At 41.4% G+C, this 576716-nt stretch overlaps 7 protein-coding genes and 1 long non-coding RNA gene across 21 annotated transcripts; 4 read left to right on the top strand and 4 right to left on the bottom strand.

The window, feature by feature from the left end:
• Positions 1 to 1448: 1448 nt before the first annotated feature.
• On the bottom strand, positions 1449 to 36242 carry SGTB (small glutamine rich tetratricopeptide repeat co-chaperone beta). The gene is made up of 11 exons (XM_077816295.1): positions 36144 to 36242; positions 34474 to 34595; positions 28088 to 28191; positions 27200 to 27269; positions 19125 to 19224; positions 16797 to 16901; positions 14337 to 14475; positions 14175 to 14237; positions 4267 to 4304; positions 3226 to 3309; positions 1449 to 1638 (listed from the first exon to the last, which is right to left on the bottom strand). The coding sequence occupies exons 2-11, from the start codon at positions 34571 to 34573 to the stop codon at positions 1527 to 1529; spliced, it is 915 nt and encodes a 304-aa protein (XP_077672421.1). The 5' UTR covers positions 34574 to 34595; positions 36144 to 36242; the 3' UTR covers positions 1449 to 1526.
• A 101-nt stretch (positions 36243 to 36343) lies between these two features.
• Positions 36344 to 104227, top strand: NLN (neurolysin). 3 transcript variants are annotated; one of them, XM_077816299.1, is made up of 14 exons: positions 36344 to 36446; positions 57701 to 57957; positions 60740 to 60888; positions 63983 to 64090; positions 65573 to 65675; positions 75583 to 75743; positions 78509 to 78644; positions 81323 to 81689; positions 86928 to 87129; positions 89947 to 90133; positions 91078 to 91206; positions 97471 to 97607; positions 103094 to 103249; positions 103705 to 104227. In XM_077816299.1, exons 1-13 carry the CDS (start codon positions 36406 to 36408, stop codon positions 103226 to 103228), a joined length of 2112 nt encoding a protein of 703 aa, XP_077672425.1. In that variant the 5' UTR covers positions 36344 to 36405; the 3' UTR covers positions 103229 to 103249; positions 103705 to 104227. The 3 variants fall into 3 exon arrangements, with proteins under 3 accessions (XP_077672425.1, XP_077672422.1, XP_077672423.1); XM_077816296.1 differs by having other exon boundaries at positions 103094 to 103205; XM_077816297.1 differs by having other exon boundaries at positions 103094 to 104227.
• Positions 104228 to 150357: 46130 nt separating this feature from the next.
• ERBIN (erbb2 interacting protein) lies at positions 150358 to 373816 on the top strand. 8 transcript variants are annotated; one of them, XM_077816949.1, is made up of 29 exons: positions 150358 to 150632; positions 157394 to 157486; positions 189141 to 189255; positions 227459 to 227512; positions 242525 to 242722; positions 247624 to 247741; positions 282752 to 282830; positions 286939 to 287028; positions 305148 to 305204; positions 312331 to 312394; positions 314262 to 314336; positions 316478 to 316622; positions 317126 to 317198; positions 319181 to 319310; positions 319754 to 319869; positions 320971 to 321040; positions 321892 to 321991; positions 326546 to 326667; positions 327312 to 327482; positions 328362 to 328544; positions 335506 to 335620; positions 338035 to 338215; positions 339181 to 340717; positions 353966 to 354109; positions 354969 to 355103; positions 359379 to 359588; positions 364417 to 364509; positions 366241 to 366315; positions 370593 to 373816. In XM_077816949.1, exons 5-29 carry the CDS (start codon positions 242534 to 242536, stop codon positions 370698 to 370700), a joined length of 4380 nt encoding a protein of 1459 aa, XP_077673075.1. In that variant the 5' UTR covers positions 150358 to 150632; positions 157394 to 157486; positions 189141 to 189255; positions 227459 to 227512; positions 242525 to 242533; the 3' UTR covers positions 370701 to 373816. The 8 variants fall into 8 exon arrangements, with proteins under 8 accessions (XP_077673075.1, XP_077673074.1, XP_077673073.1 ...); XM_077816948.1 differs by lacking the exon at positions 157394 to 157486 and adding an exon at positions 176631 to 176756; XM_077816947.1 differs by lacking the exon at positions 157394 to 157486 and adding an exon at positions 205374 to 205556.
• LOC144264939 (uncharacterized) lies at positions 265124 to 268690 on the top strand. The gene is made up of 2 exons (XM_077816959.1): positions 265124 to 267494; positions 268052 to 268690. Exons 1-2 carry the CDS (start codon positions 266963 to 266965, stop codon positions 268537 to 268539), a joined length of 1020 nt encoding a protein of 339 aa, XP_077673085.1. The 5' UTR covers positions 265124 to 266962; the 3' UTR covers positions 268540 to 268690.
• On the bottom strand, positions 366552 to 415094 carry LOC144264940 (uncharacterized). The gene is made up of 3 exons (XR_013346131.1): positions 414914 to 415094; positions 410291 to 410355; positions 366552 to 367051 (listed from the first exon to the last, which is right to left on the bottom strand). It is a non-coding gene; the product is annotated as an uncharacterized LOC144264940 (long non-coding RNA).
• On the top strand, positions 414663 to 475349 carry SREK1 (splicing regulatory glutamic acid and lysine rich protein 1). 5 transcript variants are annotated; one of them, XM_077816958.1, is made up of 13 exons: positions 430971 to 430987; positions 431065 to 431093; positions 434261 to 439152; positions 439441 to 439556; positions 445590 to 445754; positions 447742 to 447920; positions 448600 to 448730; positions 449875 to 449989; positions 454662 to 454781; positions 458924 to 459472; positions 465826 to 465921; positions 467238 to 467382; positions 468532 to 475349. In XM_077816958.1, the coding sequence occupies exons 4-13, from the start codon at positions 439494 to 439496 to the stop codon at positions 468682 to 468684; spliced, it is 1716 nt and encodes a 571-aa protein (XP_077673084.1). In that variant the 5' UTR covers positions 430971 to 430987; positions 431065 to 431093; positions 434261 to 439152; positions 439441 to 439493; the 3' UTR covers positions 468685 to 475349. The 5 variants fall into 5 exon arrangements, with proteins under 5 accessions (XP_077673080.1, XP_077673081.1, XP_077673082.1 ...); XM_077816954.1 differs by lacking the exon at positions 434261 to 439152 and adding an exon at positions 414663 to 414999 and having other exon boundaries at positions 430960 to 431093; XM_077816955.1 differs by lacking the exon at positions 434261 to 439152 and adding an exon at positions 414666 to 414999 and having other exon boundaries at positions 430960 to 431093; positions 467241 to 467382.
• Positions 475350 to 502614: 27265 nt separating this feature from the next.
• LOC144264750 (interleukin-6 receptor subunit beta-like) lies at positions 502615 to 519376 on the bottom strand. Its single transcript, XM_077816544.1, has 4 exons — positions 519279 to 519376; positions 516728 to 516871; positions 514193 to 514289; positions 502615 to 502714 (listed from the first exon to the last, which is right to left on the bottom strand). The coding sequence occupies exons 1-4, from the start codon at positions 519295 to 519297 to the stop codon at positions 502627 to 502629; spliced, it is 348 nt and encodes a 115-aa protein (XP_077672670.1). The 5' UTR covers positions 519298 to 519376; the 3' UTR covers positions 502615 to 502626.
• A 14099-nt stretch (positions 519377 to 533475) lies between these two features.
• On the bottom strand, positions 533476 to 558384 carry LOC144265089 (uncharacterized). Its single transcript, XM_077817306.1, has 7 exons — positions 558313 to 558384; positions 558093 to 558135; positions 555304 to 555355; positions 555033 to 555083; positions 540449 to 540560; positions 534722 to 534888; positions 533476 to 533549 (listed from the first exon to the last, which is right to left on the bottom strand). The coding sequence occupies exons 3-7, from the start codon at positions 555347 to 555349 to the stop codon at positions 533476 to 533478; spliced, it is 450 nt and encodes a 149-aa protein (XP_077673432.1). The 5' UTR covers positions 555350 to 555355; positions 558093 to 558135; positions 558313 to 558384.
• Between the last annotated feature and the right edge of the window lie 18332 nt (positions 558385 to 576716).

Here is a 576716-nt window from a genome sequence, read left to right on the forward strand (position 1 = left end):
ACTGCATTGCTCAGGCGTGTGGATTTTCCACACCCCTAAGTGACGTAGTTATATTGACAAAATTTAGTAGTATAGACCAGTGTTTCTCAACCTCTTTGATACAGGGACCGGCTTGCTGCCTTCCCAAACTGTGGCAGGGAGATCTCAGGGACTGGCGCGGGTTCATGGACCAGTCGTTCAGAAACACTGGAATAGACCAAGCCTAAGTGTATCCAGCAGCAGTAGATAGCATGAATAGCAAACTGAAGAGAAACAGGTTACAAAAATATTTAAAGAAAAAATACAGAAAAGCAAGGGGGTCTGAAAGTGTCTGGTTAGGAGGGCTGGGAAGAGTAACAGACTGAAAGAACTATTTCATGGCCTGTACACCATTAATCACTTATTTAAAATATACAAGTTATGATATAATTAAACTTCAAAAATCCTTAACTGTGTTTTTTCCCTAAGCCAGTGATTTACCGCACAATGGTACATATTGATTTCTTTGTTCTAATTACCTAAGTTACCTTCAGTGCTAATGACTTGTGCAGGTGTGTGACCAGTTTAACTAATCACAGTTAAGGATTTTTAAACTTAGGTTGTATACTGTATACACACAAGAATGAAGCACAACTTTCCATGCCTATGCTATTAGTGCCATAATGGAGACCTCCAGGGCTACTAAGATGATTTGAGGACATATATAGCAGTAGAAATTCCTTTTCTTCTCCCTTGGCCTGGTCTCTTCCTCTGATTTCTGCACATCTTCCTCCTAGCTCAGTTTTATCATCCTCTCTGTACGTGCAACTCTTAATCATCCCTAGTCTCTACCACTCACCTTCTTCCCACCAGGTAAAGTTGAAATGCATATGATGCTGCTAGCAAAAGCCTCTCAACAAACACTAGGGACACTCAGTGCTACGCAGTCACAGGATTGACGCTCTGGCACATGTTTTAAATCCACATTGCACTCCATCACCCACATAGGCTCATCACAAGGAGCAAAGTGCTGGTCAGATCTATTGTTTCATAGCAGATCTGGTAAGAAGCAGAGCCATGCAAACCTTCACTACTGAACAACAGGCCTTTTACAATGTAATTTTTAAAACTAAATTTCTGCGCAGGCATACCACCACCACTCATTAAAGCATTAGACTCACTTCCCCCCTGAGAAGCCCTGTAGATCACTCCAATACACAGCCTTGGTGCATAGCAAGTAGCCTCTCTTTAAAAGAGATAGTGTTCATTAATTTGAAAAGCCTAAAGATGATAACTTTTATATATGGGAAGTTTAATAAGTCAATGTATTCAATATATACTAAATTTATAAAGGATTCACTATATATACACACACTATATGTTCAAACTTGTGTGCAACAGATCTGTTTAACAGATTTATTCTTGTTTAACGAACAGACACAAAGGATTTTCCATCTCATGTCCAAGCAGAATAGTTACAATGATGCATTTGCTACTAGCTATTATATGCGCTTTGGGATTATATACCATTCACATTTCTAGTTCTACAACCACATGCCTCCTTTAAATCAGGAATGCTCTTCAGTGCTGCCACTGAAAGATCTGCTCCGGACATGATTTCTCAGTTGTTCTATGAGCTCTGGATTCTGCTGCTGTATCTGTTGTGCAAACTGTTGTCCCCTGTGTTAAACAGTTTTTGTAAATCAACAAGTGAAAAATAACTGGCATGCAGCACTGATAAGAAAACAGGAAGTTTTATGATAGCTGAAGCTATGTTATGTAAATGAAGGCAAAAGCAAGCATGACTGGGATATGTATTAAAATGATAATCATGGTGTTATAGCTTTTACTACAATATTTGAATTCTGTTCTGATGACAGATTGACATGTGTCCATGTTGATTCTTTAGACCCATCAGCTGCCTTTGATGAGAACTATTGTTCACTCACCTGCAGACACTAACATTAGTAAACAAAGCTGCTCTTGAGTGACTCTGCTCCCTTCCTTCTAAGAGATGCCAGCAGGCAATTTGGGTCAATTGTTCTTCTAGCCGAAAGATAATTTGATGTGGGGTTTCAGAGATGTATTCTGATACCCATTTTGTGCATGTGTAGATGAGGCCATTGGGAGAACGTGAGGTTACACAGGCTCCATTATGCTGATAACACTCAGCTCTACAAGTGGACTTCACTTCACCCAAAGAGTCTCCGATCTGCATTTATGTGGTGACTAGCCAGGATTGTGGCTTGTATTGAGCTAACTGGCTGAAATTAACCTCCAATGAGACAGCTGAAATACTTGATCACTAGGAAAAACAACTGGAAGAAGTCTCTTACTCCAGGAATAAGCTCTTGAGAGAATTTTGTCCAGGTTGCAGTAGCTACCAATACTGCTTTAATTTGATGTGCACTGGGCAGGAAGGCTGCCATTTTGGGGATGGGGAGGGAATGGGTCCTTGCCAGAGTGATCCACACTTTTGTTGCCAATAATGTGAACTATTAAAATGGACTCTGTGGGGCTACACCTAAAGACTATTTGGAAATGTCTGCAATTGTACAATCCAACTGTATGCTTAACATACAAGTACATTACATGTGTGCTGTGTTGTGCACCGGCTTCCATTTGGTTTGTGTCTTATCAAACTAACTGGTTTAGGTCCTGGCTACTGTAGAAACCACCTCCCTCCTCATGTGATATTGCAACCAAGTTGCTTGAAGTAGCAGCCCCTCCCAGTTTAAATGGGAGGAAGCTGCAGGATATTTTCAGCCTTGCATCCTCCTTGCAGCCCTAGGTCTGACAGAGACTGAGTTTGCTGAATTTCAGATCACTCCACAAGACCTATTTATTCTCACAGCCTTTCCTCAAGTGGGTAGGCTGAATATAGCTTGAGGGAACAGGACTTTAGCTGCAGGGAACTGAGAAGTTTTTGGAGGATGCTGGTCCAATGCCATTTGAAAGAAAAATGTACAAGCACCTAAAAATTTAAACAGCCACTTTTAATGACCCAAGTCTAAAAAGCAAATAATGCATGATACCAGAAAGTGAAATTGAGCTGTCAATTTGCTTGTTCAAACTGAATGAATGAAGTGTACAAAGTAAATAAACATAAAATAGTGAAGAGTGAGATGTAAAGTTTAATCATCTAAGATTATCAGGAATACAAAGGCTAAAAATCAGCTTGACACTGTCTCTTTTAAACAGCAGCTGAGTGCTGCTTCTACAAATGTTAGGTAGTTAAAATAATATGTAAATCTTCACAACACTTACGCATGTATGAGGCTTGACAGATCACTTAGGCCACCAACACCTGCAGCAGGGCCGCCAATGGCATTGGACATCATCCCCGACATTCTAGAACAGTTAACACAGCATTGGTATTGTGGTGTTATCTTAAGTCAGTGCCTCTCAAACTTTTTTTTACTGGTGACCCCTTTCACATAGCAAGCCTCTGAGTGCAACCCCTCTTATAAATTAAGAACACTTTTTTAATATATTTAACACCATTATAAATGCTGGAGGCAAAGTGGAGTTTGGGGTGGAGGTTGACAGCTTGCGATCCCCCATGTAATAACCTCGTGACCCCTTGAGGGGTCCCAACCCCCAGTTTGAGAACCCCTGTCTTAAGTGACAAACTGCAGTTCTTTGCTGGGTTACTAGGAAGAGTACTGGATAGATTCATAAATATTAAGGTCAGAAGGGACTATTATGATCATCTAGTCTGACCTCTTGCACAATGCAGGCCACAGAATCTCACCCACCCACTCCTGCGATAAACCTCTCACCTATGAGCTACTGAAGTCCTCAAATCATGGTTTAAAGACTTCAAAGTGCAGAGAATCCTCCAGCAAGTGACCTGTGCCCCATGCTACAGAGGAAGGCGAAAAACTCCCAGGGCCTCTTCCAATCTGCCCTGGAGGAAAATTCCTTCCCAACCCCAAATATGGCGATCAGCTGAACCTTGAGCATATGGGCAAGATTCACCAGCCAAACACGCAGGAAAGAATTCTCTGTAGTAACTCAGATCCCACCCCATCTAACATCCCATCACAGGCCATTGGGCCTATTTACCATGAATATTTAAAGATCAATTAATTGCCAAAATCATGTTATCTAGTTACTAGTTATTAAGTGAGCTGTAGGGGAAAATAAACTGTGGTAGATCCAGTTACAAAGAGTACAGCTGTAAAGTCAATAATAGGAAGAACACAATACAAATTTTAGTAATTCATTGCCATTTGCTTTTGTTTTGTTAACCCACTCAGACACCACTGGCATCTCTTTTCACTGATATTCCATATTAATACTTACAGTTGTTGAACTTGAGGATTCTGCATTAAACTTGCTGCCTAGAATAAGTACGATGTATTGCAAGTCATAATGCAGTCATATATTTAGTTATCATTGTGGTAGTCATGAGAAGCACAATATATATCGTTGTATTACAATACACAAGCCAAGTTAATGACTCGAGACATATGATTCTCAACAAAATGACTCATTACAGCAATGTATTTCAAGGACATGAAGATAATATAATTCATTATACTCTACACCATATCAGTTACAATATACTATTACTGTTCAGGGTAATCAACCATGAAAAAGACGAAGTCCTTTGTATCTCTAGAGCTACCCGAACCCAATGCCCTGGGAATTAGACATTAAAATGTGTCAGATATTTGGGCAATCATCTTAATGGTTTAAAAAAACAGCTTTGAATTATATATTGCTTAATATTAAGCTTCCATCACTCCCAACTGGAGTCTTATCTAATGTTTTCCTCTAGATAATGATATATGCAAGGATAACAAATTAAAAGCTTTCTAAGTGATAAAGCCTACCCTCAGGAATCTGAGAAGGCTCATGGATTCTAGGCTGTGAGAAGGGAACAGTTAGTCTTGGGGCCACTGGGGATGGTTGTTATTATATTGGGTAAAAATATCTAAGCAGTCGCAGGGGTAGTCTTCTGTGTATGGAATTGTTTAAATGTTTGTATTGTATTTCTGTAGAAGTTCCCAAAGCAACTGAAATCTGAAATAAATACATAAAAAGACCCAATAAGCACATTTGCTGTATATAAAATGTTCAGCACATTCACTTACTCATTGATCTTATCTATTCAACTAAATAAAAATACTTTACCCTTTTCTTCTTAAAACAGGTTTATTAACTAATTTATCCTCACAACACCTCTCCAAGGTAAATTAGTCGTATCTTCTCCATTTTACAGTTGGGGAATGACATACAGAAAACCAAATTCATTGCAAATCCTTGATGTCAATGAAGTCTCATTCGCTTATATCAGCAGTGAATTTGGCCCAGGAGATTAAAGGCCTGAAACTTGAGCCACAAGTAACTTGTTCAAGGCTAGACAGTGGTAAAAATCAGAAAGAGAACTCAGGAGTTCTTGGCTCCCAGTTCTGGGTTCAATCTACTTGACTGATTAGGCAACCTCTGGAAACAATACAAAAAATCCATTTCATATAGTTAGCTACAGACTGAAGAGAAGATTTTAAACTCAAAACAGATGGGGATTGTCTGGACAATGCATTTGCCCAATTAAGTTACACATGGAGTTCCTGTGCAGCTTAATAAACTAAGCTGTGTAGAAAATTCACTCTACTCCTTCTTCACAGACCATTTCTACCCTACAAACTTTCAATAGGTAACCAGACCTATTGGCCTCTCTTTTAGGTTAGGAGCTATTACATTCTGTGGGGCTACATACTCCAAATTTTACTGTGTACCCGTTAGCACACAGATGTTAAGTTTGACGTGTTGAGGTCTGCTTTGGACAAGAAAGGTTGCCAGTAATGCTGCGATCCACCAGCTGGAATTCTTTAAGAACTCGGAGGAATACAACAGGATTCTTGCACAACTCAGAGATATATGAAATTTAGTCTCCTGATCCACGCTCCCAAATTAATTCAAATCAGTTTGGATAACAGCACTGTGTGGAGTGAAGGTTTATTGAAGGACCATAAACAAAAGGTAATGAAAAACTACAAAGTACAGAGTTGTGTCAAGATGTCACTTTTCAGTGTTCTGTCTGGTCTGGGCTGGTGTTCAATGAAAGCACATTAACAGCACATTAATTAAATTACCAATTGATAATATGTTGAGAGGGAGGTGTCTGGAACAAAAGTGAGTATACAGAAAAAAAAATGATCCAGATCCACTCAGATCGGCTCAGATCCACTTAGGTGCATAAGTCCCAGTTTTAGGCAACACTGCTATTCACAAAACCTCCACTTGGCCGTTGCCTAATGCTACAGGTAGCTACAGTCACTCAGTGCCTAAGTTTCCACTGTGAAAGTTCCCTAGGCACCTTAGTTTCCATGTTTGGGCATGTGCAGGCCTGTCCCATGCCTAAACCCCAGGCAGGATCTACTAACCAGGGGTGTTTGCTCACCGATCTTCCCTGCCGGGCCCAATCTGGTAAGCGTCCTTAAAGTATGCCCACTGGAACAGGCCTCATTCAAAATGGAGGAGAAGGAGGTGGTGCCGCCTTAACCAGTGGGCTATGGGATATTCTGGTGTGGAAATCTTTCAGTCTCTCTTGTTGAAGCTTTCCAACTTTGGATAAATAACTAGAGTCACTGGAGCAGGGGGACTGGCCCCTAGGTCTCCCAAGGTAGGTATCCTTGCCACCAGGCTATAGAGTCATTCTCACACTTTCTCTGCATAGGTGCTGGAACAATTTTTATAATGGGGGTGCTGAAAGCCATTAAACAAAACTGTAAATCCTGTATATGATGGAAACCACTTTAAAGCAGTGGTGCTGGCACACCCGCAGCACCCCTAGTTCCAGCACCTATGTCTCTCTCTGGCCCTCTGACTATTTATCCAGACTGAGAACAACCCACATCAAAATATCCCATAATCCGGTGGTTAAAGCACTTTCCTGAGAGGTGGAGGACCACTATTCAAATCCCCTCTCCCGATCAGGCAGAAGGAGGAATTTAACCTAGATCTCCAACATCCCCGGTGAGTACTTCAACCACTGGGCTAAAAGTTATAAGTTGGGTACTACGACCATCCCCATTTTGTGTGGAAAGAGGCATACACCTAACTCATTCTCACAAGAAATGGCTCAGGAACTGTTAGAGGGTAGCTGGCCCTGAACAGGAGTCAGGAGCTGAGTCTATCTCTGACAAGCTCCACAAGGGGAATGAGGTAACTCAGGTGAACCTGGGGCTAATTAACTCACTGAGTAATTGGTAGGCAGTTAATTAGGCAGTGAAGCACCATGCATGATGAAAGGAAGCTACTCCCAGTAGACTCTACTAAAGAACAGAGGCTCTTGGGGAGAAAAGTGGAATCAAGAACAAGGAAGCTTCCAATGTGAGAGCCATTAAGGGAGCTCACTAGGAAAGGAAACCAAGTACCTGTAAGAATGCTCCTAGGTGGGAGATGCTCTGAAAGGAAGGAATACCAAGTCTCAGCAGAACCTGTTCCTCATGGAAGGATTTTATCATGTAGCAAAAGCCCCCGATTAGAAGATTGTATGTTGTTCTGAGAAAGGGTCTCAGATTTGGGGATCTTGACCAAGAGTAGATATCCTTCCTCACGAGATGACAAGAGTCCCTGACTCAAGAAGAGGTTTCTGGGTCAAGAGGCCTCACTGGTAAGGGACATGAACATAAGTGGGGTTGATGGACTAAGATTAATTCAACCCCCTCCCCCTCCAGCTGCAGACTCTGGAGTGGAGGCCTGCATATCATTCCACCTTTGTGTTATATAAACTACAGCCTTGAAGGGGCACTGTTCAATATACATAAGCTTTGTTGGACTGATTGAGACCCCAATGGGGCAGACTCAGACAGGTGTAATTGCACTGCTGCGCTAGGCTGCCCAGGAGTGTGCCATGATGAGGGCCCCTCCCCGCTGAGATCCCTAAATTGCCTGATTCCAGGAAAGGGGTTCTCTGCTGTTGATTGCAAGGAGGTGCTTAACTTCACTTGCAATCTGGACTTATGCACCTATCTCCATGGGACGGGCTTAGAACATACCCCTCTCATCGGCATCTGTCATTAGCTAGCTTAGGTGGCTCTCCACCTAGCTTGCTGACTTTTGTGGGCGGCAGTTTAAGGCAGTCTCTCCCCATTCTTTGTATAGGGCTTTATGGATCCCGTTATTGTTCACTGATTTTTCTAGGCACTTAAGTGTTAGGGATTGCAATACCTAAATCCCTTTGTGGATCTGGGCCCTAATGTTTAGAAGTATGGGTAGGAAATAACCAAATGAGATGGGGAAAATGCAAACTGTTGGACAGTACTAACCCAACTCATCTCACTTTATCATTGGTCAAAATGGAGCAACTTTCACCAGGGTATTTTGAAAAGCCTCCAGTGTGAAGAGCACTCCCAAGGCAATTAAAGCTCAGTAGTTTAGCCCTCAGAGTATCATGTACTCAGTCATGATTTTCCTTGGGTTGAGGTTGACTCAGAGGGCTTGTCTACATGGGGAAACTGACAGGCAGAACTATAGCTAAGCCTGTGTAACTTCCTGTGTGCGCACTCCATTCTGGAAGAGAAGTGACTTTATTCTGATATAATTGTCTACTTCTGGTGCATCCCCATACCAGCAAGCCCTAAAATGGCATTAATGGGTGATTGGCTTTGCTTTTTTCTTGCAGCTCAGCAGTGAACTAGGCCCAGCAGCTGGCTGTCAGTGCCTCGGTGAATGTTAGCATGGAAGGAGAATTTTAGGAACGACTGAGGATGAGGTTTTCCCTTCGTCTCTCATGAGTGAATAGACTCATGTAGTTTTTCCAAAGTTGCATGGGGAATGCGGAATGTCCTGCAGATTTGGGATTTACCTTTCTGGAAAACTCCAGTGTTTCATAAATAAATAAATATAATGGAATATAATTTATATAACTGATAATTTGTTTAGCTGCCTAAAGTATTTTCTACTGGGTATTAGATACTACTGTATTAGATATTATGGTGAAGGTTCATAAATAGTGATTAAAAAACAAAAAAAGATTAAAAATCTTTACTACATAAAAATGTACTCTCCCACCAAACCAGCTCTGCCCCCCTCTTTCACCCCCCGGTGCTCCTGCTGGGGAGCGGGTCTGGAGGCTTGCCCCACTCCGCCCAGCGCTCCTATCGGGGAGCGGGCTTGGGGTGCGGGGGCTTGCCCCGGTCCTCAGCAAGAGCGCCGGGCAGGGGGGCAGAGCGGGTCAGCATGTCCATCTTTCTGCGGCCCCCCAATTGTCTGGAGCCCCTGGGCATGGGCCTCGTTGACCCAGTGGCTAATTCCCCACTGCTGACAGCAAAATCTGTTCTGCTTTGGAATAGCCTCACCCTGGAAACAGTGAAAACCCCATTGCTTGACACAAGACTGGACAAAGCATTTAAAATGTTATGTAGGGAGCAATCTTGAATGATAGGGTGTGACAATTTGGGGATCTGTCTGTACAATTTATGCGTTCCGGTTGATATAAATGAAGTGTGACTGTTGAAAAACTACTGTATCATGAATGTGTATTCACAATATCCTACCAGCCTGAAAGCTCCCCACATTGGAGACAATGGGAGAATACTTACCTTTTAATTGGTCCATATAGATATGCTAAATGTATTTGCTCAGCAGAGAGATGGACAGGAAGCTAAGGCAGGGGCTAAATTGTCCAAAGGTAAAGGAGGCAAGCTGATTTAGGAAAAGCAGGCTCCATGTTTCAGGAGAAGCCGTGCATGGGAGCAGACAGTATCTGAATAGCCCCCAACCCCAGACCAAAGAATGCTCTGGAGTGATGAGGAAACTGAGGCAGGGAAACACATGTAGGGTTTCTTTTGTATGATCATTATTCTCTTGTGTTTTATATGATTAAATAAAAGAGCAATTGTGTTAGACCCTGGGCAAAGTGTCTGTGTGTTACATGCTTCACATACCGCAGGAAAGAGTTAAATGATAAAAGAGAAGGCACACACCTTGGGGGCAGAATTCTGAAAGAGGATGTGTTTAAGGTTATGTCTACACTACAAAATTAAGTCATCCTAATTTACAAAGGCAAACAGCCTCTGCATTAATTACATTGCTTGTGGGTGTCTACACTTTGCTACTTGTGTCGGCAGTGTGCATCCTCACCAGCAGCTCTTGTACTTATGTATTGTCAGTGTGGGATGGTTCCTGAAAGCCAGTTAACAGTCAATGTAAGCAACACAGTATCGACACTGACACTGCGTCAACCTAACTACATCGACCTTGACTCAACCACTTGCGGAGGTAGACTCATAGACTCATAGACTTTAAGGCCAGAAGGGACCATCATGATCATCTAGTCTGACCTCGAGTCAAGTCAGCATAGCTGGGCAGTTACATGGGGGGGTAGTGAAATTTAAGTGTAGACACTTCCATAGTTAGATCGGTGTAAGCTGCCTTGTGTCAACCTAATTCTAATGTAGACCAGACCTAAGTACAGTGGAGTCTGAAGGGTCAGCAATGAGCATAGGAGCTAGGCAGCTGGATAGCAGGTTCCAGCTCTCAGGAGAAGGTGCTAGACAGTAGGGATGTAAATTGTTAACCGGTAAGTATTAATCTTACCGGTTAACCCACCTTAACTGTTAACCCCCAGGCCAGCCGGCCCCAGGATCCCAGTGCCAGCTGGAGCAGCCTCAGCCGGTTAATCATTTAAACAGTTAACTTTTAAAATGGTATTTACATCCCTACTAGAGAGCATGTCAGCACCCTGAGTGTGTACCTAGGGACCCCAAGATCAGGCCAACGGCTGGACTCTGCTCAAGCTCTGAGAGGCTTAAAACACCTGGGGACCCAGAAGCTGGGTCCTTAATCTAGTGGGCAACTGGCAAGGGGATCCTGACCAGGTCTGTGACATAAATTGATGGACTAAATGACGTAATAGGTCTCTTTCCATATGTCTATGGTTCTGCAGGGAAAAGATGGCCTGTAAGGATTTGAAGAGGGAGCACTGCAGCACAGAGTTATAAGGAGGCCTAATTAAAATGGACATTGCATAAAGTGAACCCAAAGTGCTTTGCTTGACTAGTCCATTTTAGTCAACCTCCACTTTACTATAGTGGTGCCTGTGTTATACTTAACATACAAATGCTGGTAGGCACATACATAAGTATGGAAAGACCAAATATACCAGAGTGGCAAACCTTGTATGATTTAAGTGTAGGTTTAGGCACATGTTGAGAATACACACAGTCTTTAAACCTACCTTTTGATCAATTTAATACATAAGGTCACTTTATCCCTTAGGGAATTTTTAAACCTGAACGCAGTGGCCAGGTCTTCACCAGGAATAAAGGCAATGGAGTCTCTCAAGGTACGTCCACACTACAATAAAAGACCCATGGCACAGCGGCAGCTGGCCTTGGTCAGCTGACTCAGGCTCACAGGATACAGCAGGGGCGCAGAGCGATTGGGGGCAAGGGGTATTGAGCCTATGTTCAACACCCACGGCTGGATCCTGGGGCCTCACAGGCTGGAGCCTGCCACTATGCAGCCAAAGCCTGGGGCTGTGGGGGGGGGGGGGCAGGGGTGATGGGGAGCAGATGGGGAGCCTAAGGCTGGTGTCCTCCACTGTGTGACTGGGGGCCAGGGCTGGAAGCCCCACGGCCGGGGCCCGAAGCCCTGCAACCAGAGAAGGTGGTGGGGACCAAGGGTGATGGGGGAAAGTGGGTGGTGAGCCCAGGGCTAAAGCCCCACAGCTGGAGCCTGCCGCGCGCCATCCCAGTGCTGAAGCCAGAAGCCAGAGCCCCACTGTCCCTGAGAAGGTGGGGGAACTCACACCAGCTGCCTGCCCCTCTGCTGATTGTGGCAGTTAGCAGCCCTGGGCAATTCCACAACCTCCCTGGGCAATTTGTTCCAGCACTTAGCCACCCTGACAGGAGGTTTTTCCTAATGTCCATCCTAAATTGCCCTTGCTGAAATTTAAGCCTATTGCTTCTTGTCCTATCCTCAGAGGTTAAAAACAACAATTTTTCTCCCTCTCCTTGTAACAGCTTTTTATGTACTTGAAAACTGTTATGTCCCCCTTCAGACCTCTCTTCTCCAAACTAAACAAACCCAGTTTTTTCAATCTTCCCTCATAGGTCATGTTTTCTAGACCTTTGATCATTTTTGTTGCTCTTCTCTGGACTGTCTCCAATTTATCCACATCTTTCCTGAAATGTGGCACCCAGAATAGGACACAATACTCCAGCTGAGGCCTAATCACTGCACAACAGAGCAAAATAATTACTTCTCGTGTCTCGCTTACAACACTCCTGCTAATACATCCGAGCATGATGTTTGCTTTTGTGTGTGTGTGTGTGTACGCACGTGCGCAAGTATTACACTGTTGACTCAATTAGCTTGTGATACACTAAGACCCCCAGATGCCTTTCTGCAGTACTCCTTCCTAGGCAGGCATTTTCTATTTTGTGCACCTGATTGTTCCTTCCTCAGTGGACTACTTTGTATTTGTCCTTATTGAATTTCATCCTATTTACTTCAGACCACTTCTCCAGATCATTCTGAATTTTAATCTTATCCTCCATAGCACTTGCAACTCCTCCTAGATAGGTCTCATCTGCAAACTTTATATGTGTATTCTCCATACCATTATCTAAATCATTGATGAAGATACTGAACAAAACCGGACCCAGAACTTATCCTTGCGGGACCCCACTCGATCTGCCCTTCCAGCTTGATTGTGTACCACTGAGAACTACTCTCTGGGAACAGTTTTCCAACCAGTTATGCACCCATCTTATAGTAGCTCCATCTAGGACAGTATCAAAAGCCTTACTAAAGTCAAGATATATCACATCTACCACTTCCCCCCCATCCGCAAGGCTTGTTACCCTGTCAAAGAAAGCTATTAGGTTGGTTTGACACAATTGTTCTTGACAAATCCATGCTGACTGTTACTTTTCACCTTATTATCTTCTAAGTGTTTGCAAACTAACTGCTTAATTATTTGCTCCATTATCTTTCCAGGTACTGAAGTTAACCTGATTGGACTAATTCCCCAGGTTGTCCTTATTTCCCTTTTTATAGACTGGCACTATATCTGCCCTTTTCCAGTCCTGTAGAATATCACCTGTCTTCCCTGACTTTTGAAAGATAAATCGCTAATGGCTCAGATATCCCCTCAGTCAGCTCCTTGAGTATTCTACGATGTATTTCATCAGGCCCTGGTGATTTGAAGACCTCTAACTTAAGTAATTTTTAACTTGTTCTTTCCCTATTTTAGCTTCTGATCCTACCTCATTTTCACTGGCATTCATTAAGTTAGTTGTCCAATTGCGACTCAACTTCTTGGTGAAAACTGAAACAAAAAAGTTATTTGGCACTTCTCCCATTTCCGTATTTTCTGTTATTGTTTCCTCCCCACCCCATTGAGTAATGGATCTACCCTGTCTTTGGTCTTCCTCTAGCTTTGTAGACTGTTTTCTTGTTTCCTTTTATTTCTCTAGCTAGTTTAATCTCATTTTATGCCTTGGCCCTTCCAATTTTTTCCCTACATAATTGTATTATTTGTTTATATTCATCCTTTTCCCTCCCCACTTTTTGTAGGACCTAGGTTCCACCTTTTGTAAGACTGTCTTTTGAGTTTCAGGTTATTGAAATTCTCCTGGTTGGGCCAAGGTGGTCTCTTGCTATACTTCCTATCTTTCCTACACTATGGGATAGTTTGCTCTTATGCCCTTAATAGTGTCTCTTTGAAAAACTGCCAACTCTCTTGAACTGTTTTTCCCTTTCAACTTGTTTCCCCAGGGGATCTTACCTACCAACTCCCTGAGTTTGCTAAAGTCTGCCCTCTTTAAATCTATTATGTTTTTGAACTGTTTTCCCTCCTACCAGTCCTTAGACTCATGAACTCTCTCATTTCATGATCACTTTCACCCAAGCTGCCTTCCACTTTCAAATTCTCAATCAGTTCCTCTCTATTTGTCAAAATCAAACCTAGAACAGCCTCTCCGCAGTGGCTTTCTTCACCTTCTGAAATAAAAAATTGTCTCAAATACATTCTAAGAACTTGTTGAATAATCTGTGCCCTGCTGTGTTACTTTCCCAACGGATGTCTGGGTAGTTGAAGTCCCCCATCACCACCAAGTCCTGTGCTTTGGATGTATACACTAGTTATGATAAGCATTAAAACCATCTTCCTTTGTTGAGGCAGGAGTAATATTTAAAACATTTTACATTCTGTTTCTTAATTAAAAGCAACACGATATACTTAAAATACTCACCATACTAATGAATGCTGGGTTGTTTATCAAGCTTGCCATGTCAAAACTCAGTCCTGTTCCAGTCTGAAAACAAATAATATCTGAAGATTACTACGTCTAGGAAATTCCATTTGAGTTATTAAAAAACCTCACTGGAAAGAAAAACTAATTAAGGTAACTTACAGGACTGGAGAGGTCTCTTAGTTTCTGTTCAGCTATTTTCATATTTGACTTGTAAGAGTCATTTTCTGGATCAAGAACCAGTGCTTTTTGGTAACTGGTAATTGCTTCTTGGTATTTGTTCATAGAGGTCAGGGCCAACCTAGTGTGAAATAAAGAAAGCCAGTATGAGCACATCAAAGAAGTAATGATGCTAACAGTTTTTGATCTAATTAGCCCAGGAGTAAGTGAGAGAATCTCACAACTAACTTAGATCCTGATCATTCCAAAATACATGTAAGTTTACTACCAGAATGTAAATATTGATGCACATTGGCTGGCGCTGGCATTTACTTTTGTCAGACCACTTTCTGTAGCACAGATGATCCCCCAAGAACTCAGCCTTGCATACGTTCCACTTACAGGCAAGCCTTATGAAGAACTTTTTGCCACCAAGGAAAATGCCAAATGCTTCTGGCTCTATTCTAGGCCATGCGTTCACAAGTTATCAATTAGTGAAATATGCAAGGGTGCTTCTTAGAGCTCGGTAACCACATCCACGCACAGTTGCTCTCTCATGTGGGGCTCTAAATCTGATACACAATTCAGAATAACAGTCCTGCAATCATTTTTAAATGAACAGTCCCCATGCCCACCTGTTAATCTCCTAAGAGTGGGAAGTTGGAACTCATATGGGAAATTCTCCAAGGAAAAAAACCTATTTACTTACCACAGAAATTACAGCTCCCTGAGATGCCTACCCATATGGATCTATGCTCCCTGCTCATTTTCTCCACTTCTTTGCAGTCTCTTGTAGAGGGATTCCTAAATTAGTGATATGAACTAAAAGACGTTTGGGGCAACGCAATCTCTTTGGAACCCAGAATGGGAAGGAGAGGAGAAGCAAGCTGCCCCAATGTACACTTCTTAGGCAAGTCTTCTAAGCTCATGCACTAGTGGCATGCTAGAGCGTTATCCACATAGGCAATCATCTGACAAAGCACAATTACTATAAGTAACTATTTTATATGTGTTGTCCTATATGGTCATCTTATGTTTAATACAATTTGTCCCTCTTCTGTAGTCTTGTTGGGTTTCATTGTAATACTATGACACTTCTAATATATAAGGGTTTTCCAAGTCATTGTCTGCTGCACTTCAGACCACAGATTTTGGCACGGACACATTTACAGAAGCTGGTACTATGCTGGCCATAGTTCTCCCTTCAGATTAGGGCCAAGAGCCCTTTCAAACATGGAGACACTCATAAAACTTCGGGTAGTAAAGATGCATAATCCCATTTACTCCTTCCAGACAGCTCTCACTGTGCTATATTCACATTTTTCACTAGATTTGACAATTAGTATTCACAGAAGCAGCATTCATCTATTCATTCAATTTTCAGAATTAAAATTCATGTTTTGAAATTTAAAAAGCTAAGGACCAAAGTCAGACATTACATGCACATATACAGATCTCACTGACTTCAATTAGAGCCATGTATGTGCCTCTGAGGGAAGAATTTGACACTAGATATTTGTTTTATTATTAAAATTTCTTTAAAGAGGTTTACCAGGTGAACTTCACTCTTACTGGTGAGGGGGTCTGATTCTCTATAGACATATAGACGCATGAAATGTCAGACCTGCTTTGGCATTTATGGGTCAATGTAATCACAGTGTCTTGCCTACAAGTTACTATTACAACATCAGCCAGAGAGGCTTGTAACTCAAGTGGTAAAGGCCTGTATTTCTCGTGACAAGGGTCCTAGTTTCTAACTCCCACAGCTTAAGCGTGCAATGATGGATTGCCCTACCCAGTTATGACAGGACGAAGAAGTCACAAAGCAACTGCATGGGCACCCTGGGAAATATCCCCAACACAAAAGCCGCTCTGCACAGGGACTATTGGAAAAAAAGTCATAAGGATGAATTTCCCTAAGTGTGCAGATGTGAATTCATAATAGTATTTACTTAAGAGTGCTATATTACGGTCAGAAGAATTACTAAATAAACAGCACTTTCCACCTCAACAGATCTGCTTCCTAGGTGTATTTAGCTGAGAAAAATAAGTTTGTACTCCTATTAGCTCGGCAAAGCCAACACTTTTGAGAGAGGGACTTGGATTCTATTCTGTATTAATTATCATTAACAGAATAGTTGTTGTTCCAGTTACAGAATAATTACTGGTGATTAGGAGCAAGAAAGAACACAGTTTGACCCCCTAGATTGAATTTGCAATGCTGATAAACTGAAGAAAAAAATCTGTAGTGTAAACAGAGCAAATCTGACAGGAAGTCACTAGGAGAGAGCATGTACATGGAACCTCATGCCAGCTTTAGTCATAGAAAACAACTGCACTTTTAGCACCAGATCTTCAGTCAACACAAACTGGAATTATTCCATTGATTTAAATAGGTGGAAATCAGTGTAGCTCTTCCAAAGATCTAGCCCTGAATGCTTAAATAAATCTGGATTATCTTACCCCATTCTCCCATATGCTTTGCTGTATTTTGGATCTATTGCTATTGCTCTCTCACAGTCTTTTATTGCTTCATTGTAGTTGCTGATCTTACTTTGAGCAGCAGCCCTAAAGTAGGGGGAAAAGAAGGTATTTAAAAAAAGTCTGAGCATCCAGATTTAGGCCCCAAAGACTACACTTAACATTAAGAACACGTTTAATCCTACTGACTACTCCGTTACATTATAGAAAATTTGCTCACCTGGCTTGACTTCAGTGGGACTGTTCAAGTGCTTAAAGTTAAGCATGTGAAAGTGCCTTACTGACTTAGAGCCTTAAATTATACAGAGTCATACCTTACAAAAAACAGAATAGTGTGGAAAAGCGTTTGAGAACCAGAATACAGATACACACAAAATACATCATTAAATCAATTACAACAAGCCAAATGGTAGATTTGGGGATATAACACGACTATTTAGGAAAACAAGTATTTTGTACAGGCACCCTTTTGCAGCAATAATACTTTTTGTTTTCACTCTTCACAGTTCAAAGGATCTACTTGGTCTCTCTCTCTCTCTTTACGCCTGTACCTATCAGTCTCATATCACAATGACAATCCTTCTGCTGAGGGCATCTATCCCTCAGGTGCCTGGCTCCAGGAGAATTGCTAGAGGAGCTCGAATATACTCTATACTGACTGACCATGTAGGTATTTGATCTATATTGATTTTTGCAAAGTCTCTGTAGAAATACAGTTGTGTGTGTAATGCCACTCATGCTGGTAGGTAAGTCTGGATAAAGAGACCTAATAATTTCTGAATCAGTGAATTACTACTGTACCTTTACCAGGGAAACACTCATTATTTTTACATATGATTTATGAGTTAAGGCAATAGAGTGGCCAAGCCAAAGAGTTCAGATCAGTATTCAAATTCAATCTTTCCCATGGTCTGAGAGTATTTAGAAAAAACATTCCAGCTTAAGTCTTTCCATAGTTAAAATGGTACTTTACAGAAGGAGGAATATTTAATTCTGCAAAGCATTTTGTGCTAGTTTTCCATGAAAAATTCTGTGTAAAATGATTTTTTTTTATTTAAACCTTTTTTCTTACTATGCCCTCTGAATTATATGCTCTGTCTAGGTTTGATGGAATAAATTATTTCCCTTCCTACTGAGTTGCGTTCATTGTCTTTAATTATATGGACCGCTTTACACCTGTTCAAACCCACTACGGTCAATGCAGTTGCATGAGTGTAATCAAAGGCAGTATTTAGCCCTGCATGCACTTCAATTCTTTTTCATGTTTAGAGACAGACTCAACAGACCAAATAAGGAATCAGCCTGATTCGGCTCTCCTGTTTTCTTAAGGTAAAGCAACCCCTCTCTCCTCTGCTTCAACTTATGTCTACACCATCCTCAAAACTTCTGGAGCAAAATTCAATCCTAGTTTTAAATTACGTCAACTGGCGGTGTACCCACTTATGCCAGGGCTGAATTTGGTCTGTTTTACAGTACAAAATCATTGCAAGTTGCACATGCTTTGCATACTCACTGAACATCAAAGTAGTAGTAGTTAGTTGTGTTGCTAATTACACACATTTTGGGCTTATTCACAGGCTATTGGAGTTAATGGGAGTCTTTCAATTGGCTTCAATGGGCTTTGGATCAGGTCCTACATGACCAGTTTACATCTAGAGAGAATTTATAGCACTGCTGTCTTATCAGAGAAAAGATATGGTTCAAACTCTGCACTACTGCCTTAAATAAGTAATGCCATCTTAGTAAATGTTTGTGGATCCTCTGCCTCCTTGTGCTTGTCTCTATCTACTACATAATTCACTTGTTTAGTAACTAAGGAGTAAAATCTGTATTAGAAGTGCATTATGTAGAACTGTTACTTTTGCAATAATCCCGGCATAAAGGTATTTAGCTCCTATATAACGTTTTACATCTTCAAAGCACTTTACAAATATTTTTTGCTCTGGAAAATTAAAGCATATTAGGCCCAATCCATTAGAATTCCATAGAAGGGCTCCCACTAGCTCAAATGGGCTTTGAATCAGACCTTTACTAATTTCTTGTATAGAAGTTGCTTCAAACTGCCAACATCAGTCACCAAATAAAGTCTTGAAACAAAGTTAAAATCCACACTACAAATATAATGAAGACAACCATTTGAGTATAGTTGAAATGATACATTTTAAAATTTGCATAACCAAATTGATATAAATCAAATGTTGTTACTCGCTGAAAATGAGGGCTTTTCACTTCACCTTGTTTTGATCTAGTTTGGTTTTTCTTTTTACAATTATCTCTATGAAGTTTAAGGGATTTTTTGTTATTTTTTACCTGTTACAATAATACACTGCATTATTTGGATCCAGCTCTATAGCATGAGTATAACAATCCACTGCAGCAACATAATTTTCTTCCTTCATGTGATTATTACCTGAAATAAATTGTAAAAATGATGGTTTAAGATAATTAAAGGTGTAATGCTATATCTGAACGATAAACACAGAGCAGAATCACTACACTACAGTACCTCACAAAGCAGTTGGGACTGTGTTGCCTTTTGTGATTAACTTTTCAGAAAAAGATTTTGTATTAGTCTGCTGAATATACAATACGCTTTTTTCATACACACCTGTTATCTACAAAGCAGCACAACACTTAATGTTTACTGCCCTCTCAATACTCTACATACTTACAAGGCAGTTCCCAACAAACTGGTTCCTTCCTCAACAGCAGGGAACTGGCCCAGTGGGCTGGTCAACCACAACAACTGAGCTGCAGTTTGGATTGGTCAGGATGGATATCCCAGCAGATCTCACAACTTAATGATCTATATGTGGAGACCCTTTTTGATTTAATGCACCCAAACTTGCCTGTAACTACAACCATAATATGAAGATTCTAAAAACAAGGAAAACAAAGATGGGCAGGTAAATGAACAGTCCCGTGCAGCTACCAGTAGCTCTTTCATGAAGATGCTGAGGACACATATACCACAAGTGCCATAAAATGACTCAGATGCAAAAGTACTCACCAACACCTCAGCAGATGCATCACTAGTCAACTCTTAGGAGACTAAAAATGTTATGCATCGAGGAAAGGAAAAACACCAAGCCGCACCAGTACAGTAAAAGGAAAAAGGACCCTGCCTTCCTTTTCTCCCCATCCCTTGCACCATGTCTGGCAGCAGTACAGGCACAGGCCATAATCCCACTCAGGCAGGGAAAAAGCTCAGATTTAACAGGAAAAGACTAACAAAACTTTAAGTTCTGGCAAATGGGCCAAGGTAACAGAAGGAACACCACAAAGAAATTATGAACGAAGAAGAGTATCCTACAAAGTGTAGAGAGAGTACAGAGATCTGACACGCTCCAGAAGGCGCCGAGTCCTCCCCATGCAGGACACATGGCTGAATGAGGAAGAGATCCTTCAGTCTCAGCCATTGGCAGTGAAAGAACCAACATTCCAAATTAACAGAACCATACCAACTTTTCAGCTCTGTTATAACTGATACTATATTGCCACAAGTAACCTAATTGTGTATGAGAAGTTGAATCATAAATATTTCACATATTAGCAAAGTCACTTCCATTTGGAAGGAATGCATAATCTTCACAGAGCCAGGTAAGCGTAACAGGGAGTAGAGTCGAGTAACATAGCTAATGGATCACAAATTAATTCCAACAATAATGTAATTTGAAATGAATGACAGGCCTAGGTGACAGGTCACTAACTTTTCACCTAGTCAGGTAAATTCTCTCTTTAGCATTGGGTGTGAGTCAACTGGTTACTATGGATGCATAGACTGGGCAGGTCCATCCAGTGTGGCTGCAGCTGTGACCGAGAAAGACCTGCAAGGGGCAGTTCTCATCTCAGACAATGACTGAAAACAGCTAAGCATGTTTCTGTTTTTCTTAGATTACAAAACAGAAGGGACCATTGTGATGATCTTATCTGCCTTCCTACATAACACAAGTCATGGCACTTCCCCAAAATAACCCTTCGAGCACAGTTTTTAGAAAAAATCCCATTTGATTTACAAATTGTCTGCGAGAGAGAATCTACCATGACCGTTGGTAAATGGGTCCAGTGGTTAATTACTGTCACCGTTAAATTCACACCTTGTTTCCAGTCTGAATTTGTCAAGCTTCAACTTCCAGCTACTAGATAGTGTTAAACCTTCTCTGCTAGACTGAAGAACCCATTATTAAATATTTGTTCCCTATGCAGATACGTATTCAGGATGTAAAATGTAAACTGGTAAGCACTGGTCTTACCGGTTAACCCGCCTTAACCGTTAACCCCCAGGCTGGCCCACCCGCCAACCCCAGCGGCCCCGCGCTGCGCAGCCAGATCGGCCCCAGCCGGCCAAACCCAACCCCAGCCACACCAGCCAGCCAGAGCAGCCCCAGCCATGCCAGCCAGCTGAACCCGACCCCAGCCCCCCTCCTTTTAAACAATTAACCATTTAAATGAAATATTTTAATAATTTAAATGGTTAACTTTTAAAATGATATTTACATCCCTAATACTTATAAACTATAATCAAGTCACCCCTTAAGCTTCTGTTAAGCTAAATAGATAGACTCAAAGGGCTCAACTGTTGTAAGGCATGCTTTCTAATCCTTGAATCATTTTTGTGGCACTTCTCTGAATCTTCTCCAATTTATCAACATTCTTCTTGAATTGTAGGCACCAGAACTGGGCACAGTATTCCAGCAACAGTCACACCAGTGCCAAATACAGAGGTAAAATAACCTCTCTACTCCAGAGATTCCCGTTTATGCATCCCAGGATCACAATCGCTCTTTTGGCCACAGTCTCACACTGGGAACTCATGTTCAGCTGATTATCCACCACAACCCCCAAATCTTTTTCAGAGGCACTGCATCCCAGGATAGAGTCCCCCCATCCCGTAAGTCTAGCTTACATTATTTATATTTAGCTGTATTAGAATGCATATTGTTTGCTTGTGCTCAGTTGACCAACTGATCCAGATCACTCTGAATCAGTGACCTGTCCTCTTCACTATTTACCATATCCCCAATTTTTGTGTCATCTGCAAACTGTATCAGTGATGATGTTATAATTTATCCCAGGACATTAATAAAAACGTTAAATAGCATAGAGCCAAGAACGAATCACTGCAGGACCCCACTGGAAACACACCCACTTGATGATTCTTCCCTGTTTACAATTACATTTACAGACTTGTCAATTAATTTTAATCCATTTAATGTAAGCTATGTTAATTTTCTTTCTTTCTAGTTTTTTTAATCAAACTGTCATGGTGTTACCCTGGGTTTGAGGGGTGTGTGTACGCAAAATGTGATCAAGCCAATTTCAACCATATTATGTGCACTCAGCCACTATGAATTAATGAAATAGACCACATACTTAAAGATTAATTTGGAGACAGGCTTTCAGAAGCAAAGTCAAAATCTAGCTGACAGTTTCTGCTAATCAGAATGGGAGGAGGGGAAAGAAAGTAAACAAATGAGACTGAAAACCTTGGTGGTTGGAAGACCTTGAGTCTGGGCTCCTCTGATATTAGAAGTTTATTGAAAGTTAGGAAAAGTGATGATCCAGTAGGGGTCATTATGACTATGTGTTTTGTAGAAGTTAGTTATAAAAGACTAGCTAACATAGTGTACTTTGGAGCAGTCCTCTGAAGCCATCTTGAGAGATGTTTTTCCCAACACCCTTTCTCCCCGCTGGGTGACCAATCGGCCACTGCAAACCTGCTGTTAATTACTCAATACTGTTCCAGATGTTAGGTAAATATCTGGGATGTTCTAAACCTATTGCCTATGTCTGTGTGTGCTTAAATCTAATAAACTGCAGTATTAGATAAGAGCACGCTGACTTGTATTTAATCTCTAATCAGACAGAATTGCTGTGTTTCTATTGATTTATTCCTGACACAGCTGGAGTGAAATAGTTAAGTTACCACTGTTGAGGGTTCTGAAAACCCCAGTAACAATGAGGTACCAAATCAAATGCCTTAGAGAAGTTTAAGTATATTACATCAACACTATTACTTTTATCAACCAAACTTGTAATCTCATAAAAAAATAATGCTTCCACTGTCAAGAAACAGTGAGAATGTAAAAAATAACTAGGTAGGTAATATAGGGCAGGTTCGAGCAAGTATTCTCAATACTTGTATAACAGGGACTATTAGTAGGCCTAGTAATATCCTACCTACCAGTTTAAAAAAAAAAAGTTTTATAACTGCATATGCATCGAATCTAAGACTTTGGAATCTCTGCTACGATTCTGAAAAAAGTACTGCTTGAGACATGGAGCCAAATTCAAAGCTGACACCCATTTACCCCAATCTTGCTAACCCAAGCCCTGAATTTGACTCCAAGAGCATAGGAATCCAGCCAGAGATGCTAGTTCTGGTCAGATTGTGGGATTTGGGACTCTGCATAACAGAAAAGTAGCCATGACAATTTATTACATTTTATTATAGTGTCAGAAAAAATTCCTCAAGAAAAACAAATTGTTTTACTTTAGGGATAAATTTGTGTCTTTCTGGAACTGAAGCACTAGCTATTATTACATAATATTTATACTGCAGTATTGCCCAAAGGCCCCAATTAGGATCAAGCCCCACATTATACATAGGTGCTGTACAAACACACACAAAACCCACAGTTCCTGCTCCAGAGATTAGAAGCTAAGAAATCAAGCGAAATATTGGGGGAGGGGGGGAAAGGAATATAATTAAATATATATTAAGTGTGTATGTGTGTGTAAAATAATGCTTTTTAAAAACTATAATAATGCAAAGTGTCAATTCTCCAGTTTGCTGCTGAATTATTAATTGGCTGATTCCTTTGAGGCATCACAGCAGAGAGGGGTATTAATAAGGACAGAGTTGCTAGCTTATGAATGAGTTCAGGGAAGATGTTCCATGCATAAAGGACAGTGTGAACAAGGCCCATGAGATGCGTGCAGGTGCATGAGGCTAGAGTGGAGGAGCTGAGGGAAGTTGGAGTGACAAGAGCAGGAAGGGACCAAATTATGAAGGACCCTGAAGGTAAGGACAAGAAGCTTGAATTTAACAAGGAAAAGACAGACACACTTTCCAGGCATCTCCAGCCAGACCTATCAATGCCCCCAACTCCTAACCTGCTATTTCAATAGATGGTCTATCCTTAAATCAGACATACATTGAAGTAGATTACACACTGCTACAGTGCCTACTTTGACGAGGTGCTGAGTACCAGTAAAGCCCAACAACTGCACTGGGTGTTGAGGGCATTTTGTACCTTCCATAAGGTGCTCAACACCATATAGAAGCAGACAGTTAATGAAGTGAAAAGCCATTCCAGAGCAACTATGTTAAGATTCTCCAATTAATTTTCACTTCTGACCTAACCAGGTTTGAACTCATATCTCCAGAAATGAAAGGCTAACGACCCACTTCATCACCTAGCTAAGCTTTTTTTTTAGTGTACTTTATAAAGCCAAGAGTGGAATATATTATTCCTTGTCATTTGCAACAGCTGCAGCTGACCATTTAAAATGAGAGACCTTGACCTAAGAACGTAAGAACAGCCATACTGGGTCAGACCAAAGGTCCATGTAGCCCAGTATCCTGTCTTCCGACAGTGGCCAATGCCAGGTGCCCCAGAAAGAAAGAACAGGTAATCATCAAGTGTCACCTATTCCCAGCTTCTGGTAAACAGAGGGTAGAGACACCATCCCTGCCCATCCTGGCTAATAGCCATTCCATCAACCTATCCTCCATTAATTTATCTAGTTCTTTTTTGAAAAGTCTTGGCCTTCACAACACCCTCTGGCAAGAAGTTCCACAGGTTGACTGTGCATTATGTGAAAAAATACTTCCTTCTGTTTGTTTTAAACCTGCTGCCTATTGAAATCCAGCCAAATTTTTTTCCGTTTCACTTTATTAAAAACTTTTCCCAGGAGGCTACTTCCACCTCTCAAATGTAAACATACTAATCTGGGTTTTATGCATAATATCTACAAATCTGAATTTATACCCAAACTACAATATAAATAATGCCTTAATCTATTCAATAGCCCTGCATATCTGTAAACAGTGCTACACTTCTTACTTTCATTAACATTAAAACCTACCACATGCACTCCACATATTTTAAATTAGTCCAATGCAAAAGAATCTGGAAATGGATTTTTTAAATTAGGGACATAACTCATTTTACCGTGATTTTACATAATGTAAAACTGTTTTATATAATGAGTAAAATCTAGGGTTTAATGAAGTCAGTGGGAGCTTTCCATTGACTTCACTGGGGCCAGGATTTGAAAATAAAAACCCAGTGACTGCACTGGGTGCTGAGGGCATTCTGCACTTTGAAGATAATTTATACTCAAACCATCGCATACCCTTTACAAAGTAATGAATTGGATACTGTTGAGTAGAAACTGCACTGGCAAATACAGGAAGCCATAATGTGCTCAACAACAGCCACGCATTCATTAGAATCTCTACTACTCAAATAGGGAATGTTAGCCAGGGCTTCATGGTTTTCCCTTGTTTTAACTTCCTCTTAACCAGCCATCAGCAAAGGGACAGGATGAACCTCGGTTTTACATCTCTCATGAAGCACAGCTCTGACCCCATAATACCACATCCCTGGTACTGCACTACACTGTCAGCATTAGCTATAAGCCCAAGTTTTCACATGGAACTTGTAGTCCAGATACAATACTGCCACTGACTGAGCTATGCCAACACCCTAATATTGCCAAAACCCAGGACAGCGTGAAATTATTACTCCCTGTGATGCTGGCTGACAAGGTGCCAGCTCATGACAAGACCCAGGGCGTCACTGACAAACGCATAGCTGGAAAGCAGTCTGTCTTACCTCTGGATTAGTATAGTTAAAATAGGCATTAGTGTTATAAGAATGTGCTTACTGTTTAGACTTAATGGAATGCTGCATGTATTAATCCTACTTATAATATCTGTAGCCCATGGTATAGAGTTATATTGAATGTTAGCATTGTAAACCTCTAATTGTGTAACCTACCAAAGAGGAAAAGAAGCATTAATTAAGGTAAAGTGCTCGTTCTGCACATAAGATGGTCCACTGTAGGCAAATGAGGCATTGTGTAGCACCAAGGGACAAATACCTTGTTGACTGCATTTCTAACTCCCTCCAGGAAGGGGAAACCTGCACATGAACTCACCCCACCAGCTTGGAATCTGGGGTGAAGGAGAGAAAAAAATCCCTGACAAGGAGAAACTTGTGTCTTTATGCTGTTTGGTCTCTGAGGGGCCAAGATTCCTAAGCATAAGCAAGAGATCCTCATGGTGCTTGGCACAGGTAGGCCCTAAAGGTCATATAAAGTTGCTTATTACAGAAACTTATACTACCTTTTTTAAAACTAAGACAGTAACTCATTTGTGAGTGTGTTTCCTGTTTCAGCCTTGTAAATAACGCTCTTATTTCTTAGTTAATAAATCTTTAGTTAATTTATTACAGGATTGGCTACAGGCATTGTCTTTGGTTGAGATCTGAGTACAAATGACCTGGGATAAGTGACTGGTCCTTTGGGATTGGAAGTAACCTGAATATTGTTGTGTTTTTTGGTGTAAAGTGACCATCTATCACATAGTCAGCTTGCCTGGGTGGCAAAATAGACTGGGATGACCAAGGGGACAGTTTGTGATTCCATGGTAAAACTGTTATAGGGCTTTAGGAGTTCAAACTTGTTACTGGGTTGGTGAAATCTAATTATACACCACACAACCAGTTTGGGGCATCTGCCCTGGCTTTTGACAGTCTGTCCTGAGGTTGGCACTCATGGTCAGGAGCCACTCCAGACAGTATAACATTTGATAATAGGTGGCAGGATTCACATGTTACAGGTCAATTGGATTTATAGATCATAATCCAGAGCTGCTAAAAGTTAAAACTTGATATTGAGAGTGTTTAAAGGTTAAAAAATAGACACGAATGGACCACAGTTATGGTCTTGAGAAAAAAGACCTTGAAACGTTATGTAAGGAGAGAGGAATATCCAATAAACAGAAATGCCCAGATCAGGAGCTAAGCACCCACTTGCCCCAGATTCCATAGAGACTGCTGCAGTGGAACTGGCTTGACTGCTTGTACCGAGCAGCTCAGGAAGAACGTAAGCCCCAGAGACTGATGGTGGACTTCCAGATCAAGAAGATCAAAGAAACCGAAGAGGCTGAGGAGACAACCCACCACAGATGCATGGAACAACTGGAAGCTAAATACAGAGCTCACACATTGCAGCTCAAAGTACTGGAGCAAACAAAGGAGTTTTCTCAACCAGTTTGGGGTTTCTGCCCTGCTTTTTGACAGTCTCCCCTGAGGTTGGCACTCACGGTCATGAGCTACTCCAGACAGCATGACACATCCTTATCAATTACGCACCTTCATCCTTCAGCTGGTCAGCCTTTTCAATATCTTCTGGCAACGAATCGGAGAGAGGCAACATGTCATTCTACATTAAAAATAAACAAATAAATAAACCAGAAGTATATTCTGATTCAGGTCTAGGCCCTGGCTACATTAATGGCTTCTTCCACAACCTTCATCCTGAAAGGGGTTGTGTAAACACAGATACCTTTTAGTGATTGCACCATTAGACCTTACGTCAGCAAGCGATCATACCATTTCTGTAATACACACTAGACCAAGATAGTTGTCTGTTCCCACTTAAAAATCTTACAACAATATTCCTCTGCCCCAGGAAAGCGGGGTTTGGTTTTTTTAGTATGACCTCTGATATCCCCATTTTCTTCCTCCCAAATTTTCTCTCTGCTTTCCTGGCGCCAACAGTATTTTTCCTATGTTGGACCCCTTTGAATTTTAAAAGTATAGCTTTTAGTCTTACCTAAACTGGTGGTATGGAATACTTTAAGAGACTACATTTTCTCCACGGAGGGGATACGCACTGGAGCTGGGGACAGAGGGACCAGGAAGCTGTGGCTGACCTCAATCAGTTTCTAGTCAACTGTCTTTGGAATTGCAAAATGCCTAAGTTTCACTGAGGGCAAGTATCCTTCATGATAGAAAGAAGCCCATTCTTTTTAGTAACATATTTTACATGGGTTATCTTTGATTTGACTGAATTTATGTCCTGTCAGAGTCCAAAAACTATCCTGTTCCCCTACCTATTACAAGAATTTCATCTGAACATCATTTTTATCAAGTTTCCACATTGTTTTGACATATATAACATTTTAAGATTCCACACCATAGTCACAATCTTAACTGGCTAATGATAAAGTAACCCTAAAGACTAAAATCAATTCTTACCTTGTGAAAAGAATTTGAGAACATTTCTGTCAAGTGCTGTGGCACTGCAAGATGCGTATCTTCTAGGCTAATCTTAAAAACAGTCTCCAAACACTGAATTGCAACTTCAAAGAAATGAAATCATGATTAAAAAAAAATCATTTTCTCAATAGAAATGTGTAAATAAAACTAACTAATAAAACTAAAAATAAATAAGGCAAAGGTACGCTTCCTGACATATTTGTTGGCTAATTAAGCCTAAAAACAAAAGGCAGTTCTTTGGAGAAGTTCCCCCAATGGAAAGAAAAAATAAATAACCTATTTAGTCTCTACTAGGCAACTTTGCAAGGCAATAGAGGCAGAAGCTCTTTAGTGTCTAGATATAGCTCAGCCACCAAACTTAATTCCTGACCCAGACACACTTCTTTTAATACTCACTTTTTTTTTATTCCATTTTTGACCTACGACTAAATTTAAAAACAAGATAAAACAGTACATATATATGTAATGCAGACATATAAACCAGCTACACATAAAAAACTGCTATTTTTATAATTGTCTACTACATATAATTAGATGCGTGAAAGCACCACATTTCTGACATTATGTGTAACACAAAAGATGGGCCAATTCTACACTGAAATATCTAAGTAATAATTACTGTTTTCAAATGTGTCCATTTTTACTATGCAAACCAAAGATTTCTACTAATAGCTGCCTCATTAATCATAGACTCTCATCCTGCAAAGGAATCCACCTGCGAAGTCCCTTGCACTCACACAAAGTCCCACTGATGCCCGAGCCTAAGGATCCACAAGAGCAGATCCCTTCCCAGGATCAGAGGGCCCCAATCCTCCAAACATTTAAGCAAGTTCATAACTTTACTCATGTAAACAGTTCCAATTATGTCTATAGGACTGCACATCAGTGACATGCTTAAGTGTTTGCAGACACAGTCAAAGACTGTAATCTTTATACATAGCTTAGAGAGGGTGTCTCATTCATGTATCTTAAGGTTATGGGGCAAGTATTCAACACATTGTGTGGGAATCCAGCAGCATGACTCCCATTAAGGTACACTGTCTGCTAGTTTTAGAATCAAAACTGAAAAAGGGTATGAAATGTTTGTTTTTTTTAAAACGGATATGAATAGAAACTTATTCTTATCGGTTTTTTTAAATATTTTAATAAAATTTAATAAAAACAGGGTGTTTTTTTTTTTTAATTTAAACCAGAGATAACTTCAAGAAACCAAATTCAAATCAGGGTCTGAACTTCCCAAAAGTTAAGGGGGCATCAGGATCTTGGGTGTTGAGGGTCCATTCTAATTTTAACTTTCAGATGTGACATTGTGAATCTGAACAATGATAATATTGAGCTAGTGTAGGGGAATCGGAAAGGAAAATCTACTAAAAATTAACAATAACTGATGTTAAGGAGTCTGTTTTTTATCGTCCCAGCTGAGAGAAATGTTAAAAGTAAATACCCAGCATAAATGGTAAAATGTAAAATAGATTTAGTTATAACATATAGTAAGTTAAAAGTAACAAAAGTAAGTAAAATTCCTACATATTTTATGCTGACAATGACTCTTTAATATTGATTGGGTACATGGCTAATTATTAACACACTGCACAGAAAGTTTGCTTCTGTGTTCTGTAATGTTAACCAGGTTCTGTGTCATTCAGTAAAAAACAATTCAGGGTCTGAGTTAAATTCCTTCTCTTCCTTGCACTAGACCTCAACGACAAGAAACGTAATTATGGTAAACTGAATATTGATTTTATCTTGTTAATGAAGATCTAATGGTGAATTGGTGACTTTCAAACCAATTTTATTTGTAACCTATATTCAAATCTTATCTTCTGAGGTGAAAGGCAAGTAAAATATCCCACTGCATTTCCATGCAGTACATGTTCTGTGGAAAACTACATGCACAATTCCATTAACAATAATGTGAATTATATTAATAGTACTTTTATAATGCCTACCAGAGAATCAATGGAACCGGGTATCCAGTTTCTCTTAACAATTTAATATAAAGTATTAACTGTCATATATAAAAAATAAATTGGGGCTTTCCCTTGGAGGGTAACTCAGCAACCCATCTGCGACAGAGTGCTGAGTCATGACAGACGAATCAGCACTCTGATCACTGTAGCCTCATTAGTTTCCCCAGCAATAGCTGATTGAGGAAATAGGAAGGAATCAGAGGGGGAGGCTGGATGAGTTAAGGAATTAACTGGTGCATCAGCTGACTAGCCTGATAAAAGCTAGGAAGTGTCGTGCGGAGGACAGGATTAGCTGTGCCCAGATTGAAGGCGATCCCAAGGAAGCAAGACCTCTCTTCCTCTCAGAGCCCTGATGAATAGGGGCTGAAGGTCATAGGAATTAGGACTCTTGTTTTGCGCTGTACAGATGTTGGTGGAGGGGGCTTGACTAAGTTATACTGAGTGGACACTAAAGGAAGAGAGTCTGAGCAGTTCCTGGGGTGGCCACGGATGCGGTGGGAGGACACATACTCCATCACACTTATTTTTATCCTCAGGCAATCCCTTTTCTAAATGCCTCACCTCATTTTTAACTTAGCCTAAGAACAGAAACTATAGGTTAAAACACTTTAAAAAAAATTTTCAGTTTTCACTCTTCTCACTTTTGGGGGGGAAACGCATTAAGTCTATGTGACGACTCCTAGCTCCTCTTCTTGTTTGTTTCTGTTCCAGGAAGGGGGGAAGAGAACTCTCAATTCTAACAGATCACATTATGCTTACATCAAATATTCTGGATGTATTATTAATATTAGAATACATTTCCATGGTAGAAATAACTGGCTCATATATTACAGTGAGCTCCCACAATTCCCATTTAATTGAAAAATTAACACATTCTGAATCTTTATAATTCCTCTGCCACAAGTTTAACAAATGTTAGTACCCTTACGGGATAAAGCAATGAAACAGACGTTTTGCTCCCACTGAATGATAGTCTCCTGCTGCTATGTAAATGGCAAACCAAAACTAAAGACTTTATTAAAAATAAAGGTGGAGCCAAAGCACAAATATTTATTTTCAAAATGGGAGAGACTGATCTTTTGACAATGTGTAATTTTTTAATATACTAAGCAACCAGGGTGAAATCTTAACCCCACCGACATCAAAATGGAGCCAGGATTTCACTCTAATTATATGCAGCAGTTGCAATTATTTGTCTGAAGGATATTTGCATGGAATAGACGCCACTTGCTCTCTGTCCCAGTACCACACTCCTGCTATCTGACTGTCACAGGCAGATGAATTCACCCCAGAGCAGAGGGCTAGGCAAGGTTTTCCACACCACTTAAGCCCTCAGTGAAATTCACCATGATTCACAGGACCATTGCAAGGCCCTCTGCTTTACCTAAACCACAGGCTTTGCGGTGGTGGCCCTTACTAGGATCAATCACGTCTTACACTACCTGTTGGTGCAGTGTATGAGAGGTCACAGATTCCAAGGACAGAAGGGACCACTGTGATCGTCTAGTCTGACCTCATGTAATAATTGGTAATAAAACTTCCCCCAAATAATTCCAGTTCAAAACTACACACTGATCCCACATACGCAGGTGCTGAAGACAGCAATGAAGTGTAGATGCTGGAATGGCCAAGGGAAGAACAAAAGCAGCCATTTAAACACACTGCATAAATGAGGTGGAAGGACTGAAGCTGGAGAATCAGATGCAAGAGGACTATTCTATTCTATTCAGGCTTTCATACCATGCTCATCACCATAGTTTCTGAGCACCTTCCCATAATGCATTATGTGACTGTTTTCTCTCATTCTCTCCCCAGCGGGAGAAGCATTTGTAGTGGAGAGTCTTGTTTTTGGTAAGGTTTTATTTATTTTAAATACATATTTCTGTTGCTATGTGTTTGCCTTAGAGGAAGTAAGATCAAAGAAATGCATCTTGCACTCAGAGCAGAAAGTATTGAGGTTTGTGTTGTTCTTAGTTTTTGGGAGAGTTTATTCCAGTCTCAGGCCGTTCCCCACCCACACATGAAAGTTGTGTCTCATGCACAGATAATCTTTACTCTTGTTGTTGAGAGTTCCATTGTACCAGAGGAGTTGTCAACCAGAGACTTTGTCCTGGCTGCACCCAGCAGATCCAGACCCTGGAAATGGCAGGGTGCGTGTCACCTCCCCAGTCCACCCTCTGATTTCTGTTTATGCAGGTGAGTGAATGTCACAAATGAAACATGCAAATGAGCAGTCCTTCTACACTGGGGTGAACTTCACCTATAGTCTGATATACTTGTATGCTTCAGCCAATCAGAGTACATTTTATCAATAAAAGATGGCTTTGAAAAGCATGCTATACTTTTATTTTAATAGTCTTCAACTGGTTGATTTTTTTTTTTGTATAGTTTGTTTGGTATTTGATAGTTAACAATTATACAATGCTTTACAACCCCACAGCACACTGCAAGGTACACAAAGTACCCATGTACTGCATGGACCAAATTCTTCCCTCACAGCCTTGTTGAGAGCTATGTTCACACATTCATGGGCAAGATTTGGTGTGACATTTATTTCACATAAAATAAAGTTAACTTCTATTGCTAAAAAAGGATCAGCTATACAGATTGGTTGGCACAGATGCTGTATATTGTATAATGTAGCATATGGTACCATATTTTTGGCAACATAAAACTCTAAAATTAGGACTTCACTTCTCTGTTAAAATATGCTCAATTGTGGAAATGTTCAATTTTATCTCTGAGCATTTACATGCCATTAAAAGTATTATAATCCATTTGTTTAGAAAATAAATCTTTGTTAAAATTGTAGTTCATTTGCCTCAGGGCAACTCTAGCCAACATCTGTGTCAAATAAGTGATCAGTTAACCCTTCTTAGTTACAAACCATCAACATTTAACAGTATTTTATTAAAAAACAATATGAATAAAAAATTCCTACTTCATAATTTTATTTCTAAAAGTGTGGCCTTTTTATCAACTGGAAATAAGTTTTTAACAGGTATTGGGATTTTTAAATTAATATAGTTGTTCATCGCATATCAAATGCACTGACTATTTCAGCTTTTGTTGTTAAACTGAATCTTTAAAATATGTTTTAAAAACAACAGTATAGAAAACCCAAATCTCTCTTTCCTGTCCACATTAGTGAACAACTGTGTTACATACATCTAGTCTAGTAGAAACCATATCTGAAACCACGTTTACACAAGCAGGGAATCTGTGATTGAACGATATGTTTAAACATGGCTCAAGAAGAGTGCACACTAAACCAGGTTCTAAAAAAAATGTAAAGAGTCAGCAGGGAAGGAGTTAACCATACTCAAAACTTTGGTAAAGGCATGTCTGCATGGGGGCACTTAAGAAAATTAAGGTGAATCAACTAAACGTGTGAAGTCAATGCATACAAATTAAAGCATGTTAAACCCCTATTTGGATGTTCCTATTCAGGAGTAAAGTGGTCTTAGTTTGGTGTAACTTAATCTTCCTTTGCCAAGACAAAATATATCTGTCGAGAATCCTTACCACTATGTGATACTTGCAATCACTGATAACAGCCCTCTTCCGCAATACTGCTCTTACAATAAAACATGTTTGTCAAGACATATAAATGGTGCATTCTTTGTGCATTCACTCTCAGAGGCCCAAGCCTGTCCTCAAATAGTACATAGAACTCCTATTAACATTAACAAGAGCTCTTCATGTGCATCAAGGTAGAATATGGCTGCTCATGATTTAGCCCCCCTCCCATTCCGGCCCCTGCCCCAACCCTGCTTGCCAATACAGATGTTGTTGACAAAAGTGTTGATCTTCAGTGTGTTATCCACAGATGATAGCACATATGAAAAATTGAGGGAAATCAGGCATGAAAATTGAGTGAGACAAAAGCCAGTCCACATCATCCCCCCAGTGGTTGGGACAATGGTATTACCTAATTTAAATCCTTAGCATAATTGAAAGTGCTAGTTGCTCAGAAATAAGACAATGCAGTGCCAATAACTTTAGGACCTCTTCAAATTTACACAGATTTTAGGATTAGAATCTTGTGGACATGTAAAATTTTAATCTATTTCAGAAATGAAGATCTTTTTCCTTTAATAACAAAAATTCTAAAACATTTCACAAAGTTTTTGTGAAACTCCGACTCCTCCCATTCCTAATCCAAAACTGGCAACTTTCCTTGGAAATAGATAAACCGACAGAGAGAATATTGGAATCTACAGGATAAGGAAATAAATTGTTCAAATAATAACAACTTCCTGACATACAAGAGACAAAATACAATAATTTTATCATAAGACAACATGAATAATGAATATAGTTCATTCACATTGCTTTTTGTCATGATTTATGTCAACCAACCTAGCATACAGATATGTGGCCTTCAGTATTTACCTTCCAAGCTTTCTTGTTCATCTGAAGTGAAAGCATCCAGCTGACTCTGTTCTCTCAAGAAATGGATGACCGCATATACTAGGCGTTTGACTGATGACATTTTAGAAGCTTATGAACTTCACCTAAATTATAAAAATAAAAATATTAAAACAAATATAGAGACATTTTTAACATTGATAAGAATGGTACTTTAGGGCCAATCCCTGAATACTCTGCACACCCCAAAGTCCCATTAACTTCACTAAGAATTTTGGATGTACAAAATATGCACCACTGAATCTTCATCAAAAAGCATATCAAGAAGGGTATCACTAGACATTTATTTATTTCAATCAGATTCATAAATCAAAAGGCCAGAAAGGACCATTGTGATCATCCAGTAGGACCACCTGCATAAAACAGGTCATAGGACTTCCTTGAATTAATTCCTGAAGGAGTTCATAAAAGTTTGTTATGGGTAATTTAATCAATTAATTTTGCTCAAAAATACAGTTTTGATTTCATTACTAAAGCACATGCAACTGGAAGCAGGAACACTCACTCAAATAAAAAATAATTTAAAAGTACATGGACAGATGTCTCACCACTGGCATAATTATACACTTCCATTTTCTGATACTGTGCTACAGAATGGCTTATTTTCTCTTTAGACTGAAAACTAAAACACTGTGACCTCAGTGCAAACTTGTGATTAGTGACATGCTGCTGACTCAGCCTGATTTGCATTCAGCATCTATTAGGAGTTATATAACTTCTCTTTGGGAGGAAAATTAGTTCTAACTTTTTCTGAGTTTTTTTCCTAAACCACTAAACAGAATTTATTTTTGAAAAAGAGCAGTGTTTACCTATGCTTTAGAAAAAGAAAATCTGAGATTTAACATTTAGGCAAAAGGCCACACCTGTAAAAAGCATCTTTGTTTATAGAATACTGGTTATACTATAGATGTGGTTCAACCATCTTAAGCAGCCATTCAGGAGCCTAGCAGAAGTGGGTTACCTATTTGAGGTGATGTGCAAGTAATAATCTTACAAAATATACCAGATATTTTGACCCTACTTTCAAGTGATCCTTTGAAAGAAGCTGCATGCAGTAGAGCAGGTTTCATTGTATAGGGTACAGCAAAGATCACAATAATATACACTCTATACACTCATAGGAATCTAAGTAATTGAAAACATATATAATACACACATTCTAAAGATCATTGTCCATTAGCTTCTCTATGGTTCACTACGTGCATTGACATGCTGTATATTAGATTTGACAGACTCCCCCAGTCCAAGGCATCGCAACAAGCTCAGCAGGGGCAGGCACCAGCCAACGCTGCCCATGTTCAGCCCCAGGGCTCCTTGGCAACCCGCTCAATCGCGCAGCTAGCCAATCTGGCTGAAATGGCTTTTCTCACCCATCTGCTCTGCCCCAGCTCAGGGTGTGGTACCCGGGTCCGAAGCAGACGGGTGCGGGCGGCTGCCGCCCGGGAGACCTTCCCCTGCATTGCCTCGCACGGGGAAGGAGGCACAAGGGATGCCCTGCTGCACTCCCCCTTCCCGGAGAGACTCATGGAAGAGCCCGATTCCCCCCAGGCGGCAGCATTATTCCCGCTGCGGCACGGGAGCGCCCACAGCGCAGCCCCCGCACCGGGGACGGAGGGCGGTGGCGGAACCCTTACCGTGCAAGGGGCGAGAAGCCCGGCCGGAGCAGGGCTGGCTGCTGCCGCTGCTGCAGGGTTCCCCTGTCCAGATGCTCCCTCCCCACGGCGCTGGCAGAGGAGCTCCGTAGTTGCCGCGCCGGGGCGGGGGGAGCGTGGGGGAGGCGCGGCCGGCGGAAGTGGATGCGCCGCTTAGCGAAGCCGACACTTGCCCGCGGGCACATGGCAGCGGAGCGTGCGCCTGGGCTCGGGCGCCCTTAGCAGCTGCAGCCCCGCCGCCCCCATGTTCTCCCTGTGCAGCGCTGCGGGCCGAGCGGTCAGCAGGTAGCGTCGGGGGCCCGACAGCGGCTGGGGGAGAGTCTCGGGCTGCTGCGGGGCCCGCGGTGGGTGGGGGGCGTCTGAGGGGCCGGGGAGATTGTGCTGTCGGGCTGGATAAGGGCGACTACAGTGGGGGACGGGGTATCTGACGGGGCGGTGGAGATGGGGTGTTGGGCTGGACAAGGGCGGCTGAGGGTCCTGCCTACGCCCCCTGCCCGCCGAACCCCTGCCCTACACCCCTTTCTCACTGAGGAGGGCGTGTCCTGCGCCGCTTCCCTTTATGCGGGGTCATCCCGTTCCTGCACACAGCCATAGCGGCGCCCCTGCCCCCAAGCTTCTCCCCAACCGGGGGTAGGGTCCCTGTCTGTCCCCCTGTGGGGTAGCCTGGCAGCAGCTGCTCTGGCTTCCAGTCAGCTCAGGAGAGAAAAAATCTGGTTCCCCCAAAGGCGGTTGGATTTGTGTGTGATAGTTTCCCCAAGGCACGTTCAGAGGCCCCAGATGAGAGAGGCCAGGAAAATAATAGTGCAAGAAACATTAAACCATGCGGGATTGCTTCCTTCAACGTGTCAGACTTTCTACGGCCTGATATAACCCTTGTTATTTAATGACAGGTTTCAGAGTAACAGCCGTGTTAGTCTGTATTCGCAAAAAGAAAAGGAGTACTTGTGGCACCTTAGAGACTAACCAATTTATTTGAGCATAAGCTTTCGTGAGCTACAGCTCACTTCATCGGATGCATACTGTGGAAAGTGTAGAAGATCTTTTTATATATACACAAAGCATGGTTTGTGTGTATATAAAAAGATCTTCTGCACTTTCCACAGTATGCATCCGATGAAGTGAGCTGTAGCTCACGAAAGCTTATGCTCAAATAAATTGGTTAGTCTCTAAGGTGCCACAAGTACTCCTTTTCCTTGTTATTTACAGCACCCTCAGGTGCAGTATCCATCAGACAGGGTCTCTGCCTTGAAATTCTTGCAGTCTAGTTAGTTCCAGACCTGTAACAACAGAAATGGGCAAAGAAACAATGGAGTGGAGACATGGAGGAAGGATGTGGTTAGACCAGTAAGATATTTTCAGCAAAGGCATGAGTGCAGCCAGATGGAGCAATTTCTAATTTTATATATTAAAATAAATGTCATTAACTCACTGCAGCTAGTTGCAGCAGAGGGTTTTAAATGAGAAAAGGTTTGTCTCTTTGTGGGCCAGTTCAGGATAGATGTTCAGGGCAGTGTGAAAAAAGGCAGGTAGACTATTGTGGAGGAAGTGGACAAATGAGGTATCACTGGAGGAGATGAATGAAGGGGGAGGATGGGCATTCCTCCTAGGGCCTTGAAAGTAGGAACAAGAGACCTTCAAGGCGGGGTCAAGAAGCTTATGTAATGGAGAAAGGAAAGACAATGGAAGGGTTCACAATGTAAATACTTTGCAGTAATGAGAAAACAAGATATTTGTTGTGAATGGAACTAAATTTGAGTGAAAATGAGAGGTTACCTTTGCATTAATGGACATTTGAGAAGTAATGCAAATACTGTGTACATAATACAGATGATATGTATATCCCTTGCACGTTGTCATTGCTGTCCTGTCCCAGAGCTTTTGGTTATGTCCACTTGTGGTTAAAGGGACGCTATCAATTTAGAAATCAAGTTTCTGTACTAAAAGTGTTTACCTGCTATTGTTGTAAGTAGTTCCGAAGGTCACTAAACTGGAAAAGGGGGAGGGGGAGAGAGTTCTCTGTTTGTGTATTTACAGAACTTTGTGTACAGACATTTTCACTGTTTTTTTCCTATATATAAGCTACTTAGTTTTCCCTGTTTAGATTTTTCAAACAGGTGAGAGAAAAACACACTTTTTAAAAAAATTAACAACGGGCAGAAGGACAGGAAGGGGTAGGTGCGGTACCTGAAACCGCAAGTGGATGTTCATCCTTTTTACGAGTTTTAAATTTAGAAGTTTTTATCTCTAATGCTTCACTGTGATTTTTCCGTAAAAACTAATTTTACCTCTTTCATTTCCCAAATATTGCTTTTTTATCTGTTTGTAAATAGAAGTGGAAGTAATATGGTAATTTTTATTGTTTCATAACTCCTTTGCCAATCTTTACTTTAGTGTCCCCACCTTTGCTGAGCTAACAAGAGCAGCTACACTGAACTCGGACATGTAAGGGGAAATCCTACCATCAGACTGTCTGGAGTGGCTCACGGCCATGAGTGCCAGCCTCAAGGCAGACTGTCAAGAAGCAGGGCAGGGATCCCAAACTGGTTGTATGTTCTATAATTAGATTTACCAATCCAGTAACAAGTATGAACCCCTAAAGTATCACAACAGTCTTACCATGGAGTTACAGACAGACTGAAATGCCCAAAGAGACTATCTTGTCACCCAGGCAAGTTGGTTGCTATACACCAAAGATCACAAAATATTCAGGTTGCTTCCAGTCCCAAGAGACCACTCGCTTACCTCCCCAGATCAATCTGTACCTTAGATTTCTCAAAGACAACACTTGTAGCCAATCCTACAATTAACTAAAGTATTTATTAACTAGGAAAAAGAAATTAGCATTATTATAACGTTTAAAGCAGGCAAGCATATATACACAACTGAGTTACAGTCTGTGGTTTGAAAAGGTGACAGAGTTGTAGTGATCTGTCGGCACTAAATGTCTTTTAGGGCTAACCAAGGTTGACCCTGGGGATCTCTGCTTCTGGTTCGTAGTTCTGGCCCTGTCAGGGTATGTCTGCACAGCAACTGACACCCGTGGCTGGACCATGCCAGCTGACTTGGACTCGTGGGGCTGTTTCATTGCTGTGTAGACTTCTGGACAGTACTTAATTTGTAATGAAAGAGGTGCTGGACTTAAGCAATTAGGTACCGAGACTCAAGCAATTTTTATATTTTCATAACTGACACAGCAAGCCCAGAGGTGGCAGCGGGGGTATGAACTGCCAAGCCTAGAGGTGCCAGGGCTGAGCCCTGGCAAACCCTGGCACAAATTAAGCTCTGCTTCTGGGCCTGGGCTGTATTCCAGGTTCTGGAACCCTCACAAGGCCTTAGAGCCAGGGCTCCAGGCCTTGCCTGGAAGTCCACAAAGCAGTGAAACAGACTCACAGCCCAAGCCCCACGAGCCCAAGTTGGCTGCCACAGGCCAGCCGCAGGTGTCTAGTTGAGGGTATGTCTACATAAGAGTCCAGACAGCAAAAGAGAGATGAAAAATTTCCTCATCAGCTATTTTTTTTTTTTTTTTCAGAATTCAAGCTGATAGGAAGAGCCCTTTTGCGTATAGCCTCTTTATAGATGTGAAAGGGCAGTTAACAAAGTCTTTGTATTGTGATGTCCCACAGTGGCTCGTAGTTTTGATAGGCCTTTTTGATGGCTAGAAGACGATCCCTCCTGACTGGGTTCAGTTTCAGGCCAAAAGGTTTTTACAAAGCAGAACCTTAAATATTACCTTATAGCAGGGGTGGCCAACCTGTGGCTCCAGAGCTGCATATGGCTCTTCAGAGGCTAATATGCAGCTCCTTGCCTCAGCACTGATTCTGGGGCTGGAGCTATAGATTCTAACTTTCCAGTTTGCTGGGGGGTGCTCACTGCTCTGCCCTAAACCCTACCCCCACTCCACCCCTTCACCCAAGGCCCCTGCCCCTTCCCCTGAGCCTTGCATGTCGTCGTTCCTCCGCCCTCCCCCCCATAGCCTCCTACGCATGTGAAACAGCTGATTGTGGTGGGCGGCGAGAGGGGGGAGTAGGTGCTGATTGGTGGGGGCTGCTGGCAGGTGAGAGGGGCTGGGGAGCTGATGGGGGGCTGCTGACTTATTACTGTGGCTCTTTGGCAATATACATTGGTAAATTCTGGCTCCTTCTCAGGCTGGCCACCCCTGCCTTATAGCATGTGATAAAGATATAATACAGGGGTCAGCAACCTTTCAGAAGTGGTGTGCCGAGTCTTCATTTATTCACTCTAATTTAAGGTTTCGCATGCCAGTAATACATTTTAACATTTTTAGAAGGTCTCTATAAGTCTATAATATATAACTAAACTATTGTTGTATGTAAAGTAAATAAGGTTTTAAAAATGTTTAAGAAGCTTCATTTAAAATTAAATTAAAATGCAGAGCCCCCCCGGACCGGTGGCCACACCGGGCAGTGTGAGTGCCACTGAAAATCAGCTCATGTGCCGCAGGTTGCCTACCCCTGATATAATAAGTGAGATTAATGCATGCTGCAATTTGCAAGCATTTCATAAAGTCTAAACACATTGTTATAAGTTCAGTATTCATCTTAACCATACTAATGCACAGGTGAAACAGACTGGTTTCCAGCAATGAATTTGTCAGTGCTCAGCTGAGGCCTAAAGCCTTAGCAAGAGCTGGTACCTACCTCTGTCAGCATCACATCCCATCAGAAGTTCAGCATACGCCTGCAGAACCCACAGTAATATAAATTCCCTACATTACTTTTCTCCTTAGAACAACTTACAGGGAAAATAAAAATCTCAATTCAGAGCAAATTTCTAGCTGTGAGAACTCATCATAGACAAAGTGGAGATTTCAGAGTCAGCGTCTAATTTTACCAAAACGAATATGAATACCGTTTGCCAACATCATCTTTTTCACCATAGGGTCAAGAAGGGTTTAGATCAGGGGTGGGCAAACTACAGCCCACAGGCCGATCCGGCCCACAAGCTGTTTTAAGCTGGCCTGAGAACTGCACCATGCAGCTTGGCTCTGCTCTGGCTGGGGCGCTGAGTCAGGGGCCACACCACGCAACTCGGCCCCACTCGGGCCAGGCTGCTGGGTCGGGGACTGCACCAGCGGTTTGGTCCCACGCCGGCCACGGCACAGGGTTGGGGGCTCCCAGCCCGGAGCAGCCTCCTGCACCCCAAACCTCTCATCCCCAACCCCACCCCAGAGCCCGCACCCCCAGCCGGAACCTGCACCCCTGCCCCAGCCCTAATGCCCATCCCACCCTCCGAACCTCTCAGTCTCAGCCCAGAGCACCCTCCTACACCCCAAACTCCTCATCTCCAGCCTCACCCCAGAACCTGCACCCCCACCCCAATTTTGTGAGCATTTATGGCCTGCCGTACAATTTCTATTCCCTGATGTGGCCCTCGGGCCAAAAAGTTTTCCCACCCCGGTTTAAACACTTCAATACACTTGAAATATTCAACGAAAACATGTGAAGAAAGCAAACCAAAATATAGAGTAATTCTCTTGCCATCTTACTTCATCCTTTGGCAACATTCTTGTGCTATGTCTACAATAGAAGCTAGGAGTATGATTCCCAGATTGTGCACATATACTTATGCTAGCTCTCATCAAGCGAGCATGAGTATAAATAGTGTAGCTGCAGTAGCACAGGCAGCTGTTTTTGCAGCACAGCTTGGCTATACCAACTACGTACCCACCATTTTCAGGAGAGTTTGTACTTGGCGTGACTAAGCCATGCTGCTGCTTCCCGTGCTAGTGCAGCTACATTACTATTTATACTTTCGCTAGCTTGATGAGAGCTAGCATGACTATGCGTACACGAGCAGGGAATCACAGCCCTAGCTCGCAGTGTAGACATAGCATCAGTGAGCAGAAAAAGCCTGAATAAGGGCTGTGACATTCTGCTCAGAACACCCAGAACTGGAAGTCATTGTGTTAGCCCTCTGCCTCAGTAAAAGTGAGTTTTGCTGGAGGTTAGACTGTGTATCAGCTCCCTGCCATGCTAGTCTGTCTGCTTCACCAGCAAACTCCTCAAGACTCTGCCCGTCTTAACCTTCCCATGCAGGTAACCATCAGTGAACCCCAGTTCCCCAAAGATGTCACTCTAGTATACAGTCCATCTCACTGGACACTCTCAAATTGTTTGCTGCCTTCAAATATGCAGAGCACGCACCAACCTGTTAGTTTAGCTGAATACTCCCACTTCAATCTGACAGCACCGAGATAGTTTGTAGTAAACCTAAGAATAAATGTATTAAAGAACAGAGATTTTAAGAGATACTAAGCAAGAGAAAGAGACATATAGTTACATGCAAAACAAAACATGCTTTCTAGATATTAAAACTTAATTCTAGCAAGTTATATCTTTGTCTAAAACAGTTTCTCACTTGCCGCAAGTTTCAGAGTAACAGCCGTGTTAGTCTGTATCCGAAGAAGTGAACTGTAGCTCACGAAAGCTCATGCTCAAATAAATTGGTTAGTCTCTAAGGTGCCACAAGTACTCCTTCACTTGCCGCAAGTTATCAGTAGCTTCTGCCTTTCAGGCAAAGGGGATCCAATTTCCACAGGCTCAAAGGGTGCTCTTCCCTATGGCCCCTAAGTTGGCGGTTCTCAGCCGGGGGTCTGCAGCCTCCTGGGGGTCCACAAGCACTTTCAGGGGGCTGCAGAGCCCTGGGGCTGAAACCCGGTGCTCTGAGCCCCAGCTCTGAAGCCGGCGCTGCCCCAGCCGGGAATCACAAGGGGGTGATCAATGAAAAATCCCAAGTCTGTTTTTTAAGCTTGGTCACCTGGGATAGGGAGAGCGACTGACTTTACTGAGGCTTGGAGACAATGAAAGCAAGTCTTTGGGTATAAACAATGCCTAAAGTGTGTGTGTGTGTGTGTATGAGAGAGAGAGAGGGCGGTAAAAACCTTAAAACTTGAGGTGGATTGTTGGAGGGCACAGAGATTCTATCAGATCTAGTGCCTCTAGTAGCCCAGCCCTTGCTCCACTCCCACACGGGCAGGCATTGCCTGTTCATCGGTCAAGCGTCCTAGCTATGTCTTTGAGGGAAAGGAGCAGAGCTGGCTGAGCATAGAGAGCAGCAGGTCTGGGTCTGCAGCCTAGAAACTGGGATGGGGCCAGGAGAAGCCATGGGCAGGGGCCGCGAGTTATATCTCCACGTGGTGCTTTAGCACCAGCAATATTCAGAGCCCAGGAGCTCAGCTCCACCAATATGCCGGGTGTCCCCCCCGACCCCACCTACCGCCCCCCCCCCAGTGTCCCCTGGCCCACTCTTGCGCCCCGGAGCAGAGCGTCCCTGCCTCTGCCTCTTAGGTGAAGCTCCATGCTGCCTCCCTGCAGCAACTGCTGCCGCAGGGTCCTAATGCCCCGCAGCCACTGCCAGGGCAGACTGACTGAGCCTGCCGTTCCCCTCAGACCCTTCCCTTTTCTGGCGGGACCCTCCACCAGCACAGGGGGGCCCCCTGCCCGCAGTCACTGCTCCTGCTGCATGCTGGGCAAGGAGAAGCCTCATCCCTCACCCCCGGTGAGGCTACAGTCAGGGGCAACAGCAGGGGAGGAGGCACATGCAGCACCCCCCCGGCACCCACCATGGGGGAGGCGAGGGAGATTCCTGGACCTGAGTGGGGCCCAAGGAGCACATGCAGAGACAGTGGTGGGGGTGAGTGTGCTGCTGTGGGGGCGGGAAAGGGGGGCTCCTCCCCCAGAGCTTGCTGCTGCCGGCAGGGAAAGGGCATGGGGGGAGTCCTCTCTGGCCCCTGTCCCGGAGCAGCCTGCCTGCACCCCAAACTCATCCCCAGCCCTGCCCCACCCCAGAGCCCACACTCCCAGCCAGAGCTTTCACCCCCGTACTGCACCCTCTACCCTAGCCCCTCCAACACCCCAAACACCTTATCCCCAGTCCTAGCCAGAGCCCTCATCCCCCTGCACTCCAACCCACTGCCCCAGCCCTGAGCCCCCTCCAACACCACAAACCCCTCATCTCCAGTCCCAGCCAGAGCCCCTAACCCTCTGCCTGAGCCCCCTCCAACACCACAAACTCCTCATGTCCAATCCTAGCCAGGGCCTTCATCCCCCCGTACCCCAAACCTGGGTTCTGGGCACCACCAAAATTTCTACAAACCTGCCACCCCTGGCCATGGGGGCACAGACCCTCACCAGCTGCCAGCCTAGCACCATCTAGGGACAAGCTCAGAGCTGGGCTGGCAGGAAACAACAGGGATTGGAGGGCGGAGGTAGCACCCGGAGAAGGCCAGCACCCCCAGCATGGGCCCCAGGGACTGAGAACAGCTCCTGCCCCAGAGATTCCCCCCAGCCCCACTGTGTAATTCAGAAAGGGGAGATTTGACCCTATTAACTCACACAGCTGCTTTTGAGCTAGTTTTAAAGAGCAGTTATCCATTTAAGAAACTGGGGGCCAAAGTCCCTTTGCGACAGGACTTGAAACAAAGTTCCACTCTACCAAAGCTGTGCTTATTCCTTGTTCTGTACCATCAGTTGTCCCAGATTCTACTATGTTGGCAGCGAGAGCACAGGTTTTCAATCCTGTACAAATCTGATGTACATCACCTCCTGCTCAGCTGTAGAGCTGTCAGTGGATCCATCAGCAAGCACAGTAACAAACCTGGATTTATATATGCATTTTTGAGATGCTTCCCTAGGAGACTTTGTGATTGTTTATATAAAGTCTTTCATTCCATTGGTGTTAATATAACTTGTTCAAGATTAAGGGCACTTTTAGCTTCTAAATTAGAATATTTCAGAATGAAGTCCTATTTAGAGGTTGTGTAATCAGCGTTAAATGAGGTATTGGATCTTTAAATCTCATTGCATTTTATAGAGCAGTCTAGTAGCAGGAGATTCTTGTGGAAAATAACTTTTTTTTTTTTTTTGAATGTGTGGATTTCACTTGAGCAGGAGAACAGTCATGTATATGTAGAAAATAATTCTGAATGTATTACAAGTAGGCTCCAGTTATTGGAAAGCATCTCATATTTCACAAAACAGTCTTTGACATGAAACCAGTATATGTTCTGCATGAATTCTGGAACGTGTACCTTAGCATTCTCATCAGCTTGTTTTACATTCCAAGTAGGGTTGCCAACTTTCTAATTGCACAAACCTGAACATCCTTGTCCTGCCCCTTCCCTGAGGCTGAGGCTCTGCCCCTTCTCCGATACCCCACCCCAGCTCACTCCATCTCCCCTCTCTCTGTCGCTCACTCTCCCCCCCACCCCCACTCACTTTCACCAGGCTGGAGGAGGGGGTTGGGGTGCAGGAGAGGGTGAAGTCTCTGGCTGGGGGTGCGGGCTCTAGGGTGGGGCTGGGGGTGAGAGGTTTGGGGTGCAGAAGGGGGCTCTGAGCTGGGATCAAGGGGTTCAAAGTGTGGGAGTCATTCCCAGCCACTGTGAGCTACGGAGTGGGTGCTCAGGGTGGGGCACGGGGGCAGTAGGTGAAGACCCCCTGGCCACCTCTGCACCAAGGAGCCGGACATGCAGTCTGCTTCTGGAAGCCACGCGGAGCCAGGGCAGGTAGGGAGCCTGCCTTAGACCAGCTGTGCCGCTGACTGGATTTTTGGCATATTAAAGTCTCGTGGATTGCTTTTAATAGTCACTGGGCGATTGAGGCAGATTCCGGTCGACTCCCAGCCAATCTGGGAAGGTTGGCAACCCTAATTCCAAGGCTTGCTGGTTCAAATTGATGGACTCTGGTTTTCCACTTTTGTTTTAGCCTCCAAATTCAAAAAGGATGGTTTGACATACTCCATAATTTTAATTTTCAAAAAAAAAAGTTGTATTTGTACAGTCCTTACACGAAGGTGACTAAAATATTTGGTGTGGCAGTCAGAGCTTGCTTTTCAAATTAAATAGCTTCTCTGGCCTTTGCAGCAGCACTCAAGTTTGCAGGTGTAAGGCTCCAATAAAGTATAAAGGGAGATGCTATCTCCTTTATCAAAATTATGTTTTGCAGAAGTAACAAGTAATCAAATTTTAGCTTGTTGGCAAAATATACTGTTGCTTAGCGTTCTGGCAAAAATATTTGCTTTTGAACCATCTGACTGTTGCTTACAAGTGTTGTTATTCTTGTTGAAAATCCAATAGTGTCTTATAGGGGCTGCAGCTGCTACTATGTCTTGCTAAATTTGAGGTTGTAAAAGTTGCTACACAACCTACACTGATTTGGTTGGAAAAAAATCTGGTTGTTGCTTGGGTTTTTTAGCTGGCAAATTTAAATTTTTCTTTGACATTCCGATGACAGTAATTGCTCTTAGAACTCTTTGGCTATTGCTGAAAATCCCATACCAAATCTCTCCCATCTTCTTTCCTGCATCCTCGCAGAGCTGCTCAGAGCACCAATGGACAGCACATTCAAAGCTGCACAATACAGTTATCATAATTCTACTGCCATGTTACTCCAGATAGAACACATCAAAAAGAAAGGTAATGAGAGCAGGAACTACACAATGAAATCTGAGGCATCCCATTGTATTGGCCCTAATATAAGTTATGCAAAGAGGACTTCAAGCAAAGAGACAAAATTTTTCAAGCGATCAGAGAGCAAGCTCCATATTTCAGCAGATTTTGAAAACCTCTGTTGAACATTAGGTACTGAATTAGCATTAGCCAGTGCTTAACTGACAATACAAGGGTGAAAGCCTCCTGGTTTTGTCTCTGTTCAAGTGGGACACACCCACCCCCTAGCTTGGGACAGGGCTCTACAGGGGGGAAATCATAAACAAAACTTGGAAATGGTTGAAAGAACAACCTAAATGCACAGAGGGAGAGGGGCAGGGTCAGCAGAGAAGCAGACTGTAATCTGGTCCCCAGAAGGATGAGGGTATTTAGGATAAGATGGGTCTAACTCTTAGTGGGAACTGCTAAGCTGTAGGTAAGATAATATGCCTATAGGCCTTGCTTTCTTTTAGCCCTTTTCTCTCTGACAACTATGTTCCAATGGATGGAAAAATAATATTTTGTTTTGAAGAAACTGGTTGGAGTCACCTTCATTTTCATAATGATCACTGCTCCTGAAGGAAAGTTTCTAGTAGGGGCTAAACCTGTTGAGAAAACGAGAATGGTAAAAAGGGGTGCCATTACCTGGAAAGCCAGTCTAAAAGTGGGGTGAATCATAGGATTCCATTGAGAGAAATGAAAGGGCTGGGCCTATCACTTGAAAGGGGATCTGTAGCGATGCTGTGACTCACCAGTGTGGCTCCTCCTGCTGGTTGTCTGGGAATTAGCTCTTTTCCAGTTTATGGAGCGCCCTCTGTAGGTCAATGTCTCACCTGCCGCTGGCCCCATGTCCCTCCCAGACCCCAGTGCCCTTTACCCTGGGGTTCTGCCTCAGTAGTACCCCCACACTCTGGGTCTGCCCTCCCAGAGAAACCCCCAACCCTCTAAACCCACCTTGCCTCAGTGGCTACTGCCAGTCATCGTCTAGCTCCTGCTCACTGGGGCAGACTGTAGTCTGTAATGGCCACTCATCACAGGCAAGGGGGTAGGACCAGCTGCCTCTGCCTAACCTTGGGCTGAACTTCTGCAACCCCATTACTTGTACAGGCCTTCACCATGGTCTGTAGGGTTTACCAGGCAGGCGCTCCCATTGCCCTATCCCCAGCCCTTTTAGGACTAGAGTGAAACTCCTCTGTGTCTGGCCCACAGCCCTCTTATAAGGGCCAGCTGGGCCCTGATTGAGCTGGCCGCAGCTGTGATCAGCTATTCACTCAGCTTCCCCAGCTGTTCTTAATCCCTTTTACCCAGCCGCAGCCCTCTCCAGGACTGCTTTTAACCCCTTCAGGGCAGGAGCGGGGTGACCACCAAAACACTGAGTGAAGGGTCAAAGGCTTACCCTGGAACTGTGACAAGAGGAAAATACAATTCCTTTTATTTGGCTGCAGATGAAAGAAGGCCTTATTGAAAATAATAAAGCTAGCAGTGGTATTTTATCCAGGAAGCCTGTCCTCTGAGAATGTTCTATAATGAAAAAGGCCAAATTAGTCAAAAGTTACTTTAATACTGTTAACAAAACAAAGGCACCGTGAAGTCAATGGGAGATGAAGCGGTGCTTAGCATCTTGAAAGCTTTGGTCCCTTTATGCAGAGGTGTGAGGAAGATTTCAGTATTTCATTTCTTGTTGTCTTTTCCCTAATTGTTCAAAAATATCCACGGATTTCTTTTTTGACACTATTTTATATTTAATTTTGTCTGGTTCTTTCATGGTGTCATCTTAGGATTTATGTCCGAGGTTCATTCACATATGTTGCTCACTCAGAATCACTCTGCAGTTACTGAATAGTTGTTATGGAATATACGATTCGGATAGTTAATAAGTCTTTTATATCTTCACTTCACTTCTGGCCAAATTTTATGTTTTCTTTTTCCTTAAAGCTTTTAAAATGGCTTGTCAGGCAAGCCTTTGTGTTTGGAAATAAAACTGTAATTTCCCAAGAGTTTTAGGCCCTCAAGAGGGTAAAGATTTTATAAAATTCTGATGTCAACACATGGTCTATCTTTGGTTCCACAACAGTTTTACAAAAAGAAAAGGAGTACTTGTGGCACCTTAGAGACTAACCAATTTATTTGAGCATAAGCTTTTGTGAGCTACAGCTCACTTCATCAGATGCATTCAGTGGAAAATACAGTTGGGAGATTTATATACATAGAGAACATGAAACAATGGGTGTTACCATACACACTGTAAGGAGAGTGATCACTTAGGATGAGCTATTACCAGCAGGAGAGGGCTTGGCTAAGGGAAAACCTTTTGTAGTGATAATCAAGGTAGGTCATTTCCAGCAGTTGACAAGAACGTCTGAGGAACAGTGGAGGATGGGAGGGAATAAACAAGGGGAAATAGTTTTACTTTGTGTAATGACAGGTTTCAGAGTAACAGCCGTGTTAGTCTGTATTCTCAAAAAGAAAAGGAGTACTTGTGGCACCTTAGAGACTAACCAATTTATTTGAGCATGAGCTTTCGTGAGCTACAGCTCACTTCATCGGATGCATACCGTGGAAACTGCAGCAGACTTTATATATACACAGAGAATATGAAACAATACCTCCTCCCACCCCACTGTCCTGCTGGTAATAGCTTACCTGATGATCACTTTAGATAAGCTATTACCAGCAGGACAGTGGGGTGGGAGGAGGTATTGTTTCATATTCTCTGTGTATATATAAAGTCTGCTGCAGTTTCCACGGTATGCATCCGATGAAGTGAGCTGTAGCTCACGAAAGCTCATGCTCAAATAAATTGGTTAGTCTCTAAGGTGCCACAAGTACTCCTTTTCTTTTTACTTTGTGTAATGACCCATCCACTCCCAGTCTCTATTCAAGCCTAAGTTAATTGTATCCAGTTTGCAAATTAATTCCAATTCAGTAGTCTCTCGTTGGAGTCTGTTTTTGAAGTTTTTTTGTTGAAGAATTGCCACTTTTAGGTCTGTAATTGAGTGATCAAAGAGATTGAAGTGTTCTCCGACTGGTTTTTGAATGTTATAATTCTTGACATCTGATTTGTGTCCATTTATTCCTTTACGTAGAGACTGCCCAGTTTGGCCAATGTACATGGCAGAGGGGCATTGCTGGCACATGATGGCATGTATCACATTGGTAGATGTGCAGGTGAACAAGCCTCTGATAGTGTGGCTGATGTGATTCGGCCCTATGATGGTGTCCCCTGAATAGATATGGGGACACAGTTGGCAACGGGCTTTGTTGCAAGGATAGGTTCCTGGGTTAGTGGTTCTGTTGTGTGGTGTGTGGTTGCTGGTGAGTATTTGCTTCAGGTTGCGGGGCTGTCTGTAAGCAAGGACTGGCCTGTCTCCCAAGATCTGTGAGAGTGATGGGTCGTCCTTCAGGATAGGTTGTAGATCCTTGACAATGCGTTGGAGAGGTTTTAGTTGGGGGCTGAAGGTGATGGCTAGTGGCATTCTGTTACTTTCTTTGTTGGGTCGGTCCTGTAGTAGGTGACTTCTGGGTACTCTTCTGGCTCTGTCAATCTGTTTCTTCACTTCAGCAGGTGGGTGTTGTAGTTGTAAGAATGCTTGAGAGAGATCTTGCAGGTGTTTGTCTCTGTCTGAGGGCTTGGAGCCAATGCGGTTGTATCGTAGAGCTTGGCTGTAGAATACAGACTAACATGGCTGCTACTCTGAAAATAGTTTTACATTCATTCTCATGTTGTTTTGTCTCTCTTTCATAAACTGTTAACTTTCTAGAAAGAAATTAGACATATTTAGAAGATCACCTCTGTGTCACCTCTGTAATTTATATATTATTTGTACAATTCTGTCATCCTTAACTCTAAACACACAAAAATCTAGTTTAAATTATTTTATTTACTTTTTTACCTGGTCATTTTAACAACTCCAATTAACTGGTTTTATGTGTATGTTAAAGGGCCCACAAAGCGCATCAGGGAACTATCACTGCTAACAGCTAAAGATGACCTCCTTTATCTCAGATGGCAAAAACATTCATTTTTGGAGCTGAGGAACCAGGGTTTTCGTCTCAGCATTGTATATGTGTATATGTGAAATATATATCAGTTACCTGCAGCCCATTGATTCTTTGTGCCATATGGCTTTATTTTATAATTAGGGCACTGGAGTATTTGAGAATTCATATTTATTTACAATTTTATGTAGACACCTGAGACGAAATCCTGGGCATTTGGAAAAGCCCCCATTGACTTCAGTGGGGCCAGGATTTCACCCATAGTGCATTTTTTATTTACATTTTACTTTACATATACTCACTGTGATCTAAGATGACATAACATATTCTCTGGTTGACTGAGAGAGACCTCAGGAAGGGCAGTTACAAAATGTGTTTAAATAGTTCATTGAGGTACAGCCTTTAGTGGCTGTGTCACTAGAAGTTATATTATAGTTCTTTGTCAAGAAACTTAAAGAAATCAGTGTCCCATGTTGTTAGAAAGATACACTGATCAGTTCAAACCTTTCTGGAACATTGTCCTCTCTACCAGCCCATACAAATGGTTACTTTCTATACTGGGGTGGCCAGCCTGAGAAGGAGCCAGAATTTACCAAAGAGCCACTGTAATACGTCAGCAGCCCCACCAATCAGCGCCTCCCCCTCAGGATGATCAGACAGCAAGTGTGAAAAATCGGGACGGGGTGGGGGATAATAGGAGTCTGTATAAGAAAAAGACCCCAAAACTGGGACTGTCCCTATAAAATCGGGACATCTAGTCACCCTACTCCCCCTCCCTCCCTGCACCTCCCAATCAGCTGTTTCATGGGGTTCAGGAGGCTGGGGGGGGGGGGGAAGGCATGGCAGGTTAGGGGGAGGGGCGGGAAGGGATGGAGTAGGGGCAGGGCCTGTGGCAGAGCCAGAGGTTGAGCAGTGAGCACCTCCCGGCACATTGGAAAGTTGGCGCCTGTAACTCCAGCCCTATGCCTATACAAGGAGCCACATATTAACTTCCAAAGAGCAGCATGTGGCTCCGGAACCACAGGTTGGCCACCCATGTTCTATACCATCAGCTGGAGGTTGGAGCAATCAGAGTCGTTACTACTCCAATACCAGATGGTTGCTATTTAGCATTTCTCATTTGTTTTCTGTCTCCAACAGATGTAAACATCCACTTGCTGGCCGTTATAATAATTAGTGCTAGGCTACAGATTTTATTTTTTTATTACTCAAAGCTGCTGTCTAATGTAATGAGAGAGTTAGGTCACCAGTTCCACCCTGGAAATTAAAAGTAGTGCTTGTCAGTCTTCTGGATCCAGCATTCAAGCCCTCGAGGGGAGATCCAAGTAATTCTATAGCCATTTAAACCTCTTGCCCAGTGATTAATTCAGAATTTATCACTAATTGCTGTTTTAGTTACTATTTCAGTGGTTATTCTTGAAAAATATATTTGCTCAGTGACATAGCTGATACATATTTTATCTGTGTGCATTTCTAAAGTGCTTAACTCCATAGTATCTCAGCATTGTATGTGGACTACAGAAAGCTCCATCTGAGTAAGTTCCATCTGGAGATGTTAATTTCACATGGTGGTCTTTGTTTAGTTGTCAGCTCTTACCTTTGTGCATGTTGCTTGGTTTTTCTTCTCTTCTGCTTCATTTATTTGGAAAACGCTTGGTATAGAGAGAATTCTTTCTCTGTGACCTTAAGAAGGTGGAATTTGCACTCTTCCTTATTTTCTTTGCATGGGTTTTCTAGAGCCTTGAGCTTGCTGTTAAGAAGATGCACCTCCAGCTCCTTCTACTCTATATCTGGACTCTTTTAGTCACAATGTGCAGGTGATTCTAGTGGCTGTAGCAGGGCCCAGAAAGAGAGATGGTCCTTGAGATTACAGCTTTTTATCCTGTAAGGGATTTGTAGGTTAATTTACAACCTTGAAATGGACCCGCTAGTGTTGGAAAGGGGAGTCAGTGTAGATGGCAGAGCACCAGTGTACAGTACTGTACTCTTTTGTTTGTCATTTTCAGGATGGGCTGCTACCTTCTTATCTAGACTCGTATAGAAAGAGTTTCAGTGGTCCAGCACAGAAATCATAGAATCATAGAATATCAGGGTTGGAAGGGACCTCAGGAGGTCATCTAGTCCAACCCCCTGCTCAAAAGCAGGACCCATCCCCAATTAAATCATCCCAGCCAGGGCTTTTTCAAGCCTGACCTTAAAAACTTCTAAGGAAGGAGATTCCACCACCTCCCTAGGCAACGCATTCCAGTGTTTCACCACCCTCCTAGTGAAAAAGTTTTTCCTAATATCCAACCTAAACCTCCCCCACTGCAACTTGAGACCATTACTCCTTGTCCTGTCCTCTTCCACCACTGAGAATAGTCTAGAACCATCCTCTCTGGAACTACCTCTCAGGTAGTTGAAAGCAGCTATCAAATCCCCCCTCATTCTTCTCTTCCGCAGACTAAACAATCCCAGTTCCCTCAGCCTCTCCTCATAACTCATGTGTTCCAGACCCCTAATAATTTTTGTTGCCCTCCGCTGGACTCTCTCCAATTTATCCACATCCTTCTTGTAGTGTAGAAATGACTAATGCCTCAACCTTTGATGTAAGTTATTGTCAGAGAGGAATAAACAAAATTATCTTGCTAGCCAGAGGTGGAAGAAGGACTGTTGCTATCTAAGTGTTCAGGGTCAGTAATCAGAGTAACAGCCGTATTAGGAGCTGTAGCTCACGAAAGCTTATGCTCAAATAAATTGGTTAGTCTCTAAGGTGCCACAAGTACTCCTTTTCTTTTTTCAGGGTCAGTAATGACTACAGTAGGACCTATGGCTGATCCACTCTCTTGACTATGAGTGGACAAATGCCTTCAGCTGAGAGAAAGCTGGTGATGATAAGCTGCCCGTAGAACTGTTTTCCTCTTCTGGTTCTCATCACTTTGGTCTTTCCTACATTCAGCTTGAGCCAGCTCTTCTTTATCCATATGTCAGAGTCAGCAAGTCTCTAACATATGGGCATTATCACAACTCTGATTGTCCACATCTCTATGTGCTGGTAGAGGAAAAATAAACTGCATAGAATCATAGAATATCAGGATTGGAAGGGACCTCAGGAGGTCATCTAGTCCAACCCCCTGCTCAAAGCAGGACCAATCCCCAATTAAATCATCCCAGCCAGGGCTTTGTCAAGCCTGACCTTAAAAACTTCTAAGGAAGGAGATTCTACCACCTCCCTAGGTAACGCATTCCAGTGTTTCACCACCCTCCTAGTGAAAAAGTTTTTCCTAATATCCAACCTAAACCTCCCCCACTGCAACTTGAGACCATTACTCCTTGTCCTGTCCTCTTCTACCACTGAGAATAGTCTAGAACCATCCTCTCTGGAACCACCTCTCAGGTAGTTGAAAGCAGCTATCAAATCCCCCCTCATTCTTCTCTTCTGCAGACTAAACAATCCCAGTTCCGTCAGCCTCTCCTCATAAGTCATGTGTTCCAGACCCCTAATCATTTTTGTTGCCCTTCGCTGGACTCTCTCCAATTTATCCACATCCTTCTTGTAGTGTGGGGCCCAAAACTGGACAGTACTCCAGATGAGGCCTCACCAATGTCGAATAGAGGGGGACGATCACGTCCCTCGATCTGCTCGCTATGCCCCTACTTATACATCCCAAAATGCCATTGGCCTTCTTGGCATCAAGAACACACTGCTGACTCATATCCAGCTTCTCGTCCACTGTCTCCCCTAGGTCCTTTTCCGCAGAACTGCTGCCTAGCCATTCAGTCCCTAGTCTGTAGCTGTGCAACTGCTGCCTAGCCATTCAGTCCCTAGTCTGTAGCTGTGCAGTCCCTAGTCTCTTGTTTGAGCTGTGATGAATAAATCATGTTCACTAGAAAAAATAGTCTTCCATTACTACATTTGGGTAAGAATGATGTTCCTTATTTATATCTGTACAAAATAACTGACTTAGTCTAGTTGTAGAATCTTTCAGCTACAAAGGTGTAACCTTAAAATGGAGGCCTTTCACCCATGCCCTTTTCAAACTGCTTGCATAGTCACCATTTTTCATCCGGGCCACCTACACACTACATTATTATGCTAAATTTTATGAGCATTTATATATGTACCAAACTGGTTTTGATACTCCCCAAATAGCTATTAGCACAGCTGTCGTGATTGTTATTAAATAATCAACATTTACCATGAATTGGTATCTGTTAGTAAATGTCACCTTGTAATAGTGACCACTTTACACTTGCACATTTTAAAAAAAACTTTAATTATATCTGGGTATTAGCTTGTGCAATTAACATATCAACACATACGGTCTTCCTTCGTACCATAATTTATTTGACTTCATTAGCAGGAGTTAAAAAATATTTTAATTACAAAGCCATGCCATAGAACAATCAGCTTAGTAAATGCAAAGGTTTTAAATCTCCTAGTTGCTTTGTAATCACAATTACCTGAAGATGTGGGTTAGTCCTACTAAGCTAGTCTTCTGTGTCAGGCAAATCTTGCTTCTCAAGAGCAAACTGGCTTTGAGTTGCTCTCAGTTATCTCTTTCTGCTACTTCTGCTCAACTTGTGATTGTGTGCACAGGGTCAACATTGTGGTAGAACAGAATGGGTTTCTCTTTTGGCTCTTTTGTTTCCAGTAAATCTGCATCTCATTGTTTGACTTGGTCACAGTTTGTCTGTATGCAATGTTGTAGCTGTGTTGGTTCCAGGATATGATAGAAACAAGGTGGGTGAAATAGTATCTTTTATTGGACCAACTTCTGTAGGTGAGGGAGGCAAGCTTTTGAGCTTACACAGAACTCTTCTTCAGGTCAGCTCTTTTTCAGTAGAGCTCTATGTAAGCTCAATAACTTGCCTCTCTCACACACAGAAGTTGGTACAATAAAGTATATTACCTCATCCATCTTGTCTCTACAATTTGTCTGGTCCAGCTAAATTTTTTCACTCCCAAGGTCAGTTCCCCCTCAAACTTTGGCTTTGGTTCTCTGCTCCAGAATATCGCCTCTTGCAAATCCTTGTCTCTGGTTCTTCCATACTTATGGCTTAGTGCTTGCTTTACCAGGCATACTTCATTCTCACTATCTGTTAGATACTAATGTAAGGTTATGCAAAATATATGTCCATATTTATGTATTTATAGATAGATATTAACTCTGGGTTTAAGTTGGACATGAGGATTCTGAGTTTTCCTATTAATACACTGCTGTGAATTTTCAGATTACCCCTGTAAAGAATCCTACAGAGTATGATCAAATCTGTGTTCACAAAACAGCACCTCTCCCAATGGAGCTGGAAGCAGCTGCTTAATTAAACTGATGAGACTCACTCAGCTCCTAGTTAGTTTCACTCTTCTACTTCTGATGCAGCTGGGATGTATGTAGGTGTGATTCCCCACTGTCCTGGAGGTGCTCTGGGTGAAAAAAAAGATTAACATGGAAGGAGAGAGATGAGACAAAAACAGGAGGGTCAAAGAAGGGGAAGAGATATGGGGGAAAGAATTGACAGAGCAGCTAAAGGAAAGCAAGATTTTGAAGAGCAAAATATAGTGCATGCGTGGTCACGCTGTACAGAGCAAAGTGGCGTCCTCCATACAGTAGGGATTGCCACAACCCCAGCAAGCCACAGTTTGAGGACCACTGAACTAGAGGGAGGGTTGCTGTGGTACGGGGCTTTGATGTGTGTGGGTGCAGTGGTGCAGGGAGAATGGGATGAGTGCTCAAAAATAGTGATAAGTGAGTGAGTAGATTCAAGAATGGGGCATGGACCAAAACAAAGCATGGAAAAGCAAATAGATGCACAGAAAACAAAAGGAAAGGAAGAGCATGGAAGAAATTGTGGGGTATGGCAATAATGATAATCATTTGCTCTTTATAGCACTTGTCATTGGTTGATCTCAAAGTGCTTAACAAAGGAGATCAGTGTCATTATCCCATTTTACAGATATGGAAACTGAAAGAGGTAAAGTGATTGTCCCAAGGTCACCCAATTGGCCAGTTGCAGAGGTGGGAATAGAACCCAGGTCTCCTGAGTCCCAATTTGGTAGGCTATTCCGCAGGTCATAAATGTGTACATGCAATGAAAGGAGAAAAAGACACAGATTCCTGGGTACGATTGGGAGCAAAGGAAGGTCAATAACTAAATTTTAGGGGTGACATTTTATTTCTTCCTATATTTTGGTGATTCAACAGAAACTCAGAAAAAACACCTCCCACTGAAATTCTGAAATTGCCCCCTCTGCCATTAAACCCCTGAAAAATGGCTGAATCATAGCTTTGTGTGTGCATTGTCGTAATGGTTAGTGAAAAGGCAGCTGTCCATCCCAGCACTGTAGGGGGTCTCTTGTAAACTTTTCTGCCTAACCAAGTCTGTAATACAGGTGAGTACTTTAATTAGAGTTATTAACTGAACCCAAAGGTTATTTATAGATATGAGAAACCTTCATGCCTTTTCCAGGCACAGAGCAAAACCATATGAAATACTCATATAAGATCTGCAACAGTTAAAAGAGTACATTTTGAAGCAGGAGGCTATGAGATAATTTGCTCTCATGGCCTGGAACACAGCAGACATTCAATGCAAGTATAAAATTATCCATTTTAATTTACACTTCTATGTTTTTGCCATTTTGTTTATGTTGCATGTAACTACTAGCCTTCATAACCTAGCTTTCACTGTATATTCTCTTTTCCTTGTCTCAAAATACAAAACACTATTGTCTGTTTCCATGGAGTTTCAGTAACTGGTGTTTTGAATAACAACTCAATCCTCTAAGAAAAACTGTTTTGTCTATTTTTGCTGAACCAAAAGGTTTTATCTCTGTTTTTGCATACATATTAGATAGCACTCCCTCAATCTAGTGCGGGGGGGGGAGGGGGGGAAGGGCAGACATCTGAATTATTTTAAAATACAGATTTATTTAATTAAAAGTACAACTGTTTAGGGTCCTGAAGAGGAAAGGCTAGACCTAAAAAGGAATATGTTCTTGTTTCTAAAAATACTGTTTAATATAAAAAAGTAATGTTTTTTTTAAATAATACACAATAGACTTTTTGCTTCAATTTAGATTCTTAATCTCCAAAATTCATTTTTAAAATTTCAGAGCTGGTGGTCCAAGTCTTTTACTGAGAATGACATTAGGAACAGAAATTACTACCCATCTCCAGGCCTCTTCATATGCAGCATCAGACCGAAATTTTTTGAAATGGGACCTGTCACCAGAGCAAATCAGAACAAGGACAGATGATCTGATCATGAAAACAAAGCAAGTGTATGACAATGTTGGAATGCTTAATTTTGAAAAAGTAACATATGAGAACACTATGCAGGCTCTGGCCGACATAGAAGTGGAGTATACAAGTGAGTATGTGGAATCTAATACCTTCCTTTTCTGAATTCGTCCTATCCACACAGCAGAGTTCGGGAAGCAATGCAGCAAAAGCAGTTACCACCTGTGAGTCTGATCTGTGCCCTTCATGGCTAGAGAAAGTAGAAATCTCAAAAGTGATATCCATTCATATTCATTTTTGACCTGGTCATTAAAGACATGGCAAGGGTTAGCAAGACTATGCTGGTATTACTTCACTCATTTCTCTCAGACTACATTGAGAGAGTCATGATGGGCATATACTCCTCCACTTTCAAAGTCCTCACCTGTGAAATCTGAGTGACCCATCCTATTCTTGTCAGTGACTGCATGGAGCCACTTGGTGGCACTGTGCAACAGCATGGACTAAAATGTCTGCAGTATACATATGAAATCCAGCTTTACAATTACTTTCACATCTTATATAAAAAGCACTTTCCTTCAGCCATTTGAGGGCCTGTTTGAGACCAGTATCTGAAGTCAAATCACGTGACTAATGTGATGCTAGTCGGGGGAGGGAAGCATTTCAGAGAACTCATGTCCTAACATCTTCCTCCAGTGAGGGCATCTGCTCTGTGTTAAGTCTGCAATCTTACCCTTCTCTTGACACTTCACAGATTCTGTGCACCACATAATCATGACTATGGTTATTATACCCTTTTCCTATTATAGCTGGCAAGGAGACTGTCTTGAACAATCTTAATCCAAACAGCCTCCTGTCAGGTTCAGATTTAGCCACAGTGATGATCAGTGATCCATGCATTCATGACCTCCAGCCTGAATTATTGTGGCTCTCTGTGTGTAGGAATAAAACTACCAGGCTTAAGTTAAAAATAAAAGTAAATAAATAAATAAAATAAAAAGCTACTGTTTGGTTCAGAACACAGCAGCAATCTGCCCATCTGCAGAGGCTGTGAAGAGTACATATCACTCCAGTGCTCTTCTCTCTTCCCTGGGTCCTATCAGAATACTAGTTCAGATTTAAGCTTTGGTTACCAATCTTCAAAGCTCTACATGGAACTAGTCTCACTTTCCTGAGGGATCACTCATGGTATGTGATAATGACCTCTCACAACAGCAGCATTCCATTAGAACCTTAAGAACATAAGAACGGCCATAGTGGGTCAGACCAAAGGTCCGTCTAGCCCAGTATCCTGTCTTCCAAAAGTAGCTAATGCCAGGTGCCCCAGAGGGAATGAACAGAACAGGTAATCATCAAGTGATCCATCTCCCGTCACCCATTCCCAGCTTCTGGCAAACAGAGGCTAGGGATACTATGCCTGTCCATACTGGATAATAGCCATTGGTGGACCTATCCTTCATGAACTTATCTAGTTCTTTTTTGAACCCTGTTATAGTCTTAACCTTCACAACATCCTCTGGCAAGGAGTTCCACAGTTGACTGTGCGTTGTGTGGAAAAAATACTTCCTTTTGTTTGTTTTAATTCTGCTGCCTATTAACCTTGGAACCGTCAGTCTTGAACATTATACTCACATGAGCAGGGGAGAGAGCTTTCCCAGTAACTGGCCCATGTACCTGGAACTCATTCTCAGAAAAGACCCAGATGACCACAAACCTCAGGAGCTTCAGAGCAAAATGTAAAACTCACTACTACATTTGAACCATCTTACCATAACACCAGCAAAACAAATAAAGTTCAGGCCCTACAGACTGGAGGAGAGGGCAAACCACATGTGTATGTGCATCCCATAATTTTGAGAGACAGACAAGATACCACAGTCTTTGGTTGTGTATTGTGTCTTAGTTTTTCACAAAGCTTTTTAGGTGCATCTTAAAATCTGTAACCAACTAATCTTTAGAACCTTCATCTGCTAGTAATATGAACGGTCTCTCAGGACAAAAAGCATTTGTTACACTTTTGTGTAAAATGTTTGAACAAAGCGTAACATGCAGGACATTAGCACTTTTTTAAAAGGGAAAACTATAACTAGGTTTAATCAAGTCCAAGTTAATTAATCCAGCTAGTCATTTCAACTACTTTTTTAATTATAGGACCTATGTTCATGTTTGTTATTAATACAGGGGCACGACAGCATTGCTGAGAATTTAGTTTATTTTCATTTCCATTCAAAATTGTTACTCAGCCTGTGATCTCTGATAGTCCAAAATAATCACACATCATCTCCCTCAGTTTTCTTATTGCTTGCTTTTATTAGTAATAAACAGACTTGGTCATATCTGTATTTTTTCCTGCCAATTTTTGAATAATTTGAGGGAGAATTGTAAAGATTCAAAACTTGCTATTTCCAAGATTCTAGAGAGAGAATCTGTGACAACCATTAAAAATAATTTATTTAAAAATACCTACTTTCTGTACTTTTAAAAGATTCATCTCATTTCAAAGCATACAATTACTCCAGTGCTTTAAATATATCTGTATTAAACTTTTACTAACTCAAAATTGACCTTGTGGAATGATTAAAGTGGGGACATTTGCAAGGGCAGTTGGGCTTTTATAATATACACCATCAGTGAAATATGCATTTGTTGAAATGCATCTGTTGCTGCTGTGTATATAATTGTATTGGTTCATTTTTTACATAATCCGTGATTCATTCATTATCTGTAAATCCTAATCAGTGGTTGCTTCAGGTATCTGTTTATATAAGTTTATTTCTGAAAGCTTGTGTAAAAACTAAAAACAACGATTTATTAAATAACTTGTCTATTCCTAGGAAGTTCCTCATCTTGAAAAAAATTAACATGGACTGACTGCATTGTAAGTGTTTTAAAATGTATTTTTATTTTAACAGTGGAGAGAAGCATGCTGGATTTCCCGCAGCATGTCTCATCCAACAAAGATGTACGCTCAGCAAGCACAGAAGCTGACAAAAGACTTTCTTATTTTGATGTGGAGATGAGCATGAGAGAAGATGTGTTTCAGAGGATTGTTTATTTGCAGGTAAATGACAATGAAGATAACTAAAAATAACCGGTAGAGGAATATGTAAGGTGCCACCAGTGAAATTTTTTTCCCAATAAATAGTACATGCTGTGTTTTTCAGTATCCCTATCACTTCATTAATCTCAATCACTGTTAAATCCACTATCCACTGAATAGACCTGTAGTGTATGTGTTACATGAGGGGCCTCATTTAAATTCTCTTGCTTCAAAAACCTAAGGATTTTACTTAAAGAAAACCTTTACCAAGTAGAAACCTTGGGAAAAAGGTGCAGTCTCTCACGTCGATATTTGGCTGCCAGATAAGCTTGTGCACACACTCGTTCACTGTTTCTTACTTCATTGGAATTAGGAATGACTACATTTTTTTGTTGTTTAAATTATTCTAGAAGTCAATAATGCTGATGCAAACAAAATACTTGGTTTACTACTGTCTACTAGCCCCTTTTAAAGTGTTTTCATAGACTGCCTCATCCTCCAAGTAAGCACCATCATAAGTGTTACGCTTTAATTAAGTATATATTATTAACTGTGTAATTCAAACTAAACCAAGAATAATTAAAATTTACTGTGGTGGCCTCACTTTTCTTACTCCCCCAAATGTATGAAGTAGTATTTGTTTATCATTCTTCAGATGGGTAATTTTAAAATATTTAAGCAAATAATTTAGTATGAATAATTGTAACATTTTCATCTGTCCCTCCTCCAAATGTGAAATTTGTGTCTATTAAACAATTGTGCTTACTGTTGTTCCACATAGCTGATAAAACACTGGAACCACTGGCTGCTGGAGTCGTTTCTGTGCTGTATTGTGTATTGTGCTGTATTGTAAAAACCTTGCTTTTTGTAATATGAACTGGAAATCTTGATATTTGCAGTGAGATCTGAACAGAGCATTTTATAATTTCCCCCATTATCTTTTATTGCCATGCTTTCCAAGAATGTTTTCCACTATTTGCTTTCCCTTATTTGGTTATTTCCACATTGTTTATGTGAGAAGCTCCTGATATTTTACAGCCCCACTATAGACTATTTTGTTCATTTTTGTGTGTATTGGCAGCTAGTGTTTCTTATTATCTTTCACTTTTTTACATATCTCATACGCTGAATTAAAGAAGTTTGATATGTGTTTACTGTTTTATGTGATTTTATGTTATGTACGTTATGTGTGTTATGTGTATGTGCACCTTGTGGGCTCTGCTGTAATACAAATAATATTTTTTCATATTTATAGGCATTTCTAGCAGTCACTTGTGAAAACCAAATATAAATATCTACAATAATTACTGTTGGTCAACAGAATTCTTTCATATTCACCTTGGTATTCTTTCTATTTAATTTCCCCTTGTGACGATATTCGGCATTTACATCTATTTCAGAATACTATAGTGTTTCTAATTTCTTTTTGTTAATCCTTTAAATTAGTTTGAGGGTTTCCCCCCTTCATTTAAACAGTACAACAATATGCAGATATTTCTTAATCATCTATTTAACACTGATATGTGACCTGGGCTAAGATCTCAGATCTGAATACTCCTAAAATTCACAGTGTCTGGGAGAAGATCATTTTTGGTGGAGGACATTAGGCTGTGTAATTTGCTTCCACCAAGGCCAGGCTGAATCTTGCCACTTCTAGATTATGATGCATGACTTCTCTGCTCTTGTAAGTTGTTGCCTCAGCTGCACCTGGAGAATGACTTTTCCAAGTAGAGTTTCTAACAGAAGAGGAGAGACTGAATTAAAACCATTGAAAACATAGTAGCCATTTTAATAAGCCAGCCTCGTTTATTTCAATGTAGTATTTCTGTCAAGTTAGGGTTTCCATGGAATTTTCAGGGCTAAAGCATGGATTCTTAATTTAAACATCATGAGCCTGTTTAGGGCCAGGTTAACAGTACAGTGGAAACAGGGCCCCTCAGACTCGTACATTATTTATTATGGTAGTATCCCATGAAAAGTTGGATGTTCAAACATAACATCGAGGATCTCCTAGATCTCTCTGACCCCAGGCCCATTTTTACCCCTTAAAATGCAGGCCTGAGTCTGCTAAAGTTATTTACCATGCTTATGTTACTTCCTAAATCATTCTTATACATCCTCCTCCACCAATGGTTTTTTAAAATGAGGGGTTTTTTTTATGTCTAATCAAATACAAAAGCTTTTTCCAAATATTAAGGAAAAATTCCATCCTAGGCTTATGTGGTAGATGTATACTGCAGCTCTCCTTCTACAGGAAATTTTTACTCCAGTGATTTAAACCCTTGAATATAGGTGTTTATAATAGATTTTTAATATTAATGTGTCTGATGAAGCGATAACATTAAGCCTAGTCATTCCTAATAACTGCACATGGGCATGCTGAAGAATGTTATCAAACTTCCCCACCCACACATCCTTAGAAAACTCAGCATGGTTTAAACAGTTGCTACTACCCTCGTTTCCAATATTCCACAGTCTCCTTTTTTTAGTTCTCCTTAAAGACTTGTTCACATAATGCATGGACTATTATGGTGGTTCAAAAATGAAATTAAAAATTATATTATGTAAATATCAGCAAAGGGACATTTAAAAAGCAATTATCCTTAATTCTGAAAAACTCAGAATAATCATGTACGGTAAAGTACTCAAACTTAGAACCTCTGTCACAAAACTTGTACATCAGAGAAACATTGGGTGAGGTGAAGTATCATTAATAATGAGAAGTTTAAAATTCACACCATAACACATTAAGTCCATGATTGCTGTAAAGCCTTACACCATTGCTTATTTTTAAACACATGACTAGACTACTTAAAGTGAAAGGGATTATTCATGTCCATGAAATTAGGCATGTGCACAAGTGTTTGCAGGATGGGGCATTAGACATCTTCAAGGCAGCCATAGTGATATTTCAGTTTAAAAGTGTGTTTTAAGAGGTGGTTGATAGAGTGAAAGTGAGTTAAGAAAAAAATCCCACATGGGGCCTAACAAATTCAATATGGAATTCTGTAACTTTTGTCATTCATTTTAATTGTAGTAAGAGAACTGTATCCCTTTACACATTGGAATACTCCTGTTTTTTCTTCTCATCATCTTCCATTTAATATAATTTCAGCAAACATGTGATCTTGGACATCTGAAGCCTGAAGCTAAGCGATACTTAGAGAAGTCAGTTAAAATGGGGAAAAGGAATGGACTCCATCTTCCCAAAGAAGTACAGAATGTGAGTATGGATTTCCTATATTTATAATATGAAGAAAGTATGGTTTCACTGCTGTGAAGAATTTCTTAAGTGTATATTTTTGCTTATATACTCAGGTCTCAGTTAAGTGCTGCTTTGAGGCCATCCTTACTCTTACAGACTGTAATGATGATAATTTGTACAAGACAAAGAAATACAAAATAAAAGATTTTAAAATAAGCCCAAGATTTTTGAAAGTGGGTAATGATTTTGAATTCCTGAATTTTTGAGTAACTAACTTGAGACAACTTAAAAGGAGCCTGATTATCAGAAAGTGGAAGGCAGCATTCCCTAAAAATGCGGCATCTGTAGGACATCCAAAATTGAGCACCCAAAAATTGAAGAGCTCTCTGGAAGCTTGAAAGCTTGTCTCTTTCACCAACAGAAGTAGTCAAATAAAAGATATTACTTCACCCACCTTGTCTCACTATTTAACAGCACAGGCTTGTGAACCTGAAGTGGCCCTCTGCCTTTCCCCAATAATTGCTCCCAATGCAAATCCTTCAATCGACAGGAGCTTAAATCTTGGTTATGCATATTTATATTATGTTAAGGTTCCTGATGCCTCTAGAAGATCATTAGAAACTATATGTAAGGAGACTGTTGGTGGCTCAGAGTGAAGTAAAATCTTGACTATTGTTAAAATCTAACCAGCAGCAGAAACAAATGAATCACAATGTATACAAACTTTATGTATGTAAATTTGGCAGTAAGGAGCCAGAACACCCCAGAAGTCAGCCTGATATGTCAAAAATATTTTGCTCATCCAATTTCTTGTGTTTAAGAAAAGATTTTGGAATGCTGTTATCTTTCATAGATGTTCTTTTCTTTCTGCCATATATTTAAAGGTCCCAAACTAATCTAGGAGCTCTTTAACTTTTCAGCAGCTTGTTGACACACCTTTGTTGTGTCTGCTCCTTTTAGAGCCATCTACCAGTTATCTTTAGGACAGCAATTCCCACTGAAATACAACAGAAAATTTTATTTAAAATTAAATTTAGACTTTTATTTTGAGAGAGAGGGAGAGAGAGGAACTAAGTGTTAATACATAAAACTACTTTAGCGCATTATTGACATCAATGGTTCTCAACCTATGATCCTTGAATCCCTGGGGGTCCCGTGGACTATGTCTAAGGGATCCACAAAAGACGTAGACTGAAAACTGACTGAACAGAATTCAGCTATATATACAGACAATATATTTCCAAAGGGTCCACACCTCCATTAGAAATTTCCAAAGGGGGTCACACCTCCATTCAAAACTTTTTAGGGGTCTGCAAATGAAAAAAGATTGAGAACCACTGATTTCTATGATAAATCCCTTGTGAGTTAAGAAAATATACTTCTAACATGTTTGAGGTAAAAGAAAATCTTAGAGAAAGTTAAATTATTTTTACATGTAGGGCAGCAATGGGTAGTTACAATTTTGGTTTTTGATGGTCAGTTTAATTTATATTCAATTAGGAAATAAAGACCATGAAGAAAAAATCGAGTGAGCTGTGTATAGACTTCAACAAAAACCTCAATGAGGAAAACACATTTCTCATGTTTTCTAAGGATGAACTTCGTGAGTACTGTATTTCTCTTTCTTTAGAACTGCAGTTAAATTTCAGGAATCTTTTTTGTGCAGTTCTTAGATAGGGTTCAATTGTCATACAGTATCTAGGAAATGAAATTGTAACACTGTTACAGCTTGTACTGGTTTCCTATCCTTCTCCAAATCCAACTCAGGATTGCCTTTGTGTAATTAAAAATTCTTCATGGACTTGTGCCACCTAATCTCTCAGGACTCTTCCCATCTTTGCCTTTCCCCTCACATCTCCACCATTGGGCATCACACTCCATTTGTAGTGTTCCATCTATCTAAAACACTTTTCTGCTGTTCAGGAAGTTAAGCTACTTCCCTGATTTAAATATTCCTTTAAAGCCTTCATTTTCAGTTTACCATATGATTCTCTGTAAAGGATTTGGTGATCACTCTGTCAAATGTATTTTATGAGTTTAATAAAATTAGAGATTTTTAAAACTATCATCTGTTTTTAAATGGGATTATCTTGTTAAACATATTTCTGCTTCTCATAAGTGAGGTGTTCATAATTTTAATATTATTTGATTTGATTAAAAAAAGTAAATTAACAATTAACCGTAACATTTAGGGCTGTATTTCGTAGAGGAGTTTTTAAATTAAGATCTGGAGGAAAGCTGAGAGGTACATAAAGTAAAAATCATAAATGAATCAAATACCATAAAATCTCTATGATAAAATTCCATGCTTGAATAACAAGAGGATAGCAGTAGGAATATACTACCAACCACCTGACCAGGATGATGAAGGTGATTGTGAAATGGTCTAGGAGATTAGAGGGGCTACAAAAATGAATAATGAAGGGGGATTTCAAGCATCACCATATTGATTCAATACATGTTACCTCAGGATGGGATGCAGAGATAAAATTTCTAGGCACCATTAATGACCTGGAACCCATAAAGTCCTGGAACCCATAAGGGGAGAGGCAATTTTTGATATAGTCCAAAGTGGGGCACAGAATCTGGTCCAAGATGTGGATGCTGCTGAACCACTCAATAATAGCGACCCAACTATAATTAAATTTATGTGGGGGAAAAAATACCAAAGAAGCCCCCCACAGTAGCATTTCCCTTCAAAAAGGTGAACTTCACAAAAATGAGGAAGCTACTTACATAGAAATTGAAAGGAACACAAATAAGAGTGGAATACTGACAAGCTGTATGGAAACTAGTTAAAACCAGCATAATGGGGGTCAAACGAAAGGTATATCCCAAATAAAAACAAAACAAAACAGTAGGAGGAGCAGAAAAATGCCAGTGTTTCTAAACAGCACAATGTAAGTGTATGTTAAAGGCATCCTTTAAAAATTGAAAGTCAAACTGTACTAAGGAAAATAGAAAGGAGCATAAACTCTTGCAAGTGAAGTATAATTAGGCAGGCTGTCAAGGTTTCTTCCCCACTCTGAACTCTAGGGTACAGATGTGGGGACCTGCATGAAAGACCCCCTAAGCTTATTCTTAACAGCTTAGGTTAAAAACTTCCCCAAGGTACAAACTTTGCCTTGTCCTTGAACCCTATGTTGCCACCACCAAGCTTGTTAAATAAAGAACAGGGAAAGAGCTCACTTGGAGACCTCTTCCCCCAAAATATCCCCCCAAGCCGTACACCCCCTTTCCTGGGGAAAGCTTGATAAAAATCCTCACCAATTTGTACAGGTGAACACAGATGCAAACCCTTGGATCTTAAGAACAATGAAAAATCAATCAGGTTCTTAAAAGAAGAATTTTAATGAAAGAAAAGGTAAAAGAATCACCTCTGTAAAATCAGGATGGTAAATACCTTACAGGGTAATCAGATTCAAAACATAGAGAATCCCTCTAGGCAAAACCTTAAATTACAAAAAGACACAAAAACAGGAATATACATTCCACCCAGCGCAGCTTATTTTACCAGCCATTAAACAAAAGGAAATCTAACTCATTTCTAGCTAGATTACTTACTAACTAACAGAAGTTCTGAGCCTGCATTCCTCATCTGTCCCCGGCAAAAGCATTACGCAGACAGACAGATCCTTTGTCTCCCCCCCCCCTCCAGATTTGAAAATATCTTGTCTCCTCATTGGTCATTTTGGTCAGGTGCCAGCGAGGTTATTTTAGCTTCTTAACGCTTTACAGGTGAAAAGGTTTTGCCTCTGGCCAGGAGGGATTTTATAGCACTGTATACAGACAGGTGGTTACCCGTCCCTTTATTTTTATGACACGCCCCCCAAATCACAAATAGGGTGAAAACACTGGCTGTGATTTCTTCCTGGAGCTCTAGGAGAAAACAGAGTTAATAAGACACATGCACCTCTAAATATACTACCAGCTGTATAAAGACTAACAATATTTTCCACATCTCAAGGATGATTTTAACCAGATGATTCTGGGAAACTTTCACGGGAGAGTGCATCAGACACTTCGTTAGAAGCTCCTGAGATGTGTTGTATGTTGAAATCAAAATCTTGGAGAGCTAAACTCCACCGAACAAGTTTTTTGTTTTTTCCCTTGGCGGTATGAAGCCACTGTAGCGCAGCATGGTTGGTTTGCAGGTGGAAGCGCCGTCCCCAAACGTATGGGCGTAGCTTTTCCAGAGTGTAGACAATGACGTAACATTCCTTTTCACTGATTGACCAGTGGCTTTCCCTCTCAGACAGCTTCTTGCTGAGAAACACGACAGGATGGAACTCCTGATTCGGTCCTTCCTGCATTAAGACTGCTCCCACAGCACTCTCGGATGCATCTGTGGTTACTAGGAATGGTTTGTCAAAGTCTGGGGCCTTTAGTACAGGGTCAGACATGAGTATCGCTTTAAGCTGGTTAAAGGCCTTCTGACACTTTTCAGTCCACTGAACTGCATTTGGCTGTTTCTTTTTGGTTAGGTCTGTCAGTGGGGCGGCGATTTGGCTGTATTGTGGTACAAATCGCCTGTAATATCCAGCCAAGCCGAAGAAGGATTGGGCCTGTTTCTTTGACTTTGGGACAGGCCACTTTTGGATAGCATCCACTTTGGCCTGTAGGGGGTTGATAGTTCCTTGACTCCCTGGTGTCCAAGGTAAGTCACTCTGTTGAGGCCTATTTGACACTTCTTAGCCTGAACAGTTACTCCTGCCTCCCTTATGCACTCTGTGACAAAGCTCTGTCCTCGCCTCCGTGCGTCCCGCGTTTCCTGGTGGATATCGCTAGCCTCAGAGGCTCACTGTGACCCTCCATGTAACCCTTCTCTCTCTAGAGACAAGGGTCACAGTCTACTGAGCCATTTTCATCATAAGCCAGCAAGGGAGGTGAGGAGAAGTTATCCTTCCTTGGACAGTCTCTGTTGTCTCCCAGTCTCAGTGATTAATCAGGGGGCAAAGGTGTGGGGAGCCCGAGCCCACCCTCTACTCTGGGCTCCAGCCCAGGGACCCCAATAATCTCAACTATGGGAGCTGACCTTTTAGAAACATGACATGTACAATTCCCTGGACTACTTCCCCTACAACAGCCCTCACTTCCTCAAGCTCCACTTCACCCTTACCTCAGGGCCTCCTTCCTTGTGCCTGATACGGTGTGTACTACTCAGTCTCTGCAACAGCGCAACTTCCTCCCACAGCTCCTGACATGCACGCCCACCTGACTGACTGGAAGACTTTTAACTAGTTTCAGCCAGCCCCTGATTGGCTTCAGGTGTCCCGATCAACCTAGCGTTCTCCCTGCCTTCTGGAAAGTTCTTAATTGGCCCCAGGTGTCTTAATTGACCTGGAGCAGCTGCCATTTCACTTATCCTGGTACCAGGAATTTGTTTAGCCTGGAGCTAATATATCTATCTCTCACTACTTTTCTATAGCCATCTGGCCTTGCCCCGTCACAGCTCGAAGACTTTTTGTATATGTTCCAGGTGTTCTGCCTAGAAATCTGAAAATATGGCCACATCATCAAGGTAGGCGTCTGCATATTCTCCCAGTCCTGCTAGGAGACCATCTACAAGTCTTTGGAAGGTGGCGGGTGCATTCCGCAGCCCGAAAGGGAATACGTTAAATTCATACAGCCCGACGTGTGGTGAAGGCTGACCTGTCCTTGGCGGATTCATCTAGCAGTACCTGCCAGTACCCCTTAGTTAAGTCCAAGGTAGAGATGAACTGGGTCCATCCCAGTTTCTCTAATAGTTCATCTGTGCGTGGCATTGGATAGTTGCCTGGGTGAGTTACAGCGTTTAGCTTACGGTAGTCCACGCAGAAACATATCTCCCCATCTGGTTTGGGAACTAGAACCACTGGACATGCCCATGCACTGTGGGAGGGGCGGATTACACCCATCTGTAGCATATCCTGGATCTCCCGTTCTATAGCAGTTTTAGCTTGAGGAGACACCTGGTAAGGTTGGGCTCTAATTGGGTGAGCATTACCTGCTCAATGGAGTGGTATCCCCGTTCAGTCAGTCCTGGAGTGGCTGAGAACATCAGCACGTAGCTAGTGCATAGCTCCTTGATCTCCTGTCGCTGCATACGCCCAAGGGTCATGGAGAGGTTCACCTCTTCCGCGCCACCAGCACTTTTCCCTTCGTAGTAGACACCTTCAGGCCACTCAGCGTCATCTCCCTGGTCTGTAAACTGACAAACCTTTAATTCTCTGGATCGATTAGAAGAGCTGAGAGGCGGTGGGTTGCTCCGTGCCGCCGTCCAAGCTCTCTGGAGGCTTTCATCTGCTTCCTGTTCGGTCTGGAACTGTTCCCTTGATGCTGGAGACATCAGTTCCTCATTGGATTGTGGACCTAGGCTTGATCCCTCTGGAAGCGATGCAGGTGATGGGGCTGTTTCCATTGGCTGTGAACTGCTCTCCACTGGCGCACTATATTGGGATTCAGGCTCCAGCTGAGCCTCTTGTGCAGGATTATCTGCTGGTGCAGATTCAGTGGGGCCCTCTGGTGTTGGGGTTGCAAGTACTGGATGCAGTGCTGGCAGTGGGTCTGATGCTGGTTGTTCCGCCGGTTCTGGTTCTGAGACTGGCTCTGTCTGGGTCTCTGTGACTGGATCCACTACTGCTGTTGCAGACGTTGGCATGGGGTCCGGTTCCATCACCTCTGACCAGGTCCTGGTAGAAGTTTCTGGAACAGAGGTAGGTGTAACAGCTTGCTTAGCCTGGCTGCGGTGACCATTCCCACCCTCTTGGCTAGCTTCACATGATTGGCCAAGTCTTCCCCCAACAGCATGGGGATGGGGTAATCATTATAGACTGCAAAAGTCCGCGTTTCTGACCAGCCCTTGTACTGGACCGGCAACTTGGCTGTAGGCAAGTCAAAAGAGTTTGACCTGAAGGGTTGAATTGTCACTTGGACCTCTGGGTTGATTAAATTGGGGTCCACTAAGGAAGCATGGATAGCCAACACTTGTGCTTTGGTGTCCCTCCACGCGGTGACCTTTTCTTCCCGCCCACACTCACAGTTTCCCTCCACTCTGAGGGTATCTGGGAGGTATCTGGGCCTGAGGACCTCTGGTGTGATTTGGGTGCAATGAACTGTAATCTGTTGGGGTTCTTGGGGCAGTTGGACTTTACATGCCCCAGCTCGTTACATTTAAAACATCGTCCAACTGACGGGTCACTGGGGCAAGGTGGGTGGCTGGGGAACGGTGAGGCGGGACGATAAGGTGTCTGGAGTGTTCCTTGGGGTGTAGCTGGGGCCTTGGGCTGCCCCCGGTAGTAGGCTGTGATCTGAGGTTGGCCCTTCTGGTATCCGCTCTAGCTGCGACCAGGGTTGTTTCTCTCTCCTCCCTCCACCAGTTTTATTCCGGTTTGCCCCGACTCTCTGGCGCTCTGGGACTGCTCATATTGATCAGCGTAAGAAGCAAGACTTTCTGCTGAGTCCATTTTCTTATCCCATAAACACTGTTTTATATCCTCCTTGGACATATTCAGAAATTGCTCCTGAGTCATCAAATCACACATTCCTTCAAAGCTAGTTACACCCCTTCCTTTGACCCATCTGGTTTATATAAGCCACATTACTTAGTCCAGGCCCTCTCTTAAAGGCTCTAAATTTTAAACCGTAAGTTTCAGGTGTAACTTGAAATTGCTTTAAAACCAAATCCTTGAATATATTATAGTTAGAAGCCTCATCAATAGGCATCTTATTGAATATGTCCAGAGCCCTTCCAGTCAATTTTGCGACCAATGTGGTCATCTTGTGAGCTTCAGGAATTTTATGGAGTGTGCACAGTCTCTCAAAGGTGAGAAAATACTCAGCAGTATCACTGGATTCATCATACTGTGGACGTAGTTGCTCCCATTTGTGGATTGTTGGGTAAGGATTGTTAGGGTTATCTGGTATATTCTGCTGAGCCTTTGCCTTCTCGATCGCCAGTGCATGCTTCCTCTCTTTTTCCTTCTCCTCCAGTTCTTTTTCCCTTGCCTCCATAGCTTTCCTGTGGGCAGCCTTTGGGCTTTTTCTGCCTCCATAGCTGTCTGGTGGGCAGTCTCTTGAGCTTTTTCTGCCTCTTTTGCTGCCTGCAGTCTGGTTAACTCCAGTTTGTGTTCTGCTTTGGTTTCAGTTATCCTAGCCTCTCTGTTTTTAACTAACTTTACACCTGAGAGTTAGAAAACCACAAAACAAAACCAAAAAACCTGGCTTGTAAAATTTTGCTGTGCTGTAACATGATACCTATGTTCTCTGATAGCGATTCTCAGCCTACAGAAAAATCCTTTAAAAAAAAAAAAAAACTAACACCTGTGTCTCCAGGCAAATAGACAGAAAACTCTCTAGCTGCTCTTAGCTTACTAAAAACAACCTCTTCAGGTCTGTGAAAAACTTTTGAATTTCCCTGCAGGAGGTTAACTACCCTGCCTTTAGGTAGAGAAAACTCCAGCTCAAAAAAGAAAAATCCCTTTGGTATGCCTGCTGCTCTGTTCCCCAGGCAGAGACACAGAATTTACAGCTACAATCCTCTTTTACAAAACCTTTTAAAATCCTGCTGTGCTTCTGGTTCAAAATGATCTCAAATTTCAAAATGATCTAAAAAAAAATCTCAAAATGATCCCACCGCTCTGCCACCATGTCAAGGTTCCTTCCCCACTCTGAACTCTAGGGTACAGATGTGGGGACCTGCATGAAAGACCCCCTAAGCTTATTCTTAACAGCTTAGGTTAAAGACTTCCCCAAGGTACAAACTTTGCCTTGTCCTTGAACCCTATGCTGCCACCACCAAGCGTGTTAAACAAAGAACAGGGAAAGAGACCACTTGGAGACCTCTTCCCCCAAAATATCCCCCCAAGCTCTACACCCCCTTTCCTGGGGAAGGCTTGATTAAAAATCCTCACCAATTTGTACAGGTGAACACAGATGCAAACCCTTAGATCTTAAGAACAATGAAAAATCAATCAGGTTCTTAAAAGAAGAATTTTAATGAAAGAAAAGGTAAAAGAATCACCTCTGTAAAATCAGGATGGTAAATACCTTACAGGGTAATCAGATTCAAAACATAAAGAATCCCTCTAGGCAAAATCTTAAGTTACAAAAAGACACAAAAACAGGAATATACATTCCACCCAGCGCAGCATATTTTACCAGCCATTAAACAAAAGGAAATCTAACGCATTTCTAGCTAGATTACTTACTAACTAACAGAAGTTCTGAGCCTGCATTCCTCATCTGTCCCCGGCAAAAGCATTACACAGACAGACAGACCCTTTGTTCCCCCCGCCCCAGCCCTCCAGATTTGAAAATATCTTGTCTCCTCATTGGTCATTTTGGTCAGGTGCCAGCGAGGTTATCTTAGCTTCTTAACGCTTTACAGGTGAAAAGGTTTTGCCTCTGGCCAGGAGGGATTTTATAGCACTGTATACAGACAGGTGGTTACCCGTCCCTTTATTTTTATGACACATGCCAAAAAAGAATTTGAAGAATAACTAGCAAAAGACACAAAAACTAACAGCAAAACTTTTTTTAAGTACATCAGAAGCAAGAAGCCTGACAGTGACTGTGGCCACTGAATGATCAAGGTGCTAACAGGGCACCCAAGAAGACAGGGCCATTTCAGAGAAGCTAAATGAATTCTTTTTATTTGTCTTCACTGCAGAGAATGTGAGGGAGATTCCCACACATGAGCCATTCTTTTTAGGTGACAAATCTGAGGACCTATTTCAGATTTAGGTGTCAGCGGAGGAGGTTTTGGAATAAACTGATAATATAAACAGTAATAAGTCACTAGGACCAGATGGTATTCACCTAAGAGTTCTGAAGGAACTTAAATATGAAATTGCAGTTCTACTAATTATGGCATGTAACCTATCACTTAAATCAGTCTCTGTACCAGATGACTGGAGGATAATTAATGTAACATCGATTTTTTTTCTTTTTAAGAAGGCTCCAGAGGCAATCCTGGCTATTACAGGCTGGTAAACCTAACTTCAATTCCAAGCAAACTGATTGAAACCATAGTAATGAACAGAATTATCAGACACACAGACAAAAGTTATGTTGGAGAAGAGTCAGCATGGTTTTTGTAAAAGGAAATCATGCCTCACTAATCTCTCAAAATTTTCTGAGAGTGTCAACCAGCATGATGACAAGGGTAGTCCAGTTGTTACAGTGCGCTTAGACTTTCAGAAAGTCTTTGACAAGGTCCCACACCGAAGGCTCTTAAACAAAGTAAGAAGCCATAGGTTAAGGAGGGTCCTCTCGTGGATTGGTAACTGGTTAAAAGATAAGAAACAAAGGGTAGGAATTAATGGTCAGTTTTCACAATGGAAAATGGTAAACAGTGGGGTCCCCCAAGGATATATATTGGCTCCAGTGCTGTTCAACATATTCATAAATGATCTGCAAAAAGAGGTGAACAGTAAGGTGGCAGAGTTTGCAGACAACACAAAATTATTCAAGATAGTCCAAAGCTGACTGTGAAGAATTACAAAAGGCTCTCACAAAACTGGGCGACAAAATGGCAGATGAAATTCACTGTTAAGTGCAAAGTAATGCACATTGGAAAACATAATCCCAACTATTTATTCAAAATGATGGGATCTAAATTAGCTGTTACCACTCAAGAAAGATCTTGGAGTTATTGTAGATAGTTCATCTGCTCAATGTGCAGCAGCAGTCCAAAAAGCTAACCATGTGAGGAACCAGTAGGAAAAGGATGGATAATAAAACAGAAATACCACAGTGTCACTAAAGAAATCCACGGTGTGCCCACACCTTGATTACTGTATGCAGTTCTGGCCACCCCATCTCGAAAAAGATGTATTAAAATTTGGAAAAGAGAACCACAACAAAAATTATTAGGGGTCTGGAACAGCTTCCAGATGAGTAGAGATTAAAAAGACTGGGACTGTTGAATGTATTAAAGAGACAACTAAGCGGGGGGATGTGATAGTCTATAAAAATCATGAATGGTGTTGAGAAAGTGAATAAGGAAGTACTATTTACCTCTTCTGATAAGACAAGAGCAAGGGGTCACTCAATGAAATTAATAGACAGTAAGTTTAAAACAAACGTAAGGAAGTACTTCTTCACACAGTGCACAGTCAACCTGTGGAACTTGTTGCCTGGGGATGTTGTGAAGGCCAAAAAAGATTATATAAGTTAATGGAGGATAAGTCCATCAATGGCTAATAGCCAAGATGGTCAGGGATGTAACCGGATGCTCAGGGTGTCTGTAAACGTCAGACTTCCAGAAGTTGGGACTGGCTGACATGGAATGAATCACTCGATGAATTGCCCTGTTCTGTTCAGTCCCTCTAAGCATATGGCACTGGCCATTTTCAGAAGACAGGGTTCTGCGCTATATGAACAGTTAATATGTTTCTTATATTAAACTGGTCTGTAGTAAAACAAATGAATTACTGTTTTATGCACTAAACATTGTTCATTGTTAATTTTTAAAAAGAATTTATATTTGAAAAATCGTTTTTTTGAATGTTGTTGTTTATATTCCACAGAAGCCCTTCCTGATGACTTTATTAATAGTTTAGAGAAGACTGAAAAGAACAAGTATAAAGTTACCTTAAAGTATCCCCACTATTTTTCTGTCATGAAAAAGTGCTGCATTCCAGAAACAAGACGAAAAATGGAAACTGCCTTTAACACAAGATGCAAGGAGGTACATCAGATATTTAATTTATTAATTTCTAAGTGTGGCTAGTAATGGTAGTAGATAAAAAAATGTATTATTCAACAGGTACTTTAGAATTTCTAATGATGAAATTCAATACAATTAATAAAAGAAGGCCATAACTGGCTATTTGAGTGTGGATCATTTTTACACAAAAATCAGTCCGGGTCTGTCTGCTGCTTCCATTCACTCACTGTCTGAAGAATCTTCTTGGACAGCACTGTTAAGAATTTATTTTAAGCAGTAAATTCTACCCAGTTAGGTTTTACTACCTTTTCCCCTTTCCAAACAACTGTATGTTTAAGTAAACACATAATTACTGTGCACATTGAAAAGTCTGTAAAACCTGTCACAAGGTTTAAAAATAAATAGTGCCCATATCTAAATGAATTGATCTCCCAGCTACTTAGTTTATCCAAGTAGTACTTAGTTTATCCAAGCCCACAAAATATACTCTAATACAGTCATGCTAATCTTAGTGATCCATAGAGATTTTAGTTTTTTATAAATATGCCAGCATCTCCAACAAAAAGATACTTCTGTAACTAATCTTTCTAAATGTTAATTTAATCAGGTTAATAAATTCTTGAGGTAGAAGTGCAGAAAATATATGGCAACTCATCACATTTTTGTTTTATACTTTCATAATAAATTCTTACCTCGTGTCCTGGAAAACATGGTTTGGAGATTTATTTACCAATAGGATCAAATTACTTCTTTAAAGTGCTGTTTGGTAGGTAGAAATATTTGCATAACATGCAACATTAATAAACCACCTTACAAGTAAACTGCTTTTTCTTTCTCTGTTCCAGTAAGCTAGTTCATCTTTTCCATACAGTCACGATTTAGTACCTGACTAAGATTTTTTTCTCTCTCCTATGATTCAAATTTGATTAAAATATCTTAGTTTGCTTTCATGCTAATCTCTCCTTTTTGAAGCCTGCAGGCTTGTAATTGTTTTCCACTTTGCTCTCATGATAAACATGAAACCATAGAAGATTGTGCTTCAGTCTTTTCAGTATTCCTGATCTTATAAAAGGAACCACACTTGAAAAAGGAGTGTTATGTGGCAGTACGTAGTATAGTAGCATAGTGTGTCTACTCTCTGTACTTGAATATATCTTTTATTAACACAAATGTGAGCTATTGTAGATATGTTTCAAGGAAAGAATAAGACTTTGTTGCTGCCAATATTCATCAATACTCAAACCTTTACACAACATTATATTTGCAGGAAAAAATTGTGATAGAGAAGATCTTATTTTCTAGAACAAATTCTCCTATATTTGCAGTTGAGATCCTGCCCATCAACATAATTTTAGTATTAGGCACTGTGCTCCTGGAGATAGAGGCTAGATGCTAGCACTGACTCACTACTGGTCTGTGGATGAGGATTCTTAAGTGGGTTCCTGCTGAGGGGGCCCTAAAGATCCTGGTTCAATGCCAAGTCTCTCATTAAGACTCTTTATATTGCTTTGGGAGTGTAAATGGCCAGTAAATTGGGCAATGAATTTATGCTCACTTTATGGTCCCTTTGCCCTAGTAGAACAGTGAAAAAAGCCCTTCGTGTAAATAGGAATCAGGCTCTAAAACTTGGCATTGAACCTGGATCTAGACCTCAGTTTCTCCTTCCACAGACAAGCAGTGAGTGGGAATGCTCGGAGGCACTTTATACTGCCAATTAAAGGACAGAAGTAGTGAGCTCCAGAGTGAGTCCAGCTAAATACACTATGGCTGATAAGATGGGCGTAGCATGGGCAATGTGAATAGGTGGTGTGGGGCAAAAAAATAAAAAAAACGGGGATTCTCCTGTTGACTGAGCTGCATGGGATAGCTTAGTGGTCAAAACATTAGATTTGTACGGTCTAGATACCCTGGCACCACAGGTTCAATGTCAGCATTGATTTTGCCTTTCATACTTCCAGGTTCCACATAGTTTATTCTTTTGATTCTTTCAGATGGGACTTCAATGTCCTGACAGACAGAACATCGGTTTTTAAAGTCCTGATGATGATATTAATAGAAGTAGGGGTTTGCCCATATGTCCTTAATTGTCATTCAGGCATTTAATTAGAGAACAATTGCGTAACTGAGCTTTTGTACTTGGTACACTGGCAAATGTGAAAAGTACAAGATAAGATAAAACAGCACTAAGAATTGAACCCTACATATCTAGCATATTTAAAGGGATACACATTCAAGGCTGATGGGCCCATAGCTGAACTTACCCTAAAAATAACTTTTTAAAAGTATTTCATTCTGACCCTGAGAAATCTCACTTATCCAAATTGGGAGCTACACTGTAGATACATTCTCGATTTCACCACTTTTAACAAAAGGTGGGCATGGCTTTGTTTGCATTTGGAATGCACATCACAACTGTATTTTGATCAATTTTATTCAACTTCTAATTGACCAAAAAACTCCAATAATGCTCTTCCTAGTGCTCAGATTTGTAACCTTAAAAAGAAACTGTTGGTTTCAGTGAAATGATAATTCTCCTGACTGCTTAGAAAAATCAGGACTCTGACCACTGTCCATCAAATTGTAGATCCTGTGCCATAAAAAATTTCAGGAATCCTACCAAAAATACATTTTTACTTATAACATTTTTGAGTAATAATCTCAATATGTTTCATTTAAAATATCTGCTATTCCATATGATTTTAGTTCAAATTTTATTCAAATTATTATTTTGATCATATGAATTTAGTTGTCTTTAATTCATCATAACCTTGCCTTCTTTTTCACAGGAAAATACTAAAATTCTTCAGCAGTTGCTTCCCTTAAGGACAAAAGTAGCAGAGCTTCTTGGGTACAATACTCATGCCAACTTTGTACTGGAGGTGAACACTGCAAAGAGCACGGATAATGTAACAACCTTTTTAGGTTTGTTTTTATTTATGTGTTATACTTTATATTTAGATCTGCAACGTGACTCGGTACCCGAGGGAAGCTTAAATATGAAACTGGAGTACAGAGCACACAGACAGTTCATTTGGAACAGGAGCTCTCTGCCCCATCCCTTTTAATATTTTTAAGAGTCTGTTCTCCAAGCACAGGCATGACTGTGTTAAATGTAATGGGAGTTCTGGTATGAATAGAGAGGATAAGAGAGTTCGTAGGTTGTAAGAGTTTCCAGAGGAACAATTTAAAACTACTTAATGCATCAAGGGGTTGTCCTTTCCAGTAATCTGTTTTGTGATCTCCCTTCTCATGTCAGTGTGTTCTTGCGTCAATAACTGCATCAAAAAATTTCTCTTAAATAGCTATGTAGGAATTGCTGTCCTGAAACAAGCAACTGATCCATCTAGCTGACTATCCTGTCCACAGCAATTGCTTCTAATCGGTGCTTTAGAGAAAGGGAAAAAAGCTCTGATACTGTACTTGCTTCCATTATTTAGCACTTGACATGGCCCTTGTAATATTTATCTTGGCTAAGATAACTGACAGTGGTGTGTTTATTCATACAAGCAAGGCTCGTCATGGCTGTTACAGTAATCATGGATTTCATTATAATTCAAAAATATTCATAACTTTTAGCCATTTTGAGGTTTTTCCACGTGGGCAAGTGGATGTGATAGTAATCGCTGAACTGATTTCACTGAGCAACTTGAAGTCTGCCAACTGAAACCCTGGGCTACATGGGAAGTTAATATAGAGCAGGAGCTCAGCATTAACATTGTAGTAATACAAAGTGCTGAACTCCATTTGTCCAGAGATTGAGTTACCTTGAATGCTGTTTTGTTTCTGTTTACTTGGTTGTTTTTGCTTTGGTATTATTTGTTTTGAGATTGCATGAGACTCTTGAAAATTAGTCCTTGTATGTCATTGGGACTTAGAAAATTAATATATGGGCTTGTATTGTAAGATTCGCAAAAAGAAAAGGATTACTAGTGGCACCTTAGAGACTAACAAATTTATATGAGCTACAGCACGCTGTAGCTCACGAAAGCTTATGCTCAAATAAATTTGTTAGTCTCTAAGATGCCACTAGTACTCCTTTTCTTTTTGCAAATACAGACTAACACGTCTGCTACTCTGAAACCTATTGTAAGATTGTGTCCTTTAAATATAAAGTTTTTTAATTATTTATTGTGGAGAGAATAATTTCATCAGTTAATAATCATATTTGCTCTGTTTCTTTTGATATTATTAGACATAAGTATATGGAGCTGATCTGCTGTGTTTTTTTAACAATGTTCATATTTGAAATTGATCATCAATAAATCCTACAGTTTGCTGAAAAAGTGTGCAGTCCTTTTACATGCTTTTAATCTACTTCGTTGTGAGTAGTATGTTGTTACTATTTATTAGCAATAGAAATGTACACAGTACTTCAAAGTACAATTAGAAACAGAGGTCGTTGCCCCCAAAGCTCACAATTTAAATTTGTATTCACCATTGTATTGAAATACTAGAATTTTTAAAATAATCTGATTGCAGAACTTTGACATTCTAAGACTCTAATATAAATGTCAGAATAAATCTAGATTGTGTTTTCTGGGAGTTTCACTGAGATAAAATGTTTTAGTCTTTTTGATCCTTTATCTCCAATGTAATAGTGTAAAATAATGTAAAAATCAGTGGAATTATAGGGCATAATGTCCAATGGCCTAGCAAATATGGGTTGCTATTGAGATGATCCAGTGTAGGCAAAAAATGTGACACTCTTCTACCTTCAGCTAATTGGCTTGAGCTGGGAATAGGACAGAGGTTGCCCTGTAAGGATCTGGGGGAAAGGTACAATATGAATCATCATATCACACCTTCAGTGGCTGATAAAAAAAACAGTTGAAGGATAGGTGCTGTAATTGTAGCTACTACTAAACTATAATGAAGAGAAATCAGAATTACATGGGGTGGGATTGGAGATTTAAGGTAGATGAGTACAGTGTTAACTAGTTACTACAGGGAAATATTTTCCAGGTGTCTGGCTGGTGGGTCTTGCCCACATGCTCATAGTATAACTATTTGGGGTCGGGAAGGAATTTTCCCGTGGGTCAGATTGGCAGAGACCCTGAGGGTTTTTCGCTTTCCTCTGCAGCATGGGGCACAGGCCACTTACAGGTTTAAACTAGTGTAAATAGTGGATTCTCTGTAACTTATCATGATTTGAGGACTTCAGTAACTCAGCAAAAGGTTAGGGATCTGTTACAGGAGTGGATGGGTGAGGTTCTGTGGCCTGCAGTGTGCAGGGGGTCAGACTAGAGATTATTATGATGATCCCTTCTGACCTTAAAGTCTATGAGTCTGTTTCTTTTTTGGATGTCCTTAGAAAAGAATGAAAGATGCTATGACATTTAACCCTTGCCATTGATGATGGTGCAAGAGTGCACATGCTCATATCTCAGACATCCCTGTAACCAAAACAGAAAGGCAAGCAATGAAGTCGTCATTAATTGAGAAAGGGAAAATTGTGGTGGCTGGTATTAGATAAATACCTTTTTTTACTGTTTGTATAAATCTAAATAAATATATTAGTTCTCCAGTAGTACTAGTAGTCACATAATACAATTTGGAACAAACAAGTTGACACAAAGGTAAATCTCTGGTTGCATTTTCAGATGATTTAAGTAAGAAGCTAAAACCACTGGGTGACGAGGAGAGAGAGTTTATTCTGGACTTGAAGAAAAAGGAGTGTGAAGAAAGAGGCTTTGACTATGATGGAAGAATCAATGCATGGGATTTACATTATTATATGAACAAGACAGAAGAGCTTAAATATTCCATAGATCAAGAGAAGCTGAAGGAATACTTTCCAGTTGAGGCTGTTACACAAGGCTTATTGAACATTTACCAGGAGCTGCTGGGACTTGTATTTGAGCAGGAAGAAAATGCTCATGTTTGGCATGAGAGTGTTACTCTTTATACAGTAAAAGACGATTCAACAAGAGAAGTTTTAGGTCAGTTCTACTTAGACCTCTATCCCAGGTAATTCTATAATTTATTGCTTTATTTTAAAAGTATTAAGGTGGAGTTAACCTTAGCTGGGGGTGGAGTTATATGAATCTGGAAGTAAACTTTTTTGCTGCTTAAATTCCAGAGTGTTTCTGGGAGGGAAGCATTCATATGGCTACTTGTATTCTATCTGGATATGTCTTCAATAAGTTTCAGACATGATTCAAACATGATTTAATTGAGGATTGGTCCTGCATTGAGCAGGGGGTTGGACAAGATGACCTCCTGAGGTCCCTTCCAACCCTGATATTCTATGATTCTATGACACCATTCCTTTAAACTTCTGTCTTTGCTGGGTATAGTTATGTTCGGGTCAGAATCCCTGACCCAGACATAAGTGAGATTGCTGGCTAATACTATAGGTGATATTTATTTTTCTCTTTTGTTTGTGCCCTTCACATGGCATGTCAACACTGGTAGAGATGGATGTGTTCCTGTCTTCTGTCCATCAGGCAGGAGATGCTAATCAGGATGAAGGAATTTTTGTTGCTGCTCCACCTCTTTTTAACTCCCTGCAGGTAAACTTCCACTTGCTTTCCAGTTCATATTGAAGGAACTGAGGAGAACAGCTGGTGCCTTTGGCTGAACCACCCTCTTGGAGCTCATTCAGCCTGAGTCTTCTGGGTAGAGAAAAGAGCAGAGAATCACTCAGGAAATTAAAACTTGACTCTGACCACAATGTGGAACTTTAGTCCTCTATTGTGGCCCCTGGGTGCATCATCTCTCCACAGGTAGCTAGGAGGGCTGTCAAGCGATTAAAAAAATTCATTGTGATTCATCGGACTGTTAAACAATAATAGAATACCATTTATTTAAATATTTTTGGATGTTTTCCACCTCTTTAAATATATTGATTTCAATTATAACACAGAATACAAAGTATACAATGTTCCCTTTATATTTATTTTTATTACAAATATTTGCACCATAAAAAACAAAAGAAATAGTATTTTTCAATTCACCTCATACAAGTACTGTAGTGCAATCTCTTTATCATGAAAGTTGAACTTACAAATGTAGAATTCCATACAAAAAATACCTGCATTCAAAAATAAAACAGTGTAAAACTTTAGAGTCTACAAATCCATTCAGTCCTACTTCTTGTTCAGCCAATCGCTCAGACAAACAAGTTTGTTTACATTTGTAGACAGAGCCATATCTAGGATATGGCGAATCGAGGTGGCCATTCCAGGCCCCACGCTTTGGGGGGCCCCGCAGTGGCCACCCCGAGTCGTCATAGCCTAGGGACGGCTTTGTGTGTGTGTGTTGTGCAGGGGCTGCTAGGACGGCCCAGGGAGGGTGGGATTGGGGGGGCGGGACCAGGCTGGCCCTGGGGGCTTAGAGGGGGCCTGGCGCCGGCAGTGAGGGTTGGGCCCACACTCACCGGTGGGAAGCAGCAGCAGCAACCCCAGCCCGCCCCGCACCTCCCTGCCGGTTCCCGGCATTGCTCTGGGGGGGTGTCCCAGCCCCCACACCCTCCAAGGGATGGCCCTGTTTGCAGGAGATAATGCTGCCCGCTTCTTGTTCACAGTGTCATCTGAAAGTGAGAACAGGTGTTTGCATGGCACTGTGGTAGCTGGCATCACAAGATATTTACATGCCAGATGCACTAAAGATTCATATGTTCCTTCATGCTTCAAGCACCCTGCCAGAGGTCATGCATCCATGCCGTTGACAGTTTCTGCTCGATAACGATCCAAAGCAAATGCCACTAGCAGAAGGTTCTTGTTTGGTGGTTTGGGTTATGTAGTTTCTGCATCGGAGTGTTGCTCTTTTAAGACATCTGAAAGCATGCTCCACACCACATCCTGCTCAGATTTTGGAAGGCACTTCAGAGTCTTAAACCGTGGGTTGAGTGCTGTAGCTATCTTTAGAAATCTTACATTGGTACCTTCTTTGCGTTTTGCCAAATTTGCAGCAAAAGTGTACTTAAAATGAACAACGTGCTGTCATCATCCAGGACTACTTAACATGAAATATATGGCAGAATGCAGGTAAAGTAGAGCCAGAGACAAACAATTCAGTCACAAATTTAATTAACACATTTTTTTAACGAGCGTCATCAGCATGGAAGCATGTCCTCTGGAATGGTGACCAAAGCATGAAGAGGCATAGAAATGTTTAGCATATGTGGCACGTAGATACCTTGCAATGCTGGCTACAAAAGTGCCATGCAAAGGCCTGTTCTCACTTTCTGGTGATGTAAATAAAAAGTGGGCAGCATTATCTCCCATAAATGTAAACAGAGTTGTTTGTCTTAGCGATTGGCTGAACGAGAAGTAGGACTGCGTGGACTTGTAGGCTCTAAAGTTTTACATTGTTTTATTTTTGAATGCGGGTATTTTTTGTATAGAATTCTACATTTGTAAGTTAAACTTTCATGATAAAGAGATTACGCTACAGTACTTGTATGAGGTGAATTGAAAAATACTATTTCTTTTGTTTTTTATGGTGCAAATATTTATAATAAAAAATAATAATATAAAGTGAGCACTGTACACTTTGTGTTCTGTGGTGTAATTGAAATCAATATATTTGAAACTGTAGAAAAAATCCAAAAATATTTAATAGATTTCTTTTGGTATTCTATTGTTTAACAGTGCGATTAAAACTGCGATTATTGCAATTTTTTAAATCGCAATTAATTTGTTTGAGTTAATTGCGTGAGTTAACTGCGATTAATCGACAGCCGTAGTACCTACTGATGGGAGCAGGATCAAATTCCTTCTGTCCCCTATCAGTGATCTGTATGTGTCTCCTCTTTGCCTCCTAAGAGGAACCTTGCTTTTATTTCATTATCCCTGTGCCCGTTCCCAGCATATTATCTAGAGACCTCTTCTCCGCTCTAGCTGGCAGGAGGTTGCTCTGTGTCTCGCTCCAATATCTCCTTGAGGAGAAGTCTGCAAGTGCTTTAGACTGAGCAGGCAAAAATTCTCTGACTCCTTCACCGAGACTCTCCCATCTTTGGGGCAGCTATCAACACCATGCAGGGGAAAAGTCTTTCCCTCTTTAGAAAGAATCTCAAAACTCAACTCTTCCTGATAGCCACATCTGTCCAATCCAGTCCAGTCCTGCTGATAACATTGGTCTTATGCTAGGACCTGGTTCCATTGCCACAATTTCATTCCAGAACCTTAGAATCATAGAATATCAGGGTTGGAAGGGATCTCAGGAGGTCATCTAGTCCAATCCCCTGCTCAAAACAGGACTAATCTCCAACTGAATCACCCAGCCAGGGCTTTGTCAAGCCTGACCTTAAAAACCTATAAGCATGGAGATTCCATCACCTCCCTAGGTAACCCATTCCAGTGCTTCACCACTCTCCCAGTGAAAAAGTTTGTCCTAATATCCAACCTAAACCTCCCCCACTGCAACTTGAGACCATTACTCCTCATTCTGTCATCTGCTACCACTGAGAACAGCCTAGATCCATCCTCTTTGGAACCCTCTTTCAGGTAGTTGAAAGCAGCTATCAAATCCCCCCTCATTCTTCTCTTCTGCAGACTAAACAATCCCAGTTCCCTCAGCATCTCCTGATAAGTCACGTGCTCCAGCCCCCTAATCATTTTTGTTGCCCTCCGCTGGACTCTTTCCAATTTTTCCACATCCTTCCTGTAGTGTGGGGCCCAAAACTGGACACAGTACTCCAGATGAGGCCTCACCAATGCCGCATAAAGGGGAATGATCACGTCCCTCGATCTGCTGGCAATGCTCCTACTTATACAGCCCAAAATGCCATTAGCCTTCTTGGCAACAAGGGCACACTGTTGACTCAACCTTTTGGCAGTTCCTGCTGAGTCTTCCGTGTTGCAGGGGAGAACTTGGAGATGCTCATCCAATAGTCTTTTCTTTAGTGGATGTGTCAGTCTCACACTGAATGTGATTCCTCTCTAGGCCCCATCTTACCTAAATGTCTCATGTTACTTGGGGCTCTGGAGTGACTAAGGTTTCTCGAAGTGCACTGCCTGTCCCACAGGATCTGCTTCCCAGGGCCCAAGAAGATCCACTTCAGGTGGACTCCATCCTACATCCTAATCCCATGGCCCTAAATTTAAGGGCTTGGTCCTTGAGCAGAGCCTTCTAAAAGTGTTTGAGTATCTCAGGCAAGTTTTTGATCATTTTCTTGAATTCATGCATCCTTCACATAATATGGGGCTTGGGCTTCACTCTCGGTGGTGCAAAAGTCTTTCAGCCTAAAAATCTTTCTTCCTGCTATCCTGGACTTCCTCTAGGCAGGGTTTGACAAGAACATGTCAAGATACCCTAGAGTGCTGGCCTGTGCACTTAATGGACTTGGTTCAGATAGATGGCTTCCCAGTAGCACAGACCAACTAATCGCCAATTTGCTGAAAGTGGTCTCTTACCTTAGGCCTCCAGTTAAGTCTCCCATGCCTCCATGGAGATTTTGTCTTATTTTTAGATCCCTTTAAACCTCTGAGGTCTCTCCATCTCTATGTGCTGGAAATTGGCTTTTTGCTGGGCAGGGAATGCTACAATTCAGGCTACAACCTCATATGACATCATTATGCAGGTCCTCTAACCAACGTCCTTCAGTAAAGAAAGGGAAGTGAGGGCCTGGTATTGTTAATGTAAAAAGCAAGGGGGAAATGACACTAACTTCTTGCATCATAAAACCGCAATAAGGAAGGGGGACAGGAATATTTTGGACTTCATGTTTAGTGACTCACTTTTAATTATGACAATTTTTCTAACTGTATTAACTAACAGTTTAATTAAAATCACGTTTTGTTTTAAAATCACATTGCTAAAGCAGCAAACCCTGTTCTTTATTCTTTAAATGTGCTCAAATGCTAGTAACAAAAGCTAATGCTTCACAGAATGGGATTTGTCTTTCATACTGTAATGGTCATGTCTAAGATTAAGTAAAATTAACTTTTAGAAGCAGCAGAGTTATCACTTTTGATTACAGTAATATACTATATAAATAAAAAAGAGGCTTGCAAATGCTGCTCTAAATATTAAAGTGATGGGATTTAGAAGTACTTTTTCTTTGTGCTCTCAGTAGAATCCTAAGCACAGTGACTTTTATAAAGGTCATAGGACACTATCTTATTGTGGTTTTTTTAAATAAAAGAAAGAGGGTCCCTTCCTCATATAACATCATAGAGGGAAACAGCCCTCTTCCCCATGCTATTTGTGGAAGATAGGCCTATTGTGTAAGGATGGCTTTTGGTATCTTTCCTTGCTCAGAGAAGGGAAGTATGGGCATGCAGCATGCTTTGGTCTCCAGCCTGGCTGCCTACGCTCTGATGGCAGCAGAATGATGTCTGTAGCTGCTCTGGTGACCAACTTCACAAAACCAACATCAGATCGCCCATCATTGCTGCAACATGATGAGGTGAAGACTTACTTCCATGAGTTTGGTCACGTAATGCACCAGATATGTGCGCAGGTAAGTAATGTTTCTATTTCATTAAAATAACTAATTCTTCACAGTCTCTCAAAGTGTTGGTGGGGGAGGGGTAAACCCTGTTTGATGGGTGTATGGTTTCCTTAAGGTAAGTATTTAAGAGCTTCACGGTAACTTTTCACAGTTGATACTTGTTTTGAGTTTTTGTGTACAGGCCCAGCAGTGAATACAACTTCTGGAAAGTGTTCGTGTAACAGCAAATCCTTTTCCCTCTGTACAGCCTGAGCAACTGGGGCTGAGGAATGAGCAGCTCCACGAGGAAGGAACCCTCCCATAGGCAACAGAGCTACTTTGGGGCTAACACTGCAGTTGTTGTTTTTGATAGTATCTGCAGTGTATTAGGAACTGTACGGACACAAAAGAAAGCAGAGTCCCTGTCCCAAAGACTGGAAACGGCCGACGAATCCACTGTCCTCACATGCCTCCAATCCCAGTCACTTTCTGCCTGGTGGCGGCACACACATAGGGAGCCCTCACAAAGCTGCTCTTCTTGGTACAGAGGGTGCATACATCCCCTACCTGAGCTTCCTGAATGCTACCTTTATTCCTCCCTCCACCATGTAGCAGAGTCACACCAGTCCTGCAGCAGTCAGGAGCCTCCACATAAGCAGAAAGGCTGGAATTGTCCTGGAGACTTGTCATAAAGACATAAATAAGCTGCTTAGTTTCATCTTTAGTTGAACCGCATTTAAGATTGATTCTGCTATGATGATGATAGATTTATTATTAGTCCAATTCATTTGTTTCCCTTTGTTTGAAAAGTATAGCCTTCAGTGTTTCTTCTTAAAAACTGTAAATTCTGTACCATCAGCCCAGAACTCATGTGGTTGCACTCTGGCCTCTTTAACCAATAGGTAGCAGCACAAATAAAATGTCAAAGGTATGTAGCATACTTAGGATTTCATTTCCTGGCTTCCAGTCCCAGGTAGAACTTCCACAGAACAAGGAACATATAAATCTACTAGCTAAATTTGGAATTAAACAAGTTGGATTCTGAATTCAGAGCTAACAGCTAAATTTTGTACATATCTTTTCTCTCCCGGCTTGTCTGTGAAAAATGGGAAGAATCCAGCTATTCACTCTTGCCTCAAGGTATCTAGGAAACACAATGTCGGAGTGCAAAAATTAAAGAGAAAACCCTGCCCTTTCCTCCACAGCTACGGAGGGATTCCTGGTGACTGGAACACATGTGGATCTGCTGCAGAAATGAGAGTAGGATTTGAAGGATCCAAATAGGGATGCGCTTTCTTGGCACAGAGTGATTTAGAAGACTAAGGGACATTTCATTCATGCTGCCAATGGATTTCACTTCTTTCAAGCCCAGCGGCACCCCTTAGTTCAAAAATATTGTGCAGTATTTCAGATGCCAGCATGCTCCTACAGAATTAACAAAATTGGAGGGATAGTGCTCAACAGGATAAATGAGTCAAATGAAATCCCTGAAGCAGGTCTACATGCATTAGAAGTAAAGCATTATACAGCAATTATACAAGTTAATCACTGAGTTACTTTTGTGATAGAACAAAATTTTGTAGCATGTTTACAAAGTAATTAGATTGAGTAAATTAGATTTATTTTTAGGGTTGTCAATTAATTGCAGTTAATGCATGCAATTAACACAAAACAAATTAACTAGATTTAAAAAGTCGCAATTAATCCCTTGTTGTAATCACACTGTTAATAATAGAATACTAATTAAATTTATTATAACTATTTTTGGATGTTTTTCTACATTTTCAAATATATTGATTATAATTACAACACAGAATATAAAGTGTACAGTGTTCACTTTATAGAATTATTTTTATTACAAATATTTGCACTGTCTACTCAGTCGTACTTCTTGTTCAGCCAGTCGCTCAGACAGACAAGTTTGTTTATGCTCCCCGCTTCTTATTTACAGGTTCACCTGAAAGTGAGAACAGGTGTTTGCATGACACTGTTCTAGCCAGCATTGCAAGGTATTTATGTGCCAGATATGCTAAACTTTCGTATGCCCCTTCATGCTTCGACTTGTAGGCTCTAAAGTTTACACTGTTCTGATTTTGAGTGCATTTATGTTAAAAAAAAAAAATTCTAAGTTTGTAGGATGCACTTTCATGGTAAAGAGATTGCACTACAGTACTTGCATGAGGTGAATTGAAAAATGCTGTTTCTTTTGTTTATTTTTTTACAGTGCAAATATTTGTAATAAAAATAATATAAAGTGAGCATTGTACACTTTTTATTCTGTGTTGTTATTGAAATCAATATATTTGAAAATGTAGAAAAACATCCAAAATATTTATAATACATTTAAATTGGTATTCTATGATGGTTTAATAGTGTGATTAAAAAGGCGGTTAATTGCGACTATTTTTTCAATCTCGTGATTAATTGCAATTTTTTAAAATTGTTTGATGGCCCTAGTTATTTTGTGATGTCATGGGGCAATGCTGAAATGTAATTATATTGCTATAATATGTCATGTAAGAGAGAGTAAGAAAAATAGACCTGTTTCTGAGTTCCTGTGACTAAGAATCACTGCATGATATATTGTTTTGGTTAGTTTTCTCATTGCTTATAATTTAACTTTTCTTCTTCCCTCTCTTAAAGTTTGAGGCTATTTTAACATTGATCTTTCTTGTAATACAGCTGTTTATAATTCTGCCCTGTTTTTACACCATCACAGTTTTGGCACCTTACATAGGTTGACATTTTACTAGATATATGATCTAATCTCATTTATATTTTAATTTAATATAATGGAGGGTTTTTTGTTGTGTTTTTGTTTCTTTGCTTGTTTTTTGTTTTTGTTAGACCGATTTTGCTCGATTTAGTGGAACTAATGTGGAAACAGACTTTGTAGAAGTTCCTTCACAAATGTTTGAGAACTGGGTATGGGAAAAAGAACCTCTACAGCAAATGTCAAAACATTATAAAGATGGGAGCCTTGTTGGAGATGCTCTTCTTGAGAAACTTGCTGCCTCTAGAATGGCCAATACAGGTATCTTTTTTCTTTTACATACCAAAAGCATTCATGAAATGGTAGGAAAGACACAGGGCAATATCCTGCATAATAGAGAACAGGCATATGCCTTAGATAGCAGTCTCTTCTTCCTTCACTGTGTATCCACCTCCCCCATGACTGCTACTGAGAGGTAAGCGCACCTCTAGAGAAGAAAGGCCCATTAGATTATACCTTGGAAATGAGTGCAAAAACTGCTTAAATGCTGAGATTTACTGTAAAAAAAAATTTGATATCTTAATTGTGTTCAAACTGTGAGAAAAATACAATTTAAAAAGATGGAGCTTGAAACAGCAACTCCTTCCAACAGCCTTTCCAACCTTTTTTTAATTATTCATTTCAATTAAGAGGAAGAACAATTAATGCACTAGACTGGGAGTCTGGAGACTTTCCTGACTGCTACTATCTCTTTCTGATTATTATTATTTGTGCTGTGGTGAAACCCCACCCCCCAAAACCACTACCAGGATTATGCTTGCTGTTGAACAGACACACAGAAACACATTATCCCTGCTCTCCAACATGTGTGTATAAAAAAAAAATAAGAAGGGAAGTAGGATAGAGGACAAAGATAACAGTAATGAGAGCATATGTTTACAGAGGCTTACCTGTGTGTCTACCTTAAAAGTCCCAAATGACTTAAAATTGCTTTTTGTCAAATATCAACAACCCCCTTAAGTCCTCTTCCTAGCTATTGTCACTTGGCAATTTCCTTTGGCACAGACTTCCTGTGTGTACATGGGTAAGTCTCTGTGCTTGATTCTGTCTTTAAAATGAAAATGATATTTATTGTCCTCACTGGATTTTACAGTGCCTAACTCATTAATGTGTATAATGCATGTTGAAATCCTTGGATGGCTGATACTATAGAAACCCAGCGTATTACTATAACATTTATAAACCAAATGCCCTTATACCACTAGGTCTTTTGACTCTTCGTCAGATTGTTTTGAGCAAGGTTGACCAGTCCATTCATACCAAATCATCTGTTGACCCTGCAGATGAATATGCCAAGTACTGCATGGAGATTCTGGGAATTTCTGCAACCCCAGGTATGTAAAAGTAAAGTTTTCATGCAGGATGTCTGACTGCTTCAGATAAGCATACAGTACCTTCACAGTAGGTCTTATAGCAAATCAGGTGAATATGGTTTAGAACAGAAATCCAGTTTATGAAACTGAACTCCTTACTTTGAAATAAGACAAGAAAGGTCATTAATGTTATTACATCAAAAATATCCATTTGCAGCTAGGATATATTCCAGATTGATACATTAATGCCCTTCTAAATCTGAAGCACTATTATATGTTAAAGGGATGATTACATTTGATTTCAACATTAATAATTTGTTAATGTTTCTTTCTTCTTCAAGAGCTTGTTCATATCCATTCCATATTAAGTGTGTGCGCACCATGTGCACTGTTGCCAGAAATTTTTCCCTTAGTGGTATCTGTCGGGACAGCTCTTGCGCCCTCTGGAGCTGCACACTCATGTGCCGGTATAAGGTGCGCTGCCAACCTTGCACCCTCTGTTCCTTCTTACCGCACATGACAGTTGCTTGAATGACCCTTTTTGCTGTGGCAAGGTTTCTTCCCAGTGGTTTTTGAACTCTAACTCTTTGTACTTAGTTGTCATCTTTTAGTGTATATAGTTTTTGTAATTAGTATTAGCGTAGTTAGTGTAAATAGTTCCTGTTGTTGAAGGACTCTGGAGTCACATGTGCTAACTTTTCCTTAACACCTTCACGCCAGGCTTCAAATCTTCTGCTTCCTGTGACAAACCTATGTCCATGAGTGACTCGCCCTCCAGCTGCTTGAAATGCTTGGGGGAAACTCACATGGACAAGTATCAGATCTTTTGGGACTTCAGACCCTCCACTAAAAAGGAAAGAGACATTAGGCTGAAAACTAGCCTCATGGAAGCCACCCTCAGAGCCGTGCCGCTCTGATTCAGTTCTGAGCACTTAGACATCAGTGAGAAGTGCTCCTCTGGCACCAAGCTCTTCCTGGCACTGTTCACTATCTCCAGTGCCAAAGAAGAAGCACAAAAAGCAGCACATCAATGGAGGGCGCTTGCCAGTGCACAAGAAAGACAAGTGTGGGGAAAGCAGCACAGTGAGATCCGTGCCAGGCCATTCTTCCACTCCTGGGCCCACAATATCACCATTGATTTTTGCCTAGAGTGTTGAGTCTGGTGCAGGACCCTCCAACGACACCCGAAGCCACCGTGGCACTAGCAGTCTGTCTGTTCTGTCAACCCCGGAAGCTTTCCAAGTGGTGAGGGGGCTACTTTCTCTCCTGGTCGCCTTAACTCCATTGGGACACCTTCCAGCTCCGATGTCCAGAAGCAGGAAGGAACAAGGAGCTCCTTCCTGGCACCCTCTAGCGGCAAGTTGACCCTGATCCCAGTGTCCTAAACATTTATGGTCCGCTGCTGGTCCCTGGACCTCCAGCACCACAGGGTGGCAGAATCAGGTACTGCTCCAAGAGCAGACTCTTCCTCTTAATTCCAAGGGAAACCATACGTGCAACCTAAGGCTCACCACCGGTACCCAGCCTATTCACCACTGGACTTTGGTACCAGTCCCCATGCCAACAGCTGGCCAGCAGGTCACTGACCAATGTAGTGGCCTTACTGGAACCCCTGGGAGATTCCCCCCAGGAACTGGGGCCTCACTCCCATAGTTCCTACTCAGTGGTTTCCAAGAGTTGGGCTGCTGGCACTTGGCACTGGCCCCCAACTCTGTACTGACCCTTGTAACAATGTTCAGGAGAAAGAAAAGGAGGACTTGTGGCACCTTAGAGACTAACCAATTTATTTGAGCATAAGCTTTCGTGAGCTACAGCTCACTTCAGAGCTGTAGCTCACGAAAGCTTATGCTCAAATAAATTGGTTAGTCTCTAAGGTGCCACAAGTCCTCCTTTTCTTTTTGCGAATACAGACTAACACAGCTGTTACTCTGAAAAATGTTCAGGAGATGACTCTGGTGGATGTCATTGAGACTAAAGAAGAAGAGAGATCCCCTCCTCTGGTGCAAACCTCCTCCTCCTCTCCAGGACAATTTCAGGGCCCATCAGGACCTCCTGAAGTGGGCAGCAGTGAAGCTGGGTCTGGAAATTGAGGACCTTAAAGAGACATCATACAGCCTTATTGATATCCTGGCTGCAGCAGCTCCCTCCAAGGTGGCCTTACCCGTCAATGAGGCTGTGAAAGGACCGATTAAGGTCCTGTGGCAAACTCCTTCTTCTTTGCCCCCATCTCAAAGAGGGCAGAGAAGAAGTATTACGTGCCAGCGAGTGGGTTCAAATACTTGTACTCACACCCTCCTCTAGGGTCCCTGGTTATGTCTGGAGCAAACAAGAGGGACAGGCAGGGACAGTTGAGCGCTACCGTAAACAAAAAGACTCCAAGAAACTGGACTTTTTCAGAAAGGTTTATTTAAAGGGTAGCCTTCAACTACGTATCTCTAACCAGCAAGTTTTGCTGGAGAGATGTGATTTATAATCTGTGGTACTCCCTGGCTAAATTTAAAAACTCTGTCCCAAGATTCAAGGCAGGAGTTCACTGCCCTTTTGGAAGAGGGTAAGAATGTGGCCAGGACCTCTCTCCAGGAGACTTTGGATGCAGCCAACTCGGCAGCCAGGACAATGACCTCCGCTATCACCATGAGGTAGTTGTTCTTGGCTCCAATTCTCGGAGTTTCCTCACATGGTCCAACAATCTATCCAGGACTTCCCCTTCGAAGGCTCCTCTCTATTCTTGGAACAGACAGACACTGACCTCACAGCCGGACGGACTCAAGGGCCACCCTACAATCCTTAGGCCTTTATGCTCCATTGGTTTCCAGGAAGCACTTCAGGCCCCAGCAGCCTCCTCATTTCTTGATGCCTCCAAGACAAGAGCCCTACAAAAGAAAAGGGAGAGGTTAAGTGGTGCCAACCGCTCTCATCCACCTTAACCTCCCAGCTGGGGTCTCAGAGGTACTCTGGGGCCTTTTGAAGGTGCATCTGAGGGCATTACCACAAGTCGCTGTTTCAGATCCGTCTCCCCTTTTATTTTTGGACCGTCTGTCCCATTTCAGCCCAGCATGGTCATAGATAACATTGGACTGTTCAGTTCTAAGTACAGTGACAGTCAGCTATATCCTTCAATTTTATCCACCCCTTCCTCCCACCTCTCTTCAGGGACCCTTCTCGCAAACAACTCCTCGTCCAGGGGGTGCAATCTCTTCTACAAATGGGGTCTGTGGAGGAGGTTCCGCAAGATTAGGGAGGAAAGGGGTTTTACTCGTGATATTTCCTAATTCCAGAGGGGGCCTCCAGCCCATTCTGGACCTGTCTCGCCTCCTCAGATATCTCAAGAAACTGAGGTTCCGCATGGTCTCCTTAGCCGAGACTGGTACGCTACCCTCAACTTAAAGGACGCACACTTTCACATTTCTATCTTCCATAGCCACAGAAGATTTCTCAGGTTTGTCATGGGTCAGCGCCACTACCAATTCACCACTCTTCCCTTCGGCCTGTCAGCAGTCCCTGGTTTTCACAAAGTGTATGGCAGTAATATCAGCCTTCCTCAGATGGTGAGGCATCTAAGTCTACCCATATCTCCAACAACTGGCTGATCAAAGGCTGGTCACGAACTCAAGTTCAGAACAGCATCAGCGTGGTCCAAGCCACCTTCTGATAAACTGGGTTTACTGATAAACGAACAGAAGTAAACTCTTGTCCCGGCTCAGAGTATAAAATTTATTGGGGTGATGCTCAACTTGACCCAAGCCAGGGCCTGCCTACCAGAGGCCTGATTCCGGACCATGGCAGACCTGATATCCAATATCATGGTCCACCCAATTACGACAAGTCAGGTTTGCCTCAAGCTACTGGGGCACATGGCGGTGTGTACTTACATGGTTCAACACACAAGACTGCGCCTCAGGTCCCTCCAGATGTGGCTTGCATCAGTATATTCCCTAAGCAGACACTACTTGGACTCTGTTCTCACAGTTCCTCCCCTAGTCCTTGCCTCCCTGAAATGGTGGAAAGACCCAAGATTGTTAATGATGAGGGTTCCCTTTGTTACCCCTCAGCTGTCAGTAGCTTTAATCTCAGACGCGTCAGACCTAAGGTGGGGAACCCACCACAACAACTTCTTGCGACCAGAGGCCCTGAGTCCTGAAAAACTCTCCCTGCCCATAAATGTCAGGGAGCTCAAGGTAGTACACTTAGCTTGCCAAGTGTTCCTTCCCCAGATCTTAGATGAGGTGGTGCAAGTCCTGACAGACACTACTGCAACCATGTTCTATATCAGCAAGTAGGGAGAGGCCCGATCTTTGGCCCTATGTCAAGCGGCCATCTGTCTATGGGACTTCTCTGCAAAGCACACCATTCATCTTGAGGCATCACATCTATTGGGACCCCAGAATGTACTGGCGGATCACCTCAGCAAATCCTTTTCCACTCACCATGAGTGGTTTCTTCCCCCGGAAGTCACCAGGTTCATCTTCCAAAGGTGAGGGCCTCCAAAGGTGGACTTGTTTGCTATGAGACAGAAGAGGAAATTCCATCAGTTTTGCTCGCTGCACGGGCACAGCCTGGGCTCCCTCTCCAATGCTTTCCTGGTGCCATGGACAGATATCCTATTCTACGCCTTTCCCCCGATCCTTCTGGTTCACAATGTCCTCCTAAAAGTCAAACAAGACAAGGTGAGAGTTATTCTGATAGCCCCAGCATGGTCTGGCCGACACTGGTTTGGCACGCTCCTCTATCTGTCAATAGCTATTCCACTCTCGCTCCCACTCCATCCAGACCTAATCTCACAAGACCACGGCTGGTTGCTTCACCCGAACTTCACCTCCCTGCACCTAACTGCATGGATGCTGCATTACTGAACCCAGAGGAACAGGCTTGCTTGGAACAGGTCCGGCAAGTCTTGCTAGGTAATAGAAAGCCATCCACCAGGGCTACCTGGCCAAGTGAAAACTCTTCTCAACATGGCACCTCAGCAAGCTCCCTCTCCATCTCAATTTTCCCTTCAGTCTGTCTTGACCTACTTGCTCCACTTAAAGCAGCATGGCCTGGCCCTTGCGTCTATCAAGGTACACTTAGCAGCCATCTCTCAACCTTCCACCCACCGGTGAACGGTCAGTGTTCTCCCACAAGATGATGGTATGATTTCTCAAGGGGATGGAGAGGATCTATCCTCAGGTCTGTGAGCCAATCCCCCCATGGGACTTAAACCTGGTTCTGTGGAGACTCATGGATCCCCCCCCTTCAAGCCGCTAGCATCATACCCCCTGCTATTTCTCTCTTGTAGAGTCACCTTCTTGGTGTTGATCACCTCAGCCAGAAGGGTCTCTGAAATCAAGGCCCTTATATCAGAACTGCCGTACATAGTGTTTTTCAAAGTCAAAGTCCAACTCTGCCCCCACCCGGCCTTCCTGCCAAAGGTGGTGTCACAATTCCATAACAACCAGGCCATTTTCCTGCCAGTCTTCTTCCCAAAACCTCACAAGAGCTCTGAGGAATGGTGGCTTCACTCACTGGATGTTAGGTGTGCCCTTGCCTTCTATATGAAGAGGACTAAACCCTTCCGGAAATCCACATAACTCTTCGTAGTAACAGTAATAGCGGAAAGGATGAGAGGGCTACCTGTGTCAGCCCAAAGGATCTCATCCTGGATAACCCCCTGTATTCAGGCTTGCTATGAGCAGGCGAATGTCCCACCTTCGGCCATCTTAACTGCTCACTCCACAAGAGCCCAGGCTTCGTCAGGGCAGTGTTCCTTGCACAGGTCCCAGTCCAGGACATCTGTAGGGGTGCAACCTGATCATCAGTACATATCTTCACATCTTGCTACACCATCACAACAACAGGCCAGGGATGATGCCAGTTTCGGGAGAGCGGTGTTGCTGCCTGCATGTCCATGAACTCCGAGCCCATCTCTGAATGTACTGCTTGGGGGTCACCTACCATGGAATGGACATGAGCAAGCAATCAAAGAAAAAACAGTTACTAACCTTTCTGTAACTGTTGTCCTTTGAGATGTGTTGCTCATGTCCATTCCACAACCTACCCCTCTGTCAGAGTTAACGGTAAGAAGGAACCGAGAGGGTGCATGTCTGGCTGCGCCCCTTTTACTGGTGCATGAGCATGCAGCTCCAGAGGGCACTAGAGCCAGCCTGATGGGTACCACTAAGGGAAAAATCTCCAGCAGCAATGCTTGTGGCACGCACACACCTAACATGGAATCGGCATGAGCAACATCTCAAAGAGCAACAGTTATGGAAAAGTTAGTAACCATTTTTTAATCTGCTTTTTAAGGAACAAACATGCCGGCTACTTTTGGACATTTGGCAGGTGGATATGATGGCCAATACTATGGCTATTTGTGGAGTGAAGTTTTTTCCATGGATATTTTTTATAGCTGCTTTAAACAAGAAGGAATAATGAATCCAAAGGTAAGATGGGAACTAGCTTTTTAGTATATACCAGTAGTGAATTTTTTAAATTTCAGAATTAGCTATTGTATAAGCTCCAAAACTAGATTATAATCAGCAAATCAGTAGGTTTTAACATTTTTGGCCTTTCTTATGGTACGTATTGTGACAAAGCTCTGTCCTTGCCTCCATGGGTCCCGCGTTTCCTGGTGGATTTCACTAGCCTCAGAGGCTCACTGTGACCCTCCACATTAGAGGGTCTCTCTAGAGACAAGGGTCACAGTCTACTGAGCCATTTTCATCAAAAGCCAGCAAGGGAGGTGAGGAGAAGCTATCCTCCTTTGCACAGTCTCTGTTGTCTCCCAGTCTCAGTGATTAATCAGGGGGCAAAGGTGGAGGGAGCCCGGGCCCACCCTCTACTCTGGGCTCCAGCCCAGGGACCCTAATAGTCTCAGCTATGGGAGCTGACCTTTTAGAAACATGACATGTACAATTCCCTGGGCTACTTCCCCCACAGCAGCCCTCACTTCCTCAAGCTCCACTTCATCCTTAACTCAGGGCCTCCTTCCTTATGCCTGATATGGTGTGTACTACTCAGTCTCTGCAACAGCGCAACTTCCTCCCACAGCTCCTGACATGCACACCCACCTGACTAACTGGGAGGCTTTTAACTAGTTTCAGCCAGCCCCTGATTGGCTTCAGGTGTCCCAATCAACGTAGCATTCTCCCTGCCTTCTGGAAAGTTCTTAATTGGCCCCAGATGTCTTAATTGACCTGGAGCAGCTGCCATTTCACTTATCCTGGTACCAGGAATTTGTTTAGCCTGGAGCTAATATATCTATCTCTCACTACTTTTCTATAGCCATCTGGCCTTGCCCCATCACAGTATCAAATCCACTGCATCAATAAAAAAGTTTATAAATGCTTTAATTTTATAGTAGAAAATCTGTATTTTAAGGGCATTTGTGTTTTATAGAATTCTTGGCTATAAAGTTAAATATTTAAAACTTGTATAAGATATATGGCTCCTGTGGTTTGTTAGGAGATGATTTCCACTTTCCCCTTTATTTTACACTGCACAGTATGGGAGAGCACACTGTCTCATGGTAAAAGATTATGCATGGTCTGCTGCTATAAAAGTTGTATGACACTAGTGCCATCTTTCCATTAATAGCAACTCACCTATGGGTTTTGTTATGCAATTACCATTCAGAGAATGGAAATCTAAATCTATTTTGGGCCTCCCCTTTTGCAGCACAGTATAATTTACTATTCTGTCAGATCAGTTGAAGCATTGTGTGATTTGGTTTCTTTGTTTGGTTTTCGCAGGTTTAAAAATACGTTCCCTCAAAAGGCTTTGAATCTTAAATTATTGGTTCATTCTAGAGCTGCTGTTTTACTCCCTTGTAGGCCTTGACCTCTTCTTTTCACAGCACAAAGAAAGGATGGCTGTTCTAGTGGTTAAGGTGCTCTCCTGGGACTTGAGAGACCTGTATGTAATTTCCTGTTCTTACACAGACTTCCTCTGTGACCTTGGGCTAAATCCATAGAGGGATTATTCACAAAGTGGACAACTGCCATTTATATGCCTAAATTCAAAATTTAGATTCTCAGAATCCTTGTTCGGCTGCTGCCTAATCCTGCAGGTGCCTAAATTGCCACTGGTAAAGCCCCCTAAGTGCCTACGTTTCTGTCGCTGGGTATACACCCATCTGCTGGGTTAGGCCCAGTTGGTCCTCAAACTAATCATTCCCTGCCTCGCTCACCTGTGAAGCCTGATCTGGTAGGTGTACTTCAAGCATGCCTACTGGATTGAGCTTCACAAAAAGTGGAGGTGGTGTGGTGGTGCAAATCTCCCTTGTATAACCTTTAACCTAATAGTTAGAGCACTCACCCATGGTGTGGAAGGCCCAAGTTCAAATCCTCCCCCTCTGCTTGATGGGGGCAGGGATTTGAACCCAGGGCTTCCACTTCTCAGGTGAATCCTCTGACCACTGACCTCTGAGGTGGGTCTCGATCTCTCCTGGTGAAGCCCTTCCATTTTTTGCATATAAATAGTCAGCAGGCCAGAGACAGAGAGTGAGAATGATTCTATAGCCCAGTGGTTAGGTCACTAACATGGCATGTGTGAGATTCAAGTCCCTGTTCCACTGAACTAAAGTTATAAGGGCTTTACCACCCGCCCCCTTTTTTACAAGAAAGGGTCTCAGTGCCTAACTCCAGGAGAGGGTTTGTGGCTGTGAATGCTGAGAGGAGGGAGGCACCTGCCTCTGGCCTGGAGTTAGGTTCCTAACTCCCTTTGAGGAGTGGGGCTTAGAATTCACCCCTCTCCTTGTGGGTACCTTAATTAGCTCCCTGTTCAACATGCTGGCTTTTGTTAATCCCATTTGTAGGCACCTGATTCTCCCCATGCATTGTATAGGGATCCTGGGCACCTAACTCAGTGCTATGTATTCCACTAGACCATGGGGCACCTAATAGTTAGGTATTGCAATGCTGAATCTAAGTCCCATTTATGGATCTAGCCCCTTAGGTCTTCCCTTTTCTGTTCCGTGTGCTGTCTCTTTGCATAGGCACAATCCATTTTCTAAGTGTCTCTGAAAGATGCCTCAGAGTTTTGACTATTCAAAATTTTCCCAAACTGCTCTGTGACTTTTGTTTCTCCCGATGCATTAAAGTGTCTTGTATTCTGAGTTTTATTTAGGGGTTTTTTTCTGGACTTTTTTCTCTTTATATGAGAGGCTTAAAAATAATTTGTCTTTTCAATGATCGTACCACTACCAAATGGATATTCACTGTGCTTCAGCTACATAGGTTCTTGGTGCCTTTCTTTAGCGTGAGGCCTTCTGGAAACTCTCTTTATGAAGAAGAGGAGAAAAAGTTATTTCACTGCAGTCTGTGACCTTTTATCTTTGTTCAGCTGCTCATATAACTTTTTAAGAGGGATCTACTATGTGAGAGCTACTTGGGGAAGGCTTTTTTTTTTCCTTCCTTAAAGTAACCTCATCTCCAAATCAGATCTGTTTAACCAGTTGTCCTTTCTGGTTGCATTCTTTAGAGGCATAATAGAGTTTCCCTGATGGGACCAACAACTCTCCGTAAACAAATATCAGATACTCTAGTAAGCTAAAATCTTTTCTTATTTCAAACAAAAACAGCCACCCCAGGTACCCAATTAGGTTTCTTGCTACAGCAGCAATTTCAAATAAGACCTCAAATAATTTCAATTTCAGAAATTCATGAAGGGAAGGCAGTTACTAGCATATCACAAGACTGGGGTTTTTAGAACCTCAGCTTACCTCTTCCTGTCAGAATGAAACTGAGGTTTCACTTCCTGCATAAACAGCTATCACATTAACAACTTGAGTGTTAGAAACTGTATTTTTAATGATCACTCATACTCTTCTGAACTCTGTAGCTTTATTATTGTCAGACTCCTCAATCCCTACAGATTTTATTGAGGAATCTCTACTCTCTCAAGAACTGGGAGATGTGATTACCTATATGACATAGTAAAAGATTTGTTCCACTGATACCACAGATTTTTTTTTTTCCAAATTACTCTTTACTCTCCAAAGAACAAAGGCTCGATTCTGTATTAGACTTCCGGAGACTAACTCAAGCAGTAAAATATAAGTAACACTTCAGTATGTTCGCTCTTCAATAAGTTATCCAGACAGTGCACCTGGTAAGTCAAGGTAGCCTCAATACATTTCCTAGAGTTTTTAAAGAGAGATGTTAAAGATTCAGAGGAAAAAATTCTTCCCCTCTTTTCCCTCCATTGGAAGAGAAGGCACAAAACACAGCAGAATTGCTATGGTTCTGCTGCATGGGGGAAAGCCATGCAGGAGCTTCCAGACATATCTGGATCATATGCCTAAATCCACAATTAAGGGCAGTCATGGCTGCTCTGAGTCAAACCATGAAAGGTTTAGAAATAATTTTTTTCTCCTGCTGCCCCAACCTATCTTGGAATCCCTGTGGAAAGACCATTTACTCAAGCTTTTCTCAGGGAATGGGCTTGAAAGATGGTAAAGAAACAGCAGTATTAACCATAGTAGTCCAACTACTACAGCCAGATTTTTCAATGTGTTAGAGACCATATGGTGGGAAATGAAGCTAAGGGGTGAAACAACAGCATAGAGGTCTGTACAGTTTCCAAAAAGATGATCAAACCTTAGAATTCAACCAATAAACAGGACCTTCACTTAGTCCTTCAGCACAGCTATCAAGAAGTTGTATAGTCTTAACAGACAACCTATTAGTGATGTATTATCTATGACAAACAAGGAAGCACCTTATCCTAATTCTTCTTCAGTCAGGAAGCCAAATAGATCTAGGAACCCTGCATGAAGAGAAACATCTTCCCATTGGCATTCATATCTCAGAGTCCAAAATGCTATAGGAAGATTCTTTAACTAACTATGAATGGGAACTAGTACTGAAGAGGACTTCAGATGTTGTAACATGCCTCTTGCCTTTCTTGTTCAGGTAGTTCTGATAACTAATTATCGCTTCAGGAGTTACTGGTTAATTCTGTTAAAGGTGTCCACTTAAACAGAAGCAGTGTTGGTGCTTGGCTGTTGTTGCATCCAAACAAATATTCCTCTCACACCTAACACTTCTATGAGATGGCATAATAGGTACTATAATAGAAACAAGGTACCTGAAAACATAAAACCTGTCAGCTCAGTAGTGTGAGATATTTTCATTAAATTACTAATTCCATATGAATAAATGTAAAAGAATTTAAATGTTTTTTAAAAATAGAAAGAGAAATCGTTAATTACTATTCTAATATCATATTTCAACTGTCTGTTAAAATAACAATACTCTTAACGTTACTTGTGATGTTGTCAGTGTTCTAACAAATCCATGTGCTTTAGGCAACAGACTTTTGCGGAAAAGCCCCCTGAACTTGGATTTCGGCAGGGAATAACTCTTTGTTACCTAACACGTTTAAAATTAATATTAAGGTCTATGTGTTTGTGTTCTGATAATGATTTAGGATAATTCAGCTGCTTATTATCCCCCAATACAGCAGATAGGGATTCCTTCAGTTTGGAGCTGATAGCCAAGGATTTTGAATGTGTGTGTGGACTTTGAGTGTGGACTTAAGGTTCCCTTGGCGTGTCTGGCAGTCTTCTGAGATAACCTATCCACCCCGGATTTTGGCAAAACACTGTATGCATGGTGTCTCTTGGTGAACATCTTACAGAACATGGGCAAATGAAAGGATTGTGACTACATAAATGCTATAAGAACACATGAGAGAGGTTTTTTCTTCAGGAATTGATGGAGGCCTCTGCAGACTTGAGCCCACTCTGGCCACATAGCCCTGGTTGTCTCTAGGATACACCCCAGACTTTGGCCCTTAGTATTAAGGGAGAATGAGGAGAGAGGCAGTTCCTACCATGATCAGCAAGCTGTCTTTCCTTTATTTGTTATTGATATAGAGAATTGCACAAACATTAAATATTAACATTCTGATTTACTTTTTCTGTCAGGCTGGAATGAAATACAGAAACCTTATCCTGAAACCTGGAGGATCTTTGGATGGGATGGATATACTCCAAAATTTCTTACAGCGTAAACCAAATCAGAAAGCTTTCCTATCGAGTAAGGGACTGAATACTCAATGAAGCAACAGATCCTTTGCAATGGTACATCAGCAAGCTGGGCAACTTGAAATCTCAGTGTATTTCATGCCTTTCTTAGACAATGTATCACACAAGGGAAAACCAGTCACTTTTAGATTTTTTTTTTTTTTAATATTATTGTATAAATTTGATTCAGGCGCACAGGGCTACAAAACTTAACACATTGGACCAACACATTCTAAGATACTGTGTTGAAATTTGTATAGTGATTTTATTTGTGAATTGTTATGAAATGATACAAATTAATCTAGAAAAAATACTGACTTGTATGTCTCTTGAAAGAGACATGGTTGAATTATTCTTTGTGAATTAATTTTAAAATGAGAAAAAATACATTCCCCAAAATTAAATAATTGATTCATTTTTATTCTACAGTTTCTTTTATTGTACTGATAGCTCACTAACATCTGCTGTTTAAATTAAACTCTTTCTATGACTTGGGTTTTTCTTGCTTCCAGGCAGAAGATCCAAGATTGAGACTTGGGAGAGGTCTTTTGCTCCTGAGAGTGTTATTGGATGAGAGATTTGCATTGATGACACCTTCATCTTTTATTTTTATGTTAAACTATCATCATGTACTGTATAATTTAAGAACTTCTCTCCTAATTTTAGTTGTGTCTCCTGGGAAACAGGTGAAGAAGCTAAGATCCTTGCAGTTCTATCATCTTCTATTTTTTGTTGATATAAAGCTTTATTTATAATATTTATTTAAAGCACCATCCATCTCCTTTTCATTCTTTCATACCACCACTAGCAGTCACTAGAAAGCAATACTTGTACAATTATAATAATTTCAATTGTTCTGTGACATCTTTCATGCTATGTAGAAAAAAACAATTTATGTCTCCAGTAAATTTTAATAGATGGTTAAAATAAATCCAAGAATGTTATACACGTGCCCTGAATCTTATTAGTAATTCTTTCCAAGGTGGCAACCCGGAGATGTTCCAAGAAAAGTCACATAATTTAATTATTTTACATGTTGATGGAGAGCATGACTGTAAAGCCATGCAGTGGATTGCATTGCAGTTTCCTCCAATAGAAAATAACTACTTATGCAATTACCCAAATAAAACCATAGGTGCAAGGCACTTGTTCTTGAAATATATAGAGACGTCATCCTTAATTTCCAAACTGGGCAGTTCTGAGGCATTACCACACTACCAGGAAACTTCTTGTTAGTAACTTACATTTTCACACATTTGAACATTTCTTTACCAGAACTGGAGAATAATGAAGCAGAAAAATTTATATGAAGTTCCCCATTTGGGATTTAGCTGTTCGTGAATTTTAAAACTTGAGATGAGACATGCTACTGAATCCCAGCAGCTATGGATACGAAGAGACAGACAAATGTACCCCAAAAAGGAAAGCCTTATTACATTTAAGCAACCCATATTGAGATCTGAATACAGAGTTACTAAGGAATTTGAATGGTGGTGTTTAGGAAGCATCGATAACCATAGAAATAGTATTTGTCAAACATAGAGTGTTTGCTTATAACAGATCAAAAGATATTAGTTCCCCCTTGCCACAGAAATAAATCCAAATTATTTCACTTTGTCCAGGAACAAATTCACTATTTTAAAATATTGAGCATACTACAGAGATTCATTGATCAACCAAGATTTGAAAGCTGTGACTACCAACGTATTGGTTTTAATGTGCCCTTTGGGATTTAAGAATAATGCCATCACATATATGCTGATCAGGAGAATATCACAGACTTTTCCACATTAAGGTGTCAGCTTCCACTGATTAGTCTTCAATATGGCAATTATATAGGCCAAACCTAGAAACTACCTGGCCTCATTACAGTCAGTAACTAATCTGTCAGACTTGAATCAAACCTTTTGCTTCACCATAAATACTAATATGAACGTTCACAGCCAGTTATATTTATGCCCCAGTTCTGTAACTATATGCACTATCACAGGCCCATACATGTGCATGCAGTTCCATATGTGAGAAACAGCTGTATAGTAATGGAGGCATCCTGAGGATATTAATCCTTCACTGGAAATTAAGGCAAGGCTGTTTTGTAAACCTTGAATTTTGTCTGGATTAAGGTCTGTTAAATTCTAACTGGGTTTGGAATGAAATACTTTGCTTTTCTTCTTTTTAAACAATTATTTCTGTTAAGGTGGCAGTTATCGCTAAAATATCTTTAAAATATGCACTGTAGAATTTTAAAATTCTTATGAATAGAAGACACAAAAAATAGCAGCTGAGCAATGATGCTTTTGTAAAATGAATACACAAGTCTCTGAACAATGGAAGATTTAGCAAGAGACAAAATGTAGTGTTCCTTTTCAATCTGCTAGAGAGATTACCACATGAGAGAGACCACTCTCTGCATAAAATAGAGGTTTCAGCGTAAAGAGGTTTGTGAATGCAATGCTTCTAAACAAAAGTATGCTTATGATTATATAGTTGGAGAGATTTAATCTAACTGTTAAATAGTGAAACAATCTGTTAACACAATGTGCTATTGATGTAAATAGTTTAACAGGCTTGCAGGCTTTTCTACTATTCCCAAAAGTCTCCATCATATACAGTTAAGAACATAAGACTGGACATACTGGGTCAGACCAATGGTCCATATAGACCGGTATCCTCTCTTCCGACAATGGCCAATGCCAGTTGCTTCAGAGGGAATGAACAGAACAGGCAATCATTGAGTGATCCTTCCCCTGTTCTCCACTCCCAGCTTTTGTCAAACAGAGGGTAGGGACACGCAGAGCATGGTGTTGCATCCCTGTTCATCCTGGCTAATAGCCATTTGATGGACCTATCCTCCATGAACTTATCTAGTTCTTTTTTGAACCCTGTTACAATTTTGGCCTTCACAACATCCCCTGGCAAAGAGTTCCACAGGTTGTCTGAGCGTTCTGTGATTAAGTACTTCCTTTTGTTTGTTTTAAACCTGCTGCCTATTAATTTCATTGGGTGACCCCTAGTTCTTGCGTTATGTGAAGGAATAAATAACACTTCCTTATTTATTTTCTCCACACCAATCAACATTTTATAGACCTCTGTCATATGCCCTCTTAAGTTGTCTCTTTTCCAAGCTGAAAAGTCCCAGTCTTTTTCATCTCTCCTCAGATAGAAGCTGTTCCATACCCCTAATGATTTTTGTTGCCCTTCTCTGTACCTTTTTCAATTCCAATATATCTTTTTTGAGAGAGAGCGACCAGATCTGCATGCAGTATTCAAGATGTGGTTGTACCATGGATTTATATGGAGGCATTATATTTTCTGTTTTATTTTCTATCCCTTTCCTAATATTTCCTAACATTCTGTTAGCTTTTTTGACTACCATTGCACATTGAGCGGATATTGTCAGAGAACTATCCACAATGACACCAAGATCTCTTTCTTGAGTGGTAACAGCTAAGTTACAGTTATCGTTTCATATGTATCGTTGGGAATATGTTTTCCAACACGCATTACTTTGCATTTATCAACATTGAATTTCATCTGCCATTTTGTTGCCCGGTCACGCAGTTTTGTGAGGTCCCTTTGTAACTCTTCACAGTTTGCTTTCGATTTAACTATCTTGAGTTCTTTTATATCATCTGCAAATTTTGCCACCTCACTGTTTACTTCTTTTCCCAGATCATTTATGAATATGTTGAACAGCACTAGTCCCAATACAGATCCTTGGGGGACACCACTATTTAACTCTCTCCATTCTGAAAACTGACCATTTATTCCTGCCCTTTGTTTCCTATCTTTTAACCAGCTACTGATCCATGAGAGGACCTTCTCTGTTATCCCATGATTGCTTACTTTGCTTAAGAGCCTTTGGTGAGGGATCTTGTCAAAGGCTTTCTGAAAGTCAAGTACACCATATCCACAGGATCCCTCTTGTCAACATGTTTGTTGACCCCCTCAAAGAAATCTAATAGGTTGGTGAGGAATGATTTCCCTTTACAAAAGTCATGTTGACTCTTCCCTCAACAAATAGTGTTCATCTATGTGTTTGATAATTCTGCTCATTACTATAGTTTCAACCAGTTTGCCCAGTACTGAAGTTAGGTTTACCAGTCTGTAATTGCTGGGATTGCGTCTGGAGCCTTTTTTAAGTGATGTCACATTAGCTATCCTCCAGTCATCTGGTACAGAAGCTGATTTAAGTGGTAAGTTACATACCACAGTTAGTAGTTTTTTTGTTTTATGTCTGAGTTGCTTCAGAACCCTTTGGTGAATACCATCTTGTCCTGGTGACTTATTATATCAGTTTGTTCCAAAACTTCCTCTAATTACATCTCTCTCTGGGGTAGTTCCTTAGATGTGTCAACTAAAAAGAATGGCTCAGGTGTGGGAATCTCCCTCACATCATCTGCAGTGAAGATGGATTTAAAGAATTAATTTAGTTTCTCTGCAATGGCCTTCTTTTCCTTGAGTGCTCCTTTAGCACCTGGATTGTCAGGTGGCCCCGCTGATTCTTTAGCAGGCTTCCTGCTTCTGATGTACTTAAAAAAAATTTTCTGTTACTTCTTAATATACAAACTTGCATGTTGAGTTAGGCACCTGATAAAAGTGGTCTGATTTTAGAGGTGTTAAGAACTTGCAAATCACACTGACCCCATTTCAGAACATCTGAAAATCAGGACACTTGCTTAGGTACCAACTCTAAACACCCATGTTTTAAAATGTTGGCCGCCATCGAAGCCTAAGCCTATAATACACAGCTACCTGCTGAATTTGTACTTCCTCAACAAAGTGGTATCAATACCTCTTTTTGAAATTTCTTTGATATCATTCTCACCGAGTGCTCATTTCTGGCATGTGCCAAAAAGACACAGGTTTTAGCTGCCTCAGAGAGTTTGTTTGGCTTCACAACCCAGGGTTCTAAAGTGAGAGTCAAACAATAAAATGGTGAAAATATTGCTGCCTTTTCTGCCATAATCTGACAATTATTTTAAGGACTGGTGCTTCCACTGAGTATTGTGCTGCCAGAAAAAACACTGGTGTCCTGCTATCTTGCTGCAAATGGCTGGTTTTCCAATAGGAAATTATATGGCTGCTAGTTCCTTTTAGACAAGTAAAAGAAAGATCTGTTTGTCTACTACAATACGTCTCCTGCCCTTCTTGTCTCTACCATCAGGGTTGCATGCTGTTCCTTCCTGTAAACCATTTAGCCTTCATTTCCTATCCCAATACTTCTTCCATGTTCTCAGGATACTCTTAAAAGATTACTCCAAAACTGATGACCCTGCATCATATTCTTCTGTAACAATCTATACCCCCTTAATACTATCTAACATCAGTGCCTGATAATGCTTCACTGTAGCAATTGTAGGACCATATCACATTTTTCTGAGGTGTGCTCACACCTCATAGGAGAACATGCAGGATAAAAGGGGTAAGGGATCCCAGAATAGGAAGAACCTGTAAGTGATCTGTGGGCCAACAAGACGTTAAATGGAGGGACACTGTTAGATCACTGATGCAAACTGGACCTTCTGCCTCTTCATAGGAAGGAACTACAGTAACTGTCTCAAGAAAGGAATTTCTGACATTGTAACCGAAGATTTCAAAACGCCCATCTTCATAATCAGTGCATCGACGTACCGATAAAGAGATAAAGTTAAGACTCACAATCCATTTTTATAGAATGTGTGACAGGAAAAACAGGTCTGTCACTTGGGTATATCACACTGCTGTTGTCACCATTTGTTTTATAAAATAAAGCTTCCTATTGTGTAGTCATTATGTAATGTGAATGTAATTTTCTTAAATGATGACTTTACCGTTTACTGGGGTTTTATATATACTCATGTTTGTATCATCACCAGTTATATATGTACTCAATGATTTCCCAGTTAAAACAAACAAACTTTCAAATGAGCAGTTGGAGTTTGTGATGTTCTGTTTGTTACCCATTGGCACTCCTCTTCCTGTCCCATCCATCTCCAGCATCTCAGTACAACTCTGTGTAGCTCAGCAGCAGGGAAAAAAAAAAAGATGAATTTTGCAAGCCAGTTCTCTTTTGAATCATTTGTCTGGGTGTAGGTAAAATGCCTACTGCTTTAATGAACTTGACTGTGGTTCTGTTGCTAATAAATGGAATTGGAACTATAACTAACAATATATTCCTTCATTCTAAAAAGGCACATAGAATATTGTCAACTGAGTCAATATACCTGTTAAGCCTACAAGTAAAAATTAGTTTTATGTCTAGGAGGAGACAATTTGTCCCTATTTAAAAAAAACACCTTACAATTTAGAACAATATAGTTCAGTGTTCAAGAGAGATCCAGGAGTGGAATAACGAAAAGCTGTATGAAGAGTGTGATGCACAATTTGTCGTGCACATCCAAGATGTCCCATTTAGAATAGGTATAGTAATATAACAGTGTTAATGGAAACATCTGACCAGGATATATCTGTCCTCTCTTTACCTAAGACTTTTACACTAAGGGTTATGTCTACACTTTGAGCTGGGTCTTTAATTCATAGCTTGGGGAGACATACCCTGACAGACTGTGATCATGCTAAAAATACTTGTAACCGTGTAAGCTGCAGGAGGAGTTAGGCTCCCTCAGGATGTTCCTGCATCACATCAGCCCCTCCCATCACCATGGCTACACTGTATTTTTAGTGTACTAGCTTCCTCAGAGTTAATATGCATATTCTCATGGAGCTGGGAATAATGCTCCCAGCTCAAAGCATAGACATACCCTAAGAGGTACACAGTGTTTTAGCCACATAACTCCTGCTAAAATCTGTCAGCACCACGTATGTTTCTATCTCGTCCCCCTCTCCAGTTTTTGGGAGGAGATTGGAATCTTTCCTCTCTCTGCATCTCCTCTTGGCAGTTCGTTTTTTTCCCTCCCTTTCTGTGTGGGGAAAGTTATTTCATCCCATGTGATGGAGGGGGCTGTCTGCCCAGTAAAATGAAAGTGTTATGGCATCATGCAGAGGCAAATTAAGTGGAGCTTCCTCTCATCCCCTCGAAGGATCCACTTTAATTTGTCACTAGCCTCATATAAATGAACATGTTTAAGACAATACCACGGGAAAATATAACACACTGTGACATAAACCAGATAATTAATTTTAATCAGTAAATAAGGTTAGCCAATCACCAATCTTGTTTCTTGCATAATTCTGTTTATTAAAATCTATTGTACCAATGTCCATTAGACAAAAAACAATTATGATGACTATGATCATTTATAAAGAGCAGTCATTGCAATGAAAAATGAGTCACAGGGTCAATGTCTCCAGCTTTCAGCCTTAGAACACTAAGTACTTTTTAGGGAACTGTGATCTAGGGGCTGAGAGGTAAGTCAATTGGGGAGTGTTGAAGGGGCTTTCCAAAAGCTGAGTGGGTTGTATGGGGAGTGGTGAGAACCAAGAGAGCTGGCAGCCTAGGCTGTGGTGAGTGGGAGTTAGATGTCTGGAGGTGTTGGGGAGTAAACCAACTACTGGGAGGGGTTAGAGACTGACTAGATGTCAGTTGCAAAAGAGGTTAAAGTGAGAGGGAGGGAACCAACAGCGGAGAGGAGGAAGTTGGACTGGGGTGTTTTTGTGAGGGTTGTGGAAAGGTCAAGATGAAAGTTAGGGTGGAGGCAGCAGGAAGGAATAGGAGGTGTGGACAACTATACATACCCAGTACCTCAGTGCAGTTTACTGATCATGTATGAGAAAAGTATAGAATTTAGCTGTGGTAGGGGTGTGTATGTGTGTGTACACACACATGGGTATATATAGATCATTGTCTTTTAAGTCAACTGTAAAAGATAGAGCTAAAGAGCCTGAGATTATACATCAACATGTTTAAATGCTTCTGCTTGGACATCATCTTGTGACAACCTCATATTCTCTATGAATATCATTGATGCTAGCTCTCTTGTGTGTAAAGAAAAATGCTGCTTTGGGGGACTTCTTTGACTTTAACAAAGCTTCTGATACAGTCTCCCACAAAAAGAAAAGGAGTACTTGTGGCACCTTAGAGACTAACCAATTTATTTGAGCATAAGCTTTCGTGAGCTACAGCCCGATGAAGTGAGCTGTAGCTCACGAAAGCTCATGCTCAAATAAATTGGTTAGTCTCTAAGGTGCCACAAGTACTCCTTTTGTTTTTGCGAATACAGACTAACACGGCTGTTACTCTGAAATCAGTCTCCCACAGTATTCTTGCCAGCAAGTTAAAGAAGTATGGGCTGGATGAATGGACCATAAGGTGGATAGAGAGCTGGCTAGATCATCTGGCTCAAAGGGTAGCGATCAATGGCTCAGTGTCTAGTTGGCACCCGGTATCAAGGGTCCCCAAGGGTTGGTCTTGGGGCCGGTTTTGTTCAATATCTTCATTAATGATCTGGAGGATGGCACGGACTGCACCCTCAGCAAGTTTGCAACTGACACTAAAGTGGGAGGAGTGGTAGATATGCTGGAGGGTAGGGATAGGATACAGAGGGACCTAGACAAATTAGAGGATTGGGCCAAAAGAAATCTGATGAGGTTCAAGGACAAGTGCAGAGTCCTGCACTTAGGACAGAAGAATCCCAGGCACTGCTACAGCCTAGGGACCGAATGGCTAGGCAGCAGTTCTGCAGAAAAGGACCTTGGGGTTACAGTGGACGAGAAGCTGGATATGAGTCAACAGTGTGCCCTTGTTGCCAAGAAGGCTAACGGCATTTTGGGCTGTAAAAGTAGGGGCATTGCCAGCAGATTGAGGGACGTGATCATTCCCCTCTATGCAGCATTGGTGAGACCTCATCTGGAGTACTGTGTCCAGTTTTGGGCCCCACACTACAAGAAGGATGTGGAAAAATTGGAAAGAGTCCAGCAGAGGGCAACAAACATGATTGGGGGCTGGAGCACGTGACTTATCAGGAGAAGCCGAGGGAACTGGGCTTATTTAGTCTGCAGAAGAGAAGAATGAGGGGGGATTTGATAGCTGCTTTCAACTACCTGAAAGGGGGTTCCAAAGACGATGGATCTAGGCTGTTCTCAGTGATAGCAGATGACAGAACAAGGAGTAATGGTCTCAAGTTGCAGTGGGGGAGGTTTAGGTTGGGTATTAGGACAAACTTTTTCACTCAGAAGGTGATGAAGCACTGGAATGGGTTACCTAGGGAGGTGGTGGAATCTCCTTCCTTAGAGGTTTTTGACAAAGCCCTGGATGGGATAATTTAGTTGGGGATTGGTCCTGCTTTGAGCTGGGGGTTGGACTAAATGACCTCCTGAGGTCCCTTCTAACCCTGATATTCTATGATTCTATTACTTCAATTTGGGAGACATACATCGGCAGTCTAAAGCAGCCAGTAGTAAAACTTCATTAGTTTCTAAAAATTATACATGATAATTTTCTTAACAGAAGAGGTCATTGCTTAGGGATCAGTGATCATAATCTGATTACATTCAATATGGGCAAACGGAGGACAGTCTCAACCAGAAATATGTATGTTTAGTGCTTCAGAGGGCTAATTTCCCTAACCTGAGGAAAATTATAGCAGAATTGCTTGTGAGAAAAAATTTAGACAGAAAAATGTAAATGAAAATTGGGAGCCCTTTAAAAAAAAAAGTTTATTAGATGGCCAAAAAGCCACAAGTCCATAGTCAAGAAAGAGGATAACTTTCCTGTGTCAGTGGTGAAGTAGATTTCAATTAGAAATTAAAAAGCAATATATAATAAGTGGTAAACAATGGAAAATAGATAGCAACTGTATAAATTAGAAGTGCAGAAAATTGATAAGGGAAGCTAAGGATGTCAGGGAAAAATCCATGGGTGGCAGGGCAAAGGGCAATAACAGATCTTAAGTATACTAGAAGCAAAAGAAATACAATCAGTGGTTTAGGCTCAATACTGGATGGAGACAGTCAAAGTGTTCTTATTGTGCAGAGGTGTATGATCTGTTCTGTATTGAGAAAATATCAGGACGATGTCCTTGTATCACATGAGGATGATGAAATACTTTCAATTCCACTGGTAACTGAGGAGGATATTAGACAACTTCTACTAGAGATAAATTTTAAATCAGCAGGCCTGGATAACTCGCACCCAAGAGTCCGAAAAAAGTTGGCTGAGGAGACCTCTGGCGGACTGATGTTCATTTTTAATAAATCTTGGACTACCAGGGAAATTCCAAAAGACTGGAAGAGTGCTAAAGTTGTGTCAGTATTCAAAAAGGGCAAAGGGGGAAGATCTGGTTAATTATAGGCTGGTTAGCCTGACATCAGTCCGAGGCAAAACAATGGAATAGTAAGTACAGGATTCAACTGATAAAGAATTAAAGGACAGGAATATAATTAATGTCAGTCAACATGAAAAAAGTCTTGTCAAACCAACTTGATTTCATTCTTTATTGATATGAGTTTGGTTGATAAAGGTAACTGTGTATATATTCTATACTTAGACTTTTGTAAGGCATTTGATTTAGTACTGTACAACATTGTGACTTAAAAATTAGCATGACACAATATTAATAGACCGCACATTAAATGGATTAAGAACTGGCTAGCGGACAGATCTAAAAAAATAGTTATCAATGATGACTCATCATCAGCTCTATGTTTTGTGACAGACCCAGACCAGTGGGGTACAGGAGTCTGGCCGAAGGCAAATATACTGGCCACTGGCTGAATAGTTTTCTGTTCCCTGAGTGACCAGAGCAGAGGCTGCGCTAGAGCAATCAGGAACCTGCTAGAACCAATTAAGACAGGCAAGCTAATTAAAACTCCTGGAGCCAATTAAGAACATACTAGAATCAATTATGGCAGGCAGACTAATCAGGACATCTGGTTTAAAAAGGACCTCCCATCAGTTAGGGGAGGGCATGCAAGGAGTGAGAAGGTATGCTGTTGGAGGACTGAAGAGTACAAGTGTGATCATGCTTCAGGAGGAAGATCCTACAGTGAAGATAAAGAAGGTGCTGGGGGAGGCCATGGGGAAGTAGCTCAGGGTGTTGTAGCTGTAGCTGTCACGCAGCTGATACAGGAGATGTAGACAGCTACTATCCACAAGGCCCTGGGCTGGACCCTGGAGTAAAGGGTGGGCCCAGATTCTCCCCAACTCCTGATTCAACACCGGAGGAGTTGACCTGGTCTGTAAGCAAAACCAGAAGGGAAGGTCTAATTTGGAAAGAGATCTGACCTGTCCCTGACCCACTAGGTGGAACAACAGAGAGTGTGGAGATTGTTCTCCATTTCCCCTATGCCTGCCAGTGATGAGCAGGGCTGTCGTTAGGCATATGCAAAGGCATAAGGAACAGACACAGCTGTGAGGGCACCTGAAAATTTGGGGTACCACTGGGTCTTAGTGTCCACCCTTCTGGCTTTCCTATCCCTGTTCTGACCCTTCCTAGAGGCTCCCACTGATGGCTGCTGCAGTCTGGTAAGCCTTCCTCAGGAGGGGATCGAGTAGTTAAAAGTGAAAGCCTGTTAGCACAACATTGAAACTGTTAAAGAGCCATTCAAGGGGTAATGAAGCCATTTAACAGGCATTTGCCAAACCCCAGGTGTATATACTGTCAGTTTCTGAATTTACTGACAAAAACAGTTGTGCATTACTGTTAAATTTACTCAAACATGTCAGTCTACAGGACCTTAGTTTAAAATTTGCTTTAAAAATATTTCATGAGTGAGTTGGTGAAAATTATAAAATCACATCTCTAAAAAAATCCTTGCATAGATTTTTTTTTTTTTGATGGACAATCATTCTTAGCCTTAAATGCTTGTCTCTTCAGACATATAGTTTTTTAAATAAATCATTCAAAAGACCACCCTTATCTAAAATACACACTTTAATTACTAAAAAGAAAAGGAGTACTTGTGGCACCTTAGAGACTAACAAATTTATTTGAGCATAAGCTTTCGTGAGCTACAGCTCACTTCAGCGGATGCATACTGTGGAAAGTACAGAAGATCTTTTTATACACACAAACCATGAAAAAATGGGTGTTTACCACTACAAAAGGTTTTCTCTCTCCCCCACCCCCCGACCCCACTCTCCTGCTGGTAATAGCTTATCTAAAGTGATCACTCTCCTTACAATGCGTATGATAATCAAGTTGGGCCATTTCCAGCACAAATCCAGGGTTTAACAAGAACGTCTGGGGGGAGGAAAAAACAAGGGGAAATAGGTTACCTTGCATAATGACTTAGCCACTCCCAGTCTCTATTCAAGCCTAAATTAATTGTATCCAATTTGCAAATGAATTCCAATTCAATAGTTTCTCGCTGGAGTCTGGTTTTGAAGTTGTAATATCGCAACTTTCATGTCTATAATCGCGTGACCAGAGAGATTGAAGTGTTCTCCGACTGGTTTATGAATGTTATAATTCTTGACATCTGATTTGTGTCCATTTATTCTTTTACGTAGAGACTGTCCAGTTTGACCAATGTACATGGCAGAGGGGCATTGCTGGCACATGATGGCATATATCACATTGGTGGATGTGCGGGTGAACGAGCCTCTGATAGTGTGGCTGATGTTATTAGGCCCAATGATGGTGTCCCCTGAATAGATATGTGGGCACAGTTGGCAATGGGCTTTGTTGCAAGGATAGGTTCCTGGGTTAGTGGTTCTGTTGTGTGCTGTGTGGTTGCTGGTGAGTATTTGCTTCAGGTTGGGGGGCTGTTTGTAGGCAAGGACTGGCCTGTCTCCCAAGATTTGTGAGAGTGTTGGGTCATCCTTCAGGGTAGGTTGTAGATCCTTAATAATGCGTTGGAGGGGTTTTAGCTGGGGGCTGAAGGTGACTGCTAGTGGCGTTCTGTTATTTTCTTTGTTAGGTCTGTCCAGTAGTAGGTGACTTCTGGGAACTCTTCTGGCTCTATCAATCTGTTTCTTCACTTCTGCAGGTGGGTATTGTAGTTGTAAGAATGCTTGATAGAGATCTTGTAGGTGTTTGTCTCTGTCTCAGGGGTTGGAGCAAATGCGGTTGTATCGCAGAGCTTGTCTGTAGACAATGGATCGTGTGGTGTGGTCAGGGTGAAAGCTGGAGGCATGCAGGTAGGAACAGCGTTTCCGGTATAGGGTGGTATTTATGTGACCATCATTTATTAGCACTGTAGTGTCCAGGAAGTGGATCTCTTGTGTGGACTGGACCAGGCTGAGGTTGATGATGGGATGGAAATTGTTGAAACCATGGTGGAATTCCTCAAGGGCTTCTTTTCCATGGGTCCAGATGATGAAGATGTCATTACATATATATATTATTTATATATATATATAGCGCAAGTAGAGTAGGGGTGTTAGGGGATGAATGCTGAGGAAGCGTTGTTCTAAGTCAGCCATAAAAATGTTGGCATACTGTGGGGCCATGTGGGTACCTATAGCAGTGCCGCTGATTTGAAGGTATACATTGTCCCCAAATGTAAAATAGTTATGGGTAAGGACAAAGTCACAAAGTTCAGCCACCAGGTTTGCCGTGACATTATCGGGGATAGTGTTCTTGACGGCTTGTAGTCCATCTTTGTGTGGAATGTTGGTGTAGAGGGCTTCTACATCCATAGTGGCCAGGATGGTGTTATCAGGAAGATCACCTATTTCCCCTTGTTTTTTCCTCCCCGCCCCTCCCCCCCCTCCTCAGGCGTTCTTGTTAAACCCTGGATTTGTGCTGGAAATGGCCCACTTGATTATCATACACATTGTAAGGAGAGTGATCACTTTAGATAAGTTATTACCAGCAGGAGAGTGGGGTGGGGGGGAGAGAGAACCTTTTGTAGTGGTAAACACCCATTTTTTCATGGTTTGTGTGTATAAAAAGATCTTCTGTACTTTCCACAGTATGCATCCGATGAAGTGAGCTGTAGCTCACGAAAGCTTATGCTCAAATAAATTGGTTAGTCTCTAAGGTGCCACAAGTACTCCTTTTTCTTTTTGCGAATACAGACTAACATGGCTGTTACTCTGCAACGTTAATTACTATAGCAAAAAAAACTTGCTTCCAAAGTCTTCCTGTCCATCTTTCTCCCTTCACCCCCTCTCCTCCCCCCAACCCATTGAAGAGAGCCTTTAAAGGGACAACACCCCTTTCCTTCCAGATAGCTGGACATCCTTTGTTATGCCTAAAATCTTTGGAAACATATTTTTTAAAGCTGGTGAAATTTCATAAACATGTTTATTATTATGGAGATCACACAAAGTAAATTAGTGTTCCCTTTTTCTAAAAGCAATGAACATTGTTATGAACACACTAAACCTCTGACTGATTAATTTAGAATAATGTCTTTGTTTCAGTGAGTTAAATATGTAGTAGTCTGGAATGATTACTTTATGAAGGCTTAAGAGTACATTTAAAATATAAAATCAGCTTAGAAATACTGATTAAGAAAATGTAAAACAGAAGAGCTGCATCATGTATTCCATAATATTTAATGTTGTGTTCAGCAAGACAGCTGACTCACCCTTACTACAAAGTTTTTGCAAATAAATGCCTGACAAACTTCAGGGAATATCAAAACACCTGTGACTGACATTTTTTATTCTCAAATTTTAGTGCTTTTAATTAGGTACCTTCTGCATGCCCATTCTGTGTGAAGGAGAGGGAACGGGGGTCTCTGCGGGGAACGGTGACTCTGCCACCGTGAGGCGGGCCAGGCATCTTGTTATCCTTTGCTGTCTTGTCCCTCCACCCCCCCAGGGCTGCACACTCCATCTGCTGTCAGGCATAGGGGCACCAGCTTAATAATACTGTGTAGGATTTAAGGGGTCCTAAGGATGGCCCTGGTGATGAAGTTAGCTGGGTGAATGGCAGGTTTGAGCCTCTAGCAGAAGTGGCCAAACTGAGGGCTGCCGTGAACCTCTGAGGTGAGCAAATCTGCCAAAAAGCGCAGGACCCACCAAGGCAGAGGAGGAACTTTGTCACAGTTTCAAAAGTGGTTCTGTACAGATTGACACTAGGCATGATGCTAATCAACGTTTTCATCAATGATCTGGAAATAAACATAAAATCACGGCTGATAAAATCAGCAGATGACACAGATTGGAAGAGTGGTAAATAAATCATAGAATCATAGAATACCAGGGTTGGAAGGGACCTCAGAAGGTCATCTAGTCCAACCCCCTGCTCAAAGCAGGACCAATCCCCAATTAAATCATCCCAGCCAGGGCTTTGTCAAGCCTGACCTTAAAAACTTCTAAGGAAGGAGATTCTACTACCTCCCTAGGTAACGCATTCCAGTGTTTCACCACCCTCCTAGTGAAAAAGTTTTTCCTAATATCCAACCTAAACCTCCCCCACTGCAACTTGAGACCATTACTCCTTGTCCTGTCCTCTTCTACCACTGAGAATAGTCTAGAACCATCCTCTCTGGAACCACCTCTCAGGTAGTTGAAAGCAGATATCAAATCCCCCCCTCATTCTTCTCTTCTGCAGACTAAACAATCCCAGTTCCCTCAGCCTCTCCTCATAACTCATGTGTTCCAGACCCCTAATCATTTTTGTTGCCCTTCGTTGGACTCTCTCCAATTTATCCACATCCTTCTTGTAGTGTGGGGCCCAAAACTGGACACAGTACTCCAGATGAGGCCTCACCAATGTCGAATAGAGGGAACGATCACGTCCCTCGATCTGCTCGCTATGCCCCTACTTATACATCCCAAAATGCCATTGGCCTTCTTGGCAACAAGGGCACACTGCTGACTCATATCCAGCTTCTCGTCCACTGTCACCCCTAGGTCCTTTTCCACAGAACTGCTGCCTAGCCATTCGGTCCCTAGTCTGTGGCTGTGCAGTGGGTTCTTCCATCCTAAATGCAGGACCCTGCACTTATCCTTATTGAACCTCATCAGATTTCTTTTGGCCCAATCCTCCAATTTGTCTAGGTCCCTCTGTATCCTATCCCTGCCCTCCAGCGTATCTACCACTCCTCCCAGTTTAGTATCATCCGCAAATTTGCTGAGAGTGCAATCCACACCATCCTCCAGATCATTTATGAAGATATTGAACAAAACCGGCCCCAGGACCGACCCCTGGGGCACTCCACTTGACACCGGCTGCCAACTAGACATGGAGCCATTGATCACTACCCAGTGAGCCCGACAATCTAGCCAACTTTCTACCCACTTTATAGTGCATTCATCCAGCCCATACTTCTTTAACTTGCTGACAAGAATACTGTGGGAGACCGTGTCAAAAGCTTTGCTAAAGTCAAGAAACAATACATCCACTGCTTTCCCTTCATCCACAGAACCAGTAATCTCATCACAGAAGGCGATTAGATTAGTCAGGCATGACCTTTCCTTGGTGAATCCATGCTGACTGTTCCTGATCACTTTCCTCTCATGTAAGTGCTTCAGGATTGATTCCTTGAGGATCTGTTCCATGATTTTTCCAGGGACTGAGGTGAGGCTGACTGGCCTGTAGTTCCCAGGATCCTCCTTCCCTTTTTTAAAGTTTGGCACTACATTAGCCTTTTTCCAGTCATCTGGGACTTCCCCCGTTCACCACGAGTTTTCAAAGATAATGGCCAATGGCTCTGCAATCACAGCCGCCAATTCCTTTAGCACTCTCGGATGCAACTCGTCCGGCCCCATGGACTTGTGCATGTCCAGCTTTTCTAAATAGTCCCTAACCACCTCTTTCTCCACAGAGGGCTGGCCATCTACTCCCCATGTTGTGATGCCCAGCGCAGCAGCCTGGGAGCTGTCCTTGTTAGTGAAGACAGAGGCAAAAAAAGCATTGAGCACATTAGTTTTTCCCACATCCTCTGTCACTAGGTTGCCTCCCTCATTCAGTAAGGGGCCCACACTTTCCTTGGCTTTCTTCTTGTTGCCAAAATACCTAAAGAAACCCTTCTTGTTACTCTTGACATGTCTTGCTAGTTGCAGCTCCAGGTGCGATTTGGCCCTCCTGATTTCATTCCTACATGCCCGAGCAATATTTTTATACTCTTCCCTGGTCATATGTCCAACCTTCCACTTCTTGTGAGCTTCTTTTTTATGTTTAAGATCCGCTAGCATTTCACCGTTAAGCCAAGCTGGTCGCCTGCCATATTTACTATTCTTTCGACTCATCGGGATGGTTTGTCCCTGTAACCTCAACAAGGATTCCTTGAAATACAGCCAGCTCTCCTGGACTCCTTTCCCCTTCATGTTAGTCCCCCAGGGGATCCTACCCATCCGTTCCCTGAGGGAGTCGAAGTCTGCTTTCCTGAAGTCCAGGGTCTGTATCCTGCTGCTTACCTTTCTTCCCTGTGTCAGGATCCTGAACTCAACCAACTCATGGTCACTGCCTCCCAGATTCCCGTCCACTTTTGCTTCCCCCCACTAATTCTTCCCGGTTTGTGAGCAGCAGGTCAAGAAAAGCTCCCCCCAGTTGGCTCCTCTAGCACTTGCGCCAGGAAATTGTCCCCTACGCTTTCCAAAAACTTCCTGGATTGTCTATGCACCGATGTACTGCTCTCCCAGCAGATATCAGGAAAATTAAAGTCACCCATGAGAACCAGGGCGTGCGATCTAGTAGCTTCTGCGAGTTGCCGGAAGAAAGCCTCATCCACCTCATCCCCCTGGTCCGGTGGTCTACAGCAGACTTCCACCACTACATCACTCTTGTTGCTCACACTTCTAAACTTAATCCAGAGACACTCAGGTTTTTCTGCAGTTTCATACCGGAGCTCTGAGCAGTCATACTGGTCCCTTACATACAGTGCTACTCCCTCACCTTTTCTGCCCTGCCTGTCCTTCCTGAACAGTTTATAACCATCCATGACAGTACTCCAGTCATGTGAGTTATCCCACCAAGTCTCTGTTATTCCAATCACATCATAATTCCTTGACATCACCAGGACCTCCAGTTCTCCCTGCTTGTTTCCAAGGCTTTGTGCATTCGTATATAAGCACTTGAGATAACCTGCTGATCGCCCCTCATTCTCAGTATGAGGCAGGAGCCCTCCCCTCACAGACATTCCTGCCTGTGCTCCCTCCCGGTATCCCGCTTTCCCACTTACCTCAGGGCTTTGGTCTCCTTCCCCCAGTGAACCTAGTTCAAAGCCCTCCTCACTAGGTTAGCCAGCCTGCTCGCAAAGATGCTCTTCCCTCTCTTCTTCAGATGGAGCCTGTCTCTTCCCAGGACTCCTCCTTCATGGAACACCATCCCATGGTCAAAGAATCCAAAGCCTTCTCTCCGACACCACCTGCATAGCCATTCGTTGACTTCCACGATTCGACGGTCCCTGCCCCGGCCTTTTCCTTCCACGGGGAGGATGGACGAGAACACCACCTGCACCTCAAACTCCTTTATCCTTCTTCCCAGAGCCACGTAGTCCGCAGTGATCCGCTCAAGGTCATTCTTGGCAGTATCATTGGTGCCCACGTGGAGAAGCAGGAAGGGGTAGCGACCCGAGGGCTTGATGAGTCTCGGCAGTCTCTCCGTCACATCGCGAATCTTAGCCCCCAGCAAGCAGCAGACTTCTCGGTTTTCCCGGTCAGGGCGGCAGATAGATGACTCAGTCCCCCGGAGGAGAGAGTCCCCGACCACCACCACCCGCCTCCTTCTCTTGGGAGTGGTGGTCGTGGAACCCCCCATCTCAGGACAGTGCATCTCATGCCTTCCAACCAGTGGAGTCTCCTTCTGCTTTCTCCCCCCAGACATATCATCTGGTCCACTCTCCGCAAAGGTACCTGTGGAGAGAACATGAAAGCGGTTAGTTACCTGTGTCCGCGTTGCTGGAACCCGAACATGTTGCCAAGCTTCTTCACTGGCCTCTTGGCTCCGCCGTGCAACCTGCTCTAAATCTTTAGAGCTTTGTGCCCGTAGAAGCATATCCTGACTTTTTTGTCCAGAAAATCCTCAGTTTCTCGTATGCAACGCAGGGTCGTTATCTGTTGCTCCAGACCTTCAATCTTCTCTTCCAATATGGAGACCAGCTTGCACTTTGTACAGACAAAGTCGCTTCTGTCCTGTGGAAGAAAGACAAACATGGCACATTCAGTGCAGGTCACAACAGCTGAATCCCCCCCTTCCATATCACCTTCTTACTATGAGCTTCCTCAGAGAAGTTGGCAAGATGTAAGCCTCACTGGGCTCACTCCAGGCGAACTCCCAGGCAAACTCCTGCTGTGTGCTGCTCTGCTGGTTCGCCGCCGCTCAGCTGGTTCCTTGAAGCTCTGGCTATTTTAAACAGTCAGGTTTCCCTGAAACAGACAGCCCCAATGCCTGCCCCCTGCAGGCTACCAGCCAATCAGGCACTTGCTCAGGCTCTCACACTGCCCTCTCAGCAAACACACACTCGGATACTTAATCAGCAAACACGCACTCGGATACTCGCCAATCCCAGGCAAACTCCTGCTGTCCTAAATGTCCTAAATGCTTAGGACAAGGCAGTCACACAGAATGATTCGAATTGATTGGTAAACTGGGACCATTAAAAATCCTGGATTGTTTTCCAGGATAGGTTGTTGATGTGCTGGAGAGGTTTTAGCTGGGGGATGTACGTGATGGCCAGTGGTGTTCTGTTGTTCTGCTTGTTGGGCCTGTCCTATAGTGGGTGACATCTGGGTACCCGTCTCATTCTGTCAATCATTTCCTCACTTCCCCAGGAGGGAAGTGAGGAAACAAACCTCTCCAGCACATAATCATCAACCATCTACAGCCTATCCTGGAAAACAATCCCTCACTCTCTCAGACCTTGGGACATAGGCCAATCCTCGCTTATGGACAGCCCCTTCCCCCCCCCCCCCCACCAACCTAAGGTAAATACTCACCAGCAACTACACATCACACCACGGAAATGTTAACCAGGAACCAATTCCTGTAGCAAACCTTGTTACCTACTCTGTCCCCATATCTACTCTTGTGACACCATCAGAGGACCCAACTACATCAGATGCACCACCAGGGGCTTATTCACCTGCACCTGAAGCACTTACATGAGAGGAAAGTGATCAGGAACAGTCAGCATGGATTCACCGAGGGAAGGTCATGCCTGACTAATCTAATCGCCTTCTATGATGAGATTACTGGTTCTGTGGATGAAGGGAAAGCAGTGGATGTATTGTTTCTTGACTTTAGCAAAGCTTTTGACACGGTCTCCCACAGTATTCTTGTCAGCAAGTTAAAGAAGTATGGGCTGGATGAATGCACTATAAAGTGGGTAGAAAGTTGGCTAGATTGTCGGGCTCACCGGGTAGTGATCAATGGCTCCATGTCTAGTTGGCAGCCGGTGTCAAGTGGAGTGCCCCAGGGGTCGGTCCTGGGGCCGGTTTTGTTCAATATCTTCATAAATGATCTGGAGGATGGTGTGGATTGCACTCTCAGCAAATTTGCGGATGATACTAAACTGGGAGGAGTGGTAGATACGCTGGAGGGCAGGGATAGGATACAGAGGGACCTAGACAAATTGGAGGATTGGGCCAAAAGAAATCTGATGAGGTTCAATAAGGATAAGTGCAGGGTCCTGCATTTAGGATGGAAGAACCCACTGCACAGCCACAGACTAGGGACCGAATGGCTAGGCAGCAGTTCTGTGGAAAAGGACCTAGGGGTGACAGTGGACGAGAAGCTGGATATGAGTCAGTAGTGTGCCCTTGTTGCCAAGAAGGCCAATGGCATTTTGGGATGTATAAGTAGGGGCATAGCGAGCAGATCGAGGGACGTGATCGTTCCCTCTATTCGACATTGGTGAGGCCTCATCTGGAGTACTGTGTCCAGTTTTGGGCCCCACACTACAAGAAGGATGTGGATAAATTGGAGAGAGTCCAACGAAGGGCAACAAAAATGATTAGGGGTCTGGAACACATGAGTTATGAGGAGAGGCTGAGGGAACTGGGATTGTTTAGTCTGCAGAAGAGAAGAATGAGGGGGGATTTGATATCTGCTTTCAACTACCTGAGAGGTGGTTCCAGAGAGGATGGTTCTAGACTATTCTCAGTGGTAGAAGAGGACAGGACAAGGAGTAATGGTCTCAAGTTGCAGTGGGGGAGGTTTAGGTTGGATATTAGGAAAAACTTTTTCACTAGGAGGGTGGTGAAACACTGGAATGCGTTACCTAGGGAGGTAGTAGAATCTCCTTCCTTAGAAGTTTTTAAGGTCAGGCTTGACAAAGCCCTGGCTGGGATGATTTAATTGGGGATTGGTCCTGCTTTGAGCAGGGGGTTGGACTAGATGACCTCCTGAGGTCCCTTCCAACCCTGATATTCTATGATTCTATGATCTACTAATGTGATATATGCCAACAATGCCCCTCTGCCATGTACATTGGCCAAACTAGACAGTCTCTACGTAAAGGAATAACAAAAGCCAGTAGGAGAACACTTCAATCTTCCTGGACATTCTATAACAGATTTAAACATAGCTATACTTAAACAAAAAACTTCACAAACAGACTTCAAAGAGAAACTGCAGAGCTACCATTCATCTGCAAATTTAACACCATTAATTTGGGCTTGAATAGGCACTGGGCGTGGCTGGTTCACTACAAAAGCAGCTTTGCCTCTCCTGGAATTGACACCTTCTCATCAGTTATTGGGAGTGGACTGCATCTACCCTGATTGAATTGGCCCTGTCAACACTGGTTCTTCACTTGTAAGGTAACTTATTTCTCTTCATGTGTCAATATATATTTATGCCTGTATCTGTAATTTTCACTCCATACATCTGAAGAAGTGGGGTGTTTTACCCACAAAAGCTTATGCCAAATAAATGTGTTAGGGTTTAAGGTGCCACCGGACTCCTTGTTGTTTTTTGTGAATACAGACTAACATGGCTACCTCCTGATACTATTCCTTATAGATATTCAAGTGGAGTGCTTGAAGAAACAGTAGTCTACCCTCTAAATTTTGGAGGATGCACTCGACTGGGAGCTGAAAAATTTGGCCCCTTGTTATCTTACTAATGCCTTTATTTGTTAAGAGTGATTTATATGGACAATCCCCATAAACAAGTTACAGACAAGATCTGGCACAAGATCAGATATACAGTTTCTGAATGCAATATAAAACTTAATGGGTACAGTCAATAATGGGAGACAAGGACAAATTGATTCTACATTCCAAATATGGACAAGTTTTGGCCTAAAAAGCTGTTGCCATAAAACCACATAAATAGCAGGTTTTGCATACCTACAATAAAGAAGCATTTCACATAAGCACTGACTGCACTTCCTGCAGCTCAGAAGCTATAGTTTTATACTTCAGTCCTCACAAAAGTCTAAAGTAACTGCATCCTATTGAAAAGTTGATACTAAGACGTGTTAAAGTGTTTATACCAGCAACCTGTAAAATACTAATGAACCTAACTTAATGCAACTTCATAAGCACCATTGCCCTTTGAAATAAATATTTAAATATGGAAATGAGTCAAAAGCACTGTTTGACAGCTATAAAAAACACACTATATTTTCCAACCTGTAACATCTACAGAAGTTTTATTTCATCAGGCTTAGATGACAGAAAATACAAAAAAGAGCACAGCATTCATAATAAATGAAAATTACAAGAAACATCCTATTTACTTGTAATATGGTCCTGACAACTAATACAAGCCTTTTGGGCAACACACACAATGAACAACATGTTGGAAATTGTTATTTCTCAAATACCACAGCTGTGTATCCTTGGTGTTAATGATGTTAACATTTTGTGAAACTATTATAAAAGCTCTATTACTGTTGTTAACACTATGTAAAATAGCAACCCTAAGAACATGGATGAATCCAGCAGGACAAGAAGAATCTATATAGTTTGACCTGTTCTGAATAAACCTCATAATAAAGCAAAACACTAAGAGCAACACAGAACTGTGATCAGTTTGCAAGGATGTAGGGAAACAATCACTTCTTTCAAGTTAAACAACATATGTACACGGTCTGGCTTTTTATCCATTTGATATTATTTGTTATAGGCACAGATCCACACCCGTACTTAGTTGGGTTTGTTATTATATAAAGATACATAATTTCATTTGTTAATTTTATTTTTAATTAAAGAGTTTGAGGGGGGAAATCCTCTTCTGTGGCTTTTTATTATCTGTCTTTATCTGAATGATAGAAGACCTAATAATCGTGATAAATCAAGCAGCACTTGTGTATATATCCATTGATACAGAATATAAGAAATTTTCTTTAGTGAACAAAAGTTATTTTTGACCAGGTGAGACTCTAACTTTAACCCTTCCTTAATCCCCTGCTAGCAGTGATATAACCTACATGAAGTAACAGATTGAGTGTCTCATTATTTTAATATTCACTCATGCAATTATTAATATCTCCTTTTCTTTCCCTCCTTCTGTCTGTTCCAATCTTCTTAATGTTTTCCACCATAGTGGTGAAGGGCAGCGATAGCTATACCTGACTCTTCTGGTGCTGTTAATGGAATGGACAAGTAATTAATCTTGTCATCTTTTTGGTAACCCCTGACACCTTTATTATTAGTCTTTTAAAATAATTACTGACGGCCAATCCCTTCCCCCTCCCCAATGCGGCCGACTTTGAAGGGGATAAAAGGAGCAAAGATCCTGTTGAGGGCCCATAGTCAAGGGGCCTAACATCCTTCATTGGTAACCCCTGGGAAAATTCCTGTCAAAGTGAAGGCTGAGTTTAGTAGCAGATCAAAGCTATTACCTCAAGATAAATATTTCGACCTTTAAACATTGTATAATGATATCTTTACTATTTTTAAGACTAGGTAAACCTGCTGGTTTCACTTGAGTGATCAGATTACAGAGCTAACAGTAGCTTACTCAGCATGTGCATTTTTTCTAAATTAAATTATTTATGATTAAACACATTTATTTTAAAAGGTTGTTTGAGATCTGTAGTGATTGGTATTTACAGAGAACAGATCTCTGATCACCATGGTCTCAGTTCTGTGACTTAGGGACAGATCCTCAAAGGTATTCAGGCTCCTAACTTCCATCAACTTCCTTGGAGTATCTGGCCCTTAATAACCTACATTTTCAAACTGCATGAACATGATCTGCAAAGGAATAGGTAAGTGGACCCCACAATGCCTCTGTTAGCCTAGGAAGTGTTTAGTTATCAAGAAAACTTCAAAAAATATTTAAAACTGATGCTGATTTTATTTATTTTTGCAGCTTGTAGTAAGGAGCAGAGCCCATTATCATTGATCAACGTACATTGTGGAAAATTAAACCTTTCCAAATTATTACCTCATGATGGTTAAGGATATTTCAGAAGTTGTTTAGTTATGTGATACATATCATTAAAAAGGAAGGCAAATGTAAATCTGACTCATGTTGTACTGTTCTCAGTGCCAAGCCAAAGTCAATTACAGAAGAGATTTGTGAGTTGTAGATATTTGCTTTACTCATAAAACTGCCACTCCCCTGTGCTTCATGTTCTGAAAAAGTTATCATTGAGGATTACAATAGGAACATCCCAACTTCCTATTTATGTTTAATAGGATAGAACTGATTTATCTTAGAAGAGAATATAATGCAAGAGTGTAGTCTTGTTCTTGATTTTTAATTAGATTTTGTCCTAGCATGTGGCTTTATCAATAATTGGATAATTGCATGAGTTCATCCTGTGTTTGAGAGCCTCTCTGTACACTTCCTGCCAATAGACTTTTATTAGCAACAACACACCTTTGAATAACATACTTCCTTTAGCCGGTCATTAGTTTGATCTGCTAAAGGACTGCAGTGTATTTAAAGGAGTGTTAAGAATGGACAGCAGTTTAAATTAACATTTCCAAATTTACATTTAATTTAGATTGTAAGGGACACTCTCAAAGCATTTGGATCTTGTCTGTTAAGTTGTAGGTTATATTTGTAAAAATGCTGCTTATTTTGTTAGCAATGGGGGAAGAAGGGATTTAAAGTAACCTTTCTAGCACTGAATAACTTTCTTTTTCTAAAGCATAACATAGAATAATTCTTGCATATGTAGCTGAGTTTATTAATACTACTTTGTGGCTACAAACATAACTAATTCCTGGGCACCCTGCTGCCATGTGCAATTCTCAGCCCTGAGTTAGGTGCAAGGCACTGCATGCATTGTATGGAGAGAGTAAAGCACCTAAGAAAGGGATTCTCAGAGGCAGCAAACCATCTGGAGAGCCACCTAAACTAGTCAGGAGTGAAATGCAAAGGAAAGGGACAGGACTTGGGCCCAGAGCCACAAAGGCATTTTGGTTCTTAAATCTCACTGATCTGGGCCTTCGGCATCTGACAGGCTGGGGAGAGGCACTTGGGATTCTCAGCTGTGAATTCTCTCCTAGGTGCCCTCTGGTCAGCTCTCTCACAAAAAATGAAAGACCCTCGATAGCCCAACTTGGATCCAAGAGACCTACCTTCAAAGTCCTATGCTGCCCAATTTGGTGTGGGGACTTGAACCTAGGTCTCACACATCCATGGTTAGAGCCCTAACCTCCATTGCTTGAAGGGGGCAGAGATAATTTTGCCTGGGCATGAACCTTAATTCTCTTTCCTGGTTTTCAGACGTTTGAGTTTTTTCTGAACTTGATGTTCTGTAAGGGCACAAGATGGCACTGTGCAACACTAGTTCTGAACTAAGTGTCAGTTACTTTCCTTGGGGTTTTGGTTTGGTTTTCGGTGTGTTTTTAAAAATGAAAGACAATTATTTGTTTTGTTTAGGAGTTAGTGACCATTGGCATGTAAGAGTGTAAGGCTCAAGCCTGGCCACTGACCCATCTAAGGAGCGTAATCCTTCATTGAATAACATTTTCAATACTGCTTCCCCAAAGGGTGGTGGGTGCCATGCAAAAGCAGAGGTAAGTGTTGAGTGATTTAGACCCGCCGGAGCCCAATCACAGCTATGGTTTGAACATCAGGAAACACTGGCAGAATCTCAGTCTTAAAAAAAATGCTGGGTTTGGTGGGGGACTCCATCAAATGACCCTAAATGTGGATCACTAACCAGGCCCTGCACCTTAATGAGGCACACCAAATTTCAAGGCAACTTGAGTAACCATGTGGGTTTTAGAGCACTTAAAAAAAGTCTTCCTAAAAAAGGAAGGGTTTTCTCAACCTTAACTAAGTGGAGCTGGCATGCCCAGTAAAGGTCAGGAAATCCTTGCCTGCATACTGAAGTTCAGAATAAAACTCTCACTTTGTTTTATCATCTTTTGCAATAGCGGTATATATGTTAGTGATCATGAAGTAATAATTTCACATTGTGAGCAGCTAGTGGCATTGTTTCAGAATCACTACTTATTAATGTCACCATACCTTAGAAGTACAATAGTTAACCATAAAAACATCACTGTAACAGTGATTCTAATCTAGTGCTACCCTAGAATGTAGCTGCTATTTTAGGGGGCGAGTAAATAGCCCATATACCAATAAGATTGGTGATAACTAGAACACAGCCTCAAATGACAGGTTAATATAATATTTACAGTTTGATTTTAAAAAGGGTACAATAAACATGGTAGTTCTGTACTGTGTAAAACTAGTAAAATGAATGTGCGTATTATATTTTTGCATTTAATATAAATATACCAGATTAATCAATGAAGGAAAAATACACTAAGACGTACAAGTACTTCATAGGAGAAGTGCTAATGTGTTACTCGTGAAAAGAGTTAATTTCTGGAACACTAATAGGTCTACCTCAAGAAATTACTCATTTAAAAAAAGATTCTAGAATATATTTGTAAGAAAAAACTGAACATTTTTACAGCCACACCCACATGAAGACTTTTACCCCTTATACTCTATTTCCTATATGACAAAATGTTTGATCAGAGAAATTAACCTGGTACATTAGAAAGACTGTGCTGTTAGAAAAATCTATATATAGCTTAAATACTGGTGTGAAGCTCACTATCTGTGAACTAGACTAATGCTATGTGGTATTCCAGGAGATTCCTTAACAGAATACAGGTTTCAGAGTAACAGCCGTGTTAGTCTGTATTCGCAAAAAGAAAAGGAGTACTCTAAGGTGCCACAAGTACTCCTTTTCTTAACAGAATACAAACTCTATGTCCCTAACATTTGGTCAGTCCAAAACGTATCTAGTAATCCTGCTGGCTCTAAAGTTAACAAAGCCTGGTTGACATATTAAACCAGGTATATTGTATACAAGGGAGAGTCACTGGGTTACTATGAGTCCAGTCAAGAGAAGTCTACTCACTTTATAATTTATTTTTAATTTGCAGGAATCAACTTGGAAGGCTGTTATATAAAATTCAGTCAGGACACTTACCTCCCTGAACCAAGGAGGTCATGGTGTTTGTAATTCAAAGACCATTCAGCATGGTCGTCTTATTCAATACCATGAATTCCAAATATAAAAATCTTAGCAGAGTTGGCAGCAAGAATGGAACTATTTCTACCCTCATTTAATCGCACTGGGCAAACCAGATCTATTATGACTCAGTGCCCCTGGAACAACTGGAGAAGGTTATCTGATATATTACATTACACCAGGATAAATAAGATTAAAGATCTTATTATATCTCTGGAAACCAAACAAGTGTTCTACTCAGGCTATATTCCCTCCACACACACACACTCCCCACTAGTACTGAATATTTTTAATCTGTCGCATATTTATATCCTGCATACACACATGTGCATAACTACAAGCTTTTGCTGCTCATATCTTAACTGTTCTAATTTGCACTGCTTGACAGAGTTCTCTTTCCATACTGCCACATATTTAATAACTGAACATCTTGCTGGGGTCAGTCACATTCCATTGATCTGATTGTACAGTTAAAACAGGAAAAGCTATCTGATTTCTATAATTATTGATTACAGGCCTTTCATAATCAGCTTCCTGTTCCCAATTGTAATTACCCATCCATAGTGCCATCCTGCTTGTAGTTTCAACACTTGCCCAACTTGTGGGCTTCACATTGAGATCATTTTCTGGTTTACCTTCCTACCCTTGCCTATAAACGTAAGGTTAATTTCTTAATGTGAGGCCCTATTTGAATCTAGTTTAGACTCTTAAGTATTGCTCTCTATCCTTCTATCCATGTCTTTTAAAACTTTGCACATCTAGGAAAACTATCACTTAGCTATCTTACATAGGGATGAATTGCATTGCACACTGTTTACAAGTAGCAGCAGTGGCAGCTCCATGACAATGAGTTTCAATTCTGACCTCACGGGGCTGCTTGTAAAGGGTGAGAGGGTAGTTCTGGCTACTTCTCCATTCAGCCCGTGGGAAATTACTTTGTTTGAGACAATGGCGTTTTAAACTTTTTTAGCTAAGAATGAAGACCCCCCCCAATACCTTTTTCTTCTGCCTGTACAGCAGCTAGCACAACGGAGTCCTGGTTCATGATTTGGGGGTCCTAGGTGCTATTGCAATACAAATAATGAACCTGGTTCATTTACAAGTAAGGTTGCTACAGTACATCTAACTCTTATACACCGCACAAAATGAAAACACTGCAGGTTTTTGGGGTTTGTTTTTTTTATTAAAACAAAAGCCTAAACCTTAAGCTACATTAACAGGTACTTCAAAGTCTCAAAATTCATATATTTTGTTAATAGAGATTGGTTAGACTCTCAGCTGGTGTAAAGCAGCATTGTTCCATTGACTTTCAAAGGAACTATGCCAATTTACCCCAGCTGAGGATCTGGCTATGCTATTGCTGTGTGAAAATTCAGCTTATACATTTCAGTAATAGTCTTAACTCTGACTAGAGCGGGTAAAAGAAAAAAAATGGACGTAACTTTTGTGAATGTTTTAATGCAAATCAGATAATTTTTGCTCTCCAAGCAACTCTTCAATCAGTTTTTACACCTAGCCAAAAAGTTAGATGAAACTTCCCCAAACACAGCAAAATCTTAAGTATGTTTTGTTGTGACTGAAATTCAAAATGGCAATGGAAAATTGTCAGTGTGATTCAAAAATTTTTGACCAGCTGTAACTCAGACCCCCAAGACATATTGACAAACTCTTCCAACACTGACACAAATTATACATTAGACATAAATATACACATACAGTAACTCCTCACTTAACATTGTAGTTATGTTCCTGAAAAATGCAACTTTAAGTGAAACTATGTTAAACAAATCCAATTTTCCAATAAGATTTAATGTAAATGTAGGGGGTTAGGTTCCAAGGAATTTTTGGGTGGGCAGACAAAAGGCATTATATACTGTACAGTACTGTACTGTGGTTGGGAAGTGCCCCGGCTTACCTCACATAGGCACAGCCTGCTGCAGGCAAGGACGCTAAGAAGCACCTTGTGAGCAGCAGCAGCAGCTTCCCGCCAGAAGAACAGGCGCTGACTTTGCTAGGGGATGCTCCAGGCTCACCTCTTCCGAGCCCCGACTACCTCCTCTCCAGAATATGCCCTGTCCCCACTCCTTCCCCCTCCCTCCCAGCACTTCCCTGTTGCCAAACAGCTCTTTGGCAGCGCTTTGGACTTTCTGGGAGGGAGGGGGAGAAGCGGAGATACGACGCTTTCCTATTCCTCCCCCTCCCTTCCAGAAAGTCCTAAGCACTGCCAAACTGCATCTTCTAGGGCGCAAAAAGGCATCTTTTAAAAAATGGAAGTCAAATCCTAGAGAGGTAAATAGAAAGGAGCATAAACACTGCCAAATTAAATGTAAAAATGTAATAAGAAAAGCCAAAAAGGAGTTTGAAGAACAGCTAGCCAAAAACTCAAAAGGTAATAACAAAATGTTTTTAAAGTACAGCAGAAGTAGGAAGCCTGCTAACCAATCAGTTGGGCCCCTGGATGATCGAGATGCAAAAAGAGCACTTAAAGACGATAAAGTCATTGCAGAGAAACTAAATGAATTCTTTGCTTCAGTCTTCATGGCTGAGGATGTTAGGGAGATTCCCAAACCTGAGCCGTCTTTTGTAGGTGATAAATATGAGGAATTGTCATAGATTGAAATGTCACTAAACGAGGTTTTGAAATTAATTGAGAGACTTAATAGTAACAAGTCACCGGGACCAGATGGCATTTACCCAAGAGTTCTGAAAGAACTCAAATGTGAAAGTGCAGAACTATTAACTATGGTTTGTAACCTGTCCTTTAAATTAGCTACTGTACCCAGTGACTGGAAGATAGCTAATGTAATGCCAATATTTAAGAAGGGCTCTAGAGGTGATCCTGGCAATTACAGACCAGTAAGTCTAACGTCAGTACCGGGCAAATTAGCTGAAACAATAGTAAAGAATAAAATTGTCAGCCACATCGAAAAACATAAATTGTTGCGCAAAAGTCAACATGGTTTCTGTAAAGGGAGATCATGTCTTACTAATCTATTAGAGTTCTTTGAGGGGGTCAACAAACATGTGGACAAGGGGGATCTAGTGGACTTGGATTTCCAGAAAGCCTTTGACAAGGTCCCTCACCAAAGGCTCTTTCGTAAATTAAGTTGTCATAGGATTAGAGGGAAGATCCTTTCATGGATTGAGAGCTGGTGAAAAGACAGAGAACAAAGGGTGAATTTTCAGAATGAAGAGGGGTAACTAGAGGTGTTCCCCAAGGGTCAGTCCTAGGACCAATCCTATTCAACTTATTCATAAATGATCTGGAGAAAAAGGTAAACAGTGAGGTGGCAAAGTTTGTAGATGATAACTATCTTGAGCAGTTTAGTAAGACCAAAGCAGACTGTGAAGAACTTCAAAAAAACTCACCAAACTAAGTGATTGGGCAACAAAATGGCAAATGAAATTTAATGTGGATAAGTGTAAAGTAATGCACATGGGAAAAAATAACCCAAACTATACATACAATATGATGGGGGGCTAATTTAGCTACAACTAATCAGGAGAAAGATCTTGCAGTCATCATGGATAGTTCTTGGACGACGTCCACACAGTGTGCAGCTGCAGTCAAAAAAGCAAATGGGATGTTAGGAATCATTAAAAAAGGGTGTGGCAAATTGCCAGCACTACTATGATGGGTCTCACGCGTTCTCTTCTTGGGGGGGAAGGGTCAGGGCACCATTTCTTGCCTCTGAACTGGGTATTAATTGCCCCACTAGTGTCCTAGAGGAGAGGAGTGGAGAGGGAGGGACCGGGCCCGCCCTCTACTCCGGGTCCCAGCCCAGGGGCCCTAGGGATAGCGGTAAACCACTAGAACTAGCGGTTCCTTCCCCTGGGCTACTTCCCTCTCCTGCCCTTCAGCTTGTGGGGCTTCCTGCCCTCCCTCTGCACAGACCAGGTGTCTCTTTACCTAGGGTCTTGGTCTTCTTAGCCCACCACAGCACTTCTCCAAACTCTCCTCTGCTTCTCTCCAAACTGCTCTCTGCTTCAACACCAATCCACTCTGTTTCAACTTCTCCAAACTGCTCTCTGCTTCAACTCCACCTCTTGTCTGATTGAAGCAGGGGTTTTTATCATGTGAGTGGCTTCAGGTGCTTTAATTAATTTATAGCAAACTTTCTTCCCTCTAGAGGGAATAAGGCTCCCTTCTAACACTCTCCTGCTTCACAAAGTCACAGGATCTCCTAGTTAACCTCCTCCTAGCCCTAGCTAAAACAGCCATTTATAAAACCAGAGAGGGGAGGTTGGCTAATGAAGCATCCTGTGATTGAAGGGTCGTTTTCCGATCCTCAGTACATTCACGTATCCGGGCGGAGTTCCTCTAGGCAGCGTCCACTGACTCCCTTGACGCCTTCGGGGAGCGGTGGGCGCTGTCCGAGGTTCTCTGTTCGGTGACCCCGTCCAGTTCCCTCCGTCTGACCCTTTGATTGAGGGGAAGAGCGAGAGACCCCAGCCCCAGCTGTTGCCGCTGTGGATACCATCATCACTGTCACCTAGGAGGGGTCCTATAACACGTGGGTGTAATCCCCCCCACCCTCAAACCGCCCACCCCGCAGCCATGCCCATCTTGTTGGGCACTCTCAGGAGAGAAATAATCGGTGACACTGGGCGTGGCACTAGGTAACTCGAGGGGGTGCAAGACCACGAGTGTCGAGGAAGCCCCCCCCGCTCTAGGCCACCAGGTAACTCAGGAGGGTGGAAGACCATGAGTATCGAGGAAGCCCCCCCCCGCTCTGGGCCCAGGCTAGCCTGAACACTTCTCCCTCCTGAAGGCTGCTGTGTTATACCTTCTGTTTGCTTTTGTTTTGTTTCATAGTTTGCTTTACCCTCTTTGGTGATTCTTTGCAAGTGTTACACAAATAAATTTTTTTTTCTGCTTTAAAAAACAAAACAAAACACTCTCCTGCTTCACAAAGTCGCGGGATCTCCTAGTTAACCTCCTCCTGGCCCTGGCTAAAACGGCCATCTATAAAACCAGAGAGGGGAGGTTGGCCGATGGAGTTTCCTGTGACTGTGGGGCCGTTTTCCGATCCTCGGTCCGTTCACGTATCCGGGCGGAGTTCCTCTGGGCGGCGTCCACCGACTCCCTTGACGCTTTCGAGGAGCGGCGGGCACTGTGCGGGGTTCTCTGCTCGGTGACCCCGTCCGGTTCCCTCCGTCTGACCCTTTGATCGAGGGGAAGAGCGAGAGACCCCAGCCCCAGCTGTTGCCACTGTGGATACCATCATTACTGTCACCTAGGAGGGGTCCTATAACACGTGGGTGTACACCCCTCCCACCCCCAAACTGCCTACCCCACAGCCATGCCCATCTTGTCGGGCACTCTCAGGAGAGGAATAATTGGTGACACTGGGCGTGGCACTAGGTAACTCGAGGGGGTGGAAGACCACGAGTGTCGAGGAAGCCCCCCCGCTCTGGGCCCAGGCTAGCCTGAACAATTCTCCCTCCTGAAGGCTGCTGTGTTATACCTTCTGTTTGCTCTTGTTTTGTTGCATAGTTTTGCTTTATCCTCTTTGGTGATTCTTTGTAAGTGTTACACAAATAAAATTCTTTTCTGCTTCAAAAAAAACCACTCTCCTGCTTCACAAAGTTGCGGGATCTCCTAGTTAACCTCCTCCTGGCCCTGGCTAAAACGGCCATCTATAAAACCAGAGAGGGGAGGTTGGCCGATGGAGTTTCCTGTGACTGTGGGGCTGTTTTCCGATCCTCGGTCTGTTCACGTATCCGGGCGGAGTTCCTCTGGGCGGCGTCCACCGACTCCCTTGACGCTTTCGAGGAGCGGCGGGCACCGTGCGGGGTTCTCTGCTCGGTGTCCCCGTCCGGTTCCCTTTGTCTGACCCTTTGATTGGGGGAGAGAGTAAGGGGCCCCAGCCATTGCTGCTGTGGACACCACCACCTTAGAGGGGGTCCTTTCACATGTGGGTGCACGTGCCCCCCCCCAGTTTGTCTACCCCACAGCCTGCTCCTCTTGTTGGGTGCTTTCAAAGGAGGGAATTGTTGGTGACACTGGGCGTGGCACCAAGTAACTTGAGGGGGTGGCAGACCTTGAGAGTCGATGAAGTCCCCTCGGTCTGGGCCACTAGGTAACTCAGAAGGGTGGAAGACAACGTGAGTCGAGGAAGCCCCCGCCCTGGGCCCAAGGCAAGCTTGAACACTTCCCTCCCCTGAAGCTAATGAGAAAACAATTGTGATTGGTTGCTGTGTTACACATTGCATATGCTGTTGTTTTTGTTTTGTAAGTGTGTTATACAAATAAAAACACCTTTTTTTTTTTGCTTCAAAAAAACAACAACAACAACAACAACACTCTCTGCTGCTTTCTGGCCATGCTGTATCACAAGGGATATAGAATAAGACGGAGAATATCTTATTGCCCTTATATAAATCCACGGTATGCCCACATCTTGAATATTGTGTACAGATATGGTCCCCTCATCTCAAAAAAGATATACTGGCATTAGAAAAGGTTCAGAAAAGGGCAACTAAAATGATTAGGGGTTTGGAACTGGTCCTATGAGGAGAGATTAAAGAGGCTAGGACTTTTCAGCTTGGAAAAGATGAGACTAAGGGGGGGATATGATCGAGGTATATAAAATCGTGAGTGGTGTGGAGAAAGTGAATAACGAAAAGTTATTTACTTGTTCCCATAATATAAGAACTAGAGGCCACCAAATGAAATTAATGGGCAGCAGGTTTAAAACAAATAAAAGGAAGTTCTTCTTCACTCAGCGCACAGTCAACCTGTGGAACTCCTTGCCTGAGGAGGTAGTGAAGGCTAGGACTATAACAGGGTTTAAAAGAGAACTGGATAAATTCATGGAGGATAGATCCATCAATGGCTATCAGCCCGGATGGGCAGGGATGGTGTCCCTAGCCTCAGTTTGCCAGAAGCTGGGATGAGGGACAGGGAATAGATCACTTGATGATTACCTGTTCCGTTCACTCCCTCTGGGGCACGTGGCATTGGCCGCTGTCGGTAGACAGGATACTGGGCTGGATGGACCTTTGGTCTGACCCAGTATGGCCATTCTCATGTTCTTAAGATACCACAAAGGGAACAGGGAAGCGCTGGGAGGGCGGGGGAGGAGGTGGAGAAGAGGAACTTGTGCAATTCTCCCTTGTAAAGTTGCTGCTCTTCCACAGAATCTTACAAGCAGTGGACAGAGCAGGCAGCCAAACAACATTATAAGGAGTACTTGTGGCACCTTAGAGACTAACCAATTTATTTGAAAATGAGCTTTCGTGAGCTGTAGCTGTAAAACGAAAGCTCATGCTCAAATAAATTGGTTAGTCTCTAAGGTGCCACAAGTACTCCTTTTCTTTTTGCGAATACAGACTAACACGGCTGTTACTCTGAAATGTTATAAGGGAGCATTGCACAACTTTAAACGAGCATGTTCCCTTATGGAGCAGTGACATAACTTCAAAACAACAATAAGCGGGAGGACGTTAAGTGAGGAGTTACTGTATATTAATGATGTAATAGGACAAAAGAGTTTATCCATACGTCTTGTGGATCAAAGTTAAAGTTGTTACTGGCTACCTTGGTAAAGCTTCTCTGGGGAATGAGAGCTATTCATTGCGGCGGTTAAGAGTGGCAACTCCAAGAGGCACTTGAAGCCAGGAATAGCCCTTTTGAGCTGGTTTAAAGTTTATGGTTGTAGAAGCAAAAGGCAATCTCCAGCATTCACTACACCCCTTTTTGAAAGATGCAGCATGACAATTTCCCCCAGCTCCTGCTGCTGCTGGATGCTGTCACTCTCACACCTTTCCCGGTAAGTACCCATTTGGGGCATAGAGCGCTAATGGACACACTAGCTAGTCCCCCAGTTTTGGTTGGAGAACATTAGGGCAGCATTTTTTTCAGACCCTACAGTGGCTCAAAGAATTGGGAAACTCTACTCTCTTTCCTCCCCTCCCCTTCCCCATAGGAAGGACACCAACATGTGTTTTAAAATGTATAATTGGCATAAGCTGGGCTCTTAATGTCACTGTTTGTGTGAAAAAAAATTTCAGTCTTTTCTGAAATTTGGCATGAAAATATGCTAATGTCTTGAGTCCATACAAAGCGTTTGCTGTTGGAATGATGCTATCCAGCCCCGTTAGATGTGTCATAATCCTGAAAGCAGAGTTGTGTTCCCACAGAGATCTTTTGCCCTTAATGGAAGTCCTTAGCCCATCCCCACACACCTCCTCTAAGATTACTTAACAGTGGTGGATCTCTAGGGACAGACCACCTCATCCTGATGTTGACAAATGCATCACTAAAGGGAATAATGAGTAAAATGGGCCCATTTTGGAATGGGAGAGGAGAGAACACTGCAACTTTCTGTGAATTTAATTATATTTCCTGCATTTCATAGGTGAGTAATAGAATAGAGGCAGCATCCTAGCTAACGCAGAAAATTTGCCATCCCAAGGGGTCCTGGAAATCCCACTGCATGAAAAAAAAAGAAAAGAAAGACAGATACTTTATTAGCTAAATATTGCCATAGTAACACTCCATCAAGTGCCTGTGGAGGTCCAGATTCTGCATGGCTGCTCCGTAAGTGCTTGACAGGAAGATGCAAGGTTTCCTCCAGCCTTTGCACCACTCTGCAGTGGCCAGGGAAGGGACAATGTCATTCCACGATGTCCCTCCTCGCATCTTCTAGGGTGCAAGATACCCCAAAGGGAACAGGGAAGAGGGAGCCCAACATGCTCTACCACCTAATCAGTGATCAGTAGAGCTGTCTCCTGGAGTATAGGGAAGAGTATGCTGCCCCAAATGGACACAGGAGTGTGATGAGGAGCTCCAGGAAGACTTCTGCTTCTCTAAGGTACAATTCCTCCTGTGGCTTTGCCCTCCCACTGCTCCCAATGCAGGTCAATGTTTATAAGGTCCCATGCGGCCCCGAGTGAGTAGCCATGGTTGTATAAAGTGGAGGAAAGAAATGTCTGTGGGTTAGTTAAGAAATAACTATTCGGGAGTGTGGTGCAGTATGTGAATAGAGACTGTAACTGCTATACCCAGTTTTGGACATCACCTGATCCTGATTTATGAAATGTCATCTCCATTCTGCTAAATAACTATAGCAACAGCCTTTCAGAGTTGTCTCCGCAATATTTTAATGTTGTTATGAGTAACAACTATTATTATGCAGAAAAAAACTCCTTTCCAATCAATACATGTGAACTCCACTTTAAAAGTGAATTAATGTTGGCTATTGACTTTTGACTTTGTATTTTAAGCAGATGGGATGTGTCCATGACAACTTCCCTTTTGAAAAGTTAAATCCCAGAGAGTTCAATTAAAAAGGTCCAGGATTTCTGTTGTTGATAAAATGGAGGAGAATTGGTTGGTTTTTTTGTGGTGGTGGTTGTTTTGGGTTTTTTTTTTTTTTTAGCTGAACTCAGAGTGGATATGACTCTTAGTATTTCTAATTTTAATGATCATAGCCTTAAAAGGATAGGTTACATTTTAGCATTTCTTATTCTGAAATAAAACCTTCCTATCTTCTCTTGGGCAGGAGCTTAAGACATCTGTGTGACTATGGAGAACTAAAACTCATTTAAAGCCACCCTGGTGGAAGGTTGCTGTGGAAGCAGAGGACTTGAACATCTTTTGAAAAGTTGCAATTTGAAAAGTCACAAAACTGGTACTAGGGATTTTAGTTACGGAATGACATTACTAATTAATGTATTTCTTGCATGTATCAATGATACACTCAAAATATAGATTTAATATTGAATTACTGTATGATGCTATTATGGATAGGATTTAGTCTGATAAATGAAATATATCAGCCAATTACAACATAAGCAAAATACTATTGCTTGAAAAAGATGGACTGGGTCATCTTGTATGGCTGTTGGAGAGATTGTCTGGGTTTCTTCCTCCCTATTATCTTCAGGTTTGCTACTGAAATGGCATCCATTTCCTTTTTTCAGTTCCTTCTCCAAACTTTATAGAGCCATCATGGGGAATCTCCTTGATTCTAGTGCCCTTTCTCTTGACACTGCATAAATTAAGGGTGAAACTGGAACAGTGAATCATCACAGCAAAGGAGAAGAGCTTCTTACTAGTAATAAGTAGGGAAAAGAAAGCCACAGGGTTCTGCTGTTCCACAGTTCTAACAATGCTTTCCTTTCTTGTGTCATTTTCACATTGATCAGGTTAACTGATGCCTCTTTAGACACTAATTGCTGTATTGATGAGTCTGAATTGGCTGGTCACACTGGTTCGCTGAAAAAAAAAATTCCTAAAAGGTAAAAATGTTAATTGTATTGGTAATTACTTCAAAGCTTTTACCTTATTTTAGCCAATGCCCATTTCCATGGAAACAGGAACAGGTATAGCAGCATTCAGCAGAGCTGTTCTGAACTCTTGGAAATGTCAGCCATGGCTGAGGGTGGAAGCACAATTATGCAAACTGCACTTGCAGATTTTATAAGACTCCTGAAGTTTCTAGTGTTTTAACTTAGAATTATAGGAAGGAAATTCATCTTAGGGATGAGACTCCACCTTCGTAGGCAGTATGGGCCCAATTATGGTCTTGATTTTGCCCTCAGCTGCATTGCAGGGGGGGTCTGAGGGTTGCTTGGCAATCTGAGTCCTCAGGAGAAATTCTGTCTGACTCAGCAACAACTTTTCTAGGGGGCTCTTGGGCTGAATACAGCAGCTACACAACCCTTGGCCCTTGTCTTCTAGGAACAACTTTGAAAAATTTCCCACCATGACTACCAGTTCATCTGAAATTGCAAGCAGTCTGATTATGTTTAGTAGTTTAACCTATCCAGATAATTTGTTCCTTTCTGTCAAGCAGTGACATAAACAATTTAAAGTGCTATCAATGTAACTGTGGAAACTTCTTAAATATCAAATACCTTTCAGTATTCTGGAATAAGTATTTTTTTTCTTTCAAACCCTGCAAAGGTTCTATATGTCTCTGTCTACTACTTGCACTTGCTTTATGAAGTAGGAATTATTTTGAATTCCTGTGACTAGTTTTTCAGTAGATGATGTTACTGGTCTTTATGAAGTTCTCATGTTTTGTGAAGCAGATTTAGGTAATGAATTATGATTTAAGTAAAGCATGAATAAGGGGTAAGGGAGGAGAACTATTGTGAAACTTAACATATGTCAAGGTGAATAAGGGTAAATAAGAGCCCACATTGGGACAATTAAGGCAAGTTGGCTGATATATGTGATGACTTCATTCGGCATCTGCTCTTTGCAGCCCTTCTCCATCCCTCACCAAATGAGGAGGAGGAGAAGCTTGGTAGCCTTGATGTCAAGGGGCCAATCTGAATGACTTGTTCATCAGAAGTTCAAACAAGGGGCAGTGTCACAGGGTAGCTGGTCCCTGTGAATAGACAACACCCAGCTCCCCTGGACCAGAGCAGGTGAGCCCAATCCAGCCAATTAAAGGGAGTTGGGGTACCTATAGAGGGCCTATACAGGACTGCTAGTGGGCAGCTGAGGGAGGGACTGAGAAAGGCTATGCCTGGGGAGGGAAAGCTATTGCCTGTGGTGGGTCCCTAGAGCAAGGGGCTCAAAGAAGTAGCACTGGGGCAGTTTCTTCAGGGTGGGAGCAGAGCTGATGGAAACTGGGAAGCTACCAGGAACAGGTGTGCCAGACACTCCTGGGAGAAGGGGCCCTGAGGCTCAGCTGAGATTTTTTTTCTGTTTAGACTTTGCTAAATTTAGACTTTCTGTTTGTTTGTTAACCTCTGTAAATCAATAAATCTTGCAAGTGACTGGGTGTGGTGGCACATGCTTTGGAGCTGGGGAGAAACACAGCCTGGTGACACACAGCTATCACGCTCTACAGCAGAACAGTCATGCTATATCAATGACATAATTAGTACCCAGTGGGCAGCACTAACTATGGAAGGCATGTCTTGATCTGGCTTGCTGCTGAAACTGATTTTCCTTCCAAATGTCAAATTTAACCCCATGCACGGTAACCAAGCTGTCTCTGTCAGTCATGTTTCCTACAACATTTCATCAGCTATTGGCACATGATCAGGAAGAGTTTAACTGCTCGTCATGGCACTGATGTGATGTTACATTATATATTTTTTTAAAATTGTGTTACAGTAGCACTAAGTAATAAACACTTAATAAAAGACAGTTTCTGTCCCAAAAAGCTTACAATCTATATAGAGAAGACAAGAATGATTATTTTTCTCATTTTACAGAAGTATAATAAGGTACAGATTGATTTAGTGACTTGCCCAAGATTCTACATAGATAGACAGATTCTATGGCAGAGCCAGGTTTACAGCCTAGTTCTCCTAAATCTTGGTCCAGTACCTTAACCACAAAACCATCCTTCCTCTCTAAAACAAGATTGAGAGACTGTGACCATGGGAGATAGAAAAAAAGATTAAAATATCTAAACATGTTAAAGCAAATGTCAAGGTTTATAGTACGTCTTAATTAAACATATCTGATATAGCATGAAAGTATTTCAATGCCAGCATGTTTTGTTTGTTTTCGAAATACCTCCTCCGTTGTATAGCTCCAATCAAATGTCAGTTTGTTTTAAAGTTATAACTAGTGACTTTTTTTCTTTCAGTAGCCACTAGGACTACTTTAATTAAAATAACTTGTTCCATGAGCGAGCAGAGATCCCACTGCTTAAAAACACTGCACTGCTACACTCTAAATTATTTTGCTTAATGGCATTAGAAGTACTAGTTTGTCCGATCAACCGTTCTGCTGACGTCCTAGGTGCCAACTGAGAGCCAGAATGGGTGGGTCTTCCATAAACAAGAGTTTTAAAGGGAAATGTTAGGCCATGTAAATACTGTACCACAGAACAGATCTCTGCTCCATGGCACTTCTATTATAAACCCTGTTTTCCTGAGGTTTATGACCTGCCTATATGTAGAATTATTTTACACACAACCATTAACACTGAACTGAAACAGGGCCAAAAAAAAGGAACTGCCTAGGACAAATAGAAAGTCACAGTCAAGCCCTGTGTTTAAATGGGGTCTTAGGCAAAACAGTTCAGAACTGTCCTGAATCTGTGGCTCTCTCTCTAAACAAATTGACCCCAAACCTTACCTGTGGTTCTGCTCCTGTTGGAAGAGGCACTGCCAGCTCCCAACCCCACCTGCCCCATCTTCCTTCCTCCCCATGACTTTCCCAACAGACCTGCTTCTTCCTCCATCATAATCATCCCAGACACACCTGTACCCTCTACATTTTGGAAGAACTGATTGCAGAACCCAGCAGCTCTGGCAGCCTCCAATAGTCCCTAGCTCTCATGGAGTTAAAATCTCCAGTGCTCTGATGTAAGTATTGTACTGTAAATCATGTAAGTCTTAAAGACTGTGACTTTTGAATTCAGTGATGGCTGTAGCCCGATCACAAAGATGCCAGGGCTACAGTTCTCATAGCAGGATTGAAAGGGTGTGTGAATTAGAAATCACAATACGACTTTCTCAAGGGTCATATCTTAGGAGTATTGGAGAGCCATGGAAAAACGGCTTCAAGATATGTAGATAACTGGATTCTTTTGCCCATCTTGGAGTTGGCATACTGCAAACAAACATGCATGTTACACTGTTACCAATGAATATTGATAAAAATCTAAAATATCTTTCCAAGCCCAGCTCTACAATACTACCACACTGAACCATTAAATTTATTCCACTGATTTGCAATCTCAGAAGAATTCTAGCACACAGTGATGAACCATTTTAATTGTGGCCCTCTCATCAAGTGCTGTGGAGTGAGACACTGACTCCATCCCACTGGCAGCCCAATTCCAGGGGTTTGTATTCCTGGCTGGAACAGTTCACTGTTCACTCTAGGCTGAAATCTGGTGTATAGAATATCTAGGTATTAGACTGCTTTAAATAAGTGTCTTCACTTTGGAGAGATGTCTCTGGACACATGAGTAGTCCCACTGACCTCCACATATTGTATGTATTGCAGGATTGGACCCTAAAGGAGTAATTGCCAAATGTCAGCAAAGGCCCATGGCATGTTTGACAGCTTTGTCATTGTCTGGTGACTAACTACCAAAATAAATAGTACTTACACAGTATGTTTCAGTAGTCAGTACTCTGAACTTGTTGGGGAATCAGTAGATAATGTCTCCTGCTTTACTTACCATGTGACATGAAGGATTCTGAACGTACAAGTGCAGTGACTCATTGACTCTCTGGAGAATAATCAGTGACTTGCACTGGTTTTTCATACTGAATACCAAGAAACCTAACTGAGGTATGTGCATAATCTCTCTGTGATTGCCCAGTCATATGGTACTGTTCCTTTGGGATTAAAATGGGAAGGCTCCTTCTCCTTCCTAATGCTGCTATGCTCCATTTGCCTAAAGGTTGCCCATGTTAGTGGATAGTAAAGTGCAGGACATACTCATGATAAAAAATATTTATGAGACGACAGAGGAACAGGTATATGCTCCACCATGCTAGTCAAACACTGTTCACCAAATTCTCTGACATGGTGTATATAATTTATAGGCTTGCCTCATTACTGAGCTACTTGCATGCATAGATGATTCTGCATGATTGGATAAATTGTTGGCATGAAATTTCCTTTCTCCTCTTTCAAACTATTGCTCTGTATGGTGTTACATTACTCTACATATTTGTCTGAGGTTCCTGTAATCTACTTTGGTCTAAACATGTTCTAATGGGTAATCCCTGGCAGCGGCATTTTTTGTTAAATGTGTCTTCGTTTGGAAAATTAAATATAAACATTGGGAGGAAAACCCCCCCAATAATTTTAAAGCTAGAAATGGTTTAAAAATGGATTTTTGTTTTCAGAGCCGTTTTAAGTATAGGGAAGTAAGAGTATTGTATAAGTCATGCTGTGTTGGTATTTCCTTTTAACCATAATGTTTACTACCCCTAATTTATAAGTGATTGCACAATAACTTACAACCAGTATATACCACATAGAAGCATTCTAACCAAATTTTAATTATACTTAAAACTGATGTTTCTAAATTAGTATCATACTAACTTTGAGATTTTTCATCACTAACAAGTCACATTCACCAAATTACAAAACATCTCTTTAGAGTCTACGCACTTGCTGTCAGTAAGAGGTGCAAATTTTCAATCTTCTCCAACTGAAAACAGCTGCTGACTAGTATTGTTAGGTACTTATTAGGTTCTAAATTTTATTTGAAAACTAAATAAGGAGGGAATTCCTAACATTGACAAGTACTGCCCAGAACACAAGGAACAATGGTTAAATGAGAAAATCTAGCATAATCAGACTAAAGCTATTTTGAAGAGTTAGAAACTTTAAGAAGTAACTCTTTAAACGTAATAGCATATAAAAGCCAAATTACCCATAAATCTATGCAGAGTGCATCTGTCTCTCCTGGATTAAAAGAGCTATAATATTCTCTTTATAATACAAAACTGTTCCAACAACTGGTAGCATCAAGTTGTGCTCAGGTGGAATTTTGGAAGAGAAATGAACCCTCTGATAATATTTTATGGGTCAGAGTATGGGATATGCTCATAATGAAAAGCTCATGGATGGTCTGAGACATTGCACAGGTGTTTGGAGGAGCAGGGTCTTAGATTGCAAGTCTTTTATGGCAAGAGCATCTATTAAATGTACGTAATTCATTTTGAGAGACATCACTCAGTTTGTCTCAAAGGTATTTATGTTTCACATAACTTTAGAATTGCCTCACTTTTATTGATAATTCATAATTATTTTTGTTAGAAATAAAGAAGTTGAAGTTATAGGATTTATTTACACTAAAGGAATGAATCCCACTGAATTTGAAGTTTCCTGAAGCTATAATCATTCTAAACAGTGTCTTGATATTTATAGACCTTTTAAATCCCTAGAATAACTTTTGTTATTATATTTGTTATTATATTATATTTAAATCCCTAGAATAACTTTTGTTATTATATATATTATATTATATATAAATTTTCTTAATTTGTATATATAGTTTTATCTTGTCTACATAAAATGTCATGAGGAGCTGTAGGCTAACTATTTTCTTTTAATCTGGGGCTACATTGTTTGGTTTGGGATGGCGAATACCATAAGTAAAACAAAATTTTACACTGAAACTAAAACTGACTATACTAGATGTTGCATGGGAACAACAGCCACAGGGAATTTCCCACACCCATCTATTATTCCAGCTGCATTATTAGATACATTAGGCAATTCACAACAAACATTGCTAAAGAGTAATCTGCACTAAACAAAGGGTATGGTAATCTCATGCATAAGGCAAGTGCCTGAAAGAGTTCATGAAGGAAAAAAAAGGAGGCCATCACTGGGAAATTACCATCTTGTGATAACATTAATTAAGATAAAGATGCATTGCTGGATACTGGGTAGGAACTCTCAGTAGTTCATGTGGGATGAAAAAATTGTGTACAGGTACCACTGTTGTGACACTATGCTGATGAGTCAAGAGGTACTTTGATTCAAAGTCTCTATTTTTGATTTTGGGGGCTGAAGTTTGTCATACTTGATTCTATCCCAAAGGTGAGTTGTTTTGAAGAAAATGACTTATATGAGCATGAGAAAATGATAGTGGTTTTATGGTTTTGAAAAAATATGTAAGACCTCTTCCCCTCTGACGGTTCCAATGCTTTTATTTAAAAGTTTAAAATTTGGCATAGTTGTTCTCAGTTCGGTATGTGTGCTTTATTAAACTGAGAAGGAGGGGATTATCTGAGAAAAATATACGAGCAATAAGTGAGTGAAAGTAGCCTAATGCATTATTGTTCTAATAAGTATACAAGTTTCTATATTTGGATAATTGAACATGATAGAAAAATATTATATATATGAAGATATTCAAATAAACAGTTGAAGGCATAGTCAAACTTATGTGCATTTATTTAAATATGATCATCTGCACTTAATTCTCAGCTACACTACTCTCACCCAAAACCCGTCATTGAACTGAACGTGGTAACTGAATGTGTCTTGAACTGGAGTGGTAATTGATCTAATGATCAATCTCAGGGGAATGGCAACGGTATATAAAACTTTACACTTCTAGGGGCTTGTCTTCATGTACAGTGCTACAGGGGTGTAGCTGTAACGCTTTAGTGAATATGCTACTATGCTGATGGAAGAGCTTCTCTCATTGGTGTAGTTAAACCACCTCCACGAGAGGGGTAGTTATGTCCATACCCCTGAGCCACATGATTTTCCCTCCCACCCCTGAGCAATGTAGTTATACAGACATAGGTCTTTAGTTGTGTAGATATGGCCTAGGTGTAGGCTGTTAGCAACCAGAAATCATTACTATCTGAGGGCTTTTCATAAAGTGTTTGGGTTTAGTCCAATTCTTAATAGGCACATATTTATATACAAAAAGAAAAGGAGTCCTTGTGGCACCTTTGAGACTAATAAATTTATTTGAGCATAAGCTTAAGTGAGCTGTAGCTTACAAAAGCTTATGCTCAAATAAATTAGTTAGTCTCTAAGGTGCCACAAGTACTCCTTTTCTTTTTGCGATTACAGACTAACACGGCTGCTACTCTGAAACATATTAATATACAGAATCACAATTCCTACTGGCACATTTTCAGTCCCACTGCAGTGGCCAAGGATTAAATGGGCATGAAAACGTCATCCTTAGAAGTGGTCCCTTCAGAACATGATTAAGGAACATAAAGGGACCAGCATGTGGAAGTCTGCCCTCCTGTTACTAGTTCTCTCTGTCCTGTGGCTCAGCAGAACTTCAGACTCCAGAGTTGTCAATCTGGCATCTTACATAAGCAACAGATTCACTAAAACATTTAAAAACAACTAAGGCTAAAAAATGCAAAAACAGTTACTACTGCATATTGTTGAGATTTAACATGCACAGAAAGAAAAGGAGTACTTGTGGCACCTTAGAGACTAACCAATTTATTTGAGCATAAGCTTTCGTGAGCTACAGCTCACTTCATCGGATACATACTGTGGAAAATACAGAAGATGTTTATATACATACAAACCATGAAAAAATGGGTGTTTACCACTACAAAAGGTTTTCTCTCCCCCTACCCCACTCTCCTGCTGGTAATAGCTTATCTAAAGTGATCACTCTCCTTACAATAAGAAAAGGAGTACTTGTGGCACCTTAGAGACTAACCAATTTATTTGAGCATAAGCTTTTGTGAGCTACAGCTCACTTCATCAACTAAGTGAAGTAGCTCACGAAAGCTTATGCTCAAATAAATTGGTTAGTCTCTAAGGTGCCACAAGTACTCCTTTTCTTTTTGAGAATACAGACTAACACAGCTGTTACTCTGAAACCTGTCAACATGCACAGATGAATAAATCATGTGACAACAAATCTGGTAGCCACATTTCACATACGCTTGCATGTTATAAAACGTGGGGGGGAGGATAGCTCAGTGGTTTGAGCATTGGCCTACTAAACCCAGGGTTGTGAGTTCAATCCTTGAGGGGGCCATTTGGGATCAGGGGCAAAAACTGTGGGTTGGTCCTGCTTTGAGCAAGGGGCTGGACTAGATGACCTCCTGATGTCCCTTCCAACCCTAATATTCTATGATTAAAGTTAATAAGCAGCATTTTACTGAATATGTTATGTAGAAAGGGGTCAAATGTTTCAGTGGGAAATGCAACTCTGAATTTCCTAGTTTTGTGCGGCAACATCCCAACTATAAGATGGTACTATTATTAGCATTTAACTCGTTTAATAGAACACACAAACATTTGTTTATTATCTTTTGGAAACTCCCCATGTGGCACTGTGCCCTTTTCTCCCTACTCCCCCATATAATACTGGAGGTAAATTATACATTGGTGTGATAACTAACAAGGTTGTTATGAATGCAAGAGAACAAAAGCCTGGCACAGGACTGACTGTAATCTGTGCAATTAATAAATTATGATGATGAGTTGCTTATACCGAAGGAAACAACTGTCATTCCAGAATCCAGATTGAGTTTGTCTAAACAACTAACACCTTCATTAAAAAGAATGAGCCACCGCACCTTTCACTGCATTAACTCTGCCAAAAAGTAGAATAAAATAGTTACACCTTTACCCTAGAAAAAACAGACAGCGAAACCACGTGGCGACTGCTTAATGAGGAAGAAAAAGGGCACCACCAATAAAGAGCTGTTGCTTTCTTATACACAGAACTGTAGCGTGCTAAAGGATACAGCTGCTGTAGCAGTGTGGGTGTAAAGAGAGAAACGGCGCAGTGAACGTTACGCTGACCTATGTCAAGCCTTTTCTCGGCTACTTGATTTCCTTTGCATCCTTCATTCCCCTCCCCCTCCTCTTCGCCCTCGCCTCTCTCGCTTCTACCTTCTCGTTCCGCCGCTGTCGCTTCCCCACACCCTTCCCCGCCCCCTCCCTCGCGTGTTCCTCGCTCCCTCCCCCCCGCCCACACGCTTCGCTCTCCCACTTCCCAGTTTCACGCAACGTAACTTGCTGAGGCCTCGCTCGCGGAGCGCAGTGATTGGCTGGGGATGGCCGCCCCTCTCGCGGCTCTGGCTCTGGATTGGCTGTGTCCCGCCGTCGCCGCTGGCACTCAGCCCCAGACTCGTTGTCTGGCTCGCCCCTCGCGGCCAGAGGGAGGGCGGGTGAGAGAGAGGCGCGTCCGCCCTTCCCTCCCGGCGGCGCTGCAGAGTCTCCCAGTGGTTAGGCGGCGGTGCTGCTGCCGCCTCTTGTATCGCGGGTCCCCGGCGGCGTGGGCGGGAGGTGGCTGGCTACTCGCGGTTCCCCCGCGGTCGCCCGGGCGTGGGGAGCGGGCAGAGGAAGGGGCAGGTGAGGAAGGAGCTTCTCGTTCTTCGCCTCGCGCCCCTGGCGGCGGTTGAGGGCGCGGGGCGGGCGGGGCTGGGCTGCATGCGGCAGTCGCTATAGGACAATAAAGCGGGCGGGGCGGGTTCGGCGCGCGGAGCTGGCCTAGTGCGGGGAGAAGGCAGCCTGGGCTGGGCGGCAGGGGGCGGTGGCGGAGCGGGCCGGGTGCGGGGGGCTGCTGGGTGGGCGCTGCCGACTCGCCGTCTGTGGCTGTGCCCGGGGCAGGAAGTGACTCTTCAACTTCAGCGTCTCGGCCGGGGGAATGTGACTCGCCTGGGATCGGCCAGCTGCTGAAACCGGGATCGGGGGTGCCGAGAAGCCGGCGCTGCTTCCCCCCTGCCCTAGACCTGCCTCCCGGCCGAGAGCGACTGCATCCGCTCGGCCCACGGGAAGAAAACTTGGTTGGATTTAAAATTCTCCTGGGGGTAGAAAGGAGCCCCGCTGGCGTGGGGTGAAAGACAGCCGCGATCAAAGGTAAGCGGTGCAGAGCAGGTTCGGTTAAGAAGCCTTGCGCCGAGGGGAGGGGAAAGGAAAGAGCTGGCGTTTCATTCTGATATCCTGTTTTTGGCCTTTATTTTGCTTGCTGGATTGTGTTGTCTGCCTGAAATAAGCACGAGTCTCCTTTTGTCTCTTCCAATGCTGTTTGTGTGAGTGGGATCGTTATTTCCATGGAGGTTGCAACAAGAATCTGGTGAGATCGAAAGTTTTTAAGCTCCTCAAACACAGAAGTTTCTTTGTTCAGCAGGATGAGGTATTGAAGTGAAACTGCTTGGTTATGCGTTTGTGATTTTTTTTTTTTTTTAAATCGTTCTCTTCAGAAAAAGTTACTAAGTCTGGCAGCTTGTTCCCTTCTCTGTGAATAAGCACTTCGAAAGGGTGCTACTCTTAAGTGTCTTACTTGAAAGAAGTCCAGAGGTTTTGGAGATCACTATATTTACTATTTTTCCTTACTCTTTCTGGGTGTTGGTTCCTTTCCTCTGGCCATCTGATATGTGCACCCTTTAAAAAGAAGTACTGGTCTTATTTTTTTTTTTAAAAATGTTCATTTATTTCTTTGTAAATAAGATTGCATTACTTTTTTTCTGCTCTTCAAGATGAAGAGTTTGACTATGTATTTAATTGAAGAAGAGTTAGTTTAATCTTTATTTTAATATCTGTGGCAGGATAACTAACACTTCATATAATACCTCTCCTTACAATATAAATTGATTTTTTTTCATATGCAAGAAATATGTCCTAAATTTAGAACCTGTAGAGGATTATCCTGATAACATCTATGTAGAAGAAAGGATGGAAAACAGCGTACTTTAATGTGAGTTACTGTAAGGACTGATTCTAAACATTGATATGGTATAATTTTGGTTAAAAAATTGGTAACACAATTTTAGTATTCATTGCTTTCGATAAGACTTCTCATCAAAATCTGTTTGTAGGGGTAAGAAGATGCACAAGCTCAATTCAATGTGATATCCTTAACAAGATGTTTTCAGTATTGCATAATTGTGACTAGTGCATGTTACTTTGTGTCTTGACTAGCTGCATTGAACAAAAAACACATTTAACAAAGTTTCTACATGCTGTATCACAACTTGGTTTAAGTTGCTTCAAAGAGGCAATTACCAGATGTTGATTACATTGGGGTTCCAAAACTACCTGTGCTGAGAGAGACACTTCCTCTCCCCCAACCCGCATTTGTGTAGAAAATCATTTATAAGTATACCTTTCCAAATAATGTATTAAAGGCCATAGCTTGGGACTGATTTGTGTTCCCCTTGGTAGAAGACGGTCTAAATTATTGTTCTTTTATAACAAATTGGATGGTGGTGTGTTTTCAGTTTTACTGATTGGATATGGTGTCTGATCAGTCTGGTATAGAAATATGGAACTGGTATGTCTGAGAAGTGTGTGCATCTGACAGTCAAATAAGTTCACTTGTGTGTGAACTTTTTATACTTACTGTATATGTATCTGTGTATTTTTCAAGGAAGTAAAATATCCAATGACCCGGATCAGATAAATAACAGTAGGCAGTTTTGTGTAGATATGAAACAATTCATTCATCTAGCACAGACTGCTGTAGTAGTAGTAGTCTTTAGTGGAAAAATGACACATTTGTGTTGATACAAAATAGCTTTTTCAAGTGATAATGTACAAGTGATCAGGTTTATAATTTATAGACTTCACAGGCAACAGAAAAGGTTATTCTTGGGCATCTGAAAGAACTAAACAAAACAGATGACACTGAACTTCATCTTCCTTATATGGTTTATGCTTGGCATGAACATAATGAAGTCTAAACAGAGTAATCCTTTTACAAAGAACAATCCTTTCCAAAGCAGTGCTTCATTTCCAATAGTGACTAGGTTCTATGGGGGGTGGGGGGGATGTAGTAACACATGACAAATTTAGTTGTAAACCACTGTATTCCTAATGGATGCAATTTTGTTTCTTTTCAGACCTTTTGTTTTTCTGATGATGCACTAGATATTTTTCAGTGCCATGTAGAAGAAAAGATCCTTGTATTTTGGGGCTGCGACTTTTTAAACTACAGTTTTGTCACTGTGGTAGCTACAAGGCCCTTCTTAAATGATGAAAGTGCAGTTCACTGCAACTTACAGCTAGTGGTTATGACACAGAATGGCATTCATTTAATTAACATAGTTTAGTATTAATTAGATAATTTATTCTTTTTTGCAGCCAGCAGTGTTTGAGACTAAAAAATTACATGGTAGTCAAATCTTTAAATTGTCATTTTTGATTAATTCATTTTATAAAATATTAAACCTGCTGGGTGGGTTGTGTGACTGTGTATATATGCTAACTGGTATTGTTTCATTCAGTGTCTTCAAAAATGTATTTGGTATCATATTGAAATCTTTTAACTTGGTGTGCTACTGCCACTTCCCCCCCACCTCAGTTGAGTTAAATATGTACAAACAAATATTGTCTTATAACATAGCTACTTAAAATTAAAATATCAAAACTATAATTATAGTGGTGTACAAAATCCAGCTGTGGGTAGCAGAATAGCCACAAGGACTTCGCTATTCATGTGTAAACACTTGTTATTTAAGTAGATATGTACAAATACTGTCTAATAGCATATCACATTCAAATAGAGCTGATTTAGGAACTTTTGGGGATGAAGAGCAATTTTCATTCAAGTATTCATAAAATGTGGTGGTGTGCAAACATAAATGTATGGGTTTTTTTCTTTAATGGCATTCATGCATAGTGTATGGCTTTAAGGTAAATGGCAATATTGAACTTTTCCCATGGGCTCAGAATATATTTATTACTTTTTTAGCAAGTTTGGGGAAGTTTGATATGATTACTTCCACTCAATTTAATGTAAATTGAATTTTTCTCACCTTTACAACTTTAAACCATTATTAGTTTACCTTCTTCTCTTTGAAAGTGAAACACTTCAGAAAAGTTCCCTCTACTCAATGTGGTGGGCATACTTCTGTTATTTTAGTTTGCTTATTTTATTTTAGTTCTATTATTTTAGTTTCTATTATATTAGTTTAGGTTACTTATGAATCTCTTGTTGCTTTTTGAGAATATTTACATTTATGAGAATATCAAGTGTAGGCTCTTCAGTGAGTTTCCCTTCTGGAATAAACTAATACTTTTGAGGGAAGGTTTGACAGTTACGGGAGGGAAAGCTTTTCTTATTGATCTGAAAGTAGCTCATACCCATGAGAGCATACTACTGTTAATACAGACAGCTAACGTAGGTGCTTACAGGTGACGTGTTTGATTAAAATATGTTCTGTGTGGAAATTGCTATAAACACAGAGGTTCAGATGGAGTAATGTTGATGTTTTTGCATGGTTAAAACAGTTGAATTGATGTTCAAGTGATGATGATACAGTACTTGTCACAATAGAATGTAGATATTCAAACACTAGCAGAGTGTTCGGTTTATTTATAAAATGTATTCTAAATGATTGTGGGGGTTTTTTTTGTAGTATTTTTGGGATATCCTTTATCTCTATTTTTGTGCAATGTTTTTGCTTAGCAGTTACCTACTATTCAGCAATGTAAAATGTTTGTTTTATGATCCTTGATCTTTTCATATAGCTGGTTTTAACACTCTTGGTCTTCATTTAATCTCTTGTATGGTTTTATGTTTCTCTGGAGGTAGTGTAGAGGAATGCTATTTCAGCACTGAGTTGGTGTTTGCACTTTGCAGATATAGGATGTGTCCAAGGCTTTGTACAATTGAGAGAAAGAGGTCTAAATGGAACCAAACTTTGTTTTTAACTCTAACAGAACCGTACTTCAGTTATGTTGGAGGACATCAGCATTGGAATGGGTTCTCAAATAAGCAAACTAATTTAATCTAGATCACATTTTCCTATTTATAATGTGGGTGCACAACTGGTTGAGGGACCATGCTGAAACAGTAGTTAGCAATGGCTGTCTGTCAAATAGGGAGGACATATCCTAATGTGGTCCTGCAGGAGTCAGTCATGGGTCTGATGCTATTCAATGTTTTCATTAATAACTTGGATAATGAAGTGGAGAGTATGTTCATAAATTTGTGGATGACACCAAGTTAGGAGGGGTTGAAAGCACTTTGGATAGCAGGATTAGAATTCAAAACAACCTTGGAAAATTGGTCTGAATTCAAGTCAGATGAAATTCAGTAAAGACAGGTTGAAGATACTGCGTTTAGGAAGGAAAAATCAAATCCTCAACTACAAAATGGGGAATAACTGACCAGACAATAGTACAGTAGAAAAGAATATCATGGTTATAGTGGATCACAAATTGAATATGATCCAACAATATGAAACAATAACTAAAAAGGCTAGTGGTATTCTGTGGTATATTAACAAGAGTGTTGTCTGGAAGTTGAGGGAAGCAGTAGTCCTGCTCTACTCAGCATTGGTGGGACTTAGTTGCAGTACTGTGGCCAGTTCTGTGTGCCACACTTTTGAGAATTATGTGGACAGACTAGAGGGAGACCAGAAGGAGCAGGAAAAATTATAAAAGTTTTAGAAAAACTGACCTATGGGGAAGGGTTAAAAAAACTGGGCATGTTTAGTGTTGAGTAAAGAAAGCTGTTGTGGGACCTGATAAGTCTTCAGGTGCGTTAAAGCTTGTTAGAAAGAGGAGGATGATCAATTGATCTCTATGCCTACTGAAGGTAGGACTGCTTAATCTGCAGCAAGAGAAATTTAGGTTACGTATCAAGAAAAGCATTCTGACTGGAAGGGTTGTTAAATACTGGATTTGGCTTCCAAGGGAGGTTGTAAAATCCCCATCAGTGGAGGCTTTGTCTAACCTGTTCTTCAGACACCTGTTGGGGATGGTCTAGGTATACTTGATCCTGCCTCAGTGCAGGGCGCTGGACTAAATGATTTCTTGAGGACTCTTCCAGCTAGGGCTGTCAAGCGATTAAAAAAATTCATGATTAATCACAGTTTTAATTGCACTGTTAATAATAGAATACCATTTATTTAAATATTTTGGAATGTTTTTCTACATTTTTAAATATATTTATTTCAGTGACAACAGAGAATACAAAGTGTACAGTGCTCCTTTATATTTTTGATTTCAAATATTTGTATTGTACAAAAATAAAATAAATAGTATTTTTCAATTAACCTATCTAAGCACTGTAATGGAATCTCTTTATTATGACAGTGCAACTTAAAAATGTAGAATTTTTTTTTTACATAACTAAACTCAAAAATAAAATGTAAAACTTTAGAGCTTTCAAGTCTGTCCACTCAGTCCTACAAATCCACTCAGACGTGGTGTGGAACATGCTTTCAGATGTCTTTTAAAAAGCAACAGTCTCTGATGGGGAAACTATAGAACCCGAACCACCAGAAAAGGAAAATCAATTTTCTGTTGGTGGCATCTGACCCATCATCAGCATGGAAGCATGTCCTCTGGAATGGTGGTCGAAGCATGAAGGGGCATATGAATGTTTAGCATATCTGGCATGTAAATATCTTGTGATGCGGGTACAAAAGTGCGATAGGAACACCTGTTCTCATTTTCAGGTGATATTGTAAATAAGAAATAAGAATTACAGCATTATCTCCTGTAAATGTGAACAAACTTGTTTGTCTCAGTGATTGGCTGAACAAGAAGTAGGACTGAGTGGACTTGTAGGCTCTAAAGTTTTACATTGTTTTATTTTTGAGTTTAGTTATGTAAAAAAAAAAAATTCTACATTTGTAAGTTGCACTGTCACAATAATCTTGTCTTTTGCAAACAGGTTCCCCTTTAAGTGTACGCCTACAAAAGCAATTCAGTTTTTGTTGGAGAAAGCTGTTTATTTCTGAATAATCTGTATTTTAAAAAGTTAGAAATCCCATCCATCAATTAAAAGAAAAATAGGGTACAACCCCTGCCCTTGCTTTCCTGTCAAGTTTTGTGACACACACTTACATATTCCCCGATGTTGTATGAAAGACTCTTGGGAGCAGGGGAACAGCAATATTGGCTGTACACAGAGTTGTGTCAAATGCACAAAGGAAACATGGGGGGAGGGCAGGAATAAAAATTATTTTCTAATTCCATTCAGCTTTCTTAGGTGCTTCTTGTAATAGTAGAAAGTAAAAGCGACTGTCATACAGCAGGTGCTGAATCTGGGGTGTGGTCCTAAATGGATTTCCTTTCCCCTCCCATGCCAGAAATTCCTCCAGCATAGAATATTCCCCTTGCTGGTACAGAGCCAACATAATGGAGCTATGCCACCACATCTTGTAGTCCCTGTCATAGTCGTTTGCCAGGGGTGAGGAAGGATATGTGTCCTATGTGCTTTGGCTATTCTGGAATGCCAGACAGCACCATAGGGAGCTATTGCAGGCAGCACAAGTGGAATTTAACTGCTAGAAACAGCCAGAAAGGAAATATATTAAAAACATCTCTACTGAGCTGTTGAGCGCGCACTCTCTCTCTCTCAGGTCATATTACCTGTTTGAAGCAGACACTCCGGCTATATTTGTCTTTCTGCAGACTGTTAGGTGAACTCTGTGTGTATATACACGCACACACTCTGAGTGCTAGCATTTAGTTTTAGTGACTGAAGTGGTTGTAATCTCGCTAACCATTGCAAGTCATTGAAATTAAAAATTCCTTTAATATTATCCTGCACAAATCAGTTATTTATTCGCATTTGAAGAGATCATCACCAGAATTCATGCTTTTGAGGGTCAGCTCTCCAGTGATACTCTAAGCTCTTCTTTTTTTTTTTTTAATCCCTACAGACAGCCATAGAGGAATGGCACAAGAGTCAGCCTTTCTGTTGGTCATCATGTGCCTGCCTCTGGAGTCTTCCAATCAGTTCTTTCTTGACTACGGTCAGTGTTGGAGCTTTCTGCAGGAACTGTCTCTCTCTGATCTCTGCTCTAGCATTGTTTGATATCCTTTACTGTGCCACGCATTCTAGCAAGGGAAAATTTTATTAAAATTGTTGGGTGCTTTGGCTCACCTTTCCAGTAATGTTTTTAGCACCTATTTTTCAGCACTTTAGTGTGTTAGTCCTTTGCCTTTTGGGTGCGTATTTCAGCAGTTACGTAGTTTTGTGGTGCTTTGATGCTTACCCCTAGTGCTCTCGCACCTGCTTGTTGTACCTCTTATTTTCAGGAAGTTATTAGTTTCCTAGCCCCTCAGAAGGAAAGAAGATTGCTCAGTTGCTTCAGGTCATGTCCATACAGCAAAACAACATCTGTAACAGACTAACACACACTGCATCATTTGCTTCAGTGTCTGATTTGGTGGCTGCTGTCACTCTGACTATTGAGACAACATGGGGAATGCCTCCAAACTCTCTTTGAGGCACCTCAGGGGGATTCTTATGAAGCTGCTCGGAGTTGCTTATAGGGCTTACCGTTGGAAGAATAGCCAGAGTTGACTAAGAAGGACAGTTGATTGCTTGAACTCTGGGTTGGTACAAATCTAGCTTCCCTTGGTAGACCTGGAGGGATTGCCTTACTATCGAAGTATTTTACGTTGTTTCCATTTCAGCCAAATGCTTTGACAAGCCTTGGCGCTTCATATGGGTGGTACTGAGCTTCAGCTCATCTTGGCATCTGGTCTAGTGCCCATTAAGTCAGTGAAAAGACTCCATTTCCCCCCTGAAGTTAATGGGATCAGGCCTCTGAGGTGGAGCCTTGATGGAAGAAGCTAAGATAGGAAGTAGCAGAGATCCGCTGGCTCTCCTGAATTGCTGTCAAACCCCACAACTTCAGGAAGTTTCACAACAAGGTTTATGGAATTCCCCAGGAATTTGTTCTTGTGCAACAAATGAAAATGATTCAGAAGACATAGTGTATGCTCAGTGATTGAGCTAACTTGTTCCTGATACTCTGAGGTTGCTTTGAAGACATCAGTAAACTGATGGGGGAGTGCTAGGAACTCTTGTTGCAATTAGAACACTCCTTATGCCAAGTTAAGTGCCTATATTACCAGGAGCAGACTCTCTGCAATTGTTTAGTTTCGGCACTGATGTTTCTTGTCTTACAAGTATTACCAAGGCAGCTATTTGTGCTTCCTGGGGTGCATACTGCTTTCCTACCCCAATCCTTCAATTGTTTAGGCAATTCCAGATATTTGGGGAGGGAAGGCTGGCTGAAGATAAGAATTGTGAGGGTTGCTGCCTGGAACCCAGAGAAGTTCCAGTGTAGAAAAATGTAGAAGTTCTGGTTGTCTTCTGAGACCAGAACTGAGAATCTTTGTGGAGCTTATACCTTCTAAGCCGGGGTGGGCAAACTATGGCCCTTGGGCAGATCCAGCCCATCAGGGTTTTGGATCTGGCCCATGGCATTGCCATCCCCATGGCATTGCGGGGCTAAGGCAGGCTCCTTGTGTGCCCTGGCCCTGCACCTCTCCCGGAAGTGGCCGGTGCCACTTCCCTGCAACGCCTGGGGAAGGAAGGGGGCAGAAGGCTCCGCGCGCTGCCCTCGCCTGCAGGCGCTGCCCTCGCCTGCAGCTCGCATTGGCCAGGAACAGGGAATCATGGCCAATGGGAGCTTTGGGGGAGGTACCTGCAGGTGACGGCAGCACGCAGAGCCCTCTAGCCCCTGTCACCCAGGGGCTGCAGGGACGTGGTGCCAGCCACTTCCAAGAGCGGCGCAGGGCCTGGGCAGGCAGGGAGCCTGCCTTAACCGCGCTGCTGCCACCCCAGAGTTGCTCAAGATAAGCAGCGCTGGGCCGGAGCCTGCACTCCAAACCTCTCCTGTACCCTGCACCCCAACCTCCTGCCCTGAGCCCCTTGCCACATCTCGCACCCCTCCTGCAACCCAACCCAACGCCTCAGCTCTACGTTCATGGTCCTGCATGCAATTTCCCCACCGAGATGTGGACCTCGGGCCAAATAGTTTGCCCACCCCTGTTCTAAGCAGTAACTTTCCTCCTTTATGTAGCAAATTGCTGTAAAATAGAAACTACAACTCATTTAAATCACCCAGAAGATGGGAGGGAAGCTTTAACTTGAAACTTAATTTCAGGAAACATTTACATCCAAACTGATGCGATTAAACTAGTGGGAATTATAGGCATATCTTTTCTTTTGAAAACTTCTATGCAAATTATGGTTCTGATCCTGCAAGTTCTTATGCATGTAGTTAAAATTACTCATATTCATAAATGTTTGCAGGATCAGGGCCTGTATTTTAACTGATAACAATAATACCTAGCTCTTAAAATGCAGCGTTGTTGTATCCATGTTGGTACCAGGATGTTAGAGAGACAAAGTGGACAGAAGTTGGTCCAATAAAAGATACTACCTCATGCACTTCTGTGGCTCTTAATAGTAAGTCAGGGTGGGTTTGGTAGCATACCAATCTAAAAAAGAAAAGGAGTCCTTGTGGCACCTTAGAGACTAATCAATTTATTTGAGCATGAGCTTTCGTGAGCTACAGCTCACTTCATCAGATGCATACCGTGGAAACTGCAGCAGACTTTATATATACACAGAGAATATGAAACAATACCTCCTCCCACCCCACTGTCCTGCTGGTAATAGCTTATCTAAAGTAATCATCCGGTTAGGCCATTTCCAGCACAAATCTAGGTTTTCTCACCCTCCACCCCCCCACACAAATTCACTCTCCTGCTGGTGATAGCCCATCCAAAGTGACAACTCTTTACACAATGTGCATGATAATGAAGTTAGGCCATTTCCTGCACAAATCCAGGTTCTCTCACTCCCTCACCCCCCTCCAAAAACCCACCCCCATACACACACAAACTCACTCTCCTGCTGGTAATAGCTCATCCAAACTGACCACTCTCCAAGTTTAAATCCAAGTTAAACCAGAACATCTGGGGGGGTGGGGGGGTAGGAAAAAACAAGAGGAAATAGCCACTCCCAGTCTCTATTTAAGCCTAAATTAATAGTATCCAATTTGCAAATGAATTCCAATTCAGCAGTTTCTCGCTGGAGTCTGGATTTGAAGTTTTTTTGTTTTAAGATAGCGACCTTCATGTCTGTGATTGCGTGACCAGAGAGATTGAAGTGTTCTCCGACTGGTTTATGAATGTTATTGTTCTTGACAACTGATTTGTGTCCATTTATTCTTTTACACTTCAATCTCTCTGGTCACGTAATCACAGACATGAAGGTCGCTATCTTAAAACAAAAAAACTTCAAATCCAGACTCCAGCGAGAAACTGCTGAATTGGAATTCATTTGCAAATTGGATACTATTAATTTAGGCTTAAGTAGAGACTGGGAGTGGCTATTTCCTCTTGTTTTTTCCTACCCCCCCACCCCGCCAGATGTTCTGGTTTAACTTGGATTTAAACTTGGAGAGTGGTCAGTTTGGATGAGCTATTACCAGCAGGAGAGTGAATTTGTGTGTGTATGGGGGTGGGTTTTTGGAGGGGGGTGAGGGAGTGAGAGAACCTGGATTTGTGCAGGAAATGGCCTAACTTCATTATCATGCACATTGTGTAAAGAGTTGTCACTTTGGATGGGCTATCACCAGCAGGAGAGTGAATTTGTGTGGGGGGGTGGAGGGTGAGAGAACCTGGATTTGTGCTGGAAATGGCCTAACCTGATGATTACTTTAGATAAGCTATTACCAGCAGGACAGTGGGGTGGGAGGAGGTATTGTTTCATATTCTCTGTGTATATATAAAGTCTGCTGCAGTTTCCACGGTATGCATCTGATGAAGTGAGCTGTAGCTCACGAAAGCTCATGCTCAAATAAATTGGTTAGTCTCTAAGGTGCCACAAGTACTCCTTTTCTTTTTGCGAATACAGACTAACACGGCTGTTACTCTGAAACATACCAATCTAAGGCTTTCATGGAAAAATTCTCAAAGTACAGGATATAATATGCAGATACAAAATTTGCATTGTCCTCTTTCTCACTGCAGTACACTTAATGGGTCACAAGCAAAGATGTTGATAAGCTGTTGCAAACAGAAGTGAAAGTAACTGCAGTAAACCAGTGGTGATTCAGAATGCTGGCCTGCCATCTAGCATTGGATGCTTATAGGAGGATATACCCAAATGAGTACTTCTGGTCACAACTTTTCTTACAGGACTATAACATAGATACAGGTTGTTAGAACTCAGGGTGTCAAGTCTTGGGTTGTCTTGAATTTTTAATTTCACACTAAATGTAATACATCTCTGTGACCTGGAGCATCCAGTCATCTTATAATGAGTTATTGCAATGGTGGTTCATCGGCTGGCTATAAGGAGGGTCTTTAAGTAAAAGAGAGTGACACTCAGTAGGACTTGCTTTAGACTAGTGTTCACCTCCTTCTCCCCTAAACAACTGTTCCATTTCTTTTTTATTGGGTAGAGTATTCAAAACAAACATCTGAAAAAAATTCTGGTTTTTTTGTAAGTCTCCCCTCCTCCTCCAAATCTATTTTACAGTGATGGGGAAAAATAACCTTTTAATATTGCAAAACACCTTGTTCTGTAGGACGTTAATAGGAAGGAATATGTGTTGAAAACACTATGGATACCTTTTAAGTTTTCTAGTTACAGAATGTTAAAATGTCACTGCTTGAGTGTTTCAGTTTTAAAAGGAATAATACAAAAACCCAAGAACCCTGAACTTTGAGTCTGATAGACAAGATCAGAAGTGTAAATACAGGAGAAATAGCTAACAAAATGTTCAGTTATCTCTTTCTCTAGTACATTACCTTTTTGCGTAATTCATTGAACAAAGAGAGGCAGTTTTTGAATGCTTTTTTTGCTTAACTTTCATGGAATCATGCTGTCAGAATTATTTTAAATTAGGAAGTCCTGCTTTTTCTCAGGATTGTTCCTAACACAGACTTTTTCAGTTCATAAGCATATAGTATCAAACTATTCTGAAACAACAGAACACTTAAAAACAACAGCAATAAAAAAGGAACGATTAGAAAAGCCAAATATCTCTAGGAACTGCAGAGACACTAACTATTCTAATCCTTCCCTCTCTCAATCTGTCCCAAAAGAGTTGAGCTGCAACCATTCCCAGCAACCAGAATTATGGTCCCGGCTTTGTCCTGAACTAAAACACATTGGCATAGGACCACTGAGCCAGTACCACCTTATTCCTGTCTGTCTCTATTACCCTCCCATTTGTGTGTACCTTGTTGCATTCCCCTACTACTTCTGAGGAAAATAACATTTGTGCTACTGCATTTGTTTTCCTTAGCAGTGTGAAACTGCTGAGACTCATGCAATTCATACTGCTTCTGTGGGAGATATGTGGTGAAATAGGAATATTGTTCTGTAGGATTTTTCCTGCTTTAATCTTAAACAGGAGAGAGAAATCCTCTATTTCTCTCTGACCTTACATTTAAGGAGTAATAATGAGGATTGGTGGTATTGCAGTAGCAGGCAATGGCATCCTAAGTGAAGGATTATGCCCCCATTGCTGGAGAAAGCGGAAGGCAGTAGTGAGATGATTGCGAGTTTGTTAAACACTCTTCTGCCTTCCTCCCCATTCACTTCAATAGTGAAACGTGAAAATCTTTGGCTAAATATCAGACAAAAACTACCAAGTAAATTCCTTGGGGTTGATCAATCTTTGCTCTCACTAGTGAACACCTATTTAAACACTGGCTTCAGTTGGACTCCTCACACAAGTAGATATTTACCAATGTGATTCAACAGTGCTGAGATTGGACCCCTTATATGAAATGTTTAACCCTGTAAGAACCTGCAGATATGACTGACTTCCTTTACAGAGGATTTTCAATGAAAATAATTTTTAAAATAGAAATTGTGTGAAACAGAGCATACCATAAATTGGTGTCGTTTACTGCTTGATTCTGAGTCTGCAAATCTCTCTGCTCCTCTCTCCTCCCCCTATTCTGCTGTTGTTTATTCTCTCCAGTTGTTTGCTGTTATGGTACCTTACCCCTTTTCTAGACCATTGCTTGTTCAGCAGTCTGAGAGAAGTTGTGGAGCAGACTTAAAATTAATTAGACATCTCCTACCTAGAGACTATGAAAGTTGAAGCCCCAAAATTACATCCTGAATGGAATCCCAGCACTCTTCCCCTCTTTTTGGTGAGTGGGAGTTAGGCTTCTTACTGGAGTATTTTTGTATTTGCTTTTGGGTAGTAGATATCTAGCTAAATAACACAAGCCCTGCACAGAATAGAATAAAAGTAATCGTAGTTGGAGTACTATAGAAATAGAATTGAAACAAAGATTAATTTTAGATTTCTGACAAAGAATGGTAGTGGAGATAGATATCTGAAACTTAGGTAACATTAAATATCTAAACCCCTGTACAGACATGTCAATGTGTCTTTCACTTCCAGTAATGAGCAGGTGAGGGCAGAACTGAAGGCTGCTGCAAATCCTTTTTCCTGTAATTTGTTCTCTCCCTCAACTTCGCTACTTACACGCAAAAAGGAGGGGTAGACGTGTGATCATGGTTGCACAGGCATCTAGGAAACTGATTCTCAGTTTCAGATCATCTCACCTAATGAATAACATGTTTTGGTATTGTAGAAAAACTAAACATACCAATATTTAAATTCTGCTGCTTGTGACTGACAACATTAAGATCAAAACTTTTAAAAATGTTTTTAAGATTCAAAATCCCTGTTTAGGCTCCTAAACAAATGGTGGACTGACTTTAAAAAGTACTGAGTATCCTGTAATGACCATTGACTTGCAGGCACACAGTAGCCCACCCTTATTGTAGGTGCCTTTTTTAAAAACAAAACAAAACCCAAGAAAAACTGAAAACTTAAGTGGACTAAAAATATCTATCTCTGAATATTAAATATTTATTGGTGGAAACCAGGGATATAGAAGCCGATATTAATGTAGAAATTGGGAAGATGAACTGGCCCATGACTTTTTTGGAAGTCAGTGGCGTTTCCCTTAAACTAGGACTAAAATACAGTAAACAAATATTTATTAAATAAACATTTAAAGGGACTTGTTATAGTTTTCTTCACAAAGGAAGTTTTTGTATTACCATGCAGTTTTTCAGTCGTAGCCAGCATGTCTGCTTAATGGTTGATTTCCATAAGTAGTGGTATCTTTTTGTGCTCTGTATAAAGAGAAAAATATTAGGCCTCTGGAAACCAACATCTAATAATTTTGTTACAAATATATTCTGAGAACCACCAAATTATTCTAACACCAAAACTGCCTATTACAGCAGAAAACATGACTTCTATAGCTCTTCATATTGCTTCCTGACCTGAAGAGTGCAAAACAAACTGAAGAAAAAATAACTTTGCACAACTGTATCAGATATAACTAATAAGAATGACTTTTTTATGTTCTACCACACTTCTAACCTCCCTTCCTCCAGAAGTGAGAGACCATAAGTAGATAAACTTTAAGCAGATTTAGTGAGAGTAAAGCTAAGTGAACATGGGGAAAGCAGATACTGGAACACATGGTGACTCACTATATGGCTATCCAAGCAAATGTATGGGAAGAGGCCACATTGGAACCAGTCTTCAAAGCAAACAGAGACTAATCCTCCATAAACTGCTATAAAAAGCTAGTCATATGGACCAGGAGGTAAGTATCAATTAATGTAGAGGAAGCTAGGAGATAAAGCATATGTCCTGTTCTAATTTATCTCTAAGTTGTAGTTGCTGGCATTTTTGTCAAAGATTAACCTTTCTTTTGGCTTCCCAAAAATATTATTGAATTGGTATGTGAAATCATCAAATTAGATACATAAAATCTTTTATTGATACACACATTATATGAAAAGAAAAGGAGTACTTGTGGCACCTTAGAGACTAACAAATTTATTTGAGCGTAAGCTTTCGTGAGCTACAGCTCACTTCATCGGACGAGCTGTAACACAAAAGCTTACGCTCAAATAAATTTGTTAGCCTCTAAGGTGCCACAAGTCCTCCTTTTCTTTTTGCGGATACAGACTAACATGGCTGCTACGCTGAAACATATTATATAATATACATAGATTTCTTACAACTTGCTTCCTACATACTGTGTGTGTACGTGTGCGCGCGCACACACGCTATAATATATATAATATCTCACTGAGATTCTCCAAGTGCTTTCCTTAGCACCTGACTCTAGAGCTTCTCTCCTTAGTATTTAATAATCGAGCATCATATATGAAGCTGTAAGAATGCTGAAATGTATTTCAGTTTCCATTGTAAGATGGATCTTCTCATTTCTAGTTTTACACTTTTGTACTGAGCTCACATAAAATTAACAGAAAAGGTACTCCGTGTGAATAACAAATTCTTTCCTTATATTTCTTTGATAAGGAAGAACTTGCGGTTAAGAAGGAATGTTGAAAATTACAATAGAAAAAGATAGAATGACAGATGATCTCTGCTATGCAAAGCTGAGACAAACAAGTTGAAACTATATTACCTAGGATAAATGGGTCTGCTGTCATGGGGGTATAAGGTAGAATTACATACTGTAGGTTGCAGTGATAATATCCTCTAGTCTAGGTCCAAGGACAGTATCATGGTGAAAATCCTAGTCATATGTGTTCTTTCCCTTATCTCTAGGATTCCTTTTAGTGTGTTGTGCTGCATCTTGCTTGGGTGGGTTCATTTTTTTTAGTATTGGCATCTGGGTGGTAGATGTTTGATTAAATTTGAATTCCTAGCATTCCTTCTCTCACCCTGGCTGCTGAAAGGAAAAGGAGCTTTTCTCCCCCTTCCTTATCCCTCCACACCTTGACCTTCTGGATCATTTTAGGGGATGGTGTCTGCTAGTCTACACTTCCTCTTGGCTAAGCCCAATTTGTGTGTCTGGTGCTCTTTTCTCCAGATTCAATGAAGTGGCTCTTATGGGAGCCCATTTAATTAATTTCTGGGTTCAGAGTTTGCTGTTTTCCACCATACTATTAACCAGATTGTTTCTCCTTCTTGATTCTGTGTTAAAGATGCAATGTGTCTTAAAGATGTTTTGGGCAATGGGTCCACTACCCACAATTCCATTCATTTGATTTGACTTACTGAATCTTTTTCACTATACTAGTTTTAGCTAGAAATTCTTTGACTTTTTTTAAACCTGTAATCCAGTATCTTTCCATTCCCAAGTATCCTCCAGATGGAGTAGTCAATACTTTGTCCTCGTTGTCTTTGAGGTTCATGTGAATCTGGGAGATATGCAGGGAAATGCTTGCTTGTGGCTTTTTGTTTGTCTATTCTAACTGTCACTCCAAATGATGTGGCAGGAATTAGTAATTGCAGAGATTAATATGACTTTCATGGGAAGATGTGGCAGGGGCCAGAGCAAAAGCTCTGACAGGCAGCATCTTTGTAGTTTTTGTAGTACTTGCGGCTACTCTTAGTTAACTTAAACTTATTGGAGTTGAGGTTCTCCCCCCTCCCCCCCATATGTAAGGATAGATTGTAATATGTGCACAAAGCATTGCGTAAATACTAATAATAGAAAATAAGTAACCAATCACTTCTTTAGTACTTTCTGAAATATTGCTTGTTTCCTAAAATTTTGCACTAAACTGATGCACTGCAGATAAATTAAAATTATCTTCAGGTAATGTGGATTTACGTGGAAAATCCACTTAATAGATGAGAAGTTTTCTTGAAGTATCAATTTAAAAGTGCAGTTTTAACAATACAGCTTACTTTGAATATCTGCTGCAGATCATTGCATAATTTAAGGAGTGGTTTCTTGGTGGTTCTGTACAGTGCAGTATCAATATTATGAACCCATTTCTCTTCTGTGATGCCAAAATATATTAAATAATTGAAGAAGCAACATGTGTAGAAAGAATAAAAATGGTACATTCCTATGCAAAACAGAGTAGTATTCTGTATTTTAGTGTTAAAAATAAAATCTGATTTCTTTCCCCTAATTCTAAAGAATAGCATTAAATGAAGGACTTGTTAAGCAGCATTTTCAACACTTAGTACTTATTGACTTACACTTAGCAGTCTTCTCTTCTGTGTTTTCTTCCTGCTTCCTTTTCCTTTTTTATAACCTGTGCGTCAGAGTAACTTAATTTTTTATTTATTAATTTTTTTGGGTGGCTGATGAAACCTCTATGGTTATCTTGAAGCTGAATCTCGGTATGTATTCCATTTAGAATTACATTTCACTTATGAGGGAAACACTAACTTGATGTCTACATATGTTTGCGTGGAGAGTAGATTTATCAATATGTGAGGTAGATGGATAGATAAATATTTATGCAGAATATGTATTTAAAAGTGATACCATTAAAAGTGTTTGGTAACAGATGTCATCTTTTAACAGTAGCGGAAAACACTTTTTCTTTCTTCAGTGCAAAAATCCCCACCCAAAAAATCCAGAGTTATTACAAATATGAATTTGCAGAAAAGGACATTTCTCTCTGCCCAGGAAACTCTGCATTTCCGAACAGGCTGTCAAGGCAGTAAGTAGTAATCATATCCCCAAGAAGGGTATAGTACAATTTTATTATAATGGAGAAACAAGCCCAGGGCAAGATTCTTACATTATACTTGAAAGTGAAGTTGTATTTGAACTAAGGGACAGTCATTCTTTGATTCCTCTTAATTGGAAGGTGATACTATAAAAACTACATTGACAGGAAAAAACATGTTTTTGGAAGCTGTAATTTCAACATTTTTTCAGTTAGTCATTTTACCATAGAACTTGTGTAGCTTTGAAAGTGAAATGTATTAGACTCTTTAAATAAATTAAAAAAAAAAAAAAAAGCGCTGTGAAGTGACCAGTGGACAGAAAACTTTTTACTTTGACAGTTTCTTCTTTTCACCTTCTCCTTGTTCATCCCTCCAACTATTCAGGCGAGGCATATGGAAGTATGAAGGTACATTTAATGTCCACTGCAAATTAACTCACCAAGAGCAAGTACAGGTTCCCCCAATGACATTTCTCCTTTGTCTAAGTAGTGCAGGTAGTGTGGCTGTGTGAAAGAGGATATAGTTGGAGAGGTCAGTTCTGTTCCTTGTAGCAGTGGAGAAGTGGGTGTCTTCATGTTAGTCCTAGATAGAGTAACACAGTGATTTGAGGGCTGGCCAGGGCAGAGACCATAGGGATCAGTATTTCCATAGATTACAAGTGGATCAGGGGACTGGAATAGCAGTGGTAGATGGCAATGCAGCCCTGCCCCCCTGTATCTGAGGTGGTGATGGGGTGTGTGTGTGGGGGGGTGTTGGTATTTCTACTATGTCTTTAACATGACTATGTTCATGACAGTTATGCCACCAGAGCAGACTGTGGATGTGCTTCCAATCTGAAGAAAATTCTGCGCTGAATTCCTTATGTCCTGGTCCTCTGACCAGATGGCTCCCCATTTGGCTTCATACCTTTCCTGGAACTGCAGCAGTCATCCATGGCTGAGATGTTTTATTTTGTCTGGTCTGGGTCTGCTTTAGATTAGTCCTTGAATAAACTCTAGGAATTATTTGCAGGAAAATGGAAGAGCTGCCCTCATTATAGCTTTTTGCACCAACCCTTCAATGTGGGGTCTGTTTGTGTTCCATGCACCAAGTTTCCCTGCACTAGTTGAATGCAGAGATGTTGCACGGCTGCTGTTAACCAGAAGCATAGCCAAACTGCATGACTGTGCCATGTTTCAGTCCTGCTTGCCTTTTCTGACTGGGCACTGAAAGCTGATTTTATTTGGTATCCAAGAGGAATTGTAGGAAGAGCCAGAGGAGGAAGGATGTAGGAGATTTCCCCCTTACACACACAAGTACTTCCTGTGCTGTTTGATATTCTGCCTCTGCATCATCTTAAAAAGGTCTTCAGGTGCACCCTTCCAAGAATCTGTGGTCTCCCGTGGTCTTCACCTCATGTTATCCAGAGACATGTTTTTTATCCTTTCTAGAGGGGATTCCTTTCTCTCTGCCCCATCTCCTCTCACCTCCTCTGTTTCAGTGTTACCTAAGAAGGTCCCCTGAAAAATGCATTTGTTTAGTCTCTCATGGTATGTAACATTACTCCCACAAACGAGGTGGAAGATAAGGAGGAATTGGGTCTTCCTATCTTTCTCCAAGACAACTACAAAGGAGGTGCTACTTGTGGATCCTTCTCTCATTATGGTGGTCACGGCTGGGTAAGCATCACCTGTTTCTGTTACACACTCTGTGAAGAAAGCCCTTCAAATCTAAAGGCTAGACTTTATTTCCAGGATTCCTGAAGCTTTCTTCCATAAAGTAGGCTTAGTAGTGATTTTGCATTCCAAACACGCTCTTGAATTCTGACATCTCCCCCTTAGGTCTGTTAGGCACAGACCAAGAGTACCATACAGAAAATTTGCCATTTATGCATCATACTAGTTATGACCTAGGGCTTTGCTGCTCAAGTTTATGGTTTTATGTGGTAAGTATAAATGAGGTTGAGCGTGTATGTGTGTTTCACTGGGAGATTTGTGTTGACTTGTACTGTTGGCAAATGGGTGTGTGCTTTGTTAAGGGACTGTATGTGTTTGAGATTGTTGTGGTATTGTGTGGATGGTTATGAAGAATTGTGGGTCTTAGGCCATCTAATCCACCATCTGGGCAATCTCTCTCATACAACCAATGAGATTGTTGCATCCAAAACAGTTGTACCGTAATGGTGGTAGTTGGGTGAGTTACCACTGATCTCTACAATAGTTTAGAACTCCTGGCATGCCATAGATACATGCCTTACTGTTTTTTTTTTTTTTTTTTTTAATCTGTGTAATAAGATTCCACGATAGTCACACTGTGTGGTACTCTGAAGCCTAGAAGGTCTGTTGGATCAGCATGAAGCAATGGAAACTGCTATAAGCATGATTTGAGAGCTCTTTTTGTGTTCAGAAAGCTTCATCTTCCAAATGGGTTGCTTCTACATCCCGAGCACCTCATATGTGGTTTATCATATCAGTTGGCCCTTTCTCAGCTTCCTTAATCCTTTCAGGATTGGCGTAGGGTGAACGCCCTGTCACACCATCCATTTTGACTCTGAACTATACTTGTGTGTACAGCTATAATAAGGGCATGTATCTGTCATGTCAAGAGTCTATCACCAGTGTGATATCAGAGTTAGCTCAACTAATCACCACTCTTAGTCTATAGCTAATATGTATGCAACAGTTTTATTGGTTGTATGAGGAAGACTACATGGATGGTGAATTACTTCGCCCAACTGCCACATCATGTGACGGCACAGGCTTTCAGCTACTGGTATATAAATGTGTGACTTGATAGATTTTAAATTCTTGAGGTCAGGATGTGTGCTGTCAGTTTGTGGATGATGCCTAAAATTTTGTGGCTGCTACTGGAAACTCGGCCTTCTGTTTTCCCCCCATTCCTTTGGAACCCTCAAAAGGGACCATGTGATGCAGATCCTAAAATATTTTATCCACATTGGGGTGTGTGATCATTTCAAATTTGCAGGAGCAAACTGAGGGGCCAAAGGTTTATGCAAGAAACTACATAGGCCAAGAGGTCTGGGAAAGGGTGCGGAGAGAACATGTGGCCTGTTTTGAACTTAAAGTGGCTGAACCAGTTTGAAATATCAGAAGTTCAGGATGTAGCCTCTCCATTCAATTTTAGTAGCCATGAGTGAGAGGACTTCATAGCTTTAGTTAACTTGAAAAAAATGATTGTTCAAACATGCTTGCCTGCCATAGGCATACGAGTGTCCTCTCTTGACCTGGTTCTGTGGGCCAAACTTTACTTCAGATTTTTCCAGCACTCTTTGCTACTAACAGGGGAGAACTTAAGCATTCGTATACAACAACTCCAAGATCTGGCTTTTTCCCTCCATACCGAGGGCTAAAATTCTCATCTGACCCCTCACCATTTCATGTCTGGACGAGTGCAACTGCTTCCTTTCTGGCCTGTCCTGCTGCAGCATTCCCCTTAAAGTCCATTGAAAATACTTCTGCTCAGGTCCTCTTTGTGGTTTGTTGGTCTGGCCACATCAGATCCCTCTTTGAGTCCCTTCAATGCCTCTCCCTTCACCTCTACATCAAGCATAGGCATTTTTTCTTTATTTCTAGCCCTTCATAACTTAGCCCCACCCTATGTAGCTGATATAATTGACAGTCAGGGTTTAATGCTTTGTTTAAAATGATTTAGTTATCTACATTTGGTATCTTTAATTTGGCTGGGTACGGTTCATCCTTTTATATCCCAATCTCGGCTGTGTCTTCAGCCTGGGTATTTCTGATTTTCCTTCTCTCCATCTTTCCAGGACATTGCTAGTCTGACCTAGAGTCTGCACTGGCAGGCAAGCATGCCATGGAAAAACAATTCACCTATTCTTGTGTGGCACCCTCCAAGGATATCACATCAGGCATGTATAAAGCAATTTTTAGGTGGAAGCTGTAGGCAGCACATGACACTTTTCACTTTAAAATGTCAACTGGAGGCCAGCTACTGGGAGGCTTAGAAGAGGTAGGACACTTAAGGGGTTGGAAACTTCCCATGCAGAAGAGAAGCCTGCCTATTTGACAGAGAAGCTGGCTCCACTCAGAACTGCCATTAGTTCCTCCACACTGCAGAAAACAACTTATTGATAGCTTATTACTAAGGCTTCATGTAAGAAAATGGATTTAACACTGGAAGTTAGGCTGCAGACTGCCATAAATATCAGGGATTCATTCCCGTATAGCATCTGCGTGTTTTTTCTGGTGGAACTGCTGTATCACAATGTATTGTCTACTATTGTTACAGTAGCATCAAAGATAAGGATTTTTTTCTTTTAACACTAATCTTCCAGTTAAGTGGTTTTCTGTGTTTGTCAGCACTCTTGTGTAAAGTCAGTAATTTTTTCTCCCTTGCATAGTCAGTTAGCTAGTCAGTTCCCCTGTTTTACAAAACAGGAGAAAAGAGATGCTTAAAAAAAGAACATGGGAACTGAGAGCCCACAGAAGGACTCCTGGGCACATACAGTAACTGAAACTTCTTTTAACCTTTTAAAAAATACTGTCTAGTTGAGATTTCTATCACAAAATGTAATCTTTTCTTTGATGATCTTGTATTAATAGAAATTTTAAGAAAAAAATAAATCAACCTGAAAAAGTTCTTATAACAAACTATTTTTAGCAGTTTTATCTTAAGATGTTTTTGCTTTTTGTTGTTAAAATTGTAAGTTTTTGGGGTATTTCCTTGTAGGTATACACTTAACAGAAATTATCCGTTTTATGGTAACTTTAAAATATCTCCCCCCTCCTAAAAATTAAAAAAATGTTTTCTGCCATATAGTCTACTGTATGTTGCAAAAATAAGAACAGCTTTTTCTTAGTATGGGTGTCTTCCAGTTAAGAAGACCACATCCTGTAAATAGCTCTCTACAGTCTGAACGTAGAATGCACACTACAGCAATTTAACATCTAAACTGCTGGCTTAATCTTAATCATAAAATGTTTACTCTGTTGAATGTTGTACCCTTTTCTGGGTATCTGACGTAGTTGTGGGTCAGTAGGTACTCAGCAATCTAGGCTTGTGTGTGTGTGTGCTCGCTCTTATACCACAGTCATGACCATAGCGTCCAAGCACCTTCCAGTAGTACATTAAGCAGTATTATGAAGTATCCTGTTACATGGTGGTTGGTGTCTCATCCTCTGACCAGGGGGAGAAGCTTGTGGAGTGTTTTGTTTTGTTTTTGTTTTAAATATATAGGTTGCTATTTATTTGTTTAGAGAATGCAAGGTCAAAGAAATGCACCTTGCACTTGAAAGTGGTGCAGTTAGCAATGATCCTTAGTTCTTGGAGTTAGTTCCAGTCTCTGCCTGTGTCTGGAGAAAGTTCTCTCCTGCACATATGCGTTTTACTGTTATTGTTGAGAGTTCCATTATTCCAGAAGTATGCAGTTGTTGATCATGGTCTTCATCTCGGAGCTTTAGATGCCCTTTTAGATATCCTGGGCCTAGACCATGGAGCAAGATTAACCACACCAATATCTTCTTCCTAAATCTTTGAACATTTGTTTTCATTGTCTATTTTTTTAAAATAGTGATTGACTAACACGAATCAGTTCATGACGTGTTAATTATGTTAAATTGTATAATCTAATGTAACCCAATACAACATTAAATCACACTGTAAGATTGTACTCCCATGCATGCTGTCACAGATACTAAATATCTGTGCTGACATGTGACAATTCTAGTTGTAGTACCCTGATCACAGAGAAGGCTGCAGGCTCGGTGGGAATCAATCAGTGTGTTACTGGTTGGGATTACTGACATGTAGTGACAGTTGTTGGGCTAATGAAGTAATTGGTTTAGTAATGGGGAGGATATATAATTGGGAGGAACCAGAAGTAAGGGGAGCTCAAAGGTAAGCTGGGCAGGAGAGAAAGCTGTGGAAGGTTCCTCCTGATTCTACTGGTGCAATGTCCTACTCTGTTTGGAAACTGAGGATTAAAAGTATATGGGGTGAAAAAGGAAACAAATTGTGTGTGGTTTTGACTCGGGGGGGAGGGGACCACGAAATCAAACTAGGCAGGGCTGCTCACTGGGTAGCCAAAGCAGCGTCTTGTGATATATCAGGCTACTTCCTTGTATTCAATATTAAAAGTAAATATACAAAATAATGAAATGACAGCTTTCACTTTAAAGGAGGCTGAATCCAGAAATCATGTGACTGACTTGGTGTTTCAGTGGAGCTCCATTTTTAGAATCAGTTGTAGCTTTTTCCCTTAAGTCTCTCACACTCCAGTAATCCCAGGCTGATGGGGTGAAATGTTCCTTAGCCAAGAATAATGAAATTCAGTTTGAAGTTCTTCATCTCTCCTTTGTTCTGTTTCTAAATCTCCCATAATATTCAGAACTGCTGTTAAAACATAATTTGGGAGAAAACGAGCATTTAACAGTAAAATGTTAATTAAAAACGCAATCATCCTTTAGCTTTCCTCACTGTGTACCAGGTACACCTTCCCTCAGACTTCACCTCCAAAGGCATCATCTCCGCTTGTTACCTGAGATTTTCAGAACCCAAACCTGTGGTAACTTAACCTGTTTTTGTCCAGGCTGTGTCAAGAATAAATCAACGGAGACACAGCTTTGTCTGATAAATGATTGATACCAACAAGAATTCTTTCACCCAAAGTTCCTTCTTAATTGAGTTTCAAACACATACACATGTGCAAAGACAATAGGTTGAGAGCATCGCAAACATAGTTACCGAAAGTCTGAGATGGTTTCTAGTGCTCAACAGCTGGGCTTCTGGGAGCCCTCCTTCCGTCTAGCTGCTGGGGAGAGGATGTCAGTCTCTGCTTCAAAGAAAAGTTCCCTCAACCGGCTCAATATTTTGTTATCGTAAACATCGCACATACTTCATAGTGACTCCTAGAAGGTCACCATAGTAACCCCTAGTTTGTCACCAATTCACCTAGCTTCAGTAAATTTCATGACTTACCAGCAAAGTATTTCTAGTCATAACAATAAAACTTCAGAACCAAGGTTGGTTATTTACACACTCCCTTCCATTCTCATGGTACATTAACTCTCTGTTCCATCCTTCCATTCTGATTAGCAAACTGCAATCATGCAGCTATTTGGCCTTGCCTGTCAGAGTCCTAATAATTATTTCTAGCTATGTGGTATTTGGTTTTCAGCTAACAGTGGCTGGACACAAAAAATGTATGCAGTTAAGTCAAATTCACTTCTCTCGTAACACACTTACCTTCTATTTGGATTCTTCTGATGCTCACTCTCTCACACCAGTACGTGCCAGGCACCACATTCCATGTGTTCTAGTCTCCCCTTCCAACCTTCACGTGGGCCCTTCTATATGCAGTGTAGTTCTTGCCCTTTGAGACTTACCTTCTACAAATTCCAGTGAGAATCTGAATTGTTTGGACAGCTGATGCTTGGGCAACAACAATATTTTACTCCCTGTTGGAAATAGTCTAGCTGTAATAAGTCTTAATGTATGGTTCTTTAATTAGAAAGTAATGGTTGTGTGTTTCGCTAGTGGAGCGTACTCATGAGAGCTTTTGAAGCAATGAACATCAGCCTCTTGGTGTTTGGCACAGGTTGCTGGGAGGAGATGCCCTCCCTATCCATTGGAGAGGGAAGTTTATGTATGTATGGCTTTTTTTTCCTCTTCTGCCTCTAGTAGGAAAGGTGTAACACCAAATTCAGAGGCAAAAGTTCTATGATCCCAGTGTCACTCCTTTTGAGATGTAATGTGCTAATTCTTATCCTCGTAAGAAAGAAATCTTGCTGTCTCTTAAGATGTAAATGAAGCTGGTCTTGTTGAAGCCTCCTTTTGTGTTGAACAGGGGATGTTTTCCCAGACATTGTGACGTGGTGTCATGGTTCCTTCCCAACTCAGAACTCTGGGGTACAGATGTGGAGACCTGCATGAAAGACCCCCTAAGCTTATTCTTACCAGCTTAGGTTAAAACTTCCCCAGGGCACAGATTCCCTCCTTGCCTTGGGATCACTGCCACCACCAAGTGATTTAACAAACAATCAGAAAAAGGACCACTTGGAGTCCTATTCCCCTCCTCCCTGCACAAATATTCCCCCAAGCCTATACACCCCCTTTCCTGGGGAGGCTTGAGAATGATATCCTAACCAATTGGTTACAAAATGATCAAAGACCCAGACTCCTGGGTCTTGGAACAGTGAAAAAATCAAAGAGAAAACGGTAAAAATCACCTCTGTAAACTTAGGCTGGTAGTTAACCTTACGGAGTAGCAGAAAATTCAAAGAGCACAGAGGAACCCCCTCTAGCCTTAGTTTCAAAGTTACAACAAAAAAGAGATAAACCTCCCTCTAGCAAAGGGAAAATTCACAAGTTGAGAAAACAAAGGTAAATTAATACGCCTTGCCTGGTTGTTACTTACAAGTTTGAAATAAGAGAGACTTGTTCAGGAAGATTTGGAGAACATGGATTGATGTCCAGTTGCTCTTTAGTCGCAAGAGCGAATGGCCACAGAAAACAAAACCCAAAACAAAATCTCTTTTTCCCCTCCCCAGATTTGAAAGTATCTTTTGTCCCTATTGGTTCCTTTGGTCAGGTGCCAACCAGGTTACTTGAGCTTCTTAACCCGTTACAGCTAAGGAGGAATTTAGGCTACCCCTATGGTTATGACACCTGCCTTCTTTTTTATATCTTCCAGAGGAACAGGCACAAACTGCCATCCGTCCTAAGTAGTCTATTGTGAAGAAAGCAGAGGTTCGCTCTACAATAGTCTTTTGGATTCTCTGGTGCTCTAGTCTGAAAATGAGTTTACTTCTAGTTGCAGGTAAGGCTGTCAGAGATCTAGGTAGGGATCCAGTTACAGCATAGTAGTGTCACACGTGGATGACTGAGACAAAATAGCCGGGTTACATTATGAGTTCAGTTTGCTTGTGGCTTCTGAAGAACTGACAACCTTATTGTTACTGGGGGCTTGGAGGGCCAGGTGGCCTAGTGATTAGAGCACTTTTGTGTCCCCCTACTTGGTAGGGGTGTAGAAGTCTTTAAGGTGAGGGGGACGGGAATCCAAGCCTTCCCACTCCACTGGGTCCCAGCTCAGTTTAGTCAACCACGAAGTAGGAGGCCTCCTAGTGGGGAGTCTGTGTCTACTGACCGGGGCTACTTCTACCCACTGTCCCTTCAGTTTGGGGCATGGGCCCTATAGTCCAAGTCTTTGTGGTGGCTTGCCTCTACTAGTGCCCATTTATGGACCTTGGGCTTCATCCTGCTGCAATCCCAGATTCTTTTGGGTGGGACAGCTGTAAGTTTGGCAGGGTTGGAACCAGACAAATCTCTGTACTTCAGTCACCTAGACCAGGTGCTCCTAAGCCTCTTCCATCTCCAGTAGGGAGACTATGCTTGTTTCCTAGTGGCTGCCTTGGCTGGTAGGCTAGTGACCGTTCCTTTCCAGTCGGGAGGGAGGGAGGCAGCTAGCTCCAGACTGAACCAGGTTCTCTCCAGGCCTGGCATTGGGTACAGGTGTAACAGGGTGTTGCTAGCTAGGCCCGAAGGCTCTCTTTAACTCCTTTGGTGCTGTCGGGCAGCTTCTCCACTTCATCACACTTTTATGTAGACACCTGAGAACTGTTATGGAGTAACTTGGCAGTCATTGTTATGTTTCAGTCAGTAGCAGCAGCAGATCTAGGAAGTCGGTTCACTACTGGCTGCTGACTCTGGGAATGTCTACACTGCAATCCTAGAGCCAGGGCTGAAACCTGAGCCTGAATGGCTATACTTCAGTTTAACAGCCTGTTAGCCCGAGCCCCTGGAGCCCAAGTCAGGGGTTTGGGCCAGCCATGGGCGTCTAATTGCAGTGTTAGACATACCCTGAGGCACTCTCTGGATCTGCCTCAAACACTGCTACTGCTTAACGATGCTCAAGCTGCTCCCTGGGACTGTCTTTTTGTACCAGATAGAGACTAGGTCTTGCCTCTCCAAAGAGTTTGAGGAAAGGGAAAGATGGATATGAAAATTATAAGATTTTGCTTTTTACACTAATTCCAAATGGTACCTGTGTTCTGCAAAAGTTTGTCTTGATAAGACTAGCTATTTTGCATGCTCTTTTAATCTTTTTTTTTTTTTTCCTCTTGTGATTTCCCTGTTTATATTTTACTGCAAGCCCTGAGGTTTTGGACAATTGTCTGGGAATTTCACACACGCTGTTCCAAAAAGCTGAAATAACTTTGGCCTCTAAAAGGAGGCTTCAAAGGAATGTTATATGGATCCTCTCCTGCTCAAAATCTGTTGTCAAGAGTCTACGGATCAATGTGTCCTCTCCCATAAAGTAGGCCATTTTCAGGGTGTGGCCCTCCACATGGTTTTGTTAGTTATTGCACGAGAACTGAGGTTTAAATATTGTTAGACATGTAGATGAACATAATTTGTTGGGGAAGAGTCAACATGATTTTTGTAAAGGGTAATCATGCCTCACCAATCTTTGAGAATTCTTTGAATGGGATCAACTGTATGGATAAGGGGGATCCAGTGGATATAGTAAAAAGAAAAGGAGTACTTGTGGCACCTTAGAGACTAACCAATTTATTTGAGCATAAGCTTTCGTGAGCTACAGCTCACTTCATCGGATGCATCTGATGCATATCGGATGCATTCGATGAAGTGAGCTGTAGTTCACGAAAGCTTATGCTCAAATAAATTCGTTGGTCTCTAAGGTGCCACAAGTACTCCTTTTCTTTTTGCGAATACAGACTAACACGGCTGTTACTCTGAAACCAGTGGATATAGTGTAGATTTTCAGAAAGGAACCTCACCAAAGGCTTTTAAGCAAAGTAAGCTGTCATGGGATATGAGGGAAAGTCCTCTCATGGGTTGGTAACTGGTTTAAAAGATAGGAAACAAAGGGTAGGAATAAATCAGGGTGGATTTGATTTAAATTAAATGGATTTAAATCATAATTTAAATCACTAGTCAGGAAGACTCTATTTAATCATGGATTTCTACATAAAAGTGCATTCTTGTTGGTTGTTATAACCTTAATACACATTCTTCATGACTCAGATACGTGTAGGGTTTCATTTTTAGAAAGTAAACACTAGACATTTTTAAAGTGATTTATTCTGAAAACTTTTCAGATTAGTTTTACAGCTGTATCAGAAAATGAATGATTGTTTGGTTATTTCATTTACCAAAGGTAATTGAAGCAGATATTTATGAAGTCATTGGGAAGTGAACTATTTCCAATTAAACGGTTAATCATTAATATTTGGAGGATTTTCTTGCCATGCTGTATTAGGAGAAGAACATCAGCAGACAAACATTTAAATTGTTTTATTTAACTAAAACAACATTATGTATTCTGGATTTTTTTCTTCAACAGCAAACCTGTAATATTTTAACAATACAAGCATATGAATTTTTGAATTTAGTTAAACATTCAAGATTTTTTTAAAATCAGATTTGTTTTTGTTAAAATTGTTTTTAACTAAAATAGTTAAATGAAATATTTAAAAATAAAATAAAATTTAAATAGACTATGTCAGCCAGGTCAACATGAGAAACTTAAAATATTGGCTTCTGCAGCTAACTCAGTCATCTTCACCTCCATTTTCCTGTTTGTTCATAATCTGGAGAAAAAAACCCACGCTTTCCTGCTTTTTCAGGTCCCAAACAATTTCTCAGTTTGGAATGAATTAATCCAAAGGAAGAAAATATTCTTTCTATACCGGCAGAAGAAGCTACTGCTGTTAAAAGTGAGATTATCACTTCAGCGGTCTCTGAATCCAAGAGATTAAGTGACTTCAGCCAGTTCACTGATGTGACTTTCTTTAAAATATCATCAGCAAACATATTTCTTGAATGGTTCACCCTTAGCTCTGAAGTTTTATAGTTGGCATTATGGGGGGATGATTGCTGAATGTCCATGTCATAGACAACTCCTCTTCTTCAACAGTTCAGGTTTGACCCTGGTACCGAGTATTGAGAATATTTGCAAGAAAATGAGCTGGAGATAGTGCTTGTCCCATTTGTTTTTTGTAATGCTTGTAACTTAACTCCGTCATTGCATATTTCTTTTTTTAAGATCTCACTCAGTTCCTTCCAAATTTCAACAGCGTCCGCAATAAAACAGCTATTTCCCTGCATTTTGTTCAAGACTACAGAAATAGGCTTCAGGGTACTAAGCATGTGTTCAACATTTCTCTTAAGCCCAGTGTTGAGAACTTTGGCTGTGACAGTGCCATCTGTTTTTTCACGATTTTGTTCACAAACTGTCGTCAGATTAGGTCAGATCTTGATATAGTGTTAAAAACAGTCCACTACTGAGTTACATCGCGCGTCTTGTGGGAGAGTTACCTTAGTTCCTCCCACTTTTTTCAGAGCAGCTGCTGCAACGTGGTTGTTACAGAAGTATTTTGTAATTTCAACAAACATTTCAACAACATTAGCCTTTATTTCTGGAACACTGAAGTCTTTGGCTAGGAGGTGCATCAAATGAGCACTGCAACCGTACGTTATTAGCTTGGGACTCTCTTCTCGCTCTTCTAAATTTATTATTTTGGATACATTTGCAGCATTGTCTGTGACCAAGCTGCGTACTAGACATTTGAATTTTTTTCAGTTTGTTATAGCTTTTACTACTACTTCTTGTAAGCATTCTGCTGTATGTGCATTTCCTGATGTATCAATTGTTTCTGCAAGGAAAACATTCCCTTCTTCTGTTGTCACACAAGCACATACAACAGGATCATTGTGGACATTGCTCCACCCATCAAGACTCAGATTTACAGTTTTACCCTCTAGACCTTTTGCACACTGCTCAATTTCTCTTTCATACACTTTATCCAGCAATTTGCCTGCAACATCTGCTCTGTTGGGTCGACTATATTCTGGTCTTAATGACTGAACTATGTTAATGAAGTGTGGGTTCTCAATCATACGGAAAGGAGAGTTTGTTGCATAAACAAACTGGGCAATGTTTTCATCAATTACCTCTTTTTGTAATCTGCTGGTTCTTATCACAAACTTATCTATGGTTGTTTCTGGATGATGGAGTTTTTTTTCTTTTTGCTACAGGTGATATACTGTAGCTATGTGACATACATGATGTAACTGAAACACGATCGTTGGCAGAGAACTCTGAAACTATAGAAAATGATGGTAATCTTGAAGGTGGATAGTCTTCAGAATCCTGTATGTTAAGGATGGATTCTCCTAAACAAAATAAGTCAATGCAGTTATTTAATTATTATTACCATGCTGCTCATTTAGTATTACTCATTGCATTCACTGACACTCAGTACTACTTTAAAGGTGAAATTGTAAAAGGAAGATCTGCCTCTTTCAGCTATTTATTTTTTAATCACAACTACATCTAAAATGATAGTACCATAGAATAACTATATTTTTTTCTCAAACATGAGAATTCAAGAATAGTCCAGAAGGAAGACAGGCAGTCCTTAAGAAGTATGAAATAAAAGAGTTTACCAATCTGAAGATCCTGCATGTTCAGACATGTTCCTTTCATGATCTTCAACGCAGCTTTCTCCTGAGAAGGAACACTTCTCATGATTTTGTTTCATTTGGGCAACCAGGGCTTACATTTCTTTGTTGTACTGTTTCATTTTGCACGCATGCCTGTCTTACCCACAGGTATAGGAACTTCATTAAAATATTCACAAACTGGGTCTCTTTTACGGCCTGCTGCCATTATAGGTTTTCCCTTCTAGTGAGAGAATGGTATGGTAGATCTCAAATCAATAAAGGTTACACTCAGAAAGATCTCAAGACTTCTGGAATAGGCTGCTCAGACAGTTTCACTTGTTTCTATTACCTGTCCCTCCCATCTCACATTTATTTCCAGACTTCTCCTTGTCCAGATCAATTACGCCCCCAACCATCTTCTATTCATTGAACTTTTTGAAACTTTGCACTTTTAGAGAGAGGTAAGGGATTGACTCTGTGTACACAAATTTGTGGTGAGACAATGGGGTTGAGGTCTGTTTCTCACCTGTTTATATATTTAAAAACATTTTTGCTGTTAACGAGCATGTTATCTCTGGAGAGACAAATCCACAGTTTGAGAACGGCAAAACTAAGCATCTCTGATGGTATCTTCTAGACTGAACACTGAGTCCCAGTAGGTAGATAGAAAGATTAACCTAAATAATCTATACAGAAGCCTCTGGAGCCCCATAAGATTGGGTCCCTAATCCATGAACTATTGGAACTCGTTTACAAAACTTTTCTTAAACATTACATTAATATATTCTCTCATACTATACAATTAGAGTTTATCCCTATTCCATGATGAGATACATTATAGCTCAAAGATATTTTTAAATAAGATATCTTTAGATAGGTTTTTTTTCTCAAAGCATTTTATCAAAAAAATCCGAGTTAATTTTTTTTTTAATTTTTATTTTTTTAATCATTGATTTTTATCTACCCTGTAAGTGGTTAGTTTTCAGCATGGAGAGAGGTAAATAGTGGTGTCCCCCACAGATCTGTATTGGGACCAGTTCTGCTCAATATATTCATAAAATGATCTGGAAAAAGGGGTAAACAGTGAGATGGCAAATTTGCAGATGATACAAAAATACTCAAGATAGTTAAGTCCAAAGCAGACTGCGAAGAGTTATAAAGGGATCTCACAAAACTTGGTGACTGGGCAACAAAATGGCAGATGAAATTCAATGTTGATAGATGCAAAGTAATGCACACTGGAAAACATAATCCCAACTATACATACAAAATGAAGGGGTCCAACTTAGCTATTACCACTCAAGAAAGAGATAATTGTCATTGTGGATTGTTCTCTGAAAATATCCACTCAATGTGCAGCAGCAGTCAAAAAAGCTAACAGAATGTTGGGAATCATTAAGATAATAAAACAGAAAATATCATATTGCTTCTATATAAATCCATGCTACGCCCACATCTTGAATACTCTGTGCAGATGTCGCCCCGTCTCAAAAAAGATTTATTGGAATTAGAAAAAGTTCAGAAAAGGGCAACAAGAATGATTAGGGGTATGGAACGACTTCTGTATGAAGAGAGATTAGTAGGACTGGGACTTTTCAGCTTGGAAGAGAGATGACTAAGGGGGATACGATTAAGATCTATAAAATCATGCCTGGTATGGAGAAAGTAAATAAGGAAGTGTTGTTTACTCCTCCTCCTCATAACACAAGAACCTAGGGGTCACCAAATGAAATTAATAGGCTGCAGGTTTAAAACAAGCAAACGGAAGTATTTTTTTCACAACACTCAGTCAACCTGTGGAGCTCTTTGCCAGAGGATGTTGTGAAGGCCAAGATTATAACAGGGTTCAAAAAAGAACTAAATAAATTCATGGAGGATAGGTCCATCAATGACTATTAGCCCGGATGGGAAGGGATGGTGTTCCTGGCCTCAGTTTGCCAGAAGCTGGGGTTGAGCAACAGGGAATGGATCACTTGATGATTACCTGTTCTGTTCACTCCCTCTAGGGCACCTGGCATTGGCCACTGTCAAAAGAGAGGATACTGGGCTAGAAGGTTCTTTGGTCGGATCCTATATGGCTGGTCTTATGTTCTTAAAAATAACATCCAGTTGTTTCTACTCTTTACTGGACTTAAACAGAATAGAAACAAACAAGATGCTTTGCATATTCGTGTCTTTTTTTTGTTGTTGTTTGGGTTTTTTTGGTGGCTTTTTAAAAGACTTACTAACTAGCAAGTCTGCTTTTGTGAACAGTGATATTTGTATGTTTGTTAATATAACTTTTCATAACAGCAGCCTTGCTCATTAGCTGGGAAGCAGTAAAAAGTGGTATTAATAAATATACAGATATCACTTTTCACAACAGACTTAGCCCTGGAAAGCAGAGGGGAGAAATTTAAGACCTGGATGGGGAGGTGGGTAGGGAGGCAGCAGGGGCCAGGGGCGATGGGGGGGCCAAGTGAGGCAGTGGATGCCTGTGGGATGGATGTAGGACCAAGCGAGGCAGCAGGGACCGGATGCAATGAGGTAGGTGGATGAAGGGTTGGGGGAGGCAGCGGGGGGCTCGGGGTGATGGGCTGGTGGCAAGCCTGAGGCTGGAGCCTGGGGGCCAGAGGACACAGTGGGGACCAGGAGTGATGGGGGTGGGCGTGTGAGTGCAGGGCTGCCACCCTCTGCTGCGTGGCTGACCTAGCTACTGCTGATCGTAGTGGGTGGCTTAATTAAATCAACGGGAGAGCTCTCTTCCATTGGCTTAGAACAGCTATACTAGAGGGCTTACAGCGGTGCAGCTGCATCGGTACAACTGCGCCCTGTAAGCTCTCTCTAGTGTAGCAATGGCCTAAGTCACAAGGAGAGGAGATTTGTTCAGACCCCATTAGCTGAGTAGCAAGGAAAACTGTTTCAGCCATATACTTTTTGGAAATAGCAACCCCCTTGTTTCATTTCAAGACAAGCCGAGGAGAGTGTAACACAGGGAATGGACCATGAATGTCCCTTACAGTTTCAGGTTGTGTTACATTAGACAAATGGCAAAGAGACCCTGTAGGTGTTTGGGTCTGATGAGATGCTAAATGCATTAATTCTTAATTGTAAAAACATAGCGCCCAAGGCCATGGGCTAACTCATTAAATCAAGTGAAGATTCCAAAAGGCCACAAACCAAAATAGTTATCTTGTCAAACTTTAACTGGGCCTCTGTTCTTTTCAATTTATTATTCTAAGAATATTAGGAATAATGAGAAGTGTTTGGCAACATAATGGTTTTCAGCATAATGGCTCCTTAGAGCAGTTTCGTTCTCAGACTCGGGTGGGGTTGGCCCACAGCTGGCCTCTGGGGAGATTGGGGGTGTGAGTGTCTGGGCTGGGAATGGCCCATGGCTGGAGGGAGTGAGAGTGTCTGACTCCCTGGCTGGGGGAGGGGGGAGAGAGGAAGGGGCAGGGAAACTGGAACTGGGCTGTCATAGGGGTTTCTTTAACTCTGTACTCCTGGGGGAATTTTTGTGTGTCTGTACTGTTACAGATGTACTTGCTGACAGGTAGTTTGAAATAAATTATCGAAGTAAATGAAACTGGCATGGTTATATAGTGCTATTTTGAAAAATAAAGTACTATGTGCCAAATTTTTAATTTGTTGGTGCAGAATTCCGCCAGGAGTACTTCATGAAGAATCTTGTTCTCATTTGAATCAAGGATTATTTATTGTCTGTGCAGCACACAACCGCTATTACAGCCTCGTCATTGACTCTTTGCCACCTTTGATGACGCACATGTTGCCACACCAGTCAGCACCAACTGACCCTGCAGTCCCATCACTGCACTCGGCACGGTATCCATTGGCACCGCAGTTTCTTTACCAAAGGGATTTTCTTGTTTCACCAACCCCTGAATCTTCTTTACTGGGTTCTGATGTCTCAGTGAGACTGTTGGCACCATACCGACAATTATCCCCTCTCCCTTCTCACTTTTCTAGTGATGAGGATGACAAAGTGGAGGGAGTTTTTTCACCACACTACTCCTCCACATTCAACACACCCACTAATGCTGTACCAATAAGATCAAGGTCATAGAATATCAGGGTTGGAAGGGACCTCAGGAGGTCATCTAGTCCAACCCCTTGCTCAAAGCAGGACCAGTCATCACTTCTTTTTTTTTCCCCCGATCCCAAATGGCCCCCTCAAGGATTGAACTCACAACCCTGGGTTTATCAGGCCAATGCTTAAACCACTGAGCTATCCCTCCCTTCTCATATGCCAGAGAGTTACCATCCTGGTATGGGCACCCTTGGATGGGACCACCCATGCCCTTCCCTGGACAATGGCATTATTGGAACCCATGGGGGCCCTAAAGGGGACATCACACCACTTGACACAGCCCACATAGAGGTGACACCAAATCTCCTCCTCAACCCTCACACATGTCTGTGATGGATGTACAGTAACGCCTCACTTAACGTCGTCCCAGTTAATGTTATTTGGTTATGAGAGAACGTGCTCGTTTAAAGTTGCAGAATGCTCCCATATAATGTTTTTTTGGCAGCTGCCTGCTTTGTCCACTGCTTGCAGGAAGAGCAGCCCGTTGGAGCTAGCTGGTGGGGGCTTGGAACCAGGGCGGGCCAGCAGTCCCCCTATCAGCTCCCTGTGAGGCAGCCGTGCAGCAGGCTATCAATTGCTGGGCAGTTCAGGTGTCTCTCCCCACACTGCTGTGTGCTGCTCCTGGGAGCCTCCTGCTTGCTGTGCAGAGGGTGGGAGGGAAGAGGGATGCTAATTTCAGGGGGTCCCTCTTTTTCCCCACCCCAGTCCTGCCCTCCTGCTCCTGTACCCCATCTCTACAGAGTGGTGGGGGACGACGACATGACAGGGCTCAGGATGGAGGGAGCTTGCTGGCAGTAGCTACTGTCTCAGCTTGCTGATTTACTTAAATGGGCAGTGCACTTAAGAGAGGGGTCAGTGTACTTAAAGGGGCAATGCGCGTTTCTCATACACACACAGTGTGTGTGTCTTGTGCGCACGCGCACACACACAGTGAGACCGCATGAGTTCATCATCACGTTCAGTTTCCACAGGGAATGTTTGCAGCCACTGCCATGCGTCTATTGTGTGTCCTCCCTCCATTTGTGCGGCCTTATAGAGTGTGAGGTTACATTAACAACAATGTGTTAACTCTTGAGGGCTCAGCCGAGTACTAGTTCATCATTTAGCAGCGAGGCATTCCCTGGGAAATATCCCACCCTGTGACTCTACCACCTCAACTAAACTTCAGTCATCATTGCTGTGCATAGTATTAACTTGTTTGTTTAAAACTTATACTCTGTGTGTGTGAATATAAAATGTCTTTTTGTCTGGTGAAAAAAAAGTCCCTGGAACCGAACACCCCCCCTCTCCCCCCTGATTTACATTAATTCTTATGCGGAAATTGGATTTGCTTAACGTAGTTTCACTTAAAGTAGCATTTTTCAGGAACATAACTGCAACATTAAGCGAGGAGTTACTGTATGGGAGGAACCTGCAGTGGTGCACACAAAGATGTGCCGTCTGATACCTCTCCAAATAACAACTCATTTTCCTCCCCTGGTGAGGCTATTATGCCGCCACCGCCAGCAACGGCAGACTATTTCATCCACTTTCAGAACCTATTTAAAAGGGTGTCTAGCGAGCTCAAGATCACTATGGAGGAGGTGTCAGAGACTCAACAGATATCTTGCAACCTACGGCTTCGTCCAAGATTGCCCTCCCGATCAATGGAGCTATCATGGACCCAGTCAAGAATATCTGGCAAACCCCAGCCACTATACCCCCGACCTGCAAGAGAGCAGATTGGAAATACTATGTCCCTTCCAAGGGCTCAGTTGCTTTTCACACATCCAGCACCAAACTTGCTGGTAGTGGAAGCGGCGAACCAAAGAAACAAGCAGCAACATTTCCGGTTTACTCCTTCTGACAGGGAGAGTAAAAGAATGGACTTGGCCACAAGGTTTATGCATCCTCCACGTTGCAATTTAAGGTGGCAAACTATGCCGCCCTCCTAGCCAAATATTACCATAGAAACTATAAGAAATGTCCCAGATTCTGCTCCAGAGTGGGTCTTGGAAAACATTCCATGGGGGACACATTTACGATCAGATGGAGCAGCAACCTACTTATACGCATTCTCACCGATACCACTGCTACACAAAATAGTATTAAAGATACAAATGGAGAGAGCCAGGATCATACTGATAGCCCCTATGGGCCCAGACAGCTATGGTACCCACTTCTAACATGGATGTCCACTTGTCCACCATTCTTCCTCCCCCCACATGCCTCCAAACTTATTGTCCCAACGCAGGGGCTATCTACACCACCCAAACATAGGAGTGCTCCACCTCAAGGCATGGCTCCTCAGTGGTTCTCCAATGAAGAACTAGACTGCTCTGAGCAGGTGCAAACTGTACTGTTACACAGCGGGGCACAATCTATACGTACCACATATATCCATAAATGGTCTAGGTTCATGGCATGGTGTTCTGCCAGGCAAACAGCTCCTACTTCTGCATCTCTTCCAATCATACTGGACTACCTTCTGGAGCTCAGACAATCTGGCCTCTCCTTCAGCTCCGTAAGGTACATGGCAGCAATCACAGCATTTCACCAGAAGATCAGTGACACCACAACCTTTGCCCACATGATCAGTGACACCACAACCTTTGCTCCGTCTCCTCATGTTCTTTGCCATATTTTTGTAAGGTTATTTGAGTTGGTCTCAATAAATGTCATGAAGATAAGGTGATGGGTATGTTCTGTCTTAGAGTTATAGCTGCTGCTGTTCCAGTATACTAGCCAGGAACGTATAATAGAAATGTATGTCCTCAACATACATAATATACAGTAACAGGCTTGACAAATCACTGGCTGGGATGATTTAGTTGGGGATTGGCCCTGCTTTGAGCAGGGGGTTGGACTAGGTGACCTCCTGAGGTCCCTTCCGGTGCTGATATTCTATGATTCTATAATACAGCAGCTTTCCAGAAGAGAGTTCTCTGTGCAGAACAGAACTTCCAGATAGAAATGGATCAAACCATTCAAGAGCAACTCCATCCCCTCCTATCAATAACCACAGACAGACATTCCTGTAAAACCTTACGTTAAACTAAAATGAAGGGCAGCTGACAGGTCTGCCAAATAATTGTGGACTCTTTATCCTAATCTGTTGCTAAGAGGGTCCAATGGAGAAGCATCACGACACAATGCTTTCAGCATACAGGTTCTCTGTCTTGTAATATGCCTCTGATGCTCTGAGATTGCGTCTTTAAATGGATACTGTCATCTGGTTTAGGCTCAAGATTTAATTTTTGTAAATGTTTTTCAGTTGTTTTGTTTACCTATTAACTGTGTTCTAGAAACAAAAATGTTTTCTCACGCTATTTTGCATATGTGGGTTTTTGTTATATTTGAATTCAAACACTTTTCTGCAACCCAAATACTTTGGTTGGTGCATGAGAATGAAAAAAATTAATCAGTCTTATAGTTTCTGTTCTGATTTTACATTCCACTCATGTTTGCCCTTTAGCAATAGCTAGGTCACATTAATATTCAACAGCAAGAATGATTGGTTTAGAACTTAGGTACTACACTGACAAGTAACTATAGGAAATAAGGCAATCTTAGTATTTTTGATTTGTTGGATTGTATTTCCATTAGGCACTGTTAGTGGAAAAAAATTCTATGTACTCATTAAAATGAGTCTTAACTTTCTTACAGTTCCATGTGGATGGTTATATTGAGCTCATTGCTGCATCCCACTGAGTTCGAGATCCAAGTTCAGAAACCGATTCAGGCTGCAATGGTGTCAACTGGATGAGGTGGAGTGATTCGGGTAGGTAATAGTCTGAATGGACTAGAGGGAAGTACAACGCAAAAGTATGTCATGTTGTTGAAGGTGAAGGCATGTACGTTAGTGGCTATTCCTTCCTCTGATCCTGTTTTTTTTTGTTCTTCCGCCCACCACAAATCAGCAACAAAAAAGCATGTTCGTTTGGCGTCTGCACTGATAGCAGCATCTAGGGAGGGTATGGAAGAACTTGTGGGTGGCAGGTGGAGCCCCACTTCATGGAGGCTAGCCCCCGGCTCCACCCCTTCTCCCAAGGCACCCCCACCACCATCTATGGCTGGAGAACCATGGGCCGGCTGGAGCTGCCCCAGCTGCGCTGCACCTCCCCTCCTGAGACCCCAAGCTGCCCCGCGGGAAAAGCTCTTGTCTCTTCCCGAAGAACCTGAGCTTTTATGCCATGCAGGTTCTAGGGTGGCTGAGGAGGCGGTATCTGCTACTCAGCTTCCCGGGTTCTGAGATTACTGATGAACTCCGGGAAGGTGGGTGGCACATACTGCCTCCTCAGCTGCCCTGGAACCTACATGGGGCATAATAATCAAAAACTTCCCCTGTGCAAGCTGCCAAAAATCCTCAACTGGGCATCCGGCAGCAGCAGCTGTGTCAGGGGAGGCTTAGCCTCGACTGACCTATTCTACCAATCACTTATGGAAGAACTGTTTGGGAAGTGGTTCTTGCAAAGAAGTGGTTTGGCGAAGAGTGGTCAAGATTGTGCCACGTTTGTTACTCTTTTTATAACTGCAAAAGCTGATACATCTGGCTTCCTGTCTGCTTCCAGGCTCTGAGGGTAATAAAGGATGCATAGACTGGTTCACATCAGTCCAACGAATGAAAGGGAAGGGGAGAGAGAAAAACCAGAACTGTGTGATTATATATAAAAATGTATACTATGTATATTCTATATACGTGCAGTATAAATGTATGTGTTTAATTGGAGCCTGTTGCATAATTCTTTGAGACTGCAGTTTATTTGGATCTTTTTGGAGTATAGGTGGTGGTCTCAGCCTTCTTAGGTAATTTCACCATAGAGAGCCAATTAAACCCATTAAGCAAACACACTCTCCCCCCACACCTTCTTCTCCTGATGCCAGAAATTAATGAACACCAGTTTTTGCTGATAGTAGGATTCACCCTAGGAACTCCTGACTCTCATATCGGAGATTTCACTTAAATTTGAGATTTAATAGTTCACTAGTAAAAACTGTTTCTTTAAGCATTTTGTTGGTGAAATACCATTTTAGAAATGAAATAGCATGCCACTAAATGCAAATACCCAGCAAGACTGTTGATTGTTCAGTGGCTATAATAAAGAAAAGGTAGTACAGGAAATGTTGCTTGGACATTGTGTTGAGTCTAGGCAGTAGCATGGCAGTAAGTTTTTAGGAGACGGAGACAAAAATAGTAGTAATGGAGAAGAGAGGTGAGAATAACTTAGGGTGTAGCCAGGGTTGTCCCTAGCCATTTTGGTGCCCTACGCAGTCCCACAGGCCTCTGCGGGGTGGGAGTGGTTTCCAGGCCAACCCTGCACTCACGGGGGCATCAGGAAGTGGAGCGACCTGGCCCCAGCCCGTTCTGCTCTGCTCCCCTGGCTCCCAGCCTTGGGAGGCAGGGGGGAACCGTCCCCCAGCACTCACTGGCTGCATGGCTGAGAGCCAGAGGAGCGGAGCAGGCTGGGGCTGGGTTGCCCCACTTACTGCTGCCGGTGAGTGCAGGGCACCCAACCTCTGCTGCAGTTCTCAGGGAAGTGGGGGCGGGGCAGGAGCTTTGGGAAGGGGTCAAGTGGGAGCAGAGCTGGGGTGGGAAGAGGCAGGGCTGGGGCAGAGCAGAGGCGGGGGCCTTAGTGAAGAGGTGGAGCAGGGGCTGGAGCAGCACGCAGCTGCGTAGGGCATCAGGAAATTTGGTACCCTACGCAGCAGCGTACTTTGCGTATGGGTAGGAACGGCCCTGGATGTAGCTTCCATGTACTGGGAGAGGAGAGGAGATTAACAATTAAGTGTGTGTTTGTTTGTTTTAACGCTCTTTCTTGATGCTACGTTTGAGGTCTGGAGCAAACACTGCAATGCATATTGTAGACAAGGATTTTGAAAAGCAAAGAATCAGATTCAATTGCTGGCTTTTTGAGTCAGAAAGCTTTCTTTCATTTTTTGCTATTGTGGTACATACTTTCTTTTTTTTTCATAATACTAATTTACATCTCCTCTTTGTGCTGTTTCTGATTTAATTAACTGGTAACTTTAATTGGGTTATTGGTAAGCACATACATTAGAGCACCACATAACATAATAATCAAGCTGGAAGTTTAAGAAGCAATGCAAAATGTTAACTCTGAGGTGGTCCATTTCCTGTTTGTTATGTTGGCTCAGGTTGCTTAATGTCTGTAGGGAATAGAATACTTTTCCCAGAGCCTCATACAGTGAGTATTTATTAATTTCTGCATGGAGAAAAAAGTGATCACCTTAGGCCATCAGAAAATAGAATACTGTTCTTGAAATAAAACTTTTTTATAATTTCTATATTAGTTTAATAACCTCCATTATACTAGTTTGTTCCATCTGAAGATTAATCCAGTTCTTTGTCCATTTCATCTTAAAAGCGACAGTGAGTAAGACCTGTTCCAAAGCTCACTGAGGTTTAATGGAAGGATTCCCGCTGACTGCAGTGGATCAGGACCTTACTGGCTTGTGTGGAAAACTTTAGTAGAGAATGATAATGCATCTCTGCTTGGGAGAAAAAAGCATTATCTAGTGGCTAATGGACAGGACTAGGTTAGAGCTGGTTTTTATTCCTGGCTCTGCTACAGACTTGTGTGGCCGCAGGCATGTCTCCTCAGATTTTTCTTTTGTAAAACAGGATTGTATGATGTACTACATCATAGGGGTCTTTTGAGGCCTAAGCAATGTTTATAAAGAGCTTTGAAATACTTGGATAGAAGCTGCTATAGAAGTGCCTGTTTGTGAAATAACCAATACACAGTTATAACAAAGTGCAGTCCATTGTTGAATTTATTGAGCATTCTGCAGATGCTTTAGTGTAAAATTTTAAAAATTCATTGCTTTCTGGGAAAGAAGCCATAATTTGTCTGATGTTAAACTTGGAATTTGGCACGCTGCTAAATGTCTAGATCCAGTGTGGAAAAAATGTTAAAAATACGGCATTTAAAAATACAAGATAAAATCTTCAAGACTGACAAAAACAGTAAGTTCTTCTTTGTGCAGAGATAGAATATGTGTAAGTCTAATTCCTTCTCAGCATTTGCTGAGGGATATTTAAGGCTGAATATTAAGCCATTGGATTTGCCATACTTTTTGACACCTCTAGATTGTTACTGGAACATACTGTACTTGGTGGATGGTTCTGACAAACTTCTGATATTTTCAGCTGTATGCAGTAGTGAAGTCAGTTCTTTCAGTATAATAATCTGAACAGTGTTCTTCAACTGGATATCTTTTAGCATCTTGCAAGGAGCTAGAAACATAAGTCATGCATGATTTGGGTGCTAACTGGAAAAATCTCTGTCTTGCCATCAAGAACACAGACAGGATTGCAAGGCCTGGGACAAGCAATGACCCCATGTCTCTATCCCATCCACTTGGCATATATGCGGCTCTTTCACCACCTCACGGTGACCAGATATCTCAAGATTGCTGAAGGGAACTTTGGTTTCCTTCATGTTTCCTTTGTTAGCATTCATGACCTGTTGACACACTCTTGCATTTGTAGCAGTAGACATTGGCCCAGACCTCCTGCCTTACAGTTCTGCTGAACAGTTCCGGCAGGGAACCCGCACTCAAGGCTGTCTCTGGAACAACTGTCCCACCAACATGCTACCTGTTATGACACTACAGGCCTGCTGGGGTTGTCTCGGCTATAAGTATCAGGAACCCAACTTTCCAAAGGAGAAATGGCATTTTCCCTTATGAAAGGGTTTATGGAGTCCTTAGACAGTCGGATTCAGGAAGTATAACCACCCCCAGTTCAACAAAAAGGAATTGGCCATCAGAGAACCAGAGAATGTGGAAACCAGAGAGGAGGCGTGATGGTAAACAACAAAGGCAACAGGTGAAGCGGCATTCTACATGGCTGAAGGTACATAAATGCTGAGACTGCCAAAGAGAAGAGGACCAGGAGGAATTCCACACAGCTAGAAGTTTCCATTTGTTATAAGCATGGAACCTACAGCAGATATCTCTGAAGATCCAGCTGACTGAATGGAATAGGGAGCTGTACAGGACATAGCTGAGGATAGGTTCTCCACCTAATCACCAAAAGAATCAAGCATGCCAACAAAGGGATCTGCAACCATACAAGGAAAATAGACAATGTGCTTAAATATTCTCCAAGGTGTACTGGAGTGTGACTTGGCAGTCCTGTCCTTGTAGGTGGAGGCCACAGTTATTTCCACTGAAAGCAAATTTCTGTCAAAGCACCCTTCAGACAAAGAGAGACTCCTCAACAGGGAGAAACTTGTAGATGACGCCGGTAGTACTAGTGTTTCAGCAACTTCCATGTATTTTTCCAGGGTTATGTTAGCCTGAATGAATTCCTTCTAAAATCTCATATCCCTGAAGGTGTTTTACTTTCATTTGAGGGGGTGCATCCCCAAGGAAAGTATCCTTAGGAGTGTTCATCATCACTGCCTCTCTAAACACTTTGTGCTCTCCCAGTAATCCTCTTGTTTAAGTAGACACAAAGACAGCTTTTTAAAAATTACATATATTATTTTGCCCGGTAAAGATAGTTTCAGACTGTACCTACACAGTTAGTTATTTTTTTCTGATTACAGGTATTAAAAATAACTTTTAGTAAATTTCAAGGAAATTAAAATATTCTCGAAATTAAACCTTCCTTTGAGTAAGGTGTTAACTTGAAGAAATAACAATTATCTTGCAAATATACAAAGGCTCCAGAATATAAAAATCTTTATTGCTGTAATAATTTATTTGCACTTCAGCACACATTACTTGTGGCCCTGGATGGCTTTTACGGGTCAAAAGAGGAATAATGACCTAGATTCTGTTGTATTATAAAAAATCCAAAGGAACAGTACAGTTCTAGTTCAATATATAACAAATCATTTATTTAGAATTGCCTTTTTTAGAAAATGTAAGAGCCTTGCATCATAGTAGAGTAGTTCTAAATTATATGACAAAAGATAATCCACACATTTTATCATTACTTACGTGGCAGGTAGTAAGGAGTTTTGAAACCGAGCCAAGGTTTAGTGTTTATAAACTGGCATTAGTCTTCTCAAGTGTAATGTGATGATGTCACATAGAAACAGATCATACCTCACTAGCAGATGGAACATGTCTGTTGGAAACACAATAGAATGAAAAGTATTTTTTGGAGTGATGTATACGGACAAGCAAAATCAAGTAGCTGTTGCAGCAAGATAAGAACCTAGTGTCAGTCACTACCATTATGACATGCAAACAGGAACTTATACTTCCTGAAAGTTGCGTGTTTTTAATTGCCTTGTTTTTAAAATGCCTTGACACTTGACAGTGTGTCTCAGTGATATCTTCCTTTTGGGCGGATCCTTCAGATTTTAAGAAGTTGTTCACATTTGGAGTGGAAAAGCATGGGATCTTGTCTCTGTAAGGCCAAACTCCTGGAATATTCAGCAACTTTTAAGGAATGGAACTGTAATAGAATGACATGTTCAATTATAAATTCAAGAATGAGCATACAAGACTACAGCAGTTCAGTACATATTATTAAACTCAGTTTAAATGAGTATGGCATTTTAAAAAGATCTCCATATAAAGGAGAGTTAAGATTGCAAAGCCAAATACTCAAAAACTAGGAAATTTCCAGCATTAAGATTGCTTTAATTTGGCTACCTTATGCATGTGCATTATGATAGTCTGGAAAAAAGAAGACTGAGAGGAGACATACCTTTTCAAGTATGTCAAAGGTTGTTACAAGGAGGAGGGGAAAAATTGTTTTTCTTAATCTCTGAGGATAGGACAAGAAGCAATGGGGCTTAAATTGCATCAAGGGAGGTTTAGGTTGGACATTAGGAAAAACTTTCTGGCAGGGTGGTTAAGCACTGGAATAAATTGCCTAGGGAGGTTGTTATACCAATAAAATAAAAACCAGCAGGATCTTATTAAAGAGGAAAAAGCAAAATACCACATTTATTGTGAATACAGAAAGAATCATAGTAAGCAGTTAGTTATAGCTATAACATTCCATTCAATCTCATATTTATTCTCACATTCATTCATACAAACACACACACACAGGTTCTGCAAGGTTATCATAGTTACCAGCCTTAGAGTTGCTCATGCCAAGCCACTGGCCAGGTGGCCTGGACATGAGGAGGGAGCAGGGCCTTGTCAGATGCTCATCTGATGCTCCTGGAAGTTGGTTTGCAGAATCAGACCCCCGAAGTTCTCACTTTCTAGAGTCTATTTTTATAGGAATTTCTTCCTATCCCAGTCTATGGGAATTGCTTCATCATGCTATTGCTGAATCAGTCAGCAGATAGCACATTCCTGACTGCTCCGTGCTGCTAGATGTCTTGTTCTTTGGTTCTCCCATTCTTGAGGCTGTTGGGTGGATTCCAGTCTGCCCTCTGGGGAGGTTTAAGAGCAGGTTAAACAAACACCTGTCAGGAATGGTCTAGATAATACTTAGTCCTGCCATGAGTGCAGGGGACTGGACTAGCTGACCTCTCCGGTCCTCTGATTCTATGATAACCTTGAATTCCATTATTCAGACTATTCTTTTTCTACATGACCCCGCCTCATTCAATGCTTAGGGTAGGCTGTGCTCACTGGATGGGTAGCCATTAAATATTTATTTTTATTTTCCTCATTCACCGTGTGACCCTTCGCTTTCTTTGGTGCACGTCATTCAAACCTTGTATGGAATACGGAATGATCAATTTCCTTATGTGCTTTCTTATAGTACTCATCACTGTAGCGTATGAATGCTTTGTGAAGATAAATATTTGTAACACATGGAAGGTGAGGTGACCGTATTTTCTTTTTACAGGTAAGGGACTGAGGCAAAGAGAGAGTACTTTTCATAATTTGAGCCTTATCCAGCAACTTCAGGTCCCCAACTTGAAATGCCTGGGGTGTGATATTTCAGAGTACTTAATGTTTTTGTAGCATTTTGTATGTTCACAGCACAGCTCCAGTCAACTTCAGTTGGAGATGTGTGTGGTCAGCATTCTTGCAAATAAGTCCTGAGATGTTTCAAGTCAGCACCCATTTGGCCACCTGTGAAAATTTTAGCTTAAGTGACTTGTCCAGCCTCAGATAGGAACTGCAACAGAAAGAGAATCTAGTTATTAAGGATGGCTTTCCATTGCATTAATTATGAGACCATCCTCTTTTACTGCACTCCTTTGCCTCTTTCATTTAACACTTTCCAATTTCGCAACAAATGTGGCTGGGGTCCTGCAGCCAAGTCTCCATTAATTCATAGATTTAAAGGCCAGAAGGGGCCATTGTGATCATCTAGTTTGACCTCCTGCACATTGCAGGCCACAGAACCTCCTCCATTCAGTCCTTTAATAGGTCCATAACCACTGGCTGAGTTACTGAAGTCCTAAAATCTTGATTTAAAGACTTCAGGTTATAGACAATCCACCATTTACTCTAGTTCAGTGGTCTCCAACCTTTTTTGCACAAGATCACTTTTTGAATGTAAGGGCAACCCAGGATCGGCCCCGCCCCTTTCCCAAGGCCCCGCCCCTTTCCCAAGGCCCCGCCCCTTTCCCAAGGCCCCGCCCCTTTCCCAAGGCCCCGCCCCTTTCCCAAGGCCCCGCCCCTTTCCCAAGGCCCCGCCCCTTTCCCAAGGCCCCGCCCCTTTCCCAAGGCCCCGCCCCTTTCCCAAGGCCCCGCCCCTTTCCCAAGGCCCCGCCCTGCTCACTCCATCCCCCATCCTCACTCACTTTCTTCAGGCTGGGGTAGGGGTTTGGGGTTCAGGGCTGGGTCCGAGGGGTTTGCAGTGTGGGTGAGGGATGCAAGCTGTAGGAGGGAGTTGGGGTGCAGGAGAGGGCTCCGGGCTGGGGCAAAGTGTTGGGGTGCAGGAGGGGGTCAGGGCTGGGGCAGGGAGTTGGTATGCAGGATGAGGTGCTGGTTCTGGGAAGGGGCTCCAGGCTGGGGCTTGAGGTGCAGGAGCGGGTATGGGATGCTGGCTCCAGGAGGGAGTTCAGGGATGAGGATTGGGGTGCAGCCTCCCACCAGGCAGTGCTTATCTCCGGTGGCTCCCGGTTGGTGGCAGGCACAGCGAGGCTAAGGCAGGCTCCTTGCCTACCCCGGTCCCACACTGCTCCTGGAAGGGGCCAACATACCCTTGCAGCAGGGCAGGGGACACATGGCTCTGTTCACTGTGCCTGTCTGCAAGCACTGCACCCTCAGCTCCCCTGGCCAATGGGAGCTGCAAGCGTGGTGCATGCAGACAGGAGCTGCGTGCGGATTGAGACCCATTGCACCCCCTCCCCCCTGGACCACAGGTAGTCTGCCTTAGTACTAGCCACACTGCACCACCAGAGATCGCGATTGATTGGGAGATACTCAAGGGTCGATCGCGATCAACCAGTTGGAGACCACTGCTCTAGTTCAGTCAGCAAGAGGAAGGTGAAAACTCCCCAGGGTCTCTACCTATGTGACCTGGGGGAAATTCCTTCCTGAGCCCAAATACAGTAATTATTTAGACTCTGAGCAAGAAGGTGAGACCCATCAGCCAGACAGCTGGGAAATAATTCTTTGTAGTAATTTAGACCACCTCATCTAGTGTCTTATATCCAGCCGTTGGAGATATTTGCTAATAGCAGTCACAAATGGGCCATATGCCATTGTAGGCAACCTCACTATACCATCACCTCCATAAACTTATGAAGCTCAGTCTTGAAACAAGTTAAGTTTTTGTTTTTGTTTTTTTTTTTTTTTTTTTGCCCCCGTTACATCACTTGAAAGGGGTTCCAGAACTTCATTCCTCTGCTGGTTAGAAATGTTTTGTCTAATTTCAAGCCATGATGTGCCATAACCTTTGTTTTGTTAGATTAAACAAGCTAAGCTCCTTAATTCTAAAACCTCTCCAGCGCATCATCAAAGATTTACAACCTGTCCTGAAAAATGATCCGTCACTCTCTCAGATCTTGGGAGACAGATCAGTCCTTGCTTACAGACAGCCCCCCAACCTGAAGCAAATACCAGCAATCACACACCACACAACAGAAACACTAACCCAGGAACCTATCCTTGCAACAAAGCCCGATGCCAGCTCTGTCCACATGTTTAGTCAAGTGACACCATGATAGGACCTAATCACATTAGCCACACCATCAGGGGCTTGTTCACCTGCACATCTACCAGTGTGATATATGCCATCATGTGCCAGCAATGCCTCTCTGCCATGTACATTGGCCAAACCGGACAGTCTCTACGCAAAAGAATAAATGGACACAAATCTGACGTCAGGAATCATAACATTCAGAAACCGGTAGGAGAACACTTCAACCTCTCTGGCCACTCAGGAAGAGATTTAAGGGTGGCAATTTTGCAACAGAAAAGCTTCAAAAACAGACTCCAACAAGAAACTGCTGAGCTTGAATTAATATGCAAACTAGATACCATTAACTTGGGTTTGAATAGAGACTGGGAGTGGCTGGGTCATTACATCTATTGAATCTATTTCCTTAAGTATCCTCACACCTTCTTGTCAACTGTCCCAATGGGCCATTTTGATTATCACTACAGAAGTTTTTTTCTCCTGCTGATAATACCTCATCTTAACTAATTAGCCTCTCACAGTTTGTACGGCAACTTCCAACTTATCTCTCAAAAAGAAAAGGAGTACTTGTGGCACCTTAGAGACTAACCAATTTATTTGAGCATTAGCTTTCGTGAGCTACAGCTCACTTCATCAGATGCGTACTGTGGGGTATGCATCCGATGAAGTGAGCTGTAGCTCACGAAAGCTCATGCTCAAATGAATTGGTTAGTCTCTAAGGTGCCACAAGTACTCCTTTTCTTTTTGCGAATACAGACTAACATGGCTGTTACTCTGAAACCAACTTGTGTGTGTGTGTGTGTGTGTGTGTGTGTGTGTGTGTACGTGTACATCTTATTATATGTTCCATTCTATGCATCCGATGAAGTGGGCTGCAGCCCATGAATAAATTTAATAACATTTGTTATATTTATAATAGTTTAGTAACATTGCTCTAATAAATTTGTTAGTCTCTAAGGTGCCACAAGTACTCCTGTTCTTTTTGCGGATACAGACTAACATGGCTGCTACTCTGAAACCTCTCTTTACGTGGTTCTCCATCCTCTAATCGATCTAGCAGTCCTTCTCTGCACTTGTTCCAGTTTGAATTAATCTTTCTTAAACATAGGAGACCAGAATTGCAAACGGTATTCCAGATGACTCACCAGTGCCTTGTATAGTGATAAAACTTTCCTTTATCTGCTGGGAATACCTTGCTTGAGGTGATACTATACAACCTTGATTAATTCAATGGGCACTTACCCATTTTGTGCACTGAATGATTCAGGAATCCCTTAAGGAGAAACATAATACCATATTGCATCACACAAGAGGATTGATTTACATTTGCAAATTTTTGCATGTTGAACTTTGCAACCTTAATGTTTTTAATGTAGTTTTTTACATACGAAAATGCCTAGATTTTTAAAAAAGCTAACTGGCACGCACATTTCCACCGTGTGCAAGTTATTAACACCCACATGAGTCATTGGCAGGTCTGGAAACTAGATCTACAATACAGATGTCCACTATTTGAATGAATGGAATGTAGCAGGCTATTATCCTTTGTGGGCCAGACACTAGAAGGGGATCAGACATACTTTGCTTATGGGTTTCATGGGTATTTGCTGGCAGCAGGATGAGTCTTGGGTTTCATTTCCATGTTCTGGAGGGGAGTGTGCTCTGTTGTTTCAGACCCTTCTCGATCTCTTTCTTCCCCAGTCTGCCCCCTTCTTCCCTTACCAACTACCAGGTCCTCTGCCCCCACACTACCACAGTCCCTCTCTGCTTATCACATTCCCCCTACTCTGGTCCCTTCTTATTCTCTCTCCACTTCTCTGCAGCAGCTTTTTCCTTCTCCTTCTGCTTCTCTGTACTTTGTGGGTGGCAACATGACAGACTTTCCTTCCTGCTCTTTCAAATGTTTGTGTACAGTACCCTGCAGCTCAGACAACAGGGGTGTGAATAGCAGTGTGCATCAAAGTGCTGTGCTATAACTCCCCCATGTGCATGCTGCAGGTGTGAACTGAAAGGTTCCTAGTTTGCGTTAATGTAGTTCTCTTCAGACAGGACTGATACCCAACTTTTGTGTACGTCCAGTAGCAAGTTGGCTTTCAAGACCCTTTTGTAAAGATTCAACAGTAAAATGTCTTGCATTTTAGAAAAAAAAATATTGTATTTGGTATCTTTAAATGTTCAGACAAGTATATAAAGACTAGAGCTTTTAGGGTATGCACTTTTTAAAAAATAAAGTTGAAGAATTATTATAATGGTAACGTTTTGTAAGTAGGTTTCAGAGTAGCAGCTGTGTTAGTCTGTATCCGCAAAAAGAAAAGGAGTACTTGTGGCACCTTAGAGACCAACAAATTTATTTGAGCATAAGCTTTTGTGAGCTACAGCTCACTTCAAGCTTATGCTCAATACATTTGTTAGTCTCTAAGGTGCCACAAGTACTCCTTTTCATTTTGTAAGTAGGTACTACTTTCCCAGCCTACTTCAAACAATTCTCACTCCTCAGTCTGGTTTAATGAGTACAGAGTTAGTCTCAAACAAATTCATTGTTTTGCATCCTGGGTCTAGTTTAATGAAGTCTCTCTCAAAACAGTTTTCAAACAATTATACAGGAAACTGTCCTGGCCAAAGCCTTCTGCTCAGGGCTCCTCCTCCCTACACGAATAGGTTCCACACACACTCAGTCTTGGCTCAGCCATCTTGCTCTCCAAGTCCTCCCTTCCCCCTCCCTCATAGGAGATGGCTAAGGATCCACTTCCTGCAGTGAGTCACCACCTAGTTATCACTCTTCTAGCCAACTCATTCCTTGCTAACAGGGTGGGTGTGTTATGGAACACTGCTAGCTTGTTACACATTACAAAGTCCCTAGCAGATTTAGTGTCCTATTTTCATAGGAACTCTACAAGCACAAGTAAGACACATCCCTGTCCTGAGAACTTTGCTGTCTAAGGGCTTGTCTAAGCATACAGTGCTGCAGCGGTGCAGCTGCAGCTCTTTGCCAATGGGAGAGAGCTCTCCCATTGGCATAATTTAACCACTCCCAAGGAGCAGTGGTAGCTATGCCAACAGCAAGCTTCTCCCACTGACATAGTGCTGTCGACACTGGCGCTTTTGTCGGTGTAATTTGTCACCCAGGGGTATGAACCCTCCTCCCACCCCCACACCTGAGCAACATAAGTTACACCAACAGACACGCCAATGTGGACAACTGTTATGTCAGTGGGAGCAGCTCTCCCATTGGCACAGAGTGGCTACATGAGAGATCTTACAATGGTGCAGCTGCATTGGTACAGCTGTGCTGCTGTAAGATCTCTAGTGTAGACATGGCCTAATTTAAGATAAGAAGCAAGAAATGGGTGTAACAGAATATTTGAGGGGGGGGAAGGAGGGTCCTGGGGATAAAATAACATTTCACAAGTTAGTTAATCCGTAAGTTGATTCAGGGGTGGGTAGTATGTGTGAGAGAGAAAATGTGGCCCACATTCAGTTTATTTTTATAATTTACTTATTTACAGTTTTTAAACCTCTACTTTCAATTTAAAAAAATATTGTCCTTGATTGCTTCCATTTTCTCCTAGCCTTTTCCTTCCCAAGTTCCATTTGCCCTCCTCTCCCTCAACTAGTGTGAATAAGAATCGATCTATTGTGGGGGAGGAAGGGTTTAATTTTTTTTTTTTAATTTAAATCAGATTTTTAAATTTAATTTAACCAAATTCAAAGAATCCAGTTATTTAAATTATAAGTTTTTTGTTTTTTTAAAATCTGTTTAAGATGAAATCTGAATTTAATACACAATATATTAAGGCCTAAATTTATAATCATAAAACATTTAAATAAAAATAAATATGCTCTTTTGTATGCTTAATTAAATTAAAATTAAATTGTATGCTTAAAGTGACTATTCTAATACACCTTAACACAAATCATGAGCAAATAGTTAATTATCTAGTAAATAAACCCTATATCATTCACCATTTTCTAACGTACTAAAAATGAACAATAAATAAGAATCTGAAAATATTAAGGTGAATAATTGCTTAAATGTAAATAGTTATAATATACTCTCCTTGGCAGCAGAAATAAGTCTAAAATCTCATGAAAAGGTTCTATTTAGTTGCAAATCAACTTGTTTTAATGGTTACATCAACTCATGAGAATTCACCTTGCTTTAGAAAAATAATGGAAGTACAATGGAGAAGTTGACTAAAATCGACTATTTAAATTGAGGCTTTCCACTTGGTGATTTAAATCAATCTACCCTACCCCTACATCCTCAGAAGTACACCTACAGTTAACCATTTATGATAGCAACTTGGGCTTCTGAAGTTGGATAGATATATTGCAAGTTTCTACATTGGTGCTGCTCCTCTGTCTGTGCTGCCTGGGGAGAACTTTTTAATTGTTAGTCTATGAACAGTTGTAAAGTGGAAAGAAACAATTTTTCTGAATTGTCAGCTCTGTAAACTTAAACTTGGAGTCTGAATCAGGTGGGATTTTTTTTCTGTCACATGTATCATCACCAGTTATGACGAGTCTGCAAGCCAAATTAGGCCCAGTTGATTCTAGCCCAACTTCTCTTTTCCCATCAATGAGTTTGCACAAATGTCACTTTGGTTACTTAGTAAACAATCATGTCAACTCACAGGGCGTAGAATGCAGCTTCCTTTTAGTTCTGTTTGGTTCTCTTTTTTGTTCATTTTTTAAATCAAAACTTTATTTTTATTTTTTTTAGTAATATAATCAGATATGGCTTTGAATACATATGGGAAGTAGTTCAGAGTTATAGGGGGTCATTTTTCAAAATAGACCTACACTTCAGATAGTCAACAGGGCATCCACAAGGAATTGTCAGACAACTGAAATCCAGGACTGCATGGTTAGGGAATGGGGACAAGTCAGGTGTAGAAAAGTAGATTTGCTAGTCTGTTCAGATATCTGCCCCCTCTGCCTCACCAGAACCCCGTGCCCTACATTAAAAGAATGTTTAGGTTGCAAAAAAACAGTTTTATGAACTTTCAAATGTCATGACCCATGGGTTTCAAACCCAGGTCTACAAGTTTCATGGGAGTAGCTACGCAACAATCTTGCCTGTGGCAGCCTGAGTCTGCGACTCATGAAGTCGTGCCCCAATGTGAGGCTGTGGAACAGGAAGTTGTCCTGAATAACTTGGCTCAACTCTGGTCTGGACTGCCTGCTTCTCTGGCTTGATCTGGCACCTGACTTGTGGTTCTAGATCTTTGGTTTGTCTCCTGCCACTGACCCTCTGGTATCCTGACCCAGCCTGACTCTGGTTCCTTACTAATAGTTCTGATCTCCAGTTTGTCTCGCTTCTGACCTCCCAGTCTCCTGACTCAGCCAACTCTGGACTCTTGTCTTGTGATTGCAGATTCTGGCTCCAGGTACTAAGTCTGCCTGACCACAACCTGGCTGTGCAAAATGTTTGATTTTATTTATTTATTTGCAACTGAAATAATGTTCTCTTAATGTAACCTTTTAAATCTAACTTCTAAGGTTTTTTATTTTAAACAAAAAGTCTAAAAATGTTGTATTAGGTATAGCAATCAACCCCATCCATGAATGAATCATCATTAGCATTTGAATCCTGAGCCTTCAGCACTGCAGCACAGACTGCTACTGCTTGAGCTACTGGACTAACACCACCACTAGCTGACAGCAGAAGGCTGCATTCAGGGGAAGGGAGGATGGATAGGAGCTGAGTTTTTCTTTTCCCCGAGGGTGCGCCACTGCTGCTTCGCCCCAAGACCCTGCCCTTGTTCGGCCTCTTACCACCCCTGGTCTGCCCCCTGCCTGAGGCCTCCGCCCACTCGCTGCTCTCCGCCCTCCCGCAAACCCCTTCTCCAGTCTCCAGTCAGCTGGCTGGCAGTGCCTTCAATCAGTTATGGCTGGTGAGTGCTGAGCACCCTCTATTTTTTTTCCATGGGTGCTCCAGCCCTGGAGCACCCATTGAATCGGCACCTATGGAAGGATGTATTGGGGTAAGCCTGGCTTTTGATTCCCTGCTCCTAGAACTGGGCTGGGTCTTCTGCTGTATGTGTTGAACCCAGAGTTGGGATGTGCTGCTGCCATGTGCTAGGTCCCAAAGGTGTTTTTTTTGAGGCGCCTGGCCCATCTTACTGCCCATCTGGAAGTTAGGGGAGCTCCTTCCTCACATGAAGTTCCCAGATGTGTGTATAAATGGGTCATTGGGAACTACATGCTAGATCCCTGGGTTTGGAGAGCCAGGTTCTCTTCTCTCCTTTGCTACAGATATTTCAGCAGTTTTCTGAGACTTTCTGTGCAGTACAGGGTAGATTAATTTAAATCACTGGTTTTAATCATGATTTAAATCAGAAAGCAGGAAACATTTATTTAAATAATCAGTTTTAATCTTGTTTTATTCTTTTTATGTTCCTAAAGAGAGGTTGATTCTCAGTGGTTGATGTAATTTAGTACTACTTTCTGCTACTCAGGAGGCTATATTATATTAATACAAATTTATTTAAGCAATTATAAAGCTTAATATACATTTTTCAGATTCTTATTTTTAAATTTTTTATTACAAAATGTCACATTTCTTATTTATTAAGTGATAATTTTTTTTACTCATGATTTATGTCAAGCCACATGGATAAAAACTGGAATTCAATTAAAAATGAACAAAACTATTTTAAAATTGGTTTTATTAAATAAAAATATCTTAAATGTGCTGGTTGCATAAGAAGAAAATGCACTTAAAACTGATTTATTAAACAAAGGGAATACTATTTCTCGTTAGTGAATTGAACTGATTTTCTGGTCAACATGTCCTTCAAGATTATAGAACTAGTAGTACTCTTTTTCTTGCATCTCATTTTTATTCATAGATTTGAAGAGGAAGAACAAGCTTTTCTGCTTTTTTCCCCAACTGTTTTCTCAACTTTGAATGAATTAGTCATTGAGCTGAACTAGTTGAATAAAGTGAAATGAAGAAATATTTTCTCTACACATGCGGAAGAGGCGACTGCTGTCAAAAGCTGGTGTACCACTGTGGTGAACTCTGGTTCCAGGTGCTTAGCTAGTGACATTTCAGCAGTTCAGTGGATTGACTTTCTTTAAAACTTTGGTGGCAAACGTACTCCTTAAATATATTTTTATTTAATTTAAATGATTTTAAATAGATTTTAGTAAATTTAGGCTTTAACATAGGTTGTCATAATTTCAAATAGGTTTATTTTTAAAAAGAAACATGTATTTAAATCTTTTTAATCCACTCTGATGCATTGTGTGGTAGTGGCACTGCTGCTATTGCTTTGGTAATGGTTTGAGCCATGGCGGCGTGAGCCCAGCCGTGGAATGAATGTTGAAAGATTTAGGTTTGTGGCCCGGATTTTCCTGGAGAATACAATTGAGAGAAGACAATGGTAATAATTAATACTCTTTCTCGCCAAATCTGAATGGAATTTCATGGAACAAAGAAAAGGCTCTTTTGTAAGCTGAGAGGATTCCAAATATCGAAGGTCTGTTGCAGAAAAAGGAAATGTGAGATAAGCTTAAATAAAAATATTATTCATAATGGAAAGTATTTAGTAATTGTCTGCTTCATATCTGTATATCAAAGAATCATAGGAATGGAAGGGACCTCGAGAGATCATCTAGTACAGTCATCTGCACTCATGTAGCAGGTTTAAAACAAACGAGGAAGTATTTTTTCACACAGCGCACAGTCAACCTGTGGAACTTCTTGCCAGAGGATGTTGTGAAGGCCAAGACTATAAGAAGGTTCAAAAAAGAACTAGGTAAACTCATGGAGGATAGGCCCATCAGTAGTTATTAGCCAGGATGGTCAGGGATGATGTCCCTAGCCTCCGTTTGCCAGAACCTGGGGAATGGGTGACAGGGGATGGATCACTTTATGATTACCTGTTCTGTTCATTCCCTCTGGAGCACCTAGCATTGGCCACTGTCAGAAGACCGGATACTGGGCTAGATGGACCTTTGGTCTGACCCAGTATGGCCGTTCTAATGTTCTTATGTAAGTATTAATATCTACATCTGAGTAAAATCATGTAGCTGTAATAGTGTATATATATAAATAATATTAACTACCATGCCTTTTACTTTCCATTCTTTCACTCTCAGCTTGGTCTCTAGTTGGCTGATCTAAGAGGCAATGGCACCTTAGTGCTTATGTGCACTTTTATACAGTATCATTTTGTCCCAGAAGGATTAATCAAATATGGAATCACTTCGCTATATTACAAGCACTCCACACAGATGGTTTCTGTGTGTGGACTGATACGGAGAGAGGTGCCTCCCTAAAGCTCAGACTTCTGTGTCTGCCTGTGTAAAGGGACAGGCGTAGCACATTGTCTGTTCATCGGCATCTCCTACTGGCTAATTTAGGTGGGGAGCTGCCTAGCATGCTGGATTTTTGTGGATGGCATTCTAAGACTTCTGTCTATCTCAGTTCATTGTAAGGGGAGCCTAGATGCCTCACTCAGGCTCTGTGGAGGGCAATGTTGTTCCTGAGACTCTTGTAGGCACCTAAAAGTTAGCTGCCATGACAGTGAGTGTTGCAACACCTAAGCCCCTTTGTGGATCTTGACCTTAATGCATGGTTCCCTGTGGTCTTCCTTCCTACTCAGTGTTCTGTAGAATTACGTTTATGCCCAGCAGCGCTTCAATGCATTTTACAGCTTTACTAAATGCAATGGACATGTTAATTCAGAGAACTGTTTTGATAGCTTTGTCCATTATTGCAGATCACATGCTAATCTCTAAATCTAGACCTTGTTTAGGGTGTGTCTTTTCATACGAAATGAGAAAAAATGGTGGGGCGTGTGTGTGTGTGTATTATATCTAAAGTTATATATCCAAAGTTAAGATCCTAAGATGCTATATAAGTCAAAAGTATTAAAGAAAGCTGTATTTATATCACAATCTGTTAAACCATTTTTTAGGAATTATGTAACATAGGTGTTAATAAACAAATATAATTACATCTAGTATTATTGTAGAAGTTCTTTTGCAGCCAGGTACTAGCTATTAGCTTAAATTTTAAAGAAAATGCTTCATGTGTCTGGAAAGACATTGTTTTAAGCCACCAAAGTAACTCTAATTTTTTACTAGAAACTAATTCATAATTATGGAAAGAAGTTAGCTGCTTTTGGTAAGATTACATTTCTGTAGTGCATTTTTTTAATTGAAGTTTAGTGTTTGTTTTTTTTTTTTTTTTCATTTTTAGCAGGAGTAATTTTTGGGAATCCTTTCTGTGCATGGAATATAACTCTCTCTCTAGTTCTGAGAACTACTTGTGACTGACATGTTTTATTATGGATATCCTCCATAAAATGTACATCTTGATAGATGTTTGCTTTTAGCAATGTTCAATGTCAAAGGCACTAATAGAATGAAGATAAAATTGTTATAGTGGGGAGGGGAAGGGAAGGGGACAAAGCTAGTCTGGGGTTTACATGTCAGATGTCAGTGTAAAACGTTGACTACCACATTATTCTTAGAGAGAATAGGGTTGCCATCTTTCTAATTACTGATAATCGGACCCCCTCGAGGCCTCATCTCCTGTCCTACCTCTTCCTGGGAGGCGCTGCCCATTGCCCTGCCCCTTCTCCCCAAAACCCCTCCACCATTTTGCTCACGCCTCTCTCCCTCCGTCCCTCTCCCCATTACTCATTGGATTGTCTCAAGGAGCCAGCCTGCAGGCAAGAGATGGCCCCAGCTGAGCAGGGGCTGGGGCGAGTCAATGACCCAGCACCTCCCCCCACCTGACAGTAACCGAACTTTTGATTCAGGTGCCATTTAGAGTTGCCAGGTTCCCTTTTCAGTTGAACTTCCCGGTTGAAAATCGGGCACCTGGCAACCCCAAATGGCACCTGGACACAGAAGCCAAAAACGGGTGGCAACTCTAAATACAAAGTGGGTTAGGTAATATATTTTATTGGACCAACTTCTGTTGGTGAGAGAGACAAGCTTTTGCGCTACACAGAGCTCTTCTTCAGGTCATTGTGTAGCACGAAAGCTTGTTTCTTTCACCAACAGAAATTGGTTCAGTAAAGATATTCTTTCACCCATCATGACTCTCTAATATCCTGGGACCAAAATGGCTACAACAACACTGCATAGATTATTCCTAGCAAATTAAAAAAAATTAAGGAGCCTTCTACCTGTCTGAGGACTTGTGTACGTTAGGGAGTTTTGCACTAGACAAGCTATAATGTACCTAACCTAGTACAAACTCTGTTTAGACACACTGCTCCAGTTTGCACCAGTGGAAATTACTCTGATTTCAACAGAGTATGCAGATCCTGCTGCAAACCCTCCTTTATACTTGTGCAGCACATATACACTAGTTTACCTACACTACTGAAAAAGTCCCTAGTCAAGACAAATTTGTAAAAGAGAAATTTAGATTTGTCTTAACATGAGTCATTTTGGAGGCTCCTCCTATTTCCAACTTCCCATAAGAGAATAAACTATTACAAGCCCCTATTCATTATGGAGCCATGTCATAAATATAGAGGAAAGAGTAGCATAAAATGCCTCCTTGGCAGCTGTACTGAATTGCCTTACCTGTAAGGGGTTAAAGAGTTCAAATAACCTAGTTGGCACTGACCAGAAGGACCAATGAGGAAAGAAGATACTTTCAAATCTGTGGGGGGAAGGATTTGTTTGTTGCTTCTTTTTTTTTGTTCCCTCTCCAGACGGAGGGAGAAGCCAAGCAGGTATAGTATCTCCTGAAAATATACCTGGAATAATCCATCTAAAATCACTGAAAATGTAAGTAGGACAAGGAAATGCGTTAGGTTATCTTTTTGTTTGGGCTTGTGAATTTTTCTATGCTACAGAGGTCGTTTTATTACTGTTTGTAACTGTGGAGCTGAGCCCAGAGGGGAATCCTCTGTGTTTTTAAATCTTTTTATTAGCCTGTAAAGTTACCTTCCATCCTGATTTTGCAGGTTTGATTCTTCAATTTTTTTCTTTATGAATAAAGTTCTTCTTTTAAGAACCTGATTGATTTCAGTGTCCTGAAGACAAAAGGTCTGGTCTGTGCTCACATCGCTAAGGCAATTGGTTGGTGGTATTATTCTCAAGTCTCCCCAGGAGAGGGTGTTTGGGGGATCTTTTGTGGGGATAGGGACCCTTCCCTGAATTTTTGTGTAAATCCCTTGGTGGTGGCAGCAATACCGTCCAAGGACAAGGAAAATAATTTTTGCCTTGGGGAAGTTTTAACCTAAGATGGTAGAATATAAGCATAGGGGGTCTCTCATGCGGGTCCCCACATCTGTACCCCAGAGTTAAAAGTGGGGGGGAACCCTGACAAAGCCATGTTCTACACATGATTGATTTATTTGATTTTTAAGATTTCATTACGTGAAAGATATTTTAGAATAAAGAAATCTGTTTTCAGCATACTTTAGTGTGAGAAAACTCACTTCTGTTCCAGTCTTCCCTTTCAGCCTTCTAATTTATCATAAAATTGACTATTGGGTAAAATTTCTCAATATTGCTATACGCCTCATGGTGAAATTTAGGAAAGTTTGAAAATCTGTTCAGCTGTTCTTGAATTATTAATGTTTAAAAGTTTTTTTTTCATGCCTTAAAATTGTTCAGAGGCTTTTTTTGGCATTTGCCTAAAACAAATAATGTTGTTGAAGTTCAAACTTGCCATGCATGCAGTTCTTTGAGGACTTGGCCAAGGGGATTTTTCATAGATTCATAGATACTAAGGTCAGAAGGGACCATTATGATCAGATAGTCCGACCTCCTGCACAACGCAGGCCACAGAATCTCACCCACCCACTCCTGCGAAAAACCACTCACCTATGTCTGAGCTATTGAAGTCCTCAAATCATGGTTTAAAGACTTCAAGGAGCAGAGAATCCTCCAGCAAGTGACTCGAGCCCCATGCTACAGAGGAAGGAGAAAAACCTCCAGGGCCTCTTCCAATCTGCCCTGGAGGAAAATTTCTTCCTGACCCCAAATATGGTGATCAGCTGAACCCTGAGCATATGGGCAAGTTTCACCAGCCAGATACCCAGGAAAACTACAGTAATACAACATTGTGGTTTAGCTTGTACATGCCTCAAATCAGGAAATTCAAAGTTTTAACATTATTATAGAAATTGTGGTTTATCCTTATTGTGCATATACATATATTAGAGATTATTCTCCTCTGACCCCCCTGCATGTATGTATGTTTACACACATGTGCTTTAAAGACTCCATCCTGCTCCCATTGTAATCAGTGGCATTTCTTTAATTAGACTAGGAGCAAAAATGAGAAGACATGGGGCTCGTCTACATTACAAAATTATGTCAACCTAAGTGACGACTGGGAACATAATTTCAGTGTTCCATAATGCAGTGTTCTCCATCCCATAATGCTTCATGCATCTTTTCAAAAGCCCCGCAAACTCGTGTGTCCCTCCTCATTGTCTGCCATCTGTGGCAGAAACATGAATCCTGCATAGCTCTGCACTATTCTGATGAGCTTTGCGAGCATGGGGTGCCTAATCTTGCAGTATTTGCAGAGCTACCAGAGGAGCTCTGGGAAACAGAACAATTCCTTTGAGGCTAGATTGCTGTGGGATATAGAAACAATTCAAAGTTGTTGGTGGCATTCATGGAATAGGTGCAGATGATGGAGCCGCTGGTTCTGGGCCTGAGAAGCAAGAACTGACTTGTGGGATTGCATTATCATGCAGATTTGGGATGACTACAGGTGGCTGCCGAACTTCTGGATGCACAAGGCCGCATTCCTGGATCTGTGTGCAGAGATCGCCCCAGCCCTCTAGCGCAGTGACTCCAAAATGACACTGCACTGACAGTGGAGAAGCGAGTGGTGATCAGTCTGTGGAAACTTGCAATGCCTGATTGCTACCGATCAGTCATGAGTGAATTTGAAGTTTGGAAATCTACTGGTGGACGCTATTGTGATGCAAGTGTGCAAGGCCACTTATTGCGTCTGCTACGAAGGACTGTGACTCTGGGCAATCTGAAAGACAAAGTGGATGGTTTTGCAGTAATGGGGCAATAGATTGCACACATTTACCTATTTTGGCACCAGACCACATTGCCAAAGAGTCAAAGAAAGGGTTACTTTTCTATGATAATACAAGTGCTGGTGGATCACTGGGAACACTGACATCAATGTGGGCTGGTCAGGGAAGGTGCATGATGTGTATGTGTGTACATCTTTAAGAACACAGGACTCTTCAGAAAGTTGCAAGTAAAGACTTTCTTTCCAGACCAGTGGATTACCATTGGGGATGTTGAAATGCCATTAGTGATCCTGGGAGACCCAGCCTACACCTTACTCCTCTGGCTCGTGAAACTGCACACCAGTCACCTCGACAGCAGGAAGGAGTGCTTCAACTATAAGCTGAGGAGATGCAGAATGTGCTTTTGGTTGTTTGAAGGGATGCTGGCATTGTTTACTCATGAGATTGGACCTCAGTGAAAAAAAATCCCAATGGTTATATCTGCCTACAGTATCCTGCATAATATTTGTGAAGCCCAGGGAGAAAAGTTTCAACCAGGGTGGAGGTGGCGTAGCTGTCTGCTGAACTTGAGCAGCCAGATACCAGGGCTATAAGAAGAGCTGAGCGGAGCTGTATGGCTCAGGCAGGCTGAGAGAGACCATTTCAATAGTGAACCACAGTAATGTGTGTTGCTGTAGTGTGCTCTGCCTGGCCCTGCTCTTTTGCACCCCAGTATGAACCTTGTAATGAGTATGGTGTGTGTGCAGTAATATAACATTGCAAAGACACACATTACTATTATCTGTGAATGATGTCAGTCCCAGCCAACATATGTTGTGAACTAATAAAAATGATTCTCCAAGTCCTGTGCTTGATATCTGAAGCAGCAGAAGTTTGCAGGATCTGTTGGAACATGTCACCCAGGCCTTCTGGGGGTGGTGGGGAAGGGGCAATTGCCCAGGGGACCAGGAGATTTAAAAGGGCCTGTGGACTGTCACCACTCCCCTCAGCACAGTGGAGCTAAGGCAGGCTTCCTGCCTGCCCTCGCTCCATGCTGCTCTTAGAAGCGGCCGCAATGGCCCTACAGCCCCTGGTGGGGGGGAGACCAAGTGGTCTCCATGTGCTGCCCCCACCCCACAACACCAGCTCTACAGCTCCCATTGGCCTGCAGGCAGCAACGTGCAGAGACCTTCTGGGTCCCCCGCCTAGGAGCTGCTGCTAGAGAGTGTGCCAGTTGCTTTTTGGTAGCTGCCCGAGGTAAGTGCCAACCTTCTGATCCTTTCCTGCACCCTGCCCCAGCCTAGAGCCTGCACCCAAACTCCCTCCCAGAACCTGCACCCCACACCCCATCATACACCCAAACTCCCTCCCAGAGCCTGCACCCCCTCCCACAGCCCAAATCCTGCCCCAGCCTGGTGAAAGTGAGTGAGGGTGGGGGGGATGGAGTGAGCAGGGGGTGGGGCCTTGGAGAAGGGGCGGGACAGGGACGTGGCCTCAGGGAAGGTGTGGGCAAGGATCTTTGAGTTTGCGCAATTAGACGGTTCGCAACCGTACCAGGCAGGCATGTGGAAGCCCTGGCTGTGTCAGAAGAGCGTGCCCAAATGTCAGATGGACTGCATCCGTGTGGGCATGGCTTGTGTGTGCGTGGGGGCCCATTGACTGTTCTGCCCTGGGGCCCGGAATTGCTGTTGGTGGGCCTGATGTCATCCCATGTCGTGGGCATGAGTATATGCCAATAGGGCAGTTAAACTGAATCCTGGCACCATTTTCATCAGATGGTGGTGATTCTAGCTGGTACCTCTTTCTTGAGGATAATGTAGGTGGAAAGGGAATAGCTCTGGCAGGCATCCAACTGCAGACCAAGGCCATATGCTGCTAGCCTACGTGATGCAGTGGCACCTGCTGATATAATTGGTGAATGGTGTGGGACAGTGTCCTACTGTGATGGAAGAAATAAGGCAGCCTTTTCCCCAGAAATCTTTGGTAAAGGATTGCAGACTGCCTCCAGGAAAGTTTCCTCAAGATCTCTATGGAGGATTCATAGGACATCCTCATGCACATAAACTGTTCTGCGGGGCTCCGTCTTCCTAACTCTGCAGGGGAATGAAAAGCAGATAACCTGTAGAGGTAGAGTTGTTATTTCACTATCTCTTGTTCCATAAGTAAAGAAGAGTAAATAAATAGATGTCATGCTACTTTGGGGGTTCTAGAATGGTCAGTTGCGTAGTTGCTAGGTGAGCTCTCCAAGAGAAACAGGAAATGCAGCCGCAAAATTTTGCAGGGCTTTAAAGGGCGGCTTCCTATGTACCTTGCGCTGGGCAGTGGAGTTCAAAACGGTGAAGGTGGGGCATTGTGGGACACCTCTTGGAGGCCACTAAAATCAGTATAAGAAATGCAGTATCTACACTGACACTGCTTTGACCTAACTACGTTGACCTACACTCGACACACCTCCATGGAAGTGAAATTATGAAGTCATTGTAGGGGGCATTAACGTCAGCAGGAGTGAAATTTTAGTGTAGACACCTCCATAGTTAGGTTGACGAAAGGCAGCTTCCGTTGACCTAACTCTGTAGTGTAGACCACGCCTTAGTTAACTGCTTTACTAAAGGTTGTGATCCAGTTGATGGTCTTAGTTCAGTGGACAAGTATTCACACTACAAAACTGTCAGTGTTAGAGGCACTAATCACTTGTTTTATGTACAGTCTCTGCAGATGGAAAGAGTTGATCGAGCATAAGGACTGAACTAACTTCTCCTATTTTTAAAGCTGATGCTGACAGAACAGGGTTGAGATGCATTGGTAGAGTGTAGTATATAAGGTTGCAGTGCTGGTCTCCCTGCTTTACCTTTTTTTGTAGATAAATAGGATTTTAGTCTCTATGGTTGCACCCATCTTTCATGAACAGTAGATTAACTTAAAAATCCCCCAAACCGTAAAACATTTTGTACGTGGTTGCAGGAGGAAAATGTTATGATGGCTGTGAGAACCATAAATGCAGTTGTCGTGTTTCACTAATGTAGCTATCGTAGTTGTATTTAATTTAAATTGTGTTTTGTAGTTCAGTGGTCAGGTGCCATATTAAAGTGCTTTGTGGATTTGTATATTGTCAGTTTCATTGATATATGTAGTATTGTACAACTAATAACTAGTGTACCATTGAACAAGCTTGTGCTAGATACGGTTTTCTTTTTACTTTGGAAGGTGTAGTGCAGGGGTCGGCAGCCTTTTAGAAGTGGTGTGCCGAGTCTTCATTTATTCACTTTAATTTAAGGTTTTGCGTGCCAATAATACATTTTAACGTTTTTTAGAAGGTCTCGCTCTATAAGTCTATATATTATATAACTAAACTATTGTCATATGTAAACAAGGTTTTCAAAATGTTTAAGAAGCTTCATTTAAAATTAAATTAAAATGCTGATCTTGCGCCGCTGGCCCGCTCAGCCCGTTGCCGGCCTGGGGTTCCGCTCACCTAGGCCGGCAGTGGGCTGAGCGGGGCCTGCGGCTGGGACCCCAGCTGGCAAGGGGCAGGCAGCCAGAACCCCAGACAGGCAGTGGGCTGAGTGGGGCTGGTGGCCGGGTCCCCAGACTGGCAGTGGGCTGAGCCGCTCAGCCCACTGCCGGTCTGGAGTCCCGGCCCTGTTCTAGCCTGGTTCTCTTCCTCTCTCTGCACTGAGATAAGGGTGGTAGTGTGCTGAAAACAGGGCTGGAGGTGAAGGAGCAGGTTGGGGTGCAGGGTCTGGCCAGGAGCTAGGATGAGGGAGGGGGCTTAGGGTTGGGGCAGGAGGTTTGGGTGTGGAGTGCTTATCTGGGCAGCTCCCATTTGGTGCGAGGGGTGCAGGTGGGAATATGTGTGTGGGGGGGTGCAGGCGCTCCTGTTTGGTGCTCAGGGTGGGAGTGGGGATGTGGGGGGTGCAAGACTGAGGGCATGGGGTGTGGGGGGGGGGCTGGGTATGTGTGGGGGGGATGCAGGAGTCAGGGCAGGGGGCTGGGGAACTGGATATGTGTGGGGGGTGCCGGAGTCAGGGCTGGGGTTGGGGGGGGGTGTTCAGGGGTCAGGGCAGAGGGCTGGATGTGTGTGAGGAGGGTTCAGGGCAGAGGGCTTGGGGGTGTGGGGGGTTCAGGGGTCAGAGCAGAGGGCTTGGGGGTATGGGCAGGGATCGTGGATGTGCTCCCAGCCCCCTGCCCTGAGCGGCTCGCGGCAGGGGCTGGAGGGGATATGCCCTGATTCCACCCCCTTCCCCAAGATCCCCGGAGCAGAGAGCGCGCTGCGGCTCCACTTTTCCCTCTCCTGCTCTGTGGCAAGGGCAGTCAGCTGATCGGCCGCAGGGAGGGAGAGAAGGAGGGGCAGGAACCCTGTACGCTGGGGGAAGAGGTGGGGGGAGGGGGAAGCTTGCCTGTTCTGCAAGGAGAGAGCAGTGGGCAGAAAAGAGCGGTCTGGGTTGGGCAGGATTTTTAGTGCACACTGCTGTCTGCGCGGGTCCAGCAGACAGCAGCGTGCCATTAAAAATTGGTTCACGTGCTGTGTTTGGTATGGGTGCCATAGGTTGCCGACCCCTGGTGTAGTGGATGGGGATATATCCCATACAGTATCTGCAGAAGTGATATCTGAGGCTTGGTTTCTGTCCAGTAAAGGCATAAGATCAAGCTCCTGAATTGTAAGTGTCTCACCATTTTGTATCGCTAATAACCTTAAAACATCTCTTAAATTACTATCTTTAGTATTCTAGGTGAGATCTAGTTCATTGTAGCTCAATTGTGAGCATTTATTTTGTTTTTTAATAGTCTGACAGTTGTGCCAGATCACATACACTAATTTTTATGATATGTACTTGTCTAACCATACAGATAAGAATTCCTCCTTACCTGTAAGGGGTTAAGAAGCTCAAATAACCTGGTTGGCACCTGACCAAAAGGACCAATGGGGAAAGAAAATACTTTCAAATCTGTGGTGGAGGGGCTTTGTTTGTGCTCTTTGTTTTGTGTGTTCCCTGGGGAAGCAGAGAAGCATCAGGTCAAAAAACTCCTTCTCCTAAAATCATCCTAAAATGAGTCTCAGTATTGCAAAAAGAGTAAGTAAATAAGGCAAGGCACATTAGATGATCTTTTGTTTTTAGCTTGTGAATTTTCCCTTTGCTAAGAGGGAGGTTTATCCCTGGTTTTTTTTTTTTTTGTAACTTTAAAGTTTTGCCGAGAGGGGAATCTTCTGTGTTTTGAATCTGATTACCCTGTAAAGTTACCTTCCATCTTGATTTTACAGATGTGCTTCTTTAACTTTTTTTTCTTTATAATAAAGTTCTTTTTTTTTTAAGAATCTGGCTTACCAATTTGGTTGGTAGATCATTCTCAAGCTTCCCCAGGAAAGGGCATGAAGGAGCTTGGAGGGATATTTTAGGGAAACAGGAACTCCAAGTGTTCTTTTCCTGAATCTTAGACTAACTCATTTGGTGGTGGCAGCAGTACCCATCCAAGAACAAGGAAGGATTTGTGCCTTGGGGAAGTTTTTAACCTAAGCTGGTAGAAATAATCTTAGGGGGTCTTTCGTGCGGGTCCTCACATCTGTACCCTAGAGTTCAGAGTGGGGAGGGAACCCTGACATGGTGTGAGCCATGGGATCATTTTGAACCAGAAGCACAAACCTCAGGATATTAAAAAGATTTTTTTTCTCTCTCTCTTTTGGCTGCTTGGAAAGCAGGGAGGCTTTTGGATTTTTTTGTTTGGTTTTTTTTAAGGACATTTTTTTTTCTTTTAGCTGAGAGCAGCTATAGTTTTTTGTTTTTTTCTGCCTCAGTGCAGAGTAGTTAAATCCAGCAAGGGAATTCACAAGCTATGTGGGTTTTTTTTCTTTCTAGCTCTCGGGTTAAGCTAGGCTAAGTGCAGAAAGGCTAGGATGACAGAAAGTAATGTCCAGAAAAAGCTGGAATTAGCCAGATTTGAAGCTGAGGAAAGACAGAAGGAACATGAACGACAGCTGGAACTCAGACAGATGGAGGCTGATGCACAAGTGGCCAGAGAAAAAGCTGCTAGGGAGGCAGAAACAACCAGAGAAGAGGCTGCCCATGAGAGCGCTATGGAGGCCCAAAAGCATGCTCAGGAAGAGAGGGAAAGAGAGAGGAAGCATGAAAGGGAGTTAGAGATGGCAAGGGCTAAGCAAAATATATCAGACAACCCTAGCAATCCTTCTCCAGGTACCGCTTCCCATCCCAGAAAGTTCCCCACCTACAAGGGAGGTGATGATACAGAGGCCTTCTTAGAAAATTTTGGAAGGGCCTGCCTTGGGTACAGCATCTCTACAGACCAGTACATGGTAGAGCTGAGGCCGTAGCTCAGTGAACCCTTAGCAGAGGTGGCAGCTGAAATGCCTAAGGAACACATGAACAGTTACGAACTTTTTAAAAAACAGGGATAAATCTCCCTCTTAGCTCAGGGAAAACTCACAAGCTAAAAACAAAAGATAATCGAACATGCCTTGCCTTATTTACGTACTCTTTTTGCAATATTGAGACTGATTTTAGGAGGAGGAGTTTTCTGACCTGATGCTTCTCTGCTTCCCCAGGGAACACACAAAACAAAGAGCACAAAGCTCTTTTGGGGGGTTTGTTTTTTGAGACCACATCTCACTACATACCTCATGTTAGTTAGAGTCAGCTGAGATTCTTGTTTTTGGTTCTGAAGTCTTTTTAAACATTCCATGACTGGTCATAGAATCATAGAATATCAGGGTTGGAAGGGACCTCTGGAGGTCATCTAATTCAACCCCCTTCTCAAAGCAGGACCAATCCCCAACTAAATCATCCCAGCCAGGACTTTGTCAAGCCTAACCTTAAAAACTCCTAAGGAAGGAGATTCCACCACCTCCCTAGGTTACCCATTCCAGTGCTTCACCACCCTCCGGGTGAAATTTTTTTCCCTAATAGTCAACGTAAACCTCCCCCTCTGCAACTTGAGACCATTACTCCTTGTTCTGTCATCTGCTACCACTGAGAAGAGTCTAGATCCATCCTCTTTGGAACCCCCCTTTCAGGTAGTTGAAAGCAGCTATCAAATCCCCCTATCATTCTTCTCTTCTGCAGACTAAATAAGCCCAGTCTGCTCAGCCTCTCCTCATAGGTCATGTGCTCCAGCCCCCTAATCATTTTTGTTGCCCTCCGCTGGACGCTTTCCAGTTTTTCCACATCCTTCTTGTAGCGTGGGGCCCAAAACTGGATACAGTACTCCAGATGAGACCTCACCAATGTCGAATAGAGGGGGACGATCACGTGCCTCGATCTGCTGGCAGTGCCACTACTTATACATCCCAAAATGCCGTTAGCCTTCTTGGCAACAAGGGCACGCTGCTGACTCGTATCCAGCTTCTTGTCCACTGTAACCCCTAGGTCCTTTTCTGCAGAACAGCTGCCTAGCCATTTGGTCCCTAGACTGTAGCGGTGCATGGGATTCTTCTGTCCTAAGTGCAGGACTCTGCACTTGTCCTTGCTGAACCTCATCAGATTTCTTTTGGCCCAATCCTCTAATTTGTCTAGGTCCCTCTGTATCCAATCCCTACCCTCCAGCATATCTACAACTCCTCCCAGTTTAGTGTCATCTGCAAATTTGCTGAGAGTGCAATCCATGCCATCCTCCAGATCATTAATGAAGATATTGAACAAAACCTGAGAAAGCAGGACAATCAGTGAGTTATCTTAAGTGCCTATACACAAATGCAAGAAGCCTGGGAAACGAGCAGGGAGAACTGGAAGTCCTGGCACAGTCAAGGAATTATGATGTGATTGGAATCACGGAGACTTGGTGGGATAACTCACATGACTGGAGTACTGTCATGGATGGATATAAACTGTTCAGGAAGGACAGGCAAGGCAGAAAAGGTGGGGGAGTTGCATTGTATGTAAGAGAGCAGTATGACTGCTCAGAGCTCCAGTATGAAACTGGAGAAAAACCTGAGAGTCTCTGGATTAAGTTTTAGAAGTGTGATCAACAAGGGTGATGTCGTGGAGGGAGTCTGCCATAGACCACCAGACCAGGGGATGAGGTGGACAAGGCTTTCTTCAGGCAACTAACAGAAGTTACTAGATCACAGGTCCTGGTTCTAATGGGGGACTTCAATCACGCCGATATCTGCTGGGAGAGCAATACACCGGTGCACGGACAATCCAGGAAGTTTTTGGAAAGTGTAGGAGACCATTTCCTGGTGCAAGTGTTGGAGGAACCAACTAGGGGCAGAGCTCTTTTTGAGCTGCTTCTCACAAACCGGGAAGAATTAGTAGGGGAAGCGAAAGCGGATGGGAACCTGGGAGGCAGTGACCATGAGATGGTCGAGTTCAGGATCCTGACACAGGGAAGAAAGGAGAGCAGCAGAATACGGACCCTGGACTTCAGAAAAGCAGACTTTGACTCCCTCAGGGAACTGATGGGCAGGATCCCCTGGGAGAATAACAAGAGGGGGAAAGGAGTCCAGGAGAGCTGGCTGTATTTTAAAGAATCCTTATTGAGGTTGCAGGAACAAACCATCCCGATGTGTAGAAAGAATCGTAAATATGGCAGGCGACCTGCTTGGCTTAACAGTGAAATCCTTACTGATCTTAAACACAAAAAAGAAGCTTACAAGAAGTGGAAGATTGGACAAATGACCAGGGAGGAGTATAAAAATATTGCTCAGGCATGCAGGAATGAAATCAGGAAGGCCAAATCACACTTGGAGTTGCAGCTATCAAGGGATGTTAAGAGTAACAAGAAGGGTTTCTTCAGGTATGTTCGCAACAAGAAGAAAGTCCAGGAGAGTGTGGGCCTCACACTGAATGGGGGAGGCAACCTAGTGACAGAGGATCTGGAAAAAGCTAATGTACTCAATGCTTTTTTTTTTTGCCCCTGTCTTCACAAACAAGGTCAGCTCCCAGGCTACTGCACTGGGCAGCACAGGAGGAGGTGACCAGCCCTCTGAGGAGAAAGAAGTGGTTCAGAATTATTTAGAAAAGCTGGATGAGCACAAGTCCATGGGGGCCGGATGCACTGCATCAGAGAGTGCTAAAGCAGTTGGCGGATGTGATTGCAGAGCCATTGGCCATTACCTTTGAAAACTTACGGAGATCAGGGGAGGTCCCGGATGACTGGAAAAAGGCTAATGTAGTACCAGTCTTTTTTTATTAAAAAAAAAAAAAAGCGGGGGGGGGGGGGGAGGGGAGGAAGAGGATCTGGGGAACTACAGGCCAGTCAGTCTCACCTCAGTCCCTGGAAAAATCATGGAGCAGAGCCTCAAGGAATCCATTTTGAAGCACTTAGAGGAGAGGAAAGTGATCAGGAACAGTCAGCATGGATTCACCAAGGGCAAGTCATGGCTGACTAACCTAATTGCCTTCTGTGACAAGATAACTGGCTCTGTGGATGAGGTGAAAGCAATGGATGTGGTGTTCCTTGACTTCAGCAAAGCTTTTGATATGATCTCCAACAGTATTCTTGCCAGCAAGTTAAAGAAGTATGGGCTGGATGAATGGACTATAAAGTGGATAGAAAGCTGGCTAGATCGTCAGGCTCAACGGGTAGCGATCAATGGCTCCATGTCTAGTTGGCAGCCAGTATCAAGCGGAGTGCCCCAACGGTGGGTCCTGGTCATATTTGAGTGCTCCCATTTTTGGAATTGATTCTCCTTCTTGATCCAACTGGCCAGTCTAACACCCTTCAGGGAATGATGAGACATGCTTCTTTTTGTTCAAAGTTTGAGAATTGGATTTTCAATTTGTTTTTGAGAACAGTATCTCTAATTTATATTGTATAATCAGACATCTATTTGTGATGGTTACAGGTCAGCTGCACATTTTCTGATATCTGAGTGCATCCCCATAGGTATTAGGCCTTGTGCTTTATCTTTGCTGGGGTGAAATCGCCTAATTCTTTTGAAGGGTCCTGGGCTACAGTATGCTGTGGACCAACTTTGCTTACCCTAGGAGGTCCAATTGGGTTCATGTACCTATGGTTCTTTCCATTGGAAGCTTGTGAACAGTCATGGATACAGTGACCCCAGACAGTCCTTTTAAATAAAGAATTGTTTTTTCTTAACAGGAGGAACAAAGCCTAACTTAAGAGAAAAGGTTTTTAAAGCAACAAAAGGCCTATATGTGTGTCTTTCACCTAGAGTATCACCATACTCTTAATGGGGACCCTGGTATGTCATCTTATCCCCAAACTCTGGAATCTAGGTTCACATTCCTTTTTCGTTTCTGTATGTGAGTGAGTCTTTTTATCTAGTCTCAAGTCTTGTTGCTCTCCTCTGTTTTCTGAGCCTAGATAAGCTGGTTTGGGTGGCTCAGCAGCAGTCGGTGTAGCAACGTTCTGGTGAAGAGAGTCATGGGTGTTTGCTGAGGTGATTATCTGAGTTGGCCTCTTCCCTGCCTGCATTTTCTGACAGTCTTGCTATTGAAGTCACTCAATATATTCATACAGTAAACCACATAATAGTCAGACCAACAGAACGTAAAATATTGTTAAGTTATTACATAGCAGTTATAGATCTGTCATACTACTCACTGTGATGACAGGCATTATTAAAAATGAATTAGCAAACTCAAAAACAGCTAAACAGTTCCTTGGAAGTTTAAAAAAATAATTTTGCTTTTGGACTGAGTACATAAATGAAGAATTCCAGCCAACAGTGTAACTTTTAAAGGAAGTTGTAAGGTTTGCTAAATAGGTGTGTGTGTGGTGTGTTGGTTTTTTTTTATAAGAATGGGAAGGCCCAGGTTATCCATACCTATCTCTAAGCTACAGATTTTATTCAGTATCTGTGCCCAACACTAAAGTTTGAGCATGACCAAAAAGATGGTTGCATTCTTTGGCTGAGTTGATGACACAGACACTGAAACAGGACCAGGTCAGGTTCAGGAAAGAGGTTACTACTTGGTATTCAATGTGACAAACAATAATTGTTGTTACTAGAGCTAACCAAAAAAATGGTAAGACTTTATTTAAAACTAACTTTTTCTGCAAATTTAAAAACCTGTTTTTTCATTTATTTAAAGTTTTTAATGGAAAAATTTTCATCTAGAAAAATTTGGGGTTTTTATAGGTTGTTGGGTATTTCCCCTTTCTCTTCCCTTTATTTTTGCCCCATTTTGCCATTGAAAAAGTGAAGGGAAAGGAGAACATGGAGAAATGGAAAGAAAAATGAAAAATTACCATCTGAGGTTCCATTGAAAAAAATAAAATACACCCCCTCACCCCCCAAAACTTTCCAGATCAGGATGATGGGGAAAGAGCAAATTTTTTAACAAAATAAAAACTTCTTAGAAAGACTTTTGACCTGTTCTAGTTGTTACATGATCCAACTTTCTGGATTATGGTGACATATGTATACACATATAGTTCAACAGGGTTGAGAAATGTTACTCACTGGACAGACCTCTTCCCCAGGAAGTGCTTTAAGGAAAAATTTGACAAATGGTTGTTAAAGCTTGGTATAGTTGGGGAGAGCATTATCAGCTTGACTGCATACAATATGATAAATATAGTGGAACTAAATTTAAAATTGAAGGTAAGTAGCTTGTTTTTGATGTGCTGGAGAAGGCACCAGTAGAGCGGATGGGAAGAGTGGGTGAAATGGTCAAAATGGCAACCAAGAATTTTATTTCTAAATTTCAACTGGGGATTATAATAAAAAGATCTTAAAGGTCTCCACAGTTGAATGGAGAATAGGGTGTGACTTTTTTTAAAATTGAGAGTAAGATATGCCAGGTTTACACTAAAAAGTTAGGTTGACCCAGCTATGTCACTCTGGAATCTGAAATATCCACACCCCTCAGCACTGTAGCTAAGCTGATCTAACCACTGGTGTACACAGCACTAGGTTGACAGAAAAATAGAGTTGATGTTTTATCAAATTAGAGTTGCCACTTGCCACCTCTGAAGTACAAAAACCCCATGACATCTGAGATGATCCTGAGCCCATGAAACTGGACAGCTGGCAGTCTGAACTGAACACTCTTACAGATTTTTCTGGGAAAGCTATCTCAAAGAAGGGAAAACATGGACAAGTGGCAATTTTACATCAAATATAGATGATGTTGGAGTAAAAAGAATTAACTGCCAGAAAGATTCCTACTTGAAACAGAGAGCTAAGATTTTCTTCAAAATCATGAATTTTTTAAAGTAATTTTTTTCCCCTTCTGATTTTTAAGCTTTTTAAAGAATACATTTTCAGTCTTTCTCTACGGCTGTGATAATTAGAAACTTTTTTTAAAATGTAAGTTGGGTTTCTCATGTGGCTACCAGAATCCAGAAGTTGGGGCTTGAAGAAAAACACCAAATATTTGTGTGTTGGGATTAGGGCTTTGTGCGCCATTAGCAGTGGTTCAGGAAGTTGAACGAGAAGTAGTGGCCACTCTGTTGTGCTCATTATCAGCTTGATCCTTCCTGGTATAAAAGTCTGAGGAATGCTGGTTCACCACTCCTACGTTGGACAGGCAGGTAGGTGAGTGAATTTTTCAAGTCCTGAAATTTTACAATATTTTTATGCCTGTCTGGTGGCTTGTATGAAAGCAGGAGCTGAGCAAGGACTGATAAATAACTTTCTTATGTACAGAGAAAAATGGATTTTCATATTCCATCTCTTGTTTTTCCATCTTACCACTGTGTTCAAATAGAGTTAGTTAATGTGCTGCTGCTGCTTGTAAGAAGTTAGAGTATTTACTGTTGCAGTTGAGATCAGTGGGGATACTCAGCCTGTATCCCATTTGGTATAAAAGAGCGGGCACTACTGGCAGAGTGTCCTACATGAAGGCCAGCTTCCTTTGGAATTCTTTCTTCTCCCACCCTGTTCTGAAATAGCCCAATTTTTTTGCCCTTGTGGGGAGTTCTCAAAGCTCATATGCTTGAGTGGGTGTTGGTGAAGGGCTCAGGTGGTTGGGGGAGCAGGGGGGATTTCTGTGTGGCATGATAGCATGGTGAGGACAGTTGGGTTTAAAACCAGGTTAATCTGATGACTGGATGATATGTGGAAGTGTAAGGCAGAAGGAGAAATATGGTATTAGGTGATTTGTTCACTAACTTCTGTGTACTGTTTTACCAGCTCATGATGTTTCGTGTTTATTTTGGTTAAACCCCAGCTCCTGCAGTCATCTGATTACATGAGAATTTCAGCAAAAACAACGAGGAGTCCTTCTGGCACCTTAAAGGCTAACAGATTTATTTGGGCATAAGCTTCATGGGCTAGAACCCACTTCATCAGATGCATAGAGTGGAAAATACAGGATCAGGTATAAATACACGAAAAGATGGGAGCCTTACCAAGTGTGAGCTCAGTCTAACGAGACAATTCAATTAACAGTAGGATACCAAGGGAGGAAAAATAACTTTTGAAGTGGTAATGAGTGCCTGTTTCAAACAGTTGACAAAAAGGTGTGAGTAACAGTAGGGGGAAATTATTATGGAGGAAATTAGGTTTAGGTTTTGTAATGACCCAACCACTCCCAGTCTTTATTCAGAACTAATGTGATGGTGTCCAGTTTGCAAATTAATTCAAGTTCTGCAGTTTCACACTGGAGTCTGTTTTTAAAGTTTTTGCTGTTGAAGAATTGCCACTTTTAAGTCTGTTATTGAGTGACTAGGGAGACTGAAGTGTTCTCCTACTGGTAAACAAGCTACTTACCTTCAATTTTAAATTTAGTCTATATCTATCATATTGTATGCAGTCAAGCTGATAATGCTCTCCCCAACTATACCAGCCTTTAACAACCATTCGTCAAATTTTTCCTCAGAACACTTTCTGTGAAATGTTATGTTGAATGTTATAATTCCTGATGTCAGATTTGTGTCCATTTATTCTTTTGCATAGAGGGTGTCTGGTTTGGCCAATGTACATGGCAGGAGGGGCATTGCTGGCACATGATGGCGTATATCACATTGGTAGATGTGCAGGTGAACGAGCCCCTGATGGCGTGGCTGATGTAGGTTAGATCCTACAATGGTGTCCCTTGAATAGATATGGGACAGAGTTGGCACCAGGGTTTGTTGCAGGGTTTGGTTCCTGGGTTGGTGTTTTTGTTGTGTGGTGAGTAGTTGCTGGTGAGTATTTGCTTTAGGTTGGGGGCTGTCTGTATGCAAGGACCAGCCTGTCTGCCTGTGAGAGTTTCAGCTCACTTTCATTTTCTTTATTAAAAAAATATAGTTTCTGGCCTTCATGGCTGTTTGAGTAAAGTTTGAAACTGTAAACCACGGAGGCTCAAAAATCAGAAGACAAAAGAACTCAGAAAATATTTTTATAATGTCATGAGTTCTAAGGCAATCTTGTGATTTTTTTGGGTGGCTGACTTTGAATTATTTAGACGCTTTGGCAGTAATGCCAAAATGTCCATGGTATTATTTTTAATTGTATGCTAAGGGTGCCGGAGCTTCAGATAGGTAATATTTGGTGTGGAATGTTTTAGACTAAAATTGAAGTAAGTAAAATCTTACTCCTCTGTATTGGTATAAAGTTGCTGTCCGGTCCAAATATACTCTCTTATCTACATAACGTGTATTTACTTCAAAGGATACTGCAACCAACTCGAACTCCTTTGTGCATAATTGTTGTCAGCTGCAGAAAATGTTTTTAGCTGACAACACTAATATCTAAAGGAAAAAGTAGACAAGGTAGATTGATCTTTAGAGGCAATTGTACTACGCTCATTCCTGTTGTAGATAAAATTGCCCTTTTTATTGGGGCAGCAAATAATTTAAAATATGCACAAATTCATTTGAAAAAGAGATGTCTTTCACCTATGAGACAATTTTTGGTTCAGAAGCTTACTTATTACAAACTGTTCGTCCAATTAAAAAAAACAACAAACTATCTAATGTGCCTTGTCCAGCATTTGCTGAGAAGGCAGCTGGTAGAAAATTAAGTTGTTGTTAAATGCATCGGTGAAGTGCAATCTTGTCATGCTCCATTAATTTCTAGTTCTTATGTTTAGCTTCTCAAATAGATTTCTTCAGAATCATATGGAGAGAATGTTTCTGATATTCAGTTTATTAGGATAGATGTCTTTCAACATCATTATCATGAATTCTCAACTTTTTTTATATTGGGATTGGTACTTGCTAAGTATTCCAAAAATGATAGGTAAGGATTATAGAAGAAACAGTGTAGAAATAATCTAAACTCAAAATTAAAGTAGAGGAGAAAGTGATGTTGCCCTTTACTGTAGGGATACTTTTTGGCTACTGTTTCTGAAAAACCTTTCAAGTTCCCTCAGTTCTTCAGCAATCAGCACAACTTTTTTAAAATGAAGCTGACTTTTTTAAAATGACCTGAATGCAAAGTAAAATATCTAATACAGTGATTCTCAAACTTTTTTTTTCTCCTGCAGACCACTTGAAAATTGCTGAGGGTCTCGGCAGACCACTTAATGATCTTTCCAAATGTTGTTTGTACTGTTAGCTAACTATTGTAAAGCGCTTTGGATAAAAGCGCTATATAAAATAAACTTAATTAACGTTTTTTGTTCTACAAATAAAAGCACACAACTCATATTTTAATATCAGTAGTCTGACCTTTCTAATGCGATGGATGTGCCCTCTCTCCCCTGCTGTGGCAGCCCCCGAGCTGGGGCGGGGAAGGAGGCATGGGGGGAGAGGTGGGTCTCTCCCCGGCAGCCGCAGCCATGGAGCTGGGGAAAGTCCACTGGCCCGTCCTACTTATCCCCTATTCCCTCCAAGGCCACCACCTCACCTTAATGTGCATCTTCTCCAGGGTCCAGGAAGCTAATTAGTGGAGCCATGTCTGCACGGCTTCACTAATTAGGTGGGTGGCCCTTCATTCTCTCGTGTGTGGCTGCCCGGGGTGCACCTTAGAGGGAACTATCTGCAGACCACCTGAATGGAACTCGCAGACCACTGGTGGTCTATGGACCACAGTTTGAGAACCTCTGATCTAATACATGTAAAAGAACATTATATCGAATTATGCAGAACATTAAGTAAATTTTTTGTCTCTTTTCTTTTCACAGAATGTTGGCTTTGAAAGCTCAGGGAAGCAGTAGGGGAAAAAACATAACACAGTGGTAAGTATCATGTTGTTTTTTTTCTTTTGAACCAACAGTGTGTTTGTTAAAATATTTAAACGCACTTTCAATTCTCAAACAGGATTGACTAAATTAATGTATTTTAAGACTTTATGCTACATCAGTCCTATGTTGTTCTAAAATATTTTCCAATGAGAACTGATGCCAAATTTTAAGGTTAAAAATATCTGCTGTGAGAGCCAATTGAAGGATGCATGTTTTCAAGCTAGTTTAAGCACATTTATGTGTTACTGTCTATGTGAAAGGAGGATATACAGGGAACTAAGGGGAAAATGACAGCCCTAGAATTTAACTGTTCATTGTAAAGCTCACAATATTTTTAATAAATGTTTGAAAGATGGTTTCTGGATCATAAAAATATTTTAGAATTATAGACTTTAAGGTCTGAAGAGACCATTATGATCGTCTAGTCTGACCTCCTGCACAATGCAGGCCACAGAATCTCACCCACCCACTCCTGTAACAAATCCCTAACCTGTGTCTGAGCTATTGAAGTCCTCAAATCATGGTTTAAAGACTTCAAGGTGCAGAGAATCCTCCAGCAAATGGCCCATGCCCCATGCTGCAGAGGAAGGTGAAAAACGCCCAGGGTCTCTGCCAATCTGTCCTGGAGGAAAATTCCTTCCCGACCCCAAATATTGCAATCAGCTAAACTCTGAGCATGTGAGCAAGACTCACCAGCCAGACACCCGGGAAGAAGTCTCTGTAGTAACTCAGCTCCCACTCCATCTAACATGCCCAATGGCCTGTGATGGGATATCTACTGCTAATAGTTGAAGATCAATTACTTGCCAGAATTAGGCTATCCCATCTCCTCCATAAACTTATCAAGCTTAGTCTTGAAGCCAGATATGTCTTTTGCCCACACTGCTTCCCTTGGAAGGCTGTTCTTGAACTTCACTCCTCTAATGGTTAGAAACCTTCGTCTAATTTCAAGTCTAAACTTCCTGATGGCCAGTTTATATCCATTTGTTCTTGTGTCCATATTGGTACTGAGCTTAAATAATTCTTCTCCCTCTGTGGTATTTATTCCTCCGATATATTTATAGAGAGCAATCCTATCTCCTCTCAGCCTTCTTTTGGCTAGGCTAAACAAGCCATGCTCTTTGAGTTTCCTTTCATAAGACAGGTTTTCCATTCCTCTGATCATCCAAGTAGCCCTTCTCTGTACCTGTTCCAGTTTGAATTCATCCTTCTTAAACATGGGAGACCAGAACTGCGCACAATATTCCAGATAAGGACTCACCAATGCCTTGTATAAAGGTACTAATACTTCCTTATCTCTAATGGAAATAGCTCGCCTGATGCAGCCCAAGACCACATTAGCTTTTTTTTCAGGGCCATATCACATTGGCAGCTGATAGTCATACTGTGATGAACCAATACTCTGAGGTCGTTCTCCTCCTCTGTTACTTCCAAGTGATGCATCCCCAGTTTATAACAAAAACTCTTGTCGTTAATCCCTAAATGCATGACCTTGCACTTTTCACTCTTAAATTTCATCCTGTTACTATTACTCCAGTGTACAAGGTCATCCAGATCTTCCTGTATGATATCCCGGTCCTTCTCTGTATTGGCAATACCTCCCAGCTTTGTGTCATCCGCAGACTTTATTAGCACATGCCCCCTTTTTGTGCCAAGGTCAGTAATAAAAAGATTAAATAAGATTTGGTCCCAAAACCGATCCCTGAGGAACTCCGCTGGTAACCTCCTTGCAGCCTGACAGGTCACCTTTCAGTGTGACCCGTTGTAGTCTCACCTTTAACCAGTTCCTTATTCACCTTTCAATTTTCATATTGATCCCCATCTTTTCTGATTTAGCTAATAGTTCCCCATGTGGAACCATATCAAATACCTTACTGAAATCGAGGTAAACTAGATCCACTGTGTTTCCTTTGTCTAAAAAATCTGTTTGGTTTGACACGATCTACCTTTTGTAAAACCATGTTGTATTTTGTCCCAATTACTACTGACCTCAATGTCCTTAACTACTTTCTCTTTCAAAATTTTTTCCCAGACCTTGCATACTAAAGATGTCAAACTAACAGGCCTGTAGTTACCCGGATCACTTTTATCCTCTTTCTTAAAAATAGGAACTATGTTAGCAATTCTCCAGTCATACAGTACAACCCCTGAGTTTTCAGATTCATTACAAATTTTTGCTAATGGGCTTGCAATTTCATGTGCCAGCTCTTTTAATATTCTTGGATAAAGAATATCTCGGCCCCCCGATTTAGTCCCATTAAGCTGGTCCAGTTTGGCTTTTACCTTGGATGTGGTAATATCTACCTCCATATCCTCCTTCCCGTTTGTCGTCCTACCGTTATCCCTAAGCTCCTCATTAGCCTCATTAAAGACTGAGGCAAAGTATTTGTTTAGATATTGGGCCAGGCCTAGATTATCCTTAACCTCCACTCCATCCTCAGTGTTTAGTGGTCTCACTACTTCTTTCTTTGTTTTCTTCTTATTTATATGGCTATGGAACTGTTTTACTGTTGGTTTTAATTCCCTTTGCAAGGTCTAACTCTACATGGCTTTCGGCCTTTCTCACTTTATCCCTACATGTTCTGACCTCAATAAGGTAGCTTTCCTTGCTAATCCTTCCAATCTTCCACTCCTTGTAGGCTTTCTGCTTTTTCTTAATCACCTCTCTAAGATGCTTGCTCATCCAGCTTGGTCTACAACTTCCGCCTATGAATTTTTTCCCCTTTCTTGGGATGCAGGCTTCTGATAGTTTCTGCAACTTTGACTTGAAGTAATTCCAGGCCTCCTCTGCCTTTAGATCCACAAGTTCTTCAGTCCAATCCACTTCCCTAACTAATTTCCTTAATTTTTTTTTAAAGTTAGCTCTTTTTAAATCAAAAACCCTAGTCACAGATCTGTTTTTGTTTATCCTTCCATTTAGTTTGAACCGAATTAGCTCATGATCGCTTGAACCTAGGTTGTCCCCTACAACCATTTCTTCTATGATGTCCTCACTATTCACCACAACCAAATCTAAAATGGCATCCCCTCTAGTCGGTTCAGCAACTACTTGATGAAGGACTCCATCAGCTATCACATCCAGGAAAATCTGAGCCCTATTATTATTACTAGCACTTGTCCTCCAGTCTATATCTGTGAAGTTAGTCTCCCATGATCACACAATTCCCATTAGAATTTACTTCATTAAAAACATTAAAGAGGTCTCTATCCATATCAAACTCGGATCCCAGCGGTTTGTAGCACACCCCAAGCACTATGCCAGGCTCTAGTAGCTTTCTTCCCCAATGTGATTTTTTTGCCCAGACAGGCTCTGTCTTATCCATTCCATCACTTATTTCTTTTCAGTCTACCTCATCATTGATATACAATGCTACTCCACCACTTTTGCCTTTATTTCTGTCTTTCCTAAATAGAACATACCCTTCAGTAGTGTACAAACATCTTAATTTTTGCTGTTTGGCTTCCTCACATTCTTTACCCGATTAGGCACAGACATTCTACCGCCAGTATCACCTATTAGACGGTATGTACACTACCCTTCCTCCTTATGTCCATTCTGCTACCCCTGGCTGTATCCTTTCTTACTTCGTTTTCTTCCCTCTCAATGTTAAATCTGGCGTGGAGATTACCTGGCCATCTCCCAACCATCTCCCCCAAATTCCTAGTTTAAAGTTCTCTTGATCAGTTGTGCCATCCTCCATCCTAGAAGTCTATTTCCCTCCTTACTCAGGTGAAGTCTATGCCAAGAGAACAGTCCTCTGTCCATGAATGCTTCCCAGTGGCCATACATCCCAAAGCCCTCCTTATAGCACCACTGCCTGAGCCATCTGTTGAGCATCATAATCTTGTCACACCTTTGTTGCCCTTCTCTAGGAACAGGGAGAATGCCACTGAAGATCACCGGAGCCTCGATTTCCTTAAGTGTCTTCCCCAGCCAGGCATAGTCTCCCTTGATACGTTCCAGTGAGAATCTAGCTATATCATTTTTCCCACATGAAGGACAGTCAGTGGATTCTTTCCTGCTCCTGTTAGGATCCTCTTCAGCCTCAGGTCCACATCCCATATCTTAGCACCCGGAAGACAGCACACCCTTCTGTTCTCTGGATCAGCTCTTGTTACAGGCCTGTCTGTTCTTCTCAGTAAGGAGTTCCCAGTCACGTAGACCTGCCTTTTCCCGGTTATGGTGTGATTCTCCAGTCTATCCCCTGTTCCCTCTGGCTGCAAGTCCTCCTGATTCCTGTTGTCCCTTGCAATCCTCTGCAACCCATCCCGTATCCTTCTGGGGCTCGTATTTGGGGTGATCTCCATTGACTTTTGCTCTCTTCCTATAGGACTAGCTGATCTTCTCTTCTTCCTTGCCCTCTCACCTTTAATGACCCCTACTGTGCCCCTTCATTTTCCAACTCTGCAAACCTGTTCCTGAGCTCTATTTCTCCTTCACTAGCCCGTCTTTTCCTCTACCTGGTTCTCTTAGTCACATGCTTCCACTGTCCCCTTTCCTCACATAGCAGCATCCCCTCAGAGTTCTTTGGTCCTGCTTCCCATTGCAAATATGAGCTTTTCCCGTCAGCCTCCTCACGTCTTTGCTCCATCATCCGCTCAACCCCCCTCCCCCCTTCTAAACTCAACCAGAATTTCCACCTGCATCTCCAGTCCTCGGATCTTTTCTTCCATCAGCTCTATCAGGTAGCACTTCATGCAGACAAAACTCTTTTCAGGTACCCCCTCCAGGATCATGTACATGCCGCAGCTTCTACATCCAGTCATCTTCATTGTGTCTTCCACTACTTGGGTCACTACCACTGCTGCCTCTGTATCTGTCATAGCCTTCTTGCCGAGGTCCTGTTAGTCCAGGAAACCAAACCAAAACACCGCCACCCACAGCAAAACAAACCCCCAGCAAGCACCACACACTCCCTTCACTAGCCTGTTGGTTCCTTTTCCTGGCTCTTAGTCTTCCCCCCAAAGTCCCCTTACAAACGCCCACTCAAACTCCCCTGTTTACAGCTCTGTTTGCTGGCTCCTGTGCCGCTGCAGCTGTCTGTGAGGCTTTTATGTGAGGCAGTAGATGCATGGAGGTTATTTGACAATTTGCAGGGCTTTTCCTCACCTTTGCCCCCAAATCTGCAAAACTTTTGCATCTTGGAAATAAGAGTTCAGTGCTGCCCTATTAATGTAGGATCATTGAAAGTATTTAAAATGTTTTTATATATATATATATATATATAATATATGATTAGCATATATTAATATAACATATATATATATGACAATTAATATTAATATATAATTAATAATTATGTATTAACATTATAGGTTTTTTTTGCTGCTTGTGGCCCAAATTTTATAGAAAAGCCACAATACGGAAGTCAGCTATCTTTAGGCTGATGTCAATTTAAATACCAATTTCACCTGAAGTTGTAAGGATGTATAAAGTGTCTGCAACTGAAAAATAAAAAAGAATATTTAAATGAAATATTTGCCTATTTGTATCTACCAAACGTGTAGACAAACTTCTATGGTATGTCTTCCGAACAATATGACAGCTACTTCTGTTTACTCTGAGTGTTTTAATAAGATTTTCTAGTTTGTGGAAATGCTAGTTAATATTGACACCTCAGTGGTCATAACTGTATTTAAACTGACAGTATTTTTAATTAGTCTTCAAAGACACTTGTCTGAGTATTTTTACCTACCATTGTTTCAAATAATGCATAAGATAATTACAATTGAAAGAGTTTTTTTGCTTTCTTTATTTGTGTGTTAGACACTGCTTTGGGCTAGTGATCGCAGATGCACTCTGCCCTGAGTTACAAGGGACAGTGTGTTGCTGTTCTCTGCATTCTTCTTTTGCTGCACGAGGATTGTCATTTGCTGCTGTATAAATTACTACCACTATCTCTTCTCCTCCCTCCCCCAATACTGGCTCAGCTGAGCTGGATAATATATGGCAGGTGAAACTAAGCCTGCACCTACTCCCAGCTGTGGGGGTGCTGGTAGTAAGAGCACAGCACTTACTTGTGTACATCCAAATGGAAGAACCATAAGGGATTAGGGCGGTCTTAATCCTTCTGCCCACTTGCTCAGCCCAAGTCACACTCTAGCCCACTTTTATAGGCCATCTTCATTGTTTGCTTAGTAACACTCCTACTACTCAGCCAGATACTGTGGATTAAAGTCAAACATTAAAAACATTATTACTTCATCGGAGTACTATCAATACTCAATAGAGAGAGACCATTCTTCAGATGAGATATTACACACCGTTTTGGACTGACAATTTGATGGTTGTCCAGGTAGAAGCTAGTTTCCATGGCCCTTTCTAGGAAAAAAAAAATAACTGTGTGAGATGATAACCACCCATCCACCAGTTACGGTTGTTTCAGTAGCCTGATGATCATGTAATGGGAATTTGAGGAGACTGGGGAAGAAACAAAGCTAATGACCATCAAATTAAACTGAACTAATTTGGGGCCACAAACACTAAAATGCCTTAATCACAATCTTAAGGTTATTGTATGGTCTCACTATAGGTCAGACTTAAGGTTGTTCGGGTACCTTATCTGTACATTTCTATACTTGAACAATTTGGATTTCTTTTAAGTTTTTACCTTAACTCTGAATTTGATGAGTTTATAACATACTTGTTTTTGGATAATTACAACAACCCTATAATATATTTTGACTTAAATTACTGTCAGATATGTGCTCTCAACCTTTACTCTGTTAATGTTTTTGTCTCAAAATATAACCCAATAATGCAGCAGGTAGAGATTGCATGGAATCCGTATTGTGGCTTTTAAAAAGTCCTAGTTTTAATATAAGGTGGTTTGCTAAAAAAGTATCTGCTTTTCATCTCATATTAACAAGAAATGGTTATTTGATTTTACAATGAAGAACTAATGGTATTTTACTTGTAATTTTGGCCTAATTAATAGATGAAGTGTACTCATTTCCTAGTTGAAGTATTTCTTAATTATCATGAAAACTAATAGAAATAATAATTGTTCCAGAGAGCCTTCCTAATACTTATTTTGGTAAATTTCAGAAGTCCCTGCTAAGATGCTTGAGGTGGGGTTGGTTTGTGTGTGGTTTTTACGAACACATTATCATAAATAAAAGCTGTTGATTTGTTGAACTAGTTATCAAAACAGGGAATAATCATTACAACAAATTTATGGCTTGGTATGGTTATATTTTTAGTGAAATGCATTTGTGTTAAAGCAGGAAAGCGTAACACACCATCCCTCTTAATATTTTATTTCTAACTTGATAAAGAAGACTAGATATACGTGTAAGATTTGACTAAAAACTCACAAATCTTAAAACTGAAAGACTGAATCTTTAATCTTTAATGTTAATTTTGTAATGTTAAATTATCAGAATGAAGCTATTTAGAATTTTCATCATGAAACGAAAAATAGTTCAGCGAACAATTTAGTGAATAAAAAAAAATTGCCTCATGCTAGTGTCATAATGCTGTGTCATGTGATGCATGTACAACTTGGCATCTCGACAGAAGATGACCTCCTCCTTCAGTTTAGCATTTTCATCCTGTTAGATGTCAGACCTGTGGGCCTCTGTGGGCATTTACATATTGATCAAATGTACTAGTGATTATATACAAATGCTAAAGTCTAACTAGTAAGATGGGTGAACTAGAGTGCCTGGCATTAAGTGAGGATACTGATATAATCATCACGAAAACTTGTTGGAATGAGGATAATCAATGGGACATGGTCATACTATAGTATAAAATATATAGGAATGACAGAGTCAGTCATGCTGGGTGCAGGAGTGGCACTGTGTGTGAAAGAAAGCATAGAGTCAAATAAAGTAAAAAATCTTAAATGAATCAAACTGTACCATATAATCTCTATGGATAGAAATTCCATGCTTGAACAATAAGAGTATAGCAGTAGGAATATACTACCGACCACCTGACAGGAGGATGATGGTGATTGTGAAATGTTCAGGAAAATTAGAGAGTTTTCAAAAATAGATAACCCAAAAGTAAGGTAGTATTTCAACTATCTGTATGTCACCTCAGAAAGGGATGCAGAGAAAATTTTTGACAACATAAATGACTGCTGCTCGGAGCAGCTAGTCCTGGAACCTACAAGGGAAGAGGCAATTCCTGTTTTAGTCCTATGTGGAAAATAGGACCTGGTCCAAAAGGTGAATATAGCTAAATCACTCAGTAATAATGACTATAATGTAATGTAATTAAATATAAAATCTTTTTGTGTCGGGGGGCATACCTAAGAAACCCACCACAGTACCATTTAACTTCAAAAAGGGGGAATTACATAAAAATGAAGAAGCTAGTTAAACAGAAATTAAAATAAGCCACAAGGGTGAAATGCCTGAACACTTCATGGAGACTATTTAAAAACACCATAGAGACTCAAAAGACCAAATGAAAAACAGCAATAAGAGAATTGTCCCAGATTGAGGTGTCAATAGAGGAAGTTGTGAAACAATTTAAACAGTAATAAGTCACCAGGACCATATGCAGGCACCCAAGAGTTCTGAATGTTGAGTTCTAACTCAAATTAAATTGCAGAACTACTAACTGTGGTATGAAGAAAAGGAGTTCTTATGGTACCTGAGAGATAAATTTATTTGAGCATAAGCTTTTGTGAGCTACAGCTCACTTCATCATGGATCCGATGAAGTGAGCTAAAGCTCACGAAAGCTTATGCTCAAATAAATTTGTTAGTCTCTAAGGTGCCACAAGTACTCCCTTTTTTTTTTTTTTGCGGATACAGACTAACACGGCTGCTACTCTGATAACCGTGGTATGTAACCTTAAATCAGCTTCTGTATCAGATGACTGGAGGGTAGATAATGCAACACTGATCTTTAAAAAAGGCTCCGGAGGCAATCCTAGCAGTTACAGCCTGGTAGGATTAACTTCACTACCAGGCAGATTGGTTGAAACTGTTAGTAAAGAACAGAATTATCAGACACATGGATGAACATGATATGTTGGGGAAAAGTCTACATGGCTTTTGTAAAGAGAAATCATGCCTCACCAATGTATTAGAATTCTTTGAGGATGTCAACAAGTATGTGGACAAGGGTGAACTAGTGTTCTTGGACTTCGAGATACCCTTTGACTATGTCCTTGACCAAAGGCTCTTAAGCAAAGTAGGCAGTCCTGAGATAAGAAGCAAGGTCCTGTCATGGATCAGTAACTGGTTAAAAGATGGAAATAAAGGTAGGAATAAATGGTCAGTTTTCACAATGGGAAGAGGCAAATATCAGAGTCCAACAAGGATATTTATTGGGACCAGTGCTATTCAACATATATTCATAAATGATCTGGAAAAAGGGGTAAACAGTTAAATTAATTAATTAAATTATTAATTAATCAAGATAGTTAAGTCCAAAGCTGACTGCAAAGAATTACAAAAGAATCTCACTAAACTGGGTGACCAGGCAGCAAAATGGCAGATGAAATTTAACATTGATAAATGTAAAGTAGTGCACATCGGAAAACATAATCCCACTTATATATACAAAATGACAGGAACTAAATTAGTCATCACTCAAGAAAGAGAGATGAGACCATGTCTACACTACAAAGTTATGTTGACCTAAGTTACGCTGGCATACAGCCACTGGAGTTATTAAATCGTTTGTGTGCATGGCAGTTGGGTCCTTTTTATTGGCAGTGCACATCCTCACCAGGAGCACTTTTATTGATGCAGAATGCAGTGCTCCATAGATAGTATCCACTATGCAAATCACCACCTTCCAGTGCAAGGTCTTTTGGGAAGTTCTTGCAATGCCTGATGAGGCTGAAATGAGTTGTACAGGGGTGACTGGGCACATGCAGTCAACTTCCCATAATATAGTGTTCTCTTGCCCATAATTTCATCTGCAGACCATAATATTGCATTCCTTCTTTACAAAAACCCACAAACTCATGAGTCCTTCCTTGCCGTCTGCCATCTCTGACGGAAGCGTGGAGCCTGCACAGCCCTGCACTATTGTCATGAGCATTGTAAGCCTCAGGTGCCTGATCCTGCAGTGTTTGTGGAGCTGTAAGAAGACCCAGAGGGAACAAGACGATACCTTGGAGGCTAGATTGAAAGAAACGATTCAAGATTATTGGTGGCATTCATAGAGCAGCTGAAGGTGGTGGAGTACCAGTTCTGGGCCCGAGGAACAAGCACTGACTGGTGGGATTGCATTGTTATTAAGGTTTTGGATGATGAGCAGAGGCTGCAGAATTTTTGGATGCAGAAGGCCACATTCCTGGATCTGTGTGCAGAACTTGCCGAAGCCCTCCAGGGTAGAGACACCAAAATTAGAGATGCACTGACCATGAAGTGATTGGCAATTGCAATGTGGAAACTTACAATGCCAGATTGCTACCAGTCAGTCAGGAATCATTTTGGAATCAGGAAATCCACCATAGGGGCAAATATGCAGGGCAATTAATCGCATCCTACTATGCAGGACTGTGACTCTGGGCCAGGTGCAGGACATTGTGGATGGTTTTGCAGCAGTGGGGTTTCTGATCTGCATTAGGGAAATAGATGGCTCACACAGCTCTATTTTAGCATCAGACCACCTTGCCACAGAGTACATCAACATAAAGGGCTATTTTTTTATGGTAGTGCAAGTGCTGGTGGATTGCTGGGCATGCTTTACTGACATCACTGTGGACTGGTCCGGGCAGGTGCATGACCCGTGAATCTTTAAGAACACAGGACTGTTCAGAAAGCTGTAAGCAGGGACTTTATTTCCTGGCAGGAGGATTACCATTGAGGATGTTGAAATGCCAGTAATGGTCCTGGGAGACCCAGCCTACCCCTGGCTCATAAAGCCATACACCATTCACCTCGACAGCACCAAGGGGCAATTCAGCTACAGGCTGAACAGATGCAGAATGACAATTGAATGTGCTTTTGGGCGTTTGAAGGGTCCCTGGCATTGTTTACTCACAAGATTAGACTTCAGGGGAAAAAAAAATCCCAATGATTATTGCTGTCTGCTCTGTCCTGCATAATATCTGTGAAGCAAAGGGGGAAAAAATTCTGCCGGGTGGAGGTGGAGTGGCTGTCTGCTGAATTTGAACAACCAGATACCAGGGCTATAAGAAGAGTTTGGCTTGGAGCTATACAGTTCAGGGAGGTTTTGAAAGACCATTTTAATAGTGAGCCAGAGTGATTTGTGTTGCTGTAGTGTGCTCTACCTGGGCTTTCTCTTTTGTGGTCCAGAATGAGACTTCTAGTGATTGCTGTATATGTAGGAATATAGCATTGTCAGTGCGCCTATTAATATTGTTTGTGAATGATGATGTTATAGGTTCTGTGACACAGTGCAGTAAGAGGAAATTGCTGTCAGACCTGCTCATTGCCATCCAGCATATGTTGTGAACTAATAGATACATTATATTTCAAAAAATAGAATTTTATTCTGTAACATGAACCAGTGAATTTAAATAAAATGGAACTTAATAAAACTTAATAGATTAAGGGAACAACTTATGAAAGGGAAAGAACAGTCATTTCTATTTCAGGTATAAATACGCCAATCATGTCTTTCACAGGTCAGTGTATGTGAAGCTGTTGTTTTCTTTAATGTCCGCCTGGGTGGAGTAGTAAGGGTAGTGCACTGACCCCTGATGCCACGTGGAATGTTTTAGGGTGGTACCAATATAGAGTTCTCTATGGGCTGCAGAGGGAGGCAAGCACAGGATTGTTGAACCTGCAGGTCCACCAGAGAATCCAGCATCTCTGCTCTCTGAGATGTGCAAGCATCTCTTACTGCATGTCTCTCTCCTTTTCTTGTGCCTTTATCCTCTCTGCTCTATCCTTGCCCATGCTGTCTGCAAGGATGATCCTTCAGGCCCTGTGCTCATTTTCTGGTGCACCACTGGCTTGTAGGATCTCCTGACATGTTATCCCGAGTCCTCTTCTTTCTCCTTCTTATCTGGGTCAGGCGTTCTGCAAGTGTGGAGGGATAGACCCTGAAGGCCACAGTGGCAACAGCTGTAGATACAACACACACAGTAACCATTGTCCGTGTATTCATGATGGAAATCGAATCTTAAAATGCTGAACTCATTCCCCTTGCTCCCCAAAAGTTGTAAGCACTACATTCTCACTTTTGCTTGGGAGTCATGATCAGTGTGGCCTTCTGGGGTTTGGGACATGAGGCGGGAATAGCTCGCTTGCGTGATTCTAGTTGTATTGGGCAATGGAACTAAATTCTGGCCTAGGGAAAAATGGAAAGTCCCACTGTTCACTGAGCTGGTCCATTGTTATGGGCATACATGTATTAATGGTCTGGTAGAGTCTGCAGGATACCAGTACTGTGCTTTGTCAACAACAAACTTGGCCGGGTGCCTTCATCCCTTAACAAATCTTGTGGTCGTTGGGCAGTTCACTTGAGGTCTGCTGTGCCAGCTGTTTGTGCAGGGCTGGGGTGGCACACAGAGGAAACACATGCAGCCAAACATCACAACAACTACTTTATTGATTTTGTTCATGTTATCAATATTTTTAAATGTATTTTGATGTTAGTATTTTATTTACTAATCTGTCTGCTAAAATTGTCCCATCACTATAGTTTCTGAGAATAACCCAAGTATCTTAAAATAAGTGGAGTTCTAAGTTGCACTAGCTGTTTAAGGGACCATTTGACAGTTGTGTATGTCTGGAACCCATTATGCTCTGCCTAGTCCATTCTATGTCTGAGATGCTCCCTGTGCTGGGGGGCATGTGGGAAGGGAGAGACAGGATTTCGTAACACTGACTTGATTTCTGCTTATTTCATTGACTATGCAAAAGTGTTGGCTATATCGGATGATATCTATCTTCAGAGAACACTTGCAGACATGGGGATTCCAAAGCATTTCATTGAATTAATTTTAAATCTCTACCACGATCAGACACAGCACTGTCTGAACAGGAACAGGTGGCAATGAGTGTTTTTTCACTGGACAGGGTGTGAGACAAGGGTGTACTCTGTCCCGAAGCCTTTTCAAGGTGTGGGCAGGGTATGAGACAAGCTGTGGAGGGCTGTAACAAAATGGAAGGATCTGGGGTTTTTATTGGTAGATGCCTCTTAACTGCCCTCAGATATGCTGTAGCTCTTTGCTACAATGACTGATGCAATGCAACAAATGTTGGAGTCTATTAAAAACAATTAGTAAGGAATATGGACTGAATATGGCAAAAATCAAAATGCATGGGTATTGACAGGATTAACAAAAATGCAAGCAGACCTCATGTTGCCGAACTAGGTAGTAGATAGGGTCCTACATATCCGACCAGCGGGGCTGTTCCAAAGAAATTAGAAGAAGACTAGGAATAGGTTGCTTACAAAAGTTTGGAAAAACCACGCCATCTCAAAACGTGCAAAGGTTCGCCTGGTGAAAAGCTTAATTTTTTCCATAGTGACTTGTGGATGTGAATTGTGGAAAATAAATGCTGCTGACAAGATGAAAAATTAAGCTTTTGAGATGTGATGGTGGCAGCAAAGGTTCTTGCGAATCTCCTGGTTCTAAACCTCCCTCCTTTCCCCAAAATATTAGTTGGCAATATTATTTATTTATTATAATAGAAATCAGCAGGTGCAAGTTTGTGTACTTTAGTCACATGAGGCATATAGATGGAAATAACTTCAAGAAAGTTAGGGAAGGAAAGGTGGTGGTCATTGTAGTACAGGGCAAGGAAATGGATAGATGGCTGTGTGCTTGAAGTTAACAATAGATCAAGAAGGCATCTGAAAATTCTGCTATGATATCACCAATATTCAGACATGAATAAATGGATTTTTACTTTTCTGTATTCTAATCCCTGTACACTGATTAGGCAAAGAGATTATCTTTTTATTTTGATTTAAATGACAAAAAAGATGACTCTACAAAGCCCTATTGTAATACTGCTGGAGTTTTGTTGTCATATTAATTATTTAGTAAGGAACTCTGACAGCCTGCCATCTACAAAAGGCTGCTTTCCCACCCTTTCATGATAGATGGAAATTCAGGCACTAAAATAGTACGAACACTCATGCATTAGTTAAATAAAATTTGGAATGTAAGGCACCCGCATAAAATGAGTTCCAGATGAGCGAAGTATAATTTGGATTATGTAGCAGACTAGATATTCACAGAATCAAATTTGTAACTGCATAAATTCAAAGGTGGAACATAGATTGCAGTTACCTTTTGCACTGCCAAAAAAAAAAAAAAAAAATTCATTGTTTTCCATCAAAATCTTTTTCCTATTGCCTATTCATTTACTTTTAAGAAGTAAAACCAATGTTTAATGGCTTTTTTCTTAAAAATCTGTATTTTGAAGCTTTCCAGACTGTGGGTGAAATTGCAGAAAATGAATAGAATTCCTGTGTCTGAGCACCTTTTTAAGTGTTTCTTTATAGTGCAATATTTAGTGGCAGTCACGTTCGTAGTTGGATCAATTTACAGAAACCATACTGATTCGTTATCTATGTCCTACTTTTTGAATGAGGGTGCAGAATCAGAGAAACGTATGGCTGGAAGGGACCTCAAGGTCATTTTGTCATGCCGACAGATATTTGTCTAACCTGTTCTTTAAAACCTCCAGTGATGGAGATTCCACAACCTCCTTTGGAAGCCCAATCCAATACTTAACCATCCTTATAGTTAGAAAGGTTTTCCTAATATGAAATATAAAAGCACCTCTTAAAAGAAATGTCTACTTAATTTTCTAGGAACTAAAGCATAATGCTCCTGAGAAAGTGAAACTTTGCTGTAAGAAGTGGAGGTTTCAGTTTGATACTCTTTTTCTCTTTTTAAAAAAAAAAAGTAAAAATTTATAGCCTGATTTTCACCACTGCCAAGCAGCCACAGTATCCTTTTCTTCAATGGAAGTTGCAGGTGCTCTGCAGTCCTTAAAATGTAATAATTCTAAACTTTGCGTCTAATAAGCTGTTGAGGTAAAAAATAATATATTAGTTTCTCAAAGTGTAAAGATATTTCAGAAGCCTCATTTTTGTTTACAGTGCCTGAAAATGACAACAAAGCGGAACTTGTTTGTGCGGTTGGTGCCATGCCGCTGTCTGCGTGGAGAAGAAGAAACTGTCACTGCACTTGATTATTCTCACTGCAGCCTGGAACAAGTGCCGAAAGAGATATTTACCTTTGAAAAGACCTTGGAAGAACTCTATTTAGATGCAAATCAGATTGAGGAGCTTCCAAAGGTATGGTGTTTGGGGTTTGTTTTTTTGTGAGGTGTATTAACCCTGTTACTTTACTACATCTATATTATACAGCAGTGGAGTAATAATTCTAAAAGTCTTTTGTCATTGAGGGCCCTCGTAGGTGACCAACTTCCATTTTCAACTCACCAGTTTAAACGTCTTAATATGTAACTGAAGACTTTGTTGCTTTTGCTTCTTTTCATCTTCATCACCAGTATATGGAAAATTTGATCATTATCCTGCCTGAATCATTGTTGAATATTATTTTGCTAGGCTCTTTAAAAGTTGACTATTTTTCACATTTATAGCTTTTGTAACCATTGGAAGTCCAAGCAATTGAAACCAATGAGGACCTTATTAGTTTCTTGTTTACCCCAAATAGGGTAGTAGTAGCAGCTTACAGTTAATTAAGCCCACTGGACGTCAGTGGGAGCAGTTAAGCCAACACTACTACTAATACTACTACTAAGAGCTTGTCTACCCTTACTGGGGGATTGACGAGCAGCAATCGATGCATTGGCGGTCGATTTAACGGGTCTAGTGAAGCTCTCCTGTCGACTCCTGCGTGCGTAAGTAGATCTAAGCTATGCCAATTTGAGTTACGCTATTCACGTAAGTCAAATTGCGTAGCTTAGATCGAATTTCCCCTGTAGTGTAGACAAGGCCTAAGTCAAGATACTGTTTGTTTGTCAACTGTCCAAACTGAGAATTCTCTACCTTTTAAGTAGGAATAGATGTTAATAGCAACTTGATGTTCTACAGGTCTTAAAAAGGCCAGAAGTGACCGTTTTATGATGATGTCGTCCAACTTCCTGTATATCACAGGCTATAGAATGTCTCCAAAATAATTTCTAGAGCATATCTTTTAGAAAAACATCCAATCTTGATTTTTTTTAAAAATTGTCAGTGATGGAGAATCCACATAACCCTTGGTAAATTGTTCCAATGGTTATTTACTCTCACTGTTTAAAAATGCATGCCCCATTTCTAGTCTAAATTTGTCTAGCTTCAACTTCTAGCCGTTGGATGGTGTTATACCTTTCTCTGCTAGATTGAAGAGCCCATTATTAAATATGGGGGAAGACCATGTGACATAGTGATCTAATGAATACATTTATAGATTCAAAAGGGACCAGTATATCACAGGCAGTTAAATTCACTCAGGTACCCCCTGTATTACAGCCAATAACTTTGTTCTTGACTAATGCATATCTTCCAAAAGGTCTTTATTTTTGAAGACTTAAGAGATGGAGAATCTACCACTTCCCTTGGTAGTTTGCTCCAGTGGTTAGTCATGTTCACTGTTTAAAAATGTGTGCCTTATTTCCAGTTTAAATATGTCTGGGTTCAGCTTTCAGACATTGGTTCTTGATAAGTCTTTGTCTGCTAGATTGAAGAGCTCTTTAGTACCTGGTATTTTGTCCCTGTGAAGATACACTGTAATTAAGTTTCCTTTCAATCTTTTTTTATAAGGTAAACAAATTAAGCTCTTTATAAGATTAAACTCTTGACGCTCTCACTATAAGGCATTTTCTTCAGCTCTCAAATAATTTTTATGGCTCTTCTCAGCACCCTCTGAGTTTTTCCAATATGTGGATACCAGAATTGTATACAGTATTCCAGTATCTGTCTCACTAATGTGAACTGTGAATCATAGACTCAAATATTGAGAAAGGGAAAGGTAGAAGGAGACTTAGGAGGATTAAAAATAAATATTTAAATAAAAATATGTCCCCAAGGAACTGACATAACTTAAGTTAGAAAAATTTCTTGGTAGCTGCATTGCATGTCTTCCAGCTAAAGAGAGAACCCGCAGAGTTAGAACCAATTTTTCAAGCTAGGCAGGCTTCTGCCTACATCAAGCTTACTCAATCTTTCAAGGCTGTAACAGACATCTGCCTAAGATAACCTCCTAAAGCTAGATTGATGTGTAAAATTTGAAAGTCACTTATGCTCCTAAGTGCTTAAATTACGTGAAAGCTCCCAAGTTTAAAAAAAGTATCTTAAATTTTTAGGACTAGAGTAGGTTTTATCTACCATAGCTCCTTCCCCAGTAGGCTTTGACCAATGAACCATATCCACTTGATTCAAAATGGAGTCTTCCAGCTAACACTAAACACTGAAGCTTCCTAAAGCTGCAAAACACCTCAATTACTAGTACAGCTTCCTGGAGGTAAATCTGTTAGAGGAAAGGATCAGTCATTCCTGCACAAGCATATCTTTTAGTTGGCTTCTACCTTCCTATTTTCCTTGCAACTTAAAGGACAGTTAGCCATATAGTTTTTACACCAGCCAACTCTAATTGGCTCTACACTCCCAGTGATGGACCACTGTATCAGAATGCAGAAGATGAAAAAACAAAATTTTAAAACTTTTCACTTTTGTAAACCTCTTCCCCACTGCCTGTGCCATATGTTTTTCATTCTTTTCACATGAATAATTAGATAAATTTAGTATGATTTTAAAAATCTATATAACTGTTTGCATGCAGGGGTATGTTTTTGAGCACATTGTCTTGCTGGAAATAGTAAGAAAAAAGAATGGCTCCAAAAGATGTATGCCAACCAAAGCACCTATCCAGTACATAACCCAAGGAAATCCAACTAATGAAAGCACTGATGGTGCAAGCTAGTAACAGGTCCATATTTCTGAAGAAAAGGTACTGTGTCACTACACAGACTAGAGTTATTCTCTTGAATAATTTATCGTCCAAACTTATGGTTTGGGTGTTATGTGAATATCAAATTCCTGGGACTTGTTCCATGGTTTGTGGTTGAAATAATGGTTTATTATGTGAGCAATGCAATCCAGTGACTTCTCACTCATATTCATGGCAGTTGTTGTGGCAGTCACTAAAAAGTTAAAGTAAATCTTATCTATTCCAACCACATTCTCACTGTTTGGCCAGTTCTTCCTCAGAATTCTGTTTGAACATAAGTCTGGGGAAATGTTGCAAAAGAGATCATGATAATGAGTTGTGACTTACTCAAGATTATCAGGAACCAAATCTTCAACACCAGTGTTATGCACTATTTAATGACAGATGACAGTATTAATCTTTTGTAGGAATTACTGTCCATGGACAATGAATTATCTCTGGCCTACCTGTCCTCTCCTATTTGCTATCGAAACATTGACCCTTGCCTCTGATCCTCAGATTGTCTTGGCTGCCCGTTTGTAAAGTTTTCCAACAGGCATTGTCATGCTTTCTCCCATGTGGGAAGAACTCCCCATAAATACGTACGAAAACACTTGGTAGTCCTTTAGATCCTTCCTTAAAACTCTGCTGTGATATGTACAAAAACCTTGACAGTGTTTAGGCAGCTAGAGTGCTGTGACCACCACTTAACATGCTGGTCAGCATCATTCCTTTCTTTCCTTGTGCTTTCCCCCTCAACTTTATCTCTTTCTATTCACCAGCTGTCTCTTGTCTTTTATAGTTCGATCGTAAGCACTTTGGGGTTGGGGCCATCTTTTCATTATATGTTTTGTACAGTGCCTAGCAAAATGGGACTCTGGCTCTAGTCACTACTCCAATACAAATAATTTTTGTTAATATTGTTGTTAATATTTACAGATGCCATTGGCTGTCTATTCTCAAATTAACCCATGCATATATATGCACAGTCAGACTATCCTGCTCGTCTTAATAACTTCAAAATGTTAGTCATTTTCTCCCCTTCCCCCCTCCTCCCCCCCCACACTCTGTTAAACTTCTTTAGTATTGCCTTTTAAGGGAGGGGGAAATAAGGAGGCTGCATAATTTAGATTTATTTTAAATATATTCAATTTAGATGAACTTCATCCCTTTGTAAAAAATTAACACCCACCTGTGTGGGTGTTAAAGCTTGTGTTCCAAAATGGGTGGTTTTAAATGCAGACTTCAGTTGTATTTATTTGTGGAAGCACATGTAATTGCTGTAGAAGAGGGGAATGTTGTTGCTGTTTAGTGCTTTTATTTTTGGAACTCTAGTCTTATCAGCACTAGTAGAGAGTGCAGCCTGCTAATTTTGCAGACCTTGATGTTACTCATAGAGAGAGACCACAAGCACAGTTTGGTGACAGAGGTGCTTGGCCAGATTTATTGCCCTTAAGGCACAGTTCTAACAAGCTGCACAACTTGCCATATTCATTAACACATGAGTGCACTATGGCAAGGAGCAGCTCAGTTATCAGGAATTTTTGCTATCCCCTCAGCGACACAAAGGGTTCAGGTGAGATACCCTGACATTTATAGGCTGAGGTAAACAACTTAGGTGCCACTTTGTGTTTCTGTGTTTATCTCCACTTGTTTCTGATATCTTGGACAAAACATTTCTATTTATTCATCTTATTTTGTACTAGATTGGGGTATATTTGTACTAGCCTTCTAAAATATATTTATGTAAATATTTAATGTCTAGTACACTAGCAACAACTTGGCCAAGTGTATGTAACAAACAGTGAACTTGTAAGCATTTACTTTAATACATGGCCTGACTGCTTTACAGCCTCTGATGCAGGCCTCAAATTTTGCACCAGAGCCAGTGCTCCAGTCACGCGCGCGCCCCCTCTCTCTCTCCTACATTTGCTTCTGCTTTTTTATTTATAGATTTGAGAATTGTCAGGCATTTTGACTCTGAAAAGTGAATGTTAGTATTCCTCATTACTACATATTAGCTCTAGTTAATGATTTCTGAAGCATTGGAAGGCGTTTGTAGAGAGCATCTAATATAAGCGTTTGCCACACTTTGCTGGATCTGGACAGTTACAGCTTTTCACTGATGCACATTTTGTAATTCAGTATTTCACAAATATTCTGATTTTCTTGTGAGACGGTCAGAAGTTAAAAAGAATTAAAAACAAAAGACATATAAAGAAAATGGAAAGATGCTCAGTCACTTTTTTCTTTGTTTCGATAGCAACTTTTTAACTGTCAATCCCTGCACAAGCTGAGTTTGCCAGACAATGATCTAACAACATTGCCAGCATCCATTGCAAATCTCATTAATCTCAGGGAACTGGATGTCAGCAAGAATGGTAAGTTATTTTATTTGTTGTTACGTTTTAGGGGAGCGAAAGGGCAAAACAGTATGAATATACAGAATCCCAGAGGCAACTATTATTACTTTCAGAAAACACTTGTCTTAATATTAAATATAAATCACCAACCTAAGTGACCGTCAAACTTACTGTATGGAAAAACATGTTGATTGTAATGTGTCTGTGTGACATTTGTTGTTTTCAGAGGTATCAAAAATAAAATAAACTGTTTAGTTTGAAGTTCAGTACAAAAAAAAATTGATAGGGGAATGAAATAGACACCGATCCTGCAAACTTAAACATACCCATACCTGAACTGCACTACCTTGAGTTGGCCCATTTATTTTAAGTGGCCTAGTTGCAAAGCATATGCATAATTGTTTATAGGATCGGGGCTGTAAGTAGCAGTCTGAAGTCTGAAATATTGAGATCCAAGTTTTGTGAGTGGTAACAGGCAGAGAATAACCAGGAGCTCGTAATAATGATAGTTATTGGTTTACTGTATATTGTTTCAGCAGTGGATTCCATTTGCTGAATCCAAATATAAATGGTTTATTTTGCTTAATACTAATAAAATTAACTGCTGAACACAGCTAATACTTAGTGTAACAGGAAAGTCAGAAATTTGAATGTTCTTGATTGAATTTTTGGTTTTTAAAATATTTATTTTAAGGTTTTGTTTTTTTGTTTATCAAATTGGTAGTTGTGGGCTAACAGGAGCAAATTCAAACATTTCATATTGTCAGGGCCGGATTAACGCAGGGGCTTTAGAGGCTGCAGCCTAGGGCCCCAGGCTAAGGCGGGCCCCGGCGCAGCAGGGCTCAGGCAGGCTGCCTGCATGCCGTGGCCCCACGCTCTCCTGGAAGTGGTTGACTGCTGGCATGTCTCTGCGGCCCCTGGCAGGGGAGGCAGCTACGCGCACTGCCCCAGCACCGTCCCCACAGCTCCCATTGGCTGGGAACCGACCAATGGGAGCTATGCTTGCAGGCACGGGTAGCACAGAGACACACTGCCCCCTCCCCCCAGGGGCGCGCAGAGATGTGCCAGCAGCCGGCCGCTTCTGAGAGTGACGTGAGGCTATGGCAGGTAGGTAGGTAGGCAGCCTGCCTGCCTAAGCCCTGCTGCGCCGCCTGGCGGGAGCTGCCTGTGATAAGCACCTCCCGGCCAGAGCCTGCACCTCGCACTCCCTCGTGCACCCCATCCCCCAGGTCCGAATCCCCTCCTGCACCCAAACTCCCTCCTAGAGCCTGCACCCCTCACCCTCTCGTGCACCCCAACACTCTGCCCCAGCCTGGAGCCCCCTCCTGCACCAAACTCCCTCCCAGAAAGAAACTAATATAACAGCTGTTCTAAGGTAAGAAGTAGGCTATTTTGAATTAACTTAACTATATTCTACATGTTCTAAGACTGAAATGTAACCACAGAATGGCTTTATGTTAATTAAAAGGCAAGTTTAGTATAGTGTTAATAGCCTCGATGCCATAATTGTGGTGATTTTGTTTTAAATTAGGAAAAAGACTTGTATATAGGGGCCCCATAAAATCTTATAGGCCTGGGCCCACAGGAGAGTTAATCTGGCCCTGCATGTTGTTAGCAGACTTGTTTTCCTTGTTTATAGGAAAAAGTGGTGTGCCTGATCAGAAACTAAGTTGCTGCAGAATACAGTACAGTATCACCTCATTAATTCACTTTAATGATGAGAGACCTATTGCAAATTAACATACTTTGCCTTAATTAAATTCTCATACAATGCATAACAATTTAAAAAAATAATTCATTATAACAGGAGGTTGGATTTACCACAATCACAGTGAAGTTTTCTCAGCTTGGATTAATGGTTTTGTTTGAAAACTATTAAAAACATTCAAAGCCCAAGCAAAGTTTTGTTGCCTTTCCAGGGAATGAAAAAAATCATATGTTATCCAAGAGGTATTATAGGAAAATAGCTGTTCTCTACAAGATTTTTCAACCTGGAGGCCTCCTAGTATTGTTTAGTAGTGTATTTCTGCTATCGTCTCTAGTTTCTGCTATAAAGGAGCACAATTACCAGACAATCTTGAATCCATATTGTAGGTTCTGTGCATGTAATTTAATCTGAAGTTTGGCATTCAAAGGGGTAAAACTAAAGGATATAGAATGTTTATTACAATATGCAAATATAGCCAAATAGGAGGATAAAATTGATGTTATGCATAATGAAGCCTGCTATGGAAATTGTAGATGTCTGTTTTGTACATGATATCTCTTTCCTGAATGTCTCTAATGAAGTCCAGAGTTCTAAAAAAAGGAGAGATCCAAATGTCAGATTAGTCATGTTAATGAGTATTCTGTATATTTAAGCTAATTATTTCTGCACAATTCCATAATCTAGTTGTGTCAAATTTATTGCTTTATTTGGACGACATGTCCATTCATCCAACTATGACTCCACAGAGTTACAAAGGGTTCCGCTTTAAATTAAAAAAATAATAATAATAATAATAATAATAATCTTGTGGAAATATTGGTTTCCCCCTCATTGTCCTTTGTGACCAGCTTTATATTTGAGCTATTTTATTGTATTTTCTAATGAACACTGCATTTTTATTGAAATATAGTAATTTGATTATTATTATTATTCTGTTCCTGGTACAAGTGAATTAATAGTGTTAACTAAATAAGACCGTCCTTAAATACTTCCACTATGGCAAGAATTATAAGTTAAAAGAAGTAGTGTTCTGTCAAGCCTGAACTGCTGAAAGAAATAACTGTTTCCAGTATAGCAGTTATTAAATTATATTTAAATGAATCAGAAGGTTTTCTTTGTTTTAGTTCTAGGGCTAGCAAATTCCTCAGCTCACAGACAAGGAGAAACTGATCAGTTACCAGCTGTAGAGAGTTGTCCTTCCAAAATAATGCAACCTTTAACTAAGCGTACAAAGATCTACTCAAAGAACGTTTGTTACTGAGGCATAAAGTATTTTAAGGAGGCAGTAGCTGTATAATTTGGTATCTCAAACTGTGTGTAATAACTTTGTTTTTTGTATTTTAAATGTTATGGGAGCAGTAGTAGCTACTTCATAGTTAAGATTGAAGTTCGCTTCCTATCATAAAACCTAATTTTCAGTCACTCACCACAATTTGAACTCTTCCATCCCCAACCAAAAAATCCCCACCAATCTTTCTGAAATTTTACATGCTACATTTTATCCTCAGATAGACTCTTTCTGGGAAGCTTGGTAAAAAGCCAGAAAAGGAGTCTGTCTCTTCCCTTTCATCCTGGCTGGTGAGATAAGGGATACTAGAGTTCCTTCCAGAGCGTGTGATAAATTTGAAGCTGTCCCAGGCTTTTCAATTTGCTATGTAAAGAAAGGGGGAGATTCATTCTCTCTCTCTCTCTCTCCCTCCTCCCGCCCCCCCCCCCCCCCATCACTCTCATTTTCCCTAGCTGCAGTTACTGCAACAGGGGAAGTTCTGTTGTTTCCCCCTTGTATCCTCAAAGCTTATTCCTGGCAATTGGCTACGTTTAGTTGTAAATAATAAACGTTTCAATGGTTATGCCTACCAACCAATGAGACTGTAGCTCACGAAAGCTCATGCTCAAATAAATTGGTTAGTCTCTAAGGTGCCACAAGTACTCCTTTTCTTTTTGCGAATACAGACTAACACGGCTGTTACTCTGAAACCAAAAAATATGATTAGTCAATGATTTAAATCAAGGTTTCCTATTTTCTAATTTAAATTGGGGATTGATGCAAAATTTTATTTTAATTTTACCCTAAGGCTAGGAGGCCCAAAATTTGATTTACTTGGAATAAGACAGCAGTCCAACATTCATCAACAATCCTGATAGGACAAACCAGTATATATGTACAATTAAGACAAGACAAATTGGTAAGGAAAAAGATATTTCAGAACTCTCAAATAGTGCCTAAAAATCTTTGTAAAATTTAGGCAGGGGTAGTGGTGTGAGGGGGAATCTTGGTGTCCTTCAGTAAACCATCACCAGGATAGTGTTTGGTGGATCATTAACATCATATACATTCTGGGAGGCAGTCTTATTGGTTTTGCCAACTCAGGGTAAGTTCAAATGGGAATGGGTGAATCCAGTGGAGACAGATTTTGTGAACTTCATGAACTTTAAAAAGTATCTTACAAATATATAAAATGTACATGAACTCCTTTTCTCCATATATGTAGTGAAAATATTATTCCACAGATAAAATGCAGTAAAGTATGTATTCAGGCTCATATTGCATGTGTCTGGCAACAGTGGTATTATTTTCTTCCCTGTGCCTGCCATGGCAATTCTGAGACACGATGCTACCCTAATGTAGGCCAAGATTCAGCAAAGCACTTAGTCAGGTGTGTGCTTAAATGCCTTGGTGAATTGGGATCTCATTTTACTTGTATCTGTAATTCTTCCACCTACTGAGAAGCAGGCAGTGATTAATTTTGTCACAGATTATTTTAATTGATCCATCTGTATTTAATGTTTTCAACATTTTGGTAGAAATGTTTTCTTGAGACAGAGTGTAATTGAAGTTACAGAGAATGGGCTAACGCAAACCCCTAACTGTCAAGGCACAATGAAAAATTAGGTGAGGCACCACTCTCATCAAATAGAAGAGGCATGAGCAATTAAACTAACACAGTTATTGGTACTATATTTTTAATTTATATTTTATAATGGTTGAATGTTTGTACAGCACCTAGCCCAATAAAGCCCCGATGCTTACTGGGATAAACAAAACACAGACCCTGCAGTTAAAGAGCCTAGACTAACAGTAACATACAAACAACATATAAGCAAAATATTGTCATAGTTACGTATGTTGGATTTCCCCAAGCCATTATTTTCTCTTTCCCCCATCCCTCCAGGACTGCCCTGGCCCACTTCTCTCTCCAGGGGCCTCACCCAACTATCTCTACCAGGGCTAATCCAGCATATCCTCCTTCCGCTCTGCAAATCCCACATATATTTTACTTAACCCTTCCTATTATGTTACTGCTACTTTTTGGTTTCTTCTAATGCCTTAAGTCTCACTCTTTCTTTAAATGTCCCTCTCTAATCACCAGAAAAATGCTTTTTACCGCCTTCTACTTTCACGTATAGTTCAGTTCAGTTTTGCATGTGGACATCAGAGATTCTGAAAGCAACCTGAATGTCCTGAGTCTCTGATGGCATGACACTCCCCATGCTCTGCTGCTGCTCTAGCTGCCATTGCCTCAGTCTCTGCCTTCCTGGGGGAGTAAGGACCTTATGAGTAACATATCTTGTCATTGCCAGTTTCATTACAGTGACTCAGTGTCTCCATCCAGAATACACTTGAGTAATTAAATTTTGTTCAGTTCACGTTCAAAAACATTATATGCTCATATTTAGGGAGCAATCTGGATCCTGGTCTCTTGTATTATTTTTGTGTTAGGGATAAAGGTATTAATTTAGGATTAGAGCCAAAGAGTTCCTAAATGATTTCTCAATGTCCATTAAAATTCAGTGAGGATTTTGTGACCCATGTTGTTGTGTTTGAAATAAACACCAGCTGTATGGTGTTTTGGTTTTATTGTGTAATTAGTAAAAACAAACATAGTCACTTAAACTTGTCGCTAAAACTAAATACTAAAAATCTTTCTATTTATCTAAGAATTAGCAATACAATTAGCGAATTGGAGCTACAACTGAAATTGAAATTGAGTTAATAAATCAATCAATTGATGACCATATGGAATGGACTCAGCAACTGTCCAAAGCATTAAATTAACACAATCGAGATTTAAATCATGAAGTTAGCATAAGACTTGATTAACTGGTATCACTGGAAACTTAAGGAGACACCATCTACTTCCTTGCCCTTGGAAGTAGTGCTGAGTTCCCTTCAAAGCTGCATATTACCAGGTGACTTTCACCATTGGCTCTTTCCCCATCTGATTTATTCACTGTGATACAGGGTGGTTAACCACCTCTGTCTGTCGCTTTATGGGCAGACTGTGTGAGGTAATATCTTTTAGTGGACTAACTCATCTCTCTAATATCCTGGGACCAGCACAGCTATTGCGTACAACAGTTTCTGCAACATTCTTATGGCCCAGGATAGCACAAAGTGCTTTGAAGTAGGATTTATTTAATCTAAATATACACATGCTATTTCTTTGATATTCACACACTCATTCACACTTTAAAAAGGAAAAATAAATAATATTGTGGATGTCTCCACTAAAAGAAAAAAAAGTGTTACTTAAAGAAATCTCTTCAGCTTGCATGGTCTTAGCTTCAGGGCTAGGACTGCAGTTCAAGGATCATGTGATGTCATCTGGGTGGTATCTCATGCTGGTGGGCTTTCTTTGGCTCTTGGCTAGGCCAGCTGGCATGGCCTGTGAAGTCTTGGTCTCCGCTTTCCTTCAGCTAGCTTCAGGACATAAGATGCACTTTTTTCCCTGTTTACTTGGATCTTTAAGTTTGCAACTTCTGGGTCGCTCCACCCCATGATAACTCACTGGAAAACTTCAGAGCAAATGGGGATTATGGGCCTGATACACCAATAACATGATCCACTCAGAGTTGAGGAGTGAGCAAGCTGACTTTTAAATTGTCTGAAAAGTGTTTTACTGACAGTTCTATGATACCATATAGAGTACCACCAACTGCAAGTATAGGTGTCCTGATAATACAAAAAACATGGAATCAGTAGGGGATGACTTAGAAGTGCTGAAAAACACATCTCTTAAATTTGGGGTGCCAGTTAAGAGATGCAGCTGATTACATTCCTCCTTAGGCTTCCACATGCTTTGTGCAGGATCAATGGCTATTGTTGTTGTTGTTAATCTTCACCCATACTTCCAGTCATGAATATTTTCACTCAGCATTTAAAAAAATATTCGGGGCCTTGCTAGCAACATTGAGGAACTTCACTATTTTAGCTTGGTAAAAAGTCACTTCTTGGCAACAGAGCTATCTTAAGCAATACAATTAAAGGTTGTTACAAAAACTTCTATTTTCTTGTGTTGCATAGGCTTACATCAGATTGGCCTATTTATCTCATCTGTCATGCTAAATATATTCTCAGAATATACTTGTTAGTGGATAATTTTGCAATCTAAGAGAAGGTGACCATGATTTGGTTTCCTAATAGTATTGAACTGGACAGGTGTTTAATATCCTTACGTGGTTCATTGAAGTATCAGCACACTATTGCAGGCATGTAATGCTCGACCTGTGGCTGGATTTGCTGAGCAGAAATCTGTCATTTCATCAAAGGTAGATTTTTGAAATTTTGAGTAGCAGAACCGCTAGGCAATGTACTGAAGAAACAAGGAAGTAGAAATTGTTGGAACAACTGTGTTCTATGTAGTGCTTAACTGAACAAAAATGTTTGCTCTGCTAACACTTTTCTGTCCTTCAAGTGCACCCAAGTTCCTATCCTGTCACAGTGGGTCTTTGGTCAAGTGTTTTGGAAGCTAGAAAATCTTGAACCTTGGGTCTGTTAGTGTTGCAAGCGCATAATGTGTCATTTTTAATATAACTTGTAATGTCAAGATCTTAGCTACCAGATGTGGATCGAAGCAGTGTCCTGGCTTGAAGGGGGCTTGATGACCATTGTTAGGGGGCTTATTCCTTCACCCACTTACTTCCCTGGTCCTTCTCGCACGAACAGAGAGCAACAATACCCAAAGTCCAAAGATGCAAACAATTGGATGTTTATTGGGGTGAACTTCCAGCAAGCATGATTCCAGTTTCCTTCCTTAGTATCCTCCTTCCCAGCTCTGACACCACAGAGCCTTACACCTGTGTCCCTGTTCCCATTCCTACCCTTAGCCAAACATGATTCCAACTTCCTTACTCCCATTCCCTGTTCCCATCTCCCCCACCCACCCCCTCCCACCCACACCATGAGGTTTTCTGTTCATTAAAACACAACAATGCTAGCAACAAGACAAACACCACAGGCAAACAACACAAAACATAGATCCATGGTATTCTGAGTTATTCTTCCGCTGGCGCCAGCTTGCTTGTAGAGTGTCTGAAAAACAAAAGAAACAATTTCCACCCCCCTGGTGGGGACAGATTATTGCTTAATAATAATACCACTTTCTTTTACAAATTTCCTTGCTAATTGCAGGAAAAACAGAAGAATTACCTCCAGGCTGTCCTTATTTTGTTCTATAGTCAGGCTAGTGAATTACCTCACTCACTGGTCATTTATGAAATTCATGAGATGGTGTACCTCAGTTTCCCCTCTTGTACAACAGACCAAGTTTGCAATAGTTTTTCTGCTGTACCAAGCTTTAAGTTTATTCTCAGGTAATAGCTGAGAGACAGCTTCAGATTTTAGCACACCGCGCGCGCACACACACCTTAAGGTTAACCTGTCCCCCTTATTTTCAGGCTTGACTTTTTTTCACCTCCCTTTCCTGGAGGGCCATAATCTGAGTCTTCTAGTGGCTTGTTTGCTGACCAGATGTATTCGTTATTTGCAGCTCCTTTGTGCCCATCAGCTAGGTAATTTGCATTTACACACAGAGGCTTATTAGCTTGCTTCTGGATCCAAAGCTGTTAGCAGCTCAGACACTGTCTTAAAAGGAAAGCATTTTAGTTCCACCAGAGTTCTGATTACTTTCATCTCCTGCTCCAAAACACACAGAGATCTGAAAAAGAAAGCACAACCTATTATGGCTCCTTTTGGAGTCCTATTAGGATTTTAATTAAGTACCATGTTTTATTTGCATTTCTTTTACTCCTTCTCCAATATACACTGCACACGTCCTGGGAAAATGCACATTCCTTCCATATAGTTTAACCTCCATACATTATATTCGCCATATTAATTTTACACAAGGTGTAACTGCCTCCCCCATGCCTACAGAGTTTTCATGCACACCCACCAAAGCAACAATCTAATCCCCCAGAGCCATCCCAAGGCTCAGTGTTCCCATCAACCATCTGGACTAAACCTTGTTAAAGCTAGAATCAGCAGTCCATACTATTATCATGGTATAGAATCAGTTGGGAATCGGGGTCGGGAGCTGCACCGGGTCAGAACCAAGGCAGTCAGCTGAGGTAGAGTGAATGGAACAGAGGCAGGGCAATAGATGACAGGAGCAGAGCAGGGGATCAAGAACCAGGATCGGGAATGAGGCAAGGTATCAGGAGCAAGGCTGGAGCCGGGAACTAGGAACAAGGCAAGGCATCAGAAGCACACAGAAAAGTCTGTTGCAGCAGTAAGCTGAGGATCCGCCTGGTTGCACAGACAACCTCTAAGCGATTTCTTTAGGCCTTAAATACTGTTCCTGGGTTACTCAGGAAATGCAGTAGGCACTGACAGGACATCCAGTCATGCTCGAACCCATAGGGCTCGTAGACTGTCATTACCTCTTCGCCAGAGCTGTTGGGTGGTGGGGTCAACACAGCAGTTTGCACACCTGGGTTCCAGACCCATGGATCCTCAGATGTAATCTTTCAACTGGTCAGTCACTTTCTGAGATTGCTGGCATATAGGTAACGTGGCAGTCAGTCACAGAAACATAGAATTGTAGTGCTTCGAGACCCTATGCTGAGTCAGGATCAAGTATACCATAACTATCCCTGACATGTGTTTCTCCAGCCTGTTCCTAGAAACCTCCAGTCATGGGGATTCCACAACCTCCCTTGAAAGCCTATTCCAGAGCTTAACTATCCTTATAGTTAAAAAGTAGGGCTGTCAAGTGATTAAAAAAAATTAATCGCATGATTTAAAAAAAAATTAATCGCGATTAATCGTGCTGTTAAACTATATTAGAATACCATTTATTTAAATTTTTTGGATGTTTTCTACGTTTTCAAATATATTGATTTCAATAACACAGAATACAAGTGTACAGTGCTCACTTTATATTTTTTATTACAAATATTTGCACTGTAAAAAACAAAAGAAATAGTATTTTTCAATTCCCTCATTACAAGTACTGTAGTGCAATCTCTTCATAATGAAAGTTGAACTTACGCATATAGAATTATGTACAAAAATAACTGCATTCAAACAATGTAAAACTTTAGAGCCTACAAGTCCAATCAGTCCTACTTTTTGTTCAGCCAATCGCTCAGACAAACAAGTGCATTCATGTTTGCGGGAGATAATGCTGCCCACTTCTTGTTTACTATGTCACCTAAAAGTCAAAACGGGTGTTTGCATGGCACTGTTGTAGCCAACATCGCAAGATATTGATGTGTCATGCTTCAACCACCATTCCAGAGGACGTGTCCATGCTGATGACTGGTTCTGCTTAATAATGATCCAGAGTAGTACGGACCGACATGTTCATTTTCATCATCTGAGTCAGATGCCAACTGCAGAAGGTTGATTTTCTTTTTTGGTGGTTCGGATTCTGTCGTTTCTGCATCGGAGTGTTGCTCTTTTTAGACTTCTGAAAGCATGCTCAATACTTCGTCCCTCTCGGATTTTGGAAGGCACTTCAGATTCTTAAACTTTGAGTCGAATGCTGTATCTTTAAGAATTTCACATTGGTAACTTCTTTGCATTTTGTCAAATCTGCAGTGAAAGTGTTCTTAAAACGAACACATGCTGGGTCATCTTCCAAGACTGCTATAACATGAAATATAGGGCAGAATGCAGGTAAAACAGAGCAGGAAACGTACAATTCTCCCCAAAGAAGCTCAGTCAAAAATTTAATTAACACATTATTTTTTTAATGAGTATCATCAGCATGGAAGCATGTCCTCCTGAATGGCTGCTGAAACATGAAGGGGCATACAAATGTTTAGCATATGTGGCACGTAAATAACTTGCAATGCCAGCTACAGAAGTCCCATGCGAACACTTATTCTCACGTTCAGATGATATTGTAAATAAGAAACAGGCAGCATTATCTCTCTTAAATGTAAACAAACTTTTTTCTCTCAGCGATTGGCTGAACAAAAAGTAGGACTGAGTAGACTTGTAGGCTCTAAAGTTTTACATTGTTTTTGTTTTTGAGTGCAATTATGTAACAAAAAAAATCTACGTTTGTACGTTGCACTTTCATGATAAAGAGAATGCACTATGATACTTGTATGAGGTGAATTGAAAAATACTATTTCTTTTATCATTTTTACAGTGCAAACATTTGTAATAAAAATGTGAGCACTGTACACTTCGTATTCTATGTTTTAATTGAAATAAATATATTTGAAAATGTAGAAAAACATCCAAAGTATTTAATAAATTTCAGTTGGTATTCTATTTAACAGTGAGTTTAAAGCTGTGATTAATCACAGTAAATTTTTTTAATTGTGATTAATTTTTTTGAGTTAATTTCATGAGTTAACTGCGATTAATCGACAGCCCTATTAGAAAGCTTTTCCTAATATCTAACCTAAATTTCTATTTCAGCAGGTTAAGCTGAGTACTTCTTGTTCTATCCTTCAGTGGACATGGAGAACAACTGATCACTTTATAACAGCCTTTAACATATTTGAAGATGTTATCAGATCCTTTTCTCCTCCACCTCCCAACCTCCTCCTCATGTTTTCTCAAAACTAAAGGTGCCCAGTTTTTTAACTTTTCTTCAAGGTCAGGTATTCTAAACCTTTTATGAGGTTCATGCTGCAGATTTTAACCTTATGAGATTTGTTAAAGGATTTGGGGTGAAGTAGTACCATTTTCATTCTGTCCCTATTGTAAATGTTTATGTGAATGGTGACAACGAAGGCAGTGAGCAAATAGACTGTCCTCACGACACTGGTGAAAAGGCCACTTACCTGCATGACTGTTTTGTACAACTTAATATATATTGGGAATTTCCACAAAAGAGAAATAGTGCACCATAGCTTTATGAAGTGAAAGTGATTTGACTTTTTCTTCTGTAGAAAATGGCATTAGATCTATAGCTGCCATCTAATTTTTTCATGAGTACAGAGCAGAGCATTTTATCTGAAGAATGTTAATTACTTGTGTTTCTGCAATAGTAATGGAGAATCTAATGCAGGCTGAAATCTTTTTACAAGTCACTAGGTCGTACTGGTGGGAGACGTAGGAGATGTGGCAGTAGAAAGAAGGGTGACACAGAGCTGCTGATCTTAGAAGTATCATCATTATCACACTTATAGCTCTCTTCCTAGTATCAGATTTCCATATTGGATAGCAGGCTCTTCAGTGATGTTCCTATAGGTCTCTTCCTTGACTTATGCTTTTATGATATGTACAAAATAGGATATACACCTCTACCCCGATATAACGCTGTCCTCAGAAGCCAAAAAATCTTACTGCATTATAGGTGAAACCGTGTTATATCGAACTTGCTTTGATCCACCAGAGTGCACAGCCCCGCCCCCTGGAGTGCTGCTTAACTGCGTTATATCAGAATTCATGTTATATCGGGTTGCGTTATATTGGGGTAGAGGTGTACCAAGGTTCAGCTGTGCTGACTAAGATAGACACCATGCAGATGGGTTTTGTTGTTTGTTCTGAGGGTGCTGAACTCTTCTGTGGGCCTTGTGAACAGGCAACATAAATGACATAGCAGAAGATGTAATATTGTAGCAAGGTTTTGTTCCTTCATCACACTTGGATCTGAATTTCTATAATACATACAGTTGTAGAGAATGTTGAAGGCCTTTATAGGCCATGTCCGGCATGGAGTGGAGTATCAATTGAATTCCTTCAGGCTTAGTAGAAGACAAGTTTGTATGAAATTAGCATATTGCAGGACTGGGATCTGGGTAAGAGAGATCTCAAACTTTTTGTGTAAGGACTAGATCTAAATTAATATCCTCTCAGGAAATGAAAGAAGTTGTAAATAGAGCCAATTGTTAATGTTCTAGGTGCAACAAAATGTATTATTTCTTGCTTTAATATTTTTTTTGAGGTTTAAGCTCATCATCAGAATAAAAAATTAATTATGCATGAATGCTGATAAGCTCATCTCCAGAAGAATAATCAAGAGTAGCACTGCCTTTATGTACTATGTTTGATCCTCATTCCTTCAAATAGCTGCATGTGTGACTACAAGTGGAACATAAACCCTCCTCCCTCCCTCCCTCCCTCCCTCCCAACAAAAGCATGTGTGGCGTATTTTATAATTAAGGATACAATTCTGTGTCAGAGGTCATGAATTCCATGACTTTCCGGGATCTCTGTGACTACTTCTGGGAGAGGGCCGAAATAGCTGTCAGCCTTGGGCTTGCTGGAGCAGTGGCAACCGGAACAGCTGGCTAGCAGTCAGCCCTGAGAAGCTGGAATAGCTGGCTGGTGGTTAGCCCCTGTGGGGTTGGAGCAGCAGCAGTCAGCTCCTGTCGCAGGAGCAGTTGCCAGGCTGGGGCTGGAGCAGCTGCAAGCCCCAGCAGTGCTCTGTTTGTCCTCCCTCCACTCCAGGGTATTTTTAGTAAAAGTCAGGGACAGGTCGTGGGCTTTCCTGAATTTTTGTTTATTGCCCATACCTGTGACAGAATCTTAATCTTATTTATAATCCCACTGCGTTCAGTACCAGTTAGTGTTTGGGTCTTTCTTACCACAACAGGATGTGATTTTTTTTTTTCTTTAACGAGATTTTTGGCTTCTGTCTTTTGACTTTTGCCTGCCTGCTGAGACTTTGGGCTTTTTTTCTTGAAGATGGAGTTACTATTCCTACCTTTTGATTCTGGCAAGATGAAGAATATTGGCCCTTTTTTTTTTTTTTAATGATAATACTAGTTGTTGGATTACCAGTGATAGGTGCCTATGGCTGGTACATTTATTTACTACATTTCAATCTATAACAAACGAGAGCTCCAGCCATCTGAGTTGTTCTTGATACAAGTAGAGTATTTACACAGATTTCAAGGCACAGGTTTTTTACACACACACACACACACACACACACACACACACAATATGTGACCAACCATACATACACACACACACACACACACACACACACACAAAATATGTGACCAACCATATACAAACAGTGAGGACCCAAATTGCTGGGATTCTTACCAGTAAAGCAATTGTATCAATTGGCAGCATCTCTCAAGGGCTCAGAACATGAATTGATGGGACATACTGTAGGTGTCAAAAACTTTGTGCTCTATGGCTAAAGGCAGAGCTAGAGTAAGGCATAAATACTATGGATCCATGCCTGGGTCTGTGGCTTATAGAGTCATGTGATTACATTAACACTGGTTTTCTATTTAAAAAAAAGTAAATCTCTAGCTCTTTTGATTATGTAAAACATGATCAGAGTGTAACCGATGCAGTGAAACCTATCTTGAGTCTGTAATAAGCCTGGAACAATAACTCTGAAAGGATTGAACAGTCCTGTTCATCTCAATGGAGTGTTGACTCCAAGATCGGTTGCACTGAGGGCCCTTGCCAGCACCACCCCAACAAGAGTATGTATGACTGGAGAAAAGTGGGTGGGTAGGGGGAAGGTTCCATTTCTACTCAAAGTGAGCTGAGCATTATTAGGAACTTAAGCATGGTGGATTGGATTTTCAAAAGTACTCAAAGTGTATATTTGCTCTTCTATTGGGCATAGCTTACCCTCCACCCACCCATCCAAGCAGATACAGTCTGGAAGAGCACATACACACTCTTCTGAATTTAGAGTTCACTCTGAGGGAGGCAGAGATGGCCCTTGTTGCTTCTGGTAGGAAGAAAGGTGTCCCATGCCAGTGTCCTCCTCTCTCTGGGAGAGGAGCGGCCCCTGCCACTCCAAGTGGTGTGCAAGGCCATGGTGAGGCTTTGTGTCATGGTATACTTCGGGCCCCAGATTGCCTCAATCCAACCCTAGCTGTGGGAGAGACAAACTTGCTACCCTGAGATGCACTAAAACTACCCCGTTAAAGACAATAGAGATTATATAGGTGTAACAGAGTCTGTTCCTGGTGGTTTTGCATAAGGAAGGAAGAAATTGACTTTCAACTCTCAGCTTCTGTTTGTGGAGTTGATGGTTACAAAAAAGGAAGCTTAATGACAAGCTGCTCTCAAAGCCAGGAGGATCACCAGTTCTCTGGGGAAATAAGGGGTTACTTTCTGAACACCTAGTGATCAACCTAGAAGGTGGGGAGAACAACAATTTTTGGAATTCTGCCACTAGGGACAGAAGGAAGAGAAGAGAGAGAGAGAATGAATCATCTTGCTTACCGCCCTTCTTGACCCTCTTTTCTCATCTCTTTCTCCAGGCTTTCTCCCCTGCCTGTTTGTGTTTATCCTTCTACTTTTCCTTCTTTGTATCCTCAATTTCAGTTTGTTTTTTTGCTAGAAGGAGAGATGAAAGAAGGGATAGCAAAGAGAGGACAGAAGTGACTGCAACTCCATGCTTCTAGCGTGTGGGAGGTAAACAGCAGAAGGAAAGCGGGTGGCCTGGGGGTTTGGTACAATCGATTGATAAATATTGCCTCCTACTTCCTGATGGTTAAAGCCACTGAGACCCAGAGAACAGAGTCATTTAATTCACTTCCAGAAATAGTCTTTAGAATCCATAGTACTTGCAAAACAGCAGCAAAATAGGTTTGTTTTTCATTACTCTCATCCTTTATTCCCACTGTTATGAAGTTTTGTGCTTTGAATGACGGCTTTTGTCAATGTTAAAAGTACTGAATGAGACTGGTAGACATCTTTTAGCAGGTAATGTGGTAGAAGAAGCTTTTTTTAAGAACAAGACATTAACTGCTGACCAACTTCAGTGTCAGACTTCTAGTATGAGTTGTTCATTTTGTTCTTAATTATTGATTTAATAGGAATTTACCTCTAAGAGTTGTTCTGTTCTTTATTCTTTATTTTATATGAATGTAAAGCCAGATCCTCGGCTGGCATATCTCACTAGTAGCACCATTAAAGTTTATGTACACCAGCTGAAACTTACGTCTGTAGTGCATATACACAAAATCAAGACTTTGTCCCTGTAGCCAATACATTTTACTGCACAGCAAACATTTTCCCCCTCCAATCATCTCTAAATATATTTTCCCCTTTGATTACTTTACAGAGCCACACTTCGATGGAAAAAAGAGTATTGTTCTCACAGATAAGCAATAACTTAGTCTTCACTAAGCAAATAAATTGTGTAAAACACACAGGGATAAGATTAGTGACAGTGGGCATGGCTACACTTGAAACTGCAAAGTGCTGTCGTGGGAGCGCTCCCGCGGCAGCGCTTTGAGGCGCAAGTGCGGTCGCCTGCGAGCGCTGGGAGAGAGCTCTCTCAGCGCTCCTGGTAATCCACCTCCACGAGGGGATTAGCTCCAAGCACTGGCAGCGCAGCTCCCAGCGCGAGGAGCCTGTTTACACTAGTGCTTTAAAGCGCTCTGACTTGCTGCACTCAGTGGGGTGATTGCTCACACCCTTGAGCCAGCAAGTTAGAGCACTATAAAATGTAAGTGTCGCTAAGCCCAGTGATGCTTTTGATGCCTTTTGCCGAGGCACAATCAAACATAAGGCTACTGCAGAGCCGTCTGTTTTATATATCAAGCGCAGTGGATTAACATTTCTATATTTGGATACTTGATATATACTTGGCTGTTGAGCAAATTTATGTTGATACTTTACTCTTCCTTAGTAGATGTTACTATATATGCAGTTTTATGTTTTTTGTAGGTGCTCATCACCAGTTTCATATGAAAGTTTAACAAGTCTTTTGTGACGTTTTCCTTAATACACGTAGTGTACTCTAATATTAAACATGCAGTTCAGCTGATGCTGGTCATGTTTGATACAGAAGAGTGGAAATATGCTAAAGTATTAATATAATAGCTTTTATATCTGTTGTACTCTTGTATGGCCATGTATGGCTTTTCTTTTAATCAAATATTTTCCACACATTCTTTTTCAAATTTGCCTTAACATTTTGAGACTGTTAGCTGTCGGATATGACTTAATGAATCATAATAATTTAGTTGTCAGTGATACTCTGATAACTGGATAAGGATGCTATCCAGTTAATATAGTAATTGCCTATCATATTAACATGCATAACCTTTCTGAATCTCAACTATGTATATTTTTAACTTACTTTTGCCAATATTTGTTTAAAGATGTGAGTCAGATTCTGCTCTCATTAACGCTAGATGAAATCTGGAGAAATTTCAAGGTAGTTGCTCTGGATTTTCACCAGTTTAACAAAGTATGCAGTCTGGCTGAGTGTACTTCAAACCCACCTTTGCATGTTCTGTTTCCTGATCAGGATACCGGTAGAGTACCAAGTGCAGCTTTTATTTCAAGTGTTTCAATTAGGGAGAATTTTCACTAAAAAGAAACAGCCTGTGTCTTTTGCAAATTTGGTACGATGTGATTTGCAAAATCACTTATTCTCAAAAAGATATAGGACCTGATTTTTGTTTGGAAGAGAGGAAGGGAAGTAGGCTCCCTGATTCTCAGAGCCAGTTTGCTCTGGTCCTGCTGAGGATTAGAGTAGCTGAAGAGTTGCTCTAACTTCTGTCCAATAGGGAACCTATGCCATCGGAGAATGTGTGATGGAGAAGCCATGCTCCCTCCTTACTGCTGATACAATTGCTATACAGGTGTGGGAGGATGGGGCTGGCACCAGTAGTTGCATCAGTCTTCTTTACAGTGGTGGAGAGGCCTTCTGCACCAGGGCAATTCCTGACTGGCTTTTTATGGCCAAAGTCTGTCCCTTTGGAGGCACTTGACTGCTGCAAAGGGCCTGGATCTCAGTTGATTATATGGCCCATGACCTGTAATTTCATAAACGGGTATTTCAGGATATGAGATTTTCTGTAGATATCTGGCCAAGTGCAATGAAGTTTTGATTTTAGATGAGGATAAATGGCTAAACAGTGCAAAATAAAGAGTTTCAAGTTCCCAATTATATTTTGTGTCCTAATCATCAACATTCAGTGGGATGGTCAAGAATATTGTCTTTTGGGGATTTATATCAGTAACTTGTTGAGATTCCATTCTATATATTGCCCTCAGCGGTGTTGTGTGTTAGTAGTGCACTAAGTAACATAACTAACATCTGTCACATGTGATACGTTCTCTGTCTCATTCTGTACCCAAGGGGGAAATTGTGTGTGCAGTGTAGTGTTTTTGTTTTGGTAGGATTTTGGTTTTGGGGGCATTTTTTTTTTAAATGTACATACTGCCTGTGTGTATGTTAGAGAAAACAAGGTCAAAGAAGCACTCCTTGTACTTGGAGTAGAAGGTAATGAGATTTGTGGTGGTCCTCAGTTCCCGTGGGAGTTTGTTCCACAATCTTTAAACAGTCCCCAAGAAAGCTTCGTCTCCTGCACAAACTCAGTTTATCTTTCTGGAAGAAGTGTGTCCAGTGAGTGGAGTTGTTGACCATGGTCTTCATCCTGAAACTTTATTTTGATATTAGAAAATTGATCAGTAAACATGCTGTGCAACAAAGGAGCTCTTACAGTTCAGTTTAGCAACCTTTTTCCTTCGGTAAGATTATTATAAATATAAATATTAATATAAAGTAGTCCTCTTATTGCCTTATAGATATTGTTTGTATTGAAGTAGTATATGTTCTGTTAATTAATATGGAATAAATGGGCCAAAGGTGTTAACATAAGCCCAGTCACTATCCAACATTAAACAGTGTTAATCAATGTTCAGAATTTGGTATAGGGAAACCTGCTTAGTACTATGACAAACAAATCATTAAAAATCATTTTAACCTTTTATTGAAAACATTGAAAAGAAGGAAAAACAATTAACATTTGAAATGTAAAGTATCAAATAAGGCTTTCATTTTAACAATCTTTTTTGTTCCCTTTCCTTTGGCTGGAGAAAGTTTTAGAAGGAGAAACCACTTCAACAGTCTCTTAAATAGTATCAAAGATGATGATAACTGTCCTTGTGGGGAAAAGAAAAGGTAATTGGGATGGGCTGCCATTGGTGCTGTGGTTTTTAAAATTTAATCTGAGATTGAAAAGACCCCGTGATTGATAGTCTCTTAGCCCTGGTCTACACTAGGAGTTGAGGTCAAATTTAGCAGCGTTAAATCGATTTAACCCTGCACCCGTCCACACGACGAAGCCCTTTTTTTCGACTTAAAGGGCTCTTAAAATCGATTTCCTTACCCCACCTCCGACAAGGGGATTAGCGCTGAAATCGGCCTTGCCGGGTCGAATTTGTGGTACTGTGGACACAATTAGACAGTATTGGCCTCCTTGAGCTATCCCAGAGTGCTCCATTGTGACCGCTCTGGACAGCACTCTCAACTCAGATGCACTGGCCAGGTACATAGGAAAAGGCCCGCGAACTTTTGAATTTAAATTTCCTGTTTGGCCAGTGTGGCAAGCTGCAAGTGACCATGATGGAGTCCCAGAATCGCAAAAGAGCTCCAGCATGGACCGAACGGGAGATACGGGATCTGATCGCTGTATGGGGAGAGGAATCCGTGCTATCAGAACTCTGTTCCAGTTTTCGAAATGCCAAAACATTTGTCAAAATCTCCCAGGGCATGAAGGACAGAGGCCATAACAGGGACCCGAAGCAGTGCCACATGAAACTTAAGGAGCTGAGGCAAGCCTACCAGAAAACTAGAGAGGCAAACAGCTGCTCCGGATCAGAGCCCAAAACATGCCGCTTCTATGATGAGCTGCATGCCATTTTAGGGGGTTCAGCCACCACTACCTCAGCCGTGTTGTTTGACTCCTTCAGTGGAGATGGAGGCAACATGGAAGCAGGTTTTTGGAACGAGGAAGATAGCTCACAGCAAGCAAGCGGAGAAACAGTTTTTCCCGGCAGCCAGGAACTGTTTCTCACCCTGGACCTGGAGCCAATACCCCCCGAACCCACCCAGGGCTGCTTTCCGGACCCAGCAAGCGGAGAAGGGACCTCTGGTGAGTGTACCTTTTAAAATACTATAGATGGTTTAAAAGCAAGCGTGTTTAATTATTAATTTGCCCTGGCATTGGCGGCTCTCCTGGATGTACTCCCAAAGCCTTTGCAAAAGGTTTCTGGGGAGGGCAGCCTTATTCCATCCACCATGGTAGGACACTTTACCACCACAGGCCAGTAGCACGTACTCGGGAATCATTGTACAGCAAAGCATTGCAGTGTATGTTTGCTGGTGTTCAAACAACATTGGTTCTTTATCTCTGTGTTATCCTCAGGAGAGTGATACCATTCATGGTCACCTGGTTGAAATAGGGTGCTTTTCTTAAGGGGACATTCAGAGGTGCCCGTTCCTGCTGGGCTGTTTGCCTGTGGCTGAACAGAAATGTTCCCTGCTGTCAGCCACGGGGAGGGGAGAGGCAAAATGTGACGTTGGAACGAAAGCACATGTGCTATGTTATGTGTAATGTTAACAGCAAGGTTTACTGTGAAAGAGTGTACCCATTGTTCTATAAAATGTGTCTTTTTCAATACCACTGTCCCTTTTTTTTTCCTCCACCAGCTGCATGTGTTTCAAGGATCACAAGATCTTCTCCTTCCCAGAGGCTAGCGAAGATCACAAGGCAAAAAAAACGCACTCGTGATGAAATGTTCTCTGAGCTCATGCTGTCCTCCCACACTGACAGAGCACAGACGAATGCGTGGAGGCAGACAATGTCAGAGTGCAGGAAAGCACAAAATGACGGGGAGGAGAGGTGGCGGGCTGAAGCTGAAACGTGGTGGCAGCGTGATGCGAGGAGGCAGGATTCAATGCTGAGGCTGCTGGAGGATCAAACTAATATGCTCCAGTGTATGGTTGAGCTACAGGAAAGGCAGCAGGAGCCCAGACCACCGCTACAGCCCCTGTGTCACCAACCGCCCTCCTCCCCAAGTTCCATAGCCGCCTCACCCAGACGCCCAAGAATGCGATGGGGGGGCCTCCAGCCACCCAGTCACTCCACCCAAGAGGATTGCCCAAGCAACAGAAGGCTGGCATTCAATAAGTTTTAAAGTTTTAAACTTTTAAAGTGCTGTGTGGCCTTGTCCTTCCCTCCTCCGCCACCCCTCCTGGTGCTTCTCTCCTCCACCACTTCTCCTGGGCTACCTTGGCAGTTATCCCCCTATTTGTGTGATGAATGAATAAAGAATACATGACTGTGAAGCAACAATGACTTTATTGCCTCTGCAAGAGGTGATCGAAGGGAGGAGGGGAGGGTGGTTAGCTTACAGGGAAATCAAGTGAACCAAGGGGCGGGGGGGTTTCATCAAGGAGAAACAAACCAAACTTTCACACCGTAGCCTGGCCAGTCATGAAATTGGTTTTCTAAGCTTCTCTGATGTGCACCGCGCCCTCCTGTGCTCTTCTAACCGCCCTGGTGTCTGGCTGTGTGTAACCAGCGGCCAGGCGATTTGCCTCAACCTCCCACCCCGCCATAAACGTCTCCCCCTTACTCTCACAGATATTGTGGCCCGCACAGCAAGCAGTAATAATAGTGGGAATATTGGTTTCACTGAGGTCTAACCGAGTCAGTAAACTGCGCCAGCGTGCTTTTAAACGTCCAAATGCACATTCTACCACCATTCTACACTTGCTCAGCCTGTAGTTGAACAGCTCCTGTCTACTGTCCAGGCTGCCTGTGTATGGCTTCATGAGCCATGGCATGAAGGGGTAGGCTGGGTCCCCAAGGATAACTATAGGCATTTCAGCATCCCCAACGGTTATTTTCAGGTCTGGGAATAAAGTCCCTTTCTGCAGCTTTTGAAACAGACCAGAGTTCCTGAAGATGCGAGCGTCATGCGAGTCATGTACCTTTCCTGGCCATCACAGGTTGATGTTGGTGAAACGTCCCTTGTGATCCACCAGTTATTGCAGCGCTATTGAAAAGTACCCCTTGCAGTTTATGTACTCGCTGACTTGGTGCTCTGGTGCCAAGATAGGGATATGGGTTCCATCTATGGCCCCACCACAGTTAGGGAATCCCATTGCAGTAAAGCCATCCACTATGACCTGCACATTTCCCAGGGTCACTACCCTTGATATCAGCAGATCTTTGATTGCGTTGGTTGCTTGCATCATCACAGCAGCCCCCAGAGTAGATTTGCCCACTCCAAATTGCTTCCCGACTGACCGGTAGCTGTCTGTCGTTGCAAGCTTCCACAGGGCTATTGCCACTCGCTTCTCAACTGTGAGGGCTGCTCTCATCTTGGTATTCTTGTGCTTCAGGGCAGGGGAAAGCAAGTCACAAAGTTCCATGAAAGTGCCCTTACACATGCAAAAGTTTCTCAGCTACTGGGAATCATCCCAGACCTGCAACACTATGCAGCCCCACCAGTCTGTGCTTGTTTCTCAGGCCCAGAATCGGTGTTCCACAGCAAGAGCCTGCCCCATTGCCACCAGGATGTCCAATTTGCCAGGGCAAACTTTGAGAGAATTCTGTGTCTGTCCTCATCACTCTGGTCACCACGCTGAGGTCACCTACTCACCCGGTTTTGCTTTGCCAGGTTCTGGTGCTGCATATACTGCTGGATAATGCGTGTGGTGTTTAATGTGCTCCTAATTGTCAAAGTGATTTGAGCGGGCTCCATGCTTGCCGTGGTATGGCGTCTGCACAGAAAAAAGGCACGGAACGATTTTCTGCCGTTGCCCTGACGGACGGAGGGGCGACTGACAACATGGCTTACAGGGAATTAAAATCAACAAAGGGGGTGGCTTTGTGAGAAACAGAATGGCCCCTTCAAGGATAGAACTCAAAACTGGGTTTAGCAGGCCATTGATTTCACGGAGGGAGGGAGGAGAAAATGAATACAAAACAAATCTGGTCTATTTCTTGTTTTGAACCACTTCATCTATCTTTATACATATTGCTGGCAGCAGACTGTGCAGTACGACCGCTAGCCATAGTCCTCTCCTGGGTGCTCTGCAGAAGATGGTGCAATATGACTACTAGCCATCGTCTTCTGCTGGCTGCTGATTAAAAGACAGTGCACTGCCGGTAGTACTCAATCGCCATGAGACGAAACATAAAAGGGAAATGACCTGGCTGAGTCACTCCCATGTTTGCCCAGGTGCCCCTGACCTCATCGAGGTCGGTTAAAAGAGCACCCAGGACTATGTCGACGACGGCTACCAGTCATACTGCACTGTCTGCTGCCAAAAGGCAATAAACTGCTGCTGTGTAGCAATGCAGTACCACGTCTGCCAGCACCCAGGAGACATATACTGTGACGGTTAGCTGAGCGGAGTCCATGCTTGCCGTGGTATGGTGTCTGCACAGGTAACTCAAGAAAAAAGGCGCAAAACGATTGTCTGCCCCTGCTTTCACGGAAGGAGGGAGGGAAGGGGGGCCTGACAATATGTACCCAGAACCACCCGCAACAATGTTTTAGCCCCATCAGGCACTGGGATTTCTACCCAGAATTCAAATGGGCGGCGGAGACTGCGGGAACTGTGGGATAGCTACCCACAGTGCAACACTCTGGAAGTCAATGATTGCCTTGGTACTGTGGACACACTTTGCCAACTACATGCACTTAGAGCATTTGTGGGGACACACACAATCGACTGTATAAAAACACTTTCTTCAAAACCGACTTCTATAAATTCGATCTAATTTCATAGTGTAGACATACCCTTAGATGGTAGCAAAGATGGTGGTAACTGTTATCTCAGGTAGGGTTTGGGATTCAGCTGAAGCAGGTAGGCATGGTGATATCATGTGGATCCCTTTCTTTCTGGCCCATTCTAGCCAGGAGATCACTCAGGAATCAGGTTGATTAAGGCCTGGGGACCTGGGAAATGGTGTGGGTGGCAGCCACAATGGTGAAGCTCACTACAGTATCCTCCACCTGTTGTTCCAGTCTGTTCTTGTTGTTGGTCTTTCATTGTTCTTTCATACTTTCCTCAAAAAATCTTTCTTTTAAAGACCCCAAGACCAAATGGGAACTGTGGGTGGAATAGCCCATCCCCTCATTTTGTCCACCAATTAGTCTTAATATCTGACATTCCAATTTTGTTTCTTTAACTTCTGGTTCCACATCTCCTATTTTTAACCAGCATAATTTCAACACAGTCCTCGAATCAAGTCAACTTGGCCTTTTTGTTTAGACTAATTCAGTTATTCTGTCTCCCTTTAATACCTTTACTCGTCAACATTTGTTGTTCTAGATTATTGTGACATCTTACATACCTTTACCTACTTTTTACAGTTGAGCTCACAATTTGAGTAAATATGTAGGCCCAGTTGTCACGACACATCCAAGAGGTCCCAATCAAGGTCAAGCTCCTTTTGTGTTGGCCACTGCACATGTTAAGGGTTAAAAATAGTTACACACAGTAAAGGAGTTCAGGATCAGGTTGGTCTTTGGTCTAAAGTTATCTTTTAAACAGTTTTCATCTTTTGCTTTGTTTGTGCCATTAGAGTCTGATCTTGCAATATGCTTAGTGTTCACAATTCTCATTTCAATCAGAGTTGAGGGTGCTCAGCATCAAGCCCTTCATGTGCAATCAGGAGAACTATATCATTAGTAGCCTAGTAGAAAGATGTTTTTTTTTCTTTAGTAACCAGAATTTTATTGGCATGTTATAATTAAGATTTCTCAATCACTATGTTGTGGTAGTAGAGATAATCAGCTGCTGAGTCTCAACAGTACAGCACATGCCGCTTCAGTGTGAGGCCACAAAACATACTTGGCATCTGTTTAATTCAGATAGTTAGTCCTTTACATACAACATTGTTGTGGACCTGTTTTAATTGTTTAGTTGCATCAGTAGGTTTGCTACATGTCATAGTTTTGTGAGCAGCTCTCAGTATGAAGGGGCTGGACCATGCCTTGTGGTTGCGACATAAAGGACACCCAAAATATTTTTGTAGCTGACTTGAGAGCCATGACACAACATAACAGTATTGACATGTTTGCAGTAAAGCAAGATGGGTGATAGAATTACCTCAGATTTTATGACACTTGCATTTATCATACAGAGCTTAAGAATTCTTATTCTTTGCACATATGACTTTAATTCAGGTTTTAGTTAGGTGGAACAGAAGAGACAGAACCACTATAGGGTCTTCTCAGTTTTATTTAGTTCCCAAGAACTCTGACATCCAGGCACTATTGGACCTCCAAAGCTCTGAACAGACCCTTTCTGATCTCAGGTGACTTGATGGCAGACTACATAAGCACCTTCAAGAGAAAGGGCACTTTATTACACCTTCACAATTGTCTAGATCCTAGAAGATCATGGATTCTTAATTCACCATGAGAAGAGGACTGATGACCAATCTAGAATGGGTTTTCTCAAGGGCAGGGATCTCTGGGTTAGTAAGGATAATGGTGACAACGTGCCAGGTTGGAAGGCTGGGAAGCATTCTTGCAACTCATTCAGAGAACTTCGGAAGTCAGATTTTAGTTTACAAACAACAACAAAATGGCGGTCATGCAACAGCCAGGTGGGAAGGAACAAGATAGGGGATCCTCCTCCATTGGAGACCTCAAGACTTTCTAATCTGGGCAGGAATCCTCTTTTATTCTTGCATGCCCTCAACATCAGAGGCAAACTTACTGTATGGCAGACTGGCTAAGTAGGCTGCTGGTAGATCCAGTGGTGTTGGATCCACCTTCCTATGAAGAAATTCAGCTAGCCTAAGGTAGAACTCCTTGCATTTAAAAAGTCAAGTGCAAAATACCTATGTATTCTTTGCTTATCAAAAGGATCCTAGAGCAATAGCCCTGATGCACAATTCCAGTCTTGTTCAAGTACTGCACCTTCTCTCTCATATGCTCCCAAGTGAAGTGTCCCCATCTCGCCTTTTGCTCTCCCTTGTTAAGTCTCTTGTGCTAGCTTCCTGCTTTACTCCTTTTTCTTAGTTCTTGGATGAACTAATAATAACAGCAACAACAAAGAGTTATTAATATGTTTGTGTCTAAATTCTGGCCTTAATTTGGAATTGGTAAATGATACGCTTGGGAAGGAGGTGAGAGAAAAAATGCTTAATAATTCAGTTATGTTTTTTTAAAACATAGTAGTAGTGGCCTCATCGCAATCACTATAAACTATCTAGAATTAATTGAAAACTAAAGTACTGTATGTAAATAGGTTGATATTTTTGAGAACTCTAAAGAATTTATTTTTAAGCCCAGCAAGGTCTGCATTTCTGTTTGCAGTTGAGTTCACTAATTGCTTGTTTCCCTTTAATGTCTCTCACTGTCTTTTCCCAAAGGGGATCTATTTTAGGTATTCAGAGTTTCTTTAAAAACTTATTACCTGCTCATCCTTATATTAACACGTTGGATGTGCAAAGTTCATAAAAACATTGAAAACTTTTACAAAGATACGTTTAACTGGTTTTTCTTTTGTCACTCTGTTGTTTAGACTGCCTAGGAAGGAGTACGGCGGAAAAGGATCTGGGGGTCATAGTGGATCACAAGCTAAATATGAGTCAAAAGTGTAATGCTGTTGCAAAAAAAGCAAACACCATTCTGGGATGTATTAGCAGGAGTATTGTAAGCAAGAAGTAATTCTTCCGCTCTCCTCCACGCTGATTAGGCCACAACTGGAGTATTGTGTCCAGTTCTGGGCACCACATTTCAGGAAAGATATGGACCAATTGGAGAAAGTCTAGAGAAGAGCAACAAAAATTATGAAAGGTCTTGAAAATATGACCTATGAGGGAAGATTGAAAAAATTGGGTTTGTTTAGTATACCCTTGTTCAAGTAAGTGGAACCAAATTAAGGTGTTTTGCTTGCCAAGAGAGATGCCAACTGAGATTTGGCCTAATTTATTTTTCCTTGTTCCATTTCAAATTTGGTTTCTTGATAGTTTTCAAAGTTTTAAATACATTAATTAATGGGCTACCTGCACACTTTTCTTATGTACTTCAACTTCTGGCTTAGTAATTCCCTTTTTTTTCTCCAAAACCACCAGGGGAGTAGAGAGGATAGGTTCATACCTTTTACAAGCAGAGTCAGCTTTGGCATTTTTTGCCATGCCTAAGAAATATTTTGCCACCAATCATCCGGTGCCTTCCCAGCCACCTTAAAACTTACTGATTACTTCCCATTCTTTTAAAAAATAAGTGTTTTATCCACCATGCTCATGTTGGAATGCTTATTTTGCTCACTTGAGTAGTTCATTAAAGGGTGACTGTTCATATCATTAACATTTAAGCACATGCACAATTGTGGCCTTGGTTTTATATATACAAAAAAAGTGTTAAGATTGCCAAACGTTTTCCATTATTAAAAAAAAAACCTTGCAATCTTTCTTTGGAGAGCTTTGTTGCTTGCAGTAGGGTTTTGAAATCTTGCAGGAGGGTACAAGTAGATTCATGGAAATTCATTCACATTTGGCTGAGTTATATGCAGTAGAAAATCACCAATTCCTGTTTGAGCTTTTCATAACAAAACACACATTCCTTTCTTTCTCTAATTAAAAATAGAATAGATGATGTTACAGCAGCGCATCCACCAGCCAATCTGCATAGCTCAGACTGCACTGTCTTGCACTCATAAGTCAATTATGAGCAAGAAATTACCACCAAAAAAACGTTTAAATGTATTTTCTCAGTTCATCAATAGCTGATATTTTCATTCAGAATACTTAACTATCCATTTATCTAATAAAAACAACAAAAATCCTACCTCCCAGCCAATCTACTCTTCTCTTCTGCCAGCTCACTTGTCTAGTCCTCTGTGTCTGCTCACCAGATAATCTTTTGGTTTTAGATAAAAAGTTGAGTGATTAGTGTAAACCTAAATCAAATCTACAAACACCATTCTGTTTTGTGGATTGTAAACTGTACTGTGCCCTTCACTTTTGCCCTGTTACTTCCATCTTGAGCTGGGTCACCCAGGAGATATTAGAAGAATTTCTTACATCTAGCAGAAAAGGTAACAATGGGAAAGTAATCAAAATTCCTCAGCCTTGATGGACTGCTGTTCAAATGTGTTTATGCTAGAACAGCAGGCTGTCTGCAATTCCAGGGGAACTACTAGTTCCAGTTTAGATGCATGAGGAGGAGAGGCCTGTGAGTTCAGCAACTGATTACCTGACAGGTCCGAAGGTCACCTGACAGAGGAGGCCAACATTTTATTTAAGGCCCAGATTTTTATGTGTCCGGGCGCTCTCACTGTCCCTCTGTAGACAACCAGAAGATTGAGCAAGAGGAGTGGGGTGCAGGAGGGTACTGGGACCCTGAAAGGATAACAACCAAAATCCAAAGGGCTTTCAGAGTGGTAAGGACACTAGAGGGAGAGGGGTTTTATGTGCAGGTGTTTGTTACTTTTATCTATATCTGTACCTCTTGTGCTTTGTCCGTCTGTTTAGAAGCTCCTTTGTAAAGTCTTTGTGCTCCCTTTTTTTAACTATCACAGGGTGCTTAAAGGGTTAAACAGTAAACCAGAAAACCCACAAGGATGGAGCTCTGGGAAAGGGAGGCTTAAACTGGTGGGGAGAATTAGGGGTTCAGCACTGGTCTTGAGGCCTTGGATAGCTGGATCACTGGGTCCAACCTCCCAATAAGATGGTACAGGGTGTCTGTAGGCTTGGTGTGTGCCAGAGAGGCTGGAATAAGAGACAGTGTCTGGATGCTGCTCAGAGCCAGTAAATTTAAAGGCACATGAGATCCAAAGGTTCGGTCCAGTACAGCAGCCTGGTGTCAGACCACAAGCGTGAGCTCAGCCAGGGTTGTAACAGAAGTTATTCCCAATACCATTCCTTCATTTTAAGCAGAAAAGTGATACCCTTAAGCAATACATTAAATCTTGAGGTACACTCTCAGTTAATAACAGATGAGTTCAAGAGGCCTCCTTAATTATATCTGGAACATTAGTCAAGCCTCACAGAAGATTCTTCATAGTGTATCTCTCATACATTGGTTTAAAGTTTCATGCCATATTAGGCTTGTTCTATCAGGAGATTTGGATGGCATTACTTGATGCAGGTCATATAGAGACTTCATGCTGCAAGTGGAATGTAGCTATTGGGTATTTCAAGTTATTGGAAATAACCTTTTGTTGTATAACAATTTTTGGAGCACTATAGTTATGAGTTAGTTTCTAGCTTTTTTTCAATTCCTGATAACTTTATTTAAAATCTTTTGAGATACAAATTTCTCTGCTTACTCTTAAAAGTGAACTTTTCTTGGAAAACATGTGTTAAATTTGTTCAGTTTTTGTTTGAACCATAAGAATAAAAAAAATTGTTCTTTTCTTGTAAAACTTGTAAATACGTAGATCATGGAAATTATGCATGTTTTGATTTTCTGATACACACACCAGTTTAGAGTACTAAGCCAGTATTTTAATTTTGGAACTTTTTCATCTCTGTGTTGTTGAATTACAGCATAGATCAGAAGACAAATTTACCAGAAGACAAATTTAATGAAAATATAATTAAAACGATTGTAGTTCTGTTTTAGTCCCCATCCCAACTCCATTTGCTATCCCCATCTTTTATTTTCTGGGCTTTATTATTTTAACCAAAACATAATTTTTGTCTACTTGTAACTTTCTTTTAAAAAGTTGTTTAAGTATTAAGTTGTGGTAATCATCAGTTTACATATCATATAGTTTTTACATACCTACACGTTAAGTATTAAAAAATGCATTTTTCTTCAGAAGGGGCGTCAAACTTATTTGATGGATAGAGATGGTTTCTCTTTTTAATTAATCTCAGTGGGCATGGTATATTTGTGACTGCCAAATGTTCTGTAATGTTTTTATGAAGCCGGTATATACCTCAGGTTTCAGAGTAACAGCCGTGTTAGTCTGTCTTTGCAAAAAGAAAAGGAGTACTTGTGGCACCTTAGAGACTAACCAATTTATTTGAGCATGAGCTTTCGTGAGTTTCCCCTGTGTGTTGCATTGTTACCTGGTGGGTGAAGAGAGACTGTGTATGTTCTTGGGGCAGGCTAAGACACAGGTGTGAATGATGCCTAGTTGTCTGGGCCTTAGGTCCCATATCAGCAGAGCTCTTGAGAATACAGTGGCAGATCCAATTGCCTGGATGTGGACACATAGTAACCAATGACCCAGAGAGATCTAGACTCCCTGCCTCTCAGCACGGAGGCAGAGCCACATCTCCCCAGTTTAGATATTAAGGACTTGTGAGGTGGAAGTTAAGTATTGGCTACTGGAGGAGTCAGGGGGATGCTCACTGGGAAGTCTGACTGAGGAAGTCAGACTGACAGCGGGAGAGAGATTTGAGCTCTGGCTAACTAGAATGTACTTTGCGGTAACCTTCATTTCTCTGTGCTATCCAAGATCTTCCTATGCTGTGTTCTAGTCAGCTAATAAACCCTACTGTTGACGTCACTGACTGTCACTGCAGATGCTTGTGGGAGGTTCATTGCTCACTAAGGTTAAGTTTCCCTCAAGGGTCTCACAGAATGGAGCTCACAGTGTAAAGGAGGAGTGATAAAGGCCCAATCTAAGGAAGCAGTAAAGCCGCATGGCTTACCCTGGAGGAGGAGTGGGACCCCCTATGGAGTCTGGCACACTGAAGGGGTCCTCCCAGAGACTGTTCCTAAGCTTACTGCTGAGGGTATTCTGCACCAAAAAATTAAAAATTCTGCACACAATATTGGAAAATTCTTCAAAATTCTGCCAATTTAATTTGTCAATAAATAAATCTGGAGGCTCCAGAATGGCAGTGGGTAGCACAAACCAGCCAGGAGTAGTACCTGAGCCTGGCACAGAGTAGGAGCCACTGGCTGAGGTGTCCCCAACTCTGCTCCTCCAGTGATTTACCACTTTGCTGGCTGCTCTGGGCACCCGAAACAATGCACCTGCACTGCTGGGGAGTGGTGCATGACCACTCTTGCAGCTTCCCTTTGCCCTGTCAGAAAGTCTTTTATTTGCTTCCCTGCCACAAAAAAAAAAAAAAAAAATCTGTGTGGGACATTAATTCTGTGCATGTGCAGTGGTGTAGAATTCCCCCAGGAGTAAAAGTTGGGGCCATAGCACTATTCCTGTGGATTTGACAGTATTACCTGAATCTACACCTGGACTACCACTGATTTGAATGAGAGGTTTGCTGAATATTTAACTGTTTGTTCAATACTTTATTGTTGTATTCAGAGTCACTCAGTGAGAAAACATTTACTTTTAGGGCTTTGCTATACTATGCAAGTTAGAGTGCATTAAAGCAGCCCCGGGCACCCTAACTCCCAACCTGTCCACACCTGCAAAGCACTTACAGCGCCTGGACTCTGCAGCTGGAGCGCTCCTGATAATCCACCTCCCCGAGAAGCATAATGCTTGCTGCACCTTGGCTGAAACGCCCCAGTGTCAGTGCGAGTGAGGTGTTGTATTACTGCGCTGTGATCGGACTCCGGAAACATCCCATAATCCCCTTAAGTCAAGTGGCCACTCTTGTCATTGTTTTGAACTTGGCTGTAGGAATGCAGATATCCCCTTTCAAAGCTCTGTTTCTGACAGCCGGCATGTTTATCAGCGCCGGGACAAAGCAACCGTTAGTGTGGAATACTGCTTGCTGTGAGTGTGTGAGAGAGAGAGGCAGGGGGTCTGAACTTACAAGACAGCATGCTGACACACTTTCAGCACCCCAAAACTCCCCCTTTCTCCCCCCACATACACACAACACACTCCCTGTCACACTCCAGCCCCACCACCCCCATTTGAAAAGCACGTTGCAGCCGCTTGAATGCTGGGATAGCTACCACAATGCATTGTTCTCTGTGGCGTTGCAAGAGCTGCTAATGTGGCCACGCCAGTGTGCTTGAATCCGACAGTGTGAACACACTGCAGCGCTTTCCCTACTGCGCTCTCCAAGGGCTGGTTTAACTCACAGCGCTCTACATCTGCAAGAGTAGCCATGCCCTTAGACCATCACAAAGGTAGCCCTTTGTTTCTCTTCCTTCCCCACCCTTCTTTTTCTTTCCCTCTTTCTCTCCTCTCTCTTCTGTTCACCCCTGAGCATTTCCTACCCTGCAGAAGTTATTTCCCATCTCTCTGTGGGCTTCACTCCTACTCTCCACATTGCATTTGCTTACATGATCATTTGTGATTCTGTATGTTGTAAATATTTAAATATTTTGGTCTACTCAGCAAATGCTGCAACTTGTTTCACTTACTGGTATGAATTAATTTGAGGCTGAGGGTGGTGGTGTGTGCTGAGGAATGGTAACCCTCTTTGCTGAACCTAGGGTTGAGAAACAGGACTGTTTAATCTTGTCTTGGGGTGAGTAATATTACATTGACACTGAAGAGTCAAAATTGGGCTTTGGAGTCACCATCCCAATGAAATTAATAGGAGGTAGGAAAATTTCCACCTCTGAAGTTACCTTCACTGCAGCAGGTGTTGTTGTTTTACAGAGGGATAACTAATCTGCATTAGCTGTCCCACTGTAAAATCCTGTTGGAGTCAAAGCATTGTAGTTTTAATAAAAACTTTAATGAGAGGTAGCTAGGTGAGGCTAATGCTGAATCCCCACCTGTGATTGGCCTGTCTTAACTTACCTCACGGCAAAACTACAGTGCCATGTCTCCATTAGGATTTTATGGTGGACTAGTTAATGCATAAAGAACGAGGAGTACTTGTGGCACCTTAAAGACTAACAAATTTGTTTGGGAATAAGCTTTTGTGGGCTAAAACCCACTTCATCGGATGCATGCAGTGGAAAATACAGTAGGAAGATATATATGCACAGAGAACATGGAAAAAATGGGTGTTGCCATACCAACTATAAGAGACTAATCAATTAAGGTGGGCTATTAACAGAAGGAGAAAAAAAACTTTTGTAATGATCAGGATGGCCCATTTCAAACAGTTGACAAGAAGGTGTGAGTAACAGACAGGGAAAAATTAGCATGGGGAAATAGTTTTTACTTTGAAATGATCCATTCACTTCCAGTTTTTATTCAAGCCTAATTTAATGGTGTCCAGTTTGCAAATTAATTTCAATTCTGCAGTTTCTCATTGGAGTCTGTTTTTGAAGGTTTTTTGTTGGAGTATTGCGACTTTTAGGTCTGTAATTGAGTGACCAGGGAGATTGAAGTGTTCTCTGACTGGTTTTTGAATGTTATAATTCTTGACGTCTGATTTGTGTCCATTTATTCTTTGCCAAACCGAACAGTCTCTACGCAAATGTACATGGTAGAGGGGTATTTCTGGCACATGATGACATATATCACATTGGTAGATGTGCAGGTGAACAAGCCTCTGATGGTGTGGCTGATGTGATTAGGTCCTATGATGTCCCTTGAATAGATATGTGGACAGAGTTAGCAACAGGCTTTGTTGCAAGGATAGGTTCCTGGGTTAGTGTTTTTGTTGTGTGGTGTGTGGTTGCTGGTGAGTATTTGCTTCAGGTTGGGGGGCTGTCTGTAAGCGAGGACTGGCCAGTCTCCCAAGATCTGTGAGAGTGGTGGGTCATCCTTCAGGATAGGCTGTAGATACTTGATGATGTGCTGGAGAGGTTTTAGTTGGGGGCTGAAGGTGACTGCTAGTGGCGTTCTGTTACTTTCTTTGTTGGGCCTGTCCTGGAGTAGATGACTTCTGGATATTCTTCTGGCTCTGTCAGTCTGTTTCTTCACTTCAGCAGGTGGGTATTGTAGTTTTAAGAAGGCTTGATAGAGTTCTTGTAGGTGTTTGTCTGTGTCTGAGGGATTGGAGCAAATGCGGTTGTATCTTAGAGTTTGGCTGTAGACAATGGATCGTGTGGTGCAGTCTGGATGAAAGCTGGAGGCATGTAGGTAAGTATAGCGGTCAGCAGGTTTCCGGTATAGGGTGGTGGTTGTGACCGTCGCTTATTAGTACTGTCATGTCCAGGAAGTGGATCTCTTTTGTGGACTGGCCCAGGCTGAGGTTGATGGTGGGATGGAAATTGTTGAAATCATGGTGGAATTCCTCAAGGGCTTCTTTTCCATGGGTCCAGGTGATGACGATGATGTCATCAATGTAGCGCAAGTAGAGTAGGTGCGTTAGGGGACAAGAGCTGAGGAAGCATTGTTCTAAGTCAGCCATAAAAATGTCATTATACTGTGGGGCCATGTGGATACCCATAGCAGTGCCGCTAACTTGAAGATATACTTTGTCCCCAAATGTGAAATAGTTATGGGTGAGGACAAAGTCACGAAGTTCAGCCACCATGTTTGCCATGACATTATCGGGGATACTATTCCTGACGGCTTGTAGTCCATCTTTGTGTAGAATGTTGGTGCAGAGGGCTTCTACATCCATAGTGGCCAGGATGGTGGTTTCTGTAAGTTGACCACTAGATTGTAGTTTTCCTCAGGAAGTCAGTGGTGTCTCGAAGATAGCTGGGAGTACAGTAGCGTAGGGCCTGAGGAGAGAGTCTACATAGCCAGACAGTCCTGCTGTCAGGGTGCCAATGCCTGAGAGGATGGGGCATCCAGGATTTCCAGGTTTATGGATCTTGGGTAGCAGATAGAATACCCCTGGTTGAGGTTCTAGGGGTGTGTCTGTGCAGATTTGTTCTTGTGCTTTTTCAGGGAGTTTCTTGAGTAAATGGTGTAGTTTCGTTTGGTAACCCTCAGTGGGATCAGATGGTAATGGCCTGTAGCAGCCTCTATTTTCTATGCCTGTTATCCTGTGAGGAAAAAAAACATGCTTTTCTGGACAGTGAAAAGAAAGCCTATCATTGTTTCAGGCTCTTTGCAGAGTTAGGAAGACAACAGCATCAATTACACTTAATTAACATTTGGAAGTTCTTTGCAATCATGAAGGCTAGACTCTTAGTTATTTAAAGGTATGAAGTTTATATTCTGCATAATCTGAACATGTCTTGCAGGCCACATAAACCCATCAGGTGGTGTTGATCTATAGTCTGTCTAAATTTGGCAGGGGAGAAGGGGAGCACAATTTGTTACTGAAAATGTATCTTAGTGTAATTGATTGAAGGCTGACCCAAAGGCTCTGGATCAGGCCCTTTATTTGCCTTACTGATCTATGAAAATCACTGTTGCAGTGGTTCTCTGGAGTGTTGGTGGGAGCCTTTCCTGATAGAGCACAGAATGAAGCATTTTGAGAAACAAATAGTGGGTATCAAACAGGTATTGTGAGAGAAGGTCGTGCATGAAAAAGGATATTTCTCATATGAAGTGGTCCTCGAAATGAAAAATTGGAGAACCACTGCATTAATTGTTAAATGAATTAGTTTTTTTATGGTTTAAATTAAACATTTTTCTGCCTGTGATTGAGTCTAATAACTTAACAGAGTTTTTCTGTTCTTTATTTAACAGGCATACAGGAGTTTCCAGAAAACATCAAAAACTGTAAAGTTTTGGCAATTGTTGAGGCCAGTGTAAATCCAATTTCAAAGTAAGTGTTTGGTTTTTTTTTTTCATTCTGATAACAAAACCTAAACTTCCTTGTATGTCTGTATAGCTACACATGGAGGTAGTAGTGCCTCCCATAATTACAGTTGCCCAGCAGGTCCCATTATAAGATGCTCTTTTTCAGTTGCTTACAACTTTGCCAGACTTTAACTGTCCAGGCTGAAATTTTCTATGCTGGGTGTTTGACTCAGGTTGAGTTTGATTTAGGGATACAAGCCTCCAGCATTTTCCTGGAGACTCCAGGAATTGAAGATTAATCTTTAATTAAAGGTAATGTCATGTGATGAAACCTCCAGGAATTCGTCCAACCAAAGTTGGTAACCCTAGTTTGATTAAAGCTTCAGCAAAAACAATTCAACCATTTCTGCAAACAGGGTTAGAGGAAGAATATATATTTGCCCATGGTTAAAAGAAAAACAAACAAACTGAATTCTTATGACTCTTTCATTGTGATGCGCTAGTGCCCCCATGCTCTGAAGCACAGACTTGAAATTTAGCAGGGAGATAGCATGTCCCTTACACCAGGCTATCTAGTGTTTGTATGACTGTTTGCCCAAATTTGGCCAAGTTATAAACCTTTGAAAATTTGCATTTGCCACAACAAATAAATAATATAATAATAATTACTGTATAGTAGCAACTTGTTCGAGTTTGGCGGGTAAATTTCCCAGAGTCCATCTGCACTGATCAGGCCCAAGCCCAGGACTGCAGGCTCTGAGCAAGACTTTCCCTGCAATTGCTGCTCTTGGCTGCTAGAGGTGTCTGTGGCACTGGATAAGAATAGTGAGACTGTTTCTGGTGTCCAATCAGCATGGAGGCAGAAGCAGCCTGATTGAAATTCAGATCGGACAAGAACTGAGCCAGGATGGGGAGATAGATTGGTACAAGGAGCTGAGGCAGGGAAATGAGATTGGGAGCATAAGGGGGTTGTTGAGGGAGAGACGGGACTGGCATTGGGACAAGCTGGAGCAGGCAATGGCAGAAATGAGCAGACTTGGAGGGGAATGGGGCAGAAGAGTGTGCCCACAAGAACATGCTCCCCTCCAGAATCTGGAATTGAACCCAAGGTTCTTGGGTCTCCCCTGTCAGCAAATAGCTATGGATCTAGAGCAGTGGTTTTCAACCTTTTTTCATTTGAGAACCCCTACAAAATTTCAAATGGAGGTGCTTTGGATTTCCTTTGGAAATCTTAGACATAGTCTGCAGACTCCCACGGGTCCATGGGCCACATGTTGAAAACCACTGATCTAGAGGCTGATCCACACAGAGGATGACACAACCTACAACTGTTCTGAGTTACTCCTTTACCTCAAGTGGCAGAGGCCTGTGCTGTGGATCTAAGAGTTCCAACCCTGTTGATGAACCATGTGGGTATCAGTATGGTTCCACAGGATGGAATTTTTTTTTTTCAATTAAAAAAAAAACCAAAAACCTTACACACACAACTACATCTAAAAGCATGTTAAGGTTGCAAAGTCAAGCACTCAAAAATAAGGTAACCTGTACAACCTTAATTCAGCCCCCTTGTGCATATGCATTATGATGCAGTCTTCACATGATTACGTCCTGTGTTTTGCACAGGACCTCTGCATCTTTGAGTGCACAGGATGGACAGTGTTCTGGAAACTTACCAGGGTTGTGTAATGAATGTAGCTGTTGTCTGTGGAACCTAGGGTAACTAGACAAAAAGTGTGAAAAATCGGGACGGGGGTGGGGGGTAATAGGAGCCTATATAAGAAAAAGCCCCAAATATCGGGACTGTCCCTATAAAATTGGGACATCTGGCCACCCTAGTGGGAGCCCTGCTTCATTTGAACAGAATTTAGAAGGAGTTTAGTGAATGAGGCAGTTGAAAGGTGTGTAGTGAATGGGGAAGAGAAAGCATGGACTTAGGTTAAATCAGTTGAATGCTGCTCTAAAAACTGGATTCTTTCCCTGCCTTTGCCACAGAGTTCTTGTGTGATGCTAAACGAGTTACTTAAACCAAACTTTTCATAGGTGCTCACTAATTGTGTGTTCCTCATTTTCTGGGTGGCAGACTTGAAATCCTTGGATGAGTACTAAGAGGTGCAACTGAAATCACTGGGCTAGAACAAACTGTGTTATATAATGCTAAATACTGTGAAAAATCAAGGCCTAGATATATCAAAGTGGGCAACCAAAATTAATGAATAGTTCTGACCTTAATTTCTTTGATCCTCACTTCCTTATCTTTAAAATGGGGATCATACCACCTCACCACACACAGGGTTGTTGTGCAAATCAGTTCATTAATGTTTGGGAAGCATTCAGATACTTTAGTGAAGAATACCATGGAAAAAGCCTATGAGGAGCTCAGTATTCAGAGCAAGGTTTGAATATGTGTAGTAAATAAGACAGTCACATGTTGAAAAATAAGGATAAAACAAGAATAGCTATTGGTTCTGTGAATACCATCTGTCCTGTGCACTGAATGAGGCAGGAGTTCTGGGGGAAGCAGAGGGAGGAAGTGGCCTTGTTATTAAAGACAGTATCTTAATGGATACACATATGGGAGGTGACTTAGGGTTGCACAGACAACCTTAATTCTGGCATTTCCTTACTTTCCTTACTTCTGCTTGATTTTGCAACGTTGATATTCTTTTAACATAGTTTTTGTGTGTAGTTATATATACATCATCTTTTTCAATAGATATATACAAAAATTAAGAAAGGGATTAACATTTTTTAAAATTTTTATAACCTTAATAAAATACCATTTGAAAATAAATCCAACATTATGTGCATGCACATATATAATTATATAATTTATATTTTAATGTGTAACTGTATAATTACATAATTATTGCTAATTAAGTGGAAGGTAAATTGTACTAAATTTGTATTGATTAATTGATCAGATGATCCACTACGCTCTAGTCAATTTAAAACTATGGAACTTTGTAGGCATAAGAGCTGAGTGGGTATGTTGGATAAGGATAAATAAATAAGTAAATATTTATTGATATAGCACACACTGCTTTACATGAGGGTCAGATTTTTGTTATCTTTTTAAGACTGTAAGGGTTAGAACCTCCCCCCCCCCCCTTTTTTTTTTTTTTTTTTTTTAGATTAAAGTTTAAATTGTTCAGGAAAGTATGACTTAGACAGTTTCTTCGGCTTCCCTTTCACTACTGGAGTGTATTTTTCAAGTCTTGGTTTTGGCCCTAAACTGAGCTTTTAATGGAAGCATTGTGTTACCCTTACTATAGAGAGACTAAGTTTACATAAACTTTTGGTTTTTAAAACTACAGAAGGTGCAGGGAACCACAATACCATCTCCTAGGGTGGGCAGAAACGTGTAGATTCTTGGCTGACTGGGAACATTATTTTTGCTTTTTATTTTAATGTCAAAGTCAAATCTTTTAAAATAGGAAATCACTGCTATTTCTATTGCTTCTACTGCTATTTCTTAGGCACCTACAGCCATAACATTTGAATGCCATTACCAACATTTTTAGAAGTTGCCAGTTCTCTGAAGAAGATGGACAAATGTACATTACTCTTCCTCAAATATAAGTTGCTTAATTAAAAAGAATCCAGTCTGTCTAGTTTATTTCATGGAGCAGAAACCATGGACCATTTTGCAAACTCGTCTCCTTGGATAAGACTCGGCAGAAGCGATGTCTCTTGTCTCCCTGGTGACAAGATTTAGGCTTGGCCCAGTTTCTAGAAGTAGTGCTAGCACAGGTGGGATTTCTGCTGAAAATGACCATCACCCCACTTCCACCCTTAAAAAACAAACAAACTCAAAAAGTTTTACTAGTTTTTCGTTAGCTTCGGTATCTCCTCTGAGTGCATCTTCCACAGTGCGAAAACAAGCCTTTCAGATAACTAGACCGTAACCTGTTCATAGCATTGAAAAACAAGGGCCTTGAAACTGATTCTTGTGTGAACAGTTAGCCCAATGTAGGCTGAGACAGCCTTGTAGAAATGCTGATAAACCTTAATTTTACCATATATGTTCATTATGCTATACTAAACAAATTATACTGTGTTATAAGAGAATACGATATAATTACCTATGCTTCATTGAAACAAAAACACTACCTAAATTTTTTTTGTTTATCTAGGCTTCCAGATGGATTTTCCCAACTGTTAAACCTAACACAGCTGTACCTGAATGATGCTTTCCTTGAGTTTTTGCCAGCCAATTTTGGCAGGTAAGTTTTTAAATTTGAGTCTGAAAACCTACAATATTAATTCTTTCTTCTTAACTATTCAGAAGAGGTTTTGCTGCCTCTTAAGCAAGTGGTGGAATATAAATCTCCAACAAGTTTTTCATGTATTACATAGCTTAAAATAAAACAAAAAACACCAACATACTCTTTGGTAGGTCTTCCTGAGTGTTCTATTCGTACTCTTGAGAAACCTTACCAGACATCACTTACTGGAAAATAACAATTAGATGCTTGTCTCACTTCATGAGGTAAGTCTGTCTGGTTTTAAGTATGAGAAACTAATCTTGCTGAAATACAGCTTGGTCACCATTTAGTTGTTGGAATGGAGCAAAACAATGTCTGTCTTCAGCAATCCATTTATGAACTTTCCATCCGTTTCTGGTAGACACACAGATGTTTTTACACATTAGTAAACTTATGTAAACCAGTGATTCCTGAACTATTAGTGCTTAGGAACACATAACATATTCGCTATCAGTTACGCACAGAACCCTGTGTGATGGGTTCCCCCCAGGGTGTCACCTGGAAGTGGGGTACCACTGAGCCCTTTGACCCACCAGCCTGGGCTCCCTCTCACACTGTGCTGCTGTGACAAGCTGTCAAGCCCTCCAAGCTTGCACTTTCACCAGCATTCACACAGACAGGGATACATCCAACTGCAGTTACATGCAGGCTCTCTGACCAGCCACTGCATGAATCAACAATAGAGAGGCTACAGTGAAAATAACTACCACATTCCCAGACACTCTCACCCCGCTGGAGTATAAACCCAAAATTATACTGTCTTGCACTGCACAGGGAACTGTACAGTGTAAACTCAGAGGTCACCCCTCCCTCAATCTGAAGAGGAAATGCAGCAGCCCCCTGAGCTAAGATTTTCAAGTGCTTCACTCTAAACTTACTGGTTTAGATTAAAACATTAAATAAATTTATTAATTACAAAAGATAGATTTTCAGTGATTATAAGCGATAGCAAACAGATGAAAGCAAATTACCTAGTAAATAAACAAAATCACAAACTAAGCTTAACACACCCTGACTGATGATACAAGTGGGCTGCAGATTCTGAAGGCACAAGCTACACTTGCTTTGCAATTTTGAATCCCTAGGTTTTTCCTACACAAGCTAGAAATCCCCCTAGCCTGGGTCCAGCACTTCCCCCAGTTCAGTCTTTGTTCCGTAGGTGTTTCCAGGACTTTTTTGGTGTGGTGACTGAAGAACAAGAGAGGATGTCACTCCCCCTGCCTTATATAGCTTTAGCATTTGTTGGGAATCCTTTGTCCCAACCTCAGTTTGTGGAAAAAACCCTGGTAACCAAGATGGAGTCCAGGGTCATCTAGCCTGGTCACATGCCCTTGCATACCTTGCTGAGTCAGAGCAGCAATTGCTTACAGGCTGGCGAAAACATTCACAGGAAGGTTAAATTCTTCCAGGGTCTATTGTTTTTGCTGATGGACCGTCAGCACTGTCTGGCTTCTTCATTGTTGTATCAGAAAGGCTAGTTGTGGGTGTCACCCAGAGTAAGCACAATTGAAATACAGATACATAGTCAATATTCTTAACTTTAGGTACAAAAATAATTCATGAATACAAATAGGATAATCCTATTCAGCGAATCATAACTTTTCCAATGGCAGCTCACATGACCCATCGTGTACAAAATGCATTATAATTATGCCGTAATCATATCATAATCTTATCACGGAAGAATATGAGGTGAGGTGTCATACCCTATAAGCAAATTTGCTCTAAATCAGAGTTTAACATGAGGCAAATACTTTTACCCTACCCTTTAAACTCCGGGTTAATTCTTCAGTGCAAAAATGATAAGATAATATAGTTAAGAAGAACGTTATTCTTAGGCCAGTACTGTCTGTCCTTTCCTCCTGGTTCTTTTGGTTTGTTCACTTCTGTTTTGTTGCACTCTCCTTCCCTGTCCTGTCTGGCTTTTTCTTTCAACCCTTTTCCCCTCCCATATCTCACCCAAACTTTTCTTTCAGAGCTACATCAGTTTACACCAGTTGAGGATCTGATCCTTGGAGTGCAAGTGACTAGGATCCTATAATCCTAGTCAATACAATTCCGTAAACAAGTGCTCAGAAAAGTGCAGAGAGCAGAAGCATAGCACTACTCTTCTACAGTTGCTGAAGTAGTTTGGCAGACCAGTAGGCACTCAGTGAAAAGCAAGAACAAAAGTAGTCTGTTAGCGATGCATTTACTAGTCATCTGAGACGCACACTTTTAGGAAATTTCCACTACATGCATCTGAAGAAGTGGGTATTCACCCACCAAAGCTTATGCTCCAATATGTCTGTAAGGTGCCACAGGACTCTTTACCACTTTTAGGGTTGGTGGCCTAGATCTCTCTTTTGTATGTATTCATTTCCTGAATTCAGTATTTTAAAAAACCACATACACTGTACCTTAAACATTTTGATCACAAATAGGTTTAGAGGGATTGTTTTCTTCACTTCACTCTTGGAACTGAGCCATGAGGTATGTCTACACTTTGAACTGGATGTGTAAATTCCAGCTTGAGGACATACCTCTGCTGGTTCTGACTGAGCTAGCATGCTAAAAACAGAGTGTAGCCACAGCAGCAGGAGGGCCAAGCTACCCTAAGTAGGATCCCATCTGAGACTCTAGGTAGGTCTTCGAGCTGGCTAGCCACTCACGCTATCATGGTTACACTTTATTTTCTGTATGCTAGTGCAGGTATGTCTCCTCAAGCTGGAATTTACACCTCTGGCTTAAAGTGTAGACATACTGTCATGGTGTTCTGGGTATAAATCAGACCAGTAAAGGATTGTGTCACTGCTTATCCTGCGATCTTGGGTGCATTACAATGCTTTTCTGCTGTAGGTCCGAGCCTGGGATACTCACAGGTAGCAGTCTGTGTGCCAGACAACCCTGGTTCAGCAGCTCTGACCCCAAAACCCTCACAACACCATTTCCACCAGACTTGGTTACAACGAGCAAGTGACCCCAACACACCACATCCCCAAACTTCCCCAAAACCATGTGCCCAGCCCTCACCTGGGCCACTCGGACAAATATTAAGGTTTGTTGCTCCTTCAAAGAGACAGAAGCCCATTACATCTTATTAAAATAATGGGGGTAATTACACCCTTCCCTTCAAACACAGCACTGAGTTGGTTTATAGTAAAAAATAAAACAAATTTATTAACAAAATATACATAGGATTAAGTGATGTCAAGTAAAAAAAATAAAAGTGGAGATGGTTACAAGCAATTAAAAGTGAAAATACATATCTAATGGTCTAAAACTTAATCTTGCAAGGTATAGGCTTTGTTCAAGATGGTTTCTCTCACCAATACTTCCTTCTTCCCAGCCCTGGTTGACTTCCCCTCAGTTGGGATCTTCCACAGAAGTACAAGATGCTTGGTTCCCTTGTCTTCCTAGATGAAAGAACTTTGCCTAAGCTGTTTTCTCACCTATTGTCAGTTCTCTCCTTGGTTGAAGGACCCATCTTTCTCAGGTTGCAAGAGCTCTGGCCCTTGTGGCTGTCTAGTGATGGATGCCAAAGATGGCATCGGCCCTTGCTTATATCTTCCAAAGTTCAATGGACTTGTTTCAGAAGGCAGGATAACCTGATGCTGTTTTTCCCTTCGTGTGGGCTTTCAATCCCTACGTATGTAAATATGATTTCCATTGTTTTGATTCCATCATCCTTAATTTACATCGGAGACAAGTAAATAGCTGTTATGTTCCCTCCTGTCTTGGAGAGATCTATATCTTCCTTTGTTTGGACACAAACTGTGAAAGATAATATCAATGGGTACTCATAATTCCTTATATAATGTTAATACATACAGTTCACAATGATACTAATCACCAGTGTGTCATAGGCTTTCATAAAAGACCTCACTCTACACACTTTTATAATACAATAATATTGTATACAATCTGTTGACTCAGTTGCTTATCACTTGAGATTCAGCCCCCCTCTCCCCCCAATCTTTATATTTGTTAGTTTGATAGCTTTGTTTACCTACTATGTAAAGGGACCTTCATTGTCTCTGCCTGGTGACCATGCTAGTCTAAGAAGCAAATGTACATACCTTTATCTTGGGCTGACCTATTTACTAACTCTCCCAATATGTCTGGTTTAAATACATTTTAGTCATAATTCTAGCCTATATCCGTTACTCTTGATGCACACTGTGTACATACATCATGCAAGAATATTATTGATCAGTGAGTTTTTAGTTTTCCAGTTACCTATCACATGACATCTTTTTAGATGCAGATTATAACCATAGTGAATTGGTGTACTCTGAACTAGTCAGGCCAGCTGAAACTCTCTACCTGATTCCAGTGAGCCTCTTGCCTTGAGATGCTTTTAGCGTCACACCTCTCTCATTAAAAAGTTACAGGGAAGTTAGCTAGTGGCTAACCCAGAGGCAGCCTTTCAGAGCCCTCTCTCCTGGACATGGCATCTGCCACTATATTTTCTTTCCCCTTTATATAGAAGAAACCTGGTTTGTCACCTTTGTCTGTTTACAATCTCCAGGACTTATCAGAGACTATACATAATTACACCTACTGGCTGGCTAAGAATTGTACACATCCTGTGCAATTGATTTGTTACCTTGTCTCCCTCAACACACCCCAGCATGCCTGATTTTCACCCACCTGTGTCTTTTAGACTATAAGCTTTTTGGGGCAGGAACTTCAATTTATCATCTTTGTACATCACCCAGCACAATGAGATCCAGTGTCGTTGAGGCCTATAGGTGGTACTGCAATATAAGTGTTTATAATAATAATTTAAAAATTTAAAATTAATGGGAATTGGGATGCAAATCCCTTAATAGCTATGAAAATCTCAGCCTTGTTTTTTAAAATATACAGGTGCTGACTTAAAACACCCTAACTTCTAGGCTAATAGAGCTGAACAGGAATTATTAACAGACCTTATACCATCAATTGATTTATATATTTTATTTAAAAATGGGTTTAAACTGGGTTTACTGAAACAATAAAATTTTCTGAGATAAGGTGGATGAGGCAGCATCTTTTAGTGGAACTTATCTTTTATTCTTACCTTTGTCTTCTATTCTGACCTGAAGACTAGCTCTGTGTGGCTCGAAAGCTTGTCTCTCACCAACAGAAGTGATCCTATAAAAGATAATACCTCACCTACCTTCCTCTAATATCCTGGGACCGACTGCTGTAGTTACACGCTATACAGTAAGATTTCCTGTTTAGTGATGTGCTTGTTCAGTTACTTAGTTAATTAGTCTTGTGTATGAATAGAATTATGGAGCGAAATTAGAAATTGCAAGACAAGTAAATTTTTTCATCTGTACTTGTTACACATTTGAAAATATTAGAAATGAGAGAGAATAAATTAGAACTAAAATAAAACCCCACAAAATGTGCTTTAAAAATATTTTTGTTTTTGGTTGTGCATTCTGCAGATTTTTGGCATCTGTTTGAGGCTCACTTTGATACACGTTTAAGCTATTATATTTTTTTGGCAGATTAGTGTGCTTTTTTACAAGTTTTCTGAGCACAGCTGAGCTTTAGTTACCTATTAGTCTGAATGTGAAAACAAAGTATAAGTGTCATGTGATGTCTGCCTAATTTATCTGGAGTAAGCAATGTCAAACAGAGCCTAAATGTAAACCAGTTGGCTATCTCACTAGCCGGTGCACCAAAGAGCACTCTTCCAGCCACAGGATTTCTGTCCTTTTCATCAAGACTTTTGATTTAATTTTTTCAAAATAAACTTGTTAAGGAAAAGTTCAAAACATCAATTGTGTCCTTTCCCCCTGACCTGGAGTCTTCTGCAGGGCCTATCTACTCCCCTCAGGATTACATTCTGCAGACTGTCTGCCTGGGAGTCAAGTCAAGGCAAACCTTTCTGATCCCATCTCCTTCCTAGCCTGCTTGCCTGCAGGATTACACTCTGCAGGCTGTCTGAGAATCACGTATAAACTGTGTTCTTTCCTCTGCCCCAGGACCTCTTGTCTCCCTACCTCCTGCAGCTCCCATCCTCAGCTAAGCTACTTGCTCACTTTTATGAGAACCATTTGATCTTCAAGCTATCATGTGATCCCTAGCCTTACAGCCTCAGGTGAGGGGCAGCTGATTGGATGCAATTGAGCTCAGCTCCCCTTAAAAGACCAGCCATTCTGATACTAGCATTTGACTGTAATAATTTCATTGGTAGCAGTCTACAAAAACAGAAGTTTGGGACAAATAACAGTCTGATCTAGTGAGGTACTAGGTGCTAAACACACTCAACTCTTATTAAATTAATTTAAATTGATATAGATTAACTCTCCAACAGGTTTCACTGTTTAGTTCTGATTTGAATGGCTGTCCTTTTCAGCTTCACTGCAGAAAACCTCCCTGAGGTTAAAGAGTGTTGAAGGAGCCTAGCACTTCACAGGAATAGGGCATTATGACAGTGAAGCTAAATAGGATAGTTATTCGGATCTGAATTACACATTAAAATCATAGAATCATAGAATATCAGGGTTGGAAGGGACCTCAGGAGGTCATCCAGGCCAACCCCCTGCTCAAAGCAGGACCAATCCCCAAATGGTCCCAAAGCAGGACCATCCCAGCCAGGGCTTTGTCAAGCCTGACCTTAAAAACTTCTAAGGAAGGAGATTCTACTACCTCCCTAGGTAACTCATTCCAGTGTTTCACCACCCTCCTAGTGAAAAAGTTTTTCCTAATATCCAACCTAAACCTCCCCCACTGCAACTTGAGACCATTACTCCTTGTCCTGTCCTCTTCCACCACTGAGAATAGTCTAGAACCATCCTCTCTGGAACCACCTCTCAGGTAGTTGAAAGCAGCTATCAAACCCCCCCTCATTCTTCTCTTCTGCAGACTAAACAATCCCAGTTCCCTCAGCCTCTCCTCATAACTCATGTGTTCCAGACCCCTAATCATTTTTGTTGCCCTTCGCTGGACTCTTTCCAATTTATCCACATCCTTCTTGTAGTGCGGGGCCCAAAACTGGACGGTACTCCAGATGAGGCCTCACCAATGCCGAATAGAGGGGGACGATCACATCCCTCGATCTGCTCGCCATGCCCCTACTTATACATCCCAAAATGCCATTGGCCTTCTTGGCAACAAGGGCACGCTGCTGACTCATATCCAGCTTCTCGTCCACTGTCACCCCTAGGTCCTTTTCCGCAGAACTGCTGCCTAGCCATTTGGTCCCTAGTCTGTAGCGGTGCATTGGGTTTTTCCGTCCTAAGTGCAGGACCCTGCAGTTATCCTTATTGAACCTCATCAGATTTCTTTTGGCCCAATCCTCCAATTTGTCTAGGTCCCTCTGTATCCTATCCCTGCCCTCCAGCATATCTACCACTCCTCCTAGTTTAGTATCATCCGCAAATTTGCTGAGAGTGCAATCCACACCATCCTCCAGATCATTTATGAAGATATTGAACAAAACCGGCCCCAGGACCGACCCCTGGGGCACTCCACTTGACACTGGCTGCCAACTATACATGGAGCCATTGATCACTACCCGTTGAGCCCGATAATCTAGCCAACTTTCTACCCACCTTATACTGCATTCATCCAGCCCATACTACTTTAACTTGCTGACAAGAATACTGTGGGAGACCGTGTCAAAAAGCTTTGCTAAAGTCAAGAAACAATACATCCACTGCTTTCCCTTCATCCACAGAACCAGTAATCTCATCATAGAAGGCGATTAGATTAGTCAGGCATGACCTTCCCTTGGTGAATCCATGCTGACTGTTCCTGATCACTTTCCTCTCATGTAAGTGCTTCAGGATTGATTCTTTGAGGACCTGCTCCATGATTTTTCCGGGGACTGAGGTGATGCTGACTGGCCTCCCAGGATCCTCCTTCTTCCCTTTTTTAAAGATGGGCACTACATTAGCCTTTTTCCAGTCATCTGGGACTTCCCCCATTCGCCACGAGTTTTCAAAGATAATGGCCAATGGCTCTGCAATCACAGCCGCCAATTCCTTTAGCACTCTCGGATGCAACTCGTCCGGCCCCATGGACTTGTGCACGTCCAGCTTTTCTAAATAGTCCCTAACCACCTCTTTCTCCACAGAGGGCTGGCCATCTACTCCCCATGCTGTGATGCCCAGCGCAGCAGTCTGGGAGCTGACCTTGTTAGTGAAGACAGAGGCAAAAAAAGCATTGAGCACATTAGCTTTTCCCACATCCTCTGTCACTAGGTTGCCTCCCTCATTCAGTAAGGGGCCCACACTTTCCTTGGCTTTCTCCTTGTTGCCAACATACCTGAAGAAACCCTTCTTGTTACTCTTGACATCTCTTGCTAGCTGCAGCTCCAGGTGCGATTTGGCCCTCCTGATTTCATTCCTACATGCCCGAGCAATATTTTTATACTCTTCCCTGGTCATATGTCCAACCTTCCACTTCTTGTAAGCTTCTTTTTTATGTTTAAGATCCGCTAGGATTTCACCGTTAAGCCAAGCTGGTCGCCTGCCATATTTATTATTCTTTCGACACATCAGGATGGTTTGTCCCTGTAACCTCAACAGGGATTCCTTGAAATACAGCCAGCTCTCCTGGACTCCTTTCCCCTTCATGTTAGTCCTCCAGAGGATCCTACCCATCCGTTCCCTGAGGGAGTCGAAGTCTGCTTTCCTGAAGTCCAGGGTCTGTATCCTGCTGCTTACCTTTCTTCCCTGTGTCAGGATCCTGAACTCAACCAACTCATGGTCACTGCCTCCCAAATTCCCGTCCACTTTTGCTTCCCCCACTAATTCTTCCCGGTTTGTGAGCAGCAGGTCAAGAAAAGCTCCCCCCCCGTTGGCTCCTCTAGCACTTGCACCAGGAAATTGTCCCCTACGTTTTCCAAAAACTTCCTGGATTGTCTATGCACCGCTGTGTTGCTCTCCCAGCAGATATCAGGAAAATTAAAGTCACCCCTGAGAACCAGGGCATGCTATCTAGTAGCTTCTCTGAGTTGCCGGAAGAAAGCCTCATCCACCTTATCCCCCTGGTCTGGTGGTCTATAGCAGACTCCCACCACTACATCACTAATCTCCTAAAGAATTCTGTATTTCTTTAATTAGTTCAGATCTTCTCTAAGGAAATGTTTCATTTAATCATAATATAAATGTATTTAAAGGCAGAGGTAGACATTAAGGGTGTACTATACTCCACCACATAAAGCCCTATATAGGTGGAGTGCTGAATGGTTGAGGAGGTGAAAGCCAACTTCCTCCACCCCCCAAAACCAGAATCAAGGTATTGATCTGCTAAACATCTTCCTCATGCTTAGACTGTGGATGCTATTTTAACCTGTTCATAAACACAGATCTGCACCTTTAGCCCACCTCCAAAGTGGCCTTCTACTCCATCTCATGTGGCAGCAGTGCAGAGACCTACCTTTTCCTGACGTGTAGGGTATGTACAGGTAGCCTTCTATAGCTACTCAGTCAGTGGATTCCCTGGTCAGCTATATTTTATTCTATATAGATCCTGTTTTTTCAACCAAAAGAAAACGGTCATCAGCCACTTTGCAATGATTTTATCAACTATTGAAATAGACCAGGATATTACTTCACCCACCTTGTCTCTCTGATATCCTGGGACTTACACAGCTACAACAACATTGGATATTGAAATAGAAGTCTTGTATGATTACAAAGGAATGACCTTTCATTTCTTGACCCAAATGTCTAATTTTGATGGACCCTACACTTAAATACATTTTGTGTGTGCTTCTAACGTAAATCATTGTTTAAGGCAAATCCAGGATGCTTGAAGAAACCTTTCGTGAAGTCCTAATTTTCTCCTCTGAATAGTGGAAATTATAGGAAGTAGGTACTCTCATTACCTATTTTGTTTAGATAAAAGCAGGTGGTGAAATTGGTAAGGTGCAAAAAACTGTGGTCTCTTCGATTCACTTCTTTTACTTTGGATAATTATATACATGAATTCTAATTTGTATCTAAGGATTGTATTTAATATATACATATGTGTAAGAAGTGTTTTGAAACTGCTTTGCTTCCTCCAAAGCCTATGGGAAAAAATTAAAGTGTAAAATAAAGAAAACTTTCTGAATTCTTCTTTCCAGATTTCTTTCCAGATTTCACTTTGATAAGTGAGGCCCTGCCTTTGTGAATACAGTCCATAATAATAAAGTTCAGGCTGAGCAATACTTGGCATCTGGTAAACACATTACAAATTTAGAGGTCGGTGTAGTAGAATAAATTGTTAATATTCACACTACTCTCCACATTTTCCTCAGTCATACAAATCAGATGTCAAAGTAGTATTTCTCTCACTGTGCTTGGCTTTGGTCTTCACTCATATTTTTTTTCTTTAAAATAAATACATATATATAATATAGTTTGCTTCATGTGGCTCCCCTGTGACTCTAGTTCAGCTACATAGTAGATGCTGGATAACAATTAGAACACTTGCACTTCTTCCACAGCTCTGTTACAATTAGGTTAAATTACTCCTTAGTGAAATTGCCCTATGTGACATTTTAGTAATTAGTACTGACTTCGTTTATTACAATCCAAATTTGAAACCTTACAGAACTAGTCTCAATTCCTACTGATCCAATAGTATGCAGCTGTCATTCTATATTCAGTATTCATTAACATGTAGAGTCAGAGACATAAGAATCTGTTTTACTGTAAGGATGAATATTGGCCAGGATTCTGGAGTTAGCCTCCATTGCAGTATATACAAAATTTCATTTCAGTGGCAGGTGCTCAGCACTTTTGAAAATTGGTTCATTCATGTCTAAATATACAAATCTGTAGGCTGTGCCTTTAAGCAAGGCTAATATCTGCATTTGGATTCTTATCTAACGCTAACATAGCTGTGCAGCATTATAGGTGTGATAGCCTTTGGGTGAGATATTATACTGTTGTTTTTGTCCCATTGGAAGTTACAGCCCATAGCTCTATTCAAAAAGAGTACAATGATAATCCTGGTGTCGCGATCAGCACTTTTAAATAAAATAGGTTCTAGTGTCCAAAACTGTATATCTTGTCAAATAATGGTTATGGCATATGCCTACATAGACATCACATTCCCAGCTTCTGATTCATTGTTTTGTAGAGCACATTGGAATATTTTAAGAACGAAAGGGGCAGAATAAAGCCACATTCATTTCTACTTTACTCCATTGTGTCTTCCATTTTCACTTCTTTCATGAAAAGAAGACATTTGGGAAAACAATTACTTTTTCTACTGCTGCTTCTAGCCACTGATAAGCACTCTGAAGTGTATAGAAATGGAGCTGGTAAAGCAACAGCCGCTGCTGCTGCTCAGGTTTAAGTTTCTTGTTGATAGACCTGTTACCAAGGAGTTCAGCCTCAGCCTCTGGCACATGTGATCTTTGATGCTTAGAATCATTTTATAACTCAGCACTAGCTAGCTGTAGACAACCTTCCATGACTTTTGTAAATAAATTAATATGGCAGTGCTGTGAACTCATTTTTAATCTTACCTTTCCAGCGTTGTACAGTCCCATATTTCAAAAAGTTGGTTCAGTAAAAGAGATTACCTCACTCACCTTGTCTTTTTAAAAGATCTTAATTTTCCATAAATTTTGTACTTAAACTAACAATGCAGTGTTAAGATTTTGAGGCATTAATCTTTTAATGTTATCTCTTCAATTTTACAAAAATAATTTTGCAAGATTCAGAGGCTGCTACAGAGCAGAATGCTGATTATTTTAGCCTCCTGCTTTTAATAGTATTTATAATTTAAAATGTTTTTCTGAATTAAAGAACTTGTGACCATGCTGAAAAAATAAACTGTCTGAAATATATATAATTCTATTTGGAAGTAAAAGGGGTGGTTGTAATGTGACTTTGTAGGCATATCTTCTTGGAAAGTGAAACTATATATTTGATGTTGAGCTGTATTGATGCAGGATCTTAAACCAAAACAGACAGGAAATCAGATTTAACGGAGTTATTGAACTAATTTTCTGCTGACTGTGGTGCTCATACGTGGTATTAAATATTTAAATTTTTGTGTTTAAAAGTTGAGCTGTAATGTGTACAGGCTGCTTAGATAACAGTGGACAAAATAATTCCTGGAATATTCAATTGAAGTAAGCAGTTACTCCAGGTATGAATTTGGCCATTGTTTAAAATGAAATAAAATTACTTTAGCTTTGTTAGTTGATCTATAAACATTTTTTTTAACGAAGCCCCAAGTTTATCTAAAATATTCAAATGGATACTAAAAAACTGAATTTTGGTATGACTGAGTGTGTGTTTTTTGTTAAAAGTTTGAACCCCAGATGTTGCAGGAGTATTACACAACTCACTTTTGAGACACGTGTCATGTTGCTTTCCTTTTTGATTTTATGCATTTTGAATTAGTGTCTCATAATACATACCATATTTTCTGCTGCAAGGAGAGATTTTCATTTCCCAACAGTGCAAGGAGGTTTTTTCTGTTGCCTTTTTGTGGTAAAATAACATGTAAAATATATATTGTATGCTATGATCTGCATAGACAACGTTACATACTTAATATAGGTGGAATACATAGGGACATCTATAGTTAAGGTTGTCTAAGGGTTTCCATTTTAAATAACCATCTCTGTTCGATTCCCGTATACCAGTCAAGATATTTGGATGTAGTTCCTGAAGGCCAGCAGATGAAGTAAAACTTTCTTTTGATTACCTCATCCTTCCCGTACATAGAAGAGGTTTTGTATCTCCCAGAGTTCTGATGTGTTTGTCTCAGTAGGTGGAACTAGCTGAGGAGATAACTTGAACATAGGAGAAAATGCAATAAGTCTAAGGAAGGCAACAGAAACAACAATGTCTCTGTTCTGTTAGTGATTCATACAGCGGGAAGAAGTGGTCTGGCAGCGTTAGATGCAGATGAGGTCAGAAAAATTGGAGATCGTTTCCAGTGATACTCGTAAAAAAAAAAAAAAAAAGGAGGAGTACTTTTGGCACCTTAGAGACTAACACATTTATTTGGGTATGAGCTTTCCTGGGCTAAAACCCACTTCATCAGATGCATGCAGTGGAAAATACAGTAGGAAGATTATATTATAATATGTGTGTGAGAGAGAGAACACAAACATGAAAAAAGGGTGTTGCCATACCAACTGTAAAGAGACTAGTCAATAAAGGTGGGCTATTGTCAGCAGGAGAAAAAAACTTTTGTAGTGATAATCAGGATGGCTCATTTCAAACAGTTGACAAGAAGGTGTGAGTAACAGTAGGGAAAAAAATAGCATAGGGAAATAGTTTTTACTTTGAGTAATGACCCATTCACTCCCGGTCTTTATTCAAGCCTAATTTAATGGTGTCCAGTTTGCAAATTAATTCCAATTCTGCAGTTTCTCGTTGGAGTCTGTTTTTGAAGGTTTTTTTGTTGGAGTATTGCGACTTTTAGGTCTGTAATTGAGTGACTAGGGAGGTTGAAGTGTTCTCCGACTAGTTTTTGAATGTTATAATTCTTGACATCTGATTTGTCCATTTATTCTGTTGCATAGAGATTGTCCGGTTTGGCCAATGTACATGGCAGAGGGGCATTACTGGCACATGATGGCATATATCACATTGGTAGATGTTCAGGTGAACGAGCCTCTGATGGTGTCGCTGATGTGATTAGGTCCAGTCATGGTGTCCCTTGAATAGATATGGGGACAGAGTTGGCATTGGGCTTTGTTGCAAGGATAGGTTTCTGGGTTAGTGTTCTCCAGTCCCTCAGACAGAGACAAACACCTACAAGAACTCTATCAAGCCGCTTTAAAACTACAATACCCACCCACTGAATTGAAGAAACAGATTGACAGAGCCAGAAGAATACCCAGAAGTCACCTACTCCAGGACAGGCCCAACAAAGAAAGTAACAGAATGCCACTAGCCGTCACCTTCAGCCCCCAACTAAAACCTCTTCAGCGCATCATCAAGGATCTACAACCTATCCTGAAGGACGATCCTTCACTCTCTCAGATCTTGGGAGACTGGCCAGTCCTTGCTTCCAGACAGCCCCCCAACCTGAAGCCAATACTCACCAGCAACCACACACCAAAAACGCTAAACCAGGAACCTAAATTTGTTAGTCTCTAAGGTGCCACAAGTACTCCTTGGTTTTTTTGCTGATACAGACTAACATGGCTACCACTCTGAGAACAGTGTTATTCTAGGAGATTTGCAGATACTGAGGTGAGCGTGAAGTGGACCAACGGGCCTTCAATTCTAGCAGGAAGGCAAAGAGATCATTCAGCAGGTTCAAGAAGCCTTGGGCAAGCAAAACAAATGTTCTAATGGCCATGATAGACAGAACCTTGCAGAAGCTTTCTTGAGGTTTAATTTTGTAGCCATAGATTGGCTAAAGATGCCATGGTACTAAGATCTATTAGATATGCCTGGTGAAATACCCATCATTCTGCTTGTCACAAAGGATCTGCTCAGGCAAAGTCAATTTTCTTAAAAAGAAAAGGAGTGCTTGCGGCACCTTAGAGACTAACAAATTTATTTGAGCATAAGCTTTCATGAGCTACAGCTCAGCTCATGAAAGCTTATGCTCAAATAAATTTGTTAGTCTCTAAGGTGCCGCAAGTACTCCTTTTCTTTTTGCAGATACAGACTAACACAGCTGCTACTCTGGAACCTGTCAATTTTCTTAGAAATCCTAATTCACTAGCACAAGTGATCTAGGTATGACGGAGTCAAACCTTTAATAAAAAGGGAGGAGGTGCTGCCAGATAAGGTCATGTCTGCAAGAATAGTCATCTGAAAACAATGTACTTTGTTGTCCTATATAAGACTAAAGAAGGCTTGTTTCCCCTTCTGGTACAGGAGAGCAAAAAATAGTTCCTTCTCAATCTGCAGTTCTGGATATCCTCCCGTTCCAGCAAGCTGGGCAGAATTGGAGTTGAATACCAGTTCCATAAAGACACAATGTAGCTATTACAGTATTATAGGGTGTGGTGGTTCACTTTTCTGTGCACATCACCCAGATGTGACCAAAAGTGTGAGAAAGCTTTGGAGAAAAAATGATACTGTTAATAGGCATTCCAGTTCTCCCTTAAATTTGGTTGCTAATATTCAGTGAAACTTAAATTTATTCTCCATATTCTCATAGCACCTTCTGTTGATCCCCTTAAGTCTATTTGCTGCATATCATGGCCTTTAATTTTTTTGCCATTACTTCTGCTAGAGTCAGGGAACTTTAATGTCCTATTCTGTAATGTAGAAGGACTGCCAGCAGGTAATACGCAGAACTCTTGTCTTCATGACCCTGCCTGCATTTATTCATAAGGCAGTTTCTACATTTCATATAAAAATGAAATGTAGAAGCCGTGTCACTTCTGTCTTAATCCACAGAATTCCAGAGGGTGTGCTACATTGCTTGGATGTCAAGACCCCGTTGAATTTATCTTGGCCAAGCAGCTGAGTTCAGAGACTGAGAGGTTATTTATCTTGCATCAAGGCTTTACTGTAAGAAAGGTCAGGCAGTTTCCAAATAGAAAACTTAAAAATGGATTAATGAGCTGACTAGGAAGGAAACTTGGGAAGGGAAGTCCAAGGTGAATCCAGTGGCCACTTGATCAGATGGCTGACACAGTAGACCTGATGAATCTTGATTTAGTGACAATCCCGTGTGACATTCTCATAAGCAAACTTGGAAAATGTGATCTAAATGAAATTACTATAAAGTACACAACTGGTTGAAAAACCATACTTGGAGTAGTTGGTAACAGTTCACTGTCAAACTGGGAGGGCGTGTTTAGTGGAGTGCTGCAGGGGTCAGTCCTGGTTCCAATACGATTCCATATTTTCATTAATGATTTGGATAATGGAATGGAGAGTATGCTTATAAAATCTGGGGATGACACCAAGCTTTGGGGAGGGGGAGTGATTTTGAAAGCACTTTGGACACAGAATTAGAATTCAAAATGACCATACCAAATTTTGAGAATTGGTCTGAACTCAACAAGATGAAATTCAATAAAGACAATGTAAAGTACTTCACTTAGGAAGGAAAAATGAAGTGCACAACTACAAAATGGGGAGTAGCTGACTAGGTGGTAGTACTGCTGAAAAGGATCTGAGGGCCACAGGGGTCACAAATTGAATGAATCAGCATTGTGATGCAGTTGTGAAAAAGACTAATATTCTGGTATATTAACAGGTATATTAACAGTATGCTCTACTCAGCACTGGTGAGCACTCAACTGGAGTACTCTGTCCAATTCTTGGTGGCACACTTTAGAGAAGAGGTGGAGAGAGTCCAGAGCAGAGCAACAAAAATGATAAAAGTTTCAGAAAGCCTGACCTATGAGGAAAGGTTAAAAAAACTGGGCATGATTAGTTTTGAGAAAAGAAGACTGAGAGGGGACATGTCTTTAAGTATGCTAAGGTCTGTGTCAAGGTTCCTCCCCCATCTGAACTCTAGGGTACAGATGTGGGGACCTGCATGAAAAACCTCCTAAGCTTATCTTTACCAGCTTAGGTCAAAACTCCTCCCCAAGGTACAAAATATTCCACCCTTTGTCCTTGGATTGGCCACTACCACCACCAAACGAATACTGGGGAAGAGCTGTTTGGACGCGTCTTTCCCCCCAGAATACTTCCCAAAACCTTGCACCCCACTTCCTGGACAAGGTTTGGTAAAAAGCCTCACCAATTTGCCTAGGTGACTACAAACCCAGACCCTTGGATCTTAAGGACAATGAACAATCCTCCCAGCACTTGCACCCCCCCTTTCCTGGGAAATGTTGGATAAAAAGCCTCACCAATTTGCATAGGTGACCACAGACCCAAACCCTTGGATCTGAGAACAATGAAAAAGCATTCAGTTTTCTTACAAGAAGACTTTTAATAAAAATAGAAGTAAATAGAAATAAAGAAATCCCCCCTGTAAAATCAGGATGGTAGATATCTTACAGGGTAATTAGATTAAAAAACATAGAGAACCCCTCTAGGCAAAACCTTAAGTTACAAAAAAGATACACAGACAGAAATAGTTATTCTATTCAGCACAGTTCTTTTCTCAGCCATTTAAAGAAATCATAATCTAACACGTACCTAGCTAGATTACTTACTAAAAGTTCTAAGACTCCATTCGTGGTCTATCCCTGGCAAAGACAGACTATAGACAGACACACAGACCCTTTGTTTCTCTCCCTCCTCCCAGCTTTGAAAGTATCTTGTCTCCTCATTGGTCATTTTGGTCAGGTGCCAGCGAGGTTACCTTTAGCTTTTTAACCCTTTACAGGTGAGAGGAGCTTTCCCATGGCCAGGAGGGATTTCAAAGGAGTTTACCCTTCTCTTTATATTTATGACAGTCTGTTATAAAGAGAACTGTAGTCAGTTGTTCTTCATGTCCACTGCAAGTAGGAGAAGACATAATGGCCGTAATCTGCAGCAAGGGAGATTTAGGTAAGATATTAGGAAAATTTCTAACTGTAAGGATAGTAAAATATTGCAATAGGCTTCAAAGGGAAGTTGTGGAATCCCCACCTGAAGGTTTTTAAGAACAGGTTGGACAGACACCTGACAGGGATGGTTTAGGTGTACTTGATCATGCCTCTGCACAGGGGGCTGGACTTGATGATTTCTTGAAGTCCCTTCCAGCCCTACATTTCTATGATTGATACTTGTGGAAATAGAGACCAGAGGTATTGTTTTAACAGCTTTATGTATAGGTATAGAATGTACAATATGGTCTAACATAGTCCCTATAGCAGAAATTGTGTTTTAATTTGTTTTCATTAATCCTGCTCTCTCCCCTCAAACAACCTTTTGTTTTGACATCTCAGGAGAATTTATATAAACTAAAAATTGTTTGAAATGTATAAAAAATCTGTGGGTAGAAGAGAACAATTGTGTTCAAGCAAGTGCAAATCAGAAGAGAGATCCAGATTAAAAAAAAAACTAATGAAAAGGTGAGATTACAACAATGTGACTTTTTGTACAGACTATCTTTGCAGTCTTAAGTGAAAAATATTCCTGGTCTTTAAATGACTTTTTGTACAACTACTAAAAATAACTTTCAGTTCCTGTTTCTATCACAAAGTTTGGGTTTCGTCAGAAAATAGAAATGTTTTACCTTTTAATGGTCAATCATTCTATCATGTGTTTATATTGCAGGTTAACTAAACTCCAGATATTGGAACTGAGAGAAAACCAGTTAAAAATGTTGCCAAAGTAAGTACAGATGGAATATTTAAGGTACATGCCTGCTTGCTTTTCAGTTTCAGTAAACTCTTAATGACTACTAAAAAGTGGATTGAGCCTTAATTGACCCAAGATTCACCAAAACTTCATGATCAAACCCAAAGGAATCAGCCCTCTTGCAGAAACTCTTCCTCCTCCTCATGTTCAGTCTCTTCCTTGTCCTGGCTTTCCAAATTAGCTCTTGCTCTCTCTTCTCTAACCCAGTGGACTCCTTGATCTTCTGCCTCAGTACCGAATCAGTAAAAACTCAAGTATCTATGTTAATTTTCTCCTCTTTCCTCCAGTTACTGGGACTGCATCCCAAGAATTGTGTCTTAATCCAGCTCTGTGAATGTTATGATTCTAGCTGAAAATATTTTAAATTCTAATCCCATCAATTTCCCTCTCCAGAAATCTTGACAAATTTTAGTGTACCATTGCTGCACTCTGTGTGTATGCATAAATTTATTTTAGTGGCACTAAGTCTTTTCGACTTTACTGTTGAAAACTGTTGTGGATATTATTCAAATTCTAATATTAAAATCAATGTATGTGGGATTAGTAGATGCTTATTGTTCAGCGTGACTGGGTGAATTTGCTTGTTTTTGAACAACTTTGATCATGAATGCATTTATTATTGATAAAATACAACACAGTACATACCTATGTTCTGTGGAATCTGTGATGCAAGATGTATTCCAAAACACTTCACCAAATTGTTTAACATAGCTAGTGTGAGTATCTCCCAATCACGTTTCCACAGCTGTAAAATGCTTGTTAAAATTTTAATCTGGGGTTGTCTTAATAGTAAAATTCAACTGCATGCTTTATTGTTTAGATTGTGTATCACTTCTAGTCCCTTCTTTCACCTCTTAATTTCAGGCACTGATTGTGGGTTGCTCTCCTTATTCTAGCAAGAGACAAACTAATCCAGGAATCTGACAGTGTTGTTACTTCTGTGGTCTGGCAAGGCCCTGAGTAATTTAATTTTCCACCTAATCCACATGGTGATCCTACTTAACTTAAGACTGTTTTCATTTGAGATATATGCAAGTAATGGCATACAGCTGAAATCCTTTCTTGGACAGAATTGATTGACTTATTTTGCACATTGTGTCTAGGTACTCTACATCAGGGGTGGTCGTGCTTTACAACCCTCCGAGCCACATACGACAATCTTCAGAAATTCGAGAGTCAGAGCACACCTACCAGGGCTCAGGGCTTCAGCTGTGCAGGGTGTACCTGCCTGGGTTCCAGGGGTGTGGTCATGTGTCACCCCCCCGCCCCCTCCCAGATTTTTGCCAGGATTTGCAGACTCCAATTTGTCATATGATGCAGCCAGGCCCCCTCCCTGCACAACAGCTGCTGGAGCTGAGGCTGTGAGGAGAGCCAGCAGCAAACAGCTGGGAGCTGCCAGGAGAGCTGCAGCCCCTCCTCACAGAGCTAAAACCTGGGAGCTGCAGGGAGGGGCCGCTGTGGGTAAGAGGGGAGGTGTGCCTGGGGATGTGTGACTCAAGCTGTTGAGGGGAATGACTGAACCTTTAAATTGTGCCCCCCGTCACACACACACACTCTCAACAGGCACCAGTTGTCTCTTGCAGTAGCCTGTAGTCCCACCATCCCACTGCAGGGCAGAAGGCCTGAGGCCATTCACCCCCTCCCCTGCAGTCTAGTAGGCAGAAAATAGGGGGAATGGGGCCTTTGCGAGCTGCACTTTAACTGTAAATGAGCCACATGCGGCTCGCAAACCACAGGTTCGCCACCCCTGCCCTATATGGTGAAGGGCTCACCTGTCAGCATGTGACAATGGCCCAAAAAAGGTGGTATTGAAAACATTATTTAGAAAGGGAACTTCAAATGCTGTTTCAGAGTAACAGCCGTGTTAGTCTGTATTCGCAAAAAGAAAAGGAGTACTGGTGGCACCTTAGAGACTAACCAATTTATTTGAGCATAAGCTTTCGTGAGCTACAGCTCACTTCATCAGATGTATACTGTGGAAAGTGTAGAAGATCTTTTTATATACACACAAAGCATGAAAAAATACCTCTTCCCACCCCACTCTCCTGCTGCTAATAGCTTATCTAAAGTGATCACTGTCCTTACAATGTGTATGATAATCAAGTTGGGCCATTTCCAGCACAAATCCAGGTTTTCTCATCCCATCCCATCCCATCCCATCCCATCCCATCCCATCCCATCCCCCCCACACACACACAAACCCACTCTCCTGCTGGTAATAGCTTATCTAAAGTGACCACTCTCCTTACAATGTGTATGATAATCAAGGTGGGCCATTTCCAGCACAAATCCAGGGTTTAACAAGAACTTCTGGGGGGGGGGTAGGAAAAAACAAGGGGAAATAGGTTACCTTGCATAATGACTTAGCCACTCCCAGTCTCTGTTCAAGCCTAAGTTAATTGTATCAAATTTGCAAATGTATTCTAATTCAACAGTTTCTCGCTGGAGTCTGGATTTGAAGTTTTTTTGTTGTAATATCATAACTTTCATGTCTGTAATCACGTGACCAGAGAGATTAAAGTGTTCTCCGACTGGTTTATGAATGTTATAATTCTTGACATCTGATTTGTGTCCATTTATTCTTTTACGTAGAGACTGTCCAGTTTGACCAATGTACATGGCAGAGGGGCATTGCTGGCACATGATGGCATATATCACATTGGTGGATGTGCAGGTGAACGAGCCTCTGATAGTGTGGCTGATGTTATTAGGCCCAATGATGGTGTCCCCTGAATAGATATGTGGACACAGTTGGCAACGGGCTTTGTTGCAAGGATAGGTTCCTGGGTTAGTGGTTCTGTTGTGTGGTATGTGGTTGCTGGTGAGTATTTGCTTCAGGTTGGGGGGCTGTCTATAGGCAAGGACTGGCCTGTCTCCCAAGGTTTGTGAGAGTGTTGGGTCATCCTTCAGGATAGGTTGTAGATCCTTAATAATGCATTGGAGGAGTTTTAGTTGGGGGCTGAAGGTGACGGCTAGTGGCGTTCTGTTATTTTCTTTGTTAGGCCTGTCCTGTAGCAGGAGAATTCTGGGAACTCTTCTGGCTCTATCAATCTGTTTCTTCACTTCCGCAGGTGGGTATTGTAGTTGTAAGAATGCTTGATAGAGCTCTTGTAGGTGTTTGTCTCTGTCTGAGGGGTTGGAGCAAATGTGGTTGTATCGCAGAGCTTGTCTGTAGACAATGGATCGTGTGGTGTGGTCAGGGTGAAAGCTGGAGGCATGTAGGTAGGAGTAGCGGTCAGTAGGTTTCCGGTATAGGGTGGTGTTTATGTGACCATCGTTTATTAGCACTGTAGGAAGTGGATCTCTTGTGTTGACTGGACCAGGGTGAGGTTGATGGTGGGATAGAAATTGTTGAAATCATGGTGGAATTCCTCAAGGGCTTCTTTTCCATGGGTCCAGGTGATGACGATGTCATCAATGTAGCGCAAGTAGAGTAGGGGCATTAGGGGACGAGAGCTGAGGAAGCGGCGTTCTAAGTCAGCCATAAAAATGTTGGCATACTGTGGGGCCATGCGGGTACCCATAGTAGTGCCGCTGATCTGAAGGTATACATTGTCCCCAAATGTAAAATAGTTATGGGTAAGGACAAAGTCACAAAGTTCAGCCACCAGCTTAGCCGTGACATTATCGGGGATAGTGTTCTTGACGGCTTGTAGTCCATCTTTGTGTGGAATGTTGGTGTAGAGAGCTTCTACATCCATAGTGGCCAGGATGGTGGTGTTAGGAAGATCACCGATGGACTGTAGTTTCCTCAGGAAGTCAGTGGTGTCTCAAAGGTAGCTGGGAGTGCTGGTAGCGTAGGGCCTGAGGAAGGAGTCTACATAGCCAGACAATCCTGTTGTCAGGGTGCCAATGCCTGAGATGATGGGGCGCCCAGGATTTCCAGGTTTATGGATCTTGGGTAGTAGATAGAATATCCCAGGTCAGGGTTCCAGGGGTGTGTCTGTGCGGATTTGTTCTTGTGCTTTTTCAGGGAGTTTCTTGAGCAAATGCTGTAGTTTCTTTTGGTAACTCTCAGTGGGATCAGAGGGTAATGGCTTGTAGAAAGTGGTGTTGGAGAGCTGTCTCTACATACAGTCTCTACGTAAAAGAATAAATGGACACAAATCAGATGTCAAGAACAATAACATTCATAAACCAGTCGGAGAACACTTCAATCTCTCTGGTCATGCGATTACAGACATGAAAGTTGTGATATTACAACAAAAAATCTTCAAATCCAGACTCCAGCGAGAAACTGTTGAATTTGAATTCATTTGCAAATTTGGTTTCCTTGCATAATGACTTAGCCACTCCCAGTCTCTATTCAAGCCTATTTCCCCTTGTTTTTTCCTACCCCTCTGCCCCCCCCCCCCGACATTCTTGTTAAACCCTGGATTTGTGCTGGATATGGCCCACCTTGATTATCATACACATTGTAAGGAGAGTAGTCACTTTAGATAAGCTATTACCAGCAGGAGAGTGGGTGTGTGTGTGTGGGGGGGGGTGTGAGAGAACCTGGATTTGTGCTGGAAATGGCCCAGCTTGATTATCATACACATTGTAAGGAGAGTGATCACTTCAGATAAGCTATTAGCAGCAGGAGAGTGGGGTGGGAGGAGGTATTTTTTCATGTTTTGTGTGTGTATAAAAAGATCTTCTACACTTTCCACAGTATGCATCTGATGAAGTGAGCTGTAGCTCACAAAAGCTTATGCTCAAATAAATTGGTTAGTCTCTAAGGTGCCACAAGTACTCCTTTTCTTTTTTTAAATGCTGTGATATTAATTCATTTGACGTAAAGAATTTTGTTTACCTTTAGCTTCATGATGTCTTATTTCTGGTATATGTAAACTGACATCCCTCAAAGTGAGGGACGTTTGACATATAGTTACAGTTGAAATGCAAATATATCGGTAATTCCCAGACGAAAACCTACATGTAGATGGAGTTAAGTTTAAGAGAATATATCAGTAACTTAAGTGTAGTTCTCTTCTGGATAGAAATGTTGACAGGAATGTTGTAATGCTTCCTAGGTGAAATCTTGGCTCCACTGATGTCAATGGGCATTTTGCTAGCGACTTTAGTGGGGCCAGGATTTCATTCTGTATGCACAACAATAAATTCAGCTTTAACTATGCAGTCTTGACTAGCGCCACCATAATCTTCCTAGCAACACAGCTGCTGCCATAACTCTTCCACATCTTCTAGGATCAATTCAGCAAGGTACTTAAAGCTATTGGTTTTATTTGTGTGTTTAAAGATAACATCATGCAAAAGTACCTTGCTGATCTGGGGCCTTAGAGAGTAGCACTATCAATATATGATATGGCTAAGAAGGAAGCCCAGCATAGCTGCTAAAACTCTCAGCACCCTGCGTCTACTTTGCAGGTGATATAATTAGCAGATTAATGCATGGCCCACCTTCAATTATGAAGTGAAGGCAGGGACTGTAACAAACATCTAAATTAAAATACTTTTAAAAGTCCAGATATATGTTTATAAATAAAGGTGCTTTATAACTGTGAAGAATGAGTTTGGATGAAAAAAATCAATATAGAACTAAATAATAGCAAAGGAAAAAAGACATTTGGAAAGTAGATGCAAAAGGGGGAAAATGCTTTATTGGTGCTAATGAGGTACACCAGCCTGAATAAATATTTTGCTATAGAGCCTAAACAATTTTCTTGCTTGTTTTCCTGTTGATTTTTCTGTATTTTTTCCTTTAGTTTGTTCACACTTATTGATACTTGTTGATTTTTATTTTTAATCATATATGTCATTGGACAAACATATTAACATACAGCTAGTACTCCTACTGAATTAGGTTTGAGTAAAATATTTAACACTGAAGCAAAAAGCACTTGTTAAAGCTGTTAATCAAAGTGAGTGAGTAATGTCTAGCAACTAAATTAACCTTAGTTTGTGCTAAATACATTATGTAGCTTTAAACTGATCCAATATTTAGAGTTTGAAGAATTGGAACTATTGTAATGCATATTAAAAATAGGTCTTCTATTTGAAAGGAAAGCAAGAGTACTGAACATTGCATAGACGGTTTATTTGATAGCTGAAATTAAAGACAAATTATATATGCAGAAACTAAGAAGCTTCTCAGTTTGGAAATGTTTTCATTGGCTTTTTAAGTGTACTTCTGATTGCATTGTTTTCAACAACAGTTACACTTACAGTGACCACTTCCTAAAAAAAAGGGGGGTTGGGGGGAACAAATGATTTTTAGAGAGGGTTACTTTAGTACTATGCAGGGCCAATTCCTGCAAACATAAGCACGTAACTAAAGCTGGGTGTCATCCCACTGAAGTAAATGATATTGCTAGCATCAATAAAGTTATCCATGGGCCTAAGTGTTTGCAGTACTGGGGTCTAAGGCTTAATTAAAACTGTCTGTTAAATTCTTTATTTTTGACTAAATTGAAATTTTGATTGTGTTTTGTATAATATGACTGCTCCATTATGCAACGCTCACATTGATGAGGGAACGTAGATAGAAAACGAGCATTCTGGCTGTAGATGGTACATCTACACAGCAATAAAACACTCTCATCTGACCTTGGGTCAGCTGACTCGAGCTTGCAGAGCTTGGGCTGCAGGGTTGTAAAATTGCTGTATCGACATTCCAGCTCAGAGGTGAGGGTCTCAGCTCTTGGGCTCCAGCCCGAGCCCAAACATCTACACAGAAATTTTTAGTGCTGAGCCTGAGTCCAGATGACCTGGGCCAACCAAAGATGATGTAACGAGAGAACTCTGAAGTGATTGCAATGAGTTGGGAGAGATGGAAGGAAGTGTAAGTGGGTGGAGAGTAGCTTTACTGAATGACTTGGAATGATTGGTCATAATTTAATTTACAAAAATTAAGTGAGCTGACACTAGATTACTTAAAGCTCTGACTTCTTTTATGTGATTTAGTCAACGGGATCATTAATGTATAGTTATTCAACTGAACAATGTATGAAAATATTAACCTATGTAGCAGTCTATTTACAAAACTGCATCACTATTTAATGCTGATTAAAAAGATGTATTAGTATGAATACAGGAAGATTGGATGTAACTGGTATTTTTTTAAATCTAATTCCTTATTAATTCCTTCCATGTGCAGAACCATGAACAGACTGACTCAGCTAGAGAGACTGGACTTAGGAAGTAATGAATTCACAGAAGTGGTGAGTTTTAGTTAAGTAGCAGAGCTTAGAATCTTTTCCTAAACCTTTATCCTTAAATCTATTTTTAATCAACATCAAAATGTAAAAATCCGCCTATAATCTATGTTACTGAACAAATGTTGCATACACTTCTTTCTGCTTTATGGAATCTATTGTAAAAATTCTGGCAAAATATTTATTTTCCCTTTTCCTTTTAAAAAACCCTAATGATGTGATAGGACTGTGACATTTGGTAGAAGATGCATTTTAATATGCAGGCATAGGAATTCTTTTATTTGGTGACAAAATATTTAAATGGTCCAAGTCTTCATTTGCTTCAGTATGGCAGGCAAATATAAACTGTAAAGAGGAACCTTCTATTGATAGATAGTGAGTGTAAATTATTTGGGCTCAAGAGAAATTATTATTTACTTGCTGTTTTGGGTAATGCCCACAATAGTGTTGGCTTGGGGTTCTCAGACCTTGTCATAGGGAAGATTGCCTCCTCTCCCATTCACAATGCTGCAGACAAGCACTTCCTCTCCCATTTACAATACCATAATGTCTCTGTAGCAACTACAGCAACTGCTGATACAGAAAAGTAATATTAGGAAAGTATTCAATGTATTTTTAGCTGTCTTATAATGGAATTTAGCAATTGGAAACATGATGAAGAGCCAACACCGTGTGATCGGCCAACTCTCTGTGGACCACTAGTAAGTGCTGTGTGGGGGACAGTTTGAGGAGTGCTGTTGTACCAGGCACTTCCCTATGCACTACTAGCCTGTGTACTAAGAAAGTATACTGAGGATCAGATTACTTGGTTTCTGTTCCTAGCTCTGGCACTGGGCTGCTTTGTAACTTTGGATGAGTCACTTCATCCCTGTATGCCTGTTTTCCTTCCTACTTAAAAAGTTTAAAGAGTTTGCATTATTCTATGAAGATCTTTTGGCAATGAATGTTAAATTTCTTAAGGAATCCACTTTAAATCTTCACTCATGAACTAATTAAGACTTGCTTGGGAATTCTCAGAAAATTAGTTCTGTACTTGTAGTAAGAAGCGTAATTTTGGGAAGAGGTTGCTGTATTCTTCATACATAATAAAGTGATTGAATCCCCGTTTTAAGTGCAAAACTCAACTCAGTCTTAACTATTGGGCTACAGCCAATACCTCCATCATATACTCTCTCTGTTTTTTCAGGAACACAGTATAAATATTTCCAGTGAAGCATACATATGTGTGTTTTGTCAAGTGATATTGCCTCTTTCCTTGGGTTTGAGAAAACATTTGTATTTAAATGGGAAAACAAATTCTACATTCCTTTGTCTTCTATATGTCTTCCTTTGAGGCCTATCACAAATTAAGGAGGAAAGTTATAATAGGATCTCATTGTTAAAATATTTTCTTCGCTGATATAATGGTTCATTTATGCCATATACACCTTTTGATTTGCTACTACAGTGTTACAGGTTTTAAGCTACAGCTTTTAAGTTCGCCTGGTCTAGCATCTAATAGACCTTAACTGGCTGAATAAATAGCCATGCTGAGGTGTAAAATTAATAGAATGTTTTTAGATCTCTCAGTATGAAAGGCGATAGGTACATGTAAGATTTATTTAATGTGTGTTGCGAAAGGAAAACAAACTAAGTTTTTTGTAAAGATTGTTTTAAAAATTTTAGCCAAATGTTTACACTTGTCAGAGACTTACATTTTGTAAATTCGTTATCTGTGTTGTGTTCTGTGACTCCACACAAATCAAGTATAAATTTAAAACTTGGATTAAAAAAATCTTATTAAATAAGACTATTCAAATGGCTGAATTGACTGTTTCACTGCTGCATTTAAACTGTTCTTTTGTATCTGATTTAAAAAAAAATTTTTTAACAGCCTGAAGTACTTGAACAACTGAGTGGGTTAAAGGAATTTTGGATGGATGGTAATAGACTAACTCTTCTCCCCGGGGTATGTCTTTTTGATGTTTTAAATGCATTGTATTTTAACTGTGTAGTAGTACTTGTCTTGTCAATTAACTTCTTAAATTAAGAATATTTAACAGTACCACAAAGCTAGGAGATTAAGTGCTTTTGCTTAAGTAACCCTTTTGAAAGCTGTTGCTCATCTCTTGTGGGATAGGTATAAACAGTTCCTTTCAGTGAAAGTAATTGTTCTATCGTTTTAGATTCTTACCTATGCCTCAATTCTGTAAAGATTTAGATCCAAATCCTAGTTTTAATGTAGGGATATCTACTTTTTTTTTTTCCCCCCGGGAAGAAATTGTACTTTAGAGAGCAAACTGCAATTCAGAAGATATATTTTGGTAAATTCTAATGATTACTGTAGATATAGAATATGGCCAATTATTATTAATCGCTTTTGAGTATCTCCATTCGGTGTACTTAAGAATTTTACTATGGATCTGACCCAAAGCCAATTGAAGCCAGTGCAAATGTTCCCATTGATTGTAATAGGTTTAGGGTCAGGCTCTATATTCTGGATCTCAGTTACAGTTATGTATGGTCCACACTGACATTTTATTCCTGTTCTAATGAGCCTTAAAATAAATAGTATATACTAAGGGTCACCAAATAAAATTGACAGGCAGCAGGTTTAAAACAAACGAAAGGAAGTATTTCTTCACACTACACACAGTCAACCTGTGGAACTCTTTGTCAGAGGATGTTGTGAAGGTCAAGACTATAACAGGGTTCAAAAAAGAACTAGATAAGTTCAGGGAGGATAGGTGCATCAATGGTTATTAACCTGGAGGGGCAGGGTGGTGTCCCTAGCCTCTGTTTGCGAGAAGCTGGGAATTGGAGACAGGGGATGGATCACTTGATGATTACCTGTTCTGTTCATTCCCTCTGGAGCACCTGGCATTGGCCACTGTTGGAAGACAGGATACTAGACTAGATGGAATTTTGGTCTGACACAGTATGGCTGTTCTTATGTTCTTACAATTACAGCAAATTGATTATTTTGGAACTTCACTGCTGATTGTTTTTTATAACTTGTACTTCAAAGTATGGTCAATATGTATTTTGCTTTCAGACTTACAAAGTCGTAGTGCTCTTCTGACATTTGAGGCTTGTAGTCAGTCTACTTGTGTCTACAGCACTTTTCTAGGAACTGATCTATAGCCATCTTTAGTCTTTTTTTTCCATTTCAATTAATTATTCCTTGGATAAGATTTTTTTTAAAGCCTTTCTGCTATACTGTACAGCCTAAGTTTGGTAAAACTGTCCATAAGTGACACATGGTGTTTTAGCTGGTTTAGTGTTCATAAACATTTGTGTATGCTTGAGCCATGTAGAAAAATAAGAAAGTTAAAGTAAAAATATGAAGAGCTTAGGTTTTTGCTTGTTTAATCCCTCAACTTAGTCCAGTTAATGATTGCCATTGGAGTTGCTTTTTAGGGGAAGGTAGGGTTCAACTCTACAAAAACTGTACGCATCAGGGAGAAAGTTGAGCGCCTGAAGAGCAATAATGCTGCTTCACCTATGATAAATTATGACACTTCCATGTTACATTAGGTACAGTCTCTGCTTATGCTAAATTAAGGAGTGTTCCTGGTCCAGAGATTGAATTGTAAAATGAATAAATCTTAAAAAGAAACCCCAATAAGTGCATTTTTACATTTAAACTGTGCAGGCATGCATACAACTATACTCCACATTCTGATATTTATATATTATAAAAATAAATGTAGTAGCATGATCTAGTTTGGCTATTTAATATCAAATTACACCATGATGCTAATAATACTTAATTTTATCTTCTCTTGCAGCATGATACTTTAGTAGGGATTCTCAAACTTTTTTGCTGGGACCTCCTTTGAAAAATAGTTCAGGCTGTGACAACCCCCCTCCATACCATGCCGCCCTTACTTCTGCACTGCTGGTGGTGGCAGTGCTGCCTTCAGAGCTGAGCACCCGGCCAGCACCCACCTCTCTCGTGACCCCTGCTATAATAGTCTTGTGACCTCCTTTTGGGTTTTGATCCCAGTTTGAGAAACGCGGCTTTAGAATCAGTAGACTGTAAGAGATAATGGCTTTGTTCATTGACTGAAGTTGCAGAATTAACCCATTTTTCCCCCTCACGTTTAGTTAATTGGCAGCTTGAAACAGCTGACCTACTTGGATGTTTCTAAAAACAACATTGAAATGGTTGAAGAAGGTGTTTCAGGCTGTGAAAGCCTACAAGACCTGCTGTTATCCAGTAATTCACTTCAGCAACTTCCAGAGTCCATTGGTTTGTATTATCCTCTAATTTATGCGCTTTTAAAAAAATTAAGGTAGCTATTGGACAAAACTTCATGGAATACAATTTGGAATAGCCTATGGACCCAAAATCAAAACAGTAATCTTAAACTGTTCTATTAATAAATATGCAAGACATTGGATAAAATAATAATGCAGCAATATTGAGTAACATTCTGGGATTGCAGATTTATCACAAAGTTTGAAAAAAATTTTGTAAATGAATGGTGAAGTATTAACTTTAACTAGAGATGAGGGGGTTATCTTTTCTGTGTGGCTGACATATGATAAGCTGAAAATGAAACTCTATAAACTAATGTGTTTATTTCCTCAAGAGATACATAGCATATATGTTTCCGAAGTTTTCAGGTAATATGGAAAACAACATGACTTGCCAGTAACATTTATTCTTAACTGCAACTTCCTTTATTTGAAGATATTACACTCTTTTCTTATTTGAACACTCTTTTTTGATTAGATTTCATTTTACAACAGGTTCACTAAAGAAAGTAACAACACTTAAAATTGATGAAAACCAATTGATGTATTTGCCAGACTCCATAGGAGGGTAAGTCTTTCACCTGTATAAAACTTTGCCTTGTTTTTCTGCAAGTTCTTCATTAACAATCATCTACTTTCTGTGGTAGTGGTATACCTATATCTTTGCTTGGTATGACTGGTTGCACTTCATGAGATAATGATGTTCAACAGTAGCCTTCACATCCAGCTGCTAGTTGGCTGTATGTAACTGTTTGTATTTTCAAGGAGCAGAATCCTGCATTCAGAAATGCAGGCATCAGTATATATGAGAAATGAACTGGAAGTATGGGAGAATAAAATAATACTTATGCGTAAGGCTGCGAGTCTGTCATGGAGGTCACGGTTTCCGTGACTTCGGGAGTGGCTGGTGCTGAATCAGGAGCTGACCAAGCTGGGCAGCCCCATGGCCAGTAGCAGCAGTTTGGGTGTGTTGGAGGGGGTTAGGGATTGGAGGATGCGGGGGGGTGCTTACTTGGCGGGGGGCTCCCTGGCTCCCACTGGCATGGCACTGAAGCTCCCAGGCAGCAGAGGGGCCAGCAGGCTTTGTGCTGACTGTGGCCACAGGCCCCGCCCCCACAGTTCCCATTGGCTGCAGTCTCTGGCCAATGGGAACTGCACAGCTGGCGCGTGTGGTGGGAGCAGAGTGCAAAGCCCCCTTACCAGCCCCGCCAACCCTTCCCCCGCCCAGCACCAGCAGGGGTCCCAGGCCACCTCCCCCAGCACCTGCGGTACCCCCGGACCACCCTTCTTCTCCTCCCCAAGCACCCGCGCCCCGCTTCCCAAGTTTTAGTTACGGGTATATAATCATGGACAGATCACAGGCCATGAATTTTTGTTTACTGCTCGTGACCGGTCCATGAACTTTTTACTAAAATATCCGTGACTAAAACGTAGCCTTTCTTATGCGTTCAGTAAAACATGCAGTCAAATTAAAATGTAGAGGAACATAGTGTATACAAAAGGTCCCCCAGCTTCATATTTTTGGCTGAGTGAGTTATATACTGTAAACATTTCAAATAAACTGAAATAGGTATTTTATACATTCCATTTTAAAAATGAGACATGAATATCTTCCCCGATTAAACAGTCAACAAATCTGATTTGGGCCAACCCACTAATCTTTTATTATCATTAGGTATTCACCATTTTTATCAGAGTGAACCAAGTTACGTAATAGTAAAAATCATTGGTTCATAAAGTAAATACTGTAGAGAATTTAGAATTTTTTAAAAAATGAGTTGATATAGTAAAAACTTACAGGCATTCATTCATTCTATTATTTTTGCCTAGCTGTACTAAATTTGTTAAAGTTTGTTTGGACATCAAAATTCAAGGCTAAGGTGCTAGGTACAAATTGCAGTTTATTTACTGTGAGACATAAGTGAACCAGCTGGTGTAAAACCATAAGTTATGTTTGCACTTCAGCCCTGTTTCTTCACCTTTTAAAAATGTTTGCTTAATGAGGTCATCATCACATTGACACCGACTGCTCTCTACATGCCATATTCCTACTTTTTAGGACTAAAGAAGTCTTTATCCCTTCATTGCCGCCCCAGCTTAACATTCTTCTGATTCTGGCATGTCCACTTTGAATGTTTCCATTATCTGGTGTGCTTCAAACAGCACTGTATGATGCAGTGCGTAAAAAATTTAAGTGGAGATGCTGGGCCCTAGGAAAGAGGTATCTAGGTCATCATCCATTTGGATTTAAGGACTGTGTTGGGGTAGCAGAGATAGAAAAACAGGCCACTGTTAAGAGGAAAAAGTCTACTTTAGCCTGAATACATAAGGAGAGAGCATCAGTGTAGATCAGGTTCAAAAAGTATCTGAATTTTTGAATGGTTATTTAGGTTTCTGAAGCGTTTGAGTTTCATCCATAAATTTAATTGTAAATAAACTTAGTCTAATTATAATGAAAATTAATTGTATTAAGAATTATGTATTGTTAAAGCAAGTAAGCTTTTATGTATATATCAGGTTGATATTTTGAATTTCTTTAATTTTGTTCAGGCTAATATCAGTAGAAGAACTGGATTGTAGTTTTAATGAGATTGAAGCTTTGCCTTCATCTATTGGGCAACTCACTAACATAAGGACCTTTGCTTCAGATCATAATTTTTTAACGCAGCTGCCACCAGAGGTATGTTTTTGCTCAGAGCTAATATTATTCCACATATTACCTGGATATTAGACTATATTTTATAGTTACCTTAGTTCCATTCACTTCAGATACCACAGTGACAGATTTTGGGTGGATTTTCTGAAAATGCTTTAAAAATTCATTGATGTACATATAGTGGAGTTAAAGCAATTGCAATCCAAGTATTCAACTATTTTGAGACAACCTTGGTTTTGCAAAAGTAATGTCTGAATTGTTAGTTCATAAACAACATGGAAAATAAAGGAAAGAATAATTGCTTATAGTTAATACTGTATTATAATGGTATATTCACTTTCATATTTAAGAAAAAAGCAAATAAAATTGTACATACAAAATAAAATGTAATATTAGATGTGTTCATTCTAATATTGTGAATCAGTGTAGGTAGAGTTGTAAAGCTGAATAATCATTTATTTTTTCAGATTGGAAACTGGAAAAATGTAACAGTGCTATTTCTGCATTCCAACAAGCTTGAATTTCTCCCTGAAGAAATGGGTGATATGCAGAAATTAAAAGTCATCAATCTAAGTGACAATAGGTTTGTGAATTGCATTCATTCAGTTAAATATGGCATAAAATGCAGAAGCATGGCAGAGATTGGAATCTGAATGCGTTGTCTCTCCAAGACACTTTGTACAAAATATAATCCTTTTCATTCCACCCTTCCAAAAATGTTTTGATCTTTCTATTGGAGTTCTTTCTCATCTTAAAACTTAAAATAACACCTTTAATTTATATTTTATTATTTGTCACACTAATCGTCATACTGCATATTTTTGGACACCTCTACATTTTGTAAAAGCTTCTTTATTCCTTTCCAGTCACTGCATTGGGAGTGATTCAAGAAGCAGAACTGCACTATTTCACATTTTTATTGCTATTGTACTCTTCCAGTTGCATGTGAATCCAGCAGATAAGTTGTAGTTGTTAAGCCCAAGTGGTTTTAATGAATCTCTTTTCCCTTGTGTGGCACAGGTTCATCTCATTCATAGTCATCAGCATTTATTCGTTTGGAGTTAAATTTGTAAGACTATCTGAATCAGTATTTCAGGAAAGATTTGCATGCCATATATGTATGAACAGTACAAGGCAGGATACAGAGTACTATCACAGTATACTGTATAGTACTTTGAATGCATCTCTGCATTTACTAGACTGGTCAGTGAAACTGTGATAAAAGATTTCTTTGCTGGAATTTGCCATTCCATTGAAATTGAAACATTTCACAGAGATCATTCGATTTTGGCAAAGTTCCTCTGGAAGTGAAGGAGGATTCCAGTGGAAAACAGCTAGTTTCCTGCCAGCTTGCCTACCTGCCTACATTTGCGTTAGCGACAGTTTAGACATTTTGGGGGGGTGAGTGGTTGTAGCTAATCAGAACAATACCAGATTTCAAAATATTTGAACTCCTCCACAAAATGGAATTATCTTTCTCAACACAGCCATAGCATTTACTGGAAATTAAATGGTTTGCCCCTCAAATTATTACCCTTCTATTTATCTAACAATATTTTCTTGAAATGTTTCGCAAGCTTTTTAGAGGCAATATATATAGCATTGTTTCTGAACAGACCATTAGTCTTGACAGCCATACTTAAACTAAATTTTTGTCTTGTATATTGTGATGTTTCTTTCACAGACTGAAGAATTTGCCCTATAGCTTTGCAAAGCTGCAACAGCTGACTGCGATGTGGCTATCAGACAATCAGGTGAAAAGTATTTTTAATAAGTTTGTATAACTGATATTTGTCCAAGTTACTCTTAATAGAAATAGTTAATTTTATGGAGTAATTAGTTGGTAAAAAATGATAATCTGCAAATGCACCAAGACAACCTTGGGTTGTAATTTTCTCAGTTCTTATAAACTAAACAGCAGTGAGTGGCACATGAATGGGAGACATTCATACTTCTGGCAATCCAACAGTGTTGAAAGTGCAGGTAATTTAGTAGATAACACTCTCTCTTCTCTTTGAGTCAGTACTGAACCAGTGCCCAGATTGGTATTAAGGGGTACTATGCTGCTAGAAATACATTTTTTCAGTTGCGATATAAAACAGAGGTAGCAACCACACTGGTAATTTCAGGATCCTTTACATTTTTTGTAAGGCAGGGCACTGAACCTATTGTCCTGATCAAATTTTCGTTTAGAAAATTGTTCTGTTCTATGCACTTCCCTGCAGTTTCAGATTGAAAATGTACACTGCAGATGTAGAATATTTTGGGATTATATAATGAATAGAATGAAAAGTCCTAGAATGAAAGTGAATACTTTGTTGTATATACATATCCATCCATTTTATGCATCTCTAATAGACTATTATAGAGTGTGTGTTTATCAAATTCCCACACTATTATTATTAAATATGTATTTATTTGATATAACTTTGTTTTATATAACTTGTAAAAATCCTTCAGAGAAGAATACATGGGAAATAATGCCAGACAGATCAGTCTTCAAAATCTAATCTGCACTGGGTAGATAAGCAGCAGGGATTTCAATGTTTAGATCCTATTTGCATATTGCACATGTATATTCTCATAGTATTTTTTCTTTTCTCAGTCTAAACCGCTCATCCCCCTTCAAAAAGAAGTCCACCCTGAAACACAGAAAACAGTGCTTACTAATTACATGTTCCCCCAGCAACCAAGGAGTGAGGATGGTAGGAATTTCTGAGTGATTCTTTTTGTCAAAAATGCTGACCAGTGAAAGTAAAAATGGAAAGAGTTCAGAGAACATGACTTTCAATATATAAAACTTTTTAGATCTAAAAACAAGAACAATCTGATGAAAATTTGTCTGAAGAATGTGAACAATAACTTCTCAGAGGTAGAACTAGCGAGTCCAGGGATTATTAAATCGGGGACGGGGGGACAAGCCAGAGAGAGATAGAGTGTGTGTGTGACAAAGAGAGAAATAGAGGTCAGGACTGGCAGTGCCTTCTTTTATTATGTTTGCCTGACTCATCCCATTATAAGAGATAATTGTTTTCAGTTGCTTATAATTTTGCCAAAGATTAACCTTTTGGCCTAGAAATTGCTCTGCCTGGTGTCTGCCTCAGACTGACTTTTTTTTAAAGTTTTGATCCAGAATGGTTTGGCCATTTCCAAGAATGAGGTTGGGGAAAGATATTTTGTTTTGTCATACTAAAAAAAATGTTCTTAAAGCCATTTCATTGAAAAGCTCCAACATGTCCTTGCTTTGGCACAGGAACTTGAAAGTTGGCGGGGGTTTGGGGATGGCCTTTGTTTCAGGGATGTGCTGTTGCTGTCCCCATGAAAAAACACCCAAATTTGTCCAAGTTGTAAGCCTTTGCAAAATCTAAGTTGCACATGGTAGGTAGACATGTTAGAACTTTACAGATAAAATTTCCAAAGATTCTGTCCACCTGGGCATGCACCAGCCCCTCCCAGCTTCTACATCTGACCAAACTCTTCATGTGCCATTGCCATAGAATAACTGAGCATGCACCAGCCCAGAGATATAGGAGCTCAGCAGGACTTTCATTGCATCTGCTCTGATCCAGGGTGGGGCTGGGCACCAGATCTGGGAGCAGGGAGACTGTTTCTTCTGGTGGTGGCCAGGTAACGTAAAGGAGGAAGTTGCCTGATTGATGCAAAAAGGATGAGCTGGACTGGGGGTGAGGGTAGGAGAAGTAGATTGAGACAAGGAACCTAGGGAGAGGAAGGGAAGACAGGGGCGAGTGAGTGGGAGGACTGGCACCAATTGGGTAAGGAGTTGGGGACCAGTTTCCTGGCGAGGAAAACTGGGAGTGTGGGTGGGACTGAGAGTGGATGAGAACCTGGGAGACTGGGAGTGGCTGGGCAAGGACATTTAGAACAGAGAATCAATAAGAGTGGAGAAGATGGATAGATCTGATGAGGACTTGGATGTGAAGAGAGAACTAGGACTGCCTTGGTAAAGAGATTGGGAAAAGGAGCTGGGGAAGGGGGAGACTGAGTTTGCAATAGGAACCTTGACAGGGAGGCTAGGATTATGAGGTGGGGGTAGGGGGGAGAGAGATTGAGTGAGAAGCCAGAAGCTGGAACTGGCTGGGCAAGGAGTCTAGGAGCTCAGGGAGTGAGAGAAAAGGAATGGGGGAAGAGAGTTGGACTCGGGGAGTGTGGAGAACAGGGTTGGTTGGGCAAGGAGACCGTAACTGGGAAGAGACGTGAGGAGTGGAGGCGACTGGCTAGATGACGACAAGAATGCCTCTGGGATGAGGAGCCAGGGTGGGGAAGAAGTGGCACGGGGACAGGTTGGAGGGGTCAGGGCAGAAGGAGGTAGGCTTGTTGGAGGACAAGCAGAAGGATACCTGGCCACTTCAGAGCTTCAAATGGAATCCTAGATTCCATTTTTCTCACCATTCATCTGCTGTCAGCAAATATCTCTGAAACCTACTGGCAAAGTGTCTCATTCCCCCATTAGTGTTAGTCCACAAGGAGGATGACAACCCACTGCTGTTATCAGTTACTTCTTCAGCTCAAGGAGCAGAGTTCTGTGCAGTGAATGTAAAAGTTCCAACTCTGCTGATTAACCATGTAGTTATCAACGTGATGCCACATAATAGAATTTCTGATTTTTTCTTTTAAGTTTGCTTTTTCAAAGAACCTAGGAAATTACCCACACGTTAAAAGTTAAAGTAACATTATTAAGGTTGTGAAGTCAAGTACTCAGAAGTTAGGAAATGTCAGAATTGAGTAACTTCTGTAACCTTGTGACTTCACAACCTTAATAATGTTCTTTTAACATATATTCTGATACCAAATTGTGAGAGTATTATCACCAAAAGGGGGGAGGAGTCGTTCCAACCCCATATAAGGAAGCAGAAAAGAGGAGCAAGCGCTCTTCCTCCACTGCAAAGCAGTCATGAAGGAGAAAGGTTCCCCCCAACCCCATCTGAAATTCCATCATCAGCAGAGTTGGAACTGAGTATGGCCCCAAAAGAGCATGAGATGAGATTAAAAATCATAAGATTTTAAAAGGGAGGGTATTTATCTTGTCTTGCCTTCCAATTTTTAAGCTCTTTAGTTTATGATTGGGTCATGTTTTCAACCTTTTTCTCTATAATTATGAAGGCTAGAAACTTTTTTGTTTTTTTCCCATGAAAGAACTATGCACTATTCATTTGAGCAGGTGGAACCATAAGAAAAATATGACATCATGGCAAGACTTGTAATGAAATTGCAAGAGTTAGTAACACTGATTTGCATATTAAAATACTGGAGAGAACATTGGTGGCAATTAACGCTTTGTTGGCAACATTCCCTGTTTCACAGCACAAATGCCCAATATATTAGTGTAGTGGTCAGAAAAGTGACTGTAAAAATGGCAATTTCTTGCTTAACACATCTGCTTCCTATGTGTATGGGAATCATATTTAGAACTATAAATTTTAGTAACTTTATTATTGCTAATACCCGGATTAGGATATACATTTTCAAATAATTGTTTCTCATGCCAGTGAAGTTGGAGAGAGTGGATGAAAGTCCAGTGTCTCCATTTGGGCTCACCTGACTCTAAATTCATGAGTTGCTATCTTTTATATAAGCCATTCCCACCAATGCATTTTTTTTGGTTAAGGCCCAATAGATTGATGGGAGGACCTCCCTTTGATGTCTGGGGTCACCATCCCAAAACCAGGTTTCAAAAAGAACTATAGGTGGAATTTAGAAGATTGAATCCTTTATTTGTTTTTAGGTTGGAAAAACCTGCATAGTAATGCACTCCAAATATAAATTAGTCAACTGAAATTTGTCTTCGAAGATGTCTTTTGCTGAAATGTCAACATTTGCCTTATTTATTCAATACATATAATTTTAATCATCTTGACTATAGCAGGCTACATTTGGGGTTCATATAATCTAGAAATTTATTTTTCTATTGAAGCAGTTCTCAAACTTCAGCAACCTGAAGACCCCCAATTTGATTTAAAATTTTTCAGAGACCCCCCAAAGGCCCCCCACTCAGCCCTTGCCTTTCCCCCTTCCTGAAGGCCATGATTTTCCCCCTTCCCTGATGCCACGCCCCCACTCACTCCATCCCGCCTCCCTCAGTCACTCGCTCTCCCGCACCCTCCCTCACTCTCACCAGGCTAGGACAGGGGGTTGGGGTACAGGAGTGGATGCGGGCTCTGGGAGGGAGTTTGGGTGTCAGAGGGAGTGAGGGGTGCAGGCTCTGGGCTGGGAGTTTGGGTGTGGAAGGGGATGAGAGGCGCAGGCTCAGGGCTGGGGCAGGTGTGTGGGGTGCGGGAGGGAGTGAGAGGTGTGGAAACAGGGTGTCTCCACAGGGTGTCTCCACATGCTGCACCCTGGAGCACTTCCAGGAGCAGCACGGGCCCAGGATCCCTGCTCTTCCCCCACCGTCCCAGTACCTTCTGGGGCCCCCAGAGGTCTACAGACCCTAGTTTGAGAAACACTGTTCTATTGCAAGTATAGGAATGTTGAAAAGCAGCTGTTTATGTGAGCAATCTCTTCATTGCTAATGTGATATATAGGAATGCAGGAAATTTTTGTTGTAAAGTTTGACAGATTAATACAGAACCAATTTATGTAATGTCTGTCATGAACATACATGCTGCAGTAAGTGGTGACAACAAGGTAATCTAGGATATTTCCTTTTGCTTAAAATAAGAAATAGTTTGTAAAACTGTTGTAATTTTCATAACTCCTGCTTAACCATGTGCTTATCTTAATGTTTTTAGTGGGCTTTTTTGTTATTTTTAAGGCTCAGTAGTAGTAGTAATAGAAGTAGTGTGGATATTTGGAAGTCTGGCATATTTGTATGTAAGTCTTTCTTTACTGGAAATATGTAAATCTTAGTGAAATGAAGTTGAGTGTTGTCATATCAGCCTTTATTAGGCATATCAGAAAAGCAGCCTGCATAATTTGTTACAGTTGGCAAGCTCAGCTCAGGAGAGTTCCTTTGGTGAGAATACTGGAAAACTGAAATACAGCTTTGCAGAGGATTTTTTTTTGTAGATTGCAGCTGAAGTCACTATTAATAGAAAACAGGCAGGTTCTCAATACAATGAGCTGCAGCATAGCATTGGTCTGAGGATAGAAGATGTTCAGTTTCTGGTACTTCTGGTCCTGTACCTTCTCAAGTACAGGTATAAATACAAACCCCACCTAATAAAAGGAAGGAAAAAGAAATGGTTTCTAATATCATTTAATGTGTCCTGTATTTATTAGAATTGTGTTTGTTTTTTATTTAGTTCTGTTCATATCTGATAATGAAAGTTTCAATCCCTCTTTGTGGGAGGAGCAGAGAAAACAGCGTGCTCAGGTGGCATTTGAATGTGATGAAGATAAAGATGAAAGGGAGGCACCACCCAGGGTCAGTATTGCCAACTCCATTTTGAATTCCTAATTCTTCCCCTTTACTCTTGCTAATGGCTATCAACCTCTATCTGCACTGATTAGTCTCCAGTAGCTGAAGAATTAAAAAGTGTAAAATCTATTTTCTTTTCGTCCCTCATATTTTTTAAATTACCCAAGGGAGAAATCTTTTTGATCAGTGGGTGTCTCCTTTGCCTGGCCAAATAGGATATGTTGTTAAAATGGAGCACATGTTATTAAACTGTGAGCTTTAAGGTTTAAGGCAATACTGTTTTTCTGGGATACTACTGAACTATGATGCTTTGCAAAAATTTAGGACAGTAGTTAGGAAGAATCATTGGTATCTCATAGCGATTAAGGACTGTATTTTGAGTTTTCTCTAAATATATGGCAAGGAGAAACTGCAACCACTTTAATGGGACAGGATGAGGCAGGCTTCTGTGCATTGGACAACAAACTGTTTTCTGGGACCAGTTAATTTAGCCTCAGCACTCCTGGGCTTATCCAGGTATAATTCCATTTGCCAAATGGCAAAATAGGTATGCAGGGTTTGTTCTGTTAATTCCTTCTTGTCAAATTCATATTTGATTAAATATTCATGTTTTAAGTTGTTTTGTTGCTCTTATTTTCTTTGTTTCACAGGAGGGTAATTTGAAGAGATATCCAACGCCATATCCTGATGAACTAAAGAATATGGTCAAAACAGTCCAAACGATAGTACACAGACTAAAAGATGAGGAAACCACTGAAGATGCTGGCAAAGAGTCAAAGAAAGAAGGCCAGCAAGTTTCAGTAAAAGATGTGGGTGTAAAGGTTAGAATCAATTCCTCTTCCAGTTTTGACAGCTGTCCCAAAGATCTGGAATATAGTATTGCATAACAATATATTGATTTATTCTTTCTAATTCAGTCTTCTTTTAAAAAAATATTTCAGTGAGGGGAAAAAAAAGTCAAATTAAAGATCATAACCTATGTATTCAGTACTTTAAAAGAGCCAGTAATAAATGGCTGCTTTGTGTTAGTAATAGTTGCTGCCCTCTGAATGACGCTGCTTAGGAAGCAACCCAAGTGACTCGCTCTTGAGGCCAGTATAAATTAGACATATCATAAAAGTAGCTTGTTTGATCTTCCGAAAGATGCATCTCCATCGCCTTTAAGCATCCCTTATTTGCTGACTCTCAAATTGGAAATCAGAATGATCACAAAGGGCTCTGCTTTTCCCCTGACTGACCAGAAGGTTTATAGGAAAAGCTGAAAAAGGCAGCAATGATGAAGCATCTAGGGGATCCCTCACTGGGTGAAACATGTTGATTCTGCGTGATGGTAAGGTGGGAGAACAGTGTTGACAGCTGCTCACTTCTCTCATTGTCAGTCCACCTGTGTGTGTGGTGTTGTTTTTGATTAATGTGTTCACTTGTCTGCCATTCTAATTAGAATATATTGGTATGTATTGGATAAAATAGGCCTGTAGGGGAAAAAAAAAAGTTTATAATCAGCTGTCTTAATAATCTGAAAGGTTTTTTCTCTCTTATTTGCGTCACAGTCAAAATTCTTTTTGAAGTTGAGTCTGTTTTATGTCATTGCATGGCTTCCCCAAAATATAAAATATTAGCTTTAGTTATAAAACATTAATAATTATAAACCTTTGCAGGGTGGTTCTCCACTAATCTTTTTTTTTTTTAAATTACTCTAGACTTCAGAAATTGCTTCAGCAAAGAGCAAAACAGAAGACAGAGATAACTATATGATGGAAAATTGCGTGCAGAAGCCCATTGAACCAGAAGCTGAGCACAGCACTGGAAATTCACAGATGACTGCACATGTTAAAACCTTAGAGAACGCGAAAATAATTGTCAACCATGAAGATACGCTTGAGGTATGGCAGTGTGATGAGCACCATGGCAGTAAAAGAATTGCGTTCGTGTTGGATTGAATCTGCTATTCTGAAAGATAGCAATGAAAAATTATGTTGACAATAGCAGAAAATGCCCATCCCGTTAGCATTGCGAGGATTTGGGAAGTAAGTATGGTTATTAACAAAGTACTGCAATGTTTTTCTCATTTCATATTTTGAAATAAGTTTTTATCTGCATTTATTTGGAGATACAGACTGAAATATATGTGAATTTTAAAAAAAACCCACTAAAAACACTGATATAAATATGTTGGTGCTGATTTTCTGCTTCCCCTTAACTGTCTCCCTTTTTGTTGCATAGGTGGTTGTGGCCACAGCTGTCATTTAGATATCCAAGTATCTGATTTGTGGGAGCAGTCTGAAACTTAGACTTTCAAGTGACTTAAATTATCCCTACACATTTTAAATGTAAAAAGGAGACATTTTTTCAAAAATCTGTCCCACTGTGATTAATAGAGACATCTACAGTAAAAGAGGTTTGAATTTAATGTCTGCAGGTTTATAAACTCACAACAGCTACTTTTGGTTAAGATTCAGGCAGAGATCTTGAATTCCTGTAATCTTTGTATTAGGTGTGTGATGAGTCCCTCATCTCTTTCTACTTAGGACCCGCTAGAGAGACATGCCATAAACCAGTGGAACTCACCAGTGAATAAAATTACTTCAAATTACAATTTTTAAACTGTATTTTTTCATAGATTAAGTGCAGTTATGTGTTCATTAAATAATAAACAATATATATTGCACATTCTCAGAAGCCACCCTTTGGAATCATGGACAGCTGTATCTCCTTTCCCAGTAGCATGTTCTTAGTTCTGACAAGCCGCTGCAAATGTTTCTGGAAAATGTTATTTTTGACATTTAAAAAAAATGATTTGGTGTCAGAGCAACAGGTTGGTTGTTTAACAATTGCACAGCAACTTTCCAAAGCCAGCAGTATACCAATAAGTGAAGGAGATGCCAGGATCCAGTTGATCAGACACAGGGACAAAATTCCTTGCTTTCAGTTGGTAACCAGGGTTATTCTCAATAGTGATGCACATACACAGTGCTTGTTGTGCGTTGGAAAAGGGCATATTGAAGAAAGGTGCTCCACCTGCAAATTGTTCAAGAAAAAAACACAAGTGAATTAGGGACTTGCTCCTTGAGCAGGTCGTGAGGCCTGTTTCAGTACCTGAGACCTCTGCAGATCATCCAGTCACTCAGACTTCTTCAACGCTGGAGCAAGCCAATGTTCCTCAGCCAGACGATGCTGCCTCCCCCAGGAAGAAGAGATCACGTCCAAGAAAATGGTCTCTCAAAATGGACCGCATTTTGGACCCTATCAGAGTGTGGGGAGATTAATCTTCCTGTTCTAGGAAGAGTGAAGACTGGCACTGTGATTCTTCTGGTACACAAGATGGAGTTGAGCTGTCTACCCACACTCTGAGGCAGCACGTTAGCTGCTGTAGTATTGACTCCTGTACCAGCTGTGGGATGCCTGTTGAGTCCAGTACCAATGACATTGGCACTAACTCTATGCACACCATTGGTAGACTAAGCAGCGTAATACCTGCTTTGCCTCACAGTTCCTGATACCCCCATTATTCAAGAGCATTCTGCTGCCAGGACTACTTTTGGGCGGTCCTCGGCATGACCTGCATTGATTGCAGACTTATCTCTGTCGTCTCTTCGGCACTGTCTAAGACTCAGAGTGGGCAGTTGAGATTGGCCTCGTTATCAGTATCGAGGGGCTGTCAGCACTATTACTATTGTATCCCTGACCATCTTGACTAATAGCAGATGATGGGCCTATCCTCCATGAACTTAGCTAGTTCTTCTTTGAACCCAGTTATACTTTTGGCCTTCACAACATCCCCTGGCAATGACTTCCGCTGGTTGACTGCATTGTGTGAAGTACTTCCTTTTATTTGTTTTAAACCTGCTGCCTGTTAATTTCATTTGGTGATCCCTGGTTCTTGTGTTATGGAAAGGAGTAAATAATACTTCCTTATTCACTTCTCCACACTAGTCATGATTTTATAGACCCCTATCATATCCTCTTTTAATCATCTCTTTTCCAAGCTGAAAAGGCCCGTCTTTTAAATCTCTCCTCATGCAGAAGCTGTTCCATACCTTTAATCGTTTGTTGCCCTTCTCTGTACTTTTTCCAATTCTAGAATATCCTTTTTGAGACGGGGTGATCAAAACAGTACACAGTATTCAAGGTGTAGGCGTACCATGGATTCATTTAGTGGCATTCTGATATTTTCTGTCATCTTATCTATCCCTCTCCTAATGGTTCCCCAACATTGTTAGCTTTTTTTGGCTGCCGCTGCACATTGGGTAGATGTTTTCAGAGAACTATCCGCAATGAGTGGTAATAGCTAATTTAGAAGGCATCATTTTGTATGTATAGTTGGGATTGTTTTCCAGTGTGCATTACTTTGCCTTTATCAAATTGAATTTCATCTTCCATTTTGTTGCCCATTTATCAACTTTTGTGAGATCCGTTTGTAACTCTTTGCAGTCTGCTTTGGACTTAACTATCTTGAGTAATTTTGTATTGTCTGCAAATCTTGCCACCTCATTGTTTACCCCTTTTTCCAGTTTGCTGCCCTTGATTTTCAAGATACCTTGTAGCAGTTCTCCTGAGTCATGGGAAGTTCCTGAGATTTGTAGTCATAGGCCAGCATTATTAATACATAGTGCTCCCCTTTGGCCTTTCCTGAGCTCCTCGGGTTTTCACCAAATGCACGGCTGTAGTAGCTGCACATCTCAGGAAGAGAAGAATGTGTCTTTCTCTGCCTGAATGATTGGTTGAGGAGCAAGTCCAGAGATTAACTCCTCAACCATGTCTGGTTCACACTGCATCTCTTTGATCATCTGAATCTGATTGTAAACAAAGAAAAATCAACTTCAATACCAACACAAAAGATAGAGTTTATTGGGGGCCCTACTAGATTCCACAAGTTTGAGGGTGTTTCTGCTAAGTGAGCAATTTCAGATAATTCATTGTCTATGGTCCTCACAATAAGGCTGTGTCCTTCCTTACTGCAGCTGTTTGACCAGTGTAACCCTTCCACTAAGATTCATATATGCCTGAAGTTGCTACTTCATATGGCCACATGTAAGTACGTAGTCCAGCATATGAGGTTGCGTCTTTGTCCTCTTCAGGCCTGGTTCAAGTTCACATATTGCCAGAGTTCTGAGTCATTGGACTGCCTAGTGAAAATGCCACCACCTATCCTGCAGTCATTTAAGTGGTGGATGGATCAAATCAATGTTTGCAAAGATGTACCTTCATCTGTCCTCCACAGACCATAATAGTAATGTCTCCACAGTAGGTTGAGGAGCATATCTTGGGACTTCGAACGTTCAGCGACTGTGGACAGAGCAGGAAGCTTCTCTTCATATCAATGACGTGGAGCTTCAAGTTATTTACAGTGTGTGTCAGGTCTTTCAGTTGCACATCAGACACACAGTGGTTCGTATGCTTACCCGTAACAGTACTACAGTGTATTATGTGAACAAACAGGGTGGAGGCTACTACAAGTAATTCTGTCAGGAGACAGTCAAGTTTTGGCAGTTCTGTATCAGGGAGAATGCATCATGGTCTCACAATTCCAGGGGTGCGGAATTTCTTAGCCAATCACTTCAGCAGGATTTTCTTTCAGAATTATGAATGGTTTCTGAAGAACAGTGTGTTGAGGTCCATCTTCAGAGAACGAGGCATTCTGACTATTGACCTGTTGGCACTTCTTGTTTGCAATGAAAGACATCAGATTTGCTCCTGAGCAGGCCTCAGTCCAGGTTTCTTGACAAACACCTACTTGGGTTGGGGATTTGTGTTCTTGTATGTTGTCTTCCTGCTCCCAGTCATCTCACAGGTCATTCTCAAACTTAAGTGGGATCATGCCAGATTGATTCTCACTGCACCAGCTTGACTGAGACAGGGGTGGTTCTCCAGCCTCCTCAGTCTATTGGTTTGACCACCCATATCTCTTTGTCTTTATCCTGACCTATTGATCCAGCACCAGGGTCAGATTTAGCATCCAATACTGAGCAGTCTGGACCTCACAGAATGGTTGCATGGCTAGATGAAGAGGAGAAAGGATGTTTAGAAGCTGTTTGACCAGTGTTACTTATTAGTAGGAAACCCTCTACCAAGGCTACTTATTTGGCCAAGTGGAAGCAATTTTCACTTTGGTCGCTAGCTCGGGAAATTCAGCTGATGCTGGCTAGCATTCAGGACATTTTGGAATACTATTATACTTTCTGTCTTCTGGTTTGTTGCTCAGTTCATTGAGGTTTCATCTGCCCATCGAAAGGAAGTCAATTTTCTTGAACTCCATGGTAGTGAAATTTCTAAGAGAGTTATTTGTTTCCACCTACCTATGAAAGAAATGGTTCTCTGGTGGAACATTAAAATTGGCTTAACTCCTCTTATGGGACTTCTATTCAAGCCCCTGGCAACCTGTTCTCTGTTCCTCCTATGCCAGAAGACAGCCTTCCTTGTTATAACATCTGCAAGGAGAGTAAGTGAGCTACAGGCCTTCATGGCTGAGCCCCGGTATATGCACTTTTTCATAGACAAAGTGGTAGCCCTACAGCCGCATCAAATCTTTTGTTGAGAGTGGTTTCCTTTTACCCAGATGATTTATTTACCAGTGTTCTTTTCTAAACTGCACTCGAATGCAGATGAATAGCAACTTCACGTGGATGTGAGATGGTACATTGGCATCTTACCTAGAGAGGGATAAAACTTTTCAGTCATCCCCTCATTTTTTTGTTTCCTATGCGGACTGAACGAAAGTTCAGGCGGTCTCTGCACAGGTGATTTGCAGGTGGATAGCTTCCTGAATTATGACAACATATGAAGTAGCTCAGACAATGCCTCCACAGAGATTACGGGCTCATTCAGTGAGTGTCTAGTGATGTTGATAGCATTCCTCAGTGATGTTTTGATATTAAACATTTGCAGGGCTGCTACCCGGTCTTCTGTACATACTTTTACCAATCACTGTGCTGTTACCATTGCATCCAAGTCAGATGCAGACTTTGAGAAAGCAGTCCTACAATCATTGTTTAAGTAGATTCCGAGCCTTATCTCCTAAGAGTACTGCATGTGTTACCTGAGGGGAACACGTCTGTAACCACTCGAAGGAAAAATGGTTATTTACCTATACTGTAACTGATCTTCAAGATGTGGGTGCAGATGTATTCCATGATCCACCCTCCATCCCCTCTGTATTGGTGTCTCTACTCTTCATGTTCGGTGCAAAGGAACTGAAAGGGGTTGGGTGGCACTGCCCTTAGCCCCTCCCCTGGCTATTCAAGGGCACAGGGAGCAAGCACCTCCCTGATGGGTACTGCTAAGCAAAGTTCTTTGGCTTTGGTATACTGGGCATGTGCACACCGGAGTAGAATTACACATCTGCAATTGTATCTCAAAGAATAACAATTCTAGTACAGGTCAGTAACTGTTTTATCTGCTGCATTAAAATCATGGGGAGAGTGATAGAGATGGTTAGAGTGAGTGACTATCCCAGTTACACTGAAACACATTTCTGTTTTTGGGAGGCTAAATTGTGTTTGCTGGTCCTCACAATAAGGCAGCCAAAGGCACTATGGAATAGGGTTGTCAGTCAGTCTGCATCATGGAAGAAGAGCCATCTGTAGCTCCTACCAGAAGTCCTGCAGATGAAATTTCCGGAAACTCCTAGCAGGAAGAAATCTGTGTCAAAAAACGTTAAACTTGCAGGTTTCAGTTTCCAGTCTCCCTACTAGAAGGATTTTGCAGTATTTTTAAGAGGAAACAGACTCCCCTAAAAGAACCATCTGTGTCATGGAAGGAGATTTTTTTCTTAAAGAGCAAACTGATAGCAAAATAAAGAAGTGACTCAAAGTATTATGCTCAGCTGCATCTTGGCAAACTGCTATGGTCTGTAATACCTTCACCAGAGCTCTTTTAGCTTGGTGTGATTAAATAAAAGACAAGCTGACATCTGCCTTGCACAAAACCAGTCAAGCTGGAACTCTATTTGTTTAATCTCCCTGGGTAAAGTTAAATGTTCTCCTATAAGTCCCTTGGTTTCAAATGTCACTTTAAAAATGTTTATTTGGATGTATCTCTGGAAAGTGGATGCTTGTGCAACTGATATTGCCCCCTCAAAGTTTACTGGCATCAATCAAGCTGTTCAGTGAGAGGCTAGAGAAGGAGGTAGCCAAACAACACACAAGGAAAAACATATATTACCTTCTGATCATCTCACCCTGCTCTCCTCCTGTTCCATCTCTTCACCTCAGAAAGAGGTTGAATTTTCAGCTTCTCAGACTGAACCCTGACCAAAAGAAGCAGAAAACATTTTCCCTTGTGTATTCAGCCTTAAAACCTAGATTCAGAACTCAAACTTCCTAGCAAATACCTGCCCTCTGAATATAAATCTGATTTCAGTTTACTGCTATTCTGCACTTTAATTTAGATTATTATTAGATCATAATAGAAGTGCCCAGAAAAAGGGGAGAGACTAAGCTATCAAACTCTGAAATTCTGCAAAATATCCAAGGACTTAGCTAGTTTCTGTTCCTGAAAGTGATTCCAAAATAGCATCACTTTTTGCCTCAGGATTAACTAGATCACAAAGTGGAGGGCACTCTCAGGTAGGAGGTTGAGCCCCTGCAGCCTACCTATCGACTTTCCTTACCACACTTTGTTCTGCTAGAGCTGCTGTTTTAGATTTTCCAAAGTCACTTATGATTTTGAATACCTGTGTTTTTGGGTGCCAACCTGGAAACTTAATTATGATATAAGCATTCATTAGTGTTGTTTGTAATATCTGGGCTTTCTATAGGGTGGCACTTTTTATAGCATTCACTTAACTTTTTTAAGCAACCCACTACAGATCTACAGCATAAAAGCTGTTTGTTTTTCCTTTGGCAGGAGTCAGAAGAACTTTCCTCTGATGAAGAGATGAAAATGGCAGAAATGCGCCCACCGCTGATAGAAACTTCCATTAACCAACCAAAAGTTGTAGCACTTAGCAATAATAAAAAAGGTTAGATAACAAAACATACAAAATCAAGAGTACTGTCATATGGTTCTGAGGATTGTTCATTTCTTGTTATTGAGTAAATACCTAGGTATGGCAGAATTTGATTTTTATTTTTTTGTAAATTTGGTAGTTAATAGTGATTTATTTTTAACCCTCTACCCCACCCCAATTTTTATAGATTTAAAAAAAAAAAATTCACAATTTTGCAGCAGGGGGCACCCTATGTTGTCATAGAACTGTGTCAGCACGGCTTCAGAGCGCTCTCTACATGGCTGGGGTACAGGGTCCCTGTGGGCGCAAAATGCGGGGGAAGCTGCACTCCCTGGTAGCTATCAATGGATTTTTTTTCCTTTGATGTCTGTGTGTCAGGTAAAATCAACCTTTACTGATGACTACCAATTTAAACTGAATCCTGCCAAGCCTATAAATGTTCTATTTTTGTGGAATAAATGGAAAGTTAAACTGCAGAAAAATGAAATTTGCCAGGTGCCTCTTTGCCATACCAGACTGGTGCTCATAAGTCCAAAGCCACTTTGTTCACTCTTTCTTTCAGGAGGAAACTTATTGTTAGAAGAACCAGAATTGATTCTCTGGAAGATAATTGTTCTAGCCAGGGCAACCATTTTGTCAGAAGAGTAAGGGCTAGTCCAGATATTTGGGACACAAAATTTTAAAGGTTAGGAAAGCGATGGCTCTTTGCCCATTTTATATATTCTCCTATGTTGCCCAGTCCAGTTCCTTTCAGAGCAAGAAGCACTCTGGACGCCCTATATAAAGGGATGAGGGTCAATGAGACCGTATGAATCTATAGGGCTTTGCCCTGCTTTGGACCCACGTAACATTCATTCACTCACATGCAGAAGAAGTGTGAGAAAGGGAGATGATCTTGACAGTTAGCAAAGCCTTCCCTGGCATCTGATATCTGGTTAATAAAATGAGCCAAAAGCTCTCTTTGTCCAGGAGCCAGAGGCCAGGTGGGCAAGTTAATTCCTATTGGTTCCTGAGTTAGTCTCTTGGAGCCAGATTTTTAAAGTTAGGCAAGGTAAATTGTATATGTACATTTGCCTGTCTAATTTATGTGTACAAAACCTGACTTGCTCATGCACAAAACTAGTTTAGTGCCTAGTAGGCCATGCACATAGATGATTGGTACTTGCTCATCAGGTATTTGTATGCATAGGTTAGGCAAGAACAAATGTGTGCAAGAATACGTGCCTTACTTAGGTCTTTATGAAAGTACTACAGAGTTCTGTTTCTGGATTATACTTAGGCATAAAAACATTGTTGATCGTCTCTTGCTATATTTATAAAACTTACTCTTCAGAACACAACAGTATTTAGAGCACATCCAAAGGTTTTTCAAAGATTCATTTTCTTCCAGAATATTTTGTCTAATTGTGTTATAACTATATACAGTACATTCCTGTTTATCCAGATGACTAGGGGACATACAAAACTTTCAGATAACCTGGCATTCAGATAAACTGAACTGCTATTTTGTGCATGCATCCGATGAAGTGAGCTATAGCTCACGAAAGCTTATGCTCAAATAAATTCGTTAGTCTCTAAGGTGCCACAAGTACTCCTTTTATTTTGAGCTGCAGTTTCACTGATACAGAAATTTGGGGAATGAAGGGAGTAATGCTGATGTTTGCTTAATACTTCGTACTTTTATTAAAGAATCGAAAAAAAACTTCATTGATTTTATTAAAACTCTAGATTGTATTAAAACCATTGTGGGACATAATTTAAAGTATTTGTATATTTAAAAAAAACCTGACTAATCACAGTCAGTGATGAAGGCTACTGAGAAGTTATTAGCAGATGATTAACATTGGGCTACATGAGGGACACACTGGATTCAAATAAATGGAATTATATGGTAAGGTTAGCAAGTAGCAACTTTGTGTACTGCTGCATTACCATTTTTCTCTCACATGGAGCTGAACACTTTACTTGGAAAAAAAAAGCTAATAAGGTTTGTGTAATATAAAAGCACTTGAAGGGGGTGTCTAAAAACAAACATGTGAAACATAATTTGATTGATGGCCTTTGGAAAAGATTATATAATGTAACATTGGTACCTGGCCAATAAACCTCACAAAGAGTAACAAGTTGAACTTCAGTAATAGACTGCCAGTAAGTACTGGCTGCACTTAGCCAGCTGTTCCTTAAAAAACAGGAACCATTGCTGACAAAAACAGAAATCCCATCAAATTATATGAAGCAAAACTGAACTTTGCAATGGCAATTTATTAATGTTTATTATTATTATTATTATTATTATTATTGATAGTGTTACAGTGTATGAAGAAATTATACTTTCTTTTTCTAGTAATGTGCATTACACGTTATTTATTTGTTGACTTTATAAAAGTTCAGTATGTACATGACTAAACTGATAAACTTTGTTTCAGATAATAAAGATGCAGATTCCTTATCAGATGAAGCCACCCACAACAGCAATCACAATAACAGCAATTGTTCCTCTCCTTCTCGAATGTCAGATTCAGTTTCTCTACATACTGACAGTAGTAATGACATTTCAGTGTGCTCTCCGGACAAAGAAACACATAGTGCTGCTATTTCCAAAATCAGGTTTGTGAAACAGTTTATAGCAAGGCTATAACAGCAAGGATACCTGAGCAACTGCAATAGAGAAACTTGTTGCTTATCTTTTAGTACAAAATTGTTGTTATAGTCCAGCCTGACACCTTGATTATTGTTCATTAAATAATTAATTTAAATATGTTTGTGTTCTAATATAATTTTAAATAACAAAATAGGACTTTTATCTTGAAGTATACCACAAAATAACTTATTTTTCTTTATTTAAAAAAACAAAAAAGCACCCCAGCAAATTGTAATAGTCAAGAAACTGTTCCCATCTTCTTAAGGTACAGTGATTGGATCCTTTTGAACTTTTATTTTTCTACTATCTCTACAGAAAACTTCATCATATCATTTACGATTATTCAGAGGATGTTGGAGAGCAAATAGTTTAACGACACAGGTTGCAAAAAGTGGTTAGCTTTCCTTAAATATTATAATCTATGTGTTTAATGGCTAGCAGTCTATAGTTTCATAATTAAAATATGATATAACAAACTAAAATGAAAGCATTTTTTTCTCATGTTGATCTTATCTTTAGAAGTATCCAGTCAGAAATACAATTTTAATTATTTATTGCAACAAGAATGACATAAGTACAATATTGAAATATTAACTCTGAACTTTCAAGTGGAATTCTGAAATTAGGGCTGATTTTACAACCCGTTGCTAATTCAAGAGTTCTTTTTTACATGAATTGTCCATTAATTTCAGTGCAACTTGTCATGCGAGTAAGACTTGCAGGATTAGGCCTTTAGTACAGAATGTTTTTCCTAATGGGAATATAACATTATAAATTAGGTCAGCAGTTGGTCTTTTGTCTCATCATGCATCCATGGTGTGGGACTTCTGCATGATAATACACAACTTAGCTGAACCAGTACTTAAAAATAGATCAATGCTATTGGCAGCCTCTTCGGTTTTCTCAAAGAACTATCTTTTTTTTTTTTCAGGCAAGAAGATGAAAATTTTAATAGCCTTTTGCAAAATGGAGGTGAATTAAACATCACAGTAGAAGAAGAAATCAATGCGCAAGAGAAAGTTACAAATTTGCCTGAATATGAATTAAGGATTGAAGAGAGATTAGCTCTAACAGAAAAAGGTGTTGACCTAAACACAGCTACTGAGGAATCTCACAAATTAGACCAAATTAACATGAACATCAACAAACTGACTAGTGAAGATGCAATGCAACCAAGTGTTATGGAAAGATTAAAGACACAGGAAATAGTGTCGGTAACGGGCTGCTTAAACTATAACATGAAAGAAGAAACTGAGCTCTTCGAAAATAGAAATCAGTATTCTAACCTCTGTTCTATAAATAAAGTGAATGGACATTCTGAGAAAGCTCTGCGATCTCCAAGGAAGACTGAATTAAAGAGAAGCATTACAGTTGACACTGATTCTTCTGTGGATGTATGTATTTCAAAGAGCACTGAAGACCTGTCCCCACAGCGAAGTGGCCCTGTGGTGAAATCTCACAGTATCACCAACATGGACACTGGTGCTCTAAAAATTTTTGATATTGTTAATGACAGTGGATCCCAAGTGCCAAACTCAGTGGCAAAATCTGCATCTGCTGGTCCAGATGGAAAAAACATTGTCCGAAGCAAGTCTGCTACTCTTCTATATGACCAGCCTTTGCAGGTATTTCCTGGATCATCATCATCTTCTGATTTAGTATCTTGTACAAAAACATTGTTCAAGTTTGATTCAAATCACAATCCTGAAGGTGCTAATGTAGTTAGACCAGTGGCAAGTGGTGCGCAGATTTTCAGTGCACCTCAGTATAATATCCAATATAGCAGCAGTACAACAGCCAAAGACACCTTGTGGTCCCCAAAACAAAATGCCCAAATAGAACAAGGGAGCTTACCACCTCAGCGCCTATCTAGGTCAGACAGCACAGAAAGTTCTAATTACGTAAAACATTCTGCCAACATGAATTTCTCCAATCATAACAATGTTCGAGCCAATGCTGCATATAACATGCATCAAAGGATGGGTGGAAGACATTTAGAAATGTGGGCTATTCCACCGAATGATAGACTTGTTCCTGGAGCAACCAGAAATACTCTTCAGAGACAGAGCAGCATATCCTCTACAGCTTCCATAAATGTTGGTGATACTGGACCCTCAAGGCGCGCCCAGGTTCCTGAAGGGGACTACTTAACATACAGAGATTTGCATTCAATGGGAAGAGCTCCACCAATAATGTCTGGGCAACCGAGACCTCTTTCTGCAAGAACATACAGCATTGATGGTCCAAATGTACCTAGACCTCAGAGTGCTCGCCCTTCAGTGAATGAAATACCAGAAAGAACTATGTCAGTCAGTGACTTTAATTATTCACGGACTAGTCCCACAAAGAGACCAAACCCAAGGGTTAATTCTGAGCATTCTTTGTTAGACCCTCCAGGAAAAAGCAAAGTCCCTCATGACTGGCGGGAACAGGTGCTGCGACACATTGAAGCTAAAAAGTTAGAAAAGGTAAAAAATTGTTAATTATTGTTCATCTTTCTATCTTCCTGTATTATAAAAAAAGCTATGTAATCTGTATTTTGATTAATTTTTCACTTTGTAATGAAAATGTGCTCTGAAATTTTTTAAATGGGACCTGTGAACATTTTTTTCAAAAAATATAGGTAATTGTAAATTTGTTGAATGTCTCTGAGAAATATTCAGATAACGGATTATAAACGTACCCTTCCCGAAAAAAGGAAAAAAACTTATTTTCCCACATCATACTTGTTGGTTCAGTTAAACTACCTTAGAATGAACCATTACGTAACATCATTGCTTCCACCAGGGAGCCTTGCTGGACTATAGAGCCAGCCCTTAGAGGCTCAGGTAAGTGTTTTTTATTGTAGTGTAGTTTTAAAAAATTATATTAAAATATAACATATTTTGCAAGGTGATTGAAAAGTTAATGGCTTTGTAGTTTCAGTTGCATCTGAGCACCAAAGCCATACTACGTAGATATTAATCTGGAATTTAGTCTTTTGGAGTTCATGTTTGTCAGAGTCTTGAATGATCTTTTAATGCTCTGAGATAAGGCACTTAGTCATCCTGATCATGTAGTAGGTCCCAGCAGATTTTTGATATGACTGACCATTGGGGGCAAAGAGACAGTGGCTGATATTTCTGCAGCTGCTTTGCTATACCCGGAAGATAAGAGTTGATTAGCATTGTTGAACAATTGTCATCACCAAAATATATGCGGTGAGGATAGCATCTTTTAGGAACATAGTCATCCATGTTGCCCAATGTATATACAAAGCCATTTAGGAAAATATTTTCTAAATATAGGGGAGTGTGTCATTGCACTGCTGATGATACACACTACTTGTCCTTGAAAACATTTTGCCTTGGATGACATTGTCAGTCAGATGCACCAAGCTGCTTTATCCTTACCCTCAAGAAGATGAAGTCTTTCTGGTGGGTAGCGATGATCATGTTAATATTTTCCTCACCTCAATGTCCCTGCTTGTTAAGGGGATATATTTGAAGATGATAAGCAAGGTTAAAAATCTTGGCATCATATTCAAGCATGACTTTTCAATGGATGTGGAACAAAAGTGTTTTTCTGAATCTGCACAGTTTTTTTCAGGCTGTAATCTTCTTTTTATGTGATAATATCAAAACAGCAACATTAGCCCTCATGACCAAGAATCTTAATTATTATAATTCCCTCCTTGTAGGACTAAGTTGTAAACTCTGATTCAAGCCTTATCTGGGTAGGTACGTGAGCTCTGATATCATGTACATTTTAAGGATCTCACAATAGTGCTTTTTATTGTGGTGGATCCTTGAGTACCCACAGAAACTAAGGACCATCACTACGGCCCTACCAGACTCAGTCCATTTTGGTCAATTTCACAGTCATAGGATTTTTAAAATCATAAATTTCATTATTTCAGCCATCTAAATCTGAAATTTCACGGTGTTGTAATTGTATGGTATTGCCACCCTTACTTCTGTGCTGCTGCTGGCGGGATGCTGCCTTCAGAGCTGGGCACCTGGCCAACAGCTGCTGCTCTCCAATCACCCACCTCTGAAGACAGCGCAGAAGTAAGGGTTGCAAAACCGTGACCAGTGGCGGATTATTCTTTTCTGGGGCTCTGGGCCAGAGCAAGTGGGGGGCCTGCCCCACTCCTTATGCCTGCAATCACCCCCATCCCTCACCGCCTGTGCTCCCGCTGGGGAGCAGGGTCGGGGCATGGAGACTTGCCCCACTCCCTGGCAGGAGCGCCAGGCAGGTGGAGCAGAGCAAGCCCCCCTGCCCCAACCCCACTCAACAGCAGCAGAGTAGCAACCAGGGAGGCAGAGTATGGTGTGGGGGCCCCCCAATTGGCTGGTGCCCCTGGGCACAGACCCCATTGGCCCAGTAGCTAATCCATCGCTTATCATTACTCCGCTAGAATAACCTTGCGAACCCCCTGCAACTCCAGTTTGGGTCAGGACCCCCAGTTTGAGAAACGCTGGTCTCCTTCAATGAAATCTGTATAGTATAGGATAAAGGCACACAAAAGACCAGATTTCACGGTCTGTGATGCATTTTTCATGGCTGTGAATTTGGTAGGGCCCTAACCATCACAGACCTCACCACTTTCCACTCCCAGTGTAATGTGCACGTCTTCAACCTCGCCTTCTCTTGTATAAATACATAGAAGCGTAGACATAAAGAACAAAAACAACCCTACCTAAACAAAATACTACACTTTATGCACCATTCTCCCCCTGGGGATAAGATGAGAGAATGGGACGAGCTCTGCCAGTAGTGTCTGGGCAACAGAGACTTTTTTCTGCCAAAACCTATAGTACTGATGGTCCAAACAAACCAGACCTCAGAGTGCTTGCGCTTCAGTGAATGAAGTACCGGAGGGAACTATGTCAGTTTGTGACTTTACAAATGTTAGGCAGGGCACCTACTACATTACTGAACGACATCAGATAGTAGGTGATAAGGGTAGTGTAAGAACCAGAGTGTGAAATTTGCTGCCTTCACAGCTCATCCTTTTCCTCCATGTGTTTAATAACCCCTTACTTTTTTTCCTATTGGAATGGTATTGTGTAATAAATGCTGTCTCCTTAATTCTTATCCTTCCCTTCCACCAGTCTAGTTTAGTTTGTTGGAACCGCTAGGTTTATTTTTTCTTTAAGATTTAAGAGGGTGGCTTTGTTTTTATAAATAATGCTATTAGTTTTTACAGTGGTTTTTCATTCAGCAGTCTGAGCACAGTGCGGAGATGTATGTGGTTGTGTGAGAGACTTCCTCTTTCTCTGTGAGTGTGCTTTTATAGGTAGCATTTATTTTTATATTGTTTTGGTACATGATAAACATCTCAAAACCATGCCATGAATGTCAAAAGAGCCACAGATGTGCTTCTCTTGGCTGGCTTTGAGAGACGGCTGGCCAATACAATAGTGAGGAATGTGAAAATCCAGTTATTTGCTGCATGTTTCTCTGTCCCCTTCCGTTTAAGGCATTTAGGAAATAGCATTACAGTTTCCGTACCTTTTTGTTGTTGTTGTTAAGTTTTTTGTTTTTCAGGTCACTTAAATTATGGGAGTCCCATAAATCAGAAGTTGGTAGTTTCAGGTGTGCTTCTGTTTATAACTCAAAATGGGCTTTTAATTCTGTAGGAAGTTATTCTATACTGTATTCTAGACCTCTGGTATGTATGCTGGGGAAAGAAACTGTATTGTTAATTTAGAAGATCACAAATACATATTCTTTAACAAACATTTCACAACAGAGGAAATTAACAGATTAAAAGAATCTGCTGTGTTTAAGCATTGTAACGGTTACCAAATGAACAAAAAAAAAATCAGGAAATACAAATTTAAGAATAATATCTCCATCTTTAATTCATACATTGGTGCCTGTACTTTTACATAGTAGTATGGTTAAGATCACTGTTCACCTTTGCTTTGCATTACCTGACTTTCAGTGGTTTATATAACATACTTATTATTTCTATTTAGGGATTTTTAGTAAAAGTTTTCATAAATTATTTTTGTAAAGTTATAAGTTCCATAGTTTCTAAACTTATACAAGAACAATCTTTTAAAATTCTAAAACATCAAAGGCTGCCTATAAATCAAAACCAGAGAAGCTAATTCTTGTTTTGTGACACTCTTGGACATTTTCGCCTGGTGATGTAAAGGGGAAATCATTTCAAGCAGCAGTTTTCATAAGGGATCAAATGAAAGCCTGAAGTCTAGCAAATAAGATTAATGACTAACTTCAACATAGCAATGAATATTGTAAGCCAATTTAAATCACGTAAGGGATATGCTCCTATCATAATTGAGCAACCTGAAACTATGCAACGAGAGGAAAAATGATAGCTAAGACCTTTTTGAAAATAGATCTTCATATAGAGACTTGAAAATTCAATAAAAATTGTTCGATTGTTCACTACACTACGTTACTTTTTTTTGTAAGTGGAAGAAAGTCTCTTCAAGTGTATTCCACGTCTGGAGTGCATGCATCCCATCCACACAAGACTGGAATTTTTTGTGTGTGTAGCATTGTGCATTGCAGCCACATATGTGTCCTACACGCACCCCGATGTGCCGTATCTAAGGTTATAAAGCAGTCCCATTCCTCTATCCTGGAGTTGGCCAAAACCTCACCCAGGTCCTCTGAAGAGAGAAGACATAAGGAGCACTGTTTGCATTGTACTCTCTCTCTCGTCCTGAGCCTATACAGCCTAGGAGGCAATTCAAGACCCAGATCAGGTTCTGCTGATGCCTCGCCACTGAGCGACCACTGACCAGTCTGAGCAAACTCTCCAGGAGTCATTGATAGTCCTGTGATTGGATCAAAACACTCAGCACTGAAGTCAGCAGTGCAGGAGTGCTCTTCAGACCGCCTGGCACCAGAAAGTGTTCTGATCTAGATGCTGCCTTTGGTACTGAAAATCTCAGCACTGATCGCTTCGAGTCCACATTTGACAATACCAGCCAGCCTTCCCCCCTCTTCTTCATGATACCTACATGCTTCACCAGTACTGGGAGACTTGGCAGTTTCAGATCAGCCTGAGTCTCTATTGCTGTCTTCTACTAAGAAACTATCGTCACAGGTTGCGAACCTTGCACTGCAACGACAGGAGCTGCCTCGTCCCTCTCGAGCACATGAGAGAGATGCTCCACCTGTGGAGGAGATGTATTCCTTCTCCTCCTTGGCCTCAGAGGATTAGGTGATAGGCAACACACCCCAGAATGATATGACCCTAGCCTGTGTGAAAGGACAATCAGAGACCACTCCCACAAGAGAGACTATGGAGATGTCTTTGAGCTGTATCCTGCATGATACTTAACCTTGCCTGTACCCCCTTTCCAGAATCCCATGCATTTGTGGTCCTTTTGGGCACTCTACTCTCAGGATTCCAACAGCCCCTCAGGAGATGAAGGCAAGGTCACCCTCTCTTTTGGGACCGCAAGAAAGCCACCCCAGTCAGCTGCCTCCTAATGCAGAGAGGGAGCAGGAGGACTTACAGGAAACAGAAGCCAAAAATCTCCTCCTCTTTGCCAGACAAAAGCCGACCTCAGTTGTTCTAATTCAATCTGACAATCAATAGATTTTCCAGTAACTCCTCAGGAGAATGGTGGACACCCTGGAAATTCTGGTCAATATACTGCAAGAGTAATCACACAAACTTCTTGACAGCCTGCACTTATTGGCCCCTGCTAAATTGGCAATGCTATTAAATGATGGCACTTGGAACCAGCCAGAAGACTTTGGCAGACTCCTGCCTCAGAAGCACCTACATCTAAAAGAAAGCAGACCTGCCCTATCAGGTCCCCATCAAAAGTTTTGAATATTTCTATAACTATTCAACACCAGAGGTCCAAGAGAGGTCCAAGAAACAGGATGAACCTAAAGCGACTCCCAGGAAAAAGCCCCCTTAAAAAAAAAAAAAGCTAACCTCTTTGTAGGTGATTGAACAATATGACTTCTGACCAAAGTTCACTGCCACTTACCAAGCACTCCTCGCTAAATGAGACTTCCTGACTTGGGATCACATATCTCAATTTGCGACAGATAAAAATCCCTAGTGCAGGAAGGACAGCTGGTTGCATGGATCTCATTACAGGTCTCTCTTGACACTTCTCATATGGTGGCCTGTGGTATTGCTACAGCAGTAATAATGCACAGGGCCTCCTGGTTGTAGTCCCTTTGAGGAATCCGCAACTGGTGGGGTTCTTCACACACTGAAGGATTCAAGAGCGACTTTGTGCTCCCTGGGCATGTATGCTCTGGTTCCCAGAAAGAAACTGTACAAGTCTCAACTCTGTCAGATGCAGAGGCAACCATCCTCATATTATTTACAGTCAGCAGAGATCTTCCAAGCCGTGGAGGAAGAGGTTCCAGATGAGGAGATATAATCCCAAAATTTGACTAAACTAAACTGTAGCCATTCTAGGTGTATTTAGCTACTATTAATTAAAAGCCTGTTCCTCCTCCATTACACACCTTCCATCAACCTCATAATAGTAGGTTTGATGGTGTGGTTAAGCGTCTTGCAGAGACAAATTTTCTCACCTTTGGGAATTGTTTGTTTGTTTCAGGAGACATGGAATCAGATGGTCTGGATCAGTGGATCCTGGGGAATGTGGAGAAGGGATATTCCATCCCATTCTAGTCCCTTCCATCTGGGACCCTTCTCACAAGATATTGCTCAGGAGGGAAATGGACTCCCTCATAGCCGGTGTAGTGCAGAAAGGGGGATGGTACCCTATCCTGGAACACAAACAACTCAACAAGTTCAGGATGGTGACCCTCGCATCCATAATCACTACTGGATTCTCAAGACTGGTTCACAACGCTCGTCTTACAAGACACACACTTTCATATTGCAACACTCCTGCCTCACAAGAAATATCTCCGGTTTCTTGGGGGAAAAGTCTCACTACCAGTACAGAGTGCTTCCCTTTGGCCTCCATGTGGCACAGGGTCTTCATCAAATGCCTGGTAGTCATGGTTGCACATCTGAAAAGAGAAGGAATTCAGATCTATGCTTACCTCAATGACTGACTGGTCTGAGGTCAGTCACCTCAGTATAACTCCATCTGAGCAGTCCTGGCTCTTTTTGCCATGTTGGCCCTCAGAGTCAAGTCAGACTGTAGACTTCATAAGGAGCAGTGTTGAACTCCTCACTGGTGAAGGCCTGCCTGCCCACAGGACAGATTTCTTATCATTCTAATTCTCAGGTCAGATAGCTTCAGTCTCACCTGACAATCTGAAACTCATTGGTCCCAGGGTTTCACGCATCTGTGCAGTACAGTTTGCCAGATTTCACCTATGTTCCATACAAGGGTTCTTGAGATTAGTGTATCAACCAGGCAGATACCACTGAGACATGCTATTCACATTTCTCCAGGAAGTCCTCTCCTTGATCGATTGGTGGAAGGACCCTCTACATGTGTGCAGCACGGTGCCCTTCTCCATCTCTTCCCAGCATAACTAGTGACATGAATCTTCAGTAGGATGGAGAGCTCATCGGGGCCGCTTCAGATCCAAGGCTTCCATTCCACCCAAGAGGCCAGGCTTCACATAAACATCCTGGAACTGAGAGCCATTCAGCTGACATGCATAGCCTTCTTCCCATTTCTTTGAGATGCCACAGTACAGATGCTCATTGACAACACCACAGCAACGTACTGTATTGACCACAGGAATGCTTTCACTATCACAGTTGTGCCAGGAGCCAAACCACCTTTGAGAATGGTGTATCAGTCACCATGTATCAGTCACCATGTCACATCAGTAGCATTACATCATTCTGGTCTACAAAACAGCTTCGCAGACCAACTCAGTCGTCAGTACTCAGCCATGAATGATCACCCAAGGACTCCATGCTGTGAGACCTCTTTTTGCACCTGTGGGCTTCCAGTTTTGGGCCGGTTTGCCATCTGACCAGTAAAAGAAGTGCCTCAGATTCTGTTCCAGGGGAGGAGCCAGTCCCAGCTCCCCTTCAGATGCATTTCTGATTGTGTGGTCACCGGGACTCATGTATGCCTATTCCCCAATTCCTCTGATACAGAGATTCCCTGGGAAGATCAGATAAGCTGGGGCTCTGGTAATAAGGATAGCCCCAGCATGGCCCAGGCACTTTTGGTTCTCAGACCTCATAAACCTGTTGTCATGGCTCCTGATCATGCTCCCTGAAACACACCCTGAGATAATACACAACCAGGTAGAAAAGTCCTTCACCTGAACTTAGCACCTCTCCATCTCACAGCATGGCTGATGGCTGCTGTATAGCATTTCAAAACATCCTGATTTGCAGCAGAAAAGATTCCACCAGACTGACCTATGCTGCTGAATAGAAGAGATTATCTATCTGAGTGCTGGAGAATAATTTCACTTCTTTGGAAGCACCAGTGACTGCCATCCTGGACTGTTTCCTCATCTAAAAGCATTTGGACCCTTCCATCTGTTCTGTCAAGTACATTTGGCAGCCGTCTCTGCCCATGATCCTCTGATGGAAGGCCACACCTTCTGTTATCCGATAGTGTCTTGTCAAAGGTATCCTCCATAGTTTCCCACCAGTTAGAAAGATGCCGCCCTCTTGGGACCTGTGCTTTGTCTTCACAGCTTTGATGGAACCTCTTTTAGAGCCTACGGCAACCTGTTCCTTATACCACTTTTCTATGAAGACCTCCTTCCTATGGCCATAACCTCAGCCTGAAGAGATTCAGGCCCGTATGGTGGGTCCACCTTAAACAGTATTCCACAAAGACAAAGTAACTTTTTTAAAATCTCATCTAAAGTTTTTACCCAAAGTGGTTTGATTTTCATCTTAACCAAATGATCCATTTACTTGTCTTCTTTCCCAAATCTCACACCACCCAGGGAGAGCTGAATCATGGAAGGTTAGGGTTGGAAGAGACCTCAGGTGGTCATCTAGTCCAACCGCCTGCTCAAAGCAGGACCAACCCGAACTAAATCATCCCAGCCAGGGCTTTGTCAAGCCAGCCTTAAAAACCATTGAGGAAGGAGATTCCACCACCTCCTTAGGTAACCCATTCCAGTGCTTCACCACTCTCTCCAGTTGAAATAGTGTTTCCTAATATCCAACATAGACCTCCCCTACTGCAACTTGAGACTCCTTGTTCTGTCATCTGCCACCACTGAGAACAACCAAGCTCCATCCTCTTTGGGAACCCCCCTTCAGGTAGTTGAAGGCTGCTATCAAATCCCTCCTCACTCTTCTCTTCTGCAGACTAAATAAGCCCAGTTCCCTCGGCTTCTCCTGATAAGTCACGTGCTCCAGCCCCCTAATCATGTTTGTTGCCCTCTGCTGGACTATCTCCAGTTTGTCCACATCCTTTCTGTAGTGCGGGGCCCAAAACTGGACTCAGTACTCCAGATGCGGCCTCACCATTGCTGAATAGAGGGGAAGAATCATTTCCCTCGGTCTGCTGGCAGTGCTCCCACTAATGCAGCCCACTGTGCTGTTAGCCTTCTTGGCAACAAGGGCACGCTGCTGACTCATGTCCAGCTTCTCATCCACTGAAATCCCCAGGTCCTTTTCTGTGGAACTGCTGCTTAGCCAATTGGTCCCCAGCCTCGTCCATGGGATTCTTCCGTCTTAAGTGCAGGACTCTGCCCTTGTCCGTGTAGGACCTCATCAGATTTCTTTTGGCCCAATCCTCCAATTTGTCTACGTCACTCTGGACCCTATCCCTATCCTCCAGCATATCTACCTCTCCCTCCAGCTTAGTGTCATATGCGAACTTGCTGAGGGTGCAATCCATCCCATCATCCAGATCATTAATGAAGATGTTGAACAAAACTGGCCCCAGGACCGACCCCTGGGTACTCCACTTGATACCAGCTGCCAGCTAGACGTTGAGCTGCACCTTCAACATTGTCATGTCTCTTCCTACTGTCTAGGAGGGCTCTTAAAAGGCTTTGTTGTGTCTAGATTGTTCCTAGCATTTGCTGACAGAATGAAGGGTCAACCTATCTTCAGCCAAATACTTTCAAAATGGGTCTCAGATCGTATTAAGACAAACTATGTGGTGACTCATTTGGACCCATTCCACAAGAACTCAGACAACCTCTGCAATTTTCCTGCAAGGTGTCCCAGTCTTAGAGATTTGCTGAGCAGCTACCTGGAGTTCAGTTCACACCTTCGCCCAGCACTATTCCCTAGTGTAGATCTCCCTGTCTGAAGCCTGCTTTGTCATGCAGTCTTTTTTCCAGTAAACTCTAGTAGTGCTTGCTGTCTCCATGCAAGTTATCACTTGAGTAATCCGGAGTGGAATACATGTGGACAATCACTTGAAGAAAGACGTTTCTACAGTAATTCTGGCTTTTCAAGATGTGTTAGGCACATGTTTTCCATGACCTGCCCTCCTTTCCTGCTATTGGGGAATCCTTGCTAAATTATATTTGGCGTAAATAAAGAAGCTGGAGATTTGATGCAGCTGCCAAATCCTTTATGCCCTTGGCGAAGGAGTGCTGGGAAGGCACACAGGCCACAACAGACACTGCTACTCAGAAAGGTTCTGGTGTTACATGTGAACCAGAAGTGGACCATTTGGACAACACATCACAAAAAATCAGTTACTTTACCCATAGAAGCCATTCCTTTTTCCTTATAATGTAAAGCTGCTCTCTAGTGGTCACAAATAAGTGTGTATATATAAGCTGCCAAGAAATATTTGATCATCCATGCCCTGGGTGTGTTTCGTTTTGTTTTTTTGTTTTTTTGTTTTTTTTAGCTTCTTGCACAGATTGAGCTTTATTCTGTTTTAAAAGCCTTTAATCTTTTTCACCAAATTGTCTTTAAGGATATGGATTACTTAAATGTACTTTACATCATGTCAGGGTAGTGTTTCTGTATTTATCTTAAAAAGAAAAGGAGTACTTGTGGCACCTTAGAGACTAACCAATTTATTTGAGCATGAGCTTTCGTGAGCTACAGCTCACTTCATCGGATGCATACTGTGGAAACTGCAGCAGACTTTATATATACACAGAGAATATGAAACAATACCTCCTCCCACCCCACTGTCCTGCTGGTAATAGCTTATCTAAAGTGATCATCAGGTTAGGCCATTTCCAGCACAAATCCAGGTTTTCTCACCCTCCACCCCCCCACACAAATTCACTCTCCTGCTGGTGATAGCCCATCCAAAGTGACAACTCTTTACACAATGTGCATGATAATCAAGTTGGGCCATTTCCTGCACAAATCCAGGTTCTCTCACTCCCTCACCCCCCTCCAAAAACCCATCCCCATACACACACAAACTCATTTGTGTGTGGGGGGGGTGGAGGGTGAAAAAACCTGGATTTGTGCTGGAAATGGCCTAACCTGATGATCACTTTAGATAAGCTATTACCAGCAGGACAGTGGGGTGGGAGGAGGTATTGTTTCATATTCTCTGTGTATATATAAAGTCTGCTGCAGTTTCCACGGTATGCATCCGATGAAGTGAGCTGTAGCTCACGAAAGCTCATGCTCAAATAAATTGGTTAGTCTCTAAGGTGCCACAAGTACTCCTTTTCTTTTTGCGAATACAGACTAACACGGCTGTTACTCTGAAACCTGTATTTATCTTGTTGCAAGTTCCCATTTTAAGTATTTAACTGAAACAAATCTATTTGAATTGTGAGACAGTACACTGTGTTCAGTGGAGGAGATGGTGAAGAGGAAGAAGAAACATAGTTTTGGAGGGTTTGGCGTATCTCCACCAGGAGACCTGATGCTCTTGTAGAGAGAGAACAAAATGTTGCCATGGATCCATGAGCACAGGAGTGGATCATAGGTTTCTATTCAGAGGGTGCTCATGGCTACATTGGCAGATTTCCTTTAGCTTCCTGGTGACCATAAAAATCAGTTGAAAAACCTCCTCTTTTTAACTCATTCCTCTGCTTTTCCCAAAGAAATAATGTGTAAATACCTTCTTTGCTTAATTCAACTGTTCAAGGTGTTCTTAATCTTTTGTTAGCATTTACTATGATTTGTTAGTCAGAATGGGAGCAGAATGATGTCAATTAAATCATTTTTTGGCACGTGTATGTTTTAACTATGTGGTCAGTACCTCAAAGTCTTAATGCTTTTTTCATTAGCTCAGACAACATCAGTGGCCTGCATCTGTAATGTTTCCGTGATAGAAATCTTCAAGGCTGCCACCTGGACTTTTGCCCACATGTTTACACAGCACTATTTTTTATTTTATTTGTCATTTAGATCTCATGCCCACTTTGGAAGGGTAATACTGCAATCCTTGTTTAATTAGGACTCTTTCCTGGGGGTTGGAATGCTTTGCTAGAGTCCCACAAATGGGAATATGTTGAGACCACCTTAAATGATAGAGGTTATTTGAAGAAAGGTAACTGTGGTTTTCTTAAAGTTGCCTTAGCAGATTCTCACCCATCTCACGCTGCTCACCCATCTTCCCCTTTCCTTTGGTATTGTATTTCCAGGCTTAGCAAAACAAAATGAGACAGCTGGGGACTGTACAGCCTCTTATGTCCTGGGTTCTAAACAGTTGGTGCTGTAAGAACCACCGTGTAGTCCCAATGGGCATTGCTGATTTAGTAGGTTCCCAGTGGTCAGTGGCGTTGGATGGAGCATCCCACAAGTGTAATGTAGTGGGAATGCTCATAGTAGTGTAGTGTCTGGTGACTAGTATGCATTCCAAAAATCAGTATTGTATGTGCATTTAAAAACAAACAAACAAAAAAAAAGTATTCACCCACAATGGTTATAGTATTTTGTAGTCCAATTATAAGTTTGGAACTTTTTGTGAGACCTTTTCTAACTGAAAACAATTACACAGGAATTTCATAGAAACAAACAAAAATGCATTTCCTGGCTTTTGATGTTTTGTGGCATATCCTTAACATTATGAATGTAATTTTTTGTACACAAATATTGTCACGCAAAGGATTCAGTGTCAGTGTTTAAATAGGTGTCTAGTTCATTTGTCAGTTTGGTTAATTTTGGGACTTTCCCCTTCTTTATTTTGGATATTCCTGTTCTTTCATTTGTTTTGGCAAGACAAAACTTCATGGGGGCAAGGCGGTAATGCTCTTGCTGCTTTTTTTTTTAAACCATTGCCAGTACTACAGAGGTCAATATTGCAAGGTACTGTAGCTTTAAAAAAAAAAAAAAGCCTCCAAGTTTTCTTGAACTTACATTCCCTGCTAGGTAAATCTCTGCTCAGTAAATTTGTCTGAGTGCATGTTATTTATTTCGTGTTACTTTTGTGTTGGTAGAAAAAACAAACAAAATGTCTGTGTCTGAAAAAATTTTCATTGTTGGACAAATAATCTTGAAAACTGTTGAGACAAAATAATGGCTCTGCTGAGAATGAAATAATTTCAGCACAAGTGCATCTTGGCTGTCAGTTTTTCCTTTCCACCAACATACCTATTGGATATGTTGAAAATAATTAAGGTATGACAATTTAGATGAGTTAAACATCTATATTGTTTTCCTGACACATATACATCTGAATGGCCTTATGAACATGTAATTTTGTATGTGTACTATGTTAGGTTGCATGTTGATTTATCGTAAATAAATGTAAATAGAGTGTCACTGAGGTTTTTTGTACTTCACGATGCCACAGCTAATTTAATTGCATGGTATTTATTTTTGCATGATATGGAATATATGTCTGTATAAGTCTGTGTATAACATGTCCTGTGGTTTATGCATGCTGCACTAATCTCTATGTTAAATCTGTCCCCTCTTTATTCAGAGCATGCTGTCTAGGTCCTTTAATTCCAATTATGCTGCAGTTAGCAGCTTTCACTATGGCAGCTCTAGGGATCTGCATGGCAGCCAGAGTAGTGTTGCCTTGAGTGTTGCAGACAGAAGAGGTTCTGGTGTGCACATTGTTCGTGTGAGTACCTACAGTAGGCTATTGCAATATATAGAGGGGAAAAAGGAAACATGAAATATGTCTTTAAATCAATAATTAGTTTTGTCCTTTTATACGTGGAAAGCACAGTCATAATTATAAAAATAGTTTAAACTTGTGTTATGAATTCCTGGGCACTGAACCTAAACATTTAAATTGCCTTGCGTTCATATGCTCTACCTTCTTTACAAGGCATTACAACTTACAAAACAAATTGTTTTTCTAATTGGCTTCCGCATGCGATCTAAGATTATTTTCTGTTTTGTCCTCCTCTGTAACCAGATCTGTAGATGATGATCCTTTTATTCTGAATTTGATCCAGGTCTAAAGAGACCCAAGTTGGGGTTTACCCATTTATTTTCAATATTTGGTAAAGTAAACCTTATTTAAAGATGTCTGGAGGCAGTCAAGCAAATTAAGTTGATATGTAGGTTGGAAAGAAAGATGAAGGTAGTTTCAAGACTGAACAACCTGAATGAAGATCTGGTGTTTAAATCTACCAGAATTAAGTCAACGAGAGATTTGTTTTAATCCTGTAAGTCCATGCATAGCAGCCATGGACATTTGTTCACCTTTCTTGTGAACCATCTGTGTTATGTGGCTTTAAGAACTTGAACAGTTGTAATTTTTTTTTTTTGAAAGTTGGGTTAAATTTTATGGATCTCTCAGACTTGATTAATAGGATTAAGTTCTGCATGCAAACTCAGATGATATGATTAGCATCCTTACAAGCAAAAATAAATGTAAAAATTGAGCAATTTTTTCTAATATTTTAAGCAATATTGAGTCATTTTGATGATTTGAAGAAATATTTGCTTACTTATTTCTGTGCTGTTTAAAGCATCCCCAGATATCCACCCCAGGAGAGCCATGCCAAGAGGATGTATTCATTTCAGGACAGCAGAACTACTCATCTAGCACACTTAATCTCAAAGATGTTCCTCCAGACAGCATGAAGAAAATAGCTGCACAGGTAGTGAGTAATACGATATCATATTTGGATAAGTTATCCTTTGCAAAAATGTATATCTGAAACATGGTGGAGTAGTTAGCACTTAAAATTGGTAATTTGTTTTTAAATCTAAAACGTTATTTGATTTTCATCCATGTATTTGTGGTGAAATGATAAATCATATGGCATTAAAAGATCATTCTTGAAATAAGAAATCATCTCATTGGGACAACTGAGTGATTTGTTGTTTTATTTTCTTCTGGTCAGGGAAAGTTAATGGGGAAGGTTTTTAATAATAGGTTTCCCAATAACAGAGGGTCTGCATGTTGCTTGCAGAATTCTGCATGTGGCAGACAATTTCAGAACAGTAAACAAAGCAGAATAAATTTTTTAAAAAACATGTCAGCATTTATTTTTATATCATGGTAAAATTGGGTTAATAAACTGCAGACACCAGAGAGTGAAATTCTGTATTCCTCTCTGAGGCACAGTACAGAATTTGCAGCTGGGGATGAAGTACTTAGGCCTGGTCTACACTGGGGAGAGGATCGATCTAAGTTACGCAACTTCAGCTACGTGAATAATGTAGCTGAAGTTGATGTACTTAGATCTACTCACCCGCGGTGTCTTCACTGCGGTGAGTCGACTGCTGCTGCTCCCCTGTCGACTCCGCTTGCGCCAATGGAGTAGAAGAGTTGACGGGAGAGCGCTCGGGGGTCGATTTATCACGTCTAGATTAGATGCAATAAATCAACCCCTGCTGGATCGATCGCTGCCACCAATCTGGTGGATAGTATAGACATACCCTAAGGGAGCTTTAAGCCATCTTTGCACCCTTCCGTTTCTGGGTTACTCTGGGAGCTTGAGACATTTCCACTACATCTTAAAGAGCCCCGGAGAGCCAAAGTTATAACAGCTTCCTGGGCTGTCGTATGAGTCGTAGCACTGCCCAGAATCACCTCAGTGTGGCTGTGACTCTGACATGCCCCTACAGCCTTGCCTCCAGCACCACTCCCTAAGCCAAAGCATTTGTGGGCATCTTTATGGGGGAAATCCTCCTCCAACTAGATATGGGACTTGTGTGGCCCCTTTATTCTACTCCAGCCCGTTTATGCAGTATAAAGGGGCCAGAACAGGGGAGAACATCTTATCCTAGAACTGCGGTGACTTCCAACAAACCCTTGATCAACAAACAAGGGTTCATTCTGTGTAGTATGGAATTTGGTTAATAAGATAGATAAATCACAAAACATACCGTTGTAAAAAAAAAAACAAAAAAACAGTTAAACCTTCTACTTATCCTAAATTATACAGACAAAAATATTACATCAAGTAGTTAGAAGTTACAAAATAATTGAATACTTGATTTTTTTTCCCCAGATGTCAATTACAAGGTTATCTCTTTTTAGTTACAGTCTGAGAAACTGTTTACTGCCTTAAGATGTCGTTTTACTTTGAAAAATGCTTATGTAACCGTCACAGTTACAGGTCTAGCTGCACCTTCATTCTGTACCTCCCAGGAATCTGATTAGTGCATCCTTCCGGTGTTAGGCCTCTACCTTAACCTGTCTTGGGGTGGAATCCTGTGAGTCTTTCACTTTTAGACCAGGTCTCCAGCTACAGCACTTTGTGTGTGCCAGTTGTGATTTTTCTGCAGGCCAACTAAGATTGGCACCAGCAAGACTTCCTTTCCAAAGTGGATAACAAAGCAACCCAAACAGCCTTTTCAAAACAAAGTATTGTTTAATTTTAAAGTAGGAACAAAACAAACAAACAAAAAGTTTGTAACACAATCAAGGTCTGCTTGCGTACCTGTCTCACTTATGGTGTTAGGTAGGCCTATCTTATAACAGACACCTCAGACTCTGGAGTATCAGTTCACCTGAGCTCAAAACCTCATTTTACTCCCTCTTTTCCTGCACCCTTCAAGTAAGGTATTGCTTTTTTAGGTCCAGTTATGTCCTTTGTTTCTCCTGTATCTCTCGAATCTGGTTAAACCGGTTTTGGCAGCTCACCAGGGGATCAGACAGAGCCCTCAAAGGGACTGGTTTTTTGCATTGTGTCAGGTGTTAACACATCCTTTTTTACTTATTGTAACTAACCCTGTTTGAATTAACCCCTTGTAATACATACAGTAAACAGCACAATAATAAACAAGGAGACATAGTCATAAAATATTACAGACAACTCCCACTTCCTTCATGATAACACTAGCACCACCTTATGCAGTACACCCGTTCCTGGTGTGTTCAGAGATGCATCTACTTAACATGGACAAAAATAACTTTCTACTCCTGTTAAGACTTCAGGAGCCAATACAGCTAAAAGGAAGTGAGCTGGAACCTATACTTCCTTGTATATCATCAATAGTTTATTAACTTCCAGTCAACTACATTTGTGCAAACCCATTGAAGGCAGTGAGGTTGCTCAGTTGTAACTGGAGAGATATTGGCTTGTATGAACTTTTTTTATTGGTATGATTGCAGAAGAAGGAAAGAATCTTAACTTTTTTCTCAATTATGTTTTATTTTTTGTAAATGGCAGTTGGAAAAAACATCTTTTTTTACTTGTAAACCAAACAAATCTGATATGTAAATAAATGAAACCGTACATATTAAACCCCACATTGCCATTTTTCAGAATCACTTTACAACAGAGGTGGGCAAACTACAGCCCACAGGCCACATTCGGCCTGCGGGACCCTCCTGCCTGGCCCCTGAGCTCCTGGCCCAGTAGGCTCTCCCCCGGCCCCGCCCGCGCAGCTTCAGCACACCATGCTGCCGGCTCAACACTCTGGGCAGCCGGGCAGCACAGTTGCAGAGCCGCAGCCTGACCTGGTGCTCCAGGCAGCGCAGTTAGGAGGCAGGGGGCAGGCAGGGTTGAATAGAGGGCAGAGTGCGGGGAACATCGGGGTTGGATGGGGCGGCGGGGGGCAGTCAGGGGTGGGAGGTTTGGGGGTGGTCAGGGGACAGAGAGCAGGCGGTGCTGGATGGGGTAGGAGTCCCAGGGGGGCTGTCAGGGGACGGGGGGGTTGGATGGGGCAGGAGTCCCGGGGGAGCTGTCAGGGGGCGAGAAGCGGGTGATGGTGGGTGGGGCGTTGGATAGGAGGCGGGGGCCGGGCCACACCTGGCTGTTTGGGGAGACACAGCCTCCCCTAACCGGCCCTCCATACAATTTTGGAAACCCGATGTGGCTCTCAGGCCAAAAAGTTTGCCCACCCCTGCTTTACAAGGTGGAACCTCGCTTACTCAGAACAGGGTCTGAGATACAGAAGACAATTGACACAGCATGAATAGAAGCTGGAATTTTCTTACCTACTTATTTCAGTTATTTATGATTTAGAGAGAGTAAAACTTTATTAGTATTTGGACATACTAGTATGGTATATTTTGGCAGATTAATTCAGCATAGCAGTGGTGATCAGTAGACAAATAAATGGAAGATGATGGTAGTTTTGGAATGGGGGTTTTACAGAATGAGTGACAGGAGATATCAGGGTATTAGGGTACGGAGTAAATTTAATAGGTGTTTGGGGGGGGGGGGGAGAGGAGGAGGTGTTCTTGTCCATGGATATTGTGCTCCAGTACAAATTAATCACTTAAGAGGCCTTCAGTAAAAAGTTTTGTTGTGCAGAGCCGCAACTTTAGTTAATTAATTAAATACTTATAGATATTCCTGTGGCACTAACCACCATAGTGTCTGCCAAATCAAATCAACAGATAAAGTCAAACCAGAGAGCAACATATACTGGAAAGATTCTCACCGTAGTTTTAAAATTAAGATTCTATAAGGTCTTTAGTTGTAAGGTCTTTAGTGGAAGGCGTTTTCCATGTTAAGTGGTAGGGGAAAACACACCCAATAGTAGCATAATTAGAGTTTACTAAACAGACATTTTGACATAGCATTCACACCTCTGTAATATTATTACACTTGTCTATGAATAGTTCAGAACTAGAATTGATAGACAAATTATATGAATAAAAATAAAATACTGTATAATTTAACAATGTAAACCAAATGTGATACGTTAGAAGTATCACCAAAAAACACTGGTTGAGATGAATTACAGTGAAACAAGTGTTTAAAAAGGAACAGGAAGCTGCCTACTCTGTTCTAGCCGATAAGAGTTCAAAGTTAGCTTAGCTTTTCATGCTTGTCTTCATAAGTTTAAAACTGAGATTTAGTAATGCTCATAAAAATGCAATGACCATCAAGCATGAGAAATGTTGAAATAATTGAATAAAAGTTGAGGATTGTTATAAAATGTTATGATTTAAAGACGATTCATGTTTTATTCAGATACCTATGACAAATGGGCAGATGTGCCAGCCTCCCAGGCCTCAGACAAACTATAGTCAAGGCCATCATCCACCTCCCCAAGCATCTGTGGCAAGACATCCCTCTAGAGAGCAATTAATTGATTATCTGATGCTGAAAGTTGCACATCAGCCTCCCTATACCCAGCCCCAGTGTCCTCCCAAACAAGGCCATGAGATTGCAAAGCAAGAGGTAAGGATAAAAATTATATTAATTTAAGTCAAGAGGTAAGGTTTTTAATAAGTGTTCGAATATATGATTTGCACTTATTGGTAGCCATAAGTGCAAGGTGGTATTATTTTATTTGCTATTACTATTACTACTAATTGGGTGATGACAGAAATGCTTTAGGAATTTAATTCCAGCAAGAAAGAGCTGTAGCTCACTGGAGTTCTGTCATCCCATTCTTAAAAGAAAAGTGGTTGCATGAAATCATACCTTCAGTTTGATTTTAATCTGTTTTGTTCCCTTTCTTGTGATGTGGATGTTATACAGAGAAATAAACCTGTTACTAACTTTTATCAGAAGTTAGAGAGGATTTTAGTTAAAGTATTTCTGCTGAAACTTGAATTACATCTCCCTTCAGCTAACTGATTATCCATGGCCCTTCATGCTTATACGATAATTAAAATATACAAAATAGTAATTAAAAACTCAAAATACCTATGGTCGATTTCAAGATCATCTGACTAGTAATACTCACCCAGATGTTAAAATAACCAACACATTTAATAGTGCAAAAAGCCTGTGGTAGAAAAAAGGTGACTTCTGCAGCAAGTCCAGAAAACTAATAAAATTTGGGTTTTGACAGACCAAAGTAGGGTAGAAAGTTCCACAGCCAGCGACTGGACCAATCTTGGAGGGCATCTTTCCACCAGCCCCCTTCTTTTGAAACAAGGCTGTTAATTCAGTTTCCTTTAGTGATCACAACTGCAGTTGTATTATAATACTCACTCACGAACCTGTGATGCCTCAAAGATTGCTGTCAGATTTGCACTTGAACAAATTGATTAGTTTGAGACCTTTGGACGTTGCAAATTAAATGAGAGGAAAACCAAGTATTTTGGCTACGGAACTGAAGTGTCAGGCTATTGTGGAGGCCTTCAAGGCCTATTATCCGTATTTACTAAGTATGGAATTCCTGCAGTACAGTGCTGTGGAGTGGTTTCTTACAAAGCACAACCCAGAAGGACACTTGTGGAGGTGGAATCATAAGCTGTCCAAATATATATTCATGGTTTACCATAAACCTTTGAAAGCCAAATGTGGTTGTGGATGCACTCAGCTAGGTGAGGGCAGTGAGAATAGATTCTAGTGAGGACATCTGGCAAGAACAGTCTAAGGCCCCTGAATTACTTTTGATGCACCAACACACATATCAAAGATACCCATATTGGGGAGGTTAAACACAGTTCAGGAATGATTATCTATTGATCTGGCTACCAACTTGCTGGTATAAGGATAACAGGATTGTATGGTCAGCAAGCTTACAGAAAACAGTACTGTCTTCATGATGGTGAAGCAGCAGACACCTGTGATATGAAAAGACACTGAGCAAGGTATGTGACAGGGTTTTTGGCTGGGCATGGCTGCAGAAGTTAAAAAGTGAGTACTTTCTTGCCTTATCTGTCAAGAAAGGAAAGCACAAGCAAGGGGAGGCAAAACTCCTTTAGGGGAAAGGGCCTCAATTTAATAAACCCTGAGAGTTCATACAGAATTACTTGAAAGGCCTATTACCAGAAACACCAGCTGCAAGTAGATATTTGCTGCTAGTGTATGACACCATCTCAAAGTATGTGATGGCACAACCACTGAAGGATAAAAGGATTGATACAGTTAAGGCTGCATGGATGAAATATGTAGTGTTGCAGTTTGGCCCACCAAGCTACATCTCCAGTGATCTGGAAAAGAATTTGCGTCACGGTTATTACATAAGTTCTGCTGACAACTCCAGGTAACCAAGGCGAGGACCAGTATTGCCCACCCTACGAGTAATTGTGGGGGGGAGGATAGCTCAGTGGTTTGAGCATTGGCCTGCTAAACCCAGGGTTGTGAGTTCAATCCTTGAGGGGGCCATTTGGGATCCGGGGCAAAAACTGGGGATTGGTCCTGCTTTGAGCAGGGGGTTGGACTAGATGACCTCCTGAGGTCCCTTCCAACCCTGATATTCTATGATTCTATGATAATAGAGTGGAGCGAAAAAACCGCACCCTTGGTTCCATGCTTAGACTCAGTCAGTGAAGAACAACAAGACTAAAATACAAGATACCTTTTTACTCCTGGGGAAATTCTGTGCAAGTGCAGAATTAATGTCCTGTGTAGATTTACACACACACAAACACACTTATTTATTCTGACAGGGAAGCGAAGGGAAACCATGAGAGGGATCACAGTGCAGTTATACTTTTCGCCCACCAGGGGCTGATGTGGTGCCAAAGAGAGGGCAGCTGGCTCACAGGCCAGAGCAGCTGGCTGCAGAGAGGGAGGGGGGCAGAGGCTGCCTTTCTCACAGTGCCCTGCCCACAGCGCCAGGTGAGGAGGCACAGAATATGAGGGGGACGGACAGAGCACACCGGGCAGCTGGGGGGCAGTAACCCAGACTGGGGTACAGAAGGACTACTAGTGGGGGACAGACTGGGGTGGGGGCACGGGAACTGTTGGGGTGACATTGAGTGAGGGTGTAGCGCCACATGAGGATGGGGAAGAATGGGTGCAGGAACACATGGGGACAGGGACAGATGTGCCTGATTGGTTTGCTGACCAATTCCTCCCCCTGCCCCCGCTCCAAAAAAAAAAAAAAAAAAAACCCAAAAAAAACCCAAAAAAAAAAACCCCAACCTGATGCATACTTTTGCCATCCACACCCAGCAACCCATCGAGGTTCGCTCCAGGACTGTCCCAGCAATTACTTCCCTCTCCCTCAGCTCCTCTGTTACCCCTGACTCCCCCAAGCCTTTGCATCGCTTCTGAGCAGTGTGGGAAATACGGTTCTGAATTATAACACAAGGTTCTGTATTAATATGCCTAGTAAGGAATCTGTCAAAAAACCATTTCCTGAATCTTTTTTGTTGTCTGTATTGTTACAGACATACTTGCTGACAGGTATTTTGAACTAAATTACCAAAACAATGAAACTGGTGTTATTTTGACAAATAAAATGTAAAATTTTGAAGTATTTGTATTTTTTTGGCACAGAATTTTTAATTTTTTGGTGCAGAATGTCCCCAACAGTACCTTTTGTCATCTTTGCATATAACACCAGCCAGCTATCCATTACTCTCCCTATGAGATTATTTTTGAACTCCGTAAACACTTGCTTCCTTGTGAAGTGACGTTCAGGCAGCAAGAACCTGCAAGGCCCTCTGCACCTACACAGGTAGGTGATGCAGGAGAGTCTTTTATTAGTGACCTGAAGGCAGCATTCCAAAAGATGGAGGAAAATGAGTTGGAAGCAAGCATGACAGGCACAAGATACCAGAAATAAAAAAATTATGCATGTCCCTGAAGAAGAGAAGGTATGGCTATGCAACTGGAAAAAGCATCCAGGAAAAAAATTGCAGGACTGCCAATAGTTGTAATTCTCATTTCTAGAAATCAAAGGAAGTAACGAAATCAAAGGAAGTAACAACTGCAAGTAACAACTCCAGCACACACAGGCAGGACTTAACTTCCTCCTAGTCCCTCCTCTTCCCCCTTGAACAAAGACGACAACATAACATCAAAACGAAACAATTTAACACTAAAATTAAGATACAGCACCGCATATTAGGGGAAGTGCTCTCTGCCCTGATCATTGCAGTATATAATAGAAGAGAAACTAGGTGAAACTCTAGGCATTATTCTACCTCAGTAGGCAGCTCCTTACTCTAGCTATACCCTAGGAAAATCAGTTGCTAGACGATAGTTCAGAGCTAAGTTTCCCTGATAGGCTGGAAAGCTCCTGATTTCTGGAGCCTCTTTCCAATCACCTGCTCCTATCTTCTGCTGTTATTGGGAGAAAGTTGTGTGGAGGAGGTGCTGTATAGCATTTTGCTGTAGGTAGTGTCTTGGAGGGCTGCTCTAGGACACTAACTCACAGAGATTCCTAGGAGTTCTCTGAGACTTGACCCATAGAGCCCCTACCTAGAGCATAGGCCCAATCTGTCCACACCATTAAGATATGGCAAGAGCACAAGGCAGTGTTTTGGATAGAGTGGTGGTACATAGGCAGCTATTTTTCTAGTCATATTTTTATGGCCATAGTGGATTGGGGACCAAGCTTTGTCCACAGATGCTGTGCCTAGTGTAAGTTGTGGGGACCGAAAAATAGGATCATGTAGGAATGAGGGGAGCCAGCGAGAGAAAGGAGAGATAGGATTAGGTGTGGGAAACTCAGAGAGAGAGCCAGAATGGGGGAGTTCAGCTGGCGTGAGCCAGGAAAAGAGGCATTATCTCATTTACATAAGCTTACTCCCCTATTTGCCAGGTGTGCAGATTAGTGTGTTAAATCATTTGGGTTATATCTCTATATTTCTGGATTTATAGCCTTAGGAGGTGTGCTATAATCTAACTAAACTAATACACCATAAAACTTGGCTGTTGTGGCTGTGTATTATGTTTTAACACACTGTTACCAGAAATTATATTTGAGATATGATTATTTCTTTTGAACTGTAGAGTAGGCTCTTCAATATTTTTGTGTCTTTGTTAATTTGAAGGCTGTTTAGTACTAATTAAATCAAAGCATCTGTATGAATATTAATCAGCGTTCCGAGAGTAAAGTTTACTTTTGTTTTTTGATTGTTGATATTTTGCGGGTATATTGTATGTCTGTTACCATATTCAAAACTTCCTTGTATTAATATTAAAAATGGTAAGAGGAAAAACATTGAGATGGTACTCTTGCCCACACCATTTGTCAATGTAAGTCTTGTTTGGTCATAATTCCAACTATAGTATTTAGACAGTACGATACAGCATTTTATAGTATGTCCATTTCTGTGGATCTGAGCTTTCAGGGCAGTTCCTTTTACTTTGTTAGATTCGAGTGAGAATTGAAAAAGATCCAGAGCTAGGATTTAGTATATCAGGAGGAGTTGGCGGTAGAGGAAATCCATTCAGACCTGATGACGATGTGAGTATTTCATATATATGTACCTGTTTTAAGAGTTGTTTTAAAGGCAAAAGATGTTTAAAATAGGTTTATTTTACATGCTTCACTTTAAAGCATAATAAATGACCTGGCACATATCACCTCTTTGGTGCACTAAACAGTATCTCATACACACTTGTGAGGTTTTTAATTGGAACTAGAACAACTGTATTTAGAGCAAAACAATAGTCAGTATTTATATAGTACTTTTCATCTTCAAAACACTAAGAGATTTATTATCAGACAAAACTGAAGCTGAAAGATTAAGTGACTTGTCTACAGGTGTGGAGTCAGTGATGGGTAACATTAGAACTCAGGCTCTGTCTTTTTCCAGTCCACTAGACCGCACTGCCTTTCCAAATAGTGTTGACTGGAACAAAGAGGTTATCTCCAGTATTTTTTCACCTCTAAGTGTTGTGTGACTTCCCATCCATACAACCGATGGAAAGAGGCATTTGGAATTAATGCCATGGAATCTCTCCATGACCATGTTTTTTTATTTTTTCAACTACTGTTAACAATATTATCATTAGTATTAGTAGTATTTATAAAATATCCAGATGTGCTATTGTTTATTTCTTTTAGGTGCTACAAAATAGTAAGTGTGCTAAGCACTTCCTGGCATATTAGAGAATCCCCTACCTCAAAGAGCTTAGACTCTTAGCATACAAAAAATAAGCAAGGGATGGGGGAAGGGAAGCAAACATATGAGCAAGTGATTTGAGGTAGTATTTGAAATGCATTTTGTTGTCTGACTCTTGTAGGGTGTTCTTTTCCATTCATTTCCTTCCCCTATTGATTCCATTCTGTTTTCTCAGCAACCCATGCCCATTTGTTCACTACCTAGCTCTAGCCCTACCATTTCATCTCCACTGATTTAATCCTTGGATATATTCAGTCCTTGCCTGTTAGCTAACGCCTAGCCAGTCACACACAAGGTGCCCCAGCTCCTCCCGTATTTTCCTCATAGATCAACCTCATAATGCCACAAGAAATAATTTTTGCCTGTGAATGCTTCTTATACAGCAGGTTCTGTGGGGCTTGGAGTTTGTTTTTTTGTGAACAATTAAAAGCTAAAGTTGATTGTGATAACTGTAGGATTGTGGGGGAGGGAGACTGGCTTGCAAAAGTGAGGGAAATGAAGAGTGGAAGGTGAGTCTTGTAATAAAGCTGGAGTTTGTGCAGGAGGGAGGCTATGAAAATTGAGATAGAAAGGGATGAAAACAATTTGACCAAAATTACAGTACATGAAAGTTAGTGGTGGGGACAATCTAGATTGGGTGAATGGTAGGATTTTAGAAATGTCAAGCATTACAAACAAGATAACAGTGAATTATGGAGTTTAAAATTATGTTGTCTCTTAAAGGAAAAAGGATTTAGCCAAGAGCACTTGCATCCAGTGTCGATACTACATTTTATACATAATATACATCTGGCAATTTACACAAAGGGGTTAATTTAAAATTCAGATGGAGAAATATTTTCCCGTCAGTGTTCCAATTAATGCAATTCTTCATTCTTTAATCTCTGAGAAATTTTTAATCATAAAAGCCAATGAACCTATTATTTTTCACTCTTTCACATTCTCTTTTGTTTAATGGGGAAAATCAAATAATATCTTAAGTTACAATGGCTTCAAGTTGCTCCAATATCTATGAAATAAAATCAGTCAGAATTCTTCTCTTCCCCCCCCCCCCCAATTTCTTTCTACAGGGTATATTTGTAACCAGAGTGCAGCCTGAAGGACCAGCATCTAAACTGTTGCAGCCTGGAGATAAAATAATTCAGGTACTGTAATTGTAATTGTTCTGCTTAATGTACATAGTCCTTGTTTGTATGTTTGTTCTGTCAGTCAGTGCCTTTCTTATTTATGGCTAGTAGTGGCAGAGTACATTCAAGTTTAGTACTTATATTCTTTACATAGTTTTATCAATATCTCTTCCAAAAGAAGTCTTGGAAAACCAGTTATACTCTGTTTTATTTGAGTATTTTTCAGATATATTAGTATCTCAATTACAGTGCAGCCTAAAAACAAACAACTTACAAAAGTAAAAGCATTTTGATAGACAACGTAAGTTACCTAACATATGATAAAGCCACCGAGAATACAAACTTGGACTTGAGATTGAGCAGCTCCAGCTAAATGATTGCCTGCATTTGAGTGAGGCTTCAATAGTTCTGTGCAAATTGGTTCCTCCCATCATTGCTGGGAAACGGGACTGGCTCTGGATCTTAAAGGGTGCAAGTGCTGTTCCATTATAAGAGCAGATATATCTTTATAGTAGTTTATACAGTTAGGTTTTGGAGGTGTGTGTGTTTGTTTGCAAACATACATAACCGTTGATTAAGACACATGGGAGATATTTGAATTGAACTGTATTTTGTAAAATCGAATATGTGCAGAGGGTAGCCTTCTGTTGGAATAGATTGTTATTCCTGATATTTGAATGATATTTCAGTAGTTAAATTTTCCCTTTGTTGTCCGTCTACATGGTGGGTTGGTTTTTATGAAGGAATTCATTTTCTGAAAAAGAGCAAAGAGAAAATGTCTGGTGAATGTGCTGAGGCAGTAATTACAGGTTCTTTCATCTTTCAGAACTCCTAGGCCATATTTGCTCTGACAGGTTTTGCTATTTGTGATGATTCTATTTTTACATGCAAATTGTAAAGCAGGATCTGGCGGTGGCAGAATGGAAAACCTGTCCTATGCTGCCACAGTGCCAGTTACACAACTTTTGTATTTGTATGTCTTAGTGAAGTTTCCCTGAAGCTGCTAAAGAGAGAATACATGGTTGTACACATTTTGCTGATCGCACCTTTGTACACTTTACAACTTCTGTGTTTCTAAAGCACAAAAGCATCTCTGTGTTTGGATGTCTTTAGCCCTGGTCTGGATACAAAGGATGGCCTCAGGAGGTTATTACTTTCTCAGGAAAACATGCATTAAATGTATGTCATAATGTAAAATTTAGGCCTGACTGGTGGCTGTATAGGTTTGTATGCACTTCGGATATCAGTAGGAAGGTTAATATCTGGAATGGGTCCGGTACAGCAGTGGTTTTCAACCAGGAGTATGTGTACCCCTCGGGCTACTCAGCGGTCTTCTGGGGGTATATCAACTCATTTAGATATTTGCCTAGTTTTACAACAGGCTACATAAAAAGCACTAGCAAAGTCAGAACAAACTAAAATTTCACACACAATGATTTGTTTATACTGCTGTATATACTATACACTGAAATGTAAGTACAATGTTTATATTCCAATTTATTTTATAATTATATGGTAAAAATGAAAAAGTAAGCAATTTTTCAGTAACTGTGCTGTGACACTTTTATATTTGATATTGTTTTTAAGTGAGGTGTAAAACTTGGGAGTGCACAAGACAAATCAGACGTTTGAAAGGAGTACAGTAGTCTGGAAAGATTGAGAGCCACTATTGTCCAGTTCTTGACTTATGAGTAGTTATCCAGCTTCTGCTCTTCAAAATGGAAGTCCTGCTGCAGACCACACTCACCTAAGGAGTTATTGCAGGGGTGGGATTTGGAATAACATTTAAAACACAATATAGGTGCCATGCATCTTATTTACATGACTCTCATTTAATTTTCTAACTCTTGTCCACTCTCCTACTCTACCTCAGTTCCCGCAATTGGAATGCTGCGCAATTCTCCTTATTTGGCTGTGGTAGTAAAAAGTAGCAAGCCTTGTTCAGCTGAAACCTACAGATCCGTTTGGACTATTAACTTTTATCAAAGATTAAGCTAAATTCTAGGTATGACTGACAGAGAATCAGTCAAAAATTGGTTTTAAATCTCCACTTTAATGGCTTTGTTATGCCAATAACATAGCAGCAATGCTTTCTGAAGCTGTCCAGGGTGATGTGTCTAAATACTACTTGTCTTTATGGTGTTCTTTTTTGGTGATGTCATGATGAAGTCTCTCTTTTATTAAACAATTCACTACTTGATTACAGTAAAAGCTTTGTAATCTGGCATGTTGGAGAAATGCGGGGTGCCAGTTAGTCAAAAATTCCAGTTAATTAAGAGTTATGGTTACCAATCGAGGGAGGGAGTTTGAGTGCAGGAGGGGGCTTGGGGCAGGGGGTTGGCGCTCACCTTGGGCGGTTCCCGGCCAATGGAAGCTGCGGAGCCAGCACGTGGGGCAGCGCACAGAGACCCTGTGGCTGTTCCTCCGCCTAGGAGAAGCGGGAATAGGTTGCTGCTTCCAGGGAGCTGTGCAGAGCCAGATAGGGAGCCTGCTGGCTCCGCGCCAATTGGACTTTCAATGGATATCAGAAATACTGGTTTCTAGAGCTTTCTGTTCGGTAAAGTGCCGGATAACACAGCTTTTACTGTACTCATCATGAATTACATGGTAGAAGAAAATGGAGGTGCAGGTAATAGATTTGCAGATAACGTGGTAGATCCTTACAGAGTTGCTTGCGTGCATGATTCTGATATCACCGCTAAGAGGTGATCTCTCATTTAGTGAACACTGCTCCTGCTATACTGATGAGGATCAAGAGTCCCCCTAGAATTGAACAAGGAGCCAGCTACGGGATTTGTTGAGAGGGCAGAGCCCACGGAATAACAGAGGTGGATGCCCTCAGAAAAAAATGTAGTTGCTGGAAATGAAGGACAGATTCTAAAGCAGTGGGTGGCTCCTGAAGTCTTGCAGAAGACTCAATGCTCTGAGGGTTGAGAGAGGACCTAATTTGCTTGCCTGAAAAATGTATACGGGCTGACTCCTGTTGAAAAATAATTAGTATCTTAAGCATCAGAGTTGCATCGTGGGTGTAAAATCCTCCCTCTCCTCCTTTAAAAATAAAAGTCAGCCTTTAATAAACTTAACCCACCATATACCACATTTCTAGATTCCAAACCTGTGGTGCTCAATATTCATTATACTCAGTAACTCCTCACTTAATGTTGTAGTTATGTTCTTCCAAATCCAATTTCCCCATAAGAATTAATGTAAATGGGGGGAGGGAGGGTTAGGTTTGGTTCCAGGGAAATTTTTTTTGCTAGACAAGAGACATGATATACATATACAGTATAAGTTTTAAACAATTATTTAATCCTGTACACAGCAATGATGATTGTGAAGCTTGGTTGAAGTGATGGAGTCAGAGGGTGAAAGAGGGTGGATCGTCCAGCTGCTCCTCCTTCTGTTTTTTCCAAAGTGCTGGGGGGTGCTCAACCCCTAGCTCTGCCCAGGCCTGCCCCAACTCCACTCTTTCCCCTGAAGCTCCCCTCCCCTCCCCTCCTGAGCACGTGTCCTCGCTTCTCCCCCCAGCCTCGTGAAGGCCACGAAACAGCTTTTTTGCGCCATTCAGGAGGCTCTAGGAGGGGTAGGAGCGAGGATGTGGTGCACAGCCTCCCCCTTCCTTCCCCATGCCTCCCACCCGCAGCAATCAGCTGTTTTGGGGTGTTCAGGAGACTCTCGGGGGGGAGGAGGAGGGAGCTGCTGACCTGCAGGGCCATTGGCAGGCGGGAGGTGCTGGGGTCGGGTGGAGGAGAGCTGATAAGGGGGCCGCTGACCCACCCTGGTTCCAAGCCCCCACAGCCAAACAATATTATAAGCAAACATTGCACAACTTTAAATGAGTATGTTCTCTAATAGGTCAGCGACGTAACAATGAAACAGTGTTAACCGGGATGATGTTAAGTAAGGAGTTACTGTATTATACTCATTTTTTCTTTGTGGTAGAGGGCACCTGTGTTCAATTTATTAGTTTTGTCTAGTGCAGTTATACTAAGTCAAAGAGAGATAGGATTTATATGCTTTTTCAGTTCTGGTTCCTCTATTTTGGGTAGCTGCAAATGTGTCCCTATCGCCAATCTTTGAAGCAGAATTCTTCCACAAACAGTTAAACATGCAGATGACTTCACTTCCCTATCTTACAGTACAGAATGTTTCTGCCACAACATGAACAATCTAATAATGTGAAAACCTATTGAGTTTTATTGCTAAAATTAAAGACAACTTGCTGTTAGTTAAAACGCAAGTTACAAATAACATGTCCTGGGGACATTATTAATAAAATATAATTTCCTTCTTAGGCTAATGGATACAGCTTCATCAATATTGATCATGGACAAGCGGTGTCCTTGCTGAAGACTTTTCAGAACACAGTGGAACTCATTATTGTGCGAGAGGTTTCTTCATAAATACTGTGTGTGTGTGGGGGGAGCCAGCAAGATTCATCGAAGGACTTGTGGGAAACTGAATATTTTGATTATTTTTATATATGAAAGGAACTTGAAAAAATTATGATCAAAATTTGTACAGTAATGAAATATTGAACTTGTGGTTATGGGGAAAGAACCACTGTATAGAACATACAGGAAACCATTTTTGAAATGCATATGGTGAATAATCCTGGTTATGTTTTTAAGCATTATAGCAATCAAGGATCACTCCTCCAAGAACAGACCGATGTTGTTTTTGTACAGAGGGTAGGTTTATTTTTGGATAATTCTTACACATTACTAAACTTTGTGCAAGGCTGTGAGAAGCCTCAGTTGTAGCCAGTGGACAGATGGCAGGGCTGTCTGTCCTGTAGCTGTTTGTTGCCTTTATTTTTATTCACTGGGTATTAATATGTTATGCTGAAACCACTTCTCTAGATGTGGGCAAGAGGTTTGAAATGTTGGCTTTGCTATGTGCATGTTGTATAGATGAATGGGTAGATGGAAGTTGGTGCTGGTTGGGTTAATTTAAAGGCCTAGTGAAGAACTATTTGCTATCAGTATCTGGAATCAAGAAAGAAGGAAACATTTGGTTAGTCTGGGAGTGTACGTCTACCAAAAGAATAATGCAACAAAAGCATAATGTCTTTTTAGGAAGACTATAATTACATTATTGTGAGCTCTTCAGGATTTGTTTTTCTCATCATCATCATCATCAATCATCATCATCAACTATCCATTTGCTATGTGTGATTCAAGTTCTATTTTTTTATTTGCATACACAATTTTTTTCAACTGTACTGTGCCCAGAGGTTTTTCCCTGCCATGGAAATCCCCGATTTTGTGTAAATGGTGATACTTCTATCTTCTTTGTAATAAGTACTCAATTTTAAACTTATTTATAGATTTTTTAAAAAAAACAAACCCAAAATGGCCAGTTTTTAAGATTGTGTTGCCTGTAAAACACACACACAGTAAATGGGTTAGGAACGAAGGATTAGGAAAGTCATCTTGATTTTTTGTTTGGCCTTGCATTGCCTTCTTAAACTAAAAGGATACTACGCATGGAGCTAGGTAACCAAAGCAAGTTTGTGAAACTGTTGAACAGTGATGGATAATTGCTGTGGGTAACTGTAGAGCAAAAGGACGGGGTACTTGGAACCCACCAGTTTGTAACGGTATTTCTTAAAGGGCTGTTCCTACAGGTAACATTAAATGTGAACTAGACACTTCAGAGTCATTAAAGGGTTTCTAACTATATTAATGTAATAGTGATTTACCACAGGCTGCCTTTGTTCCTTATTACTGTGTAAAATATTTGATTATACTTTTGTTTGCCTGAAACATTAACTTTGTTTTCTCTTTATTTCCTATGTAATTGAGTAGAGATTGCATAATCTGCAGTGGTAATTAAAACATGGTTATTATGGACCAGGGAAAAGTGCCATAGAAGACCAATAACTGTTTTTAATCAGGGCTAATTATTAGCCTGTCATTGGAGCAATATTCATTTGTTGCAATTCATTTTTAATTAATAAATATGAGTTGATAGTTTTAAACTGGTAGAAATTGACTTTTCAACCCATGTATAATAAAATGTTTTTAATAAAGCTAGCAAGAACACCAGCCCACTTTAGTTTTTTTAAAAATGAGCTGGAACATAAAGGAATTGTACATAGCTAGCTGAAATAAACAGGCAGTACTTTTTAAATACATGAACTCCAATATTATTGCACTTCTTTCAAAACTGTTAATCTGTTGCTGCTTGTACTGTGTCTAGTTTAATAATTTTAACTGAAACCCTTTAACAACTCTTTGTATATTATAATTTTTTAGTTGATTTTCAGTAATATTTACATAGGAACTGATTTTTTTAATATTAGCAGAAGTGTGCTGTATTTTGATAAAATTCACTTATTTTCTGTGTGCTTTAATCTTTACAGAAAAGAACAAAAAATATAGCTATATAATGGCAGGCTTCCGCGTTCCTTTTTTTCCTCTAAGACTTTTTAATTTCTCAATATATTTTTTTATTGACAATGCAAAATGATCACATCACGTCTTCATTGCTTTTAAAATCATACTATTTTTAATCACACTCTGCCTTTTAAAGGGAATACATACCGATAAATCCTAATTTAACTTGACCTGATACATAAACTCTGTAACTCTGAGGAGGGAAAAGTCCAAAAACCAGAACTGATTCTTTACTGATCTTGGACTTATTTTAACTTTGTGTATATTATACAATAGGTTTAAATAGTTCAGTGAGAGTTTCTACTGTTGCAAATGCTGTAACATTTTTCTTTAATGTTAACAGAAGGTTTAAACTGTGTTGTGTCAATTAATTTAATTTGTAAGGTTGTGTATTGCAGAAAAACACTGTTACCAAAAACATTGGTTTGGCTATGGTATAACTGTAGGAGTTTAGTACTTCTTGTGGAAATACTTGGCCAAAGTCTGTCCTCAAGAAATTAGCAAATTAACCATGAAATAAAATATTGATGGTATTGATTTTACAAAGAAAATATTGGAGGTTTTTTTAAAATGTATTGAAAATGGTTAGGGGGTTAAAAAAATTCAGTATATATTTTTTGGAGAGTGGGAAGGGAGAGGTCTGTTTAATTAGTTCATTCAAAATATAGGAGGAGGAGAACCATATCAAAATTATTTAGCCTATATTTTCAAACAAAGGAAAATCAAATTCATCAGCATAAGTGTGGAATTAATAACATTGACATCAACTCAATATTCTTTCTCATCATAACAATTCATTAAAGAATCAGTTCAACTGACAATGAAATTTCCCACGTATTTATTATGTAAATATTTTTCTGATTTCCTTTTTCGGACTGAAGTTTAAGAAGTGTGTATATACTTGAAAGCATTCTATGAACACAAACAGCAATAAGCAACCCAGAGAATCAAGCCTTTATGATTGATTTTGCTGTACTACATTTTTTTTAGAATTATTTCCTTGTCAGCAGTTCTGAAATGTTTTTATTGATCAGCATTTATCCAACATTCCAAATTTTTGTATATAAATAGATTGTTTCTGAGATAACACATGGAGAATAGATAATAAACTAATGCTCTTTAAAGCTGTGTGTAACTGACTTATTTAATATTTAGAAAGTTCTCCAGAACATATTTTTCTGTAGTTTTATATCATTTGCATAATACAGACCTCAGTCTTTCATCAAAATGTATTATTACAGATTTACTTTAGCCCAGTGGGACTCTGTGTGAATGCTTAAGGGTCTACTTTAGTGGATCTTGTTGCAGGACTGGCTCAGAATTTGTGAGGACGCTTAATAGTTTTTTTTTTTTTTTAACAAATATCTATTACTGTTTATAGTTCCAACCTGGCTATAACTATGGCTGTGTCCATTGGTATTCCATTGAGGCTGCCATTTCCCTTTAACAGACCGAAACTAAGGGAAATTAAGACAGATGTAAACTTGCTCTCCATTGAAACCAATGGGAAAAGCACTGTATTTTGAATAACAATTTGAGACTTAATATTCTTTTAAAATGCAGTTAGGTAAATGAGTCTGGTTTCCACTTGGATTTGTTTTATTGCTAAGGAGTGTCCAGGAATCTCAGAAGAATATGGATAACCAACTTGCCCCTGTCACTGAGGTATGGGATGCCTCAAATGTGACTACTCTAGCGTCAACAGCCCAGAAGGTGGGTGAGGTCAGGCAGCAGAGTCAGAGAGAGGACGTTTTGGGGAGCAGTCTGATTTGGGAGGACTGGGCTACTTGAATTCTTTGAGGAGGTCAACAAGCATGTGGACATGGGGGATCCAGTGGTTATAGCCTACTTAGATTTTCAGAAAGCCTTTGACAAGGTCCATCACCAAAGGCTCTTAAGCAAAGTAAGTTGTCATAGGATAAGAGGGAAGATCTTCTCCTGGATTGGTAACTGATTAAAGGGTAGGAATAAATGGTCAGGTTTCAGAATGGAGAGAGGTAAATAGTGGTGTCCTCCAGGAGTCTGTACTGGGACCAGTCCTATTCAACATATTCATAAATTATCTAGAAAAAGGGGTAAACAGTGAGGTGGCAAAATTTGCAGATAACAATCTGGAGTAGTCCCAGGCAGACTGCGAAGAGCTACAAAAGGATCTCTCAAAACTGGGTGACTGGGCAACAAAATAGCAGATGAAATTCAATGCTGATAAGTGCAAAGTAATGCTCATTGGAAAACATAATCCAAACTATACATATAAAATGATGGGGTCTAAATTAGCTGTCACCACTCAAGAGGTCTTGGAGCCATTGTAGATAGTTCTCTGAAAACATCCACTCAATGTGCAGCAGCAGTCAAAAAAGCGATCAATGTTGGAAATCATTAAGGAAGGGATAGATAAGACAGAAAATATCATATTGCCTCTATATAAATCCATGGTACGCCCACATCTTAAATACTGCATGCAGATGTGGTTGCCCCATCTCAAACAAGATATATTGGAATTAGAAAAGGTACAGAGAAGGGCAACAAAAATGATTAGGGATATGGAACAGCTTCCGTATGAGGAGAGATTAAAAAGACTGGGACTTTTCAGCTTGGAAAAGAGACAACTAAGGAGGGATATGATTGAGGTCTATTAAAATCATGACTGGTATGGAGAAAGTAAATAAAGTGTTCACTCCTTCTCATAACACAAGAACTAGGGGTCACCCAATTAAATCAATAGGTACCAGATTTAAAACAAACAAAAGGAAGTATTTTTTCACACAACGCTCAGTCAACCTGTGGAACTCTTCACCAGAGGATGTTGTGAAGGCCAAGACTATAACAGGGTTCAGAAAAGAACTAGATAAATTCATGGAGGATAGGTCCATCAATAGCTAGTAGCTGGGATGCGCAGGGATGGTGTCCCTAGCCTCTGTTTGCCAGAAGCTGGGAATGAGCAACAGGGGATTAATCATTTGATGATTTCCTGTGCTGTTCATTCCCTCTGGGGCACCTGGCATTGAATGCTGGGATAGCTGGACCTTTGGTCTGACCCAGTATGGTGGTTCTTACGGGCTGAAAGGGCTGGGAAGATGGGCTAGCTGGACCTTTGATCTGACTCAGTATGGCCTGTTCTTATGTTTTTAATCAAAAATAAATATAAAGTGAGCACTATACCCTTGTATTCTGTGTTCTATTTGAAATCAATATATTTGAAAATGTAGAAAACATCCCAAAATATTTAAATAAATGGTATTCTATTATTGTTTAATGGTGCGATTAATCACAATTGATTTTTTTAATTGCTTGACAACCCTAGTTTATACTTTTTTCCCCGCAGATAAGTATGTTTTGTTTTATTGGCTGTTTTATAGCTTGTTGCCACTTGTTGCTCCAGACCCTGGACTAGGCCATCTGGAGAACTTTATTTCCATCGGAGTTACAGCTGCTGCCACAAATCAGAACCAACTGCCTTTTGCAGCATAGGGGGTGAGACTATTCCCAGCAATAAACCCTCTGTACTGATAGAAGGAAACACTAAGAGAAGATGAAAATTATGAGTAAATAAATTCTTTATGTACATGTAGTTTTAAACTAACCTAAATTAATGTTCTACATCCAGTGTTTTTTGTAATTAATTTGCTACAGAAAGGGTGTTGAGTTGTCCTAATGACAAGACATCACACTTTGTTCAGTGGAGAGACTGTGGTGTTCAGTATTTGAAATGTTGGGGAGGTTTAGTGACTAGCTTCAGGAAACCCACATTCATAATCCTAAGGGCAGAATGTACTAGCATCCTTACCTTTATATTGTGTGTAGTATTTTACATACTGGGTAGCAGTAGTTTGAGTTAATAAGGAAGAAGCTCTTGTAAGTTAGCAGAAATTTAAATAGTTAAGAGGAAGCCCTGGGAAAATTGGGTTTGTCATTACTGTCTTCCCACTCAGAGAGATTACAAATGACATCGTGTGGGTTCACAGTCCACTAAAGAGACTTGAAGGTTGCATTTACATTTTTTTGCTGTGTGCACCTAGATGAGAGTAATGTATTGTTCCGCTAAAGCACTGATGCACAGTTATCACAATACAGATAATTTTAGGTGGTTATTACATTACTCATTTAACAATGAAATTCCTCCACATTTTGAAAACTTAGAGTGTAATTTCATACTTGAAGTGACAATTGCCTGAAATTTTAAAATGTTTCTGTTTGGCTAAACAAATGATTTTTCAATTTGTGCAACAGTAACAGTACATAATGTAGATAAAGCATTACATACTGAAAGCCAGTCAGTTGCTGCTGGGTTTAGAAGTCACATGTATTTAATTCAGATTTTTATTCATCCTCAACAACTGAGCACTGCAACTGACTATTTAATTTCTTCTGACATTAATTCATCCGATTGTTCTTACAATTATGAAGATTTATGGCAAAGGAAAAGTGATGATGATGATGAATAGTGTATTCATCAGAAGAAGTTGTAATTGCAGACTAATATAAAGGGTGACAGGATACTACTAGACAGAGTTTAACATCATGTCCTTTCCTCTTATGTTATAGTCAATTTGGCTTATGAAATGAAGTTGTCTCACCACCACCAGCGGTAATTAATCTGTGTCAAATTTGTGGATTAGTGTGCAATTAGAACGAAAAAATCTTTGTCCAAAATACTGAACCATAAAATAATTAACAGCTGTGGTAGTCTGACACTGAAAGACAATTTCTGGATACAATGGGACAACATTTTCCAAGTGATGCAAAATAATTTAACATATGACTAATGAACTCTTAGGCCTGGTTTATACTACGACTTTAAGTCGAATTAAGCAGTGTTAGAGCGATTTAACCCTGCACCCGTCCACCCGATGAAGCCACTTTTGTCGATTTAAAGGGCTCTTAAAATCAATTTCTTTACTCCTTCCCGAGGAGGGGATTAGCGCTGAAATCGACATCGCCGGGTCGAATTTGGGGTAGTGTGGATGCAATTCGACAATATTGGCTTCCGGGAGCTATCTCAGAGTGCTCCATTGTGACCGCTCTGGACAGCGCTTTCAACTCAGATGCACTAGCCAGGTACACAGGAAAAACACCGGGAACTTTTGAATTTCATTTCCTGTTTGGCCAGCGTGGCGAGCTTATCAGCAGAGGTGAACATGCAGTCCCAGAATCGCAAAAGCTCCAGCATGAACTGAATGGGAGGTACTGGATCTGATCGCTGTTTGGGGAGACAAATCTGTGCTATCAGAACTCTGTTCCAAAAGATGAAATGCCAAAATATTTGAAAAAATCTCCAAGGGCATGATGGACAGAGGCTATAACAGGGACCCGCAGCAGTGCCGCATGAAAATTAAGGAGCTCAGGCAGGCCTACCAAAAAACCAGAGAGACAAATGGCCACTTGGGGTCAGAGCCCCAGACATGCTGTTTCTGCCATGAGCTGCATGCAATCCTAGGGGGTGCCCCTACCACTACCCCACCCCTGTCCATGGACACCTGCAAGGAGGGAATCTCATGCAACAGGAAGAGAATTTTGGGAACAAGGAAGAGGAGGAGGAGGATAGCGTACAACAGGGAAGCAGACAAACCGTTCTCCTAGACAGCCAGGAACTGTTTTATCACCCTGGAGCCAATACCCTCCCAAGGGCTCCCGGACCATAAGCCGGAGAAGGCACCTCTGGTGAGTGTAGCTTTGTAAATATAATATGTGGTTTAAAAGCAAGCGTGTTGAATGTTTAATTTGCTCTGAAGACTTGGGATGCATTCGCGGCCAGTGCAGCTACTGGAAAAGTCTGTTAATGTGTCTGGGGATGGAGCGGAAATACACCGGGGACATTCAGAGGTGGCCATTCCTGCTGGGCTGTTTGCCTGTGGCTGAAAAGAAATCATCCCCACATTTAGCCACGGGGTGGGAGGGGGGCCCGTTCACGCTGAGCTGTTTGCATTTGGCTGGCAGGGATCTTCCCTGATACTAGTCATACGGTGGGAGGAGAGGATGAAGTGATCATTCCAGAGAATTGGGATGGGGGGCGGTTTAGTTGGGTTTGTGCTGCACATTAACCTGAAAACCACAGCCCCTCCTTTTAAATGGCCAACCCAACAGGTGCTTGGTATGGGAAAGGAGGGCACTGCTCTTTGAAACCATTCCCACATGTTACGAAGGTTGAAGAAACTGAAAGACTGTGGCTTACCATGGCTGCCTGCAAGCCGAATTCTGTTGTCCGGCCCCGCGTGTGTGATCTCTCACACCAAACTGGCAGGCCCTCAATATAAGAGGCAAAATGTGACATTGTACCAAAAGCACAGTGTTAACAGCTTGGTTCACCGTGAGTCTGCCCATTGTTCTCTAAAATGTGTCTTTTTAAATACTACTCTCCCTTTTTTCCTCCCGCAGCTGCAAATGTTTCAACACTCCCCCTATCATCTCCGTCCCAGAGGCTAGCGCAGATTAGAAGGTGAGAAAAACACACTCACAATGAAATATTCTCTGAGCTCATGCAGTCCTCCTGCACTGAAAGAGCTCAGCAGAATGCGTGGAGGCAAACAATGGTAGAGTCCAGGAAAGCAGAAAATGAACGTGAGGGCAGGAGGGATGAGCAAGAGGAGAGGTTGCAGGAGCAAGAGGAGAGGTGGCAGCAGCGTGATGACAGGAGGCAGGATGCAATGCTGAGGCTACTGGGGGATCAAACTGATATGCTCCGGCGTCTGGTGGAGCTGCAGGAAAGGCAGCAGGAGCACAAACCGCCGCTGCAGCCCGTGTAACCGCCCGCCCTCCTCCCCAAGTTCCATAGCCTCCTCACCCAGATGCCCAAGAACACTGGGGGGGAGGGGCCTCTGGTCACCCAACCACTCCACCCCAGAGGACTGCCCAAGCAACAGAAGGCTAGCATTCAATAAGTTTTGAAGTGCAGTGTGGCCTTGTCCTTTCCTCCTCCCCCATCCACCACCCCACCTGGTGCTTCCCTCCTCCCCCATCCCTCCAGGGCTACCTTGGCAGTTATCCCATTTGTGTGATGAATTAATAAAGAATGCATGATTTTGAAACAACAATGACTTTATTGCCTCTGCAAGCAATGATCGAAGGGGGGAGGGCGGTTGGCTTACAGGGAAGTACAGTGAACCAAGGGGGGCAGGTTTTCATCAAGGAGAAACAAACAGAACTGTCACACCATAGCCTGGCCAGTCTTGAAACTGGTTTTCAAAGCTTCTCTGATGCACAGCATGCCCTGCTGTGCTCTTCTAATCACCCTGGTGTCTGGCTGCGCATAATCAGTGGCCAGGCGATTTGCTTCAACCTCCCACCCCGTCATAAACGTCTCCCCCTTACTCTGACAGATTTTGTGGAGCACACAGCAAGCAGCAATAACAATGGGAATATTGGTTTCGCTGCGGTCTAACCGAGTCAGTAAACTGCACCAGCATGCTTTTAAATGTCCAAATGCACATTCTACCACCATTCTGCACTCGCTCAGCCTACAGTTGAACAGCTCCTTACTACTGTCCAGGCTGCCTGTGTACGGCTTTATGAGCCATGGCATTAAGGGGTAGGCTGGGTCCCCAAGGATAACTATAGGCATTTCAACATCCCCGACGGTTATTTTCTGGTCTGGGAAGTAAGTCCCTTCCTGCAGCTGTTCAAACAGACCAGAGTTCCTGAAGATGCGAGCATCATATACCCTTCCCGGCCATCCCACGTTGATGTCGGTGAAATGTCCCTTGTGATCCACCAGTGCTTGCAGCACCATTGAGAAGTACCCCTTGTGGTTTACGTACTGGCTGCCAAGGTGGTCCGGTCCCAAGATAGGGATATGAATTCCATCTATTGTCCCACCACAGTTAGGGAATCCCATTGCAGCAAAGCCATCCACTATGACCTGCACATTTCCCAGAGTCACTATCCTTGATAGCAGCAGCTCAGTGATTGCGTCAGCTACTTGGATTACAGCAGCCCCCACAGTAGATTTGCCCATATCAAATTGATTCCCAACTGACTGGTAGCTGTCGGGCATTGCAAGCTTCTAGAGGGCTATCGCCACTCGCTTATGAACTCTGAGAGCTGCTCTCATCTTGGTATTCTTGTGCTTTCAGGGCAGGGGAAAGCAAGTCACAAAGTTCCATGAAAGTGCCCTTTTGCATGCGAAAGTTTCTCAGCCACTGGGAATCATCCCAGACCTGCAACACTATGCAGTCCCACCAGTCTGTGCTTGTTTCTCAGGCCCAGAATCGGTGTTCCACAGCATGAGCCTGCCCCATTGCCACCAGGATGTCCAATTTGCCAGGGCCTGTACTTTGAGAGAAGTCTGTGTCCATGTCCTCATCACACTCGTCACCACGCTGCCATCGCCTCCTCACCTGCTTTTGCAGGTTCTGGTTCTGCACATACTGCAGGATAATGCGCGAGGTGTTTACAATGCTCATAACTGCCGCGGTGATCTGAGCGGGCTCCATGCTTGCCGTGGTACGGCTTCTGCAGGAAAGCAGAGTTGCAGGGGAAGCAGTGGCTGATGACGGATGCCACGAGAATAGATATTTATAGAGAACGATGAGAGAACCTGCGAGGTGGATTCATGAGAGCAGGAGAGCAGAGTTGCAGTGGAAGCAGTGGATGGACGATGGTTAGCACCGTGTACATTTCCCAAGGAAGAATACGTACCTGGGAGCCCATGACAGACAACATGGAGAAATTCGCTACTGAGACAATAGCCGCAGAGCACAGTGGAAGCAGTGGATGACGATGGTTAGCAGTTCTACTGCACCGTCTGCTGAAAGCAGTATGGCGTCCGCACGGAAAAAAGGCGCGAAACGATTGTCTGCTGTTGCTTTCACGGAGGGAGGCGCAACTGACGACAGGTACCCAAAACCTCCCACGACAATATTTTTTGCCCCATCAGGCGTTGGGAGCTTAACCCAGAATTCCAATGGGTGGTGAAGACTGCGGGAACTGTGGGATAGCTACCCACAGTGCACCGTAGTAAGTCAATGCTAGCCACGGTAGTGAGGCCGCACTCTGCCAACTTACACAAGCGCATTATGTCCCCGCTAATCAACTGTATAAAATCAAGTTTCTAAAAATCGACTTCTATAATATCGACCTAATTTCGTAGTGTAGACATACCCTTAGAGTTACCACATTTCTCATTTTGCCCTTCGTGAGAGAGAGACTTGATATTACAATGCACAGCAATTTTTTTCCTGCATTAATGCATCTTGAAGAGTTCTTGCCTTTTTTGTTTTAGCCAAGCTAGCATTGGAAACTGAGACAGACCTCTGCATATCCACATAAATTCCTAATCCTTCTACATTACTTCGAAAATATACTCCAATACTGGAAAACAGTCCTAAGTAACACTAACAGAGTAGGACAGGAGTGGACAAACTTTTTGGCCTGAGGGCCACATTGGGGAATAGAAATTGTATGGGGAGCCATGAATGCTCACAAAATTGGGGTTGTGGTGTGGGAGGGCGTGCAGGTTCTGAGTGGGGGTGTGGGCTCTGGGGTGGGACTGGGGATGAGAGGTTTGGGGTGCAGGAGGGTGCTCTGGGCTGGGAATGAGGGGTTTGGACAGCAGGAGGGGGATCAGAGCTGTGGCAGGGGATTGGGGCATGGGGAGAGGCTCGGGGTGCAGGCTCTGAGTGGTGGTTACCTCAAGCAGCTCCCGGAAGCAGTGGTATGTCCCTTCTCCGCCTCCTACATGGATGTGCGGCCGGGCAGCTCTGCATGCTGCCCCATCCGCAAGCACCACCCCTGCAGCTCCCACTGGAGCACCGGAGGGAGCCATTGGAGCGCGTAGGAGCCAGAGTGGGCTTCTGGGAGCCGCGTGGAGTGCCCCCGACCCTGCATTCCAGCTAGAGCGCCGGAGCAGGGACATGCCACAGCTTCTGGGAGCCGCATGGGGCGGCCCATGACCCAATGCCCTGGCTGGAGTGCTGGAGTGGGACAAGACCCAGACCCCGCTCCCCAGCGAGAGCTCGCAGGCTGGCTTAAAACGGCTCGCAGGCCGTAGCTTGCCCAACCCTGGAGCTTTTCTTCTTTTTGGATAATTCTTGATTTGATATAACATTCTGAATCTACTCTTATTCTTCCTAATTTAGATCTTTTTTGTTTCCCACCATAGAAATCTTGCTGGTATATTCCTGAGTTGTGGAGCAGCACCTCCATAGCTAAGGTAATAGAGACCTGACTTTCCCCCACACATGCAACTTTCTCAAAAAGAAATCGGTCTTTCTGAAATCTCATCCCTGGGTAGAAATTTTCTGAGAAGTTTGTGGAAAAAAAATCAGGAACGAAATGTTAAAGTAATGATGCTCACATTCCCCACCCCCGTTGACTTTTAACAAAAATTCTTTAACTCTTTTGGTTCATCATAGCTCCAGAATGGCTTGCTCTACCACTCCAGCTGTTTTTGTTTTTCTCTGTCTGTCTTGCTAGGAAAGTGCTTTCTTTACTGTTTGGGGGGAAAGGGCAGATGCACGTTGAAGACTGCTTGTTTCAGATAAGGAGGGAGAAGAAACTGAAACTGTCCGTTGTTGTTTTGGTCTTTGGTCTGTATTTTAGGCTGGGGAAGAGAAATGTCCTGCACAAAGATCTGTGGCCTTGAAATGTAGAAAGCAAAATATTTTCTTGGTTTTTATTTTTCCTCCCCTTTTTTTTTAACTGATCTACAGATTGGCCCATGCTTGTACGGAACTGTTCTCCCATATCTACAGAGCAATGTTTAAAATTATTTTTAAACTTCCAGAAATATAAACTGACTTGCTGCTGACTGTGAACAGTTTGGGGAGGAGGAGATGTGGGAGTGGGAATGTGGAGGGCCAGAAGCTGGAGAAGGGCTAAGGGACTGGATTGCATTGAGTTGTGCTATTCAGACTTGCAATAGAGTTCTGCCAGGAGACAGGAAAGGAACTGGGACAGAGATTAATGGAGATTTTATAATCCAATAATTTGCCCATACATGAATGTTAAGGGATGAAGTTACAGTTGAGTGCTGTTGTAAATTGGGTGGGGCGAGAGTGAGTGAGGACAGAATACATAAATATGGCGAACAGGCCAGACTCCCTAACGGCTCATTTCTTTTAAAGGTTTGGGGTTTTTTCCTTTTTTTCCCATTTTGAATTTTACAAGCAATCTGGGGGTTTTCTTCCATGGGTTTAGGTATGTTGAAATCCCCTAGACTGCTCTGAAATCTCGACTGGGGATGTTTTCTTGCACTTATAGGATGGCTTTGCTATAACTGCTGGGATTGAGCATTTGGTTGAGACAAAGATTGATTAAAAATACTGATTTTTTTTTAAACTGCATTTTTATTTAAATCAGCATTTGTGGAGACTGGACACCACTTCAAAGAAGCATTTGAAAAGGAGAAGACAAAGTGTTTTTAAAAAAGGTCCAGTGAGTGCCTGTATATAAATATAAATGGGTGGAATAACATTTACAATAAACCTACTGTTTGTGTATAGTAACTGCTGAGGGGAAGGAGCTGCTTATTTGTGGTGACAAACACTGATAACTCCAATCAACCACATTCATCTGAGTATTTGACTACAGTCAGTGGAGATACATTGTGTCTCACACCTGTTCATTTTAAGTGCACTGTGACTTGACAGACTATGCCTCTAGTAGGGCTAAGATGAGGAGAGCTTTACAAGAAAAATTAATATATGGCTGTTCTGAACATTTCTAATCTTACTGAATATCTGAGCTCATACTGTGATTAAACTGATTTGCAACAACCACTTTGCAGCTGCCAAGTATGAATAGGAAGGTGGTAGTACATTTGTCATGACTGATGAAGTGAGTGCCTAGAAGTTCATGTTTCAGAGTGGTCCAAGCTAATGAAAATCTGAAGAGTATAGATAGGATATTGTCTCTTGTTTGCCATAAGGTAACAAATATTGATCTAAATAGGTATGCTGCAGAGTTGCCCCACATACTGAAGCCAGTAACAGTGTCACTTGATTGTATACAGAAAAATTCAAGTTCAACTGCTGAAGTTGTTGACGTGTGAAAGAAGCTTGGAAAAACTTCTTCTGAATTGCAATTAAGTGATGGTAAAATATATGTTCTGAAAGTATTATCAGCAGGCTCTAACATCATATTCATGGAAGTTAAGTCCATTAATGGCTATTAGCCAGGATGGGTAAGGAATGGTGTCCCTAGCCTCTGTTTGTCAGAGAGTGAGATGGATGGTAGGAGAGAGATCACTAGTTCATTACCTGTTAAGTTCACTTCCTCTGGGGCACCTGCCATTGGCTACTGTCGGTAGACAGGATACTGGGCTGGATGGACCTTTGGTCTGACCCAGTATGGCCATTCTTATGTTCTTATCATGCCATTTTTTTTAGCATATTGGATCAATCTTCACAAGTACCTTTACTCTCAACAGGGGAATCAACAATTGCTCTTGAATATGGAGAAGAGGTTTACTCTGGAAGTTAATTTCTGCCAACAGTAATTCAGCTGCAAGTCAAGCTTCTTTCATTTCAGAAAGTTATATTCTTCAATGAAATACTGAAAAACAGTTATTCAGTGGTGATAATCTGAAGTAAATGCCCTGGGAGAAAACTAGGAAGCAATTATGAAAGTGATGTTTCAATTATTAACTGCTACAGCTTCTGGCAATGTTGAAAGGCTATTTTCATAGTTTGGTCTGGTACACCTAAAGATTAAAAATCACACTTGAACAGATAGAGCTTCCAAGTTGATATTCCCTCCCATACATTTTAATTCTGAAAAACTTGAAAACAACCTTGGTTAATTTGAATAGTAGGACTTGGTAGTTCACCTGTGATTTCTGACTATGGGTTGTAATTACTGCATTATGACCAGAGTTGGGAAAGTAACTGATGATCTTCTTTTGAGTGGTGGTCCCTCTCTGTATTCCACATGTGGAAGCACTTCTTAGTAGTGCCCATTGACCTGCACATCTATAGTGCATCTCCTCGTGCTCCCAGTTTAGGGTATAGGAGGTAGTGCAGGTCAACGCCTCTCCAGTTCCCTCTTACCGCTGCATGGCCCAGGTCGGAACTCCTGTGCCTTCACGTTCATACTTTTCTAAAAGAGTGACTCACTTTTACTTTGTTGTAAATAGTTGTATATAGTTCTTTTTAGTGTTAGGTAGCTAAGTTAGTATAGTTAGTTTAGTTTTTCTTCTAGTGCTTGTTCATGTCTCTTCCAATCAGGTGTGCGCGTTGCATGCATGACAACTGGAAGATTTTTTTCCCCTAGCAGTATCCGTAGGGTTGGCCTGGGCGCCCCCTGGAGTTGCGCCATCATGGTGCTCCACATTATGCCCTGCCAACCTGACCCCCTGTCAGTTCCTTCTTACCGCCTGTGACAGCTAGCTGGAACTCCCCATTGCTCTTGCCTTGGCAAGTGCATGTTTCGCAGTATCTTGTGTGTATAGTTAGATTCAGTAGTAGTTTCGCTAGTATAGCTAGTTTTCTCAGAAGTTTCCTTTGGGGATTCCCCCACACACACGTTTTCCCCAGGTCTAGGGTACGCCTCGGTCCCCGGGCTTTAAGCCGTGCTCAGACTATGGCAGGTTTATGCCAAGAAGTGACCTGCACATTTCGTGCTTAGTGTCTTTGGGAGGGTCACATTAGAACCCGTTGTAAAATCTGTAGAGGGTTTCGCCCCAGACCCTCAAGGACAGAGAACAGCGCCTCCGAGTTCTGCTTGTGGAGGCAGCACTTAAGCCTCAGTCAGACCCTGGCGCGGCAGACCCGGCCCCAAGTGCCACCTCCTTGGTGCGCAGCGCTCTGGCACCATTGACGCATGAGCCAGTGCCGAGGACGGACTCTCTAAGGACCCTCGGCACCGCCACAGAGCTGTGCACAGGTCCCAGGCATTGGTCAGACACCAGTCTCCCTCCCCATGCCCCAGAAAAGAAAGAAGGCCAAAAGAAGGTGCTCTCTGACCAGGTCTAAAGACCAGGTGGCTAGCAAGCCCCCATTGGGTGCCCAATCGGTGGGGCCTCCATCAACTCCTGCCCCAAGAGGGGTCCAGTTGAGTCCGGACCTGCACCGCTTGCCAGTCTGCCACCACGAGGACCTACAGTTTCGCTCAATGCCAGAAGCATTTGAAGTGGCATCGGACCTCCTGGTGCTTACAGTGCTACCCTCCCCTCCAAGGCGGGAGAGGTTGCTGGTACCGGTTCCTGGCCCAATCCACTCTGTGGGCGAGCCGGCGATTCTGGCAGCGATGAGGGTATCATCCCCTGTGTGCTGACCCCTGAAACCAGTGGCCCGTGTGGGGGAGCCGCTCTAGTCCCGCACATGGCATCACTTACAGGTGCCGAGTGGCTCCGCTCTTCCATGGTCTTCACAGTTGGAGACCTCCGAGTCAGAAGCAGCATCTTCGTGCTCCAATAAGAGCAGAAGATCCCGCTCCTCGCCGTGACTGACAGCCCTACTCAGAACAGTGGCCAGGACAGTGGCAGGCTCCTCAGTGGCCCTTCTGGACACCCTGGGCCTATCACCAGAGCCATGGTTCCAGACAGCGTCGGTAGCCTCCGCATCCTTTGGGCCACCACACATGCCCTCCGCACTGCTGCAGGGGACCCATCCGGCTGCTGCACTGATGTCGATGATCTCTGCACCGATTGCTGCATCATCCTCAGCACCGATCACAGCTCCAGCTGCGGCACCGCCAGCTGCACCAGCCGCAGCTCCAGTGTTCCTTGCTCCTAGGAACCCCAGAGGGGCTGAGGAGGGAGCAGGCTCTGGTACTGGCCTCCATCTCTTCCTCCTCATCTCCACATGAGGCGGTGGCTGGCTCAGCAACTGCTTCAGCCTTAGAGGACAGGAGGGTCCTACAGCAGCTGCTGAGATGGGTGGCCCAGTACCTGAACATTAAACCTGAGGTGGTGGAGGCCAACCCAATGGTCGACATCCTTTCCCCTCCAGGGCCATCCCGTATCACACTGCTGCTGATTAAAACCCTCAGCGATGTCATGAAGACACTGTGGCAGACCCCGTCCTCATTGCCACCTACCACCAAGAGGTACAAGCGGAGATACTTTGTCCCCTCAAAGGGGTATGAACACCTTTACAAACACCCCCAGCCGGCCTCCCTGATAGTGGACATGACCAACCAGTGTGAGCAACGGGGCTACCAGGGACCTTCTCCCAAGAATCAAGAGGTCAAAAAACTGGATTTCTTCGGGAAGAAAATCTATTCCCCAGGGCTGTTGCAGCTCCGTATCACTAACCATCAGGTAGTGGTTAGCAGGTACAATTATAATACGTGGGGGGCCATGCAAAAATTTGCAGAACTCCTCCCTATGAACAGTGGTGGCCATGAGGAGTTCCCGGCTATAGGTCTCTGGCCTTCCATACGAGGTGCAGCAGACATCCAGGACCTCCCCTTTGAGGGTCAGTCTTTGTTTTCCAAGAAAACCGACTCTCGTCTGTACAGCCTCATGGACTGTTGAGCCACCTTCAAGTCCCTGGGCCTCCACACCACTGCCACCCAACAGAGGTACTTTAGATCCCAGGCCCTTCAGAGGAATTATCAACCTCAGGGTAGGCAGGAAGGGTCATGCAGGAGAAATAGGAACTCAAGGAAGAGACCTCATCCCTCCTCTGGCCAGGGTTCTGGCCAGTCTAAATCCTTCCTAAGCCCAAAACCGAAGGTGCACCTGGGGGCAATGCACCAGTGCAAAGACTAGATCCATCCACCCCACCTTACCTTTTCGTCCCGTTTATCCCCTTTCTACCATGCATGGGCCCATATTACATTGGACCGCTGGGTGCTCCACACGGTAGAGAGGGGCTATTCACTCCAATTCTCTACCCTCCCGCCCTTCCACCCCCCTTCCCCATCCCTCTTCAGGTACCCTTCTCACAAGCAACTCCTCATACAGGAGGTGCAATCATTCCTGTCGCTGGGGGCAGTAGAAGAGGTTCCTCAGGAGCAGAAGGGCAAGGGCTTCTATTCCCAGTATTTCCTAATACTAAAAGCCAAAGGCGGGCTCAGACCCATCCGAGACCTGCGAGAGCTCAACAAGTTCATGGAGAAACTCACGTTCTGAATGGTCTCCTTGGCCTTCATCATCCCTTCCTTGGATCCAGGGGACTGATATGCCACCCTCTACTTGAAGGACGTGTACTTTCATATAGCAATCACACCGTCCCACAGAAAATACCTCAGGTTTGTGGTGCACAACAACCACTTCCAGTTCAGAGTCCCTCTGTCTGGCCTGTCAGTAGTGCCTCAAGTATTTACCAAATGCATGGCAGTCGTGGTTGCGTTTCTGCGCAGGCACTGCATACAGGTGTTCCTGTACCTCGAAGACTGGCTGATCAAGGGCTGCTCCAGGGCTCAAGAGGAGGCACAAGTCAATTCATCATTGCAACGTTCGACAAACTGGGCCTTCTCCTGAACACGGGGACGTCAACTCTGTCCCCCGATCAGAGGATAGAGTTCATTGGGGCAGTGCTGGACTCAAACCAGGCCAGGGAGTACCTACCGGAATCAAGGTTCCGGGCCCTGGGCGACAACATTCAGAGTCCCAGGCAGTTCCCCACCACCACAGCAAGGAATTGCCTCAAACTCCTGGAACACACGGCCGCTTGTACCTACGTGGTGCAACATGCCAGCCTTAGAATCCAGCCGCTCCAATCATGGCTAGTCTCAGTGTTTCTGTTGGTCAGGAACAGTTTGGACAGGGTTGTGACTTTGCCTCACCCGGTCCTCGACTCCCTTCTGTGTCTCAATCCACAGCTAGTGTGTGCAGGGGTCCCCTTTGTCAGCCCCCAGCCAACTCTCATATTGATTATGGCCGCATCGGACTTGGGTTGGGAGGCACACCGGAGAGACCTCAGGACACAAGGCCTCTGATTTCAAGCAGAGCACGCTCTCCACATCCATGTCAGGGAGCTGAGAGTGGTACACTTGGCATGTCAGACTTTCTGAGCCCACTTGACAGGGAGATGTATATCAGTGATGACAGACAACACCACAGCAATGTTCTGTATCAACACCTAAGTGAGCAGGGAAGACATATTTTGTGCTTGCTAAAGGGATGGATTTTCTTTTCTCCCACCTACCCACCCAGCTCCCTGGTTGTCCAAGCAGCTGCGGAACAGGCATGGCGGCAGTCACAAAAGTCTACTCCTCCAGACAAGGCAGCTGAGAGACTGGACCTGCTGGGCAGGAAGGTGTATTCTTCTGCAGGACTACAGTTCTGCATTGCCAGCTATCATGCTCTGCTAACTAAATATGACTTTAACAACTACAACAGGCTAGCAGAGTTCAAGAACAAGCTGCCACTAGAGCACCAGCAGCAATTCCAGGTGCTGCTAGATGAAGGGCAACTGGTTTCTAAGGTTGCACTTCAGGCAACAGTGGACACAGCCGATATGTCCTCTCGCTCTCTAGCGACCAGGGCCGTTATGTGACGAGAATCGTGGCAACAATTGTCCGGTTTTCCCAGGGAGGTCCAAAGTACAACTGAGAACCTCCCTTTTGATGAGAACAAGCTGTTCCATGATAACATGGACGAATCCCTCCACACACTGAAGGCTCAAGCCATATTACGGTTCCTTGGTATATATACTCTGGTCCCAAGATGCAGACAGCAAAAACCAAACCTTTCCATCCGTGCCCACACATGCCCTACAATCAGCGCCAGTAAGAGCCCCCCATGTCAGTGACACCCATCACAGCAGCCTCGCTTCCCTGCCTCTGCCACAATCACCTCTTCGACCCTGTCCCAGCAGCAGACCAACCCACAGTTTTGACCTGCAGGTCAAGACGTACGAATCTCCACTGATGCCACCTGCAGCACTGCATACCATCTTTGGGGGCCGTCTTGCCCTATTCGCTCACAATTGGGGCAAGATCACCATGGACATTTGGGTACTGGAGATCACCCATCACCAATATGACATCAAGTTCTTCTCGTTCCCGGCAGCCCAGCCATGGGGACTCATCCCATCAACTGATCCTTCAACAAAAAGCAGATGCTCTGCTCCTCAAGGGGGAGAGAGAGCCTGTCCCACCTCATTATAGCAGGCAAGACTTCTACTCACCTTACTTCCTTATCATGAAGAAGGGCAGAGAGCATCGCCCCATTCTAGATCTTCAGGTGTTGAACACTGTTTATCTGAAAGTCAAAATTATGTATGGTCACACTGACATCGATTATCCCCTCCTTACTCCAGGGAGCCTAGTTCACAGTTCTCAACATGAAAGATGCATACTTCCATCTGGACATTCACCCAGCCCACCACAAGTTCCTCCATTTTCAGGTAGGGCACCAACATTAACAGTTTCAGGTCCTCCCATTAGGCATAGCGACAGCACCATGAACGTTCACAAAGGTCTTTTCTGTGGTAGCGGCCTAGATGTGCCCTTTCGGCTACTCGGTATTGCCCTACCTCGATGACTGACTCCTTGTGGCACTATCAGGACAGGAAGAAATCTCCACAATCCTCTGTCTTAGCAGACTCTTGGCATCCCTAGGTATCTACATCAATGAGGAAAAGTCAATGTTGACACCTTCACAGATGATACCCTTAATTGGAGTGGAACTCAACTCCATTGTGGCCAGGGCTTTTCTGCTGGCAGACTGCTTTACAGCACTGACATCTCTCATTGTGGACATGGTCTGCATTTGCATTGCAAACCATGGTCTGCCGCTGTCTTTCTCATTGGACATATGGCAGCCTGCACCTATGTGACACCACATGCACATCTCCATGTGCATTGTCTTCAAGCTTGGCTCCTCTCCATCTACAGACCCAACAGAGACCATATAGACTCCAAGGTCAGCCTTCCTGAGACGGGGCTGTCCTCCCTCATATGGTGGTCTAATCCCTCCAAGGTCATGATTGGCACCCCCTTTTCCCATCCCACACTACAGACCACCACAACGGACGCCTCCCTGGTGGGTTAGGAGCCCACCTAGGCCACCACACAGCTCAGGGTGTGTGGATGCCATGGGAAGCCAGGATGCGCATAAACTTGTTGGAACTGCAGGCAGTCTGTTTGGCATGCCAGGCCTTCCTCCTGCTCATTCAATCCCTCCGTGTTCAACTGCTCTCCAAAAACATTGCAGCAATAGTATATATCAACAAGCAGGGTGGTACCCTCTGCTCCGAGTTAGTCTGGCTTTGGAACTGGTGCATCAAGAACCACGTGACACTTCAAGTCGCCTACCTACTGGGTACCCACAATTCCCTGGCCGACACCTCAGCAGGATGCCTTACCTTAATCCCAAGTGGGAGCTACACAACACCATGCTCATGTATCTCTTCATGAAGTGGGGCACAAAGAGTCTCCCCCATGACACCTCTTTGCTACTGATAAGAACAGAAAGCTGCCCCTCTATTGCTCAGGTGAAGCACTAGGGGAGGGCTCTCAGGGCTGTGCTCTTCTCCTCCCCTGGACAGGCGACCTCCACTATGCCTTTCCCCCCATTTCGGGCCCTCTTCACCTTCCAGTCTTGGATTTGGATGGGCATAGAGGGTAGACCGTGCATGTTCTACCCTGGTTTGACAAATCCTTACCCAGAGCAGAGAGAATCCACCAGAGCCTGCTACCGAGCTAAATGGAGATGCTTCACAGCCAGTCACTGAGCACAGTGTCTCTTCCAGTCATCCTTCACTACCTCCTCACCTTGAAGACATAAGGCCTGGTCCTCAATTCTTTTTCAGTTCACCTAGCAGCACTCAGTGCCTTTCTCCCTCCTGTGGATGGAGCCTTAGTGTTTACTACCCACCACTATCTGCCTCATGAAAGGTTTACTCATCACTTTTCCACCAATACTGACTCCCACACCACCATGAGATCTTAGTTTTATTCTTTCTGCCCTCACAAAGCTACCTTTTGAGCCGCAAGCAATATGCTCCCTCTCCTACCTCTAAATGAAAGTGACTTTCTTAGTAGCCATTACCTCAGCCAGACGAGTCAGTGAACTCACGGTCATAATGGCAGACCCTGCATCTCCAATGGATCTCGGGGTGCATCCATGAATCCAGTCCAACATACCCCTGGCTGATAGAATCATGGCACACTCTTCGTGAGTGCAAGCTGCCATATTGGCCTCACTGGCTGAAATGTCCTGGCAAGACATCTTTTGTGCAGCAACATGGTGTGCCATCCACACGTTCACGACACACCTACGCCATCACACAAGCAGTAGTTACAGATGCTGCTGTGGGCCAGGCTGTATTGTAGACCACACTTCATCCACCGGCATCCTCGTACCCACCTCCACGCTGATCACTGCTCGTGAGTCATCCATGTATACAATACACGTAGGAACTAAGAAGAAGAGGTTACTTACCAGTAACTAGAGGTTCTTTGAGGTGTGTGGTCTCTATCTGTATTCCACTACCTGCCCTTCAATTCCCTCTGCTTCAGACTGGATTCCATTACAGTAAGGAGGAGACTGGAGAGGCATTGACCCGCACTACATTATACCTTCGGCTGGGAACATGAGGAAAGGCACCATGTATGTGCGAGTCAACAGACACTGCTAAAAAATGCTTCCAGACTCTGGCACATAGCATAGTGCACCCACGTGTGGAATACAGTTAGGGACCATGCATCTCAAAGAACCTCCAATTACAGGTAAGTGGCCTTCTCTTTTGGTTCTCTGGCAGTTCTGAAAAAAAACCCAAAAATTCAGATTGTGTTGAACCGAATCCAAACTTCAGTGACTTGAAAAAGTCCATTGCAGATGAAATGAAGTGTTTTGTTCAATCTAAACTGTTTTGTGTCCAGGCATTTTTAAATGACTACACTCACATATAAAATAGTAGTACTGGCCCAGTGGTTAGAGTACTCACCTGAGATGTGGGAGATCCAGGTTTGAATCCACCTACTGGAATCTCCCCATTCCTAAAAGGGTGCCTTAACCACTGTGCTAATGGTTATGCTGGAATGGGTCTCTCTCAGTTTCTCCTGTAGAAGCTATATAGTCTCTATAAATAATTAGTCATTGGAGCAGGGACTTCAACTTGGCTCTTATGCCACCTAGGGAACATTTATAGTTTAATTCATTAAAATTGCAATTATAAAAATTTTCAAACTAGATTTGAGACTCTGTAAAACTGTGCTTAAAATGGGATTTAAAGACCTTTTGAACAGCATGTTTTTTAAAACCCTGGACTATTACTGATTTGAAAGCTACACAGAAAACATCATTACTTTGTTTTACCATAACTCAAAATGTTATGGTCAAAAGCAAGAGCATGATCAATTTCACTCCAAAGAAGTCCAGTTATTTAAGACCTAAGCCAGACAACTTTATTGTCAGAGTAGATTTCCTGTGGATTTTATTATTTATTCAAAGCCATTTCAGTCACGCAATCCATTGATTTCCAGATACAGGCACTATGTGAAAATAGATATGGAGACAAAACTTGATAATTATCAGAAATGCTCACATGTTCAGAGCTGGAATGGGTACAGGAACATTGTAGTTGGACCTCAGCTTTTACCACATCAAAAACTGAACCTCCAAAGAAGTTGCCTGATTTGAGGAGGCAATGATAATCCAAAAATGTCTAATCCACTTACTCCCTTTTGGGAGGTAGGATTTCTCCTCTCCTCTCCTCCCACTTCGTTTTGTGGCAAATTCTTACAAGCAGGGAAGACATAATGTTGAGTTAATGATAGCAGCAGATACTGGGAACCAGGACTCCTGAATTCTGTGCCAGATTCTGAAAAGGGCTCAGTATGTGGCTTTGATCAATTAATTTAGCCTGTGCCTCATTTTACTCATTTGTAAAATGTGGAGAATAATACATTACAGGGTGAGTTGCTAAATATTAATTAAATGCTTTCAGTTCCTTTACTAAAAGGTTGCTATACATACAAGCGTGAATATTAGTAAAGTATTATGGACCTGATTCTGCTTTTATTGAAGTCAATAGCAAAATGCCTTTGGACTTCAGTGGTGCAGGACAGGCTGTGTGTGACCAAATCTCCTTTAAAGGGAAAGGCCTCGTATATCTGTAATATGGGTATATGTATGGAAATCTTATTTTAGGAAGGGGGTTGGGGAATTTCTGATCTAGTTGCAAGACATGTAAAGAAAGTTTAGTCTAAAAATGGAAAGAATAATGAACTACTAGCAACCTGAGGCTATGTCTTTGGAAGGTACTTTAATGATGAAGTTATTACTATCAAGAAACCCAGGGAGACAGCCCCACTTTCTTGGCTAGCTGATCACAAACAGGCTTAAAGGAAGAGCTTCTTAAGATAGAAGGATAAAAAATACTTTTAGCCATTAAAGTTTCTTAAAAGCACCCTGCTGGACTTAAAAAGCAACACTGTTAACCAGAAAAGGCTTTAAAATAAACCACAAAAAGCTGTGAGGAAGATTAGAAATGCTGGAAGAACAGATGATGATTAAAAAGGAATGCAGTAGGCTGAGGAAGGTGTAGACTGCTGGAATTAAGATAACGTTTCAATGCATTTTAAAAAGGGGAATCACTAGAGAATGCTTTAATAGGATAACCTAAGTTTGTTATATCTCCAAGTGGGTAGAGATGGAAATGGCCCCAAAGTAGTTTGTTAGTATATCTGAAGTAATACCAAGTTTATATTCTGGAACAGAAATATGGAATTATAAGGAATCAGTATTATATGAACTGTCTGCAAGCATTAGGACATATAGCTACCAGAATAATTTCTTATACTACTACTATTTTGTACTTATCTAGTGCCTTCCATCTGAAGAATTGCAGCACTTTAATTAATCATTTTGATGAATTAAGTCTTATTGAAATCCCAGTTATTTTTCAAGTATTAGCCAAACTTTATAGATGGGGAAACTGAGGCAGCAAGCAATTAAGTGACTTCCCCTAGACCATCCAAGAAATGCTAATGATAGTGAACAGCTTCTTTTCCAGGACCACAGATTGCACATCTTTCCAGATTTGGCAAGGGCTGGGCAATGAAGACGATTAGATGGATCCAGGTATCAGTATTTCAGGAGCGTGCGGTACCCAGAGACATTCCTATACCCTACAAAACTGAGCATCAAAGCTCGAGTGGAATCAGGTCAATAACCTGTGTTCCCTCTAAGCTGCGCGGTTGGGCGGCCTCCTAGGAGAGATTCAAGCACTGCCCACTTGATTAGCAGAGCCACGCACATCCGGCAGCATGTTTTCAGGTGCTCCTCCTTCCCACTGCTTTGCAGCCAAATTGCTCCTGCAGCTTCTCCCAGGACCCTCCTGCTGGCTGTGCAGAGCTGGGGGGAAGCAGGTGCTGATATCAGAGTGTTTTCCAGCCCCTGTACCCCATCTCCACAGAGCAGGGGAAAGGGGACAGGGCTCAGGACTTGCGGCGGCTCTGAGGTCTGAACAAGCCTTCTGGTGAGTAACAGCCTTAAAGAGACAGCACATAGTCTCTGAGACTTCCCCAGCAATCAGCACATACAGTCTCTCTCACGCATGCACGCAGGCAGAGGTGCTGGAACTAGGGGTCCTGGGGTGCTGCCCTGGTTTGAAGTGGCTTCCATTATATACAGGGTTTACAGTCTGGTTCAATGGCTCTCAGCACCCCCACGACATACATTGTTCCAACCTTCCTGTGTGCACGCTCTCACACAGTCTGTGTCCCCCATGCGTGCATACAGTCTCTGTGTCACAGTGTGTGTGTGTCTTTTTCTCTCACACACACACACACACACACACACAGTCTCTGTATCACACATCTCCCAACACCTACTTAATTATTGTTGTTGTTACTTGGTACTTCCTGCAGTGCACATATATTCTCTGTAATTTTATCTTTCAACGTGTGTTATTTTAGTGTTTTGACTGGTCTATGCATTTCATAATTTTTATTTCTCTTTCATAAAATTTATTACACTTTTATATTTTAATTATTTGACCAGTGAGTTCTAAAATGCCTAACCTGTCCTGGCTGGAGTAATTATCCCTACTGGTAACTTTTAAAAAATATATATTATATCTAGGTTTTTTGTTTCTACTGGTGGTGCAGATTCCGCACATTACCTTGGTGCAAATAACAAAATTTATTCCGCACATGGGTGAAAAAATTAAAGGGAACATTATCAACAATCCAGGGTGGGGTTTTTTTGGTTTTTATTTTTTTGAGGCTAGTACGGCTGTCTAGATTGTTGTTGTTGTTAATTTAAAAGCTCAGAAGTCCCTAACCTTTATGATTGCAGAGACAACCTCCAAATCAAGTGCAACCGATGCTGTGACACTTGTTGAATTTGAGAATGCTGCCATATATAAGCCTTGAGCTCCCAGCATCAATTGTCAATGGAACTACAAGGTATGTGTGGCTTTGAGAATATTGAATATAGGTAGGATATGCCCTAAAAGCAATGAAAATGTATCTTAGACATGACCCATTTTCATAACGTATTTTTCTTCTTTGAGTGATGGTCCCTATTGTATTCCACTGTGGGCTACACATATCACCCGTGTGCCCGGAACCAGAGGATTTGAAAGTAGTGTTGGTTGGTCCACGCATGCACCCTCGCTCACCTTGTGCCTCTGACTGAGGGGATAAAGAGCGGGGTGGACCAACCGCCTCTCCAGTTCCTTCTCACTGCCACATGGTCCAGGTTGGAACCTATCTGTAGCTTCATCTTCATCCCTGAAGAGAATATTTAACTCTGTTTTAGCATCTTGTACAGTTAACAGTTTTAATGATTCCATAGTTTTAGTGCTGGATTAATCTACAGGGGAACACTTCCCCTTCCCCACCCCATACCCTGTGCGGGTATTGGACTATAGGCTTTAAACTCTGTGCTTCCTGGCCATGATCCTTCTCGGTCACAACGACCTCCAGCGCTGCCTGTATGGCTTTGGGGAAGCTCACACTGCAGTGAGGTGTAGTATTTGCTGCTCATTCCCCAGCCATACCCGAGAAGCACAGGAACTCCACCTTTGAAAATGCCTCATGGAAAAGACCATATGGCCTCCATCAGACCCAGGCTGGGAACTCCCCTCCCCCTATATTGACCTGATTCAGCAAGAGGTAAGCCTCCTGCTGCTAAGTCCAACGCTGGTGCCAGAGAATCTACCCTCAGACACCCCTGGCGGAATCTTCTCGGGAACACAGGAAGCACTGTCATAATGAGACCAAGTCTTCCTCCAAATCCACTTCAAAGAAATCTGATTTGGCTCTGAGCAAGCCCAGCATCTCAGTCCAAGCAGACTTAGTACGTTTTAAGTCCCCGAGGCTTAACAAAAAAGCCCATAAACATCAGGCTCCATTGGTACCAGAATGTGATCCATTGGTACCGTCACCCTTGGCACCTCCCAACCCTTGGAATCCACTGGCACTGATGAAGACCATTTATCGCCTATCCGTGGCACTGTTTTCAACAGTACTCTCTCTGGCTCCGGTGGTCTAAGCAGAGACAACCCCTTTCACACCAGGAAAAACTGAATACCATGCCACTTCATAGGACATCTTTGCACTGTTGGATCCAGAATCCCTTCCATAGGGTCCATTCCTTTCCAGCAATATCATAACACTCAGGAGAGTCAACCACTTGAATACATTTATCGCCTGTTCCTTCCTCGAGTTACAACTTCCCTCCAGCCGCACTGATGGTACCATATCCGGAACAGGTATTAGCTTTCTTCTCATCGGGAGATTCTGAACCACCCAAGGAGTCTTCATTTTCTTACCCTATGTAGCCTCAACTGCCCAAAAGACTTACACAAGCTTGGGACAAACCCTTGCATTTAGCTCAAACCCAATTTTTTCAATCTTCCCTCATAAGTCATGTTTTCTAGTGCTTTAATCATATTTATTGCTCTTCTCTGGACTTTCTCCAATTTCTCCACATCTTTCCTGAAATGTGGCACCCAGAACTGGACATGATACTCCAAGTGAGGCCTAATCAGCATGCAGTAGAGCAGAAGAATTATTTCTCGTGTCTTGCTTACAACACTCCTGCTAATACATCCTAGAAGGATGTTTGCTTTTTTTGCAACAGTACTACACTGTTGACTCATATTTAGCTTGTGGTCCACTACAACCCCCTGATCCCTTTCCACAGTACTCCTTCCTAGGCATTCGTTTCCCATTTTGTATGTGTGCAACTGATTGTTCCTTCCTAAGTGGAGTACTTTGCATTTTTCCTTATTGAATTTCATCCTATTTATTTCAGACCATTTCTCCAGTTTGTCCAGATCATTTTGAATTATAATCCTATTCTCCAAAGCACTTGCAACCTGCCAGCTTGGCACTGTCCGCAAACTTTGTAAGTGTACTCTCTATGCCATTATCTAAATCATTGATGAAGATATTGAACAGATCTGGACCCAAAACTGATCCCTGTGGGACTCCAATCATTATGCCCATATAGTCCAAAATGACATCTATCTTTTTTGCAACAGCCTCACACTACTGACTCATATTCCATTTGTGATCCATTATAATCCCCATATCCTTTTCTGCAGTACTGTAGCCTAGCCAGTTTGTTCCCATTTTGTATTTGTACATTTGATTTTCCCTTCCTAAGTGTAGTACTTTGCATTTGCTTTAATAGAATTTCCTCTGTTTAAATTCTCCAATTTATCGAGATCACTTTGAGTTCTATTCAGAAACAATGCTCTTCATGCTCACTCAGCCCCCTGGCGCAGACACCAGACAGTTGTACTTGGCTTGAAGCACAATGTGGTTGATATACCATCTTGTGATTGGCAAAGAGTGTGGTATTTTCCATGTTTTACTGAAGTATTATTAGTATTGTACACTACATTAACCAGACAATTGGCAGTCAAGCTTCCTTACAGATTCCCAGAAACCCTGTCTGTTCTTACTCACATCTCAGTGGCAGTCAAGTGTCTTTCATCTGTTTTACAACAGCAGAAGAAATATTAAGAACAACAATAGTCTCACTTGACAGTTGCATTCTTTCAAACGCTGTTCAATATCATTTCAATCAAACAAAGTATAGCTGATCTGCTACAGTGGGCAGTTCTGGCCATCACAGTCATAAGTCTTTGTTAGGATCTTTCTTTCTCTTTGAGGAAGATAGATGATGATGCAGGATACCAGTGGATCGTCTCTGTAAAGAGGTCAATAAGTTTTCTTAAGAATATATTGTGATAAAGTTCCTCCTCTGCTTTGTTGGGTTCTGTCCTTTCTGGCGGATCTGCTTGCCTCAGAGGTTCATGGCAGTCCTCAGTTTGGCTCCTTTTGTTAGTGGCACAAACCTGCCATTCACTTGGCTAACCTCATCACTGGCCAGCATGGGGAAAAGGAGGAGAACAATCCCCGCAGTCTCTGCTGGCCCACCTAATGGGTCGGGGGACAGGCCATTCCCCTCTAGAGGGACCCATAGTCCAGATCAACTCCTCTTATATCAAGTGGGGGATGGGGGGAACCTGGGCCCGCCCTCTACTCCGGGTTCCAGCCCAGGGCCCTGTGGATTGCAGCTGTCTATAGTGTCTCCTGTAATAGCTGCGTGACAGCTACAACTCCCTGGGCTACTTCCCCTTCTTTATCCTCACCACAGGACCTTCCTCCTGATGTCTGACAATGCTTGCACTTCTCAGTCCTCCAGCAGTACACCTACTCACTCTCAGCTTCTTGCTCCCAGCTCCTCGCACGCACCTCACTAACTGAAGTGAGGTCCTTTTAAAACCAGGTGCCCTAATTAGCCTGTCTGTCCTAATTGATTCTGGTAACTTCTTTATTGGCTCCAGGTATCCTAATTAGCCTGCCTTAATTGGTTCCAGCAACTTCCAGATTGTTCTGGAACAGCCCATTATCTTAGGGAAAAGGGACCTGCTTAATCTGGGGCTAATATATCTACCTTCTATCACTCTCCTGTAGCCATCTGGCCTGACCCCGCCACAATATGTAAAGTTACTAAGAAGGATGAACATTACAATCAGATGTGTACCAACTATAAAAGATCTGGCCAAGAAAACATCACAGAAGCCTTTTGACAGACATCCAAAGATTTCCTTAGACTATTGAAAAATGTCTCTATTATTATGGCTATTTATTGGAAAATGTTTTTCTGAACCTCTTATCAACCAAGAATGATCTACTGAGGGATTTAACTGAGGAGAGAGCCCGACCTTTGCATGACACACAGATGGGCACTTAAACTTGTTAACTACAGATGAGTTCTCCATTTTGAAAGAGAAGGAGGAGAAATAAACACAAGGCACCAGGGCATTGTGTGTCCACTCACAGCATGTCTGTGTTTTGTCTCTGAGAAACAGAGATGCGGATATGTTTAAAGGATTTAAGTGGTTTCTTTAACTTCTGTAAGTCTCTGCCTTAAGTTTTCTGTATTACACTGAATCTTGTATCTGATGAAGTGAGCTGTAGCTCACGAAAGCTCATGCTCAAATAAACTGGTTAGTCTCTAAGGTGCCACAAGTACTCCTTTTCTTTTTACTGAATCTAATGTAAATGCATATGGACAAAATACTGTCTATACATTTTACTGAAAGTGAATACTACACTTGCATCATAGTGTAACATTTACAAGTCTTTACATGATTCAAATGAAATCCTAGACATCCTATATGTCTGAAGGGTAGCAATATGTAAATAAGGTCCAGAACCAACCAACCAAGATGTTCAGAGCTTCAGCTATCCCTAGCTATTATCAGGGAGAGGTAGGGTGGATTTAAATCACTAGTCAGGAAGACTCTATTTAATCATGGATTTCTACATAAAAGTGCATTCTTGTTGGCTGTTATAACCTTAATACATATTTTTCACAACTTAGAGATAGATATAGGTTTAATTTTTAGAAGGTACACACTATACATTTTTAAAGTGATTTATTTTGTAAACTTTTCAGATTAGTTTTACAGCTATATCAGAAAATGAATGATTGTTTGGTTATTTCATTTACCAAAGGTAATTGAAGCAGATATTTATGAAGTCATTGGGAGATGAACTATCTCCAATTCAACAGGTTAATCATTAATATTTGGAGGATTTTCTTGCCATGCTGTATTAGGAGGAGAACATCACTCTTAGAGAAGAATGAGAGGTTGACCCAGAGGCGGATTTGAGAACTGGCTTCTTTATTGGGATACTTGTTCCCCTGAACCCAATTGTCGAGTAAGCACTAGATTAGTTCTATCATGCTTCTTTTATTTAAGTTAGTATGTAAATGCCTACAGCTGCTCAAACCCCTAAAACTCTTATTAAGTAATAATTGCTATAATTGTTGCTACAAGTTCCCTTAATCAGCAGTTCTCAGGGGAGGGAGGAAGGGGCCATGACCCTGAGCTCGTTTATGTAGCTGGGAAAGGAAGGGAGGGGATATAACACTTCTTTACACAAAGGTATCCTTTAGACAACTACGTTTCTTATGCAACTGCAACACTTATTTATTCCCAACAAGATGAAGGGGACGGCAAGGGATAACACTTATTCTATCAAGCAAAGAAATGGTACCTGCCTGTGACTCTACTCCTTAATACCATACCAGCACACCAGCGGTTTCCCAGGTCTCTACTTAATCCTTACATATCCCAACAATCACCAGACAGACATTTAATTATTTTATTTAACTAAAACAACAATGTTATGTATTCTGGATTTTTTTCTTCAACAGCAAACAGAATATTTTAACAAAACAAGCATATGAATTTTTGAATTTAGTTAAACATTCAAGTTTTTTTTAAAATCAGATTTGTTTGTGTTAAAATTGTTTTAACTTAAAATAGTTAAATGAAATATTTTTAAAAAATTAAATTGTCAACCAGGTCAACATGAGAAACTTAAAGTATTGGCTTCTGCAGTTAACTCAGTCGTCTTCACCTTCATTTTCCTGTTTGTTCATATTCTGGAAAAGAAAAACAAGCTTTCCTGCTTTTTCGAGTCCCAAACAATTTGTCAATTTGGAATGAATTAGTCCAAAGGAAGAAAATATTCTTTCTACACCGGCAGAAGAAGCTACTGCTGTTAAAAGTGAGATTATCACTTCAACAGTCTCTGAATCCAAGTGCTTAAGTGATTTCCACCAGTTCACTGGTGTGACTTTCTTTAAAACATCATCAGCAAACATATTTCTTGAATGGTTCACCCTTAGCTCTGAAGTTTATTATAGTTGGCATTATGGAGGGATGATTGCTGGATGTCCATGTCATAGCCAACTCCTCTTCTTCAGCAGTTTAAGTTTGACCCTAGTACCAAGTATTGAGAATATTTGCAAAAAAAAATGAGCTGGAGATAGTGCTTGTCCCATTCGTTGTTTTAATGCTTGTAATTTAACAGAGTAGCAGAGTTTCAGACTAGCAGCCATGTTAGTCTGTATTCGCAAAAAGAAAGAGTACTTGTGGCACCTTAGAGACTAACCAATTTATTTGAGCATAAACTTTCATGAGCTACAGCTCACTTCATCGGTTGCATTCCGTGGAAAATACAGTGAGGAGACTTAGATACACACAGAACATGAAAAAATGGGTGTTATCATACACACTGTAAGGAGAGTGATCACTTAAGATGAGCTATTACCAGCAGGAGAGCGGTGGGGGGGGGGGGAGGGGAGAAAACCTTTTGTAGTGATAATCAAGGTGGGCCATTTCCAGCAGTTAACAAGAATGTCTGAGGAACGGGGGGGCGGGGGGGATAATAAATCTCCTCACCGTATTTTCCACTGAATTATTTTCCACTCAAATAAATTGGTTAGTCTCTAAGGTGCCATAAGTACTCCTTTTCTTTTTGCAATTTAACTCTGTCATTGTATATTTCTCTTTTTAAGATCTCACTCGGTTCCTTCCAAATTTCAACAGCATCAGAAATAAAACAGATATTTCCCTGCATTTTGTTCAAGGCTACAGAAATAGGCTTCAGGGTACTAAGCATGTGTTCAACATTTCTCTTAAGCCCAGTGTTGAGAACTTTGGCTGTGACAGTGCCATCTATTTTTTCACGATTTTGTTCACAAACTGTCATCGGATTAGGCCAGATCTTGATATAGTGTTAAAAACAGTCCACTACTGAGTTACATTGCGCGTCTTGTGGAAGAGTTACTTGTGGGAGAGTTAGTTCCTCCCACTTTTTTCAGAGCAGCTGCTGCAACGTGGTTGTTATGGAAGTATTTTGCAATTTCAACATTAGCCTTTATTTCTGGAACACTGAAGTCTTTGGCTAGGAGGTGCATCAAATGAGCACTGCAACCGTATGTTATTAGCTTGGGACTCTCTTCTCGCTCTTCTAAATTTATTATTTTGGATACATTTGCAGCATTGTCTGTGACCAAGCTGCGTACTAGATGTTTGAATTTTTTTCAGTTTGTTATAGCTTTTACTGCTGCTACTTGTAAGCATTCTGCTGTATGTGCATTTCCTGATGTATCAATTGTTTCTGCAAGGAAGACGTTCCCTTCTTCTGTTGTCACACAAGCACATACAACAGGATCATTGTGGACATTGCTCCAAGACTCAGGTTAACAGTTTTATCCTCTAGACCTTTTGCACACTGCTCAATTTCTCTTTCATATACTTTATCCAGCAATTTGCCTGCAACATCTGCTCTGTTGGGTTGACTGTATCCTGGTCTTAATGACTGAACCATGTTAATGACATGTGGGTTCTCAATCATACGGAAAGGAGAGTTTGTTGCATAAACAAACTGGGCAATGTTTTCATCAATTACCTCTTTTTGTAATCTACTGGATCTTATCACAAACTTATCTATGGTGGTTTCAGGATGATGGAGATTTTTTTTTTCATTTTTTCTACAGGTGATATACTGTGGCTATGTGACATACGTGATGTAACTGAAACACGATCGTTGGCAGATAACTCTGAAACTATAGAAAATGATGGTAATCTTGAAGGTGGATAGTCTTCAGAATCCTGTATGTTAAGGATGGATTCTCCGAAGCAAAATAAGTCAATGCAGTTATTGAATTGTTATTACCATACTGCTCATTTAGTATTACTCATTGCATTCACTGACACTCAGTACTACTTTAAAGGTGAAATTGTAAAAGGAAGATCTGCCTCTTTCAGCAATTTATATTTTTAATCACAACTGCATGTAAAATGATAGTACCATAAAATAACAACTATACTTTTTGCTCAAACATGAGAATTCAAGAATACTCCAGAAGGAAGACAGGCAGTCCTTAAGAAAGAAGTATGAAATAATAAAGTTTACCAATCTGAAGATCCTGCATGTTCAGACATGTTCCTTTCATGATCTTCAACGCAGCTACCTCCTGAGAAGGAACACTTCTCATGATGTTGTTTCATTTGGGCAACCAGGGCTTACATTTCTTTGTTGCACTGTTTGCATTTTGCACGCATGCCTGTCTTACCCACAGGTATAGGAACTTCATTAAAATATTCACAAACTGGGTCTCTTTTACGGCCTGCTGCCATTATAGGTTTTCCCTTCTAGTGAGAGAATGATATGGTAGATCTCAAATCAATAAAGGTTACACTCAGAAAGACCTCAAGACTTCTGGAATAGGCTGCTCAGACAGTTTCACTTGTTTCTATTACCTGTCCCTCCCTTCTCACATTTATCTCCAGACTTCTCCTTGTCCAGATCTATTACGCCCCCAACAATCTTCTATTCATTGAACTTTTTGAAACTTTGCACTTTTAGAGAGAGGTAAGGGATTGACTCTGTGTACACAAATTTGCGGAGAGACAATAGGGTTGAGGTCTGTTGTTTCTCACCTGTTGATATATTTATTTATTTTGAAACATTTTTGCTGTTAACAAACATGTTATCTCTGGAGAGACAAATCCACAGTTTGAGAACAGCAAAACTAAGCATCTCTGATGGTATCTTCCAGACTGAGCACTGAGTCCCAGTGGGTAGATAGAAAGATTAACCTAAATAATCTATACAGAAGCCCCTGGAACCCCATAATATTGGATGCCTAATCCAAGAACTATTGGAACTCATTTACAAAACTTTTCTTAAACATTACATGACTATATTGTCCCATACTATAGAATTAATAATCCCTATTCCATGATGAGATATCTTTGAGCTATAATGAATCTTAATTAAAATTATCTTAAGATAGGTTTTTTTCCCCCTCAAAAAAATCTGATTTAAATTTAAAAAAAAAATCCATTTTTTTAAATCATTGATTTTTAACCACCCTGGAGAGGTAATAATCTACTGCATGTGGGTTCAGTAACTCAAGGGACTAACTAAAGTCGAAGGGCCCAATGCAGGCCACAGACAGACCTATACAGCCCTTCAGGAAATCACTGGAAGCTGTGCATGCATGTCTAAGGACAGAATGAAGCCCAGAAGGTCAAGATGAGAATGCAGCTTTGATAAGTTTTTTTTTCTGTAGTATTGAAACTCATATGTTCGTAGAGTGAATATCTGGTCTGTGCATCCACGCCCCTTCTGAAACTCATAGACTTTTGCTGGCTGGTAACAGCTCTTGTTGTATACAGTATGTCTTATTGCTTACTTTGAAGTCTCTTGACTCTCCCAGTGCCCAATTCTCAATTTTTTTTTATCCCCGCCCTTCCAGGACTTCATAAAACAGATAATCTCTCTGACCAGCTACATATACCTCAAAGTGGACACATGGCAAGATACAAACCATTTGATCACTGTTTTGTCCTATATAGTCTATCTCCCTTCCCTCTTCACTTCTGTGTATCTCTTCATCTTTCTCTCCCTAATGTTCTCTTTCCCTCTCTCACATCAGGCTAGCAGTGAGCAGTAGTGCAGCACTAAATGTCAACAATCATAGCACTACCGCCATATTGTGAACCTCAGAATGATGGTCACTTCACTCATTTGCACAGGCATCAGGAGTCAGCGCTATGCTGATGCCTTCTGTTGACCCAAAGTCCCTGTCTACACTAGTTTTTAATGATTTGTATCCAATTAGTGACCAGGTTGACTCAAAACATAGCTGTGTCCATATGTACACATTTACTTGTTTAGTAACCATGGCAACTAAATATATGTTCTATCATGGCCCAGAGGCTTAGGCAGCCACAGAGTTGTCCTCATATAACTCATTCAGCACAGTATATTTTGCAGTATAGACAGGACCCTCTGTGTCTGTATAACTGATCTGTCTGGTCAGCTTTTCCTCATAGCTTTCTTTACAGTGGACTATCTCAGAATACATTATTCCACATGTGGGTGGCACTTCTCTCTAAGTATCATCTCTGTATCTCTCCCTGCTGAGGTACTCTGGGAAAGCTGCCCAGATTTTCCTAGAATGCACAAAAAATAGTTGTATTGTGGGAGATGGTGAACTTTATACTGGTCACAAAACATGGTGGTGGTTGTACTGTGAAGACTGAGTGGTCCATCAATAGTTAAATCTGAAGTTGAGTGTGCCCAATGCAAATGGCTTGAGATTAAGAACTTTGACTTTACATATCAACTCCATAAATTCTCTGCAGAGGATATTCCTGGGTGCAAATAAACTTTCGTGTTTAAAACAGGTTTACTACCATTTTTAGTGTTCCTATCCCACTTTTATCTGTATTTACTTTCCTTTTCCCTCTGTAAGTACAGCAAAAACTGCGGTAATAACAACCTCTAAGGGGCAACCCCTAGCCTGTTTTAAAGGTCACTTCTAGAAGGAAAGCAATCTTTGCTGGTCACTTAAAATAGGTTCCACTGTAGCCTGTCTCTGAATTACAAATCTGTAATTCCACTATTGCTAAGAGAGTGATCATCACTTACAAAGGTAACATTTTCTGATTATATCATTTTGAACTTCATCCAAAGATCAGGAAAACATGACCTTTGAAGAAAACACAAATAATTTGTCTTTTGCAAACAAAGAACATGGAATCAACTCCCTGTGATCTCTTTTAGGATACAGCACCAGTGTGCACTCAACAATTGAGACACAAAGGGAAATAATGAAATAGGCTGCTTGTAGGGAGATTATTTTTCCACAAATGCAGCAAACAAATTTAACAGTGATACAAAGAAAACTTTGCTGTAGATAAAGGCAAGTAAACTGAAAATCCTCAAACTTGCTGTACATCCCACAGACTCTGTAAGGATTACATGTGAACAGTAGCAGTTATTACTTTCTATTATCATTCTAGCCTTTTTTTGTATTTTTTTTTCCAGGCTAATTATCGCTTAGTTTGGCAGAGCCTTTTGAGTTTAGAATCAGAATCATTTTGTCATCCTATGGTGTGTTATGGAAACCGGCCCTAAGACAAGGCATTCTACGTCTTCTACTTACAATGTAATTGAATTCCTACACTATTATTTTATAAGTTTCAGAGTAACAGCCGTGTTAGTCTGTATTCGCAAAAAGAAAAGGAGTATTTGTGGCACCTTAGAGACTAACCAATTTATTTGAGCATAAGCTTTCATGAGCTACAGCTCACTTCATCGGATGCATACTGTGGAAAGTGTAGAAGATCTTTTTATATACACACAAAGCATGAAAAAATACCTCCCCCCACCCCACTCTCCTGCTGGTAATAGCTTATCTAAAGTGATCACTCTATTTACAATGTGTATGATAATCAAGTTGGGCCATTTCCAGCACAACTCCAGGTTTTCTCCGCCCCCCCCCCCACAAACCCACTCTTGTTAAACCCTGGATTTGTGCTGGATATGGCCCACCTTGATTATCATACACATTGTAAGGAGAGTGATCACTTTAGATAAGCTATTACCAGCAGGAGAGTGGGGTGGGGGGAGGTATTTTTTCATGCTTTGTGTGTATAAAAAGATCTTCTACAGTATGCATCCGATGAAGTGAGCTGTAGCTCACGAAAGCTTATGCTCAAATAAATTGGTTAGTCTCTAAAGTGCCACAAGTACTCCTTTTCTTTTTACTATTTTATAGTTAACCTAAGTATGTGAATGTTTTACTTGTCTGTTTCACAGTCACTGCACGGATAGGAGCTAAAATGGACAATTCACAGGATCCAAAGAGCATGATTTTTCATGAGTATGTTTATCAAAACCTCAATTGTAAGCCAAATTTGACCACTGTTCCTTCAGCAAAGCTAGTCTGGGAATTTCCTTTAACAGTGTTTTCATTCATATAACAAAAATAGCTCACTGATTTTCAATGGAAAGGCAGAAGCACTGCTGGTTATGCTGATAGAGCTTAACTTTCATGAAGAGGCAAGTTTTGGAAATCTTTTTTAAAAAAATCTTAAATATCTAATTTAAATGATGCAACATTAACGTTTTTAACATATTAATATTAACTCTCCATTCACACATTTATCCAGTTTTTTCAGTTAGTCTGAAAAGCTAAACTGTGTGTTAGTTTCTCCTTTCAAGTATGTTTGATTTATCAACTTATTTTGGAACTGATTAAATGTCAAATCTGAAATAATTCTGTCGAATTACACTAGTATTAACTATTTGAGCCATAAATCTCTATATTTTGTCTTTATTTATGAAAATGTTTGGCATCTTTCTTTTTCTGTATATAACGTCTTCCACAGATGCTGCACTCATCAGACCCATTAATCACAGGTTCACCTATAGCGTTTTTAAACTAGTTCATCGTAATTCTACATTTAACAATCAGAAATACAAAGAATTTAATTTCTAAACACTTCCCACCTGTTATGGTCATCATACATTGCTATTATGCGGCTGGTATTTCAGCTCCTGTTACACTTGTCAGTACTTTTAAAACCTGTACCCAGAACTTTTGAATGTACATGTATTCCCTTTTCAGGTGGCAGAAAGCATCTGCCTTTATATGGCACCTAAAAATGTCTGGTAGTTTTTTAACTTTTGTACTATCAGCCACTACACACCTGGGTATATAATAAGAACTTATAAGGCAGGGGTGGGCAAACGATGGCCTGCCAGCCATTTTAATGCGGCCCTCCAGCTCTCGCTGGGGAGCGGGGTCTGGGGCTTGCCCCACTCTGATGCTCCAGCTGGGGAGCAGGGTCGGAGGCTGCTCCGCGCAGCGCCCACAATCAGCAGCATGTCCCCCTTCTGGCTCCTATGCATAGGGGCAGGCAGGAGGCTCCGTTCCGTACTCTGCCGCCCGCCCCAACCGCCGGCCAGTAGGAGCTGCAAGGGCGGCGCCTGCAGACAGGGCTGCGTGCAGCAAAGCTGCCTAGCTGTGCCTCCAAGTAGGAGCGGGAGAGGGGACATGCCACTGCTTCTGGGAGCCACTTGAGGTAAGTGCTGCCTGAAGCCTGCACCCAAGCCATTCTCCTGCACCCCAACCCCCTGCCCCAGCCCTGATCCGCCCTCCGAACCCCTCAGTCCCAGCCTGGAGCACCCTCCTGCACCCCAAACCTCTTATCCTCAGCCCCATCCCGGAGCCAGCCCCATCCCGGAGCCAGCTCCACCCCCCATGACCCAATCCCCTGCCCCAGCCCTGATCCCCATCCTGCCCTTCGGTCCTAACCCAGAGCACCCTCCTACACCCCAAATCCCTCATCCCCACCCACACCCCCAGCCGGAGCCCTCAGGCCCCCCACTCCAGACCCCATCTCCATGCCCCTCAACTCCTCATTTCTGGCCCCACCCCAGAACCTGCACGCCCAGCCCAGAACCAGTTACCCCAACCCCAATTTTGTGAGCATTCATGGCCTGCCATACAATTTCAATACTCAGATGTGACCCTCAGGCCAAAAAGGTTTGCCCACCCACATTATAAGGGCATAAAACTTGATATGTTTGCCAATGCCAGTGAGGTTACAACCAATTTGAAGAAGACTCACTGAATGTTTAAATCATCTCCTGCTGGGAAACATGCTGCAGCAATATCTATGAAGTTCCAGGTCTCCTGTAAAAGATGTGTTAAAAATGCACTTTAATTAATTTATTCAGTTTTTAGTTTGTCAGGGAAGAGCATAACCTAAGTAGTTTTTTTACATGCAACTTTCTTTTCACTTCAAAGGTTCATCTGTTGTTTTGTATTTGTTGTTTTTGTTCATTTGATGTTTTTGGTGCTAAAATTTAGAAAAAACTATGAGAAGAATTATGATGTGATGTCCATTTTTTATAGTTTGTGCAAGAATGAGACTACTCTGGTACAGAGCAAGAAGTCTCCCAAATGTAGGCCTTGGTGCACACTAACATTCCCCGGCCTCAGATCCTCTGTGGACTCACATTTGTTATAGAGATGTTAGTCTTTTGGCTGTAATAACGATTTCGGCACATTTTCTGAGAATTCTTCCTGATGTATATTTTTAAGAAGACTTGTTGATCAGATATTGTTGGAATGGATTTCCAAGTCATCTGATTTTTTCTTAATGTTTACAGCTTTTGTTTTCATCTTTGAATTTTTTTCAGTTTCTGTTTCCCAGGAAGTTGATTATTTTCAGTTCCTCCCATATTAGATACAAGCTTAATTACCTTCACTTTGACAATACAATTTCTTCTATTGATTTTTAAAATATTACATATTACTTTGAAGAGTTTGGCCAGACCAAGACCCAATGTTTGTTTCCTCTGGTCTCTATGTCTACGGTGCCAACAATTTAATTGTTTCTCACTACTCTTTTGGGGATAAAATTTGCTTTTTACTATTTTTAAATGGGCAATTTTGTGCCCTGTAGTTGGGGCTGTTAAACATAGTATTTTTTTTTTTTGTTGGGGGGAGGCGAGTGTAGCTGCAAGCTGTGATTATATTTTATTATCATCATGGTCAAAGTGGCTCCAGGGAGGGCATCTCAGACATCTCCTCAGATAGGTTTTTCCATGAGGTTTACTATTTCAGTGCTTCAGTACCAGCTTAGCTGTTGATACTAGATCCCAGCCAGAGAAGAGATGCAAGGAGGGGCTGGACATTAAGAGAAGGGTGGTCCACTTCCACTAACAGTTGCGACTGTGGCTAGCAGGTTGTCTATGTGTAACGCATCAATCACAGAGTATTATGAACCTTCCAGTGCTGCTTTGAGCGAAGAACACAAAGGTGATGGCTTCACCCGTAGTCAGTGGAATTATGCCTGTGTGAATTTTGGCTAATATTTTAAAAACTTCTCCAACTAAGAGTTTCTTAATGTGCTCATGCTAAATAAGATTATTATGGTCTTTGGAGGTGCACGGGATTAAATTTAAATCTTCAATCTTAATTTCTATGGAACCTAGACTAACTGGGAAGAAATTCATATGCCCATGCATTCACGGATGAGTGTCAGGTCTGAGCTGCCCTAAACATAACTGCAGGCAATTTTCTGGTAGTATAGTTTCATTAAAACTCCGTACCCTATCCTCATTGACTCTCTCTCTTGCTCTCAATCTAATTATCCTCAGAATCAATAACTAAACACTGCCACACTTGCCTTAGTCTTTCTCTAATAAGATTCCACAACAGTTGACTAACTTAACTGCCATACTATCCTCACAACTTCTTTACAACTTACCCAAGAAAGGTTTCACATGTATTGCAAAAACACACTTTCCACAAGTAGTGCCAAGTTTCCCATTTTCTAACTGACTACCCAAACCAGCAGGCTCACATGTGTTTTCCCTGGTCTAGTGACTATTCATGAATGACCGTGAATCATCACTGTGCCAGGGAAAGCACATGAGAATGAGCCATGAGTTATGTAGCTAGATCAGTGGTTCTCAACCTATTTACTAGGGCTGTCAATTAATCTCAGTTAACTCGTGCGATTAACTCAAAAATTTACTGTGATTAAAATTTATCTTAATAGCTCTGTTAAACAATACCAATTGAAATTTATTAAATATTTATGGATATTTTCTACAGTTTCAAATACATTGATTTCTATTACAACACAATACAAAATGTACAGTGCTCATTTTATATTTTTTATTACAACCTAATACAAGTACTGTAGTGCAATCTCTTTATAATGAAAGTTGAACTAAAATGTAGAATTATGTACAAAATATAACTGCATTCAAAAATAAAAATGTAAAACTTTAGAACCTACAAGTCCACTCAGTCCTATTTCAGCCAATTTCTCAGACAAAAGTTTGGTTACAATTTACAGGAGATAATGCTGCCCACATCTTGTTTACAATGTCACCTGAAAGTGAGAACAGGCATTTGCATGGCACTGTTGTAGCCAGCATTGCAAGGTATTTATGTGCCAGATGCGCTAAAGATTCATATGTCCCTTAATGCTTCAGCCACCATTCCAGAAGACGTGTGTCCCTGTGGATGACTGGTTCTGCTCGATAACTATCCAAAGCAGAGTGGACCGATGTATGTTCATCTTTATCATCTGAGTAAGATGCCACCAGCAGAAGGTTGATTTTCTTTTTTCGTGGTTCGAGTTCTGTAGTTTCCACATCGGAGTGTTGCTCTGTTAAAACATTTGAAAGCATTCTCCACACCTCATTCCTCTCAGATTTTGGAAGGCACTTCAGATTCTTAAACCTTGGGTTGAGTGCTGTATCTATTCTTAGAAATCTCACATTGGCACCTTCTTTGCATTTTTTGTCAAATCTGCTGTGAAAGTGTTCTTAAAATGAACATGTGCTGGGTCATCATCTGAGACTGCTATGACATGAAATATATGGTAGAATGGGAGTAAAACAGAACAGCACTCCCCCAAGGAGTTCAGTCACAAATTTAATTAATGAATTTTTTTTTTAAAACTAGCAATCAGCATGTAATCATGTCCTCTGGAATGGTAGCTGAAACAGAAAGGGGCATACGAATGTTTAGCATATCTGCCACTTAAATACCTCGCACGGCACTTTTGTAGCTGGCATTGCAAATGCCTGTTCTCGCTTTCAAGTGACATTGTAAATAAGAAGCAGTCAGTAGTATCTCCCATAAATGTAAACAAACTTGCTTGTCTTAGCAATTGGCTGAAGAAGTAGGACTGAGTGGACTTGTAGGCGCTAAAGTTTTACAGTTTTGTTTGAGTGCAGTTATGTAACCAAAAAAAATCTACATTTGTAAGTTACACTTTCATGATAAAGAGATTGCACTACAGTACTTGTATGAGGTGAATTAAAAATAGTATTTTTACACTGCAAATACTTGTAATAAACAGTGAGTACTGTACACTTTGTATTCTGTGTTGTAACAGAAATTAATATATTTGAAAATGTAGAAAATCTATAAATAAATGGTATTCTATTATTAACAGTGGGGTTAATCATAATCAATTTTTTTAATCGCTTGACAGGCCTACTATTTAGAAGTGTGGGCTTTATCTAGTGCTACCTGTATGGCCCTGAGGATGTCACAGAGGCCACAAGTTGAGAACCACTAAGCTATATCAATCTAGTTTTCAGGTGTACAGCAGGCCTCAGCTAGGATGTGGCCCATCCACCTTCAAAGTCCCTGCTCCGATGACTATAGAAAGTGGAACCGCTTCTGAGGAGAAATGGAAAGAGCCCACTACCAGGAGATCTCCTTACCTAGCACTGTATGAGGTCTAAATTCAGATCCTTGAACCTGCGTGCGAGAGCTCCCTAACTACTTGGCGGGAGGCTGCTGCTGCTTTTCTCAAAATGGCCAAACCAAAAAGACAGGATCTGAGTGCAACAAACCCTTGTTTCAATGTGACCAAGTATTCTCAGCCTTTCATTTTGCCAAAAAAAGGCATTGTTGGTTTGCCTTGACAGACCCTGTGAATAGCTCAGCCTGGGCAAGGAACTAAAACTCAAAGGGGCCCAGCTCCCCCTTAGACAGGCGACCCTTGCCAACGCGGGTAGCCGGAGGGCCCCGTTACTCAAAAAGCCAGCGGACCAAGTTCTTCACCCTCTGCAGGCGCGTGCTCCGGGGCCGGCGGCTCCCGCCTGGTAACGCCTTCAGCCGCACCCGCTGTCCGAGCGACAAGGGCACACAAGGAACGGGGCTGGCTGCCGCTCCCCGTAACGCCGCCCAAGCCACTTTTCTCGGCAGCGGCCGCCCCGGTGCGGCCCGCTAGGCCGAGCCCACGTGGGATGGTAGCCCCCGTGGGCGGCGCGCAGCACGTGCCCGGTGGGTGACCCGCGGAACAGGCCGGACCCAGGAGACACGCCCGGCCGGGGCGGCGCAGCGGCCCCCCCACCCCCGCGGAGCGACCGGCCCTATCTGCAGAGGGAGGGGTCAGCACGAAGCAACTCCCCCCGGGCCCAGCCCTTCCTCGCCGCTCGTCTCGACACCTCCCCCACGGGGCTAGGGGAGGCTGGAGAGAGAAAAACCGCCACGGCCACTGAGCACCCGATGTCGAGGCTAGAGCGTCCCCACGCCGGGACTCTCTAACAGGCACCGCACGCTCTTCTCTATGGTTGGGCCCGCCTCCTGAGTCTGTGGCTGCGAGTGCACAGGACGGAGCGGTTGTGTAGGTGCCGCCATGATGAACAGCGGTGGAATCGGGGTGCCGCTCGGCTTCCCCTTGGGCCCTACTTCCGTTATCCAAGTCACCAACCTCTCCTCGGCGGTAACCAGCGAGCAGATGCGGACGCTCTTCGGCTTCCTGGGAGAAATCGAGGAGCTGCGCCTTTATCCCCCGGAGTAAGTGAGGCCTTGCCCGGGCCATAGAGAGGGGGAGGAAGAGAGAGGCCCAGAAAGGCTTGTGGGATGCCGCAGAGGCCATCTTGGTGATGGGCGGCCAGCCCAGCTCCATGAAGATGGAGTCACGTGACCCTATTTATTTGTGCTGCTGCCACTCTGCGGGAAGGAATGTTGCCCGAAGCTAAGATGGCGGCCGCCGTCCGTGGCCTGGAACCTGCCCTTCCCCCAGCCACGGGGAGGGAGCCGCGGGGTCTCTGTTGTCTCCGATCCAACACAGAGCGGCCTCTGTAGCCTAGTAACTGGAGTTGGGGCTGTAGGCTCCCCACGCATCAAGTGCCTTGGGCTCAGCGACTGTAGAAAAGTGAAACACAGTCGTCCCCCACCTGCTGTTCCGGAGAGTGCCTGGTCTGAGACTTCCCTGAGCCCCCTAGTGAGGGGAGCCCCCTCCTCCCTACACCGGCACTCTGGCCCTTGCCCTGAAAACTTCCTCCGCTCTGGTCTCTGTCATGAATCCTCCTCTCCCACTCCCACCCCCCCTAAGGGGACTCTTCACTGTACCTACTATCCCCAATGAGGGGAGCCTCCTCCCCACTCTAACCCTGGCCCTAAACCCTTCCCCAGTGAGTGGAGCTGTTCTCCCCCCCCCCTTCTCGATGGGGGTGGGGGGAAGGGAGCTCGTTTCTTACTCCCTCTCTGGGACTAAACTAAAGCCCACTCAAATGGGGGAGTCTTCTCTCTACCACCTGGCGCTAAATCTCACTCCGGTGGTGGAGTCTCATCTCTTGTTTATAAAGAATATAAGTTCAGAAGTAGTTCCTGGTATTACATCTGTCCCTAAGCCCACCTAGCAGTTTTTGTTGTTTTACAGTCTTGGTTTGTTTTTGTTTTTAAAGTGTTGCTCTGTAAAAGGCCCACACAAAGGGGAAAGTGATTATCACTTTAAACAGTAAAGGAGTACTTGTGGCACCTTAGAGACTAACCAATTTATTTGAGCATAAGCTTTCGTGAGCTACAGCTCACTTCATCGGATGCATACTGTGGAAAGTGTAGAAGATCTTTTTATACACACAAAGCATGAAAAAATACCTCCCCCCACCCCAGTCTCCTGCTGGTAATAGCTTACCTAAAGTGATCACTCTCCTTACAATGTGTATGATAATCAAGTTGGGCCATTTCCAGCACAAATCCAGGGTTTAACAAGAGTGGGTTTGTGTGGGTGGGGTGGGGGGAAGAAAACCTGGATTTGTGCTGGAAGTGGCCCAACTTGATTATCATACACATTGTAAGGAGAGTGATCACTTTAGATAAGCTATTAGCAGCAGGAGAGTGGGGTCGGAGGAGGTATTTTTTCATGCTTTGTGTGTATATAAAAAGATCTTCTACACTTTCCACAGCATGCATCCGATGAAGTGAGCTGTAGCTCACGAAAGCTTATGCTCAAATAAATTGGTTAGTCTAAGGTGCCACCAGTACTCCTTTTCTTTTTGCGAATACAGACTAACACGGCTGTTACTCTGAAACTTTAAACAGTGAAACTGGCCTTGCACTAAGTGTTCTGAAATGATTACAGTAAACAAGATTGAAAAAAGAGAAAAATAACCATCTCTTCTAACTGTAATAGTCTTGAGTTCTATGTGAATGTGTAACCGCAGTAAGTAAAACATTTTCAGAGATTAGCTTGATTTTATTTTTGATGGTTTAAGTTGAATGTGTCCCTTTTAAATATTTGCTGGGCTCGTGAGTAGGACTTCACAGAGCAAACAGGAAAAGGAGAAGGCACTTTTTCCAGATGACATATCTGTCCTTTGAAACTGAAAGTGTGTGTATCACTGAAGGTTTGAAAGCTATAAATAGGGATGAGGGGGGGAGGAAGAGGGGAAATAAGGATTCTTCCAACGACATAATTTGGACTAGAAAATTTCTGAAAGGACAAAATGCAGGAGGTAGTCTGTTTTTAAAACAAAAATATGTGCTTCTTTAATAAGTATCTGTAGGTTCGTGAAATTACTTGTATCTGTTACCAAGCTATATTAGGTGGTGACAGTTTGAATGAGGAATGTTTAAAAAAAAATCCAAAATGAGATTTAAGATCTTACTGATATACGTACAGTACAATCTTCTATACCCACAAGGAGAGGCTTAAAATAGCCTTAACATAGCACTTATATGCTATATTTTATTTTAAAAGTGCTCTACAGATATTTGCTAATTAATATGCTAATTAATTTGCTAATTAATAATTAATTCTTCCAAATGTATGGTTGGAGATAGCGGTTGATCTCATTTATTATTGTTGTAAGATTTTAACAAAGTAGATGCTCCTTTCACACCACAGAGAAATCTGTTTATGCAATATGTAGTATATATTTAAAACTTAAGATTTGCTGTGGTATTGGATTTCAGTTTAATTTAATTTACATGTACATATTAAAAGGATTTAAAGCTCAGCTATGGTGGATCTATTCTATGTTCAGAAATGTTATAGGATAGAGGATATATTCCCATTTTTCTTTAATTTTGTTTTAGATTTTATTTTATTTGAACCACTTTTAAAATAAAAAAAAATTACATAATCTAGTGCCAAATGGTACTGGAGTTCCACAACTTGACATGGTTTGCAATTAATATTTTAGATAAAACTGAGGATTTTAACTAATTTATCTTGTGAACCAACAAAAACATACTTATTGTTGACAATTAAAATAAATTAAAAGTAGGCTTTCTACACACAGCAGTAATTTGAAAAGCACTTTTTTAAACATTAAGACAAGCACAAGGAATAAAATATATATGCATTAGTAGCAAAAACCTATTTAGGAAAAAATCCTTTCTGTTAACAAAATGACAGAAACAAATGTCAGACAGGAATTCAGTACAGAATGTTGAGAATACTTTTCTGCTTTCTTTTTGTTACATATTTATTGGGTTTAGATTTTTAGAATGGAAGTACATTTCCAAGAATCTTCCTCAAAGCTTTAAGAACAAAAAAGTGCACACTATGAATAGTAAAGGGTCACTGTTAAGCAGTTTGAGTTCAAAATAGAATAATATTTTAATAGATATTTTTTAAAAAATCAAGTGATTTTTATTTGAATTGAAAAATTTTGCTGTAGCAATTTCAGTGGCAGTGTGGCAGCATGGTACTGCCCCCGAGAAGAAGAAAGTGAAATTTACTCAAAAAAGTGAAGCTGATTATTTTGTCTTCAGTTTCCAAGTAAAATAAATAAATAAATCTAACAGAAATGATGATTAAAAAAAATTAGATTTTAAAATACCTGGTTTCAGTTGTCTGAGCTATTGGTGCATAGATGAAAAAATAACTTTTTTTTTTTTAAAAAAAGTTTCATTGTTTTAACTTGACAGTGCCCTTTTGAACTCCCATACTTTCAGATGGAATTCACAATATCAGTTAAATTAGAAATCACCTGTCCACTATGTGGCAATTAAGATCTTCAGGATCACTCTTGTTTGTAGTTCGTGGAATTGTGTTATGTCCAACAACAGTGATAGGGCATTCTCAGTTAAGGGGCTTACTTTTGGAATAAACAGTCTCTGACATGCCAGAGCCCAGATTTGATGACTTTTAGGAAACAACACTCTTTTCAGTTAGACCGCCAAGTGAATGGCATAATTCAGTGCATAGAATAAGTGAACCCTAGGTTCTGCCACGAATAGGAACTCTTAAGTGACAAATATTTAGATAAATTTTTTGAAGTGCTGTTTCACACTGAAAAGAGACAGTTTAAAAATGGCTCTGGGGGTTTCTATTATTAGTTTTATTATGGTAGCGCGTAGAGGCCCTACTTGAGATCAGGACCCTGTTGTACTAGGCACTGTAGAAACACATAGTAAATGACAGTCCCTATTCCAAAGAGCTCACGACCTAACTGGACAATACAGAAAAGGGGTACGAGTAAGGGAGGATTATTATCCCCATTTTCTGGATGAAGAAATGAGGCAGAGAGACAGATTAAGTAATGTGCTCAAGATATCTCAGTAATACTCATTTTCTGTCATTGAAACCATATTGAATGTTTAGTTTGCAAATAAAAAATATTTTAATGTCCAGATTTAACAAATTAAATCTCAACTCCGAGAGTCAACCTGGGTTTTTTCCCATGTATGCATCCTCTCCAGTAATAGTTTCTGCAGGATAAATTAGGGCTAAAGAGGTGCTTCTTTGGGCTTTAACGGGTTTGCACATATGAAATTGATTTTAATTTCTGTTCCAGTTCTACTGGTGATGCACAAGAATTGCTATAATCCATCTCTCTCACTCTCAGCTATGGAAGCTATACAGTGCTAATAGTAATAAAATTCAATACAAGTTAATTTTAAATCGAAGTCTTGCAGTTGGATCCGTGCAGACACAAGGGTCCACCTGTGAAGATCTTATTACAGGATCGATGTTGTGATCTCTAGAGCCTCAATTCTGCAAGATTGTTGTTGGGTGTTTTGTGTGTGTGTGTGTGCGTGGAAGGTGCAGCAGCCTTCATATATGGACAGAGCATGCAAGGGTCTATCTGCATACAAGAAGCTACATGATTGGAGCTCAAAGTAAATATGATTCCTAACATGAATCAGGAGCAGATCAGTTGAATAAGAAAGTATAGAGTATAATTCTGTTTTAATGGTTGTCAGGCACCCAGATGTCTCAGCAATGGATACCATATAAAAGTACCTAAATAACATTAAGTACAGCAAAACCCCAATTTTCTAATCAGGAATCAAAATATTATGGCCTCTTCCAGATGATTAAATGTTTATTACATAAATTATAAAGTAAATCTCCACTCCACCCCCACCCCCCCATCATTTTTGGTCATAGAGGCTCAACTTAAATGTATACCTCTGTCAAGGTTCCTTCCCCACTCTGAACTCTAGGGTACGGATGTGGGTACCTGCATGAAAACCTCCTAAGCTTACTTTTACCAGCTTAGGTTAAAACTTCCCCAAGGTACAAACTATTTTACCCTTTGCCCTTGGACTTTCGCTGCCACCACCAAACATCTAACACTGGTAATATTATTATTAGGAAAGTGTTCGTTTGGAAACGTTTTTCCCCGCCAAAATCCTCCCACATCTTACCCCCTTTTTTCTGGGGAAGGTTTGATAAAAATCCTCACCAATTTGCATATGTGACCACAGACCCAAACCCTTGGATCTTAAGAACAATGAAAAAAGCATTCAGTTTCTTAAAAGAAGAATTTTAATTGAAGAAAAAGTAAAAAGAAGCACCTCTGTAAAATCAGGATGGTAAATACCTTACAGGGTAATCCGATTCAAAACATAGAGAATTCCTCTAGCAAAACCTTAAGTTACAAAAAGACACAAAAACAGGAATATCCATTCCATTCAGCACAGCTTATTTTCTCAGCCATTTAAACAAACAGAATCTAACACATCTAGCTAGATTACTTACTAAGTTCTAATACTCCATTCCTGTTCTGTCCCCGGCAAAAGCATCACACAGACAGAGAGGCTTTGTTTCTCCCTCCCCCCAGCTTTTGAAAGTATCTCCTCATTGGTCATTTTGTTCAGGTGCCAGCAAGATTATCCTAGCTTCTTAACCCTTTACAGGTGAAAGGGTTTTTCCTCTGGCCAGGTGGGATTTTAAAGGTGTTTACCCTTCCCTTTATATTTATGACAACCTCAAATTAAAAAACATAGTAAGAGAACAAAAAATGTGCCACTGTGGCTAAACAACAAAGTAAAAGAAGCAGTGAGAGGCAAAAGGGTATCCTTTAAAAAGTGGAAGTTAAATCCTAGTGAGGAAAATAGAAAGGCACATGAACTCTGGCAAATGAAGTGTAAAAATATAATAGGAAGGCCAAAAAAGAATTTGAAGAACAGCTAGCCAAAGACTCAAAAAGTAACAGCAAAAAAATTAAGTACATCAGAAGCAGGAAGCCTGTTAAACAACCAGTGGGGCTACTGGACACTGGAGATAATAAAGGAGCACTCCAGGACAGTAAGGCCTTTGCGGATAAACTAAATGAATTCTTCGCATTGGTTTTCACGACTGAGCATGTGAGAGAGATTCCCAAACCTGAGCCATTCTTTTCAAGTGACAGATCTGAGGAACTGTCCCAGATTAAGGTGTCACTAGAGGAGCTTTTGGAACAAAATGATAAATTAAACAGTAATAAGTCACCAGGACCAGATGGTATTCACCAAGAGTTCTGAAGGAACTCATATGTGAAATTGTAGAACTACTGCTATAGTCTGTAACCTATCATTTTAAATCGGCCTCTGTACCAAATGACTGGAGGATAGCTAATGTGACGCCAATTTTAAAAAAGGGCTCCAGAGGTGATCCCAGCAATTATGGTAAGCCTGACTTCAATACCGGGCAAACTGTTGTAAAGAACAAAATTTTCAGACACATAGATGAACATAATCTATAGGGAAAGAGTACACATGGTTTTTGTAGAGGGAAATCATGCCTCACCAATCTATTAGAATTCTCTGAGGGGGTCAACAAGCATGTGGACAAGGGGGATCCAATGGATTTAGTGTACACAGGTTTTCAGAAAGCCTTTGACAAGGTCCCTCACCAAGGGCTCTTAAGCAAAGAAAGCTGTCATGGGATAAGAGGGAAGGTTCTCTCATGGATTAGTAACTGGTTAAAAGATAGGAAACAAAGGGTAGGAATAAATGGTCAGTTTTCAGAATGGAGAGAGGTAAATAGTGGTGTCCTCCAGTGGTCTATACTGGGACCAGTCCTATTCAACATATTCATGAATGATCTGGAAAAAGGGGTAAAGAGTAAGTGACAAAATTTGTAGATGATACAAAACTACTCAAGATAGTTAAGTCCCAGGCAGACTGCCAAGAGCTACAAAAGGATCTCTCAAAATTGGGTGACTGGGCAACAAAATGGCAGATGAAATTCAGTGTTGATAAATGCAAAGTAATGCACACTAGAAAACATAATCCCAACTACACATATAAAATGATGGGGTCTAAATTAGCTGTCACCACTCAAGAAAGAGATCTTGGAGTCATTGTGGATAGTTCTCTGAAAATATCCACTCAAAGTGCAGTGGCAGTCAAAAAAGCTAACAGAATATTGGGAACTATTAAGAAAGGGATAGATAGTAAGACAGAAAATATCATATTGCATCTGTATAAATCCATGGTACACCCACATCTTGAATGCTGCATGCAGATGTGGTCGCCCCATCTCAAAAAATATATATGACAACTGGAAAAGGTTCAGAGAAGGGCAACAAAAAATGATTAAGGAGCTGGAACAGCTTCCATATGAGGAGAGATTAATAAGACTGGGATGTTTCAGTTTGGAAAAGAGAGGACTAAGGGGGGATATGATTGAGGTCTATAAAATCATGACTGGTTTGGAAAAAGTAAATAAGGAAGTGTTATTCACTCCTTCTCATAACATAAGAACTAGGGGTCACCAAGTGAAATCAATAGGCAGCAGGTTTAAAACAAACAAAAGGAAGCATTTTTTTCACACAACGCTCAGTCAACCTGTGTATCTCTTTGCCAGAGGACGTTGTGAAGGGCAAGACTATAACACGGTTCAAAAAAGAACTAGATAAGTTCATGGAGGATAGCTCCATCAATCGCTATTAGCCAGGATGGGAAGGGATGGTGTCCCTAGCCTCTGTTTGCCAGAAGCTGGGAATGGGTGACGGGATGGATCACTGGATGGTTACCTGTTCTGATCCTTCCTTCTGGAGCACTTGGCATTGGCCACTGTCAGAAGACAGGATACTGGGCTAGATGGACCTTTGGTCTGACCCAGTATGACCACTCTTATGGTCTTATATCATCCTTCTATTTTCTCTTTGCACAGTACAATCCATCATATCTTTAGTCCAATCTTTAAATTAAAGTGTTACATATACATATTTAAATCTCTCAAAGTTACAATGTTATTCTTGTGTGATACTAATTTTGATTATCTTTTGATTGTTTTTAGCTTACAGAAAAATATGGACTATGGTTTAAAAAAAAAAAAAGAGAGAGAGAAATGGGTCTATAACTATTATCCCATAATATTGCTATGAAGTGAATGGAAAGAATTAAGTTTTAACCCATTTTCCACCAGGAAGCACAATGAAAAGTTTGTAGGGGAGAACTCCTTACTGCTTGACAGAAGTCTTTAATTTTTTCCATTCTTTCAGGAAATGACCATTTATATAATAGTTTGTTTCTTTCCAACAATATAGCCCCTTTGCAGTGCTATGATGGTAGAAGAAGGATGCCCTGGTTGTAGGAGAATTGGTGTCACAGAACCCAGCATAAGTGGCTGTGGACCACCCTACTCCCAACTTCCCTGTCTAAAGAGGACAAGGGCTTGGTTGGAATATCTGGCACTGTCCAGCTGGCATCTGGTCATTGTAGCAGTGTCATAGCTTTGCTATAGTTAAGCTTAAAACCAGCTTTCTGTTTAAAGCTTAACTGTTCTGAGTGCTCTGAAATCTACAGGTTAGTTGGATTGCCTTGAAATTTGGTGTGCAACATGGGGTATGACTAATGACCCAATGTTGGGGCCATTTGATCAACAGCTTCCTGAGATACAGCCTCGGGGATCAGAGGAGGCTTTTCTTAAAGCGGACAGATTTTGGCAGTCTGTTTTTGCTCACAGGTACAAATCAAACCAGGGCTTAGATCATTTCATACGGGTCTCAAGTGCTTGTGGATTACTCCAACAGAGTGCATGGCACCCACCAGCCCTTAGGGGGAAATCAAATTAAAGCATCATTTGAAAGAAATGTTGCTTCTCCTGTTAGTCATGCAAAAGCTCCCAAACCTGTTCATACACCTAATGGATTATATTGAGCATGTGTGGACAGAGGAATAAACAGAATTGTTAGTCTTTAAAGTTTCACACCAGCAGTATAAGCAGTAGTTCTTTGAAAATGACCCATTCTGCCAACATCAGGCCTGTGTACACCTAAAACTTAGGTCAACCTAGCTTTATCTCTCAGGGCTGTGAAAAATTTCACGCCCTGTGAGATGCAGTTAGGTCGACCTAACCCCCACTATAGATGCAGCTAGTCAACCTCGCTACCACCTCTCAAGAGTGTGTATGTACTACAGCAACAAAAAAAAAAAACCACTTCCATTGCTGTAGCAAGTGTCTACTACAGCAGCATAGTTGCAGCTCTGCCGTTGTAGTGTTTATAGTGTAGACATACCATTGGTTCAAGTCACATCTTGTGCAGCAATGTGGAAAAGATTGGGTGGCATATTGCAGAAATCTCTGAGTAAGGCTTTTTTAGATTTTATTTTTGAGGAATATAATCAAAGTATTTTCGTTTAAAAAATAAATATGTGAATACTTGCTGGCAAGGGAGTAGAGGAATTGGGGGAATAAGGGTAAGATGAAGGTTTGGAAGTGAAAGAAGAGGTGGATAAATGGGGATGGGTAATATGGGCTGTGAGAGTGGTGGGGGCTCTGGGGAGGTACACATGGGGGGGAGTGGCAGAAGGGCGGGGAAAAATGGATATAGGTGACTGTTAACCTCACATTTTCCCCTTCTGTATATGTACCAGGATCTGGGTGGTCTGAACCCCTCTCTCTACCTCTCATGTGAGCTGGGATCTAGGAGTCTGCTCCCCAGGGGGCACTGTCTGTCCCCTGTGGGTGCCAGCACTCGGCCTCTGAGAGTAAATATATATAATTTTCCTTTTAACATCATCCATGGACAATTTTTTGTGTATGTATATTCCGCATACCAGGGCTTCTTGTGCTAATAGACTGTTTATGGGTCCTACCATCTCCTTCAGTCCAAGACTGTGACTCTTCTTTTTTAATGCCTGTACTGGAGACAGTTCATACCCATCCAGAAGACCCAAAGGCTTGCTCTCACACAGCAGACTGGCTGTCAGCACTCCTCCCTTACCCACTGAACTCCCTGGTTTTAAGCATTGGTAACAGTGAGAAGAATCTTATAACCTCATTCTATCATCTGCATTAGGGGACCAAATGGCTTCAGAGGCTTTACTTCCCAAACAGAACCATCCACTACCTTCCTTCGCTCTGTTTGTTTCCTCCTGCATTATCATCAGAGAGCAAGTTACAGGCTAAGAGGTCCCTATGAGAGGAGTCTCCCAGAAAATACAGAGGAGAAGCTCTGCCAGACTTGGTCCCAACCCATTGTTGCTTTGCTACGGCTCAGTGTTTTGGATGGCTTTTAGGAACCTCTGCATTCTCCTGCAGCAACCGAGATTCCTCTGGAGACACCACTGCAAAATCTGTTCAGTCCTCTTTAGCTCTTGAGTCTCACCAAACCAGACAATTCATACCAATCAAGACGCTTTGGGGTAAATCTGAAAAGCTACCTGATCCCTTGCTCCAATCCACCTCTGAAGGGCATCTGGTCCCATCCTAATCTCTTAAGTAGGTAAATGAGTCACTTGGCAAAAAATTGAATATTGTTTTTCCCCAAGAGAAAGATCTGGGCTCTTAGGGACGTGTCCTTGTTCTTTCTCTCCACCTACATTTCAGATGATGGCTTGCCTGCTGAGCTGAAGACCCCTCTGACAGCAAGCTAGGTCCTCTAAGGTAATACAAGAATATCTTCCTTATGAGTGTGACTATACCCCCACAAAAGACAAAAGTAAACCGTAAAAGCCAAAAATCTCACTGTTTGGGTGAGCAATGCTTTCCAGATCCTAATCTCCTTCCTTGAATTCTAGCTCTTCTCCTGAAGAATTGGTTTTGGATTGCAATAACTCTGAACTAGAGAAGCTGGAGTCTCTTTTTCTCTTAGCTGTTTGTGACAATAGGGAAGAAGGCAGTATCCCATAGAGTAAATATGCATGTGCAGGCTAAAGCAGATACATAAAATTAAATCAGAATTCACCTTCTTTCTTCCTTTTAAGAAGTCGTTTGGGAAACTCCTGACAAAGGAGGAGGCTCAGTCAAAAAGTTCTTCAATTCTTCAACTTCTTCATCTTCCTTAAAGTTGATACAGTATTGACATCCCTGGCAAAGATTGTGGTAACTCCTGCTAAGGGGAATTTCTTCCTAACTTCTCTTCAACAGAATAGGTGATAGAAGAAACCCTTAGAAAAAACTTTGAAACTTCTTCTTCATTAACTCTTAAAGCCTCACTGGCAACCATGTCAGAGCCACAATTTTCAGGTGGGACATCTTAAGCAGGTTCAACCCTCAGAACTATGACAAATATAATTAATAGATTCATACATTGTAAGGCCAGAAGAGACTACTGTGATCATCTAGCCTGACTTCCTGTATAACACAGGCCATAGAACTTCCCAAAATAATTCCTAGAGCATATCTTTTAGGAAAACATCCACTGTTTGTTTTAAAAATTGTCGGATGGAGAATCTTGGTAAATTACTTTCACCATTAAAAATTTATGCCTTATTTCCAGTCTGAATTTATCTAACTTCAGCTTTCATATCCACACTCCCCCACCCCCCGCCTTTCAGAATTCCTGCGTTTCCCTGCAGAAAACGACAGGGAAGCAAAGGGAAGCTGCACAGTGTCGGGGGGGGATGACCGTGCGTGAAGTTTTTGGGGCGGATTGCCCCCCCCCCGCCACCAACAAAGGAGAGGCATGGGGAAGTACACAGGGTTATGTGCCACTGTCCTCCCTCCCCTCCCCCCCGCAATTTCTGCAAGCACAGAGCTGGCCAACTGAACGCTGCTTTCTAGTGTCAGTCATGCTCTCCTTCTGTGTGCTGGGAGCCTTCCTGTTTTCTATCCAACAGTGAGTGCCCACGGTGGGGTTGGGTAAGGGGGAGGTGGGGGAAATGAGGGAAGCAAAGGTGGTAAGAAGAGGCAGTGGGGAAGGAAGGAGAGTGGAATGGGGGGCAGGGGGATGGAGAAGGGGATAGGGGAATTGCAGGGTGGGAAGCGGGAGCCCATCATGCAGCATCCCTTCGGCAGTAAGTGGGGCTCCCCTGTTAAGCAGGCCCATCAAACCCTCACCCTGACAAGCTCTACCCCTCTACACTTAGACTCTTGTGATGAGCCCCCCACACCCAGACCCCCACCCTACTGATCCCCAAGCAGCTTGCACCTGGATCCCCACCCCATCAAGCTCCACTCCCCAGCACCTGGACTCACCCCCTCCTCCCCCGACTGAACCCTCCACACCACCCCTTGCTGAGCCTCAATCACCTTCACCTGGATCCCCTGCAGAGTCCCATTGCCCCTGCACTTGGAACCGCCCCAACAAGCCCTTGTGCATCCAGATCTCCCACTGAGCCACATGCACCCAGATTGCCCCACACAGAAGCCTCTCACCCCATACCTGGATCTCCTCACACTAAGCCCCTCCACACTTGGATCCTGCTGGGCTGAGCTTGCCCACCCACACCTTGTGCACCTGGCACAGAGGGGCAGGCCCGGCCTGCAGTGTCTGGGTCAGGTGCAGCCTCACTGCTGAGTCCCTGCCCCGGGGTAGGTGAGGGCTTCAGGGTGATCTCCCACCTCAATGCAGTCAGTGGCCTGTGCTCCCCACTGCCATGCTGGAACCACATTTTATTTATTGACTAACATTTGCAGAATTTTAAAATACTGTGTTCAGAACTTTTAATTTTTTGGCACAGAATTCTCCATAAACCCATGTTGATTTGCATTAATTACGTTATCTTCCTTTAGTTTTTTATTAATCAAGTTCCATATCAATCGTTCCATTATCTTGTTCAGGATCAATGTCAGGCTGACAGGACTATAATTACCTGGGTCATCCTTTTACCCTTTTTAAAAATCAGTATAATGTTACCTTTCTTCTGATCTTTTTGAACTTTTCCAGTGTTCTGAGGCTTATTGAATGCTCCTCAGCCTGCTCTTTTAAAACTCTTGGATGCAAGTTATTGGGATGTGCTGACTTTAAAATGTCTAAATGGTTGAATTGCCTTCTCTATCAGCTTTCCACCACTCTTCTAATAAGAATGATTCAGAAGATAAAAAAGGAGGTGGCAGTGGTCATGGGTCAAATAGTCCATTGTACTCAGATCTAGTAGAAGATTGCATGGAGCTTTCTCGGACATCATCTTATCTAGAGGCTTGCTTATGCATTCCAGTTGAAACTACATGAACCTAACAGTTTGGTGTTAGCAGCAAACCCTAAACCAGTGGTTCCCAAACTTGTTCCACTGCTTGTGCAGGGAACACCCCTGGCGGGCCGGACCGGTTTGTTTACCTGCCATGTCCGCAGGTTTGGCCGATCGCAGCTCCCAGTGGTTGCGGTTCGCTGCTCCAGGCCAATGGGAGCTGCTGGACGTACTGGCCGCCGCTTCCAGCAGCTCCCATTGGCCTGGAGCAGTGAACCGCGGCCACTGGGAGCTGCGATCGGCCGAACCTGCGGACATGGCAGGTAAACAAACCGGCCTGGCCCGCCGGGGCTTTCCCTGCACAAGCGGCGGAACAAGTTTGGGAACCACTGCCCTAAACAGAATAAGAGAGTCCTCTAGAGTAGTAAAGACTCTCTTATCATCGTGCAAGCTTTCCACTCTCTTAAGCTATGCAAGTGTTTAGACAGAATTCTGCAACTGGTGTCAAGATAGAAAGATCAGTCTTTTGAAAATGAAGGAGTTCAAGATCATCTGGATTTTTTTCTTAGCAAAAATGTCAAACATCTAGCCTACAGGCCAGATCTGACCTACTTGATTTATTTATTTAACAACGTGGCATATTCAGAGTCTGCTGAATCTAAAGCTTTTTTTTAACCCCCCCCCCCCCCCAAAAAAAAAAAAAAACAACAGTAAATCTGTAGTCCTTAGGGGTTCAAAGTTAGCCTTTTACATGTGAAACAAGAATAAATTGATTTTTCTTATCAATTTCATTCCTTTCTTAAATGCCTGGGCAACCCAAATCCTCCATAGCCAGGTGGATACATATTGTGTCACAGAAGCTTACTCAGCTGCAGATAAACCAATTCCAATAGAGCTCAGAGCCCACTCCACATGTTTCTCTGTGTATACCATTCTGCTTGGAGGTGTGCATTTTTCACACTCTGAGCAGCATAGTTATGCTGGCCTAATTATCTCATGTAGACCAGGCCTACATTGCTCCACAGGAGCATTCTTTTGTGGGAAGGTGAATCCAAGAAGTGGTTCCAAAGTAGCATAATGCTGCTAATTTTAGGGGAAAAGGGGAAACATTCTTTTTTCTGTTCTCCTAATCTCTCTCTCACCTATTTTTTTTTTTTTTTCCTCTTGCTGTGTCCCAAATGCCTCTGACTTGGGGAGAGGTCAGATCCAGAATGGCAAACTTTTTACCTAATGATTATCTTTCTGGAAATGACACTCTCCACTCCAATCTACTCATGCTCTGAAATTTAAGTGTCCTTGGGTTACTATGCAATGATTCTTCAGGTTCATTTACGTAGTTAATATGGTGAAATAAACTTCTCAACAGAAATGCCTTATGTTCTGCTAATTAGGATTTAGTAATTGTACACAGTTCTGGAAGTACTTAACTGGAGTGAGGACTTAAGTGGTGTAAGCAATCTCAGATGCTTCATGGAAGGTCTGAACTGTTTACAGTATTTGCTTAAATATATCTGACGGGGTAGAGGCCAGTCTCAGAAAGGAAATAATCAAATAGCAAATTTTCCATTGTTGGCTGCTTTATTAAAAGTCATTATCACATGAGCTTCTTCTGGGTTTTGCTGAATGCAATTCACAAATCACAATAATATCCCATTTTGTGCCTGTTCTTAGTCTTTTAAAACCTCCAACATACTACTAATCTACATTTGACATGAGGAATATAAAGTAAATATTTGTACAGTGGATACAAACCCTGTTTAGAGAACATTTCTGAAAAAATTATTTTAACTGATTTCATTGTGCATAGTTAGGCTTAAAGGATTATATTTTTTTATCAGTAAATGTCGATTTCACCCTTGGCATGCAAATATTTTCCTCAGTAACAATAAAAATTTACAGCTAAGCAAAGTTAGAAAAATGCTGCTTGAGAATTTATTAGAGTTTGATTTAAGAATATTTACTTTGTCAATATCCATGTTAAAATATACAATTTGGTTTTTTATTACTATAAAGTTTTATCTTTTTGAATATTAGCATCTATTAAAATTAAATACGTATTGTCCAACCACCCCATAATTTCCCCCCAACTGGGAAAATTTTAATAGATTAAAATTAAAAAAGCTTAAAAAATAATATTAACATTATCCCTCAAAATTGTTTTTTAAAAACATTAATTTCTGCCAAACTTATGCATAGTATATGATACACAGATATGAACTTGACTGGTCAGGACTATGGTATTTAGAAGAAATAAGGCTAAAACCTTGATTAATAGGGTGTCTAATGAATATGCTGACAAATATTTCTTGTTTTCTGTGTTTCACCTTAATCTGATCTGTGAGTTTTTTTCATGACAAGGTTATTACATACTTCAATGCACCATGCTAAAGTAGCAGATAGAGCCCTTCTTTCGACCAGTGAGCTAAGGCCAATTTTCCTGCCATTGGAGAACATTTTTTTTATTAACAAGAATGAACAGGGCTTGGTCTAATTTGAGGGCATAGACAAGAAAGTCAATTAATATGTGCTGCTGTCTGGAGGACCCACTACAAATGACTCAATTTTGTGCTTTAGAGTAAGTGAACAAAGGCTATTTGGGAAAAGAAAGATTAAATGTTCTCCATTTATTTGACAAGTGTGCTATAGTTCAGTTTACATTATTTATGATTTTTGGATTATACTGATAAATGTTCTGTAGCAGGTTCTCTAAAGGCACTAGTGCCTTGTTAATAGAAGACCTCATAGCTACACTCTGCCACTACTAAATCCTTTCTAAGAGGAAGATAGTACCATTTTTGTGTGTGTGTATGGATGAGAAATAAGTGATTCAGTTAATTTCTGCTAAAGATGTCTCCCTGTGAATGTATATAAGTAAACTAAAAAAGGCTTTTGAGGAAAACTAAAATCTGTGTTTTCATTACACTAATTGATTTTTTTTTCCTTTTTATTTTGCAGCAACGCTCCTCTTGCTTTTTCATCCAAAGTATGTTATATTAAGTTTCGTGAATCATCGAGTGTTGGTGTGGCCCAGCATCTAACTAACACCGTTTTTATTGATAGAGCTCTGATAGTCGTACCCTGTGCAGAAGGTTGGTATTTCAGACATTCTTCTTTCATGTTGGTCTTTGTCCTGTATGTTGATTGCCTTTAGTTTTCCTAAAAACTGGCAAGTAACTGATGCTCTTCTTTTTATTTTTTCCCCTCATCTTTTTGAAAGCAAAATTTTAGATTTGAAGAAGGTAAAAAGAATAAATTATTAATAAAAGAAGTAAAAATATGTTGGCTACGCTTTTAAACATCTTTTGTATACATTTAGCTGTAACTATGCGTGAGCAAAATTAATAAGTTAATTTAAATTAGTAGTTTTATTCTGGTTTTCCATACTTGTATAAGAAAATACTTGAAAAAACTTTATAAAATAAGACTGCTCTCCTCCAGTCTGATCCACATGGGCAAACCCTCATGCCTATTCAGAGTCTATATTGACATCAGTGTGCTCCTGCAAAGGTGAGGGAGTTTCCCTGCACAGATCAGATTGCAGTTCAGGGCCTAACTGTACTTTGGTTTGTTGTTATTTTTAAAAAGTTTAGTAATCCCTTTAGTAGACTTCTTAAATTATAACATCAATTAAGCTGCAACTTAGTTTGGGCCCAGATTTTTAAAGGCATATATAGGAATTGCTGCACTCAGCATTGCAATACCTAACTAGTTTAGAAATCCGTCTCTTTTTCTAGTGAGATTTAGGCACTTTGGGCCTAAATCCTTCAGAAAATGAGACTGAGACTTCTAAATGAGTTAGGCATTGTAGTGCTGAGTGCAGCAATGCCTATATGCATTTTAAAATCTGAGCCTTAAGCTAATTTTTAGATAGATTATTTAATCAAATCTTTCAAGACATCTTCAGAACTGGACTGTCATCAGGAATTCCAGTTCTAATGTTAAGTACAGACATGACTAAGTATTTTGTCAATTTGGGTTTCTCCAATAGAAATATTTTCAATGTTTATGGTTCCATTTACTACTTGAATATAAAATGTTTGAGTTACTAGTTAAGCGCTTTGCAAATTGTGGTCTTGATACTGCAGTCTGATGCACATAGGCAGATCCCTGCACATAGGCAGAGCCCCATTGACTTCATTGGGATGCCATTTGGCATTTAGGCCAGGTCTACACTTAAAATTTAGATCAACATAGCTACTTTGCTCAGAGGTTTGAAAAATCCACACTTCTAAGCACCATAGCTATGCTGGCCTAATCCACTGTGAAGATGCAGTTAGGTTCCATCAATCTAGCAACTGCCACTCAGGGAGATGGATTACCTATAGTGACAGGTAAAACTCATTCCATTACTGTAGGAATAGTGTCTACATTATGGCACTACAGCAGCATAGGCATAGTGCCATAGCTATGCTGCTTTAGTGACTATAGTATAGATAAGCTCCAAGTGTCCGTCCACATAGATCAGATTGTAGGATCTGGGCCATAAGTCCATAGAAATCATTTTCTTAAACCAGTGGAATGCAGCCATCTTTAGGTATACGTACCCGCTGTCTTACCTTGCACAGGAAATCAGAGTGAGCTAATGATAATCTGCAAAGCTAATACATCTGTTGAATTCCACCACTAACCAAATAGTTAGTTAATAAATCGTAATTGATCTTTTAAAAAAATACTGTTTGGCTCCACAAAGTCTATTTTTGGCTTCTTTGGGTTTGTTAACAGTATCCCCAGAAAGCCTTATTTTGGCACAGCAAACATACCAAGAGTTGTTGCTTGAGTTCTGTGCTTACAGAATGATCCGTACTGGGATGTCTGTAGCAAACTCAACAGAGCAAGCAGACTTTCATGGATCCTTGAAAATATTTATTTTAAAGGTTATTTAAATCTTATTTATGTGCTAACTACACCCACAACCATGTTCATTTGGGCATAGAGCACATATTGCTGAGCTTCATGAAGTATAGGTTTTGATTTTTTACATTTACCTTTAAGTCAGGGAGAAAAGAATAATACTGTATCCAATTGAAACTGCAAAAGGAATTCAGGTAGGCAGAATATATCTGATGAGAGTTGATACACTTGAAAAGGTCCCACAAGATCATTCAGGAGGATGATCGGGAACAATTTTAGTTTTTATGTCTCATCTAGAAGACTCAAACACTGGTTCAGTACTGCCAGAGAGGGAAGATTGCTTCCTAATGAATCAACACCACTTCTTGGGTTTTCCTTGTGATGGGGTCACAGTTTGAGGTGGCATGGCAGCAGGCAGGTAAAGGTGAATTTTTCTGTGTCTCTTGGTGATATCTGATAATGGAGGAAGAATACAACAAAAGTTATGAGAACACATTTTTTACCTCCCCAATCATGTTCAACCCATTTCATAGCTGACAGAGGCAATCTGAAAGTAGCACTATTATTGTATAGCGGTTTGTTCACAAGTCACTGTGGACTCTACAGGAAAATACGGAGCTTGTGTACAACTAACTGAACATATGATTGGGTTGTGGGACAAACCCACTTGAAAATTTCACACCATAAATATGCTGTTCCTATGCAACTTTATTAAAGAACCATTCATGTTAGTTTGAAAATGCTATCTGTATTGACGATAGTTTAACTTTCCAAGGAAATGTGTGTTGATATATATGGCTTTGGAGAACACAGTGCAATATTTGGTGACATAGCTGTAAACGTGATTGGTAAGGTATACTATGGGCTGCTAAAGCAGTAGCAGCCGTGTTCTACTGCCAAGTTTAAATTCTGCCGTTGGCCAAAAGTGCCATTACTGAAAGGCTTGGTGTACAAAAATAAAGCTTGATGGGATAGAAAAGAGAAAAGGGTACAGAAAGCTTGGTTTAAAAAAACAAATTTAGAATGCCTTTCAACAGTCCAACCTCAGTAGTGTGTGAGGAAGGAACCCCTAAGCATTGAAAATAATGTTCATTTTATAACGTTCACATATGTACTTCACCATTGCTACTTTATTAACCAAAAATGTTATTTTAAATGAAGTAAAATTTCATTGCACTGTCAAAATGTTACCCTTTCCTTTGTTTGTGCATCACAGGTTTTCTTTTTTTGTTTGTTTGTTTGTTTGTTTTAAATGTTATACCTTTAGAAAGCAAAGGTTGAAACATAACAAAGATGTTGCCCTAACCATCATTCTAAACTTTATGTCCACATTTTCTGGTAGATGGATTTTGACTATTAATTTGGTTTTGTATGTTTTCTCTGTGTGATATTTGTGCATTATTAGATGACTAGACTGGCCAAGGCAGACCTGTTACACTTGCCTGAGTTAGGCATTGTTTGCCATGCCACTAAACCTGCCGTCAAGTGAAACCTTCGTGGGGGGAAATGAGATCGAAGTCTGGCCCGCTGAAGATGGACGCCCTGTCTCTGTTTTTATTTTTTATTTTGCTTTTCTTTCTTTTCTTTTTATTTTGTCCCTTTTTTTGTTTTGTTTTTGCTGAATCTCTTTCACTTCTACTTGTGAACTGGTTCTTCAATTCTGTAAAAATGGTGTTTCTTAAAGGGTTGAATGATGTGTCATTTTAAAGTAGACTTTCTGAAGCTGTTTATGAGGGTGGTGGATGGTATATACACAGAGTGTTGAATTAGGTCAGCTAAATTCTCTGTTGTAAACTAGGGATAAACACTGCCTTAGAGATATGTTTTAGCATCTTAATTCAACTATGACAGGCAGATCAATATATGATGTCTGAAGACTAAAATAGTGATAAAGATATTTCAGCTCTCAGATGTGTGTGTTCCTCCTTCGACCATATTTTCAAAAGTACGTGTCTCTGAAAAAGCCAGCTGAAACTTACTTTCTTTCTTATTACTTCTTTCTTAAGAATCTAGCTTTTCTGAACAAAGTCATGGATTTTAGTCAGTCTCTTTCCCATGATCAGAAGCAGTTTTATTTTAAGCTGTATAACCAGCACAGCACAAGGTTTTTGTATTAATTTTTAATATGAAGAAGTTAAGATATCTATTTTGGAATGACTCTTGACAAAATTATGAACATTCTAGAATTTTTATTCACTGTGGGTGAAATTCTAACTCCATTGATGTTAACGGAGGTTTAGCCATTGACTTCAGTGGGGTCGGGATTTCATGTATTACTTTTCTTTAAGAAAAACCTTTACCACACGTTAGTGTAAATGGATTCTGAGGCCTTGATTGGAGAGTGTTTTGTCAGATATGTTGTCTTTTAACATTGCTATCTGTGGGAAGATGGAAACAACTTTTTTTTTTTTTTTTTTTTTTTTTTGAGGGACGGGGGCGTTGTTGTGTTGTTTTGTTTTTTAACCTTTACACGCTAGAATGGCATTCTCATTTAGATGCAACAGAAAGGGATTTTCTAAGAAATGGTTTCATCCATAAATTTGTAGTTCCCAGTGATTAAATATACTGGGAAAATAATTTATTCTTCTAATCTCCAGATTAGATATGAGCATAAAGTGTCTTTGATTGAAGATACTTGTTCATCACTGAAGCGGGTTTTTTTTCTTTCTTTTTTTTTTTTAATCATCCAGCAGTTTATAGTACAAAACACAAGGAAACTGATCCCTTCTGAACACTTGCATGAGGATGGAATCTGGTGACTAATACACTATAATTTTACTGGTATCAGGCCTAATCATTATTTACACTAAGGCCACGTTACATTGCTCTAGCAAGCCATGTCTGCCCTACAGAGCCAATGCTATCATAGCTGTGCTGGAATAGCTCTTTTGTGAACTTGCAGTGCACACTGATAGAAGGCGTTTTCTCCATGTGTAAGAGCATCACCTCCCTGAACAACATTCTAACAGACGCATTTTTCTGTCAGCATAGTTGTATCTACACTGGGGCTTTTGACAGCATACCTATGTTGCTAGGAGATGGGGACGCTTTTCACACTTCTGACCCAAATAGTTATGCCAGTATACATGTGAAGTGTAGATCAGGCCGCTGATTCAGTGAAGTATCTTAAAATGGATATAAAAGTAATTTACACCCCACTTAAAAGGTCCCTTTGTAATGCTAGAATAGTATAAAGGGGACTTATTGCAAATGAGAATCAGATCTGTCATTTATTATTGAATACTGAAAGGTCATTAAAACCATTTTAAGGCACCGGCATACATTGAAATAAGTCAAGAAATTGATCTATGAAGTTGAAATGGTACACTTTTTAAATAAATACATATATTTGGGGAAAGCATTTCAGTTCAACTTTTAAGGATTGACTTCACCCATCCCATGGCAATATGCATTAAGAAAAACATGCAAGCCTTAAACCTGATGTTAAACAGATGTCAGATTGTGCAACAGGCTAAATGTTGTTTATATTTTTTCTGGGTTTGTATTCCTTTTTTAAAAAAAAGATTAAAGAAGGTATAAAATATATATTTACTCAAGAACATAACCGGTTCCTTATGAGCTCTTAAATTGATTTTTAATACTAAGTAATCTGATCAGCTTTTTACTAAAGTTCCGTTGAGAAAAAAATGGAAGCTTTTTTTGTGGGAAATTTCTGAAATTTCTAAACTGTTTCCATTTTTCGGGGTTCTAGATTGATTCATTTTTTGGGACAGTTTCCACAGCATTTTACTGTGGGAAATTTTTGTTGAATATTTTTGAGCATGAGTTTGATTTTAAAAAATCAGTGAAAATATTGAAGAAACATCTGCAGAACCCAGATGTTGATAATTTTTCATGAAAAGATCATCTTTGAGAAAAAGGCACTTTTTTTTTTTTTTTTTTTTTTTTAAAGTAAAACTGTGTGGAAAAACTTTGACCAGCTCTACTTAATTTTTTTTTTAACATAGGTGAGAAAGCAAAAGTATTAGGGAAATGTCAATAAAAATTTCAATTTAAAATGCATGGTATACACCTGGCAGACTGCTATAATAGTTTACCTTATGTGGTCATGAGTCAGCAAGTTACTTTAGCATGTACCTAACTAAATGTATAAATAGTCCCAGTGACTTAAGTGGCATTGTTCTTACGCTTGAAGTCTTGGCACATGCTTAAGTACCTTTCTGAACTGATGACCCTCATTCAACTAAATATTTAAGCATGTTCTAAATTCAGTCTCTATTCAACAAAGCACGTCAGCATGTTAATCATCTACTTAAAGTTAAATATATGTTTAAGTGCTTGCAGAATAGGGATAGATTTAAGTGCATGCTTAAATTAGGCATGTGCTTAAGTTCATTGTGGGGACTACATTAGAATACAGTGTTACTATCTTTAGCTTCCTGTAGGTGGATCCACCCATGTAAAGTCCCATTGACTTTGTGGGATTTTATGTAGGTGCCACATGTAAACACAGGAGGATATCTCCGCAGGATTAGGGCCTTATTGATCTGTAATATGGACCTTCATGGTTAGTTCATGTTTCAACAGCGCTTTAAAAACATAAATTACGACTTCCCCAAAATCAGCTGTGTAAATGTATACCTAATTTGCATGCACAGTTACTGTGGTTATGTATCTAAATATCTGTTTAGATGCATAACTGACAATTTGTGCAAGCAAATACCTGCTTTTTCATGAGGAGTCACGCAAATCGGGCATTATAACTTCACATGCTATTGCATGTCTAATTTTAAAACGAGGCCTGCAAAGTGCTGTATTCCTTCTAAATACAGTTTTGGCTTTAGATCAGATATGTTTTTAAAAAGTTACGGAAGAAATTACTGTGAAGATAATTTTCAGACCCTAACAATTTTATTTTATTTTTCTCTTTAAGATAGCAATGTGGCTTGATCTGTTGTACATTATGGACCAAAGTTTCACAGAATGTATCTTAAAGTTAAATAGCTGTGTTTGCTTAATAGGAATACAACATAAATTCTAGATGAAATTGTGTGTGTGTGTGTGTGTTGTTTTTTTTTTTTATTTCTTTCATTCCACATCTATTCCCATTAAAATGGATTTTATTTAGATTTATTTTCTTTTGAACAGAGCAACGCAAATCTATTCTAGAGCTGCAAATTGTGGTGCATATTTTCAAAACATTCTTATAGTGGGATAACTCCCGTGGGCTTTAATGGGAATTGCACTGCCAAAACTTTGCATAGTGCTTTGAAAATTTGCCCCATATTTTACTTTTAAATCAGGAGTCCTTTTGTATGTATTCATTATAAACTCCTGAAGTTAGAGATCTGTAATGAAAATGTATGTGCAAATTGTAGTAGTACCAGACGGGTGCTGTCCTAGTACTTACAAAGTTCAGTATTGTAGAAAGCCATAAACACCTCTAAAATGCATGAGGTAATGTATGAGGGCTGTTTTATGGTTACTTTGGCAATTTGGAGCAGATTAGGAAGTCCTTAATTATTTCGTGTGATTAGGAATTCTCTGGCAGTTTTTCAGTTCACTGTTTATATTTTGTGGTGATTTAATTCCCTTAAATTGGAAATCAATATTTGCATTTAGTAAATCGTTTAAATAGTACAGAATTTAATGCTCTGAAGATTTCTTAGTCCAGCATTTTTGTTATAACTATACATATAACCACATTCATTTTATTCAGATGAGAAATTATTTTAATAAACTGTTGGCATGACAACAGGGGGAGTTTGTTAGTCACAGTTGTAATATATATTTTTTTATGAAAGTGTAGTGCATTTAGAAGGGAAAAGTAATTGAGCAACTATCTCAGTATATTTACAGTTAGAAAACAAGAGACTTAAGTCTCTTGTCGTCCCAGTTACATTGAGACAACCTAGAAAGAGAAACGGTGTAGGTCTTTTTTTTTTTTTTTTTTTTTTCTTTTCCCTGTTGACTCTACCTGCAATACAGAGTTTGTATGGGGTCATTGGTAATTTTTGTATTTTATTTTATTTATTTTATTTTTATTTTATTTTATTTTATTATCAAAAGCAGGTAGCAGCCGTAAAAGAAAAGGGACAGATTTCAATTAGCACTTTTTTTTAAAAAAACTAATTTGGTTATTTGCCATTTCTGGGGATTAAACTTTAAAAAATGTTCTTCTTTTCTGTATCTGATGTTCTGTGTGCTATTAGTGATGCAGCCTACACGAACGGTTGTCATGTGTAACACAACTTTCGATCACCGCGAAAACACCGCCCTGGGAAAGCGTCCATGCTTGATATCGTTTGGTTCATGAACATTAAGTTTCCAGTACAGGTGACCCATAGCTCAAAGTGTTAAATAATTGTCTACATTATTCAGTTTTTAAAATAATCCATTAATGAGATTGCTAGTCTTTGAAGTTTTGCTCACTTTTGTTTTTCCTAGTAGAGCAGGGTAAAAGGAAAAACTTAAGTTCTTATTTGTTTTTTGTAAGGATCTGGTAGATAGATTCATTTTTCTTTACTATTTTTTTTAAGTGCAAGGGTAAATTGTAAAATCATAAAAAGAATAACATTGGTTTGGTGTTCAAACTCTCTCTAACACTTCCATTTGCTTCTCCAGGTAAAATCCCAGATGAAGCCAAAGCCCTTTCTTTATTGGCTCCTGCTCCTACTATGACAAGCCTGATGCCTGGTGCAGGGTTGCTTCCTATACCCACACCAACTCCTCTGACTACAGTAAGTAAAATTTAATCTCTTTGACTTGGAGTTAGTAAACTGTTCTGTTTCTTCTAGCTCCCTCCTTCAGCCCAACCAAGAATTCTCCCCTTCTGGGTTGAGAGAAAAGGAATAGCCCAGTCCCATGACATCACACCCTACCTAATAAGTCAGTGAAGACACTTAATCCCGCTGTCTTGATTTTTCTCAAGAGGTCAGGCTAGAATATGGCCAGCACATTCACTGTTTTTCTTTATTTCCAAATTCCTGTTCTGCAAAATACTGGGCTAGATTCTCTTTGATTACGTCCATCTTAGTTGGATGTATATAAACAGGGGCAAAATCTGACCCAATGCATATACTACCAACCACTCCCCTTCCCCAAATAATAATTATAAAGTTTAAAATACTAGAGTTAAACACATTCAATCCTTTGGAAGGCTAGAATGCCACATTAGGATACTCAAGCACACTCCCTCCAGTGACTGGGGCTGTTGCATGTTGGCCTCAAAATGCTATCACTGCAAAAAGAATGGAGGCTTTTATATTCTCTAGCTTCTACTTATTGCATATACACCTTCCCTTCTGTTTCTGCTAACCCTTTCTGGCAGCAACAGGCTACCATCCCCCTTCCCTCTCCACCAGGAACGGCAGAATAAGCAGACCTTCCTTCAACAAAACTGGGCTTAATGGGTCTTCCCTCTGTTCCCCTGTCATCAGCCCCATGTTATTTGAGGAAATGGGCCCTTGAGCTACTGACCTTGCTGCAGCTCCGCATTCACCAGAACTGTTGTTGGTACCATCCTAGATTTCTGCATTGTGCATTTGACAGCACCACTACAGACACTGGCAACAACAGTGTTCCCTTGAATGGCTCCTCAGCAAACCCTGTTTACCAACACCTTCAACTTCTTGGTTTGATATTGGTCAAACCTCTAGAAGAAATGAACATTCTAAGGTCTCTTCCTCATACACAAAATGGCATAAGAAAAGCAGGCTTGGCTAAGGGCTCAGGCAATAATTTCAGAAACACTGGAAAGGACCCTTTTCTTCCTTCTGGTAAACATTATTCCTTTTTAGAATATGGTGATTTCTGCCTTATTAGTCCTTGTAGGCCATGTGAATATTCATAAAGAAGCAGTAGTCATCAAGCCACTAGTTAGACACGCATCATAGATTCATACTGACCTTCTGCAAACTAATATGCACAGTCTGACACCGGCTCACCCTAGTAGTTGTATAAGGGACACTGTAGTGTTTTTAAAATGTTCCTTTTAAAAAGAAAAGACAAAATTCCTGCAAAATTATTAATAGTTGAATCCTTTTGTAATTTCCTGTAAACAGTACCCAGGGAAATTTATTAGTCAAAAATGTTGTTACTGATACTTCAACCCCTTGTGCCCATAAATGCCCCTGCTCCAGCCATAAATAATCCACTGTTTGGATTTTGAACCAGCTTAATCTAATCACCTAGCACAAATTACCTCTGTTTATTATAAGTCATCTTCCAGAAGTTAACTATTCAGTTTATCTGTGCTCTTGGAATTTAGCCAAGAGAACCTATTGAACCTTTAGCATTTTTAATAATTTTTTAGAATCTCTGCCCAATTCTACTCTCAGAATTTTCTGTTATTAAAGTAATTCAGGAAGAATTTAAAAGACACATTGAACAGTACTAAAATAAATACAGGTACTAATTTTTATAGCACTTAGAATGATAGAATAGACCTACTGTTTAGACTGTTCAGGAGTTATGACATTTGTTATACATACTTCTTCAGTAGCAAGGAACTTGCTTTGTTCTTTGTGGAGAAGACAATGCTTAGATTTGGACTCAACTAGTCAACTGATTTTACTAATCACATAATGTTATGGCATCTGTCGTGAGAGATCACTTCCATATTTTGGAAATTGAAGGCATTATTCTACTTTGATGCTGCAGAAAATGACTGACTAAATTTAAATTATAAATTATTTTCCTTACAAAGATATAGTTGAAGATAGATGGTAAAGAAATTTTGTCCAGAGGATATTGGCTTGCATAACCTGTTGTATGCCTTTTCCACTTCTCTCATTCAATAAAAAGCTTAGCTAACCTTTCCTTTGAGTGGATGGATGTACCGTATATACTCGATCATAAGCTGGTTCTTTTATAAGCTGCCCTCCCACCCCAAAGATGGAGAAGTAAAAATGGAAATTTTTTATGACGCGTTCATGACCCCCTATAATTCAGGGGTCGGCAAACTTTGGCTCCTGGGGCTATCAGGATAAGCTGCTGGCGGGCAGAGACGGTTTGTTTACCTTGAGTGTCCACAGGCACGGAGGTCAACCTGAGTAAATAAACTGTCCCGGCCCGCCAGCTGCTTACCCTAACGGGCCAGGACAGCAACTGGTGGGGAAATTTGGGGGTGGGGGGGTCATGGGAGAAGCTGGAGGTCAGGGGAGTAACCCCTGTGACCACCCCACACATGACCCTAGCCCAGGACCCCCACACTCTCCCCATCCCATCTCTTCCACCTTAGCTGGGGTGGGTCAGGGGAGGATGTCTCTGGCCTGGCCGCAGCCTGCTCCAGCGGATGGGGCCGGGCAGCGTGGCCGCAGCCTGCCAGCCCCAGAGCAGCAGCTGCCTCAGAGGCTGGGGGGAGAGCAGCATAGCCAGAAGCGGAGAGACTCTGGCCCCGCCTCTTTCCTTCTGGCTCTGCTGCCTCTCCCTGCCCACCTCTCCCACTCTATACCCGTTCATAAGCCGACCCCCTTCTCTGATGCTTCCCTTTTTTACTAAAAAAAATTCGGCTTATGAACGAGTATATATGGTAGTTTGTTTAGAAAACATGCAGATTCGGAAAGTCAACACACCTATCAAATCCAGGAAACTTCTAACCCCTTGCTTCAGGCTTTGCATATTCCAACTTTATTATCTTCCCTTGTCATTCAGTCTAAGCAAGGCAAATATTTCTCAGTCAGAGATTTATTCCCCCCCCACCCTACCCCCAGCTTACGAATTCTTATAAAGGCCAAGGAGGCAACCATCTGTGAAATCTTTGTTTCAGTCGTTCTCTTGCATGCTAATAAGGGACATAAGGTAAAAAAATGAGGTTCAGCATTTCGTGGTGGATTGCGACTCTTTTCAAAGACCTCTAATGTTTCTGTCACTGGGAAATAGCCTTCTCTAGTGTGTAGTGAGTTCCTGGTGACAAGGATGTAATGTGTTGCACTAGGTCACAGTTTTGTAGTGTGATGAGTGCCCTCTTCTGATGCAGGGGCTCTTGGCTTCCCTCCAGAACCAATTGGAGTTGAGGGTGATCAACACTTTGCAGGATCAGGCCCTTAGAGCAGGGGTAGTCAATTATTTTTTGTCAGGGTCTAAATTTCTTGGTCAAGGTATAGTCAAGATCCGGACTCCAGAGAAAAATAATAACAATAATGATAATAAGTAAATAAAAAGATTATGGAATGTGTTCAAAAGCATCTGGCGGTCCGGATTTGGCTACCCCTGCCTTAGAGCCATCTGGTATATTAATTAATAGGTTTGGATCCACTTTAATTCCCCTGTAAGTGGATGGATGTAAATGTGGATGTTTTAATATATTTTAAGAACATTTCTCATCAACACCCATGTGGTTGTTGTGTTGTTTCCGTTTTAAAGATTTGTTTTTAATAATGTCAGTGTATGTTTGGGAAACTAAATTTGCTATAAATAGCACTAAGGTACTTTCAGACTCATGTACAAGAGAAGACCATTATTCTGAGCATTTTTATCTCTGGTAGTTTACAGACTAAAATGAAAAGGGTTTCCAGTCTCCAAAAGTGTATTTATTTTTCCATTGCAAATTCAGATTAGATCATAATACATATAGTACCACCAGAAAATATTGACCTTTTATTTGCCAGATAAAGGACTGACAGTTGGGCTTGTGTAAAGCATTTGACAATATTTGATGTTTGTTTAGAAAAATTTTAGTTCTGTATTCCTTATGGATTCTCCAGGAGGTAAAAGGAGTGAATACAAAGCTAAAGTGAACTGCTGTTTGCCAGTGAATACGTTTTGGCACAAGAGGAAAGGGTGAAATTTGGTACCAGTGACATAAAACTGGAGAATCATTAAATTTACACTAAAGCTCATGATTTCCATTCTGGAATTAGGAAAATAGTGATTTATACATGATCTTAGAAAATACCTCATCCCTGCATTTTGAAAAAGGAGCAGATCTTAACTACTTGTGTTTACATTACATCTTAATGGAGAGTGTGTCTGATGGAGCAACTCCTCCCATTTCTTCATTTATAATCCTATATATAATTGTGCAGCATGCTTACATGGAATGCTAGTATAGAAAAGTCTCAGGTACTTTAATTGTTTTTAAAAGCAATTAGTGTTTTGTCTGTTTTGGAAAAAATAAGTAATTATCTCCTGCTCTTTGTTTCATTTCTTTCTGTCATCTGTCCTGTTTCCCACTCTTTCCCCCAGTCAGTTACATGTGTTTCTCTTTTGCCTGATCTCCCTACATGTGGTTTGTTGCTGCCTGTTCGTCTTTGTTATGGGCATATGCTGTTTGGCCTTTTGGTTCATTTCTCTGCTCCTCTGCAGGCTGGTCCTCCCTTTCCAGAGGTACGCTGCCTGGTGGTCCTCTTCCCCACCTGCCTGTTTCCTTTGTTCCCTGAACATTTTTCACGTGGTGAAGGGCTCCGTGCACCTCTCATGCTAGTGCATGGCAGTTCCATTCCCTGAGAGCTATTACTCTTTACTTTCCTCCTCCTCTTTTTTCTTATATTGCAGTAGCCCCTGTGGATATAGCTAGGCTGGCACATCTTTGTTTTTAGACACCTGGACCCATGTAGAAGCAATTGGAAACAAGGAGAAAGTGGTACCATGTTACTTACCACGTCTCTGTTGCCTACCAGCTAATCCTTTACAGTCCACAGAATTACTACATTATGCTGTTTGAATGCTAGAATTCCAGATTTTCCACCAGCATAAGGAATATGAAAATCTAGCAATTGTCAAGATACATGTTAAAATCACTTTGGAATTCAATTGTGTGTATGTACGTAAGGGAAAGCGTGATAGTTATTTGAATTGTTGGATTTTTAAAACCTAATCTCTCTCAATCTACCAGGGATAGAAACAACTGCTATATACTTGCTATGGAATTCTATTTTTCCGGTGGTACATGGTGTTCATTTACCTCTCTGGTGTTGCACAAGATCTATGACTGATCCTCAAGACTAATGCTACTTCTGTAGTTCTGGACCAGGACTGAATAAGAAATATTTAGACCTCAGCCAGTTTAGGTCCCCCTCTGAGCTTTCACATTAGCAGTGGGTCCAACTTAGAAAAGCTTTAGGCTGAGATTTCAAAGCCACGCAGGGGATTTGGATGCTCATTTTCCTTTAAAATGAAGGAGAATGGAGTGTCCAGTTACTCCCATTGGGTTCTCCATAGCGCCTGTAAACATTGCAGCCAAAGTATTAACCATAAGAAACTCCTTCGTTGAGCAATATTAGTCTTTCCTCCCCCAATTTGTCAGTTTGTATATTAATCTGGGAAAAAGACTCAAATCTAATCACGTGTTTCACAAAAGAAAATGTAGACTGGTCTCTTTCTCTATAACATAAGACTTGGGAGAGAATTATGTCATTCTTGGCAGCATAGCTATGGAATTCTTGTTTATTGTCTCATGCTAGGAAGGTGCAGTAGACACAAAGTAGAAAGTTGCCTTTTCCCTAGATATCATGGGCATAAATGTTCATGTTTTATGTTCTGCAGGGGAATTCTGCCATTACCTTTCTGTTTGATTATGCTATAGCATCACTGGCCAAAAGCTTAAGCAAGACGGTGACTGGCCATATTTTGGAACATTTAATATATGAGAGGCTAGATTTGGGGGATAGAATTTTTGCAAGGTGAGGGTTTAACTGTAAAAAATATTATCTGTTTGTACTGAATTTGTATTTTGTTTTTTACTTGGATGTACTTGGGATAAAAGCCTTGCTGGGACACACAATCTCCTATTTGTTTATAAATCATGCTTTTGTTTTTGTTTTTTTTTTTAGCTTAGTGTTTCACTTGGCACGTTGGGAGCTATACCAGCAGCAGCATTGGACCCTAATATTACAGCACTTGGAGAAATACCACAGCCACCAATTATGGGAAATGTGGATCCTTCCAAAATTGATGAAATTAGGAGAACAGTCTACGTTGGAAATCTGAATTCTCAGGTACCGTCCTTTTTGTCAAATTTGAAAAGTTAAAGGAAGATGTAGTTTTTAGCCCAGGGGTGGGCAAACTATGGCCCGGGGCTGCATCCAGCCCTCCAGACGTTTTAATCTGGCCCTCAAACTCCCGCTGGGGAGCAGGGTCTGGCGCTTGCCCCACTCCGGCACTCCAGCCGGGGAGTGGGGTCAGGGGCTTGCCCCACTCCATGTGGCTCCCAGAAGCAGCGGCATGTCCCCTCTCCAGCTCCTATGTGTGGGGGCAGCCAGGGGGCTCTGCATGCTGCCGCCGCCCCAAGCGCTGTCCCCACAGCTCCCATTGGCTGGGAACCATGGCTAATGGGAGCTGCAGGGGAGGCACCTGAGGACAGGGCAGCATGCAGAGCCACCAGGATGTGCCTCCACGTACGAGCCAGAGGGGGGACATGCCACTGCTTCTGGGAGCTGTTTGAGGTAAGCGCCGCCCAGAGCCTGCACACCTGACACGCTCACGCTCCCCAACCCCCTTCCCCAGCCCTCCGAACCCCTCAGTCCTAGCCGGAGTACCCTCCTGCACCCTGAACTCCTCATTTCTGGCCCCACCCCGGAGCCCTCACCTCCTCCCGCACCCCAGCCCCCAATTTTGTGAGCATTCATGGCCTGCCATACAATTTCCATACCCAGATATGGTCCTCGTGCCAAAAAGTTTGCCCAGCTCTGGTTTAGCCCATGTCATTGTGATTTATGACCTTAAACAGTTTTGAAAAGACCCATATGTGCATAATGAGTTTGTTCAACATGGTACAAATAGAAGATAATTCAAACAAATAAAAAAAAAGATGCTCTTGTGGTTATTAGTTGTGTTGTGAATGCTTCTTGGGAAAGGGGGGGAAGACAGCCTGTAGAGTTCACTACTTCAAAGAAACAAATACTACAGATTTTGATGGTTTTATCACTATGTACGCTGAAATAATGATGATCTGCATCAGAGTATAATAAACTGATTACTTCAGGGATTATGAAGGAATTTGTATCATCCCCCCATCCATGTACAGCATTGCTCTGTAGGATAGGTGCATTGTGGGGAAGGAATTTACCTTTTTCTCAAGTATGAATAATTGGCCATCACAGGAGGCTGGACTTGGTGGATTAGTTGTATAATTTAGTATGAAGAGTCCTCTGTATCCATAACAGGGAAACAAAGTCCTCTTCCTTAAATGGTCAATTATTTACCAGAGGGTTATTTAAATATGAAAATGCCACTCAGTCAAGAGTAAATGTGGCTTTTGTTTTATTCGCCTAACTATATACCTAAGTAGAAAGTTACTACTGAGATGAGTGCCATTCTAAAACCCTGGATGGGTGAATAGATAGAAACAACATGTTAAAAAATATTATTTTGATGCACTTTCAATCAGTATATGTGACACAAATGAAATTATTCAATTTGAAATATAAAGAAATTCCTTTTTAATTGATGATTTCAAATGTACTACCTTAAAAAAAGCAGATCCATATGGAAATACGTTTATTATTGACAGGTCTGATGAGTTCAGGGCTTGCAATGATCCTTTCCTTCATTTCTACAGGCAGTTGGAGGGGAGAGAAGGATAAGCATTTTCACCTCTCCTTTCCTTGATTATTTAAATTTGTTGGATTAACATACCTCTCTTAAAATGGTTCATCCAGAAACGTCTTTCTTTTTTTTTAATAATATATAGTTTCCAAACATCACCCTTTCAAAATATCTTTTGTATTAGTGGCACCATTTTAAATAGAAGCAGACTTTTTAGATGTGTGGAGAAAAAAAATGTGATCCTCCTTTTCTAAATTGGCTAGTTTCCAAATAACTTTTATGGGGAAGGAAAGAAATATAGAAGTTTTGGTCCACGTTGCCTTTGACTAATGAAATCTTTTTTCCTAATCTCTGAAGTTCTTAGGTTACCTGGTATGTTGGATAAGTGTTTTTCATTACATATTTTACTTCACCTGAGCTTTTTGATTTTTTTTCTAGACTACAACAGCAGATCAGCTGCTTGAATTTTTTAAACAAGTTGGAGAAGTGAAGTTTGTGCGAATGGCAGGTGATGAGACACAACCAACACGGTTTGCTTTTGTGGAATTTGCAGACCAAAATTCTGTACCTCGTGCTCTTGCCTTTAATGGAGTTATGTTTGGAGACAGGCCACTGAAGTAAGAAATTAAACAGAAAATATCCAGATGAATTCTGAATGAAAGATTTCTCAGTATCTTTATAAATATGTCTGTAATTATGGCTCTCATCTGTGGAGGTATGCCATACAAAGCAGTTTGCAAGGCCTGTATTAGCAGGGTGCTGCTTTCTGTAGCCTTTGATACCTGTTTTTTTACATTTTCAAGAGTGAAAGTTACTTCCCCTGGATAAGGGTATAGTGTAGAACAGAGCAGCGTATACTAATATTTAATCTCTGAGGGTGAAATCTATCACCGTGTAGATGACTCATACTAGGCTCTACTTAAGCCCTAAATATGGGGCTTATGTAGTAAATAGGTTTCAGGATATAAATTTCACCTTTAATTTAAAAAAGATTAAATTTCTTATTCTTCTATTGTTTGAAAACATGTTTGTATGCCACATAAATATGGGCATCACCATGTGTATTAATGCATTTATTCAAGGTAAAAAGGTTTTAGGCAATAAAAACCAGGTATTATGTGTAAATACTTAAATTGTGTCAGTGATTATAAGGAAGAAATCTATAAACAAGCTAATTATGGATAGGGTGCAGTGTATATTTATCTTGTTGTTGTTTTTATTTTTTTCTAAATCAAGTTTTTTAAAAAAAAGTGTGCACAAGCATAATTTTAAAGCTAGGTTTGTTCCTTACTTTAGAATAAATCACTCCAATAATGCAATAGTGAAACCTCCTGAAATGACTCCACAAGCTGCTGCCAAGGAGTTGGAAGAAGTGATGAAGAGAGTAAGGGAAGCCCAGTCTTTCATATCGGCAGCTATTGAGCCAGGTAAATCCATTATGTTCGCTAGTTAGGATGAAACCAGTATATCTCAATCTGTGTATCTTGATATGCATTTATAGAGCATTTTCAGACAGAGAAAAGGACTCCCTCAAGATGAGCAATATTTGTCTTTGGTAAAAGTTGAATAATCAAAATTGTTTTCTTATTTGACAAGCCGGTGGAATCCAGGTTTCTTTTCAAATTTGTTTTGACATATTTTATTTTCAAAGATTTGTTCAATGAATGCTGTCAATAGCTTAAAATTGTGAAGTCAATACTATTATAATACCTAATAATGCTTAATGCTAATGCTGTTTTATATTCAAAGTGCTTTACAAACATTACATTTTTCACTCTATCAATTCTTTGTTGTCCTTCGCTTGTCATGAAAGAATAGGAATTTGTTTATCTTTTTAAAAAAACTTTTAATTAAGATAACAATGAAGATTTTTCATAGACCTTTGAGATGTTTCATTGTCATTAACAAACCTAGACACTGCATAATTATCTGCCCTGGACAAAACTGGAAGACACAACACTCTAAAATTTCCTAGTTATTTTTTTAATACTACTCATAGTATCATCAGATGGGACCTGATTCACTGTCCATCAAAGTCAGTGGGAAACTTTCCATTTACTACAGGATTTTTGGACCAGACCTTTACATACTTCTCCAGAGGGTTGTGAGGATTAAGTAGTTAATATTTATACAGTGCTTTGAAAATATAAAGTACTTTAAGTGCTGAGTGTCATTTAAATTTTTGTGCACGTTTTCAAAATTGCTACTCTGAATTTTGTCTATTCTCAGAAGTTAATTTTTTTTTTCAGAAAAAGTAATTTATATAATTGAATAAGCCAAGAAGAGAACATGTTGTAATCTTGTGCATTGTGGGAGCAACATAAATCCCATTCCTTACTCAGCTAGCTGTTTATAATTATCTGGTTTATGTGTACTGCTGCAGGATGGCTGCACTCAACGAGTATATGCAATGACTTTCTTGGATGTTTCTGAAGGATTTTTGCAAAGAAGGAAGATGTGCAGAGAGTAGGCCCATTGCACTATATGTGGTACATTCCACTTGTGCCAGATTGTTAACTGGGATCTTTAAATGTTCTGAGCTTACACTGCAAAGTGGTTTTTTCCTCTCAGAGTCTGGAAAGAGCAGTGAAAGAAAAGGCGGTCGATCTCGTTCCCATTCTCGTTCAGAGTCCAGATCTAGTTCAAAATCCCGATCTAGAAGGAAAAGATCACGCTCAAAACGCAGGTGAGAATGCTTTCCATTTTGCAGTAAGAGATTACACTGTGTTTCTTGATGGCAGTAGCTTTTGAGATTGTCTTTGAATTCTGAGCCAAGAATTGCTGGAAGAGATTTATTGAAGTACCTGATACTGTTGACTGGACCAAAATAAGAACTTTATGCGTTTGGGCAGATTTTCATTCCCCAAAACCAGACAACCATCATGGAAAAGCTATTTTGGGATAGTGTTCAAAAGATACAGGACTGGTTTCAGTTAGAGCAGATGAAGATAAAATGCTCACATTTGAGTAGCTTGATTTTTGTTAAATCTTGAAAGGTCTCGATTTCAGAATGTGATACAATTAATTGTGCTTTGCTGGTGGACAGTGTAGTCAGATTTTTTTCCCCCCATTGATGGCCTGGATTGTTCGATGGTATCGTGGCTTTTGCTGGTATGATAATCCTAGTATCCCAAAATTATAAATATTATTTAACGGACTCAGTCTGAAAATGCATGTCACACAAAAACCCCCCACCAATTCTGGTTAAATTTTAACCCCCACTATTTTGGTCTGAGAATTTGTTTTGATTTTTAATGTTTAAAGTTTGGTTAGGTTGTAAATTCCAAGTCATCTAAATATGGAAGTAAAGTTGCCTGTATACTCTTAAAAAGTTACCTGCAAACTTTTTTACCCACAAATGAGACAAGGGTAAACTCCTGTTATCTCAATTTTGGAAATGTCTCCTGAAATCAGAATTCCTGTTGTCTGAAACTTTGATTATCCAAATGTCTATGGGGATATTTCTAAGTTATGTACCCACTACCTCAGATAGCAAAAGAGTGAGAGAAATTTAGCATAGAAGTGAATGTAAAGTAACTTTTTTTTTAAGTTAAGTTTCTTCAGTATTGCATCAGCAGTTGTGTTATGCCCCTGAATGCATTGTCCTGTGATGTGGCAACTACCAAAACTCCATGGTGGGCAATGTAGGTGACCCATAAGGACTCACCACATCCATATACTACCAAAGAGAAGTGATTTGCACAATCACTGAAGGCTTGGCTTTAGTTTTGCAGTTTGTTCCAGTAGGTATAACCAGAGGTTGTGTTCTATGATGTTAGAAGATTGAAGAATTATATTTTTACAATCAATTATTTGCTGAATGCCTATTTGGGACAGTCAGCACATAACTAGAAAACTTCTCTTTAAGAAAGCTTTACATGTCACACAGTACAGTTTTCAGATTCTTTTGTCTATGGATAACTCAGAGCTGACTGTGCTTTAAGAGCCAAATTCTCACTTGCTTGCTTCAAAATGAGATACAGGTAAAGAAATGTCTGAATCCAGTGCTTTGCATGGTAGTACGATGAATTTATTTTGCAGTCAGTTCTGGGGACTTAACGAACTAAAGATCATTCTGATCCTGGCAGAGAGTCAACAGCATTTTCAGAATAAACCTCCCTCAGCCATTCCCTGTTTCTTGGTGGCTTATCATCCCCAAGTTACTTTCATCTCAAATTCATCAATCATAGAGGCCTTATTCTAACTGAGCTGGAATTAGTTTGGCATCTAGTTGACAGACTATTCCACATTAATATGTGAAGCACAGCTCTAGGCAGAACAACCCTAACCTTTCCCCTGGTATACCCTCTTTTGTGTATGCGTCTTGAGGTGCAGAACATAGGTGGTGCTGGCATTTTGTGCATCTTTTTGTTCCTCAGGATTTTGACAGTTATAAACATGAGTGCTTCCTGTCAACCTGCACTTTCCTTGGTAAGTTTAGATGGGGCAAGGCAACTTAAAATTGGTCCCTAAAATATCAAACTCAGTAGAACTGATCTGGAATTTTTTGATGAAACTTCTTTTGTGTCAGATAATGCTGATTTGTCAAATCCTAAACTGTTCATGTGAAAGGTGTTAATGAATTTTTTGTTTTGAAAATTTTTTGAAAGAAAGGCTTGAAATTTTGACATTTTCTAAACAAAAGTTCCCTTTTTTGGGTTGACACAACATTTAATTTTTAAATTGAAGTTAATTTATAGGTTAAAAAAAAAAAGGAAAAGCGTAAGTTTGAAATTGAAACAAATCATTTTAAAATTCATTAAATGAATTTGTCTGATCCAATCCTTCTTCTCCCCAACCTCCCAGATTTTTGGTTTACGAACGTTTTCAAGATTTTGACTTTTCATCCTGATTTGGGGCAGGAAACTTTCAAAATCTTTAAAATTCTTGTGGGACAAAAACAAACAAACGTTTCCTGCCCAGCTCTAGTACAAAGTTTTTGAGAGGGATGTGCTTTTTTTCCCAGAGTGAGGAGAAAAAAGGTTCAAATCAGTAAGTTATGATTTATTGACAATAATGTGGAGAATATCACAGTATGTCATTTTCTACAGAAATCTGAGTGCATACTGAGTATGTTTATACAGAAATAAGCATGTTTCTACTTGAGTGTCTGCACATTGGAATAAATCTATTTGCATTTATTTCTATGATTTGACATTTAATAAATGCATACACTATATTGGAATGTCATATATACAGACTAAGGGAGAATATTTGGCATATGATGATATGGTAGAAAGGATTTATTAGCATGGATTTGAGATGGCCATGTTATACCCAAGTGCAAAGCCAGAGATAGGTTGGGCAGATAATCCAAAATGAGGACTATTAAAACTTGATATCACACCATCGTATGTTTGGATCTGCCATCTTTTACAGAGAAACCATTTGAGAGGTTTCACAGAGTCTTTAGAAGTATGTTAGTACTAAGGCTGGAAAGCCAAGATAGATTAAACCTGTAAAGCCAAATCACTTTAATGACCATGAGCTAACTGAACAGGACTTGGAGGAAGGGGAAAATGTAATTTAATTTTTTTACAATCCTCTAAAAATTAGTGCTGTGTCCATCAGTATGTGTATACTGCACTTTTTTTCTAGCCCTGATGGTGCCAGATGTAGGACCTTGAATTTGTTACTGGTCCAGAATGAATATTGCCTCTCCTGTATCTTATACTGGGATAACTTTGGAGGGAAAGAAAAGGGTGCAGATTTAAAAAAGAAAAAGGAGGGGGAAAAAACCCACTCAGCGATTTGAAGTGTTCAGTAGTCCCAGAATAAGGTGAAGGTGGAGAAAGTATAGAAAGGTTGGGAATGTCGAACATAAGAGAAGAAAAGAATGATAGAAAAAGAGGAGGGAAGGAAGAAGACAAAATAACATAGGAAAAGACAGACCGAGAATGGAGAGGAAAAAGAAGATAAATATTTACCCAACATAGAAAAGTCATATTGAAAAAGACAAAAGAAGAAGAATCATGGTGGTAGAAAGGGAAAAATAAAGTTAAGGAAGTTAAAAAAGAAAAGAACAAATGCAAGGGAGAAAAAATTCTACCTAATAGATACTGTTCATGCAAAATGATACAGTTGTGTTAAAAAGGATGGGAGTGTGAAATGGGTGGGGATAGAAATTCTCCTAGAATCAACCTAACCTGGCTGTCTCTTCTCTCTACTGATCTTTATATTGAATAACATTCTTCCTATTCTATTTCTGCAACCCATTTTTTCCTGTTTTATGCAGACTGGGACCAGTACTGGAAAACTATGTTCTGATCACTGTTCTAAAAAAAAAAGAAAAAAAAGAAAAAAATAAACAAATTGGAAAGGCTTTGGAAAAGAGCTAGAAAAATGGTTTGAAGTCTGGAAAACCTTCATTACATTGGGAGATTTAAAAAGCTAAATCTAGTTCGCTTATTCAAGAGAAGGTTAAGAGGTGATTGATCATGGTACCTTTAATTGGAACCACTTACTTAAGGATATAGTGGATTCTCGATTGCTTGATGTGTTTTAAATCAAGATTGGATATTTTTTCTATAATATATGCCCTAACTGAACCAGAAGTTAGGAACTTTGATGCAGGAATTGCTGGATGAAATTTTGTGGCCTGTGTTATGTAGGAGGTCGATTCTTTCTGGGTGTAGAAAATGGAAAAATTAAGACTGCCTGTCCACACATTGAATGATTGAAGAAATGCAAGAGAAAACATTAATACAATGTTACATTTAATAATTTAAACACCCAAGAATAGGGTGATCCAAAATCTTGGTTCCTGTAACATTGTAACTAAGCTAAATTGTGTATACATACAAAGGTATAGATTTAACAGCAGTATATTGTAAAATTAAATTCTGTTTATTATAAAACTGTCTTTACAGTAAAATTCAAATAGCACAATCATATTTTTACCACAGGAATATTTAAGAATATTAACTGAGCAGGTGTAGTTTCTATATTGCATGCCAGCAATATGGACCAATTAGTGCAAATTTAATTTTGTATTAAACTTCACACTCTCGTTGGGATGATAATATGATGTATTAATATTTTACAGTATATTCAAGGATGTCCAGTTGCTGTATGATTCATAATTCTGCTTTTCCTGACATTTCTGTGTGTTAATTCTTTGCTATGACATTGTAGTAGCAGAGTTTTTTAAATGGTATACTGTTTTGAAAGAGGTGGGTCAGTCTGATCAAATTTTAAACGTGGAAAACTGTGAAAAAGTTCACTGTGGACTAGGTATAATAATTAGATGAAATACTATGTATTTAATTTCGATGGTTTATGTATTTTTTTTCAGTTGTTTCTTTTCTGAAATCTCAAGGTTAAATGTAGTATTTATTCTCTAATGTTGTTTGCTGCAGGAGTAGATCACACAATAGATCACTCTCTAGTCAGAAGGATAGGCGTAGATCCAAAAGTCCTCCCAAAAAACGTTCCAAGTCTAAGGAAAGGCGGAAGTCAAGAAGTCGTTCTCGTTCCCGGTGAGCTTTCTTTGCTAACAGTTGGTGTTACACTTCTTATTACCTAGTTCATAGCTTCTGGAAAAACCTTACAAAATGTAGACTGCAGGTGAAAAATAAAATCAAGTTTGTCTCTAAACTATTCTGTCTTGAATTTTCAAATTATTTCTGTTTTATACCTTTGTGATATCAGTTTCATAGCTGTAGAAATGTGGAGACTTCCATGGTGTTTGAAATAATGTTTATTTCCCCAAGAAAAAGACTATGCAAAATAAGTACTATGGTTACAATTTTCAAACTGGGGTCCCTAAACTTATGTACTGAGCTTCCTCAACTTCCACTGAAGTCAGTGGTCGCTACAGTTGTTCAGCATCATTGAAAATAAGGTAGTTTTTAGTTAAATGCCAAACTTTAGGCAACCAAGTCTGAAAATTTTACTCTACATGACAAATTGAGCCATGGTGTAAGTGGGCACAAACTATCACTCTAAAGTTGTTGCACTGGCTTAGACTAGGGTTGAATTTGGTCACAAATCAGCAAGTATTCACAAAAGGGACATCCACCGCGTGTATGTTAGCTCTGCCAATTTTCTAGTTATTTCAGGTTGGTTGTTTTCCCTCCTATAAGTAAAACTATACATCTTTGTGTTATGAAATGTTTACTTGTGACCAGCCTAATCCAAATCCAGTTATTCATGTTCAGTCCTCTTGACTATCTGGTTTGGCCAACTACAGGATTCCATCAAGCTAATTCTTCATCTTATTGAACAATAGCATAATTCGCATACACAGGCAATCCATCACTCTGGGATGGACTATTGAATTATCCACATCAACAGATACTCATGAGGGCAGCTTACTGGGTAGAGTTTTGGCGCCAAAGTGGTCTGTAATGTCCTGCCTCCATCTGGCAGAAGCATCTTTCTATATTCTACCTCAGGGGTTCTCAAACTGTGGGTCAGGACCCCAGAATTGGTCAAGACCCCATTTTAATGGGGTCGCCAAGGCTGGTGTTGGCCCTGGGCCCCAACAAGTCTGAAGCCCAAGCCCCACCACCCAGGGCAGAAGCCCTTGGGCTTCAGCTTTTCCCCCCATCCTCCCACCTGGGGCAGCGGGGCTTGAGTGGGCTCAGGCTTCGGTCCCCCCTCCTGGGGTCATGTAGTAATTTTTGTTGTCAGAAGGGAGTCATGCTGCAATTAAGTTTCAGAACCGCTGCTCTACCTCATGCATTTAGGGGAGCTTCAGACTTGCTTTTGTAGGTAATTTGGCCTCTTCTCTCCCCATGACACACACTCTTCCTCCAGCGTTTCAGAGAGCAATGCACCTCACTGCTGGAATTGGTTGGGCCTGATCCATTGATGATTAGCTCCTTCTGGCCACAGGATGTTGGCGTTCCCCTGCTCCTGACCGGTTCAGCCTTTCTGGATGTATGTCCCATTGGTGGGAGCAGTGGTCTTCACAGGCTCCGCACCAGAGCCTTTGGCCACTGGATCTTGATCACCTGAAGGTCTCTGTGGAAAGAGCTTTGACCAAACACCGGCTCTGGTGGAGAAAGGTAGGGATAGTGGGGCACATGGCTGGACTCTGTCTGAAGGGAGCCCTAGCTACACTTATGAGCCTCCTAGAATCAGTCTCCTACTGGTGGCCAAAGCAGCTTCATCTTTCCCAACCCGTCTAACTATCCTGGGCGTTGCAGACCTATTAATGGTCTCATCTTATTGTGATCTCTTCTGGCATTTAGCCTCACGGAGTTCTTACTTATCCTGAAATTTCAGTGTACTTGATTTGAGATATTTATGCAATCACATAAGCTTTTCACTGGGTCCCTTTTTGGAGGGATCATCCCAAATGAGCCCCACAGCCAAGAGAAACCTTCAGATTTCATCTGACTCGTAAACAAAAACCACCAAAACAAAACCACCAAATTCTGCAAGATGGAACAATTACTTCCAAAAGCTCGGTGGCTAAAAGATTGGAACATTTTCTGAACAGTGATTATGATGCCTCTTCAGCAACCTCTGCTCTCAGATGACTACTCCTCACCAGAGACCTTCTGATTCGGAGATCATTTTGTTGTCAAGACATCGACAAGTTCTAGGTGTTCTTGTAGAACTTGAGAGGATGAATCTGTGGGAACTTGGGTACTCCAAGCAAATACTGGATGTATTCCTCCAATCCAGGGAGGATTCTATGTCGCAGGCCTACTAATGTGTCTAACTTGTCTTCAAAAATTGATGTGTTGAACATAGCCTTGGCTCATATTCAGTGACTGTCAAAATTAGTCTTCTTTGATAGATTAAATAAAGATCTGAACCTCAGCCCCTTATATATCCATATGGCTGCATTATGAGCTATCTCAGCTGGGAAGGGAAAGTTTGTGTTCAGACTTTCTTATTTGCAGGTTCACCAGGGCAGTAGCAAAATTTCATTCTCCAGTCAAAGCTTCTGTGGCCAGCTGGAAGCTGAATTTTTTTGGCTGAACTAAAAGAGCAGCCCTTGGAACCAGGGCGTGCTTCCTCATTTTCTTTTCTTTCTATCTTGGTTCTGGTCCCAATTCTTCTCATTCTAGGGAAGTTAAATGTCTGTCAATCCATTAATATTAGTTGGACAGAACAAACTCGTTCAGGAAAAAGATCATGCTGGCAAAACCAAAGCCCTCATAGCTCCAAAAATAACCATCTCCAGCTGCAAAAGAAACCACCTGCTGGTGGCTACAAGTAATAGATGTCTTATAAAAAAGATGGTAAAATCCTTCATTCTACAAAATCCACTTCTCACACATATTGAAATTGTTCGTTACAAAGAAATGTGCAAATCAACACCCTGGACATCTGTCCGGTCTCTCAAAAAATATTGCAATGTGGATATCCCATTTTCCTCAGGTATAGTATTTAGTCATTAGGGTCCCGGTCTGCCATCCTTCCGTGAGCCATATATTTCTGTTTTCTTCCTCCCTTTCTGCGTTTTGGGTAGCTTGCCAACTCCTAATAGACTAATCCAGACTGATGAATTGCCTCTATATGAGAATAAGACAACGTTGCCTTTGCCTGTAAATTTGCCCTTTTATAACAAAGAATCCATCGGGCTGTATATTTTTCCCTCCTTTGTTAATATGTAACTTAACTTCCCTTGTTTAAAGTCCAATAACAATTATCCTGGATTTGTGGCACAGTTCCAGGATATAGATATAATGTGTGTGGTAGATTAGTTTAGGACTAAAACTATAGTTTTATAGTTTGAGCTTCTTTTGTGAGTTCCTGAGGATGTGGTTATCCTATAGCAGGGGTTCTCGCAACAACATTTTTGGTGGTCTCAGAGTGTGGCCACCAACTCTTGCTGGTAGCCCTTACAATTTTTCCTGAAATACTTATTAACTTGAGGGAAGAAAATTAAATATACACCTCCAAATCATTGTACTTTATTTGTGTAGGGTTTCTTTTTTGCAGACTCAATAAAAATAATGTACAGTTGTCTCTATTCTTTACTGGACCTAACCACAAATAGAAACACTATCCTATAGTCCATCTTAGGGTGATGGATTCCCTGTTATGAGAAGTAGCAGAGGGGTAGCCGTGTTAGTCCACAAAAACAAAACAAAACAAAGCCATGTTAGTCCACAATCCACAGAAACAATGAGGAATCCGGTGTCACCTTAAAGACTATATGATTGATTTGGGCATAAGCCATACAACTGAAGAAGTGGGGTTTTTTTAACCTACAAAAGCTTATACCCAAATAAATCTGTTAGTCTTTAAGGTGCCACCAGACTCCTCGTTGTTATGAGAAGAAATGTTTAAAAGCCAAGTTTAAAAATTTCCCACAATATGCTGGAAAGTCTACTTCAGCATTCAGGTTCCTACAAATGTCCATAGACTGTATACTGCACTTATTCATAGTCTGTTCCTATGCTATAATGTCATTAGTCTAAAGATTAATTGTTTTTTTTTCCTTTCTTTTTTATACCTCTGCCTTCAGCAGCTGCAGGGGAAAAAAGCTAGATTGTTAGGAATGAGGTGGGTGGGAAATTTACATTTTGCATAGTTGTGATTATTTTTGAAAGAGAGAGTTATGAGTTTTGTTGAGTGTTTATTAGTAGGGTAAAGGAGTGAATTCAGCTTTTTATTAGGGTCATTTCAATGATGAATGAATGTTTCTTTTTCGTAGGGACAAGAAAAAAGACAAAGAAAACAAAGAAAAGGTCAAGGAAAAAGAAAAGGTCAGAGAGAAGGACAAGGACCGAGACAGGGAGAAGGAGAGAGACAGAGATAAAGAAAAAGAAAGGGAGCGGGACAGAGACAAAGAGAGAAATAGGGACAGAGATAAAGAAAAAGACAGGGACAAGGACCGAGAGAGGGATAGAGACAAAGAAAAGGAGAGGAACAAAGACCGGGAGAAGGACAGGGACAAGGAGAAGGAGGTAGTCCGGGACAAGAAGGAAACAGACCTGGAGAAAGGTGGGGACAGGGACAAGGAAAAGGATCGGGAGAAAGAGGGGGACAGGGAGAAGGTTAAGGAGAAGGACAGGGAGAAGGACCGAGAGAAGAAGGAGGGTGACAAGGAGAAGGACAAAGACAAGGAAGGGGACAAAGAGAAGGAACGGGAAAGAGAAAAAGAGAGGTCCAAAGAGAGCGATGATAAAAAGAAGAAAGAGAAGAGATCCAGAACACCTCCCAGAAGCTACAGTTCTCTAAGAAGATCTCGTAGTTCCAGCAGGTTTGATTCTGTTTGATAATTTTGCTTTGCTAGTTCTTAACCTGTCAGTACAATGAGATAACACAAAACCTAAATACTATGCATCAGTATTGCGATGTCATTTATTAAGAAGATAGTTTAATTTTCTGTGATACTGTTCTCTCTAAATTGATTCTGGGGAGAAAACCTTGAAGCTTTATTTCTCTGTCCTACTCTTTTTTTTTTTTATTTCTGTTCAGAAATTATTACATGTTTTATTTCACCTCCAGGGAAAGCAACGTTTATTACATTTAGCTTTATGACATAAATAATCAGCAGGAAGTTTGGGTTTTTTATGTCCCATGTGAGATTAACATAGAACAGGACTGACAAAAGTTGGTTTCAGATTTAGCCTCCTACTCTGGTCCTTCAGTTAATTGGATGATAGCTCTTTTTTGAGGTGGTTGCCTGCTTCAAGACACACTCTTGGGATGAACCTATATTGTACACATTTGTCTGTGAGGCAGCGTGTATGCTCCCTTGTCCCACCAACCGTTTGGTCTCTAGGTTATATAGTTCCTCAGTTACTTCTATCCACTAGAACCTCGTTGCATTGTTCCCTACAATGCTAAAAACTGCCAACAGAGAGCAGAGGAATATTAGCTGTTTATCTTGTTCTACTTAGCTTTTATTGTAGTTTAGTAAAGTTAGTGTGAATTAGCATTGTGCAGTTTAATCCTGTTGTTTTATTTTCATATTTGTGTCAAGGGGATCTTCCTTTGGAACTGAGGACTGACACATCTGGCTTCTGTGGTACCCTTTGTGTAAAGCCAAGATGTACATGGCAGACTAATTGACACAATGCTTCCTATACTTTAGTGAAACTTGTCTATCTGAGAGGTTCTCTATAGTGCCACTTTCACCTGAAGAGGTCAGAGGGATTGATAGTCTAATTTCTGATAGCCTAGCTCAGAAGGACTCTCCATCCACATCAGAAACAGGTCCTTCTTTTTTTGATGAAGGCCAAGTTGAACATGGATTCCAAAGTGCAAAAAGAGACCAGTCAGTTCAGGGACTAAGAAGAGTCAAAAAGGGAAAGAAATGTCACTCTTCTTCTGAATTCTGTAAATTGGACATACTGAAAGAGGCCATCAGTATTGAGATACTTCTTTGTGCAAAAAAAAGAAAAAATACATCCTCCTCTGTCTGAGTACTTGAAAGGGTCTGGTAATGCTGACGATGCTGCTGGTTTGAGGCAAATCTGGGAGCCTTCCCCATACTTCCCTATTTAAATAAGCAGGGAACCAATTATGAATGTGCAGAAATTCCTCTTTGGAACAGTTTTGTGTGGACTGCCATCTCTGAGGGAGACTGAGGATCATCGTGGGAGTTCTCATTTCCATGAGGATGTCCCACTTGCTCCCTTGTTTCTGTCAAATTTGGCACTGGGAATAATGGTGTAGACTACTGCATCAGGATCCAGACTAGACATTGCTTGACCCTTTTCACTCAGTGAAGGATCTGTTTCAGACTATCGCCTAATCTTCTTGTTCTTTGCATTGTCGTGTTAAGCCCTACTATTCAGGATGGCCGCTAGGGAGCTGCGAGTAAGAAGCTAAGAGTCTGTGTAAAGAGGAAATAAAGACAGTTTTGTATTCAGGGTATCAAAAATGAGATCAAATAACAACCCAACAAATCCCTAGAATCCAAGAATGTCAAAGAATTAGTCCTAAAAAGTCAGAATAAATCGCTGATACAAGTCTGAAGGTTCAGGCAGGCTATGCTATCTTTTATAGGTCTGTTATTTGTGTTTTGTGGTGCTTAAGGAAAAGTTTGGATAAAGGTTTTATCATCCTTCTGTTTTCAGAAAGGGGGAATGTAGTATTAGTTTCCGTAGTGAAGATGCAGCGTACCCCAACATAAGCAATTTTTCTGTCGGCAGAGGAACGCTACCTTCCCAAATGATATCAGCTACATCAACTGAAGTGTTGTTCTGTCAGCCTAGCTGCATCTGCACTGGGGGTTATGTTGGCATATCTACTTTGATCCCCTTTACCGACGTAGCTATGATTCTACAACTTTCAAGTGTAAACCAAGCCTTAGTGTAGAATCATAGAAATGTAGGGCTGGAAGGGACCTCAAGAGGTTATTTTATCCACCCCCCTGTGCTGCGGCAGTAATAAATACACCTCGACTATCCCTGACAGGTGTTTGTCTAGCCTGTTTTTAAAAACCTCCAATGATGGGGATTCTACAACCTTCCTTGGAAGCCTCTTTCAGGGCTTAACTAGCATTATAGTCAGAAAGTTTTTCCTAATATCTAACCTAAATCTCCCTTGCTGGCCATTTAAGCCAATTGTTCTTTATGCCCACTGAGGGTAGGGCAAGAAGTAATCAATCACTGTCCTCTTTTTATAACAGCCCTTAACATACTTGGAGATTATCAGGTGCTCCCCTCAGTCATTTTTTCCCCCAAGATAAACATTTCCATGTTTTTAATCTTTCTTCATAGGTCATGTTTTCTAAACCTTTTATCATTTTCGTTGCTGACTTCTGGATCTCTCATATTTTCTACATCTTTCTCGAAGTTTGGTGCCCAAAACTGGACACCCCATTCTAGCTGAGTCCTCACTAGTGCTGAGTAGAGCAGGAAAATTCTCTCTCGTGTGCTACATATAAGACTCCTGTCAATACTCCCCAGAACGATATTAGCCTTTTTTGCAGTTGCGTCACATTTTTGGCTCATGTTCCGTTTGTGATCCATGATACCCCCCGATCCTTTTCTGTAGTACTACTGGCTAGCCAGTTATTCCAATGTTGTTGTATTTTTGCACTTGATTTTTTTCCTTCCTAACCGTAATACTTTGTACTTGTCTTTATTGAGTTTCATCTTGTTAAATTGGAGAACTGATCTAAAATCATCATTTTGAATTCTAACCCTGTTCTCCAAAGTGCTTGCACACCCTCCCAGCTTGATGTCATCCACAAATTTTACATGTATACTGTTTACTCTATTATCTAAGTCACTAATGAAAATATTGAGTAGTACTGGATCTAGGACAGACCCCTGTGAGACCCCACTAGATACATACTCCCAGTTTGACCGCATGCTATTGATAACTTTCATGAGTATGGGCTTTCAACCAATTATGCATGCACCTTATAGTAATTTCATCTAGACTCCATTCTGTAGTTGGCCTATGAGAATGTCATGCAGGACTGTGCTAAAAGACTTACTAAAATCAAGATTTATCACATATACAGCTTCCTCTCTATCCAGTAGATGATTAAAACCCTAAAGAATGTAATTAATTATATAGGTTTGGCATGATTTGTTCTTGACAAATCTATGTTGGCTATTCCTTATCACCGTATTATCCTCTAGGTCAGGGGTGGGCAAACTATGGCCCGCCAACTGTTTTAATCAGGCCCTCGAGCTCCCGCTGGGGAGGAGGGTGGGGGCTTGCCCCATTCCAGTGCTTCAGCCGGGCAGCAGGGTCGGAGGCCTCTCCGCCTGGCTCCTGGAAGTGGCGTTATGGCCCCCCTCTGGCTCCTATGCATAGGGACAGCCAGGGAGCTCCACTCTGCATGCTGCCCCCGCCCCAAGCACCTCCCCCACAGCTCCCATTGGCCGGAACCACAGCCAATGGGTGCTGCAGGGACAGTGTCTGTGGACGAGTCACCTGGCCACGGAGGAGCCAGAAAAGGGACATGACGCTGCTTCTGGGAGCCGCTTGAGGTAAGCACCGCCCAGAGCTTGCACCCCTGAGCCTCTCCCCACACCCTACTCCCCAGCCTGGAGCCCCTCCCGCACTCTGAACTCCTCATTTCTGGCCCTACCCTGGAGCCCACACCCCCAACCAGAGCCCTCTCCCTCTCCCGCACCCCAACCCCAATTTTGTGGCCTGCCATACAATTTCTATTCCCAGATGTGGCCCTCAGGCCAAAAAGTTTGCCCACCCTTGCCCTAGGTGCTTACAAATTGTTTAATAATTTGTTCCTGTATCTTTCTAGCTATGGAAGTTAGGCTGACTGGTCTAAAATTCCCCAGGTCCTCTTTGTTCCTTTTTAAACATAGGTACTATGTTTGCCCTTTTCCTGCCCTCTGGGACCTCATTTCCATGAGTCTCAAAAATAGTTGCTAACAGTTTTGAGACTGCTAGTTCCTTAAAAGTATCATAGAGTGAATTTCATCATACCCTGCCAATTTGAATACATCTAATTATCTAAATATTATTTAATCTCTTCTTTCTGTATTTTGCCATGGGTTCCTTCCTCCTTGTTGTTAACATTAATTGTGTTAAGTATCTTGTTACAATTAACCTTTTTAGTGAAGACTAAAGCAAAATAGGCATTTAACATATCAGCCTTCTTGATGTCATCCAAGTGCTCTCCTTCCCTAAGTAGTAGACCTACACTTTCCTTTGTCTTGCTATTGCTCCTAATGTATTTATAGAACCTCTTGTGTCCCTTGCTAGGTGTAATGCATTTTGTGTCTTCGGGTTTGTCTACGCGACACAACTTTTCGCGACACAGTCGTGTTGCTAAAAGTCGGGCAGTGTAAACCTGTTTGTTGGCACTTTTGCCAACAAAATACTTCCACCCCCTACAAGCGGGGTTTGTGTTGTCAACAGGGGAGCACTCCTGCCGACAACAAGCAGTTTACACTGCCACTTGCCTGGCAAAACTTTTGTCTTTCGGGGGGAGGCTTTTTTGAGCACCTGTGAAAAGTTTTGTCATTCAGTTGGCAGTGTAGACAAAGCCTTAGCCTTACTGATTTTTGTCCTACAGTCTTGTGGTATTCTTTTGTACTCTTTCTTAGCAATTTGTCCTTGTTTCCTCTTTTTGTAGACTTAAAGAGCCCTTGATGGAGCCATATTGGCTTCTTACTATTCTTTTAATCTCTCCCTTGTATCAGGATAGTTTTCTGTTGTGCCTTTAATATTGTCTCTTTGAGAAACTCCCAGCTCTCCTGAACTCTTTTTGTCCTGCTTCGTCAAATTTCTGAAATAAACCATGATAATTTTTGTTCTGAAAAAATGCCAACAGGAAGAGGGCATCCATTTTGATATAACTTATACTCTAATTTAATATTAAACTAATCTTTAGATCTAGTTAATTTATTCTTGTTTTATGCCTGGTTAATTGTACGTGCAGTCAGGGGGAGTTACGAGTATTCAGCAACACCCTGGATCAGATCCTAGAATAGCAACCTTCGGTAGCTCGTAAAAAACCCTACCAAATTCTCATTTAAATAAAATGTTAAGAATCTGACTTAATCTGAATTTCCTTTGTTTGTTGGATTTTATTGGGCTTCAACCTTCCCATACAACTATTGTGTCCTATTTTTTTTAATACAGCATTGTTTGTTAACAATAGCATGTCATCCTTTGAGAAGTAATAATAATAGAACTGTTTTAATCCATATTAAAATGTTCCCTGTCATGATTTACAACAAACACCTCTGGGACTGATTCTGTGAGGGTCTGGGTCCTCTGGCTCTGATCCCACAAAGCACTTCAGCTCATGCTCAAGTTTAAATACACTACTCACTACTCACATGCTTAACATTTGTGCACATACCTAAGTGCTTTCTTTGATCAGGGCCAGAGGAATCAGCATATTTTACAGTTGAGCTTCAGAACACTGTAAGGAATGCAGCTCCATGCAAGGTAAATGTTAGTGGTTTCATCAGCTCCTGTAGAGGAAATTTAGATCTCCAAACTCAAGACAAGATAGTTAAAAAGCTTTTTTCTCATGCCCCTTTAAAATGTATGTGTTTGTAATTCTTAAGGTATGTGTTCTAGTAATAGTTTCTTTCGTTACCTATCAACTCAGCTGATAATTTAAAGATTCATGTTTAGTAATAGTAATTCTTGGCTCTTACGTTGAAGGAGGAACATTTCTTATATTGCAAACTCTTCAGAGGAGGGACCATAGGTGACCCTGGCCCCGCTGAGGTCAATAGCTTCTAGCACAATGAGGTCCTCATCCTGGGCTTTATTGTAATGACAATAGGTGGTAATAAATTTAACTCTCTCAGGTGCCCATTATCACCTGATAGAGGTGTTTGGGCTGAGAAGGTAAATTTATTCTCTTCCAAAATGTGATACAGCAGAAATCTGAAGAAGCATAATCTCCTTCTGCCACTTCCCTCTGCCATGCCTCCTCCCACAAAATTCTCACATACAGAAAGCTTTAAATTCTTGACTTGTGTAATATATGTACAATCAGTGAGACATACACTTAGTAGTGGCCAGCATGTTGCAGGACATTAACAGTGTCAACGAGCTGTCATGCCAAAGAATAATGTTAAGAACCATCTGTTTTCTTAGGCCATTGTCTAATGTATTGTGCATCTTCATTGCCTAATTTTGAACTTCTTGGTCTTACAGAGAAAGACGTAAGAGGAAGAGTAGAAGTCCTTCCAAGTCTCCAAAATCATCCAGAACATCAAAGAGAAAGTCCTCTCGGTCTCCATCACCAAGGAGGTGGGATTTATAAATATATTAGAACTAAAATGGACAGCTAAAAAGGAAAATCTTTAATGATCTTTCTCCCATACTGAAATTTCATTAGCTTCCCAGTATCATGCAAAAAAATTTGCTGAGGAGATTTGGATTCCTTCTGGGCAGTTCTTTTTTTTTTTTTTTTTTTTCAGCATTTGTAAGAAGCTTTCTGCCTGTCTTGTATGTAAATGACAAGATCAGCCCTCTTTCTCCAAAACAGAATCTTAGGTGGAGAATCTGGGAATATGGAAAAAAACTTGTTTGGAAACACTGTTCTCATCAGTTCATCACCCCTGCCTGAGTCTCTTTTATTACGCTTCTGTCACTTCAGATAATTTCATTTGGTCAAAGTGATTCAAGTCTCAGTTCAATCTTGTATTGATTTATTATTTTGGAGCTGTTTACATTCTCTATGTCCAAATCGATCAAAGATCCTTATTGCTCTGTACAGCTGTCCTTTGTCAATTCACTCCCCTCTTTGTATATTTTTGAAAATTAAATTCTTCAGCTCTTTTGAGTGAGAAAATTGACAGTGTTTTGCATTTTTACAAATATTTAATCTCTTCTCTCTTTTACCCATTCTTTTGGAAAGTCTCACAGATGTGGGTCTGGTGTGCAACTTAATGTTTTGATAGTAATTCTAGATCTAATTGGAGATTAAAGGAATCAAACTGCAGTTACTGATCTGCTAACCATTAAACTCCTTCAGTCAGTTGTTCATAAGAAAAAGATTGTGAATTTACTTTCCCAAATTCTGATAGCTATTAAACAAAAGAGCAAATGATGAAAAACCTTATATGTATGAGCAGTTATTTCCAGATCAATGCGAGTGACTTGGGCGTGTAAGACAAATGACCTTTTTTTTTTTTTTAATGGATATAAGTATACAATACAGTACAGTACTTAATAATTTTTGCATGGTTGCACATACGGTACATATGGATTTTGGATTTTTTTTTTAGCATTGTTAGCTAAATCATATATGTATTCAATTAGAAATGCTTCTGATCATTATTATTTGGCATGAAGAGATTTGTCCTTTCAGTAAATTCCACACCTGTACATCTTCAGGGTCTTTTAGAAATATGCTGTTTGGATGATTCAGAAAATATTTTTTTTAAAATAAGAAGCTGCGGAATTACACAGTCTCTTACATAGGAACCACCAGTTGAAACACATTAGTGTTACAGTTCAGTACTGAAAATGAAGGGTTGATTCTAAGAATTACAGCTTTCTAAAGAACTTTTTAGTATTCAATTGGTTTACTCAATTACTGAATGTCTACAAACTTTCTTAAGCAGAAATAAGAAGGACAAAAAGAGAGAGAAAGAAAGGGATTCAAATAATGAAAGAAAAGAGAGAGAGCAATCCACATCCAAGAAAAAAAGTAGCAAAGAAAAAGATGGGAAGGAGAAGTCTGACAAAACCACTACTACACTGAAGGTAAGCACTTGTGAACAAGTGATGAACAGGAAAGTGACTTAACAGTAGAATTTGATTGATTCTTGACAAAATCTGTCCTTTCTGTCTTCATTCTTTGCTAGTTTGGACACTTAAGTATAGTTCCTGCCAGCAAGAGACAGGTGCTCCAAAAGAAAGTTAATTTGGCAGATCCATTAGACTAGGTTTCCCTACTTGAAACTTCCCAACTCTTCAGGTGCTTGAGTGGGTAGGTAGGGAGAAATGAGTGGGACGAAATAAAGAAATATCGGGTGAGGAGTGGGTTGGCTGCCTGTCTGTTTGAGCAGCCATACGGCACATTGTGTAGGCAACCAAAAAAGGCAGCTCAGTTGCAGAACTATGTGTCTACCTTGTACTTCCCTTCCACAGTGCTGCCTCCTGGTTCCCCAGGGTCAAAGGCTTGCTAGAGAACTCTACAAGGAGCAAAGCTGGAGGAGCAGGCTCAGTAGGTGGGTCAGGGAACAGTGGTATACGGATATTATTAGCAAAAATCAAGTGTTCAGACTGATTACCTTGTGAGCTTTTAATTTTAACATTTCAAAAGTAGCCTGTCCTTGAGAGAGTTGTAATTGTGGCTATTTAACTATAGAAGTGAAAAAGTGAGACTGCCAGTGTCCAATTTAAAAACTGACTGACTTTTAATTGCTTCCTCTACAGACTTCAATAATTATTTTATCCAAGAGCTATCATAAAAATGTAGTGGACGTCTGAACAGAAATTTTGGTAAAATATTTAACCATTAAAACTAGAAATAGAGAGATCTAGTCCTGGTTTAAGTGGAAAACTCCGCAAAGTCTTAACTATGGAGTTGTTAGTGATATCTCTCTAGTATTGTTGTTCTGTTTTATTTTACTTCTGAATAATTGTATATAGCAAAATATAATTCTTTAAGACAAAGATTTCCAAAAGTGATTTTGGTGTGTTTTGGGTGCCCAACTTCAGACACCCTTAAATGGGACAGGTTTTCAGAGGCTATTGAGCACCCGCGCTCTTAAAACTGGCCTCTTTAAGCTGTCTCCCATTGGGTATCCAGAAATGTAAACATCCAAAATCACCAGTTACTTCTGGAAATCTTGGCACAATACGGAATATTGTTGTTATAAAAATATAACTTGTTAACATTCTTGGTAGGATAAAGATCACACTAAAGGGGATGCGAATTCAGAAATTAACAAGGCAGTAGAAAATAAAGATACACAAAGGACAGATGAAGTCAAACTACAACAGAATGGGAACTGTCAACCAAATGAAGAAAACCTCTCAGTTAAAATGGAAGAGGTATAAAGTAACGAATGGACCTCTGACTCAACTGTGGGGTGAATCCAAAGCTTTTTATTTCCCTGAAAGAGGAAGAAAACATCAAAGCAATCTACTGAGCAGGTTGATATGTACTAGTAGCTCTTCCAATTCTTGTGATAGCTTTGTTGTCTTCTTGCTGGAAAGCAAGAAAGACCATGGACCAGTAATATATGCCATGATTAAGGCAAATGCCATCAGAACTATTCATCTGTGAGAATCCATGCATTTCCATGATGGCTGTATTATTTGTAAAATGATTTATGTTAACTTTTGCCAAGAACTGTTTCAGATAAGGTGAAATTGAAAGATGTAAACCTGCATAAGCTGAAGGTATGCATTGGAAGTTGTTAAAATATTGCTAGTTAATGAATTTTGTATTGTTTTTCCTTGTGTTTGTTTTGTTTTGTTTTTTTTAATTTCAATGTGTACTGTTTTGATGATGTGCTTGGACATGGTGCAAAAATATACACACTTTCCCTTGTAAATGACAGCTATGGAAAAAAGGGTTTTTACTTTAATACATAGTTTTGCCGTTATTGCGTTAAACGCCCACTGACTATTAAGTTTTCATTTGCTCACTGCTCGGATTCATTTTTTCTTATTTAAAGTCATTTTCTTATTACTATCCCTGAAATGAATATTTCTTTTAATAGTAGTTGAACAATGCATGTTACTGTCCTATTTATAGAAGGAACAACCACCATATTGTAGATAATAGTTTAGCTTACTGGGTTTCTTCCCCCTCTCCTATCCTCAAAAGTAAGCACATCTGTATAGTGGTATCAGAACTTCTGGTTTTGTTTTGAGCCATATTGCAGTGGGTCTGTTCAGCTGCATATGGTACAGGTGTTGTTATGAAAATCAATACCCTGTTTTCAAAATAGTATATGGGAGCACAAGCTAAAGCTTTAGTGCCTTCTTAAAATGTGGTATATTTTCTGGAACTTTATATGTGCTATTAATTTTCGGTTACATCTTACATAATCTCGATCGCTGTTCTACCAAAACCACACCAGTAGACAAGAATGTGAGTGGTTTGTCAGAAAAGCTGTGCTGGGTTCACTTGGTACAAGACTGAAGCTCCATTTTTAAGAAGATTTATATAAATGAATGCAAAAGTGTAGTTTGGGGACCATCATACTATGAAGTATGGTAACTGAATACAGAGCATGCTCTAATTTCACCAAAATCCAAAGGGAGCTCTTTAAACTTTTTCTGTACATTGGATGGCCTTAATCATTACCTCTCAGTCATCTTCTCTAATGTTGGTTGTGTGATGTGAAAGGAATTGTGTGCAAAGTTTGTTTGAAAAGAATAGTAGTTGAATTTACATTAGAGTTATATGGTAGAGATTCTATGTCCTTCTTGGATTCATTCTTTGGGGAGAAAGCATGTAACTGGAGAGAATGATACACTGCAAATATTTTGTCAAGTAAAAATGTGACTTGTGCTCTGAAGTAATCTCATCATTGTAAGATTTCTTAAAAGACCTTTAAAACTTGTTTAATACTAAAATCAAGTAGACTTATTTTTAATACAATGAAATACAATCAAAAGACTTAATTGCCTTACCTCATGGGAAGAGTTATTTCTATCAATTTTAAAAGCTAAGTAGTATATTAGTTAGTTACTTTCAATTTGATTTTCCTTTTTAAAGTTAATACTTACAGAAGCCTAAGTGTTTTATGGGGAATGAGAAGTTGCCCACTTTATAAGGTAATGAAACCCAGTTTGTGCAGCTGCTTAATCACTCTCTATTTTTGTTAGGGTTTGAAGTATCTTGCTGCTGTGTACCATTAAAACTATAGAAAATGCTTTACCATGTAAAGTATAGATGGTCATTTTTGTGATGTTTAAGCCACATGCAGTTGGCTGGTGAACAGTTTATTCCAATAAAAGAATAACAAATCTGTATGCTTACAGAAAGACTGTGAAGGATCGGGTCTTGCAACAACAGCTGTCTTATTTATGTGTAAGTAGCATAGAGCAAAGATCGTTTGTATACTTGTTATCTTTGGTACCATTTCACTAATAAAATTAAGTATTTTAGAGGGAAGTTCTTGCTTATATATATATATATATATACATATATATATATATATATAATATGAAAGGAACATTTTTCGTTGAATATTCATCTACTTTTTCTCAGGGGGTTGCTTTGTTTTGGAAAGTGCATGCAAGTAATATACATAGCATTTAGAAAATTAACTTTGATAAGATATCTTTCCTTGTGAGAAGTCAAATGGTTTTCACACATGGCTTCATGTTTCAGATGTCAATGTTTATTTTGATTCCTATTGGTTGTTTTTCTTTCTAGTATTCTGAAATTGCACATCTCTATAATATGGCAGAAATTCATAAAAAGATTAGCTATGGTTGTCTAAGAACAATGCCTTTGAAAATTGGCAACAGCAGACTAGCAGTTTTACTTGCTAGTTGGAGTATGTGTTTCATAATTCAGCATATTCTCTTGTACTGTGGGATTTTTCCTAGAAAGCATGATAGTTTTCTCTCGCTCTGGAAAAAATAGAAATTGCTGTTTTCTTACAAGTCCTAGTTTTTCTGTTTGCTTTGTAAATATTTTTCATTTCTATTTTCAGTTTTTCTTTAAAATAATTTTTTATATTTTATTACTCCATTTTCCCTTCCCTAAAAGCCCACCACCAGGGAACTAGCCTCATCTAAGAACAGTGACTCTGCAGTGGGTAGATTGTATTTGTAAGGCTGCTGCTTAGTAATACAGTTCATGCCCTGCTCCCCAAGGATCGTGTGCGTCAAGTATTCAATATATATAGCCTTCACTAGATGTCCAGTGTTTCCTTCATAGCAAGGTTGCATGCTGAACTGCCATGTCACATTGCATGTATTATCAGTCTAGGTAAACTAGCTGAAAGTGAGTGAAGCATATATTTTCAAGAACAACATATTTAATAACGGACAGATAAATATTTTAAATACAGTTTTATCTGAATCAACATTTGCCGTAGCTGAAAGGGTTGGTGAATCATAGTTTCACTTTGGGGCTTTTTCCACTCTGAAAAGAGACTGCAAAAATGGCATCTTTTTAATCCAACAAATCTGAATGTTTGTTCAGAATTATCTGCTAATAGTAGTGACTGATATTTTTAAACTTATTCTTGTAGGGGTGACACAGCTAAGAAAAAGTAAGCTGGATTCTATTTCAAGGTTGTTGTTTTTTCAAGTTCCAGTTACAGGTCTACACATTTACCTCTGTGTAAATCAATTGAGGTAAATAGGGTTACACAGATGTTAGGAAGGAAATAATTTGCCCTGTAAAGCCTTTTATTGCTGGTGAGAGTATTGGGGAAGGGGAAAGAAGATCCTAGATCCCACAATTCCATGGTTATAGTCACTTTTCAGGGTAGAACTCATAAATTCAAAATTTCATCCTTTGTGCAAAAATTCATGTGTTGTGTTTATCCGTTGTAAGACTTAAAGGTTTGAATTTCAGTACTTTTTACCTAAGCAGAAAATAATAAGCAAAGGCAATTTTGGTTGGTAAAAAAATTGCTCACATATATGTTCTCTTCAGAATTCCTTCATTTTTTCCGTTTATCTAAATAATACTTAAAAGCAGGTAGTTTTTGCCTCTTGGAGAAGCTATCTTCTACTTGGGTTTTACAACTGAAATATCGGGTTTGTTTTTGTTTGTTTTTTGTTCCTCTTATAACGAAATAGGATTATAGCTAACCCATTCTTATTTTGCTAGACTTTCTTCACAAAAGATGATGAAATCGTAGATGTCTGTTGTAGATGTTAGCCTAAAAATTGGGTTTCAGCAGTATAAACTATGAACCATTTTAAAATATCTGCACTATTACATGCAAGTCTGGGTATATGATGGACCTGATTCACCACATGTTGCTCCTCCAGCTTTACTTTAGTATAACTATTCATTTCATTGCATTTTCAACCAGGTTAAAATGGGAGTGACACAAAAGTGACAGGTTTCAGAGTAGCAGCCGTGTTAGTCTGTATCTGCAAAAAGAACAAGAGTACTCTAAGGTGCCACAAGTAACAGTGATGAATTGGACCTAGTGGGTCTGATCCTTCAATCTTGACCATGGTAAAACTCCCATTAAAATCAGCAGGTGCTCATTTGAGAAAGATGTAGTGTTCCTCTCCACAATATGGAGACCAGATAGTTGAAATTCATAGACGTATGTCGTTTGTTTTACATTGAAGGCTTGTCTACAAGTAACTCTTTCAGCAGCACAGGTGTGCCACTGAAGCTGCGCTGCTGTAATGCTTCAGTGTAGAAACCACTTATGCTGATGGGAGGAATTCTCCTGTCGGCATAGGTAATCCACCTCCCCGAGAGGCAGTAGCTAGGCTGATGAAAGAATTCTTCTGTAGACCTACTGCTGTGAGATGGAGACTTAGGTCAGCTTACTTATGCCATTCAGCAGTGTGGTTTTTCACACCCCTGAGCAATTTAGTTATTCCAACTTCTTATCTAGTGTATACCAGGCCTTAGTCCTACAGTCAACTTATCTTCAGATGGCGATTATTTGATTATTGTGTAATCATGAAAAAAGCTGAGTCAGCCTCCATCTAATGTTTATTATATATTGAAAATGAAAAGTAAAGCATTATTTAAATGTAGTTTTGTGTGAGCTAGGCATCCCCTCAGTCACAAACATTTCATTCCAAACTTATCAAGAGCTCCTTTGCATACAATATTTATATCCTATTTCAAATCCAACAACAAGGAGGCTTGCCATCGCGTTTTCTGCACAGCTCGTTCTGCTCTAGGCATCTATCTATCATACTTAGATGGCTCTCATCCACAGGGTATCTGAGCACATCAATGTATGTTTTTTTCTTTTACTGCATTCCATAGTCAACAATTGAATAAGCTGGTCTTGAGATGTGTCAGCTACCTTTCCTCCAGTGCATCTTTTACATTCGGTATAAAGCACGACCCACTCAGACATTGGCCTGGTCTGAGGGGGAAACCATTTTACCTCTTTATACTTTAATCAGTTGTATTTGTAATGGTATTCTACAATTCTGAAATTGTATCAACTATTTCTCACAGACAGTTTTGAAGTGATCAATTCTACAATCTAAGCAGGTGAAAAAAAGCTTTGTCCCAATAAAGTTTGACAATTTTGTGACTATTGGGCTTACTGCAGGATGAGAGTGCCTTGTAAAAATGGACTGTAGCTGTTTACTTGTTTTCTGCTTTAGAAATCTTTATCCTATGATTATTTCTGAGAACACTTGGCCTGTTTTGATTGTATATTGTTTTAAAGTCAGTTCAGTGCCACGTTTTGACAGACATGGATACTGAAGTCTTTTGATCACAAAATAAGTATCACCCTGGCAGTAGTAGTACAATCTTTCTCACACGGATTTGTTGATGTGCCTCACACCTGACCTGAAAGGACTGCCTTTGGCAACAGTAAGAGCATGGCTTAGTCTTACCATCCATTCAGCCCTTAAAGTCACTAATGAGACCTCCAGCTCAAGGATGCAAATTGAGTGGTTTTCAGGATATGGAGAACTGTTCGCTACAAACTAGATTTGGGACAACTGATTCATAACTCAGAGGTCACAGGGCTTTCAAGTCAGTGACTAATTAATTTGGCTTTGAACTGCTGAGTTAAGGTAAAAGGTTCATACATCTACATAAATTCTGTGATCCAAACAACTATTTTACTTTTTGTTTAACCAGACCAGTTAAAACAGTTGAAACAGTTTTATCACTTTCCTTGGTTTCTGGTATGTCCATATTTTCTTATTTTTCAGTTTTGCCCTATTTCCTTTGCCAACTGAATGCCAAATGTTTTCAACAGTACTTCTATATCTGATTTTTTTTTTATGAGTAATAAGCTTCCCCCCCTAGGAATGGAAGAACAAATTGTTCTGCTTTTGATTCTTGATTCACCATACTGATAACATAATTTCTTGATAATTATTTCATTCTTGCTATAAATGTATGTTTCAACCCTACTTGAAATCCACCAAGCAAACCATCTATCCAATTTCTTTATCTAGGCGTTTATATCAATTGCTTGTTGTGGTATCACAGAATCATAGAAAATGTAGGGCTGGAAGGGACTTCAAGGAGTAATCTAGTTCAGCCCCATGCTGAGGCCGGGACTAAGTACCTAAAACCTTAACTGCTGCAGAGACCTAGATTGGTGCTAATTCTGTGTCAGTGATGAGCAACTCATGAACTGCTGAAAAATTGCCAGGTCACAGATTCATAACTCCACTATTATTTAAACAAAACAACCTGGTGGTGGAGCACTAGAGATAGGTAGATAGTTATGCACAGTTCATTTCATTAATCACTAGCAGATCGTTTGCATCTTCTCTAGATCTCTAAGGTGCAGAGCCCATGTTTTACTTTTTTGCACAATATCTAGCACAAAAAACTCCCTGATCTGATTGGGGACTTGGCACTACTGTAAAAAAAAATTGTTACTAATAATTTCCCTTCTCCTAATACTAGATGTTTCTGATAACAAAGAAGTAAAATTGTTCTGTGTGGGTTACGTATACTTGTGTGTTAATAAAGCAATTATTAAATAGTACGAGTAAAGAAATGTCAAATGCTGCTACTATTATGTTGCTATTTTTGAAAATAAATAAGTCCTAAGGGTTTTTTTGATTTATATGTGTCTTGGAAATTCTCTCGCCTAACCCGGTCTGATTTTAGTGAAAAAATTGTTACCTTCTTGCTGGCTAGCCAGCATAGCAGATTGCTCAGATTTCTGAAGTGCTCCTCTTTGTGCCAGAGAATTGAATGGCTGGTAACTGAACTTGAGGGCTAGAACCGGAGAGTGTATGGAATGGAGGTGGGGGTTCCAAACAATGTTTAGCACACCAACATTTTCTAGTGTAGACAAGGCTTCAGAGTGCTAAGCGATCCCAAGAGGCTGGTTGGGAGGTTACTTGTCTCTAATAGTTCAACCAAGGATGCTTTTCCTTTTAAACAAAAGAGGTGAAAACTTGGTTCCATTAAAGTCAATGGCAGAACTCCCATTTTATTTAAATAGGGTCAGAATTTCACTCAAGTTCTTTAGTGCTAACAATAAATAATATCAGTTCATTGAGAGTGTGATTGTCCAAAAGTATCAACAGTCTATGAGAGTTAGGCGCCTCACTTGTGTAGGCACTTCGTAAATCCCATCAGGTACCTATCTGCATCTTCCAGTGGCTAAATATCTTTGGAAATCTGGCTCTGAGTGGCTTAGGAGCACAAATCCAATTTGTTTTCCTATGTCACTTAGGCACTCTTGAAAATCCTGCCCTGTATCAATAAGACTCTGCCATATGGGTTTTGAAAGTTGCCCTTTTTATGTACATTTTTTGTCTGGTTTGACTTCAACTCTTCCCATTCCAGCTGACCACTGTCTTCTACTCTGGTTGATTCTGCTTCATTGTGAGGAGACTGCATTGCTCTCCTCTGAAGGGTGAAGGGAAAAAAATCTTGTTCATGTGAGAAATAAAGTGATGCCTCAGCATGGGGCCCAGATCATGTCCTGCTTGTTGCATGCCTGAACAATGTGCCTTATGGCTTCATTAAATAAGGTTAATTTAAGCAAAGATATTTTTTAATCAAGGATGAATAAATATATTAAAGTAGGGCAACGGCAAGTGGACAGGGAGTGGTTTTAAAAATAAGATATGCCTCTTGTATTTAACTTTTTGTTTATAAGACTGTAGTCAAGTATAAATGATAGAAGTATTTCATTTTTTGGAGAGAGTCTGGAAGAAAAGATTGTAGGTTTAAATCAAATTGGATCAGTATTTTAAAGGGTTGATCCAGACTACTTGATACTTGCACTTTCCCGTTGTTTTTAACAGTGATGGTAAATTCAGAACGAATCTAGTATTCCAAGTAGAACATGCCCACTGAAGTGTTTAATCTTATACTTTCATTACACTTCTGTTTTACTGTGCTACCTGTCTAGACTAGCAATTTTTCATATATTTTTAAAGGAGAACATTCATTATTTTACCAAGATTCCTTTAAAATTTTGTTGCTCTTGTAAAATCCAGGAAACTTGCTTTTCTGCTATGTTAACATTTTTTTCCTAGTTGTGTTTAGCTATGGAGCATCATACTCCCACAGCTAAAGCAGTTCAGCAATAAACGTCTCCATAAACCATGCTGTTAAAATACATCTAGCTGAACTGCGAGGTCTGAGATTAAATTAGCTGCCTTGTGTATCACTAGAACTCATCACAAGGAATAACATTGAGAAGAGAGGTGGTAAGATGTGCTTTGTCTGAGCAGGAACAGATGTAAAGCCCAGAGCCACTTTTGTTGTTAGCGTTTTAAGCTGCTCAGTGTAGATCCCATTGATTAAGTTTGTCTTGGGAAGGTTGTTTTTTTAAACTGATCTGTTAGGGTGACAAGGAAGATGGATTATCCTTTCTTTTTTGTTAACCCCACTAAAAGCCTAAGGGTTTGATATGTATTAGACTACTATTCCTTTTAGCCAAATTTCATTTCACCTCAGCCTTGAGGCCCTTGTGATCAGAAAGTGACCCCACTCCTGAAGATATGCTATGGTCATTTGGATGCTTAAGACAATAACTTAAACATGCTCAGTCTCAAAAAGGGATGGAAGGATGGCCATATACTTAAGGTGCAAGCTTGGGTTGTAGGAGACTGGGTGTACTTTCATTCCTCACAGACTTGCTGTGTGACCTTCAGTAAGTCATTTAAATACTCAGTGCCTCATTTTTCTCATCTGCATAACAGGGATACAATACTTACCTTTTTACGTAGGGGTGTTGCAATTAATTTATTAATGTTTGAAAATTGCTTTGAGATGTTTAGATGGAAGGTGCTATAGCAAGTCTGTGAAATGCATATAAAATATTAGAAGCAGACATCTGTGCCTCACTATTACGCTTGGAATAAAATATTGCAGTCAAATGTTAGAGGTTCAAATTCATGCTGACTCAAGATTCCTCCTTGATCATTCTTACTTGGTATACGTTTTAATTGTAGCTAGGGAATTAATTAAACTGACTGGTTCATGGATAAATGCTGGAAATCCTACTTGTTTGTTTCAGGATCTTTCTTATCAGTCGTCCTGAAATACTGTGTCTCTCTGCAAAGAATTACAGCAGCCTGCTCCCAACAGCATCCTGGCAAGACTAGCACACTGTTCTTCATCCGGTTTATTTGCTGGTTACGGCATTCACCATGTGGTTTTTTTAAAATAATTTTTCACTTAAATAGCAATTTTCAGCTGTAGATCTCAGTGCTTACAAAGCACTGAGATCTACAGCTGAGCCAGTGTCAGCCATCCAGTACACGCATCCATATGTCACATCAGTTTCAACATAATCTTGCTGCAATCTCAGTGTTACAATTGGAGAGTGTGAGAGACCCAGTGCAACTGGACCTGACAAGATGAACCTTGTAATTAAATACCTGCAACTGCATTTAGCAACAAGGTACTTTAGTTGCACACACTTTTATGACTACAGTGAATAATACTGTGCAAGGGTAAATAATTCAACTCTGTATGTTTTATGGGTACTGCCAGGCACACTTTGTTCAACACCTCATAGCAAAAACTCTATGCTGCTAATACACTATTATTTACATATATATTACTGACCTGGTGGCCTGTTGCTGTGTTTTTGCTAACATTGCAATAGACTGATTACACACCAGGCTAATGGTAGTAAGGGGCTATTGAAATTATCTGTTGTAGTTTGCTGTCATTTTAATATGTTTCTACAATATACGATTATCGAAAATGGCAAGCTTAGAATACTAGGAATATGTGGCTTAATTGTTTGCAGTTGCTTCAGTACTGTCTGTTGGTGACAGGGTGATCCTTTTAGTCTTTTCATTTTGCATATTTATTTCTGTGTGTCCTGATAAGGTACCTATTATTATTTATTTTATTTAATAATTTTTAAAAATCCCTCTAACACTTCTTTTCAGCCTATTCTCTGCCTCAGTCAGGGGTGCTGGAACAATTCGTATAATGGGGGTGCTTACAGCCATTGAACCAAACTGCAAACCTTGTATATGATGGAAACCACTTCAAGCCAGAGGTGCAGCAGCACCCCTAGTTCCAGCACCAATGGCCTCAGTTGCAAATGCCTTGGAACCAAGTTTTCATGAGAGGGGGGGAAAAAGTGATTAGACAGATGGTTTGCTGAGTCAAAAAGGAAAAACCTGACTGCTGTATGTGTGTAATTGTCTTGAATCCCCCAACAGTCTCTACTCATCCATGACCACAGAACAGCTTGGCCAACAATAAGTCAGACTTAGCATTTGTTTTTGTATTTTTACCTAAGGTTTCCAATCTATGTTTGAAAAACTGCTAAATTCCTTTTCTCTTTGCTGCTCCAAATTTCTCAAAAGAGCAAGACAGGTTTTCCATTTAAGAAGGAGCACTTCTGACAGGCTAATAAAACTCTGTCACAGTTTCACTCTCGACCAGGTTCTGTTTTAGACTGTGTGGTATTTATGATTGATGTCAGGCTCTATTTTGAGGTGAATGAGGCTCTGTGTTGTGAATATGTGGGCATGGTAGTAACTGGCTCAAGACAACAATGTGGCCAAAAAGAGAGAGAGGGAGAGAGAGGAGGTTATATAGAAAAAGTTATTTTGGGCCTATTATGAGGGGATGTGAAGTTGAGGACTGGAGTTAGACGAGCTCTACCACGTTTTATTTCAAATCTTGTTTTGGTGGAGAGAATTGGGATAATTTAAAGCTGGAATTTACTAATTTTCATATATGTGAGTTGACTGTGAAATTCACAGGAATGACAGCTGTGGAAACCACAGTCCTTTAGTTACTCAGAACAGGAAGAGGAGAACCACTCACACTGCTGTCTTCCTCAAATCGCACCAGCAATATGCAGCCCACTCCTTAGTCTTTCCATTTAGCACTAATAGAAGTTAAACATTAAATGAAAACCACCCTCTGGCTTTGAAGAGCCACATTCCATAACAAAATATTTGTAAAATGTGTAAAAAGCAGTACTAGAGGCTGATTACAAGCCCTTAGTATCAAGATCGTTCACTTCTATTCCCTTGCCTGTCCCCTTGCAGAATTATTTTTGTTCATCGATATCACTTGTGTAGCGTTAGTTACCTGTACTACAGACGCATGACCTTGTTTAAAAGACCACCGCACACATTTAGTAACATAGCAACTGCCAGAGTGTAGCAGATTGTCTTGTCTAGGCCTCATCTCTGGCGAGTAGAACGTCATACACATTTTAAACTAAGGCATTTTCTTTTCCATGCTGAATACCCAAAGCCCTACGTCATCAGTTTTACCCTTTCTCACCCAGCATGAAGAAGACTTGGAATTCTTTATTGAAAATGTATATATGAAAAGCACTGTATACGAGCTAGGTAGTATTCTTATGGTGGAATACTAGGGCCAAGTTGGCACTAATCTCAAGAAGTGATCTTTCCAAGCATTTTCAACATAAGGGTGCCCACCTACAGCTGTCACGTCCTCCTTAGTAAAACAGACCACAATACACACAATTTAACAAACAAAAGAGGTAGTGGTGGAGGTGGGACTAGAAATCTGGAATTGCTGACTCTGTTTTTGTACACAGCAAAAGATCATGTATAGGTGGGGGAGAAGCTTTCAAAATTAGTTTTGCGTTTGCCGTGTTCAACAAAACACTGTGCCGCCGTCTTGCCATTACAGCTATGCAAATTTAGACCCATGGCAGGGCCAAAAAGTGAAACAATTATCAAGTTGGTATAAATTAAGGCTGTGAAGCCTTCAGAGGCTTATTTAAATCTAATAAGTGTTTCGTAATGTTTGAATTAAGAGGAAATTACAAGGCTCAGACAAGTGTGGAAGCTTCATAGGACTAGCGATTACTTTGCGGACTTTATAGCAGAATAAATTCTAACTAAAGACTGGATTAAACAAATGAAATTGAAATGCTCTAAAAGGGAGTTTGAAAGTTAAATGCATTTACAACATAATGGCAATAACAACTTTGCCCATAACCTTTTATAGCTTGCAGGTAATTTTCAACAAGCTGATTTTATATTCCTACTGATAATTACTCAGCATGTTCAATTTCCCTTTACTTACAGACGCTGTAGCTATTTTAAAAACTTTAGTTCACAGAGGTCAAAGTTCACAGAGGAATTTTGCCTGATCTCACATCTTCAGCCTTGATCATTTAAACACATCCTCTTAATTATGGAATTATATTCATACTAAAGCTGGGCCCGAGCTGCAAATTTCAGCTCCAAACTTTCCCAAAGGGCAAGTTTGGGACACTCATATCCCTGGTTAGTATTGTAGTAAGGCAGCTGCCAGCAACATACAGCTGGACTGGCACTTCGGAAAGCTTCCTTTTTTTGGCAGCATCTGCACATGTACATCCAATACCAGGTCTTTTGCAGAAGTTTGGGTCATTAGTGCAGGTGGAAAGGTATGTAGTATAAGATTCGGTAGACCTGCCAAAAAGGGGCACTTTCATGAACAGCTACTCAATGAAAAGTCTCCATTTTGAGGCAGCAGGAACCACCCTTTAAAATAAAAATCAGGCAAATGTACCACAAAATTGTGGCCGGGAACTGCACTGGCAAATGAATTAGGTGAACAACCGCACAATGCACTTGTCCAGGTTGTATGGGAACTGAAAATGCAATTTATTCAACTTTTCAACCTACAGTTCCCTATATTAACTTAAATGATCTTGTTCATTTTTTTGAGCTCCTTGGGATAATGACTGGCTGAATGTTTGTCTCCTATGCAGAGTTAAGCATGTTGTTATTCAGCAAATAATACTAAATTAGAGTTGCCTATCACTGTCACAAATATTGCAACTGCATGCAATATCTTTGGGAACCATACTGTAATCAAGTTTATAAATGGTTTATGTATCACTGAGCCAGGGACTGTATGCAGCTCCAGTCAGGGGGTGGGAGACTAAGTGGTGGAGGATGACTAAGGTGAATCATTCAGGCTGTAAACCCCAGAGGGAGATACCACCTCCTTAGGAGGCTTGTAGAGACTGGTTCAAACTGGATTTTCCAGAGACCAATAAAGAAAGGGCTTTTGGCATTTAACCTGACTCAGGGCCTTCTTTCTAATCCAGCAAACAGACAAGGGGCCCCAAACCTTGAGGAAGGGTTGAAAAGTAGGGCTGTCAAACAATTAACAAAATTAATCTTGCAATTAATAGAATGCCATTTATTTAAATAGTTTTGAATATTTTCTACATTTTCAAATATAATGATTTAAATTACAACACAGAGTACAAAGTGTACAGTGCTCACTTTATATTTATTTTTGATTACAAATATTTGCACTATAAAAACACAAGAAATAGTATTTTTAATTCACCTAATACAAGTACTGTAGTGCAATCTCCTTATGAAAGTTGAATTTATGAAGGTAGATTTATGTACAAAAAATCACTACATTCAAAAATAAAACAGTGTAAAACTTTAGAACCTACAAGCCCACTCAGTCTTACTTCAGCCAATTGCTCAGACAAACAAGTTTGGTTCCAGTTTGCACGAGATAATGCTGCCCACTTCTTGTTTACAATGTCACCTGAAAGTGAGAACGGGGGTTCGCATGGCACTGTTGTAGCTGGAGTCACAAGATATTCATGTGCCAGATGTGCTAAAGATTCATATGTCCCATCATGCTTCAGTCACCATTCCAGAGGACATGTGTCCTTGCTGATGACGGATTCTGCTCGATAACGATTCAAAGAAGAGCTGACTGACGCATGTTCATTTTCATCATCTGAGTCAGATGCCACCAGCAGAAGGTTGATTATCTTTTTTGATGGTTTGGGTTCTGTAGTTTCTGCATCTGATTGTTGCTCTTTTAAGACTTCTGAAAGCATGCTCCACACCTCATTCCTCTCAGATTTTGGATGGCACTTCAGATTCTTAAACCTTGGGTTGAGAGCTGTAGCTATCTTTAGAAATCTCACATTGGTACCTTCTTTGTTTTTTTTTTTGTCAAATCTGCTGTGAAAGTGTTCTTAAAATGAACATGTGCTGGGTCATCATCTGAGACGTCCATAACATGAAATGTATGGCTGAATGTGCGTAAAACAGAACAGGAAACATACAATTCTCCCTCAAGGAGTTGAGTTACAAATTTAATTAACGCTTTTTTTTTAAGCAGCATCATCAGCATGGAACATGTCCTCTGAAATGGTGGCTGAAGCATGAAGGGGCATACGAATGTTTAGCATATCTGGCACGTAAATACCTTGCGATGCCGGCTACAAAAGTGCCATGAGGATGCCTGTTCTCACTTTCAGGTGACATTGTAAAGAAGAAACAGGCAGCAGTATCTCCCTTAAATGTAAACAAACTTGTTTCTCTTTGCAATTGGCTGAACAAGAAGTGGGACTAAGTGGACTTGTAGGCTCTAAAGTTTTACATTGTTTTATTTTTGAATGAAATTATTTAACAAAAAAATCTACATTTGTAAGTTACACTTTCACAATAGAGAGATTGCACTTCAGTATTTCTATGAGGTGAATTGAAAAATACTATTTCTTTTGCTTATCATTTTTACAGTGCACATATTTGATAAAAAATAATATAAAGTGAGCACTGTACACTTTGTATTCTGTGTTGTAATAGAAATCAATATATTTGAAAATGTAGAAAAACATGCGAAAATATTAAATTTCAGTTGGTATTCTATTGTTTAACAGTGCGATTAATCGCAATTAATTTTTTTGTTAATTGTGTGTTATTAATATTAATCGAGAATGCTATTAAAAAGACTTTGGCCTGCTAGGACCCCATCAGCCTGATGGGTGAACTCTGGTAAGGTTTTAGCATGCATACCAGAACTTTTATTTTTTATATGTATTTTTTGTAATTCTTTAACTTGAGAATAAAGATGCTTGCTGCGAAAGAGCTGTGTAGTAACTTGTAATTGCTGGCAATAGGCTGTTCATAGCCTTCAGGGAGAAAACAAAGCACAGGTGCTGGCCTTGAGGCTTGCTGGAAATACCACTGTGTAATGTAGAGAACTGTGCAGCCTTAAAACCTCAGCCACGAGGGAGTGAGACATAGACCTGTGCCTACGAGAGGTGATGGCTGGGAGCCGGAAAGCTTAAGTGAGTGTCCTTGAAGGCCCACAGAGGGGGAATACAGGTGCAGTTATCCTGAAACTGCAACAGTCACCACGTCATAACATCAGAGCCACACATTCAATATAAACTGAAGAATCAGGAGAGAAAAATGAGAGGAAATGCATCACCAAGAGTGTATGTGTTACATTAAAATAATGCCATTGTCCATGCAATTACACAGTAGAGTCTTCACTTCTCTGTGTATCCTTCCGTTGTGAGGTCTATGGCAGTGTTTCTCGACAGAGGGTGGTCATGAAAGCCAATTGTAGGGTGAGCAGTGCTGAAAATGTTACAATTTAAAGCAAAGAAAATCTTGGTCCCTATTTCCACACAATCTTATCTTTCAAAATCAACCTCTTGAAACACACATGCAAATAAATTATATAGGCTTAGCATAGTTGTCATTCATACACTTTTTAGTCTAAATTTTATAGTAAATGTAAGGGGAGATTGAGAAACTTTTGATTTTTGAAGTGGGGGGGGGGGGTCATCAAGCTGAAAAGGTTGAGGAAACATTGGGATGGTCAATTTTTCCAGTAGTTGTAAAAACATTCAGTTACACTACCAAGCCCCAGGAGCCATGCTACAGAGTGATCATGTTGGCTATACAAAGTTAAAACAACAAATGGATTCTAGGTCTCCTGTGATCCAAGAAATGATGCAGTCTCAAACCCCAAAGAATTGTTACACCCACTTTAAAGTAGCCTTTTTCTCTTTCACATTGTGGAGCCCTCCTTCCACAGATCAGCGGAAGCATGAAGGGGCCAGTTCTACTGTAATAAGCTCTAATTGTTTGGTGGTGGGGGAGAGAGGAGACCTGGCTGAAAACCTGGGTTGGCTAGACTCTCAACCTTTCAGGGGTCTAATTCGTCTTGTGTACCCTAAGTTTCACCTGACTTAAAAACTATTTGCTTACAAAATCAGACACATTGTTACTGAAAAATTGCTTGCTTTTACCATATTGTAAAATAAAATGATTTTGAATATAAATATTGTACTTACATTTCAGCGAATAGTATATAGAGCAGTATGGACATAAGAATAGCCATAGCCATACTGGGTCAGATCAAAGGTCCATCCAGCCCAGTATCCTGTCTATCGACAGTGGCCAATGCCACATGCCCCAGAGGGAGTGAACTTAACAGGTAACGATCTAGTGATCTCTCTCCTGCCATCCATCTCCACCCTCTAACAAACAGAGACTAGGGACACCATTCCTTACCCATCCTGGCTAATAGCCATTAATGGGCTTAACCTCCATGAATTTATCCAGTTCTCTTTTAAACCCGGTTATAGTCCTAGCCTTCACAACCTCCTCAGGCAAGGAGTTCCACAGGTTGACTGTGCGCTGAGTGAAGAAGAACTTCCTTTTATTTGTTTTAAACCTGCTGCCCATTAATTTCATTTGGTGGACCATAGTTCTTATATTATGGGAACAAGTAAATAACTTTTCCTTATTCACTTTCTCCACACCACTCATGATTTTATATACCTCTATCATATCCTCCCTTTAGTCTCCTCTTTTCCAAGATGAAAAGTCCTAGCCTCTTTAATCTCTCCTCACATGGGACCCGTTCCAAACCCCTAATTATTTTACTTGCCCTTTTCTGAACCTTTTCTAATGCCAGTATTTCTTTTTTGAGATGAGGGGACCACATCTGTACGCAGTATTCAAGATGTGGGCATACCATGGATTTATATAAGGGCAATAAGACAGTCTCCATCTTATTTTCTATCCCTCTTTTAATGAATACTAACATCCTGTTTGCTTTTTTGACTGCCGCTGCACACTGCATGGACGTCTTCAGAGAACTATCCATGATGTCTCAAAGATTAGTTGTAGCTAAATCTTTCTCCTGATTAGTTGTAGCTAAATTAGACTCCATCATATTGTATGTATAGTTGGGGTACTTTTTTCCAATGTGCATTACTTTACATTTATCCACATTAAATTTCATTTGCCATTTTGTTGCCCAATCACTTAGTTTGGTGAGATCTTTTTGAAGTTCTTCACAGTCTGCTTTGGTCTTAACTATCTTGAGCAGTTTAGTATCATCTGCAAACTTTGCCACCTCACTGTTCACCTCTTTCTCCAGATCATTTATGAATAAGTTGAATAGGATTGGTCCCAAGACTGACCCTTGGGGAACACCACTCCATTCTGAAAATTTACCATTTATTCCTACCCTTTGTTCCCTGTCTTTTACTCAGCTCTCAATCCATGAAAGGATCTTCCCTCTAATCACACGACAATTTAATTTACATAAGAGCCTTTGGTGAGGGACCTTGTCAAAGGCTTTCTGGAAATCTAAGTACACTATGTCCACTGGATCCCCCTTGTCCACATGTTTGTTGACCCCCTCAAAGAACTCTAATAGATTAGTAAGACATGATCTCCCTTTACAGAAACCATGTTGACTTTTGCACAACAATTTATGTTCTTTGATGTGGCTGACAATTTTATTCTTTACTATTGTTTCAGCTAATTTGCCCGGTACTGAAGTTAGACTTACCGGTCTGTAATTGCCAGGATCACCTCTGGAGCCCCTTCTTAAATATTGGCATTACATTAGCTATCTTCCAGTCATTGGGTACAATAGCTGATTTAAAGGACAGGTTACAAACCATAGGTAATAGTTCCACAATTTCACATTTGAGTTCTTTCAGAACTCTTGGGTGAATGCCATCTGGTCCCAGTGACTTGTTACTGTTAAGTTTCTCAATTAATTCCAAAACCTCCTCTAGTGATACTTAAATCTGTGACAATTCCTCAGATTTGTCACCTAAAAAAGACGGCTCAGGTTTGAGAATCTCCCTAACGTCTTCAGCCTTGAAGACTGAAGCAAAGAATTCATTTAGTTTCTCTGTGATGACTTTATCATCTTTAAGTGCTCCTTTTGTATCTCGATTGTCCGGGACCCCACTGGTTGTTTAGCAGGCTTCCTGCTTCTGATGTACTTAAAAAACATTTTGTTATTACCTTTTGAGTTTTTGGCTAGCTGTTCTTCAAACTCCTTTTTGGCTTTTCTTATTACATTTTTACATTTAATTTGGCAGTGTTTATGCTCCTTTCTATTTACCTCACTAAGATTTGACTTCCACTTTTTAAAAGATGCCTTTTTATCTCTGACTGCTTCTTTTACATGGTTGTTAAGCCACGGTGGCTCTTTTTTAGGTCTTTTACTGTGTTTTTTAATTTGGGGTATACATTTAAGTTGAGCCTCTATTATGGTATCTTTGAAAAGTGTCCATAAACAAGTCATTGTATGAAATTTTAGATTAAAACAGACTTTGCTAGTGCTTTTTATGTAGCCTGTTGTAAAACTAGGCCAATATCTAGATGAGTTGATGTACCCCTACATGTACCCTTGGTTGAGAACTAGAGGACTGGAAGGAAATCCCACTCCTTGTTGCCAGCCAGCCAGCCTGCCCCTCTCCCCATTGGAGAACAGGAATGCCACTCCAGAGCAGGAGCTCCACACTGCCCAAGTGGAGACAAGAGATTAACCAGGTGGCCTGTGACTAGCTGTGAGCCAACTGGCTGACACAGAAATGGGGGTGTAGAGGGGATGGAGGTGTGATCACACGCTGCTGCTGGAGGGAGTAGGGCCAAACATAGCCTGACTCAGGCCTAGCGGATCAACCTAGGAGTGAGGATGTAGCTGGGCTGAATGTGCAGACCCAGGAGTCCTGACCAGCATGGGTTTCATGGAGACACCTGTCAGGCAACACAGTCGAGACTGGGATTCACCCCTTCAAGCTTGCATCACCCCCAAGTACCAGTTCCCAGCTGAAGTGTATCCTGTTTGGAACAAGGCGACTGGTGTTGGGGGACCATTTGGACTCTTAATTGGCTTCGTCAGTATATTGAGGCAGTGGGGATGCAATACGTTGTGTTACTGCTCGGTGGGAGGTGTCGGGGGGAGGGGGGGCCAAATAGTTCCTGGTTCTCATTAAGTTGTTGTTTCTACCCTGGTAAAAGTGTTTTGTAGCTGAGTGCAGTATTTATTTCTGGATTTAATTCCTGCCTCCCCAGAGGTATGGTAGGGAACCAGGAGTTCATGCATAGTGGGCGGGCAAGCAGGCTTCTTTCATGTATGTGACTTGGGCTCCATTTAGTGAACCCAGAGTTCCCCCCCCTTCCCAATCTCACATCCCCCACATATATTGTTACTTACACCTGCACTTTGATTGTAGAAATGGGGATGAGTATGATTGATATAGCACCCCAGATACAAGTCTGGTCTCTCCATATGAATAATATGACTTGCTTCAGGGGAAGGCTTCCTAAAACGAATTGTATTCTGAAATCCTGCCATGAACAGTCCAGAATATTATTGTTACATGCCTTCATAATGTGCTCATTGCCACAGTACTAGAGCACAGTTAACATAATTTAGATAAAAGAAATATACTTCCCCAAAGTAGGATGCCAATATCAATGCCACTCAGCCCAAGCTAGGCAAACCAACTGCATAAAATAGGGTAACACAAGCTTGGAAACCAATGTCTGGCACTTGTAGAAGCTTTAAACAAGGCAGTGCATTTTGAAGAGCTTTCTAGCTATGACCTGGTTTGGGTTCAGAGTGACTTCCAATAGGCCCATGTACCAGAGGTGAGGGACCAATACAGAGTGCACCTTTCTTCCAGTCCCCATACCTCCTTTATGAAGACAGCTGAAGTATTTCTTCAAGTACAGATGCCATGGTAGAGCTGAGTGAGAGGTGGTCTTTGAGATAAACAAAGCCTAGACCATTCTGGAATTTATTGACTAACTAATATCTAGAATTTCACGCAGATGTGAACTGGTAGCCAGCATAGAGTACCAAAACTTGGTGTGTTAACATCTTGCCAAAATACCATATACCAAAGCTGAGCAGCCATGTTTCTCACTAGCTGAATGCCACATGGTCTTTGAGGGAGCCAGATAGAGAGCTGTTGTAGTCTGGCCTTAAAGTAAAATGAAAGCATGGATAAATGTAGCTAGGTCTGCGCATGAAGGAAAGGTGTGCAATCTCTAAGATGAAAGAATGTGGTTTTGGTCATTTGTGTCTGGGTATCCAAAAACAAAGATTAGTCCATCAAGGACCTAAGACTGTAAATCACTTTGACGATCTGCAGCCAAATGCCCTCACTTGAAAGTGCATGTGATCACTAATTGCCAATTCCTCCAAATGTTAGCCTCTAGATCACCTCTACTAGCTAGAGTCCATCTAGGACCCTATCCGCTACAAGGAGCTTGTTAAGCAAGAAAACACAATCCTATTCAAGCCTGATGTAGAGATGAGTAATCAGCATACTGATAATTACTCTAGTCCATGAAACTCTTACAGTTTACTTTTCTGGCTTCATATATATTTTGCTTCTCCCTTTCAGAGAGTGAGACTTTGGCAACAGAGTGTGCTGTTGTGTTAATTTAAATGGAATAAGTAGAGTCCCATATAGTCAAACATGACCCTGTCACTGTAGAACGCTAAACAGTTAAACACGGTTGGGGGTTTGAGTACAACGGCTTTGGCCTGCTTAGTCATATTGCAAACACACCATTATTTTTTTAAACGTTTTATTAAAGATACAGAAAAAGTATAGTTTCTATCTCTGGTGCTGATTTTTACTTGCAACCTCGCTGCTAGAGACACATGAGTCAGCACGTCATTTTGCACTCTGAGACCTGGCAAACCTAACACTGGTACAGCAGGTTAAGGCTTTTGGCTGGCTTTCTGGTCACAGGGTTCACAGTAATGTTACAAAAGATGCAGTCTTGGATATAATGCAAGATGCATATCCTTATTAGACAGAAGGCAAAAGGAGAAAAATAGGAAAGGAAAAAACATAAGACAGTGAAGGAAACAGACACAGAAAGGAGGAGGTGACTGGAGTCTTGCATCCAGGTGGTGTTTAGGATTGAGCCAGAGCTAGTTGAGATAGTGATGTTACTTGGTTCCCTCTCTCTGGCCTCGTCTCATAGGAAAACATCTTTCCAGACCAGGATGATGTAAGCCCAGTGATTTCATGATGGAGATGAACTCTATGCATGATTTCATAAATTTTTAATTTTTTTAATCTTGATTCTCCAACATGGTGAGAGAAGACATTTCCTCCCCTGCATCCCCACTAACTCCTTCTATAGATATAGAAGCAGACCAGATGCATTTTCATATGTGTTTTAAATTCTTGAAGAAGAAGTAAAGATGTTTCTTCTTCGAGTACTTGTTCATGTCAATTCCAATCAGGTGTGCGCACATCGTTTGCACAACAGCCAGAAGATTTTTCCCCTAGCAGTATCTGTAGGGTTGGCCTGGGTGCCCCCTAGAGTCACACCTTCATGGTGTCCAGTATAGGGCCCTGCCAACCTGACCCCCCCCCGCCCTCCCAGTTCTTTCTTACCGCTGGTGACGGCTAGTTGGAACTTCTGTCACTCTTACTTCTGAAAGCTTCCCTAACACTGGGGCATGTGTCCGTTGCCAGAGTTCAAATCATGTGAAGTTTGTGGTAAATTGATGCCAAAGAGTGACCCGCACACTTCTTGTTTGAAGTGCCTTGGCAAGAGTCACCAAAAGGACAAGTGCCGCATTTTTAAGGGGTTTCGGCCAAGGAACCTCAAGGATTGCGAGCAGAGACTCAGAATTCTCCTCATGGAGGGAGCCCTCCTCCCACAGTCCGACCCCTGGTTGGTGGAGCCCTTGCCAAGCACCGCATCCTCTGTGTGCAGTGCACCGGCATCAAGAAAGGAGGCTAAGGACTCCCGGCACCAACACAGTGCCGAACATAAGCAGGCACCAATCTTCTGGCAGGCACCAATCTTTGTCCCCGGTGCCCCAGAAGAAAAAGAGGCAGGAGAGGGGACGCTCTCCCTCTCCTAAGCCTAAGGAGCTAGCGGCAGGGAGGCCTCAGTCCATGCAGCCTACTTTGGGCCCGGCACCTCCCTGAAACTTGTCGACTTCTGCCCAGCAAGGGGTCCAGTCGAGTCTGGCCCACTACTGTTCTCCAGACCGCCATGGCCAGCACATTCAACTCCCCTCCACTCCAGAGACTTTTGAGGCGGTGCAGGACCTTATTCGCCTGATTGCACCGCCTTCTCCAAGGAGGGCTGAGTCACCAGTCATAACCTGGCCTCCTATTCCATTTAGGGGCAAGCCGGAGTTGATGACACACCTCTCCCCATCTCTGCTGTGCCACTTCCCAGTGCAGGCTGCCCACATGTGGGGACTGCACCAATCCCAAGAGGCTTGGTGCTGCTCATGGGCACCACCCAGTACCACTCCTCCGTGGTCTTCCTTTTTGGAGACCTCGGAGTCTGAGGCAGAGTCCTATCATTCACATAGGTCAAGCAGCAGGAGGTCTAGATCTCGGTGGCGTGGCCACCTCAATGGCAACCACCAGCTCAGTGGCCCTTTTGGACTCCCTGGGCCTATCATCAAGCCCAAGGTCAGAGCCAGGTGTCAAGATCCAGGTCGGCAAAGGTCATGTCACAGCAGCTGGCACTGGAGACAATGCTGATACCTCCGCCTGCTGCTCAGGCCCCGGCGCTGGCAACCATCCCAGCACCAGTGACCTCCTTGACGCTGACCTCCTCGGCACCAGCAGCCCAATGAACAACGTGACCCTCTTGGTGCCGAGGGAAGTTACCAAGGCCATATGCTGGTGCTCTCATCCTCCTCAGATGAGGCGGTTGCAGGCACTTCAATAGCCCCGGCCTTGGAAGATAACAGGGTCCTGCAACAGTTGCTGCACAGGGTGGCCCAGAACCCGGGGATCCAGGCAGAGGAACTGGAAGAGGATGCTGATCCCATGGTGGACATCCTCTCCCCCTCTAGGCCCTCACGTATTGCACTGCCATTAATCAAAACTATAAATGAGACCACAAAAGCTTTGTGGCAGACTTCGGCCTCTTTGCCCCCTACAGCTAAGAGAAATGAGAGATGCTATTTTGTCCCCTCAAAGAGATGTGAGCATCTCTATACTCCTCCTCTGCCCGACTCTTTGGTGGTGGATGCTGCAAAGGGAGTATCGGGGGTTTCAGGAATCCTCCCCTAAAAATCAGGAGGTGAAAAAGGTGGACTTGTTCGGGAGAAAAGTCTACGCCACCGGTGGTTTGCAGCTCCGCATTTCAAACCAGCAGGCCATCATTAGTAGGTACTTCTTTAACACCTGCAGAGCATTGGTCAAGTTTGCTACGCTATTACCACCAGACTCCTGCTCCCAATTTAATGCCTTGTGGAGGAAGGCAAACTCATTTCTAGGGCCTCCTTGTAGGCAGCTTTTGACTGTGCTGGTGCGGCTGCCCGGACCATGACTACAGGGATGGTCATGAGAAGCTTATTTCCTAATACCGAAAGCCAAAGGTGGGCTCAGGCCCATCCTAGACCTGTGAGGGCTCAACAAGTTCATGAAGAAGCTCAAGTTCCACATGGTCTCTTTGGCCTCCATCATCCCTTCATTGGATCCAGGAGACTGGTATGCTGCCCTTGACTTGAAGGACACATACTTTCACATAGCAATAACTCTGTCCCACAGAAAATACCTCAGGTTTGTGGTGAATGACACCCACTACCAGTTCACAGTCCTTCCATTCAATCTGTTGAACCGGACAGAGCTCTCTTGCTCAGACCTGGTTAGACAGGTCCTCCTTGGCAGTAGGAAACCTTCCACCAGAGCTACCTACCTTGCCAAGTGGAAGAGATTTTCAATCTGGTCGGCGCAGCACCGTTTGTCCCCAATGCTCGCCTCCATGCCACTCATATTAGACTATCTCCTCCATCTCAAGCAGCAGGGGCTGTCCATGCCATCAATAAGGGTTCACTTGGCTGCCATCTCTGCCTTCCATCCAGGCTCAGAGGGCTGGTCAATCTTTGTCAACCCTATGGTCAGTCGTTTCCTCAAAGGTCTCGACAGACTCTATCTGCAAGTCAGGCAGCCAGTCCCGGCCTGGGACCTCAACCTGATCCTTTCCAGACTGATGGTACCACCTTTTGAACTGCTAGCAACATGCTCCCTCCTCTACCTCTCGTACAAGGTGGCGTTTCTGGTAGTGATAACCTCAGCCAGGAGGGTGTCTGAGCTCAAGGCCCTAACATGAGAGCCCTCTTACACCATGTTCTACAAGGACAAGGTTCAGCTCAGGCCACATCCAGCTATCCTACCAAAGGTTGTTTCCCAGTTTCACATCAACCAGAACATCTTCCTCCCAGTGTTCTATCCTAGGGTGCACTTGAGTAGCAGGGAGCAAAGGCTTCATTATTTGGATGTCTCCAGAGTGCTAGCCCTTTACGTCAAAAGAACAAAACCATTCCGGAAGTCCATTCAACAATTTGTGGCAGACAGAATGAAGGGTCTTCCAGTCTCTTCTCAATGAATTTTGTCATGGATCACGTCCTGCATCCGAGAGTGCTACAACCTGGCAGGAGTGCCTGCCCCTCCGATCGCTGTGCCCTCCACCAGGGTGCAGGCCTGTTCAGTGGCTTTCCTGGCTCAGGTTCCTACCCAGGAAATATGCTGGGCAATGACATGATCCTCCATACACACTTTATGCTATTACCCAGCAGGCCAGAGACCATGGGGCCTTCGGTAGAGCGGTACTCCAATCAGTGCACACTCCAACCCCGCCATCTGCATTTGGGCTTGTGATTCACCTGACTGGAATTGACATGAACAAGCACTCGAAGAAGAAAAAACTGTTAGTCACCTTCTCATAACTGTTGTTCTTTGAGATGTTGTTCACGTCCATTCCAATACCCACCCTCCTACCCCTCTGTCAGAGTACCCAGCATAAAGTAACTGAGCGGGGGTCTGGTCAGCAGGGCCCTATATTGGGAGCCATGAATGTGCAACTCCAGGGGACACCCAGGCTGACCCTACAGATACTGCTAGGGGAAAAATCTTCTGGTTGTCATGCCTGTGGTACACACGCACCTGATTGGAATGGACATGAACAACACGTCTCTAAGAACAACAGTTACAAGAAGGTGAGTAACCATTTTATATAAAGCTGGAAATCATAGCGCCTGTTGCAGGTTTAACTACCACCCTTCACTTAAGAGAACTGTAAAAGACAGTTAAAGAAGCTCAAAACAAAGGAACAAGCAGGTCAGCTCAGGAATATACAATCTAGGTGGAAGGACTGTGGTGTGTGTGTGTGAGTAAGTAAACAAACTCAGGACAGAGAGAGACATAGCATGGTGTGGCCCTGGAAGAAGCTACAGAGGTGTTTTGGGTTGGGGTTATGGGCTGAAAGAAAGGATGCTGTTTTCTGTTGTTGTTTCTTCCTTTGTTTGGGGAAACTGGACTTTGTACATTCTGTATACATAAACAAAGAAATTGCATCAAAGAAATACCTGCCTCTATTTTATTTTCACTTCCTACTGGAAACAACCCACAGGGCCTTGAACTTGGATTTGCTGCTTGGGTGAAAAGGGGGGGCACACCCATAATAGCACCACTACTTCAGGATGTAAGGTGCTGTATCAATGTGAAGTGCTGAACTCAGGGGAATCATTTCCTCCTCCTCTGAGTTTGGCTAGGTTGTCTAGCAAATACTCCCACTCTTGCAGAAAGTGTCACAGGGTCTCCAGTGGCCACGAGGGCTTGTTTTTCTTCTCATCCTAAAGATGCCACCTCTATCAGCGAAACATCTGCCTTGGGGGTTGATATATCATTGACTCAAAGAGTCTGGCTCGTTAACATCACTTACAGTAACCACTTAGGTTTTCATTGAAGATGTCTTATCCATATACTGAGCAAATTCTGTGCCTGGCTTGTGAGAGCCAAGACTATCAGAGCCCAGTGTGATATGGCTGAAAACTTGCTCTCCCGCTTTTGAGGATTTCCTGTACCCTTCTCAATGACCAAACACACAAGCTGATCAGGAACATCTCTTGGAAGGAATGAACAGGAAGTTTGTTGAGAAAGTTGCCACACTGCCCCAAAATGCAAAAGACAGACAAGTAGGTTGGATTCCTTTCCAACAGATCGAAGGGCTTTGTTAACCAGCTCTGAAAATCGGATCTTCGTTGTCTCAAATTGGTCATCCAAAATTAAACACCATTTTTGGAGATTTTGACTTGCTTACAGCAAACAAATAACAAGGCTGGGACTAGAATCAAGGGTTCTTGTCTACCAGTGCTGCAGCTGAGTCACTAGACCACATTGCATTTACTACAGTAACACTGACAAATTATCAGGCTCAAAGTAGCAAGGAGCCACATCCAGCTGGAAATCTTTGGTGGACCCAAACTGGAGCTTTGTCCATGTCATGACTGCAAAACTTAGTTGAGTATAATTTGTGGTAAGAGCAAGGGCCTAATATAACTATATGCACAAACTACTTTATCTGTGAAACTTATTAAAGCAAAGAAGAATCAACATTCACAGAATCACCATCCTAAAATATTGTAACTGCTCCAATCAAGCATCAAAGGTTTGGGGGCTTGCTTCTATGTCACAGGGAGGCATTGAGAGACCTCAGCTCAAACTGGTTTCTTCCATCAGTGTTGGTCCAGTTGGTGTAAACACCACCTGGCTCTGTTTCACATAGTCTTGAGGAGTAAACAGTGTGTGTTGCTCCACTTTTCCTGGCCTGTTGTTCAGTTTCCCCTCCATGTGAGGATGGACAGCCCGCGGAAGGAGATTCAGTGCCAGACTTAGCATGGCTTTCTGACTGAATTCCATGCTGGTGTAATCACTTAGGAGAGGTGCCCTCATGCTAGAGCTGACTCTTTCTTTTTCGGTTGCAATTGCTTTTTCAGGGATTTTCAAAAGACTTGGACAGGTGTCTGGGCTACCACCAGCACTTTCAGAGTGGCCTGCATCACACTCACTGTTGTCTTCTTTGTCCTCAATAAAGGGCTGCAGCTTCAAAGAAGCCTTTGAATCCTCTTCTATCACATGAAGGCTGGTAGTATCATTGTCTGTTTGTGTTTGAAGCAATAGCCTTGAAGTGGGTCCCTGGCTAGCCTACAAACAAAATGAAATGGAAAGAAAAAAATAATTGCATGTTTCTGCACATAGTGTAAACTTTTATGATATTGAAATAAATAATTTACTAATACTAAGCAATAGAAAAACAAAGTCAGGAAATGGGAAGCCTGGCCGCAGCTATTACTTTCTTGTTTAATTGAGCTGGCCAAGCTATTTTATTTAATCTTTAAATTCCATTTACAATGTGCATTGGTATGAGAAACTTAATTAGGGAAATAAATATTTCTGCCCAAGAGGACCATATTCTCCATCCCTTCATTGTTAAAGTGAGGTGAGGTAGGTAACACATAAGTAATAAAATGTAAACTGCAGGATGTTCTGCGCAGGGCCCTATAACTATTGATCTGTGTGATTCACATGTTGATATCAACATTTAACCGGTTGAATTGAACAGTGCAATTCTGCCTAATTACCCTTTGATATCAACGTCCATCTGCAGTGCCTTCTAGTCGCTTCACTATCACTTTGGTCTAGGTAAAGATTGTGTTGAAAGCTTTTGTATATTTTGGCTGGCTAAACTGCAGAGCAGTGTGTGATGTAAAGCCAGGTACTACCCGCTTAGAAATGTGTGCGTCCTGTTAGAGCCATACAAACCATCACAAAACCCACAGAATGGAAAGACTTTTTATAGTCCATAAATAGCATCCTTCCTTTCTGGTGACACTGCTTTGGTTTTTCCATTATCTATCTTAAATTACAGACTGGATGTCATGTTCTCTGACCCACCAGTGACTGCTTCAATCTTCACTTATTTTAAGTGGAGCAGGTGCATTCCAGCATTGATGACCTGAGAAATGATCAAGACTTTATTGTATTTCATTCATTCTTTCTGACTCCCATTCATGAGCTGGAGAATGACTGCCTGCTTCATAGCAGAAGCCATCCTCTAGCGGTCTAAGGAACAAAACTTTCCGATGGTTACGTTACTCCATAATTGTCCCTTAAAGTGATTCTGGCACCTTGGTCTGAAGAATGTGGTATAGGCACTATTGGAGATTGGCTACTGGATTTCCTGGATTGCTGGTCCAATCAGTTATGGAAGTTCCTGTGTTCCTAATCTTTGCATCCTCTATATTGGTGAGGTACTTATGACTACTGCAGCTATTAGGAAGTTCAGTGATTTAATTCAGTAATTCCTAGAATTTTTCTTAGATTGTGATATCTGGTATCCCATCTGAGTTTGCAGGGGAAATTTGCAGTAGGTACTTTTGATCCATATGCTTGATCTCCTTTATTTCTTCTAGGAATTTACTACTGATTTACTTGACTGTGTTCGTTCTTGACTTGAAGAAATTTTGTGAATATAGTGAAATTCCCTGAGGGAATCAGCTTCTATTTAACAACTTCACAATGCTCACTGGTGTATGTGGGCGCATCTATCACATTTCATGAGCCTTTGCTAATGTCAGGTTACCACTAGGTAATGTCTCCAAGAGTAGCTGCCTTGTTCTGCTGCCTACTCATTCTGAGCTATGTTTTCCCCCAAAAGCCTTTATGCTTCATCTGTTAACCATTATTTCTATTTCTGCCATGTTATCAGCACAGCAATATTTCTTACAGTATCAGTTTAACTGACTTGATTTCTTTCCACAGCTTCTCTCTCTGCTGTGTGTACAGTAACATTATGGCCACATACCAGCTATGTATTTTTCCCTCCAAGTACCTATTTTGGAGTGATATTCTAGGATGGAGAACTTCGCTATACAAGTCTTCCATCTTGCAGATGGAAATCACAACACCTTGCACCTGTGTGCTGGATACTTTGGGTTTCTTACATATGGGCAAATGTGCGCTTTGCACACACGATCTGATTCTTTTGGACAGCCGTGTCCGTTGGAGCCACACATGTGCCCTGTATGACCTTGGATGCAATTATGTGGACCCAAAACAAATTTTTTTCCAGAACTGCCAGTGAACTGAAAAATCAGTTATTGATGCAGCTCTAGTCCCTGATCAACTTATCTTAAAATGACCTCTTCTGACCATAGGCCTCTTTGCCAGCAACTTGAACAAGAAATGTCACATGCTTTTTGTCCTGAGGAGACATGTGAGCCCAGGCTCCCTTTTGGCTGCATTTATGAGTCAGTGGGACAGAAACCTGTTGGATGCCTTACCACAGAATTCCCTTAATTTCGAGAGTCCTGAGTAAAATAAGATAGGTCAAAGCCTTGTTAATACTGATAGCACCAGGATGGGTGTGTCAGTTTTGGTACTCTGGCAGATGCATCTATTGATTAAACTGCCCTTCACTCTTTCAAATCTTCCGGATGCTGATTTCACAGAATCACTGTCTGCTCCTAAACCTGGTCCATCATTTCTCTACCTAACAGCATGGAGGCTAGTTGATTAAGTTCCACAGCCAGGAATTGTTCTGCATTTTGAAGCAGAGCAGAAACGTTAACATATAAAACCAGGTGGAAATGATTTTTGCTTTGGGTTGCTCAGGGTCAATGTTCCGGATCATTTTATTGTCGTTGAAACATTCAGGACTTTCAACCAGCTCGATTTAGGAGTCATTCGACAATATCGACCTGTTTCCCCATCATTCAGGTTCACACAGTATTTTTTCACCTGAATGTTTCTGAAGGGCCTGATCCATGTGTTTCTACCCATTAAAGAATTTTACCTCCCTGGGAACTAAATGTGGTATCTCGGCACTAATGGAACATCCCTTTTTGAGCCTATGGCATCATATCATCTTTCTATTATGACAGCATTTTGGGTAGTTAGTATCTCTGCTGAAAGGGTGAGCCAGATTCAATTAAGTGTTTAATGGTAGGACCACCTTATATACAAAACCCAGGTGATTCTTGGACCTCTCCCAAAACTCTTATCCAACGTAGTCTCAAACTTACTTCTAAATCAATACATACACTTACCAGTATTCTTTCTGCCTGGGAAGCAACGCTCCATACATTTGTTCTGAGAGCTTTCTCCTACCTCAGTAGAGCAAAATCTTTGAGTCACCATGGCTATTTATAGAGTTTGGGGACAGCTTTTGAGAGCAGGCTCTTTTGACCCAGAGCTTCTCACAATGGGCATCTGATTGTATTAAGGTCTTCTATGAACTACATACGTTAGCTGTTGCTTCTCAAATTAAAGCACACTTTACTAGGCCTCAAGGAACCTTCCTGATATGTTTTAGGAGTATCCCTCTATCAGATATTCATGGCATCAACTTGGAATTCAATACATATTTTTACTTATTCCTTAGTGGCAGGTTCTAGATTGGATGCCCATTTGGCAGTGTGGTCCTAAGCCTTTATGTAGATAGAACTACTGGCACCCACCTTCCTAGGGGAATAACTGATAGCCAGTCACCAAGGGCAGGATCTGCAGGAACAAATACTTGAAGGAGCAAGAACAGTTATTTACATTACAGTAGCACTAGTTCTTAGATGTCCTGTCCACATGGCTGCCGTGATTGGTCCTCCTGTTTTGCTACTGTGAAGTCCTGTGGTCTTAAACTGTGTCCACACTGGAAAGAAAAACCTGTGGTATCAAGTCTCAAAGCCTGGGTCAATTAACTTGGGCTTGTGGGGCTTGGGCTGCAAATAGCAGTACAGACATTCCTGCTTGGGCTGGAGCTCAGGCTTTGAAACCTGGCAGATGGAAGGAGGAAGGGGAGGGTGAGGTTACAGGTTACAGCCCAAGTGGGAACGTCTTACTGCTATTTTTAGCTCCTAAGACCAAGCCCTGCAAGCCCAAGTCAAGTGACCTGAGCTCTGAGATTCAGTGCCATGGATTTTCCTTTGCAGTGCAGAAATACCCCAAGTGCCTTCATTAATACATAATCCTGTGGGATGGTTGTGCCCACTCCTCCCTTTATGCCCTGGGTGGAGTGGGCAAGAGTATCCAGGGTGAATGTGTGGCCCCAGCAGACCTTGCTGGCCAAAATAATCTGATTTTGTGCTCATGGGGCCTATGTGCACCTACAGTGGGGTCCATGTGGCTAAAACATCTTACTGAACCTGTCGTTCTTCAGCGTAAGTAATCGTTCTTTCTAAATTCAACAATCCAAATATTTTAATTTTATTTTTGCTAAATGTCACTAACTGTCAGGGAAAGTGTGGGACCCTTACTGAATGGGGGAGGCAACTAGTGACAGATGTGGAAAAACCTGAAGTATTCAATGCTTTTTTTGCCTTGGTCTTCAAAGATAAGGTCAGCTCCCAGACTGCTGCACTGGTCATCACAGTATGGGGAGGAGGTGAGCAGCTCTCAGTGGTGAAAGAACAGGTTAAGGACCATTTAGAAAAGCTGGACATGCACAAGTCCATGGGTCCAGATCTAATGCATCCGAGGGTGCTGAGGGAGTTGGCTGATGTGATTGCAGAGCCATTGGGCATTATCTTTGAAAATTCGTGGCGACTTGGGGGAGGTCCTGGACGATTGGAAAAAGGCAAATATAGTGCCCATATTTAAAAAAGGGAAGAAGAAGAATTCAGGGAACTACAGGCCAGTCAGCCTCACCTCAGTCCCTGGAAAAAATCATGGAGCAGGTCCTCAAGGAATCCATTTTGAAGCACTTGGAGGAGAGGAAAGTGATCAGGAACAGTCAACATAGATTCACCAAGGGCAAGTTATGCCTGACCAACCTGATTGCCTTCTATGATGAGATAACTCGCTCTGTAGATGAGGAGAAAGTGGTGGACGTGATATATCTTGACATTAGCAAAGCTTTTGATATGGTCTCCCACAGTATTCTTGCCAGCAAGTTAAAAAAGTATGAATTGGATGAATGGCCTATAAGGTGGATAGAAAGCTGGCTAGATCGTCAGGCTCAATGGGTAGTGATCAACAGCTTGATGTCTAGCTGGCAGCCGTTATCAAGCGGAGTGCCCCAGGGGTCGGTCCTGGGGCCAGTTTTGTTCAACATCTTCATTAATGATCTGGATGACGGGATGGATTGCACCCTCAGCAAGTTCGCAGATGACAGTAAGCTGGGGGGAGAGGTAGATATGATGGAGGGTAGGGATAGGGTCCAGAGTGACCTAGACAAATTGGAGGATTGGGCTAAAAGAAATCTGATGAGGTTCAACAAGGACAAGTGCAGAGTACTGCATTTAGGACAGAAGAATCCCATGCACTGTTACAGGCTGGGGACCGACTTGCTAAACGGCAGTTCTGCAGAAAAGGACCTGGGGATTACAGTGGACGAGAAGCTGGATATAAGTCAAGAGTGTGCCCTTGTTCCCAAGAAAGCTAACATTGGGCTGCATTAGTGGGAGCATTGCCAGCAGATCGAAGGAAATGATTATTCCCCTCTATTTGGTACTGGTGAGGCTACATCTTGAATATTGCTTCTAGTTTTGGGACCCCCACTACAGAAAGGATGTGGACAAATTGGAGAGAGTCCAGCGCAGGGCAACAAAAATTATTAGGGCCTGGGGCACATGATTTACGAGGAGAGGTTGAGGGAACTGGGATTGTTTAGTCTGCAGAAAAGAAGAGTGAAGGGGGATTTGATAGCTGCTTTCAACTACCTGAAAGGGGGTTCCAAAGAGGATGGAGCTAGGCTATTCTCAGTGATGGCAGATGACAGAACAAGAAGCAATGGTCTCAGGTTGGAGTGGGGGAGGTCTAGGTTGGATATTAGGAAAACTATTTCACTAGGAGGGTGGAGAAGCACTGGAATGGGTTACTTAGGGAGGTGGTGGAATCTCCATCCTTAGAGGATTTTAAGGCCCTTTTTGACAAAGCTCTAGCTGGGATGATTTAGTTGGGGTTGGACTAGATGACCTTCTGCCCTAATCTTCCATGATTCTAACTGACCATGAACATACTACTTTACCTACTCATACTTTGTAAAAATCTGGAAGTGTTTTAAAACAACCACCACCACCACCAAAACCAATACAAAAAAGGCTAAAAAAAAGTCAGATCCACTCTGCTATGGAACACAGTAGGATATGGTCATAAACACTGCCATACTAGATCAGACCTATGGTCCATCTAGTCTAGTATCCTAGCTTAGACATTGGCCAGCACCAGATGCGTCACAGGAAGGTGCAAGAAACCCAACAGTAGGCAAAAGTGAGATATCCTCCTGACCCATATAAGCTAGAGATTTCTTAAACACTGAAGTATGGATCTTTTAGCTAGCAATTTGCTAACACAGAGCTGATGTATCTAGCTCCTCTGGCCCCTGCCCCAGCAGATGACATATGGCAGGCAGGTGTAGATAGGGAAAGTTCATGACTTGAGTACACTACTGAGTTCTTGCAATTCTTGGTTGGCATATAAGGTCTTGCTGTGATTAGTCTCTGACTAGTTAGAGTACCCCCAAAGCCCTCAGAAGTGTGCTGAAGCTGAGGTCAATGAAGAACTAGTCCCAGAATCAGATAGCAGAAACCAGCTCCTTTGTGATGCAGCTGTGAATTTTGGTTCAAAATGTTTTATCTAACTTTCATATATTCCAGGATTCTATTAATTGTGTATTTGAACAATTCCAGATTCACGTGAACTTTCACACTCTGGATTTCTCAAGAAACCATCAGTCCTGGTGATTATTGACTCTTACATAATGGACTTTGTATAAGTCAAAAAAGTAACTTTTTTTTTCTTTTTGAGTTACTTCATGGTTTTTTGTCTTTGTTTTTCACACATTTGCCTCAGTGCACATTGCATAATGCTTGGGAAAAAAAAATCAATAAAACCTTTTTAAAAAGGAGTCGGAAAATCCCCTGTAAAAGCCTGACACTACATTCCTAATACTACCAGAGCTTCTGCTAGATCTTTAATGCTGTACATTTACCAGGCACAATTAAAAAGAGAAGACGCTAGTAATCAGTGCTGCTGTAATTCACTGAAAGGGCCCATTCATAAACACTTTTCATACCCGTGGACTGATTCTTGCCACATCTTGGATAGCGCTGCTGTTTCTTGGATCTGGGACAGTTGGCCAGCACAATTTTCTTGACCTGGAAAGACATGCTTTTTAAACTGAGGCTCCAAATAAATGACTGAGCCTTCATATACTTCTGTTTTCATCACAAGTCATGTACATAGTTTGTCAGTATTTTCATGACCATCAGACCAGGATGTCTTCTAGCAGCTATTAACAACACACACAAACACACAAATTGGAGGTCCAAAACTATAGTCTATATTTTCACAGTAAGTTAGTGAGTTTCTGGTGCAAAATTATTTAGTGTAATTAACAAGAGCTATGAAGGCCATCAGCATGTAACTCTCTTTCCATCTATACTGCATATCCACTTTCTCTTTCTTTAATCCATCACTATTTCCTGGCTCCTCCAACCCCCTTTCCTCCCTTGCAGGTTTACTTTGTCTTATCAGTAGCAACTTATAGATCAGTTTCCATTTAGAAATCTGCCCATCAATCAAGAGCAAGCATCTGCTCCTCCCCCATGATGCTACAAACCTGTGGAGGCCTAGGGACTAGAAGGCAGAGTACAGCAGAGCTATATTAGCCCATGTCACCCCTTGCTTGGGACTCCGACACAATGGGAGATCCACCTACTTGACTGAAGGATCAGACATGGTATTCAGTGAACTAACTGTAGAGCAATAGTGTGGTGTTTAGATGCTGCTTGTAATTATTAGAATTGGGAGCAGTGGCTGTTGGGAGTCTGAAAGGACAGGAAACAGGAAGGAGGGGAGGAAGTTGAGGAGGCGGAGTGAGAGCTACCGAGGGTGCAGCAGCAGCTTGGTAAAGAGATTTCCACTTTAAAAATAAAGGCCTGTTGAAGTTTGTTAGTATCTTGCCTGGTTGCTACAACATTTTGGCAACGAGGATGGATCTTCTGCCTCTGAACCCACCTGCACCCTTTCTGCAAAGCCCAGGTAAGCCTCCAATTGCTTTTATTGCCTGGATCCATATGTTTGAGACTTATCTGCTTGCAATCAGTGCTACAGAGATTTCTGAAGTAAGAAAGCATGCTTTGCTAATCCACTGCCTTGGAGCAGAAGGTCAGCATATATTTTACACGTTTCCCCTTGAAGATGATAAATATGAGACTGCACTCACTGCATTAAAGAACGTTTTTGTGCCAAAAGTGAATGTAGTAGTTAATCACTACAGATTTTGCCAGCATGAGCAGAAAACAGGGGAGCCTATAATGCAGTATATTGCTTCCCTGAGGAGTCTGATTGTAACTTGTGACTTTGGGAATATGGCAGATGAGATGATTAGAGACTAGAAAACAACTGTGCTTCATGTAAGAGAACGCTTCCTTTTAGAACCACAACTTACACTAGAAAAAGCAATAACCACTGCTACCCAGATTGAGTCAGCTACAGCTGAAGCCAAAATAATGAGCATGGATACAGGAGGCACAGTCCAGGCTGTGACTCCTTTGCAGAAAAGTTCACTGTCGCTGCAGACAAACAATTACAAGAGGAAAACTAATGAAAAACCACCGAATCAGCAAATTCAAAATACATGCTTTCACTGTGGATCCCCACAACACCTTGCAAGCTATACAGGATGTCCGGCAAATGTAGCTTAGTGCAATCATTGCAAAAAGATTGGGCATTTTGCTAAAGTATGTCGCAGCAGCCAGTTCAATCAACAGGTGCATGCAGTTACAATACCAGATGTTACTGTGCTGAGCGTGGACAAAATCACTACTGCACATATTCCAGAACAAATAAAGTGCACTGTAAACGTTTCCGCCATACCCTCAGGCAAATCACACTCTATTCAGCTAATGTTGGACACTGGCTCAGCAGTATCTATACTACCTGATTCCATCAAATTTGCATTACTTTAAAGATGTGCCTCTTACTGAACCCAAACTTCACTTGGTGTGCTATTTGAAAAAAAAATATTCCAGTACGTCGCTGCCTGCCAGCAATAGTTACTTTTGGTGATTGCTGTGTAACTGCAGAGTTCTACATTGTCCACAAAGGCACTCCTATCCTTGGCAGAGATTTATTGGCTGCTTTAAATCTCAGGGTAGTTAATGGACAAACTGATCTTCCTCAGCAAAGCACTTTTGCGGTACACACACCAGTTTCAGCTGGGACCCAACACCAGGTTGAGGAGAAACTTGGCTGTGCTTATGGATTTCTGCATAAAGTTAAAAAGTGGAATAATGTGATGCTTGTACGACAGAAGTTACGGCGCTTACCATTTTCAGTCAAGGAAGCTGTTTCAGAGGAACTGAGAAAACTTGTTCAAAAGGACGTTATTGAAGAGATTGACTCCTCAGAATGGGTTTCACGTATAGTACTCAGAGTAGCAGCCATGTTAGTCTGTATTGGCAAAAAGGAAAAGGAGTACTTGTGGCACTTTAGAGACTAACAAATTTATTTGAGCATAAGCTTTTGTGAGCTACAGCTCACTTCATCGGATGCATTCAGTGGAAAATACAGTGGGGAGATTTATATACACAGAGAACATGCAACAATGGATGTTACCATACACACTGTAACCATAGTGATCACTTAAGGTGAGCTATTACCAGCAGGAGAGAAAAAAAAAAACCTTTTGTAGTGATAATCAAGGTGGGCCATTTCCAGCAGTTGACAAGAACGTCCAAGGAACAGCGGGGGGGAGGAATAAACATGGGGAAATAGTTTTACGTTGTGTAATGACACATTCACTCCCAGTCTTTATTCAAGCCTAAGTTAATTGTATCCAGTTTGCAAATTAATTCCAATTCAGCAGTCTCTCGTTGGAGTCTGTTTTTGAAGTTTTTTTGTTGAAGAATTGCCACTTTTAGGTCTGTAATCTAGTGACCAAAGAGATTGAAGTGTTCTCCAACTGGTTTTTGAATGTCGTAATTCTTGACGTCTGATTTGTGTCCATTTATTCTTTTATGTAGAGACTGTCCAGTTTGGCCAATGTACATGGCAGAGGGGCATTGCTGGCACATGATGGCATATATCACATTGGTAGATGTGCAGGTGAACGAGCCTCTGATAGTGTGGCTGATGTGATTAGGCCCTATGTTGGTGTCCCCTGAATAGATATGTGGACACAGTTGGCAACGGGCTTTGTTACAAGGATAGGTTCCTGGGTTAGTGGTTCTGGTGTGTGGTTGCTGGTGAGTATTTGCTTCAGGTTGGGGGGCTGTCTGTAAGCAAGGACTGGCTTGTCTCCCAAGATCTGTGAGAGTGATGGGTCATCCTTCAGGATAGGTTGTAGATCCTTGATGATGCGTTGGAGAGGTTTTAGTTGGGGGCTGAAGGTGATGGCTCGTGGCGTTCTGTTATTTTCTTTGTTGGGCCTGTCCTGTAGTAGGTAACTTCTGGGTACTCTTCTGGCTCTGACAATCTGTTTCTTCACTTCAGCAGGTGGGTACTGTAGTTGTAAGAATGCTTGATAGAGATCTTGTAGGTGTTTGTCTCTGTCTGAGGGGTTGGAGCAAATGTGGTTGTATCATAGCGCTTAGCTTTAGACAATGGATCGTGTGGTGTGGTCTGGATGAAAGCTGGAGGCATGTAGGTAGGCATAGCGGTCAGTAGGTTTCCAGTATAGGGTGGTGTTTATGTAACCATCACTTATTAGCACCATAGTGTCCAGGAAGTGGATCTCTTGTGTGGACCTGAAAACACCATCCTAGCCACTATGGATGTAGAAGCCCTCTATACCAACATTCCACACAAAGATGGACTACAAGCCGTCAGGAACAGTATCCCCTATAATGTCATGGCAAACCTGGTGGCTGGACTTTGTCCTCACCCATAACTATTTCACATTTGGGGACAATGTATACCTTCAAATCAGCGGCACTACTATGGGTACCCGCATGGCCCCACAGTATGTCAACATTTTTATGGCTGACTTAGAACAACGCTTCCTCAGCTCTCGTCCCCTAATGCCCCTACTCTACTTGCGCTACATTGAGGACATCATCATCTGGACCCATGGAAAAGAAGCCCTTGAGGAATTCCACCATGATTTCAACAATTTCCATCCCACCATCAACCTCAGCCTGGACCAGTCCACACAAGAGATCCACTTCCTGGACACTACGGTGCTAATAAGCGATGGTCACATAAACACCACCCTATACCGGAAACCTACTGACCACTATGCTTACCTACATGTCTCCAGCTTTCATCCAGACCACACCACACGCCCCATTGTCTACAGCCAAGCTCTATGATACAACCGCATTTGCTCCAACCCCTCAGACAGAAACAAACACCTACAAGATCTCTATCAAGCATTCTTACAACTACAATACCCACCTGCTGAACTGAAGAAACAGATTGACAGAGTCAGAAGAGTACCCAGAAGTTATCTACTACAGGACAGGTCCAACAAAGAAAATAACAGAACGCCACTAGACATCACCTTCAGCCCCCAACTAAAACCTCTCCAGAGCATCATCAAGGATCTACAAACTATCCTGAAGGACGACCCATCACTCTCACAGATCTTGGGAGACAGGCCAGTCCTTGCTTACAGACAGACCCCCAACCTGAAGCAAATACCCACCAGCAACCACACATCACACAACAGAATCACTAACCCAAGAACCTATCCTTGCAACAAAGCCTGTTGCCAACTGTGACCACGTGTCTATTCAAATTTATTTGAACATAAGCCTTTGTGAGTTTCAGCTCACTTCATCCGATGAAGTGAGCTGTAGCTCACGAAGGCTTATGCTCAAATTTGTTAGTCGCTAAGGTGCCACAAATACTCCTTTTCTTTTTGCGAATACAGGCTAACACGGCTGCTACTCTGAAACATATTTATTCAGGGGACACCATCATAGGGCCTAATCACATCAGCCACACTATCAGAGGCTCGTTCACCTGCACATCTACCAATGTGATATATGCCATCATGTGCCAGCAATGCCCCTCTGCCATGTACATTGGCCAAACTGGACAGTCTCTACATAAAAGAATAAATGGACACAAATCAGACGTCAAGAATTATAACATTCAAAAACCAGTTGGAGAACACTTCAATCTCTTTGGTCACTAGATTACAGACCTAAAAGTGGCAATTCTTCAACAAAAAAACTTCAAAAACAGACTCCAACGAGAGACTGCCGAATTGGAATTAATTTGCAAACTGGATACAATTAACTTAGGCTTGAATAAAGACTGGGAGTGAATGTGTCATTACACAACGTAAAACTATTTCCCCATGTTTATTCCTTCCCCCGCTGTTCCTCGGACGTTCTTGTCAACTGCTGGGAATGGCCCACCTTGATTATCACTACAAAAGGTCTTTTTTTTTTTCCTCTCCTGCTGGTAATAGCTCACCTTAAGTGATCACTATGGTTACAGTGTGGATGGCAACACCCATTGTTTCATGTTCTGTGTATATAAATCTCCCCACTGTATTTTCCACTGAATGCATCCGATGAAGTGAGCTGTAGCTCACGAAAGCTTACGCTCAAATAAATTTGTTAGTCTCTAAGGTGCCACAAGTACTCCTTTTCTTTTTACATATAGTAGTGACCCAGAAGAAGGGTGGAGCCATTCACCTTTGTGTGGACTTAAGGGAGCCAAATAAAGCTATTGTGATTGACAGCCATCCTCTTCCTCACATAGAAGAAGTATTTGCAGAACTCTGTGGAGCAAAGATGTTTTCTACTCTTGATCTGCAGAGCGCATACTATCAGGTTATGTTGCATGAAGATAGCAGAGACCTCACAGCATTTATTACACATGAGGGACTATTTCATTTTAAACGTGTTGCATATGGTCTTGCATCTGCCCCAAATGCCTTCCAAAAAATGATGTAATTGATTCTGAAGAATCAATATGGAGTTCAGTGCTATCTGGATGATTATCGTGTTTGGAAATACTTCTGAGAAGCATGACAATAACCTGTCATCTGTACTAAACTGCATCGGCAAAGCAGGCCTCAAGCTCAATAGGTCCAAATGCAAATTTAGACAAACCAAACTCTCCTTTCTGGGGCATACAATTTCCCAGGCTGGAAAACCTGTGTCACTTGCCAAATGCATGATAAGACAGCAGTGACATATACCCCTCCATTACAGCCTGTTCCTCTTCCTGAATCTGCATGGGAAAAAGTGGCAATGGACATTGTAGGACCCTTTGATACTGCTCCAAGTGACTGCTGTTATGCCATCACTTTAATAGACTATTTCAGTAAATGGCCTGAGGTAGCGTTTACATCGCAAATCTCTTCTGCTACAGAATTAAGTTCCTCTCTTCAGTTTTTAGCAGGGAAGGTAACCCCAAAGAACTGGTTTCAGATAATGGTAGTCAATTTACTTCCCTGGAGTTTGAAACTTTTCTAGCAGAGAGGAACATTTTACACAGAAGGTCATCCCTATCCCTCAAGCCAATGGGGAAATTGAACCGTTTAACAGAATTTTGAAAGGGAGTTTGCAAACTGCTAAACTGGAAGGGCGATTGTGGATAACCTTCACTACTGATTTCTTGCAAGCATACCGGGCTACACTACATGCCACAACGCAAAGATCACCCACAGAGTTACTGCATGGGAAACAGAAGAATACTAAACTGAACATTGCTGGATTGTTAAAGGCACGACCTGAGGCCCCAACCAAGGATGATGTGAGAAAAACAGTTGAACAGAACCAAGCAAAGTATAAGGATTTCACAGACAAACGGTGGGGTGCTAAGGAACAAAAGTTTTAGTGTGGTTCCTTCGTTCGAATACGAAAACCTGGAATTTTATGCAAAGGGGACCATAAATTCACAGCTTCTCTAAAAAATCATAGAGAAGAAGGGATCAACTTTCTGATGGACGAGTATAGAATGCTTCTTTTCTTGCACCTGCCTATGCACCAAGAGGAGATTATGTCAACACCCAGTCTGCACTGGATGACTTCACCGTAGTATCAACACAACAGGACATTGCACTGGAACCAGGGCTTGAGAGACCGCCTGTCAGACCCAGACGACCACCTGTCTGGACTAGAGACTGTTATGTAGTATCTACAGTGTTTTCAGTATAATATTTCTGCCAGCAGTATAGTGTCTTGTTTCATATTTGTTCCTGTGGTTAGAACAACAATGTTTATTTTAATTGGGAGAGTTTCTTAAGAGAGGAGGGAATGTGATGTTTAGATGCTCCTTGTAATTATTAAACTGGGATCACTGGCTGTTGGGAGTGTGAAAGGACAGGAAATGGGGAGGAGTTGAGGAGGCAGAGTGAGAGCTACCGAGGGTGCAGCAGCAGCTTGGTAAAGAGGTTTCCACTTTAAAAATAAAGGCCTGTTGAAGTTTGTTAGTACCTTGTCTGGTTGCTACAACAAATAGGTACTTCCTCATGCAGACTTGATATAAAATGCAAATTCTAGCTGCATTTTCAGGGCTTAGCTAGTATGTCTGCCTCTGTGCTTAAATCCTATTAGGGTTAGTGGTGGGGGAAAACCTGTGGTGCTTTACCAAGGTAAAACCAAATTCATGAGCCTTGTTCAAATTAGCTTCAGCTGAGGGCCTTCATGAACACCACCTCAACGTGGTTTATAATCTCTTATTGAACTTGGGACCTGAGAAATAACAAGCTTTCAAAAGCTAGCCACCTCTAACTCTGGCTAACTTTACCATGTATGTGTTCAAGCTAGGCCTCCAGGCCTACAAGAAATCAGACAGTATTTGATGGTTAAACTGAGAGGCAGCTGGAGAAAGGTGATACTATTTTATATAAATACAAAACTACTCTAAAATGGAAATAAGTATACATGCCACAGAGTGAGCTGGGCCTTTAAGAGGGTTGGGGCTCAAATGCACCAGCGGCATTCTTGGCTCACTAGGGTTGCCAGGCATCCAGTTTTCGACCAGAATGCCTGGTCGAAAAGGGACTCTGGCAGCTCCAGTCGGAACCGCCGACTGGGCCGTTAAAAGTCCACTTGGCGGTGCAGCGGGGCCCCAGGGCTAAGGCAGGCTCCCTGCCTGCCCTATCTCCGCGCGGCTCCTGGAAGTGGCCACCAGGTCCCTGCAGCCCCTAGACGCATGGAAGGCTCCACAGCTTCCATTGGCCGGGAACCACAACTAATGGGAGCTGTGGGGACGGCTCCTGTGGGGGCGAGGGCAGCGTACAGAGTCTCCCTGGCAACCCATGCATCTAGGGGCTGCAGGGACCTGGTGGCCACTTCTGGGAGCCACGGTAAGTGCTGCCGAGACCCTGAACACCCTCCCGTACCCCAAACCCCTGCCTCAGCCTGGCGTCCCTCCCACACCCAAACTCCCTCCCGGAGCCTGCACACCCTGCAACCCCCTACCTCAGCCCCCTCCTGCACTCCAAACCCCTCATCCTGGCCCCAACCCAGAGCCCATACCCCCAACCGGAGCCCTCACTCCCCCCGACACCCTTGCCCCAGTCTGGAGCCCCTTCCTTCACCCCAAACCCCTCATCCCTGGCCCCATCCCAGAGCCCATGCCCCCAACCAGAGCCTGCACCCCCTCCTGCACTCCTTGGCCTGAGCCCAGAGCCCCCTCCTGCACCCTAAACCCCTCATCCTTGCCCTCAGGCCAGAGCCCATACCCACCCCCGCACTCCAACCTGGAGCCCTCTCCTGCATCCCAAACCCCTCATCCCTGGCCCCAACCTGAGCCCTCACCCCCCTGCATCACAACCCTCTGCCCCCAATCTGGTGAAAGTGAGTGAGGGTAGGGGAGAGTGAGCGGAGATGGAATGAGTGGGGACAGGGCCTCGGAGAAGGGGTGGGGGCCTCAGGGGCAGGCCAGGGGTGTTTGGTTTTGTGTGATTAGAAAGTTGACAACCCTACTCACCTCCCCCAGGTGGTGGAAATGCCTGCTGAAGTTAGGTGATAATAGCAGGTCTGCTGTGGGGATAAGAGCGGCCTGTCAAGAGTGGATGAGGGAGACTCCACTAGTAAGGGCTTGGAAGTGAATGCTCTGTGAAAAGTGAACAGGAAGACTCCATGGAAGTAGGTCTGTGAGCTATAAAAAGTGGGAAGGAGCAATAGGAGGCCTGGAAGCATGTGGGAAGAGGCCCTGGAAAGAAAGCAGGACAGCCTGGGATAACAGGGCAGACAGCCCAGGTGTTCTGGGTTCCCAAGGCTGGGCATCTGTAGTGGAGGCTGGGTGTGCCTATGCTGTCACTCTGTGAGGGGTTGCAGAGACCCTTGCTATTAAGGGAAGACAGGAGTGACTTTTTTTTTAAGCTGCCACCTGGTGAGGTGATGCATTGAACCCTGTGAATGAAGGGTAGATGAAAGGACCGAGTAGTGCCCAGGAAGGCTACAGCTGAGCCCAGGAGAAGGGTAATGCTGAAAGAGTGTGGTGTGGAAGAGAAAATGAACCCTTGAAAGAAGGACTGTGTCAGGTGAGTGTGGCATGGAAGACTTGTGTGTGTTTGGACTTGGCTTATACTCTGGAAGGGGAGGACTTTTGACTTGACCAGAAGGCCATGGCAGAAAGAACCATCTCAAGGCAAGGGGAAACTGAGGCAGGAGACAAGCCCAGAGCCAGATTGGGTAAGTCTCTATTACAATATGTATATAAAAATTATATCTAGAGTATCATTACCCCTCCCATCCCAGCCTTAATATGGGTCATCCTAGACTGTAAGCTTCTCAGAACAGGGACTGAGACTACCTCTGTATCGCTCTGAGCAACACAAGGCTCCATCCTGATTAGTTTGGCACTTCCATAACAATAACGGAGCTTCTGGCAATTATTTTCCAGTGGAAATGGTGGAGAGCAAAATGTGGAAGCAGGGAAGGAATTTCAAAAGCAGTTAATGTTGGCCTAACTCTGCTCCTGTTGAAGTCAGTGTGAGTAGAATTAATTTAACTTGGACTCTGTCGAGAATCTCCTGGCCCCAATTCTCTCTGCATATGAAATCAGTAGAATAGCACTCTGTATGTGTTTTTTTTTTTAAATGATTCACTTTAATATTATCAGTGCAATACCTCAAAGCTAGATTGTATTTTGTTGGATGAATAAACATTTTCTGACTCTGCTCTCATGAGCTGAGAGGCTTCTGGAAGTCACTGAAGGAGTTCAAGCTGTCTGCCTGCTCTGCCTTTAGATGCACTTTTTAAGAAATCAGCCTAGCTCATGTGACTGAGTGAATTCATTTTCTTAGATCTCCACCCTGCCCCCTACCCCCACCCTCCAAAAATATCCTGTCAGAAACAACTGTTATGTAGGTTTCTGGAATCTTAAAAATGTTTATATATTTTTTTCTCATGCAAAGGGTAGGGTCAGTCTTCAGGTTTTCGGTTGGTTGGTTGGTTGGTTTTATTTTGGCATGCTCCAAACTTGAAATCATAACAGGTTCACATGATTTGACACACTATTTCCCAGTGCCCTGACACAAACTCAAGCTGTCACCTCCGGCTACAGAACAGATATCAATGAGCCTCAAATTCTGAAAGTAGCGATAAGCCAGAGAGAGGCCAGAAAGGATGAATAGTTGCTGCAGGGAGGAGAGTTGTGGTGGAGCAGTAGACCAGAATAAATCATGCCATGGACCATATTTGACCTTAGGCTATGGTTTTGACATCTTGTCTGCTCTAGTCACTCAGCACTAATCAAGTCAGATAATGACAGGAGAAATAGTTAAAGCAGAAAAAACGGAGATGGGGGCAGGGTTCCAGGGTTTCCTTATAGTAATCTATGACAGGTTTTGCATTAGTAGACTATTGGTGCATTTTCAGATGCACACCAATAGTTTACTAATGTGCAACCAGTCATGGTTTATTATTTATTTATTTATTTATTTTATTAGAGTATAGCTCCTTCAGTTTACATTTTGTAAAAATAATATTTTAAAAAGACTGTTCTCTGGGGGAGGGGATATTATGCAACATTCTTCCACTATAGAAAATAGTTCCTCACAAAATGGGAAAAACCACCATCATGTCTCAACAGGTGCCTTGTTATCTCTGTCTTCTTCCCCTCATTGTTTCCTCTTCACTCATTTAACATAATGTTGGAGGTGGTACGAGATCATGTCCCAGATTTGCACTAGTGGGATTTGATGCACTACTTAGACTTTCTAAATTATATCAATCTGTATGTGGCTTTGAACAATCAATCCACAGTCCTACTGTAATAGGACTGTGATCCCAGTTCATCAGGAAAAATATGCCATAATTATCAATTGGACAATTATTCCTTGCATAAGAAGTTTTATCTATTTTGGGGACAGTAGGTAGTATTACATACTTATCCCATTGATGTATGAGATGGTAACTGGACTGGCAGCTGTATCAAAGACTAAAACATTCTGAGTTTGTGGCAAAGAAGCCTCTTTAGTCATCTGTAGCTTGCACATTCTTGGTTTGTTAAAGCTGTTCCAAACCCACAAGAATTGTGTAAATTATCAGTATAACTTGCTTTTTTGCATCCTGTCTCATAAGGACTTGTCATTTCTAGTTTCAAATTAGAAAGACTAGTTGTGCAAAAATAAGACATGACTCAACACTACAGAATGCAAGGTCAGTAAAATGTACTTATGCTGTGCAATAGCCAAATCAATACTACCCTCTTACCTTCTAAGCATCAATGAACAAATGATGGGTAGAAAAAACATGGTGGATGTGATGCCAAGACAAAGGGCAGCAACAATACCTTCAAATTCCCCTTTATCTGATGAGAGATAAACAGAGATGAAAATCACTTATGGGACCAGGGTTTGAGAGACTGGAAAGAGATGGAGTTCTCTTTGCACAAAGCATAAACCTCACAGTTATAGCATGGGATCCCTGTGATCTTAGCCACAATCAAATCAATAGAAAACTAATTTCAAGTTCCACACATGACTGAATGATAAATCTTTAAAATCAAAAGCTGACCACAGAAAGGAGCTGTATAAAAAGTGGGTGGAGTAGGGAGTACTTTGCCTTGTAAGGCCCCATCTAAGCTATGGGCCAGATCTGTAGCCCCAGACTATGAGATTGCTTCAACCAGCATAATTCAGAGTAGCCCTAAATTAAATCAGGGGCCATTTTGGTCCCAGGATCTCCTCTTTTGTCCCCTATTACTATAACCTTGATTCTGTAATCAGCTGATGACCTGCTAATTTGACCTGGTTACAACAAAAAGGCAGCTTTATTCACAACACAACCATGTCAACCGTGGCTGTGTAACTATACCTACTACGCTGCCTACCATTATTTGCATCAACAATTTCTGGGAAAGTATTGCTAGAGACCCCTTTCTGCCCCCTTTCTGAGTGCCCAGAGGAGATGCACAAAGACCACCACCAGCACAAAGCTGTAAGGAAGTACATGCCATCTTGGTTACCTAGATGGCAGGTAGAGGGTCCTGTATACTCAGCAAAACCAACAGCATTTTAACCTGGCTACTGGAAGATAATCATATGCTGTTGATGTGGTCAATGCATGATTAGAACTAAGTATTAACTAAGTTTTGTGTGGACACAAACAACACTTACAATAAAGCTGGCTGAATTTTATTTTTTTTAAACAGTTGTAAATTTTTTCAGTTCCAAAAAAATGGATTTTGGTAAACAATACATCAGCCATTTTGATAATTTTTCATATTTTTAAATGAGTAAACTGTGAAACTTTGAAAAAATGGACACTTCAAAATAAAAACGCTGAAATTCATAATTTTTCTCATAACAAAATTTGTTGTTTTTTTTAAGCAGCCATGTCAGTAACTGGTCACATTCATTTGAAAGTTAGTGCAAATAGAATCTGATACAAACAGTGTGTCCTTGCTTTACTCACTGATTGTACCAAGCTTGATTCCTTAGCGGCAGCATGTCACAGTTTTTAAGGCCAGAAGGGACCAGCAGATCATGTGCTCTGACCTCGTGCACATTACGAGCTATGGAAACCCACCCAGTTATCCCTATATTGAACCCAATAACCTAGATTAAACTAATGTAATACAGCCCTCAGGAGACTAAACTATTATGTGCCACAGGTAGAGAGTACAAGGGACTGAGGTGAACCAATGTCCGAGGCCCCTGCAATGGCAGGGAATTGATTTGGTGAGATATATATCCAGATTTGGTGAGATATATCCAGACGATTCTAGCAAGGAACCTGTGGCCCATGCTGCAGAGTAAGGCAAAAAAGCAAATCAAAACAACCCATGACCCCAAGTTTCCTGCCATCCTGACTTGGGGGAAAATTCCTTCCTGACCCCAAATCTGGCAATCAGTGATCTGGAGCACGTGAGAAAGACCCACCAGCCAAGTGAATGGTACAAGAAAATTCTCTACACAGCCTCAGTGCACTAGCCCACCTTTTCCAGAGTTTCATCTGGGCATGGTCATTTCTGATGCATCAGAAAAGGGAAGGGAAAAAACTCCGACTACATCAGGGATGGGTGGGAAGGAAGGAATTCCTTCCTGACATCTACAGCTGACCAGCTAAAGTCCTGCATGAGATTTAGGAACATAAAACTAACCCAAAAGGAACTCTTTGGGCCACCAAGCCCAGCCTCCCCCTCTTCCCAAGCAACCCCATCAAATCCCACTAAAATTTATCTAGATCATTCTTAAAACTAGTTAGGTTGTTTGCCTCCCACTGTTCCTGTTGGGAGGCTGTTCTTGAACCTCACTCTTCTGAGGGTTTATAGAAACCTTCTTTAAACTTCCAGCATAAAATTTATTCATGGTCAATTTATATCCAAGTGTTCTCATATGAAAATTGGTTTAAGTTAATGATGAACCATTTCATGTTTACAGGGGAATTTTAGTTCCTTTCCCGTTTCTGTCTGCTTCAAGCCCTTGGTGTGTGGGTTTGTTTGTTTGTTTGTTTTAGTGCCGTACAAAAACTGATCAGAATGAAATTATAGGCCTCCCTCATTGCTTGTCTGCTGAAGAGAGTTCATGGGAGTCTATCATGTTTACCCCTCCTTCAAGTCAAAGAGAAGCAAAAAGCTGTAGGGGGATCACACCCTTTTCCTAGCTCCGCCTCTCAGTTTTACAGGTTGTTCTACTCATGGCTAATATTGCCCAGGGCTGAGGTTTTGGAATAAAATACCACAACCCATTTTTATGGTGTGAATCAATGCAGCACAGCACAGTCACAAAAAGAACTTCACAGTACCATATTTCAGAGTAGTGAAAAACTGTGAACGACTTTGGGCTCCTTCTCCTGCAGTGGTGACTCCTGAAATCTGTACTCTATAGGCAGTTTTTTCTTTAAGTCCTGTTAACAGGTAGCAGGTGGTAGAAGAATTGACAGCAATAGCTGCAACACAAGAGGGTGAGGGATCAGCAAATGTACAACACTAGAGCCAAATTCAAGCTGTACATAGGAACAAGCCCATAAAGCTGTAGCTGAGAAGAGGCCCAACTTCATGCCCTCATCCCAAACCTGTAGGAAACCATACTCTGCAGACCTTCTACGGTTGGTGCCAAAGGAGGAAGCATTCTATGGCGGATGCTGGGATTGGGACCCACTATGTAGCCTCTCTTCTTGAAATTAATCCGGATCCTGGAACAAGCAATCTCAGTGTATGGCTATTTGAAGATGGTGTGCCATAAACTTCCAGTATAGGTAATTGCCTGGGTATTTAACCCAAGAACTCCAGTGCTAAAAGCATGAGCCTCTACCACTTGAGCTATCCTTAAAGGGTAGCCATGGTAGGCTCGTATATACTGTAGACTGGGAGGGGGAGAGGGGTGTGAAACTTACTGAAAGTGAGTTTCCTGGGTATCTACTGTTGTGACAGTCGGAATAAGGACTTATCTGAATGTTACTGCCTAATCAGCGTGCTTGTACATCTACATTAAGTGTCTACACCCTGAATTTGACCCCTAATGTAGAATGCATGACTCAAAGGAGCTTGTAGATGCCTGGTAACTGTCAAAGCAGGTGATAGAAGGAACATACCAGGGGGCCTTTTACTAACGTGAGCAATCCTCATTCATCAGGCAACACTCACTTTACTTGACTTCAGTGATGTACTATTCAGGTAGGTATTTGTGTGAGAAAAGACTGTATGTTCAGATCCACAGCTGTACTGCTTGGGTTTAGTTCAAAACTATTTCCTTTCTGAAGGTGCAGTGGATGATTTTGCTGTCACCAGAATAACTTCACTAGCAATACAACAGTGCCCTTTATGTTATAGAATACTGCCAAGCATTTAGATACCCTTGATATGGAAGTTTTAATGTTAAAGAAAATAGCCTATTTCCTGAAAGCAAAAGGTGTGATCGTAGAGCTGAGTGAGGCAAAGAGTCTGTGAAATGAAGCTTATCATCCTTCCTTTCTGGAAAACCCAGTAATCATCTGTCAGGCTAATTGACATTGCAGTGACTTGAATTGTCACTACACTTCAGCAGTTTTTCAACTCTTTCTGCCGACAAAGTTCAAGCAACCCTGGGATTTGTTTTTTCAAAATACTCAAATTTCTAAGCTGGAACCTGGGGTGAAATCTGCCTTTGAGTCAATGGGACTCTTGCCATTGACTTCATGAAGCCAGGATTTCATCCACCAAGTTTTGATTATTTTTTGATCATCCATTATGTCCATCCGCTGATTTTTGAGTTCTAGAAACCAGTTGCTCTTCCGTTTTGCTCTTCTACTGTTTTCAGGAAATATTTGTCATCTCTCTTGATATGCAGACTGCACTAGCTATGAAAGTTAAAGATCTAAACCTCAATGTGTTGTAACTTGCAGCTTGGAATCTTTCCCCTGCAGACAAGAGCGAGGATATCAATCAAAAGAGAATCTGTTGTAAATTTCTCTGATATGAGCTCAGGTAAAATGGAATCAGCCCACCATTCATTAGCTTCTAACTAATCAATAAATCTTTCTTTGTAATTAATATCGTGCCTTTAGGAACCAACTTAAAACTATATTCTTTGGAGATGGTATTAACTGATCACTTATTTAATCTGTCTTTCAATATGAGCAGGAAACTGTTGAGACTATATTTCATTTTCAGTCCGATAATGCACGATTCTTATTTGCTGCTTATCTTTGACCTCCAGTAGAGATCTTCAGGAACTAGCTGAGCTGAGTCATAATGCAACACAGAAATAGTGTGAATTGTCACAATACCTTAAGCTAAGTGGTAAACATGCTGATAGCATATCCTTCCTTTCAGTGTTTAATAGAAATGGCTACTATATTTTTAGCAGCAGGAGTTTTAAGCATCTTAGCCTAGTGGGTTTTAGTGTCATGAAAATGGCTGAAGCTTTAATAGCAACTTAGTCACTTGTAAATTAAAACAAATTGTATTGAACTGGAGGGTAATTCTGTGAACCTTTGAACACTTTTCTGAATTGAAAATATGTTGAGTGTTTCTTTCATGGCCTAAATTGATCTGAATTTTGGCCTCCTGTGGTGATGCTGATGCTAAATCTTTAAAGATATATTTCATAATAAACTGAGAGCATACCCTGTAATCATTAGAAGTCTCTGGATAGTCTAAACTAGTTAGAATATTAAAATGTTCACTGGCAGTTGAGGCAGTTGATCTAGTGACAGACTCAACTGCCACTGAAATCAAAGGTGGATAAAGTTATATGCAAAGGCATTAAGTAGCTCAACACTTGTAATTTGTAGGCAACGATTATGTCTGATTGCTACTGCTCTATGTGTGAAATGTTGCTCTTGTCTTTTATGATAATGTGACATAGTGACCTACCCAAAGAGAGATTCTTCATTGTGTCTGTGTAGTTGATTCTGTATCCCTGGAGGAAGCCCAAACAGTCTTCTGCAGGTACTTCAGTCCATTTCACAATAGCAGAATGCTTCATGATATTTGAAATTTTCACAGTAGCTGGACCTGTCCTAGGAACTTAAGCATCAGGTCATTTAAAAATAAATAACTCAAATCATACAGATAACTATTGCCTATAATCCAATGTGCAGCATGCTAATCCATACATAGAAATTGACCGCTGAATGGGAAGCATCTCCCCAGTTTGCAGACTGACACACAGATAACTAACGGCAGAGAAGGGAAAAAGTCCTGCTTAAACAATACCAAAGAAGGTAGAGACATATCATCCATCTGCTACAGATACAATTTCTAAGGATACCCTTACTCACCATAGTCACATTGGCATGAATGGCTACTCACCTAGGAAGGTGCTAGTCAATGTGGGTAAGGGTAGCAGAATCTGGCCACAATCACACACTGCAAGAAGGGACAAAACCCCTGCTCCATTGCCTTAACATCTCTGCTATGAATAGTAATAGTTACTTCATCATATCTCTGGACCTGTCACTAGCAAGCAACTTCATATTCACTCATACACAAAGCCAGCACATCACAGCTTAGAGTTAGGGGCATGACTGAGTGGATATAAGTGATATGTTAGGTCATCCCATCAAAGATGTTGTGGTGGAGCTCCCTTATTACTGATGGTGGAGAAATAGGAGAAAAAGTGGATGGGAACAAACGGGGCAAGGGGGGGAATGAAGATTTTCTAGGAAATACCTCCTTGAACTGAGTAGAAGTGGGTCACTCCAAATGTCCTCTCATGTCTCATGAAACTTTCACATTCACATATGTCAGATGCATGCACCATTATTTTGTACAATTTATATGGTTGTAAATGGTCTGGAAAACAATCACGTTGGAATCAGTATTTGCTGAACAGATAAGTAAGAGGAGGGAACTTTCAGATTTTCTGTATAACTCCCCAAATATAGTCTAACAAATTCCAGGTCTTCATGTTAAGAGTCCAAATGTACACGTTTTCCAGGTAGCTTCCTAGACCATCCTCATACAACCTGTACATTGGATTTTTTTTATAATTAAAATGACAAATATTAATAAACAACGTTGTTTGTAAAGTATGCCAAATTGGTTTCTAGTCTGCCTCTGTTGCACAGATGGAGTTACAGGGTGGAAAGCAGGAAAGCTCAAGGTCTCTTGGCTCAAGCATGGATATTTTTTTCCCCCTATCTGGGAACTTAAACTGGATGCAACCAGGGGTTGCACACGTAAAAAGAGGATCCATTAAAATAGTGGATGAATTATTGATAACATTTCAATTGTGACCCTCAGATCAAATGTCTCCAATGTACATTGACATTAATCCTGATTGCTCTTTGCCAGTCACTTGTATGATCTCAATCAATATGCAGAATGCAAGTCCTGTAAAATCTTCCTGAACAGAAGCTCTTTGCACATAACTCAGATATGCTGCATAACAAGATTTGTTTTGTTGTTGCGACTTTACAAGGACAAGTTCAGGGGAAAGGGATGAAATGTCATCTACTGGGCAGCCTGTGACACAGCTGTCTGTCATGTAAGTGAAGTTTACCTGGGAGGGCAAAATGTTGTCACCCTTGTTATGCTTCAGCATATAAGCCTCTATTCTGGATTTGGGGGAGGGGGATAGCACAAACAGTCTGTGTTTTTATAGCTGCATTTCTTCACTGACCATGACCAGTAGGCTTCCCAGAGAGGACTGAAACTCCCATGTACTTCAATTCCCCTCCCCCTCCCCCATATACACAGAACAAAGAAGAGTAGAGGTGTGAGGAAGGATCTTTGGCTGTCTCATGGTTTTTAAAACTGCAAGCGAAAGAAAGAGGCATGTTTCCCATAAAATAATTGGACAATCCATGAAAAAAAGTTGAATTGTTACCTAGTGTGAAATTTCCCATGGGCTTAGTTATTATTTTCATGTGCATATCTTCTTTACCAGTGCCCCAATCAACCACAAAACACTTTGGAATATATTCTGGAGTCCAGGTGACAACAGTGTTGTTTTCCTGTGGTATGGCAGTGATTTGTCCAGGCAAAACTGGGGCAAAACAAAATATTTTATAGATCAATGCATAGGAAAGCAAATATTTTTAAAAAATTTCACTGTGAAGTCAGCATCCTGTGACAAGTCATAGCGACTATGTGGGTAGTAAGGCTTAATGAACTCTGATCACTAGTAACAATGTAGTTTATAAAAAAGTTTCAAGCTAGTCTAGTGCTTTGCACTGCCTTAGTGAAGATCCACATTTGATTTCTGGACATGGCCTTTACTACAAAGGGGGAAGAGAACATTCAAACCTTGGGAAGGGGGAGCACCTCACCTTACTCAACTGGAGTCCTCCCCCCAGGAAAGTCATATGTAGTGCTGCTATGTGAAACATTTCTGACTGGGGGAGACAGTCATGCTGGGCTTCAGATTCAGGGAAATAAGATGTTTTTGTGGTATTCTTCCTTATGTAAAGTCTGACAATAGTAGGGCTGGGTAGAAAATGAGAATTCCATTTCACAAGAAAAGCTGGGGTTTCAGCATTTAGTTTTGTGTCTGGGAGAACCAGAGAAGTTTTGAAACTCTGTGAAAAACCAGACAGAGACGACTCTAGCTTGGTAATTAGGGCACCAAGTTAGAGGGAGCAGGGACTGGTGCTTCCAAATTAGAGGGAGCAGGGTCTGGTGGTTTCAAGTGAGTGTTCTAAACACCAGGCTAGAGTCAGTCTCTCTCTCTCATCCAATTAATATTTAATTATCTATACAAATTGGAATCGCTCCAACAGGAAAGAGTTGGGCTCCTCCACCCCAGAATACCTAAAGTTCTGGTGGTTAGGACACTCTCACCTGGGATGTGGGATCCCCACGTTCAAGCCCCTGCTCCAAATTAGGCAGAGCGGGGATTTGAACCTGAGCGTCTGTCTCTCTTTCCCTGGCTTTGCCTAGAAATTCCATCCAGGGCCTGAGAAACTTTCCAAACAAAAGCTTCATTTGAATTGATACATTTCTGCTAAAAGTCTTGGTTTTGACAAATCAGTGTTTTCTGACTGAAAAAAACCATTTCATCTAAAAATTCCCAACCAACACTAGATCATGTCATCTATTAATAATCAAAATTGGCAAGACTAAGAAGGAAGACGGGCAACTTATAAGTCAGTGGCTGATAGAAGAAGAAATGGAGCTCTCTATTTGAAAAACAGTAGAGAGTGGCTATAAGGAAGAATTAAAGAGTGACAAAACTAGCTGAGGAGAACTTGATCTCAGAAAACGTCATGAGAAACAAACTGAATGCCTATATCATCATAGTAATGCTTTTATTGATGTTCAAGACCATAGGCACATTAGGGAAAACAGAGGATAAAACTACAGCTAGAGTTGAAAATAAATGTGTAAGGAAAATCGTGACGCTTAAGTGAGCAGACTTGGTAAACCATTGACTATCAGTAGGATTAATCAAAAAAGATTGAAGGGGTGGATACTATATTCCTCAGTGGCAGTGGGTGGATAGGAGACAGTATGAAACATTAACTGCAGACACATCATCTGGAGAGTGTCAGCGGTACCCAGATGCTGATTGTTACTCACAGTATCAGGCCATAGGAAATCCTTCCTTACAACAATACATGTCCCATGGGAGAAATGAGCAACTGGTGCCAGCCCATGGGAACACTGATTTTAACTATGAATGCAGATATACAAGCAAGTGTCTAGCAAAGCATGGAAATTGTACTATGGCAATTATATTTCCTGGATTTCTTAGAAGCCTTCTAATTTTTGGAAGGACCTCCCCATCCTCTCTTAATTTTGTTCTTACCATCGTATTAGTTTCATGTTGGAAATTTGTGCCCTCATGCAACTTGCCAGAAGACAACATAAGATAAAGAGAGAATGGAATAGCAGTAGATCATCATGACCTTTAATTGTAAATATTCACCTGGCAGGTCATATGCAGCTATAACCACCTCATACTACAAAGCGTGTTTGTAATGCACAGTAAAATTAGTCTGCTAGTAATTAGTTAATCCAATGGCCTAGCTGATATAAATGTAGCTGTTCTCTCAGGTTTCCAGTTTATTTTTCAGATTTCTTGGTTTGGGTCAGCTCACACAGAATTCAGTTTGAATACCTCCTACAGCCATTAATTTGATATGAATAACTTTAATCTTCACAATAGATAGTGACATATAGTGACCATATGAGATAACATGTTGTGTTCTCACAGAGCTCCATAAAACTGTTCTTTTTGTCCAGTTTTCACATGAGTCCTTAATCTGGTGCGGGTTTAAAGAAAAGAATAAAGAGGAACAATAAGATCCTTTTCATCCCCAAACTGTTGCTATCACAAGGCAACATTGCCAACAAAAGAATATGTGTGTAGTTTCTTCACCAACTGGATAAAGTACCTGTTGCGGTGAAATCTGGGACAACATAAGTGATCTGTGGAGATTCTCCTGCTTCATTATAGGCAGAAATATTAAACCGATAATAAGCCATGGAGAGATTCAGATGCACTCTTCTCTCCGTTACGTTGATGCGTTCGAATCGATCATTGCAACTGTTGGGTATTCTTTCAATATTAATATAGTATCCAATGACATTCCTGCTTTGTGTTATCTAATAGAAAAAAGATTATTACTGAAGAATCAAATATCAATCCCTTTCTTAATAAAATTAGAACAGTTACAAAAAATTGTAAGCCAAAACACACACACGAAATTATGTATAAACAAATCTTCCTGGTGTTTTCACATTGATTGTCAAAAGGAGATAAATTTAGTGCTGTGATTGGAGATTTAAGAAATGATTTAACAAAGCACTTAAGCATGTTCTTGGGACTTAAGCATTTGCTTAAAATTATTTAAATATATAGCACATAATCCTGTGCTTAAATGCTTTGCTTAACTGGGTTCCACAAAATACGGCATGGAAATCAGTGCAGAGAAAACCAAGCTGATGACAAACAAATGTGACGGGATCAGCTCACATATCACTGTCAGTGGACAAGAACTGGAGCCAGTGAAACAGTTCAAGTATTTGGGGGCAGTCATCACTGATGAAGGATCAAAGGCAGAAATTCTGGCAAGAACTGCACAGACAGCAGCAGCAGTGGGAAAGCTAAAGCCAATTTGGAGAAATAAGAACATCTCTTTGGAATCCAAACTGAAAGTGCTGCACTGCACTGGTCATCTCCATTTTTCTGTATATGTGTGAGACATGGACCCTTACGGCAGAACCTGAACGGAAAATACAGGTAGTAGAGATGAGATACTTCCATAAAATCCTGGGCATCTTGTACTTGGAACACGGCACTAATGAAGAGGTCTGCAATATCATCACCCAATGTGCTGGGTCATATGAGGACCTTCTGATGACCATGAAGAAGCTCAAGCTGAAGTGGTACGGCCATGTTACAAGATCATCTGGCCTATCCAAGATCATCCTCCAAGGGACAGTAGAGGGGAAGAGAAGAAGAGGTAGACAGAAGAAGAGATGGATTGACAACGTAAAACAGTGAACAGAAATGGGCTTTGCAGAGACTCAAGCACTGACACACAATCATCAGGGGTGGAGGCAATTGGTTGGTTCCTCATCAGTGATGGTGTCCCAATGACCAATACGGTTATGGGAGTAGTGATGATGATGATGATGAATTGAGTTCTTACCTGTGCAAATCCAGTAAACACTAATGAGGATGAAGCAGCTTAAATACTTTGTACGCTGCACTCAGAATGTGCCCCTATTTATTAGGAGCCTGAAAGTCAGTGAGAGTTAGGTGCTTAACTGCCATGTATGCCTTTGAAAATCTTAATCCCCTAGATTCTACAGGGCATTTTGAACTATCTTGTGAGGAAGAGGGGACTGGTAATTAAACTGCTACAGCAGAATGGTGTCCTTACCTACTGATATTAAGTTTGTTTAGTATGGTAACAGAGCAGAGCAATGCTCAAAAGAACAATTAATGATCTGGAGGATGGCGTGGACTGCACCCTCAGCAAGTTTGCACATGACACTAAACTGGGAGGAGTGGTAGGGATAGGATAGGACAGAGGGACCTAGACAAATTAAAGGATTGGGCCAAAAGAAATCTGATGAGGTTCAACAAGGACAAGTGCAGAGTCCTGCACTTAGGACAGAAGAATCCCATGCACTGCTACAGACTAGGGACCAATGGCTAGGCAGCAGTTCTGCAGAAAAGGACCTAGGGACAAGTGGACAGTGGACAAGAAGCTGGATATGAGTCAACAGTATGCCCTTGTTGCCAAGAAGGCTAACAGCATTTTGGACTGTATAAGTAGGGGCATTGCCAGCAGATCGAGGGACGTGATCATTCCCCTCTATTTGAAATTGGTGAGGCCTCATCTGGAGTACTGTGTCCGTTTTGGGCCCTACACTACAAGAAGGATGTGGAAAAACTGGAAAGCATCCAGCAGAGGGCAACAAAAATGATTAGGGGGCTGGAGCACATGACTTATAAGGAGAGGCTGTGGGAACTGGGATTGTTTAGTCTGCAGAAGAGAAGAATGAGGGGGGATTTGATAGCTGCTTTCAACTACCTGAAAGGGGATTTCAAAGAGGATGGATCTAGACTGTTCTCAGTGGTAGCAGATGACAGAATGAGGAGTAATGGTCTCAAGTTGCAGTAGGGGCGGTTTAGGTTGGATATTAGGACAAACTTTTTCACTAGGAGGGTGGTGAAGCACTGGAATGGGTTACCTAAGGAGGTGGTGGAATCTCCTTCTGTAGAGGTTTTTAAGGTCAGGCTTGACAAAGCCCTGGCTGGGATGATTTAGTTGGGGATTGGTCCTGCTTTGAGCAGGGGGTTGGACTAAATGACCTCCTGCGGTTCCTTCCAACCCCGATATTCTAGGATTCTAAGGTGAGCACTGAGCAAAGCAAATGCATCTTAAGCATCCAGACACTAGTACTAGATACTATAGTCTTGTGTCACAAACTGGTCTCTGCTCCAATACTGTGTAAACAGTTGTGGCAGGAGAGTCTACATTTTTTTTTCTTTAACATTTTATAAGTATTAAAGACTTGGACGTGCATCCCAGCTACTCTTATACTATTGTGCATCTTTAAAGTGATTTAGGCTCCAAGTCAGGAAAGCACTTAAGCATGCACTTAAGTGCATCCCTCTTGATTTGAATTGGACTAAAGTGCACAAAAGGCCTTCAATTTTATAGAAGATGGGATCAGATGAAACAATTACATAAGATCTAACTCAAGCTCTCAGTCTAAAGATGATTTCTTCCTTCAACTTGATATTGGAATTAATATGTACAATTTAAGACATTACTGTAAAAGGAACAATTTTATTTCTAGTTTAGATTCATTACCTGCTGGTAAGAGGGGTAACTTCCTAAGAATTTTCTTTCTTTTTTTTTTTTTAAAGCAGATTGTTGCAAAATGTCCCTTTTGATAGATTCCTTCACATACAGATATGGGTGTCTTTGTTGATTCTGACTTGGACTCTTGGCTTCACTCATGGCAACCCCCTTTGATCTAGAATTAGAAGCCCTCTTTTCCCCTTTGGTTTTAGATAGTCTTTACATGAAGACCACAAGCCTTGAAGTCTATAATAGCTCCTTGCTCATCAAAATGTCCTGCTAGCCCGCTGGCAGTGAACTCAAGGTTGTCGGACTTACTGCCCTCACATTTTTTATGTGCTCACTTTGTCAGGAAACCTTCACATCATTAATTCAGCAAAAATGGCTGATGTACAGTAGTCAGTCAATTGATGATCATGATGTCCATTGTGGAAGAAGGCACACTTCCAGATCTCAGCTTCTGAACTTTTAATGTCTTTGTGGTGAATATGCAGCACTCTGCATGGTGAATAGAGCACTCTTTTTGTCAGCAAGAGCCTCATAACCTACGCTGTATCTAGATTTTTGAATAAATAAACTTGGAAGGTGCTTTCAGATTCCTAGAGTGGGGCTCTTTCAAAAGCTTTAGTCCCATTTGAGAATAAGATGATGCCTTATGAATATGTAAGACAAAGAGAGTATTTTAGCTCTACAGCCTCAGGTGTCTCTGCCTAAGGGAATCTTTCAAGATGAAGTGTGAGGGTGATGGTGAGAGAGAGACTTGAGAATCCAGCTCCTAAAAATACTTAGTGTAGAATGGAAAGATGCTTCATTTAGGCCAAGGTCCAGAGTTCAGATGTTGCTGCATCAATCATTTTGTAAGTTTACAAAGTGGTTTTGCTCTCTCTTCTCTAAGACCATGTCCGTACACATTTATATATATAGTGCTAGGAATTGCTGTTGCAAAGGTGCACAACATTGCAATACTCAAATATAGTTTTGCTTGCATAAGAATATTTGCTGACATTTCAATATAATGAACAAAATCCCGTTTTGCCCAAAATGATTAACTTTTTTGCTATATCCATAATAATAACAACAACAAATACATTACCTGCCACTGAAGAAAAATACTTATTCTTCCCGGATTGATTTCTATGGTTTCATTAGCTGAAATTGTTGGCTTGTCAATCAGCTCTAGAGAAGAGAAGGATGGGGAAACCCAATCTCATCATTTGATTTTAATATTTTCCAATCTATAAATACTATATAACTTTATGCAACAACTGATTTATTTATATCAATCACCAGAACAACCAGAAAAACCAGAACAACCAAATGAAATGCCACTTACTATGAGGTACTAAAATCTCTTTACTCCAAACACAAACACAGTGGTGATCCTCACTGGGTATGCATCTGAGCTGAATAACATATGAAGATGTGCTGTTTAAATTGGAGACAGTCACATTGACAGCATCGTTTGCTGTGGGCACCTGCCAACAAACAAATTTTAAACAATATTTGGCATCATTAAACTAAAGTTCCCTTTTAATAATGTTATACTCTGTAATCATTGCTCTCCTTTCTAAGGGCCCTGTTCTTCAATTTCAATGGAAGTTAAGGGTATTCACCAATACACATGACACACTAAGGCCCAGAGCCACAAAGGGAAGTAGGTATTGCAATGCTAAACATCATTGCACCTAACTTTTAGGCACTTAGAAAATCACAGGAACAACACTGTGATCCACAAAAGCCTGAGTTAGGCACTTGGACTCCCTGTATAACAAATGGGGAAGAGAGGTGCCTTAGAATGCAAGCCAAAAGCCAGCACACAAGGCAGGGAACCGCCTACGCTATCCAATAGGAGATGCCATCAAGAGGGCAGTGTCCTAAGCACCATCTCTCTCTCTGAGGCTGCAGGGAGACCCCTATCTCTGCCAGTAATCCATGAACAGGAACTCCTCTTCTGGAGTCATAGAATCATAGAATATCAGGGTTGGAAGGGACCCCTGAAGGTCATCTAGTCCAACCCCCTGCTCGAAGCAGGACCAATTCCCAGTTAAATCATCCCAGCCAGGGCTTTGTCAAGCCTGACCTTAAAAACTTCCAAGGAAGGAGATTCCACCACCTCCCTAGGCAACGCATTTCAGTGTTTCACCACCCTCTTAGTGAAAAAGTTTTTCCTAATATCCAATCTAAACCTCCCCCACTGCAACTTGAGGCCATTACTCCTCGTTCTGTCATCTGCTACCATTGAGAACAGTCTAGAGCCATCCTCTTTGGAACCCCCTTTCAGGTAGTTGAAAGCAGCTATCAAATCCCCCCTCATTCTTCTCTTCTGCAGGCTAAACAATCCCAGCTCCCTCAGCCTCTCCTCATAAGTCATGTGTTCTAGACCCCTAATCATTTTTGTTGCCCTTCGCTGGACTTTCTCCAATTTATCCACATCCTTCTTGTAGTGTGGGGCCCAAAACTGGACACAGTACTCCAGATGAGGCCTCACCAATGTCGAATAGAGGGGGACGATCACGTCCCTTGATCTGCTCGCTATGCCCCTACTTATACATCCCAAAATGCCATTGGCCTTCTTGGCAACAAGGGCACACTGCTGACTCATATCCAGCTTCTTGTCCACTGTCACCCCTAGGTCCTTTTCCGCAGAACTGCTGCCTAGCCATTCGGTCCCTAGTCTGTAGCGGTGCATTGGATTCTTCCGTCCTAAGTGCAGGACCCTGCACTTATCCTTATTGAACCTCATCAGATTTCTTTTGGCCCAATCCTCCAATTTGTCTAGGTCCTTCTGTATCCTATCCCTCCCCTCCAGCGTATCTACCACTCCTCCCAGTTTAGTATCGTCCGCAAATTTGCTGAGAGTGCAATCCACACCATCCTCCAGATCATTTATGAAGATATTGAACAAAACCGGCCCCAGGACAGACCCCTGGGGCACTCCACTTGACACCGGCTGCCAACTAGACATGGAGCCATTGATCACTACCCGTTGAGCCCGACAATCTAGCCAGCTTTCTACCCACCCTATAGTGCATTCATCCAGCCCATACTTCCTTAACTTGCTGACAAGAATACTGTGGGAGACCGTGTCAAAAGCTTTGCTAAAGTCAAGAAACAATACATCCACTGCTTTCCCTTCATCCACAGAACCAGTAATCTCATGGCTTAGGTGTCTAAGTCATTTGTTTTGGGACAGATTTAGGAGCCTGACTTGTTCCTCACAAAATGGCTGGAGGCGGTAGTGTCCAATGGTTAGATCACTCACCTGGGATGTGAGTTCCATTTTCCCCTCTGCCTGAGTGGGGGAGAGAATTTGAACAGGGTTCTCCCATCTCTCAGAAAAGTGCTCTACCCACTGAGCTATGGGATATTCTGACACAGTGCTTCCTACTTTCTTCTGGTGAAAGTGTTCTACTGTGTATAACTAACTAGTGACTGGAACAGGGGGACTGGACTCTAAATTACAGAAACATTCATTCTCTCTCTTTCTGGCCCAATGACTACTTAAGTATTTATTCACAGTGGAACAATCACTGGGCCAGAGAGAGAGAGAGAGAGAGACTGAATGACTGTATAGTTCAGTGGTGAGGTCATCGACCTGGGAAGTCCCAGGGTCCAGTTTCCCAGCTCCAACAGGATGCCAGATATTGAATGGGACCTGATCCAGTAGGCAGCCTCTGAGCATGCCTATTGGATTGGGCCCTGTGCATGACGTAGGAGGAGCACCTATCTTCCCCCGGTTTGCAGATCGGTCTGGGGTATAGGCAGGAGATGGGCATTCAGACACCGTGAGTGAGGTAGCATTGTGTATGCTCAGAGTCAGAGAGCACCTAGGGTACTTGAGTGAGTGTAGACACCTAGGGGGTTTGGTGGGAGTTTTGTGGATTGCAGTGGAGCATAAGTCTGGGACTTACATACCTAAGCACTTTGAGGGATTGGGCCCTAACAAAGCCATTAGACACTCAGTCCCATTACAGAAAAGTATCCTGAGTCAAGAAGGGCACTTAAGCGCATGTTTAAAGTTAAGCTTGTGCTTATGTCCCATTGACTTCAGTAGGACTGAAGCATGTACTGAAAGTGAAGCATAAGCCTAAGTACTTTTGTGACCAGGGATGGATTTAAACACAAGCTTAGGAGCTTTACTGAGTTGGGGCTTCATTTAGGAGCTCAAAAGAGCTAGAAATTGAGGTAAAATGAAATATTAGAAATGCACATTGGGCTCAAAAATTTTCAAAACTGTATGCACATACTTAGTTCCTCAATGCTAATTTGTGTATGGAGTTAATAGTAGCTTGCACAATTACAGTGATCACACAGGCAATGTACATAGTTGGCAGAGATGCACTTTTGAAAATTTGGGCCTAAAGTCTCCTTACTACTCTCCATTATAAGTTTTTATTGCCATGAAAATATTTGTGATAATTATGAATAAAAGCAATTAGGTGGCTAGCTCTTGCTCTAGTGCTAAGACAGTGAGCAGAAGCATTTTTAGGAGACAATATTTTGTCCTGTAACATATTTCTATTAATAAAGTTGATCTGGGGAAAAATACAGAATCATGGAAAGATTTAGAGCCTTTCCACTTTCTTTGGAGTTGAAGCTGAGGCACATGGAAGGGGTGAGATAATACATTCAAAACCCTCAAGCCACTTGTGCAACTGAGATTGATTTTTAATAAGAGTTGTGAATGCTCAAAATGCTAAGCTAGCTTTTGCATTAGCACTGAAAATGCCTTGGGTATCTGATTCGTTGAGCACCAGCTTAAAAATGTAATGTGTGTGTAAGAGGTGGGGGTTAAGCATGAGCAGAGGGTGCAACATTTGGTACTTTTTTGTCAAGCTGAAATTAGCCATTCTGTAGCCCATGAAAGCTTACGCTCCAATACATTTGTTAGTCGCTAAGGTGCCACAAGTACTCCTGTTCTTTTTGCGGATACAGACTAACACGGCTGCTATTCTGAAACCAATGTATGGTCAGAGGCTCACTTGATGTAATTCACCATGGCTTCATTAATGTCAACAGATCTATTCTGATTGACACTAGCTCAGGATCTGTCCCACTGCCTGGAACATCTTAACAGAACTTAAATGGTGGTTAACAGGAGTATTTTTTTGTCTTGTCAGAACAGTGCTGTGTATCGTAGAACCAGTAATATTTCAGCTGAAGCTTTTAAATTGATATCAATCTTCATTTACTCACCAATATCCATTGCGAGGCTGCTGGACGTGCTTCTTTATATTGCAGTTCATATTGCATAGACTTTTTTGGCGCATCCCACTTAATTATTAATCTGTTTGATAACTGGTGAGCACGTATGGAGTGTATAGCACACTTCTCTAAAATGAACAATGCAGAAGCCGTAAACACATACACACACACACAAGAGGAAACCAATGATAAATACATTTTTTTCTCCCTTCTGTTTGTTCAGTACTAAATATGTCAATTTTCAATCTTCAAAATGGAGAAAGAATTCATTAGTGAAATTTTGCAGTATGAGACAAAGGCCCAGGTCTGCCACATTTACTCAGTGAGAGTAAGAGCTTTCTCTGCAGGTAGTCCAGTTGATTTCAATGAGAATTTGTGGTATCAGATACCATTCAAAGTCAGCATGAGTGGCACAGTCCTCAAATTAGAATGTTGACAGTACCAGCAATAATGCTGTTTAAAAAGACTATCCTGAACTCTGATTGCTTCTGTATTTTGGGTATGTCAGAGGTGTAATTTCAAGTACAGTTTCTTTTTCATATGCCATCATGTGCCAGCAATGGCCTCTGCCATGTACATTGGCCAAACCGGACAGTCTCTACTTAAAAGAATAAATGGACATGAATCTGACACCAGGAATTAAAACATTAAAAAACCAGTAGGAGAACAATTCAACCTCCCTGGTTACCAATAATAGGCTTAAAAGTGGCAATTCTTCAACAAAAAAATTTCAAAAACAGACTCCAAAGTGAAACTGCAGAATTGGAATTAATTTGCAAACTGGACACCATCAAGTTAGGCCTGAATAAAGACTGGGAATGAATGGGCCATTACAAAAACTGATTTTACCATACTAATTTCCCCCTACTGTTACTCACACCTTCTTGTTAACTGTTTGAAATGGGCCACCCTCATTACCACTACAGAAGTGATTTTTCCTCCCTTGGTATTCTTCTGTTAATTGAATTGTCTCGTTAGACTGACCCTCCCACTTGATAAGGCAACTCCCATCTTTTCATGTACTCTGTGTGTGTATATATCTGCTACTGTATTTTCTACTCTATGCATCTGATGAAGTGGGTTCTAGCCCACGAAAGCTTATGCCCAAATAAATTTGTTAGTCTCTAGGGAGCCACAAGGACTACTTGTTGTTTTTTCTCTAAGGTTATGGCTACACTTTGAGCTGGGGGTGTGATTCCAGCTCCAGCAGAAGTACCTGAGCTAGCTAGCACACTAAAAATAGAATGTAGTTGCAGTAGCGCAAGTGGCGATAAGGGTTAGCTGCTCAGACTACATATCTAGCATCTCTGACAGGCATGAACTCGGCACCTCCCACCACTCTCACTGTCAGGGCTACTGTCTATTTTTAGCGTGCTAGCTCACTGAGAGCTAGCATAGGTATGTCTCCTCAAGCTGAGAATCACATCTCCAGCTCAAAGTGTAGACATAACCTAACACATGTAAAGTGGCCAAAGACCCCCACCAGAGGCTAGAGTAGCGGCTGTGCATTGGTTCTGGTAGGGTGCTGTAGTAGTGAGGACTCTGTTCTCCCTCCACCTCCAATCCCATGTCTCCTAGAAGAGCCCATGACCAAAGTCTCACTCAGTCTTTGGGCAGCGCTTGAGGATTAGATCAATATTTTGGATACCATGGTGAATTGCACTATAAACACCTAATCAGAAGAACAGGACTTGACATCTCATTTGTAATCAGGTAGTTCCTTTTATATAAAATTATTGTGTAACTAACTTAAGTATATCTACGCTGCATTGTTAACCCAGGTCTGTGGGATCCAGGCTTGGTGTCCAAGCCTACACCTGAGCATGGACACTGCATTGTAAACCTGGACTTACAACTGCTGGGCCCAGGTCTCAGCTGTGTTAATGTGTCCATATTGCACTACATAGACTGTCTGACTTGGGTCTACCGTTTGAGCTGAGTCAATATTGCAAAATGGCAGGGCTTGGACTACAGTCACAGTGATACTCTGGCTCTGACCGAGCCCTGTAGCAGGGTTGTAGGACCCAGGTCCTGAAAGTTTGCTGATCCAAGTCAGACTGATTTGTGTGTGGATGGATGGGGGACTTGAGCTCAAATCTGAATCAGATTTGGTCTTACCCAATGGGTAGGTTTACACTCCCCCCCCCAAAATAAGCCACTGTAGTGACACTCAGAACCTGGGTCTACAGACTTGTGCAGGCAGTACAACATTACAAATAGCAGTATAGATGTTCCCTCTGGGCGTCTGAAACCCAGCAAGGAGGATGGGTCTCTAAGCCTGAGCGAGAATGTCTACACTGCCATTTTTAAGCACTGTAGTGTGAGCAGAGTCTGTAGATCTGACCTCAGACTCCCTGCCATGGCTTCTCCCCGCCCCCCGTTTTCTTAAAGTGTAGACATACTCTTAGTTGGCCAAGAAACAGACCGAAACCTGGAAAAGGTCTCTCAACACACAGAGATTCTAACTATATAGATTTCCTTAAACACAGGATGCTGAACCAGCCCTGTCTTCAGAAAGCCAGCAAACAAAATAAGAGCCTAAGGGTGTGTGTGTGTGTGTGTGTGTGTATTGATGTATGTTTCTGGATATTGCTCCTTTACAGTCTAGCAAACATTCCTGGTGTGAAATCCTTCCCACATGTATGTCACTAGAGTGGGGATTTCACCCCAGAGGTCCAAATTATGGTTTAACTATTTGATTTGGTGGTAAGAAGTGTATACTGAGAGTTACAATTTAGCAAAAAAATCCATACTTTAATAAAATTATATTGTACTTTTAGCCAAACTATTGCATCTTAGATGCTATGGTAATACAAATAATGAACCATATTAGAAGCACTGTACCTGCCTTGCTGGGTATAATGGAGATGTTCTTTGTTTTCACATAGCTTTCATGGGAGTAATTTGCTGATACCCAAATAATTACAGCACGATTCATGTAAAGGAATTTTCGTTCTATTGTGATGGACGTTGATGTTGTTGTTCTTTCAAAACATCTCAGGATTTTATCCCTTGAGGCAAAGAGCATTAAAATAAACATTATTGAACTATAACTTATTAAAGCAGCAATATGACAACTGGTAAATTTTGGGGGCAATTAGAACACACACAATAACTTTAAAAGGCAATCTCAAAGGTGTAGACTTGCATTAATTTTGGTGGAATATATGGGCCCAAAGACTTAGTGGTGTTAACATGACCCTGTTATTGTCCAATATTAAACAATTTTAAATAAAGTTCAGGCTTGGAATTCAGTCACCTCAGCTTACTTAGTACCATGGCAAACAGATTTTTAAAAACAGGTGTTGTCGCTGTTAATGTCCAATCCCATTTCCTAGAAAACAAAACAAGACAACCGCGTACGAACAGGGAAAGAAGAAAACAGCAAAGACAGAAAATGCAGCTTCTGTCTTTGGTGCTCACTTTTCCTTGCAATCTCACTGCTGAAAAAATACAGGCAAGGCACACTATCAGCCACTTCAAGATCTGGCAAATTTGTACCAGTGCTGGGCTGTTTAGGACATTGCTTTTAACTGTCTCTTTGGGTTTGTTGCAGTTTTGGCTGGCTAAACCAGACTCTTATTAGGGTGACCAGGTGTCTGATTTTCAACCGGAACACACAGTCAAAAAGGGACTCTGGTGGCTCCAGTCAGCACTGCTGACTGGGCTGTTAAAAGTCCTATCGGCGGTGCTGCGGAGCTAAGGCAGGCTAGTCCCTACCTGTCCTAGCTCTGCGGTGCACCCCAGAAGCGGCCAGCAGCTCTGTGCACTGCCCCCATCCCGAGCACTGGCTCCGCACTCCCATTGGCCCAGAACCGCGGCCAATGGGAGCTACTGGGGCGGTGCCTGCGGGTGAGAGCAGTGCACAGAGCCGCCTCCCACGCCTCTGCCTAGGAGCTGGACCTGATGGCCACTTCCGGGAAGCAGCGTGGAGTCAGGACAGGCACAAAGCCTGCCTCAGCCCTCCCTCCCCCCCACAAACTGTGCTGCTGACCGGGAGCCACCTGAGGTAAGCCCATGCCCCAACCCCAACTCCAAGACCCTACTCCAGCCCTGAGCCCCCCACAAACCCAGAGCCCCCTCCTGCATCCCAAACCCCTCATCCCCAGGCCCAACCCAGAGCCTGCATCCCCAGATGGACAGTGAGTGAGGGTGGGGGAGCGCAAGCCACTGAGGAGGGGGAATATAGTGACCGAGGGGGCGGGGCATGGCCTCTGGGAAGGGGTGGAGCTAGAGTGTTTAGTTTTAGGGTTGCCAACTTTCTAATTGCACAACTCTTATTAAACAGAAGGCAAAAGGAGAAGGCTGTTTGGAATTTAGCCAGAACTGGTGGCAGTGTCATCTGGGTCTCTCTCTTTCTTTGGTCAGGACATCTCTCAAGATTAGGATGAAAAAGACCCAATCGTGTCACAGTGGATCTTGGAGTCCCAGGAGACCGTGGGTGGTCAGAAATGATGGAGAAGCTTGTTTTTTCATCTTTCACTTATTTCTAGCTTTCCCAAAAAAATCTTTTTGAGGAATCCAAAAAGTAGTAATGGGAAGAATAGCCCACCCCCTCATTATTCTGTTAGGCCTCACTTCAAACACATCAATTTTGGTTCCTTGATTTCTGGTCCCACACTTTTCTTGATTACCAGATGTGATCTTAACACAGTCCTTGAATTATATCATTAGGCCTTTTTGTTTAGATTAATTTAATCTGACTCCCTTTTGCACCTTTTTCCATCAACATTTATTGTTAATTTATTGTGATACTTCATAAACTTTTATCTACTTTCCCTCAGTTAGGCTCACAAGGCCCCAGTTATCACTACAGACCCATCCATTTGAACCAGACCAATGAATGTAACGCTGGTAACCAAGCAATTCTATTTCTGTTCAGATTTAAGTGTCTTTACAAATTTGACATGCATTTTTTGTTGAATATGAATGCAAATAAAATAATGCTAGCCTTACTTTGAGATTCTCTACCTGAACTTTACAAACACTTGAGGCTTTACAGTCAAAGGTTAACTCTGCCTCCACACATATCTGAATCACATGGTTTCTCAGATATACCACTTTTCCCACAACCTTGTATGGTGAATCTTGTCAGGTGCAGAGTGACTGAGCAGGGCTCCACAGGAACCTTTATTTAGTTACAGATCAAACCTACAAGATCAGAGGGTTCTCAACTGCCACTGTCCTCAGGATCAAACTCTTTCACATACTTGGTATAGGAATGATTTTCATACATTATGGTCTCAATGCTTTTCAGGAGGAGGAATGGAAAGGTATCATGTGCCATACTTACCTCAGCCAGCTCAGTGCCAAGCTAGTTCCCTGGCATAAATTAGAGCAGTCTGAAGACTGCCCTAAACTGTGCTAGCTGTCAATAGCTCCTATGGGACATTGAGGCATCCAAGAATTGCCTCCATGAAATCCCATTACTGTAGCCATGACTCCACTGGTGGGACCAGGAAGGGAGATTGGTGCAGGAGCCATTGTGGTGTCTCTGAACAACCCACTGACTCTCCTATCCTGGGGAAATCAAAGTGGGTGGAGTGGCCCCAGCACAGCTGAGGATTTGGCCCTTTTTGCCTGATGGTCACAGTGTAGGACAAAGTTCTGTAAATGTTACATGTGTATCCATGGCTGTAGAAAATAATTGTATATTATAGTATAGGGCATTATTTGGGAAATAGTATGTGATGTAACTAAAAATTGCATTATAATTGCATATACACAAGGGGGAAGAATAACTTTATGTTCAAACCTTTACTTTGGCATTTCCTGACCTCTGAGTGATTTAACTATGGAGCCTTAATGATACTTAAACACAGATTTTAATATAATTTCCTGGCATGTAAACAAAAATGGGAGGTAAAAAGATAGACAGTCTGGGAACATCCTATTTCATACCCCCTAAAAGGTTATACATCCTTTCCCGTACACTGAGGACAGAAGACTTTGTACAGCTAAGGTGCACCATCTCAACACTGTTTTTAAAATGGAATATTTATTTTATGGCTAGTGATATTACTTACCTACCAGCTTTTTTAGAATTCAGTACGTGGTCACAATGCAATATTTAATACATGAACAACGTTTGAAGGTTTTCTCCCCCATCTTCTAAGTCTGATTTTTTGAGTGCACAGCTAGAGCATCTGTGTAAGGTTTTTCTTTAATCTCTTCCTTCATGACCGCTAAATCATATACAGTACTCTTCCAATTTCCAACTGATGTTAATTGCAGAAAGCAATAATGTCCTCAGCTTGGCGTAAGCAAATGCTTTTTTAAAAACCCATAAAAAGGAAGAATATTTTCTTGTTAAGAGCACTGGACTAGAATTCGGGAGACCTTGGATCAAATCCTATCACTGCAACAGTCTCTCTGTGTGATTTTGGAAAAGTCACAATCTCTCTGTGCCTTGGTTCTCAGTCTTCTGCTTGTATGCTGAATCTCTTCTTTCTACCCTTCATCTGGCTTCTCTGTTCTGAATGTAAGCTTTTCAGGCCAGGATCTCTCTCTTGCTATGTGTATGTACAGCACCTAGCAAAATGGGGCCTGACGATGGCTGTGGCCTTCTGGAGCCATTGGAATACTCACATATGTAACCCTTTGGGGTTTAGAGAGTATGTCCCCTTTAAATCTTTTTCCTAGTGGGGAGGGGGAGCAGTGAGAGAAAGGAGGGAAACTTGGGCGTGTGGCTCTGGAGCGCAGGAAGAGAAGGGCTTCAGCCGGGACGCCCTGGACAAAGTGAAGGAGAGAGAACCTGCCTGAAGCCTCGGAAGAACAGGGCGGCCGAACGGGGACACCCCAGGATGGGAGCCAGGAGGAGCACTGTGCCAGGGAGGAATCGCCCGAGAAGGACAGGCCGGAGCTGGACCAAGTATCACTGCTGCCCAGAGCTGCATGGGGCTGTGAGTACTGGGGCTTGTGACTCTGCATTGGGAGAAAGGAGGGAGGCTGCTAGCTAGTTAAGTGGGGAGATGGTCGCTCTGTGTGGCTTTGCAGAGAACAGCAGAAGAGGGTACTGGAGGGATTTGTTGGGGAAAGTTCACTGGCACCGAAGATGACCAGGAGCACCCAAGACTCATCATTGAATTGGAACTTTGCTCAGGACTCCTGAACTCTGTGTGCAGACACATTGCTCAGTGTCTGCCCTTTCAGACTGTGCCACCACTGGGCCTGTGGGGCCTTGGTTTGGATGCAACTCTGTTCTGCTGCTCCCCCTGTACTTCCCCTTGTTGTTTTTCTCCTCTAATCCCTCTGTAAATAAATATCTCCCTTTGTTATATCCATTGTACTTTTCCTGTGGGTGTGCGTGTTCACTCTGGGGGGGTTTGGAACAGGTGCCCCTGGGGTGGAGGGAATTTTTCCTGCTGCATTCCTGCGCCCGCCATCTCTTGGCCAGAGCTGCCTGCAGAGCAGACTCCATCTTGGCCACGAGGTCGCTAAAGACATATACACTATGTATATAGAAACACACATTCAGCCAGGAGTGAGGCAAATGATAGGCAAGACCTGCCTGCTCTGCACAGCTACAGAGTGCCCCAATTGAAGTGCAATAGATTTGGTGCTTCTGCTGGGGCAAGGCAAGTGCAATGGGTTCTCAACACAGGTCTGTGCTCCAACAGGGTTCCTAACACTCCAGGGAACAGAGGCGCTTTGTAGACTGAGTCGGGCAGGGGAGGAGTTGGAGTAGAGCTGGCTGGATCCACCACCATTCCCCACAGAATGGGAGAGTGCAGGAGTCAGTGGGGAGCACTGCAGCTATCAAGCACCTCCACTGCCATTCCAGCCTGTAAGAGATGATTCTCTTGCTCGCTGGCCCCAGTGGGTCTAGGGGAATTCCTCACTGCACAGCCATTTACTCAGCATTAGGATGTGCTCCTAATCACGGCTCTTGTAAATGTAAACAGCAAATGGTGTACATGTCAACCCACACAGTATAGTGAAAAATCACATCACAGTTCAGACTGCTACTTCCCCCTCCTCCCCAGTACAACTACCAACTTGTACTGCTGCTCTCTACTATTACTTTAAAACAAAACAAAACAAAACAAACAAACATGGGCAGGTTGTCCCAAAGGAGGAAGAACCTTTGCAAGGAAACCTGTGAGATTGTGTTCATGGAGTTTCCATTGATTTGTCCCTAACGAGGAAGGGATGGTCACCTGCACCTTCCCCTGTGGAATTAGCAGAGCAGTTAATTCCTTTCCTTACTGAAATTAGATACTAGTGTGGTGGACTCTATAGGAAATGCTGAGATAGATACATAAACTGGTGGAGGCCAGAGCCATCTATGCAGAGGTCCTATATGCTTCTGCATTGCCTACTAGCTCACCTGTCTTGAATCTTTTTCCATCCTCCACCCCAATTTCTCCCATCAGTTTCTAAAATGCAGTTCCCCCTGAAATCAGTGGGTACTACATGTAAGTACAAATCCGAGGGAAGACTTTGACCTTCAGCGTTTAACTATCTAGAATCTGATGGCATGCTTAATATAAGAGAGAGAACTTAAGTCAGGACAGAAAGAATCACATCAAGCAACAATGACAGACTTTCTGAAATGTCTTTCAAACTTACCACTTTAAAATTATTGTATAAGTAGTGGTTTTTGGAGCACAGGGGACAGGCAACCAGGAGCAAAATAGACTTATTTTTCTCTCTGTGTAGCAAGTCAGTTCGCCATGCCAATCTGCAAAATGAAAGCAAACTAAATAAGCAATCACACTATATAGTGAAGGACTATCTTGGACATCTATTTATAACCCCCCATTAACAAGAGGAAGACAACTCTCAAACTAAAGAGGCAACAAGTCTGAAATGGGATACAACTTCTTAATTAACCAGTGGTATTTCCTGTCAAAATGATAGTGTTTGGGCAAAGCAGACATCGATGCAATTAGTACTACAATCAGGAATTACTTAAAACCCAACCACTTTAGGGCTTGTCTATACAAAGAGCACCAGAGGGGTGTGATTTCTAAAGCACACCAGTGTGCTGTGCGGTAAATGCACATCTAGACCCTGCTGGTATATACTAAAATGTACCTAGTTCATGTTAACTTAGAGTTGTTTGAAATGAACTACGTCAACACAAACTAGGTACATTTTAGAGCATGGTCTGGTCTGTTGTGGGAGGCTATGTGCTGAGCCAAGTGGCCGGCTAGGCTAGGCTGAGAGCTTACTAATGAGGCTCTAGCGTGCTATTCTTTGATCCCTAAGCCCTTTAGCTCCATGCCCTTGTTAAGGGATCCTATCTCAGTAAGAACAGGGGTTTAAAAAGCCAGCTCCTAAGCGACCAGTAGCAGCAAACAGGGGAGTTATGTGAGGGAGTTCAGAGAGGCGTTCCTTCTAGGTCCAGCTCTCAAGCAGAGTGGGACAGAGTGAATTACCAAGGAGAGTTTGGCAGCAGAGACAGTTCAGTGGCAGGAAGAGGAGGCTGAGGGGTTTTAACCTAACTATGCCAGAAAACCCTTGAGAAAAGAAACACAGAAAGGAGGAGAAAAACCAAACAAAAACACTCTTCTACACCTAACATTCTCTAAACTTAGGTCACAAACAAACCTTGCAAGAGTAAAAATAATACCGGCAGAAGTCCAGCAGCAGAGGGAACTACCCAGTTTATTGTATTGAATGCAGCATGTACAATTACCTGCCTTGTGGGCAGGTGGCATGTGTGTATTTTCGGTGCAAGCAACTCATGGCCCTCAGAGACTAAGTATGGACTCTTGAGACCAGAGTGGCTGAACTGGAAGAGCGAAGGGAGACAGAGAGGTACATAGACAAGACTTTCAGACACACAATAGTGTGGTCCCACCCCCAGTCTGACAGCGTCTGTACTGCTGAAGAGGATGAAAGTCTCAGGGAAGCAGATGTCAAGCTGGAGTAGAGGGAAATGATTCCATAGCTGGGACCTCCTTCTAGATGATGTCATGATAGCCCCTCACACTGAGGCTCCCACTGAAGGAGAGGACCCAATAACTAGGAAGAGCCAGGTAGCAGAATGGGGGATTCACTTAATAGAAATATAGATATCTAGGTTTGTGATGACCAGGAGAACTGCATGATGAACTGCAGGAGAACTTGGCTGCTGGGTGTGAAGGTTGTGGATCTCATGAGATACCTAGACAGACTTTTGTGTAGTGCTGGGGAGGAGCCCACGTTCATAGTACAGGGTAGGTACCAATGACATAGGTAAAGGTAGGAGAGAGGGCGTGGAGGCCAAATTGAGGCTGCTGGGTAAGAGAGTTCCAAGCACAGGGCCAGGAAGACCAGCGGAACTGCAGGGTCTCAATGCTTGGATGAGATGATGGCGGAGAGAGAAGGGATTTAGGTTTATTAGGAACTGGGGAGGCTTTGGGGGAAAGAGGAGCCTATGGAAAAGATGGGCTCTTCCTAAACCAAAAGAGAACAAGATTGCTGGCTTGTAAAATGTAAAAGGTTATACAGGATTTTTTAAACTAAGGGGTGGGAGAAAGCCAAGAGGTACAGATGAGAACATGGTTCAGGCAGAGACATCCCTAAGGGAGGAATTTTTATTAAAAGGGGAACTCTATATCCTAGTAAAGAGGGTAGGAGACAAGTTGGTGAAATTCAGATAGGAGCTACTGAGAAACAGTCAAATGTAAGATTCCCATTTAAATAGAACACATGAAGGTAAGCAACTGAATATTGACAATGTACAAGTGCTGTCCCATCTAGTGGCACCAAGACCACTTAGAGAGAAGTTAATGAGTCTGCTCTACAGCCTTAGCTAATAGCCGTATGGCTTTTAGCTCATGCAGTAGAAGCTCATGCACTAAGCTCTAGAGGTCCCAGATTCAATCCTGCCTGCTGATGACCAGGGTCTGTTGGTGTTACGTATACATATTGTCATAAATATAAAGGGAAGGGTAACCACCTTTCTGTATAAAATGTTGTAAAATCCCTCCTGGCCAGAGGCAAAATCCTTTCACCTGTAGAGGGTTAAGAAGCTAAGGTAACCCCGCTGGCACCTGACCCAAAATGGCCAATGAGGGGACAAAATTCTTTCAAATCTGGAGGCAGGGGAACAAAAGGTTTGGGCTGTCTGTGTGATGCTTTTGCCGGGAACAAATCAGGAGTGCAGTCTTACAACTCCTGTAAAGTTAGTAAGTAATCTAGCTAGAAAATGTGTTAGATTTTCTTTTGTTTAATGGCTTGTAAAATAAGCTGTGCTGGAGGGAATGTGTATTCCTGTTTTTGTGTCTTTTTGTAACTTAAGGTTTTGCCTAGAGGGATTCTTTTTGAATCGGATTACCCTGTAAGGTATTTACCATCCTGATTTTACAGAGGTGCTTCTTTTACCTTTTCTTTAATTAAAATTCTTCTTTTAAGAACCTGATTGATTTTTCATTGTTCTTAAGATCCAAGGGTTTGGGTCTGTGTTCACCTGTACCAATTGGTGAGGATTATTATCAAGCCTTCCCCAGGAAAGGGGGGGTGGTATTGGGGGCGAAGACGTCTCCAAGCGGTCTCTTTCCCTGTTTTTTGTTTAAAATGCTTGGTGATGGCAGCAGCATACTGTTCAAGGCCAAGGCAAAGTCTGTACCTTGGGGAAGTTTTTAACCTAAGCTGGTAAGAATAAGCTTAGGGGGTCTTTCATGCAGGTCCCCACATCTGTACCCTAGAGTTCAGAGTGGGGAAGGGACCTTGACACATATGCTAGAAGACTAAATAGTAAGATGGGTGAACTAAAGAGCCTGGCATTAAATAAGGATATTGATGTAATAGGTATCACAGAAACTTGGTGGAATAAGGATAATCAAATGGACGAAGTAATACCAGGGTACAAAATATATAGGAATGATAAAACAGGTTGTGCTGGTGGGGGTGTGGCACTAACTGTGAAAAAAAGCACCCAGGCAAAGTAAAAAAATCTTAAATGAATCAAACTGTGTACCACAGAATCTCCATGGATAGAAATTCAAGTCTTGAACAATAAGAGTATAGCAGTAGGAATATACCCCTGACTACGATGGTGAGGGTGACTGAAATGAACAGGGAAATTAGAGATGCTACAAACTAGGGCTGTCAATTAATCACAGTTAATGCATGCAATTAATGCAAAACAAATTAACTAGATTAAAAAATTAATTGCAGTTTTAATTGCACGGTTAAACAATAATAGAATACCAATTTAAATTTACTACACATATTTTTGTATGTTTTTCTACATTTTCAAATACACTGATTTCAATTAAAACAGTACAAAAAGTGTACAGTGCTCACTTTATATTTTTATTAGAAATATTTGTACTGTAAAAAAACAAAATAAATAGCATTTTTCAATTCACCTAATACAAGTATTGTAGTGCAATCTCTTTATCATGAAAGACTTACAAATGTAGACTTTTTTTTAACATAACTGTACTCAAAAAACAAAACAATGTAAAACTTTAAAACTTACAAGTCAAAACATGAAGGGGCATATTAATGTTTTGCATATCTGGTACCAAAATACCTTGCAACGCTGGGTACAACAGTGCCATGCGAATGCCTGTTCTCACTTTCAGGTGACATTGTAAATAAGCGAGCAGCATTATGTCCCGCAAATGTAAACAAACTTGTTTGTTTTAGCGATTAGCTGAATAAGAAGTAAGACTGAGTGGACTTGCTTGAGGTGAATTGAAAAATGCTTTCTTTTATCTTTTTTACAGTGCAAATATTTAACCAATATTAATATAAGTGAGCACTCTACAGTTTGAATTCTGTGTTGTAATTGAAATTAATATAATTAAAAATGTAGAAAAACATCCAAAAATATTTATAGTCAATTTAAATTAGCATTCTATTATTGTTTAATAGTGTGATTAAAACTGTGATTAATCGTGACTATTTTTTAATCTCATGATAAATTGTGATTATTTTTTAAAATAATTTGACTGCCCTACTACAAAGGCAGACAATGCAATAATACTGGGAGACTTCAGTTATCCTCATTGATTGGGATGCAGAGACAAAGTTTCTAGACCCATTAAATAACTGCTTCTTGGAGCAATTAGGACTAAATCAAGAATTGCCTCTTTCCTGGTGGGTTCCAGGACTAAGTGAAAACCTGGATCTAGTCCAAGAAGTGAATCTAGCTGAACTGCTTGGTAACAGCAGCCAGAATGTAATTAAATTTAACATCCTTGCGGGGGGGGGGAGGGAAATGCCAAAGACACCCACCATCATAGCATTGAACTTCAAAAAGGGAAGTATACAAAAATGAGGAAGCTAGTTAAATAGAAATTAAAAGAACCAGTTATCAGGGTGAAATGTCTACAAACTGCATGGAGACTATTTAAAAACATAAGTGGCTCAAATAAATGTGTATCCCAAATAAAAAATGAAGTAACAGGACCAAAAATACCACCCAGGCTAAACAGCAAAGTAAAAGAGGTGGTTAGAAGCAAAAAAAGCATCTTTTAAAAATTGGAAATGAATCCCATTGAGGAAGAGAGAAAGGAGCATAAGCTCTGGCAAGTGTAAAATTGGAAATCAATCCCATTGAGGAAGAGAAAATAGAAGCATAAGCTCTGGCAAGTGTAAAAGTATAGTAAGGCAAGACAAGAAAGAATGTAAAGAACTAGCTAAGTACACAAATACTAACAGCAAAAAGTTTAAGAAGCAGAAAGCCTGCCAAATAATCAGTGGGGCCACTGGACAATCGAGCTGCTAAATGAGCACTGAATGAAGACAAAGCCATTGTGGAGAAGCTAAATGAATTCTTTGCGTTGGTCTTCACTGCAGAGGATACGGGGGAGAACCCCACACCCAAGCCCTTCTTTTTAAGTGACAGATCTGAGGAACTGTCCCAGATGGAGGTGCGAGTAGAGGAGTTTTTGGAGCAAACTGTACAGTATAAGTCATAGAATATTAGGGTTGGAAGAGACCTTAGGAGGTCATCTAGTCCAATCCCCTGCTCAAAGCAGGACCAACACCCAGCCAGAGCTTTGTCAAGCTGGGCCTTAAAAACCTCTAAGGACGGAGATTCTACCACCTCCCTAAGTAACCCATTCCAGTGCTTCACCACCCTCCTAGTGCAATAGTGTTTCCTAATATCCAACCTAGACCTCCCCCACTCCAACTTGAGACCATTGCTTCTTGTTATGTCATCTGACACTACTGAGAACAGCCTAACTCCATCCTCTTTGGAACCCCCCTTCAGGTAACTGAAGACTGCGAACAAATACCTCCTCACTCTTCTTTTCTGCAGACTAAATAACCCCAGTTCCCTCAGCCTCTCCTTGTAAGGCATATGCCCCAGACCCCTAATCATTTTTGTTGCCCTATGCAATACTCTCTCCAAATATATCCTCATCCCTTCTGTAGTGGCGGCCCCAAAACTGGACTCAATACTCCAGGTGTGGCCTCACCAGTACCGAATAGAGGGGAATAATCACTTCCCTCAATCTGCTGGCAATCCTCCCACTAATACAGCCCAATATGCCGTTGACCTTCTTGGCAACAAGGGCACACTGCTGACTCATGTCCAGCTTCTCATCCACTGTAATCCCCAAGTCCTTTTCTGCAGAACTGCTGCTTAGCCAGTTGGTCCCCAGCCTGTAGTGGTGCATGGGATTCTTCTTTCCTAAGTGCAGGATGCTGCACTTTTCCTTGTTGAACCTCATCAGATTTCTTTTGGCCCAATCCTCCAATTAGTCTAAGTCACTCTGGACCCTATGCCTACCCTCCATCATATGCCTCACCAATCTATTAGAATTATTTGATGGCGTCAACAAACATGTGGACAAGGGTAACTAGTGGATATAGTATAACTGGACTTTCAGAAAGCCTTTGCCAAAGCCCCCAAAAGACTCTTAAGCAAAGTAAGCAGTCATGGGATAAGAGGGAATTTCCTCTCAAGGATCAGTAACTGGTTAAAAGGTAGGAAACAAAGGGTAGGAATCTATGGTCATTTTTCACAGAGGAGGAAGGTAAATAGCAGGATCCCCCAAGGATCTGTACTGGGACCAGTGTTGGATGTCTTATTTTAAGAATCTAATTAAGGACCATTGCCAAACAGTAGGATATGAGGCTGGATAAAAATATAGGCCTATTGAATTATGGCATTTCCTACTTTTTTAGTCTTTCTTTACACCCATTAGTCATGCTTCTCTCTGGTAACAAAGACTTATTGCTGTCTGACTGAACAGCATGTTATGGGTCTGTGAAATACTTCCACACTTGTTTAAAATTTAGATTGTGTATTCTGCTTTAAAAAAATTGGAACACACTGTATGCTCCTTAAATTACCTTAAGGGCTAGCTAATGTAGCTGCATTCTTTGCACACAGATTCCATTACTGAACTCTGCTTGCAGTGCGTGTTCTGCATTTCCAACTCAGCAATGTTAACTCCCAGAGTTGGGGGGAGATGAACACACAGCTGCCCTCCATTTACAGCTGATATCTAGATGCCAGAAGTAGGTCAAGATTGGCTTTTACAATCTCCAAAAGTTTTAGCCATTACCTTTTATTTAAGACATGTAAGTGGGGGAATAGTCCCACTATTGTGGGGAACTGGCTTCTGCACTACACCGGTGAAGTGGGCTAGCGAAAGGATCTGAGTCCTCGCTCCCACTTCCTTTACCCAGTGGCCTCCCTCCCCTTCCACTCTCCTGTCTGGCACAGTCCTCGTAACCCCAACAAGGCTGGGCCCAGAATTCCTGGGGGGTCGACCCCCAACCTTGCTGTGGTCACCTAGTACAGGGGCTAGAGTGTCCCCACTCCGGGGTACTCTCTGCACTGGGCACTTCTCTGATCCACTGACCATTACATACAGGTTAAAGCAAATGCAAGTTATTCAATCAACAATTAATTTTAAAAAGAATAAGGAAAAATGGGAAAGGTTAAAGGAAACACATCCACCCGCTCTGTGGCAGGGAACATGACAAACAGTGTCTCTAGAATGTCCGGGCAGTTAACAGTCTGTTCCTTGTAAGTCCCAGGCCTCCTGCTCAGGCTCTGGCTGTGCTGTAGGGATGCTATGGGTTGGACACTTGCGCTGGTGGTGGCCACACGCTCTCAGGCTCTAAGCGGTAGGACCCTTCTTCCCAGTGTCGCCCCCGCCCTGTCGGGGTTACGATCCAAGCCTGGTCTGCAGAGCCTCTTGGCTGAGGCGTCTCCCTGTGCTGGGCCTGCTGCCCAGGGTCCCCCTCGCTCTCCTCACCACACCCAGCTCTGGACCACTCCAGCCCCAGCTCCACCACTCTGTCTCAGCGCTGCTGCTGCTGCTCTGTCTCCAGCTCCCTGGGCTGCTTCTTTGGCCCCTCTGCCTCTGGTTGCTACACCAATTCACACAGTCCCAGGACAGGTCTGCTCTGCAGGCTGCTTCTGTGACTCTGCTCCCAGCACTGACCGGCTTCGTGGGCTGCTTTTCTGGCCCCTCTGGCTCTGGTTGCTGCAGCTCTCCTCCCAGGGCAAGTCTGCTCTCTCTGGGCTGTGCCTCTGGCTTTGGGGCTGCAGCTCTGCTCCCAGGACAGGGTCTGCTCTCTCTGGGCTGCTTTTCTGGTCCCTCTGGATCTGGCACAGCTCTGCTCCCCAGATTAGCTTGGCCCCACTCTGTCTGACCCAGGCAAATCCAGCTCACACAGAGGATGGGACCTCCCTGGCCTCCTGACTCCCTGATTAGCCTGCTTGCCCTGTCATTCAGGCTGACCTGGAGCATTGGCCTCTCCCCATCGTTCCTGGGGACTATCAGTCTCAGGGTCCTGATTTCCCACAGACCCTTCCCCTTTTACTACTGGGAGCTAGCCAACCAAAACACCCCCACTGAATGTTAGTAAGGGGGCAAAAGTCCCTTTACACATGGAACACACCACCCGCACTCACATCTTCATGAATTCTCAATATCAACACACTTTTTTTGCTTTAGAAAACCACTTGCAGATTTGCAGCTTTTGCAGAATGAGGCAACATGACTACCTGAGGGCCTTTGGTTGCCTATAGTCTGCTTAACGCAATCAAGAGCTTTAAGGATATAAACAATATAGATCCAGATAACCTGAAGAACAAACAGCTGCTCTGAGTCCCAATCCAGAAATTGAGAATGACTGATCAAATTTTATTTTGTCATTTAAAGTAAGTTTTTAAAAAATCAAGTGAATATTTGCAGAATATTTTTGCTTAACTCTTATTTTAAAGCATCTTTCTTCCAATGATCTCAAAGCACTTTCCAAATATTTAATGAATTTATTCATAGACATCCTGTGTTGTAGATAAGCATTGTTTATGACTATTGTATAGATGAATAATGGAAGAATTGGAAAACTTAAGACCAAAGTTTTTCAAAACGGACACTGATTTGGGGTGCTTCAGTAGTTTGTTTGTCTAACTTGATACCTAAATACTTGAACATGCAAAATTAGTGGACACTTCTGAAAATATAAGCCTAGACTATCTGTACAAGGTAGCATATGAAGTCAGGAGCAGAGCTGAGAAGTTTAGGCATTCTGATTTCAGGTAACTTGCTGGAAACATTAGAGAATTATCCCTCTTCATGTCAATGGTTCATCCAGTATTAAACCTTGTTGAAGCTAATTCCAATCAGCTAAAGAAAACACAGAGCTTCTGATAATTGACACAGTAATGGCCCAGACCTGAATTCCTTGTGTACCCAAAACTCCCATACAAGGAATTCAGGATCATACCTTTAAACGGGTAGGAGTTTCTTTTAATACATTACATCATCATGTAACATTAGGCAAGAGACCAACATTGGAAGATATATTTACTGAATCGCGTACTTTTGAAGTTATTTTTCAGTGATGTTTTCTAATTCAGAATAATAGGCTAACTAGGACTACAGTACGTTAGCATACTGGATGAAATGTCAGTTTCTTACTTATCAGTTAATAAATAATATGACCACAGGCTTGGTATACAAAATGATTAATTTTTTCCTCAAGAACCTAAAATTTATTTAGTGTTTTTTACAGTTTGTCAAACACTGACAGTATTTTTAAAGGAACTTTTTTTTTAGTCTTTAGTGTCCCCTGGGTTTTCCGCAATATTTCAGAAATCTTAAGTATTAGAAATTGTAGTAATTTTTTTCTTTTCAGTGTATGAACTGTGAATTCACAGGAATTAAGAAATTATGTTCCTGGGTACCACGCCCTAGTTTATAAACGGACACCAAAATAAAATGTAAATGTACTAACTTTAGAGACGAGGATAAGGATCTTGAAATGTAGAAGATACAACTGTAGTTCTGTTTTCCTGATAACTGTAGTCAAATCCCCATTGTACAAATCTCATTTTCTCATTTGCACAGATTTAAAAAAAACCAAACCCCTGTCTGAGACGCATCTTATTACTTGGAAGTTAAACACTGAATGTAAGTAGAATCTCTCTGTAGAGCACTGCTGCCTTCTGTGGTGTTGCACTCTGATTTGTAGTGGAGTAAATGAGAGAAGAATCAGTTCTATTCTCTTCTGCACAGAGCAGAGACACATCACTGTATTTTAGAAAACTCTTCCTACAGAAGCACGATCTTAAATTTTTGGATCATCCCTCCCACAGAGAAACTTGTGGGAAGGAGCAGGGAGCCGGAAAACTCCATGAATTTGACTTTGTGACATTCCCAGGCATCCGTTCCTTCAGTCAGAAGGAGTTTTAGGACCACAAAGTGGAGAGGGAGTACAGCCTTTAATTCCCGTGGCCCTAAAGCTTCACAGGGAAGGGAAGCTTGAATCCTACAGCCAGCCCCTCCATGCTGTTTGCTGGCATCTGTTCCTCTGTCAATGGTCAAGCACGCTGCACCTGCACAAAACCCCCTGCACCCCTACCCAAGAGAAGGTCTTCTGTGGAGTCTGAATTAATGCTGCATTAATTTAAGTGCGGATACCTGTTACCTTTTCAGGGGCAGAGAGTAACTCTTTCTCCTTACCCCACCAGCCAAAATTTCCTGGATGCATATGGGGTTTTTATGGGGTCCGGGAAGAACTGGCCATAGTGTTGAAGAGTCCCCTATGCTTGTGCAAGTGGAGGAGATCATCTGACTCTTATTACTGGTGGCTTTACAAAAATGCGTTCAGTTTGCAGGTGATTACATATAATGAGCAACTTGGAAACATAGGAAATAGAGATGGACAAGGCCTATTAGCTCAGCTGATCCCTCTCCCCGCTAATGCAGGTCTGTTTGTACATTACATTCCTCAGTACCTTGACCAGGTCAGTTTTCATTTATTCAAACAATGATGTTCCCACCACTTCATTCTACAGTCAAATAAAGCTCCCCATTATCAAGTGTTTCCTTATTGATCTTAAATTTTCCTTTGCACAGTTTCATCCAATTACTTCTAGTTTCATTTCACTGTATCTCCTCCCACCAGAGATCTAATCTCTTTTGAAAAGACAAATGGGAAATGGCCCAGTTTTTTCACTTTGAAACCTCTTTTTATTAGTCAGCAAGATTTTTCAGCAATGTTTTCATAAGGGTTATAGTCAGCAGATGCCGAATTAAATGTGTGGCCTGGAAAGCTGTGGCTGATTGCAGCAAAAATGACACACCCAGCGCACACTGTGTACTCAGAGTCCATCTTCTATGCTGGAACTGTTTTTATTGGCAGAAAAATCCTATTTGCTGAAACAATTGTTCAGCACCCCAACTTTCTGAGAGGCAGCTGTGAAAGTTCCAGCAGGTTGCTCTACTCCTGCTGTGCCTGTCATCCCAGTACCGCCAGTGGTGCAGCCTGGCCTGATTACTCTTGCATCCCCAGCTGGGAAGGGCAATGTGCCTGAGGGGGCTGCAGTAGCATTATTTTCACAATGTTTTCCAATAGCCTTTTTTCTCATCCATCTGCCACAGCTCTCGCCAGGTGCCTCTTCTGAATCACAGCATCCCTTGTCCGCCTTCCTCCCCCTGACTCCATTTCCCCACTCCTCTGTAGTTCCCACCAGATCTACCTACTTCTGGATTTGTGCTGGTGGGAGGAGGGGGGAGATCTCACAGCAACATCCTCCTCTGCTGCCTCTTCCTCATCACTGGTGACATTTGCCCCAACCTTGGCCCCCTCCACACGACCCACACCCATCCCCACCACCACCATCACCACCTCTTCCTCTTTCGTGCCACCATTCCCAGTCTCACACCCATCCCCCCTCCTGCTGTCTCTGGAATGCCCACTCCATCTCTAAAAGGATTGCAACCATCCATGACCTTTTCACATCTTTTTCCCTCCAGCTCATGAATCCCTTCATCTGACATGGCCTCTGGAGCTGCCCTCTCTTACAGAGGACTCTCCTTCTCTCACACTCCTCATCCTGAGTCAGACCTACCTTCATGACTTCAGCTTCCATATTGATGATCCATCCAGCCACTTAGCTGCAAGTTTCCTCTCCCTCACTTCTTCATTTCACCTGCTGCTCTGTTTCCCACTCACCAAAAAGTGACTCACCAAAGTGAGTCAAAACTGATTTGACGTGGTATTCACCAAGAACTGCTTTCTGATCTCTCTGTTGCTGAGTTCCACGCTCCAGTCATCACCTGGTCTTCAACATCACCCATTAGCCCCTCTCTCATTCCCTGTCACTTGGCCTTTCCATTACTTCTAATCCATCAGCACTGATTACTTCTGTCTGCTTTCAGCCCTTTCCTCCCTGCCTTTTTTCTCCGTTGATATGGTTGTTGACTTTCTCCGTACTTCACGCTCCTCTGTCCTTGCTTTTTTTTCCTCTTCCCTTCCATTGCAAAGTCATTCCTGGCTCACCTCCAACGTCTTCTTTCTCAACTTCTGCTTTTGCTTTGCAGATCAACTCTGGCAGAAATTCTGTGAGAGGGTTGACTTCCTCTTCTACCAATTTGTTCTCTCCTCCTTCACTTTTGCTTCTTCATTGGTAAACAGCTCACTTCTCCAATTTAATTGAATCTCATGCCTGCAATCCCAATGGCCACCGTTGACTGTCCTCAACCCCTCCCATCGTTCTGCCTCCCATTCTCTCGCCACACAACATCTTGCCAATTTCTGCCAAGGGAAAACTGACAACATACAGTGTGACCTTTCCTTCCCTTCCTACAACTCCAGCCTCCTTTCTTCTGTAACTAATGCAGAAGTTTCTCATCTGTTCTCCTCCTCTAACCCTTCCTATGCGCCAGTGACTCCATTCCCTCTCTAAACCTCCTTGGCACATTCCCTCCCTCTTCTCCTTGACCTCTTGCTCTCCTCTGTCTCTTTCCCCTCACAATACAAGCATGCTTTAGTCTCTTCCATCTTAAAGAACTCCCACCCTTGACCTCACTTATCTCTAACTACTGCCCCATCTCCCTTTCATCTGTAAGCTCATTGAACACACTTTCTAAAAATCACTGTCTGGAGTTTTTCTCCTTCAGTTCCAACCTAGACTCTCTTCAATTCGGCTTCCATCCCTTGCAGTTCATCGACACCTCTCTTGCCAAAGTCTTCAGTGACTGGTTCCTAGCCAAAGCTCAGACCCAGTCTGTGGGGGTTCAACAGGGCTTGCTTGGTCCCTCATCCCCCTTCTCCTTTCACTCTACATCTTATCTCTGGGTAATCTCATCCACAGATCCAAATTCAACTGCCAATGCTATGCAGACAACTCACTAAACTACTTCTCTACTCCAGTTCTGTCTCCTTCTGTCCAAACTAAAATCTTGGCCTGTGTCTCAGACAGCTCCTTATGGCTCTCTAGCAGTCAGTTCAAGATAAACATGGCTTCAGCAGAGCTCTTAATCCTCCCCTCACCCCCCAAATCCTCTCTGCTACTTCCTTTCTCAATCACTGTGTTCAACTCTACAATCCTGTGGTGGTCACTCAGGCCTGTAACCTGGGTGTCCTCTTCAACTTGGACCTCTCTAGGGCCTTGCATCCAGGCCACATCAAAATCTTGCATAACATCTCTATGATACGACCTTTCCTATCTATCCACACAGCTAAAACTCTCATACACTGGCTCCCCCTTCCCTATTGCATCATCATATTGCACCTCAGTTACTACAACATCCTTCTCTCTGCCCTTGACAAATGCAATTTTACCCCCATTCACACCCATTCAGAATTCTGCTGCAAAGATCATTTTCCTAGCTCAGCGTTTTGACCATGTCACGTCTCTCCATTGAGGTAAGAGAGAAGGGGGAACCAAAATAAGCTAATAGTCTTCATTTTCAAGTCCCTTCACAGCCAATGCCCACCCTACCTATTGTGTGTCATTCACTATCAAGCTGTTGACTCCTGCCTCAGATTGACTCTTGATGCCAGTCTCCATTGGCCACTTATTTTCAAACAAGCACTTTTGTGCTTTCTCCCGCACTGCTTCTTGCAGCTGGGTGGAGCTCCCTGTAAACATCCCTACAGCTACCACATTATCCTCCTCAAAATTCTCCTTTGCCACGATGCCTACCAAAAAAATGGACAATGGTTAAGCTGGGGTGCTGAGACAACTGCCTTTCATGCTGATTCCTTGCACTCCCCATCTGTTGTCTCATCTTCTAGCTACAGCATAAGCATTTTGGGGAAGGGACCATCTTTTTGTTCTGTTTTTGCAATGTCTAGCACAATAGGGTCCTGGTCCACGATGAAGGCTTAGAGATGTGACAGTAACATTAATAACAGCAGCATGTCAGTTGTTCCAACAATTGTGGTGAAAATAGTCTCTCTCTAAATTAGACTGTTTTGATTGCTGTGATATGAGATATCAATCACTTGTCAGTAGATGCAGAAGCACTGTCTTTCTCTATCAAATATTCTAAAATCTTCAGCTTTTAACATTGTCATGCTAGCTGGCCCCATTGCTATAGACTCCATTGCCTGGAGTAGCTGCATGTTTGCATGGATTGGTTGTATCCATACAATAGCAATGCTTGGTTGTTATACATCACCATTTCAATGGCATGAATGTCTCTGCTTTTCACTAAATCTGCAAACATAAAAAGTTAATCTTTCCAAGTAAAGCCCTCTGCTCCATACCCTTGAATTCATTCATTGATTGCAGTCAGACACCAATGAGTAAAGGTTCATGCTCTGAAGAAACTGCTGGTGCTACTTTCAGAAATCCCTATCCACTGGAGATTGGATTGCAGCCAAAAAACTTTACTCTAATGAATATTTCAAACCCAAATTGATTATCCAATCACTTCAACTGTGGCATTTCCTTCACAAGTGGGGCCCATCCTTAACTGGCTACTGCCTAAAGAGCGTTATTTACCTGGAACTTGCTTGCAAAATGGAAGCTCAGATTCCAAGCAATCAGAAGAATCTGGAAGATAATATAGGATAAAATTAACAGCAAGAATGTAAAACAAATATGGAAAGAATAAATGTGTTGAAGCTCTCTCTTTTTAAAGTTTTTGCATAGTCTCTCCTGCCATGAGTTAATACAGACAGTTCTTTGGGCATGGGATGATCATACTTAAATAATTTATTACCATTTTTTACTGTTTGTAAATGGATGAGTTATGCAGTGAATGAAAACTCACCTGTTGTGAGCAAGGCCATAGACACAAGCAATAAGAAGCGCTTCATCTTCTCCTTTAAAAAGAAGCATAATCATTACTATGGGCGTATGCATGGGCTTCAGTCCACCTCTAGCTGAAGCTCTCCAAAGTGCCCATTCAATCCACTACCCACTACACTAACATCAGGTGAATACCAGTGACTCTCTTGTGGCGCTTATTGGCGATACACTGGATTGTAAGAGATACCGAGACTCATAGTTAGCTGTTAGTTATACCCAGGTGGGGAGGGGTGTCGGGCTGGGAAGCTCTTATGGCCAGCCACCGGAATAAGGATCTTTCTATAGATATGACTGCAAGGGGCCACAACTGGGACGCTGACTAGTGCAGGATAAAGAGCAAGCTGCTCAGGGGGATTTACATTCAAACTGGGGATGCCAGGAAAAAATTTGGCAGGGGAAATGTGACCTGTGGACTTTTTTCAGGAGCTGGACAAGATTTTGATCAATTACCCTACTGCCCAACCCAGGAAGGTTGTGGATGCTGCTGCCCACTCTGCTAACCTCCCGCACCACCCAAAGGATGATCAGTAAGATTCATTGGATGATGAGCATGAGGAGGTCAGTGAAGAGCTGTCCCCAGAAAACCAGGATCTCTTTGGGACAGAGGATCTTGATGCGAGCAACAGAGCCCAATTCCTGGCCAGAAATCTAGGCCCATGCCATGGAGGACACCGTGCCCACCCACCTATTTTCCTTTCCTCTTCCCACATCTGTCCTGCCGGGTGAACCCCCTTGCACCCAGACACCATTTGCCAGCTCAAATCTCTGAATTCGTCCAGCTTTGAGTGCTGAAATACAGCCCAAGCGGCCTCTACCTATTCTGAGTTGCCAGTGTAGTATTGCTGAGCATTGTTGGGCCCATGCTGGCTGACAGCAATTCAAAAACAGAGCTAGCTCAATCAGAAAGGAAGCATGGGGTGAAGCCCGTGGAAACCTGCCTGGCTTCTGCTATGCATCCCTCAATGCAGAGCAAGAAAAATCCCAAAATGCACACAGCTGAGCAGCAAAAAAAATAGCCATGGGATGCTCTAGAGAATGTCGTATGCTTAGTACTCAGCAAGCTGCCTCTGTGTGTACACAATAACGCAGGCTGAAAGTGCGGCTTACATACTGCAAGTTAAATAATGCATGTCTAATCAATCCATTTTAAACTACCCCTTAGACAAGTCGTTACTTGTGAGATCTTTTAGGCTGTCCAGAAGAGAAGGGGTGGGGGGAGGGAAGGATACAGTAATCTGAAGCACTCAAAAATAAGATTGCTCAAAACCACTCAAGAATAGTTGGCAGGGATTGTTCTTTTCCATCGTTAAGCTATATCATTGCTAAAGAAAAACTCAAAAAATAAAAGTCAACTTGTCAATTATAGTTTGATGGCAGAAACAGTGGATCAAAGAGTTATAGATTAGATCATAAAAAACAAGAGATGAAACAAATGAGGAGGAAACAATAGAGCCAACTTCATTAAATACAAAGTACTCATTTGAAACAAGAGGGGTAATCACATTTAAGGCAGCCTATTTTCCAGTGAAGGGAGCCTGCACTGTGAACAAGACAGTCCAGCAGCAAATATATTGAATTTGATAAGTGTAGGGTTTGGGGAAGCTTAGAGGGGAGAACACCATAAACTAAGTCCAAATTATATTTATTAGCACTCCAAAACTCAACATTGCTTTAATGCCATTTTAAAAATAAAGAATTTGGGACAAATATAACAAGTATAATAGAACCTTGGAAATCAAAATAGCCGAGATGATAAAATGCTGAAAACTGGAATTTATAATAGGAATGAATAAGAACTCATCTTTAATTATAGCATAGCTGCCAGGTTCCTATAGTAACCTTTTTATGTATAATGAAGCCTGAATTATTCTATGTAAAATGTTCTTTAAAAATAGCCACTTTCTGCAACCTTTCAATCTTATCCTTTCACCCTTGCAGGCCTGGTCTTATATCAGAAGTGAAATGGAACCTGCAAACCAGGTTGAATGTCATTCTCTGAGATATTGGCAAATGTTCAGTGTTGACTAGACTAGACCACCAAACTCGATTCATTTGGGACGAAAGCAGATTTTCAGCCCAAGTTTCCAGAGAAAAAAAAGGCTTTTGCATAAAGTCAATGTTCTACTGGATTTCTTCAGCTCCTCCTCTCATTTATTTAAATTTGTACTATTCTACAATAAGACAACCATTGCAGGTTCTGGGCACCCTGCAGCCCTTCAAAACACAATCTTAAAATAAACCACTTCCACCAATCCATCAGTTACCCTAGATAACAATAACCTAGCAACAACAACAAAAAAATAATGTAACCCCCCCCACAACAGAATCCCTCCCTCACTCCAACCCTCCCCTGTTAACAATCTCTTTCTATTTTACTCTGAAGAGGAATTGTTTTTTAAAGATGGGGGCCTTAATGAAGAACTCCCTGTGAGGCTTTTTCAGCTTTCTATCAATGGGGCTCCAGCTCATGCATCCCCATATATCACTAGCTGTGGTGGTCAGACTCTGATCCTGCAGTTGCACTCCTGTGGCTAGACCCCTGCATTCATACTGAGCCCCACTGAAATCAGTAGGAGTCTCCCCATGTGAATAAGTTTGTTGCATCAGGGTCTTGGATAGATAGGTTAGGCCATTTAAAGCTTCATAAGTCAAGCCAATGCCTTAAAATCAACCCAGAAACCAATAGGCACATCAGTTATACAGTTATATTGTATATGGTAAGCAATATAGCATATTTAATTAAGGTCCTACCTGGTTTGAAGTACAGTAGCTGAGAAATCTTCATTCCCCTTTGCTGAAATTGCATAATATAGTTATTTTAAATAAGTATTATTTCTGTGGCCTATGGACATTTTACTAAGTTAATACATTTTTGGTGTTTTAGTAGTAAAGGCTGAAGTTCAGTTTATCTCCCTTCTAACCAAGGTTAGCTTTCATTAAAAATCAGCTCACAGACAGTAGGATACTGTACCCAACGCCACTTCCTCTAGGTTCACCTCCAGGACTCCAAGATAGTAAAAGCTAGGACAGATTCTTGCAGAGTGTAGTTGCCAAAGAAACACATTGTGTTTCTGATCTCAGAGACTAACTCTGACATGTTGTACAGAAGAGATCCCACACAGCCCTTAGCCACGCCCCCTGAGGGAAATTTGGAACCACAGGGAAATCTCCACCCCACCCACTTTCCTCCTTGTCAATTTCAAGTTACACCATAAAATAACTTATTGCTAAAATATTTACATATTATCTCAAAGAGAATCAGGATGTACACCCTAATGTGTTCTCTAACCAGAGACCGTCAAAAGGTTGAGTTCCACACAACAGGGTGAAAAAATCCCCCCAGAAGCCTGTACAAACCACAAATAATATATACATACTAGATAGCGAACACAGAATACAGAAGAGCAAGCAATTCACAATCTCAGGGGTAGACAGACATGCACAAGTGTGCTAAAACGAATGTAGTCAAGATAGCATGGGCAGCTGGCATTCCAGGCAGGTTTGAACTCAGACAGCTAGCCCAAACTGCCATCAGTGTTCCCCTGGTGATACTGAAATTTGTAGTGTGCTAGGTCAAGCAGAGCTAGTGTGTGTGTGTCTGTCTACCTGTGCTGGTCTGGCTACCCACCCAGCTGCAGCGTCGCTACACCCTTAGAGTATGGGGTTGTTCTGTGGAGAAAGTGGGAGTAGATGCATGGCATTTTACAGAAACAAGCACAACATGCAGGTCACATGTTGTGAGTACCTTGTTTTGAATCAATAGTGCTTTGATCATGGCTTGCCTCTGAGTGCACGTTACATGTTAATTTTACCTGTCTGTTTTCAGCCATTACCAGCTTCTTCTGAAAATAGAAAGTGAATGTAATGACTGTTTTTAAAAACCCATTCCTCATTCAGATTTATATGTTTATGTATGCTGTGACAAAGTTCCTCCTCTACCTTGATGGGTCCTGCGCTTATTGGCGGATTTTGCTCGCCTCACAGATCCACAGTAGCCCTCAGTTTGGTCACTTTCGTGGCTCAGATCTGCCGTTCACTCAGATAACCTCATCACTCAGCCAGCATGGGGAAAAAAGAGTAAGAACAATCCCCGCAGTTTCTGCTGATCCACCACGTGTGTTGGGGACCAGCTCAGAGACCTTCCCCTCTGGTGGAAGCTCCTGTGTTGGGTCAGGAGTTGGGAGGTTTGGGGGGAACCTGGGCCCGCCCTCTACCCCGGTTCCAGCCCAGGGCCCTGTGGACTGCAGCTATCTAGAGTGCCTTCTGGAACAGCTGCGCGACAGCTACAATTCCCTGGGCTACTTCCCCTTGGTCTCCTCCCAACACCTTCTTTGTCCTCACCACAGGACCTTCCTCCTGATGCCTGTTAACACTTATACTCCTCAGTCCTCCAGCAGCACATCCTCTCATTCCCAGCTCCTTACCCACACACCTCACTAACTGGAGTGACAGCCTTTTTAAACCAGGTGTCCTGATTAGCCTTAATTAATTTTAGCAGCTTCCCAGTTGGCTAGGTGTTCTAATTAGCCTGCCTGCCTTAATTAGTTCCAGAAAGTTCCTGAGTGTTCTGGAATAGTCCCTGTTATCTTACCCAGGGAAAAGGGACCTGCTTAACCTGGAACTAATGTATCTACTTTCAACCACTCTCTTGTAGCCACCTGGCCTGAGCCTGTCACAGTGCTCAACACCTGGAGCCTATGTTCCTCAACAACCAACACTCCCATTCTCTGAGAGAAGGATCAGCCTCATACGATCACTAACAAAGTATCAATCAGTATAAAGCGAAATGGAAGATTGGCATAGGTAGTGTCTCTCCTGTTAGCACAGGTAGCGTCTACACTGAAGCACTGCAGTTGTGCAGCTGTGCTGCTGAAGCGTTTTAAGTGTAGACAAGACTTTAAATATTACCTTGTAACATGGAATACAGATACTGCAAGTGAGATTAGCACATGCAGCAACTTATAAACATTTCATAAAGTCTAAACACATTCTTACAATTCTAATTCCTATTTTAAGAATAATAACACACAAATGATCCAGACTGGTTCCCACAATGTATTTATCTGTGATCAGCGGAGACATAGGGACGTTGGCTTGAGCTGGCACCTGGTCTGCCAGCATCACACTTAGCCTCTGGCCTAAGTCTGCTTTTGTTGCTCATTAAATAATGATGACTATAAACGTTAACCTAAGAAGCTTCTGCTGCCATCAATCCCACCTTCACATCACTTTGGGTGTTCCTAGTGTTTTCCTTGGCAAGATTTCTTTTCCTTCTCCATATCCATGTTCCACAAGAGAGACACTGAAATCCTTTATAACCCTGGGTCGGAGCTAATAGGACTCACCTGGTCTGGCTTTCAAGCTGATTCAACAAGAGTGTTTTTCCAGCTCTATACAGACTTCTAGCATCTGGATATTCTGTGCAGTTTGGGTGCTGTGAAACAAATTTCTTTTTGAAGGGTTTCATATTTTTATTTGGTTTTGTCATTTGTTTGTGATGCAAGATGCAGGAAATCACAGCTAGTGATCTGACGATGCTCTGTTTAACTTTCACCGAAAACCCTGTTACCTGTAAGCCCTAAACAGACAATTTCATCTTCACCCTCCCTCACATAAGCTATTTCCTTTGGACTTTTGTAAATGTAAATCATAGGACTGGATTCTGCAATGTGCTGAATCACTATAACCAGTTCTGACTATAAAATGGAAAATCTCACATAGGGTACAGAAAAAGAAAATCAATAACCTATGTTCTCAATACCCACTGTTGAGATTGCATGGACATACAACTGGGAACTCCATTGGCTATGCAGAAAACAAACGTGTACATTTTGACAGGTTTTTATTTTTTCCATCCTGTGATGAAGTTTTTCACTACACTAAAATGCAGCCCATGAGAAGCAGAAAACAGATGTTGCCAGAAGGGAACATACTTCAAGCAACAAGCAATTGGAAACAAATTTTACTAAGGGGTCTTTTTTCAAAACGAAGCATCTAATGTAAAATAGACTTTTGCGGCCTGAATCTGTTCTTGGTTACACTGATATAAAGCAAGAGTAAAGTCGGTTGAATTACAGTGGTATAACAATGCTATTAGACTGATCAGAATGAGTCCCTTTTCCTCCAATCTATGGTGACATCTTTTACTGCAATTTCTATTAGCTCTTTGGAGACTGGGGACACACTATACAAAGCTGTACACACCCTAAAGTATTCATCAGCTGCTAATCTGAAAAATATCGAAGTTCTAAGTTATAGTGGCTAAACTGTTTTGTAAATAAATTAGGGCTGACAAGCGATTTAAAAAAATTTATCATGATTAAATGCATGATTATTTGCACTGTTAAACAATAATAGAATACAATTTATTTTAACAATTTTGGATGTTTTCTGCATTTTCCAATATATTGATTTCAATTACAACACAGAATACAAAGTATACAGTGCTCACTTCATATTTATTTTTTATTAGAAGTATTTGCATTGTAAAAAACCAAAAGAAATAGTATTTTTCAATTCACCTAATACAAGTACTGTAGTGCAATCTCTTTGTTGTGAAAGTGCAACTTACAAATGTAGGTTTTTTGTTACATAACTGCACTTAAAAACAAAACAATGTAAAATTTTAGAGCCTGCAAGTCCACTCAGTCCTACTTCTTGTTCAGCCAATCATTCAGACAAACAAGTTTGTTTACATTTGAAGGAGATAATGTTGCCCGCTTCTTGTTTACATCACCTGAAAGTGAGAACAGGCGTTTTCATGGCACTGTTGTATCCAGTGTCGCAAAATATTTATGTGCCAGATATGCTAAAGGTTTATATGTCCCTTCATGCTTCAGTCACCATTCCCAGGGACATGCATCCATGCTGATGACAGGTTCTGCTTGATAACAATCCAAAGCAATGCAGACCGTCGCATGTTCATTTTAATGATCTGAGTCAGATGCCACCACCAGAAAGCTGATTTTTGTTTTTCGTGGTTCAGGTTCTGTACTCGCCCTATAGGAGTGTTGCTCTTTTAAGACTTCTGAAAGCATGCTCCACACCCTGTCCCAGTCAGTTTTTGGAAGGCACTTCAGATTCTTAAACCTTGGGTCGAGTGCTGTAGCTATCTTTAAAAATCTCACAGTGGTACCTTCTTTGCGTTTTGTGAATCTGCAATGAAAGTGTTCTTAAAATGAACAACATGTGCTGAGTCATCATCTGAGACTGCTATAACATGAAATATATGGCAGAATGTGGGTAAAACAGAGCAGGGGACATACAATTCTCCCCAAAGGAGTTCACTCACATATTTAATTAATGCATTATTTTTTTAACAAGTGTCATCAGCATGGAAGCATGTCCTATGGAATGGTGGCCAAAGCATGAGGGGGCATGTGAATGTTTAGCATATCTGGCATGTAAAGACCTTGTAACATCAGCTACACAAGTGCCATGTGAACGCTTGTTCTCACTTTCAGGTGACACTGTAAATAAGAAGAGGGCAGCATTATTGGAGGAGAGGAAGGTGATCAGGAACAGTCAACATGGATTCACCAAAGGCAAGTCATGCCTGACCAACCTGATTGCCTTCTATGATGAGATGACTGGTTCTGTGGATACGGGGAAAGCGGTGGATGTGATATATCTTGACTTTAGCAAAGCTTTTGATATGGTCTCCCACAGTATTCTTGCCAGCAAGTTAAAAAAGTATGGGTTGGATGAATGGACTAGAAAGTGGATAGAAAGCTGGCTAGATTGTCGGGCTCAACGGGTAGTGATCAATGGCTCGATGTCTAGTTGGCAGCCGGTATCAAGCGGAGTGCCCCAGGGGTCAGTCCTGGGGCTGGTTTTGTTCAACATCTTTATTAATGATCTGGATGATGGGATTAATTGCACCCTCAGCAAGTTCTCAGATGACACTAAGCTGAGCAAAGAGGTAGATATGATGGAGGGTAGGCATAGGGTCCAGAGTGACTTAGACTAATTGGAGGATTGGGCCAAAAGAAATCTGATGAAGTTCTACGAGGACAAGTGCAGAGTTCTGCACTTAGGAAGGAAGAATCCCATGCACCGCTACAGGCTGGGGACCAACTGGCTAAGCAGCAGTGCTGCAGAAAAGGACCTGGGGATTACAGTGGACAAGAAACTGGATATGAGTCAGCAGTGTGCCTTAGTTGCCAAGAAGGCAAATGGCATATTGGGCTGTATTAGTAGAAGCATTGCCAGCAGATCGATGGAAGTGATTATTCCCCTCTATTCGGCACTGGTGAGGCCACACCTGGAGTACTGCGTCCAATTTTGGTCCCCCCACTACAGAAAGAATGTGGACACATTGGAGAGAGTCCATCGGAGGGCAAAGAAAATGGTTAAGGCCTGGGGCACATGATTTATGAGGAGAGGCTGAGAAAACTGGGGCTATTTAGTCTGCAGAAGAGAAGTGTGAGGGGGGATTTGATAGCAGTCATCAACTACCTGAAGGGGGGTTCCAAAGAGGATGGAGATAGGCTGTTCTCAGTGGTGGCAGATGACAGAACAAGAAGCAATGGTCTCAAGTTGCAGTGGAGGAGGTCTAGGTTGGAAATTAGGAAACACTATTTCATTAGGAGGGTGGTGAAGCACTGGAATGGGTTACCTAGGGAGGTGGTGGAATCTCCATCCTTAGAGGTTTTTAAGGCCCAGCTTGACAAAGCCTTCGCTGGGATGATTTAGTTGGTGTTGGTCCTGCTTTGAGCAGGGGATTGGACTAGATGACCTTCTGAGGTCTTTTCCAACCCTAATATTCTATGATTCTATGATTATCTCCTGTAAATGTAAACAAACTTTTTTGTCTTAGCAATTGGCTGAACAAGGAGTAGGACTAAGTGGACTTGTAGGCTCTGAAGTTCTACATTGTTTTGTTTTTGAATGCAGTTATGTAACAAAAAAAAATCTACATTTGTAAGTTGCACTTTCACAACAAAGAGATTGCACTACAGTACTTGTATGAGGTGAATTTTAAAAATACTATTTCTTTTGTTTATAATTTTTACAATTCAAATATTTGTAATAAAAAATTATATACACTTTGATTTCAATTATAACACAGAATACAATAGATATGAAAATGTAGAAGAACATCCAAAATATTTAATAAATTTCAGCTGTTATTCTATTGTTTAACAGTGCGATTAAAACTGTGATTAATCACAATTAATTTATTTAATCGTGATTAATTTTGTTGAGTTAATCGCGTGATGTTAATCAACAGCCCTAAAATAAATCAAACATTTTAACAGAAACCCAACAGAGAGTTGTATGCTAACACTATCCTTTCAGCCATAACTTATTTCCCCTTGCCCTAACCCACTTTTACTTTGCATTCAGTTTTAATTTTTTAAACATTGTTATTAATCATATTTAGCAGTTGCTTGGTCAGATTCTGATCACATCTACACCAGTGTAAATCCAGAGTAACTTCAGTACTTTTGAATTGACATTGGTAGAACTAGGATACTGACTCACTATCTGCTTTTCATTCATGGAGCTCAAAAAACTTTACAAAACTAGGAAAGCTTCTCCCTCCCCACTCTCCCCACACCCCAGTTGGGAAAAGTAAGGCATAGAAAATGTAAGTGATTTGTCTGAGGTCACACAATGAGTCACTGGCAGAGTGGGGAAATAGATCCCAAGTGTCTGCTCTCACTAACACCAGTTTTACACTCACTCACACCAGTGTAAGAGCCTGATCAAAGCTCCCTAAAGTCAATAGAAAGACTCTGACTTCAACAGGCTTTGGATCAGGCCCTAAGTGAGTGCAGAAAGAGTCACATGCCTGACTTCCTGGACCACAGTTCCGATTGTACGATGACTAGAACGGAAGACTAAAAGTCAACTATAAGCACAGTCAAGGTTCTGAAAACAGACAAAAAATAATCTGCAGAGTCCACTCATGTCACCACAGTAGCTTGTTCTGGCTGGAGACTAATTTGATCATCACAAATAAGATGAAGTTCATGTAACATCATGCTAGCCAACTGGAAGTTAAGGTTAGAGGATTTAAAAGGCTCCTAATGGGTCCATGCAACCTCTGAAGTTGCCTCTTCATTCACAGACCTCCAGGACCCATCTCTTTGCTAGTAAGTCAGTAATGGCTTCTTCATAGTCCCATCCCATAACTGGGGGAGATGGGACTGAATAGAAGGCAAGAAGGAAAAAAAGTTTAAAAAAATCCCCAAAACACAGACAAGCAGGCATAGCAGGAACAAGATAGGCTACAAGAATATTGCCATTTAGGGCATGCTTCAGATTATTTTAATTGTTGTATGGTGCTTCAGATACCATGGTGTGAGGCATCTTAAAAAAGTAAAACAGGCAGAATATTCATTTTACTTTGTCCAAAATAGAGCCTGAACCTGAACTCCTTATTTAGGCAAAAGTCACACTGCCTCATTTGAGTTTTGATTTCATTAAGGAAGGGCTCAGAATTGCTCTAAAAGATGCCAAGAAGTTTAACTGTAAATATCATCTGGGAAAAGTCTAGTTCCAGCATGTCAGTCCAGTTCCATCAATGCTTCCGGCCTGGTAGAGCATCAGTTTTGAGAAGTAATACTCTGCCTAGTCTGTACAATATATGATTTTAAATTACTGCCTTTGCAATAGTGAATTGCACTCATCCAGCCCAGAGATCACAAAGGCATGGATCACTGTGGCATAGAGCTGTGTAAACTGCAAACACAAGAAACACTGTTCCCCTCAAGGACAGATGCTGCTGCTCTTACAATCACTGTGTTAGTTACTCATTTCAAAGTTAGCCCTGTATCTTTGTTTCCTTCCCTTGTGTGGTTTTTTTTTTTTTTTTTTTTTTGGTTCCCCCATCCAGTATCTATCTGTCTATATTGTATCTTAGGGTTTTGTATTGACTCCTTGTCTCCAATAGTACCTGTGAGCTTTCAGCCTAAAAATCTATTTAGCCTCAGATATAAAGATAATGGCAGAAATGAAGAGTGTAAAGAGCAGATAAAAAATAAAACTGTGGTGACTGCCAAATTAACCAGCATTATTATTTGCTTTACCCTACAACACACGTATAGTTTCAATAAACCACCACACTCACTGTCTGCACACTTCCCTTCATGAAGCTTTTGAAGCCCATTTGTCTCTATCAATTACATCTTGTTAAAATGCCTTAGTAGTTCAAAACAACTCGCGGTATTTTCTTTTCTGATGTTCTCTATTTTGTGAGACCTGACGATCACGTGGGTTCAGATGTGCCAAGTGTTGGTTAACCCCATTGTTCTCAATCAGGACGAAGTAAAGCCATGAGAAGGGGTACAGGAAATGTGTTACATTAAGGGTGATTTATTCTGATTTTTTAAAAATTGGACTTGAGCAAACCCTGGGAGTGAAAGCGCATTTAAAAAAACAACAACAATGTACTACTGTGTTCGACAACAAAGAAACCCAGAACTGTATGCTGCAGTAGTCATACTGGAGTGTTTGGGGTGATTGCTGCAAGCCACTGTAATGTGCTTATATAAGGGGAAACGCCAATGGAGTGGGTAGAAGCAGCATGGCAAAAATGTATTAATGGTATAAGAGTCAAGGGGTGTGCAAAAGCTGAAGTTAATCATTAAAGATGAACTTGAACTAACCTTGTGGTTATGAAGAGCCCTAAACTTGAGAAAGTTTGGATCTAAGCTTTTTGGCTTGGTTTCTTCTACATAATTAAATAAACTCAATGACTCAACACTCAATTTCCTCTTTAAACAATGAAGGCCAAAGCCAGGACCTTCACCATGGCTGCAGAGGGTCCCCATGCAGCAAAATGGCATTGCTCCAGATCTAGACCCCAGGGCTCTGGCTATGTAGCCAGGCTGGGTACTAGATAGATGTGTAGGAGGAGAGTTGTGGGCAGGGCCCTGAAACGAGCTACTGAAAAGATTCTCCTATCCCTCAGTTCTGGGGTGGAGGTGAAGGCAAGGAGGCTAAAGGCCCCCTGCAGTTCACTCCAGCCATTGCGCTGTAGTAACTTTGTTTGGCAAAGCATCTTCAAAGTCATTACTTGGACAAGAGATGAGTTTGATTGCCCATGAATCCACCCTTCCTAGGTTCTCCAGTTCACGCTGAAAGCTCAAAGGAGCTAGCAGAAAATATAAACCAAAATGAAATTAAGGCTATGTCTACACTATAGTCTATGTCGGTATAATTTATGTCGCTCAGAGGGATGAATAAACCATTCCCCTAAGCAACATAATATACACTGACATAAGCACTTATGTACACAGCACTATGTCAGCAGGAGAGCTTCTCCTGCTGACATAGCTTCTGCTGCTCACTGTGGTGTTTTTTATGCCAGCAGGAGAGCTCTCTCCTGTCAACATAGAGCTCCTTCACCAGATGTGCTGCAGTGTTGTACATACAGACCTGGCCTAAAACAAAGCATATGGGAGCATCTCAGAGAAAAGTATGGGCTATCTCTACAGAACCAATTCAAGACTGGGGTCTGATTCTGCTCTGCACTGTATCTTGTATAATCATTTATACCAATTCAAAGTGGGTGTAAAATGCTACCAAATGGCAATGACAGGCAATTTACCCTCATTTTGCACTGGTGTAATTATTAGACAAAGTCTTTAGGGCAATGGAGAATCAGGCCCAAGGTATTTACTCTGAGGAGAGGAAAAATATTTAGAGATTTGTTTGGGGTATGTGGTTATAGAAAGCTGTGAACACAAAAACGGAGAACAAACAACACATTTGAAGTGGATGGAACTGGGCTTGGTTCTCAAAAGCAAAACAAAGTGGGTTTCGAAAGTGAGAAACAGTGGCCTGGCACATCAGATCCAAATCGCTTGGAGCACCATTTCAACAGCAGTGAAGGGTAAAGGGCCAAGGCTCTGTTCAGCTCCATATTCAGCTTCCTAGGTGTGAAGCAAAAGCTAAAGGCGTCCTAGTCAAACTCTTTTAGAGAGGAGAAATTGAAGAAAAAAACATTGCATTAGAAAACAACAGAAGTCAAGCCAGTTTTCATTGCATTTAACTGATCTTTTTGGAATTATTTTTAGAGACATCAGATACCTTTTTATTTAAAAATAAAATTAAACAAATCATTTTATTTTCTTTCTTCCTAATATGAATTACATGGGGATATAATCCAAATAGAATGCTGCTGTGCTGGGATGTCTTTTGTTTTTGTTTTTTGAGTGGTTGTGATATTCGGCTTGTGCCTCTTAACAACCCACCTGATGCACAGCATTAGCCATCCCAATACCCCCACTTCTTATAGCACTATTGTGAAACCTTGTAAATCCTTCCATCAGACTATTTAGTCACCAAGGTGATATTTTGCCATAATGTCACAGTTTGGAACTACTTTGTCTTGCTGCAATGCATCACACATACACTGCACAAGAATGGCTTTTGGCCATTCAAACTGTAGGGCTTTCTAATGCCATGGAATGTCTTTTAATTAGACATCTTGATGTAAAAACAAACAAACAATAATTAAGCTTTTCTTCCTCCTTTGTCTGTTTTCTGTTGTTAGTAACTATTGTTCTAGGCTCCCTTATTTCTCTGGATCATGGTTGCTGTACCCCAATTCATTCTTCTCTGTTTTTTAATTGCCATTTGTCATCTTTGCTCTGCTCTCCTCTTCCTCATTTATTTCCCTTTTTCTGGGCCCAATCCTGGAATCCTTACACAAACACACATAGACCTTAGTAGTCATTTCAGCAGTTCACCCATCTGCTAATGGTCTGCACAAGGCTCTTCATGCCACTAGTCCCACTTCTCCCTTTCACTTGGGCATGGGCAGAATGGCTGCAAAGGAAGCTCTGTGAATGGGGGTATTGCTGGCTGTAGGTCCAAGGGGAGACTACTTGGATGTATACTTACAAGGAGCCAGTTGTCCAACCCCCCCACAAAGTGTTACTAGGGGGCTGCAGCTGGTCTATTTCTGGAACGTCACACAGAGCTCTCCGTAAACATGTTTTCTGTGGTGTGTGAAGTTCACTGCAGACATGGCAATGTCCCAGCATGATACACATCCTGTCATGTCTTTTTGCTTAACAGAGCTACTGAATCATGAAGAGAACTACACAAAATTTCTGACGCCCATGTCATAGATCAGAAACACCGATAAGCTTCTAGGTATTGCTGTGTAGGTTTTGTATGTATTTCTATGGTCAAGTTCTCAGTCACATTATAGCACATTTTGTACATAGAAAGAGAAGCAGAAAGTGAAGGGAAAGATCCAAGAAAGGTCACATTTATTTTAGTTACTATCTTAAATCTTATTCTCTCATTATTGGGAAACGTGTTGCTTTCATAAAAAGGAATTTAACAAGTGAAAATTACAGTGTAGACTAGAAGAAATTTAACTGCTACAGGATGCAGTTTTTTATCTTCTGTTCCCCTCAAAGAAACTTATCTTCACAGATCGAAAGACAAAAGCCAGACTCAGTAGTGTGCTATCTCACATCACCTGTCATACATTCTGTAAAAATCAAAAAGGAAACCTGAAAGCTAAAAGATTTGATTCTAATATGGCAGTTTCCTAACAGGGTGTGTGTCGGCGATCCCTCGAGGTCGATCTCTTTCATAGGTGTTTATTTTTTAAAGGTCCTTTGATGAGTGAGGAGTCCGATCCTTGCGGCTCCACAGGCTCATTAGCAGACCTTGCAGGCGGTGTTGGAAGTCAGGGTTGGGCCACAATTGCTGCATGACAGTTGTCTGTCTTTTCTTTTCTGGCATTTTTTCTGTGACCAGGCAGGGGTGAATGTGTGCTGGTAAGAAGTGGCCGTCAGTACCCACCCATACACAGCCGACGTTAAAGTGCTACCACGGCAGCAGCCAAAGCTCTGGGCCCTTTAAATCACCATCAGAGCCCGTGGCAGCACAGGCTGGGCAGCACAGATGGGCTGGCTGGGGGAGGCTGGCCCCCAGCCCTGCCCCTTCCACCCGAGGCTCCACCCCTTCTAGGGGCCCAGAGGTGGGCCCCCGTACTTGTAAGCGCTTAATGTTACTTTCACCCCTGTGACCAGGGCAAGGTGATTTTCCTCAGAAATGGACTTTGCCACTCTGACAAGTTTTTGCCAATTATCCCTGTCCTGGGCTACTGTCTCCCAGCGTGTGGTGTCATTGCCATATCTCTTGATGTTTACCTTGAGGATGTCTTTAAAGTGTTTCTTTTGGCCTCCCTGATTCTTTTCTCCTTTGGTGAGTTGGGCGAACAGCAGTTGTTTTGGTAAGCATACATCAGGCATGCGCACACAGTGCCCACTCCACCTCAGCTGGTGCTGGATAATCAGGGCCTCAACACTGAAGATATTGGCCTCTGTGGGGACACTGGCATTAGTGTGGTGATCCTCCCAGTTAATGTTGAGGATCTTCCAAAGAAAGTGCTGATGCTGGCGTTCCAGGTTTTTTAGATGTTTTCTATACGTCACACAAGTCTCACAGCCACAGGGAACAGTTGGGATTACCAGTGCTTTATAAACTAAAAGTCTAGTGTGTGTTCTGATGTTGTGATTGCTGAACACATGGCCAGACAGTCTGCCAAAGGCAAGGCTGGCACAGCAGATTCTGTGCTGAATCTCAACATCTATGTCTGCCCTCTGTGAGAGATGGCTGCCAAGATAGGCAAAGTATTCTACATGTTCCAGTTCTTTGTCAATGTGATCTTCCTTGCTGGGCCTGATGATTGACCGGGAGCTGGCTGGTGGAGAACTTTTGTTTTGTTGATGTTCAGAGTTAGCCCTAGGCTTCTGTAAGCTTCAGAGAAGCAATTAAGGGCTGTTTGAGTGTGCAACTACAGCTCAATCATTTACATACTGGAGTTCAGTTATTGTTGCCGATATTACTTTAGTTCTGCCACAGAGATGAGAAAGGATGAAGAAATTACCACCAGTCCAATATTGGCAAACGGTCTTCGATTAACATTTTCATAGCTGCTAAGAAAATGGAGAAAAGGGTGGGTGTCAGTACATAACCCTGTTTTACACCAGTTTGGACCACAAAGTGCTCAGGATAATGATTAAGAGGTTGTCAGCATTGCTGCTATAAAAATATTTTACTGGGGCTAGAACTGAATTTCACACTAGCCTAAAACTTGGCCTTAGTCATACTGAGAGAGTTTTCTTTCTGTATTCTTCGCTATGAAAATAGAAGCCTTTACTAAATTATAGCAACAGAGCTTGTTAGTTTTGACAAAAAGAAAAGGAGTACTAGTGGCACCTTAGAGACTAACTAATTTATTTGAGCATAAGCTTTCGTGAGCTCCAGCTGGCTCAAATAAATTAGTTAGTCTCTAAGGTGCCACAAGTACTCCTTTTCTTTTTGCGAATACAGACTAACACAGCTGCTACTCTGAAACCTGTTAGTTTTGAATGCTTGATTCCATTCTTGTATAGTATCCATAAAATGGATTTACATTAAAAAGTAAACTACAGCTGCTAAATAGAGGAGCCATGCTGCTAATGGATATGTCCCCCCACAATTCAAAGTAGCAGCCACAGAAGGGCCCAGGAGGAATTAATGCTGCTTCAAACATTCAAGTTGTTTTCTTAATACTCCACACTGGTCAGACATTTACTTTTATCTATAGAACTCCTCTTTCTACACCCCTTGCAGCAGTGCTTTTGGACTCCTGATTGCTCTTGAAAGATTAAATAGATTAGAAAAGGCACCCAAGAATAGAGTTAATTAGTAGAATGTAGATGTAATAATTCCTTTCCATCTCTAATTTGTGATTGTATGACCACTGAAACATTTGTTGTAAAATAGTTAGTTTAAATAGAATAAAATACCAGGGCATTAACCAATACACTGCAGTTCTTATTGGCTCAAGGTGACTACTTCAGTGCAGTGTAGTTCTAGCTGTTTCAGTCCCAGGATATTAGAGAGACAAGATGGATCCTGTACCAGTTGGTCCAATAAAAGATATTGCCTCACCCACCTGGTCTCTCCCACATCAGTACAAACCATTTTCTTCTTTTTGTGGCAGGTTTCCAAAGGGCAGTAATAGACACCAGTTATAAGAAGGGGGAGACTGGCCTGTATACTTCTCCCCAAGGACTACTGCTAATAGTGGAAAAACATTTCACCCCATGCCATAAGCTGGCCCGCCTCAAGTCTGGCAGCTCCAGGCCTATAGGATTTCTGGCAGCTGGTCCCTGAACTGTCCTGTAGAGGGTCGGGGAACTAGCAGTCAGAGCAAAGAGTCAAATGAAAAGCAGTGACCTGCACAGCCAAAGAATACCAATATCATAAAGGTAGCAACACTGAAATGAGTCCAGTTTGATGGGCAAAGGTATGGAAGTAGCTGATATGACTAATATTCTGTGTCTTCAGGAAACACAAAGCACTAGGTATGCAACAAAGGTGTTGGGCTTAGATTGCAAACTCTTCTATGCAGGTGACAAAAGAGGGCATAATGGAGTTAGGTGGTAATGAGAATTACTGAGGAAGATGGGGTCTGAAGTTGTTAGATTAAGTGAGCGAGTGATGGCTATACAAGTCCAAGTTAAAGAGTGCATTGTGTCTCTGATATCAGTACATGCACCTCAACAAGGATGTAATGAAGAAGAGGAGAGTCTCCACCAAGTCTTGCAGGCACTAGCAGACACAGCAGCCCCTGGTGGTGCTGGGTGATCTGAATGCGCACACAGGCAAGAACTGGTGGCGGGGCTGGGGCGGGGGGGGGAAAACAGGTATGAAATGTATTTTAGAAAAATGCAGCCTAGGCAACTATGAATGAGAAAAGGAAAGCACTACTAGTCATGTGTATTGCAAAACAATGGATGATAGCCAATACATAGTTCCAAAAGAGGGTGACTCATTTGGTTACATACATCAATCAACTTGCCAGCAAGTTAAAGAAGTATGGGCTAGATGAATGGACTATAAGGGGGATAGAAAGCTGGCTAGATTTTCGGGCTCAACGGGTAGTGATCAATGGTTTGATGTCTAGCTGGCAGCCGGTATCAAGTAGAGTTCCCCAAGGGTCGGTCCTAGGGCCGGTTTTGTTCAATATCTTCATTAATGATCTGGAGGATGGTGTGGATTGCACCCTCAGCAAGTTTGCAGATGACACTAAACTGGGAGGAGTGGTAGCTACACTGGAGGGTAGGGATAGGATAGAGGGACCTAGACAAATTAAAGGATTGGGCCAAAAGAAATATGAGGAGGTTCAACAAGGACAAGTGCAGAGTCCTGCACTTAGGACGGAAGAATCCCATGCACCACTACAGACTAGGGACCAAATGGCTAGGCAGCAGTTCTGCAGAAAAGGACCTAGGGGTTACAGTGGACGAGAAGCTGGATATGAGTCAACAGTGTGCCGTTGTTGCCAAGAAAACCAATGGCATTTTGGGATGTATAAGTAGGGCATTGCCAGCAGATCGAGGGACATGATCGTTCCCCTCTATTCGACATTGGTGAGGCCTCATCTGGAGTACTGTGTCCAGTTTTGGGCCCCACACTACAAGAAGGATGTGGAAAAATTGGAGAAAGTCCAGCGGAGGGCAACAAAAATGATTAGGGGACTGGAACACATGACTTATGAGGAGAGGCTGAGGGAACTGGGATTGTTTAGTCTGCAGAAGAGAAGAATGAGGGGGGATTTGATAGCTGCTTTCAACTACCTGAAAGGGGGTTCCAAAGAGGATGGATCTAGACTGTTCTCAGTGGTAGCAGATGACAGAACAAGGAGTAATGGTCTAAGTTGCAGTAGGGGAGGTTTAGGTTGGATATTAGGAAAAACTTTTTCACTAGGAGGGTGGTGATGGTTTGCCTAGGGAGGTGGTGGAATCTCCTTCCTTAGAAGTTTTTAAGGTCAGGCTTGACGAAACCCTGGCTGGGATGATTTAGTTGGGGGATTGGTCCTGCTTTGAGCAGGGGATTGGACTAGATGACCTCCTGAGGTTCCTTCCAACCCTGATATTCTATGATTCTATGATCATCAATAGTGGAAACAAAAGCCAAATTGATCTGATGTTCATGAAGGAATCTCAAAGGACTCAGTGGAGTTATGGACTGCAAGTGATACCTATCCTGTGCAGATGCTAACAGTGCAACACAAACCTCTTGTGGCAAAGATTGTGGTACAGTGTCGGACAAGGGTAAAACTAAGCTTAAAAATAATGTAAGTATTGGAAGTTATGGGGAAATGTGGCACAGAGGTGTGTAAGCAGTACAGGATGAGTATCCGAAAACAAATTTGGCATCAGCAGAAGAAGAGTGGAACCACCTCAAAGGAACACAGACTGTGGCAGTGGAAGAGGTTTGTGGATGATGCAGATGAGGAAAGCCAAGGGAAAGAGAGGAGGGGTTGTGAACTGATGAAATACAAGTAGCGAAACGAAACAAGAAAATCCTGTGTTTAAAAAAAATAGATTCATTTATTTTTGAGTGTGAATGAAAATGACAAGAAAGAAACAAAGCAAGTTGCCATGTGGGCTGTGAAGAAGCCCAAAGAGTATCCTAGATGATTTGTGTGCTGAGCATGTAAATGACTCACAGCTGGCTGGCAAAAAGATCTATAGCATTGCAAAAATGAGACACAAAGGGAAGGATGGTAACACCACTTGTAAATAATGTTCAGGAGAGACTGTTAGGAATACCTGAACAACTGAAGGAGAGAGAGAAACAATACTTGAGAGCCTCTTATATGAGATAAACCCCTTTAGACTGGATTTGCCAAAATGAGATCCTAATGAGGTGCCTGAACCTGACATAAACAGAAGAGGAGGTGAGAAAGGCAGTCCAGGAAATTAAGAACGGCAAGGCAGATGTGCAGAGTTGTTAAAACCATACAGTGAGACAAGAAAATTCCTGAAGATTGGTGCAAGTCTATCCCGGTCCCAGTACATAAGAAGGGAAGCATCCATGAAACTACTGAGAGATAAAGCTATTGTTGCATGGGATGAAAATAGTGGCACATAGCTAGGATTAGAAGAATGGTGGAAGCCCTTCTTGAGCAAGACCAGTTCGACTTTAGGAAAAGATGAGGAACCACAGATGACATGTTTGTAATCGGCGGCGAACCAGCTGAGCAGCGGGGGACAGCAGAGCAGCACACAGCAGGAGTTTGCCTGGGATTGGTGAGTATCCGAGTGTGTGTTTGCTGAGTAAGTATCCGAGCGTGTGTTTGCTGGGAGGGCAGTGTGAGAGCCTGAGTGAGTGTCTGATTGGCTGCTAGCCTGCAGGGGGCGGGCAGTGGGGCTGTCTGTTTGTTTGTTTCAGGGGAGCCTGGCTGTTTAAAAATAGCCAGAGCTTCGCGAACCAGCTGGGCGGCGGGGGACAGCAGAGCAGCACACAGCAGGAGTTTGCCTGGGAGTTCGCCTGGAGTGAGCCCAGTGAGGCTTACATCTTGCCAACTTCTCTGAGGAAGCTCATAGTAAGAAGGTGGTATGGAAGGGAGGGGTTCAGCTATTGTGACCTGCACTGGATGTGCCATGTTTGTCTTTCTTCCACAGGACAGAAGTGACTTTGTGTGTACAAAATGCAAGCTGGTCTCCATACTGGAAGAGAAGACTGAAGGTCTGGAGCAACAGATAACAACCCTGCGTTGCATATGAGAAACGGAGGATTTTCTGGACAAAAGTCAGGATATGCTTCTACGGGCACAAAGCTCTAAAGATTTAGAGCAGGTTGCACAGTGGAGCCAAGAGGCCAGTGAAGAAGCTTGGCAACATGTGACCTCCAGAAGAAGAAGGGGGAATGTCCGGGTTCCAGCAACGCAGACACAAGTAACTAACCGCTTTCATGTTCTCTCCACAGGTACCGTTGCGGAGGGTGGACCAGATGATATGTCTGGGGGGAGAAAGCAGAAGGAGACTCCGCTGGTTGGAAGGCATGAGATGCGCTGTCCTGAGATGGGGGGTTCCACGACCACCACTCCCAAGAGAAGGAGGCGGGTGGTGGTGGTCGGGGACTCTCTACTCCGGGGGACTGAGTCATCTATCTGCCGCCCTGACTGGGAAAACCGAGAAGTCTGCTGCTTGCCGGGGGCTAAGATTCGCGATGTGACGGAGAGACTGCCGAGACTCATCAAGCCCTCGGATCGCTACCCCTTCCTGCTTCTCCACGTGGGCACCAATGATACTGCCAAGAATGACCTTGAGCGGATCACTGCGGACTACGTGGCTCTGGGAAGAAGGATAAAGGAGTTTGAGGCGCAGGTGGTGTTCTCGTCCATCCTCCCCGTGGAAGGAAAAGGCCTGGGTAGGGACCGTCGAATAGTGGAAGTCAACGAATGGCTACGCAGGTGGTGTCGGAGAGAAGGCTTTGGATTCTTTGACCATGGGATGATGTTCCATGAAGGAGGAGTGCTGGGCAGAGACGGGCTCCACCTTACGAAGAGAGGGAAGAGCATCTTTGCGAGCAAGCTGGCTAACCTAGTGAGGAGGGCTT

Source organism: Eretmochelys imbricata, chromosome 5, assembly GCF_965152235.1.
Source record: "Eretmochelys imbricata isolate rEreImb1 chromosome 5, rEreImb1.hap1, whole genome shotgun sequence".
Classification (NCBI taxonomy): domain Eukaryota; kingdom Metazoa; phylum Chordata; order Testudines; family Cheloniidae; genus Eretmochelys; species Eretmochelys imbricata.

Excerpts from the sequence above, each read along its gene's own strand:
- SGTB (XM_077816295.1), bottom strand. The coding sequence starts at position 34,573 with ATGTCATCAGTCAAACGCCTAGTATATGCGGTCATCCATTTCTTGAGA. Across the intron at positions 19,225-27,199 it reads TGACCAGCTGAAGGATGAAG|GTAATAATCACATGAAGGAA; the intron begins GTGCGTAATTGA and ends AATTTATTTCAG. Across the intron at positions 14,476-16,796 it reads AAAGCATATGGGAGAATGGG|GTTGGCCCTGACCTCTATGA; the intron begins GTAAGATAATCC and ends ATTTCACACTAG.
- LOC144264939 (XM_077816959.1), top strand. The coding sequence starts at position 266,963 with ATGATGGAGTCCCAGAATCGCAAAAGAGCTCCAGCATGGACCGAACGG. Across the intron at positions 267,495-268,051 it reads AAGCGGAGAAGGGACCTCTG|CTGCATGTGTTTCAAGGATC; the intron begins GTGAGTGTACCT and ends TTCCTCCACCAG.
- ERBIN (XM_077816949.1), top strand. The coding sequence starts at position 242,534 with ATGACAACAAAGCGGAACTTGTTTGTGCGGTTGGTGCCATGCCGCTGT. Across the intron at positions 242,723-247,623 it reads AGATTGAGGAGCTTCCAAAG|CAACTTTTTAACTGTCAATC; the intron begins GTATGGTGTTTG and ends TTGTTTCGATAG. Across the intron at positions 355,104-359,378 it reads AGAAAATAGCTGCACAGGTA|ATACCTATGACAAATGGGCA; the intron begins GTGAGTAATACG and ends TGTTTTATTCAG.
- NLN (XM_077816296.1), top strand. The coding sequence starts at position 36,406 with ATGTTCTCCCTGTGCAGCGCTGCGGGCCGAGCGGTCAGCAG. Across the intron at positions 91,207-97,470 it reads GGGAATTTCTGCAACCCCAG|GAACAAACATGCCGGCTACT; the intron begins GTATGTAAAAGT and ends CTGCTTTTTAAG. Across the intron at positions 103,206-103,704 it reads TCAGAAAGCTTTCCTATCGA|GCAGAAGATCCAAGATTGAG; the intron begins GTAAGGGACTGA and ends TCTTGCTTCCAG.
- LOC144264750 (XM_077816544.1), bottom strand. Across the intron at positions 514,290-516,727 it reads TTTCACTACTCTGAAATATG|ATAAAGGGGAATTTGAAGGT; the intron begins GTACTGTGAAGT and ends ATCTCTCATCAG. Across the intron at positions 502,715-514,192 it reads TGTTCATTGATGCTTAGAAG|GTCAAGAAAATTGTGCTGGC; the intron begins GTAAGAGGGTAG and ends ATGTCTTTCCAG.
- SREK1 (XM_077816954.1), top strand. The coding sequence starts at position 414,839 with ATGATGAACAGCGGTGGAATCGGGGTGCCGCTCGGCTTCCCCTTGGGC. Across the intron at positions 447,921-448,599 it reads TTTGGAGACAGGCCACTGAA|AATAAATCACTCCAATAATG; the intron begins GTAAGAAATTAA and ends TCCTTACTTTAG. Across the intron at positions 465,922-467,237 it reads CGGTCTCCATCACCAAGGAG|CAGAAATAAGAAGGACAAAA; the intron begins GTGGGATTTATA and ends AACTTTCTTAAG.
- LOC144265089 (XM_077817306.1), bottom strand. The coding sequence starts at position 555,349 with ATGAAGCGCTTCTTATTGCTTGTGTCTATGGCCTTGCTCACAACAG. Across the intron at positions 534,889-540,448 it reads TATACAATAATTTTAAAGTG|GGATAAAATCCTGAGATGTT; the intron begins GTAAGTTTGAAA and ends CTTTGCCTCAAG. Across the intron at positions 533,550-534,721 it reads CATTATACCCAGCAAGGCAG|GTGTTTATAGTGCAATTCAC; the intron begins GTACAGTGCTTC and ends TCTTCTGATTAG.